Below are 576716 nucleotides of genomic sequence, written 5' to 3' on the forward strand. Positions count from 1 at the left end.
ACACTTTTGGTCCTCGTGAATATGGTTATTCTCCAGAGCTTCTGCTCGGTCAGAAAGAGATGTTTTCCTCTTGTCTGATTCGTAATACTACTGGATATAGACCTGGAGCTCTCAAATAGTCCATTGATCTGTAGATAAGCACAATGAATAATGATTTGAATAATTCCTTATTTTATCTGGTTCCATATCTGACATCTTTTGGTGAAAACAGTGATGGCCTCTCTTTCCCCCTTGTGCCAGTAAGTAATAAACGGAGTAAACATTGGGCTCCTTTTACTAAGGCGCGCTAGGGCTTTAACGTGTGGAATTGAGCTGGCGTTAATTCTAGCCGCATAGCGCGCGGTAATATCCTGCGTGCGCAAAAAATCCTAGCACACCTTAGCAAAAAGAGCCCATTATCTTACAGAGATGCATTGGGAAGAATTGTTCCTATTTTCTAGTAAACCAATTGTTTGGCTTTAGCTCATTAAAAATACAGCCGTGTACTTGCAGTTATACAGGAAGAGGGCAGATTTTTTCAGCATAATTATAGCGCTGCTGCTTTTGAAATAAAGGTTTATAAATGGATTTAAATATTTGTAAGTAGATTATATTTTTAAAGACACATCACTCATTTCACCTGTATTTCATGTAAGTCATTACTCAATGTAAATTATTATTATTATTTAATTATTTATTTAGTTTTCTATACCGTTCTCCCAAGGGAGCTCAGAATGGTTTACATGAATTTGTTCAGGTATTCAAACTTTTCCCTGTCTGTCCCAGTGGGCTCACAATCTATCTAATATACCTATCTAACCCTCCCCCCTCCCCCCCTTTCACAAAATGGTGAAAGTGGTTTTTGGCACCAGTTGGCCGGTGCTAAAAACAACTTTCATGTTTTTTTCAAATTGGGTAGGTTGGGGGGTGGGCAGTAAATGTTCATCAGAGATGTATTAGCCTTACAAATTAGAAAATAAGAAGTATTCATTCACCAGAGTCTTTCAAGGAAATCTTTCAGGCTCTCATTGTATAAGCTTAATTAGACACACCTGAGTTTCCTACCAGCATACAAATAGCATTAACCTCTAATCCATTCAGATTAGCCAACTTTCATACCTTGATTAAGCTCCCATAGGAAAGCCTGCAGTGAGTCAAAGTGCTTCAGAAAAATACTGTAAGGGTGGTATAGTATTGTTCAAAGAAACTTAATCGAAATACCTCAGCCCCACCACTCCACCGCTATAATAATTACTAAAGCGGGAGATTTACGTGGTGCTTCATCATTGGTAAATCGTTTCAAAGTGCCGTGGTTGTATTCTTTAAATTATTTTTTGTTTTAATTTTTAATCTTTATCAATAGATAGCAAGTTATAAAAGTGTATAAAAGTGTATACTTAACATCTACACACAGCTAAACCTGGGAGTCCGACCCGACATGTTTCGCACTATCTGTGCTGTCTCAAGGGTCTCCCGAGGTCGCCGCAGTCATCCGACTCGCACGTTTAGAATCTGTGAATGATGAAGCACCACGTAAATCTCCCGCTTTAGTAATTATTATAGCGGTGGAGTGGTGGGGCTGAGGTATTTCGATTAAGTTTCTTTGAACAATACTATACCACCCTTATTGTTGTTGGTTTATGATATATAGTTGAGGGGGGTGGTAATATAATCATATAAAATAATGGTTTTAGACTAAAACTATCAGAAAGATACTGGGCACACTGGAATCCTGAAATCACAGTCAGCTTGTGCAAGCTCTATTTTTACATGAGTCAACAGGGGAAGACACTGACTCCGATTGTAACCACAGGACGATGTGGAACAAGTGACTTCCACAAAGTTGACATCACTGCATTGCATAAGGATTTACAGTAAGTTCCTTTAAGATCTGATATTTGCGAAGTCGTCATTCCAAGGGGGCAAACAAAAAGTTGTTCAAAATCTTGCAGCAGCCCCTGCCGAGGTCATACTCTTCTCCTTTTTTGGCTTTCCTCCTCTGTAATCCTAACGACCACCAAAAATATTCGAAAGACGCTTACCCACATTTTCCTATTTTCTTAGTTGTCTTTTGGCTGCAGATCACCCCAAGATAATGGAAAAATATATTTACAGTAGCAAAAGTCTTGGACTTTATTACTGTTCAAGGAAATTAAGCTTCCAGTAATACTTTTTTTTCTTTTTTTGCTGTCTGTAAAATAACATTGGCAGATCCAAAATAAAGGGAGGCTATTAGTAATGCTTGTGGCAGGCATGTTTTTATAAGTTTCTGCAGACACTTAAGGCCCTCTCTTTGCATGTTGCATGAGTACATACTTTCCTTTCATGTTTTTTTTTTTCTCTCTGTCTCTGTGCATGTCTCTCTGTATTTGTGTTGGGGGGAGGGAAGGCAGTAGTTTCCTCCTGCTGCTGTGAGCATCCAGCTGTATCAGAATCAGCCTCTATTGGGCTATTATGCTGTCATGAGATTTCATTCTTTGTTTCCCTATGTTATAACCCATCAGTAGTAGTGCAGTACAAGTGCCATACTAGAGAATGACACGGGGACAAATTTGTCCCCATCCCCGCAGGAACTCAATTTCCCCATCCCTGCAATTTTTTTTTTTTGCTGTCCCTGCCCCTGCCCCATTCCTGTAAGCTATGTCTTAACCACACAAACCTCGAACACTTATCATTTTAAAGTGCTTGAGGCTTGTGCATCTGAGGTCAGAGCTTGCAGGAATGGGGCAGGAACAAGAAAAGAACTCACGGGGACGGGATGGAAAAATGAGTTCTCGTGGGGACGGTGAAAAGTTTGTCCCCGTGTCAATCTCTATACCATACAACAACCCTGAACCAAGCTTGCTTCAGGTCACCTGAGGCTGGGGATACTGTGGAGGGCAGGAGAGGGTAAGAGAAGTCTCAATCATCGAGACAACTGGTAAACTGAATCATGGTATATATGCGCTTGGGTTCTTCTCAGGAGAGCTGCAGTCTTGTGATTGTGACTAATGGTCATTGATGCCATGGCTGAATTAGTTTAGATAGAAGGTGATAACAAAGAAAACCCAGGGGGAACTCAGAATAAGGTATGGGGGGGAGGCAAGGGGCAAATGCCCATAGCAAGGAGAAAAGCAGGGGGGGGGGAGGAGGAGGAGGAGGGGTACTGCTCCCTTAGGAAGACTCAGCATGACTTCTTATAATTTTAACTCTTGATTGTTCAGATCCTAAAAGTTTGCCAAATTTGCCCGAAACATGTCCAGTGGAGAGCTGCTGAAAGGACTTAAAACAGCTGCCCAAGTAAATATTTACTCGACATTATCTTCGGAAAAAAAATGTTTAACAGACCTTCTATAAACACTGCTTTAGTAGAGCAAAAGAGCTGCATGTTCTCAGCTCTGAGGTCTAGGAATTAAAAAAAAAAAAAAAAAGGATTTTAAAACCTTCCGAACTATTTATCATATAAAATGAAGAGAGTATATGTCAACCTAACAGAAGAGAAGAAAAATTAAACAGTAAATCTGAGAACAGTAAAAGTCATACAAAATACAGACTCAAGTTATAATGGAGACAATCGTCTAACACATTGTAATAGAAGAGTAACTTGTGGCCATTAATCATACTGATTTAGGGAAAGGAACTAAGAAAGTATAAGGTTACAAAGATTGTCTCTCATAAGGTGAATCTTTTCAAGTGGCTACTGTAATTTGGATGTGTTGGCACATAGAGTAGGGTATCATCATCTTGAAATACAGTTATGGTTACAGTTACATGAAAGAGCTCTGAAATTTGAGATGCTTCACAATCCCCAAGTTGAAATTCATTTCTCCTTTTCAAATGCTCAGTTGGTATACTACTCTATGAAAAGAGAGGTTTTTCTGATGATTCTATATTACAACCCATGTTCCATGCCTTTGATTACTGATCAAGAGAGTGTGAGGTCTTAACAACATGGACTTGGAAAGGCCCATCTGTCCCTTTAATCCTTAACTCCTCCCCCACTTACCTACCACAACATCTAGCACTAAGACAAGAAACCAAAAAACCCCATAACACCGTTTGGAAAAAACGAAGTCGCAGCTCTGTTTATTAACACAACAATCGAGCTACCACAGTATAACTTCCCAGAAGCTTTTTGCCCCGTGACCCCGCCTTAGCCAGCAAGGTCTGGGGGTGGCAGGTGCCTTCCTGCCTCTTCAAATGGGTCCCCAGCCCACAAGGGGACCCCATTTGAACAGCTGCCCTCCAGCCACTCATCTCCCGATAAGCTCCCCAAGAATCAGTAGCTCGATACCCGCTGCTGCAAGCTCAGGGCTCCCGACTCCGGGAACCATCTCCTCAACCCCAGGGGAGGGAGGGCGGGAAAGCCACTGCTGAGAACCGGAAGAGACTGGCTCCTCGGCTGCTGCTGCTTAAATATTCACCCATCCCCACTCCTCCCCGTGACCTATCCTATCTAACTATCGTGGCGGGAACTTCCCTTCCACCAACTGCGCTTCCCTCTTAACCATCTAACTCCTCCCCCCCCCATTCGGGAACCAATCCCAAAGGGTAGACAAATAGGCCTTCCAGCCCCGTGTTACATGTACCCATCGAGACTAGCTCTTGGGATTTTTCCTCCAAATTTTTGCAGCAATTATTAATCATATACCTTGCTGTTTTTTTTTTTGGGGGGGGGGGTTTGTATGAAAATTTGTGGTACAATCATTTCTTTTTCAGCGTACCTTAACTTTTTTCTACTTAGGATGTAAATTGCTCAGGAGGAGGACCATTTAGTTTTTGCCTATATCACAAGTATACCACTGAATAGACTGCAGGTGCCTTCTAAATAATTCCGATACTCCTGAAGATGCTATATGTATTCATACAGTAATATGTAACTGTAAACCAGTCCATGCTCTGGTGAAAGATTAAAGCCCAGATCACTGAGCCATTGTGAGACCCCCCTCCTTTCTAGACTGGAGGAGTTGTGCAAATTTTCTGAGCTGCAAGGCCACCCATTTTCAGTATCAGCTTCAGATAAAGAATGTTGCACAGACAACATTTGTAGAAGTGTTCTTTGATATAGACATTAAACACAACCTTGCCATAGCTCCTAAGTTAACATTTGCAGAGCAAAATAGGAAAGAATATAAGAATAACCTTACTGGGTCAGACCAAAAGTCCATCAAGCCTAGTAGCCTGTCCTCACGTTGGTCAATCCAGGTAACTAGTACCTGGCAAAAACTCAAAGAGTAGCAACATTCCATGCGACCGGTCCAGGGCAAGCAGTGGCTTCTCCCATGTCACACCAGGGAATTGGAAAAGAAGACAGAGTTGAAAAGAATAGAAAAATCAGCTGGGGAGATAACAAGGTCTAGAGTATGACCACCAGCATGTGTTGGAAAGGAGACTCATTGTGATAATTGTAGATCAGACAGAAGAGACAGGAAGGTTTTTGAAAGAGAGTGGGATAAAACATCTACATGGGTGTTGAAATCACCCAGAATAATAATGTTGCGATAATGGATCATGGCATCTATGATAGATTGGTAACAGATGTCCCACTGTGGTTGACTAAGGTATGGTGGGCAATAAAATTGAAGTAGTTTTATAGATACAGAGGTACTTAATTGAATTGCAAGGGCTTCTGATATGTGAGGAAAGAAGAAATTTCACTAATCTGTAATCTTGTAGAGTGAATTATAGTGAGGCCTTCTCCATTCCTACCCCATCTAGATAAAGAAATAACATTGAAATCTTTTGGCAAAGAATCTATGTCTCAGTGAGGCAGAGGATTTTTCAAAACCCCGTGAACCCTATAAGATCCCAAAATCAACTCAGTTTTACTCCACAAAGATCTGCAATTCAACAGTCCTACTCAGATTGTTTCTATGTCATGTGACGGTTCGAGATAGGGCAGTAGTGGAGTGAGATAATGTACCTCTTGAGACCAGCATTGCCCCAATGTGAAAGTTGGATGGTTTCCAGTAATCATGGGAACAGCAAATTCCTGGAGTATATTTGATTGTTGTATGTATAAGACTTTTACGATTTCCGGCTACTAAATGCGATAAAAGAAGGATAGAGCAAAATAATAATTGAGAAAAAATCAGTGGTAGTATCAGATGTTCTTGCAAGATGAAAAAAAAAAGAGTGGAAGAAAATATGCTGGGAAAAAATATACCGGTGCACACTAAAATGGGCATAGTTAGATGGTCCAAAAACAATCTACATAGTTTCCCATTTTACAAAGGAAATACATGTATATTTTTTAAAATTTGCCTATCAGCAGAGACCTGCTCTGAGGCAAGCATAAGTGTCAGCTACCTGCTTCTTTGAACCTAGGATCTCCAGCAGTGATGACGAGGACAACTGTGCTTACTTCTGTGTATCTACCATCACATGTAGGTCTTTATCTGCCATCATTTACTGAGCTACTGTATGTGTTACCTCAAAAATTCAGTGAATTATTTCACCCAGCTCCTTAATCTCCCTTTATACGGATGTGCTTCTGAATTCTGGTACTTATAGATGTATGATACAAAATTGGCACTTACATGGTGATGTAGGCTTTTATTCAGTTAATAAGACACAATGTAATGGCGTACATCCATGAGCAATCCACATCAGTTTTTAAGAGAGTAGAGACCCAATACGGTTCATGTTTTGATTAAAATATCTTCCTCAGGGGTCCAGAGGAATCTATATTCAAAAATGAAAGCCAAAAGTGGACTTAAAATAAGGATGATGCCTGATTAAGTCAAAGTCAATTGATTGTCATGAAATGCTATCCAGTGTCCACTTGTCCATAGCTTTGCATTAGATGGCATTTCATGAGGATCAGTAGACTTCGACTTAATCAGATATCATCCTTATTTTGAGTACACTTTTGGATTTCATATTCAAATATAGATTCCTCTGGACCCCTGAGGAAGATATTTTAATCGAAACATGGATCATGTTGGGTCCCTACTCTCTTAAAACCTGATGTGGATTGCTCGTGGATGTGTCTGATTAACTGAATAAAAGCCTGCATCACGTACATCTTCTCCGCAGTTTTCCTTCTTTGTTGTACATTGAACTCCGCTTAAGTGCAAGCCTTTCGGACCAGTTGGCCACGAGGCATGTTGAAGCCAACAGCTACGTTTGAAAGTTGTGTGTAGGTCTCTATCGCTTTAATTGGGAGACCATATGTGAGCAACTGCAGAAGGACCTGGAGTACTCCACTCTCAGGGGACATGCCCTTCCAATTTATGCACAAGTATACTGTAATAACAACACCTAAGAGGCGTCTGACATCAGCATGGTGGACACGTTCAGCCAAAGTCAATGATTTTTGTTCACGCGATGCCACAGTGCAGTTCAGAAAGTTTGAACACATGGCCAGGCCTAGACTGCTGTACTGAAACGCATGGCTCATCTACGTGATTGCTTTTAACCGGAGTGAACTTTACGTTAAAGAATAGAGGTGGGACCTACGACACCACATATGCTTATCCGAATTGCAAATATCCAGAGTTTACGTCCATCGACTTTAATGTAAAAAAAAACGGGACCATGGTGGTCGGGTGCGGATAACAAAGCGCGTGCTTAACTGATGAGTACTTAGGTGGAGTCGACTGTATTTGGTTTCACCACTTATGACTGCGGACTTGCTGGGTTCCCTTTTGGTTGCTGACTTACATGGTGATGGCTCTTATTTTGAATGAGTTTCTATGAGAAATTGTTGCTTCCAACTGTACATGTTGCCAAAATACATGTGTATTTGCTAGTGCCCCTAAAGGCATTTTAGCATTCAGCAGTGTCTTTTGTAAAAACTTCAGGGAATTGAAAACGGACTAACTTGTACATTCTAATTCCTACCTAGACTTGCTATTCAGAGCTGAAATAAACTCCTAGGATTAAAAGCTTCAAATGTTTGCTGAGAGTTTGTGAACATCCATCTCGCAATCCAGGCTGGAGGCAGTGCTGAAATATTGACTACCGTATGTCATTTGCTGTAGGTCATATATTCTGTGTACAATATCAAAGAAGGAGATTTCTATTAAAGATAAGAACCCAAAGAATTCCTGCAGTTAATAAATCCTACAACTGAAAAGCTCATAAATTTCATTTTTCATTAAATGTGTTCACGTTTTTGATTATTTCAAAAGAAAGCATTTTAACTGTTTCATCTGGACAACGCCTGTTGCCGTAGGGAAATCTGAGATTTGTCCAATGCCAAGTGCTTACATATTATATGGAATAGGCTTTCTGCATAATATCCTGTCCACTTTCAAGATTTACTGAGATCTTTAGCAGATTTTCTTATAGCTTTACGTGGTAAATTTATATCTGCAAGAAGGCATAAACAATTTGTTCATACTTTATTCATGAATACCTTTAAATTTTCAAAACAAATTTATATGCACATTTCTAGATTCAAAATTGTGATTATATTCACACCTGCATATATGTATATGTGTTTTATAAAGTAAACACTAAGGGGCTCATAATCAAAAAACAAAAATGTCTACAAAGTGGCCTAAATGGCTACTTGGACGATCAAAAAGCCTGATCATCCAAGTACCCATAACCAAAGCTGGTTGTAGACTTAGCTAAAACCAGCTAAAATCAGCTTAGGTTTTTCCCCTGCCTCTAAATGCATAGAGCAAAAATAGGTATTTTTAGAGGAGGGGAAAGGGCGGGAGGTGGATTGACCTAGATATAATCGTACAGCAGGTATAACCAAAAGTTTAGACAGGTTGCCTAGTCGGCACTTATACATTTTGACTTAGACCAAGTCAAAACAGGTATAAGTGCCGAAAAAGGGGCTGCTGAGCTGATCGCGGCTTCTGCAATCAGCTCAGCGGCCCTGGCAACCTTCCTACCCCCCACCGCAATGATCATGGCAGGAGAGATGGCTCATCTCCCCTGCCACGATGCTCACCCTGAAGTGCCGTGGTTTTGGAGGGGGGGGGGAGGCGATCGCCATCGTGGCAGGGGAGATGAGCCATCTCTCCTACCATGATCATTGTTGGGGGGGGGGGGGGTGGATTCTGTAACCGATGTTGTTTTTGACAGATACCAGTTACAGAATCCAGCTTTTAGACAAACAACTGGCCCCTCCTTCGCTTAAAAGCTCTTGTTTTGGGCGTTTGGTACTTAGACTTTTTTTGGGTTGATTATGTATTGTAAGTGTAGACGTAGTGATGGTCTGGCCATTTAAACAGCTGAATGTAGAGGTAGGCTATTCTCAAAAAAACCCTCATTTTGGATGTTTGTTTTTTTTGTTTTTTTTTGAGAATGGATATTTTCCCTGCTTCTACTTTCAGTGTTTAGGGCCTAGGCCAAAAGGGGACTTAGATGGTTTTTTTAAAATTATGCCCCTCTAATTCTATTACCTCCCACCCATGGAAAAGCTCAATCTAGGTTAACTTCTACACTGGCCAACCTACTACAGGGCACTTCCAACAGATATTCCACTAGAAACCTGATGCAACTTAAATTCCCAGCATGCAAAAATGTTAAATTCATGGGGCAATTCACTTCATCTATCCAATACCAACTAAAAGACTGCTGGAACTTACATGTTAGGTGCCTTATTGCAGAATCACTGCTCTTAAGTGTGCTTAAGTGTGCTTAAGCGTTCATATAGGCGCTTAACTTTTAGTTGTGCCTAGAGCTGGCCTATTTATTGGGTGCCTACAAAATAGGTGCCCCTCAGTGTGATTCATTAAACAGCATCCAATTTTACTTGAATTGCGCTGAACAATGCCTAATTCGGTGCCTAATGTTTGGGTGCTTCTGTTCTTATAGAATTTGTCCTTAAATCTTTGCTTTCCAGAAAAGCCTGAGAGAAAAAAAGTTGATTTTCAATGTGACATAGAGGCACCTTCTGCTGTAGCCAAATAGGTTTCCCCTGTAGTGTTTACAATTATGACCTCCACTACTGGAGCTCTGGGACAGGGTGAGGAAATCACATGTTAAGCCAAGATAAATTTTAGGTCCAAATGTTTTGTTTCTTTGTTATAAAAACAATTGATCAGACTTTGAACATCACTCATCATATGCAGGGCTTTTTTCAGGGAGTACTGAATAAAGGCACCTTTTCCATTACCTGCTAGAACTGATCCAGAGTCCCCAAGAATTAATGAAAGAACCAAGGCTCTGTAGGTACAGCCCTCTAGGGATGGAAAAATGAACAAGTATTAGTTGTGCCTGGGAATTTGAATTGGTGAGACAGATAGATTGGAGATGAGCCTGTCATGGTTTTGAAGCAAAGGCAAGCAAACTTAAAGATGACCCTTGCTTCCACAGGCAGCCAGTGTAGTTTTATGTAATACGTGCTTACATGGTCTGATTTTTTGAAACCATGCAGCATTTTGGATGATTCTCAGTCGTTTGATGGCTTTCTTGAGAGATCCCAAGTATATAATATTGCAGTAGTCTAAGGTACTTATGATCAGGGATTGAACCAGCAGTCGAAAGGAAAAGAAATCGAAGTAATGTTTAATGGTACAAAATTTCCATAAAGTGAGAAAGCATTTTTTGACTTGAGTGTTAGTGTAATCTTCAAAAGTCAGGCTTCGGTCCAGGATGACACCAAGGATTTTGGTTGTAGGATTAATTGGGTAGTCTGACCCATTTAGTCTCAAGGACGTATTCACGATCTTGTTATTGGGACTTGCCAAGAAAATCTTGGGTTTTTTCGGGATTCAGTTTTAATTTAGAATGCATAGTCCAATGTTCTGCCTTGGTAAGGACAGATGAGATGAATATGCTCATAATTTATAGGATAGTACAAATTACACACATCACTTGATGCACATAGGCATGCCAACTCATGCCTATATTTGACACAGTGGAAGAGGGTATGCAGAGGGTCGTGGACACTTGGAATGCATTACCGGAGGAAGTGATCAGGCAGAGTACGGTCCAGGGATTCAAACAGGGATTGGACGGATTCCTGAGGGATAAAGGGATCATGGGATACTGAAGGAGGAGCTGGGATGTAACACAAGTATAGAAAGTTAACCAGGTAATGAGTAAAAACCAACCAGGTCGTGCATGTGAAAGACCGGAGGGCTAGGGCTTCGATAGGAAGGCAGGACTTAAATGGGAAGCCAAGGTGGCAATGGAGCCCCTTCTGATGATTCTGACAGGTCGTGACCTGTTTGGGCCGCCGCGGGAGCGGACTGCTGGGCAGGATGGACCTGTGGTCTGACCCGGCGGAGGCACTGCTTATGTTCTTATGTTCTTATGTTCATAACATAGGTGCGCCAATGGCAACATTATGATAGTATATAACAGAATCTGGGAACTGGGATGCCCAGACAGAAGCACCAATTTATAGAATTTCTCTGATTATCCAAATCCAAAGAAGTATGTTTCTATGACAGATCATTTATTCTTTTTAAGTCAGAGTTTGAGTTTACAAAACAAGCCTCTCTTTTTCATGCATAATATTTCTCCTTGAACATCGTTTGCTGGGCTGTGGCACCTTTTGAAAAACAGAAACATGATGGTAGATAAAGGCTGACTGACCCATCCAGTTTGCCCATCCACAACATCCTCTATTTCCTCCTCTCCCTAAGAGATCCCACATGCCAGTCCCATGCTTTCTTGAATTCAAATATAGTCTTCATTTCCATCACCTCCATCAGGAGACTATTCTGTGCATCTACTCTTGAGCTTATCACCTCTTAACTTTATCCTATGCCCTCTCCTTCTGGAGTTTTCCTTCATTTGAAAAAGACTCACCTCCTGTACATTAACGCTACGGAGATATTTAAACGTCTCTATCATATCCCCTCTCTTTCATCTGTCCTACAGAGTATACATATTAAGTTCTCTAAGTCTGTCCCAATATGATTTATGACAAAGACCATTAACCAATTTTGTAGCAGTCCTCTGGACCGACTCCATCCTATTTATATCTTTCTGAAGTGAGGGTCTCCAAAATTGCACAAAATATTTCAAATGGGGCCTCACCAGAGACTTATACAATGGCACTATCACCTCCCTTTTCCTACTGGCCATTCCTCTCCTTATGCACCCAAGATCTATCTATCTATCTATGCCCTTCCCCTCAGCCATTGCATCAACAGACCACGGCTTTCTTCTAGAACTCTGTATGATTATACCCTGGGTCTGACCATTAGGTGTGAGAAAGGCAATTCAACCTTTTGATAAACAGAGCAACATTCTGTGATTAAACTATGTATTTTATTCCAGAATAAATGGGGAAATTTACAAAATACATTTATCATCACATACTTACCTTTAACCTCATTTTCCTGGAGGCATTTCTGGGACATGGAACAATGTCATGTGATTTTGTATTTCAAAATGACACACCATTGTTTTGGCTCAGAAAAAGGAGGTGTATAGACCTCTGTTGTGCTACTTTTGATAGACTGGTTGTGATGATCACAAGTTTAAGCCAAATCTGTGAATAACAATGCATAAGACAGAACTATGCGGTGAACCATGAATGAATCAAAATCAAAAGAAACTGTGTGTCACTTTCACTGTAAACCTCTATGCCACATACTTATACACCAGAAATAGTTCTTGAACTATCCAGTGATTTTCATAATTAGCAGCTGGAGAGATCAAGATCTGAAAGCTTTAGATGAATGAAAAAGGTACTTTTGGTAGCAAGATGATGGTTCTGATGGGGTGCGTGAAAGGTCAGATTATAGAGTTGGCAAACTTGGAACGCCCTGTAACTCCAGGGTATACTGTGTCCTGACAAAAACACTGTATAGCTCTAAGACAAAAAAATAACTCTTTTTCAAGATTCTTTTTCCAAAATTGTTTTTAAGGATTGTCAAACAGATGCCCCTGGGTTTGATCTATAGCTCTGGTGTTTCACTCCCTGGGGAGGATGGTGTCCTAATCGTGCACAATGATGACATCTAGTGACCATATATAGGGCCCGTGATTGAACAGGCTTGGAAGGAGCCCTGGTGTGTGACCTCTATCCCAGGACCTGAACTTAACAAACGGACTAAGTTGGTCCTTGGAGTGTGGATTTGCGTCTGCTCATAGGAGACTATAGACATCCATGCTGTAGTCCTCTAAAACATGAGAGATACAGGCTACAGAGGCTGAGTTGCCCAGATAATAAAGAAAAGAAAACCCCTTTTTGTTTTAGATCAGTATTAGCTTTGTATTTTGCACAGTACAGGAGGGTATGTATTTCTGGTTCTGGATCCCTGTACTGCACTGTTTGTAGAGTCTGGTTTCTTGGAGTTTCCAATTCAGTTTTTGTCTGCACACGTCTATTTCTAATTTGCTCTTTATATGATGAGGTTCCATCCATGTTCTGCTTATGGTATTTTGTGAGCATGTTGTTTCTTTTCAGGGACTTGTAGCAGTCTGGCTTGTTCTCTTTACCCAATCAGAGTTGTGTTGTAACAACTTGTGTATAACATTGGGACTCGTACTTACGCCATTCTCATACATGCTTTTTCTACCCAATTCAAATAACGACACTACAACATCTGATAGGAAAAAACACTGGCCGTAGCTTTATTCAACATTATCTTAATATTACTTTCAAAAACATTCTTATAAATACAACAGATCTCAACGTGTTTCAATCTTTTGGTGGATCTATTTCTGGGAGCCATTTGGTGTCAAAATCAGCTCCATTATCCCCATAAAACTTTTTCTTATGACCTCAGGTGACTTAAGGTGCCATCAAGCTACCTAAACTTGTGGCGGTGCTGCCCACGAGCACATATTTCAAATTCACATATCATATGTCTTAAATTTCAGTTCTGCCTCTGATAATTGCTCTCCTCTTGGCCATCACATACCCAGCTACGACTGCCCCCCACCCTCAAAGCCTACCCAACTAAACAATTCTCACCCCACTCAATGCCAACAAACACTCCGCCTGAATCCAAATGGAGTGGGAGGGAGGGGAACGCCAGTCCCTTCCAACTTTCCCTCCTTTTCTACCTCTGCATAACAAATCTTTGCCACACTCCTCTCCTCCTTTCCACCAATCCCTGCTTTTTCCCCCAAAGCCACCAATCAGTATGCTCTTTTGCCTTGTTGCCAACCTAACTCTTCAACTTGCTCCCTATCCCTCATGCCCTCCCCCCTTTCCCCCTACCTCCATCTTTTTTTTCTCTCATCTTGGCTTTGACTTGCCAACTGTTATTAGCCACCCAGCTTAAAATGCGTCGCCCTTTATATTTCCAGTGTTGCTTTTCTTTAGACTATGTGGCCATTTGCAGGGGAAGGATGGGTATTGTGTGATGAATACGAGCACAGTGGAATGTTAAGTAGGACATCAGAGTTTAGTAAGACTTTTGGAAGAGCAATTTTGGGTTGACGGTCTTGTAAGTGTGGGAGGGTGGTGTAGAGGTGCTACTACTTATCATTTCTATAGCGCTGCTAGATGCATGCAGCGCTGTACATTAAACAAGTAAGAGATAATCCCTGCTCAACAGAGCTTACAATCTAATTAAAATGGACAAACTGGACAAATAAGGTTTAGGGAATTTCTCACAGAGGGAATGATAAAACAGACATGGGTACTTTGCAAGTGAGTGGGAGTTAGGGGTTAGAGAATGACACGGTGACGGTTTACCCGCGGCCACCGCATTTTAGCCACGGGTCACCCGCCGAAAACGGGGAAGAAAACTAGCAGTCGCTGCGGCGACGGGGACAAGGCCATTCACCGCCCGCGGGGCGGTGAATGGTCTTGTTCCCCGCAGTGAGGCATGAAGGATTGTGCGGTCCCCGCAGCTCACACCCGCCCGCCCAATCGATTCCAGTGTCCAGCCAGCTCTCTCCCCTCTCCTCACCCCAGTCCGCAGATCCTCCTCCTCGGCGACCCGCACGCTACCAGAGAGCCGCGCACACCCGCAGAAGATCGAACACTGAGCAGCCGCGCGTGTGCGGCTCCCTGGGAAAGCGCGCAGGTTGCCGAAAAAGAAAACCCACAAACCAAGGTGAGGAGAAGGGAGAGAGCCGGCCAAACACCAGGATCGACCGGGCAGGCAGGTAGTGGCCGCGGGGACCGTGCGATCGCTAGTGTTCCCGGCTCAAATTGGAAGGAGGGAGTGAAAGGAAAAAGGCTTATATGGATGCAGCGGGGACGGTGACGGGGCGGTGAATGGGATGGCAGTGGCGGTGACGGGGCGGTGAAAGGGATGGCGGTGACGGTGACGGGGCGGTGAAGGGATCGGCGGTGACGGGGCGGTGCAGAGGATGGTGGGCCGGTGACGGGGCGGTGACGGGGACAGATTTTTTCCCCGTGTCATTCTCTATTAGGGGTTACAAGTAGGTGATCATGACTGCTGAATTTAATTATCATAATCTCAGAAGGGGGTTTAGGAGTCTGAGAGGTAATTGAAGGGCACAAACCTGATTCACCTAGAGTGCCTAATATCCTTGCACCAACCTTGGGATCTAGAACATACCAAAAGGATCACCTCCAGCATCTTTCCACGCCTATCAGAGGGCTGTGCTATCTGACAGCAGCTATGTGATTGGTTAAGCAGTAATGGCAGAGATGAAGAGGTGCTTGTAAAGTGGGCGTTTCCACATAGCAAGACAGCCATCAAAGACTGAAGAAATATCTTTTTATTTATTCTTTTTGAAATAACATCAAGAACACACCTCGATTACAGAACAGCATAAATTATAAATTGACAAATCGCTCAAAATATTTCAAAGAAAAATAGCGCACTGTGGCGTCCTTTTACTAAACTGCGGTAAGCGCTAGTGCATGCTTACCGCATGTTAAAAAAGCTTACCGTGGGATGTATGCTGCCATGCCATAGTAAATGCTAAAGAAAATTTTCTCCAAGGGAATGTATTTAGGTGTGGAGAGTGGGCGTGCCAGCGCTAATCAGTTAGCACATGGGACATTGCCGTGCGTTAATTGACTAGCATGAGGTGAGCGTTTGGGCCTTTACTGCCTATAAAATAGATGGCAGTAGGGGATCATGCAGTAACTTTTTTTAATGGCCACACACCAATGGCATAATTAGCACGTGGCCATTACGTTGGAAAATGAGCAAGTCAGCCATTTTCCGGCCACAGCACAAATGGCCTTAGCGCATGAGAAAAACGCACGTTTGCGGAGAGTTAAGGCCACTGATGCTGCAGATTTAGTAACAGGACCCCTATGTTAGTCCATAATAAAGCAGTGGTTAAGGAAACAAACACCCTGGAGGTGTAGAATAAACGGACAAAAGGATAATAACCTAGATACACGCATGTCCTTTCATTTAAAGTTTATTTTCACCATTTAGAAATGTATTTGGCTATCTATCAGTGTTGTACAACCACAGGGAAGAGGGCAAGGCGTTTTAACTGTGCTGACTTTTCAGTTGGCCAAGTTGCAAAGCCTCTTCAGGCGAACGAGAGGGGGACGTTAGGAAGGACGCATAAAGCAAGCACACAGCAGACAGATTTTGTTATAGAAGTCATCTGGCATAATTTAAAATGCTTGGATCATTTGTAAGAAACAGATTTCCAAAGGATAATCAGAAACATATTGTCTTCTCTCTGTGCTTGAACCAACAAAAACTGTGAGCCTGTAGCTCAACACTACCCATAGCAACATAGCAGATGATGGCACAAAAAGACCAATCGATCCATTCAGTTGCCCTGTTATTCCAATTAATGCAATAGTGATATATTTAGGTCCCCTTTTACAAAGCCCGACAGCGTGGACTGGTGTGGCAAATGCTCTGACGCTCATACAAAATGAATGGTGTTATAGCATTTGCTGCGCAACGCTCATCTGCACAGTTTTGTAAAAAGTAGGCCTTATTTTCTTGCATTTTATTAATTTGTCTAACACCATTCCAAGCCATCTTAGACAAGAAACATCGTTACCAATATATAAGATGAATTTAAAGATCTTTCAGTTTAAGGATGCCTATACTATCTAAGAAGTTCTTATTCTTTCTAAGTACAGAATAGAGAGTTGCGCGGGATCAGAAATCCCACCCATCCCCGCCCGTCCCCACCCGTCCCCACCAGGATCCTTTCCGTCCCCACCCGGATCCTCTCTGTCCCCACCCATCTCCGCAAGGAATTACCTCCATCCCCGCCCGTCCCCATAAAAAGCAGCAATTACTTCTGACAGGATCATCAATTCCACAGTTTCTTTTGTGTTTGCGCTGCTGTTTTCCTTGTGGTATCTCTTTGGTTGAACCCTTTTTATGTTTTCTGTTCAGGTAATTAACTTATAAACCCCCTCTTTTATTAAGGCTGACGTGTCCATTATATTATATGGACGAACCCTGCTTCCAAAGCCTTCCGTCCCCGTGGGAGTCCCGTTAGCTAGAGGGGGGTCCCCGTGGGAGTCCCATGGGTTAGGGGGGATTCCCGCGGGACCCGCAGGATTCCCGTGATCCCCATTCCCGTGCAGACCTCTAGTACAGAACATTAGCTTTACCCCTCCTACCTGTATGATCTTTTCATTTTTTTTTTTTTCATTTTTTTAAATATTGTATTTTCCCCCTCCCCCTTCTGTCTCCAGTCACTGTTTCTTTTTGTCTGTGTATTGGAGTAATGATGTTTTCTGTTAATCCCCTGTTTTATCAGATATGTTTTTTAAAAAATTAATTGAAAACCGCCTAGATGTAATGTTAGGAGTTATATAAAATAAATAATAAATTTGACACTCAGGCTCAAAGCAATATAGAAAACAAATATACAAATGGCTTTATACAGGGCTCCTTTTACAAAGGTTCGCTAGTGTTTTTAGCGCACACACAAGATTAGTGTGCGCTATAGCGTGCTAGCCGGAAAATAACCGCCTGCTTAAAAGAAGGCGGTAGCGGCTAGCGCGTGCGGCATTTTGGATGGGAATTCCAGAGACTTGAGCCTACACAGGAACATATTCTATCTCTTTGATTTTTCATCTTGGAAATGTATTATATGTTGTTATTACATATTTTTAGTTTATCAGGTACTTTAGCTAGATTGTGAGCCTTCGGGACATATAGGGTAGTTTTTCTCACATACCTAATTTCATTTTAGTTTGATACATTGTAAACCGCTTAGGCCAGTAAAATGCAGGAGTGGTATATCAAATCTTAAATAAACATAAACATATTGTACAAGCTGGACCACTTGTTGTTTGTCACTCTTTATCCACATCCCTTTTAATTTTTTTTCATAAGTTCTCTTTCATCTGTTCTTAATTCAAACTCCCCCTCCCCCCACCCATGTTTTCTCACCAAGCTTTGCAACAATACTAAGAGTTACCAAAACCTAGGGAGCCATCCCTGTGATCTTGATGGATAGTACTTGGTCATCACCAGTCTCCAAGTTGACTGGGGTTAAAGTAGCTACCTCATGGCTTGCAGGTTATCTTTCCTTCTTTCTCCTTGTCTCTGCTCTTCATGGACTGAAAGATAGGTTGTTTGTAATACTGCTTTCAAACCCTATTCCTTTAATTGTAATAGAACATGACTGCGCTATAGATATGGGTTATTCCTTTCTGGTACAATGACAGAGTCCAAGTGATCTCTTTCACTTCTTGGCCTTTAGGAATCCTTTATTGAATTACAGGTAATTCCTTAGAAAATGCTATGATTCTGGCTAGCTGTGTAAGCCCCTTCTCTGAAGTTCTTGAATTCTTGCCATACTATGTTGGCTCTGTTTCCAATATTTGCTTTTGGTCTAATCTTTTTCTTTTTGGACCAGCCAGATTCCTTTTGCTCCTTTCAGCCTTCCAATTCAGTCAGAATCAGGATGGAATTCGGCACCAGAAGCATTTACTCACAACTAACCTCCTCCTAACTTGATCCAGTCATTGCAGCAACAATTCTCAGTTGGAGACCATGCTGTTCTTCATGAACCCTACAATCATGGGTCCTACATTCAGCATCCTACATTGTGCATTACTGTGGTGCAATAACTGAAACCCCTGCTACCACCTAGGATAGTGAAGGTTGATTCTGCACCATTCCTAGCTCTGGCCAACCTTCGTCCCTGGGAGCAGCCCTGCTACTGGGCTGATCCTGGCCTTAATTTCTCATCAGGAGTGGCAATGGGAGCGGCATTCTCCTTGTCATTGTCTAATTTTTCATGGCCCATTTTGAAGAGAATTACCGTATGTTTATTCTTATGAGGGGTTTGATTATGTTAAATGTTGGTGGAGGTTCATCAATGACATTTTCTTCATCTGGGATGCTTCTCTTGATTTATTGAGAACTTGTTGGATTACTTAAATATCTGTCATGCCACTATTAGGGACATTTTCAAAAAAGAAAGAAATCCAAAAGATGACAAAAAACCTAATTGCCAGGATGTCCAAATACCAATTTTCAAAACCAACTTTCTGGAAGTCTTGCTAGACCGTTTACCCACTAATTATCCAAAGTTCAAGGGGGGCATGTTGGAGGCATAGTATGACATGCTTTGGGCGTGCTTAATACTTAGAAACCATAGAAACATGATGGCAGATAAAAGCCAAATGGGCCATCCAGTCTGCCCATCCACAGCATCCACTATCTCCTCCTTTCCCTAAGAGATCCCACTTCCCTTTCCCATGCTTTCTTGAATTCAGACAGTCTTTGTCTCCACCACCTCTACTGGAAGATTATTTCATCCTTTCTGTGAAAAATATTTCCTTAGATTACTCCTGAGCCTATCACCTCTTAACCTCTTGCTATGCCCTCTCACTCTGGTGTCTCCTTTCAGTTGAAAGAGACTCACCTCATGTGTATTTTTGCCACACAGGCATTTAAACATCTTTATCATATCTCCCCTCTCCCACCTTTTCTACAAAGTATTATTGGATGCCTTTTCGTGATAAGCAAACCTTTTCTAAGACGTCCAGGATGGAACATAAACATCTGGAGCTAGACATGTTTTAAAAGCATCTAAGTGCCAAAAAGAAACCAAACTGACCAGATGACCCCCGATACATGAAGCTATGACTCCCCCCTACATACACACACACTCCACTAGTGATCACTGACTCCCTCCCAACCCCCAAAGATCTGGATGAAACAATACATACCTGTCTCTAGAACAAAGTACCTGGTATGGGAAAGTCTAATAGAGTAGCACATAGGTGTCTTAATTAGCCCAGGATGGAACATAAACATCTGGAGCTAGACATGTTTTAAAAGCATCTAAGTGCCAAAAAGAAACCAAACTGACCAGATGACCACTGGATACATGAAGCTATGACTCCCCCCCTACATACACACACACTCCACCAGTAATCACTGACTCCCTCCCACCCCCCAAAGATCTGGATGAAACAATACATACCTGTCTCTAGAACAGTAGCACCTGGTATGGGAAAGTCTAGTAGTGTAGCACACAGGTGTCTTAATTAGCCTAGTGGGTGGGCTAGTAAATCATAGAGAGGAGGACCCAGGCCCATAAGCCACTTTAATCATTATATTTATGGTGGAAAGTGGGAGACCACCAAAACCCTACTATACTGCCATATAGGTGCCATTTGCAGCCATAAGGGCTATTAGGATGGTAGACAGGTGGGTATAGCGGGTTTTGGGGGAGTTTTGGAGGGCTTATGGTGAAATGGGTACCTAAAATACAAGTTACAGAGTCGCAAAATCAAGAGTATAGGAAGACCTATAACGGGTATCAGACCACCCAACAAACAAAAATTGCTTGTCGGAAAAATTCCTCATTTACCCAACGGTGCCTCCACCTCCTGTTTTGTTCATTTTTTTAGGTTTTTGTTCATTTTTTTATGGTTTTTAGAAAATAATTTTATCATTACTAATTGTACTATAGATATTATTCAATATTGTACATATATGATGTGAAAGAGCTTGTACTTAGCTTTTTTGCATAACGTAGCAAAACAATCCCCAAACGCCAACGCGTTTCGATAATCTTTATTAAGACGACATGGGGAAGCTGAAATACCAAACACACACATAAACCATGTTAGGGACAGAACTAAAAAACAATTCCCTTATCAATACAAATTCACATTACTTACATTTATGCAGAACAAACATCACATACCAACCACCGGCAAGAAAATCGCCGACTCTGGAAATTAAATACCCCACCCAAAATACGTCACTTCCGGGGTATACTCAGCTGACCCACCAAGAATTCTAAAAGGGGCCATAACCTACAAACAAAACACCCGTGATCCGTGGCCAAAGCCACCTAAGAATCCGCTTGAGCTAACCAGTCAGAAGTTTGATTTAACCCATTAGGGGCCATAGAATCTAATAGGAACATCCACCGGAGTTCACACCGATTAAGCCTCCGGGCAGTATACTGCCTCCAGGCATAAAAAAAAGTATACTGCCCGGAGGCTTAATCGGTGTGAACTCCGGTGGATGTTCCTATTAGATTCTATGGTCCCTAATGGGTTAAATCAAACTTCTGACTGGTTAGCTTCTTAATGCTAAAATGATATCAAATTAGTCTAAACGGAGCAAGACAGGTGTGCCCAATTAAAGCAATGTGTTTAACAGTATCTCACTTGTTCAAAGAAGAATTTCCTTTCTGTCCCTTAAATAGTTTATTTCTCTTAGCCTGGCATTTTCTGAAAGTGTCATTAATTACTCAGTCCTCATCACATTCCATTCTATGAGGTACCGAATCGCTTTTGTTATTTCTGGGAGATTTCAGACCTGCTGATAGCCTATAGTACTAAGTAGCAGTTTCATAACTCTGTTCTATGTATTACTTCTTTCCTTGCCATGCCGATATTTTCTGCATTACATTGTAAATGCTTTCTGTCTTTATCTGTTTTTAAGTCCATTATTCTAATTTGTATTTTATATGTATCCCATGTATTAGCTCGCCTAGAACTTTTTCGGTATGGCGGTATATAAGAATAAAATTATTATTATTATTATTACACTACCTTTGCGGGGAACATTGGCCCAGCAAATCCATTTCTCCATACTGTAGTCACAGGATCGAGACACACATGTTTTTCAAAAACAATTGCAACCTGCATTTATCTTAAGCCTATCTTTGCAATTAGCCTTTCAACATAATACATCAACTCTTGCAATTATTGGCAGAGAATGTGGTGACAGCATTTAGCATAGCAGCCAGAAACATCAAGTAGGCTGTCCCACCACATATATCTATATGTCCTGATGAAATGCAGTTGGTAAAGTCCACAGAATATGGGAAGGATAAGACTCAGAATGTCCTTTTCAGTCACTGAGATGTTGGCAGCTACTTGTGAGCTGGCTTGGCCACTGTTGGAAATAGGATCTGGCCCTTGATGGACTGTTGGCCTGTCCAGTCTGCCCACTGTTGTGCCCCTCTGTCCCATGTGCTTACCAAGGATGCTGGCATGCCTGCAGCACCTGCTGCAGGAGCCCCAGTATCTGGTCAGAATCAGTCTGTGCTGCTGAAACTTCTGTAGCAAGTCTCTGTGCATGACTGAGACTTGCTAGATGAGTTGCATATGGGGCTCAGGAAGGGTGAGCACTGTAGGGTTCACTGCCACAACAGCAGATCCTTGGACCTGAATGGGTGTCCCATAAGGCTCCTCCATCTCCTTCTTCATCCTCCAGGGGTGGCATGTCTGCCTGGGGGTCCTCCTCTTCCTTTGTGATCTGGCATAGCACCTCTCGGCCCTCTGGTCCTCTACCACTTCTTGGTCCAACTGGTTCTGTCTGCTGTTCCTCCTGGCCCTTAGCATCCTGGACCTCCTGGCCCTTGGTATCCAGGCCCTTCTCCTCAGCCTGTTGACATTGGCCTGTATGAGGTAATGACATTGAGTTAGAGTGACAACATCATACATGTGAAGCATAGTAGTTCTGCAGAGACAGAGGATGGCACAGATATGTGTTTATTTTCAGGCACCAGGAAGACAAGTCTGAGGCATAGATAAGATGGGTGGCATGGCAGTGTGTGACAGAGGCTGAAGTGGTCCATTGATGATGCACGGATGGAACCATTGTGTGTGGACAGGGCTGTGGGTGCAGGTGTATTGGGAATCATATACATTCCAATGCTGCCTGAAGCCCACCAGGCAAGCTTGTGCTACTGCCTGAGTGTTTTCCCAACTGTGGAGGCTACCCCCTCGAAGATGTCACGGTTGTGGTTTGAGGATAGGGGATGTGATCTTTAGGTACCTGTCTGTCTGTGTGTGGGAATCATGGTAACTGCTGGCCAGTTGAGTGGTATTTGGGTTGGCAATGTAGCCCCTTACTGAGAAAGAATCTTTGGGGGTGCATGGGGAGGAGGGAAGAGCACATATGTATATAGGTGAGGTTCGGTAGGGGGAGGGAGAGAGTGGTTTTAGGGGAGGCCCTGGGCTACTGGTTTTGGACTTTCAGGTATGTCTTGCAAGGCAGCAATTCAACCTGTGGAGCTGACTGTGGTATATGAAATGAGTGTGGTTCGGGGTGTGTGAGGGGTTATCAGTTTGAGGGGCCAGTGATATAGTGAGTGCCCTCTGTCATTGTACTGTCCTTCATCCCTTTCCCTTCTGTCAGCTTATTATGTTGCATAGTGGTTTTGGTTGAGGTGTTGCAATGTTTGGGAGTTCAATACCCTCTGTTGGTGTTTGTGGTGATTATATGTTCCCCCCCAGCTGCAGCAATGAACTATATATAAGTCTGTGGAATATCTCTACTATATACCCCCCCCCCTCCCAATCCATGTCATGTCATTGTTTGAGGTCCTGGGAGTTGCAAGTGCAGAGAAGAGGTAGGCACATCACATCTAGGACGATGGGGGACCAGGGAGGTTGTAGGGTTACTGTGTGGGGGATACTTCTGAGGTGCTGTCTCAGATGTCGGATGAGGCCTGGGTTCTCCCTGAGCACCAGTCTATATCTTGCCAGAAAAGCAGTTTAATGAGCTAAATTTTTAAAAAGACATATTTATAGGATTGAAATCTGAATACACACTTATGTGGATATCTAAGAAAAAAGATAGCACCTAACTGAAGTACTCTTAGTCTTAACAAAAGAAACTGTTGTCTATGTTTCTGGGTGTCTTGAGAGACATAAGGGAAAACACAAATTTTTAGACCATTGAAAATTTCCTCTCTATGTCTGAAAAATAAATGTAATAACCATTGCTTGTCTAGTGCTAATGCAAATGTTGCTACAAGAGTGTCGCTAGTCACTGCTTCAGTATCAGATGTCTCCAAAATAGATGTCCAGACGACTTTACAACTCCTGTGAATCTTCTTGATTTGTTTCAGAGCTCTGTGATAAAGATAAATAGTATATATGGGTTAACTGTGGAATTTTCTCATGTGAAACATGCAATACTTTTTAAACATGTCTATAGGTGATACAAGCTTCAAACAGAGAAAATTTAAGAAATGCAGATTATTATTTCTAAAAGAATCTTTCAAAGCTTCATTTCTACTTCAAAGATAATTTATTTCTTTGCTAAAAGCAGCCTGAGCTGCCTTAAGATCTTTAACTTATTTTATATCTCTAGCATCTTTTTATACAAAGCTTGTTTCTCCAAATTGTCTTTATTTATTTGACGTTCTATTTTTACAACTCTTTGATGAAGAGAATTATTTTGAAATTTCATAGACTTCCCCAAATTCACAAGAGTCTGCCAGATCACCTCTAGGGTAATCTCAGCAGGAGTAACTGTAAGAAAAGTTGGTAAGTCAGTTTTCAATTCCAAGGAGTCTAATTCAAGAAACTACTCCCTGGAACAAGTCTTCAGATCATTGTATCAAGTGAGCTATAGCCTTTCAAAGCTGCTCACTCCCTGCCGTGTGTTGTTTCATCTCCCCTCACTCCAACACATCACTTCCAACTCTTAGATATGATGCCGGCAAAAGCATCTCCAGCAGGTATAAAGAATGTGGTTAAACAGGCAATCTAGTGTCCAGGCTGAGGCTAACTTTGGGTCCAAAAGGAGATGTTGATCCTCCACTCAGCATCAATTCCTTAAGCAGGCTTTCGGTGTTCTTTGGAGTTGTCTGCGAGCTGAGTTTCTGCACAAAATTTTCAATTGCTCCAACAGTGGGAGAAGCATCTGCTGAAAGGAGTGAGCATCATCCCTTCCCCCCCATTTAGGAATAATTATAAATAAAATTTCCAAACTAAGCATATCAGGTCAGTCCGCCATCTTAGATCCAGGGTGGAATTGACATATTATTGTTTTATGATCATTTGATTATGTGAAGTGGAGTTTTTTTTATGCCGATGAAAGAAAGTGAACAGGTCCAGAGCTCATCTATGATGGTGACTCTTTAAAATGAGGCTTTTTCTCCACTTTTTGAAAACATTTTGTTGAGTTGTATTGGACTCTCTGTACTGGATGTTGATATTTTTTGGTGCGTGTTATATATCCAGCATTTATTTTTATAGTGTAGTGTAGTGGCACAGTAGTTAAAGCTACAGCCTCAACACCATGAGGCTGTGTGTTCAAACCCACACTGCTCCTTGTGACCCTGGCCAAGTCACTTAATCCCCCCATTGCTCCAGGTACATTGTGAGCCTGCTGGGACAGACAGGGAAAACTGCTTGAATACCTGAATAAATTCATGTAAACCATTCTGTATGTTCATTCTGTCCTGGTGGATGGTAATACAGCCCCACTAGTATATTCTTTCCTTACACACATGGAATTTCTATTCATAAGGATTCCATGTCACTATCTGTTTCATGTGGAATGTTTTTGTTTAACTCAAATCCCTCTTTAACATATGGAACAATCCCCCTCCTCCATCTTGATCTGCTCTATCATTGCAATATAATTTCTACCCTGATAACACAGTGTCCTATGGAATAGGATGATTCATTGTGGCTATTTCATCTTGGGATGTTTCATCGCAGGTGCGCTGAAATGGTGGCACTGAATCATCCCATTGGCAGCCCAAACTCGCCTGAATTAAACTATAAGACAAACTGGCCCTGGGCAGAAAATTCCAGAACCCTCTCCCTTAGTGTGAGTACACTAAACCCTCTGCAGCACAGCCATTACATGGTGCCTACTGTCACTGACTCAGGACCCAGAGTAGAACTATTCCCCCTCCCCCAAGACCAGGTAAGTTGCTTCCTAGTGCAGAGGATCTCAACACATGGCTTTCGTACCCCTAGGGGTACACATACTGCTAGTGGGGGGTATGTGGCACTGCGTAGGTCTCCCTCCCTCCTTCCTCTTCAACCCCCTGCTGGAGCCGCTGTTGTCACCATCACCACTGCTTCTGGCCCTGCAATTACTTTTTCAGACTTGGTCCTGCAGTCCCTGCTTCTCCCACACTACTTTATTGCTTCAACAGGTTAGCGGCAGCAATTACTACAAGCTGCCTGCCACTAACCAGGAAGCTTCTCTTATGCCAGGTCCTACCCTCTGTCAGAACTTCCTGTTTCTGCCCAGGCAGAATGCGACAGAGGAGAGGCTTCTGGGTTCAGGCAGCATATAGAAATCATTGCCATTAACCTGTTCATGCAAATGGGAGCATGTTAGCAGTGTGGGGCTGGGATTGGGGGGAGGGAAAGAAGAAAGGAAGGAAAATGTTGTAAGAGGGGTGAGAATGATGAGAGAGGGATAAATGGACATGGAGTGGAGAGGAGGAAGAAATGATGCATGGGGAGAGAGCATGCTAGTTTTGAGTGGGATGGGGGAGGGAAGGAAGGAAAATTGTTCCAAAAGGGGTAAGAGTGATGAGAAAGAGAGAGAGAAATGGACATGAGGTGGAGGGGAGGGAGAAATGGTGCCTGGGGAGAGAGCATGTTAATTGTGAGTGGGGTTGTGGAAAGATGGATTGGAGAGTGGGAAGGAGGGATGTGACACTCAAGGGAAAGGGTGAGGATAGAGAGAGAGAAAGTGTGCAGGAAGCAGAAAGTATTGGATTCATGGAGATTGAGAGGGAGAGATGTTGGATGGATGGTGAGGGTAAAGAGGAGGGAAGGAGAAATGCCATATTCAAGGGAAGGGAGAGAGGGCAGAAATTGAAAGGTTGGACTTATGGAAGGAGGGAGAGAGATGTTGGTTGGGGAAGGGAATGAGGACTGGAGGAGAGGAAGTGTGCAGGAGGCAGAGAGAAAGAAATAGACTGGTGGAGGAAAAGGAGGGAGAAATATTGGACTGGGAGGGAGGCCAGAAAGGAGGAAGGGAGGAGATATGGCCTGCAGGGGGCAGAAAGGAGGAAGGGAGGGAGAAATGTTACATTGGAGGGGAGGAGAGATGACTCAAATAAGGGAGAGATGTCAGATCTGAAGGACGATGATGGAAGGAAGGAAAGAGAGATGTCAGATGACTTGAAGGGGATGGGGGAGGTAAGGAGAGAGAGCTGCCAGACCAAGGAATGTAAAGGAAGGACAGGAGAGGAAAGAGATATGCTAGAATGTGGGAAGGAGAGGAGAGAGATACCAAACTGTAGGAAGGAGAGGAGAGAGATACCAGATTGTGGAAAGGGGGAAAAGGAAGGAAATAGATTTGAATCCACAACTCCAGGGTGCTGAGGCTGTAGCTTTAACCACTGTGCCACACTCTCCCCCTTAAGAGCAAAGGCACCTAACAGGATGATATTGAAGGTCAGAGTATCACTAATATACAATAAAGAACAAATGGTTGACCAAACTTTATGCCAATAAATGTGTAACAGATCACAATGGAAAAGCATATGCAGTAACGTGCCTATTATAAGACCAGCAAAGATTCAATTCAACATTTCTGAACTTAGACATCTTGTATGGCGTCCACACAGCTTTATGATACACAAAGAAGAGCGATTGCTTTAAAGCAGCAGACTTTATTGATTTATGCACAGAAAGCCAAATAACTTCCCACTGCTGTTCAGAAAGATGAGTATGAAGATAAAATTGCCACGCTGATTCAGTTCCAACTGGGCGAAGATAAGTAGATTCTTCCAACAATTTATACTACTGAGAAGCAGCACCTTTTGTTGTTGATATCTTTGAAGAAAAAATAATCAAACTCGGGATAGCAGAAGATAACTGCACATTTTTCTGAAAAAAGACATTGCATATTTTATAGTCATCTACTTTGACCTCTTTGTGTAGTGTAATATTGTGGTTACCGTTATGTATTGTTAATAAGATTATATTGTGTGTATATAAAAAATGAATGAAAGAAATTGCATTACAATTAGTACTATTATTATAGAGGTGGGGTCTGAGGTGGAGCTTGGGTGGGGTACTTGGTTGATATTTGTTAGAGTTAGGGGGTACTTGGCTTGAAGAAGTTGAAACACTGTCCTAGTGCACTCGCAAAGCGCTCCTCACCTTCTACCAAAACAAGTGTCACGGTTCTGTCCTCCAGTAATACTAACTGCTGCAGTATGGCACACAGTGGGAAAGAATTTGGGGGAAGGGGTTGGGAGGGCATCACCCTCCCCAAACGCCCAACAGGTAAGAAGAGGAGAAAAGAAGAATTTAGGGGGGCAGTTGGAGGGGCATCAACATGCTGAATCCTTAATAGGAAAGCAACGATTCATTGCGGCCATTAAGTTCATTGTACGATTCAGCACTGAAATGGCTGTGTTGAATTGGCTGCAATGAAACGGCCATGATGAATCATCCTAGACCCATGACCGATTGCTCTCCTCCCACCACGTCTCTCAGATTCATATTATATCAACCTCTTCATTTAGCGCTATATACTTTAACTCACCCATATTGTTTTTCTGGCTTCTAACATTTGGACCAAATTCAGTAAATGGTGCTCAAAGCTGGGCATCGAAAAAAATTGGTGAAAAGTGTGACTCAAGAGTATGTTCAGTCTTTATAGAATAGTGCTTAGTATCGATTCCCACGTCTGATTTTAGGTCCCAGACTTACATCTGATGACATGCTGATACCCAAGTTAGGTGCTCTGAGGTCATATTCTATAACTTCATGTGCAACTTGTAGGTATGCCCTGACATGCCCATGTCACGACCCTTACACACTACTACTACTTCTACTTAAAGCGCTGAAAGACAAATACAACGATGTACATTTAATATTCAATACAGTCCCTGCCCAGAAGAGCTTACAATCTAATATGGACAGAGAGAAAGAGCATCTCAGGGTTGGGGAGATTCTGATAGAAGAGTTAGGTACCATGCCTTATAGATTAGTGTGTGGACAGATGCATGTGTAAATGTTAATGAGGGCCAATTAACTTCAATAATTGCAGGATTGGCTCAAGGAAAAAGAACATAAGAATAACCTTACTGGGTCAGACCAAGGGTCCATCAAGCCCAGTAGCCCATTCTCCTTTGGGAGCTGGGCAAAAGAAATTCCTTTGGGAGCTGGGCGACCCTCAAGAGGAGGAATGCTGGCCTCTGGCCCAACTCCCGGTAAGCCCTGAAGACTACTGCTGACCGGCCCTGACAGGGGGCCTGGTGCAGTGGAGTAGAGTGGCCAGGCTAAGTCCTGACCGGGGGGACTGTTGCAGCAGAAATCGGAAGGCCTGTGGTGGGAGGGTCAGTGGGGACCTATACACTGGCAGGAAAGAGGTAGTGGTCAGGCTGACCAGCCCTGACAGGGGGGACTGGAGCAGCAGCATAAAGTACTGTAGCCAATCCTGAGCCAACTTGCTTTGAGGGTGCCTCCCATCTGATCGCTTACAGCACCTCTCCCCCCGCCCCCCCCGGTGGGTTCGGCATTTCTCCATCCCCCTGGTTCACTCTCTTTCCTCCTCCTCTCTCATCTCTCCTACTCCCCCATGGTCCTGTTAAGTTTACATCAGTTGCCAGCAGCTGCAGTAGTATGAAGACTGCCTTTGGATAGCCCCTGGGTATTCCCTCTAATACATCCTATCTCCTTTAATGCAATTTCCTGTGGTTGGCTGAGAGCAGCTTGTCATGCTGCTGCTGCTGGCAACCAACTCAGCCTTTACAGGACCACAGGAGTGAGAAAGACGAGGGAGCAGTGCCAGATCTACTGGGTAGAGAAAAAAAAGGCTTAACCTGTATACCAGGTGAGATTAGAGGCTGAATATTTTGGTTCCCCATAATCTCCAGTGCCCTGGGTCAGAGTCTCATCTAGTCCAGTGGTGAAGCCAGCCCTGAATATGCACACAGTCATTGATAGTTGTTAGGTGCCATCGACTCGGGTTCGAGTCCTAACGACTTGTTGATCTTTCATCATCAAGTTTTCATGGCAGAACATAGAAGTAGATTGCTGGGCCTTTCTTCTGCACCGTAGTCACATGAAACGCAATCCTCTGCCTCCAACACTGTCCATCTGCTAGTGCCCAGATGGGTGGTACATCATTAGTCTACCATCTCCACTGAAACATGTCCGCCTTGGGAGACCCTGCTGGTAGTGAAACTACCGACGACATAGCTTTCAATTTCTTAGATGCACACAAGCCCCAGTGGCACAACAAGCCCATGTATCATGACTGGAGTATTGATAGTTAAGGGCTCATTATTCAATTAAATTATGTGCACAAATCTGGGTTCCATACAGTATATAGAATTGGGGGGACTTGTGTTTATCTCTGTTAGTTCACAGGAGTTGCTACTTTGACACTAATTAATCACAGAAGCTAAAGCCACTTTACCCATCCAGTCCACCCAATTCCCTCTGCTTACTGGGTTTCAGCAGATCTTACAGTATTTCTCACATACATAACTTTGAACATATGTTAGTTTATTAAACTTTATATATCACCGTTGCATTCCCCATCAAAGTGATTTAAAGTCCTAATTTTAAACAATACATATTTGATTAATTTAAAAACAATTCCTATATCTTACCTATCTCTAATCCTAAGCAGTTACAAAATGCATACATCTTGAGTGACATGCTCCATATATCTTAAGATTCTTCTCAAAGAACACCTCTAGAAAACTCCCAATTAAATAGCCACCTAAAGGAGCTATTTGCTATCTTTATATCAATTATTGAGCCTCAGCCCCACCACTCCAATAGACTTTCATAGCGGTGAGCTTTACGTGGTACTATCACCGGCTCAAAATAAATTTGAATCTTTCTACTAATTCATATATTTGAAACATTTAATCTATTCTAAAGTGCTTTGTGCGCCGTATTATTTCATAATAAATAAATATGTTATGAAAAATATATGCCCAATTTCATTTAAATCATGGACTTATCTTAATAGAGCTCTTCTTTTAACCTTATTTCGGCTTTATTGTAAGCGCATTTTAGGAGGAGTGGACCCTAGAGGTGTTCTTTGAGAAGAATGTGAAGTTATTGCCTCTGAGAAGAAAGAACAAATTAAATCACATCTTTTAGGATAGTGAAATTGAAGTTTTGAAACCCTATATCTTAAGGGCATAATACATGTTAAAGAAAATCAAAAGAGCGAAACAAATATAATATTATATTAAACAACCATAATTAAGTATAACAATCATAATTAGATAATAAGCAAAACATAAAATACAATAACCTGATTATTACAATAAAAGACAGCACTGACTCCTAATGCTCGAGACCTGGCCAGAACTGAGCAGAAAGTCTGTCCTGGTTCTCAAGATTTCTTCTTTGTCTCCCCAGAAAATTCTAAATACACTTCAGGTGTTAGGGTATGATGAAAAGAGAAGAAACAGGTAGACGGAACCCACAATAAAAAAGTATCACTTCTTTGCAGAATCTCCCAATCAGGATCTAAGAACAATGAGAAGGACTTGGCAGGGATAGGGCAATGCAGAATTCTGTGTTCAGCTTGCAGGACGAGAAACTATCCCCAGTGCTCCAGGAGCGCGACTTCTTAACTCAGTCACTTCCCTCTAACTTTGCTGGTTTCTCAGTTTAAGCTTGCCGCCTGACCACCCTCCTCAGCACCGTCCTGCCTATGGCTGGAAGAATTAACTTGGAAGAGAGATCAAGGCACTTTTTTTTTTTTTTTTTAAATCAGAACATGCCACACAGTCTCTTTCTTTTCCAGCCTCCCATTAGCTTTCAGAACTTTTCCCTCCTCCTCCTCCTCCTGCTTTTTCCTGATCTCCAGCAGAAGGGGGCCGAGCTCAAGAGCTCCCACCCACCCTCATTTGCTGTCTTTTCTCTCGATTTGACGCTCTTTGCATCTGCCTTAAAAGGTTTTCACTCCTTGATCCATCTGGAGAGGGGCATCACTGCAGAGGACAACCCCAGAAGGACCAGACGGAGAGGGAAGGAAAGGCAGGAGAGAGGGAAGAGAAAGCACATGAAGGATCTGGGGTTTCCTACCAAAAAAAAAGAAGCAATACAATTCCCCTCCCCTCCCTCCAAAAAAGTATATATACAGTATCTATACCCCAGCAACAGAAAACAAACACTTATGGCTTCATAAGAGTTGCAAGTTTGGGAGGGGGGCTTGCCTTGGTTTCTTTTCTCTTTCGGTTTTGCACGTCAAGATCTGCAGCTGTGACACCATTTTTAAGAAGCAAAGGGAACTGAGCCCCCTGCTCTTGTGGAGACTATGGGCATGGATACACACACAAGGTGGAAAAGGAGAAGCTGGATACGGCACTGCTCCCTCACTGTAATAATAACCCTCTATCTATTTTCATACAGCAATGCGGGTAAGAGCAGCTTTAAACTTTGTTTCATTTTGTTTGTGGACTTTTTGGGGGTTTGCTTTTGGTAGAGGTTCAGTGTCATCAGACGTCGCCGGCTGTCATTTGTGCTGAGATGACAACACGCAAAGGAAAAGTCCTTTTCCCCCCCAAGTTTGTGTCCATTTAAATCACGAGCCCACAGAAAATGTTTTAGCTGGCCAAGTAATTCTTGAATACCATTTGTACTGGGGCCCGTGAAAGGGAGTAACCTGGTATACACAATACTGTCTTTTCTCAAAGAGTTTCCCGAAGCCGGAAACGGTATGAAACGAAATGTAAGGGTCTCTTAGGATGTTAAGGCTTTCTTTCAAAGTTAGGAGCAGTTCTGCAGCTGCAGCTCTTCGTGCCTTGATGAGCTGCAAAGATTTTTTTTTTATAACTTTTTCCCCTTCTGGAAAAGTGTTCGTCTTCTGCTCTGCCACAGATGATGGAAGCGGCTCTGCACAGCACAGGAAAAGTGTGCAAACGCCCACTCCCCGCCTTCCTTCCCCTTCCCTACCCCCATTCCTATAGGAAAACTGGGAAATGGATGCCCCCTAAAGTGTGTGTGTAGTACTACTGCCAGAATACTTAACCTTACTCATAACAGTGTTACGAAATTTCTCTCTACCAAAGCAGTTTTGGCTGCTGCCATTCTATCAGTGGGAGCTTATTTTCATGGTTTGTTAGGGAAGATTGCTATGGAACAAAATATGCATGAAGCTTAATTTACCTATAGCTAACAGCTGTAGAACAATATTTTCTACATATTTTTTGAAATGGTATTGTTAAGGGTATTGTTTTGTTGTTAGTTGTAAGACATTGACCTTAAAGGAGGTATAAGGCAGCAAGCAGCCTTAGGGTTCCTTTTACGAAGGTGCGCTAGCGGCTTTACCACACGAACCGGATTAGCGCGTGCTAGCTGAAAATCTACCGCCTGCTCAAGAGGAGGCGGTAGCGGCTAGTGCGCGCGTGCGCTATTCCGCGCGTTAAGGCCCTAACTCGCCTTCGTAAAAAGAGCCCTTAGCCTTATGTAATTAAAAACTACAGAAAGTGTTTTTTGTTTTTTTTTGATAAGTAGAAAACTGTCCTTTACCATCTAGATATCCACGTTAAGTGAAGTCCTTCTTTTTGGTGGGATAAATTCTGGGGACCATCTTTGGTACTAGAGCCAAATTTGGCTTTATCTGTCCCAAAGTATGCTGCTTGCAAAGCTTAACCTTAGAAAAGGTGTACAAATAAGTTCCTTCTCGCTGCTAACCATCACCACTCCTTGGGGTGTCTAAAAGTATGTTACTAGGTCTTGTGGATGTCAGATAGGCAGGGACTCAGACAGTGACGGCAAGGAATCTGTTCCCAAATTGATCAAAATATGGACGGAAGATGTTTCTTTTCTTCATAGTTGAGGATAGGCTTGGTTTTTTTTTAAGCCATCGATTACCTCACACTGGGCCAGATGTAGAAATTAGTTTTTTCCAAAGACACTTTATGTGCTTCCATCTCTATTATTCACTTTATTAATCTGTTTCTCATCTGATAGTGTATCCCCTTACTTATGTCATCACTATCTGTAGCTAGAAAAATGGGGGTGATGTCATAGGCATTGGGCTGAATTTGGCCCACACAAATCCTTAACACAGAGTGAGTGGAAACACTATACAGTACATAGAATATACAAACAAAAAAGTGAAAAATAGGGCTTGAATCATTGTCAAATCTGTCAGTCTTCAAACCAGTCCACTGTGCTGTGTTGCATGACAACGATGCAAATTTTTTTTTTTTTAAAAGCCGAACCTCTTGAAAGAGTAGATGCATTAGTGGTCATACCAGGTTGTATACAGTGTTGTACAGAGACACACACACAAAAGAGACAGGCTCTACTCCCTAGACAGGGATCCTCAAAGTACCTCCTTGAGGGCCGAATCCAGTCGGGTTTTCAGGATTTCCCCAATGAATATGCATTGAAAGCAGTGCATGCACATAGATCTCGTGCATATTCATTGCGGAAATCCTGAAAACCCGACTGGATTCAGCCCTCAAGGAGGAACTTTGGGGACCCCTGCCCTAGAGCTTGTAATTCAATCAACAAAGAATAACAAGACAGACAGATGAAAAAGCAACTAAGAAGCTCTGAGCTAAAATAGCAAGGCCATGACTGAGAAGAATTAAAGCAAGGGGCTAGAGATGGCAATAAATTGAGTACATAAGGGTCTATATATATTTAAAGGAGAACTCCAAGGGCTCCTTTTACTAAGCCGCGTTAGGGCCTTAACGTGCAGAATAGCGCACACTAAATTGCCATGCGCGCTAGACCTTAACGCCAGCATTATTCTAGAAGTGTAGCGCGCAGTAATTTTGTGCGTGCGCTAAAAACGCTAGCGCACCTTAGTAAAAGGAGCCCTAAGTATTTTGTTAGTTGCAAAGTTTTTCTTATTTAATGTAAATAGACAAATACCCAACCCACATCTATGTAGGAAACAGAGAAATGGACTCCAGTCATTAGCAGCACCGGGCACCATGATCACGATGGTGCGCCTGTTCTCTCAGCTCTGCTTTCCTCTTTGCTACTCCTGAGTTTCTGGATCAAGACTATTGTTTAATAACTTTGTCCCAGGCTCTGGCTTTCCATTAGCTAATTTGGTACCAGAACCTCAGAGTGCAGAACCAACAGTCATTGATTCTTTATCTATGGACACAAAGGACACACTAGTTTCTTTCGAGCTTGTATTGCTTTTATAATTGCTACACGTTTCAGGCATGTCTTGTATGCGCTAGTTCAAAAAGCAAACAGGGAAATAAGTATTTCAAGTAAGGAAAGCCAAGAAGGGTGAATCCGTGGCAAAGTAACTTAGCAATTGTGGGTAGACATGGTCATTTTGCCCCACCCCCAGCCTGTTTAGTGACCCCTTTCCTTCTTATGTCTGGTCATTTCATCACTGCTCTCTGAATCTGTCACAGCTATGATGATAAGCAGTAATATATTTCTTTATCAATCAGTCCAAAACTCTTGTAACATGGAACCTTCCATATGTTCTCTCCCTCCCCTCCTTCCTTTTATACTATGTAATTCATGTGCCAGCTTGTTACACCTAACTATGACTATAGCAACCACTGTATGCATCCTACTACATAATAGACTGTAAGCCACCCTGAAGGTTTTCACCAAGGCGCAGGGTAGCAAAAACTTAATAAACTTGGAAGCTTGCAAATAAGATGAAACGCTCAGGTTCACCATCCAGTATCATAGCTGCTCTTGCAACATTTTGGGAAATCAGAAATGCCAGAGCTAAAGGCTACCTTGGAATGCCTTTCTATGTCTTCTGTCCACCCTTGTTGTCTTAAGAGGAAAAGACGTTTTCAAGGAATATTTCCTTGATGAAGAACGCTGGTTTCCTGATGAAATGACTGGGGGTGGGGGAGTGGGGAGGGAAGAAGAGCCATACTTGAAATAAAAACAGTGTAAATTAATTTACGCTGGCTGTTTCTAATTTTTTCCCAAATCGGTCACGCCCCCTTTGCTTGTATCCTCATGTCATTAAAAAGATTTGGACACATGACATAAATCTGAAAGCAATTGACAGAAAATAAGGAGGTATGTTCAGTGCTGACTTGCCCAGAAATTAATGTATGGCTGTTTTTCATTAACAGAGGGACATTTAAAATTATTTAATTGTTTGAAGGTGTTCAATTGTGAATTTTCCCATTTGGTCATTCTAAAAACCTTTTTACCAATAACGGACAGGGCCTGTCCTCAACAGAGATTTTTTTTTTCCATAGATGAAGAATGGGAAAAGGCCATTTGTGAATTGAACACATAATGTTATCAAAAGCTGGGGTTGGAGGACTCCTGAGGTCATCCAGTTCATTTCCTTTTTGCATCTAGGCAGGATTTGCTGTGCCTAAACATGTGTCTTCTCAAAAATCTTCAATGACAAATGTCCCCTCACTACCCAAGGTAACTTGCTCTAGTGCAGGGGTGGGCAACTCCGGTCCTCGAGGGATGGAATCCAGTCGGGTTTTCAGGATTTCCCCAATGAATATCCATTGAAAGCAGTGTATGCAAATAGAGCTCATGCATATTCATTGGGGAAAACCCGACTGGAGTTGCCCACCCCTGTTCTAACTTTCCTTATCATTGGAAGGTTCTTCTCAACTTTATTCAAAATTTCCCCTGCTGCAGGAGGACTTTTTGTCCTGTCCTCACTGGAGATGGAAAAAAAACCTCACCACAAACTACTAAGTAGTATTTATTCTGGTTTAACTTTCAAATGAAAGGCATTGTCTGTTTCCAGCAAGGTCCCCATGGAACCCTTTTGGCAAACACAAAGCAAAAGTTGGGATAGAGGTTGGTGACCAGAAAGAAGGCTGCTGCCTTTTCATTATGTAAGCAGTGTTGTTTGCATAAAATCAAAATGGGGTGGGGGGTGGAAAGGAACGGCAATGATTTTGTTAGTGTTAACAGGCAGCCGGATTGTTTCCTTCCCAGGGAAATATTGGCATTTAAATATTTTGTAAGCTTTCTTCTACGGAGAGCCCCCTCCCCCCCACACTATTACAAATGTAAGTAATTATGTCTGCTGCTGTACCAAGCTTATTGATACATTTGAATATGGACATAACATGAAGAAGATGATTGATAAAATAGGGGTGGTGAATGAAAGGTAGCCACATTAAAAGATGCATAATTGTTATTTCTAAAAGCGGACAAGCTTAAAAGAAAATACTGTATATAAGAACAGAAAGGAAAGGGAACACTGAGCTGAAGGCTAGAGAAGGAGGAATTTTTGACTGTGGAATGCAGTGGAAGAAGTGCTAATCCCTGCAGAGGTTAGTGGAAGGCAGGTCCAGGATACCAGAGAGAATTATGCTGCATGCATGGCTCCAGCAGAGGGGGAAGTTGTTCTCATCTTAACAGAAAGAAAAGATCCTGGAGCTACTGCTTCAGCAATAATTACTGAGATAGTTCAGCGCCACAGATGTTTTGAAGAGTCTACTTGATGAAGTTGACAGGAGAAGATTTTCAGGGGACTGTCCACAGTATATATAACCTCTTAAAGTGGTACACTTCAATCACCATATTTTCAGAGCCAAAATGCCCATTTGCTTCGGAATCTCTTTATGAAGGCTCCAAAATGCTCATATTCCTGTACAGAGCAGGAAGGCAGGCTGAATGTCATAGTGTCGGAGCAGCGTAGAGAATTCAGCGTGCTAGCCGGTGCTAGAAACCTCACGCACCGATGTGTACATAGCTTGAAGAGCTTTAAATCAATAACTCTTAGGGCTCCTCTTACAAAGCCGTGCTAGGGCCTTAACGTGTGGAATAGTGTGCGCTAACTACTGCCTTTTGAGCAGGCAGTAGATTTCCGGCTAGCGTGCGCTCTAGCGCTATAGCATGTGCGATAAAACCGCTAGCGCGGCTTTGTAAAAGGAGCCTTAAAGTTACATTTTTGTTGGTTTTGCAATTTTATACTTTAATTTATAATGTTCCATGAAAAACATTTGCTCTGTTTAGTGTGCCAGAACTTAAAAAAAAAAGTTTGAGAGACACTGCCCTAGGCTATCCCCATTTGGCCTAATTAGAAATCCAGCTTTGGGCATGAAATTTGTGTTGAAATTTCCTTGTCAATGTGTGATATTATTTAAGGCTAAATTTTATTCCTTCTTTGACCCAAGCCAGCTACTGCGATTTTGTTTACTACAGAGGAATTAAAAGTTACTGTATAACCATTAGGCCGGCTCTTAGGGGGATTGTGGAAAATGTGATAACTCTCTGTTGCTTATTTTTCCTGTGTAATAATTATTTCATTTCCATCTTGAATCATATTTCCTTATATTGTGGGCTAAAGGATGACTTTTTTATTTCTTTGTAGTGATTGATTTCTTATTGTTATATTTCATTTTTTATTTGATCACAGTTGCTCTGTAGTATGTAATTATTGAGCATAAATAAAAGACATCCAGCTTTGGGTAGGGACTGGTAGATTAAGGTCTTGAGGTGTAGGAAGGGGGAGCTATGAGCTAAGGCCTTAGGGTAGAGAAAGAGTTAACATTTTGGGTTCCTTTTACGAAGGTGCACTAAGCATTTTAGCGCACGCACCGGATTAGCGTGCACTATAGTGCGCGCTAGCCGAAAATCTACCGCCTTCGTAATAGGAGCCCTTTATAACTTAAGTACCAACTGCGCTGGCTTGGCAGAGTAGGTGGTCCAAATATCTCATATGCTACTCACCTTGTCTGTTAAAATGTTCAACACATTAGAGCAGTGGTTCCCAACCCTGTCCTGGAGGACAACCAGCCAGTTGGATTTTCGGGATAGCTCTAATGAATATGCATGGGCAGATTTGCATGCCTGTCACCAGTGTTCCCGCTAAGGTGCGCTGGTGTGCGCTTGCGCACAAAATATTACCTGGCAGCGCACAAGTTTCTCGTCACAGCGCACACATTGTAGAGCACAGTTCTTCAACCGCCGGTCCGCAAACAAAATCTTGCCGGTCCGCGAAGGATTCGGTCCCCGCCGCAACGAAAGGCCGGCGTCAGCTGACTTGCAACTTCCTGTTGCAGTCGCTGTGCCGGGACTCCTGCCTTCGCCGGGACTCCTGCCTTCCACCGCGTTTGCCTCCTGCCTTGTCTCCGCACCTCCAGACCAGCAGCGGCAGCTCTGTATGTTTTTAACTTCGGCACAGAGCTGCCCCTAATCAATAGTTTAGCGCGGTTTCATAAGGCAGCCTCGGTGCCTTTGCTAGGCCGGCCCACATCGCATCATCGAAGCGGGCCGGCTATCAAAGGCCCCGAGGCTGCCTCATGAAACCGCGCTAAACTATTGATTAGGGGCAGCTCTGTGCCGAAGTTAAAAGCATACAGAGCTGCCGCTGCTGGTCTGAACTCTTGGGCCGCTGAAGGAGGGCAAAAAGCAGCTATCCTGGAGGTTTCCCTTCCTCTCGCCTTACAGGTTCCTTTTTTCCACCTTTTTTTTTTTCCTTCAAACGGCAACGGGCCCCAGCATCGACATCAATCAAGTAAGTTCCACTGTCAATCAAGCGGTTCTGCTCGGCCAAAGCTTCCCCTGTGACATGAGCCACCCTCAGGGGAAAGAAAGTGACCCACAAAGGTGAGGGGAAGGGGGGCAGATGATGGAAGTTGGGGGGGGGGAGAGAGAGAAGGGGCAGATGATGGAATGGAGGAGATGAGAGAGAGAGAGAAGGGGACAGATGATGGAAGTGAGAAGAAGGGAGAGAGAGCAGAAGGCAGATGGATGTCAGTTGAGAGGGGAGAGCAGATGCTGAATGGAAGTGGGGAAAGAACACATACTGGATGGAAGGAGGAGATAAATAAAGGGGGAAGAAAATAGTAAGATAATGGAGGGGTGAGGGAAAGGGGTGACAAGCTGTGTGTAGACACAGTGAAAAGAGGGAAACGGGACTAAATAGTAAGAAAGAATTTAATTTAGATGGAGGCAGAAAATAGAGAAGGAAGACCAGAGAAGAAAAGGGAAGAGAGCAGAGAATGATCAGATCTGAGTGGAGGAAATGAGAAGAGAGATATGCTAAAAACCACAGGGGGGAGGGAAGGATAGAGATGCCAGACCATGAGGGGAACAGAAGGAAGATGATGGATGCTAGACCAAATTGGAGGGTGGGGGGGGGGGCAGGAGGAGAGATGGCAGGGAAAGACAGACAGTGAATGGAAGGGGCAGATGCTGGACTGAAGAGACAGAGAAGGTTATCATGCTGCTGTACCGGGCCATGGTACGCCCTCACCTGGAGTACTGCGTCCAGCACTGGTACTTTAAGAAGGACACGGTACTACTCGAAAGGATCCAGAGAAGAGCAACTAAAATGGTTAAGGGGCTGGAGGAGTTGCCGTACAGCGAAAGATTAGAGAAACTGGGCCTCTTCTCCCTTGAGCAGAGGAGATTGAGAGGGGACATGATAGAAACATTCAAGGTACTGAAGGGAATAGACTTAGTAGCTAAGGCAGGGAGAACGAGAGGGCACTCTCTAAAGTTGAAAGGGGATAGATTCCATACAAACGTAAGGAAGTTCTGTGGTAGAAAGCAACATATTTATTTGGCTCATAACTTGCTGGCGCCCGATATTTTTAGCTCACAGTGAAAAAAGTTTGCTCACAACACCCGCCCGCTTAGAGGGAACACTGCCTGTCACCTCCATTATATGCAAATCTCTCTCATGCATATTCAATAGGGCTGTCCCCAAAACCCAACTGGCTGGTGGTCCTCCAGGACAGGGTTGGGAAACACTGCATTAGAGGATCAAACATTAGAGTTTCAACTTTACCTATTGACCAATGGAGCCACTGCCCACAAGATTCAAAACTGTGTTCTTTCAGCCTTTTTGTACATGTGGTTACCATGGGTCCAGTACATATCTGGACATTGTGCTGAAAGCAGCTATTGTTGTCTCAGGACAAGTAGGACATGGACAAGTCTAATGGCTGAACACAAAAGATCCATTTCCTTAGGACCCCCCAGACCCCAGATGTCCAAATCCAGATGGACAACTCTAAATCCTTCTGTCTTCTCTCACAAGGACTCTAGCATAAAAGACAGAAACAGTTTACTCCTGAACCAAACTAAAGACACATTAATATGACACTGGAAAGAGTTACATCATTTAATACCAGTGATCCTCTTCAGGCTATAAACACATTTACTTCAGGAGCTTCTGGAAGAAATGGCTGGAAATATTGATGCTGTTCTTTGGTCTCTGTTGCTTTTACAGATGGATTATTTTTTTTTCAGCGGTCTAGAATGGATGAAAAATGATATTCTTTGGTTTTTGGCAAGTCCTGGCATTTTGTGTAGTGTTTTACCAACAGAGAATGGAAAAATCCCATGCTAGAAGAAACACGAACTGCATTGTTTAGGACTAATGTCACTTCTTGATATTAATGTACTAAGTACTTAAGGCTGAAAAATCTCTATCAAGCCTGCCATTCTTTACCACTGGTGTGCTAAAGAGAAAGTGCTTTCTCATGTTGCCATTCGTACTGGTTGTTAACTATGCATACAGAGGTTACTCAAGATCCTGGTATAAATCTATCACCGATTAAACAGATAGCTCTTAGCCCTTCTTCCTTTAACCTTCCATTTTCACTTTCAATCATGTAAAATATGCCTAAATATCTGTGTTCTGGTTCATAACAGTGGTGTCAGGTCAAAAGCGCTTCCGGGACAAAGGCGCGCGCATACAATTGAGCGCAGCGCGGAGGTGCGCGCCGCACAAAATTACTGTTTTTACGGCTCTGACGGGAGGGGGGGCGTGGGGCCCACTTTACTTAATAGAGATCGCGCCGCGTTGTGGGGGCGTTGTGTGGGGTGTGGGGGGTTGTAACCCCCCACATTTTACTGAAAACTTCACTTTTTCCCTGTTTTTAGGGAAAAAGTTAAGTTTACAGTAAAATGTGGAGGGTTACAACCCCCCAAACCCCCCACAACGCCGGCGCGATCTCTATTAAGTAAACTGGGGGGGCTCCCCAACAAAACCCCCATCGGAGCCCCTAAAAACTGTAATTTTCTTCGGCGCATGCCTCCGTCTTGCGCTCAGTTGTCGGCGCGCGCCTTTGTCTTTCGCCGACTTGTCTATGAACCCATAACAGTGTATCCATCTACCGTATTTTCGCGGATATAACGCGCACCTGTGTAAAACGCGCACAGGGGTATAGCGCGCAGAAATCACGATGATATGTACCAAAACTTTTCTATACCGCGCTCAGGCATATAACGCGCATGATGCCCGACGCTCCTTTCGCCCGCCCTGACTTTCCGTGCGCTGTCCCGACTCTCCATTCACCCCCCCTGACTTCCGTGCACTGCCCTGACTTTCCGTGCGCTGTCCCGACTCTCCGTTCACCCCCCCTGACTTTCCGTGCACTGTCCCCCCTTGAAGTCCTGTCCCCCCTTGAAGGTCTGTCCCCATCCTGAAAGCCTGATGCCCCCCCCCGACGTCCGATACATCCCCCCCCCCGGCAGGACCACTCGCACCCTCACCCCGAAGGACCGCCGACTCCCCAACAATATCGGGCCAGGAGGGAGCCCAAACCCTCCTGGCCACGGCGACCCCCTAACCCCACCCCGCACTACATTACGGGCAGGAGGGATCCCAGGCCCTCCTGCCCTCGACGCAAACCCCCTCCCCCCAACGACCGCCCCCCCCCAAGAACCTCCGCCCGTCCCCCAGCCGACCCGCGACCCCCCTGGCCGACCCCCACGACACCCCCACCCGCCTTCCCCGTACCTTTGTGTAGTTGGGCCAGAAGGGAGCCCAAACCCTCCTGGCCACGGCGACCCCCTAACCCCACCCCGCACTACATTACGGGCAGGAGGGATCCCAGGCCCTCCTGCCCTCGACGCAAACCCCCTCCCCCCAACGACCGCCCCCCCCAAGAACCTCCGCCCGTCCCCCAGCCGACCCGCGACCCCCCTGGCCGACCCCCACGACCCCCCCCACCCCCCTTCCCCGTACCTTTGGAAGTTGGCCGGACAGACGGGAGCCAAACCCGCCTGTCCGGCAGGCAGCCAACGAAGGAATGAGGCCGGATTGGCCCATCCGTCCTAAAGCTCCGCCTACTGGTGGGGCCTAAGGCGCGTGGGCCAATCAGAATAGGCCCTGGAGCCTTAGGTCCCACCTGGGGGCGCGGCCTGAGGCACATGGGCCAAACCCGACCATGTGTCTCAGGCCGCGCCCCCAGGTGGGACCTAAGGCTCCAGGGCCTATTCTGATTGGCCCACGCGCCTTAGGCCCCACCAGTAGGCGGAGCTTTAGGACGGATGGGCCAATCCGGCCTCATTTCTTCGTTGGCTGCCTGCCGGACAGGCGGGTTTGGCTCCCGTCTGTCCGGCCAACTTCCAAAGGTACGGGGAAGGGGGGTGGGGGTGTCGTGGGGGTCGGCCAGGGGGGTCGCGGGTCGGCTGGGGGGGCGGTCGGAGGTTCTTGGGGGGGGCGGTCGTTGGAGGGAGGGGGGTTTGCGTCGAGGGCAGGAGGGCCTGGGATCCCTCCTGCCCGTAATGTAGTGCGGGGTGGGGTTAGGGGGTCGCCGTGGCCAGGAGGGTTTGGGCTCCCTTCTGGCCCAACTACACAAAGGTACGGGGAAGGCGGGTGGGGGTGTCGTGGGGGTCGGCCAGGGGGGTCGCGGGTCGGCTGGGGGACGGGCGGAGGTTCTTGGGGGGGGCGGTCGTTGGAGGGAGGGGGGTTTGCGTCGAGGGCAGGAGGGCCTGGGATCCCTCCTGCCCGTAATGTAGTGCGGGGTGGGGGTAGGGGGTCGCCGTGGCCAGGAGGGTTTGGGCTCCCTCCTGGCCCGATATTGTCGGGAAGTCGGCGGTCCTTCGGGGTGGGGGTGCGAGTGGTCCTGCCGGGGGGGGATGTATCGGACGTCGGGGAGTCGGCCGGGCAAGAGGGCTTGGGCTCCCTCTTGCTCCGATCGTGGATGCGGGTGCGGGTGGGAGCGCGTGCGAGCGGTCGTTCGGGGTGGGGGTGCGAGCGGTCCTGCTGGGGGGGTGAATCGGGCGTCGGGCGGGGTGGGAACTATGTTTAAAAACTTTTCTATACCGCGCTCAGGCATATAACGCGCGAGGGGTATGCGCGGTACGTAAAATCACGTATAACGCGCGCGTTATATCCGCGAAAATACGGTAGTTGCAGAGGTGTTAACATCATAGGTGCTCTGATTTCTTGACCTTAATGGCTGAGGCCCATAAACTCTTCCTATTCTCTTGGCATATTTGTGGATTCATGTTGTTTTGAGATTTTTCATTACTGCATTATCTCACCCCCCCCCTCACACACACACCTTTACAAAACCTTAGCATGGTTTTTAGTGCCAGCCATGGCGGTAACAGCTCCGACGCTCATAGGAATTCTATGAGCATTGGAGCTGTTACTGCCACGGCCGGTGCTAAATAATGCATTACGGTTTTGTTAAAAAAAAAAAAAAAAGATGGGGTGGTTATAGTCAGTTCTATAATCCTAAGAGTCTATGAAAGTCCTTCTGAAGGGCTCCACAATATTTGCTCTGGATACCAGAGACTGTCATTCTTTCGTGTCTGTCTCAATCTCAGTCCTTCTATACCAGCATTCTTCAGTGCAAGGCTTGAGGGTAAGTGGCTGAGCCCACTCATGCTCGGATTCTTATTTGAGCCAAGTATAGGCTAATGAAGCCATTGTGACATCACTGATGTAATTGGCTCTTAAGCATTGGTGGAATGAGGCATTATGACATCACAATATCTGCTCTGAATACCAGAGACTGTCATTCTTTCGTGTCTGTCTCAATCTCAGTCCTTCTATACCAGCATTCTTCAGTGCAAGGCTTGAGGGTAAGTGGCTGAGCCCACTCATGCTTGGATTCTTATTTGAGCCAAGTATAGGCTAATGAAGCTATTGTGACATCACTGATGTGATTGGCTCTTAGGCATTGGTGGAATGAGGCATTATGACATCACAATATCTGCTCTGAATACCAGAGACTGTCATTCTTTCGTGTCTGTCTCAATCTCAGTCCTTCTATACCAGCATTCTTCAGTGCAAGGTTTGACGGTCAATGTCTGTGCCCGTTCATACTCTGATTCTTCCCTTTCTCTTTAAAGAATGACATGGGGATGGTTTCCCGCAGTTATCCACGGGGACAAGAACGGTGATGAATTTTGTCATTCTCCCTGTACTCAATGGATAAGGCACAGTTCCTCTAAAGAACTCTAGCCATGAACCAAAGAGGAGATAGGAGCTATGTAGTCCACCAACAAAAAAATAGAATAGCACCATCCAAAGGATTTTGATTGAAGTTTATTCAGTAAATCCACATCCTTGATTGGAAAATTCTGTGTTTTGCAGAATACAATCCTAGCCGTGGCTAACTGAACTTGACAAGCAGATTCTGTAACTAGAGTGACATGTTAGAAATAACTTGCTCTTCAAGAGATGAGAGTGCTTTCTCTGCAGTTCTTCCTGAGAAGTTGCCTGAGTTGAGAATCAGACATGAGCTCTCACTTGACACCTGTCCTATGAGTCATTGGGTCAAGCTCTCATTCTATAACAACTCTCTCAATGCAGTTTATTTAAGTCACACTTTGGTGCATATTTGTGATTTTAAGTGTTTGGTATTGTTATATATTATATATATTGTTATATATTATATATATATTGTTATATATTATATAGTAAACATATTAACCAGATTAAGCCAGCAGACCACATACCAGGAATGGCACATTTTATGTGGTAACTGGGTAAAAGGAATGTCTAAAAAGGTTAGGGCTCTTCAGCTTGGAAAAGAGAAGGTGAGGGGAGATATGATTGAAGTTTACAAAATCTTGAGTGGAGTAGAATGGGTACAAGTGGATCGATTTTTCAATCCGTTAAAAATTACAAAGACTAGGGGACATTCGATGAAACTGCAGGGAAATACTTTGAAAACCAATAGGAAGAAATATTTTTTCACTCAGAGAATAGTTAAGATCTGAAACGCATTGCCAGAGGTTGTGGTAAAAGCGGATAGCATAGCTGGTTTTAAGAAAGGTTTGGATAAATTCCTGGAGGAAAAGTCCTTAGTCTGTTATTAAGAGATGGGGGAAGCCTCTGCTTGCCCTGGATTGGTAGCATGGAAAATTGCTACTCCATAGGTTTTGGCTAGGTACTAGTGACCTGGATTGGCCACCATGAGAACGGGCTACTGAGCTTGATGGACCATTGGTTTGACCCAGTAAGGCTTTTCTTATGTTCTTATGTATGTCCTGGTACCGAATAACCTATCATATTTCACCGAATAACCTATCATATAACAATATTTTGCATAATCTTTAGAGACTCCCTCTTAAAAGCATTTGTTTGCAGGAAAGAAAACTTCCTGCCTGGCCCATTGCTGCTCCCTTCTTCTGCAAGGCAAAATACAGGGTATGGGAATGTTCATCCAGCACAGTAATCTTTGAGTTTTATTATGATGATTTAGTAACATAACGAACCCCTGAGTACTCTGGGTAATAATGATAATAAAATGTTCCTTCCCCTTTGCTTTAAAATTCTCTTGTGAAGGAAATGACAAGGAAGTGGTCTTATTACTGAGAAGAAAGAGATCCAAGCCTGCTATTAAAGAGACAGAGACTCTCCCTACTAGTCTTTCCCTCTCACTACACACATGATTGGGACTCTGTATGAGATTAGTGGTTTCCCACATTAATACTGACTGCAGTTTTAATGATACTGTTTTCCCTTATAAACATGCAGGAATTAAAGGACTCACCACACACCTATAATGTGTTTCACATGCTCTTATTTCTCATGCATATGTTACATTTATTTATTTAAAACATTTTTTAATCTGCCTTTATCCAAGGCGGCTCACGGTATTACTTATACATTTCAGGATTTGCACAACATAAAAATCCCATACATCAGCAAAAATCACAAGATTATGCCATCTCAGCCTATAAATTACATCTCAACTGCACATCTGCTACATTACTTCAATAAAGCAGCACAAATCTGATAAACTGCAAAAAAGATGATATTCAGAAAGTAAAGTATTAACTCAAGAAGCAGAATATTAGCATAAAAATGCTTGAACAAACAATTGGGCCTTAAGCAACTAGTGATTGTAAAACTGAGTTCAGGCCTCTCCTACCATCTGTTGTGTAACATTATTTCTGGAGAGGGCTTTTTCTTAATAAAAACAAAGCTTTCCATTGACGTTCTAATTTTGGGAGATGAATTATTAATATTGTTCTCAAGTGCTGTCCCTTGGTCTAGGACACAATCTTTCCTGAGATTTGCCTCATTATTCAATGAAGAAAAACTCCCTCCTTATTTTCACTGGCACTTTCATACTGCTCCTTTGGGCTTCCAACTGAATTTAAACCATCTCAGTTTTGCGGCTTCAATATGCAACAGTCCAGTGATCCCCACTGCTTCCCATCCAGGCTTCTGCCAAAACATGGTATCAATATTCTATGATGTCCATGAATGCCTCATCCCCAAAGGCCGTGCATGCTTTTTTCCAGCATTTCCAGCCCAGCTGGAGAGCAGGACACAAACCTAGGTCCTCTGATTGGATATTAAGCCAGCATGAATTAGGACATCAGAAACATTCGTAGAAAGTGATCTGCTCTTTATTCCTGCATGAAAAGAGAAGGCATTTTGGGGTTGATTCCATAAACGGCACCTAAATCGGCCGGCGCCTAGAAAAATGGTGCCAGACGTGTGTCAATCACACTTAGGCGCCATTTACAGAATTGTGGCGCCTAGGTAAAAACTTAGGCACCTGAAATGTTGGCCAGGGTTTTAAATGCCTACAGTTCAGGTGCCTAAACTTTTGGAGAATCGGGCTTAGCGGCGCCTAAATCATACTCTGCCCCTAGAAATTCCCACTTACGCATTAGGTGCCGCTAAGCACCATGCAATAAGCGCCTATCGCCCAATTAAATTTTTATTTTTTTTTACCAATTATTGAGGCAATTAAGTTTTTTTGCCAATTAACCCCCTAGTGGCTACTGCTGCAGTAACTGACCCAAAACCCATAAAGATTTAAAGGGCTTCAGGGCTTTTGTTGTGTGGCAATCGCTATCGCAGCTTTGTAAAAGACGGGGGGGGGGGGGGGGGGAGGGGAGTAAGTTAGGTGCCTAAGAAGCACCTAACTGTAGGCGCCCTTTATTGAATCAGCTTCTTTGTTTATTCAAATTGCATATATATTCAATATTGTGTGGTATAGAATGGGTACAAGTGAATCAATTTTTTTACTCTTTCAAAAATTATAAAGACTAGGGGACACTCGATGAAGTTATAGGGAAATACTTTTAAAACCAATAGGAGGAAATATTTTTTCACTCAGAGAACAGTTAAGTGCTGGAACGCGTTGTCAGAGGATATGGTGACGGCGGTTAGCGTAGATGTTCGCGATGCCGGATTTTTTTTTTTTTTTTTAATTTCTTTATTCATTTTAAATCACACAAGTGTACAGAAATACATCATTTATAGCTTCTATATAACACTTGAAATTCTTTCTAATATCATCAGAAAAACATATATCCCTTCCCTCCCACCCTTCCTTAAATATTTCAAACAAAACTTATCATAAACATATTATGAATACTTAATGATTGTATACTTCTAAACCACCCCATTCCCCCCAGTGTGTACATATAGTATCCAAGGAAAATGATGTCTACTCATTACAATATTTTTCCAATGGCCCCCAGATCTTTATAAAATTATTATAAATCCCTTTCTGCATAGCAATTACTCTTTCCATCTTATATATATGGCATAATGAGTTCCACCAAAATGTATAGTTAAGATTAGTATAATTTTTCCAATTATTGGTAATATGCTGAATGGCGACCCCCATCATGATCAATAAAAGTTTATTATTATGCGAAGAAATTTGACTTTTTTTCCTCATAGATATACCAAACAGAACAATATCATAAGGTAATGCAACATGGTTTTCAAATAGACAATTTACTTGAGTCCAAATTGAATTCCAAAATAGTATAATACAGGGACAATAAAAAAGTAAATGATCCAACGTCCCCACTTCCAGATTACAGTGCCAGCATCTATTAGATTTAGAGCAATCTACAGCTGTTGTGTGATATATTAAATCTGGCATCACGAACATCAATTCGGTATTTTCCCTTTTTGCTTCTTGAATAAAATGATCAGACTTGTCTGATAGCCATTATATTTGTACAGAGAATTGCTTGCGACCCCCCCCCCCTCCCCCTTTTCCCTTTACAATGCAGCATTGCAATCATTGGTTATAGAAAAAGTGATCACTGAGTAGAAATAAATCACAGGATTATAATGAATAACTGGGGGGGGCAATGATCTGAAAGAAAGATGCTTATAAAGTGCAATGCGTAATTGGCTCCGAGGTGGAAAAAAGGAACCAGACCTTGGCTATATAGGAACAGTTGGCTTAGTCTTGTGAAGAGTCAGCCCACTGTTGAGAGAGGACTGCAGACCATGCTCTGGCATTTACTTTCATTTACTTCCAATTTTCCCTTTCTGCATCCAATAGCCAACAGCCCTAACAGTGTGTCAGACTAGGATTACCATATGGATCCAGAAAAAGGAGGACAGATTGAGACATCTAGGTTTTACTTCCATTGAAAGCAATAGAAGTAAAACTTGGATGTCTCAGTCCATCCTCCTTTTTCTAGATCCAAGCCAGGGGAAGTACTAGAGCAGAACTTCTCCTCCGACCTCACGGCACTATCTGATTAGTTTGGGAGCAGAATCAGGGTGGAGCCAGGAAGCATAGATGAGTAGCCATCTAAGCTGGACCACATAAAAGGCAGACCTAACTATGCCCATTAGCTAGCTGGATACAGCACTGAATATCAGCCATACCTGGATAATTTACCGATGCCATCAAACACTCAGATATTCAATGCCAGCATCTAGATGCTAGCATTTAAAGAAATGTCAACTGGTGATGGCTGAGTATTACTCCACTAGTTTTTCTTCACTCAGGGGGAAATACAGTAAGAGGCACCTAAAGATAGGTGCCTAACTTAATTAGTAAACTGGCTTCAATTATGAGCTTTAACAAGCTCATAATTGGAAAAAAAAATTAATTGGGTGATAGACACCTATCTTCTTAAGCAAGATTCTACAAAAGATAGTTAAGCACCTATTGCATGGTGCCTAGCAGTGCCTAACTACAAAGTAGGCAAGTTTAGGGGTGTACAAGGACTTACATATTGCTAGGCACAATTTTCTAATAGACTTAGGTGCCTGTAACATAGGCCTTTAAAACCCTGTCCTAAGTTTTAAGTTAGGTGTGATTCTGTGATAGGTGCCTAAGTATGATTAACAAGAGATAGGCACCTATATTACAGGCGCCTATCTTTTTAGACACCATTTACAGAAATTCTCCCTCAATGTGTACTCAATGTATAATTAAACTCTGGAATTTGTTGCCAGATAATGTGGTGAAAGCAGTTAGCTTAGCAAGGTTTAAAAAAGGTTTGGATAATTTCCTAAAAGAGAAGTCCATAAGCCATTACTAAGATTGCTTGGGGGAATCCACTGCTTATTCCTAGGATAAGCAGTGTAAAATCTGTTTTTCTCTTTGCTATGTTGCCAAGTACTTGTGACCTGGATTGGCCATTGTTGGTCTTGACGGGCCTTCAGTCTTTCCCAGTACGGCAATTCTTATGTTCTGCGTAGTGATTAGAGCTACTGCCTCAGCACCCTGACGTTGTGGGTTCAAACCCCATGCTGCTCCCTGTAACTCTGGGCAAGTCACTTAGTCCTCCACTGCCTCAGGTACATTTGATAGATTGTGAGCCCACTGGGACAGAAAGGGAAAATTCTTGAAGTACCTGTATGTAAACTGCTTTGAGTATGGTTGTAAAACTACTAAAAGGTGGCATGCATGTCCCAATCCCCTCTTTTGATAATTATGGAAGAGTTTATAATTTTAAAGGTGTGTGATATAGTGGGGATTGCAAGCTGATTTCCATATAACTTATTTACATGTTTTTGCAATTTTTCCCCTGGTAATACTCTTCTTTCTGCCAGTTTTTAGCATTCTCTCTTAATATACTTGCTGAAAAAATACGACCACATTACCTCAGCTTTCCAAGACTCACACTGGCTCCCAGTACAAGCACGCATACAACACAAATTCTACTGCACCCTATTCAAAGCCCTAAATGGAAATGGACCAAGCTATCTGAACAACCGCCTAATCTGGAAAAACACATCCAGACCAAAGAGAACTCATGCACACTTTACCCACCCCCCAATCAAAGGCATGCAAAGCAAAAAAAATATATGACGGTCTACTAGCCGCTAGAGCAACAAAAATAGTCCACCACCTCTCAAATCTGCTGGCCACGACGCCCAACTACAAAACATTCAGGAAAGAACTGAAAACCATACTATTCGAGAAATTTGTCAAATGATCTAACCAAATCGTATCGACCATTCCCAGATCCCGACGCATACTATAGCTATCAACCTTAGAATCTCCCAGGGAATGCCCAGGCTAATTTCTTGTTGTAAAACGCCTAGAACTTAAAGGTATTAGTGGGATAGAAGACATCAGTGTAATGTAATTAATCCTCTCAATTTAAATGTAGGGACAGTATATTATCTCTTTTATATCTTCAGAGGTCCACCTAACTGTAGTTCATCCTTTGCATTTTTTTTATCTTTACCCAAAAGGTCTACACTATTGCTGTCACTATCATTAACCCAATGGGTGGGCAATATGTGGCCGGTCTGAATTTTCCTTTTTCATAAGAACATAAGAATAGCCATACTGGGTCAGACCAATGGTCCATCTAGCCCAGTATCCTGTTTCCACAGTGACCAATCCAGGTGACAAGCACCTGGCAAAATCCCAAATAGTAACAACATTCCATGCTACCAATCCAGAGCAAGCAGTGGTTTCCCCTATGTCAGACTCAGTAGCAGACTATGGACTTTTCCACCAGGAACTTGTCCAAATGTTTTAAAACCACCTATGTTAACTGCTCTTACCACATCCTCTGGAAATGTGTTTCAGAGCTTAACTGTTCTCTGAGTGAAAAAAAACATTTTCCTGCAATTGATTTTAAAAGGATTTCTCTGTAGCTTCGTCGAGTGTCCCCCAGTCTTTGCAATTTTAGATGAAGTAAAACGTCAGTTCACTTGTACCCGTTCTACACCACTCAGGATTTTGTAGACTTCAATCATATCTCCCCTCAGCCGTCTCTTTTCCATGCTGAAGCACCCTAACCTCTTTAGTCTTCCTTCATACAAGAGGAGTTCCACTCCTTTATCATCTTGGTTGCTCTTCTTTGAACATTTTCTAATTCTGCTAAATCTTTTTTGAGATTCGGTGACCAGAATTGAATGGCTGCCACCACTGCATATTCTGTGGAAGGTTTCGGTGTATTGACTACAATACCTAGATCTTTTTCTTGGGTGCTGACCCCTAAGGTTGACCCTAGCATCTGGTAACTATGATTTAAGTTGCTTTTCCCAATGTGTATCTCTTTGCATTTGCTCTTCCTGTCATATTTCAATAACAGTGATTGTCTGGCTGAAGTTTGATCTTTATCAGTAGTTTTCAACTATCTACATCAACGTATATATTTGTATACAAAAGAAGTGGTGCAAGTAGTTTCTTTCATGCATATTGACTGTGTAGATACTGAAAGCCTGACTGGCAGTGGGGTACTACAGGACAAGGTTAAAAAAACCCTGATCTAGATGCTGCACAATGTCTTCACTATTTGAAAACTTCTTTATTTGCTTGTAACATTTTGTAAAACAATCTATAAATACGTAATGATGGCTTAGTAGAAATCAATCAAAAGATAAAGTGCAAAGGTGCAAAAGTGCAATATATAGTGAGTCAGTCAGTCAATCAATCAATCTAAAGTGAGAAAACACTCCAACCATAGGATCCTCAGAATGTCAGCTGACTATACTCTTCATTAGTCCTATTTTTGGTTGAAGCGATTTTTTCTTATCTTTTTTACTTTTTTCTCTTTTAAATTCAAAAATGTACTTTCATAGTATAATCTTGTGAAATCAATTAATTTCTTTTATACATGATTCATGTCTCTCATTTCATTAATATATTAAGTACACTGTCATTTTATATCTGTGTACTTAGCTTGCTTGAATCATGTATAAAAGAAATTAATTGATTTCACAAGATTATACTATGAAAGTACATTTTTGAATTTAAAAGAGAAAAAGTAAAAAAAGATAAGAAAAAAATTGCTTCAACCAAAAATAGGACTAATGAAGAGTATAGTCAGCTGACATTCTGAAGATCCTATGGTTGGAGTGTTTTCTCACTTTAGATTGATTGATTGACTCACTATATTTTGCACTTTTGCACCTTTGCACTTTATCACTATATGAAGGCATGTAGCAAGACTAGGCAATAGTAATTTATTCATTCCTCCTCTGGAATACACAACATGTTATTAATCTTGATACTGAGTTTTAAGCTATGATCACTGCAGATCTATTTTTATGGGTCCTGAAGGTCCTTACAAACTATTCACATCCGTGTTTCTCCTAAAATAAGACAGTGTCATATTAATTTTGGGTTCAAAAAACGCATTAGGACTTATTTTGGCAGGATGTCTCATATTTTTTCATGTACAACAATCATCTCTCACTTCCTCTCCTCCTCTCCAGTTCTTCCTCTTTCATTTCTCCTCCCCCCCATGTGCAGCATCTTTCTTCTCCTCTCACCTATCCCCTTGTGCAGCATCTTTCTATCCCTCCCTCCCATCCCCCTGTGCAGCAGAACACCACTGACCTTCCCACCTTGAAACTGACATACTGTACCTCCGAGGTCTCCAAAAACAATCATCAGTGACCCAGCAGAGGGAAGGCCCCAGCGGGGAAGGCTGCGAAGCAGCCCATTCAGAGCGCTGCTGCTGCTGCTGCTTTAGGAGACCTGGGAATGGAGGTATGTCAGGTCTCACCTGGGGTAGGGATTGCTGAATCGATGAGTCCAATTTTTTCAGTGAATCTGGCAGGGATGGAGTCAGGAAGTATTGGGGACATTTGGGGGCGAGGGGAAGAGGTTCTTCGGGGGTCAATCTTAATTGGGGTTTACTTGGGGGATAGGGCTTATATTAGGAGCATCTTTAAAAATCATGCTAGGGCTTATTTTCGGGAAGGAATTAACTGGTAGGAGCCTCACCTATCTGGTTATCTTTCACTAAATATCAGCCCCATAAAATATGATTGAAGATCAAGACCATACCAAATACAGTAGATGCTCTGTTAACTGGAACTCAAGCAACCAGAAGAAAAAAAACAAAGAAATACTGTAATACTTTAAATAAAAATGAAAATACAATCAATTTCTGGCAGAAATTTAAGTGCAAACTTGGCATGCCACACCTGAGTATGCTCACGCTTTGCCTACCACATGTCCGGAAGTTTGTCTGGAACAGTTTATGGTATGGCATAGTATGGGGTATAGTATTATTAGGCCTATTTTTAATAGTAACTATCAAACAACCAGAAACTACATTTAGCTGGCATCTGTCAATCCCCATGGGTGCCAGTTAACTGAGAGTCTACTGTACTAAGCTCTGCTGTACAATCATCCTCTTGACTATAATCACTTTTTAATCCTCATCCTGCAACTCCTTGTTTCAGTTTCCTTTCAAATGAACATTTCAACTGAAAGAAGTCATCACACATCCTTTTAAAAAGGTTATGAATGCATGAAAAAATCAGAATGACCTTTTTATAGAAAGGGTGGTAGATGTGTGGAACAGTCTCCCAGAAAAGGTGGTGGAGTCAGAGTCTGAATTCAAGAAAGTCTGGGATTTCTTAGAGAGAGGAAAAGATAATGGCTACTCTGGATGGACAGACTGAATGGGCTGGCTATTTGGCCTTTATCTTCCATCCTGTTTCTATGACCAATATTCTATACATTTCTATATCGGTTTTCATTTTTCTTTTTCAGATTGTTTTAGAACAGGACACAATAGAATTCTATCGACTAGATAACAACAGTGTCCCACAAGGACCAATAGTGTAAATATAAGGAAGACAATTTTCAAAAGTGAATTGTTCAAGTAAATCCATGAATTAAATACTACTTTTCCTTAATGAGCTAAAAAGTATGTAAGAGGTCTCATAACATATGCACTTTTGGCGACCGATTTTCACATTTTGGTAGGTTTTCTTTCTAATAACTCTGTTTGCTCCTCCCAGATCTCCCACTCAACCACTTCATTCCAGTGTATTATTCATCAGAGTGACTTATCTTTCACTGTTGTTGCTGTCCTCATACCACCCTTCTCAAGGCCCTACATACAATTCAAGCTCCTGCTACTCACTAATTGCATTAATACTGAAGACACTCAGTATGTCTCCTCTCATCATACCTCTCTCTTGAGGGCTCTGCTTATCAGGCAAGTCACTCTCATCTCTGACCAGTCCTCTACCTTCACCTCCAATTCCTAAATCTGTGCTTTTCATCTTGCTAAAGTATGTCCAGAATAGACTTCCTCGGTCAGTGCATTATGTTTCCTTTCTAACTGTATTCAAATGCAGGATAAACTTCACTTTTGAGGATGTTTTTAATACTTTGCCTTGGTTTGCCTGCTCACAGCCTTGCATTTCAATTGTATTGTTTTGTGTTTTATTTAATAAATTAATTTCTAGTTTCTCACGTCCCTTATGTTTGTTCTGATGAGAGTAGAAACTACTGATTTGGGACATTCTTCAACTGTAAAGCGATGCTTAAGTCAATTAGGGCTATAGAAGAAATATTACCCCCCCCTTTTATTAAACTGCGGTAGAGTTTTCTACCACAGCCCAGAGCGCTAAATGCTCCTATTTCATAGGAATTCTAAGAGCTTCGGAGCAGTGTTGGACCATTTAGCACTCTGGGTCGCGGTAGAAACTTCTACCGCAGCTTAGTAAAACGGAACCATTGTAAATACTGTAGTAGTAGTAATATCACACCCAGGATGGTGTGAATAACAAAGACCTGGCGAAGCTTGAAGAATGGTCTGAAATTTGGCAGCTAAAATTTAATGCTAAGAAATGCAAGGTCATGCATTTGGGCTGCAAAATCCCAAGGGAACGGTACAGTTTAGGGTGTAAAGAACTTATGTGCATGACAGAAGAGCGGGACTTGGGTGTGATTGTATGTGATGATCTTAAGGTGGCCAAACAGGTTGAAAAGGTGATGGTGAAAGCTAGAAAGATGCCTGGGTACATAGGGAGAGGTATGGCCAGTAGGAAAAAGGAGGTATTGATGCCCCTGTATAAGACTCTGGTGAGACCTCATTTAGAATATTGTGTACAATTCTAGAGACCGGATCTTCAAAAAGATATAAAAAGGATGTAGTCGGTCCAGAGGAAGGCTACTAAAATGGTGTGTGGTCTTCGTAATATGGCGTATGGGGACAGATTTAAAGATCTCAATCAGTATACTTTGGAGGAAAGGCGGGAGAGGGGAGATATGATAGAGACGTTTAAACGCCTATGTGATGTAAATGCGCATGAGTTGAGTCTCTTTTATTTGAAAAGAAGCAGTGGAATGAGAGGGCATAGGATGAAGTTAAGAGGTGATAGGTTCAGGAGTAATCTAAGGAAATACTTTTTTTACAGAAAGGGTGGTAGATGTGTGGAACAGTCTCCCGGAAGAGTTGGTGGAGACAGAGACTGTGTCTGAATTCAAGAAAGCCTGGGATAGGCATGTGGGATCTTGCTTACTGCGGATGGGGAGACTGGATAGGCCATTTGACCTTTATCTGCCATCATGTTTCTATGTTTCTACAGGGCATCCATGGCAGGGTAAAAGAAGGGCATTGTACATTTTTGAAATATGAACTTAAGTCAATGAAGAAAGCACTTCTTTTTTATTCATAACATTAAATTTACCTCTATTAACAAAAGCTATAGTTCTGAATTTGTAAGTATTGCCTTGGGCACTGAACCCCTGCGGAGACTAAAGAAAGGTTATTTTAATATGCCTTAGTTTCTTGGAACCTTTTTCTAGCTCCAAGCGCTGCACATTACTCATGAGCTTCTCCCACATGTTACCCATCAGATTTGTTATTGCTGGCACATTAGGAGTGTTTGGCTTTAGGATCAATTTCAATTCACTCCTATAGGCCGAATAAAGATTTCCTGTAAGTGTAGTCAGATGGAGCTCTTTGGAAGACATTCAAAGCTTTTCAGGGATCTTTTGTAGGGTTCCAGGTATTATGAGACCAATGAGGGACCGGTGGAAAAGGCCTTCGGCTATAAAAGGCTGTTAAAATGAGTTGCAGGAGGGAACCTATAACTTGAAGCAACAGTACTGTGAATTGGTGTGAATTCTAAAGAATTCAAGGTTGTCTTGCTCTCCAAGAACTGTTTACATTACATATATATCAGTTCCTTGGCCAGTATTCTATTCCTTCATGTAGAAGTAACATCAGTCTAGATGTTGGGCCATGGCCTTCCTGTTTATCTGAGTGGCATTTCAACAGCAAATGGAAAACAGTTAAATAATTTCTTAAAAATAAAAATGGCTGGTGTGGTGGTGAGTTTAAAAATGGCTGGTGTGGTGGAAGAACTAGCGATATCAGTGGTTTAACTTGGGTAATCTAACTTGAATTTCTCTGAGTTCAGATGCCATGACACATGAAACGCCTAGAAATGCAAGACTTGCAGGCATTGTTCCCTCTAAGCTGAGCAGTAATCTTCCATCTACAGTGCTGCCAGGGGTGGGTGCTGTTTCTCTATCACATTTTCATTAGTGAGGGATAGACAAGATCTGGAGAACTCCAAGGAACCAGGCTGTTGAAAACACAGTATTGAAGCACCAACCCCTCACGGGCAGTAGGGCAATTGGAGGACTCCTGTTCAGCTTAGAAGGAACAGTGCTTGCAAGTCTCAGTGTTCGGGGCTCCACATTTTTCCAGGGATGATATCTTTTATGTAGGATTACCTGACGTCCGGATTTACCTGGACATGTCCTCTTTTCAGAGGACTGTCCGGGCATCTGGATGGCTTTTCAAAACTTGGCACATTGTCTGCATTTTGAAAAGCTGATACGATCAGGGCTGATTCTGGAGCATATCTACACATGCGCGGATGTGACGTGGTAATGTCACATGCATGCACGCATGCGTGCGACATCATTTCGTTGCATTTGCACATGCACAGATACACTCTAGACCCAGCCCGAAGAGATGAGGTTTGTGTGGGGCTGGGGTTGGGGTGATGGAATGGGGCAGAGCCAGGGGCAGAATGGGGAAGACCCAGGGGTGGAACAAGGTGGGCCTAAGGGCATAATGGGGCGGGGCCACATGTCCTCTTTTACCAGTTGCAAAATCTGGTAACCCTACTCTTTATGTACTAGTAGAACTTTGTGTCTGCTTGCCATGGAGAATATCACTACAGTGGCATTGATATCTTCATTCTGATTGTACAGAGGACTTTTGACATATGTACTGTCTCTGTAGGATATGCCTCGACTGTGATTGCTCAATAGGACATTGTGTTGAGTAGGCAGATGAAGGGAAGTCAAAAGAGCAAAAATAAACTGTGGATGGAAAATGTTGTACAAGACATTGCATAGATGGCTGATGTTGGCCGTATCACGCAGTCTTTTGCTGTTCTTATGTTGCTTCAGTGTAGTCTCTCAAATATAGAACGCAAAGAAATTGTGTCTGTTTTTATTAAATCATCTTGCAAGGTCCTTCTAGGAGCCTTACTAAAATTATTCAAAATACATACCGTAAATCAGGGATGCTATTGCTCTATCATTTTGCACTCTTGGTTTGAATGTCATTCGGTTTGTCATAAGGTTCAGAGGTGTGTGATGCCTGGGGTTTAGGGACAGTGAAAAACTGCAGAAGCATTTCTTAGAACAGGATAAGCATAAATCAATCTAATCATAGGCTAATTTTCTTTCTTTTTGCTGCACAGCACAGAACTTCCAGACTAAGTGAGTTTTCAGGGAAGGCTGGAGATGGGGATAGTAGAAGGGAGAAGAGGACCTAGTATGGGGAAGGACTCAGTCAGGGGTGGAAAAAGAAGGGAGAAGCTTCAGGATTCAGGAAAGAGGAGAAGGAAGGCCGGAGTGATGGTACTTGCTTCCCTATTTCTGTCTTGGTCTCTAGTATGTCTAAAACTGGTCCTATGTTGGTGCAACACTCTTCACAAATGCTGTTAATATCTCTTACAGGTTATGTATAGAAGACCAAATAAACCATCTCACAATCTCTGTCTCTCTCCTCTCCTCCTCCCTGTCTGACTCTGGCCTTTAAACTTGCTCAGAGATTAATGACTGTTCAGCCATAAAAGTACCATGCCAAGTGCAAAAAAGTCCAATAAAATGATTTATATTGAAATAAAAGGGAAGACTTCTGGACAGATCTGAAATGACATCATCTGAAAAACATTCAACTGCAGTACATAGAGGGTTTCAGGCACTTATCTAAAAATGACTTCCAGATCAACCCAGAGACATTGCTGGTATTTTCATAGTCCAGTCAGTGTTACCTTAACCCCCCCACCCCCCCTTTTTTTTTTTTTTTACAAAACTGCAATACCAGTTTTTAGTGCAGGATGGCACGCTGAATGCTCTGCACTGCTCCCGACACTCCTAGAGTTCCTATGAGCATCGGGAGCAGTGCAGAGCATTCTGCGTGCCAGCCTGCACTAAAAAATGCTATTGCGGTTTTGTGAAAAAAAAGGGGGGGGGGTTATTGATTTAACAAGTACTTTCACCAGCTGGTCAGATATCTGCAGCCATTTATTAATTGTATCCACCATGAGTTACATATATTAACTAGAGACTGAGTTGGGGCTAAGGAAAAACAGCAATTGGACAGATCAGGTGTGCCAAAAGGTCCTTATCTGCCAGCATCTGTCAAGTTATGTGCTGGCAGTTAAAACTCACATTCAGAAACAAGTTTCTCAATTAATGATGCTGTAGATCAGAAGATGCTAGCCCTCTTATTTTCATACTTCTGGTTAATATTTTAACTATTTTATTTATCTAGTGTTTGCAGCAAGATAGTATAAAGTACAGATGACATTCCAAGAGAGGTCAGTGTCTACTACATGAGTAAACTTATCAATGTTATCTCAAAGCGTGGTGCCTTCACACCCATTACAGCCATCTCCTTGAGTGCTTGAGCACCACCAATATTGAAAAAAGTTCTTAACTATGTCCAGGGAGAAGTCATTTCTATTGGGTTTAACATCCCCAATAATTCTGAAAAGTTGGCTCCCATGTTCAGACCCTTATACAGTATGGGGGCTCATGGTCAAAACATCCAGATGTCCAAAAACCCACCTAAGTTGGCATTTGGATGTCCTAATAGCTGAGACAACCAAGTACTGATTTTAAAAACCAACTTTCCGGATGTCCAGCAGGACTTCTAAGCTGCTGTGCATCCACAGATCAAAGGGGTGTATTGGGAGGTGTGTTATGGGCAGGCATTGGTCGGGCTTAGACCCGAATGTCCTGTAGTGATAATCAACGTTTTCTCATGACGTTTTAGACAGAACTTAGATGCATAGAGTTAGACCTGTTTTAGATGTACTTAAGTGCCCCTAAGGTGCCCAGATGACCACTTTATACATTAAGGTTTGAACCCCCACGCTTCCCTAATGCTCACAGACCCCCCTCCCACCCCCTAAAATATTCTATTTAAAGAGTACATACCTGTCTGTAGAACAGCAGCATCTGGTATGGGAAAGCCTAGTACAGCATCACATAGGTGTTCTTAAGTAGACTGATGGATGGGCTAGTGAACTATAGAGAGGAGGACCCAAGCCCATAAGCCACTCTAATCACTACATTTATGGTGGAAAGTGTGAGGCCACCAAAACCCACCAAATCCTATTCTACTTCCATATAGATTCTACTTGCAGCCAAATGGGCTATTGGGTTTGGAGACAGGTGGGTATAGTAGGTTTTGGGAGAGTTTTGGAGGGCTTACCCTAATTAATAAGAGGATTTTGGTGAGATGTACATCTTGCACCCTTTATGTGACGTTCACAGCAGTGCCCTCTAAAGTGCCCCACTTATCTGTTGGTATGTCTGTGTTGCCAGTCCTTTACAGTGCTGACAATGCTGACCCCTCCCATGTACAAATGGTCTCTAAAGTTAAAAGGGGATAGATTCCATACAAACGTAAGGAAGTTCTTCTTCACCCATAGAGTGGTAGAAAACTGGAACGCTCTTCCGGAGGCTGTTATAGGGGAAAACACCCTCCAGGGATTCAATACAAAGGTGATAAGTTCCTGCTGAACCAGAACATATGCAGGTAAGGCTAGTTTCAGTTAGGGCACTGGTCTTTGACTTAAGGGCCACCGCGTGAGTGGACTGCTGGGCACGATGGACTACTGGTCTGACCCAGCAGCGGCAATTATTATGTTCTTATGTGATTGAAAATGCTGCATACTACTACTATGCTTATGCAGCGCTGTACATTTAACATTCAATAGATGGTCCCTGCTCAGAAAATCTTAAATCTAATTTGGCAGACAGACAGGACATCTCAGGTTTGGGGAGTTTCTGGTAGAAGGAATGATACAATGGTAAAAGTATCTGACAGTAAGTGGGAGTTAAAAGTTGAAAGCAGCTTCAAAAAAGTGGGCTTTTAGCTTGGATTTGAATACTGCTAAAGATGGAGCATGATGTATTGACTCTTGCAGCATGTTCCAGGGACTGAGTCTGGAGTTGGCGGTGGAGGAGAAGGTTACAGATAAGAGGGACTTACCCAATGAATGGAGTTCACGGAGGGGAGATCATAGCGAGGAGATAAGTGAAGAGAGATATTGAGGGGGCTACAAAGTGAATGCACTTAAGTCACTAAGAGGAGTTTGAACTGTATTCAGAAACAGATGGGGAGCCGATGAAGGTACTTGAGGAGAGGGGTAAGTGAGTGTGGCGAATCTCACAGAAACTAGGTTGTGCAACAGCATTTTGAACGGAGTGAAGGGGGTGAGAGATGGATGGGCGGGAGACCTCAGAGAAGTATATTAAGCATGAGGTAGAAGTATATTAAGCATGAGGTGATGAGAGCATGGATAGGGGTTTTTGGTAGTGTGCTCGGAGAGGAGAGGTCAGATTTTGGTAATATTATAGAGGAGAAAGTGACAGGGTTTAGTGGTTTGTTGGATCTAAGTGGAGAAAGAGAGAGAAGAGTCAAAGATCACCCCGAGGCTGCGAGCTGATGAGACAGGAAGAAGGAGAGTGCTATCTACAGAAATAGAGAATGGCAGGATGGGGAGATGAGTTTAAGTGGAAAGATAAGGAGTTTGATTTTAGCCACATTCGTTTTGAAATGGCATTGAGACATCCAAACAGCAATGTCAGATAGGCAGACTGAGATTCAGGCCTGAATGCCTGTAGAAATATCTGGTATGGAGAAGTAGATCTGGGAGTCATTAGCATAGAACATGGTCCAGTATCCCATCTTCATGGAAGCCAATCCAAGTCACAAGTATCTGGCAAAAACCCAAATAGCAGTGGCATTCCATGCCACCGATCCAGGACAAGCAGCGACTTCCCCTATGTCTGTCACAACAACAGACTATGGACTTTTCCTCCAGGAACTTGTCCATACCTTTTTTAAAACCAGCTACATTAACCACTCTCACCAGATCCTCTGGCAATGCATTCTAGAGCTAAACTATTCTCTGAGTGAAAAAATATTTCCTCCTATTGGTTTTAAAAGTATTACACTTTAACTTCATCGAATGTCCCCTAATAAAAAAATCGATCCACTTGTACCCATTCTACACCACTCAGGATTTTATAGATTTCAATCATATCTCCCCTCAGCCATCTCTTTTCTAAGCTGAAGAGCTGTAACCTCTTTAGTCTTTCCTCATATGAGAGGAGTTCCATCCCCTTTATCATCTTGGTCGCTCTTCTTCGAACCTTTTATAGGGTCACTATATTTTTTTTGAGATAAGGAGACCAGAACTGAGTACAATATTCACGGTGAGGTAGAAACACTGAGTGATACAGAGGCATTATAACATTCATTGTCTTGTTTACCATCACTTTTCTAATAATTCCTAGCATCTTGTTTGCTTTCTTGGCCGCCACCACACATTGGGTGCAAGGTTTCAACGTATTTTCCACAATGACACCCAGATCTTTTTCTTGGGCACTGACCTCTAAGGTGGACCCTACCCATCAGGTAACTATGATTTGTCCACATTAAATTTCACCTGCCATTTGGACGTCCAGTCTTCCAATTTCCTAAGTTCTTCCTGCAATTTTTCACAGTCCGCATGCGTTTACTAACTTTAAACAGTTTAGTGTCATCTGCAAATGAAATCACCTTACTCGTAGTTCCAATTTACAGATCATTTATAAATGTTAAATAGCACCGGTCCCAGTACAGATCCCTGTGGCACACCACTATTTACCTTCCACCATTGAGAAAAATGGCCATTTAATCCTACCCTTTGTTTTCTGTTCTATAAACGAAGAGATCAGTGTACCGAGAGAAAGAGAGCCCATGAGAGGAGGAGAGGGCCCATGATAGAGCCTTGAGGTACACCGATAGACAGTGGGATGGCAGTGGAGGAGAATCCATTGTAACATCCACTGAAAGTATGATGGGAAAGACAGGAACCAGGAGAAAAGAGAACCCCAGCGAGGACAGTGTGCTGAGGAGTAGGTGGTGATCAACAGTATCAAAGGCAACAGAAGGACCGAGAAGGATGAGGATTGAGTAGAGGTCATTGGATTTAGCCAGGAACGGTCATATTTATATATGCAGTTTCATAAAAGTTCTACACAAAGCAGGTGAGGTAGGACAGGCGTAAGTGATTAAAATCTGAAGTCAGGATGTGGACCTGGAATAATATAGAGATTATAGGAAGTCCTATGATCTCATTACCCTCAGTTATGATATGCCTGTCCCTTACCTAAAGTGAATTGATTGTTTAGAATAAAAAAAAAATATATTTTTATACATTAACTCTTAAGAAAACAGATATAATTTAGGATAGAAATGCTTGAGTTAGCCTATGATAGGCATTTTAAGACTCTGTAGGCAAGTTTTGAAACATCCATGACATACCCTATTTGTTCTATACTATACTTTGGTTTGGGTAGGATGACTACAAAATAGAGAAGCCCTTTTTCTTTCTCTATATCTTTGTTGAGATAGGAGGTCTAGCAAGATCTTCTAGGGAAGACCATCTTTTGAGTGCAGAGCTTAGGATACCCCTACTGCAGTTGCTTTCTGTTGAACATACTCTCAACCCTTCTGCAGCAATGGTGACTGAAGGGGGAGGGGGGGTCACATCAGGACGATGTCTGAAGACCTGGGGAATTTTTACAGGTCTCAGCTCTGCCCAGTGGCTTAAGCAGTAGAGTGGCACTGCCAGAGGAGGAAGTTCAGCCTGAATCTCCCTCCCTTCTTTCCTCATGGAGAACAGAGGGATTTGGAAAGAACTTTGCTTCGACTACCATCTGCAGTGACAATAAAAGTATTACATGTTTTTGATTTACTGACTCATATTAGAGTCTATTTGGCAAGCTATAAATAATCTGGGTAACACTCTTTCTTGATTACGATGGGTTCTGCTTTAAAAGTATTGGAGAATAAAGTCATCAACAATGAAGTAAAGATTTCCCAGACTGATATGCAAGTCTATATCTGTTATGAAAAATCTGAAATCCAAAATTGCAAAAGAAAATATTATTCTTAAACATAAAAGGGAGACCTTACAAAATGTTGTCAGAGCCTGTAACTTAAGAATCTTGAATTTTCCTCTTTGATTACTGTTATCTGCTAAAGAACTTTTGTGTTTTTTATTTAAAGGAAATCATAAACCTACCTGTTGATAAGATCCTTCAATTGCTAAAATTTATTACATTCCAACTCAAAGGAGGGTGGATGGAGCTTCTCATTTAGAGCCAATACAAGCTCTTGATCCTTTAGAATTTTTTTTTTAATATCAGATTCTGAGACAACTCAACCCGTGACTCTATTAGCCACATTTGCTCTGATATCCAATAAGAAGTAGCTTTTGTGTTTGGACTTGAGACATTGTGATAAAACTTTTCTAAGTTGCAAAATCTGTATCTACTCAGATATTTTAAGGGAGGAAGAAGAAGAAAAGGCAACTTTTGTTGCCGTGTCTTGCTGCCCTTCAATTGGGGGCTTTATTCTTTCTAAAATTTCTCTGCAAATTTGCTGTTAAATTTAGATCACATAAGTATGCTTTCTTTGATTCTCCTCAGTTAACCACTTTTATTTCATCCAGAGGAATTATGGATGGAGGGGGATAGGAAGTCTTCCTCTATACCAGGGGTGTCCAACCTGCGGCCAGAGGGCCGCATGCGGCCCCGTGAAGTATTTTGTGTGGCCCCAATTGAGGGCGATGCAGTGTTTTCCTTTACTGCCCCTGGCCCGTCTTGCTGGCTCCCGCCTCTGTCTTGCTGCAACCTTTGCGCGGCCCCAGAAAAAAAAATTTTGGCCAATGCGGCCCAGGGAAGCCAAAAGATTGGACACCCCTGCTCTATACCAATAGAGGTAGATACCTAATTTGGATTATATATCTCTTGTTTAGGGCTTTGCGTTCATATAGTCTTTTAGTTTATTACTTATTTTCCTGCTATTTGGATCAGTTCAGTTAGGGACTCTTTTACTAAAGCCATGGCAAAAGTGGCCTTATCGCACCCTTACCACGAGTCTTTCTCACATGCCAAGGCCACTTTTCCTATTTCCGGAACTAATGGCCATACGCTGATTATGCAATTAGCACATGGCCACTAAAGATATTATCATGTGATCCTATACTGCCATCCATTTTGAAGGTGATATAGGTTCATGAGCTAACCTCATTCTAACCAGATAGCGCACGACAGTGCTCTATGTGCTAACTGATTTGCACTGTTATGCCTACTCTCCATCCCCAAACATGCCCTCCTCCTAAAAAATAAAATAACTTTTTACAGCACACAGTGAGTGCATGCAAAATTTACTGTAAAGCATCTCAGCACCCTCTCCTTTGCAAAGCTGCGCTAGCGTTTTTAGCGCCAGCTGTGGCGATAACAGCTCGGATGTTCATAGGAATTCTACGAGTGGCAGAGCGGTTACCATGGCAGTTGGTGCTAAAAACACTGGTGCGGCTTTGTAAAGGAGGGGTTTAATGAATACCGCAGCTTAGGAAAATGACCCAGGACTAATCTCCCATATGAAGAACGTTTGAGCAAGCTGCGCTTATATTCTCTCCAAGAGCGCAGGGAAAGGGGGGACATGATAAAAACATTCAAATACATCACGGGCCGTATTGATGTGGAGGAAGAAATATTTTGTCTTACGGGTCCCACGGCGACAAGAGGGCATCCGCTAAAACTCAGGGGGGAAGATTTCATGGGGACACCAGGAAGTATTTCTTCACCGAAAGGGTAATTGATCGATGGAATGATCTTCCACGTCAGGTAGTCGAGGTCAGAACCACGTTCGACTTCAAAGGACGATGGGACAGACAAGTGTGGTCACTCCAGAGGAATGCTTAAAAGATGGAGGGAGGAGGGAGGGTTCTTGAGTGGGCAGATTTGTTGGGCCATCGGCCCTTTTCTGCCATCATACTCTAAGTTTCTATGTTTCTATGATATAAGTATGGTAAATAATGCCTCTTTGAGACAATATAAACGTCTCTTCCTTTTTTTTATTAACTTCTTTTTTTCTTTAGAAGTGGATGCTTGATTGTAAAATTTTGAAATTTCCATAAAAATAATAATTAAAAAGATTTTAACATGTAGGCCAACAGTACAGCCATGGCAGCAATGATCTCTTCACTCTGAGCTTCTTAGTACACTCTTCAGGCACCATAATTTAAATTGCAAACTCAAAAGACAGATGAGACTGACTGTGCAAACATCACATGGAGCTTCCCTTTGAAGTCCTGAACTTATAAAAGAGCCCAAGAGCTAGTCTCGATGGGTGACTATAACAATGGGCTGGATGGCTCAAGTAGTCGCCCATGCTGAGATAGTTTGCAAGGGCATGGGGGAGGTAGTTGGGTAAGAGTGGGTCGGAGGTAGACAGGAGGGACTTGGTTTCCCACCGGGAGGCCGGAAATGGATTGGTTGTGGAATGTGAAGCAGGGCATGATGGGAAGGGGTTTATAGGTTGCATGACTCCAAGGAATAGTGCGCATCCCTGAGGATATAAGTGAGTACAGTGAGGGGGTTTTATAATTAGGGGATTGAGGATGGGTTAGATGGGGTGTGAGGGGATGACAGCTTGGCCATTCCAGATCCATATGTTATGGGATAAGAGAAGAGAAAAGGCAGCCATGAAACAAAAGTCAAGAATAGTGCTGGTAGAGACTGACAATGGAGATGGTCTGAATGGCTTGAACAGGAGATAAAACAAGAACAGCTCTCTGTGGGTAGAAGTGGGCGGAAGCAGAATTAGATGTGCGTGTCTAATGTTGGCAAACATTGTAGACTGTCGGCCTCTTTTACAAAGCTGCCTTAGCGGCTGCGCTGCCCATACAGATTTAAAGGGCTTCAGGGCTGTTGCTGCGTGGCAGCCACTAGTGCGGCTTTGTAAAAGAGGCCGTATGATTATTTTATTCTCATATACAAATGTTTGGTCATAATTTGAGATTTTATATTTCAGGTAGTCACTTGACTAGCCCTTTTCAGTTAACTTGTCTTCAGCATATTATGTAGTGGCTGTAATCTTGATTGCATGATGGGATTTATAGTTCAGATTGTGAGAAGCCTTCTGATTAGGGAGGTGCTTGCTGCTTCTTTTTATTTCAATTTCTTATCTCCCTTCTTTGGTATAATACCATTTTAATTTTTTGGTGATGCCTAGATTGTATTTATATCCATTTATATCCCTAGGACAAGCAGAACTTAGGGGTCCCTTCATTAAGACATGCTAACTGATTTAGCAGGTGCTAAATGCTAAGGCATCCATTATATTCTATGGGCACCTTAGCATTTTGCACGCGCTAAATTGGTTAACGCGCCTTTATAAAAGGACCCCTTAGTCTTTCTATGCAGTGGAACAAACTAGACCTGATTGATAGCATTGCCATTCAATTTATTTTCTGCTAGTCATGCTGATCCAGTCCTGGATTTACCCCATTCCAGACTTTCGGGTATATGTGTGTGAGGGGGGAGGGGGGGCTCTTATTTATTTTGCTTTTTTTAGTGATTTTCATTTCATATTAGCTAGCACTAGTGTGCAATAGCAGAGCAGAAAAGAAACATAATTGATCATGAGAAATACACATCTCTTGACTTGGTACACAGGCTTGCAGTTTTCTTTCTTGTAAAATATTCAGAGATACAAGCGTAGAGGATGACAGGGACAAATATGTCCCCATCCCCGCGGAATCTCTCTTCATCCCTTTCCCATCCCCATGAGTTCTGTCCCTGTCCCTGCCCTGTGGTTGCAAGCTCTATCCTCATCTGCACAAGCTTTGAGGCTTGTGCAGATGAGGACAGAGCTTGCAGGAATGGGGCAGGGCAAAATTATCAGATGTCTGGGAAAATTTGAACATGTCTTTTTTTTAGAGGACTGTCTGAGTGCCCAGATGGACTTTCTAAAACCTGGCGGTTTGTCCGGGTTTTGGAAAGCCCCAAGCTCCGCCTGCATCTACAGGGCTTCTGAGCGTGCATGGATGACATCATACACATCCATGCATGCTCAAAGGCCCTCCAGACACGTGCATGCTAATCTATGGATGCGTTAGCGGTTAGCATGCACTAATTTGATTAGGACATGCTAATCGGTTAGCGCCCCTTACTAAAAGAGGGGGGTCAGTGTAGAAGATGTAGGCTACCTTTTCTGTGCCTTTGTTTAAAATTGTACCTACTACTTCATAGTCCTCTATATCATTTGTTTTCCTCTGATCATATCCTGTTAGATAGGAATTCCCTTATTTACCCCATACTTTTTGAATTCTGTCACTGTTTTTGTCCCAACCTTACTAGCATTTGCTCAACTTCCCTGAGAAAATCTGTGAGAATATTGCTTTGTCTTCTGCAGATAATTTGTGATTTCTGAGCCATTTTCAGCCATTTGCCTCCGTGAAGCTAGTACTGTATATTCCTGGTCTAAGAAGGTTTATAAGGAGTCATAGCAGGGCTTGGATTCTGTTTCAGGGTGCAAACTCTGTGGCAACTGCCGTCTGCAGCTAAATCACAGGAAGGTAGACCTCGACGATACCATTTCATGCTTCGTGGCTTGGTTACCATGGCAAGTTTTCTATGATTTTATGAATTCTGCCCCCCCCAAAAAAAAAAAAAAAAGTCAATTGGTATCAATTCACATTGAGAAGAAATACCACACATATTACACAGCAGTCGAAAAATGCTGATTTGCAAATTGTGGTTTGCATTTGGGAACAGGATGACTCATTTTCCAGCAGAAGTCTGCTATGTAGACATAGCTCCCTTCACTATTACCTGCATAGAAATGAATCCAGTAAAGCAAAAATTTCAGGAATAAAAAAAAAAATGTTTTTTTCTGACCTTATTGGCAGGGCAGCCTTCCAGGACTTCTGAGAATTACATACTTCTTACCTTGGTCCACATGTGTGGGGTGGGAGAGGAAGGGGTAAAAGAGATGTAAATACTATGAAGTAAAGGAGAGGAAAAAAAAAATAAATTAAATAGCTGGGTACAATAGTAACAGTTTGGGCATTTTCCAGCATCGGACCGTATTTAAACATAAGAACTTGGCAAATTTAGGATCTCGAGGCCTAATCCATAAGAATACGATGGAGAATCTTGATTCCCTGCTAGTTTGTTTCTGTAAAAAGTACTTCCTCTTTGGACACACTACCAGAACTCTTATCCTTTCATTCATCACCTGTTGCTTGCCCTAGACCACTTTGGCTTGATCATCACAGGGTCTCTCCACTACACTGTGCAACTTATCTAGTGGCCTAGTGGTAGAGCTGCTGCCTCTGCACCCTGAAGTTGTGGGATCAAATCCTAGCATTGCTCTTTTTGACTCTAGGCAAATAATTTAATTTGCCATTGCCCAGGGTACAAAGCAAGTACCTGTATACAGTATATGTAAACCACTTTGAATGTGTAAGTACAAAATGGCAGCATCCAAGTCCCATCCCCATCCCGTCTACCTCCAATGAAACCGTGTAGCTCCACCGTGTAGTCACAACACTTTGACTCTTCGTTTGCTTTCGCATACAATTCAAGTTGCTCCTTCTCATGTACACATATCTTCACTATGCAATTCCTCATTATCGTTCTTATCTTATGTCCTCCTGTGCCTTTTTAGGTAACTCTATTTAGTCAATGAGTAAGCTTCTCCATTCTGCACCCTTCTACTGCATTGCTGGTTCCAGTTTTGTGTCTTTCATCTTGCTCTGTTGTATCCTTGGAACATCCTCCCTGAACTAGGTACTGATCCATGCTTCTTCCTCTGACCATATTCAAATCCTGCCTTAAAAAACACCCTTTTGAGCTTAATTTTAATGCTCTTATTTTTTGTAATAGATGTGTTTCCTGAAACCTCTTCTTTGTCTTGTTGTTCACCTTAATATAAGCTCTGTGGAACAAACACTGTGTCTTACATTGTTGCAGAATACTTTGTACATATAGTAGAACTATAGAAACAATAAATACTAGTAGGAATTAAAATATAATTTAAAGTGATAGTCAGTGTAACATATCCCATATCTCATTAATCTGTTTCACAGTAGAACTATAGTTCACTACATTTTCTATACCACCATTTCCAAACTGTGACAAGAGCCGAAACTGCCCAAAAAAGAACCCTGGAAAATAAACTGGTAACATACTCATTTGGTAGCAAACTACAGGCAAAATCATAATTTTAATGGTTTGGACTCTCCCCCACCAAGAAAGATGTAAGGGGTTCCAATGCTCACACATTTCTTTGACTTTCAGCAATAAAGATTTTCATTTATTGTCATCATGTCTTCCAATATTTTCTTTTCTTTTTTTTTTAATATCTTTATTCATTTTTAATACTTTCATTAAGTGAATACAAGAAAAATACATTTTACACTTTATACATCACTTAAAATCCTTAGAATATATAATAAGATCAACACATTTTCCCATCAAAAATAAGATTAACCCATTTTCTCATCAAAAATTATTATTATATTTTCTGAATCATGATACCTAAATATTTTATACCCTCTTCCTTCCAAAGGAAAGGGAATGAATCAAATAATCCTTTCACACAATGCACATTTAATGGAAGAACCTTCGATTTGCTCCAATTTATTTCATATCCAGAAAATTTTCCAAATCGATCTATCAATTCCAGTAAATGTAGATGGTAGATTCAGGATTCTTCACATGCAACAAGATATCATCTGCATAACCAGAGATCTTATATTCCCAACCTGCATAAGGAATATAAGTATCTCCTTTGTCTGCTGTATAGCCAACAACAAGGGTTCCAGCACAATATCAAAAAGCAAATGAGACAAGGGACATCCCAACCTAACTCCCCTTTCCAGGCAAAAACGCTCTGAGAAAGTATTGTTAATATATAATCTGGCAGAAGGATTGAATCATATGAATAAATTTGGAAGGATTGAATCATATGAATAAATTCAGATCCTATACCAAACCAATCCATTGCTTGATACATGAAAGTCCATTCCACACAATCAAAGGCCTTCTCTGCATCCAAAGAGACAGAGAAAGCCGGATCATTCATTGTTTTTGATAAACTTAATATATGAAATGCCAATCTAGTATTATTTGAAGAATGAATGAAGAATGCAGCAAATTTCTGCTACTCAATGGCCATGGATTTGGTCATAGAGGATGAGATGTACAACGTCAGCATCTATGAGACAGACTTGTTTTTTCTGTTGTATAGAATTTTCTGGACCCTTGTTCATTTGCAAAAGTTAGATAGTTCTAAGTCTAATAGATGTTGGCACTGTCATTTGGATATAGGGACACTGTTTTATTGTCCTTTGATACTTAAATTTGGAGATCATATGGAGTCAAATCAATATGATTTTAGGAGTTCCACTATCATTGTCATATGATGTAGTGTTGTTTGGAGCATTATTAATCCCCAAGAGTCCAATCAATGCAAATCAGAATAAATTGGTTCTCATCATGACAGGAGTTGCTATGCAGCTTATCACGAAAAGCTGGAAAACTTGGGATAAGTTAAATTATTAATTTTTGGTGGAAACCTTATGTCACGTTTATAAGTTTGAACGTATGAATTGATAAAATTGGGACACTATGATAAATTCAAAGAAATTTGGGTTCCATTAACAAAATTTTGTACGACTTGATCATTACTATTTCCCTTTGATTTCTGATTTAATGTTATATACATCCAGGAAGGGTGGGTGGGAGGGGGGGGGGGAGTTGGTTTGAACTTATTCTATTATTTGATTGTAATGAGTGCTGTTTATTGTATCAGTTGTTTGTTTACTTGTTGCACTTTGTATTGGCTTTTTAAAAATAATAAAGAATATATATTAAAAAAAAAAAAGAAAATCCAAAATACCATTGAAAAAAAAAGAAACTGCCTCAAATTTTTTTGGGGAAAACCAGCTACTTGAACATCTTGGCTGAGTAACTGGCACTATTCTAGAAACTTTACACTCCGAGCATCAAATTATGCACACAACTTTATAGGATTAGGAGGACTGTGTTGGCTTGGGTTTGGCTGGTTATTGTTCTTCATGCTACATCTCACCTGTGAGTAGGCTATAGCTGTAGATCAGTTTCCCTCTGCTTGGTATTTTCAGCCCCCCAAGGCATGTTGCTTGGCTTTTGAGGACCAGATGATATAGAAATGAACTGTGGTTCTGCCTTATACCTAGGAGATGAAATCAGGGCTGGCTTAAATTGTCCTGGATGTTCTGAACCCATCTTTTATATCATTTCATATCTGAGATTGCATCACAATGAAACACCCAAGCCCGAGTACATGTAAGTCTAAAGACATGTTCATCCATAAGCTTTTGTGCACAGAATAGTCAGGAGTGTGGGGTTAGGTCAGGGATAGGCATCTCAAGGAGGCAGTGCATGCAAATCCATCTCATACATATTCATTGTGGATATCCTGAAAACCTGACCTGGCTCCGGCTCTCGAGGACCAGAATTGCCTACCCCTGGGCTAGGTAAAGCTTGACTTTTTAAATCATTTCAAAAGATTAATGAATTATCCTTTCAATTGTAGCACATGAGAATATATTGTACAGTGAAGAAGTTTGCAGGCTGCTGTGCCTCTATCATTTTGCTGTCAGGTTCAATTTCTTAGCAGGAGAGCAGAGGGAAAACTGATGCATTTGCTAGATGACAACTTTCCCTATTGTCAGTTTAAATGAATGATGCTTCAGTGCTCTCCTGTATTGTGTGAGCATATTAATGTAATTTATTTATTTAATTTATTTATTCAATTTTCTATACCATTCTCCCAAGGGAGCTCAGAACGGTTTACATGAATTCATTCAGGTACTCAAGCATAAATAAAATATTGAGGGGGAAAGAATATCTACAGCCAGGTAGCATGGCCTCCTTTCACGCCAGTTCCTTACTGAGCTTGAGTTGACTCAGTTTTGTATGTACAAGTACATTTATATGCTCTTAGCCTTTGTGTGCATTTATACTGTGACCCATGTGATGTCAGCTAGATGACACTACACCAATTTAAAAGCTGTATTTTACATTCAGGAGTCTCACCAATATCTTCAGCTTAAATGAAAGTTCCTAGCCTAGGATCAGGCATTAGTAGGCAAGGCTATCAATTGCATGTGATCAGCTGCTGGTTAATGCTCAGCAGCTTTGAAGCACTAGCTTTCTTCATGGCCAACCTACTCCAGCTGAATAATTTGCAGACTAGATGGGCCCCTTTCTGCCATCAGTTTCTATGTTTGTATGTTTATTTTTCTGTAATTGCAACTCCTATTCATCTCCCTTCTAGTACAATCTTACAGTTTCCTTTGTCCGAAGAAAGAGCCTTAAACTCTGCACAGACAAACCCTGGCTACTTTTGGATCAATAAGTAGATGTCAATGCAAGAATAATGTATGCTATTCTTTTCCTCTTTCTCTTTATGTCAGCTGCCTTGAGGGGCAGAAGACCAAGGACAGAATCAAACTTCACCTCTTTTACACAGCAAATCCTTGCACTGCTGCTGAATCACTGGGTCAGCTCATGGAACATGAAGGTGTCCAGATTCTGTGATGCAGGAGAAACCTCAGAAAGCTTAACATAGCTAGTTTTAAGAAAAGTTTGGATAATTTCCTGGAGGAAAAGTCCATAGTCTGTTATTGAGGCAGACATGGGGGTGGGGAGGGGGTGGGGGGAGAGCCACTGCTTGCCCTGGATCGGTAGCATGGAATGTTGCTACTGTTTAGGTTTTTGCCAGGTTCTAATGACCTATATTGGCCACCGTGAAGATGGGCTACTGGGCTAGATGAACCATTGGTCTGACCCAGTAAAACTATTCTTGTGCTCTTAAGTTTGAAATGGTATCTCCCCATTGAGGGGTCGATTCATCCCCTACCTCAGACTTAGAAAATGTAATTATTGGAATGCCATGCAAACAATATTTCCTAATACAAAAATGGCTGAAAATGGGGAGAACACTGCTGTTTTGATCCCTTATCCTTGAAGAAAAAATAAAATACATCAAACTCTTTTTTTTTTTTTTTTTAATATCTTTATTCATTTTAAAACCAACAATAACTGCAACATATTGTCCAAACATTTTACACTTTAAACAGCACTTAATTCAATCAGACTATGGGCTCCTTTTACTAAGCTGCGATAGCGTTTGTAGTGCATGCTGAATTGCCACGTGCGCTAAACCCATGATACGCAGCTAGAACTAACGCCAGCTCAATGATGGCGTTAGCGTCTAGCGCACGCAGCAATTCAGCGCGTGCTAAAACCGCTATCACAGCTTAGTTAAAGGAGCCCTATATTACATAATAAATACATGTCCCTTCCCCCCCCTTTTATACCACTTAGAAACTAAGAAACTGTCAAGAAAGAATACAAATGATCTAGACACAAAAATTGCAATCAACCAATAAATTAAATTAAAAGTATATCCCCACCCTAGACGCGTATACTCAAAGGGCTAAAATCAATAGTCACTCTTTACAAATTTTATCAATTGGTCCCAAACATCCTTAAATTGGTCCCAAACATCCTTAAATCCTAAAATATAATGTCCCCATTGTAATGCATTCATACGTTCCAGTTTAAAAGTGTGGCATAAAGATTCCCACCAAAATCTATGGGCTCCTTTTACGAAGCTGTGTTAGGGCATTAATGCGCGGAATAGCGCATGCTACATTGCCCTGAGCGCTAGAATCTAACACCAGCATTGAGCTGGCGTTAGTTCTAGCTGCGTAGGATACGGTGTAGCACGCGGTAATATTCTGCATGCGCTAAAAATGCTAGCACACCTTAGTAAAAGGAGCCCTATAAGTAAACCTGTCCCAATTTTTCCAGTTCTTCAAAATAAGTTGTATGGCAACTCCCTTCATGATGAAAAGTAATTTGTTGTTATGGGAAGTTATTGGACTCTTGGCCCTCAATTCCAATGGGACGTCTAGTACTCTATTGATTTGACCCCAAATGGATCGCCAAAATCTAAGTATCAAGGGACAAAAGAAGAGCAGATGATCCAGTGTCCCTATATCGAGATGACAATGCTAGCATCTATTTGACTTAGAACTATCTAATTTTTATAATCTAACAGGGGTCCAAAAACTTATATGCAACAAAAAAAACCAACAAGTTTGTCTCATAGATGCTGACGCTGTACATCTCATCCTCCAAGTCCAAATTTGTGGCCATTGAGTCGCAGAAATCTGCTGCTTAGTCTCAATGCTCCAAATGTCTCTAAGACTAGTTTTTGGTTTTTTGTTTAAAAATTCAGATATCAATTTATACCACTTGGCTGCCTGATGCCCTAGCAAATCTGTCTGGAAGCACAGACCCGGCAAGCTATACTGAGTTTTTAAGTTTCGCCAATCGGGGAACCCCTTCTGAATGGCCTGCTTCAACTGCAACCACTTATATACTTGAAACTTTGCAATGCCAAATGTTTGTTGCAGTCGTGAAAAGTCAAGCAGCTTTCCATCTGATAACACATCGTCCAGTGTGTGTATGCCCGCCTGAAGCCAGTGCTTCCAGAGGATCTTAGACTCGCCAATTTGAATCTTGGAGTTCAGCCATAAGGACTGACACATGGATTGATGAATCAGAATAGGTATTAGGTTATTAATAAATTTTAATGTCTGCTTGGAGACAAATACATCAAACTCTTAATTGAACTTATATTAGGCAAGCTATATCATTTGCCAGTGGATCCAACGTAAAGAATTGCTTTGAAGAAAAACTCTGTACAGCTGTTACCCAGAGTTCATATCAGCTAGGGCTTTGGGGAAGTCATTTAGCTTTGAAGAATTCAGGAATTAGATCAAACCAGAGATAAATTCCTTTCATCCTTTTACAGAGAGACCTACCTTTTGCTATTAACATGGTATAACAGAAGCCCTGCCCGCAAAGCTATTTCTTCTGTATTTTCACTTTATCCAGTTATTGGGCTCCTGTTGTTACCCATCATAAAATCAGGGCTAACAGAACAACTTTAGCTGGTTCTTTCTCAGTGTCTGCTTCCTCTGTCTTCAGCTTGGCTTGATAGAGATCTCTCTACCTGCCCCTCCACTGTGTTTCTGGCTCAGACTGAAGAGGCTCAAAAGTTCCTCGGTCTATTCTGATGGTGTTATATGAGGCAACTCACATGGTCACAACACAGGATTCTCTATGTGACTTCAAGGTGGTAAATGATGGAATTAAATTCACCTCCTATGTTCATTCGATTACTCTAAGCACAATCATATTGGCCATTTCTGTAACAATTCGTCTTAATTTCTCCCAGTTCTTGTTATGACACCGACTTTATTCAGCAACTTAAAGCAAAAAAGAAATGAACCATCTAGAGATGCCAATGCTCTATGAATACTCCGGCAATTCATCCCTGGAGGGGAGATGGTTGAATTTCCCCAGCAGAGTTCAGTTTTATACTCCATCTGAGTAAAGTTATTAGGAGAATAAGCAATCTCCAGTATGCACAGATGAGGCGGAAACACACCCTGCACTTAGGTGCCACAGGTTAAGATATTTTATTTATTTATTTATTGGGATTTACTAACCACCTTTATGATGAGATTCATCCAAGGTGGTGTTCAGCAGTTACAGTTTAACTTAAAACTTGCAATTTTGTTAACAGCATAACAATAATAAAATGACCAAATATAAACATACCGGGGAATTCATCAATGGGTTACCCATATGTAACACTCACTAATGATTAGCATGAGCTAAACATTAAAGATGCCCATCAGGAAATGCTGAGTTCTCAGCCCAACCAACTTCCTAAATTGAGAGTTATTTTGCTATTTTAGCTGAAAGGAGTGTTTTTTTATTTTGCAAAGTACCAATTTGCAGAATCGTAATGCTATGTTTTGACGTTGTTTCAGATCATTGATTGAACCATGTCAACGAAAAGTGGAATTATCAAGTGTGGAACTCCGAGCTGTCATGAAGTTCCTATTCTTGCAGAAGAAAACTCTTAAGGAAATCCATGAATGTATGATGCAAACATTGAGTGACAAATGCCCATCATATTTCACAGTGAAGAAATGGTGTGCAAACTTTCAGCGTGGAGATTTTGAGACTGACGATGCAGCAAGGTCTGGGAGGCCTCAAACAGTGTCAACTCCTGAAATTGTTGACCGTATTCCTGTCCTGATTTTGGCAGATCAACAAATATTGGCTAAAGCATTTGCTGAGACACTACAGATATCTAGGGAATGTGTTGGGTATACAGTATAATCCACAAGCAGCAGAGTATGCAGAAACTGTCAGCCAAGTGAGTGTCCAAGTGCTTGAATGTTAATGAGATATGACATTGAGTAGACACTTTGAAGCTGATTTTGCAGCATTTTCAGAAAGTTGGTGCCAACTAGTTTTTGTTTATGAAGCATGGTTACCCTTCTATGATCCTGAGACAAAACAACAGTCCATGCAATGGTGGAACTTAGGTTTTCCAAGGCCAAGGAAATTCAAGACCCAAAAGTCGGTGGGTAAGGTCATGGCCACAGTGTTTTAGGGTCAGGAAAGTGTTGTAATGACTGGCTATTTTCCAAGGGGCCAAACATTTGATGTAACTACTGTAACTTGCTGTGCTGTTTAAAAGAGGCATTGAAAAAAAAAAAGGAGAGGGAAGCTGTGGAAAGGAGTTTTCCTTTTTCAAGAGAATGCACCTGCCCATAAGACTGGCAAAACAATGGATATTTTGATGCTGTTGGGGTTTCAGTTTATAGACCATCCAACCTACTCACCAGATCTTGCTCCATCTGACTATTTTCTGTTTCCAAACCTTAAAAAGAGTTTGAAAGGGTGACAATTTCTGAGTGATTCAGAGGTAATTTCAGCAGTGGAGCAGTATTTCAGTGACCAGATATCATAGTATTTTTTGGAAGGGTTACAGAAACGTCAGACATAATATGCCAAGTGTGTTGAACTTAGGGGTGAATCTGTAGAATAACGTGAAATTTTCATGGCTCCACGTCATTCCCTTCTTGATTGGGCTGAGAACTTTTTAGAACCCCCTCATAGGGCTAACATGAAACAGCCGCTGTGCAGCCGACCCCACTGACCCTCCCATTGCGAGTCGACCGACAGGCCTCCTGGCTCTGGCAGCGTCCACAGAGCTCTGGGCGTGTTGCTTCATGGCCTTCTGCTGCCAATTTCCTCTGCCGCATCTCTGATGATGTCATCAGGGATGCAGCTGAGGAAATCGGGGCGGTGGAGGGCCGTGAGGCAGCGTATTTGGAGTGCTGCTGATGTTGTTGGAGGCGGGAGGTTTGTGATCATCTCGAGGTGGGAGGGTCAACGGAGGTTTGGGAGCGGCAGGGGGGGGGCAACAACGACGAACTGGCTTAGAGGAAAACAGAACCCTAGACGCGTATGCGCACTCCTACCTGCCAGGGACCTACTGATCACGGAACACACAAGTGGGAGTGCGCATGCGCGCTTAGGGTTTTATTATTATAGATGGCAGCAGAGCAGGAATGATACCATAGTAGGCAGACATGTTTCCTTGAAATCACTTTTTTGTGTGTTATCAGTTCAGCAGTATTTAATGCGCTGCTCCATTAGATCCAAATGAAATCAAGGAAAGGTTTCTTTTCGACTTTTCCTATTGTAGTTCCCTCCCAAAATATCCCAAAATAGTGTCTGGAGAAAACTGACTTCAAGTACCTCCTGCTGGCATTAGAACTAGCCAGCCTTGCCAAGGATTTCTTTATAACAAAAAGATTTTTTTTTCATTTGCTACTGAAGCCAAATTGAATAGTAACACAGTGATTTATATATATAATTAATTGCCACTGTCTGCCAAGAGATGGGAAATTTTGAACCTCAAAGCTGTTGGTTCTTGCAAAATCACAGACTGGAATCTGAATATTGTCTGGGAATCAGGCCCTAGTGGTTAGAAAGCTTCTCAGGCACATTTTAAAGGGCCACCATAATGATTTGACTCGTTTTTTCCATTTTAGCTGAGAGTAAGAGATACAGACTAAACGTGGCCAGGTATTCGTTCGCGTCTGTTAAATATCATTCGACACACAATGTAAAAAAAAAAGACCAAAAGGAATGTTGTGTTATGAGGTAAAACCGTACCAACGGTAAAGCAAGAAAAAGCAAAAGAGATAAAGAAACTCTTAAAATAGGCCAGGAAATGATTGGTGCCATTAGAAAGAAACTTACTGATGGGCTGACTGAAAGGTGTTCAATCTTGACAGTACTGTTGACGTTACATACTCCTCTAAAAAAAAAAAAAAAGTATTTCCATGCCTAGCAGTATCCCCTTACAGAAGGGGTGTCAAAGTTCCTCCTTGAGCGACGCAATCCAGTCGGGTTTTCAGGATTTCCCCAATGAATGTGCATAAGATCTATTAGCATACAATGAAAGCAGTGCATGAAAATAGATCTCATGCATATTCATTGGGGGAAATCATGAAAACCCAACTGGATTGTGGCCCTCGAGGAGGGACTTTGACACCCCTGCCTTACAGATTCCGAAGCCACATTGCATAGAGTTTTCTTAATTACTGTGGAAGAGTCAAACCGTAGCTCTCAACTTTTGCCAGTTATTCTCACTTTCACCATAAAAGAGCCAGAGAAAGAATGGGAGAATGAAGACCCACTAATCGGAAAAGAAATTATAACAAATGATAGGATTAAGGACTCCTTTTACTAAGCTGCAATAACGTTTTTAGCACATGCTGAATTACTGCGTGTGCTAAACCCGTGCTACGTGGCTAGAACTAACACCAGCTCAATGCTGGCGTTAGCATCTAGCGCACGCGGCAATTCAGCGCGCGCTAAGCACGCACTAAAACCGCTTTCGCAGCTTAGTAAAAGGAGCCCTAAGAGTCAACAAGCAGGCTGTAGGTGAGATTATTTTAGAGGGTTAGCTCAATAATCACTTTCAAGCATTATCTTTTCTTTGCTGGGTTGTTCCGGATGATGGAAGGATAACTCTTGAAAGTTAGCTGCACATATACAGTGGTGCCTCACACAACGAACTTAATTGGTTCCAGGAGCAAGTTTGTTATGTGAAACGTTCGTTATGTGAAACGCGTTTTCCCATAGGAATACATGTAAAAAAAAATAATTCGTTCTGCAGCATAAAATATGCTAAGATGACATAAAAAAGATAAATTTTTTGTTATTATTTTTATTTAGATACATCTAAAAACATACATCTCCCTGTCCTTTTACTTCCACTATCTTCCTATCCCATCTCTATTCCCTTTTGTCCCTCTCCCCATGATCAATCATCTCACCACCTCTCTCTGCCCTCACCCTCAGGGTTCAAGATTGCTTCCACTCTTTTTCCTGTTGTTCTCTCTGCCTGTCACCCTATGATTTAGCATCCCTTCTGCCCTTGTCCAATATTTCCCCTTCTCTCCCTCCCTCTCATCCCCTGCTCCAACATGTGCTTTCTCCACTCCACCTTTCCTCCCTCCCTGCCTCCACCTTTGTGGCGCTTTTGCACCCGACCGACAACAGAACAGGTCCGGTCGGACAAATCTCCCTGTCCTGTAGCCGCGAATCTAAATTACCTTCTTACAGCAGCTGGATTATTGAAGCTGCTGTAAGAGGTAATTTAGATTCGCGGCTACAGGGCAGGGAGGTTTGTCGGCCGGGCCTGTTGTCGGTCGATCGGGGGACCTGACCATCTGTGCACATTCTTCGGGGCGGACCGCCCCCTCCCCCCTCTTTCGTTCGCCATTGCCTTCTTCCTACCTGCCCTGCCGCAGCCGCACACAGCCGACCGGAAGTCTTCCTGATGTCAGCGCTGACGTCGGAGGAAGGGAGGGCTTTGCTTAAGCCCTCCCTCCGACGTCAGCGCTGACATCGGGAAGATTTCCGTTCGGCTGTGTGCGGCTGCGACAGGGCAGGTAAGGAGAAGGAGACTACCCTCGCGGCTCGACCAACCCCGCTGCGATCCAACCCCGCAGGAACCCCGGAAGTATGCAGCTCGGGCGACTTCGTTGTGTGAAACGAAGTACGTTATACGGATCACGACATAAAGTTCGTTGTGCGCAGCGTTCGCTGTGCGAGGCGTTCGCTGTGCGAGGCACCACTGTATTGAATTAGTCCACTACAAAGATCTCACAATAGCTTGTTTATTGACCCTTTTTTCTGCATATGCAAGATGACTAGCAAGCCAACCAAAGTACTTGCTCAGACTATAGGGAAAAAAGCCCCCATCCCTCTTAATTTCATGCTCTAATTGACTAACACCATATCAACACTCATTTCACTAGATCCTTCCCATGTTAAGGTGGGCATGAAATCAAGAACTTAAAAAAAAAAAAAAAAAGAGAGAGAGAGAGAGAGAGAAAAAAGACCCCTTGTCCTCATTCTCTTTCTTTGGTGTATTTTATTTTCTCTTCCACTTCCAGATCTGTTACAACTGGTGACCGTGAGCAAATCACTCAACTTTCCTGTGTTGAACTACAGTACTGGACCAAAGGGAGCTTGGATATAAAATGGGAGAGAATCTTTGCTAAAATAGTTCTGTAGGTTGTAAGCTCTGTAAGATGGGGATAGAAAATGACACGGTGACAAAATTCATCACCATTCCCGTCCCCGCGGAGAACCGCGGGAAATAATCCCATGTCATTTTTTAGTGTCTATTTCAGCCTCAGTCCTTCTACACCAGCATTCTTCAAAGCAAAGCTTGAGGGTCAGTGGTTGTGGCCATTCATACTCTGATTCTTCCCTCTCTCCTTAAAGAATGATATGAAGATTGTTTACTGCGGTTATCCACGGGGACGGGAACGGTGATGAATTTTGTCACCGTGTCATTCTCTAGATGGGGATAAAGATATTGAAACCCTGTGATTTATCATGTATGGTGTGGTGAACACTGAAAGAGCTGTATGAATGATAGTATCTCTGTTTTACAGTTAGGTAGTAGGACAGCAGGTGAGTTTGGTGATCGCTCTGAGTCATGTTCCCTCTTGCAACAATGTAACCTTCCTCTACAATGTGTTGTAGCTTCCCCCCCCCTCTTGTAACAGTGTAACCTTTCACTACAATGTGATGTAACTACTTCTCCATAATGCTACATGTAAATCGCCTAGAACCTGCACTGGATAAGTGTGATTAAGAAATCATGATTAGATTAGATGTTATATGGCAAGGCATTCTAGAGGCAAAGAAAAATAGTCTTGAAATTAGAGCTACAACACTAGACCCAGGGTCTGCAGCCCTGACAGGCCCATGAAGGTGATGTCATCATTGACATGTATGTACAGTAGGTCCCTTGAGGAATCACTGTGACGAGGAACCAATTTGGAGCCAGAGTGTGCCAGAGTAAAGTCATTCAGACAGAATTAATGAACACCTCCAGAACAGCCACACTAGATTTTGTTAGCAATTTTGAATGTAAAAAATATGAACTTTAATAAATTGGACTATGAACTGAGAGAGAAGCTGTGCATCTATTAGTTCAAAGCCATCTCTATGGAAAGCAAATCCCTTTGCAACTAAAATATAACTTTTGGAGGGAAACTTCAAGCAACTGGAAGCAATTTGTGGAGAAGAAATAAGGTGGTCAAAGGTGGGATTGTCATATCACATTTTAAGATTAAAGATTTGCAGTTTCACAGCTCCCTTTGAAAGATCAACTGAGCTTTCTCATACTGCAAATTAAATGGGCTCTTGGGTCCTTATCCACCACAGTATTATGTTTCTGTGCTTCTGATGGGACACTGTCAAGGAGAACTGAAAGGCATTCAGTAAATGATGGAAAGTAAACAGGGTTTAGTCCTTATTTTCCACACAAGATTTAACCCAAAGAGAACTGGAAGGCACACAAGCCTGCAATAACCATTAAGGATTTCCAATTAAGAAAAAAAGCTTGAGGGAAAGGGTCAGGGGAGGGTGTGTAAGACTCCATGGGTAGCTCTTAATTTTTAGTGAGGAACTTTCCTCCATTCCATCTGCTTGGCCAGAAGAGGCTCCTGGCTGTTTATATCAGTTGTCCAGGACTAATATATTTAACAGCACTTAACTTATCCAGTTAAGTGCCAATATTTAGCACTTAACTGGATAAGTTAATCAGATAAACAGGCCACATACTTTCAGCCACTCTCTGTCCCATCTGATCCAGTACTATGCTTTCAATCAGACTTAAAAGGACTCTTCATTCCTCTTAAAATAGCTATTTGGTTTTTTTTGTGCTTTTTTTTTTTTAAGATATCTTATCCACACAATCTAAAATTACAGGCGGGTTCCAATTTCAACATGCATATTCAATTTTCAAAACAAACAATAACAATATTGCATAAAAATGATCGGATCAATTAAATCCAGCAGAAATTTCAGCTTCATTATAAAATAGTAATATTAACCTCCTGTTTTGCTAGCATTTTTACCATGTGCTGCACCCCTCTCCCCGCACTATGCATGAAAACTAACGCCAGCTCAATGGTGGCGTTAGCAGTTAGCGTGCGCTAAAACCGCTAGCACAGCTTAGTACAAGGAGCCCTAAACATCTTAATCTGATGACCCTCCAAACGCTTCTTGAAACAACATTGATTTTAGATGCTTTTTTTCAATTTCTCCATATTTTGTATTATTCTTTTTTTTATTATTTATTTATGAATTTCAACTTTGACAATCTTTACAGATCAAAAGAAAGAAAAATACAATATAAAGTGCAAATATAATAACCAGTTATTTAAAAGGTATCAAATTATTACAGAGTATAGTTAGTGCACAATATCTCTCGGGGAGGGAGCTTTAGATAAAATGAATTAAATCTAGGCAATTTAATCAAAGGAACTAAAAATGGTGACCTGATTGCACTTGAACTATCTTAAACTTGGAAACAAGGCAACTCATATAGAAGGTACTAACTGCTCTCTATCAGAAATAAACTTAGACAGCTGACATATCTATCCATCGGGCCCGTTGAGGAAACAGATTCATCCGGGAAAACCCGAACTTTAGATTTTCTCTTCACCATCCGGCAAATAAGAAATTAAGTGGGAAAAGTTCCTTTCAACAGCGCGGTAGCGTCTCTGCTGAATCCTCAGGCCACCATCTTAGGTAAGCTCCTCCCCCTCTATTTACCATTATTCTTAATTTCAAAGGCAGTGAATTCCAAAGTTTAGGTCTCACAGTGTTAACCTTACCACATTAAGGACCCCTTTTATGAAGCCATTAAGTTAAAAAAAAAAACAAAAAAACAACACACTGGCCACTGCGATAAAAGCTCTGACACTCATAGGAATTCTATGAGCATCAGAGTTTTTACCTCAGTGGCCAGTGATTAAAAAAAAACAAACCCTCTGACACACCTTCATTAAGGGGCCTAAAGAAGGTACTTCAAACAAAACTCTCTCAGACAATCGTAAAACTTTGAGTGGTTGACTGAGATGCAGGCTTGCAAAGATAATTACAGAAACAGCATTAGTTAATAGTATACTTTAAACATCAAGAGCAGTAATGCCGAGGTAATATGAGTAAAATGTGAACAGCCTGTTAATAGTTGTTTTTTTTTGTATATCTTTATTGAAGTTTCAAACTACAATTGTGCAACAAGTAATTCATATACATAAAATATTACATGACAAGCACAATAAACTTTCAGACATTGATGTACAATTATATTTCCCCCCACCCTCCCACCTAATCTATATATATAAAATCGGAGGTATGTATGTGTGTATGTGGATGTGTATGTGCCGCGATCACGCAAAAACGGCTTCACCGATTTGAACGAAACTTGGTATGCAGATCCCTCACTACCTGGGATGATATGTTCTGGGGGTCTCGCGGCCCACCTGCACACGTGGGCGGAGCTACAAACATAAAATCAGATTTCACCCATTCATGTCAATGGAAAAAATGTAAAAAGCTGCCATTCTCACAGTAATTCAAACACGGCTTGACCGATTTGAACGAAACTTGGTATGCAGATCCCTCACTACCTGGGGTGATATGTTCTGGGGGTCTCGCGGCCCACCTGCACACGTGGGCGGAGCTACAAACAGAAAATCTGATTTCACCCATTCATGTCAATGGAAAAATGTAAAAAGCTGCCATTCTCACAGTAATTCAAAAACGGCTTGACCGATTTGAACGAAACTTGGTATGCACATCCCTCACTACCTGGGGTGATATGTTCTGGGGGTCTCGCGGCCCACCTGCACACGTGGGCGGAGCTACAAACAGAAAATCTGATTTCACCCATTCATGTCAATGGAAAAAATGTAAAAAGCTGCCATTCTCACAGTAATTCAAAAACGGCTTGACCGATTTGAACGAAACTTGGTATGCACATCCCTCACTACCTGGGGTGATATGTTCTGGGGGTATCGCGGCTCACCTGCACACGTGGGCGGAGCTACAAACATAAAATCAGATTTCACCCATTCATGTCAATGGAAAAAATGTAAAAAGCTGCCATTCTCACTGTTATTCAAAAACGGCTTGACCGATTTGAATGAAACTTGGTATGCACATCCCTCACTACCTGGGGTGATATGTTCTGTGGGTCTCGCGGCCCACAACTCTATGTTGCTTGCTCAAGGCTGGGTTCACCCAAGAATTTATATGTTCTTGCTCCAGGAGGTGAAACTAAAAATGTTGTTTATAATCACGTTTTGCGTTAGTTGTATTGTATTCATTTTGTCAAATATTTCACATTATAATTTGAATATTGTACTTTTTATTAAGCTGTAAAAAAATAATTTCATTCACCACTATAAAGTATCTTTATTTGAATCCATTTACAGTGTTATTGCTATAATTAAATACCCGTGCAACGCTGGGGCATCAGCTAGTATTCAAATAAAATAAAACCTTCAAGAAACTATCCATACATTCCCTGAATCAAATTCCAATGCAACTCCCTTCCCCCTCCCCCACCCACCCTAGATGTGTATGTTTTACAGGTCAATGAAATAAAATCAGTTATCATTCCTTACAAAATTTAGCCCATGACTAATAGTTTTGCTTTGGCGTTTTGTGCTACTTTTAGTGCTTTCGTACAACATTTTTCCAGTCCTATCACTAAACTGTTACAAAGTCAAACAGGGGGTAAGAGTACTATGTACCACTAGTCTAGCTATTTAAAAAATCTTTAGGCCATCTGGCAAGTTTTTATCTAGAGAAAACTAGGCTTATTGTTTTCTGTACTTAAAATGTAATGGAAAGGTCCGAGTCAAGGATCACTTGTAAATTTTGGATTTTATTCACATCATCAATTACAAAGGTTGATGGAATGTCTATAGACGGATACCATGAAAATAATCAAAATCCATATTTTGGACAGGTTAACTTCAGGTGATTTACTATAATTCATTGGTTTACTAAATGCAAACAGAGATGTAACATTTTGAAAGATTCTTCTACTGACTGATCAGTACAAACATTGGATATCATGGGGCTCATAATCAAAAAACTAAAACATCCCCAAACCATCATAATTCAGCACTAGGATGTCCTAATCCAAGTGCCGATAATCAAAACCATTTTCTTGGAAGCCTAGTAAGATGTTTTGTCCGTTGTGCATCCAGAGTTCAAAGGGGCAATTTTAAGAGGTGTGTTATGGGTGTGCTTTTGGCAGGCTGTGGGCATGCTAGACTTGTACATTTTACAGGGATAATTGAACCTTTCCCAAAACGTCCTGGATGGAACTTAGACATTTTGGGCTAGACCTCTTTTGGAAGCATCTAAGTGCCAAAAAGGTACCCAAACGGATCAGATGACCACTGGAGGGATTAAGTCATGAGTCCTCACACTCCTCCAGTGTCGCTGACCCTCTCCCACCCTCAAAAACTCTGAATAAAACAGTACATACCTGTCTCTGGAACAGTAGCATCTGATTGGAAAACCCTAGTAGAGCATCACACAGGTCTTAAGTAGCCAGGAGGGTGATCTAGTGAACCACAGAAAGGAGGAGCCAAACCCCTAAGGAACTCTAACTACATCTGTGGTGTTAGGTATGAGGCCATCAAAACCCACCAAAATCCTACTATACTGCCATATAGGTGCCACCTACAGCCATAAGGGCTATTGGAGTGGTAGACATGTGGGTATAGTAGGTTTTGGAAGAGCTTTGGAGACCTCACCATAAATTATAATTTATTTATTTATTCAATTTTTTAGCCCATCCTCCCAAAGGAGCCCAGAATGGGTTACAAAGTACATCCATAATAATCGAGACAGGACAGAGATGACATAATTTACATAAATTACAATATAGACATTACAATAAAACTTATGAATTAACTAGCATCTGGTAAGATTAGGTGTACGTGCGTTGACTGAGTGCATGACTTTAAGGCGTTGGGTTTGTAAAGAGGAAAGTTTTCATGGCCTTCCTGAAGCTCCATAGTCCATCTAGTGATCTAACTGATGGGGGGATGGTGTGTCAAAGTCTGGGTATGAAATGTGAGTAGGAGTGTTTGCAGGCTGTTTCAGTTTTGAGGGAGCGGCCAGGAGGTATGGTCGTTTTTCTCCTTGGGACCTCAGTGGTCGCTTTGGGAAGCAGATTTGCAGTTTAGTTTTCATGTAGTACGGAATCGTTTCTTGGAAGGTTTTGAAAGTGAGGATCAGAGCCTTGAAGGCACAGCATTTCTGAATGGGCAGCCAGTGCATGGAAGCTAATGCAGGGGTAACATGTTTGTGGATGCCTAGGTTTTTCAGAAGGCGGATTGCAGCATTTTGCACCCTTTGGAGGAGGAAGAGAGTTTTGGTAGGCAGGCCCACTGGTAGAGTGTTACAATAGTCTACGCAGGATAGTACAAAAGCATAGAGTAGTTGGGCAAATTTGGGTTCTGAGAAGTATGCACGTATGGTTTTTAGCTGGCGGAGGTAGTAGAAGAAGGATGATACTAGTTTGGATACGTGATCTGTCATTGATAAGTTAGAGTCAAGAGTTACTCCTAGGCTGCGGACGTTGTGAGACGTCTATCTCACACTCTTATGTGAAGTTCATAGCAGTCTGAGTATCAGCTGGTGCCTGGTAACTTCTGGGTAACCTCACAGGCCTTATTATAGGCCAGGATGCTCAGTGTTGGATTCCAAACATAGCCTGGCATTGAATATGTGGGCACAGTTCAGTCCATGGTGGGAAACAGCTTAATAACAGCTGACCACTAGGTATTTTCCTGCCCCCGGAGGGTTTACAAACTAATTTTGAACCTGATGCCTTGAATGGTCAAGTGTAGGGTTATCAGTCGTCTGGATTTACCCAGACATGTCCTCTTTTTAGAGGATGTGTCCTGGCATCCAGGCGGCTTTTCAAAACCCGGCACTTTGTCCAGGTTTTGAAAAGCTTCCATTTTGGGACCACATCAGGAGGGCATCTGCGCATGCGTGGATGCAACACTGACATCATGCACATGCATGTGCGCATGCGTGTGACATCATTACATCATACCTGTGCTTGCACAGATGCCCAACCAATGTGGCTCCGAGCACAAGAACAGGTTGGGGGGGGGGGGGGGGACAAGGCTGGGGCGGAACGGGGCATGATTTGGGTGGAAGAGGGTGGGGCTGGGTGGAACTGGATGGGCCTGGGGACAGGGCTATATTTCTGGATTTTTCAGTAGTAAAATATGGTAACCCTAGTCAAGTAACTTGCTCAAGATCACAAGGAGCAGCAGCTATATAGTTTTTTTTAAAAAAGGCCTTTTCCACATGTAAAACCTGCTCTATATGTGGAAAATTCTTTTAAAGTTACTCTCGAAACATGCATGTGGGTTTGGTTTAGTTTAGTTTATTGACTTATATTCTGCCTTTATCCAAGGCGGATAATAATGTAACATCATTAAAAAGACAAACAAAAACACAATGTACAAGCCAGCAAAATATAAAGAAGCCCAAATGCTGAATCCTCAACTCTAGGCAAGAGCGAACAAGAAAAGGACCTGGGTGTACTGATAGATAAGACCCTGAAGCCGTCGGCACAATGCGCGGCAGCGGCAAAGAAAGCAAATAGAATGTTAGGCATGATAAAGAAAGGAATCACGAGTAGGACGGAGAAAGTTATAATGCCGCTTTATAGGGCAATGGTCAGACCACACTTGGAATACTGTGTCCAACACTGGTCTCCCAACCTAAAGAAGGATATAAAACTGCTGGAGAGGGCGCAGAGACGAGCAACAAAGCTAGTAAAAGGTATGGAGAACTTGGAATATGAGGAACAACTTAAGAGACTGGGATTGTTCTCCCTTGAAAAAAGAAGACTGCGAGGGGATATGATCGAGACTTTCAAAATGCTGAAAGGAATCGACAAAATAGAGCAGGAAAAAAAATTATTTGCAATGTGCAATGTGACACGGACAAGAGGACATGGACTGAAGCTAAGGGGGGACAAGTCCAGGACAAATATCAGGAAGTTCTGCTTCACGCAACGAGTGGTGGACATCTGGAATGCTCTCCCAGAGGAGGTTATTGTGGAATCCACCGTTCTAGGATTTAAAAGCAAACTAGATGCACATCTCCTTACGAGAGGCATAGAGAGATATGGGTGACTAAAATTATGCCAAGTGTACACCTGGCTGGGCCTCTGTGTGAGCGAATCGCCAGACTTGATGGACCGAAGGTCTGATCCGGAGATGGCAGTACTTATGTTCTTATGTTCTCAAAAGGCTGCTGTCATCAAACAAAATAAATGCCGTTTTATTCATTTCTTAAATACGTGCAAATTCTTCTGAGGTCGAACAGTCACATTTATACGGTATAATTTACTTACGTTTGTAACAAATATTATTTTAAAAAATTTCAATAAAAAGTTTTAAAATTGGAAAAGGAAACCTTCCTTACAGACTGTAAGTGCAATTGTTGACAAGATGGTACAAGTCCATATGAGGTAGCAGAGCGCAATGTCTATGAAGGTACATAAACTTCCAAACAAGTCCGCAAGTACTCAGAAAGTCTGGATACTGGGAGGTGTGCTAACATCCATCAGTAGATAGACTCTTGGGTGCCAATATTCAGCCAGCGCTGGACACTGCATTGAATGCCCGACGCCGGCACTCAACCCGAATATTCATAGCCAGAGTAATACAAGTCCATTGGGTCTTGTATTACTCCATACCTTTGTATTTTAAGCAATTTTTGGATGTATATTACCCAGGTAGATCATTAAGATCTGCTATGTTGCGATCCCTGGATATGGTGGCGAGAGTTCACTATGCTGATACTAGGGCTCCCACTTTTTCTGTTTGTGGGAGTGAAATTGTGGAATGCTCTTTCTGGCCACCTGTGGTTTTGTGCTAATAGGTTAGGCTTCAAAAAATGATTGAAGACTCGACTCCTTGTGATTGCATTTTTGTGAGTTGCCTAGGAGGGAGTTGGTATACTGTATACTTTTTATGGCATTAAAGAGATACTTATTCTGTGGGTTTTTTTATGTCTAGTCTTGTAATCTGTTATTGTTTATGGTTGCTTGGAAACCACCCAGGTTTAGGCAGTGTATGAATTTTTTAAATAAAGTATTGAATATCCATTTATATTTTTAGCTGCGGCAACTTACCCTGTTCTGCTGATGTTCAGCGCTAAGCAATTAAGTGCTTAGGCTCGGATTCTATAAACAGCGCCATTGTCGGTGGCCACCTAAAAAAAACAGCAACCGATCGCATGCCGATCACACTACAGCGCCAGTTATAGAATTGCAGCTTCGGAAAAGGTAGGTGCTGGAAATGTAGGCTGGGGTTTTCAAGGCCCACATTTCCGGTGCCTACCTTTTATAGAGGCGCTTTATGTGCCTACAGAGGCGCTTTATGACACCTAATGCCACTTCCAGCATTAGCCATGCTTACAGTGGCATTAGGCATCACAAAACATCTCCATAGGCATGATGCCTTTTACAGAGGCGCTTTATGTGCCTACAGAGGCGCTTTATCACACCTAATGCTACTTCCAGCATTAGCCATGCTTACAGTGGCGTTAGGCATCACAAAACATCTCCATAGGCATGATGCCTTTTACAGAGGCGCTTTATGTGCCTACAGAGGCGTTTTATGACACCTAATGCCACTTCCAGCATTAGCCATGCTTACAGTGGCGTTAGGCATCACAAAACATCTCCATAGGCATGATGCCTTTTACAGAGGCGCTTTATGTGCCTACAGAGGCGCTTTATCACACCTAATGCTACTTCCAGCATTAGCCATGCTTACAGTGGCGTTAGGCATCACAAAACATCTCCATAGGCATGATGCCTTTTACAGAGGCGCTTTATGTGCCTACAGAGGCGTTTTATGACACCTAATGCCACTTCCAGCATTAGCCATGCTTACAGTGGCGTTAGGCATCACAAAACATCTCCATAGGCATGATGCCTTTTACAGAGGCACTTTATGTGCCTACAGAGGCGTTTTATGACACCTAATGCCACTTCCAGCATTAGCCATGCTTACAGTGGCGTTAGGCATCACAAAACATCTCCATAGGCATGATGCCTTTTACAGAGGCGCTTTATGTGCCTACAGAGGCGTTTTATGACACCTAATGCCGCTTCAAGCATTAGCCATGTTTAAAGTGGCGTTAGGCATCACAAAACATCTCCATAGGCATGATGCCGGTGCCGTTTTTTAAGGTGACAGTAGGCACCTATATTTTTCATTTTAAAATGCTTTTTTAAAAAAACGTGGTGTTTTCAACTTAAGTTGGGCACCGATAGGGTGCCTAAAATATGAATATGGACCTTAGTGGCTAAAAATGGGACTGCTATTTATGAATATCTGCACTTAGCCAGCTATGTCACGTGATATAGCTGATAAATGGCTAGCCACTGGCCACAAATATTCAGTGGGAGATCTCCCATTGAATATCTGCGGTTAAGTGCCAATACGCTATTTAACCAGCAGGAGCCATTCCTGGCCTTTTGGTGATTGAATGCTACATCAAAGCCCACCCAAATCCTACTGGACCCATATATAGGTGACACCTTCAGGCATAAGGGCTGTTGTGGTGTACAGTTGGGTCCAGTAGGTTTTGGGTAGGTTTTGGAGGGCTCACCATACACCATAAGGGGGTTATGGTGAGATATGAACCTGGGACTCTTTATGTGAAGTTCACTGCAGTGCCCTCTAAGGTGCCCCACTGCTCTGCTAGAAACTCTGTTTGGCCAGCCTACTACAAATGCTGGCCCCTCCTACGTGCCAATGGATTGTTTTGTGTGTTTTTCATTTGGACATTTTATATTTCAAAAATGGTCAAAAAAGATAGATGCACTAAGGGTGAACACGTCTAGAAAGGTCATTTGTGGGTTTGGGGGAGGGCATTTCGCTGTTTCAAAAATGGCCATTTTCTTTATTCGATTTATGGCCACACCTCACAAAATGTCCAAACTTGGACTTAGATGTCATATTGAAAATGCCTCTCCACATGATATTACTGCTCAGGACAAAGAAAAGGAGCGTGGGTGAAAGGGGTTATAGGGACAGTGGAGAGAATGCTGCTTTGCAAGTAAAAGACCCTATATCTGATAATGGATGAGACACCAAATGGCTTTAGCATGTAGTTCTGTGTTTGTTTCAAAGTGTTTAATCATCTTAATTTCAAATGGTTTGCATTCTTGTGTACTCTTAAATTTCCCTTGAAGTACCTTGATTGTGAGGTTGTTAAACAGTACAACCTTCCTTTGAAAAATGATCCCCTACTATCATTCTTTTCATTCCTATACTTAATTTCTGGCTTCTTATGTAGCATCCTTTTTCACAATGTTTTTGCTTTGGATTATGTACCCTATGTTCATAGAGATGCATGAATCTGTGTCCTTTATTTTGAATGGGTAGCTGTAGGTGTTACACCTTCCACAGTGATGTCTTCACAGTTTTTGCCATTTTCCTCTGTTTGAGATTTTGTTCGAAGTTTACTCCTTGTTTCATGTTAGGTGGTTTTTGGAAGGCAAGAACTAGGGAAGAAGGGAACACTTCTACTAGGGGGAGTTTGTGGCACAGTGGTTAGAGCTATAGCCTCAGCCCCCTAAGGTTGTGGGTTCAAATCCCATGCTGTTCCTTGTGACCCTGGGTAAGTCACCTATTGCCATGCCACAATCCAGGGCAAGCAAAGACTTTTCCCATGTCTGTCTCAACAGCAGTTTATAGACTTTTCCTCCAGTAACTTGTCCAAACCTTTTTTAAACCAGCTACATTAACCTTATATTAACCATAATCTTACCTGTGGAGTCCCTGAAGGATCCCTGCTTTCTCCTATTTTGTTCAATATTTTCATCAGTCCTCTAGCAACCCTTATTCAATCATTCAATATAAAATTCTTCATTTACATGTACAACATTTTGCTTGTTTTCCCTTGCTCGTCATACTCCCCCGATCTCACCGCTTTTCAGTCTTGTCTCTCTTCGCTCTCAACCTGGTTATCCTCCCATAGACTTATGCTTAATCCTGATAAAACTGTCGCGTGTTGGATTACTGATTCCTTATTGCAGTGCAACCAAACCGCTAACCTTTTAAATAGGCCTATTCAGACAGGGTCATTTTCTATAAACGACCACTAGCAGTGGCTACATTGTAGATGCTGCTTGGTGCAGTTGTCAAATCAACTGAAGTAGAACGAGGCTTAGGGGTGATCGTCAGTGAGAACATGAAGACTGCCAATCAAGTGGAGCAAGCTTCATCCAAGGCAAGGCAAATCATAGGTTGTATTCGCAGGAGTTTCATCAGCCGTAAGCCTGATGTCATTATGCCATTGTATAGATCCATGGTGAGACCCCACCTGGAGTACTGTGTGCAGTTCTGGAGGCCGCATTACCGCAAGGATGTGCAGAGACTTGAGTCGGTTCAAAGAATGGCCACCAGGATGGTCTCGGGATTCAAAGATCTCCTGTACGAGGAACGGTTGGATAAATTAAAGCTATACTCACTCGAGGAACGCAGAGAGAGGGGTGACATGATCGAGACATTCAAGTATCTCACGGGCCGCATCAAGGTGGAAGAAGATATCTTCTTTTTCAGGGGTCCAGCGGCAACAAGGGGGCATCCGTGGAAAATCAGGGGCGGAAAACTGCAAGGGGACACCAGGAAATTCTTTTTTACTGAAAGGGTGGTTGATCACTGGAATAGTCTACCACTTCAGGTTATTGAGGCCAGCAGTGTGCCTGATTTTAAGGCCAAATGGGATAGACATGTGGGATCTATTCAAAGAGATAGGTAGGGGAGGGTCATTGGGGTGGGCAGACTAGATGGGCCGTGGCCCTTATCTGCCGTCTATTTCTATGTTTCTAACTACTAGGTGCCATTTATAGAATCCCACCTTGCGGCGCCTAAATGTGCTTAGGTGTTACTAGGCATCCTGGAGATAGATGTCAGTATATTAGGCCAGGTTTTACAGGGCCTAATTTACCTGGGTTTAACTCAGATGCCTAGTGACACCTAAATCAAGCATGCCTATTCTCTGCCCCTAATCACACCTACTTTTCAAGTAGGAGTCAGAAGGTGCTTTGACTTAGGCTTTGCAAGGTGCCGTGTGGAATTCTGTGCCTAACTTTAATTTTTTTAAATTAATTAATTATCACACCATTTTAGCTAATTGATTTAATTTAGGTTAGGCACAGGTTTTAGTTAGGCATCGCTAGGTGGCCTTAATTATGGCACCTAGTGCGCCTAACTAGGCCCACAACACCTAGGGGGTCATACTGGATTTTGAATTGTCATTCTAGAAACAGATTTCACACACCATTTTTCTCTTAAATCATAGAATGAACCGCCTCCACATTTCTTCTCAAAATCCTAAACCTTGCTGAAAACATTTTTATTTGGAATGGCCTTTAATCTCACACCTTCTTAAGCACTATCTGTGGAGAGTGGGGCCTGTGAAGAATTGGACAAACATATTTGTCTATCTGTTGGGTTGTTGTATTTTTTTTTTTTTTGGGGGGGGGGGGGTTCAGTTTAATTTTAAAGTTAACCTTTGTGTGGTTGTGTTGTTTCCTATACATCTTATGGAGTTCCTTTCCTTTTTAAATTAGTGATTGTAAACTGCTGTGATTCATGTGTAGGAAAAAACGGTTTGTCAAGAACAAATAAGCAATACCCAATAATAGTTCAGTTGTACATACCTTAGGCCTGCCATGCTGTGGGTTAAAAATTCTTCAAAAAGGGGTCTAGGTGATCTCTCCAAGAAAACGGGGAATTAGTAAAGATCCTCTCTAGTTCCCTGCTAACATAAGGATTGATACCAAAATTAAGCCATGTAAATTCAGTAAAGTTAATTCTTTTGGACAGGGTAGCCACCGACCCCAGGTTAATTAAAGCAGTGGTCCCCCAACCACCCTATCCTGGAGGACCACTTGCCAGTCAGGTTTTCGGGATAGCCCTAATGAATATGCATGGGGGCAGATCTGCATTCCTATCTTCTTCACTATATGCAAATCTCTTTCAAACATATTTATTAGGGCTATCCCAAAAACCTGACTGGCTGGTGGTTCTCCAGGACAGGGTTGGGGACCACTGAATTAAACAGTCTAATCCAGTCCTGGTTTTCGCCCCATTACATGCAGGAGCTTGTAGTTCTGGTCTTTGGTGTCAGGTCAAAAGCGCGCCGGGACAAAGGCAGACAACTGAGCGCAACATGGAGGTGCACGCCAAAGAAAATGACTGTTTTAAAGGGCTCCAACAGGGGGTGTGAGGGGGAACCTCCCCACTTTACTTTGTACAGATTGCACCGCGCCGAAGAAAATGACAGTTTTAAAGGGCTACGACGGGGTGTGTGTGAGGGGGAACCCCCCCACATTTTACTGTATACAGATCGCGCCGCGTTGTGGGGACGTTGTGAGAGGTTTGGGGGGTTGTAACCCCCCCATTTTACTGAAAACTTTACTTTTTCCCTAAAAAACAGGGAAACAATTAAGGTTCCAGTATAATGAGGGCGGTTACAACCCTCCAAACCCCCCACCACGCCGCCGCGATCTGTATTAAGTAAAGTGTGGGGGGGTTCCCCAACAAAACCCCCCATCGGAGCCCCTAAAAACACTTTTTCTTCAGCGCGCGCTTCCATCTTGCACTCAGTTGTCGGCGCGCGCCTTTGTCTTCGGCAGTTTTGTTTATGAACCCTGGTCTTTCTCTTGATTTCCCTAAGGAAACTAGAACTACAAAGCAATGTGACTAGTTGATCTGGAGTGAGGTGGCAACTTGGTTGTGGCATATGCACAGATTCCATCAAGAAGTGAAGTAAACCCCACAGTTAACGTCCTATACAGAAAGAAGGCATACAAATTACAACTTATGATGCAAACTTACTGTATATTTTGCATGCTTTTGTGGTTGTCATCTTTAATTATATCCAATGTGGAAATGGTGGAAATAATTCAGAACCTCTCATTTAGCCCATAAGACACACTGTTCATAAGTGCAGGCTTTCCCTTTCTAATTTGATCCTTAAGATGGTCACAGGCGCCAGCTCTGTGGGTGCTGTGGGTGCTAGAGCACCACCAATATTTTTTTGCAGCATAGCCCAGATATCAGAACTGAAATCTTCCCAATGTAGAGCTGCAGGGAAAGCAGGATGTAAGGCTGTGTCTCTGAGTCCTCGGCTCCTGCTCCTGCTTCCCCTTGCAGCCTACTGGTCAGACATTTCTTAGCCAGCCAATAAACTGTAAAGGAAGCAGGACCAGTGACTTAGGCTGTGGAAGGACTTAGGACAGAGGTTTTCAACACACGGTATGCATACCCTTAGGGGGTACATGAGCTGCTTGTTGGGGGTACGCACTGCATGAGTCTCCCACCCAGCTTCCTGCTTAATGGCTGCTGATATCCCATGCTCTCTGTCATGCTTGCTGGCCTTTGCCAAAGCCTCCACTGCCGCCACTGGGGATCCCATGCCCTCCTTCCTGCCCACGTCCCTCCGCTGAAGCTGATCTGGAAGGCTTCTCTACGATATAATAGCTAGCGTCAGAGGGAAGCCTTCTGGGTCAGCGGGGGATCCCAGTTACCTCCTTCCAGGAGGGAATAGAAAGGGAGAATTGTTGGGCATGAGTGAGAGTGAAAGAGATGGTGCACATGTGGAAAGGAAGAAAGGAAAATTGGGTAGAGAGAGAGATGGGAGTGAAGGATGAGAGGGATAAATGTTGGATATTGTGGTGGAGAGGGATCAGAGGGACAAATTGAAGGGAATTCAAGGGGGAGGAATGTTGGACATAGTGATGAAGGGAGAGATGTGAATGGTGCTAGAGAGGGGTGATAGAAGGAGAAATAGGCTGATGGGCAGTGGTGAAAAATGCTGCACATGATCCGGTGAATGAGAAGAGAGAAATGTTGCCAATAGGGGTGGAGGAGAAGAAGAAAAGTTGGACTCCTGGAGGAGCAGAGAGAGATGTTGGTTGGGAAAGGGAATGAGGTCCGGAGGAGAGAAATTTGTTGTGAGTTATGAGTTGAGCACCCCAATCATATTCAAAAGTTAGTTTCCATGGAGATGGTTGAAACCACTATTTGGGCAAGCGTTAGGAAAGCCCCCTAAATTTAATTGTTCTTGTGCTAATGGCATATGAGAATATTTTTAACTTTAAGACATTATTGTTTGATGTCTGCTGATAACAATAATGCACTAAGGCATAGTCTGTTTTATATTTCTAAATATGCACAAATGTGTATCACCATGTATACACTACCATACAATAACTCTTTCTATGCAGCTGTATGTGGGAAATTCCTTCTCATTTCCTCCCATGCATGGCATATTCTGCTAACTCCCATTTAGCTCTCAGTTAAAGGTCATCCTGTGGCTTATAATATTTTCGCTGTTGCTTCTGACTGCAACTTCCCTCTCATGTTAGGCACAAACTAAACATGACAACAGTTTCCTGTGGCTAAGACAGCTGAAGGCAGCCCTGGACAGAGTTCATCCTAAGGCTGTCACTATCTCACCCTGACTCATTCTCCACTTGAGGGTGGGGAGCATTACTTAAGCAGCATGCCTGACCTCAGATAACCCAATGATGAGAATGAAACCAGATATTCTTGCCTGGCAATGTTGAATAGCTCTGATCAATGAACCATGATGCCAGTCTAAAGAGCCTGGTGGAGGAGTGGCCTAATGGATGGAGTAGCAGACTGAGAACCAAGGAAGCCCAGCTCACATTTCACTATGACTCCATATGATCTTGAGGAAGTCACTTAAACCTCAGGTACAAATTTAGACTGTAAGCTCTCTAAAGATAGGAAAATACCTACTGTACCTAAATGTAGCTTACGGTACCTTGAGCTACAACTGAAAAAGCTATGACTAAATTCAAAAATCCTTCTCTATGTTTAAATTCTGGGGAAACCAATAACAGAAATAGAAAGATCTGGTATTTTTCAAGATCCAAGGAGACAAAAAAGGAGAAAACAAATGTCCCACACAGCAAACAATAAGAAACCAAAAAAGTGGATCACAAAAAAGTCCAGGATTTTAATCAAGTTTTTGATGCGATACACAGGTTTTGTGTTTTTATGAGCAAGTGATTTGTTATTGTGGATTAAAATTTTAAAATCCTGGACTTTTTTGTGTCCCGCTTTTTTGGTTTCTTATTTTTTAAGATCCAAAATAGGCATACTGCATGATACTTTTTTAAATCAGGGCTTCATAACTGTAAGCCTACTCTAAGATGATTTATAGGTGGGTCCAAAGATGGAGATCTAGAGGCACTCATAAGTAGCAAAATCTATTATATAAAGCAGGACATGCTGCAGCTTACTGGTAGCTTTCAAAGTGGAAAACAAATGGTCAGACACAATTCCAGGGGCTGACAGATCCAAAACAATAAAATCCATCATTCCATTTCGTAGTCAGTCCTATGACTTTATAATAAGCTTTTGCAAGGGATCTGATGAAAACACTTTGGGGACTGACCATAATTCTAGAAAATCCATTCCATGGTAGAAGTTGACTCTGGGGTGCTTGTGAAACTCTTTCACACAGTTCAGAGCAGCCCATTCCACCTTCTTTTCTTTATGCTAAGAGGGCTTGGTTAATGCCATAGGGCTTATGCGGGCCTAGGACTGAAATGGAAATGGAAGAAGCAGGAACATGTAGGTAAAAGGTAGGGAGAAGAGGAGATAATGGATGGTGTGGAAGGGTAGACTAGACGGGCCATTTGGCCTTTATCTGCCGTCACGTTTCTATTAGCAATGCATTGAGGCAATGATTACTTTACAAGCATAGTTGTAAGAATGGCTTGTAGGGGCATGTTACATGAATATACGCTGGAGCGCATTGCTTATCCAATGCCCTGCCCATTTTAGTGGAGAGAGAACAAACCCAAACATGTATGTGTTTGTCATTAAATCCCTGAATTGTTACCTAAAAATGAACTTAGCAATGTACTGCACTGCAAAGCCAAAGAACAGAAATGATTTTGTGTCTGGGGATGAATATATTGAGAAAGGACAGAAGGATGGCTTCACTTTTGCCTTACTTTGCCTAGAGTTTCTCTATACAATGCTTCCTTTTGTTGATGGTGGGAATATTATTGTCTTAGTTCCTAAGGGGATGCCATGATTCATTATTAAAATATCCCTTCTGAGTTTCTGAGGGGGAAGGCCAGATGGTTTAATGATTTCAATATTTGATTTTGAAGGCTGGGATTCTTTTCTATGGAAACTACCCCTCTCCCTTCCTCCAAAGCACTGAATCATTAAATTTTCTGATCATTCCATGTTAATGCTGAGCGCACATGGGAGAAAGACGAGAGCAAAGAGCACTGCTTAGGATTGGACAGTTCATTTCTATGTAAATATCTCAGTAGCTTTGCTAGTAATAAGATGTGCATTTATAAGAATCTTGATTATTAAAGAAGAAAGGAGCACGAGCTTTCCAGGGGCAACAACGTTAGACTCTGCAATTGACCACAGTCTGAATGAGGTCAACGCATTTTTGCATTTTCCATGGATCAAACAGTTTACAAACTCTGAACTAGAGAATGGCACGGGGACAAATTTGGCACCGTCCCCGCAGGAACTCAATTTCCCCGTCCCGTCCCAGTGACTTTTGTCGCTGTCTCTGTCTCTGCCCCATTCCTGTAAGCTCCACCTTAACCGCACAAGCCTCAAACACTTATGATTTTAAAGTGTTTGAGGCTTCTGCAGATGAAGATGGAGCTTGCAGGAATGGGGCAGGGACAGGAAAAGAACTCGGGGGGATGGGAAAATGAGTTCCCGTGGGGATGGGAAAAATTTATCCTCATGTCATTTTCTACTTTGAACATCTCAGTACCAAAACAGAAATTCATAGGGGTGGATAGCCATTGTCAATACTCTTATCAAAGTCACAGGGCACACAAACATCAGTGACTTTCCTACAGAGGAGATAGAGGTGCAGGGCTAGAAGCACAGTTTTCCCAGACATAAAGAAGGTAGATGAGAAGATGGAGGTTGATAGGTATGGAGAGATGAAAGAAGGGGGGGGGGGGGGGGGCAGAGAAGAGGGTTGGGTGTGCAGACAATGGTGAACTAAAAAAGAGCGAAAGGGGTGAGGTGAGGCCCAGGTAGAGGGGAAGAGATGGAGGGCAGTAGGACAGGAGGAGGAATAGATGGAGCAAAAAGGTCAACAGATGGGTGCAGCAATGTACAAGTAGGGCAGGATGGAGAGTACAAGAGACAAAAGAGGGGTTGATGGAAGGCAAAAAGAACACTGAGTTTGCACTATGAGAGCTATACATGTACCTGCTCTGCCTGTAACAGGCCACTTAAAATCAGGCACTAATTGCACAGATAACTTACAGAATACTAACACTTACATACAGGGCTTTTACAGTTACGTGTGTAAGTGCTAGTTGGTCGCTAAACGGTATTCTATCCACCCAATATTTTAAACCATTTAACTAACCAGGAATAGTCCTGGCTGGTTAAATGGCACTTAACTGGCTATCTGTGCAATATTCAGGGGGATGTCTTCCTGCTGAATATTGCTGGTTAGCACATAGCGGGCAGCCAGTTATATTGCAGGATATAACTGGCTACCACTGATATTCAATGCATCACTGGCTAGGTTTGGCAGTCAGATTAGGCCACTGAAATAGGTAGAATATCTTTGGCCATTTTAAATCTAACTGGCCAGCCCTGAATATTGGCTTAGCCAGTTAAATTTAAACCGGCAAAAAAACCCCCACCTGGATATTTATTGATGGTCTCCAAACTCTGCCTGAGATTGAATATCTGGATTGACTGTCGACGATAGAAGTCACCCCGGCTGGCTCCCCTGGTCTGAATATCGGCCTCTTTAACTTTAGTGTGCAAATTGCTTAGTGCATAGATATAAGGGAATGTGCACAGGGGGATGCACATGAGCAAGTCCCACATTTGCACACGTAACTTACTGAATACTGTAAGTTATACAACAAAGTGCCTCATTTAGGTGTGAACATTTATGTCTGCTATTGACATGGTATGAATGGGCAGGCTTAAATGTTGGTGTGTAAATGCTGACTTACACTAGTCTATAATGGAATCTGGGTGATCGGGTGCCATTATGGAATTAGCATTTATCATGTTGTATTTTAGTGCCTAACCATTGGTGTAGAGCAGGGGTAGGGAACTCCGGTCCTCGAGAGCCGTATTCCAGTCGGGTTTTCAGGATTTCCCCAATGAATATGCAGGAGATCTATTTGCATGCACTGCTTTCAGTGCATATTCATTGGGGAAAACCCGACTGGAATACGGCTCTCGAGGACTGGAGTTCCCTACCCCTGGTATAGAGAATGACATGGGGACAGAATTTGTCCCCGTGGTTAACAGTGGGAAACCATCCCCATGTCATTCTTTAAGGAGAGAGGGAAGAATCAGAGTATGAATGGGCACAGCCACTGACCCTCAAGCTTTGCATTGAAGAATGCTGGTGAAGAAGCACTGAGATTGAGATAGACGCTAAAGAATGACACGGGATGGTTTCCCATGGTTATCCGCAGGGACGGGGAACAGAGACAAATTCTGCACTAAAGTGCCTCATTTAGGTGTAAATTATGTCCCCAAGTCATTCTCTACATTGGTGACCTTTATAGAATTGTCCCATTAATGCTTGGAGACTGGTGTCTGGGAATGGTCTGACTTCTCCTTATTGTTATTATAATTAATTTTTTCTAGTGCAATAGGTGTGTCATTCTGGACAGACAGGTAATAAACCAGTGCTTGTGAGCCATGCAGAAGGAATCCATTTCAGCTTTTGGTTCTCCTTCACCAGAGGGCTTTGCTGCTCCCATCAGTTTTTCCTTTTGTATGTGAGCCGGAAGAAACTTTCTGATCTGCTGTTTATTTCTTTAATATTTTCGGTCTTTTTTTTTTTTTTTGCAGTATTTTGACTGCTTTTCATGCTAAGAGCTCCCCAAGTCAAGGATCCAGCTCTGCCTGTGTGGAGGAGAAGCAGACTGAGTCTGCAGCAGGCATTGCTTGTCTACTGCATCGCAGGGACTTGAGCGCAGCTGTCAGAACATAAGAACATAAGCAATGCCTCCACTGGGTCAGACCCGAGGTCCATCGTGCCCAGCAGTCCGCTCACGCGGCGGCCCAACAGGTCCAGGACCTGTGCAGTAATCCTCTATCTATACCCCTCTATCCCCTTTTCTTTATATTATCTTTATCTTTATATTAATGTTATTTGCAGTCAAAACATCAGGGACCCCTAATTATGAAGGAGGCAGTGAGGGGAATTTAATACGTAACTCTGTTAAGGAAGTTTCTATTAATGACTGCACTGTGGTGAATTGTTAGCAGGCCTCACATATGATCTATATTGCATGCCACATCGACCAATGATGCCCTAGAAAGAGACTCGTGGATGCTCATTACACCGCATATGGCAGCAGTGTGTCAAAGCACCAAAGAAACTGGTAAGTTGTGGGCAGAAACCTCAAGTCTGGTGACTGAGCTTGCGTGCCAAACAAACCAATCTCTGGCCCTACTTCCAAGCTCTCGAGTTGCAAAGTATTGGTGGGGCCAAAACCCCAGTGGCCTATGAACTGAGTGGCTTGGATGCCTTGACTCACTGAATATTCAATGACTACTGTATATGTATAGCACCCACACTGCCCTCTACTAGACTTTTCTTCCTTGTCTACTTCTCTGTCCTATTTTATTTCCTTTCTTGACTCACTAATTTATCTTAATTTTGGAAACCACCTTGCTGCACTTGATGAAAGGTGATATATCAAACCTAGGAAACCATAAACCATATATACATGTTTAGCATTTTCAACTACTACTGTTTACATTTGTCCCACATCTGTTTAAATTTCCCTTCACCACAGTGCTGTTTTTCAGTCCACTACCTCCACAGACAGGATATGGATCTTGGTGAGTGTTGGACTGAGTGCCTGGCTTCCACTAACATCTTCCAACATCCAGCTTTCATTTCTGGCCCTGCCCCAGCCCCAGTTCTAACCCTACCTCCGCTTCTACTGGTTAGGGAATGGACAGTTAGCAGGCACTATCCGATTAAATGGTTCTGAATATTGGCAGCAGCCCAGCTCAGTGGGGTTTAACTGGGAAAGAGCTTCTTTTGCCTAGTTAAACCCCTTTGAATATTAACTCATTTGTTTATAAAGTTCTGCACACTTCTTCGTTAGGTGCCATGGATTCGTGCTCGAGTCTTAGCAACTTGATGAGTTACAGTTCTAAAAAGAGATCAGTTTTGTGCTAGTCTGGTAAGGCCCTGCAGCGTCATACCCACGGCTGTTTTCAACAGGTCCAGCCACCCTCTTCGCCGGCTTCCTTCGATCTTCCCAAACATGATGTCCTTCTCCAATGATCTTTCTCTTCTGACGGAATGACCAAAATAAGACAGTCATAACTTCATCATAGCCGGTTTGATCTCTTTCCGAATCGATTTGTTAGTTCTGGTGGTCCACGGCACACATAAAATCCTTCTCCAGCACCAAAGCTCAGCCCTAGACAATTTTCAAACACATTTATTAATGAGCATAAGGGGAAAATTCATCAAGCAGTGTTGGGGCTTATCGTGTCTTTAACGTGCCTTAAGAGAATTAGCGTGCGATAAATGTTAAAGCCTATTTTATACCTGTGGGCTTTTAGTATGCATTAATTCCCTTAATGTGCATTGGTGCATTAGATCCTAATACTGTTTGATGAATTCCCCCCTAAATCCTTCAGGCCCTACACTTTAGTTCTCCTTCTTACCTTTCTGATACTAGCATCTTTTTTGCTAGAACAAAAAAATCACTTCTCAAAAGTGAAAAGGAGGGCTGGCCCCCCAAAGGCCCCACACTTAACTGAGCCAGCTTTGCAACTGGCAGCTGATCAAAGTTAAAGCTTCTTCTCCCTTTCCTTCTCACTCGCTCATTCTCCCTCTTGGTAATCGTGCTAGCCAGCCCTTACATTTCTTGCCTCTTACTCTCCCTTGCCCTTTGGTTTAGTGCAGGGTGGGGGTAGGAGAGGGACAGTAGACTGATCTGCACAACTGCTAAGGCCAACCCTGGTGAGAAGTACAACTAAATCCATAGACACAATTTTGCATTATGAAAGTAAAGAAATACTTTGCATATACTAACCTTTCAGAACTTTTTTTTTTTAATATATATTATTTCCAGAGCCCTAGCATAGAAATACTGCACTGATGCACCAAATTCAGTTTAAAATAGCAATGCCATCACAGGAAAGTTTGTATAAATAATATAAATGTGCAGAGTACCTAGTACCAAAGTTTCGTGCCAGGATGTAAAGTTTGCTGGAGGCTGTGCTACATCAGGAAATAACATCACATCTGTTCTTATCTTCAGCCTGGAAATATTATTATGTCATGGGTTATTTTCAGAACTCTTTTCAGGGCTGTTTCTACAATACTTATTTTATCACGCCTTCAAAACTCCACAGTGGAATACAGTGTGTATGTTTTGCTTAAAGATATATTGCAAACAACTTTGATTTGGTTGTAAGAAGAGCATAAAAATTGGAACAAATATCGATCTTGCATTATTTCATTGCTACATTTTTGCTTGAGGACAGTCTTTCATACAAAATAGCAAACTGTATAAAGTGACCCAATAATAGTAAAGTTAAATTATCATAATTAGTATATGCTGAACATGACTCATTTATGCATGTCGTGTGAAGGGCACGCTGTTTTCCAATATCTCCTGTGCAGTGTGTACAGATTTCTGAATCTCCGATTAGATTTTCAAGCCTTGCTCTGTGTCTGCCCTGCTTCTGAGTATGTGGGCGGCTTTTCTCAGAAACACAGGGCTGCAGAGCTGTAGCTATCTATTGCAGCCACGGAGGGTGGCAGGCGTGGTGAGGGTGCTAAAATTGTGCCCTGTCCACTGGCTTCCATTGGTGGGATGGGAGTGCTTGGGGACATGCCGCACAAGATGTATTTCCTACTCAGTAAGCCTCTGCAAGGCATTTTAATCTGAGACTATGGAACCCCATTTTACATAGAGTTGGAACCGAGATGTTTAGAAAGGATGTGTTCAGTTCTGGTGAGAGTGGGGTAGCTAAGAGAGGGCCTGGGTAGGCACAGGCCCAGCCATTCTTTGTTCAGGCCCTCCCAAGACAAATCAGCAATGGCTGCCTTTCTCCCCTCTTCTACATTTGGATCCCAACAACTTTTGTGCACAAAAGAGGAACAGTTCTTATATGTGATAGTATGTAATGATCTTAAGGTTGCCATACAGGTTGAAAAGGTGATGGTGAAAGCTAGAAGGATACTTTGGTGCATAGGGAGAGGAATGGCTAGTAGGAAAAAGGAGGTATTGATGCCCCTGTATAAGACTATGGTGAAACTTCATAAAGAAAATTGTGTACAATTCTGGAGACCACACCTTCAAAAAGATATAAACAGGATGGAGTTGGTCCAGAGGAAGGCAACTAAAATGGTTGATTGTCTACTCTACATCATAAGGCATATGGGGAACAGACTTAAAGATGTGGAGGGGCATAATTGAAAGGGACGTCTAAGTCCGTTTACGTCCATCTCGCAAGTCGTCCAAAGTTAAAAAGAGCCTAAGAAAACATTTTCGAAAGATACGTCCAACATTTTTTTACTTTCGAAAATCGTCTAATTATACGTTCTGCCGATCTGATCATCCAAGCCGCTAAATCGTCCATCTTTATACCACATTTCCGCCAACTTTCCGTCCAAGTCCAAAACACCTAGAACAATCCCTGTTGGATGTGGGAGGGGTCTGCAAAGTGATGGACTGCACACCCAGACATGCCACCTAAATAGTGGGGTACCTTACAGGGCACTGCTGTGAACTTCACAAAAAGGGTTCCATGGCTTCTCTTCCCTACAGCTTCCTTATAGATCATGGTGAGCCCCCCCAAACCACCTACAGAATCCCCTAGACCCACTTATCTACCACCCCAATAGCCCCTATGGCTGCAGGAGCCACTTATATGCCAGTACAAAAGGATTTTGGGGTGTATAGGACAGTGCACATGTTTAAGTATCAATGCAGTGATTACAGGGGCTTATGGGCATGGGTCCTCCTCTCTATGGGTCTCTAACCCACCCGCAAGATGACTTAAACTGCCTCTGTGTTGGACGACTAGGCTTTCCTATGCCAGGTGGCCAGGTGATGATGGGCTGGAGGCTGAATTTTCAAGTTGTGATTAAAATTTTTATGGGGTGGGGGGGTCGTTGATCACTGGGGTAGTGTGTGGAGGTCTGTTTTATGTGTTTGCAGTGCTTATCTGGTGACTTTAGGTGGGTTTTTGTGACTTAGACCATGTTTTACATGGTCTAAGTCACAACGTCCAAGTTCCGTCTAGGCTCTGTTGTAAAACTTTCGGTTATACATGCTATATGACTAAGTCTAAGCTGGCCCACGTCCCGCCCAACTCCCACCCTCGATACTCCTTCCGAAACGCTCCATTTAGCTTTGGACATTGAGCGGCACTATGAAGGTCTAGGTCGTTTAGAAATACGTCCAAAACCTGGTTTTATTATCGGTGCTTGGACGTTTTTTAGAAATGTTCGTCCAAGTGCCAACTTAGGCCGGTTTTTGGACGTTTTTCTCTTTCAATTATGAGCCCCATAGTATATGAGAAAGGAGGATATAGGGTCTCAGAAACCCCCTTTTTATTGTTATTCACCACCATAAATATATGTGATGTTCAAATTAAAAGGGTTTACAACATACTCACTGACCCTTATCACCACCTCCTCTTTAATGTGTTGTCAAAATCTTACTGTTACTAAATCCTTCAATAGGTAAATAGTAAATCAGGCAATATCACAGTAAGTTTTTTGAACTTATCTTTAATGTGCAAAATTACTAGCCAGCCCGACAGGACCCGTTTTGCCATACAAAGGCTTTGTCAAGAGTTCTAGAGGAGTTATTTTAAAGCATCCTTCCTTACTTAGGGTATCACCCTTGACAAAGCCTTTGTATGGCGAAATGGGTCCCGTCGGGCTGGCTAGTAATTCTGCATATTAAAGATAAGTTCAAAAAACGTACTGTGATATTGCCTGATTTACTATTTACCTATTGAAGGATTTAGTAACAGTAAGATTTTGACAACACATTAAAGAGGAGGTGGTGATAAGGGTCAGTGAGTATGTTGTAAACCCTTTTAATTTGAACATCACATATATTTATGGTGGTGAATAACAATAAAAAGGGGGTTTCTGAGACCCTATATCCTCCTTTCTCATATACTACACCCTGATGTGGGGTAACTTGTACTTGTGGAAGGCTGTTTAATCTCACTTCATCATATTCTTTACTCTGACAGACTTAAAGATCTCAATATGTATACTTTGGAGAAAAGGCGGGAGAGGGAAGATATGATAGAGACGTTTAAATACCTATGGGGCATAAACACATATGGGGTGAGTCTCTTTCAATTAAAAGGAAACTTCAGAGTGAGAGGGCATAGAATAAGATTAAGAGGCTCAGTAGTAATCTAAAGAAATACTTTTTTAAAAGAAAGGGTGGTAGATGCGTGCAGTAGTCTCCCAATAGAGGTGGTGGAGACCAAGACTATGTCAGAATTCAAGAAAGTGTGGGAGAGGCAAGTGTGATCTCCTGGGAAGAGGAGGAGATAGTGGATGCTGTAGATGGGCAGACTGGATGGGCCATTTGACCCTTATCTGCCATCATGTTTCTGTATTTCTGTCTCCCCCCTCTGTAAACCTCCCCCTTCCCAGTGTACCTTATCATCTTTGCAGGCGGAGGCAGCAACACACATCTGCTGCCTTCAATAGCCCCAGGAAATGATCTCAGAAAGGGCAGGGTGTGGCAAAGGGAAGCCTGCAGGGCTGGTGCAGGCAGTAGATGCATGTTGCTGCCACCCAGGAGCTGAGGTACACTGTAGGGGGAGGGAAGAGAGCTGCCAGGCATTGGGATGGTAGCAGCGGCAGCAGCAGCAGGAAATACCAGATCAAGGTGCAGAAGGAGAGAAGGCAAGATGCAGGATAAAGTGTGTGGTGGTGGTGGTGGTAATTTGGGAAGGCCCATCGAACATAATTATGGGTCCACCCAACATAATAGGTCTGGCAACGCTAAGGTCTGGTGGTATTTCAGAACACAGAGACTTTTCTAAAATACATGCAGGAATTCATGTGTATTCATTGGTATGTGTCTAATGGGAACAGCCATTTTAGAAAGATTGAATGCCATGGACCATAGGGAGGTGTTGACTCTTACCGGTATACACTGAAGTAGTGATTTCACAATTTCCACACATCACATTATTACATTATATTGCATGTTATCTATCTATCTAGCTATCTAAGCATCTCACAAATACTTATCAAGTTCAGTGTGACTCACAATTTAAGAAATCTGGGATCCCCATGAATAAAATACAACGCAAGTGAAGTACATTCCCAAGAAATAAAATCTAATCGATGCAATAAACTAGTATATATATTATACAAGACAATGTTCCCCAAAGGAAGAACAGATGTAAAATTACAGTTAGCTAGTCAGAAATTTCTTAAATATAAAGGTCTTTAATAATTTCTGAAATTTTTGATAGCCCGATTTCTTACAAGATTGAGGTGCCTCTTGGTAACTCATTCCAATGTTTAACAGTTTGATATGCAAATGTGCGGCTAAAAATTTTCTTTAACCTTTCTAGGCTTAGGATAGTGAAGCATTAGATATCCCATTGAGTCAGGGTCAGTATTTCTAGCTAACAAACATGACATGTGTGATATCTCTTAGCTATTCTGTTTTATAAACCTGCTCGTGTAAGTGCTGTCAGTGAGGCTCCAATTTTAATTTGGATTCATTTTGGCGGTGGCTCTTGTATAAAGCTCTGGCTGAAATAAGCCCTTTTAAAAAAACCTATGTGTACCTTTGAGTTGCTGTTAAACTCAGTGTGGAACAATTTCCCCTTAAATGTTTATGCCTTTGTAGATTTTAGTCCTGCCCTAGCCACACCCCCTTTGAAATCTCTGTATGGTGTGGATTCTCATATGTAAATAACAGCATTCTGAAATCGGTATTTACAGATGCATGAACAGAGCATGCAAAAGTCACTATTTACTTGTAGATACAGTGGTGCCTCACACAACGAACTTAATTCGTTCCAGGAGCAAGTTTGTTATGCGAAAAGTTCGTTATGTGAAACGCGTTTTCCCATAACAATACATGTTAAAAAAAATAATTCGTTCTGCAGCATAAAATATGCTAAGATGACATAAAAAAAGATAAATTTGTCAAAATGGTGAAAATGGTGGTCTTGCTGAGGCCAAACTCTTTGACGAGGTCACACTGTTTTACCCCACATTCACTCCTAATTATTTCCCGTTTCATTTCAACAGAAATCACCTTCCTGCTTTTTTTAGAAGCCATGATATATAAAAAATATTGAGTTTATCTTAAAAGGACGACTGTATACAGTGAGAGAGGGCAGTTAAGCGCAGTGACTAACGACTGCCTGCAGTGACTGCGCGGAAGGATGCAATACATCGGCAGCTCGGGCGACTTCGTTGTGTGAAACGAAGTTCGTTGTGTGAAACGAAGTTCGTTGTGTGAAACGCGTTGTGTGAAACAAAGTTCGTTGTGTGAAACGAAGTTCGTTGTATGAATCAAGACATGAAGTTCGTTGTGTGCAGCGTTCGCTGTGCGAGGCGTTCGTTATGCGAGGCACCACTGTATGTGTCTAAAGTAATGGCCTAGTGGGTTGCAAAGATGCAAGATGTGTTTTAATAACAAACTGAGACATTTTTATCTGGAGTTGGGGTGAGGTTGGCTGGGCTTGCTGGTGGGCTTTAGTGTGTTGCTTATCGCAGTGGGCTCCACTAATTTTTAAGCTGGGGGCCACCCTGAATTCAAATGAGATGAAGGAAAGCCACCAAATATCTTCCCATACAAAGCTGTGACATGACATCCATCCCTACCAGCCTACCTCCAAACTTTCCAGCAGGGGTATCCTCACGAAAGCGAGCATTTCCAAATGTATTCTCTTTGTCTACTGAGAACTACCGAATCCTTCAAGCATACCGTTCTTCTCCCTTGTGAACTTGGGTAGACAATAGAAAAATAAAAACACAAAGAGAGGATGAGGGTCGCCACAACTAGAGTTGAAGAACACTGGCTTATTGATTTGTGAGTATCCTAGTATAAAACTGCAACTTTGTATTTTTTATGGTTGTTAAATAACAAGATGAGCCATTTTGATTTTAGTTTGACAAACTATAAAAGATTTTAAATAAATACTTTCAAGGCTTTCCTAAAGCCTAATAAAGACCCCCACACTTTTAATCTCTAAAAGAACATAAGAATAGCCTTACTGGGTCAGACCAATGGTCCATCAAGCCCAGTAGCCCGTTCTCACGGTGGCCAATCCAGGTCACTAGTACCTGGCCAAAACCCAAGGTGTAGCAATATTCCATGCTACCGATACAAGGCAAGCAGTGACTTCCCCCATGTCTTTCAGACTATGGACTTTTCCTCCAGGAACTTGTCCAAACCTTTCTTAAAGCCAACTACGCTATCTGCTCATACCACACCCTCTGGCAACGTGTTCCAGAGCTTAACTATTCTGAGTGAAAAAATTTCCTCCTATTGGTTTTTAAAAGTATTTCCCTGTAACTTCATAGAGTGTCCCCCTAGTCTTTGTAATTTTTGATGGAGTGAAAAATCGATCCACTTGTACCCGTTCTACTCCACTCAGGATTTTGTAGACTTCAATCATATCTCCCCTCAGCTGTCTCTTTTCCAACCTGCAGAGCCATAACCTTTTTAGTCTTTACTCATACGAGAGGAGTTCCATCCCCTTTACCATCTTGGTCGCTCTTCTTTGAATCTTTTCCAGCACCACTATATCTTTCTTGAGATAAGGAGACCAGAATTGAATGCAATACTCCAGGTGAGGTTGCACCATAGAGCGTTACAGGTGCATTATAACATTCTTAGTCTTGTTAACCATCCCTTTTTTAAATAATTCCTAGCATCCTATTGCTACATTGGAATGGACCAGTGAAGTTAAATGGGCCTATTCATTTGCTTTTTCTTTTTGGCTCTCCATCTCCCCAGTGAAGTCTGGACTCCTTACACATACATTGGACAAGACAGAATTTCAATAGCATCACAAGAGAAAAACGTTTTGCAGATTGAGTTTAGCAGTTCTTATTTTAGCATAAGCAAAACCATACTCTTTCATTTATCTGCAAGTGCCGGCATCCAGGGCCAGATTTATGTGCATATTGAAAAGGCCCCGCTCAATTAAGTAGGAAGTACATTTTAGATTTAATAGTTTTCCATGCTAGTGGAGCGTGAGGCCCTAAGCGGCAGCTGATAGGTAAATCCAGCAGCGCAGGCACCGGTAGCACAAACGTCCCTCTCAGAGGCACACACGAGCCACCACTGTACGAATACAGGCCAGGGAGCATCAGGGCAGGCTTCACACAGACATGTCCTGTATGATTCCAATTAGGAGCAGCACCAATTTCCTGCTGGACTCAATTTCTACTGCTGTTTTTCTTATTTGGGAATTACTCATTTCTGACAGAAACTGAACATATCCAGGAAAAAAAGCTATATGAGGACGAAGGGTAAACACATTTGAGGGGTAAGCTGAATGGAAACAGGCAAGACAGCAGCAGACCACAGAATGTGTTATTCCAGCAGCTGAAAGGCCATCTGGTAGCACAAAACACTGCTAAGTGTACCTGCTAAATTGTAAAACTGTCATTCAACCCTGCAAACCCTTCTCTGTGTAGTCTAATTACTGATACAAGCAGAGACCACTCAGTGCCATAGAATCTTGTCGATGTGTGGTTTCAGGTCCTTCTTTCTAAGGATCCTTCACACTTATCTCAGACTTTCTTACCTTCTGCTCCAGATAGGATCACGATAGAGCCACACGTGGATGTTTCAGCGTATGGTTTCTACCACAAGGCTAATACTGTGTAAACCACAAAGCAAATTTCATGCAGATTAAATGCAAGGAAAATGTGTGGCTAATGGGAAGAGGAGTATGCTTGTCACATGCACATAAAGGTGTTGTGATGAGCACAGCTCTTGTGATCATGGTCATGCAAAAACTGAAGTGTCAGCGAATATTGGTGCTTGTTCTTCTATGCCAGGGGTGTCCAATGTCGGTCCTCGAGGGCCGCAATCCAGTCGGGTTTTCAGGATTTCCCCAATAAATATGCATGAGATCTATATACATGCACTGCTTTCAATGCATATTCATTGGGGAAATCCTAAAAACCCGACTGGATTGCGGCCCTCAAGGACCGACATTGGACACCCCTGTTCTATGCCTATATTATGAGCCTCACCAAAAATTTCTTGTGTATGGAATTTTTGTGAGGCTCATAATAGGAGTAGAACAGTGGTCTCAAACTTTGCAGGGCCACGTTTTTTTTTTGTAGGTACTTGGAGGGCCTCAGAAAAAATAGTTAATGTCTTATTAAAGAGATGACAATTTTGCATAAGGCAAAACTCTTTATAGTTTATAAATCTTTCCTTTTGGCTAAGTCTTAATAATAATATTGTAATTTATAGCTAAAGAGACATATGATCAAGAAACGGTTTTATTTTACTTTTGTGATTATGATAAACATACCGAGGGCCTCAAAATAGTACCTGGCGGGCCGCGAGTTTGAGACCACTGGAGTAGAAAACAGGCACCGACGTCTGCTATTACTTTCTGTTTTGTTCAGACAAGCGCACATGTCATTTCCTGTCTGTCTTTAAAACTTGAAGAAGCTCCCTTCGAAAATCAGTAGTAGAGAATGACACGAGGCCAAATTTTTCCCCCCACCCTCGCAGGAACTCAATTTTCCCACCCTGTCCCGGCAAGTCTTGTCGCTGTCCCTGTCCTTACCCCATTCCTGTAAGCTAAGCCTTAACCACACAAATCTCGAACACATGATTTTAAAGTGTTTGAGGCTTGCGCATACGAGGACGGAACTTGCAAGAATGGGGCAGGGACAGGAAAAGAACTCGCCGGGACAGGACAGGAAAATGAGTTCCCGTGGGGATGGGGAAAAATTGTTCCCCATGTCATTCTCTAACCAGTAGTTAAATGTGAATAATTGACAAGAAATCCTCTCCTGATAGAAAAATTCTCTCATTGAACACACATCAAAAGGTCTGAGCATTGAGCAGAATACTCTCCGCCTTTCATGGAAAGTTCATTACCATGCATTATAATACATTTTAATAGAGGAGGTGTCTATGTCTTCCATGCAAGTTATATGTACATTTATTAAATTTGTTATATCGCTTAGCTTTTTTTTTACCAGTGGTTACAATAATTTGTAAAACAGAAGACACCAGAAAGGAATTCCAATGTAGATAGAAAAGTCCACTCACTCAAGACCAGACACAATTAAACAAACAAATAAAAATCATAAAAATGATTACAGTACTATAAAAGAAAGCCAGTTACTTAAAGTAAAAACCAAAATGGCAGTTAACTCATGTGCTCGAGCCCTCTTTGTATTCAGCACCTAATAACGTGGGCAGATCTAGTGTTAACTGCATGCTTATGCTTGAAGTAGCTTTGAGCATACAGCCCCTGAGCCTGCCTTGAATACCTGATTATTCATCTACCATGCTCTGTGGAAAAAATATTTTCTAAGGTTTTTCCCATGTCTACCTTCTTTTGAACTTCAGATGCTGGCTTCTTGTAATAGATTGTAGTATATAGAAACCATTTTTCTGGACTTTTTTTGAGGTGTCCTAGCTGCTGTACATCCAAAATTAAAAAGGGTGTGTTATGGGAAACATAGAAGCATAGAAACATGATGGCAGATAAAGGCCAAATGGCCCAGCTAGTCTGCCCATCCACAGTAACCAGGCAGGCTTAGACTTGGATGTCATCTATCTTAAATAATAAAATGCTAGCCCGCACATGTGCAGTAGCAAAATATGTTCCCTGATTCCTTTTCTATCGGGATGTGGCCCCACGACTGCGCATGCGCTAGATGGCGCGTTGAGGAGTCATAATGCAGACTCGGAAGAGCGAAGGAAGCCTCACACTGAGCAACTGTATTTACACTGTACAACGAGCCTCTGCAACGGTCCCGGGTTACTCTCAGCCCACCCTTCTCGCGGTCTGGCCGGCTACCTTAGTCCTTTGCCGTCGCCACCACCCCCTTCCCTTCCCGCGGTCGACAAACCTCTTGCCTCCAGCAGCTGCCGCAGCACTGTAAACACACTGCTTCGCGGCCTCTACTGCATAGTAACATAGTAACATAGTAGTTGACGGCAGATAAAGACCCGAATGGTCCATCCAGTCTGCCCAACCTGATTCAATTTAAAAAATTTTTATTTTTTTATTTTTTTTCTTCTTTGCTATTTCTGGGTGAGAATCCAAAGCTTTACCCGGTACTATGCTTGGGTTCCAACTGCCGAAATCTCTGTTAAGACTTACTCCAGCCCATCTAAACCCTCCCAGCCATTGAAGCCCTCCCCTGCCCATCCTCCACCAAACGGCCATACACAGACACAGACCGTACAAGTCTGCCCAGTAACTGGCCTAGTTCAATATTTAATATTATTTTCTGATTCTAAATCTTCTGTGTTCATCCCACGCTTCTTTGAACTCAGTCACAGTTTTACTCTCCACCACCTCTCTCGGGAGCGCATTCCAGGCATTCACCACCCTCTCCGTAAAGTAGAATTTCCTAACATTGCCCCTGAATCTACCACCCCTCAACCTCAAATTATGTCCTCTGGTTTTACCATTTTCCTTTCTCTGGAAAAGATTTTGTTCTACGTTAATACCCTTTAAGTATTTGAACGTCTGAATCATATCTCCCCTGTCTCTCCTTTCCTCTAGGGTATACATATTCAGGGCTTCCAGTCTCTCCTCATACGTCTTCTGGCGCAAGCCTCCTATCATTTTCGTCACCCTCCTCTGGACCGCCTCAAGTCTTCTTACGTCTTTCGCCAGATACGGTCTCCAAAACTGAACACAATACTCCAAGTGGGGCCTCACCAATGACCTGTACAGGGGCATCAACACCTTCTTCCTTCTACTGACTACGCCTCTCTTTATACAGCCCAGAATCCTTCTGGCAGCAGCCACTGCCTTGTCACACTGTTTTTTTGCCTTTAGATCTTCGGACACTATCACCCCAAGGTCCCTCTCCCCGTCCGTGCATATCAGCTTCTCTCCTCCCAGCATATACGGTTCCTTCCTATTATTAATCCCCAAATGCATTACTTTGCATTTCTTTGCATTGAATTTTAGTTGCCAGGCATTAGATCATTCCTCTAACTTTTGCAGATCCTTTTTCATATTTTCCACTCCCTCTTCGGTGTCTACTCTGTTACAAATCTTGGTATCATCTGCAAAAAGGCACACTTTTCCTTCTAACCCTTCAGCAATGTCACTTACATACATATTGAACAGGATTGGCCCCAGCACCGAACCCTGAGGGACTCCACTAGTCACCTTTCCTTCCTTCGAGCAACTTCCATTAACCACCACCCTCTGGCATCTGTCCGACAGCCAGTTTCTGACCCAGTTCACCACTTTGGGTCCTAACTTCAGCCCTTCAAGTTTGTTCAACAGCCTCCTATGAGGAACTGTATCAAAGGTTTTGCTGAAATCCAAGTAAATTACATCTAGCATATGTCCTCGATCCAGCTCTCTGGTCACCCAATCAAAAAATTCAATCAGGTTCGTTTGGCACGATTTACCTCTTGTAAAGCCATGTTGCCTCGGATCCTGTAACCCATTAGATTCAAGGAAATACTGCCTTCATTTGCTCTTCCGTTTCTCTGATGACATCATCAGGGACACGGAAGAGCAAATTGGGGCAGTAGAGGCCGCGAAGCAGCGTGTTTACAGTGCTGCGGTGGCTGCTGGAGGCAAGAGGTTTGTCGACCGTGGGAAGGGAAGGGGGTGGCGGCGGCGGCAAGGGACTAGGGGAGCTGGCCAGACCGCGAGAAGAGAAAATTGCTTGAGCCACGAAGAGACAGGGAGGAACTGGGAAGAAGGAAGAGGAAGAGGGAAAGGGGCCTGCTTTGGGGTAAGGGTGTGCTTGGAGGCACACAGCTTTGCTTGGGGGGGAGACAGAAGGGGGGCCACGGAGAGACAGGGAGGAACTGGAGCTGGAGAGGGAAAGGGGCCTGCTTTGGGGAAGGGCTGTGCTTGGAGGCAGACAGCTTTGCTTGGGGGGGAGACAGAAGGGGGAACACAGAGAGACAGGGAGGAACTGGAGCGGGAGAGGGAAAGGGGCCTGCTTTGGGGGAGGGGTGTGCTTGGAGGCAGACAGCTTTGCTTGGGGGGGTGGTAGACAGAAGGGGGGGCCATGGAGACACAGTCAGGGAAGAACTGGAGGGCCAGAGGGAAAGGGGTCTGCTTTGGGGGAGGGGTGTGCTGGGAGGTAGATAGCTTTGCTTGGGAGGGGAGACAGAAGGGGGACCACGGAGACACTGTCAGGGAGGAATTGGAGGGGTAGAGGGAAAGGGGGCTGCTTCGGGGGAGGGGTGTGCTGGGAGGCAGATCATTTTGCTTAGGGGGGAAGACAGAAGGGGGGCTACGGAGAGACAGTTAGGGAGGAACTGGAGGGGGAGAGGGAAAGGGGGCTGCTTTCTAGCACCCATTAATGTAACAGGCTTAAAGACTAGTATATATATAAAACCCCTAGCCGCGCATGTGCACTCAACTGCGTGCTTCCGTGATCTCTGATCTGTGAGATGTAGGTCCATGGCCGCAGGAGTGCGCATGCGTGAATCACCAGCCTTACTGCTTCCCAGCCGCCAGCGTTGGACTCCCTGCTCTCCAGATCGCGGTGTCGGCTCCTCTCATGAGCCGCACCAGCGTCGGAGAAGGCTTCCGATGCTGGCGGGGATCGAGAGGAGCCTTGCGACACTCGACCAGAGCAGGCCACACCGCGGACCGGGCAGGGAAGCGCCGAAAGAGACTCCAGCCACGCGAGGGAGGGAAACAGAAAAAAAAACGGTATGTGCAGGGAGAAGCTGGGCCTGCCTGCGGGAAACACGATAAGGGAAGGGGGGCCCCCTTGGAGCAGGCTACACCACGGGAGGGAAGGGGGAGGGGCCAAAATGAGCAGGCCATATCGTGCTAAGAGTAGGGAAGGGGGTGGGGAAAAATGCTGATACTGCTGCACAGGGACTTGGAGGGGAAGGGAAATACCTGGAGGAAAGACACAGGGAGAGGGACAGAAAGACAGAGAAAGGGGGCCAGGGAGAGAGAGAGACAGAAAGACAGACATACATATATTCTAGCACCCATTTATGTAACGGGCTTAATGACTAGTGTAGTAATAATTGAACCTTTCCCATGACATCTTGGACAGAACTTAGACGTTCTGACCTAGACCTGTTTTAAAAGCGCCTAAGTGCCAAAAAAGTATCCAATTGACAAGATGACCATTGGAGGGATTAAGTTATGATCCTCTCCCAGTTCCCCAGTGGACACTACCCCCCCCTACCCCCTTCCCATAAATCTGAATGAAACAGTACATACCTGTCTCTACAACAGTATCATCTGGTATGGGAAATCCTAGTAGAGCATCACACAGGTGTCTTAAGTAGCCTAGTAAGTGGGCTAATGAGCCATAGAGAGGTGGCCTCAGACCCATAAGCCACTGCATTTATGGTGGAAAGTATAAGGCCACCAAAACCCACTAAAATCCTACTATACTGCTATATAGGTGCCACTTGCAGCCATAAGAACTATTTGGGGTGGTAGATAGGTGCGTATAGTAGGCTTTGGTGGAGTTTTGGAGGGCTCACCATAAATTATAAGGGGGTTATGGTGAGATGTACATCTGATACCCTTTATGTGAAGTTCACAGCAGTGCCCTCTAAGGTGCCCCACTGCTCTTTTGGCATGTCTATATGACCAGTCCATTACCATGCTGGTCCCTCCCATATCCAAATGGTCTGAATTTGGATGTTTTTAACTTGGATGTTTTAGTGGTCAAAAATGGTAAATAAAGCTGGATGTAGGAAGGTTGGATGTCCTGGCAGCCATGACTTCTAAGTAGGTGATTTAAAAAAAAATGACATGTCTTGTGGTGATGCCGATTTTGAAAATGGCCTTTTCTCCACCTCCAACTTTAGATGTCCTATGGAAAATTCCCCTCCACGTGTTTTTATGCTGTTGGTTTTTGTAACCATCTTGAATCTTGGAGAATGGACAGTCCATATTTTAATTATTTTTTTAAAAAATACAGTAAATACAACTTCTTGTTCATTAATTGTGGTTTGCTTTTTGTGCATTTTATTGTGTCATATCCAGAACAGTATGAACCTTTTGGCAAACAAGCATAATAGATTTGCCAACCTAGAGGAGGGAGTGTGTGGTGAAGTGGTTAGAGCTATAGTCTCAGCACTCGGAGAGTGTGGGTTCAAATATCATGCTGTTACTCGTGACCCTGCACAAGTCACTTAATTCCTCATTGCCTCAGGTACATTAGATAGAGTGTGAGCCCATCATGACAGATAAGGACAAATGCTTGAGGACCTGAATGTAACCCACATAGGTTATAAGTGGTGTATAAATAGATTTTTAAAACTCCCACAAATAGATCCTGTGTGGTTCTAACTGCAGAGGAAACCCAGACAAGAAGGAAGCAATGAGTAAGAAGTGCTGCTTGCCAACTCCTGCTTACTTAGGGAAGACAATGTACAAGGAGTATGGGATAATTAATGGACATCCGTAGGCCGTAGCAGCTTAGGAGGAGTGTGTGGCGCAGTGGTCGGAGCTACAGCCTCAGCACCCTGGGGTTGTGGGTTCAAACTAGAAAATGACACAGGGAAAAAATTTGGCCCCATCACTGCCCCGACTCCACGACCACTGTCCCTGCTCCGTCCCCGCGACTACTGTCCCTGCAGCATCCATACAAGCCTAAGTTCCCAAGCTTAAAAGCACTATATGAGCTGCCTCAATGGTTTTCCCAGCCCCAGCCAATCCATGAAGCAGAGTCCTGATATCAGGTACCAAATCCAAATCCTCAACACAGCACTTACCACCAAATCACCAAGTCAGCCGACCAAAATATGCATGTGTGTGCATCATACCTTTAAAACCCTACTCGTCCACCATGACTGTGTAGTCCTCTGAAATTTCTGTCAAGCTGAAGAATTTGCATCTGCTTCGATGGCGCAGAAAGAGGAGCTTGATGAGCGGGTGGGCGTCTAGCCAGAGGCCGCTCTTCTCGACGCTCGTCACCTGGTGATCCAGGCTATAGCACCATGGCAAGCCCTGGGCCAGCTCCCCGGTCCGCCAAATCGTGCTCACTGCTCTGCTTCTGCTCCAGAGCGGCAAAACTAGTTGCCCATCAAGCCCAGCATAGAAGCCAAACCCCGAACCTCTCGGTTCTTTCTCTATCCCTGCCAGAGCCTTGAAGTCGCATGCGGCTCCCGGAAAGTCCTCCTCTGGTGCAACCTGAAACAGGAAGTTGCGTCAGAGGAGGACTTTCCAGCAGCCACACACGAATTCAAGGCTCCGGCGGCTTGTTAAGATTTAAATTAAAGAAAGGGGAAGGGAAGGAGGGAGGGTGATGCCTGGACCGCGATTCGGAGGAAGAGGGCTGCTAGACCATGCGATCCTCCGTTAACTGCGAGGACAAGGCTGTTCACCACTCCATGGGGCGGTGAATGGTCTTCTCCCCGTCCCTGCGGTAACCAATTTTTTTTTGTCCCCATTTTGGTGGGTTACCCACGGCTACCCACGGGCAACACTCGCCGTGTCATTCTCTAGTTCAAACCCCATGCTGCTCTTTGTGACTTGGGCAAGTCACTCAGTCCTCCAAAGCCCCAAGTATATTAAATAGATTGTGAGCCCACTGGGACAGATAGGGAAAATGCTTGAGTGCCTGATTGTAAACTGCTTAGATAACTTTGATAGACAGTATATATTTTTTAAAAAAACAACAACTAATAATAATAGCTCTTCTTTCCACAAGGACAAAAATCTTTCTTGGTAGCCATTGAACCACACATCTGAGAGAGCACCTCCTAAACACTTGCCTAAGCCTTGTTTCTACCCTGCTCATTATATTCTCCTTTTTCTTCTCTAGTTTCAACCATTTAATAAAACTACTATTAAAATTATTTAATTGAATCAATACGTTTTCTTATTTGTCAGGGAAGTCTGAGTTCCTTACACTGGAGAAGGTAAAACTCCAATATGAATCTAGCACCTTACATGTACAGTACAGTGTTTAGACTTTTAAATCATCTCCTAGGGCGTTTGGCACAAGCTCTGGCCAGAAAAGGGCTACCAAAACGATGCAGCATTTAATCTAGGTACAGAACCATATCTAGGCTGGTGCAATCACATTAGGCCCTCCAACAGCCAGACTCACATAAGCCAAAAACAAAATACAGTACCTACTGCTCTGATCTGGCTAAAGCTATGCGTTCCCGGAGCCCGTGTTAGGCCTATGAGAAAATTCCTTACTGAAAAAAGGATCCTAAATTATCTATTGCAGAAACAAGCAGACAACATATATTGCTCTGAGACTATCGGAATGAATATGTAGGATCAGTTGTGCAGTTCACCACTGTACTTATGTTAGAAAATAGCCTGCCCTCTCACTTTGTGTAAGTCACTTTACAATTGGTTTATTTATTTTGAAGTTTTTATACACTGTTTATAGTCTAAGTGGTTTTCACTCAGGTACATTCTCCTTATCTGTCCCAGTAGACTCACAATCTGGCTAATGTGCCTGGGGTTATGAAGTGTTATGTGACCTGCCCAGGGTTACAATGGGCAGCACTGAGGCTGCAGCCCTAACCACTAGGCCACTCCTTCACTCCAACAGAGGCTCAGGGATGTAGACGGTGTCTTATTCCGTCAGCTGTTTGGAGCGTTTTAGGTAGTTCTGTCATTAAAAGTGTGCTGCCAGTCCTTCTTTCCAAGAGATGGCTACATCTTTCTGAAGATATTAATCTATAAACGGTCCTGTATCTAGTGTGGGTGCTAGGTCAGTCTGGCAGGCTATAAGTAATTTTTTTAAAAAAAGTGAAATCCTAGGAGAAATGCTATCACTTATATCGCTGGGTCGGTCTAGCAGTCTTTATGCACATTAATAAAAAGAAGTCCTAGAGATATTCTAGCAGTATCTGTAGCTGAAGACATGGAACTGTGGAAACCTAATTCCACAGCTCAGATTTCATGGTGCAGATTAGCAAAGGAGAAGAAAAGCCCACGTCTAAAAAGAAGAGCGTTCTCATTTAGATCTGTTTCCGTGACATCCAAGTTTTAAAGCGGTGCTCTGATTGAGCGATTGAGCAGCTATCCACTGGAGAGATAAAGGCTTGATACCTCCTTAAACCCTCAGGTCCTGATTCTATTAAAAAAAAAACACCTAAAGTTAATCTCCTGGATCAGTGTGCCTAGCCAACCTAGGTGCCTAACTTAATTGCAGGCAGTCCCCGAGTTAAAGTCACTCAAATTAAGTACAGCTCATACTTAAGAATGTGGTTGCGGCTTCATTTGATTTCACGGAGCAGTATTTCCAGTGGCATAGACTCCTACACTTCTGTAGCAGATTCAGGAATGATGCATGGCCACATTAAGAACAGTGTATGGTTGTGCATGCTGTACCTTAGAGGGAACACTGGGGATAATTTGCCCTTTTGTCAGCTGGGAGCAGAGGTACGCAGCAAGAATCTTAAAATCTACAAGTTCCGAGTTATATACAAATCCGACTTAAGAACAACTTTAAAAACGTAACTCATTCTTAACCTGGGGACTGCCTGTATTGAAAAAGCTTAACCAGCACCACAATTAGCACTGTATAATTAGCTTAAATTAAAATGAATTGGGTGCATAAGAACATAAGCCGTGCCTCTGCTGGGTCAGACCAGAGGTCCATCGTGCCCAGCAGTCCGCTCACACACCTACCGCTTTTGGGTATAGAAACATAGAAACATAGAAGATGACGGCAGAAAAGGGCTATAGCCCATCAAGTCTGCCCACCGTACTGTCCCTTCCTCTTAAGTCTATACCCAGTGACTATTTATTCAGATTGACTCTCTTAGGGATCCCCTCTTTCCTCCTCTGACCCTCGTAGGGATCCCCTCTTTCCTCCTCTGACCCTCGTAGGGATCCCACATATGTATCCCATTTATTCTTGAAGTCCAACACGCTATTGGCCTCGATCACCTGCGCTGGAAGCTCATTCCAACGGTCAACCACTCTTTCTGTGAAGAAGTACTTCCTTATGTCGCCACGAAATTTCCCGCCCCTGAGTTTGAGCGGATGCCCTCTGGTGGCAGAGGGTCCCCTGAGAATGAAGATATCATCTTCCACCTCGATACGTCCTGTGATGTATTTAAATGTCTCAATCATGTCTCCCCTCTCCCTACGTTCTTCTAGAGTGTAAAGCTGTAGTTTGTTTAGTCTCTCCTCATATGAGAGACCTTTGAGACCCAAGATCCTCCTGGTGGCCATCCGTTGAACCGACTCGATTCTGAGCACATCTTTACGGTAATGAGGTCTCCAGAATTGTACACAGTATTCCAGATGAGGTCTCACCATGGTTCTGTACAATGGCATTATGACTTCAGGCTTCTTGCTGACAAAGCTTCTACTGATACATCCCAACATTTGCCTTGCTTTAGATGAAGCCTTCTCCACTTGATTGGCAGTTTTCATGTCTGCACTGATGATTACTCCTAGGTCTCGTTCCGCCGAAGTACTAGTTAAAGTTTCCCCATTCAAGGTGTAGTTTCTGCATGGATTACTGTTACCGAGGTGCATAACCTTACATTTCCCAGCGTTGAAGCTCAGTTGCCAGGTCGAGGACCATCTTTCCAATGTAAGCAGGTCCTGTGTCATACTATCCTGTAAATTACATTCACTTACTGTAGGTGCCTACCAGAAAGTAGGCATGGTTAGGGGCATATCATAGGTGGATCTTGGGTGTGTTTTGCATGTAGGCGCCTAAAATGGACTTGGAACATAGGCCCTGGCATTTAAGCCAAGAAAACCCTGGCATAAATAGGGGCAGCGAAGAGTTCAAGCACCTACCAGTGCCTAAGTCTATTTTAGGTGCCATTAGGTGTGATTCTATAAATGGTGTCTAAGTGAAGATTCCTCGGTGCCTATGTCTTAGGTGCGTGATGTGCTTATGTCCTCGGTGCCTATATGTTAGGTGCCACATTCCTCAGTGCCTATGTCTTAGAATCGGGGCCTCAGTGGTTTCTGTAGCCCTCCCTCTCCCCTGAAATTTACTTATTTATTAAAAAATTTATATACTGCATAAAAACTATGCGGTTTACAAAATTACATGCATACATATTAAAAATACTAAAGGCTCCTTTTATCAAGCCGCGCTAGCGGTTTAACACACGTAATAGCGCACGTTAAACCGCCAGCCGTGCTAGCCACTACCGCCTCCTCTTGAGCAGGCGGTAGTTTTTAGCCAGCGCGGGGGTTAGCGCGTGATGAAAAGTACGGCTTGATAAAAGGAGCCCTAAAACATGTTTCGACAGAACAACACAATACAACATTAACTAACATTAACTATCATTATTAAAACCTTTTTTAAAATTCATCCAACAAGATGGCAAGACAAAATCCCATAAAAACATTTACAGGATGGTAAGGCTTCAGCAACAAATAGTATTAGCACATGAAGGCATTAACAAATAATTGTGTTTTTCAACATTTTCCTAAAGTTCAATCTCCCATCACAAAATAGTAGAATACCAGGCAGCGATTCCAAAGCTTGGCACCTGCTACAGTCAGCATTTTTGCCCCAATCTTAACATGAGAGACTAACATCTTACCCTCCAAATTCAACTTCATACTATTTTCAGATCTCAAACATTTTCTGGGTTGATAGATTAAAAAAAAAAAACCTACTTTAGTGCCCTTGGGGAAACCAGAAATGGATACCAGGCTGTATGACAGCTTCAGGTATTACACTTCTCCCTCAATATTCACGGGGGTTAGGGGCAGAGCTGGCCCGTGAATATTTAAAAAACGCAAATAATATTCGGGCCGGTTCTGACCCACCCCCGCTTTCCCCCAAAATTCCGGACCTTACCTTAAGCCCTCTGAGACTCCCCGGAACCGTACCTGGTGGTCTAGTGGGCTTTCGGGGCAGGAGCGATCTTCCTACACTCCTGCCCCGCGCAGATCACTCATAAGAAATGGCTGCCTTGAGCTCCCGTGGGCATTTCGATTTATAAAATGGATGTTCAGGATGGTTGTTTCCAGTAGATGGACATCCATCTCATGTTTTTGAACAGGCTGTATCCTGTTTGAAAATAATATGAGATGGACATCAGTTTGGGGGGATGTTCTATTCTGACTTGAATGTCTTTTCAAAAATGTCCCTCTACATGTTAAATTAACAAGTTTTTGGAGAAGGTTAGCAATACATATGCTGTTCTGGGATATTTTAAGTGGGTTGATCTTCATCAGAAACATAATTTTTTTGTTTATTAAAATCATATGGTACTTTGAAACTCTCAGCAGGAAAGCATAGTCCTGCTGCTTTTGTTTTTTTAACGGTCTGTCTTATTGGTAATCAAGTGAGGATTTGTTTTGTGGGTATTGCACAAGAAGAATCCTAATGTCTCTTTAAAGACACTTGATTAATAACCATCTGAATATAATAGGAAATTCTTTCCATGTTGAAGTTTGATGCCTGCAGTGCTGGACAGTGAATGAAAGGAATTAGGGACTGTTTTGTCTTTCAAAGAAGAACATTGTGCCATGCAAACCTGGTGGGGGTGTGAGGCTGAGCAATAAAACCAAAGAGAGGATTTTAAAGTTTCCCTAGCTTCCGAGGCAGTTTCACTTTGAAAGACACATGGTGGATGCCTGGAATGCCCTCCCGGTGGGGGCAAAAACTGTGACAGAATTTAAAAATGTCTGGGCTAAACACAGAGGATTCCTATATAGAAAGAAGTTGGGGGAAAAGCAAAATTAAATGACATTCACACTAGAGAATGACATGGGGACAAATGTTTCGCCGTCCCCGCGGGAAGTCATTTTCCCGCCCCATCCCCACAAGTTCTTTTCCTGTCCCTGCCCCATTCCTGCAAGCTCTGCCCTCATCTGCACAAGCCTCAAACACTTTAAAACCATAAGTTTTTGAGGCTTGTGCGGTTAAGGCAGATCTTACCGCAATGGGGCAGGGACAGAGACAATGGCAAACTTGCGGGGATAGGATAGGAAAATTGAGTTCCTGCAGGGACAGGGACAAATTTGTCCCCATATCATTCTCTAATTCAGTGATTCCCAACCTATCCTGGAGGAACACCAGGCCAATCGGGTTTTCAGGCTAGCCCTAATGAATATGCATGAGAGAGATTTGCATATGATGGAAGTGATAGGCATGCAAATTTGCTTCATGCATATTCATTAGGGCTAGCCTGAAAACCCAATTGGCCTGGTGTTCCTCCAGGACAGGGTTGGGAACCACTGCTCTAATTCACACTTCAAACAGGACATAGAGGGTACAGGTACAACTCTGGCTGTCTTGATAGGCAGGACAGATGGACCATACAGGGCTTTTTTTATCTGATGTCATTTACTATGTTACGAATGTGTATGAGAATTATTCCATGCAGGGCTGGATTTAGATGAAAAGAGACCCTAGGCTATTCCACTTATGAGGCCCTTTCACCTCCCATTTTTAAGTTTGTAAATTACATGAGAGATAATAAAATACATACTGTGATATATATCAATATGTTAAATGAAACATGTTGTTATTGGTACTAACCTTTATAAAAAATGTGACACGGATAATAAATATAAAAAAGTCGAGAACACTTATTTGGACATTTATTCTCAGCACCATATATAGTACTTGTAACAATAACTAATCAAACATAACACACAACATTGCCCCTTCCTATGTCCATAGTGCCCCCAGTGCGTCCTTCCTCACCTCACCCCCCTCCGATGCCCGCCTGCCTCCCATCCCCCTTCCATTGAACACCCCCCCATGCCATCATGCCTGCCTGCCTTCCATTAAACCCCCCATCCCCCCTCCGATGCCAGCCTGCCTGCCTCCCATCCCCCTTCCACTGAAACCCCCCACCCCACCCCACCCCAATGCCAGTCTGGGCCGCCCTGTCCTGACAGATCCACATTTTGCCTCTCTCCCCGTGCCCAGCTGTTTCAGGACTGACGTCTTTCCCTCCCCGATCCTCCTCCCAGGGCGAGAAAAAGAAAGGGAGAAGCCGCGTTGGCGCCCCGTTGCATCCGGAGCCGGTTCCGATCCCGAAGTGTAGAATTTCTCCTTATTTTCGGTTCAGTGTTTTAGTGTTCACTGTTTTTAGAATAGTGTAATTTTAATTTTGCTAACAATTTGAATGTAGGCCCCTCTTGATCTTGAGGCCCTAGGCTGAAGCCTAGTTGGCCTATAGAAAAATCCGGCCCTGATTCCATGCCATGGAATCACTCCAGACTAGAAACTAGTTTTAAGGTTTGGTCAAAAGAGGAGCCGAAAGCCTGCTGTTGTTACCTTTGCCTAAAAAGCTTTAAAATTTATTCCTTGGAAAAGCCAAACCTTATGCAAAATGTACTGTGGGATTTTTGCCCCAACTTGAGTTATTTCTCTTCCACCCTCCCCCTCCCCCCCCCCCCCCCAAGAATCAAATCTCTGTCTACAAGATGTGGCATTTCAAAACAATGCAGGCAGACTTTTTAAAACACTTTTTATTTACTTTCTTCAGCCTCATTCATAAACTACCCCGATGTGTAAAGTAGTTTTCAAAAAGCAGACAGGACTATCTGTGCTCTTCATATTGTGCACTGGCTCCAAACCTTACCCTAATGGGGTCATAATTGGCCCTGTTTGTAAAACTGTTACAAACCCACACGAGTAACAGTGTAAGAGTGGCTGGAACAGACAAAAAATTCAAAGCTGTTGTATTTATTTTCATACCACTTATTACCTAAGTGGTTTACATTCAGGTAGTCAAGCATTTTTCCTTATCTGTCCTGGTGGGTGCACACTATCTAATGTACCTGGGACAATGGGGATTAAGTGACTTGCCCAAGATCACAAGGAGCAGCGTGAGATTTGAACCCACAACTCAGGGTGGTGAGGCTGTAGCTCTAACCACTGTGCCACCCACTGCAGAGAATGACTACAGTTAACTACATAAATGGCTTCTTAGAGCATGCTGACCATAAATATTTAATGGCACTGTTCGGACAGTACTGCTGAACACCGTATATATCTGAATATATACCGATCCAATTATAAACTGAGGTAAACTTTCCTCCCCCCCCCAAAAAAAAGGAGGAAAAAGGTTCACTCAAATATAAACCAAGGGGGGTTATATTCAATTGCCTTGCCTTGCACCCAGTCCTCCTTCCCTATCTCCTTCCTTCCCTCCTTCCCTTCCTGCTTAGCTCTGCATCCAGCTTCCAATGCCCACTGCAGGCCTCTCTTAAGCCCTGGTGGTCCAGCGGTGAGCCAGGACAGGAGCGATCATTCCCACATCTTGTCCCAGGCAACTGTTAACCACCCCACTTCTCTCCTACCTCCCAGACCCCTCTCTAACATACCTTTTGTACCCTGGTAGTCTAGCAGTGAAGCGGAGCAGAAACCATTTTTCTTTGCTCCTGTCCCGTGCAGATTCGTGATCAGAAATGGCTGTGCAAGTCTGTGCATGGCTGGGGCAGTCTCGTGAGTTCTCATGGTCTCACAAGACTGCCTTGGGAACTCAGGTAAAGATAGCCCTGAAAAATTACTTTCCTGATTGGGGCCCTTTAACACATGCTAAATGCTGCATTTTATACCTATGGACCAGGGGGTACTTAGCACATGCTAATGTCTATAAACTTTAGTATAAGGTCCCCTTTATCCATACTGCAATACAGATACTGATACCAGGGAGTCGGTGGAATATAAGCATCATTACCATTACTGGCAGCACTCACCTTATTACATGGATATCTGCCCTGCACAGTATCTGGATAGTCGTATTGAATATCCATTGTACTTGGGTGCCAAGGCAGGCATTTGAAAACTGTATTCAGTCTCTATAGTGCAGTGGGCATTCCTTGGGAAATCTAGCTCTCTTTCCGTGTTATTGATGTAATATGCACCCCCTAAGTATATCTGGTGCCTTTTCAGTGTTACTGGTACAGTGTGTGCTCCTTTAAGTAATAAATGTTCCTAGATGTGGAGAGGCATAATCAAAAGAAATGTCTAAGTCTGTTTTGGGCCTAAGTCGCTAATTGCCCAAAGTTGGCTAAGTAAAATGTCCATTCCCGAAAAACATGTCCAAAATATTTTTTTTCCTATGCCACAACGTACAACTTCTGTCCAGAAAACCTCGTTATACTTGCAGTACGACTAAGTTTAGATCAGCCCACATCCTGCCCAAATCCCACCCTCACCCACTCCTCCTAAAATGCCCCTTTTAGCTCTGGTCATACAGCAGCACTGACAAGGCCTAAGTCATTTTTAGGTACTTCTAAAACCCGTTTCGATTATCGGTACTTGGACAACTTATCTTTTAGATCGTCCAAGTACCGATTTAGGCGGGTTTTTAGACGTATTTATTTTTTTTGATTATGAGCCCCATAACCTCTACTTGTGCTTGTCCACTCCAATAGTAATTATTTAAAAGGGGGTAGGCGATGGGGGGTGGTGTGGAGAAAATCCAGATCTATTTATGATGCTTGTTGGATTTCTGCCTTTCAGCTACATATAGCACTCAGGGCTCCTTTTACCAAGCCGCAGTAGTGATTCCAAGCAGGGCAAATGCGAGAGAGCCCACAGGAACTGAACGGGCTTTGTTGCATTTGCCACGTGGGAACTGCCACTGTGGCTTTGTAGAAGGAGCCCTAAGTATTATAGCTGGCTCAGAAGCAAAAATGTCTAACTATGTTATACAGTATGTGCTCAAATGCTACATGGCAAATAGAGCTTATTATAATCATCAGCGCTAGATATCCACATCTTCATTTCATGTTTATGTTTATTAATATTTGATAAGCTGCTAGGATTTATCAGATAACAACAGTTTACAATACTAAAAACGAGCAAAATAAGAATGAATCGAAAATATGAAAGGAACTCCATAAAATATGACAGGAAAGACCTAAAAACATTCACAAAAGAAAACAGCACACACATCTATATGCCTAACCAAATATACCTACAGCATATGCTCTTCACTAATGCTAGTGCACAGCGATGTAGTGGGGGAGGGGGTGGACCGCGCCAGGTGCCGTCTTGGGGGGTGCCAGCATCTCTCCTCCTTTCCACCCATCCACCTCTTCAAAATCTTCGGCGGCAGTGAGCAGCATCGCCTAGCTGCTGCTTGTACTGGCCTCGGAGGGAGAGCGCATGACAGAGAAGAGGTATGGAGTGGTCAAGCACCTCCTTCCCTTACTATTCCCCCTTCCTCCTCCCTTTATTTATTTATTATTTATTTATATACCACTTATATCATAAGTGGTTTTACATTCAGGTACTTTTATCATATTTCCCTATCTGTTCCAGAGGGCTCAAACTCTATCTAGTGGACCTGGGGCAATGAGGGGATTAAGTAACTCGCCCAGGGTCACAAGGAGCAATGAGGGATTTGAACCCACAGCCTTAGGGTGCTGAGGCTATAGCTCAGACCCCCCCTCTGCCACACACTCCCCACAAAGGCCTGCTTAAAAAATAAGGTTTTAGTAGAATCCTAAACTTTTTAGCGTTTGGTTCGGCACAAATCATTTCTGGAAGACAGTTCCATGTTCTTGGGGCCAGCTCCCAAAAAATGCTTTCTCCCAAGTTGTTTCCCAGAGGGGATCTAGAAATTGGGGTGCTTCCCTTTTGAGATCTTGTAATGCTCTAACTCCCAAATTCTGTAAATGGTACCTGAAGTTGGGCACATACATACATCAGTGCGCATAGTTGATGTACGCACACAGCTTAATTGATTAATTGACCTAATCAGTGCTGCTAGTTGGCAGTTAGCTCCCCATAATTAGTTTGATGCTAATTGTGACTAATTAAAAGTCACACACAGAACTTGGAAAGCGCAATTCTGTAAAAAGTATGCACCAGTTGCAGTGTGTGAATTTCAAAAGGGTGCAAGGCCAGGGGGTGTTCGTCAAAGTTATGCGCATTGTTACATAACACGCCTGATGTACGCACAACGTAAGCGCAGACAGTGAGGCCTGCTTTTAGCTGGCCTAAATGCCTGCACCTAAGTTATGTGTTGCACACAGGTGCTAAGCAAGTTTCCATCAAAGGAATGAGGACCTTGTGGAATCAAGCTAAGTGCTGGTCTAATTAGCATCATTTTTTAAATGTGACATATATAGAATATATCCCTAAGAGGCTTGGTAGGGACAAATGGAATAGTAATTGAATTTAGGTAAGCCAGCTGTTATTCATAGTATGCTTTGTGTGCTATATCCATTTTTCTATAGGACAGATAGTTTAGATGCCACATGATTTCTGGTTTTGTTCTTTGCATGACGCATCAGACGTCTTATAATATTTGTGTAATAACATTAACAGAAGATGCTAGAATGTTGAGGACAAGAATGATTACCTTGTTTCTTTAGCAGTATTTCTTCCTCTTTTCCTCAATAAATAAGGTTTTGATGGGAAGCCCTAATATCTCAAGATGGGAGCAAAAGTAAATACTAACCTAGTAAACTAAGAAGAACAGTCTACACTAACCAAGAAAGCAGCAGAAAGACCCTTCCCATTATGTGGTGGGTAGGTAATGTAAACCATAGGGTTAACTGGCAATTCCAAGTACATTGATGCAATTCTAGAGTCTAGACCTGCTTCTCTTGTACTTTCCATCTTTGGCAGAAAGATGGTCTCAGTTTCTCCATGCTTTCCCACACGTCCCTCACAGAATTTGGTTGGTTTTTTTTGCCATGTAATCTTATTCCTATGAGCTCATTTGCCCTTGAGTTGTGCTAGTAGGTTTTCATTTATTTTCAGCACAGGTTGATTTTTCTTGATTAGTTCTCTGCTTACAGAGAATTAATGATTCGTCTGCCATGACTCTGGTTTGATGCTCTTGAAGATCATGGCTTACATTTAAGTCTTGGCTGATACATCTACGCATGAACTTATGTACATGACAGGCCCTTTGTTTTTATATTTCACTGCCATGAGGAAGGGAATTAGAACTGTTGAAAGTTGGTCACAATTACAAATAAATTAGATTAGTTCAATGAAAAGGTAACACCTACAGCTTCTTTGCTGGACTTTACAGTTATACAATCAAATGATCTGCTATAGAAAGTGCATTATTCATTCATTTTCTAGAGCTGAATTTTGGTGTTTTAGAAAGCTTCTGTTGGGTTTCTCAAAATTGTACTCTAGTGGGAAACATTTTGCCTTCAGCCATTATAAAAATGTGCTGAATGAATAAAGGTGTGTGTGGGGGGAGGGGGGTCATCAATGAAAGCCCTGAGTCAGCTGCTGGGAGAGTCTGCTCTGCTGCCCAGAAAAGTGATAGGTACTGGTGATCCCTACTGAGGGTCATTCCGTGGCAGGGGCCGCAAGGAGGGAGACTGTAAACATATCCTCCCCAGCAGGAGGAAGGTGGCAACTGGGGGAGCTGCTAAAAAAGGAGTGCCCTTTAGTTTATGAAAAATGACAGAAGTAAGGGACCCCTTATAGACTCACCAATTTATCGAGGCATGCACTTTCATGGACCAGAATCTGTTCCATCAGAGACTTGATTAACAGCAGACTAATATAGTTACCCCTTTGAAAGTCTTTCATTTACAGGCAAAGACGAGGTCAATTGAGAAGCAGCACATTTAATAAAAGTGTCAGTAATCAGCTATTGTAGGCTTGGGCTGTAATTAAAATACCAGAAGTTAGCTCTGAGGAACTCCTGCTGTAATGAGGTGGTCAGTGCTTAGCTTCATTCAAGCAATACATTTGAAAAGAGAGCAATTTGATAACTATGAGGTTACATTTAAGCATCTATTCTCTAGAGGAGAAATAGGAGCCTTTTTTCTTTCATAAAATACTAGCATATAATCTGTGATTTAAGTGTGAGCACCTACACCAGCCATATGCATGCAAACGCTACAGAACCACTCATAAATCTTTTCACCAACTCCTGAATACTCAAAACACTTCAACTGATCCTTCCCTCACCCAAAGGCGTATAATACAAGTGCATGTTTAATTCGCTCATCACCTATCTCGGTACAAAAACCTGGATCAACCTCCCAACAATCATTAAAACAGAGGCAAACTAGCCCAGATTTCAAAAGAAACTGAAGACCTTCCTTTTTGACGATATTTACACCATAGATAATTAACACTTCATGCTCATCCCTAGCAACCATCATTGTGCTTCAGATACCACAAGAACTATCTTCCCAACACAAAAAGCACAATCACACTCTATTTACAAGAAACTAACTCAACAGTAATGCAACCTTAACTGTATTTCTAATAACAAGCCAATGACTCTCTGCTGTCAATTGTATTACTGTACCTGCTGCAATTATCTCACAGTTTGCCTCTTACTTTGTAATTCTGAGCTGTAACTCCTCAAAATAATAAGACTCTCTAAACTTGTAAATCACCTTCAACCTATTGAACCTTAAGAACATAAGAATAGCCTTATTGGGTCAGACCAAAGGTCCATCAAGCCCGTTCTCACGGTGGCCAATCCAGGTCACTAGTACCTGGCCAAAACCAAAAGAGTAGCAACATTCCATTAACGCAGAGTAAACAAGATTCCGGAACCCCAAAAAGTAGCAACATTCCATGCAGAATCCCCAAAGAGTAGCAAGATTCTGGAACCCCCAAATACTAACAACATTCCATACTACCGATCCAGGGCAAGCAGTTACTTCCCCCATGTGTTTCTCAATAATAGACTATGGACTTTTCCTCCAGGAAATTGTCTAAACCCTACTTAAAACCAGCTACGCTATCTGCTCTTACCACAACCTCTGACAATGCATTCCAGAGCTTAACTATTCTCTGAGTGAAAAAATATTTCCTCCTATTGGTTTTAAAAATATTTCCCTGTAACTTCATCGAGTGCCCCCTAGTTTTTGTAATTTTTCACAGAGTGAAAATCGATCCACTTGTACCCATTCTACTCCACTCAGGATTTTGTAGACTTCAATCATATCTGCCCTCAGCCGTCTCTTTTCCAAGCTGAAGAGACCTAACCTTTTTAGTCTTTCCTCATATGAGAGGAGTTCCATGCACTATATCATCTTGGTCACTCTTCTTTGAACCTATTCTGGTGCCGCTATATCTTTCTTGAGATAAGTAGCCAGAATTGAATGCAATACTCCAGGTGAGGTTGCATCATGGAACTATACAGGGGCATTATAACATTCTTAGTCTTGTTAACCATCCCTTTTTAAATAATTCCTAGTATCCTGTTTGCTTTATTGGCCGCTGCCGCACATTGAGCAGAAGTTTTCATTGTATTGTCTATGATGACACTCAGATCCTTTTCTTGGGTACTAATCCCCAAGGTGGACCTAGCATCCAGTAACTGTGATTTGGGTTATTCTTCCCAATGTGAATCACTTTGCATTTGTCCACATTAAATTTCATCTGCCACTTGAACGCCCAGTCTTCCAATTTCCTAAGGTCCGCCTGCAATTTTTCACAATCCACATGCATTTTAACAACTTTGAACAGTTTAGTGTCTTTTGCAAATTTAATCACCTCACTCGTTGTTCCAATTTCCAGATCATTTATAAACAAGTTAATAGCATCGGTCCCAGAACAGATCCCTGTGGCATTTCACTGTTTACTCTCCTCCATTGAGAAAAATGACCATTTAACCCTACCCTCTGTTTTCTATCCAATAACCAATTCCTAATCCACAACTGAATTTGCCACCTATCCCATGACTTTAATTTTCTCAGGAGTCTACTTTCCTATCATACATTGCATTTCATCCCCCCACCATTTTCCTTTCTTTTCTCCTATTTCCAATACCCCTTATATTATACTCAATATGAGGTAAACCACTTTGATATTATATGTAATTGCTGTATATAAAAATAAATGGAACCTGAGCCAGAACTTATTTAGGGATAGAGCGATCCAGAAATTGAAGATTATATTAGATATAGCTGATATAATGGTTATGACTAAATGCTGGAGATAAGCGTTCAACTTAATCTATAATTACATGCATAAGGGGAGGTTCTACTCAGACTCCACCCATGTATATTCCTATCTGTCAAAGATACGCTATGCAAGATATGCATATATTTTCAGAATAGCACTTTAGCAGAGTCTCTGCCTTTATGTTTATTACATATCTTAAACAAAAAAAGCCACTTGCCAGTTTACATTAATGTTCAGACCTTTAGGTTGCATACTGTCCAGGCAAAAGATCCATTGCTGTTCTAATTGTAGTAGTTTTATTAAACTGTTTATTAAAACAATTTAATATACTGCCCTGTCTGGGTGCAGGTCACAGTGGTTTACATTTTAAAAAAATAGAACACCATTTAAATTTAAATTTAAATTGAATCAGGTTGGGCAGACTGGATGGACCATTCGGGTCTTTATCTGCCGTCATCTACTATGTTACTATGTTACCATTTGGAAAAGAAAGAGTACATGCCATTATGCTAATCATTTGAATGTATTCTGTAATTGCTGCTTAAGGCTAGTGCCTTATTTACAGAATTACCTTCATACCCCTGGATTCTATATATGGGCCAAATGTGGACATGCTTCCAAGGCGCACGTGCTATTTAATTGTTTAACTATCAATAATAATGGATGCTAACAACCAATTAGGATTTGTACGGACATTTTAGTTATTACATTTTCTATACTGTTCTTCCAGGTAAGCTTAGAGCGGTTTATATGAATTTATTCAGCTACTCAAGCATTGTTCCCTGTCTGTCCCAGTAGGCTCACAATCTATTTAACATACCTGGAGCAAGTATGACAAAGATGTCAAAACAAAGTTTACAAAGTGTGCTAAAACTCCGGCTGCATAGTATTCTGTAACACTCAGCACCTAAATCCCAAAAGGGGCGGAGCCATGGGAGGGGTAAGGGTGGGATGGGGTGTTCCAGACAGTTGCATAGAGCAGTGTTTTTGAACCGCTGTTCCGCGGCACACTAGTGTGCCGCGAGATGTTGCCTGGTGTGCCGCAGGGCCGCCGGGCCCGGAGCTGACAGGGGGCCCGAGGCAGGGGCGCCAGTAGCTCGCCAAGGCAAAGTGAGTCGATCACCCAGGACTCACTTTGTCTTGGCGATCTAATCTATCGAGCCGATAAGTCTTCTTCTCCCCGACGTCAATTCTACAGTCGGAGAGGAAGTTCGGGCCAGCCAATCGCTGCCTGGCTGGGCGGAACTTCCTCTCCGATTGCAGAATTGACGTCAGGGAGAGCATGCGTCGGCGTCGGCTTTGGGGCCTGTTATCCATTGGTGGGTCCTATTCCCCGATGGCAGCGGCAGTGGCAGTGGCTTGGGGAACGGCAGGGAGAAAGAAAGAAAGGGGGCAGGCAGGGAAACAGAAGGAAAGAAGAGAAACAGAAAAAAAGAAAGAAAGGTCAGGGAGAGAGGAAGAAAAAGTTGGGGGAGGGAATGAGGTGTGGAGGAGAGAAAGCATACAGGCTGATAGAAGGGAAGAAAGATTGGATGCACAGTCAGAAGAAGAAAGTGCAACCAGAAATCACCAGACAAGGTAGGAAAAATGATTTTATTTTAAATTTAGCAAAGTGGAGGCAGTATTACCACAGTTTTCAAAGGAATTTGCCCAAATAACTTAATAGTTAACTGGGTAAATTCCCAGAGATGAAAACTTCCCTTCACTTACTATGCACAGTTCTGAATTTATATCTGCTGTCTATATTTTACAATATGGTCACCTTTTACTAAACCGCAATAGTGGTTTTTAGCGCAGGGAGCCTATGAGCGTCAAGAGCAGCGCTGGACATTCAGCGCAGCTCCCTGCGCTAAAAACTGCTATTGTGGTTTAATAAAAAGGATGGAGGGTATATTTGTCTATTTTTGTATGCTATAAAAACCAAATACAGAGAGAGACTGAGAGCTGTTGACGAAGAGCTACGTGTGTGTCTTTCTTCGATTCCAGCCAGAATATCAGCTTTGTGTTTAGCCAAACAGGCCCAGGTTTCGCACTGAATAAAGTATTTTATAATTTTTATAATTTTTATTTCGTAATAAAGTAATTATAAAATACTTTCTTTGTGTTTATTTGATTCCTATTCAAGAGAATTACTTTATATATAGTCAATATAGGCAGAGAGTTAAATTTTTTAACATTTTCTAATGGTGGTGTGCCTCGTGATTTTTTTCATGAAACAAGTGTGCCTTTGCCCAAAAAAGGTTGAAAAACACTGGCATAGAGTATTAGAGAATAATAGGTCTCCATGTCCAACTTGGATGCCAGGATTTATACCAGGTCTGAGCATGCATAAACCTGGTGACAAGAGTTGGGTGCAGGAATTGGTGCTAAGCATCACTCGATAAAGGGCCCATTTTTGAGCCAAAAATTGAGATAAAAGACTGTGGGCTCCTTTTACAAAGGTGTGCTAGCGGTTTTAGCGTGCAATTTGCACGCGCGCAAGCCGCTACCGCCTCTTTTTAAGCAGGCAGTAGTTTTTTGGCTAGCAAACGTTCTAGTGCGCACTAATCTTATGCGTGCGCTAAAAACCTTTGTAAAAGGAGCCCTGTGTATGATTTCAAGAAAGCCTGGGATAGTCGTGGGATCTCTTAAGCAGGGGTGGGGAACTCCGGTCCTCGAGAGCCGTATTCCAGTCGGGTTTTCAGGAGTTCCCAATGAATATGCATTGAAAGCAGTGCATGCAAATAGATCTCATGCATATTCATTGGGGAAATCCTGAAAACCCGACTGGAATACGGCTCTCGAGGACTGGAGTTCCCTACCCCTGTCTTAGAGAGAGGAAGAGATAATGGTTACTGCAGATAGGCTAACTCAGGGGTGTCCAATGTCGGTCCTCGAGGGCCGCAATCCAGTCGGGTTTTCAGGATTTCCCCAATGAATATGCATGAGATCTATTAGCATACAATGAAAGCAGTGCATGCAAATAGACCTCATGTATATTCATTGGGGAAATCCTGAAAATCCGACTGGACTGCGGCCCTCGAGGACCGACATTGGACACCGCTGGGCTAACTGGATGGGCCATTTGGCCTTTATCTGCCATCATGTATCTATGTTAATTTTATGTTTATTATGTATGTTTTGTGTAAACCAATTAGGTTTAAGCGGGTTAGAAATCAAATAAATAAATATGTTTCTATAATATTTGAAATTTGGTCAAATAAAAACAAGTAAACATTGGAAGTTTATGTGCTGCCTGTTTGCAGCCTGTTAACTGTTTGGATTTTTTTATGATTTTTATATTGTTCTATATATAAAACAGCCAAGAATCCGTTAGGACCCCTGAGAAAGACTAGTTTTGCTGAAATACGGCCTGTGTCGGGTCTCTTGAAATTTTATACACCATTTGGCTTGTTTTTTGTTTGGGGGTCACTTGCAACTGAATATATTCTTTGTGGATTGCTTTTATGTTATTTGGATGCTTATTAAACTACAAACTTTTGTTGGTTCTCTGCTTCATTTATCTTGTGGAACCCTTTGGTGCCATTTGCATTTTGTTGTTTTGGGTTTTTTTTTTCAGAAATAAGGGAAACAAATTTAAAACACATTTCTTGATTAGCTTTTGGGAGCTAACAGTCCCTTCCTCAGGTCACAACAGAATTAGCTGAGGAAGGGGATATCAGCATCTAAAATCTAATCAAGAAATGGGTTGTCAATCCAATAAGACATTAGCACCTTTTATATATTACATATATAACACAGCAACCAAACCATTTTCTTCTTTAATAACAAAATTTATATACCTTTTTAGAAATTGTAGCTGAGGGCTTTCTTATCCCCAGAAGCTAATTCTAGCATTGCACTGAGCTCTAACCGCTGGGACTACAGGAGAGTTATTCTCTTCATTGAATTTCTACTGTGCAAATATAGTTTTGTCAACTTCCACAAATTTCTGGACGAAACATGGGTTAAAAGAGGCAAGCATAATCCAGTTTAAAAACAAAGTTGACATTGCATATGATCTTTGAACTTTGTAAGTTGTGATAACCTAGTGCAGGGGTAGGCAATTCCGGTCCTCAAGAGCTAGAGCCAGGTATGAGATGGATTTGCATGCACTGCCTCCTTGAGATGCAAATATTTCTCAAGCATATTTATTGTTGATATCCTGAAAACCTGACCTGGCTCCGGCTCTCGAGGACTGGAATTGCCTACCCCTGAGTCCTAGTGGAACAATCAAAGAAACAGTTTTAGTATTTAAGTCAGGGGTGTCCAATGTCGGTCCTCGAGGGCCGCAGTCCAGTCGGGTTTTCAAGATTTCCCCAATGAATATTCATGAGATCTATTTGCATGCACTGCTTTCATTGTATGCTAATAGATCTCATGCATATTCATTGGGGAAATCCTGAAAACCCGACTGGATTGCGGCCCTCGAGGACCGACATTGGACACCCCTGATTTAAGTGCTCAGACCACACAAATTTGATGTTTAAGAGAGTCAGCTGTGGAGGTGCTTGTTCACAGGGTCAACCTCTTGCATAGTCCTGAGTATCTGTACACTGTAATTCGCTGTCTGTGCAGCTAATCTTTACTGTGAACCGCCTAGAAGTCGCAAGATTATGGCGGTATAGAAAAAATAAAGTTATTATTATTATTATTAGCACACAATTGTTCTGACTTCATGAAGGATCTTTGTTGGTAGACTCTGGTTGTTATATTGTTCTTTCCTGTTCTTACTCATTATTCTCTCTCTCTCTTCGCAGCTGAACCCGCAGATCTCTTGAAGGTATTAGATTTTCACAATTTACCTGATGGTATAACAAAAACAACGGGACTTTGTGCAAACAGAAAATCTTCGAAAGGACCCGATGTTGCATATAGGGTATCAAAAAATGCTCAGCTTAGTGCCCCAACGAAGCAGCTGTACCCTGGTAAGAAAATCTACCTTTTTATGACCCACATTAGCCATGATTATACACAAACATTTGTATCATCATCACTTCAGCTACGTCACATGGTTTCAGTACTAAAGGAGTGTTTCAACCTGGCTGACTCATACAAGTTGCAATATTCCCCATTGGTGTGTAGCACTGAGATATAGTGCTATTCCTTCCCAAAAAATGAGAATTTTCCCTTTAATTTTAAGTTTAGTGCATGCCAAGAGGACAGCTGTTTCGATCCCTGGCATTGGTTCAGGTCCTAGTGGGGTTACAGGACAGCTGGATATACATCCTACTGCCAAAAGAGAGCTCCAGTGTTTTAGGAAAATAATAACTTTATACTTCGGTTTTTTCTGTGAGTGGATACAGTGCTGGCTGTAAGTTCTCTGCATGGCAGGAAGAATTTTCCAGTGGTGGGTTAAGGAGAGAATGCCAATCCAGTCCAATCCAAAATACATATCCCAGTAGTACGGTCTGCACAGCTGAGAGGAGTCCATTTATTGCGAGCATGGCCTCTTCCATTTGGACAAAATGCACCATTTTTTTTCCTTAGTTTCTCCAGAAAAGATGTCAGTTTCACATAATAGCTTTCAGATGTTGGCAGTCTCCAAGTGAGAAAATAATTGGAAAGGTAGTATTTCTTTTCTGCTAAATAAGCTATTTCATTTGGTGTAGATTTCCCCTAGTGTAAAGTCTCAGACTGCTGGTGGTAGTGGGGGTGAGGGGTGGAGTGACAGAGCAGAGCAAAACATGGCCATTTGCTGTAAGTGAATAAAATGTGCTTTTGATGATCCTGACTAATCTTGGATGCATCTTGTGTCTCATGGCTTTCCCTGGGGTACATATGTCTGTGTGTTGCTGTGTGCAAAGTACAGAACAAAACTTTCCTAATTCACTGGAGGCATCCATCTCATAGCCAGTGTGTGCTCAGCTGCACATCATGAAACCTGAGCCATACACATAGCAATGCCTCCGTTAAAAAGCAGTTTCTACTGTGTAATGGGATCATTTCAGAATGGGATCCTTTAATCTCCAGAAGAAGGATGGAGACATTTCTTTCAACAGGTATGAGACTAGTGGTGCATGTAGAAAGTGACTTGCATCTTTAGAAAGGCTCCATCCTTCCTATTTAGATGCAATTAAAACAGACTCTGAAAGCCAAAAATTGTTTAAAAAAATTCTAATTTAGGAATGCTTAGTATAGTTAAATAGGTTTTAGCTGGTGGAACATTCCTTTCTACCTTCTACCTTCCAAAAAAGTTAGTAAAAGTTGGACATGAAGACTGAAAACAGTTTGAGGCCCATCTCTGAACAAAACAATAAAAAACAACAATAAAAACTGAATAGAACAATAAAAAAAACATGCCTGTCTCTCAAATTCTGAACTGCCTTATGGGATATCTCAGGAGCATTCTAGGCTCTACCTTTTTCATTGGACAATTGTATTAAATTAATTCATTGGCATGACATGCCCACACTTTATTTTCTACCAGTCAACTGTTAAATGAAATCTCCAGCATATCACAATCGGTGCTAGCAATCTGATGCAAGCTGAAAGATCATAGCCTGCAGTCTTGTATGACTCTTTTCAATTCCCTGACAAGTTAATGTTTTATGCCTGTTGGTCACAGTTAGAGTATCTTTCCATCTTGAATGATTTTATTTAAAGTCTGCTCCTTTAAGGTATTTTCCTTTGTGAACAGACTAGAAATCTGGTATTTTTGCTCCCCTTTATCTGTGAATATGTGATTTTCTGTATGGATTCAACTAATTCTGACTCAGCCTAACCACACTAGTACATTTGGGGTCTTACCTCTTTCTGTGTCAGGATAAGCTCTCAGTTCCCTACTAGGTTCTCATCTTTGCCAATCCATTATTATTATTATTAATATATATATATTTTTTTTTTGGTGGTGGGGGGGGGGTGTAACATAAGAACATAAGAATAGCTATACTGGGTCAGACCAATGGTCCATCTAACCCAGTATCCTGTTTTCACAGTGGCCAATCCAAGTCACAAGTACCTGGCAAAAACCCAAATTGTAGCAACATTTTAGCTACCAATCTCAGGACAAGGAATGGCCTCCCCCATGTCTGTCTCAATAGCAAACTAAGCAGTGGTGTAACAAGGGTGAGAGGCACCCGGGATGATGGAGCCCTTCCCCACCCTCTTCTTCACTCCCCACCCATCCTCTCTTTCCCCACCCCCTCCTACTACACCCTTGTGTCCCTTCCCTTCCCCGTACCTTTTGAACATTCGCAGTGCAAGCAGCAGCCCCAACCTGCTGCTCGGCCCAGCATTGGCTCTTCCTCTGACGTCACTTCCTAGGAGCAGTTCCAGGAAGTGATGTTAGAAGAAGAGCTGACGCTGGTGTGAGCAGCAGGTTGGGGGTGGAAGGCTCATGCCACAAACTTTACAAAGGTTCGGGAGAAGGGAAGCGGCATGCATGCACAGTAGTGGAGAGCGGGGAAGGAGGAGGACAGAGAGGAGGATGGGTGCTGATACCCCCACTAAGAGGGTGAATGGGGTGGACCACGCCCCCTTACTCCGCCACTGAGACCAAAGTAACTGACTGCTGTCATTTTTCTCTTCAGCCTCCACCCGCTTCAGTTCCCACATAACATAAGTTTCACTGCCATAAGCCTGCAACGTTCTGATTTACTCAGGTAGCGAGTACTGCAGGAATGCGTGTTTCCCATTTACAGCAGACACCAGTTTTTGCATGATGCGTGTCATGTTTCCAAAGCCAAAATGCCAAGCAAGTGGTTTGAGGTGGCTAGTTTTTCCCCCCTTATTCATCTTTTTTCACCCATGATGCTTCCTGTCCTGTATAACCAAAGCTTTTTATCCCAAGTATGAAAGTCCTTGGGTGAATCCCTTGCAGCTGGTTTCATATTTAAAAGATCAAACATCTGGAGGAGGCAGGGAGAAAGCTGTTCTTCAAAGAATCTATCCACATAACCAAAATTTGGTTTTTATTATGTTATTTGGTTTTATATTCTGTCCTCCCAGGAGAGCTCAGAACGGGTTACAAGTTTACACACATAACAAAGCATGGTAAAATATAACATGGCAAACGCGGCATGGTGTGACACAGCATGGCGAGCATTGCACATCAAAACATGGGATGGCAGCTTAGCTTGCATACTATAGAAATGATTAGTAGTAAATAGTTAACTAGAGAATTGCACAAGTCTACTGAAACAAGCATGGGGAGTTAATTCTATTGAGACTGACCACTGGAGTTAATGGACAGCAATGAAGGAACCTCAGAGGTCTGCAGGGCTCAAAGCACAACAGCTCTGAACTGAGTTGCTCTTGGAGTCAGATATGAAAGGATAAACAGAGCCAGCATGATCTGCCTCACCAGAAACTGGAGTAGTTTATCTTCAGGCCCCAACATGTAGAATTTTTTTTCCAGCCATTCTCATGAATGTTTTTGTATTCTGAGAAAAAGGAGATGAAAAAGAAAAGAATTATGTGGATAATTCTGCATCTGAATGTTGGTGGATTTTCAGTCACAGACTCCTTATATCATTTATGGTTGAAAATCCTATGTTTTGTGGATAATCTGGCTGTATGCCCCGCTATCTCTGTGTCTAACGGGAGGGAAAGCTTAGAGAATCAAGCTATAAGGGCTGTCTGAGTGGCTTTGAGTACTGCATATGCACTATTATGTCCAATTTTATCGAATCCTGGGGGGGTAAGATTGGTCTGTGTTATTTTTTGTATGTTACTTTTGTAATGCCACCTAGGAATAGGCGGTTAATAAATTTTTAAAATAAATAAATAAATACATACCAGCATATGTGCCAGCAGGGTGCCTAAGTACTATTCTGTGATGTCACACATGAGTGAAGTAGCTTGTAAATGCAACAGAATGTATACATGGGTGGAACATGGGCAGGACTCACAGGCTATGATCTTTCATCTTGCATCAGATTGCTAGCACAGATGCGGTATGCTGGAGATTTCATTTAACGGTTGACAGGTAGAAAATAAAGTGTTGGCATGTAAACTTATGGAAACGTTGATCAAAAACAGACTGGACATGATTCTGGATGACGAAGGACTAAAGGATCCCCACCAGCATGGCTTTATGAAGGGAAGATCTTGTCAATCCAATCTGATAAACTTCTTTGACTGGGTAACAAAGAAACTGGATAGGGGAGAGTCCCTGGACATCGTGTATTTAGACTTCAGTAAGGCTTTTGATAGTGGCCCACACCAGAGGTTATTGAACAAGATGAATGTGATGGGCCTAGGAGAAACACTGACTGCATGGGTAGAAGACTGGCTTAGTGGTAGACTTCAAAGGGTAATGGTAAACGGTATTCCCTCAAAAACGTCGGAAATGACTAGTGAAGTACCAAAGGGCTCGGTCTTGGGCCAGATACTATTCAATATCTTTGTAAGGGACCTGCCTCAGGGACTTTGAGGTAAAATTACATTATTCGCCGATGACGCTAAACTATGCAACATTGTGGGCAGCGCAGCAGAACCTGATAGCACAACCATGCCCAGCACTATGGAGCAGGACCTACTTTTACTAGAACAATGGTCCAGTACTTGGCAACTAAATTTTAATGCCAAAAAATGTAAGGTAATGCACCTTGGTAGCAGAAATCCATGCAGAACATACACCCTGAATGGTGAAAACCTAACTAGAACTGTAGCAGAACGGGACTTGGGAGTAATCATCTGGGAAGATATGAAAGCTGCTAATCAGGTGGAGAAAGCTTCAGCAAAAGCTAGACAAATACTGGGCTGCATCAGAAGGAGCTTTATCAGCCGAAAGCCTGAAGTTATACTGCTGTTGTACAAATCCATGGTGAGACTTCACCTGGAGTACTGTGTTCAGTTTTGGAGGCTACATTATCAGAAGGATGTGAAGAGAATGGAGTCTCAGGACTAAAAAATCTCCCATATGAAGAACGTTTGAGCAGGCTGTGCTTATATTCTCTCGAAGAGCGCAGAGAAAGGGGGGATATGATAGAAACATTCAAATACATCACGGGCCACATTGATGTGGAGGAAGAAATCTTTTGTCTTACGGGTCCTACGGCGACAAGAGGGCATCCGCTAAAACTCGGGGGTGGGGGGGGAGGGGAAGAGAGTTCATGGTGACACCAGGAAATATTTCTTCACCGAAAGGGTAATTGATCGATGGAATGGTCTTCCACGTCAGGTAGTCGAGGCCAGTACCACGCTCGACTTCAAGGGACGATGGGACAGACAGGTGGGGTTGCTCCAGAGGAATGCTTAAAAGATGGATTCTCGAAGGAGGGAGAGTTCTTGAGTGGGCAGACTTGTTGGGCCATTGACCCTTTTCTGCCGACATACTCTAGGTTTCTATGTCATGCCAATGAATTAATTTAATGCAATTGTCCAATGAAAAAGGTAGAGCCTAGGATGCTCCTGAGATATCCCATAAGGCAGTGCAGAATTTGAGAGGCAGGCAAAATTTGAATATCACAAATGGAACAGTTTTTATTGTTCTGTTCAGAGGTGGGCCTCAAAGTGTTTTCAGCCCTCATGTCCAGCTTTTACTATCTTTTTGGAAGGTAGAAGGTGGAAAGGAATGTTCCACCAACTAAAACCTATTTAACTATACTAGCATTCCTAAATTAGAATTTTTATATATAACTTATATAATACTGTGAGTTATTTATTTAAAAACTTTCTTACCCACCTATTCCTAGACGGTTTACAAAATACAATCATAAAATGCAGGCACATACAAGAATTTTGTACAAGTACACAATAGAGACATCAGTTTTTTCAGAATCAGTTATCTGACATTGCCACCCACATATCAGTGGAAATATTCTGCATGAACCTGAAATAAGCAATCATTTAAAGGTGTTTTTTAAATACCTTCTTAATTTTTTGAAAATCCAAGAGGGCTCTTAATGGTCCAGTTAAATTGTCCTATAAGGTCACTCCTGCTAGAGAGAAAGCAGATGTTCATATGCTTTCGAAAAATCCATCAATGACAATCATATCGTCCCCATCAGATCATCAAGGTTCTGAGCTGTCGATAAAGTGTCATCGCCTGTGCATGCAGTAGTGTAGTAAGGGGAGGGGGCGAGGGGGGCATCTGCCCCAGGCGCCATGTTGGCGCCTCTCCTCTCCTCCCCCGCCTCATCCCATTCCTTCCCTCCACACGCGCGCACCCCTTCCCTTCCCCCATACCTCTAGCTGAAGTTGTTCGTGGCGATCAACAGCGTGCTCTTCATGACCCCGTTGGCTCTCCCGCTGATGTCACCGACCGGGTCACGAGGAGCATGTTGACCACTGAGAGCAACAACTTCAACTAGAGGTATAGTGAAAGGGATGGGAGGGGCTTGCGCACGGCAGGCGTGGTCGGGGAAGGAGCAGGGGGAGCGCGTGTAGCAGGCGGGGAAGGAGTGGGGGGGGGGCAGAGATGAGGGCTTGGGAGCGGTGCCACCACCCCGGGCGCCTCTCATCTTCGCTACATCACTGTATGCATGTCCCTACTGCACAGGACAATGGCTGATACCAGATACCAGAGTTGCCCAAAGACCCTTTTTGCAATGACATTAAGCTAGTCCTAGTATTTGAAATGACTCTGCAACGCATCAAGGGGTTAGCGGGTCTCCAGCTCTCATTTTAATTCAGCATTAAAGTAAGACTGCCAACTGGATTCAGATTCACAGGATAGGGTTGATCCGGTCCTGAGTTTACCTCATTGCATTCTCTAAGAAAAACAAAACTACAAGTCGCAGCATGCACTCGGGTAAATGCAGGACTTGATGAACCCTATCCTGAAAATCTTGTTTCAGTTGGCAACCTTACACTAAAGCTACCAAAATGCTGATTGGGGATGAGGAGGGAAGAAGAGGTTTCAAAATGAATAGAAAAGGCCAAACATCTTATAAAAACTGAGGCACTCTTTGGGTGTTTTTGATGATCTGGGAGGCCATGGAAAACTTTTTTTTAACACAAGGTATGGGCTGAATTGAAACCTATGGAAATCCCAGATCTTTATAAATGGAAGTGACTCAAACTGATTCAGGCTGCTTCTTATCTTATATTTAGACAGAAAGTGTAATGAAAATCTCTATAATATAGTTTTGACAGTCTTAATTAACTAGTAAATGGCTTCTGCCGTACATATTTTTAGAATTGGGTTGTTGCTGATTTTGCATTGTTGCCCCCTATTGGTAGCACCAAGAACTTCTTTCAAACATGGTATTTGCACAATGAAGAAGAAAAAATTATCTGTGATCTCTGCTGCATTTGCTGTTAAGCATTTAACAATTTAGGTTGAAAATTATTAAGCTATTGGAAAGCAGCAGGGCGAGGAATAGCCAGAAATCCCCATGGCAATCCCATCATCCTGAAACACACAAAATACCTTCATGCAACAATTAAAAAAAGAAAAGAAATAAAAGCGTTTTTTGCAGAAATATGTTGCCTAGAGATGTATTGCCCAAACAGCAACTTTTGAGAAGGATTGTGTTTTGAGCTTCACCTGATTCCTTTTGGTCCCCTTCTCCGATCATCAGTTGCCCACGCAGTGTCCTGTTCCACTGCACAATGTTTAATAAATCCCTGGGCCAAATGATGCTTGCTCTGCTGATGTTGCGCCTATACAGAGCCTGGTTCTCCATTGTGGCATTCCTTTCTTCTCAGTAGAATCCTTGTCATGCTAAAGGTATTAAGTGAAAAGCAAAAGCTTGACTTTCAAGGACTGTCTGGTCTAAGGCATAATGTGATGGATGTCTAGCCACAGCAGCAGTAATTTAAAAGCATGACACGCTCATTAGGGGGTAACCAGACAGATCGATGTTTTATGTAGCTAATGTGCTGTACATTGCTGATTTTGTTTTAGAGGACTAAATACTACTAGCACTGGGAAATGATTTCCAAAAACTTAACCATTCTGTCCCCCTTTTAAGGGCAGTTCTCATGCTTAATCCACACTTGTAACCATTAGCCCTCTTTTTGTCAGGTCCTTCTGTCCTCTTTGTCTCATCCACTAAGCTCTCAGGGGCAGGGAACCCTCCTGCTTTAACTGTACACTAGCCCAAGCCCCCCATTCCATAAATTGAAATCAAAATTGCACTTGCAAAACTGGGTGCACGCCCAATTTGTGTGTGCCAATGTAATTGAATAATGAGCCAATTAGTTCCAATAATTGGGTGCTAACAATATTGTCAGCAATTGACAACAACTTGAATTTATGTGCACATCTTACTAGGTAGTGTTCTACATATAAAGATGCACATACAGATTTTATAGCGGGCATTGGAAGAAGGGGCGTGGCCATTAGAGGAACATGGGCAGGTCACTTCAGATGCACACAATACTACATTGTAGATTAGGGAGATCCATGCCATTTATAGAACAGAGCTTAGCGCTCATTTTTTTCAGTGCCCAAATTCAGGCCATTTCTAGAATTTCATCCTATCTATCGTACCTATGTGCAGCTCTTATTCTTCTGCATAGCCCTGCATTCTGCATGTACTATAATTAGCATGTGAAAGCAATTAGATAGCTGTGATAATTTTGGACTGCTTTATCTTAACAATGCTGTTGTGAGCACAATGTTACCATTCTTCAGAAATCCTGCAGCCGAAAACAGTCTTTATGCCATGTATTTGGTTTTAAAGGCAGAAACTTGCCATACTCAATTATACATTTAATAACAGTTGCTAACCATCATAAATACAGTAAACATGACAGATTAAGATTTCGGAGCATTTTAACCTGGCAGCGCCCGCAGACTCATCCATGCTTCTTATTTTTAATAAGCGTTTTGCTATTTCCTGTTTCTTTAAGTTGCTTTTTCCCTGTCTGGAATTCATTACTGTCTTCTGCTTAGAGCATATATTTAAAAAGGCACCAGCTGCTACTGTTTTTCTTTCTTTCTTTTTTTTTTTTTTTGCCATTCTCCCTGAAGCCATAATTCCAAATCCCACGGCGAGGTTCTATCCCACCTCCACTAGCTCCAGATTCCATAACGGACTCCCTATCAAAACATAAGCACACATCTGGGTCAGATTGCTTTTGGCTGCATGCAAGTCTGCACTCCCACTTGTGGGATCTGTTCCCCCTTCTGCCCTGAGCAATCTGTTGTTCAGGATATCCACAATGAATATTCTTAAGGTCCATTTGTATGCACATATACATCATGCATATTCAGTATGGATGTACTGAAAACCAGATGGGTTGGGGCAGCTGGGTGGAGGGTCACAACTTGAGCGTTCTCAAACATTTAAATCCTTGAAGGTCCAAAGTCTTCCTTGCAGCCCTCTTCATGCTATCGACATGTTGAATCGTGCCATGGTGCTGCTAATTTTTGCAGTCATTATTAGCAGAAGTGGTTTATTCTTTTGCTGTGCCCCAATTCCCAGAAGGAAGCAAAGCATCATCGTGCAGTGAATGGAAATGTATGCTCCCCTTTAAAAAAAGGTAAATAGCATGTAAAAATTAACACAATGCATTTTAAAATATCCCTAGTTGTCTTCCCATTTAATTGAGAGCAGCTTGGAGAACAGGGAACACTTTGGATTGGGTGCAATTGCAGTTTTGTCTCTCCTGACTGAGATCTCATGGTAGGGTAATAGTTGATTGAGGTCGTTAACCCCATTTCCTTCTGCAACTGAGCTCTAGGTACAAGGATAAATTGTTCTGAAGGTTTATCTTTCATTGTCACCTTATAGAGTGTTGGGGGAGGGGGGGTGAACAAGCTGTATGCATTTGGCTAACTTTATTGGAAGTCTTATGCATTACTTATTTCTCTTTAGATCTTTTTTTCAATTCATTATTCATTTTAAAACTGTCAAGTGTAACAAATTACAATCAAATACACTTTAATATCACTTATTAATCTAGCAAAGATTATACATGACACATTTCCTCCCTCCCCCATTATAATAATATCTTAATTCAAGATGTCATTAAAATAAACCCTCCCTTCCCCCTTATACTTTAATAAACAAAAGATGAAAAATAAATTATTAATTATAATCAATCCATACAATATTTTGTTAATATTTTCTCTTTAGATCTGATGTCAGCTTTCTAAAGTAACTAGTGTTATCAGCATAAGATCAGCATGAAGGATCGTAGGGGGGGCAGCCCATCCCAGTCACCATCTTCCTTGGGGCGCTGGCAACCTTCTTCCTCTCTGTTCCCCCTTCCCACTCCTTCCCCTGCCACGCGCGCACCCGTTCCCTTCGCCCGTACCTTTTTTAACTCCAGCATGAGCAGCCACCGACTTACGGCCGGCGTGAGCTTCACACTGTCTCTGACATCACTTCTGGGACCCGCGCTTAGGAAGTCACATCAGAGAGAGCGCTGATGCTGACGCAGGCAGTAAGTTGGTGGCTGCTGGTGCCAGAGTTAAAAAGGTATGGGGGAAGGGCCGTGTGCACGCAGAAGGGAGGTGGGGAAGAGGGCAAGGAGGGGTGGCATCACCTCAGGTGCTGCTCACCCTCGCTTTGCCACTGTGTAATAATAATAATAATAATTTATTTCTTGTATACCGCTATACCAGAAGTTCGAAGTGGTTCACAACAAAAAATACATACAATCAATATCTAAAATGCAGAATAGATAGTCAATATCTAAATACAATAAAAACAGTCAATAAAATATTACCTCTGGTAAAATTGATGAAAGTTGAGACAATAAAGAAGTTAAGATGTGGAAAAATTAATAAGAATTTGTGATAGATTAGGCAATGGTGAAACTAAGAGGAAAACATGTCATACAAGTGTGTTTTTAGTGATTTTCTAAAATCAAAATAAGAAGTAGCCTCTATTATTAATTTTCCAAGCCATATATTCAGTTTGGCGGCCTAGAATGATAGAATTCTATCAAAAAACTTCTTGTATTGGCATGACTTAAAAGAAGGGTAATGGAATAGGTTTATTCTGCGAGTACTTTTATTAGAACTATTGAAAGAAAACTGAGAGGCAAGGTAATCAGGTAGCATCCCAAAAACTGCTTTGTAACTGATGCAAGAAAATTTGAATAGAACTCTAGACTCCACTAGCAACCAATGAAGTTTTTGATAGTAAGGGGTAACGTGCTCCCATTTTTTTAAACCATAGATGAGGTGAACTGTGGTGTTCTGGATAAGTCTTAGTTTTTTGAGTGTTTTTTTTATAAGCCCCTAAATATATAATATTACAATAATCCAAAATGCTCAAAATGGATGTTTGTACCAGTAGACGAAAAGAAGGTTCATCAAAAAATTTCTTAATGGTACGAAGTTTTCATAAGACAGAAATACATTTCTTGAGCAGTAAATCTGTATGTTTTTTTCAGGGCCAATTTTAGGGCCTCCCCCCATTCTTCTGAAGGCTTCCTCCAAAAGCAGCCAGAACTCTCTTTTACCAAGCTTGGCAGACAGCAGAAACGTCGTTGAGCCACCAAAACCAACACCCTACATATGCTTAGTTGTCAGTGGCTCAAGGATGATGCCACAGACTGCAGAGCCTGGTAGAACAGATTTCTGATTACCTTTGGAGGAGGTTCAAAGCTGGTGATACTTGGGGATCCTCACCAGCTACAGCAAGGGTCAGGGTCGGCAGTAGACATACTAGGACCAAGGTTAGAAAATAAAGGAGGTGCCCCCTGGATCACTTCTCCTCCCTGCCTCATCTCTGATCTCTCAACTTGCCATTACATTCACTGCAGCATACCCTCACCAAATATAGAACAAAGGGATCACAAATTAGAAATAAAAATAGGTAGACAAAAATTGAACTGGGAATCCCAAGAAGTTAAACAGCATGTATTGCAACAGTGGAGAAATAAAAAGAGACATTCACTTCCTTTTCTAGTGAACACAGTACAAAGACATTTGCTTGTACATTTAACAAAGCTAACATATTTCAGGTAATAAATTAAAAATAAAATGTTGTCTAGAGATTTTGTTTTTCCATCATGTTGGTTCCAATTTCTCTTTTCTGCTTTCCTATCTCTCTTCTGCTAATTCTCCCTTAAGTAAGTGGCTGCTGTCCATTTGTCTTTTCTCCTCTCTCCTGTCTTGTTCCATTCCCTCACTACAACTGTCTCTGACATATTGGTCTTTCCTCTCATTTTTTTTCTATACTATCTCTCTGTTCACTCAAATTTTACTCTTTCTCATCCTTCTTCTTTATACTTTTCAGCTACCTAACAAATTCTATCACCTATTCATATCTATTAGTTCTCCCATTCCTTTTTATTTTTAACCTACTTCTACCCCTTGTAATCACTATTCTCCTCTCATTCCTTGCTCCTCTCTGTTCCTTTCACTCCCCCCCCCAGCATCTTCCTGTCCCTTCCCTCTTTCCTCTTGCCCCCTTCCCCCATGGTCCAGGATTTCTTCCTCTCTCTTCCCTCCCTCCCATTGTCCAGCATTTCTTTCAATCTCTTCTGCCCATGGATTTCCAAAATTTCCATCTTTTTCCCCTTTCCTTCCTGAGCATCTCCTATTGTCCACCATCTCTCTCTCTCTCTCTGTCCTGTCCACTGCCTTATCCAAAACCTCTCCCTCTCTCTTCCCTTCTCCCTTGCACTCTAGGTCCAACATCTTTCCTTCTCCTCCCCCATGAAGCATCTCTTCATCGTCCCTTTCACTGCCATGCCTACCATTTCTACCTGTGTTTCCACTTTCCCCACCCCTCCTGCAGCATCGCTCCCTCTCTTATCCCTCCTTATTTCCAATAATTTCTTCCTACCACCTATTGTGCAGTTTTCACTTAGCACCCCTGGTCTAGATCCACGCCACCCCACAGCTCACCAGCTTCTCCAAAGGCTCAGGCCCACCTACCAATGGTGCCTACCTGACAGCTGGCACGGGGTTGGGGTGGGTGGGGGAGGAAGAAGTCCACAATCTTGCATCTCCCTCTCCCTTCCCGCCCTCTCCCATAGCAAGCTTTTTCCTTGGCAGCCCTCCCCAATTCCATGGCAAGAGAAGGCAGCCATAGCTGCATATTGGGCAGCTTCCTCCACTTTGCCATCCTGACTCAGTTTTAAAATCTAGAATTGTTCATGAACTCTCTACCAGGCTCATTTGTGTCAGGACCCAAAACAAAACAAAAAAAGTTAGTGGGCAGAAGTCACAGGTGCAAATTTTAGGATAGGCCCCATTTTTTGTGCAAATTCATTTGAAACTAATATTAGACTGCATGCTTTTTCCCCTCAGCATCTCCGTTCCCTGAAGAATTCTCCATTTTAACCACTGTAAAACCAAAAAAAGGAAGTCAGTCCTTTCTGGTCTCCATTTATAATGAGCAAGGGATCCAACAGATTGGTGTGGAGATGGGGAGGTCCCCTGTATTCCTGTATGAAGACCACACGGGCAAACCTGGACCTGAGGACTACCCTCTCTTTAGGGGAATTAACCTGTCTGACGGCAAGTAAGTACAACTGTTTAAAAGGATACTCCACTTTTGAAAATGAACTTACAGAGAACCTTGGATTCAGAGGGACAGAGTGAAGACTAAAAACTGAAGTCCTACTTATCTAATGATTCTGCATATAAAGGGCAATGTTACAACTGAATGCCCACAATTTAAATGCCAGTTGTGTGTCTAAATGTCCAGAATGCTAGCGAGTAAGTGGCAAGCAGCGCCACAAAGCACTGCTCTGTAAAAGTGTGTGCATGTGGCAGAGGGTGCAAATGCTAAGGAGCATTCACATGGGTGGAGCTGCCACTCGTGCCTGCAACGTACAGAATACCGCAAGTTACTTGTGTCTTTGCCACATTCACAGGATTGCACTTACGCCAGGTCTATTGCTCATGTAACTGCGGGCTTGTAAATGTGTGGTGGGCTGATACCAGGCCATATTAACATAGAAACATAGAAACATAGAAGATGACGGCAGAAAAGGGCTACAGCCCATCAAGTCTGCCCACTCTGCTTACTCACCCCCTGTCTATGCCCTAATGACCCAATTTCCTTATCTTGACCCTCGTAGGGTCGTATTTGCATTCTGTAATGGAATCTAGACACCCAAATGCCATTAGAGATGAAAAATCATGCAACATCGAGGCATCTACAAGGGGTTCCCCAGTTATCGAAATGCCGTCTTACTGCACATGTACAAGTTGAAAAAATAATTAGCTGACTTTCTAAAAATAAGCACATGTGCTTCAAAGCTCCAGCCAGCAAAGCAGTGCATGTTGCAGTATTATGCAACCATGCTTCTGTAACTGTCAGGACACCATTGGGAACCTACTCTGTGGTAATTTGTGAATGATGCAAGAGTCAGCTTTATCAACAAGCAACAGTAGGGTGGACAGCAACTCAATAGGCATTAAAGTTGTTTCCAAAAACATTATTATAACATAGGTTTTTCAGTATTGGGAACCTACTATGTGATAAGAGTTAGCCGTTTCACATCTGTTGTCCTTCTCGCTTTCAGATGGCATAGAATAGCAATCAGCGTTCAGAAGAAAAGTGTGACTTTAATTCTGGATTGTACTAAGAAGATAATTAGGCCTTTGGAGAGAAGTGAGCACCCTATCATTGACACCAATGGCATCATTGTATTTGGGACCAGAATATTGGATGAGGAAGTATTTGAGGTATGTGCACGTGTCACCTAAAATTTCATGGTTGAAAGCTCAGCATTTGCTTTTTATTTATTTATTTTGTAGACTTCAAGAATACGTACTCTGTTGAGTTCTTTGAGTAGTGACTTGTAGATTTGGACATGTGTATGGAGATCTAACCAGATCTACTATGAATTTGTCTTTGCTATTAGACATTTAGGGACCTAAGGTGTTTGTACTGCGGAGATACAGCAGAGGTCACTGTGTTCTATTGTCTCTCTCTATTTGTCAAACTGCCTGCGTACAGACTATTTGAGCAGTCATTGGTTGGTTATTGAAGAGAAGGAGGATTCCGTAGAAGACTAAAGGAATTACTTTGCAATTTCTCACATGCTTTGAACATTGCCTTGTTAGAGAGCTTTTAATGGTTAGTACCTATCTTCCTTCTTTTTCTCTCTCAGCACCGTGCCCTGAATTCCATAAAAAGTGCTAAAAATTGCACATGAAAACTTGAGCTTGTGCCCAGTTTGTGAATGCAATTTAATTGAATAACAAGCCAATTAGCACCAATAATTGCAATCTTAATAAACAATTATTGGTGCTAATTAAATTTAGGCGTGGGATCTGTGCCTAAATTTTACGCATTAGTCAGAAAAGGGGGTGCAGAAATGGTAGGGTCTTGAGTAAATTGAGACGCTTCTTGGATTTACGTGCATAATTATAGAATAAGGGGACTCCATGTCTAATTTAGGCATGAGGAGTTTCACCACATTTCAGTTGGTATAAATAGCTGCTCCTAAAGTTTGCGCTATTCTATAAACCACCCCTAAGTTTAAACACCATTCATAGAATAACGCTGGTTTTTTTCATTGCCAGGTTTTTTTGAGGTATCATATATAGAATTTAGTCCCATATGGCATTCTCAGAGCATGAGGCCTTGGGAATATGGAATCAGGAAAGGAAGGTAAAGTTTCTGATATTCAAAGCAAGTTAATGAGTTGGTTTAACTTCTGTCAAACTTCTGTCAATTAAATAGTGACAGTGGTGTAGCTACGGGTATGGAGAATGGAGGTCCACCCAACAGCAGCACACTATGATCAGTGATAGAAACTGTATCCTTGCACAGCTTTTGTATTTCTGGGTTTGCAAGATGGCTGGATTTCTAAAGTCTGTCCACGTAGGGTTGTCTTCATACCAACTAGATATGATACCTGTAAGGCAATATAGAAAATCCATTTCATATCAGCTGCAGTAAGTGTTGTGCTATTTGTATTCAGAGGAAGATTCTCAGAACTCAACAGTAAAATCTGGTGAGTCAATGTAGTGGCCGTAGTGGGAGTGATTCTCAACATAATAGCAAGCAACTTATAGGCATGTTATTTGTGGGGAGAATCGCAGGAAGGAACTGTGCCTAGCATTTGCTCAGAAGAGTAATCGTTAAGTATAACTCCATCCCTCCTGTTGGCCTTCTTCTTCAAGATACGGGGAGGTGCAGGGGACCCCAACATTATGAGGGAGTGAGCATCGCTCCAATCATCTTTCAGTTTAAAGTGTGGGGTGTGTTGATGGGGCAGGGGACCTCCGATGGCAGGAGGAACTGGACATCCTTCCTGCCATCCTTCAATTTAAAGTGCAAGGGGGTATTGGGGGACCCTGGCAGTGGGAGGGAGTAGGCATCTCTCTTGCAGTTGGAGAGGTAGTAGATCCCCGGTGCTGCGGCTGCCGTGGTAGTGGTGGGAAGGACTGGACATCCTTCCTGCCATCCTTCAATTTAAAGTGCAGGGGGTTGATGTGGAACCCCAGTGGCAGAAGGAAGTAGGTATCCCTCTTTCTGTCCTTCAATTTAAAAGTGTCGAGCGGGATCAGGTGTCTTTATGGGTTTTTTTTATTTGTGGGGGAGGGGGGTCTTAGTTGTCAAGCCTTACTTTCCTGTCTGACCAGAAAGTACTGGCACTGACCAGAAAGTAAGGCTATGACAGCTCAGACCCTGCCAGAAAATTTTGTCTGTAAATATAGCTCAACGAGGTTACAGAATTAACCGTCAATGATAGAGAATTGCCCAGAATGCTCGCTAAAATATTAACCAGTCCATTTTACTACCATTTTAATATTTTGCATGGCAGAGTCGGAGACTGCTAGGAAGCTCAGAAAAGACCAAGGTGAGCCGTTCTGATAATCGGCTTGTATAATATTGGCACACTAAACCATCTGGAGCCATTTAGCGATCATGGTTAAGGGTACAGTAAGTTTTGAGAATCCATCCCTCAATTCCTTCCAGACGAGTGTAGACTTCAGGGCCTTCCCAGTAGGATGCCATGGAAAATGAATAAACAGGTTTGTAGATATGTTATGTGTCTGATTCGTTTTCCAGTGTTTTCTGCAGAACTGAACTTCTGGCTAGTTCAGTGATTTAAATGCTTGTCAGTGGATGAGGCAACCTTAGCCTTCCAAACTTTCCTTATATTGCCTGCCAAGAAAAATCATTCTAAGTTGGACATTGTCAAAATAGAAGGCTGAATGAGATTGTTATCTGCATAACATCTGAATGAGTCTTCAGAACTTCAGAAGGAAAACAAAAACACAAAACCCTTTATCTTAAGTCTTGTGGAAACACGTTGCATTTATTGAACTCCATGAGGACCTTCTCTGGACATGAGGCATCAGTATTCTCAATTTCCATATAGGACTGAATTCTATATATTACACCTAAAAAAATTGGTACCGAAAAGTGATAGTCTATCAACCATACTTAAAGTAAGGTGTTTATGTTTCTTTATTATACCCTTGATATCCTGCTGAATGTTAAAAGTCACAGCGGATTACAAATTAAACACCATACATAAAATAAGAAAGGAATGCCATAGATTAAAAAGGAACAAATCAGTCACACCAAATTCTATTCAACTCTTTAAAAACATAAAATAAAATCATAAATAAGTATTCTTGAAGTTTCTCAACCTCCCAAAAAAAAATAAAAGAACCCCAACAACCGAATTGCTAATCTTTTAATCAGAAGAAATACTAAATGCTTTTTGAAAGTAAAAAAAAAACAACTTTCATGAGAGATTTAAATCTTGGAAATCAAAGTTTGGCATGTATACGAGACGGAAAGCTGTTCAATAGAAAAAGAGCAAGAAAAAATTTAACAGCCTTTCAAATAGACTCATAATGAGCCAATATAGGTGATGGAAGTACCAATCAATTCACATCTAAAGAGCGCAAGGGCCGTGATAGTATATAGACAGTATAATAATTGAGGCTAGATATGGAGGCTGTCCAACATGTAAAGCTTTAAAAGTAATCATAAAAATACACTGTTGCATTGCAACAAAAATAACAGAAATGGAGCCTAGGATTACATCTAAACTTTCACTAAACCAATACCAAAATCAATATAAATATGACTCATAAATCATGCTATTGGCAAACATATAATCATGTCTAGTGCTTTGCATGGCTCACACATTTCATACAACATCAGGAGGAAAAAGCCTCAGAGCCCTGCCATTACCCTCCAGAGATCGGATAGTGTCCATCCAGGGTCAGTATTACATCATTGGCATTAAAAAAAACCTCTTGTTTTCTTGTGTATAAATGTATATTCTTAAGCCTTGTGCAATGCAGAAAATGATTGAAATATATGGTTTCACAAATTAGCACTACAGAGACTAGTAAATGAAATACTCATCTTATTGCTGGGAGTCATAAAGCATTGACCTTGATCAGCGTTTCGCTAAAAAAGCTTTATCAGGGTGCAGTCGTCCCTTCATAATAAAAATAAAAATAATAATTTATTTTTATATACCACCTAACCAGCAATTAGGTACTCAGCACACAAAATAATAATAACATCATACATAATAAAATCAGAGTAACTAATACAAGCATTAAAACTAATGAATAAGGATAACATAATATCAACTAAAATAAGTGCAGATAAAAAGATAAACAGTACATTATAACGTCATGATAATATGAAAATCAACAATGTATATTATATTGTTTAAATAAATGGGTTTTAAGATCTTTTAGAAATTGATAGTAAGTAAGAAATGGAGAAATAAGAAGATTCAAACATGAATACATTAATCCTGCTTGGAATGCTAAGGTCCTATCCAAAAATTTTTTTGAAACGAAATGCATTTGCTGAAGGAAAATAAAACCAACCAGATCTATGAATATTTTTCTTAGAAATAAAAAAAACTAAAATGAGAAACAAGGTAAGCCAGTGCTAAGCCAAATAAAACTTTAAAACAAATGCGTCCAAATTTAAATAACATATCAGTGCCTCTATATAAGAATACCATAATGCCAACAAAATACTCTAAATAAGCAAAAATGCGTACCTTTTAGGGAATCATTATGGCTCCAAAACTGCTAGCTTCATCCTAGATGGCTGTGGCATCTTTAGCCCCTGAAGAACTCATTCATTGGAGCCAGTAAAACTGAATATCCAATGACAAATCCTGGTGCGAAAAACGAAAACAGGCTGTCTCTGGCACAAATAAGACCTCTAAAAGGCTTCAAACGGAAAAAGACTCAAAGAGTTTCAGGAGGAAACTTCCTCTAAAAAGGCTTTTTCCTCCTGATCGTGTGTAAAATGTGCAAGCCATGCAAAGCATTGGAAATGATTATATGTTTGCCAATAGCATGATTTATGAGTTATATTTATATTGATTTTGGTATTGATTTAGTGAAAGTTTAGGTGTAATCCTAGGCTCCATTTCTGTTATTTTGGTTGCAGTGTAAAAGTGTTGTTTTTTTTGTGATGATTTGATTTGATGTTTACTAGGCTTTAAAAGTAAGACACAATGTCTTAAAGAAACATCTGTACTGTACTGGAAGCCAGTGTAAATAAATTAACAATGGAGAAATGTGATCATATAATTTAGCCTTACAGAGAAATCTAGCAATGTTTGGAAATGATGTAAACAGATGGAAGAAATGCCACAATACACTGAATTACAGTAATCAATTCTAGAAATAACAAATGCACGAAGAAGAGTGTGCAATGCTTGAAAGTCCAAGTAAGAACTTACCAATTGAATATGTCTCAGCCAATAAAATCCTTTTTAAGGACTTGTGAAATCTGTTTATCAAAAGCTAGAGAAGAATCAAATATACACCAAGATAATGAAATGAAGAAATTGGAATAAGATCAATTCCAAACAATTTAATTATTTTTGCGAAGGAGACAATAATACCCCGGAAATCCAGCAAACCGTAGTCTTTGTTGGATTAAGTACTAAACCATTAGTCAAAAGCCATTTTGCAATTGATTTGGTGCAATTTTGCAGAGCTGTCAAATTAATATTGAATGGGGATACTGGCAATATGAGCAAAATGTCATCTGCGTAAATAAAGGCCTTAATATCATGGTCTTGAATTAAAGTGGCTAATGGGCTAAGAAATATATGAAACAGAAGAGGTGACAAAATTGTGGAACTCCACAATCCAGAGAAAGCAATAAGGATAATGAAGTAGCAGAAGTAGAAACTTGAAATTGCCTATTAGTTAGAAATGAAGTAAACTATGCCAGTACTGATCCCCTTATACATATGGACTCCAAACGCAAAAGAAATAAGGAATGATCAACTATATAACACTACAGAAACAATAGTATAGGGGCTCATAATCGAAACTGAAAAATGTCTAAAAACTGGCCTAAATCGGCATTTGGATAATCTAAAAGACAAATCGCCCAAGTGCCAATGATCAAACCGGGTTTTAGACGTTTTTAAAAATGACCTAAGCCTTCACAGTGCTGCTGAACGACCAGAACTAAAAGAGGCGTGTCAGGAGGAGTGTCGGGAAGGGATTTGGGCAAGACATGGGCCGTCCTAGACTTAGGGCTCCTTTTACAAAGGTGCACTAGCGTTTTTAGCGCACGCACCGGATTAGCGCACGCTAGCCAAAAAACTACCGCCTGCTCAAGAGGAGGCGGTAGGGGCTAGCGCGTGTGGCATTTGTAAAAGGAGCCGTTAGTCGTACTGCATGTATAACCAAAAGTTTTACCACACTGCCTAGACGGAACCTGGACGTTGTGACTTAGGCCATCTAAAACCAGGTCTAAGTCACAAGAAGGTATCCAAAGTGAGCAGATAAGCACTGCAGACATGAAGTACAGCCCCCCACACACTGCCCCAGTGATCACTGACCCCCCCCCAAACACACTAAAAATCGTAATAACAACTTTACATATCTGCCTCCAGAACATCAGCACCCGGCAGCCTGGCATAGGAAAGCCTAGTAGAGCTGCACAGAGGTGGCTTAAGTGGTCTTGGGGGTGGGTTAGTGAACCATAGAGAGGAGGACCTAGGCCCATAAGCCACTCTAATCACGGCATTCATGGTGAAAAATGTGCACCCCCAAAAAACCCCCCTAACCTTTTTGTACTGCCATATAAGTGGCTCCTGCAGCCATAAGGGCTATTGTGGTGGTAGATAGGTGGGTCTAGTAGATTCTAGGGGTGGTTTTGGGGGCTCACCATGACCTATAAGGGAGCTGTAGTGAGATGTGTATGTGGGACCCTTTGTGAAGTTTACAGCAGTGCCCTGTAAGGTACCCCACTACTCTGGTGCCATGTCTGGATGTCCAGTCCCTTACTTTTCTGGCCCCTCCCAAGCCCAAAAGGTCTTTTTCTAAGCATTTTTGAGTTGGATGAATTTTTGGTCGAAAATGGGGAATAAAGATGGACGACTTAGTAGTCTGGATGATCAGACAGCTGGACGTACAGTTTGACGATTTTCAAAAAAGAAATATGCTGGATGTATTTTTTGAAAATGAACCTTTTCCCATGTCCGACTTTGGGCGACTTGCGACTTAAGCCCAAACGGACTTAGACGTTTCTTTTGATTATGCCCCTCTATGTATATAGATGGTATAAATAGGTAAGATTCACATATATTTAGCTCATGTATTGTAACACTATTACTGAAGCTCACATATTGTAACATCATTACTGGAGCTCATGTATTTTAATACCTTTACTTAAGATCATGCAAACCACTCAGAATTGACTCCCCAGTCATTAGTAGTGATATAAAAGCTTCCAATAAACAATAAATCAATTGCAGATGAAAGATCTAGGGAAACTAAAATAACTTTTTTACCTGCATCTAAAGAATGAAGATTGCTGTTTAAGGCTGCTATTGTCTCTGTACTATGATGTGATCGAAAACCAGTTTGTAAATTTAGGCACGGGATCTGTTTATTAACATAATCAGACAACTGGTCAAAATAGTGCTTATGTCCAGCAACCACACCTAGCTTTAGACACAACCATTTTCACCAACAAAAATGTGGCACAAATGCCTGCACCTAAATTTAGATGTGGATGCCCTTATTCTGTAACTGTATGTGTAACTTAAAGGAACACTCCCGATCTGCCCATGACTCACCCATTTCCATATCTTCCTTTTTGAATAATGTGCAAAATTTAGGCGCAGATCCCATGCTTAAATTTACGTGCGTAATCTGTAATTGATTCTAATTTAGCACCAATGATTGTTACAGTGACATTTATTGGTACTAATTAGCTTGCTATTCCATCATATTGCACAGAAAAATCAGGTACGCTAAAATTTACATTTACAGTTTTCAGTGCTTTGTATAGAATTAGGGTGGATAGTGTAGATACCTGATTACTTGATATACATTGAGCTGATAATATGCATTGATCTGGTGTCAATGCTCATGCCTATATTTGCAAACGATCATTCATAGGTTATAAAATGTTGTACTCTATGTATATAATTATGGGCTCAATTCAAACTCTGCCCATTTGAATGCCCCACAAAGCATTCACCATCACATCTAGGCACATGCGTGTAGAATACCACTTAGGTGGAAACTGCTCATTGATGAGAACATGTGACTCCTTGTAGAATTACTTCCAAAAAGTCTACAGTACTCCCCTGAAATTCATGCAGCTCCTGATTGGTGTAGCCCAACTTTGCTACAGGAAGAGGTGATCAGAGCAGACCACGAATGACTGGGTCCGTGATTTGCGAACAGCGAATTCACAGGGGAATAGTGTATACTATGTTTCACAGGTGCAGGAATCTATCAGGAAGAATTAATCTCCATATAGTCACATTTTCCTCTGTGTTTTATTTCTTATTTTATTTCCAAGTTTATTCTGTGTTTGATATACCGACCATCATTAGATATCTGGTCAGTTTACAACACTAAAATAGTAGTACATTAAAAAGAAAAGTCAATTTTAAAAGAAAAGGGGTCATTTATTAAAACATCAGAACATAAGAAACGCCTTCACCGGATCAGACCTTAGGTCCATCTAGTCCAGCGACTCGCACATGCGGAGGCCAAGCTAGGTGCTCCCTGATGGAGACCTTGATTACCCGTATCCCTCAATGTGATTTGCAAGAAGGTGTGCATCCAACTTGCTCTTGAATCCCAGAATAGTAATCTCCGTCACAACAAGTTTCAAGTTTCAAGTTTATTAGGTGTCTTGATTAATCGCTTAATCAAACTTCTAAGCGATGTACACATTAAAATTTACATTTGTTAGGTGACAATACAATACATACGAATACTTAAAAAGGACTAAATTACACTCAATTTAACATATTCTTAACATTAGGTGAGGAGGGATGAGCTCCGGGAGAGCATTCCAAGAGTTCACCGCTCGATGTGCGAAACAGAACTTCCTGACATTTGTCCTGAACCTGCCGCCCCTCAGTTTCAGTCCATGACCTCTTGTTCGTGTCACATTTGACAATGTGAATAACGATGTTTCTTGCTCTATTTTGTCAAATCCTTTTAGTATTTTAAAAGTCTCTATCATATCCCCTCGCAGTCTCCTCTTTTTGAGGGTGAACAGTCCCAGCTTTCCGAGGCGCTCTTTGTAGCTCAAATTTTCCATTCCTTTTACAAGTTTCGTGGCTCGCCTCTGCATCCTCTCCAGCAGGGTTATATCATTCTTTAGGTAGGGAGACCAGTGTTGGATACAGTATTCCAAGTGTGGTCTGACCATTGCTCTGTAAAGCGGCATTAGGACGCCCACTGATCTACTCGTAATCCCCTTCTTTATCATGTCCAACATCCTGTTTGCTTTCTTTGCCGCCGCCGGGCATTGAGCTGACGGTTTCAGGGTCCTGTCTATCAGTACCCCCAGGTCCCTTTCTTGTTCGCTTTTGCCCAATGTTACACCTAACATTTTATATTCATATTCCATGTTTTTCCTACCCAGGTGCATCACTTTGCATTTTTCTATGTTAAACTTCATCTGCCACTTTTCCGCTCATTTCTCCAGATGGTTCAGATCCTTCTGGAGATCCTCGCTGTCCTTTTGTGACCCAACTGCCCGACACAGTTTTGTGTCATCTGCAAACTTGATTATATTACTTGTTGTTTCCTCTTCCAGGTCATTTATGAAGATATTGAATAAGATGGGCCCAAGAACCGAGCCCTGGGGCACGCCGCTTGTCACTTTCTCCAAGTCCGAGAAATTCCCATTTATGCTTACCCTCTGCAATCTGTTCTTTAGCCATTTGCCTATCCATCTGAGTACGTCCCCTTCTATTCCGTGGCTTAGAAGTTTCCTCATAAGCCTTGCGTGCGGGACCTTGTCGAACGCTTTCTGGAAGTCCAAGTAAATTATATCCACCGGATCTCCGCTATCGATTTGTTTGTTCACCTCAAAAAATTGAAGTAAATTTGTCAAACATGACTTCCCCTTCCTGAAGCCGTGTTGACTTGCTCTCATAAGGTCGTGATTTTCCAGGTGTTGCACTATGCTATCCTTGATTAGTGCTTCAACCATCTTTCCAGGAACTGATGTAAGACTCACAGGTACAAGAGGAACTGGAGTTGGGCTATGTAAAATACATTGAAGTAAAAAAATACAAATTAAAACGTAAAGCAAAAAGGGGAAGGAAAGAAAGATGGAGGCAGATCATTGTGATGTACAAAGTTCCATCTCAAAACCCCCAAAACATAAAATCAGAATAACGGGATAAAAACAGAACAATAAAACATTTCATCAGTTAACAAAAGTTGGCAAGGAAATCGCTGGAGATAGCCAGATATTTTTTCCGTTCTTCCTTGAGGGCAATTGTTTTTGCCACAGTAACTTGCTATTACTTCTCAGATTGTCTCCATGTCACTTTTAATAGCTTGTATTTCTGTTTAGAGGTTAACCACATTTGCATATCTTGCTATGTAATTCACACCACTGGAGACCGCTGAAAAGAACTGATTTATAGTTCTGGCTTTGAAAGTTACTCTGCCTTTGCCAATTTACCATAAATCATTTAAACGTGAGTTTGGGAGGGTAACCATAAATTCATAAGATAACATGAAAGTATGGACCCTCCTAGCCCCTTTAAATCCACCAAGCCAACATCCCATGCATATTAAAAAAAATGACTCAAAGGAGCAGGCCAAGGGCCAGGACAGAATTAAGACAGATAAAATCCTGGAATGTGCCTAGCACTCAAATATTTAGAGGGGGGGGGAGACTCTTTCAGATGTGGATTTTTGCCCAGTTCTGTCAGTTGATGACAGAGGGAAGATTTCAAGGGGGGGAAATAGGAGTAACCACTACCTGCAGAGGATTGCTTATTTTTCTTTTCCACCTCCACCCCAGCGAGCAGTGCATTTTAGCTGCTGCTTCCTCCTCTGCTGGTTTTCCTTTGCAGTCAGAATCACAGATATAAGGTGTTTATATTATGAAGGGAATAGACTTAGTAGAGAAAGACAGACTGTTCACCCTCTCCAAGGTAGGGAGAACGAGAGGGAACTCTCTAAAGTTGAAAGGGGATAGATTCCGTACAAACGTAAGGAAATTCTTCTTCACCCAGAGAGTGGTGGAAAGCTGGAACGCTCTTCTGGAGTCTGTTATAGGGGAAAACACCCTCCATTCAAGACAAAGTTGGACGAGTTCCTGCTAAACCGTAAATTACATAGGTGAGGCTGGACTCATTTAGAGCACTGGTCTTTGACCTGAGGGCCGCCGCGTGAGTGGACTGCTGGGCAGAATGGACCACTGATCTGACCCAGCAGCGGCATTTCTTATGTTCTTATGTTCTTAAGGGAGAGGGGGAGGCCTAACATAAACCTTTGCATAAGATCCACTGAAGGGTTAATCCTGCCTTGGCGGGGACTACAGTACAATCTCGGATATATCTCTATAATGTGCTTTAATTGGAGGGTTTGAAGTAAGCAGAGATATTAGGCCAACTTTACAAGTCATGTGCTAATTTTGCTCTTTAAGAAAAGAGCCAAAATGGTTTTGATTGTGCCTGCAGGACTCTATCTGTTGCACTGTAGGTCTTTCCTTCTGCACGGAATATCCTAAAATCATAAGCCATTACATCAAGTTTAAATGCGGAACTGATTTATTACATGTACATTAGATAGGTTGTGACAGACAGAGAAAAATGCTTGAGTACCTGAATAAATTCATGTAAACATTTCTGAGCTCCCCCGGGAGAACGGTATAGATCACAGTTCTTCAACCGCCGGTCCGCGGACCGTTGTCAGTCCGCAAAAAAATGTTGCCGGTCCGTGAAGGATTTGGGTCCCCAGCCACAGCAAAAAGTGCCGGCATCAGCTGATGTGCAACTTCCTGTTGCCGTCGCTATGCCGACACTCCCTGCCTTCCACTTCGCACTCCTGCCGCGTATGTCTCCGCACCCCCAGACAAGCAGGGGCAGCACTGTGAGCTTTTAACTTCGGCACACAGCTGCCCCTAGGCAGTATTTTAGCGCGGTTTCATGAGGCAGCCTCGGGGCCTTTGATAGGCCGGCCCATATCGCATCATCAAAGCGGGCCGGCCTACCAAAGGCCCCGAGGCTGCCTCATGAAACCGCAGCTAAAATACTGCTTAGGGGCAGCTGTGTGCCGAAGTTAAAAGCACACAGAGCTGCTGCTAGCCTACATAGAGGAAACATTTGCTGGAGAGGGAAGGAGGGAAGGGAGTAGGGGTGCTCCTGGACAAGGGAGGGGAAAGGGCTAATGCTGACAGGGGAGAAGGGAAAGGGAAGGGACGAGAGTTACTGTTGGATAAGAGGAGGAGGAAAGGGAGAAGGGGTAATCCTGGACAAGGGAGGGGAAGGGTCTACTGCTGACAGGGGAGAAGGGGAAGGGATGAGAATTACTGTTGGATAAGAGGAGGAGGAAAGGGAGAAGGGGTACTCCTGGACAAGGGAGGGGAAGGGTCTACTGCTGACAGGGGAGAAGGGAAGGGATGAGAATTACTGTTGGATAAGAGGAGGAGGAAAGGGAGAAGGGGTACTCCTGGACAAGGGAGGGGAAAGGGCTACTGCTGACAGGGGAGAAGGGAAAGGGAAGGGATGAGAGTTACTATTGGATAAGAGGAGGAGGAAAGGGAGAAGGGGTGCTACTGGACAAGGGAGGGGAAGGGTCTACTGCTGACAGGGGAGAAGGAGAAGGGGAAGGGATGAGAATTACTGTTGGATAAGAGGAGGAGGAAAGGGAGAAGGGGTACTCCTGGACAAGGGAGGGGAAGGGGCTACTGCTGACAGGGGAGAAGGGGAAGGGATGAGAATTACTGTTGGATAAGGGGAGGAAGAAACGGAGAAGGTACTGCTGGACAGGGGAGGAGGAACATTGGAAGGAAACAGCTGGCAGGGAGATTAGAGGAGGGGAAGGAGTCGGGATGGAATGGAGAGATCAGATGAGGGAAAGGGGAGAGACAGAGGAATGACAAAGTAGAAAGAGATTGATGCTGGGAAGGGGGATCAGATGAAAAATAAGGAAAGAGGTACAAAAATGCTAAATCTGGTGTAGGAGAGAGGGGCATAGAAAGAACGCAGATACCATATGGAAGGGGGAGGGGTAGAGGGCAGACAGTGGATGGAAGAGGCAGATGCTGGATTGAAGAGACAGAGGGCAGACGCTGGATGGAAGAGAGTGAAAAGAAGATGAAAGCAGAGACGACAAAAGGTAGAAAAAAATAATTTTGTTTCTATCTTGTGATTAGAATATATCAGATTTAAAATATGTATCCTGCTAGAGCTGATGTTAGACATAACTGGGGAGTGCAAAGCCCAGGCAGTGCGTCTTTAGCTTCCAGCTGGCTTAGGGCTCTCTCTGACCAGGAGGCAGATGCCCTAGTTCCACTCCCCTAACACCATTCCTGCCATGTGTGACTGTGGTATTCTGTTAGCATGATATTTGTGTAGCATTCTGTAATAATTTGGCTTATTCAGTTTTCTTGATAGTAGAGGGGATATATGTGAAGGGGAGGCGAGACGGGGGTTTTGTTGATCCTTGCCCTGTATTATTTATATTTATAAAATGACAATTGTACAGAATATTGTTTCTTTTTATACTTTAATAAAATATGTTCAATATAAAATCATAACTATTTGAGGCTTGTGCGGATGGGATCAGATGGTTAATGGGACTGAGCTCGCGGGGATGGGGCGGCAATGGGGTTTTTAAAAATTTCAGTCTTATTAGTTAGCCGGTCCACAAAATAATTATTTTATTTCCGCCGGTCCATAGGTGTAAAAAGATTGAAGAACACTGGTATAGATAATTAAATAAATAAAATATTTGGGAAGAGATAAAGGGCTCCTTTTATGAAGGCACGTTAGCGGGTTTAACGCGCGCGACTTTTTATCACGCGCTAACCCCGCGCTAGCTGGAAAACTGCCGCCTGCTCAAGAGGAGGCGGTAGCGGCTAGCACAGCCTGCGGTTTAGCGCGCGCTATTACACACGTTAAACCGCTAACGCATCTTCATAAAAGGAGCCCAAAATACAACATAGAAATCTTACAACTGTGACCAGTGAGGATTTAACCCATCATTCTCCCCGCAGAAAAAAAACCTGTTTGTTATGAGGCGGTGGAGTGGTGTTTCTGAGGTCTTCAGTTAAAGATAATATGAAAAGTTACATAAAAAAAAGAGTTGAATTAAAGGGATATTGACTTAGAGTGATATGAATTAATGTGTAAATTGAAAGCTCTAACTAGAATTAGTGAGTTAGCAAACATCATTTCAGATCGAACAGCAATTTAAAATGAGATGGCATTTCCACGAATGGTGCTGGAATCGTTACTAGGGAGATGCCTACCAGCACCTAAGGCGTTGCTAGGTGCCTTTGTAGTCACAATTCTTGTCACAGGTAAGCACCGTAAATGTAGGCCTTGAAAACCCTGGCCTACATTTCTGGTGCCTATCTGTGACATAGCCGCGATTCTGTAAATGGCTCCATCATGTGACTGACTCGCAATTGATGTCACTTTTGTGGGCATCTGCTGATCGCGGCACCGTTTATAGAATCCGGGCCTTTGTTCATATGGAAGCAATGTTGTTTGAGTGTGCCCTATTTGCAAAGAGAGTGTACTTTTTCCTCATAGCGCATATCCATGCACATTTACACTATTGAGAGAGTGCACTGTGATGCAGTGTACCATATTTACAGAGTCCACACTATTACCGGCAAACAAATAGACATAAAAAGGATAATTCCCTATAGATCATCTAAAGCAGTGTTCTTCAACCACCGGTCCATAGACCAGTGCCGGTCCACAGAAATTTCCTTCTGGTCCACAGAGCCAGCACGTGCATCAGGCCCAAAACAGTGTTCTTCAACCGCCGGTTCACGGTGTGATCGATGCGGCGTTATCTTTGAGTCAGCTCCCTCTTCCTAACTGATTCAGTGCACAAAGCCACGGGCAGTGGCTCCTATGGGCATCCTGCACCTGAACCGGAAGCCTTCTCTCTGACGTTGCAACTTCAGAGGGAAGGCTTCCAGGTGAGGCACGGGACGTTCAAGGTGCAATTAGTATTATTATGGGGGCGGGGTTTGGGGTGGAGATTGGGTAGAGATGGGCGGGGTCTGGCCCACGACTTAGCCCCGTGTTCTTCAAATGCTGGTCCACGGACCGATGCCAGTCCACAGAATAATTATTTTATTTCTGCCGGTCCATAGGTGTAAAAAGGTTGAAAAACACTGATCTAAAGCACCATGTCGCTCACAGATTTTACATGGTTGCTCACAAAAACACTTGCAAATCTGGAAAATTGTTGGTTTTCAGAGCTTGTTGCTCACACAGAAAAAATTTTAGAACTTCTCACGCACATGAGGAAAAATTTGCACATATCTGGCTAATCCTTAGTTAGATGTTTTGGCCGCCAGGATGTCCAACCTTAGGATAATAATAATAGCTTTATTTATATCTCACCATGCCTTACAGTTCAGAGGTTACCATTTGTGACCACAAAACCATCCAGGTTCAAAACGTCCAAATCCATTTGTACCTGGGAGGGGCCAGCATTGTAATGGACTGGCCATATAGGCATGCTAATAGTGCAGTGGAGCACCTTAGATGTCACTGCTGTGAACTTCACATATGGGGTGCCAGAAGTACATCTCACCATAACCCCCTATAATTTATGCTGAGCCCTCCAAAACTCCCCTAAAACCTACTAAACCTACCTGTCTACCATCCCAGTAGCCCTTATGGATGCAGGTGGCGCCTATATGGCAGTGTAGTAGGATATTGGTGGGCTCAGACTTTCCGCCTTAAATGTAGTGGTTAGAGTGGCTTATGGGTCAGGGTCCTCCTCTCTATAGCTCACTAGCCCATTCACCAGCCTACTTAAAACAGCTGTGTGATGCTCTACTAGGATTTCTCATACTAAGTGCTTCTGTTCTAGAGGCAAGTAAGTACTGTTTCATTCAGATTTAGTGACCACTAGGAGAGTGTTGTGGGGTCATAACTTAGGGCTCCTTTTACTAAGCTGCGATAGCGTTTTTAGCGCATGCTGCATTTTAGCGTACGCCAAACCCGCGCTACACATCTAGAACTAATGCCAGCTCAATGCTGGCGTTAGCGTCTAGTGCGTGCGGCAATTCTGCACGCTAAACGCATGCTAGAACTGCTATCACAGCTTAGTAGAAGGAGCCCTTAATCTCTCCAGTGGTCATCTGGTCAGTTTGGATTCCTTTTTTGGCACTTAGACACTTTGCAAACAGGTGTAGCTCAGAACATCAAAGTTCTATCCAGGATGTTTTGGGAAAGGTTTGGTTATTACGTTAGATAGGTATGTTAGATAGATTGTGAGACCACCGGGACAGGTGGGAAAATGCTTGAGTCCCTGATTGAGTGGTATATAAATACCTTAAATTAATAAATTACCGCAAGATGTCCAAGTCTAAGCCTGCCCAGAACACACCTCCAATACAACACCTTTTACTTTTGGATGCATAGCGGCTAGGACGTTCAGAAAAACAATTTTAAAAAGTTGGCACTTGGCTATTTTGGCAAGAAACATGACCAAGTGCTGATTTATACCATTTTTTTGGACATCTTAGCGTTTTGAAAATGCCCCTAATAGTCTAATCTATATATATAAAATCGGAGGTATGTACGTATGTATGTGTGTGTGTATGTGCCGCGATCACGCAAAAACGGCTTGACCGATTTGAACGAAACTTGGTATGCAGATCCCTCACTACCTGGGGTGATATGTTCTGGGGGTCTCGCGGCCCACCTGCACACGTGGGCGGAGCTACAAACATAAAATCAGATTTCACCCATTCATGTCAATGGAAAAAATGGCTTGACCGATTTGAACGAAACTTGGTATGCAGATCCCTCACTACCTGGGGTGATATGTTCTGGGGGTCTCTCGGCCCAGCTGCACACGTGGGCGGAGCTACAAACTGAAAATCAGATTTCACCCATTCATGTCAATGGCAAAAATGTAAAAATCTGCCAACACAAAAACGGCTTGCCCGATTTGAACTAAACTTGGTATGCAGATCCCTCACTACCTGGGGTGATATGTTCTGGGGGTCTCGCGGCCCACCTGCACATGTGGGCGGAGCTACAAACAGAAAATCTGATTTCACCCATTCATGTCAATGGAAAAATTGTAAAAAGCTGCCAACGCAAAAACAGCTTGCCCGATTTGAACGAAACTTGCAACACATCTTCCTTTTCAGTTTAAGAGCTTGCAAATTCCAGTGAGACTTGCATTCTCTATCACAATCAACAAATCACAGGGACAGACTATTACATACTGTGGAGTGGATTTAAGATCCCCCTGTTTTTCCCATGGTCAACTCTATGTTGCTTGCTCAAGGGTGGGTTTACCCAAGAATTTATATGTTCTTGCTACTGGAGTTGAAACTAAAAATGTTGTTTATAATCAAGTTTTGTGTTAGTTGTATTGTATTCATTTTGTCAAATATTTCACATTATAATTTGAATATTGTACTTTTTATAACGCTGTAAAAAAATGATTTCATTCACCACTATAAAGTATCTTTATTTGAATCCATTTACAGTGTTATTGCTTTAATTAAATACCCGTGCAACGCCGGGGCATCAGCTAGTAGTGTGTATAACATCCTGCAGCAGTACACAGTTGCTTTCAAATCCAGAGGAGTCTCAACTTTACTGTTTATAAATATTTGCTCCTCAAAATGTACATGCCATTCCGTACAGTGCAGTGCAGCGTACTTTCTTGGCTTGCAACAATATCTGGTTTCCTCATGTTTTTATAAGGGGGGGGGGGGCCTCTGCTGTAACATCTTGAAATTTCCAACATATGGCATGAATCATTCATCCAGCACCAGAATATCCTTTTGATTCAAAGTCTACTTGGATGTTTTGTACGAGTAAGACGTGGAAACTGGAGGAGGGGGAGTTCTACCAGAAGTAATCTGTAATTCTGATCCACGATACACAGCAGACTGTGGTTTCCATTTGTGGCTGGCAGTACAGGGTCCAGTTACGCTCTTTTAAGAGGAAAATACTGTATTGTATTCAGCATAAGATTCTCACCAGCCAAAAGTAGACTGCATACTGTCACGGATTATGTTCACATGTTTATTATGTTCTTTTGACTGCTAGGTGGGAACAGAATGGGACATGAGTCTCTCCTGGCTTGCTTTTTCCTTCTATAGGCTGGGTAAGAGGAACACTGAGTCTCTCCTGGGTTGCCTTTGGCTTCTATAGGCTGGATAACAGGGACACTGAATAAGTATAGTACAATGATCTTATCATAGAGAAGGTGGAGAGTTCTTATCATAGAGAAGGTGGAGAGGGACAGATTCTTTAGACTAGCGGGGACAACAAAAACAAGAGGTCATTCAGAAAAACTGAGAGGAGACAGATTCAAAACGAATGCAAGGAGCGGGTGGTGGACACCTGGAACGCGCTTCCAGGAGAGGTGATGGGACAGAATACAATACTGGGGTTCAAAAAGGGACTGGATGACTTCCTGGAAGCGAAGGGGATTGCAGGGTACAGATAGAAGAGTTACTTACAGGACATTAGGCGAATAGGGTATGAACGGTTTAGGTTAAAAGCACTTACAGGCCATGGGCCTGGGGGGCCGCCGCGGGAGCGGACTGCCGGGCACGATGGACCCCTGGTCTGACCTGGCAGGAGTAATGCTTATGTTCTTATGTTCTTATGATCAGTTTGCCAGGGATCGTACATCAGATGCCAACTTCCATATCAACTTGGCAGATCTAGTATAGCAGTTCTCTTTCTGATCTTTGTTTCACCTTTGTTTCCAGATCTTGATTGTTTTAGTACCAACAGTGGTCTCAGACTGTCTCTGTTAGAGAATGACACATCCCCATCCCTGCGGTTAACCATGGGAAGCCATCCCTGCGCCTTTCTTTAAGGAGAGAGGGCAGAATCAGAGTACGAATAGGCACAGCCACTGCCTCTCAAGCCTTGCATTGAAGAATGCTGGTGTAGAAGGTCTGAGGTTGAGATAGATACTAGAGAATGACAGACTCCGGTATCCAGAGCAGATATTGTGATGTCATAATGTCTCATTTCACCAATGCCTAAGAGCCAATCACATCAGTGATGTCACAATGGCTTCATTATCCTATACTTGGCTCACATAAGAACCAGAGTATGAATGGGCACAGCCACTCATCTCAAACCTTGCATTGAAGAATGCTGGTGTAGAAGGACTGAGGTTGAGTCAGACACTAAAGAATCAGCTGGGATGGTTTCCTGCATGACGGGGACAAATTCTGTCCCTGTGTTATTCTATTCTGATCGCTACTACTAATTTCCCCCCTCCCCCTTTTTACAAAAGCATGGAAGAGGTTTAGTGCTGACCAGTGCGCTGAATGCACTGCGCTGCTCTGATGCTCAATAGGAGCTCTATGACCATTGGAGCAGCACAGAGATTTCAGCGCACTGTTCGGCGCTAAAAACCTCTTCTGCACTTTTGTAAAAGGGGGAGGATTAGTAGTAGAGATCAGAATAGAATGACACGGGGACAAAATTTGTTCCCGTCCCCGTGGATAACCACAGGAAACCATCCCAACCATTACCCACAAAAATATGAAAGTACAGAAACCTTTTGAAAATCCCTTGTAGAACTGATGCTTAGGGCTCCTTTTATGAAGCCGCGTTAGCGGTTTAACACGTGTAATAGCACACGCTAAACTGCCGGCCGCGCTAGACGCTAACACCAGCATTGAGCTGACATTAGTTCTAGCCACGTAGCGCGGGTTTAGCGCGCGCCAAAAAAGCTGCGTGCACTAAAACCGCTAACGCAGCTTCGTAAAAGGAGCCCTTAGTGCTTAAATGCTTGGTGCTTAACTTTTGGTGATCTTTCTTAATCTACTCCAATATGGAGACTTCAACAGTAATGAAGTTTCCCAAAGGAATAGGATCTTTGTTGCCAGCAACCACTAGACAAAGGGCTGATTCTCTAAGGCTATTGTCCTTTTGTGCTTCTTTGTGGAAATTTGTTTAATGAAATGCATTTAAAAACATCTTATTAGCAACACCCTGCTCCCACTGATGTCCTCCCTAGGCAAGAAGGCAGGACACGCTGCTGGATTGTCTCAGATGGAAGACATTAAGTTTGTCTTTCCTGTTAATTTTTGGATCAACTTCACTCTAATTTAGTAGCTTCAGGGCGATATGAAAAGAAGATGAGACGTTTCTATGGAAATTTTGAGGTGTAGGACTCTGCTTTGAAGGCTAGATGGTGCCGCAGTATTGGAACTTGGTCGCATCATGCTAAGATCAGCAATGTAAATTTCTGCCAAGTGATGCTTTTTTCAATGAGGTGCAACCAAGCATGGCCTGGAACCAGGAACTAGAGGAGGGATTCTCAACCCAGTCCTTGAGCACACCAAGCCAGCCTGGTTTTCAAGATATTCATAATGCATATGCAAGAGATAAATTTGCGTGCACAGCCTCCATTGTATGCAAATCTATCTCATACATATTTATTTTGGGTATCCTGAAAACAAGACTGGCTAGGTGTGTCCAGAGGACAGGGTTAAGAACGACTGAACTAGAGAAGGAGTTTCGTAGGGGAAGGGATAGAGAGCTTGACTGCTTTCTGATTTCAGGAACAGTTTGCTAGGACATGCTACTGTACAGGGTTCCAGTAGTAGCTGTAACTTTTTTTTTGCCCTGTGGTTATTTGATTACAGCCAGGGTTAGAAGCAGAAATTTTGGCTTAAACTATCAGGCAGGGTTAATGTTGCTGCCAAGGAGAGTTATTAAGGCAGCAGAGATATCTTGGGGGAAGATTCTTTAAAGTTCTCAGTAAAATCCGACAGGCCGCTATTGCGGCTGTTATTGTAACGATTTGAAAAAGACGAGTCGTTGTCAAAAAAACTGTGTGTGCAAATGAGGTTCACGGAGTTTCGCAAAGGGTCCCGAAATTTACGTGTGATGAATCGCTGGTGATAGTGATTGGCATATGCGTAGAATACACCATGAAAAGAAGCTTAAATGTGCGATGTGCTAGGAAAAGAAACGATCATCATTACCTTCGGGTATCATCGCATATCTTCTCATCAGGATAACATGGAAAGTGTGAGGTAGGAACCATCATCCATAATGCCATCTGCTCTTGTAGCACAAAACACGTGCAGCTCACAAATGCCTATAATTCACAGGCTTTGGAATTTTGTAATTTTTTTAATGTCAGATTTGATCATGAGCCACAGCCAGAAACACATGAGACATGCCTATAATAGAGAAAGAAGAAAAGAAGAGACCAAGCCTCAGACTTCTATGAAAAAAGATCAACATAAAAAAGAGGCAACGGAGATGTCACAGACAACTGAGGGTTACGAGTCTTTTATTTGAAGTAAAACAGCTGAAATGTATAAAACCAAACAAAGTCCCATAATACACACACACACTCAAGAGCGTGCGTTAGTCCATCCCCCCCCCAAAAAAAAAAACACCTTACTATAATTCATGTGAATCTTGTAATTTTTTTTAATGTCAAATTTTATCATGAACCACAGTCATAAACACATGCCTGAAATGCGATTTTCACAGTACCGGCAACTCCAGAGCAGTCAGTGATTTTTGGTCACAAAAATTTGACACCACACTTGGGGAATCACACGCGATGATAGAGAATCACTCACCTTTGAATATTGATGAGCCCATTTTAATATCAAAGACCTCATTGTGCTACATTTGCATGGCAGAGTCGGAGACTGCTAGTAAGCTCGTAAAAGACTGCGGTGAGCCGTTTTAATACATGCGCGCTAAACCGGCTGGAATAGGTTCAGCAAACATCATTAAGGGCACGGTAAGTTTTTTAAAAAAATTTTATTTTATTATTTTATAAACTTCATTAGTGTACTACATTTGTTATAGAACAATTATTACAATATAATTTTCATAAAATACACCACTTCATTCAATTAATATAAAAAACATTACTTTACCCACCCACCCTTCTCTCAAATAATGATAGTACCAATTAACTTATTACAAATAAAATGAAAAATTTTATATATATATATTTTTTCCAATTACCTCCCACCCTCCCGGATGCGTAATGATAAAATCTTAGAACAACAAAAACTCTTAATGCGAATCAACAAATAAAGCCAATGGACCCCATATTTTGTTTAAAAAAACACTGTATCCCAAACAGTCAGCATTCATTTTCTCATATTTGTATGTATTACATACATTTGTCCACCAAAATGTGTAATTTACTCTATCATAATTTTTCCAATTTTTTGGTATCATTTGAACAGCTATTCCAGTAAAGATCAGGAAGAGACGACTTTTATATTTGTCGAGGGGAGGTTTAACGTGTAAAATAGTACCACATATAATGGCTTCACATGTTAGTGAAATATCAGATTCTAATATAGTATTTATTGGTCCCCAAATTAAGGGCACGGTAAGTTTTGAGAATCTTCTTCTTAGGCCCTCTTTTACAAAGGTGAGCTAAGCATTTTAGCATGTGATTAGCACGCGCTAAATCAACGCGCATGCTAAACGCTGACGTTTCCATAGGGTAACATGCGCACGTTAGCGTTTAGCGTGCGCTATTTAGCACGCGCTAAAAAGCATAGCGCACCATTGTAAAATAGGGGGTTAGTTTCTGTTTGAAATATGAAACAGATCAAATCCTGTAGCAGCCTACTTGTCTTCAGTTACATCATGCTCTGAGGAAAGGCAGCACAGCAGGAAAGATGTGCATTGTAGAGGTTTAAGGGTAAACCATAGTGGTGCTTAGTGTTGCCTTACTTTGGGGGAGAGGGGAGGGAAAGGGGGTTTAGGGATATGTAGTTGGAATGTATACACTTTACTGTTATGCATATAAATTTGTTACTATACCCCCTCCTTTATAAAGCTGTGCTCTGACACTCATAGAATTCCTTTGAGCATCTGAGCTGTCACTGCCGCGGTCGGCGCTAAAAACGCTAAGGAGGGGGATAGTGACTTCTTCCCCACAATGCTGCTACCTACCACCAGGGACACAAGTCACTGTTTTTCTCCTCCTTATTCCATCACTGCTTCCACATCCAACTCTTATCTTCACAGCTTTTTTTTTTTTTTACATTTTTCAGTTTCTTCACCCACCTCTTCACTACCATTCCATTCCTTTTCTTTGTCTCCCACCTTCTCCATTTCATCCTCATTAAGCCCCCTTTCCCATTCTTCTGTACTTTTTACCTCTTCAGCCCTCCATTTTGTTCTCCCTCTTTTCTATCCCCCCCATTCCCCCCCTGTGTCCTCTCTCCTTCATCTTTTTCTTCATCTCTAGTATCTCTTCCCCAGCTCCTTTCTTCCTCCACACCCATGCTTTCTTGTTTTTCTCCCTTTCCTCCTCATCTGACACCTTCCTCATTCACCTCACCTAACCAAATGATGGGAATCTGTCTTGTCCCTGCTGGCCATATTCCCCTGTCTGCACCAGCGCTATGAGCATTTTCAAACCTTGCTGATCGGTGCTTTCTGGCTGCTCATCTCATTTGAACTGAAAGGTATGACGGGATATAAATAAAGCTATTATTATTTGCCTATTAAATCAAAAAAGATTCTTAGCTAGTTGCATTTTGTAAGATCCTGTTCAGTCCATTTTGGCTTGGGATCTTTGTTCTGATGGGAAGAATATGTATCAATATGAAAGCTTTTATCTATTTTATTGTTACTCGTCTCTGGTGAAGCATGTTATCAAATCAAATCAAAATAAATTAAACAAAAATAAACATGCATTTTCTTATGAGTCTGGGCTCAGTGCCTGAGCCAAAAGAAAAACTGGAGACTACTGCAGACATGACCCCGAGTTATGCAAGTGGCTTGATGCAGATTTAGGAAATACTGATTCTAACTTTTCATATGAAATCCATTGCCCTAGGGAATACACTGGCAAAGTCTACTTCTAATGACCTCTGCAGATCACTGCAAGCTGGACTTATGTTTTTCTGAGTCAGTTCCTCCAAGACACTGAAAAAAAAAAGCTTTTATTACATGAGTTTCTTGTGTTTCGGCTGCACTGAAGAGACCTTTCCAACCTCTTCTGCTGTGAAATGTATGGGGGGGGGGGGGCGGGGGGTGTAAATTATAAAGCACAGACAGAGTTAAATGTCTCTTATTTGGGCAGTATAAGGAAAAAGATGAGCTTCCTCTTGCTTGAGAATTTTCTTCAAGGGATCATGGACTTAATGCTAGCTCAGAGCTGACAGATTCTGGTGATAGAAATACCATGGGACAGAAGGTTTTGTGGATATCACCAACAGAATATTGTGGTTGCTTTGTTATCCACTTGGGTATGTAGAAATAAGGGTCAACATGCAACTAGTGTGTAAGATCTTGTAATTGGACATAATATATTTGTGACATGCTTTCAAGAGTTATCAGATCCTTGAAGAAGCAACACGCTTATAATGGGTTTAAATAGTACAGGGTAATCTATAGGCTGCCTGCATGTACCATTACAGCCCAGTGGCAGGGAGTGGGAGATAGACAGAGTTAATGAGACAGTAATACTTTACAAGTGAAAGGCCCTATATCTGATAATGGGTGAGAAAGTGCAGTTACTTACCTGTAATGTAGGTTCTCTGTGGACAGCAGGATAAGTCAGCCACATATGGGAGATGTCACCTACAGCTCCCATTTGCCGGATAAGCTCTTCAGTAGTTCAAAGAGGTTTATGTTTTTTTCTCTGATCTTGCATGGTGCTGGGACCCCTCAGGACATGTCCAAGCACTTCCCCTTCCTTCCTCAGTCTGTAGTTTCTGTCCGTTCCCAATGGTCGGTTTTCACACAGCTCTCCACTAAACCATCTACCCACCTCGAGAAAATACCATAATCATCATAGAAGTGCCTTGGCTATAAGAAGAGGATGAGCATGGTAGATCCTCACTATTTATGCATCTGCTGCTTAAATATGATGCATGAGGACCAGCCTTGCTTCCACTGTGCCTGCATGTCTCCATGCACACGCATGCTCCATAGATGGGCACTGAAGGACTTTCTAAAGAGGAGGGGAGCCCGGGAGGCATCCAGCATGTGCCAGACCGAACCGGAGCCTACATTGGCAGACCCACTCGGACAACCTCAGTAAGAAATCCCAGGAAACCCATCTGACCCTGCAAGGGCAAGATAACCCCATCACAACTCTTTTCTGCTAGCTCAAAGTGTTTGATCATTCTAATTCCAGAAACACTTAATTCCATTACATTCTGATTTGGGATGTTCCACTAGTCAAGCCTCTTTACTAGCAGCAAATCAATGTTAGAAGGGGAGAGTGTAGTGCAGTGGTTAAAGCTACAGCCTCAGCACCCTGAGGTTGTCGGTTAAAACCCACTCTGCTCTTTGTGACCATTGGCAAGTCACTTAATCCCCCCAGGTACATTAGATAGATTGTAAGCTCATCAGCACAGACAGGGAAAATGCTTGAGTACCTGAATAAATTCATATAAACCATTCTGAGCTCCCTTGGGAGAATGGTATATAAAATTGAATCAATGAATGATAGGGAATTGATTTACTGAAGACTACATTTCCAAAAATGCAGTATAATATAAGGTTGATGTAGGACAACTTAGTTTGAAATGGAGACTTTTAGACACATTTCTTTCAGTTGAGAGTTACCTTAGATTTGTGCATTAGTTACAATATCTAAGAGACTTTGCTTTCCTGCCTATCCTAGTCTCTACTTAATCTTTTCTCCACCCTGTTTGTTTTCTCTTTTTTCACTTTCTGGCATCTCCCTTATTGAGAAACTCCCCTAATACTCTGTCACAGTGCCAGCTGGGCTTGAGTCCAGCTCCTGATGTGAAATATGAGTCTTTAACCCAGTGGTGAGATTTCTCCCAAATGAACAGTGTCATAATCTGTGTTAGATGCATGCGCAAAGATCCTCTGCCTTGTACTGTACATAAGAACCTATATTTCACATACAAGGTCTCCATTAAGAGCTTGTGGGCTAATGCCAACGTGGAGGCTGAATTTGGAGAGAGGGAGGGTAAAGGGGCAGGTGAGGGCATTTGAGTTCAGATTAGGGTTACCCTATAGCTTCATCTGCAGAGGACAAGGTAAACCAGTCCTGGCTTTTTCTCACTGCATGGAGGCAGATGTTCTAATTTTCTTAGGAAACAAAGTCCTTAGCTGGGGTCCCATCATAACAGGCCTAAATATGAACCTAGATGTCATTGCTGCAGGATGGCTCTCATGCCCTCTCATGGGCTGTAAACACTACTTCTACAACCTGTTCAGCCTTTGGCCCATCTGGATGGCCCTTATTCCCTACATTCTGAGCAGGAAATTCAAGTATATATTTAAAGAGACTATAAAGTTTCTCTTTACACAGTTTACTGGAGATTTGGGAGTAAAAAAATATGTCAGTAAACAAGAAACAAGTGACATCTTTTTAATGGACTAATGTAATATATTTCTAGGCTAGCTTTAAGGTGCTATACCCCCTTCATCAAGAAAATGTTAAGAAAAGTTGTAGGTTTAGAAAACTCTTTGTCTACTCCCTTCACCAAATATATTCTGGTATTTACAGCCCACTTTCTTGTTTGTACCTCAGAATTACAGGTATAAGAATGCATTTGAGAATTAAAGGGTCAAGGCTGTTAATCTTCCACACTGAGCAGAGTATTTTGAGAGCACTTGAGCTAATGAATTAGAGGAGTAATGTGGTGTCTGAAGACATCAGAGGACAGTATGACCTATGCTATGTTTCAGGAAATAAAGGCTCCACTGCTGACATTCTGAGTCATATTAGTTTATACTGCGTTGAGATGGAGATTTTCACTCTGATTCCCTGAAGATGCAGAAACTCCTATAAATCCTTGTCCCACGGCTGGAGACCTCTCTGAACTTGAAGTCATCTACTTTACTGGAGGAAATGGCCACTTAGCGGTACCAGTGGTGTGCAGCTGTTCCTCTCTTCCGCTGCTGGAAAACCAGCACACCATCTGTTTTCTATGCTACCTTCAAAATAAAGATGATGAATGGAAAAAAAAATATTTCAAGGTAAATTCATTCCCAAAAGCTTGGGCAATCCAAAAATCATTAATAAGTTTTATTTTTATTTGGGGAGGGGGAGGGGGGATTGTTGTCATTGGAAAAGAGCTCTTTTTGAAGACTGACTCGCTTTAAATATGGACCTTTTTTTTCTTAGCTCTGTTGCTTTGCGGTCACAGATTTTGTTGACTAGGAAGAGCTGACTGTGAGGGAATAGCTTCTGCTAATGAATTTTGCAGGCAGGGGCTCTGGTTTATCTGTGCGTGCACTACAGTGGTAAAACAAAACAACTTTAACTGGAACTAAATTGCCCATTAAGGGCTCCTTATACAAGGCCGCAATAGCGGTTTAACGCGCGTAATAGCGTGCGCTAAACAGCCGGCCGCGCTAGCCGCTACCGCCTCTTATTGAGCAGGAGGTAGTTTTTTAGCCAGCTTGGGGGTTAGCACATGATGAAAAGTCGCACGTGTTAAACCCGCTAGCTAGGAGCCCTAAATGTGCGATTCCTCCAGATACTGAAAAAAAAAAAAGGGTCATAACTATTTTCCATTTTGTCCCCTTGTATTACATGATGTAATCTGGGGAGAGGGTTTCAAGTCTATATTTTTGGTAATTTTGTTCCTACTTTAATGCTATGACAAGATTCAAAATAGAGAGTGGAATCTGATAAAGAGTTAACTTATCAAATGTACTGATAGGTCATCTATGGAAAGGAGGCAGGACCTCAGACAATATTGCTGTATCTCATATCGGCCAAAAGCCGTTTGACCAAATGCAAATTGTGTTTTTTAATCATCGGACCGCTTCCATCCCTTCCAATATATGTGTAACATTTAATAATAAAAAGATTTTTTGTGCAAAAAACAGCAAATTTTGTAATGTGCAAAAAATAGCAAACTTTAAGTTGATAAATTCATAAATTAGTAAAGAAGTTCCAACGAAACAGATCCATCAGAGTCAGTTTCTACGACCACTAAGATAAGTGGGTTTTTTAATATATTTACTAATTTATGAATTTATCAACTTAAAATTTGCTAGGCATATAAAGGCATAGACCACTCTAAGACTCAGTAGGCCCCAGGTGGGAGGACTGAGATGGCTCCTCCAGTGTGAGTGCACATGCTTGCTCATGCACATGAACCCTCCCACCCCCCCCCCCCCCCGGTCCAGCACCTCCCCCACTGCTCACCTACTTACCTGCCCACAGGGTCCTCCATAGCTACAGCTTAAGAAATAGCACTAAAGGCTGCCTCTCTGTCTGGCAGGACCTTTCCTCTGCCATGTCCCACCCACAGGAAGTTGCATCAGCATAGTGAGATATGGCTGAAGAAAAGTCCGGCCAGCCAGAGAGGTAGCCTTTAGCCTTATTTCTGATGCTATAGCTGTGGAGGACCCGGCGAGAGGGTAAGTAGCTGAACACAGTTGGGGGAGGTGCCAGACCTTGGCACACAGAAGGGAGGATTCAGCGGCAGGCAGCCCCTACCATTGGGCGCCTCTGGGCATTTTGCTGGGCTTGTTCATTGGTAGCTATTCCCCTGGCATAGATGCTTAAACCAACCAAAAATCTGGAGTGCCAGTGCTTAAGTGATGTGTATAAATTTGAAACTCACTCAAGGTCTACCCATGTGTACACGCCCATTGTAAATATGCATTAAGTGGTATTTACAGAACAGTGCTTAGGTAGAATTTTGGCAGTTACGCCAGCATATGCACACATATATAAATGTTAGTGCTTATGTCACAGAACTTCCCTTCACATGCTTGGATTAGAAACCTCCTTCAAAAGGGGAGGGGAAATTTATCATTTCTATGACTAACATTAGCATCTGCTGACTGGGACACTGATATACAGAGAAATGACAGGGTCTTGACTATTTGGACTCTTGAATCCTAAAGGTTAGATCAGCGGTCTCAAACTTGCGGCCCCCCAGGTACTATTCTGCGGCCCGCGTTCTGGATGCAAAGATTGAGAGTCGGCTCCCTTGCTGCGGTCTTTTTTACATTCAAAGCCACTGATGGCAGCTCCTCACGTTATCTGCGCCTGCGTCGGAAGCCTCTCTGATGTCACAGTGTCAGAGAGAAGGCTTCTGACACAGGCGCGCATCGTGTGAGGAGCCACCACCTGCGGCTCTGAATAGAAAAAAGACCGCAGCAAGGGAGCTGGCTCAATCATCATGTCCAGGGAAGGAGGGAGGAGAAACGCTGCTGCTGCACGGTGGGGGGGGGGGAGGGGAAGAGAAAGAGAAATGTGTTAAAGGAAAGATTTATAAACTATAAAGAGTTTTACCTCATGCAAAATCGTCATTTCTTTAATAAGACATTAACTATTTTTTCTGCGGCCCTCCAAGTTTCTACAAATCCAAAATGTGGCCCTGCAAAGGGTTTGAGTTTGAGACCACTGGGTTAGATGATTAAGTGGTTAAGAAGCAGTGACTCAAGGAATAAACTCCGTCTTCTACGAATGCGTTGCGTGGGTTTTAGCTCTGGCAGTGGCAGTAACTGCTCTGATGATCATAGAATTCCTATGCTACGCGTTCGTAAAAGAGGGGGGAAAATGATTAATGGAAATGTTATCTGTATATTATTTTGTTTTATTCTGTTTTATACTGGTTTTACTTTTTTGGTGTTTTTATTTTATGATTATGTCTGGGGGGGGGGGTTTCCCTATAATCTGCTTAGGTATAAGCGGAATATAAGTTTTTTAAATAAAGAAATAATGAATTGATTTTAATTTCGTATATACTATCTAATAGCCTAACAGCTATTAAAGCAGTGTGCATTTGGGCATAGTAGATATTTTTCTGTCCCTAGGGGCTTACAGTCAGAGTCTGTACCTGAGGCAACGGAGGGTTAAGTGACTTGCTCAAGATCACAAGGAGTTGCAGTAGCATTTGAACCAGACTCCCCTAGTCTGCGGTTCGTAGATGAAAGCGCGCGGACAAATGAGCTGAGACAAATGCGCGCAGGACGTCAGCACACCAGATTAAAAGTTAAATTTAAAGTGCTCCGTTGAGTGGTTTGGGGGAACCCCCCCATTATAGAGGAAAGTGTAATTTTTCCCTGTTTTAGGGAAAAATTAGTTTCCTCTGTAAGTGTGTGTGTGTGTGTGGGGGGGGGGTTCCCTCCACCCCAACCGCAGTGCCAACACTTCTAAGTAAAGTGTGTGTGGGGATCCCTCCCACAACCCCACCTTTGAGCACTTTAAATTTAACTTTTAATCCAGCGCGCTGACGTCCTGCACGCCTTTGTCTCAGTTCATTTGTCCGCGCGCATTAGTCCCGTCACCCTAGTTCACAGTCCACTGGTCTATTAGGCTACTCCTCTACTTATGTCCCTTATTCTCATTTCATAATCAAACAGTTATATGCCAGCAAGAAGCAGGCACTGAACTCACCTTAGCAGAGACCGCGGTTAAAGCATTACGCTTTTTAAAATTTTCTTCGCGATGCGGCCCATTCAACTGTAATCGCCAGTGAATGCTTAGGATCATGTTGGCCAAAAAGTCGTACAGCACTAGTTATGCAATGCGAAGCACTGAGCATGACCTACATGTGAAAGCATCTTCCACTGGCGTTCTGTTATCTCTGTCAAAGCTTTGATTTGTAGCTGTGGCTTGGATGTCGGTTTGCTTCTCATTAAGAATTCTTCATGGAGATCTGGCTGGCTGTGCTGTGTTTTAGTAGACAGATAGCAATGTCTGCTGGGCCAGGTTCATATAAGGTTCTGTTAGGAGCTGTGTGGCCTCTCCAGGTGGATTAAGGGGGGTGGGGCTGCTGACCGATTTAGCGCATGCTAAATGCTAAGACGCCCATAGGAATCCCATTTAGCACACACTAAATCAGTTAGCACCCTTTGTTGAATTCCTCCCCTAAATGTCTCTTTTCCTTCCTTACATTTTAACTTGGCATGAAAATAATACCTGTTTTTTTAAGGCTATGGGTAAGCTACAAAGCCCTTAGTTTGGAACTGACTTTGAAGCGTAATTATTGTTTCATCATAAATCCAGATGGTTTAGCATGTCTGTGTGTGTGTTGTACTCAGGAAAGCTTGACATGTGTGCATGCACTAGTGGATTTCCTTTGGTGAAATTTGTATGTTTGTCCAGTTTTAAGGCTAACTGGGGTCTAGCAATTATCTAACTGTCACAGAATGAGACCACGGCTCAGCAAAGCTCTGCTTTACTTTAACTAGGCTTTCGGTAATATTTCAGTATTTGTATAACCCCTTACACCAGAGCCACTTTAAAATAGATTACTTGCATTGAGTCCAAGCGGTTAACGAGCGCTATAGGAAATGAAATGATTTCCCAAAGGTCACAGTGAGTGTTGATGGCTCCCAGGCTATTTCTCTCTCCTCCATGCTATCCATATGTGCTTATTTTCCAAGCAGATGGATGTCTTAAATGCCTTTAAAAAGTTCTGTGCCCTTATACTGGTTGAAGATGGTCTGGTTCCTCTATTATTAGGTATGATTAATCAGAGTTTAGAATTAGGGGCTCCTTTTACTAAAGGTGCGCTAGCGGTTTTAGCGCGCACGCTAAACGCTAACGCCTCCATAGAGCTGGCGTTAGTTTTTTTCAATTAGCGCATGGTTAGATTACATTACATTAGTGATTTCTATTCCGCCTGTGCCTTGCGGTTCTAAGCGGATTACAAATTAGAAGCTATCTGGACATTTCCGAGAGAATTACATAACAAAGATTCAAGTAATCACAGAATACAGTGGAGAATAACAATACATTTGGGTAACGGAAGATAATTGCATAACATTGAAGGAAGAAGTTTACTGGATACAGATGGTGGTTGCTTATTTAGGTATCTGAATATATATTGGAGGTATGGTTTGAGGAGTTGACTAACGTGGTATTCACGAGGGAGTATGCATGTGCGACTAGGGTGGAGGTTAGTATGTAGGGAAGTGTTTTTTTTGAATAGAAATGTTTTGATTTCTTTCCGAAACACTTTAATGTCTGTTGTTTTGATCACTAATCGTCAGCATGCGCTAAAAACGCTAGCACACCTTAGTGAAAGGAGCCCTAGGTGTTGTTCCAGTACAGTGGAAGCATGCAATCATTTTGTTCAATCTGTAAATCCCCCCAAGGGTGATGTAGGTAATTACAGGCCCATATATCCAACCTATTCTTTCCCGCAAAAGTGACTGAGCAGATGTTTCTATATCCATTGGTAGAATTTCTTGATATGAAGTGTTTCATCCACACCAAGCAGGATTTTGCTGATTTAATATTACAGCGACCGTTCTGGCTTCTTCTTTTTTTTAATGCGTATGATGTTTTGGAAACTGGTGATGTTGCTTTAGCAGTCTTATTAGATATCTCATCAGCTTTTGGATCTTGAGGATCATGGTTTTGTTCTTCAGAGATTGAGAGGGATTGGGCTGGGGAAAAAGTTATTGGAATGGACTGTATCATTTCTGGAAGGGAGAACATTTCAAGTGGTGCATGATTCAGACAAATCAAAGGCTTTTCTGGCTTGCCGCAAGGATTTCTTTGTCTCCAGTGTTATTAAATATATATTTGAGTCCACTGTGTAAAATTATATAGGAGTTTGGTTTGTACTTTGGGTTCCTTTCTTGATTTTAGTATCTTGCAGAATTGTATGGAAGTAATAATGTGCTGCCTGAATCAGGTTAATTTGGTTTTGAATGTCAATAACACATATGGAAGGTTTGTTGGCTGAAAGGGAAAGCCTCTCCCCAACAGTTTCATTCTCTATATTATGTAATCTCATGGCTCCTGTTACCAGTTTCAAGTACTTGGGAATCTTTATTGATAAGAATAGCCTTACTGGGTCAGACCAATGGTCCATCTAGCCCATTATCCCATCTTCATAGAGACCAATCTAAGTCACAAATACCTAGCAAAAACCCAAATAGTAGCAGCATTCCATGCTACCATCCAATGTGTGTCTCAACAGCAAACTATGGACTTTTCCTTCATGAACTTATCCAAACCTCTCTTAAAACCAACTACATTAACTGCTCTTACCATATCCTCTGGCAACATGTTCCAGAGCTTAACTGTTCTCTGAGTGAAAAAATATTTCCTCCTATTGGTTTTAAAATTATTATTCTGTAACTTCATTGACTGTCCCCTAGTCTTTGTAAATCTTGATGCAGTAAAAAAATAGATCCCCTTGTACCCATTCTACACCACTCAGAATTTTGTAGACTTCAGTCATATCTCTCCTCAGCCCATAGGTAGCGGAATGATTTTTTTTGGGGGGGCCCACAAGCTCTCTCCCCAAACCCACCCAAGCTCTGGCCCCAAACCCCGACCCCATAATAGTACTAATTGTAATACCATTTTTTCTATTTATTTTTCATATATACACACAATATAATCTTATTAACAATACATAATGGTTAACCACAAAATTATACTACACAAAGCACACTGTATGTTTCTCAACATTCATTACTACCAGAACACCTGGCCTTGGTCACACATGCAGAACATAGATAACCCCTATGCAAATACAGGACCACAAACTAAAAGTACTAATATATACAAACAAAACCCTAATATGCAAGACTCTGCATGCAGTACAACCCCCAGAGAAATAGAAACAAATGCATTTCTTCCTGAACAGTGCAAAATATAGACAGCAGATGTAATTTCTTAAAACTGACACAATTCAATCACTAAATTGAAAATAAAATCATTTCCCCTACCTTTGTTGCCTGGTGATTTTGGTTTCAAACCATCTTTCCAAATCTCTGTCGGTACGTCCTTCTGTCTGTATATTCAGGGCCACCTTATCCCTGGTGTTTGATCAGAGTCTAAATATGAAAAATCAAATAGATACTGTGGTCCAGAAAAGTTATTATACTCTATGGAAACTCCGTACTATCAGAGCTTATTTTGATGCTACTGCCTTTACACTTTTAGTTCAAACGCTATTACTTAGCATTCTGGACTACTGCAATATTATATATCTGACAAGTACAATGAAAAACTTGGCTAGGCTGACCTTGATCCAAAATGCAGCAGTTATAATAATGTACGGACTGAGGAAGTATGATCATGTAATCCCCTATTACCGTGAGCTACACTGGCTCCCAGTTGAGGCCCGGGTGATCTTTAAGTTGGGATGTTTATACTATAAAGTCACTTTTGGTGCCGCTCTGCTATTTGTTACTATGATTCACAGGAACAGTAGAGAATCCCATGTTCCCTTCTGTTAAGGGCTGTAAAAATAAGAAATATCATGGGCATTGTCTTTCCTATCAAGCAGCTCAATTCGATAAAGAATTCCGCCCATTACTGACCAGAGCAATATCTTATAAACACTACAGAAAACTTTTGAAAACTTTTCTTTTTTCTAAATTTGTAGCTAGCTAATTCTTGTGTATTGCATTATCTCTGTTTTCACTCATAGCATAATCTTTTGTAAACAGCATTGAACTAAGGGCTATGCAGTATAGAAATCTGTTATTATGTTATGTTAGGTTGCTGTTTTTCTCTCCTTCACTTTCTGCCATACATCCATCTTTCAAAATGGAACAAAACACAAAAGACCCTCCCCCCCTCATCAATAGTGGGTAAGTCTCTCATCTTTAGCATTAACTTTTAACACTCAACTTTCTTCCATTTTTCTGCTTTTTCTCAAAATCTACTTTTCCACGCCTTCCCTCCCATCTATCCATATGTACCATCTCCTCCCTCTTTCTTCTCCCCTACTCCCATCTATCCATAAGAAGCATTTCTTCTGATCTCTTCCCTGTCGTAACCATTGCTGTGCACCATCTCCTCCCTCTATCTCCCCTTCCCCTCCAACCCCATGCACCATCTCATCCCTCTCCCATGGTCAGACATCTCTGTCTTCCCCTTTCCCCCTTCATATTTTCTAGCATCTTTCTCCTCTCCTTCCTATAGCCTGGAATCTCTATCCTCTCCCATGGTCTGGCATCTCTCTCCTTCCCTCCCTCTTCCGGAGGTCTAACATCTCTATTCTCTACTGTCTGGCATCTCTCTCTCCCCTCCTTCCCTTCCATTCTGTGGTCTGGCATCTCTCTCTGTCTTCTTCCCATTCTTGTGCACTGACATCTCTCCTCCCTCCCAGTGTAACATTTCTCCCTCCCTCTTCTCCAACGCTATCATGTCCAACAATTCTCCCTCTTTCTTCATTTTCCCATATACATCATCTCTTTTCCTCTCTCACACCACACACCTATGTCCAACAATTCTCTGTTCATTTTACCTCCCCCACCAGCAGCATTTCTTTCTCTCCTTTCCCACTACTCCACCTGTGTAGCATCTCTCTTTTCCTCCTTTCCTAACACCCCCCACCCATGCATTTGTCCTTCCCAACCCTCTCCCAGTATGTACAGTATCTGTTTTTCCCAAACCCCTGAGCATCTGTCCTCCCTGCCTTCCCAACTCTCTACCCTCTGCAGCCAGCCTCTCCCTGCCAGGCTCTGCATCCAGCACCAAGCACCCTTCCTCCTCCGTCAGACTCTGCACCCAGCCACCCCCTGTCAGACTCTGCTCCCAGCCACCCCTTCTCTGTTTGACTCTGCTTCCAGCCCTCTTCCCTCGCGTGCTCGCTCTGCACTCTGCTCCATCATCATACCTCCTCTGGCCTGGTGGTGCAGAGGTGCAGTGGGCAGGAGCCCACTGCTAACCCAGCCGGTTGCGGCTGGTTTCTTCAGCTGCTGAGCAGCAATGAGTGGGACCGCGCTTTGACACTCTTGCTCAGTGCTCAGCGGCTTCTTTGACTGGCTTCCATGAATTCTTGTGAATCGCAAGAATTCATGGGAGCCAGTCAAAGAAGCCACTGAATGCCGAGCAGGAGTGCCAAAATGCGCTTCCGCTCATTGCTACTCAGCAGCTAAAGAAAACAACTGAGACCGACCGGGTTAGCAGTGGGCTCTTGCCCGCTGCACCTCTGGACTACCAGGGATAAAAATAAGTGAGTAAGTGGCAATTTTTGGGGAGGCCAGGGCCTCTGTGGTCCCCCCCGTTCCAACGCCTATGCCTCAGCCATCTCTTTTCCAAGTTGAAGAGCCCTTACCTCTCTAGTCTTTCCTCATACGAGAGGAGTTCCATTCCCTTTATCATCTTGATCACTCTTCTTAGAACTTTTTCTGGTGCCGCTATATCTTTTTTGAGATAAAGCGACCAGAAATGAACGCAATATTCAAGGTGAGATCGCACCATTGAGCAATACAGAGGCATAATAACATTCTTAGTCTTGTTGACCATCCCTTTTCTAATAATTCCTAGCATCCTGTTTGCCTTCATGGCCGCTGCCACACATTGGGAGGAAGGCACCCAGATCTTTTTCTTGAGCGTTGATGCCCAAAGTGGTCCCTAGCATCCAATAACTATAATTTGGATTATTCTTCCCAATGTGCATCACTGTGCATTTGTCCACATTAAATTTCATCTGCCATTTGTATGCCCAGTGTTTCAATTTCCTAAGGTTTTCCTGCAGTTTGACTTTTGAAGAGCAAGTTTCTGATGTCATCTGGAGGAGTTTTTTATGCTTTTTGCTGACTGCGAGGACTTCAGCACTGTTTTAGTGAATTAGCCCGCTATGTATTTATCTATACTTTTGTTATTTCTAAACTTGATTATGGGAACCTTATTTATGTAGGTTTGACACAGATGAATCTTAAGCGGTTACAGGCACTGCAGAATATTGCTGTTAGACTGTTGGGCAATGTCAAGAGGCAGGAGCATGTTATGCCATTATTTAAGTGGTATCATTGATTGCCAGTCTTCCAGAGGATTAAATTTAAGATTTTTAAGTTAACACATAGTACTTATTATAATCGCTAACCTTTTTATTTAAATCGTCTATTACTGCCCTATCTGCCTAGTCTTCATTTAAGAGCTTATGAGAACCCACCTCAGTTACCACCACCCCACCACCCCCCCTTTTATAAAACCACAGAAGCGTTTTTTAGTGCAGGCCGGCATGCTGAATTCACTGCTTCTGACACTCATAGAGCTGTATTGTATGTATTGCATTAGTATTGTCCACTTGTTGTTTTGTATATATACTGTATATATAATATGTATTTATTTAAAATCTAATAAAATATTTATGAAAAAAAAAACCTTCTTCCACAGTTTTGTAAAAAGGGGGGATATTTAGGCAATAATGGAGGTGAAAGAGAGCGTTTGGTTGACTGGAACAACTTGTCAGGTTTTATTCACAGGGATCCGAGTTTGAAGAAACTTATAAATGTGTTGAAAACTTCTTTATTTAAGCAGGCATTTTTAGAATATGTGTAGCTTAAAAAGTGGTGGAATTTGGTGCCTCTGTTTTTCATAGTTCTAATTTATTGAAACTTATATAATGGATGTTTGATCTTATGTGAATGGGTTCAGAAATTTCCTATTTTGTATTGGAGTTCTGATTCTTTTTTTATTGATTTATGTATGTAAATTGTTTGGATTATGTTATATTGGAATGGTATATCAAGTTGTTTTAAACATAGGCAGCGGAATGCTTTTTTGTTTAGGTGGCCCAAAGGCTCCGCCCTAGCCCCAGCAGGCTCCTGTGGCACGACCACGCTCTCCAGCTCTTGACTCCCCCACCTGCCGTGCCCGGTTGCTGTAATTTTAAATCCGGCAGCTGTTGCACAGCGTCAATGAGCATTCTGCAGTGACGCAGCGTGGCGACTGCCAGAAGATTTAAAATTACAGTGGCTGGGAGGAGGTGGGTAGGGGAGTAGAGCCATAACTGAGTCTGACCGCCAATTTTGGGAAGGTCATGGCCCCTATGACCTCCCCTGTTCTGACGCCTATGGTTTTAAACATTAAAAATGTCCAGATTCTAATTTTGGAAAGCTAGAATTTGGATGAGTCACACTGTTTGTCCAAATAGTAAGGGGGGTGTTGTGAGCATGTTTTGGGTAGGACTAAGGAGGACCCAGCTGATCACTGGAAGTATTAAGGCATAACCCCTCATAAACCCCCAGTGGTTGCTGTCCCCTTCCCTCCGAAAGTGAAGCAGGAAATGAAAACCAGACACTAAAGGATTTACTGCTATTCTGACCAAAGCAGCGAGCAAGTTAGAGGAAGAGTCTAGTGGTTAGTGCAGTGGATTGTGAACCATAGCACCCAGATTCAAATCCTACCTCAATTATTATTATTTTTTTTAAAATAATAATTCTAAGCCTTTCAGAAGCAGAAAATCACCTACTGTACCTAAATATATAAGACACATGAGAACATAAGAACCTAAGAATAGCCTTACTGGGTCAAAACAATGGTCCATCAAACCCAGTAGCCCATTCTCACGGTGGCCAATCCAGGCCACTAGTACCTGGCCAAAACCCAAGGTGTAGCAATATTCCATGCTACTAATACAGGGCAAACAGTGGCTTCCCCCGTGTCTTGCTCAATAACAGACTATGGACTTTTCCTCCAGGAACTTGACCATGCAAGTATGAAGGTTCCTTGTTATTTGCATTGTACAGATTGTACTTATATTGTAATGACTACATTTGTAACCCAACCACCTATGCAGTGACATAGTAAGGGGGGTAGGCTGCCCCGGGCGCAGTCTTCCTAAAGGTGCTGCATCCCTCCTCCTCTACACCCCCCCCCCCCGCTTCTCTCCTTGCCACGCACATGTGACCCTTGCCTTCCCCGTACCTATTTGCGAGGTTGCTGCTCGTGTCAGCATCGGTGCTGTCTCTGATGTCACTTCCGGGACCTCCCCCTAGGAATTAACATCATAGGGCGAGCGGCCTGACACCGACGTGGGCATGCTGCTCACGCCAGAGGTTAAAAAGGTACGGGGAAAGGGGGCGTGCGCGTAGCAGGGTGGCAGAGAAGAGGGTGGGGGAGGGATGCTACCTCCGCGGGCACCACTCACCCATACTAAGCCACTGTGCCTATGTACAGTCTGTAGATAATTTTCGTCAACTGCATCACGGTATACAAATAAAATTTTATGCTATGTTTTATATATTATATTATGATAAATATATAAGATACCTGCAAGCCTGAAGGCTATTGAAGTGTGGTGTACATTCTGATATAGTAAACATTTCTCATTCCTGGAGGTAGTGGCGTAGTGAGGGAAGGAGGCACCTGGGGCAGTGGCAACCCCTGCCCTATTCTCCAACCCATCCTTCCCCACCACGCGCGTGCTTTCTCTTCCCTCCTGTACCTCTCCAACTCTTTGCCAGTGCTGCCTTCTACCTGCGCTGGCTTTAGCTCGTCCTCTGATGGGGGGAGGGGGGCCAGGAAGTGACTTCAGAGTATTGGCGTACCAAGGGGGGGGGAGGTCCGCCCCGGGTGCACACTTCAAGGGGGTGCACAGCCGGCCAGGTCCGGAAGCTCCCATGCTGCTGAAAACGGCACCTTAGCACGGCTGCCGTACATATTTCAGAGCAGAATCGGCAGCCGCGCTGAAGTGCAGAAAGGTGCTGCGATGAATACTTCTGCTGCTTCTGCTCCGGAAGAGGTAAGTGATGTTGGGGGGGGGGAGGGGGATGGAAGCTGCAGTTATCGCGGGACCTTGCCGCAAATCCCTGCGTTTGCTGGCCCAGCCCCCCTCTGATGTCACTTACCTCTTCCAGAGCAGAGGCAGCAGAAGTAGTCATCGCTGGACCTTGCTGATTTCGATGGAAAGGAAGGAGAAAAAAGGGGTCAGGGTGGTATGGAAGGGTATGGAGGGTGAGAAATGGGGTCAGGGTGGTATGGAAGCATGGTGAAGGGTGAGAAATGGGATCAGGGTGGTATGCAGCATGCTGAAGGGTGAGAAATGGGGTCAGGGTGGTAAAGAACGGTATGGAGGGTGAAAAAGGGGGTCAGAGTGGTATGCAGCATGGTGAAGGGTGAGAAAGGTGGTCAGGGTGCTATGGAAGCTTGGTGGAGGAAGAGAAAGGGGCAGATGCTGATAGAATTGCAGGGAAAGGGGATAGAGACATAAGGGAGAAGGATACTGGATGGAATTGGGTTGGATGGAAAGAAAGGGGGCTGATGCTGATGGAAGTGGGGGGAAGGGAGAGGAGAGAGTGAAATGCCAGACCACGGGGGTGTGGGAGAGGAGAGAGATGCCAGACTATTGGAGGAGGGAAGGGAAGGGAAGAAAATGGATGCCATACCAATGGGGGTGAAGGGAAAGATGGAAGGGGGAGGCATAAAGTTTCTGGAAGGGGAGTAGAAGGAGAGAAGATGCCATATAGAAGGGGCAGAGAGAGGGTAGACAGTGGATGAAAGGAAGAGAGTGACAAGAAGATGAGGAAAGCAGAAACCAGAGAAGACAAGGTAGAAACAAATTCTATTTATTTATTTTTTGCTTTACGGGAGATGTATCGCTATTTCTGTGGTATTGCATTGTATGCAGAGTCCAGCTTCTTGGTGCTTCAGTTTAACCTTTGTCTACGTATTTTTATTCTATCTCCCCATTTACTAAACTGTAGAGCGTTTTTTAGCGTTGGCATTTGAGCTGTTACCACCATGGCTAAAACCACACTACAGTTTTGTAAAAGAGAGAGGGGTTAGTTTGTGATTACATACTAGGCAAAGGTGTTTTTCTGTGTTCTGTGTGTTCGAAAAGACATGGTTTTCTGTTAGTATTGATTCTGTAGGATTAATCTGTCTGGCTTGTTTAGTCTGGCTTGTTTAGTTTTACAATGGGTGTATTGATGTTGTACTGCTCACTGCAGTATGTAAGATGCTGCCTTTTCCTGGGTACTCATGTGTGACGTGTGGATTGCTACTAAAAATCATGTTTTTCATACAGATGGGGGGGGTGTCAAAAAATGATGGGCCCTGGGTATCACATATGCTAGGTACGCCACTGCTTCAGAGGGAGAACCGAGGCCAGCATGAACAGCAGGTTGGAGATGCTGCTTGTACCAGTGAAGAGTCAAAAAGGAACAGGATGGCACGGGGCAGTCCACCCACTCACTCCTTACTACACCCCTGGCTGGAGGATCACATTTACCCTACCCCCCCAAAAAAAAGTTATAGTGGGGCTTGAACCTGTGGCCATTGCTTTACAGCAGCCCTGCACAACATACGGCCCACGCCCACCTGCCCGCCCGCCCTGGTGTTTAAATTTTTAAAACTTTAAATCTTCAGGCAGCTGCCGCATCAATGAGCAAGCCTGCCCTGGAGCACTTCATTCTACTTCTGGGGCAGGCCTGTGCTGCGCAGTAGCTGCCTGAAGACTCCTGCTACTATTGCGTGCCGGGACTCCTGCCTTGCTACCATCGCGTGCCAGGACTCCTGCCTTGCTGCCATCGCGTGCCGGGACTCCTGCCTTCCTCCTCTTCTCTCCGCACCCCCGGACCAGCAGCGGCAGCTCTGTGTTCTTTTAACTTTGCCACAGAGCTGCTGCTAGCAATAGTTTAGACACGGTTTCGTGAGGTAGCCTCAGGGCCTTTGCTATGCCTGCCCGCTTCAATGAATATGCATGAAATAGATTTGCATCTCAAGGAGGCAGTTCATGCAAATCCATGTCATATATATTCATTGTGGATAACCTGAAAACCTGACCTGCCTGTGGCTCTCGAGGACTGGAATTGCCTACCCCTGATCTAGTCCAAGCCATCACTGGCTAGCAGTGAGTTACTACATTGCAGAGACCGAAACTGTCAGTAATATATCCATTTCCATATTGCACAGTGCTGTGCATACGAGGGATATTCAAGCAGCAGTCACCTTTCAGCATAGCTGGGGATTATGTAGATTGGCTGAAAGATGGAATGCTCATTATGGTTCTCTGTCACTAGGAGAGCAAGGTTTGTCAATATCTCTGGCTAGCTTTAATGTCCCATAATATTATTCCCATTTCATTAGATGTCCTTTAGTTTTCATTGTTTAAATGGTTCTAATTTAGTATCTGCTATTATTGACTCAGTAAAGCATTATTGCTAGTACAAACACACCGATTAGAAATGTCAAACAGTGTGAGATTGTGGAAATGGTCTGCTGAAGCTTGAGAGCAGTCTCATCCATTGGTTCTACTAGTATAGCAAGCAAAGATGATTTGAATTAATTTTAGATAGAAATGTAGTCCTGCTGGGCACAAGAAATAAAATATGGCAATCTTGCAAGAAGTGACACCAGCAGTGGAAATCTTTAGCATCAACCATTTGTATTGAGGGGCTACTTACATTTCCTTCCAGATATATGGTGTCCAAATTTAAGTGCACAAAATTGTGCGCTGTTCTGAGATGTGCTTAATGCTAATTGGCTAACAAGTCAATTAGCATTAATATTTGGATCAAAGCAGCTCCTGATAGCCCAACTTTACTACAGGACGAGGCGGTCGGAGCAGACCGCGAGTGATTTTCTTCATCCACCGGCTCTGCAGCTACCCTCTCCTGCCTCCCCTGCCTTTTGAACAGAACCCCCGCGAATCTCAGGGGAGTACTGTAATGACAGCTATAACACCTAGAGGGGAATTCTATAAGCTGCTGTCTAGAAGTATTGACACTTAGGTGCTTCAAAGGCACTACTGATTGACGCATGGGTACCTATGTGCATTAAGTGCTACTATATGCTATAGCATCTATATGCTAGAGCACCTAACTGCAAAGGGGACACGCACATGAATGAGCCCCAGTTATGTGTGTAATTTATAGAGTACTATAAATTATGCACATCACTTGGCACATTTAGGTGTGCCAGCTTATAACTGCCATTGACATAGCAAAAGAGGTTATACCTAAACATGGGTATGCAGATGTTTGTATTTTATAATAGAAACTTGGTGCCAAGATGCCATTATGGCGTTGGCACACTATGTCAACCTATTTCATTGCAGTCTTAACAAACTATATCATTGTAATTTAGCAGGATCTTCAGAACGCTGTTAGAAGCTACAAAGTTTGCATCTTACAGCCAAAGTCTGGTTTTGTCCACCTTGAGAACGGGCTATTGGGCTTGATGGACCATTGTTCTAACCCAGTAGGGCTATCCTTATGTTCTTATGTTCTTAAAGTCTTCATTGATCCAGATTGCATTTCTTCATTTCAACATTTATATTATTTAAATATTCAGTTGTTAATAGAATGTTCTTCAAAAATCTTTTATTTAAATAACTTATCTGAATTGCCTTGGAGAAATTAGTTGCACCCCTCCTGACATGAGTCCATCTTTTAGTACTTCATCAGGGTTGAGGTAAAATACTAATTCAATATAACTGCAACAACAGAAGAATCCAGTCAATATATGAATCTTATTAAAAAGTCAAAAAGTCAAAACATCAATATACTCTTCAATCCAAAACGCATGTCTTCATTTCTCTAACCACTCTTGTTCACAATTGTAGTTCAAAAATGGCCACAGCATCTCTGCTAAAGCCTCTTTAAACAATCAACTGATGGTGACATCAGATCGCCCCGGTGGGGGGGAAAAAAAGGAAACTTCTAACAGCGTTCTGAAGATCCTGCTAAATTACAATGATATAGTTTGTTAAGATTGCAATGAAATAGGTTTGCGTAGTGTTTTGTTACATATATTAATAGCCTACTGCTTGGAAGTATTTGAAAGTATTATGGCATTGGGGTACCTAAATTGAGATGCCAGTTTATTGATATGTCCCATAAGCCAAATACCCAATTCTCTTGGACTGAGTGATGAGAAATGAATCTGAGCTCAAATTGGAGAGGAAGAAACAAACTGTTCTACTGGTAGTTAAAGTGATAAGAGACCTTTTTCCAAAGCCTTGGGCATTATAATCTATGGGTTATGGATTGTGTCTTTGGTGAAACTTATACTCAGCAGGAGAATTCAGCTTTAGAAAGTCAAAAGGAAGAGCTCCCAAACCATGGACATCACCTGGCATAACATCCAAACCAAAAGCTGATTCCTCCAGCATAATACAGATTTAAGCATTGTCTATAAGACAGTTCCTTCCTCCATTCCTTTTACTGGACATGGATGGGGAGACTCATACCCGCTGCTCTGTGTTGTAAAGGCATTAATAGGATGCAGTTTGGGAAATTTGGAGAGAATGATCTACTTCTTTCATGATTCATGTTTTTCTGTTTGAGATTGGATCAGGAATTTAAAGGTAAACTTTTGTTCATCATTCCATGTATCTTTGACCTTCACAAAATTAGCATTTAAATCTTGTGTATGATTCTTGGTCATTGTATCATTATTGCATGTCATTACGGGAGAGAAAGATGGTATTCCAGACTCAAAGCAACATACTTTTATGAGCTTAATGGCCAGTTCGGCCCAGCAATGTAAAGTAAACAAAATCCTAAAACAACTCTTATGAGGATACGTTAACTACATAATACCGTACCGTGTCCAATAATTATAACATCTGGGTACTTTTGGGTCTCCAACTTTACAAACACAGAGAAAGAAAAGCTGTACATGTGACTCGCGTCATGTGCCCCTCCTCCATCCTCAGAGCCATGCTGAATATTTTGGAGAATTTGGGCACACAGGACTAAGAGCAGAAGTTCCAAATGAAGGACCCCCATGCAGAATATTGAAAAGAGCCCTCGGCGTAGGAGGGATCCAACTCACAATATATAGGAGTGGCTACAAGGGGTAGAACTGATACCACTGCCAATAAAATACAGAGTTCAGTTTCCGTATAAATGTTTAATTGTGTATAAATCAAATAGGTATCTTTTCTTTGATCCCAAACAATTAAAGGCTTTTCTTGAAAATAAGTGCAAGATATAGGTCCAGGTTAGGGACCCAAGGGAAGAAATAGGAGATTAGCTAAAAGAGGAAGGATATTTAAATTAATTTAGTCCTATTTGAGATGTCAATTGTTTAGGATTATTTCTTAATTTTGTTGTGCCTCTTTTTCCTGACAATTTTCTCCCCCTTTATATGGTGGGTTTATAGGGGATTTAGCTATATGACCATTTTTGATACATGATTTTCATGATTATATGTTTGTATTAAAAACATTTTGTATGCTATAGCTATTTTCTGTTTCCTGAGGCATGTAATATTTTATAATTCAATTAAAATTGAATAAACAAATATAAAAAAAAAAAAATACAAAGTTCAGGGACTAAATTGCCAGATTTTGTTCTGCTATTCTGTTTGATAGCTCCAGTAAACTTGTTAGACATAAAAGATGGAATTTGTAAAGAAGGTACCACGCTATCGTGGAAGCGGACGTGTTGGCTTCTGCCAGTCTCTTCCAATTCCTAACATTAAGCCAGGAAAATCTAATCATGTTCTTCTGGCTGCCCATCACTATCGGTATTTCTTGTTCGTTCGAGATACTAAACCCTTCCAGTTCTTTGGCATTTATTTCTCATTTACATATATATTACTAATGGAAACCTTGCCATATGTCTTATATGATGATATAATCAGCAGCCAAGGATGAGTAGTGTGGGTAGTTTGATTTTGTTGTGTAAGTGAGAATACACAGGTACATGGTCAGCTTTCATAAAGGTGCACTGCAAAGAAAAGCTTCACTTCCCCTGCTCAGAAGATGCATTAAAAGGTTGAGAAGTGGGCAACAATACTCAGCTTGTGCTGATTAAAAATGTCCTGCTTACAGCAGTGCTTCAAGCAAATAAATGCAGACTCAAAATGTGAGTCCTAGTGAAATGCATCCCTAGTGCTGTCATATGGTTGCAGTGTACCTTTTGGACAATAAAACGTTTCAATAAAAAGTAATTTCCTAGCTGATCCTGGAGCTGGACCTTGCCAGGAAAACCCTGCTAGAGAATGACATGGGGACAATTTTTTTCCGTCCCCACGGGATTTCAATATCCCTGTCCTGTCCCCGTGAGTTCTGTTCCTGTCCCATTCCTGCAACTCTGCCTTAACCCTTTCAGGACCAAGGGACATATTTGTCCCATAACTTTAAAATCCTATAAATTTTGATTGGGATAGTCTACAGTTCTAAATTTGATATGTACGGATTCCATATGATACTGCCTTTATGTAAACAAACTGGTTCCGACATTCATTTATTAGCGTCGTTGCCAGATTGACGAGAAGATTCACTTGCCACACTGTCCATAAGCCAGAAGTGTGATTTTTTAAATAAAAATAATGATATTTCACAAAAAAAATCAATTTTTTGGCATCTGCAAGCCCTTTTTACCATAAAAATGTCGTCAAAACCACAAAAATTGGCCTACGATCCTTATGGTCCTGAAAGGGTTAACTGCACAAGCCTCAAATACTTATGATTTTAAAGTGTTCGAGGCTTGTGCAGATAAGGACAGAGCTTGCAGGAATGGGACAGGGACAAAGCTCGCAGGGCCTGGATGTGGCTAGAGAGATCCCTTGGGGACAGGGAAAATTTGTCTCCTCAGCTCAACATGCTCCCCCTCTCCACTATGGCTATGAGACCCCCCCACACGGCGATATACCAGTATCTTTCTTCCATTCTGTGTTTCAGAAAAAAAAAATCTCTCTAATAAACTGGGCTGAGTCTGAGAGAAAGCATGAGAGGTGTTAGCAAAACTCTCTAAGCTAGTGGAAAACACTATGGGCTCCTTTTACTAAGCTGCGTTAGCGTTTTTAGCGCACACAGCATTTTAGTGTGCGTTAAACCCACGCCACGCGGCTAGAACTAATGCCAGCTCAATTCTGGCGTTAAGGTCTAGCGCATGGGGCTATTTAGTGCGCGCTATTCCACGCGTTAAAGCCCTAATGCGGCTTAGTCAAAGGAGCCCTATAAATGACAAAAGGCCTAATTTCCCTCAAGAGCTAGCACTTTTGAAATTATGTGTGCAAATGTATTTTGTGTGCAATTTTCCATCTCAATAGAGTACATGGCACGTCTTCTCACATTTTGCTAATGGACTTTTGCATTCCTACCAAGATCTATTCACCAAGAAGATCCATGAAATTAATGCCTATTTTTAAAAAAACCAAAACAGAGGCTAACTGAATTCATCGGATGTTGTAAAAAAGGGCTGCCCAAGTCCGGTCCTCGAGATCTACTGGCAGGCCAAGTTTTTAGGATATCCACAATGAACATGCATGAGAGAGATTTGCCTGCACTGCCTTCTTGGTATGCAAATCTCTCTCATGCATATTCATTGTGGATATCCTGAAAACCTGGTCTCGAGGACCGGACTTGGGCAGCCCTGTTGTAAAATTTGTATATTGTTCCTTAGATAGCTTCCCAAGATTCACTGAAATAGATGGTTGCCATAACTCTAACTGATTGACTGTCTTTTCCAGCTATGAATGGTATAAAATACAACCCCCCCCCAAAACAAAACCTCATTGTAAATGTTTCACCTATCAGCAAAAATCAGAATTCACTTCCCACAGAGTTATGACCAAATATGCCATGTTCTTCAAATACCTAAAATCATGACTATTGCAAAAATCCATAGGAAAAAAACCAATGCAACCGCAGTTACACAGACTCAAGCCTACTCGAAAACAGGCTTAAGCCCACTCAAGACAAAGGCAAAATACCATTGAGACCTAAAATGTAGGACAACCACCTTCAAGAAATATTATTACGAATGCAATCAAATTTCACCTCTGTAAGTCCACATGTATTAAGTTTATGTATCACCCACCTAGAACTCCATTAAGTGAGTGAAATCCCTTTGTTCATAAGCAGAAACTAGTGGACTTTTCTGAGCAGCATGTCTCTAGATACTGACCTAAAATTTTAGCGCAGATTTGGCGCCCGGGGTGGTTAGCACCCCCTGCACCCCCCTTCCTTACTATGCCACTGATCGGCAGGACATCTTTCTGTGGCAGTAAGAGTGCTTTAACGACTCTCACGGTCACGGAAAGCTTTAGTGCATTGGGGCCTATATTACTTGAACACTGTGAGAGCTGTTTAATTGACCAAGGACTAAGAATTGCCGAACTGGATGTGAGATTCTGTTAACTGCCTAAGGAGTAAAGGCTGTTAAACTAGATTGAGAGATAGAGTTAAGAGTGCATTTTTTTTTCCTTCCCTGAGCATGTGAAGGAACAGTCTCAGGTCTATGAATGAATAAAGACTTTTCAATAAACTTTACCAGAGTGTCCAAGGGGTGTGTATGCCCAGGTTTTACCCCAGGAACCTGTCCAGTTCCCTACACTCCCTAATACAGACTGACCCATCCACTGCTCTCAGTAGAGAGTGAATCACAAAGCATAAAGTGTAATGAAAATAAACATACTCCCTCCCAATCACGCCGACACAAGAGATGATCAAAGGTAGTCAGCTACTTGCCAGCACTCACAGACTTAACCCCAGGATACATGAATACGACCGTGTCAGCTTCTTTAACAAACTTACATAATTACCTGCCACAGTTGCTCTTGCATTGCTATGGCCAATCCTACTTAAACAGTTGAATCAGCATTCAAATCTAGATTTGGAAGTGGAATAAGTGAAACTGAATCTGTTACCATATGGGCATGGGTTTTGTCTTTTGAGTGCCAGAGCTCAAATATAGGTTGTTCTAATTTCAGGCAGATGTTGGTTGATGGACTGGTGACTTCTATTTAATGTACTGTATTTGTAGGAATTACAAAACCTGTGTAGCAGTAACATTAGTTCGGCTTGCTGCCTATGAAATTTGTACTCCTTTTCCTGTCTTCTTCCTACTCATTTTTAAGTGTTGTAGGTCAGCCAATCACAGCCCTACGAGGGTGCTTCTGATGATTTTCTGCAGTGCCTGGTTTTCCCTGGTGGTCCTTGGTTAGTTTTTTTTAAATCTAACAAGTTCAGTCTCTCCTAGATGAATGTTAAATTCTTATATACTGTATAATGAACATAGCTCCAATGATGTCTGTATGATAAAGATGGATGTAGTGCAGAAAAGTGAAGAAGAGAAAAACAGCAAATGGATAAGAAGGCCCTGAATACAAAGTTAAGAGCACAGGCAGAAGGAAGTACTTTTAGTTTGTACTTCCTGTATTTGCATAGGGGTTATCTGTGTTCTGCATGTGTGACCAAGGCCAGGTGTTCTGGTAGGAATGAATGTTGAGGTACTTTGTGTAGTTTAATTTTGTTAACCAAAATTAGTTGTTAATAGGATTATATTGTGTGTATATATGAAAAAAATGGTATTTCAATTAGTACAATTATTATTATGGAGATGGGGCAGGGGTGAAGCTCGGGCATGGTCTGGGGGCTTTTATGCCCCCCCCCCCTCAAACAAAAAATGTATTCCACATTTTATGCCTCAGTTTATTGGCTATCTTTCTGCTTCTGTCTCATATGCAGTAGTATCTAGTTAAAGGCCTCACAGCAAACAATGGTTCCTATTCAATTTGTCCCATAAATATTTCAAGTCCTATTTTTTATGAAGAGTTTAAGCCAGCTAAAGGTTAGTCAGAGAATGTAGCTCTTTTATGTCTGGTGAACATGCAGCCTATCAGTTAAGCTATTTTGTTCCATATGAGCCTGAATGCAAGTTTTGTACACATACTACTTCATGTTGTTGTTGCCATGGCAATACAGGGAAAGGGGGGGGGGGGAGAGAAAGAGAAATTGTGGCTCTCTCAGCCAGTCTGCAGAGTGTCAAATTCATGCTGGAAAGGCAATTAGCAGCAGGGCTGAAGTATGGAAAGTTGAAATCATCTTTGCTGTCTGAGTGAGCCCTTCTGTGGCCAAGCGCCAAGGCTATACTGATTAGCATCGTCTAGTGAAGTCATCCAGGGAATTGCTTCATAGACTTCAAGACCGCAGCTGTTGCACGAATCAAGGGATTTCCTTTTCAGATGGCAAAGGTGGTTGACCTTTCCAGGCAACAAAGAGACTTTTGTGAAAGCGTGTAGTTAGATCACCAGAGAACAGGTAAAACCTCATTATGTTCCATTCTACTGTATGCAATACTCAGCAGCCGAGACTCCTAAAATATGCTACATTTGGGTAGGGGAGGGTAGCAAGCAGTTGGAGCACATGACTGACAGGGGCTGCTTAAACTGGTATAGTTAAATGTGTGTTAGAAATAACCTTCTGCATACAGTGATAGGGGAGAAGAGCATGGTGAAGTGGTTAGAGCTACATCCTCAACACCCTGAGGTTGTGGGTTCAAACTCCTCACTGCTCCCTAAGAGCCTGGGCAAGTCACTTAATCCTCCACTGCTCCTGGTACATTAGATAGATTGTGAGCCCACTGTGACAGATAGGGAAAGTATTTGAAGTACCTTTAAGTAAACTGGTTTGAGTGTGGTTGTATAACAACAAAAAGGCAGTACACAAGTCTCAATCCCCCTTTCCCTAGTTGTGGCGGAGAGCAGGAACAAATCAAGGGCAAGCCCAAAACAGAAAACTATTACTGTTGGGGGATTCCATCATCAGAGTCATTAACCTTGGAACACAAGGCGAGGAGACCAAAATAGTGAAATGTCTTTCAGGTTCCTCAGCTACCAGGAGTTCCAGGCAAATACAGACTATAATTAAGGAAGAAACTAAGGATTTTAACACTGATGTTGTTATCCATCTGGGAACAAATGACCTGGCCAACAACTCCACACTTAAAGCACAGAAAGCTTTTCGGGATCTTAGTGAGGGCTTGAAACCTTTTGTAAAGACTTTAGTTTTTTCTGAAATACTGCCTGCATATGGAAAGGGAGAGCAAAGAGTGAAAAACACAGAGGACTTTAATAGATAGCTCAAAGCATGGTGTCATCAAGAAGGCTTCAGGTACATAGGAGGATGGGGGAATACAGGGAAGGACAAGAAGCTATATTGCACTGATGGGCTACATATTACTACAGCAGGAAAAAGAAACCTTGCAGAGAAATTTAGACAATATTTTTCAAGGCATTTAAACTAGAAGGCGGGGGTGGTGTATGTACGAAGGACAATTATAGAGCCCACCCCCGGCAAAAGAAAAGATGTGATAGTAGTAAAGACTGCAACATAAACAATATCAGCAACTCATTTCTTAGTGTTGCAACGGAAAGTGAAACGAAACAAAAATCCATACGAAAAAGGAGATTACCACTGAAAAATAGCTGGAAAGCGATGACCACAAATGCTCGCAGTCTAAGCAACAAAGTTCATGATCTGCAAGTCTTGATGTTAGAGGCAGTGAATCACATGGATGGGATGCAAACATACCGGGATATAATCTTTTTAGGAAGGACAGAGATGGTCAAAAAGGTGGAGGAGTAGCTCTCTGTGTAAAGATCAATATCCAAGCGACCGAAATGCAAGGGACCTGGGGAGAGGAAGAAGCGATATGGATCGCTCTGAAAAGAGAAGATGGAACTTCTATCTACGTGGGTGTAGTCTACAGACCTCTGACTCAATCGCAGCAAATTGATAAGGATCTGATTGTGGATATCCAAAAGTTTGGAAGGAAAGAGGAGGTTCTGCTGTTGGGAGATTTCAACCTGCCAGATACGGACTGGAATGTTCCATCTGCGGAATCGGAAAGAAGTAGGGAGATTGTGGATGCCTTTCAAGAGGCTCTGCTCAGACAAATGGTGATGGAACCCACAAGGGAAAAAGCGATATTGGATCTGATCCTCACAAATGGAGAGAGTATCTCTAATGTTCGAGTGGGTTCTCACCTGGGAAGTAGCGATCATCAAATGGTTTGGTTTGATATAATGGCTAAAGTGGAGAGCGGCCGCACGATACTTAAAGTCCTAGATTTCAAACGTACGTACTTTAATGCAATGGGAGAATACCTGAAGAAAGAGCTGTTAGGATGGGAGGACATAAGAGAAGTGGAAAGACAGTGGTCTAAGCTGAAAGGAACAATAAAAATGGCTACGGACCTTTATGTGAAGAAAATCAATAAAAACAAGAGAAAAAGGAAGCCGATATGGTTCTCCAAACTAGTGGCGGAGAAAATAAAGGTGAAAGAGTTGGCGTTCGTGAAATATAAAAAAAACCCAAGAAGAGGAGTGCAGAAAGGACTACAGGGTGAAACTGAAAGAAGCCAAGAGAGAGATATGTCTGGCGAAAGCATAGGCGGAAGAACAAATGGCTAAGAATGTAAAAAAGGGAGACAAAATTTTTTCAGATAAATTAGTAAAAGAGGAAGATGTGAAAAATGGAATTGCTAAACTAAAAGATGCTGGGAACCAATATGTGGAGAGTGATGAAGAAAAAGCAAATGTGCTAAACAAATACTTCTGTTCTGTGTTCACAGAAGAAATTCCTGAAGAAGGACCGATATTGGCTGACAAAGTTACACGAGAAAATGGAGTAGATTCTGCGCCGTTCATGGAGGAGAGTGTTTATGAGCAACTTGAAAAACTGAAGGTGGACAAAGTGATGGGACCAGACGGGATCCATCCCAGGATATTAAGGGAGCTCAGAGAGGTTCTGGCGAGTCCTATTAAAGAGACGGGAGTGATTCCTGGGGATTGGAGGAGAGCGGATGTGTTCCCTATTCATAAAAGTGGTCACAAGGATGAAGTAGGAAACTACAGGCCGGTGAGCATCATTTCAGTTGTTGGAAAAATAATGGAAGTGTTGCTGAAAGAAAGGATAGTGTACTTCCTTGAATCTAATGGGTTTCAGGATCCGAGGCAACATGGCTTTACAAAAGGTAAATCGTGCCAAACAAACCTGATTGAATTTTTTGATTGGGTGACCAGAGAGCTGGATCGAGGACATATGCTAGATGTAATTTACTTAGATTTCAGCAAAGCCTTTGATTCAGTTCCTCATAGGAGGCTGTTGAACAAACTTGAAGGGCTGAAGTTAGGCCCCAAAGTGGTGAACTAGGTTAGAAAATGGCTGTCGGACAGACGCCAGAGGGTGGTGGTTAATAGAAGTTGCTCAGAGGAAGGAAAGGTGAATAGTGGAGTCCCTCAGTGTTCGGTGCTGGGGCCAATCCTGTTCAATATGTTTGTGAGTGACATTGCTGAAGGGTTAGAAGGAAAAGTGTGCCTTTTTGCAGATGATACCAAGATTTGTAACACAGCAGACACCGAAGAGGGAGTGGAAAATATGAAAAAGAATCTGCAAAAGTTAGAGGAATGGTCTAATGCCTGGCAACTAATAATAATAATAATAATAATAATTTTATTCTTATATACCGTCATACCCGGAGAGTTCTAGGCAGTTTACATCAATTACAGTAGTATCTGCGTTGACACGCAGATTTACAACAATTTATCAGATATAAACAATTTATCTGATTTATCAAATATAAACAATTTATCTGATTTATCAGATAAAAACAAATGTTAAAGCAGATTTACAGCAGTTTATCAGATATAGACAATTTATCAGATATAAGTAGTTTATTGGATATAAACAAGTGTTAACCAAACTTGATAGGGGATGGCGGGCGGTGGGAAGATAGGGAGAGGGAAGCAATTCAGGGGAGGAGAAGAGCGGGGGGAGGGCGTGGGGGTGAGTAGTAATGTAAGCGGGGGGTGGGGGTGACTAAAATTCAATGCAGAGTAATGCATTTGGGGATTAATAATCGGAAGGAACCGTATATGCTGGGAGGAGAGAAGCTGATATGCACGGCCGGAGAGAGGGACCTTGGGGTGATAGTTTCCGAAGATCTTAAAGCGAAAAAACAGTGTGACAAGGCAGTGGCTGCTGCCAGAAGGATTCTGGGCTGTATAAAGAGAGGCGTAGCCAGTAGAAGGAAGAAGGTGTTGATGCCCCTGTACAGGTCATTGGTAAGGCCCCACTTGGAGTATTGTGTTCAGTTTTGGAGACTGTATCCGGCAATGGACATAAGAAGACTTGAAGCGGTCCAGAGGAGGGCGACGAAAATGATAGGTTTGCGCCAGAAGACGTATGAGGAGAGACTGGAAGACCTGAATATTTATACCCTAGAGGAAAGGAGAGACAGGGGAGATATGATTCAGACGTTCAAATACTTGAAGGGTATTAACGTAGAACAAAATCTTTTTCAGAAAAGGAAAATGGTAAAACCAGAGGACATAATTTGAGGTTGAGGGGTGGTAGATTCAAAGGCAATGTTAGGAAATTCTACTTTGCGGAGAGGGTGGTGGATGCCTGGAATGCGCTCTCGAGAGAGGTGGTGGAGAGTAAAACTGTGACTGAGTTCAAGAAGCGTGGGATGAACACAGAGGATCTAGAATCAGAAAATAATATTAAATATTGAACTAAGGCCAGTACTGGGCAGACTTGCACGGTCTGTATATGGCCATTTGGGGGAGGATGGGCTGGGAGGGTGTAGATGGGCTGGAGTAGGTCTTGATGGAGATTTCGGCAGTTGGAACCCAAGCACAGTAACGGGTAGAGCTTTGGATTCTTGCCCAGAAATAGCTAAGAAGAAAAAAATTTAAATTGAATCAGGTTGGGCAGACTGGATGGACCATTCGGATCTTTATCTGCCGTCACCTACCATGTTACTATGTTACTGTAACAGGCACCTGGCTTAAGAGGGCAATAAGAAAAATGCTTATTTAGGTGCTATTTTTTTAAAATGGCTCATATGTGCCTATGGGTCTTTATAAAATATTAGCATAAACAGCAGAGATTCTGTCTACTTTGCAGGTGCTCTGACACTCAAGCAGGTGAACATGTTGGTGCCTAGATTACTCATATATGCATGTAGATAGTGTATTCTATAATCTATAGGGTGAGGGAAAAAAATGAATCCCCCTAGACGTCGGGCAGTGATATAGAAATGATAGGCAGTAGTTTTTGCCATTTTCTCAGCAACTAATTTGAAATTCAACAAGAAATTCTATGTACATATTTAGCCATCATACTTACTATTAAACAACATTTAATTATCTTAAGCTATGTTGATGTTACTGACTAGAGCAGGGATGGGGAATGAAGGCTGCAATCCAGTCGGATTTTCAAGATTTCATCAACAAATATGCATGAGATCTGTTTGTATGCACTGCCTCCATTTTATGCAAATAGATCGCGTGCATATTCATTGGGGAAATCCTGACTGGACTAGAGAATGACATGGGAACGGTTTCCATATTTGATCATGCAAAAATCACTGGTTGGTCACCCTAAAATGTCTGTAATTTCAATGTGTTTAAAGATAATGTCATGTACCAGGCAGTGACAGGCTCCTATCTCACCACAGCACACCTGGAATCCCGCCGTGGCACACAGTTTGCGATTCGCTGCTCCATAGGTATGCAAACATTCTTATCCATGTTTCATACAAAAGACGTTCTTATTTTGCCTTGATGAGTTTAAATTCTGCCTCTGAAGGGTAAAATTTGATCTTAAAGATATTACCCTGGCTGCTAGTATCAAATAACATCCCAGAAGAAGCAGACGTAAACTACCAGGTTCCATTGGCTCACAGTTTGTAGCAAGCCAATAGGGGAAAAAAATGGAAGGCAGAAATTTTTGTAATGACTATTTTGGGTACTCAGCCCTGTAATTTTGTCCTGTGGAACACAACATCTAGCAATAAAGAATTATCAGACATGGGCGGGATTTGGACGGCACTGAAACATGTGGCTGATGAGTGTCTACGTGGCCAAATGCAAGCAGACTCTTCTTGGAAAACTGCAGTAGCACAAAAGTCTGGCACCCTTACTGGTCCTGAAGCAAGTAGATTAGGTTCAGACTGCAATAGGTTTTATTGAACTAGCTTAAGAATGATCCAAAAGGGCTGCATTTATGTCAGCTTTTGTTTCCTGCACTGGTCCCTTATATAGTGCAAGAGATTAAAAAATTTGTTTTGCCCATATGCTCCCTAATTCTAGAATGTTGCATGCCCAAATTTCTGACTAGCACTCAACTTATAGAATAAGGTCAGTTGTGCTTTGCACCTAACTTGTTAGTGCTTGTGTCTTTTATTTTCTTCATTCGGATCCTTTTTGCATTCTTTAAAGGATGTTTTTTTGGTTCTAATAGTCATTTTCACTTCACCTTGTAACCACACCAGCTCTCGTTTCCTCATCTTTCCGCCTTTGCTGATACATGGAATACATCTGATCTGGGCTTCCATGATTGTTCTTTGTGTTTTTGCATCTGCTGTCTCATGCAGTAGGTTTCACCTATGGTCCCCTGATGAAGGTGATATAATCACCGAAACATGGATCCTAGTCAGGACTTCAATTTTATTTATTGTTAGAATAAATGTGAGAAGTGGTTGGTACAGACATCTCTCTTGCCTCTTTTTTTTTTACTCTTTGGTTTTACCCCGAGGCTAGTCTACTTCTTCTATTGTTTGTGTGCTTTTACAAAGCTGCGGTAGAGGTTTCTACTGCGGATCGCTCAGGTAAATGCTCCGACGCTCATAGAATTCTTATGAGCGTCAGAAGGCATTGTAAAAGGAGCCCTAAGTAAATGTAATTAGTTACTATGAGGGGTGCTGAAATGTTCTCAGCCCAGCCAACCATGAATATGGTTCAATCAATGATAAATAAGATAACACTTTTTTTCAGCTACAGTGGCTGGTTGATTGGGCTGAGAATTTTTCAGCACCCCCCTTGTATTTTTAAGTAAAGGTTTTTCTTTTACTTTAAAAGAAGTACAGAATAACATTTGTTACTTTTACTGAAGTAATAGTTTCATAAGTTTGTACTACTTTTACCAAGTTGCATTTGATGCTTGCATTCAAAAGTAAAAAATAAAAGCATAAAGGAGTTGTAAATAACAATTCCTCAGTAAACCAAATGAAACATCAAAACTAGGAAAAGGATTTTGCTATTGAAAACAGTAGATAATCTCATCTTAAACTTTGTTGTTCAGTGAATATAGGCTATAAAAACAGTGGAGCTGCTAGTGTTTGAATCAGTTACTGATCTCCAGCCAAATGGAACAGTAATGAGCTTGGTCACTTTAAGGCAGAGATAAAGCTGAGGCTGGAGCTGGTAGAAATTCTTGGTGAACAGACATAGTTATGGTACTTTTTTACTTTTATCTGAAAAAGTGAATTCAATAATATAATACTTAATTAAATAAAATAGAATTTGAATTTGAGTGCTCAGTGTATTATCTTATTCAAAACCAGCGGGTTTGTAGAATAAAGATATAATGATTCTACATCATTGCACTCACCTGCCTACCAACCTATTTATTACTTGTTGAATATAAATATGGACTATAGTAGCCAACTTATAAAAGCAAAAAAGTGAATTGCAGATGGTACTTAGCTGAATTTAGATGATATCAACGTTCAAACAAAGGATGTAGAGTCCAGGATCCAAAACTGTATCTTCACTAGAAGAAGGAATATATATATTCAAATGGTGATGTAGGTGCTGAAGATCTAGCAATGAAAAAACTGTATTCCAAGTTTATACCGCTGGTTCCAATCCAACAATAAAGTAAAAGTGAGTCCCCAAAAAGAAAACTGCTGAAACTCAACAATGAAAAACCATGTGACAAAAAAATCCTCAATGTGAAACGAACAAATATCCAGGATTTCCTCAACACCGATCGTGTTTCACCACAAATTGCTTCATCAGGAGGAAAAAATATAAGCCTCGGACCTCCTAACAGAGGGAACACGGAGCCAGAGAATCTCCACATAAAGAACTGTATTATATTAGGCAAGAACTTTTTTACTTTCACTTAAGTAAATTTTTTATGCTGGGCTTTACTAAACCACAGAAGAGCTTCTTACCGTGGACTGGCAAAGTAAATGCTCCGATGCTCATAGGAATTGAATGTGCGTCGGAGCATTTACCTCACCGATTTGCAGTAAGAAGCTCTTCCGCAGTTTGGTATAAGGAGCCCTTGATGTATTTTCATTGAACTTTTACTTAAGTTTTAAAATATACATTTATTTTTACTTTTACTTAAGTACTTTAACCAACACTGATAACTGGTGTTTATTGGTACTAGTTGGTGTAAGTGTTAGGGCCTCAAGTTAGGTGTGCAAATGTGCAACAGCCTTTATGGAATCTGTGCTTAGAGGTAATGTTCCAACAGGTTGCCTAAGTCCATACACATTGGATAGAACTGTTTGATAAGGGATATCCATACTTTAAAGACCTGCACAAACTTGGGAGCCCAAAATCAACATGCTCCTTGCAGGATGCAGATTGTGCATACTTTATAAATGGAAAGAAAGTATGTATATGTTTAGCACTACCACCATACTGCCTCCTGTGTGTGTAAAGACTATCAGGCTCATATTCAGACCATGGGATCTGTGGCAGTACCGTAAATTCAATGCCAGCATCATATCTGGCCACCGGCATTGAATTTCCAGTCTATTTTGGGCAGGCTGAAACATAGCTGGCTATGACAATATTTAGTTGCTAGCCAGTTAAGTCTCAGTGGACAAAGATATGCCACCCTTTTTGTTGGTTGTATTTGGTTGTCCTTAGCCAGCGAGCCACTGAATGTTTGGTGGTGACTGGTGATTTCATGCAGCATAGCCAGACACTGGCCAATCTGCTAAACTGGATATTCAGTGTGCGATAGCCGGGTATCCCTTGCTGACTATCAGCAGATAGAAACGTAGAAATATGATGGCAGATAAAGGTCAAATGGCCCATCCATTCTGCCCATCTGCAGTACCCATTATCTCTTCCTCTTTCTAAGAGATCCCATGTGCCTATCCCTAGCTCTCTTGAATTCAAACATAGTTTCCGTCTCTACCACTTCATCCAGGAGACTGTTTCATGCATCTTCCACCCTTTCTGTATAAAAGTATTTCCTTAGATTACTCCTGAGCCTATCACTTCTTAACTTCATTCTATGCCCTCTCAATCCAGAGCTTCCTTTCAAATGAAAGACTCAATTCATGCACATTTACGCTATATAGGTATTTAAATTTCTCTGTCATATCTCCCCGTTCCCACCTTTCCTCCATAGTATACATATTGAGATCTTTAAATCTATCCTTATGCGCCTTATTATGAAGACCATGCACCATTTTAGTAGCCTTCCTCTGGATCGTCTCCATCCTTTTTATATCTTTTTGAAGGTGCGGTCTCCAGAATTGTACACTAGAGAATGTCACGGTGACACCGTCCCCGTCCCCGCAGATAACCGCAGTAAACCATCTTCATGTCATTCTTTAAGGAGAGAGGGAAGAATCAGAGTATGAATGGCCACAACCACTGACCCTCAAGCTTTGCTTTGAAGAATGCTGGTGTAGAAGGACTGAGGCTGAAATAGACAGTAAAAAATGACATGGGATTATTTCCCGTGGTTATCCGCGGGGACGGGAACGGTGATGAATTTTGTTACCGTGTCATTCTCTATTGTACACAATATTCTAAATGAAGTCTCACCGGAGTCTTATATAGGAGCATCAATACCTTCTTTTTCCTGCTGGCCATACCTCTCCCTATGCACCCTAGCATCCTTTTAGCTTTTGCCATTCCCAGTCATCTAAATAGCTTTGAATATCAGTCTCTGTGTTCACAGTGGCTTCTGCAGAGACTTATATCTGAAAAGTTCTTAGTCCATTCAAGAACAAAATGATGTGGAGCAATGAAACTTACACGTTATTTCACATTTTTCTTGATGCTTTTCATTTCACTGAAACGAAAAGCATCAAGAAATGTGTTGAATAACTTGTAAGTTTCATGGCTCCACATCATTCTTTTTTTGGTTAGGCTGAGAACTTTTCAGCAGCCCCTTGTATATGCACAAAACCTAGACTATTCTGTAAGAGGTGATTTATGCATTTACACAGAAATTGCTTATAAATCTGCTCCCATAAAGCCCTCTGTATTCATCATTTTCTAGCAGATAGAAAATGGGAACATATCTTTAGTATAATAGTTCATAACAGGGTGCATAAAAAAGGTAAAAAAAAAAAAGGCTTGTTTTATGCTTATTTTGTAAAACCTTATCACATTGACTATTTTGAAACTTTCAACTATAGTGTTCATTCATATACCACTGTATGTGAATCACCCTTTATACACAAAATATTCTTATGGTTGTAAAGGACCTCAGCAGTGATGCTCCAAGAATATAAACTTTCATCCTGGGAGTCTTATGCTCCACCCTCGTTACTGGTCCAAATTTAACTTTAACTTTACCTGACCCGGAAGAAGTAGTGGAGACAGAGACTGTGTCTGAATTAAAGAAGGCATGGGATAGACAGAGAGAGAAAGAGATGATGGTTACTGCAGATGGGCAGACTAGATGGTCCATTTGGCCAATATCTGCCATCATGTTTCTAAATTCATCTTTTATGGAGTGATACATCTTCCAAGATGTATTTAAACTACTGTACTCATCTTTCATAGTAGTGATTCAAATAAGGGACTTCTTTCCTGACATGGCACATGTTTCACTGTCACTGTTTCAAGAGCTGTTCCTTAGGCCTTCAATCGCCACTCTATGCACATGTCATGTTGCAGAGCAGAAAGTAGGAAGTAGACACGGGCAATGCCAGGTCCTGGAAGCTCTGCCTCAGTGTAATCACTTAGGGCTCCTTTTATCAAGCTGCGGTAGGCGGTTAACGCGCGGAATACCGCGCGTTCAACCACCTGCCGCGCTAGTTGCTAACGCCTCCATTGACGAGGCGCTAGTTTTTTGGTGTGCCGTGATGAAAAGTCCGACGCACTTGATAAAAGGAGCCCTTTGCTTTGTAAAGGGGTTCAGGCCCTTGCTTTGCTTGCCTCCCCCACCTGGAGAAACTCTGAAATGACACAAGTTATATATGCAGCTAACGGGTACCTGTTAGCATGACTTGTCTGTATTAGGTGAAAGATTGGAGGCTACATTCTGAAAAGCATGTTAGAACTGGTAATTGGTAAAAATACTTCCTTCAGGGTTCACTTTATTTTTGACATGAAATGTAAATAGCAGAGCTCACTTGAGGGCTGAGCTTAACACACATGCATAAATACTCATGATATTGTATGTGTAAATATCTTTGTTGCTGTTGTATATGGTTCCATTATTGAATGCAATTAGAAACAGGCCTAGTAACCTCAGACACTTAGGATGCCACAAGCATCAGGTAGCAGGAGGTAATCTGGTGGATATTTTACGCTATTTAACTGGCCAGTAATGGTACTGACTGGTTAAACAGCACATATCCAGCTAAATTAGAATATTCAGTTTGAGATAGCTGGTTATCTCTGCTGGATAACTAGTCAGTGAAGTTAACCGGCTAAAAAAAACTGAATATTGAATGCCAGTCACTGGGGAACAGCCCAGCATTGAATATGTGCAGTTAGCGCTGACCGCATGAGTTATCTGTGTTGCCTTCTGGTGGCCGAATATCAGGTCCAAATGTCTTTTTTTTTTTTTGGTTTAAAACGTGTTTATTATGAAGGAGCATACCAACAAACAATCAAGCAATGGAAATACAACCGAACAATAATCAGGTACCAGGTGCCAGGTACAAAGTATAAAATACAATGGGAGAAAACGGTACACAATGCAAAAGGCCTAAAGGCCAGGAAGAAAGGAAGGATATAGGAGAGAGGGACTGAATCATCCAGGCACACAAAATGAACAGCAAGCCCCCCCCCCTCTAAACTCCCCGATATCAGCCAGGACCCGCAAGACCCAACACCCACCAAACAACCCGTAAGAAGAACCAGGCTGGCCGCATACCTCCTTCGTTTTCCCAGAGAAGAATCCCCCCCCGCCCCCCCCAAATCAGCCCAAAACCACCCTGCTACCCCCCCCCCCCCAGCGACTGGAGAATGGAGAAAGAAAGGAGAAAAGGTAGTAAGAAAAGGCAGAAAGAAGAAAAAGGAAAGAAAAGAGAAGAAAGGAAAGAAAGGAAAGGAGGAACAGCCTCAAACGGGAGCAGCAAGCGCAGGAAGCTCAGCAAGAGCCCGCTCCCAGATAGACTGATACAACAGGGTCTGCCCCCCCGGCTGTCCCCGTATACCCCTCAGCTCCCAATGTGCCACCTCCCTCAAGGCCCGATGCCACCCCACTAATACCGGTGGTTCCACATCGATCCATTTGCTAAGGACCCCCCGCTTGGCAACCAGGAGAGCGACATAGACAAATCGCCACTGAGCAGCAGTGAAACCCTGATCCAAGAACTCCACCCCATGGCCCAAAACCAAAATCCGATAAGACCATTGGACTGGCACTCCCAAGATCTGAACCAGAAAGTCCAAGACCCCATTCCAGAAAACACCCAGAGACGGACATTCAATGATCATGTGCAACAGTGTCCCCGACGCACGCTCACATTTCGTGCAATCCGCTGAATCCCACAAACCCGCCTGCAGACCCCGAAGCCGGGTAAAAAAGGTACGATGGAGCAGTTTGAACTGAAGTTCCTGGAGCTGTACACTGCGGGCCCCCGAAGTGACCTCGGAGAAGCAAGCTTGAAGCTCCCCCGACGTGACCTCCTCCCCCAAGTCTCCAGACCATCGAGCAGCCAGGTCAGGCAGCAAAGTATTTGCCCTCTCCGCCCTTGCCGTCCGATACCAAAAGGATAAGGAATTATGAGCCGGAGGTACGGACAAGAAAATCAGGTCCACCCGTAAAAAAGAGCCACCCCCAGGAGTGCGCCGAAGGCTGGCCATGTAAAAATGCCGCAACTGGAGGTAAGCGAAAAAGGGCATGCGCGGCAAGTCCCACTTAATACGTAGGGTGTCAAAGGAGGGAAAAACAAAAGGATCAGAGCCCAGCGCAGACACGTGACCCAGACAGAAACAGGGGCCGAATCGCGTCTCCACTCCCGCTGTGGGTCCCACCCCCGGGGGAAAATCAGGATTGTGGCTGATCAGTTGAAGAGCCCAGTTGCCCTGTCCCTGACCAATCCTATGCCTCCACCACCGCAGTGCCCTACAAAGGGGAAGGAACCAGACCGAAGCAAGACCCAAGCGAGGGAGCCTCCACCGAGGGCAAGTCAAACAAGCAAAAGCTCTATGAGGTGTCGTCCAGGAATCGAACAGCCCCCCTGGGGCAAAACGAGGAACCTCCGTAAAAAGCTCATGGACCCATCTCATCAGAGCGGCGACATTGTACAAGCGTAGATCTGGTAAAGCCAGCCCCCCCCCCTCCCTACTCAGAGTAAGCTTCCGCCAACTAATTCTTGCCCTCCGATTATGCCAAATAAAGGAGCCAATAGTAGATCGATAGAGACGTTCATCCACCGCCTTAATCCAGATAGGGATCATCTGCAAAGGATAAAGAAGTTTGGGGAGCAGCACCATCTTCACCAAAGCAATTCTGCCGCACAAAGAGAGAGGCAGCTCACCCCATCGCACACATGAGTCTTGCAATGTTTTCAATCGATCAGATATGTTCCGGCGATACACCGTGGACCAGTCTGCTCCGAGGAAAATACCCAGGTATTTGAGTTCCCCTGCAGCCCAACGGAATGGAAATCCAGGATCAGAACGCGAGGCACACGGGGAGGAGACTGGAAGGGCCTCTGACTTACTAAAATTAATGCAAAGTCCCGAGAATGCCCCAAACTGCCCAATAAGGGCAGTCAGACAGGGAATCGATTCCCGCGCCCTACTCACAAATATCAACATATCGTCCGCAAAAAGAGAGACCTTACACTCCTCAGCGCCCACCCGGATGCCCGAAATATCTGAACAGGTCCTAATCTTTTGGGCCAGAGGCTCCAAAGATAGGATAAACAAAAGCGGAGACAGTGGGCAGCCCTGCCGCGTACCCCTATACAACGAGAAGGACTGCGTACGACACTTATTGATAAGCAACTGGGCCGTAGGAGACGCATAGAGATAAGTAATCCACTGATGGAAGGCCCCAGAAATACCGAATTGCTGCACAACCCAGAAAAGATAAGGCCAAGTCACCTTATCGAAGGCCTTTTCCGCATCCAAGCTAGCCAATAGATCATCCCCTGTGCGAGTCCTGCCCTCCCCAAGGGCTACCATCGCCCGCAAGATATTGGCAGAGGCAAATCGACCCGGGACAAAGCCCACCTGGTCAGCATGAACTAAGTGAGGAATCACTTGAGCCAATCGGCGCGCCAGAATTGCCGTAAGGAGTTTCATGTCCTGGTTCAAAAGGGAGATCGGCCGGTACGAGCCCACCAATTCCGGATCCTTTCCAGGCTTTGGTAGGACCACCACATGGGCATGGTTCTGAGCAGGGAGAACCCGTCCCGTATTCTGCATGTCAGCGTACATGGCCGCCAATGCCGGTCCCACTTTAAATTTCAGAATCTTATAGAATTCTGGCCCCATACCATCCGGTCCAGGAGCCTTCGCAAGTTTCAACGCCCCCACCGCAGTTGTAATCTCATCACACGAAATAGGGGCATTCAGCAGACTTAACTGCTGGTCCGATACTCGAGGTAACACAAGGTCCCGAAAAAAAGTGTCACGCGCCTCCAGATCATAAGGGCCTGGGCCGTAGAGATCCTGATAAAAACGAACAAATTGGTCTTGAATCTCAGCCTCCCCTGTGTAAACCATGTTAGCGCTCGCCCTTATGCGAGAGATACGAGTAGCCTTACGAAAAGGGCGCACCAGATTGGCCAACAATTTGCCCGCCTTATTTCCCCATTGATACAACCGAAACTTGTAGACGTCAATATGGGACATAGCTCTTTCAGTAAAAATGACGTCAATTTGTTTACGCAGGCTCAAATATTCCGCCCTACCGGCCTCCGAAGGTGCAGCATGCAAGGCACTCCTACACAAACGTAATTGACGAGTGAGAGACACTAAAACTGCGTCGCGTTTCCGACGTTGTGCCACCGTATAGGCGATAATTCGACCCCGAAGAAAGGCCTTAGCAGCTTCCCAGAAGATGGTATCAGAGACCTCTCCTCCACCATTGGTTTGACAGTAAAAATCCCATTCCGTTTCAAGATAGGCATGAAATGTTTTATCTAAATAAAGTGAAGGGTTCAAGCGCCATATACGGTCATGGACAGGACCCTGCCAGTGCAAGGTAAGGGAGACCGCCGCGTGATCGCTGAAGGGAACATCGAGGATGTGAGTACGTACCACCCTACCAATGGCCTGTGACGGCATCAAGATGTAATCCAACCTGGAGTGGGTATGATGCACTGCGGAGTAAAACGTAAAATCCACTTCCCCAGGATGGAGAGTTCTCCATACATCTACCAGTCCCAGCTCGCTCATCAAAAAATTTACGCCAATGCGCTCGTTGTCTCCCCGCACCGCCCTCGGAGGTCTGCAGTCTAGGGTGGGGTCGCTAGTGATGTTGAAATCCCCCGCCAGGATGAGCTCGTAATTAGGCAAGGCCAAAATATGAGCAAGCACAGCGGAAAAGAAAGAGTGATCATACACATTAGGGCCATAAACGTTGCACAAGAGCACCGAACGATCCTGTAGGGTGCCAGCCCAAAGAACAAAACGGCCCTGGGGATCCACAATGGTCTTATGCGTAACTGCCACCACCGCTTTATTGATAAGGATCGCGACCCCACGCTGTCTGGAGTTATAAGAAGAGTATACCGCCTCTCCCACCCAATCCCTGACCAACTTGGAGTGTTCACTAGATGTAAGGTGGGTCTCCTGGAGGAAAGCCACTGACACCCTTTCCCTCCTCAGGAAAGACAGCACCTTCTTACGTTTGATGGGAGAGTGGAGACCATCCACATTAAGAGTTATATAAGTCAGATCAGCCATATCCATGGGAGCTACCTAGAAACAAGAAAGTAATACATAGGGTCTCATATTCCCAAAGAGCCTCCCAGCAGAGCCCTCCGGGAAAAAGGAAAGAAGAGAAAGACTCCCCGTCGCCAGGGGATACCCACCCCCTAACCCAACCCACCCCCCTCCAAGGCCAGACCAACCCCCAGCCCCCCCAGAATGCAACCCCCACCCAGCCACTCCTACCCACCCCCCACCTCCCCACCATGGAAAAGCCCGGGGAGTGCAGCAGGGAAGCCCTCCAGAGCCCCCATCGGACCACCACAACCCTCCCCTGCCAAGTCTGGAGGATCCCATGGAGAAAAGAGTACTCACAACCCCGCCTCCCCCTCCCCCCTCCCTGCCAACCACACCCCACAAACAGTCCCCACAACCAACACACAAACAACCCCCACTCAAACCCCCCCAGCCGCACAGCCCGCACCCTGTTTCCCTCCCCCTTCACTACGACAATGCAACCATCCCATCCCCTACCCCCCGACAGGCTCGCCCTCCCTCCCATCACCCACAACCCCCAAAACCAAAAGGTAAAAAACATCCCCATATAGCCCTCCCCCGCCCCCCTCCAGCCCATCCACAAAGAACAGAGAAACAATGAACAGTGCAAAAAACATAAGAAATGCAGTGTAAATCCCAAAACCTTCAGAGAACAACCATAATAACAGCCCCGTTCAGATCAGGACTCCAGCACTCCCAGGAAGGTGAGCAGCCCTCAAATGAGGTGCCTCCACTCCAAAGTCAGGCATACAAATAGAGTCATTAATATCCCCAACCTGAGCAGGCAAATAAACAGACAAACAAATACACAAACAGAGCTCCCCCCCCCCCGGAAAACAGTAGAAACCAGCATTACGGGCGACACAAAGTCCGCCATCCAGTTCAGGGGGAGAACATGGTCCAGACACCAGAGAACGACAGGCCCAAAATGTACCGGGACATGGCAGTCAGTCAGAGGCCAAGGGAGCCCCCCTAGGGGCCACCCCTCGGCACCAAGAGTCACAAATGGCCCCACCCCACTCCCCCAGGCCACAGAAGGAACCCATATGAGCCCTGGGGAGTCAGGGGCAGCAAGGACCTGGTATGACAGGACCAGACAACTTAAGACGCAGCCTCTCCTCGACGCTCCGCCAAAAAGGCCTGCAGTTCCTCCTTGTTCTTGCACAGACGAGTCCCATCAGATGTATGAATCCGGACCCTGGCTGGAAAGAGGACAGCAAATTTCATACCACGGTTCCGGAGCTCCGTGCAGTAGGGAGCCAAGGCCTTCCGTCTTCCCGCCACATCAGCCGAGTAGTCATTGAAGAGCAGGAGCTTCGCCCCTTCGTAGGCCAAAGTCCCAGATCTGCGGAACATCGCCAAAATACGGTCCTTAACAGCTGCATTCAGGTATCGGGCAATCACCGGTCTAGGGCGCGCCTCATCCCCTCTCGACGTCCCAATGCGATGCACCCGCTCAATCACACAGCCTCCTGCTTCAGGGTGCCAGCCCACCTGTTCAGGCAGCCATTTTTCCATGAGGTCTCTCAGCTCCGTGTCCTTGACCCGCTCAGGGAGGCCAATGAGCCGCAGGTTATTTCGCCGCCCCCTGTTCTCCTGGTCTTCCAGACGGGAGTGGAGCAACTTACAGGTGGCCTCCAGATCTCGAACCCGCGTCTCAGTCAGCCCCGCCTCATCTTCCCGGGCCGAAACCCGTTGCTCTAGTTGGGTGATCTGGGACCCCTGGCGCTCGACACAGTCCTTCATCTCGTCCACCGCCGCTTGGAAACGAGTGAATTTATCATCAATTAGGGCCGACAAATGCCGAGTCAGCTCCCTGATTGTCTCCTCCTGCAGCGCGACGGTGGTTTTTGGAGACGCGCTGGCGGCCGCCATATTTGAGGGGAGCGTGGTCTGTCGCAGTTTAACGGGCCGCGGAGTCTTCGAGGGCATGACCCAGGACCCGACGCTATCCCCGAGGCAAGTTCGCGCTACCACCGTGCGCTGCGAGATCTCAGCTTGTCCCGGAGACCAAAATAGAAACCCGGCCACGAGGTAAGCACTTTTAAAAAGGCTGGAAGGGCTGGAAGGGAACGGAGCTCGGGCTGGAAGCCTCCGCTCAGCTAAGCCTCATCACGTGACCCCCCAGGTCCAAATGTCTTTATGAGTTAGGTTATCATTTGGGCAGAGTTATGATAGTACATGGAGGAGGCCTCTGCAGGAATTAAATTTTAAGAAGAGAATACCCTTGTGTACTAGCAAACTGAACAGATACAGCATAATTGAATGAAAATAATCTATGTGTTCTTTGGAGGGTGAAGGAGGGCTGGGCCTAGCATCCTTCTGCTTATCAGAGTTTACTATGTGGTGTGAACATAGCCACGCTAGCTGATAATAGCATAGTAGATGATGGCAGCAAAAGACCAATTGATCCTTCCAGTTTGCCTCAGTTCTTCCTGTTCACACTACTAAGGATACGTCCCAGCGTCCAGTGACACTTATAAGAAAATAACACTATCTATGCAGGATAGGTTTTATCATCCTTCCTCTCTGTAATTGTACGTAAAGCTTCTCTTTATTGTATTTACATTTTCTTTTATTGTATTCACAATCTCTTTTACTGTAAACCGCCTAGAAGTCGCAAGATAGCTGGCGGTATATAAAAATAAAGTTATTATTATTATTATTATTATTCTTCATTATCTTGGGAAGATGAATATACAAGATCCCTGTTTTAAACTTGTCCCATTAGGGCTGCAGAGCCAAGAACTTCCATTTATCTGTTTGCTGCCCCCCATCCCCCCAGCTCATTCCTGATATGGACCATTCTTATGTGGACAGTCTGCTTTTAGCCAGGCAGCAGGTGGTGTGATTAGCAGAATGACTTGAACATCTTTCCCACAATTATGAACGTTGCATTTTTCTCATTTGATTAAGCAAAAACTCTGTGGAGATGGTGATGCTCAAGATGCAGGCTTTATTTAAGAATATACAATTTGATAATCCACATAAAATATATCTAGGACCTAAACCATTGGTAGCTGTGAACCCAACACGGTCTGTGTTTTGACAATTCTGTCTTCCTCAGGGGTCCCTAAAAGTCCTGATATGAGAACACATGGATTAAAAACTAAAAACAATACTGAGTCGTAACTCTGCGCGGATGAGGATTCCACAACTCCCAGTGGTTTAGGTCCTAGATATATTTTAGGTGGATTATCAAATTGTATATTCTTAAATAAAGCCTGCATCTTGAACATCACCATCTCCACAGTTTCTGTTTTCACTGGATTTGCATTTTCTGTGGGATTAAGGGTCAATTTTTTGTTTGTATTTCTCATTTGATGGAGCTTGGAACCTCAACCCAGAGCCCAGCCTTCAACACAGGCATATAAATAAGGCGATGACCGGCTCTAGGAGTTACAGTCTGGGGTACGTTTGCTCTCATTTGCAGGATTTTCTTCTGCAAACATTCCACACAGCCTGAAAGACCCAGGAATGAAACAAGATATATAGCCTCAGGGTTGCTACTCCTGCTACCCTTTCAAACACTGTATTATACTGTCCTCTGGGGAATGGCTGTTATTCATGCAAATTCATTTCATATTTGGCCATTACTGTTGAATTCATATTATTTGTAAGTAAAAAAAAATGTCATTCCTTTTAGGTCAGCATAAAATAAATCTTCCAGCTCTGGAAGAGCTCAATAGGCTTGTTAAAAAACAAATGAAATGTACAACTCAGAATCCTGTGGTTAAGACTTTGATATGCCCCCCTCCCCCCCAATCTGTTTCTTAACTCTGCAAGACATGGAACTTATGTCCACAATTCTCCATCCCTTGCCACCCAGAGTATGACAGTGTTGCCTTATTGGGTTCAGAGTTATTACAGTCTGTCCTTTGCATTCTGTGAAGTACTCAGGGCTGGTGATGGGGGGAGGGGGGGAGGGGGAGGGGGAAGGACAACTGCTCTGAGAACTACAGCTTCAGGGAAGCCCCGAAGGCTGGGATATCCTTCTCTTCTCCACATCCCATGCCCTTCACTTTTTATAGTACAATTCTCTAGTGTTGCTCCAGTTTTCTTGGTGCTGTTCCCCTGCCGCGGTCTGCCTCTTCTGATGCAACTTCCTGTTTCTGCTTGGACAGACTGTGTCAGGAGAACAGCACCAAGGCAGCTGCATGCAGCGCTAGGGAACTGCTGCCACACTGGCGACCCCTTTGCATTTTAAAAGGTGAGGGAGGCTTCAGAACAGGGTGGAGAGAAAGGAAGGACATCCTGGTCCATGGGGGGCCCCCTAGAGCAGCTGTTTTATTAAAATGGAAGGATGCTGGATGGGAGGGCATGTGGTGAACCCTGAGGTAGTAGGGAGGAGGAAGGGAAAGAGGTAGGAAGGAAGAGATGCTGGATTTGAGTGCATATTTTGGGTGGGAAAATTAGAGGAGGAAGCAGGGAAGAGAGGAATTGGGGGCTCCTCCTTAATTTCTGCCCTGGTCGCCAGCATACCTAACACCAGCCTGGAATTACTGTAGCATGTTTATATTTAGCACAGGTTTACCCTATGGATTGTCTCTTGATATGTATATATTTGTACTTCAGAATATACTCAACAGGCTGTTTGCCAGACTTTCTCAAAGAAGAGTTTTGTGTCAGAATTAATTTAGCAATGAGAGACAATAGGCTTTTGCAGCTTAATAATGTAGTAAATAGAGGCGGATAAAAGCCTAATGGTCCACCCAGGCTGCCCAGTTATTTGGCTGGCCAAGTTTATCTTCATGAAGGAGAAATATTTCATCGTAAAGTTTAGCTTCAAGTTTATTTAAAAGTTTGATTTGATTGCAATATCACAATCCAATGCGATTTACAAATAAAATCAGGGTAAAAGTAAAAAAACAACTAAGAATAAAAACTACACAAGTAATAAAGGTAAGACACTACAGGGCACAAGAGGAGGATAGGTTTAAATACAATTCTTAAACAAATAAAATGAACATAGGTATTAAGACAAGAGGATGGGAACGGGTTACCCATTTAATTTTCATTAAAAAAAAATTAAACAAGTTTTCAGTACGCTATAGGATGTTTGAGTTATATAGAATTTGAACATCTCAGTTGAAAGCATCCTTAAAAAGCCAGCTTTTCAGGAGACCTTTGAACTTACTAAGTGATTTTTCTTCTCTTATATAAATTGGAAGCAAGTTCCAGGTTTGAGGTACCATAACTTTAATGCATTTTAAGGTTTTACGATGACATACTTTTGTAGAATTTATATGAACTCATATGGCCAAGTGACATATAGAAACTTAACTGTCCACTTATTTTCTTCTCTATATTTCATTGTGCTTTTGCTTCTGTAGTAGAGTTCAGTTTCTAATTTTGCTTGCTAAAAGCAGTCAAGAAGAGGCAGGGAGGAGCCAGACCTGTTCATTTTCACTAAGTCAGGCAGTAAGTATTGGTTCAGGCTGTACCGCAGCAGCAGCAGCTAAGTCATGCGCAGCCCCTGGCCTTCGGCATTGGCATGCAAAAGTGCGTTCATCCTCCTTTGTTTGTAAATCATGTAAGAGAAGCCCACAAAATAACACACAATTTAAATGCCATGCATCATTCTTGGCCATGCCATCCTGGCACTCAGCTGGGATCAGGAACAGACAAAAGAAAGACTGGGAGCCATCCATCAAAACATTAGAGGATAAATATGGAGAATGGCACTGTCTTCATTTGTTAAAGTGATGGTTAGACACTGGTAATGAAAGGCTGAAATAAAGTGACAGGGCACATGGGTTTGCATGAGTCCAGGAGATACCTTAAATAGTCTACAGAATTTCAAATGAAAATTCGTAGATGCAGCAGATCAGGGTTGCAAGACCCTGGTCCTTGAGGGCTGCAAATAGCTTTGCTTTTCAGGCGGTACAAATTAAACTGGCTCTTAGAGCAAACCTTTGCAGATACATTTGATGAATATTCACACCCTGACCTGAAGGACTGGGTACTGTACACCTGTTGTATGTGATTGTGATCTTGCAGCTTGTCAGTGTGAATGGAGCAACTGTAGGGATGTCTCTAAGATAAGAGAGTAGAGGCACCTTTAGGGCTCAGGGTGCCCTCGCCTCAGCTCCAGCCTTCTTCCTGGAGGAGTAGCCTAATGGTTAGAGCTGTGGATTGAGAACCAGGGAAACCAAGTTCAAATCCCACTGCAGGTTCTTGTGATCTTGGACAAGTCACTTAACCCCCCCATTGTCTCAGGTACCAACTTAAATTGTAAATCCATTCATCCCTTATGGTGTCCCCTTTCCTTTTCCTACAGTAATGAGCAAGGATATGGAGACATGTGCTGCCCTTAAAGAGTGGCTACAAGAGACTGCTATTGGAACGATAGCTCCAGGATGAGAGCCTGTAGAAGTGGTTAAAGAGAGGAAAAGACAGAGTACTGTCCAAACTCTTCTTACTTCAGGATCAGAGTAGGCTTTATGTGCATGGTGCTAGACATACTTTGATAACTTACAATTGACTGTGTTGGGTGAAAGATTGCATCTGGCTTTATTGATTGCTTTTAGGTCACATTAAAAATAGCAACCAAGTCATATACCACTATGACAGAGTCTATAAAAGTTGGTGACTTCTGATCAGTTCTTTTTCTGAGAGTTTCAGTTTTAGTGTGTGGTGCAGTGGTTAAAGCTACAGCCTCAGTACCCTGGGGTTGTGGGTTTAGACCCACACTGCTCCTTGTGATCCTGGGCAAGTCACCCAATGCCCCAGGTACATTAGATAGATTGTGAGCCTGCAGGGACAGACAGGGAAAAATGCTTGAGTATCTGAATAAATTCATGTAAACTGTTCTGGGTTCCCTTGGGAGAATGGTATAGAAAAATTAATAAATATGTAAGTCATATTATAGAGAGATAACATTCAGTCATATTTCCTAGCAGCTTTCTGGCTGAAATGCCTCAACTATATTCTCTTTCCTCCAGGGATACTGCTATAATTTTGAATGGCCAAAAGTGATCCATGCAAATGTTGGATCTCTGAATATAGCAAAATAATTTTTGAAAAACATGGTTCGGAGTAGGAATTTAACAGACTGCTATGTGTCTATTTATTCCCTAGAAAAAAATTCTAAATTGTGGCTACTAGATTAATTTTTTTGAAAAAGAAATATAGAGCTGTAATGGATCAATTTGTGAGAGTAATATAAATTATTGCTATTGTTGTATCACTGGTTAAAAGCTACCAAGAGGAAGGAAGGTCCAGAGGGTAATAAATCCAAGTTTAAGCAGCTAGAGGTAAAAACCTGGAGAGGAATCTTTCCCACCTTAGTGGGCAGGTACAGCTTAATTTTAATGGATCTGGGAGAAATGAACAGATCCAATGAATTTTTGATAATCTATGCATTCATGTCTGAGTCAGTGCCGCTGCTTAAAGCTTGATGAATTAGGAAGATGACATTCCAATAATACTGTCAGACTTCTATCATGTGTTGGGTGTTCTCTGTTCACTGTGCCTACAACTTTACTCAGATTCTTTTATGCTTGATGAAATAATGGATCTGATTTGCTAATCCCTTAGCCAGCTGTACATAGCTTTTATCAATGAGGGAACGTTGGCTCCAGGTTGCATCAAGGGAAACATGAGAAGACTGGGAAATCCCAAATAATCTCCAGTAATTCCATGAGGAGGCACCTCTGTTTCTGAGACAGCTCTCCAAACACACCATCGAGCTGACCTTGCCCTATGTACCATAGACATTGTCTATTCAAGGCCCTTAAACACTAAAATATCTTGTAAAAGAACAAAATTTGTAAAAGAGACATTGTTTCGAATGTATTTCTGTACCATGCTGCCTTCAAACTCAGGTTTCCCTATGGAGGGAATAAAACACTATTCTCAAACCTACAATTGATTACCTTTATACATAAAACACAGCACTATGATCCTAAATGATTTTTTGAAAGATTTTGTGCTATATTTTAAAGAAAATGTTATGTCAGTTTCTGCACTTTTGCATCAGACACTGGAAATCACAATAAACTTGGGATTAACAAAGTCTTTTTGTGCTGGTAATTATGATAACATTTAACCTGTCTTTAAAAGTAGGAGCTGAGGAGCAGTCTAGAGTGTGAAAGGGAGGGGAGACAGGGGTTTTGTTGATCCTTGCTATGTATATTTACATTTATAAAATGACAATTGTACAGAATATTGTTTCTTTGTATACTTTACTAAAATATGTTCAATATAAAATCATAACTGACACTTGTGCGGATGGGATCAGATGGTTTGCGGGGACTGAGCTTGCAGAGACGGGGCGGAAATATGTTTTTTAAATTTCAGTCTTAGTAGTTTGCCAGTCCACAAAATAATTATTTTATTTCTACAGCAGAGTCGGCAGCTGCGCTGAGGTGCAGGAAGTTCCCCCGATGACTCGTCTGCCGGCTTTGCTCCGGAAGAAGTAAGTTATGTCAGAGGGGGTGGACCCGGCAGACGCATTCATTGCAGGTCCTTGCCGCAACTCCCTGCGTCTGCCGAGTCAACCCCCTTCTGACGTAACTTACTTCTTCCGGAGCAAAGCCTGGAGTCATCGCGGGATCTTCCAGCACGTGGCTGTCGACTCTGCTCCAGAGCTAGTACGTTGGAGTGGAGTGGACTGGCAGCCGGCAGCTACAGTCATCGCGAGAAAGGAGCAGGACTGCTGGAATGAAAGAGAGGTGCAGGGAGAGAAAGGGGGCAGGGTGGTATGGAAGGGTGGTGCTGATGGAATTGATGTACAGGGAAAGGGGAGAGAGACATAAGGGGGAAGGATACTGGATGGAATTGGATCGGAGGGAAAAAAAGGTGGCAGATGCTGATTGAAGAGGGGTGGATGGAGAGAGAAAGGGCAGACATTGGATGGTAGTGTGGCGGGTAGAGGGGGAGCCTATGCTGGATGGAAGTGCAGATGGGAGAGATAAGGGAGCAAATGCAGGAAGGAAATGGGAGGAGAGAAATAGGGGAGCAGACGATGGAAGTGGACAGAGAGAGGAGAAGGTACTAGATGGAAGGCGTAGAGAAAGAGGGCAGATGATGGAAGGAGGGGATAAATAAAAGGAGGGCACATGATGGGGGAAAAGGACTGAGTTAGAGAAATACTGGAGGGGTGAGGGAAAGAGGTGGCGAGCTGTAGATAGACAGTAAAAAAGGAAATTGATGAGAGGATAGTAAGAACATAATCTAGATGGATGCAGAAAATAAATTGAAAAGGAAAATGAGGGAAGAAAGGGATTGCAGAAGAGAGGTGTGGGAGAGGGAAGGAGAGGAGAGAGATGCCAGACCAATGGGGGTGAAAGGAGAGATGGAAGGGGGAGGCATACAGTTTCTGGAAGGGGCATAGAAGGAGAGAAGATGCCATATAGGGGCAGAGAGATGGCAGACGGATGGAAGGAAAAGTAACAAGAAGATGAGGAAAGCAGAAACCAGAGAAGACAAAGATAGAACAAAAATTTTCTATTTATTGCTTTAGGAGACATGTGTCACTGTTTCTGTGGTGTTGCATTGTATGCAGAGTCCAGCTTCTTGCTGGTTCAATTTAACCTTTGTCTATGTATTTCTATTTTATTCCCTCCTTTTTACAAAACTGTGGAATGTTTTTTAGCGCCAGCTCTGACGCTCAGAATTTCATGAGCGTCAGAGCTGTTACCACCATGGCTAAAATCCACACTACAGTTTTGTAAAAGGGGGAGGGGTTAGTTTGTTATGACATTCCATACTAGGCGAAGGTGTTTTCTGTGTTCTGTGTGTTCAAAAGACATGGTTTTATGTTAGGATTGACAGTGTAGGATTGATCTGTACTAGTCTGGCTTGTTTAGTTTTACAATGTATTGTTGTTGTACTGCTCACTGCAGTATGTAAGATGCTGCGTTTTCCTAGGTACTCATTTGTAACGTGTGGATTGTTACTAAAAATCATGTTTTTCATACAGATTGGGGGGTGCTAAAAAATGATGGGCCCCGGGTGTCACATATGCTAGGTACGCCACTGCTAACAGCTCATATAGTCTGTCACTAGGAAGAAAAGGGCTTATTTTAATGATATCATTATGTAAAAATGATTTTTGTTCCTGGACAGTAAATGTAATTTCCTAATTTCTCATGCCTAAAAAGAACAGAAAATGTCTGTTATTTCCATTAAACTTTGCTTTTATGGCCAGGATAGTCAAATTTTGCAATTTACCTTTTTAAAATGTGAAAACACTGAATTTTCAACTTTTCGTTCTTATAAAGTCATAAAAGGCAACATATGAATCACAATTAACATGTATTTATATTGAAGTTATTCACAAGTGTTCCAGCAATTATTAAATGTGAATATTTTGTGGCCATATTTGACTGTAATTCCGTTATCGCTGCTGAGGTGCCATGTTTACAGCTCACTACGCTCTGCTCTCTGAGCACTTGATTTTGGTCAACTGGTTTTATTGTTTTGCCACTTCCCTCTGCCTGGTTCCGCCCTTGATAACTCCCTGAACGGAATCTCTCCCACCTTCAGCAGCTCCAGCTGTGCTTCTCATATCCTCTGTGTATGGCAGGTTGTTTTTGTTAACGATGAACTCGGCCGATACCAAGTGCAGTCCAGGACACAGTAGGAAAGCAAAAAAGGGGCTTTCGGGTCTCATAGGCCAGGCTAGTTCAGCGTCTCCAAGAAAATGACAAAACATTACGGGTTCAATTCCTTTTCAAATAATTAAAGAGGACAATAGGAATTTTTGTTTCCTGCAGCCTATGGTCTGTATTTTCAGCAATGTTTTTCTGCTTTGCTGTCATCCCTTCACTCTCTGGGTTTATGGGGCTCTGTGACATTCTCGTCACTATTAGAGTTGTCACAGCTGCTGCAGCTGTCCTTTAAGGTTACCAAATCGAGAGTCCATGTGTGCTGCACCTGTGAATTCCTAAAGGACACAGCACATGAAAACACTATTATGGGGACAATAAGGTCCCATGAAGTGGCCTTAAACTATAAATCAACCCCTGTCAAAATGGTTTTTCCTCTCAGTGAGTAGAAATTACACACTATAGTCCAGTTACTGCTGAGGGCCAATTTACTTCTTTTTTAATTTCCTGTTTGGTTAATACTAGCATCTAATGCTGTAAATAGATTCAAATAATGTTTATTACTGAAAGTCTGAGGGGGGAGGGGTAATTTTCAAAGGGTTTTGATGGATAAATTAGACTTGGTGCCTAAATTGATCCCTCTGAAAATTGATTAAAACTGACTGGCTGATTTTGTAAAAGATGCCTAAAGTTAGGCACCTAAATCAGCGCATTTACTTATGCTGGGTTTTACTAAAAAGTGCTAAAGGCTTTCAGTGCGGACCAGCGAGGAATTCTATGAGCATCAGAGCATTTATCTCATCGGCCTGCGCTAAAAACCTGTAGCGCCGTTTAGTAAAAGAAGCTTTTAATTATTAAAAAAAACTTAATTGGCACTAATAAGTAATTAGCACTGCATAATTGGCTTAAATTAAAATTAATTGGGTAGTAGGTGCTTATATGGGTAGGTGTCTACCACTTTCAGGTAAGCACCTAGTCCAAGGCACCTACCAGAAAGCAGGAGTGGTTAGGTGTGGATCGTGGGCGTCTCTGGCATGCAGGCGGCTGTTATTTATGTTTATTTCAGTGCTGGGCACCTAAATCTGTAAAATGAAAAATCTTCACCTGAAAACTGAGGTACCTATATCAGTGTATGCTTATGGCAGGATTTTCTTGGCTTAAATAGGGGGTGCCTTAGGTTCAGACGCAACTAGGCATGATTCTATAAATGGCGCCTAACTTAAGATTGACATGCGCCATGAACCGCACTCCTCGGTGCTTGTGTTTTAGAAGCTGTGTATAGAATCTTGGCCTAAGTTCCTACATTTAAGAGCCTATTTTCATTATGAGCCTAAAAGGTTGGGGGACGGCAAGAGTTAAGCGGCAGGGAAAAAGTCAAGCTCCTAGCGTTGAATTTTAGTGCTGGGCACCTAAGACTGTAAAATGAAAAATCTTCACCTGAAAACTGAGGTACCACTAATAATAATAATAAATTTAGTTATATACCATGATACCTCACAGTTCAGTGCAGTTTACAATAAGAGGTAAGAACTGTAAAAGCACAGCAAATTTACGCCACAAAACATAGTACATTATATATAAAATATAACATTAAGAAATGATTAACTTATTTAGATTATACGTATTTATCAAACAGATATGTTATTAACGATCTTCTATTTTTTTTATAATCTTTATTAAATTTTCCAACTACAATTGTGCATACAAATAAATCATGTACATATAATATTACAAGAAAAGCACAATAAACTTGCATATAATAATAAGCAATTATTTCCCCCCACCCTCTCACCTATTAATCAAGAAAATAAATACCCACAAGAAACTATCTGGTAAGAAGAAGAATTTAAGATCAAACCAATAAAACATTTCTTCCAAAGTCCTGTCTGAAAGGACAGGGTTCTGTTAAGATGTTAGGGGATAGTTAAAAAAAAAATAAATTTGAAAATTGACACCTAGGTGGCTTCAGTCAAGTATTGAAAATTCTGAGGAGGGTCATGGTAAGAAGGGCTTCTATTCCCCTTAAGAAATGCACAAATGTAAAGACATTTAAAGAAGGGTAAGACCAGTTCGCAGCAGGTTACTGGAAAGGAGCTGTAGCAAAGAGGTACCAGCATTAACAGTATCTGCTGAGAGCCGCCATGTTAATATACTGCTATGCCGGGTCACTAGCCCAGCCTTCAATGTTATTCTCACTGTCAGCTGTTGTATTCATTATGACATCTTCTTCCAGGGGGATATTCAACAGCTTTTGATTGTACCGGATGCCAAAGCAGCCTATGATTATTGCGAACACTACAGCCCTGACTGTGACACCTCTGTTCCCGATGTACCCCAGTCTCAGGACCCTAAACCGGATGAATATGTAAGTACAAAAAACCAAACTCTCCCTATCCTGCTAGTGTTTCAAAGCCTTTCTGAACTCTGTTGGAGAACATTCCCTTGAGATCTCTTCTGATTTATCAGGAAACTAAACTCAAGATGGATTTTCTGGTGCAGAAAATGCCAGTGACCCTAGCAAACCCCAAAATTTAAAATGTGAGAGTAATATTGACAGAGAACCTCGCAAAATGCTTAATACAGGGGACCAAAAGGGGCCCGAGACTAGGACCATTCTGAGCCTGAAATGTGTCCTGTGCAACACACATACTTAGGGTTACCAGATTTTCGGGAACAAAAATCTGGACCCATGGCCCCGACCACAGGTCCGCCCGAGCCATGCTCCATTCCACCCCCAGCCCTGCCCCCTCAACTGGTCACTTGTCGGGAGGGCATCTCCGCATGTGCTGGTGTGATGTGATGATGTCGCACGAATGCGTGTGACATCACTGTGTTCTATTGGTGCATGCGCAATGCCGCTGCTAGCTGGAAGCTTTTCAAAACCCAGACAAAGTGCCGGGTTTTGGAAAAGCTGTCCAGACCCCTGGATGTGTCCTCGAAAAGAAGGACATGTCCTGGGAAATCCGGCCGTCTGGAAACCCTACACATAGTAGCGCTTTTACACCACCCACTACGTCATGACCAAGCGGGTTCCCTTATGGCCGCACCACCCATGCATAGCTTCCTGTGGCCCTACCAGAGATTGCAGTAGAATAGTGGAGACTTGCCCCATCTCAGGTAGAAAAACCAACTAAACAGACTTGTGTGTAAAATGTCTATATGTAAAGAGCACTCAGATACCTACACCGTCAAATCATATTAGATTGTTCAAACGGCTCGTGTAGGTTACAGATATCATTCATTGAGCTCTAAAACATTAGTGCAAATGCTCTGTGCTATAAACTCAATAAAGTGCAGAGTGCAACGCAAAATCAACCAAAAGGCACTTATCTTATATGGTCTTGCGCTCAGTTCAAAATTCAGTTTACTCAATGCCCAACGGGACCCGTTTCGCCACGGTAACGGCTTCTTCAGGGGTCTAGGTCATTGAACGGCTCCTTAAGCTTCACTGACAAAATGGCAATGATACCACCCACTACATCATGACCAAGCGGGTTCCCTTGTGTCCCGTGTGGCCGCACCACCCATGCATAGCTTGCTGTGGCCCTACCAGAGACTGCAGTAGAATAGTGGAGACTTGCCCCATCTCAGGTAGAACAGCTCCATTTACAGATACCAGATCTGTGTGAAATTTTCAGATCTGGGCTTTTTCTGTTTTGCAATGAACCACTGCAAAGTGATGTTAGAAGCAGGCTCATAGCCTGCCTTTCTCTACTATTTTTGTGCACTATTAGAAATAAGGATTTTTGACAATGGTCAGTGGGACTATCTGATTCAAGACTAGGGTTACCAGATGTCCTGTTTAGATTGAAAGCTCTTTCAAGCAGGGACTGTTTTCTTCTTCTTTATGACTCTGTGCAGCGCTGCGTGCATCTGGTAGCGCTATAGAAATAATTACGTGCATGATCGGAGGCCCTGCAGACATGGCCTGGACTCGGGGAAGAAGAAATAATTTTTTTTTTTTGGGGGGGAGGCATGGCTGGGGGTGGAATGGGCTGAGGCAGAACAGGGCGGGGCCATATGCCCTATTTTTTTTTCTACAACAAATCCGGTAACTCTAATTCAGGACACAAAAGGTTTCACTAATTGTTTTCTTTGCTCCTCTCCCAGAGCATGCAGGGTATACAGATTAATCAAAGACATACCCCAGTATGTTTTGGGAGAGGAGCAAAGAGTTCACAGTTACGTGTTGAAATGAGACAAGAAATAGTAATAGGAATGGCTTAGAAAGTTGATTTACCATGTTCTTTAGCCAGGAGTATAGCCTGAATTTGATTTGTAGGACGGCCTATGGGTAGACTGGGGGGAGGGGGGAGGACAAGCATTTCTTCTTAGTGTGAATGTTCATACCCAGTCCCAGATGCCATTGAAGGGATATACCTCTAGGTTTTTGAGCTGACACGATAAAAATTTGGTGAGCCAGTCATGTTTACTGCAGTCCTGCATAGCCTCAGAAGAAGCCAATCTATGTTTGGCGAAACTGGCACCGTCGGGATTGGACTGTTGAAAATAATGTAAGATAAGTTTGAAGGCTCTTATATTTCAACTCAGCCATTACTATATACATATTATTCAATGTGCATCTGATTATATTCCAGACAAAATAGTAAATAAGAAAAATAAATACTAAATTTTTTTTTTTTTAAATATACAAATTGGGGTATTTGAGAATATGAGAGGTTATTTTTACAGTATCAGTGATCGAAATATGGAACTGATAAGTCTCAAATTTAAATATTTTAGTATTTCATTGGTTTCTTTATATATATATTATTTTTTTTTTTAATTCATTTTCATTCTAAAAACAGTACATACAAAAATTGCATAACAAGTTGCCTGAAAAAACAGCACATATTCATCAGTGAAATACATAAGAATAATTTTCACCCCTTCCCCCCTGATTTCAATATATTCAAGATACCCATAAAATAGTACTAACAACTCATAAATAAACCAGTCCCTATACATTATCCCTCTCCCTTCCACCCACCCTCCTTCCCTGGATGTAAAAAGTATAACCAAAAGTAAAGGGAAAAACCATTCAATTAGAATCAATAAAATTGGTCAATGGACCCCACGTCAGATTAAACCACATAATATTACCTCTTTGTTCAGACATCATTTTCTCGTAACGATAATACAAGCATATTGAATTCGACCAAAAAGTGAAATTTAAGCGGTCACAATTCTTCCAGTTTGTCATAATCATTTGGATGGCTACCCAGTCATTATACCCAATAACCTGTTTTTATGCCTATCTACTGGAGATGTAGGAGATAACAGCGTCCCACATAATACTGCTTCATATGACAGCGGAACGACAGTCTCCAGAATCAGAGTAATATGTCCCCATATAGATCTCCAAAAACAGTATCAAAGGATAATAGAACAATAGATGATCCTGTGTCCCTATATCGAGATGACAGAGCCAGCATCTATTTGACTTAGAACTATCTAATTTTTGCAAATGAACAGGGGTCCAAAAACTTCTATGCAACAAAAAAAAACAAAACAGGTTTGTCTCATAGATTGGTTTTTGAGCAGGTTTCTGAGATCCTTTTTTCTCTCATATATAACTTAACACCTTTTATTTGTTATTGGAAGCCAGAGTTTTATTGGAGCTTGAACTATTTATTTGGCTTTCCATCCCATCCCATTTGTTGGGTAATGTTCAAACCTGGCCAGCTGAAGACATTCTCATCCACATCCCGGGGTCATGCTGCCTCAGCTTCAGACAGCAGCACTTCTGCACATGCTCAGTTCAGTTGCATGAACTGAACATGCACAGAAGTTCTGGCATTGGCAGCTGGAGCACCCCACCTACTTTCTTCTATTCAGACAGCATGGGAGGGGGCTCAGGAGGTTAATCTCTTTGGCTGGTGAGGCTGGAGCATCCCTGCCAGCCAAGCTGCAATTTTGAAGGAGGCCTTAATCCAAGTGGGGTGGGGGATCCACTGCTTTAGCCAACAGTGAATCTGGGGCAGATGTCTTGGTTTTCCTTAAACTTATCCCACTGAAAGGCAATGATCCTAATTTACTAAGCATTTCCCTCCTAGACACAAAGGGCCAGATTCAATAAATGGTGTCCACATTTAAGTGCCATTAAGATTTGCGCTAAGTGACAAATCTATAAAAGTCACTTAGCACTAAGCAGCCTTTATAGAAAAGTAATTAGAGCAGATTTATTTGATCATGATAACTTATCGCCATCTGAAACCTGGTTTAAATCCTCACGCTCAACTGATGGTGGTGTGTGCTTAAATTCAAGTATTCTATGACATGGTGCCTAATTTTTGGAATGCCCCTTACTAGGGTTACCAGACGTCCGGGAAGACCCAGACTTGTCCTCTTTTTAGAGGACTGTCCGGGTTGCCGGAAGGACTTTCCAACATCCAGCAGTTTGTCTGGGTTTTGGAAAGCACCGAGCTCCGGCTGCATCTGGAGGGCCTTCAACCAGCATGCACAGATGATGTCACACACACATCTGCGCATGCTAGAGGCCCTCCAGACACAGCCTGGAGGATGGGAAAAAAGAGACAAGGCTTTTTTGGGGGGGGGGGTATGGGGCTGGGCTGAAGGTGCAATGAGGTGGGGTTGGAGGCAGAATGGGACAAGTCGGAAGCAGAACAAGGTGGGGCTAGGGACGGAATTGGGTGACGTCATGCGTCCGGGTTTGTCTGACATTAAATATGGTAACCCTACCCCTGACCAGTCCATACCCATTTCATGGCTATGCCCTCTGATGAGTTGCACATTCCAAAATTTAGGCACATATGTTAAATAATAATGATTAGGACAGATTGATGTGCAAATCTAAATCAGTGTCAATGTAGTTCTAATTAACTCCAATTAACCACAATAATTGATGGTTAGCATCTAATTGACTAGTTTGCGTGCACATTTGGAATCCGCACCCAAATTTGGGCTCCCAGCTTTGGGTGACCCATATAGAATCTGAGAGAAAATCTTTAGTCCCACAATTTGCATTCTGATTATGTACCATTGTCTAGGAATTTACCAATCAGTTTTGTCCAGTGGCGTAGCAAGGATGGTGGCGCCCCCGTGCCCTCCTCTCTACCCCCAACCTCCCCGGTTCCTTCCATGTCCCCATGCCATACTCATGCCCTCTTCTCACCCCTGTACCTCTTTAAATCTTTACCAGCACGAACAGCTTCTCCAGGCTGCTGCTTGCGTTGGCATTTGCTTTCCCACCGACATCACTTCCTGGCCCTGTGACCCGGAAGTGATTTAAGAGGGAGCCAGGCCGGTGCAAGCAGAAGGCTAGAGTAGTTGCTCGTGCTAGCAAATATTTTAAAGATGTATAGGGGTGGGGAAGGGAGGGTGCAAGTGTGGCATGGGTCAGAGAGTTGCCAGCACCCCCACCAAGATGGCACCCAGGACAATCTGCTCCCCCCCTTACTATGCCACTCATTTTGTCTCCAAGTTTTTATAGTCAAGATGAACATCTTTGTTCCTGTATGCACTGGAACAAGAGAATTAGCTGATGCCTGTTGTAGACCCTCTAACCATGTAAAATGTGTAATTTTACCTCTTCAGAACAAATGATTTTGTTTTCTTTATGCAAGTACTTTTCCAAGGCCTCCTGTACCACTTCTTCTTTCCACTTCATCCTGTCTTTTAACATCTAATTGACTTTGATTCATTAGGAACCAGAACCAGACCAAGATTCCGTGGATGGAGGAACAGCGGAAAATTATTACTATGAGTACCCTTACTATGAGGATGTGGATGAAACAGAGAAAGCAGAATCAACTACAGTTAAGCCAGATGAAGTCATGAGACCCATCACTGAGGTTGAACAGGTACCATTTAGGATTTTTCAGATTTATCTAATCTAATTTAATTCTTAGTCTTATATAGTGAACCATCTCCTAAAAATAGGAGCTCGATTCAGTTTACGTAATTAGATCACAAAGGAGCTATAGCCTATATTTCATGCCATAAGAATCAAATCTATGCATATGTGTTGAATCCTGTGAAGCTCAATCCTAGACCTGTTTAGTGCACAGCAACAAAGTTTTTTTTTACCATGGGGAGGCTGATCAACACTAGAGAGAAGGTCATTTGGATCTAACCCTGATCCAAAGAAAGAGAACAGATGTGGGGATGAATATATTGGTAAGCACCTGGAGGATCTCAGTACCTAGAAAAAAATGGTAAACACAGGAAATCTGTTGCAATGTGGATAAACTGTACCGGCTTTCTATGTCAGCTAGAAATTTCTAATTTTTAAATTTAAAATGTGTGCTATAAGTCATGCAAATAGGAAAAAATATTGGTCTTGTACAGTAGAACAAAACTCATTGTAGAGATGATCTATGGAGAGAATTAATTTTAAAGAATCAATCCAGAGTGCTTCGGTAAGGTTTTTTTTCAATGTTTTGTTATAGGAAACCCTCCCTCCAACTACAGAAGCACCGACCCCTGTCACCACTAAAGTGGAAACTAGAGTGCAAAACAAGCCTGAAGTGGATCCTAATGTGGATGATTATAACTACGAAATCCTGACAGAGGAAGAGTACTATACCCCCTTACCTTATTCACCCTATGAAGATATCAACTACGGAGAGATAGAAGAGACCCATGAGACTGAAACAGTAAATGGAGGGGCGGAAGCAGGAGAAGTCCCAACTGACACCGTGGTCACCGTCAACACTTCCAGAGTAATTCCTGGCTAATACTTCCTTGGCACTCTAATTAGAGAAGAATTCCATGTACATGTAGGAGTCCATGGCCTCCAGAGTTCTATTTTCCATTAAAACAAAGCATCCTTTCAAAGTCAATATGCTTCTTACAAAATTACTTTTTCCCATAAGATGATTAATATAAACAGAAGATTTTCATGTAGGTGAAATGAAGGATCATAAGAAGTGAAAAGAAAGAAAGTAGGCATTAGTTCATCATGACTTGTGCTCCTCTGGCCTGGTATATGGTGATTAGGTGTTGAGTTCTGTTCCATGTTCTCCAGATTGTATTCACTAAAAGATTGCCTGAACAGATCTTTTATTCATCTAGGCCATATTGAGGAGATGGCAATAGTATTGTCTATATTCAGGCTGACTTGGTAAAGATTGTTGCTTAATATTTCAGCCCGAGGATGGAGGAACGGGGAGTAACAATAGGGAAGGTGATGGAGATTTCGTTGAGGAGACAATCCAGGAATATGACACGGACAAGGATATTTATTATGATAACTACTATGATACTGGGACTTCCACAAGAACAGAGATTGGGCCAGGCATGCCTGCCAACCAAGAAACAGAGTTTGAAGGGGTGAGTGTTAGAGTTACAATGGAGAAGGGCTCATTTACCAAAAACTTCCCATCCACAGCAGACACTAAGAGGAAATAAGAAGCCTGTAATATACATGACAGAAACTGCTCTTTGGAAAATTGGACATATGGATAAACCACAAGCCACTTTTTATCCCACACAAACAGGGCCAGCCCAAGGGTAACTGATGTATTAGGTGAATCTTCAGCTGTGGCACCCCCCCATACTTCCTGCATCTCCCTTCTCCCCCCTACCACCCTTGCAGATGGCCAGCATCTCACCGCTTTCTCCCTACCATCCTTCTATCACATATCCTGGTAACCAGTATCTCGCCTCTCAACCCCTCCGGGTTACCAGCATCTCCTCTTCTCCTCCCTACTACCTCCCAGGTGGTCAGCATCTTCCATTCTCCTTCCTATCACCCTCCCAGGTAGCTATCTTCTTTCCTTCTCCCTACCACTCCCAGGTGGCCAATGTTGTACCTTCACCTCCCTACCACCCTCCTACCATTCCCCCGGGTGGCCAGAATCTTCCCTTCTCCTCCTAAACATTCCCCAAGTGGCCTGCTCCTCACTACTGCCCCACCCAGATGGCAGCATTCTCTCTTCTCCTCCATACTACCCCAGGTAGCCACCTTCCCCTCACTACTATCCTCCTACCATACCACCAAGTGACCAGGATCTCTTCTGCTCCTCCCTACTGCCCCCCAGGTTACCGGCATCCTCCTTCTTCCTACTCTCAAGGTGATCTTAATTTCCCTTTTTCCTCCCTATCTGTAAGATGGCCAGCATCTCCTCTTCTTCTTATCCTCTTCCATCCCCCACAGGTGGCTAGCATCTCATCTTCCATTCCCTGCCCCCACCCTAAGTGCAGCATGTTCCCCTTCTTCCTTTCCCCTTTTTGGGCCTCCTGCCACTACTCAGTCTCCTCTCTGAGTTGGCCCTAAAGCTAACAGGGCACCGTGAGGGCCGTTAAGTGCAGGCCTATGCTCAAGCAGTGCTATGTGCTGCCTCCTCTCAGGATGTCTGTGTCAGAGGAGGAAGCCATATGGTAGCACTTGAGTGGGGACCTCCACCTGAAGGGTTTGCATGGTGCTCAGTGTTTTCATAGCTCTGGGCCTGATTCAGGAGTAGTTGCGGCAGTGGCTGGCTGGCCCAGCAATGGAAAGAGAAGGGGAGCTGCCTCGTTCACCTAGTGGCATAAGGGTACCCTCTGATGAAAATATATGTACATACCTTATGTTGTCTGTATGCAGGTGGGTTGTGAAACTTTAGTTTGCTCGAATAGTATATTCCTGATAAAGTTACCCCAGGAACATCTCTTTTTACTGTGGTTAAATGTACACACAAACTTTTTAAATGGCTGAAAATATAATCATGTGAATTGAATGGTTTTTACTTCCTGACTAAGGCATTTGAAAATTTACCCTATAGTGATATGTCCTCTGGTGTTTTGTTTTCAGAGCTCATTAAGAACACAGTAAGCAACCTTAAATTTGAACTGGAAAGTGCTGCTAGCTCACAGAGTTTATGATTGGCATCTTCTTATTACTCCTAGATACTCTAAGTAATTAGTCCTTATACTGTCAGTCCTTGTAGCCTGGTTCCTTGATGTAGCAGTATCAGATGGGAACAGCTGGAGCATAACTGAATATTTGGCATTTGAAAGCTGTGCTGTTCTTAGCTCACTCGGTCTTTGCCGAAATCCTGATTTTTGTTTGTCTTTTCTTTAGGTTAATGGCCTGCGAGGAGAGAAGGGGCAGAAGGGAGAGCCTGCTATCATTGAACCGGTAAGCACTCCCTAGCCACGCCTTACTCCGATGGGACGATCTGTCAGTGCAATGCTTTCCTAATATTGCAGTGCATAGAAACGCTTTCTCTGTCTTTCACCTTCTGTACAGGGGTGAGAGAGCTTCTCTTGTCAAGGCTCACTGTTAGTTTGTACCTCTGCTAAATGCCTCAAGGAAAACTGGTCCGTTTTCCTCCAGATACTGGGTTTTTACACACTTCCTTTACACTGTGATTTGCACTCCTGTTTTTACCATTGAGATGAGGCTACAGAGAGCAGAATATTTCATGATAGGGGTGAAATAAACAGCACTGGAGAGGTTCCAGTGCAGAGTAAGAAGTGCATATCTGATTTCCACTAATCATCAACATTTACTTGGAGTGCATCCATGTAAAAGTTGTGCATGCGTGCAAAAGTTTCTGCTTTGCAGTATCTTCACTTTTCCTCCTTAATCTTGTACTGTAATGTCTCCTGTGACCGCATTGTTTTGATGTGGAGAGAATGTTGCCATTGGCACACTCAAAGATCTTAGCAAGCCCGAGCCACGATTCCCTAGGCCTGCAGGCAAGCTATGCAGCCTTCATAGCACAGACACACCAGAACTGGCAAAACTTTTTCCTCTTTGCAGGCTGCAAAGCCCCCAGGGTAATGTTAGCAAGCTATAGATAGTTAACATTCCTTGCTCTTTGCTGACATTCTGTGGACAGTAAGTGGCAAAGCATGTTCTGGATGTACTCCAAAAGGAGCTCTTTTTACTTAATTTCTGTGGGAATAAAACTCATAATCCCTGGATAAATGTGTCTATTACTTGCTTCTATCCTTCCAACTCTGATGACACCACAAATGCAGTACACCACCACAGACAGCGAGAACACGTTTTGATAGATGTTTTGATGCTATCACACCCTAATAGGAATTTTAAAGACTCATAAACCATTTGCAACATAACAACATATAGCTTCAACAGACATAGTATAAACTATTTAGTACTTGTTTTCAAACAGGAAACAAATACATGTTTGGTATAGAAAGATAATATAATTTTTATAGAATATCCTATACAACGATTATCCTCTAGAAATGTTTTTAGGACCAATAAAAGAGGTCTTCCTTTATACAGACAGGAAGACCTCCTTTATTGGTTAAGAATGATATTTGTTGCAGTAACAGATATGAAGACAGGAATTTGAAGATTTCTTTCCTTTTTTAAGTTCACACTTGAACTTCAGTGTATATCTGGGACATGTACTGTAAAGAAACACACTCATGATGCAAGAGACAGGGCCATTCGCTTTTAAAAACAGAGAATTATCTGATTTTTATTTTTTTTTTACTATTCATGTAATGGTCTCCACTGAAATGTCAGTGAGGCCTGAGCAAGTGTGACATTATTAAAGCTGTCCTGTTGGAGCCTCCTACTGTGTCCAGTGAATACAGTCACCACAAATCACTTTCACATCTATTTCTCATCCTGGCAGTTTCCATTCTTTGCACACTGGATTATGTGGAGACTTGGGGGTGGGGAATATCCTCAGTTTTTATCTCTCCTCTTTTGTTCTGTCTAAACAAGCTCAGCAACAATCTTTGGTCTGGGGTCATAAATTATTGCTCTGAAACTTGGTATATGTGCAGCCAGTAGGTGTCACAGTTGTAGAATGGTAGGGACACTTTCCTTTTCTTCCTCCTTTTCTGGAGGAGACAGTCTCCAATATTTTGTAAAGTGCTGGAGGTTTCCATGTTAATCTCTAGAAACATAGAAACATAGAATATGACGGCAGAAAAGGGCTGTAGGCCATCAAGTCTGCCCACGCTAATGACCCACCCCCAGACTTCACCCGGCTAGAGATCCCACATACATATCCCATTTCTTTTTGAAATCGAGCACGCTGCTGGCGTTAATCACCTGCAATGGAAGTACATTCCAATGATCGACTACCCTTTCGGTGAAGAAATACTTCCTGGCGTCGCCATGAAATTGCCCACCTTTGATTTTCAGCAGATGACCTCTTGTGGTTGAAGGTCCTTTAAGAAAGAAGATATCGTCTTCCACCTCGATGCGGCCCGTGATATATTTAAAAGTCTCAATCATGTCCCCCCTCTCTCTACGTTCCTCGAGCGAGTATAGTTGCAGTTTATTCAGTCTTTCCTCATAGGATATGTAGAAATAAGAATTACAAAAAAAAAAAGTTGTAGATCTTTTGTAAAAACATATATAGAGCTGCCAGGAGAGTGTGGCATGGTGGTTAGAATTACAGCCTCAGCACCATGAGGATGTGGGTTCAAAACCCCCACTGCTCCCTGGGCAAGTCACTTGATCCTCCACTGCCCCAGGTACATTAGATAGACTGTAAGCCTACTGAGACAGATAGAGCAAATGCTTGAAGTACCTATATGTAAACCACTTTGAGTGTGGTTATAAAACTACAAAAAGGCAGTCTACAAATCCCAATCCCTTTCCCCTTTATAGAAGACAAAACTTTTATAGATTTCTCATAGACTGTTTTTGAAGGGGAGCCAGAATCTGGCAGATTTGCAAAGGAGGAAGAAAAAAATACAGAAATGGAAAAGTGTAGTTTTTATTAAAAAACAGATATATCAGCAAAGAAGGTGGTGAATTTATTTATTTACCCCCATTTTATAAAGCTGCGTTAGGCTTTTTTATTGCTGTCTGTAGTGGTAAAACCTCTGATGCTCATAGAAATCCTTTGAGCGTTAGTGCTAATACCGCCACGGCCGGTGATAGAAAACTTACTCTCCCTGATAGCGGTTTTTAGCACAGGCTGGCGCGCTGCTCCCGACATTCATGAGTATCAGGAGCAGCGCAGAGCATTCATCGCATTAGCCTGCGCTAAAAAACGCTATTGCAGTTTTGTAAAAGGAAGAGGGGGTTAATGTAGCTTCATAAAGTGGGGGGCCTTAATTTGATATATTGCTTTTTATATTAATCTCCAATGGTTTATAATAACTATAGCCTATGAAACTATTATAATAATACAACAATAAAAATGATAACAGTTTTTTCCAAATTACCACTTTGCATCTTGCTCTACCTGTACTTAAAATCACCCTGAACTCTTTAAGCTCCACATCGCTGAATTTAGCTGGGGAAAATTTGCAAGAAAAGCCAAGTCTTCTAACTTATCTGGATTGTAAGAGACCCAATCTCCTTCCATAGCAATAAAATGCAGAATTTTGTGTAACTAACACTGAAGGAAGAGCCAAAACAATGTGAACTTGATAGGGCATACATCAGGAACAAATATAAAAAGATTTTTTTAAAAATAAGAAAAAAAAGAAAAGATCAGGCAAATATGAAGGTGCAACTTAATGGTCGCATTTAAAAGCCATAGTGAGCTCTTTAAATTTAACCCACTAAGGCCCCCTTTTACTAAGCTGCAGTAGAGGTTTCTGTGGTACAGCATCGGAGCAGGGTTGGAGCATTTAGTGCTCTGGACCGCAGTAGAAACCTTTACCGTGGCTTAGTAAAAGGGGGAAGCGGATAAGAAATTGGTGACCAGTATACATCTTTCAAAGTAGACATCCACATCCTCTCCAAAGTAATCAAGTGATGTGAAAACCACCAACAAGTCTTCTCCTTAATAGCCTCCACACCAGAGACACAGGGACAAATTTTTCCCTGTCCCCACGGGAATTCATTTTCCCGGTGAATTTTTTTCATGCCCCTGCCCCTGCCCCTGCCCCATTGCTACAAACTCCATCCTCATCAGCACAAGCCTCAAATACTTTAAAATCATAAGTGTTTGAGGCTTGTGCAGGTAAGGCAGAGCTTACAGGAATGGGGAGGGACAGTGACCAAACTCACGGGGACGGGATGGGTAAATTGAGTTCCTGCGTGGACAGGGAAAGATTTGTCCCTGTGTCATTCTCTACTCCACACTCTACTCTCCCAGAAAGACTATCTCTACTTCAGGAAGCAGGTGAAATATGCATAAGATCTATTTGCATGCACTGCTTTCATTGTATGCTAATAGATCACATGCATATTCATTGGGGAAATCGTGAAAACCCGTCTGGATTGCGGCCCTCAAGGAGGGACTTTGACACTCCTGCTTAAATGGAAGAAGCAACACCAACTGCACAAGCTCTAGCAGGACTAACTTATCCACTTCTACTCTAACTGAAATCATTTTTCTGCACGTTTTTGGACTCCACGTGCAATATTTCCTTCAGTTAGTCACCCTTACTTCTATCTAACTCCTGTTACTCTATCTATATGTTTATTAAGATATTTTCTGTGATGTTGTGCAAATTGTTTATTGCCTATGTAAGAATTATACACTGCCTTGGGTAATTTATATATATATATAATGAGTCAAAAAGTTGTGTGATCGCGGCACCGAGATACCCCCCTCTTCAAACCCGGCATGCACCCAAAAAGAGGGAGAAAAAGCATCAGACTAATGTAGCAGTATAGAACCAAAAAGTACAAATCAAAACTGCTTTAAATACTTTCACTGGCAAAAAACCTCCCTCACAGAACAGCTCAGGTTTAGAAAAGGACAAAGTCACCCGGAGGCATGTTCAAGGACTTAGCTGACAAAAGACGACTTGAGCTCCAATGCTGTCATGTCTTCTCCAATCTTCCCAACAAGCGACCTTGTTTCACCAATGTTTGGTTCATCAGGGGAACAAACCTTGAAAACCTTGAAAAGGCTGCATTGTTTGTTCCCCTTGGTTCCCTTTGGTTTTCAGTGTCTAAAAATGCTCTTTATGTCTACAAATTCTTTCCAACCAATGTGTTCCACTGGGAAATTAAAATACTTTTTCTCTCCTCACCCTCTAAAGTGACTCTCAGTCAGGCGAACTAAAAGTTATTGTGTATGGAGGTTAACTGTGAATGATTCCTTGTATACATGGAAGGTTTGTAACCTCTGTGTAACCAAAGGCCCCATCTGCATTCAGCCTGAATAACGTCGCTCCTCACCCATCTTCCACCTCTAAAGGAAGGCTCCCTCCCCCCCTCCTAGTCTATTAGTATGTGGCTGATCCTCTGGTCATTCCCATTGTGTTGTAGGTCATGTAAACATTTAGAGCGAGCCTTTGCTATGGAGATTTCCCAGATGTTCCCCAAATCTAAACATATAATAAATAGGCAAATAAATACTGCAGGATGCCACACATGCTTGTACTGTGAATAATGTTTCCCCTGCCAGTACCCTCCCCCCTTTTCTGAGCCTCTAACCCCCTTAGGCTTTCAGCAGCTTTTCTGCTATGTTACACTCCCAGTGTCTAGTTTTAAAAAAAGAAGAAAAAAAAAAAAATCCAGAATCCCCTAGGCATGGCAATGTGCCTCATTTCCGACAGATTCAGCACCTCCTCTGCTCTCTAGGGTTCCATAAAGAGGACTGATGGCCTTTCAAGTTCCTCCTAAACAGAGGGAAGGGTAGTCTTGCTCTATGGAAATCTTACAGTGCTTGGGGACATAGGAGCCAACTTTTCAAAATTGTTGGGGTGCTAAACCCAATGGAAACTACCTCTGCCTAGACACAGCCAAGGAGTTTGTTCAATATTGTTTGTTTCTGCCTGATTGCTCCCACAGGCTGTGAAGACATCATATCTGCTGATGGTACATCTCTTGGGCACACTTATAAAATGTGTGTGGTAGTACAAAAGATTGCACTAGCACTATTGTTGGGCTCAAACAGCATGGTTGTTACCTCCCCCATCTACAATCCTCAGATTTCCACATGGGTATGGTTTATCAGCTCAGAGTGATAAGATTCCCAAGAATAGGATATACATAGGTGCATTTTCAAAGCACAAAAACATCCCCCTAAACCCCCCCCCCAAAAAAAAATCCCATCTAAAACTTCACTTGGATGTTTTTCTTGCAAAACATCAAAGTGTTGATTTCTGAAACAAATATTTTAGACATCTTGAAGGACGTTCTCCCTCCAGGTTGTGTAACTCATAAAGGGGCATGTTTTGGATGGGATTTGGACTGGCTTAGACTTGGGTGTCTTGCGGCGATAATCAAAATCTTTCACAAGACGTCCTGGACGGAACTTAGACATTGTGAGTTAGACCTGTTTTAGAAGCGTCTAAGTGCCAAAAATATACCCCAACTGATCAGATGACTACTGGATGCATGATGATATGACACCCCCTCCCCCCCCCCAGTCACTGTCCCCCTCCCAACAGCACATGGAATGAGAAAGCCTAGTAGAACTCAACACAGTTGTCTTAAGTAGCTAGGTGGGTGGGCTAGTGAACCATGCAGCGTAGGAGCCAGGCCTATAAGCTACTCTAACCACAACATTTAGGGTGGAAAATAAGAGCCCACCAGAACACTACTCTAATATCACATAGGTGTCACCTGCAGCCATAATGGCTATTGTGGTAGAAGACAGGTGGGTATACTATGTTTTGGGCAAGATTTTGAGGGTTCAGTATAAATTATAAGGGGGCTATGGTGTAATGTACATCTGGCACCCTTTTGCCCTCTAAGGTGCTCCACTGCTTTTTTGGCATGTCTATGTGGCCAGTCCTTGACAATGCTGGTCCCTTCCACGTCTAAATTTGGACTTTTCTAACATGCACGTTTTTAAGGTTGAAAATGGCAAATAACCCCTCCCTCTTTTACAAAAGCGTGGAAAGGGTTTTAGTGTCGGCTGGTGTGCTGAATGCTCTGTGCTGCTCCGTTGGTCCTAGAGTTCTTATGAGTGTCAGAGCAGTGCAGAATATTCAGTGCACCCCTTCCACGGTCTAGATGTTCTGGCAGCCAAGACATCCAAATAGGTAATTAAAAAAAAAAAAAAAAATTAAAATTAAATGGCCATTTCTCTGCCTCCAACTTTGGAAATTTGTAGGAAATGTCCAAAGTTGGACTTACAAAGTTAGACCTATATATTCAGTTCTTGACGAGACATAATTTCTTCTAAATTGGTTGCCTTATACTTTTGATTTTAAATCACCGCTACTTTTCAAAGAGGAAGGAGAAAAGACCTCAGACGGGTTTTATATTTCATACAAATCAGCAGAAAAAGCTGTTCAGCTGAATAAAACCATGCTATAATCATTGATCTTCCTACCTCCTCCTATATTTTTCTAATGTGCAAAATACAGCAATCCCTATAATTATTTAAATTACTTTATTAAATATATTTGATATATGTAAGCCACTTATCTTATAAATTTAACTGATCAGGATATATGGATAAGTTCAAGAAGATTTGGGGACCATTAACAGATTTTTGCAATGACTGATTTTAATTTTTTCCCATAATAAGATAATGGTTAAAGAAGGGAGGAAGGGAAGGGGGTAAGGAATTTATTCTCTTTATTATACATTATAAAAAATATATCATAATGAATGAATGATAGTCTTATGAGAAATTAATGTGATAAAGGGAGGGAAAAGGGTTCATAATTAAATAATAATTGATAAAATCATTACAATATATATGTTATATAAACTCATAAGAAAAATAATATAAAATATGGTTTATATAAAATACATTATAGAGATATCAAGTGTATTGTTAAGATAAATGTATGGAAAATTTATAACACTTGTTGATATGTGAAAAAATCAATAAAAAACTTAAAACAGAAAAAAAAATAAAAAAAGATAAGTGGCTTACATATATCAAATATATTTAATAAAGTAATTTTTGGGGTTGCTATATTTTGCACATATATCGAATATATTTAATAAAGGATGATGTGTGTGTTTGTGTGTGTGTGTGTGTTTGGGGGTGGGTGGGCTCATGGCTCCCCAGAAGAAGTGTGGAAGATGACTTGTAAAGAATTAATAGGTCTGCAATGGGTTGTGATCCAGGGAAGCCAGGGTTCAAATCCTACATTTTTAATTGATGCTCCCTCTGGCCTTGGGTAATTGATTTCACTGTGAAATCCATTACCCAAGGCCAGAAGAAGCATCAGTGAAAAATGTTCACCCTCTGATTTCTCAGGTACAAACTGGGCCCTAATTTACTAACCTGTGTTAACATTTTAACCCTTGTTAATTAGGGAAAACAAGCCTCATTGAGAATAATGGAGCTTCCATTAGGGTTACCAAATGGCTCCAGAAAAAGGAGTCTCCAATACTTCACCCAACTTCCACAATATACAACATCCCTCTCCACAAAATTACAAGTTGTTCCACATGCTCCCATATATTTCAAATCTGGCAAAATGTGGCCTCAGGTACACCTCCTCCACCCTTAGTAATGTTCAATAGAGGTAGGGATATCAGTGTTTTTATTCCTCATTGGCCCACATTCTTTATTGCAGTTATTTAGGTAAGCTTTTTTTTAAACTTTTTAACTTTTTTATCCACCATAATCTTTTTAGAAGTTTCCTTGAGATTATTCTATTTAAACATATTCAAATAAATTGTATACTTAGCTTAGTATGCTACTGGGTTACATGATCTGACATGTTTCGCAACAATTTTTGCAAAAAACTCTGAGTAAGATGGTGGACATAATGGCTCTGGGGGTTCCTTGATAAAGCAAATTGTTGCGAAACATGTCGGATCATGTAACCCAGTAGTATACTAAGCTAAGTATACAATTTATTTGAATATGTTTAAATAGAATAATCTCAAGAAAACTTCTAAAAAGATTATGGTGGATAAAAAAGTTAAAAAGTTTTTTAAAAAGTTTACCTAAATAACTGCAGTAGAAGTAAAACCCGGATGTCTCAATCCATCTTCCTTTTTCTGGAGCCATATGGTAACCCTAGCTTCCATTATTCAACATGTGCTAATGTGCATTAATATAGGTAAGTAAATGAGGGCCTTAGATTGTAAACCCTTCATGGGCAGGGAAGAGTACCTGAATTATAACTCATCTTGAGCCTGGATTTGGAAAAAACGAGTAAATAAAAAAAGAAACTCAAATTTTTCATTTTACTTTCCCTCAGGAGCATCTTCATTACTTTTCCCATGGCTGAGATTTGATTAACAAGCTTTGTAGTTTCCATTCTTCCCTCTATTATCACTTTTGTGCCCCCTTCTCCATGCCTGTTTCCAAAAACCTGTTGAGCAGCAACTTCAGCTGAGCCATCACTATTTTCCAGGACTCCCTTAATGCCCTGGGATGGACTCACTCTGGCTGAGTAGCTTTAACTATTTTCAGTAGAATAATAAATTATTTCCTGAACCCTCATTTGCTCTTTTTTTTCTGTTTTTTTTCCAGGGCATGCTTGTCGAAGGACCTCAAGGACCAGAAGGCCCAGCTGTAAGTCTCCATCCTTTTTTACACAATGAAGGTTCTTATTGGGTTTCTTTAATCCTGCATTATATCTACACCCTCTACTTAAATATCAAAGCAATTTTGGCAGATTTTATTGGTTTTATCAATTGCTTCTTTAGGCATATTTTCTAAATAAAAAAATATATAACAAATCAGAGTGCCTTCTGATGAGGATGTGCTTGTATCTGCCTGTCCATTCATATGTTTGTTCATGCATGTGCAAACATAAGCGGAAGAGGAGGGAATGCAGTTGTGGGTTGCAGAGAATCCAAGCCTTGGACCTGATGCAAAGGAGGACTGGCCCCAGTGATACAGGACAGCCCAGGTTCTACCACTGGAACAATGGGGGCACCAGCTGAAGTAGAGCAGGTGATAGGGGGAGAATAGGGGAGTAAAAGGAGGGAAGCGTGTTGGAAAAGAGAAAGGAAGTGGAGCGCACGGGTGGAAAAGAATGGAGAGAGGGACAGAGAAAGAGAAGGGGAGAGAACAAGGAGCTGGAGTAAGAAGGTAGTAAAGGTGTGTCACTTACAACTTCATCTTCCTCACCTTGCCATATACCTCATGCCACATTCCATCCCAACACATTCCACTCTGCCCACATACATGCCTACACTCTCCCCGTAGACATATTCATTCTCCTCCCCCCACACACATATACACCCCTGCCCCCTCAAGACACTTTACCACACCTTGCAACAATGAGTACCCCACACAGTCAAACCTAAATTCTGCAATAATGGAAGGAGAAACAGAACATTGTGTCATAGTGCAAGCAATAGAGGAGAAGTACACCATTGTCTCACACTGGAAATACTGGAGTGGAAGTCCACTGTGTCATATTGTAAGCACTGGACAGGAATCGCACTGCTGTCTCACACTGTAGGTCTTGGAGAAGAAGCACATTGTTGGGTCACTTTCCGGCTAGTTTTTTTTTATTTTCTTAGATTTGTAACTCACTTAACTATAGGAGCCAGTGGCATAGCGAGGGAAGATGGCACCCAGAATTGCCGCGCTGTGCACTTCTCCATTCTTACCTGTCCCTCACCCCTCTTTGTATCACTTGACATGTTCACTGGCACGGGTAGCATCTTCCACCTGCTGCTCGCACCAGTCTTGGCTCCCTTCTGATGTCACATCCTGGTCCTGTGAACAGGAAGTGAAGTCAGAAGGGAGCCAAAGCTGGTGCGAACAGCAATTGGAAGATGCTGCTTGTGCCAGTGAACATTTAAAGAGGTATGCATAGGGGTGGAGAAGAGGAGAGGTGCCTGTGCCCCCCCCCCCCATGAAGATGGTGCCTGGGGAGATCTGTCCCCCCTTACTATGCCACTGATAAGAGCACCCTAAATAAGGGAGAAACATAATACAACACTTGAGAAATGAACAATACACAAACTACAGATACTTGGGTATCAAAACACAAGTTGTAAAATAAACCTCATGCTCCAGCAACCTAAGGCACCCTTTTATTAAGCTCTGGTAAGCACTAATGCGTGCTTACCACTGGTTAAAATGTACTATTGCAGGGTGCGCTCAGGCATCCCATGGTAGTTTTTGCATATGTGTGCACTAACCGTGTGCTAGGGGCATGTTTGGGGGCAGAGAGTGTGCAAGACTATGCTAGTTAGTTAGCACATGGGCATTGCTGCATGCTGACTAATGCAGGATTGGCACATAAGTCCTTACCACCAAGAAAATAGGTGTCGGTATGTGCTCATATGCTAATCAGAAAATTAGCCTTTGGCTATTATTGGGAAAATTGTCCATTTAAGGCCGGATTCTGTAACCAGCGCTGATCACATGTCAATCACACATCCGCGCCGGTTTTAGAATCGTGCCTACGGGAAAGATAGGTGCCAGAAATATAGGCCAGGGTTTTCCAGATCTACATGTCTGTCGCCTCTCTTTGCATGAATTGCATCTATGCAGACGTTGTAGGCTGCCTAATGTCACTTCTGGCATTGGCCATGCCTACATTGGCATTCGGCGGCCTAAAGCTCCTACATAGGTATGATTCCAGCACCTTTTATGTAGGTGCCAGTAGACTCTTCAACCTCGCTCTTATTTGGTGTTTCTAACGGAGCTCTTCAATTAACTTAGGGGCCGGTAGGGTGCCTTCTGCGCCGGTTTTAGAATTTCCCTCCTTACTGGCAGTGCTAAAATTGGCCATAGCAAGGAGAAAAACCCACGTGGGCTAGTGCAGGCCACATTTTAGTGCTGCTTATTTTTTTAAAAAAGCCCCTAAATTATAAAATAAATCTTTTAAATGGTTGATTCTCGTCTATTCAGAAATTTTGCATGTCAAGAGAAAGTTTGGCAAATCATTTATTGTTCTTTCTCTGCTGCAGGGGTACACAGGTCCTCCTGGTCCAACAGGATCTTCTGGTCCAGCAGGCGACCCCGGTGAAAGGGTAAGTACAGGTCTCCTTTTTCCAAGTTTTGAGAGTGATTTTTCATTGATTTTGTTGCTCAGGGTCACATTTGTAATGGTTCTGGGTTGTACATTATAATGGTGGCCATGCAGGTGTAGAGGTCATTTCTTCTTATTGTACTAGATCAGAAACAAATATCAGTTACAGCAAAAGAGAATGGATTATGAAAAGCCCAACCTATGGACTTTTTATGCCAAGGCCACCAAGCAGGAAATAGACTGCCAGCTATTGGTCAATATCCAAAGCAGACAGGTTGAACTTCAGAAGCTCTTTTCACTCAGCAGAAAGCAGAAATGAGAACTTGCTCGAACTTAACATTTCATTGCCCCAGGTACAAAATAAGTACCTGTCTAAAATATGTAAACTGCTTTGATAGTAACCACAAAGAAAGAGCAGTATAGCAAGTCACATTCCCTCTATCCTTTAGTTGGGGTTCTACAAATGTGCATGCAAAAATCATAGCACACAACTGCAAGAGGGCAGGTCAGGGGTGTGCCTAACATTTACAAGCAGAAGTTATAGAATAGAGAATGACACGGTGACAAAATTCATCACTGTTCCCGTCCCCGCGGATAACCACGGGAAACCATCTTCATGTCATTCTTTAAGGAGAGAGGGAAGAATCAGAGTATGAATGGCCACAACCACTGACCCGCAAGCTTTCCTTTGAAGAATGCTGGTGTAAAAGGACCGAGGTTGAAATAGACACTAGAAAATGACATGGGATTATTTCTCGCGGTTATCCGCGGGGACGGGAACGGTGATGAATTTTGTCACCATGTCATTCTCTAGAATACTATCAGTTATGCATGCGTTTACACCAGCCTTTGAGTTAGCATAGGTGCTTGTGCTTCAACTTAATTCCATAATTTAGAACTTACGCTGATGCCTTTCCAACTATTATACTAACAGAAAGTTGCAACAACCCAGATATAAGAATCTCCATAATGAGGGTGATGTCATGAAAGGATACAGAGGCAAATACTACAAAGGGAACAGCGTGGCTACCTTTAGTAGAAATGTGTCTTCTCTATGCACTGCTGAATTTCAAAATATATGACATAATGGGGGCAGATTTCAAGCAGCTTCCCTAGTGCAAAGTGTCCAGATCCTTTGCATGCACGGATAGTTCTCAAGGACAATCTGTGTGCATACGTTCCCTTTGAAAATTGCCCACAGGTTCAAAACACCTGTATATAAGAACATAAGAATTGCCATACTGGTCCATCAATCCCAGTATCCTGTTTCCAACAGTGGCCAACCCAGGTCCCAAGTACCTAGCTAGATCCCAAGTAGTAAAATAGATTTTATGCTGATTATCTTAGGAATAAGGAGTGAATTTCCCCAAGTCATCTCAATAATAGCATATGAACTTCTCTTTTAGGAAATTATCCAAACTTTTTTCAAACCCCGCTAAGCTAACTGATTTCACCACATTTTCTGGAACCAAATTCCAGAGTTTAATTACACATTGTATGAAGAAATATTTTCTCTTTTTTGTTTTACATTTACTACTTAGTAACTTCATTGCATGGCCCCTAGACCTAGTATTTTTGGAAAGAGTAAACAAGCGATTCACATCTACCCTTTCCACTCCACTCAGTATTTTATAGACCTCAATCATATTTCCCCCGAGTTGTTTCTTCTCCAAGCTGAAGAGCATAACAGCTATAGCCTTTCTTCATAGGGAAGTTGCCCCATCCCTTTTATCATTTTTGTCGCCCTCCTCTGTATCTTTTCTAATTTCACTATATCTTTTTTGAGATAAGGCGATCAGAATTGCACACAGTATTCAAGGTATGGCCGTACCATAAAGCGATACAAGGGCATTATAACATTTTCATCTTGCACTTGCTTACATTAAACGTCATCTGCCATTTTGATGTCCAGTCTCCCAATCTTGCAAGGACCTTTTGCTATCTTTCACAATCCTCTTGTGATTTAACAAATTTGAACATCTTTGCATCATCGGCAAATTTAATTATCTCACTAGTTATTCCCATCTCTAGATCATTGATAAATATGTTAAAAAGCAGCGGTTCCAGCACAGGACCCTGGGGAACCCCACTATTTACACTTCTCAATTGAGAATATTGACCATTTAAACATACTCTTGTTTTCTGTCTTTCAACAAGCTTTTAATGCATAATAAGACATTACGGGATTTAGGGGTGATCATCAGTGAAGACATGAAAACGGCCAATCAAGTGGAGAAGGCCTCATCCAGGGCTAGGCAAATGTTGGGTTGTATCCGGAGAAGCTTTGTTAGTCGGAAGCCCGACGTCCTAATGCCCTTGTACAGAACCATGGCGAGGCCTCATCTGGAGTACTGCGTACAATTCTGGAGGCCACATTACCGTAAAGATGTACTGAGAGTCGAGTCGGTACAGCGGATGGCCACCAGGATTGTCTCGGGGCTTAAAGATCTATCATACGAAGAAAGACTGAACAAATTGCAGCTATACTCTCTCGAAGAACGCAGGGAGAGAGGAGACATGATTGAGACGTTTAAGTATGTCACTGGTCATATCGAGGGAGAAGATGATATAGGACCCTCCGCCACAAGAGGACACCCGCTGAAAATAAAGGGCGGGAAGTTTCATGGCGACACCAGGAAATACTTCTTCACCGAAAGAGTGGTTGACAGCTGGAACAAGCTCCTAGTGCAGGTGATCGAGGCCAGCAGCGTGCCGGATTTTAAGAACAGATGGGATGCTCATGTCGGATCTCTAGGAGGGAAAGGTCATCAGAGAGCGATTAAATAGGGGGGGTGGGTCAGCGGTGTGGGCAGACTCGATGGGCCTCGGCCTTTTTCTGCCGTCACTTTCTATGTTTCTATGTTTCTATGTTACCTCCTTCTATTACTACTACTATTATTTATTTCTATAGCGTTACCAGACGCACGCAGCACTGCACAAAGTCACAAAGAGCTTACAATCTAAACAATCTATCCCATGATTCTCTAATTTCCTCAGAAGTTTTTCTGAGGTACTTTGTCAAATGCCTTTTGAAAATCCAAATATACAATATCAACTGGCTCACCTTTATCCACATGTCCATTCACCTCTTCAAAGAAATGCATTAGACTAGTGAGACAAAATTTCCCTTAACTAAACCCATGTTGGCTTTCTCTCATTAATTCATGCTTATGTATATTTTCTGTCATTTTGTTCTTTATAATAGTTTCTACCATTTTGCCCAGCACCAACATCAGACTTACTCATCTATAATTTCCTGAATCACCTCTGGAACCCTTTTTTAAAAATTGGCATCACGATGGCCACCCTCCGGTCTTCCAGTACTATGCTGGATTTTAGAGACAAATTACAAATTATTAACAGTAGCTCTGCAAGTTCATTTTTCAAATCTATCAGCACTCTGGGATGTATACCATCTAGTTCAGGTGATTTGCTACTGTTCAGTTTGTCAAATTGACTCATTACATCTTCCAGTGTTACAGAGATTTGTTTGAGTTTCTCTAATTCATCAGGATTGAATACCATTTCTGGCAACAGTAATTCTACCACATCCTCCTCGGTGAAAACCAAGGAAAATAATTAATTTAATCTTTCCGCTATGGCCTTATCTTCCCCGAGAGCTCCTTTTATCAATCAGTCATCTAGCGCAGTGTTTCTCAACTTGGTCCTGGAGTACCCCCTTGTCAGTCAGGTTTTCAGGATATCCACATTGAATTTGCATAAATTTGATTTGCATACACTGCCTCCATTATATGCAAATATCTTTCATGCATATTCATTGTTGATATCTTGAAAACCTGACTGGCAAGGGGGTACTCCAGGACCAAATTGAGAAATACTGGTTTAGTATTCCAATCGATTCTCTTCCTGGCTTCTTGCTTTTAATATACCTAAAAAAGTTTTTACTATGTGTTTTTGCTTCCAGCGAAGTCTTTTCAAGGTCTCTCTTTGCCTTCATTAGCACCTTGCATGCAACTTGACATTTCTTGTGGTGTTTATAATTATTTTCGGTCATTTTCTGAAAGATCCTCTTTTGGCTCTAATAGCTTCCTTCAACTCACTTGTTAACCACACCAGCTGCTGTTTAGTATTCCTTCCACCTTTTTTAATACATGGAATATATCTAGTCTGGGCTTCCAGAATGATATTTTTGAATAACATCCACGCTTGATGTAAATTTTTGATCCTTGCAGCTCCTCAAAGTTTATTTTTTTTAATCATTTTCCTCATGTTATCATAGTCTCCTTTTTTAAAGTTAAATACTGTTGTATTGGATTTCCTATGTGAACTTATTCCAGGGATTATATAAAATCTAATCATGTTATGATTATTGCTATCATGCGGCCCAAGAACTATTACCTCCCACACCAATTCATTGCTTCACTAAGAACTAGGTCTAGAATTGCTTTGCCTCTATGTTCCTGAACCAGCTGTTTCATAAAGCAGTCCTTTAGAGTCATATAAACTTATATTTTCATTGAGAAATTAGGCATAAAGTTACATTGTCAAGTTCTGTGAGTATGCTTAAAACAACATACTTTGTATTCCAAATATTTGGTTCTGGGTGGCTGTTTTGAATTTACATTTGCCAGAAAGAAGTTTAAAATCATTTTGCAGATCACTTGAAAGGACTGTCAGCCCCTGCATTACCTACTAGCTACCACTAGATGCCACTATTTAATAGTAGAGTATTGCTGGAAACAGAAACTGCAAAATATTCTTTTTAAAGCTCCTCAAAATAGGACTACCATATGATTTTAGAAAAAGAGGATGGATTGAGACATCCGGGTTTTATTTCCATTGCCTATATCCTTCTTCCTGTTCCCGGGTCAGGGGAAACTTTTTGTTTCTGCTCTTTGCAGTCTTCCCCATTTTGGTTTTTTGTACTGCCCTGGATCAGTTGCATGGAATGGTGCTACTGGTTGGGTTTCTACCAGGTACTGTGACCTGGGTTGGCCACTGTTTGAAACAGGAAACTGGGCTAGATGGACCATTGGCCTGCCCCACTCTGACTGCTCTAATGTTCTTATGCAAAGGCAGATGGTCCTGGGGGTATAGTTGGGTTAGAAGAGGTTAGAATTTAGCCATAGTGCACAATCTATATTACATGACCACTCCTATGTGCAATGATAGCTAACTTGAAATTAGTTGCTTGTCTTATAACAGATTAGATTAAACTAGCTGGGTTGTGGCTGACAGCTTAACCTAAGCCAGCACCAGTCAGGTGGTCTCAGCAATACAGTGCAAATTGGTCATTAGAAAAGCCCAATACTATGGCATAGTTTGATTATTCTTTCTGGTGGTCCAATAAGGGGAAGCTCTCAGAATATAACAGGGATCCATTTTCTATGATTTGTGTATAGGGACTTATAGAAAATATTGAATATTTTAACTTTCTATTTTTTCTATACCTTCTCCCAAAAGGGCCCACCAGGACGGTCAGGTCTTCCTGGAGCTGATGGTTTGCCAGGACCTCCTGGATCAATGATGATGCTACCGGTAAGTCCTGAGTCAACAGGAAAGTAACTATTGCAACCACGGTTCTCAAGCCAGTCAAGTTTTTGGAACATCTTGCCTGAGATAAATTTGCATACGGTGCCTCAAATCTATCTCATGCGTATTCATTGTGGATATCTTGAAAGCCAGTCCTAGTTCAGTACGTGGGCTGAGAACTCCCTGAGTGTCAATGCACCCATGTCAAGAGTCTTGGGAGTGGGGGTGGAGGTGGTGGTGGGAATGTTCCTTTTCAATTGGGCTGAAGGAGACCTGTTGTCAACACAGACTGTGACCGTGTGTACTGAAGAAGTCCATTGGTTCACTAACAATATCCTTCATGGAACACCTTATAGTATACTTCACCTGAAGTTTTAAGCAGGGGTGTATCCAGACACCCAATTTTATGGGGGCCTAAGGCCAAAGTAGGTGGGCATGACAACCTCGCCCCCTGCCCGGCACCTCTCTCTCCCCTTTCCCACAGGCAATTGGGTCTTGTAACTCCACTCCCCCCATCCCTCCCCAGTACCGTTTAAAGCCTTTATTCACTGGCAGTCAGCAGCAATTCACATTCACATAGACAGGACCAGGAAATTGTGTCAGAAGGAAAGCTTGGGACTAACATGAGCAGTGGTTATGAGTCACTGCTCACTGCTGGCAAAGAACTGAAGGCTTTCCAAGGGCGGGAGGGGGTTGGAGGTGTGGAGCTGAGAGACCCGATCGCCCACAGAGGAAGAGAGAGGAGAGATGCTAGAAATCTTAAGCTAGCAGGGCTTGGGAATCCCCACTAGTCACATCACCTAAAGTGGGTGGCCCAACCATAGCTATGCCACGGGTTATAATGGTCCATCCCACCGCTCTTACCTTGGTGCCTCCCAGAGGACGCCACACGGTATTCACAAAAATGTGTAGTTTATAACAGCCAGCACAGTCTCACACAACTGCTTATTGAATCTTAGAGATTTAATGATGCTGTGTAACATGGTGCATAAACAAGTGAGGACAAGAGTGGAGGACTCAGGTTGGTTACGCACAGCTATAAATAACAATGAAATAATGGACGGGCAAGTGGCCATCTAGTTTTCTTCTTGCCAAGCAAGTGTGCCCTGACCCTAGCTTTCTGGGTCCCATGAAAATCAGCAGAATGATGGATGGCAGTTTGGCTCCGATCATATTACAAACAAGCTCTTTATCTGGAGAAGAAGCTGCAGGGGAGTGAATGGAAAACTTAAGTGGGAGCCATGATGCTCTTGTGCTGTTTCTAAATGGTAAGGTAATGCTTTCACAGGGCTTTGGCTGTCAGCCTAATGCTGTTAATGGTGGCCCCATAGCTTTGTGGGAGTAATTAGCAAACCTTGGAAGATGGATTATTACTAAGTTGTCACATTTAATAACTATCTCCTGTCTTTCTCCATTTCTTCTCCCATATTCACCGCTTTCAAAATCTCAGAACTTCATTTATTTGTGCTTTTTCCCAAAGAATCTGTGACAGGTCATGAGGCCTAACTCAATACATATGTTTTCCATAGTTAAAGAATGAGAGAACTCTCTTTGAGAATAAGACCTGTAACATTTTATTGGGTTTCCCAAGAGAATAACTTAATAACTCAACGTAGAAATTGTTTTCATAGAACTGTAAAAGTTGAGTCTTTTGATAGAAAAATCATACAGTTTCTCTCTCCAAGATCCATGATGGTTAAGGTTTATGGCCAGCTGCTTTCTAGTACTGGGAAAACTTGGATGCTCACCCATCGAGCTTCCTACGAGTATTCAGGTGTCCTTATCTATCTCAATTTTTACTGTCCTGACATCACTTTAGGATCTTAACAAGCTGGTTTTCTGGTTATTCTTTTTCCATCTAAGCTTCGCCTTGAGTCCACTCAAAATCCTGTCTTCATTTTCTTGGGTATCTCTCTCTCTGGAACTCTTTGCCTTTGGGCATTTGCATAGAGTTCACTTATTTAAAAAAAAAAAAGTATATATCTCATTAAAACCTGGCTTTTCCAGTTCTCCTTTTCTATTACTAATCTTTCTTTTTGTTTTCCTCCTTACAGCATGCTGAACATCTTGTCTTCTTCTTTTGGGTTCCAGTATCAGAATTCATTTTTGTAAAAGGCACATGTTGTTGTTGTTAGGTGTGTTCGAGTCCTAGTGACATGGTGAATTGTGGATCTAAAATGAAATCGGTTTTGTGCTAGTCCCGAAAGGTCCTCCAGCGTCATCCCCATGATTTTTGCAACCTGTCCAGCCATCTGATTGCAGGTTGCCCTCTTCGCCTGGTTCCTTCGATCTTCCCAAACATGATGTCCTTCTCCAGTGATCTCTCTCTTCTGATGGTGTGACCAAAATAAGACAGTCATAACTTTATCATTTGGGCTTCGAGTGACATAGCCGGTTTGATCTCTTCCAGAATTGATTTGTTAGTTCTTCTGGCAGTTCACGTCATGCCTAAAATCTTTCTCCAGCACCAAAGCTCAAATGAGTCAATCTTCTGTCTGTCTTGTTTCCATAGTGGGCAGCTTTCACATCCATAACTGACCACTGAGAAAATGAGTGCGTGGACAAGTCTGATCTTCATTTGAAATTTGAATAAAAGGCACATACTACTCCAAAAATATGGCTTGTCTTCTGCTGGTCCCTGTCCAGCACATGAGACGTGGCACCGAGCTCAAAGCTTTTCAAAACACGGACAAAGTGCCAGGGTTTGAAAAGCTGTCCAAATGCCTGGACAGTCCTCTTAAAAGAGGACGTGTCCAGGTAAATCCGGACACCCGGTAACCCTGCCCATTACCCCTTTAATACATATTAGATGCAAGGCTTTCTTGCAGGTTAATACGAGGGAGTGTTTAAAAGTTCTCAGCCCAGCCAATCAACTTCCTAAATTCGGAGTGTTATTTTATTTCATTAAGTGCCAATTTGCAGAAACAAAATTCTATGTTCTGATGTTGTTTCAGATCATTGATTGAACCGTATCCACATCATTCTTTTCTCGCTTGGGCTGAGAACTTTTCAGCACCCCCTCATAAATAGGCTCCTTAATATATTATCAAATTAACTTCCAGGGGTTTTTTTCTCTCCTTATTTCTAAGCATTCCTACCACATAGGGATACAACTTTCAGTCTGACCACAGTTCTTCCAGCATAAATCAGAACCACCGCTCCTAATTCTTACTCATCTTTTCGGTGTCTTAAACCATCTTATATCTATTCCTGTTATTTTCGGTCCTCAGGCCGTGTAGCGCAGATGCAGCAGGCTTTTTGGTTCTGCTCCATGGATTCTACCAGGCTTCGCTTCACAATACTCTGCTATAATCTTTCTCCTATTTTGGGCAGTGTTGAAGATCTCTCTCTGAGGGAATTTGAGAAAGTCTAAAAATTGATCCCTGGACTTTCCAATTTTGCTAGTCAGTTGTCAAATATTTCTTCCATGTCACGTCCTCTTCAAAAAAATGTCTCTGAAGTTCTTCTGGATCAACCTAGCAGATTTGTCTTTTTCATCTAATCCATATTCTCTCTTCAGTTGCTCAGACTTTTCTTCAGCCCATGTGCAATGTGTTTAATTCCTTTAATGTTACCTATGGTGTTCCTGCTGGGAATAGATAATGGCTATGCTTTTCTTTAAGGCCCAGCCTCGTGAAACAACATCCCAAACATTTAACATTAATTTTTAAATATGTTTTATTGGCTTTTAAACCTCACATTTCAAATCATTATAGCTGGAGCACTCAAAAAGCCTGGCTTCTATAACTGTTCATTCATTTAATAGCTGTTTTGCAAGAATATAAAGCAATGGTATTCTTTTCCCATGAAAATATGGTACTAGATTATTTTAAAATATAGGATCTATGCAGGCTCTCTGCCTCATTTAGATGTAAACAATATATTTTTTCATTGAGAATCTAATTTACTAAGATATTGTAAGGTTTTGACATGGAAAATGCACATTGTCAGTGAGTAAACCCCATTGGACACAATGAGATATGCAGTAAATAATGTTTTCTGTATTGAATCTTACTGTACCTTGGTTACTTACTTTCTTACCCCCTGCTATTAAGCCAGTGGCAGTCAGTGTTTTTGTTAACGCTCACTGTCACCGGCTGAATTAGCTCCCAGTATTCAGTGCCGGCACTGAACATCAGAGGCTAAGTGAAAGCAGGCAGGCCACTGGAACTTATGTGGGCCTGGCCGATATTCAGCCGAGTATGCAACCCTAGCAGAATATCAGGCTGAGACTCCATAACTTTCTTTTTGTAACCAAAACCCCCTCCTTGGCCCTCTGGATCCCCCCTCGTCCCCATAAAGTGCCACGTCCCCTTTCCATTAGCCTCCACTTCCTTTACCTCTTGCCCTCTTCCCACCCCCCTGATGTCCAGGTAGGCCCCTCCTGGGCCTACCTCTGTGCCTGGTGGTCCAGCTGGGGTCTTTGGTGGCAGGAGTGCAGCCCTCTCACTTATGCCCTCCCCCCTAAATCTGTCTGCTTCGTTATGTGGATGCCTGCACTCGCATAACCTGGGGCTCCTCCTCAGTTCCACCCCCCTGCGCTGCCACTGACCTGCCCACTTTTTACTTGGGCGATCTGAGGGGACATTCAGTGGCGTATCATTTAATTATCTGAAGTCTTGACAGGATGATTCATGCTTAGTAACCTCCAATGTGGGCTTCGGAACCATTACAGCACAGAAATCTTATTGGTTTCATTGTTATATGGAGTTGACAGCATATGAGATGGGGGAGTGTTTGTTTCTTGTCTTCTTGGATATAACAGCTGCTTTTGACAGTGCAGTATAATTTGTAGACAAGGTGGCTATTGGATCGCTGAACTGTAGGCAGAATTTGGAAGTGGTTTTCTTTTTCCTGGTGGGTCATGTTATATCTAAGCTGGAACAGTGGCAAGGTGGGCTCCCAGAAGGGTCAGTTCTTTCCTCCGTTTTATTTAATCTTTTTGTCTGTTTTTTTCTGTGAGATCTTCTATTCTTTTGGCTCAATGATATACACATCATAATGCCAATTGAAGAAAGTATGGTAGCAGGGAATGCAGATATTGAATCAAGTACTGGAGAGGCCAGCTCTGCGGTTTCAACAGAATATATTTGGATGTTCTTTGGATTGGTAAATCATAGCCAGACAAGAATTTTGTGAGTCTTTGTGAATTATGACAGAGGTGTAAAAATTAGGTATCCAATTAGGATTGTACATTGACTTTTGATGTTCATAATACTAAAGTTCAACAGTTTTAATCACTTGAGGTTGATTAAGCAACTGAGGCCATATACAGTATGTAAGTGATAATCTGAGGATAATTGTGCAGGCACCTAGTCCTGACTAGTTTACTATGTGAAGGCAGTGCTATTGCAAAATGCTGCTACTTGATTGATTCAGGGTCTGAATTTCAGGGATCAAATCCCTCCAGTGTTTCAGAAGCTTCATTGGTGACGGAGTTCAAAAAAGCGTGGGATCTAGAATCAGAAAATAATAGTAAATATTGAAGAACTAAAGCCAGTACTGGACAGACTTGCACGGTCTGTGTCTGTATATGGCCGTTTGGGGGAGGATGGGCTGGGGAGGGCTTCATTGGCTTGGAGGGGGGTAGATGGCCTGGAGTGAGCTTTGACGGAGACTTCAGTAGTTGGAACCTAAGCACAGTACATGGCAGAGCTTTGGATTCTTGCCCAGAAATAGCTAAGAAGAAAAAAAAATTAAATTGAATCAGGTTGGGCAGACTGGATGGACCATTAGGGTCTTTATTTGCCGTCATCTACTATGTTACTATTAGTTCCCAGTTAAGCAGTGGTCATTGTTTAAAATCTTGATGTTACTGTTTAAGGTGAGAAATGAAAAGGTGCCATGGTATCTTCCAGATCTGGTAATACTCTATACACCAGGATGCAATATTGCTCCTTGGCTAATGCTTTTCTAACAATACCAACTGTTCGCTCAAAATTTGCAAGGACTACGGCTTTTTCTATGATTGTGCAATTGTGGGAAACAATCTTCGCGAAGTGCCGTACCACTGATATTGCCAAGAATCTCACTTAGCCCTGTATGAACTACCGAGATTGGACAACCCTGCTTTGTTGAAAATAACCATCATCTAATGGGTTGACTGTGTAGTGCTGGAGTCCAGATCCACCACCAGATTTTGAAGCCATCAGAATTTTGCAACTGTTGCCTTTGGACTAGTAGGTAAGTGTGGAAATACAGAATTGCCAGTAGATGCTACAGCAGAAATGTTGGTTATAGTTCTGGATGCAAATGCAGACTGTTAGATTTTGGTCTAGGCTCTTTGAAGTAAACATAAACATAAAATTCACTTCTATACCGCAAATACCAAGTTCTATGCGGTTCACAAAAGATAAAAAATACAAAAATGAATACGGTAACGAGATATATCTAATTTCCAAAAGATTCAATAAAGAGATGCTTAAAATGAATCTGGAACTGATAAATGTAAGGGCAAAGGGCACAGTTGAGATTCCTCTATTCCGTTTCCTTAGCTGAAGAGTTTATGCTGTGGAACAAACTAACTGGACCGCTACACTATTTTTAGAAACTTTTCAATGAAAGATGTGTTGTTTAATTCTGGTTTTAGGATGATTTGTACTATGAGGATCTTTTAAATTATGGCTTCCTAAGTTGTAATTATTCATTTGTAATTTAAGATGTCTGTGCCATTTTGTGCATGTTACTTTTGTAATGCCGCCTAGGAACAGGTGGTTGATAATTTTTTATAATAAATAAATAAACGTACTTTCACTTGGTGTCTAGCCAACACAATTTAGGGTTTGCTGTGCAGGTCATACAAACCTAGTCAAGGCACATTTTTTTCACTGAATTTTGCAAATAAGCTGACGGCTATTCAAAACACTGGTACCAATCCTGTCAAATTAGATTCCTAGACTTCTCTTGAATCCCTGGATGTTGTGTCCTACCATGAGGCAGATTCAAGCCTGCAGTTAGGCACTGGGTGGTTCCCAACCCTGTCCTGGAGGACCACAAGGCCAATCGGGTTTTCAGGCTAGCCCTAATGAATATGCATGAGAGAGATTTGCATAGAATGGAAGTGACAGGCATGCAAATCTGCTCCATGCATATTCATTAGGGCTAGCCTGAAAACCCGATTGGCCTAGTGGTCCTCCAGGACAGGGTTGGGAACCACTGATCTAATATAGAGCTTAACATAGATGCCTACCAGCGCCTAGCTCAATCCTTGCCTAAACTCTGCTCCAACCATACCTACTTTCCATGTAGGTACTGGTTTGAGCCTCAGTGTAGACGCCTACTACGAGGTGGTAGACGCCTACCGAGTTGGGCACCTACCAGCTAATTAATTTTTTGTTTTGTTTTTTACTGACTTTTTCAATTATCAGTGGCAACTAAACCAATTTAAAAAAACTTAAGTTAGGTGCCTAATTCAATGGTCGCCCAGATCTAGGTGGGCCAGACTTTCAGCCAGCATGATGACTATATTCATTTAAGCACAGTGCATATATTAATACAGTCCATTCTCGTTATTCGTGGTAGTATAGTTCCTGAAAATGTTCGTAAACCATGAAATTGCGAATAATGAAATGCTGAGTATATGGGGAAAATAGAGTTTAGGTCCCAGCAGTACACATTGTGCCTCAGAACCGCGAAGTGAACAATGGATCCTATTGGGAAAATGGGGTTACATTCCTGCATGGGACAATACTTGGAGTACCTGTAATTCACACTCCAGACGCTTGGGAGCCATATCTGGAAGCAAACACCTGACTACGAGGTGAAAGTGAAAGCAAAGAAAGCTGGTTTTTTAAAGAGCCGGTCCACAAATGTGCGAACACAGCAGCGCGAATAGGGAAAATTGGTAGCAATTGATTCAACTGCAGATACACAAAATCACACATCAAAATTGCGTGAATAATGAGAACGAACTGTGCCTATATTCAGCACAGGTATCCATACAGGTAGTGACACTGAATAAATGGATAATGTGGTCACTCTTTTGGCCCTATCCATGTAGACTAGGCCTGTACTCAATTTAGAAGTTATTCAGAAAGTGGCTGAGTATCACTGCTATCCAGATACATTTTTTATCTGTTCTTACCTTACTCCAAACCTGACCCTTATTATATGGATCAAAATGAGTCATATTTCTTACTGATACTATCTGTGCAACTTCCCAAAAATATTTGTTTATTTAAAATATTTATAATCTGCTCTATCCTCTAATTCATGGCTAGTGAAGCTAGATTCTCATCAGCTTACAAGTAAATGTATAACTCTGATTGTATGTGAAATCTTTAAAATCTGATATTGTACAACTGCATTTTTTTGTTGACTGTATACTGCGTTATCACTTTTCCCATCAGCTAAACTCAGCATATTATTTGTGGAGTTGCAAGTACAAAGCATAAAGCAGGGCATGTTGGGAAGAAGATCTTCCTGAGTAACTGTGTTTTCTTTGTTTTCATTTCCAGTTCCGTTTCTCAGGTGGTGGAGATAGTGGAGCTAAAGGACCTCAGGTGTCGGCACAGGAGTCTCAGGCTCAAGCCATACTGCAGCAGGCCCGAGTAAGGGCTTTCATTTATTTGCATTTCTTTCCAGGCATAGTGGATTTTACACAAACTGAATGCACAGCCCCCCTCCCCCACACACTGTTATTGATCTTGTGAACTCTATGGTAAACCCATCAACATCTGATGATTGCTGTATAATCAACCAGCTTGGAATATTCATATCTACAAAGCCCAGAACTGGGCTTTAAACTTGGAGGGAGGGGGGCAGTTAAGGCTAGGTTTAGGGTCACCAGACATCTGAGAAAACCAAGACATGACCCCTTTTTAGAGGACTGTCCACCTGCCTGGAGGGAGGAGCTGGAGGCAGAACGGGGCAGGACCAGGTATCCTCTTTTTTTAATAGAGGAAACCTGGCGACCCTACCCTGAGTGATACACATGTAGGGAAACTTCCTTCTATCGCTGCTGCTGCTGATTCAGCACCTTCACCCCTAGTGGCAGCTTCTTATTATTACTGGATTGTTGGTGGTAGGAGGGACAGGAAAGAGGGTCTCTGTTGAATGAATTCTGCTGGGGTAGAGGCGGGATGAGATAGTTGCTATGGAGGAGGAAGGGAGAGAGGGGAATATGGATACAGATGGGTATGGGAAAGAGAAAAAGAGATAGAGGGTACTGCTGCAGTGGAAGCCTACGATTCACAATCTGCTTAGGGCACCTAAAACCCTTGCACCTACCCTGGGGACTGGGACTGCTCTACAGTAGTAAAGCAGGAGCACTGAAATGATAATACACTGAAAAGAAGGCTGAGAGTTCTTGACAGCAAATGTCCAACTTTCCTCAAATTAAATAGATCATTTACCATCGGCCCCTTGAGGAAGGCTTGTCAGCCGAAACACGGCCTGTGTCGGGTCCGTGAGCCTTTTTAGGATCTATGTGGACAAGTTTTTATACTATTTGAAAATGTTTAGAAGAAATAAAAGGAAAGTCAAGAACATTGTGTTTTCCACAGATTGTTTTTATTGAGTGTTCTTGACAGCATAGGTACAGGTATCATAAAAGAGGGGTTATATATACAATTATAAACAGAGTACGTACGAGAGACTAACTGACGTTACAACAAACAAGAGGGTAGAGGGAGAACTCCATTAAATCAATAGGACAGTAAGAAGGTTAAGGGTAGGACAATAGGAAATGGGAATCCTGATTGAAGTAGTCTAATAGAGAAGAGTTTTAAATTTCCAAGGCATCTTTAAATAGAAAGGGTTTCAGTTTTGACTTGAAACGATCGAGTAGGCGTTCTTCTCTAATGTAGATTGAGTTCCAGAGTACAGGGGCAGTTACAGAGAATATAGAGGATCGGGTAGATTCATAATTTATTTGGCGTAATGATGGAATCACAAAACGTTTTTGAGATTGTGGCCGAAGTGATCTTAAGGGATCAGAAGTATGTTGATGAATTCTGGGGCATTGGTACTTCCCTTTTAATTTTTGTAAACCGTGTCACAGAATTACATATAAAATAGCATTACTCACACATAAAACACTAATGAATAAACTCTTGCATTCCTAGAAAGGTTTCTAATCCCTTATACTCCCATAAAATCTTTAAGATCTGAAGAAAAATCTTTCCTTTTAGTCCCTTCATTAAAATTCATTTATTCAAGAAGGGATACGATCTTTTCTGTTACGGCAACTCAAATTTGGAACTCATTCCTGATTAATATAAGAGAAGAAAAATTACTTAGTAAGTTTAAAGTCTTCTGAAAAGCTGGCTTTTTAAGTAGGCCTTTAACTGAGTCATTCAAATTCTATTAAATTAGGAAACTTTACAGTGGACGAACAACATCTAGATAAATTCAAGATTAGCTTGAAGACTTTCTTATTCCGTGACGCTTTCGCCTGTGCTTAGAGCTACCTTCTCTTTTTTTTTTTTCTTTCTCTCATTCCTTTTTTTTTTCTTTTTTCTTTTTCCCTCTCTTTCTCTTCTCTCTCCTTCACTCTTCTGCTCCTCTTTTATTTAACCAACCGCTTTAAAAAAGCGACCCCACCCAATATGTTTTACCCCACTCCCACTTTCTCCTTCTCTTCTCAAAACATGTAACTTTTCCCCTCCTTTCCCTTTACCCTCACTTTCATGTCTGTCCAATTATGTTTTTGATGTCCACTCATCATCTTTAAATATTTATGACTTTTTTCTCTTTCTTATAATTTTATTATTAACCGGCCAGATACCTGTTGATGGTCGGTATATTAAAAAGATAATAAACTTGAAACTTGACTAATACTGCTGGTAAGCAAAAATTAATTAGGTAACCTTTCCTAACCTCTTGTTTCACTACCTATCCCTTTTCTATTTGTTTATGAATTGTATTTAATCCTTTCATTTTTTTTGTTGTTGTTCACCTTTTTTTTCTCATGTATTGTTTGTTAAAATTGTACCAATTGTCTGGCTCAATTAACGTGACTTTTTCTTTTACCCTGATTTTATAGCTATGTGTAAATCGCATTGGATTTGGATTTTGTGATCAAATCAAATTTTAAATAAACTTGAAACTCGAGCTCTATATTTATAGAGAAGTTGCGGTATATAAGCTTAAGGTTTAGTTTAGTTTAGTAATAATCCAGTTTCGCAATGATCAGGGAGTGTATTAGAGGCTTCCTAGGGGTAGGATTAGAACTGCCATATGTTCAATATTCCTAGCTTTGCATCTCAGAATTTCTCTAGGTTATGATTTATGAGTCCTCCTTATGCCATGTACAAGCCCGTTAAGTTCAGATACAACAGGAAACAGAACAAGCAGAACCCCGTCATATCTCAGTGCTTAAGCAGGACACATTTTGGTCGTATTTCTCTCGTTGGGAGTGCAGGACATGATTAGATTTTAATTACTCTTCCCCGCTGCAGGCCGGAGATAATTGCAGGTCTCTTAAAGTATTGGATTGCAGCTGTGGAACAAATTGTCCAAACAGTGTTGTAAAGGATAGCTCTGCTTATTACTGAGAGGAGGCATTGTTCACGCTGAAGCAGAATTGTGGCTACTTGATATCCAGATTATTTCGTGTGGTTTATATAGAGAGAATTGGTTTCTAGATTATGAGAGATCTTAAGTATTAAAAACTCCCTTGCGCCTTACTTTTTCAGTGTGGTCTGGGTTTTTATAGTTCCTAGGCAGCTACCCAAATATTTTCTTTCTGCTTCATTATTGCCTCTTCATGGTTCTCTTTTTGTACTGTTTGATGATGCAATTTTCTAATATACAGTTTGCTCCTAGAGGAAATTGGGTCCTTCTTAGGATTCCCTTCTCAATATGAGACTCAACAGAGATAATCACAAAACCAAAAGTGCTACTGTTGTATGAGAGCCGAATAAGTGTAGGAAATATCTTCTGTTGAATCCGTCTGAATATTTTCCAGATGTGCTGCTGCATGTGGACTGTCAGGATGTCAAGAAGGGTCTTGTGTGGTTTACAAAGCCCATTTGCAGCATCATCTTTGTGAAGTGTTTAAGTGGGTCCAGTGGAGAATATCAGAACTAGTGAAGAGCTTGGTGCCTTATTGCCTTTAACATTTTTCTTTTTTCTTTTTTTTATAAATCTTTATTGATATTGATTTTACAATCTTCAGTAGTACAATACATAAATAGATCATATATAATAAGTCAATATAAGCACATTTAACTTTCAAGTATATATAACCAACCAATTTTTCCCCTACCCCTACCCACCCACCTAATGATAATTGAATAAAACATAGAAACATAGATTTCCCCAATAACCTTACCCTATTAGCCATATCTTTCCATCCTCCCACCCATCCCATGTGTAAATATTTAAAAATCAAATTATGACAGAAATAACCCCCCCCTTCCCTGGATGTGTACCAAAATAAACAAAAACTGACTCACAATCAAAAACCCATTATAGTGAGGTAACATAAGATGTCAATGGGCCCCATACCTTTAACATTTTTCATGTAATATCAGTTGTTCCCAGCACTACCACCACTCAGGTTCCCCTGTGTATTGCTTGCTAATTAGTTGGAGAAGGGCACTGGATAGCACAGTATTTGAGAAGAACTGCCAGAGCTGTGGTTCTTTTGGGCAAGATGAACAAGGAAGTTAATATCTGCTTGGGAGGGGGCATTATAAATAGGGCTACCAGATTTTACTGTTGTAAAATCTGGACCCCTAGACTAGAGAGTTGCGCGGGGACAGAAATCCCACCCGTCCCCACCCGTCCCCGCCAAAGTCCCACCCGTCCCCACCCGTCCCCGTGAGGAATCCCTCCGTCCCCACCCGTCCCCGCAAGGAATCCCCTCCGTCCCCACCTGTCCCCGTGAGGAATCCCCTCCATCCCCACCCATCCCCGTGAGGAATCCCCTCCGTCCCCACCCGTCCCTATAAACTTCAGAAATAGTTATTTGTTTAAGCCCTCCCTCCCCTCCGACGTCAGCGCTGACGTCGGGAAGACTTCCGTTCGGCTCTGTGCTGCAAGCAGAGCAGGTAGGGAGAAGAAGAGCCGCGCGACTGAGTACATCCAGCTCCGCAGGAACCCCGCAACCCTCGGAGGCATCCCCATGGGATCCCTGCGACCCTAGGGGGCGTCCCCATGGGATTCCCGCGACCCTAGGTGGCATCCCTACAGGATCCCCGTGACCCGAAGGGGGAACCCGCAAGATGCTCGCGAGTCTCGCGGGATTCCCTTCGTCCCCATTCCCGTGCAGCTCTCTACCCTAGACCCACTCCCATGCCCGCTCGGTTCCGCCCATCCCCGCCCCATTATGCCCCAGTCCCACCCCAATCCCGCTCTAGCCCCCCCCCCCCCGCTGTCTGCTCTCGGCAGGCAGGAGGGCATCCGCGCTTGCGCAGATGCCCTCCTGCCTGACATGATTTTGAAGAAGCTTTTCAAAACCCGGACAAAGTGCCGGGTTTTGAAAAGGAGGACGTGTCCGGGGAAATCCAGACATCTAGTAACCCTAATTATAAATAAAATGATGTGACAGGATACATAAAGTAGAAATGATGTGCTATCACTTTACCAAATAAATCTGATTCTAAAAGAGGTATGCATGTCCTGCAGTGCACTATCTTAGCCTTTCTTTTAATTAGTTTCAATTGCCTGATGGAAGGTTAGGTTCATGCAGTTACTTCAGACCAGGAGGGAAATCGGGGTAGGGTTACCAGATTTTCCCCGAAGGAAAATCCGGACCCAAGGCCACGCCCCCATGCCCACCAAGTTCCACCTATGTCACGCCCCTTCCGTCCCAGCCCCACCCCCAGACATCATCCACGCAAGCGCGGACGTGACATCACTACGTTGCATCTATGCATGCGTGGATGCCCCTTCCCAACGCAATTTTCACAGGAACTTTTCAAAACCTGGACAAAGTGCCGGGTTTTGAAAAGCCGTCCAGACCACCGAACATGTCCTTGAAAAGGAGGAAATCCGGACATCTGATAACCCTAGATAAGGGTGCCATTTTGCTAGCTCACTGGGGGAGGGTAATCATTCAAATGGCAGAAGTGACCTCCGAAGCTAGCTAGTTGCTGTAAAGGGTTAAGTCAAACCTGATATTTGGGGAAGGGGGGAATGCGGTCTTTTCACTTGCTTATGCTACCAGGCCCACTGCAGACAAAAATGGTGCCTGTCTGAATTCAGTCCTCCGTCATGGGAAACAAATACTCACTGGCTTCTTTCTATCTCTTGTCTTGCAGTTGGCACTGAGGGGACCTGCTGGCCCAATGGGTCTCACTGGACGGCCAGGGCCACTAGTAAGTAAAGAAAAGAGCACTATAAAAACATATTATCAAATGAAATTAAAGAACTCCGGAAACAAGCAGAATTATAAGGTTTTCACACAGTTCATTTCTGAGTGCTTTTCTCCATTTCCATCTTCCACAAATCAAAAGAGATGATGTGGCTTCACACTCCACACTCAGTGGCGGCACATACTTGCTAACAAAAATTCACTCTTGTCATTGTAGGGTCCACCAGGCATTACAGGCTTAAAGGGGGAAACTGGAGATCTAGGTCCTCAGGTATGTATGGAAAATAGCTTATTTTGGGATGCAGCATAATTTCCCTCCCTTGTGAATCCACCCCTCTGCAGACATCCATTGTTACAGGCTTTCTGTGGGGGGATGCAAAGGGATCTGGGACTATGGGCAAAGATTCTTTGATAAGCTTTAGTTGCATAAGTCAGTAGGTGCTGAAAACTGGGGCTGAAAAGCCATGAACCTGAATGAAAAACACAGTCGTTCAATTGTAGGGTCAGCTTTTCCCATCATGCACTGTGCACTAGAGGCGTACCTCCATTTAGCCATTATTTCTTCATGTGGTTCTCTATCCAATCACCCTCTGATTTGTTGCAGGGTCCACGTGGTCCTCAAGGTACTTCAGGGCCAACAGGGAAACCCGGCCGCAGGGTACGTATGTTCTTTTTCTGCCTGAACAGCTGGAGCAAAGCTAAGATAGTTATTAAGAATGATAGCTGTGAGACAGGGAGGCACATACACCACTGGCTTTCACTCACACTTTTAGTTGTGCAGTTCTAATCATTATCCTGAATGTAATTGCTTTTGGTGGCCTGTTAGTTGGCATGTCAGAATGACTGATTACTCAGATTAGATGCCAGGGGGTAATATTTCAATTGGAAAGCTATGGCAGATATGCAGGCACATCCCATTATATGATGGAAAGCTTTTCTGCGCAGTCTGTCTCCTCTCTTCCAACGTTCACCTTGTACACAGGTTTAAAAAACAAAAAACCCCAAATCCTCACTAAAGTCTCATCTTGTTTTATAATTTACAGTATATTTCTTCATAGCACAGCCCACTTATCAATAACTCTTCACATATTTGCAGTTTTGAGTTTCCCTTATCAACTGTTTGATGGGGGTCAGACATTCTTCAAGGGATGGGGAAGAGCTTCCATTCTCATAGGCCATAGCTTATTTTGGCTTTCAAATACAGAATAGCTACCAGGGTACGGAATCGAAATCAAGGAAGCCATTTGCCGATGTTGGGGGTTGGAAAGCACCAAAATCAGTGTGGTGGCAAAAGCGTCATAGAAAAGACAATATAACATTTTATTTTCTCTTTCAGGGTCGGTCAGGCAGCGATGGAGCCAGGGGAATGCCAGGACAGACAGGACCAAAGGTATGACATATCCAGTGTCTCTACAGTTTCAGTGTCAATTGGACTCAAAGAGATCATCACCTTTCTATTGCCTTGGTTCAAGTGACTTGATGGTGGCTCCAGGAGCCAATGAGGATGTTAAACGAAAGGACCTTGATGCTAATTCAGAAGTTTATAGTCTTGGCACGCTGCGTTACCTGATCATCAGCACTGTTTCTTCTATAAGTCAGTGAAGGAACACTCTCATCTGCATAGCCAGATAGTCCTTTTCAATTGCAAGGGCTAAAATTCTATATTTGTATTTATTTAAAAAAAAAAATTCTTACTCGCACATCTTGCAATTCTGAGCGAGTTACAGAAAACATACATAATTCAAACATAGACAAGTACAATCAGTAACATCTCAGAAGACATACAAGCATTGTGACATAACAAATAAACCTAAAATCAATTTCATACATAAAACCAGCATTCTTACCTCAAGATCATCATTCCCATTTGCACGAGTAGTATCGCTCAAACAATACTGTGTTAATCAGTTTCTTAAAATGGAATAAAGATGAAGCCGCACGTTAAGTTAGGTGCCATTTATAAAATAGCGCTTACGCCGGGGAAACTTGGCTAAATTTAGGTGCATCAAATGCAATGCAAATGCCTGCGCCTACATTTAGGCGTAGAGGCACTAATTCTGTAATTACATGCATAATTTAAAGGAACGCCTCTGATCGTTCCCCGCCCACTTTTTTGACTCATGTATAAGCCTTAATTGATTCTACTTAACGACAATAATTGCTTGTTAAAATACAAATTATTGGTGCTAGTTAGCTTGCTATGCGATTAAATTGCATGCACAATTAGGGAATACAACCAAAACTGTGTGTGCAATTTTTGGTGCATGCTATACAATTAGGGGGTAATCCTCACTGCATAACATCCATTTCCTCCCACCTCCCAGTACTGGATAGCTCTGTAAAGTGTAGTTACTTACCTGTAACGTAGGTTCTCTTTGGACAGCAGGATAGTCAGCCACATGTGGGTGTTGTCCCAACAGCTCCCAATTTGCAGATAAGCTCTCCAATAGCTCAGAGAGATTTTTTTTTTTTTTTTTCTTTGAGCACGTGCAGTGCCCGGGCCCCACTGGGCATGGCCGAGCCCTACCCATTTCCCCCTGCTTCCCCCTAAACCCAAGGATGTTCCTAGCTGTGGCCGGGTCGGCCATATGGGGAGGCGGGTAGGTTGTGTGGCTGACTATCCTGCTGTCCATGGAGAACCTACGTCACAGGTAAGTAACTACACTTTCTCCTAGGACAAGCAGGATGAGTCAGCCACATGTGGGTGACTCCCTAGCTGAGGGATGTACCGAATGGACCTGCGCCATAGCGCTATGTGCATCCCTCGCCTGGCTGTGGAGGCCGAGCTGGGAAGGGTAATCAGGCAAAGCAGGCTCAGTTGTGCAAACAAGGTTTGTTTTTTTGGTTTTTTTTAAAAAATAAAGTGCTGTGTTAACTGGGCACTAATACTTGCAGAACAGTGCAACTGGTCAATAACAGTCAAAGAACAGTGAGAAAACCAACTGGTCAACAGTAACAATTTGTAATTGCCTGTGACAATTTGTACTTGCATATACAACCTGCAGTCTAGACATGTAGTTCTGGAAGACCTACTTAATCAGTATCTATGACACCCTCCTCCCACCTCCAAGTACTGGATAGCTCTGTAAAGCAGAGTCGTCACAGAGTGTGGGGAAAGAGTGTCCAAGTCTTGGAGACTCTTTCCCCCACACTCTGTGATGACTCTGCTTTACAGAGCTATCCAGTAATGGGAGGTGAGAGGAAATGGATCTTAAACAGTGAGGATTACCTGAAGCAGGATTACCTGATCTTAGCTGCTTGGATTCCCTGCTAATATGTTTCACTTCCTTTCTCTTTCCAGGGTGACCGAGGTTTTGACGGGCTGGCAGGATTGCCTGGGGAGAAAGGCAACCGAGTAAGTTTCTTTGTTATTCCTCAAGAACAAGTGCTTACAGATCTGTTTTCCAAAGGGCCTCCCTCATTATGTCTTAGTACAATGAGGTTTGGGATCTGGAGCATAAGAACATATACAGTGGAACCTTGGTTTACGAGCATAATTTGTTCCAGAAGCATGCTCGTAAACCAAATTGCTCGTATATCAAAGCAAGTTTCCCCATAGGAAGTAAGGGAAATTGCTTTGATTGGTTCCACCTCCTCCCCCCCGCCCCCCCCCCCCGAGGCTACCGGCGCTGCTCCATTCTCCCTCCCTTGAGGAATCCGACGCTATTCCAAACCCCTCCCCACGATCCGTCTTCCCCCCCCCTGCGAACCGGCATCCTCCCCCACTCGCATTGCCCTCCCTCCACCGCGATCCTACTTCCCCCCCCCCCCGAGCAGTCAATGACACTTCCTTTACCCGACTTGGCACCAGTGCCGGTGCCCGAAGATCCTCCCTCTTCTGGCGCGGCCTGGGCTGGGCGGTGCATTGGAGATCCTCCTTCTTCTGGTCTGGGCTGGGCTGGACTGGCTTTGAGCATTTGCGCATGCTCAAAGCCTTCTGGTCTCGCTCTCAATCTCGGAGAGAGCGAGACCAGAAGGCTTTGAGCATGCGCAAATGCTCAAAGCCAGTCCAGCCCAGCCCAGACCAGAAGAAGGAGGATCTCCGATGCACCGCCCAGCCCAGGCCGCGCCAGAAGAGGGAGGATCTTCGGGCACCGGCACTGGTGCCAAATCGGGTAAAGGAAGTGTCATTGATTGCTCGGCGGGGGAAAGTAGGATCGCGGTGGAGGGGGGGGGGCAACGCGAGCGGGGGAGGGGATGCCGGATCGCTGGGGGGATGCCAGATTACGCGGGGGGGGGGCGCTCGTACAGCGAGGCAAGCTCGGTTTACGAGGCACCAAGTTTGCGAATGTATTGCTCGTCTTGCAAAACACTCGCAAACTGGTGCACTCGTAAACCGAGGTACCACTGTAATTTGGAATGTTATACCTTATGGGCCAGATTCTGTAAATAGAACCTAAATTGACAGCCGTCTACAAAAATGGTGCTAGCCGCATGTCAGTCACACTTGACGTCGTTAGCCGAGATTCTTTAAACGTGACTGTCAGAAAACTTAGGTGCCTGCAGTACAGGCCAGAGTTCTTTTGCGAATCACGCCAAATGGCACCTAAGGTCAACACCCCTAACCACGCCTACTTTGAACTTACGTGACATTAGGCGGCTTGCTATAGATGTATTTATGTTGCTACCTTGGTAGTTGCCACCCGGTATCTACATTTTTGGGAAATGACTTTTTAATTGTTTTTTTTTTTAACATTGCGGTCAACTACCACGCCAATTAAAGTCATAGAAAGCTGAACGCCACCTAAATTACGGCACTGTATACAAAATCTGGCCCTGTGTACTAATTTATTTCACAAAACATGCCTCACCGCTTCTGAGTGTTTGATACATATCCTTGTGATTTTCATAAGTTCAATTTAATGAGCTTCCATTAGTACATCTTTTTTTTTTAAATAATTCTTTATTCATTTTTAAAATCTTACAACAAGTGAATTACACATAATAAAACAATTTCCATATATCACTTGTATTTACATTCAAATATACCTATATGATATAATAAATACCCCTTTATTTCCCAATAATACCTATTTCATATGATAAATATTCCCACCCTTACCCCACCCCAACCCCATCCCACATAAATATTACCCATGTGCTAAGATATCTGATCATTAGAGTAACTAGTCAATGGCCCCCATATTTTCTTAAAATTATGAATATTCCCTTGTTGTAATGCTATCATCTTTTCCATCTTATATATGTGGCAAACTGAATTCCACCAAAATGTATAATTTAATTTAGTATAATCTTTCCAATTTTGAGTAATTTGTTGCATGGCGACCCCTGTCAATATTAATAATAACTTGTTATTATTTGCAGAAATCGGACTCTGAGTTCTCATTGCTGTACCAAATAAAATAATGTCATATGAGAGTCCTACATGATTTTCTAATAATTTATTAATTTGGGGCCAAATTAGTTTCCAAAAAGCATTTATACAGGGACAAAAAAAAATCAAATGATCTAACGTCCCCACTTCTAATCTACAATGCCAGCATCTATTGGATCTAGTGCTATCTAAGTAAGGCATTTTGTAAGGAGAAATTAGTAGCCCATTAATATACAAACACCTACCATTAAATTCTGATAAAACAATTATGTGCCTGGATCATAGCTGTGAGACACTGATCTTCCAAGGTTATGAAACCTTACCGAGTTGCTTGTAGAGTGCTGCTGCACATTCGCGGACTTAATTGTCAGACCTCGTCTGTGCTCCATCAAGCAGAGCCTGGCCTATACTGTATACTGCTTCGTCACGCGCCTTAAGCTGTATGTAGAAAGGAGAGAAACATGTGCTCAGAAATGAACAGCCACTGCAGGTGTCTATTCATGCTGCAAGGTACTGAGAGTGGAGCTCATGTGCTGCTCTTGATCTGAACATTAGGTGATGGTGAATTTTCCGTGGCACGCCAGATTAGATTTGAAGGAAGACCAGTGTGCCGTAGCACATCAACTGGGAAACAATGCCCTAAAAGAATAATGTACCTTGTATGGTTGGCATGCTCTTTTGAAACCCTTTCCGCTCTTAGGAGTGCCCCTCCTTTTCCCCCCCTTTAGTTATCCTTCTGTTTCTATCCTTCCAGCCAACTGCCTGCTTGGTTTCTAATGTAATGTGCATAATGTGTGAAGCAAAAGACCCTAAGGGAGAAAATTATTTCTGGCATGAGTGCTAGAAGGTTACAGGTAAAGGCATCACATTTTGATTACACAGTAGAACAGCGCTGAGCTCCGATTGGACTGCCTGGCTGAAGGCAAGAAGAGAGACATCTATGTGTTTATTACACCTAGAAGAAAAAGAGCAATAAGTCATCTATGCCAGTATAACACCTGGGCTCAGCTTCATTTCTGTCATGAGGAGAAGAGGCCCTTAGGGACTGGAGCTCTTTCTAAAGAGGATTTAATTGCAAGGACTGGGGACATGAGCTCTGCTTGCCTTTGGAGGAGCTTGCTTAAATGAAACTGTGTTGTGCACAGGTACCTCTAGTCTGCAAACAAGGACAGAGACCATGTTCCTCAGGATTTTCAAGTCTAGGTCGTTGCAGTAAAATGAATCAGGCAGCTCCCCTAGTTCATCTCACTAGGGGGGGTCCTTTTACTAAACTGAGGTAAGCACTAACATGTGCATACCACAAGCTGGAGATGCCTACTGCGGGATGCGCTGAGGTGTCCTGGAGTAATTTTGCTAATTTGCGCACGCACACCACAAGTACTTTGTATTTTTGTGGAAGGGTGTGTGTTTGGGGGTAGAGCGTACAGGTGACAGCACTACTCAGCGTGTGGGACATTACTACACACTAACTGATTAGCTTGAGGTTAGCACAAGGGCTCTTACTGCCTACAAAGTGGGTGGCGATAAGGGCTCATTTGATATTTTTAATGGCTGTGTACTAATTGCACAATTAGCGCATGACCATTAATTTCGGAAATAGGAAAATTACCAGTTTACGGGTGTGGCACAACATGGGAAAGACCCATGTAAGGGGCATGCTAGAGCCATTTATGTCGAGGTTTTAGAAAAATGACTCCCAGATTTCCCTCCAGCATAAGCTTTGGAACGGGGGAGACCACAGGGGCCATAGCATCCCCCAAGATTCTCATTCACTTTTATTTTTGGGGGGGTCCCCTTCCTCCTCCCACCCACCCTTCTCCCATTGGTGTTGCTTAAATCTTCAGGCAGCCACCATTCTACCACTGTACAGCGTCAGATAGCAGGCTTGCTCCGGAACCCTTCATTCTACTTCCGGGGGCACGGTGGCTGCTGAAGATTTAACTAACGTGCCGGGAGGAGGTGGGTGGGGGACTCAGGAGCTGTTTAGAAGTCGTGTGCCAGGGCAGAGCTCCTGGGCCCCCTCCCCCCCAAACAAAGCAGCGTTCTGCTGCCTGTGCCCTCCAGTGATGTGCAGGAAGTGAATTCTTCCAGAAATCCCTCATTAAGTGGGTCATCCTTTAACAGTGTCTTAATTTCCATAGAGCCCATTTATGTTAAAGTTAGCATGAGCTGTTAGAAAATAACCCTATAAATTATTTATGTAAAATCTTCTTTATTAAAACAAATGAAACGAAAGAGCAGAGCCATAGGTACTACACAATCAAATGAACAAACACGTATCCCTGTATAAAAATTCTCCACAACCCCCTAAAGCAAAACAACCCCATCATAGGTCAAACCCCTATAAATTATTTAATGAAAACCTAAATTTTTCTTCCCTCTGGAGAACCCCTTGATAAGAAATTGCTATACCATACACTTAGATTTACCAAAACCTATTCTAAGGTCTGAACCATCAGGCCTTATGCCTTTCTTGCCTTTGCAGAATAGGATAGGGTGAATTAGAAATGCCTTTTCTAACTTTAAAACCAGCTCCCTTCCACAAAAGGCATAGTTTAGAGAATACAGACTACACTTTTTTCATTGTGAAGCTGTTGCTGTTATTGTTTTGTTGTTTTTTTTTTTAATTTAAAAAACACCATGGGGCTCATAATTGAAACAAAAATAAATCTAAAAACTCACCCAAGTCAGCACTCAGATGATTTAATATACAGGTCGTCTAAGTGCTGATAATAAAAATGGGTTTTTAGACCTATCCAGAGACTTTTTGGCTACTGAATCCCACTGTGTGCCCAGAGTTGAAAGGGGTGTTTTAGAGAAGTGGCTAGGGTAGGATTTGGGCGGGATGTGAGCTGAACTAGACTTAGTTGTCCTGCAGGGATAATCAAAAGTTTGACAAGATGGAACTTATACTTTGTGACTTAGGTGATCTAAAATCATGTATACTGTAAGTGTCCAAAAGGCAGCGAAAGTGACCAGATAACCACTGTAGGAGCAAAGTATAGATGACCCTCCCCCCCCCCCCGACCCCCGTGTTCAATGACTCCCCCTCACCCACCCCCACAAGTTCAGAATAAAAACGTACATACCTGCCTCTGGAACATCAGCAACTGGTAGAGGAAAGCCTAGTAGATCTGACTGAGATGGCTTAAGTAGTTTGGGGCTACTGAACCATAGAGAGAAGGATCCAGGCCCATAAGCCACTCTAACCACTGCATTAATGGTGCAAAATGTGAGGTCACCAAAAAAACCTAAATCTCACTCCACTGCCATATAGGTGCCACCTGCAGCCATAAGGGCTATTGGGGTTGTAGACAGGTAGGTATGGTGGGTTTGGGGGGCTCACCATGACCTACAAGGGAATTCTAGTGAGATGTTTATATGACACCCTTTTTGTGAAGTTCACAGCAGGGCCCCGTAAGGTGCCCCATTGCTGTATTGCCACGTCTGGGTGACCAGTCCATCACTTTGCTGGCCCCTTCCGCATCCAAATAGTCTTGTCCTAGGCGTTTGGGACTTAGACGATTTTTCAGACGAGAATGTGGTATAAAAATAGACGTACTAGCGGTCTGGACAATGAAACAGTTGGATGTAGGAGTAGACGATTTTGGGAAAAAATATTTTGGACGTACTTTTCGAGAATGGACATTTTGCCGCTGCTGACTTTGGGTGACGAGTGCCCTACGTCCAAATCAGACTTAGACATTTCTTTTGATTATGCCCCTTCATGTGTCCAGCAAAAAATTAAATCAATAAATAAAGACAGAGAAATGTTGATGTCAATCGGAATAGACACTAAAGACAGTAAAAATGTTTTGGCATGGGTACAGGAAAATAATCAGACATGAGACGCTTTCAAGCCATTATGTTGGAAATTATATAAGTGGGCTCTTCTCTTTGAGCAATCCAGTGCCACATGGTGAGAGCCCAGATTCTGTTACAGAATGCAAGCATAACCTGGCATCGGTAAAGCCTTACATTTAAGTGCCTGCAGTTACTCCAGCCATTGTCCTTATGTGGGCACTCAACTGTAACAAGGGTACACGCAGTGGCAAAGTGAGGGTTGGAGGCACCCAGGGTGGTGGAGCCGCCCACGCCCTGCTCCTTCTGCACCACCCCTTGTGCCCTCCCCTCCATCTCCCGCTCCTTCCACACCCCCATGCCACACTAGCGCCATCCCTTCCCACCCCAATCCCTCTAAATCTTCACCAGTGCAAGCAGCTTTTCCAGCTGCTACTCATGCTGGCTTTCCCTCTGATGTTATTTCTTGCACCTCCCTCCCCGTGATCCGAAAATGATTTCAGAGTGAGTCAGGCCTGCGCGAGTAACAGGTTAGAGTAGTTGCTCGTGTTGGCAAAGATTTTAAAGAGGTACAGGGGCCAAGGAAGGGGGGGGGGCACGAGCATGGCATGAGGGGAACAGAGGTGCCAGCGCAACCACCAAGACGGTGCCTGGGGCACTCCGCCCTCCCTTACCACTCCACTGGGTACACATAACTTACCATGTTCTGTAAGTTCTGCTTTTAACTGGGATCCAAGCCCAAGTTCGGCCAATGCTCTACCCACATAAACATCCATAGATGGCTCATAGACGAAACCACGTAAGACAATCACGCACGGACAAACCCGCCCAGACAATTGTGTACAGGACGTTAGCGCGCTGGATTTCAACACTATTTTAAAGCGCTGTGAAGGGGTGTGTGGGGGGAACCCCGTCACTTTAGTTAGAAATGTTGATGCTCCTGTTGGGGGATGTGTGTGGGGGGAAACACCCCCCCCCATTACAGAGAAAATAGCCTTTTCCCTGTTTTTTAGGGAAAAATTACTGTTTACTTTGGGGGGATTCCCCCGGGGGTTCCCCCCACCCCCCAACAGGAGTGGCAACATTTCTAAGTAAAGTGGGGGGGTTTCCCCCTCACCTCCCTCAGAGCGCTTTAAAATAGTGTTGATATCCAGCGCGCTGAGGTCCTGAACGCGATTGTCTGGGCGGGTTTGTCCGCAGGCAATTATCTTGCGCGCTTTTGACTGGACACCGTACACTATAGCTATCACCTTTGACCACACAGAAGATGGCTTAGGACTCATTGGCTATATTCTTTGGTTACTGTCTGCAAACAAATCTATAGGTAATATATAATGTTGTATCCTCTAATCACAAATTTGAAGGTATATATTAAACTTTCTAGCTGTATCTTCGGAATGTGCCTTCTGTGTGGATTATTACTATAACAACGTGAATCTTGGCACTGCATTCTCCATCAACTCTTATTGGAATTGATGTGCTGCGCTTGTCATTGATCATCTTTATTAGTTTAGTATAGAGCTTCATACAGAACTTCATAGGCGTTTGATTATTTCAGTCTTTTTATCAGTTTGCTGATTCTTCGGACATGTTTTGCCTATCTCAGCTGCCTTAGGACTCAAGTGTGCATACATGCTCATTTCCTCTGCACCTCCATACACAAAGGGGTATGCCCCATGTGCGCTTAAGAACATAAGAATAGCCACTAGTACATCTACCTTGGGTCAGACCAATGGTCCATCAAGCCCAGTAGCCCATTCTCACGGTGGCCAATCCAGGTCACTAGTATCTGGCTAAAACCCAAGGTGTAGCAATATTCCATGCTACCAAGACAGGGCAAGCAGTGGCTTCCCCCATATCTTTTTCAATAATAGACTATGGACTTTTCCTCCAGGAACTTGTCCAAACCTTTCTTAAAACCAACTACGCTATCTGCTCTTACCACATCCTCTGTCAATGCGTTCCAGAGCATAATTATTCTCTTAGTGAAAAAAAAAAATTCCTCCTATTGGTTTTAAAACTATTTCCCTGTAATTTCATCAAGTGTCCCCTAGTCTTTGTAATTTTTGACGGAGCAAAAAATTGATCCAATTGTACCTGTTCTACTCCACTCTGAGGACTTTCTTAAGAGATCAGATTCCACAGGTGACCCTTGAGTTATAGAATGACCTTTCAAAGAGTACAAAGTATTGTGGGCGTAAACAGTGGCATAATGAGGGTAGAAGGTGCCTGGGGCGGTGGCACACCCCCTCCTCCTGCCCTCCTCTCTACTTCCTGCCACCTGTTCCTTTTGTGCCCCCTACTCTTTCCCTGTCCTCCCCCATGCCACACTCACGTCCTCCCTTCCCCCATACCTCTTTAAATCTTTCCAAGCACAAGCAGCTTCTCCGGCCTGCTGCTTGCACCTGCATTGGCTTTCCCTCTATTGCCACTTTCTACTTCCGTGACCAGGAAGTGATTATAGAGGGGAGCCAGGCCGGGATGAGTAGCAGGTTGGAGGAGTTGATCACATTGGCAAAGAGTTTAAAGAGGTACGGGGGAAAGGAGGGCACAAGCATGGTGGTGGTGGGGGGCTGGAGAGGTGCTTGCACCCCCACCAAGACAGTGCTCGGGGTGGTTCGTGCCCCCCCCCCGCTTCCCCCTTACTACGCCACTGGGTGTAAAGAAACCTGGGTACTGCCCCTGCTATTTCTGTGGTTAGCAGAACAGGTAAAATCATGCACATAGATCTGAAAAATCAATTGTTTTATGTAGTTTCCTCTCCCAAATTAATCACACCCCTGGAAACATCTCATTTAAATTCAGCTGAAAGCATAAGCATGCTTTCACCCACTATGCAGGCTACAATTTCTGAGTAACTCTTTAGTTACCTGGTTAGATCCTTTGAAATCACCCCCCCCCCCCAATTCTTTATTCTGATTCTTAATGGCATCTTTAAATCCCATTCCTTTTGATGTGTGGTTAAACAAGAAAAGTCCTTCTGGTCGAAATGGGCTCTTTCCATCCTGTATGCAGTTAAGCATATTTATCTGTTCCTAAAACAAAAAGAAGTTGTAGACCAGAAACACTGTAATTTCCAGCTATCCTATACAGTATTGCTGTAGGACTGGTGGGATGCATCACCTGCTAACCTGACTCTTTCTTTTCTAGGGTGATCCAGGTCCTTCAGGACTTCCAGGACCTCCTGGAGAGGATGGTGAAAGGGTAAGTACAATAATATTTCCAGTCTTAATAGCTGACTAAATCTGGTTTTCAATTTCTACTTGTATGAGTCTGAGATAGAATATATGATTTATTTCATGTGAAATGATTGTGGATTTTGTATTACCTTTTCTTCCATAGACAAGAGATTTTGAGCAAATTTTATATTCCATAGTAGTGAATGACACGGGGAATGGTTTCCATGGTAAACTGTGGCAAACCATGACAATCCGTACTAAATCCACAGGAATGGAAAAAATTGTAGCCGGTTTACCATGGGAGCAAGGCCCTTTAACACCCTGTGGAAGCAGTAAAAAGCCTTGCTTCCGCAATAAATAATAAAATTGCTCCCGGATCGGACTCAGTATCTCCTCCCCCCTCTCCATTCCCCTCATGCATATTTTACCTTCTAGGAGCCAGCCATTCCACGATGAAGAATCTACAGAGGCCTGCTCAGGGGCCGTCCTTCTGCTGAATCCCTCCTTCATGTACCTTCTGGTTTCGCATAATTGCCATTGTAAACTTCAAAATTAGGCCCAGATTTTATAAATGACACCTGAAGCTAGGCACCTAGATTGTCACACCTAGCCAATCTAGGCCTAAATTAATTATTCAATTAAGCCTAATTGGTGCTGATAATTGAATAGCACCATTAAAAAGTAATTTTAAAAACAATTAAAAAAATTAATTATCTGGTAGGCACCTAACTCGGCAAGCACCAATCACTTTGACATAGGCTTCTACTCTGAGGTGTGGTTAGGGTTGGGTTTTGACTTAGGCACCAGTAGACGTCTAATCCTGGCATAAATGGTAGTGTGCCTAAGACCACTTGGGTGCCTTTAGGCGTGATTATTTATTAGCAGATGAGTGACAATTCTGCTCCTCAGCGCCTAGAAGTTAGATGCCGTTTATAGAATCAAGGCCTTAGTGCACACCCTTTGGCTCTTAACTTTAGGTAACCTTTTGAGAATTAGCCCATAAGGCCCAGATTCTCGTCGGGACGTTGAAAGTTAGCCGGCGGTGGGCATCTTATCGCCGCCTAACTTAATTGTTTTAATTGATGTTAAACTACATGGTAATTGACCGCGTCCTCTAAAACCAATTAAAAAGTAATTACCAAAAAAGGTGCCGCTACGTGGCCTCTGGAACTGACGCCAAGGTCCCTGGCTGGTAGCGGCGCATAGTGACGCCAAAGACCAGAAGTGGGCATGGTTAGGGGCGGTGCCGGATTTTGGTATCACTATGCACCACTATGTCCACAATTGTGACGGAACCCTGGGCATTGGAAATATAGGCCTACATAACCCTGGCTTAGATTTAGGGCGCCTAGGATCCAATGAAGCCGCAATTCTGGAAGCGGTGCCTGTCAGTGACCGACACCCCTCAAGCACTCGTTTTATAGGCACCTGCCATGGCAGGTTCCGCTTACAGAATCATCCCCCTAGATGTCTACAACCAGAAGAAAACAGGAACAAGTTTCAGTCTGCTTGAATAGAGTCATTTAAAATCTCTCACCTACATGGTTAGTGCAGTGGACTGAGATCCTGGGGAACTGTGTTCAATCCCCACTGCTGCTCCTTGTGACTCTGGGTCAGTCGCTTAACCCTTCATTGCCCCAGGTGCAAAAACTTAGACTGTGAGCCCTCTAGGGACAGAGAAAGTACCAGCATATAATATGTACAGTGCTGCGTTTATCTAACAGCGCTATAGAAATGATTAGTAGTATTGAAATAACATGTCTTCCAGCTAAAAAGATCATGAGAGAAAACTCCAGGATGAGGGCTTGTTTCTGATTCTGGGAAAGCAGTGAAAGGTACATGAATTTTCATCTTCTCCACAAAGGAGTTGGATGAAAGCATTAATATAATAGCTGCATTGGGGGTTTTTTTCTGAGGAAATCTGTGGTTGTGACGGGTGACTGATCTTGCTGTGTTCTCATACTCTTCCAGTATGTTTGGTCTGCCCTTGTGCTCAGGCTCAAGAGGTCCTTGTTCCATGCTCTGTGGCAATCAATTTTTATGTCCTATTGCGGTGTGTGAGAAGAACTGCATTAATTAGCCAGACTTTTCTCTCCTTCCACTCCTAGGGTGATGATGGAGATGTTGGACCAAGAGGATTGCCTGGTGAACCTGTAAGTTCTTTTTATATCATTTCAAACTGTTTTGTGGAAAAGCAACATCAGATCATAGCAATAAAATATCCACAGCCACGTGACTGTTATCCTGAGAGGCATGTCGTTAGTCAAGCAAACCAAATGTGATCTCACTGGCCAGCTTCGGTACTTCTGAAATCTCTTCTACGAAACCATGCTAGCAATTTCTAGTGCAGGGAGCTGCGCTGAATGGCCCGCACTGCTCCCGACGCTCATTGAGTTCCCATGAGCGTCGTGAGCAGCGCGGGTCATTCAGCGCGGCTCTCTGCTAAAAAACGCTAGTGCAGTTTCATAGAAGAGGGGGTATGTTCACACATTCCCAAGTTTAGGGCTATCAGATTTTTGCATCTGGAAAAAGAGGATGCATGGTCCCGCTCTATTCTGCCCCAGCTGTGCCCCCCAGCCCCATGCAAACCTCATCTCTTCGGGCCGAGTCTGGAGTGATTCACAGATGCACTCCAGACTCGGCCCCAATCTCAACAGCTTTTCAAAACCCGGACAAAGTGCCGGGTTTGGGAAAGCCGTCTGGACGTCCGGATAGTCCTCTAAAAAGAGAACACGTCCGGGTAAATATGGATACATTTCTGTAGTGCTTTACTTTACTGGCTAGGCAGGCAGCATGCAAATCTGTATCCTGATCTCTTGATGATGGTGTCAGGGGGTATCATCACCCCCGTTGGATGGATGTGTGTGTGTGGATTATTCACCCTAATCAGGGTGAAATACTGTCTTGTGTAGTTATACATCACTTTCAGCTCCTGTTTGCTTGTTATGCAAGTTGCAACACATGCATGAATGCTGGTAATTTCATGTAATACTGCACAATAAAGAAAACTGTACCAGATGCAAACAATGTTTATTTCAATAAACAATTTGTTGCGCACAACTAGACCACCTTTTTTGTTTTTTTCCAATTCTTTATTCATTTTTCCATCTTCTACCAAGTATACAATATTATATACATTGAATCATACACATCACTTGAAATTCTTTCTAATATCATCTAAATACATAAATTTACCCTCTCCCCCACCCTCCCTTTTCACAGATATTATAATCTAAATTCAATATACATATGCTATATTCACAAATATTGATTAAACCTATATTATAACTATATACCCCCCTCCCATAATTATAATTATACTTTCAATGTAAAAAGGTGTGTAATCATTACAATAAGTTGTCAATGGCCCCCAAATCTTCTTAAAATTATTATAATTCCCTTTTTGTATAGCAATTATTCTTTCCATCTTATATATATATGGCATAATGAATTCCACCAGAAGGTGTAATTAAGTCTTGTGTAATTTTTCCAATTTCTGGTGATATGTTGAATGGCAACTCCTGTCATTATTAATAAAAGTTTATTATTATTTGATGAAATTTGACTCTTTTTTTCTCATTGACATTCCAAATAGGATTGTATCATATGATAAAGCTACATGGTTTTCTAATAAAGAATTAATTTCTGACCAAATTGATTTCCAGAAGGCCATGATACAGGGACAAAAGAATAATAAATGATCTAAAGTCCCTGCTTCCAGATTACAGTGCCAGCATCTTTTAGACTTAGAGCTATCCAACTTTTGTAATCTAACTGGGGTCCAAAATGCTCTATGTAACAAAAAGAACCAAGTTTGTCTCATAGATGCAGACACTGCACATCTCATTCTCCAAGACCAAATTCGTGGCCATTGAGATGCAGAAATCTGATGCTTAATCTCAATGCTCCAAGTGTCTCTAAGACCGTCTTTGGGTTTTTTTATTCATAAATCCAGATATCAATTTATACCACTGTGCGGCCTGGTGTCCCAAGAAATCCGTTTGAAAGCATAAAAATTCCAGACTATATTGACTATTAAGATTTTTCCATTCAGGGAACCCCTCCTTTTAACAAGTAAAGGGACCCGGCACGGTCTGTGTTTCGATCAACACGTCTTTATCAGGGGTCCCTAAAATGGTGGTTAAAAAGTATGCAACAATTTTGCCTGATCTATGGGCTTTGGTGTCTGGTGAGGCGTGTCACTGCCGACCGTATCAGGTCCCTTTTACTTGTTAAAAGATGGTCTATTTGTGCGCAACAAACTGTTTATTGAAATAAACATTGCATCTTATACAGTGGCCTGCAGTTTTCTTTTTTCTCTTGGATATATATGCATAAGCATATGTTTAGGTGTGAGTGCGTACACCGGCCTAGAATTTGCAGATAGCGCGGTATGATAACGTGAGCGAGGGTTGAGGGTGGGCCTTCAGATTATACAGCCGGATAAGCTTGCAAAGGTAAAACAAAACTCTTTATTAACTTAAGGCTGAGGCCTGTTACGTCACAGGTACAGAAAGTAAGGTGTAAGTCTCTTGAGGTTCAGCGAAAATTGTTGTCCTCCTGGTAGGGTTACCAGACGTCCGGATTTCCCTGGACATGTCCGGGGGTCCGGATGACTTTTTCAAAACCCGGCACTCTGTCCAGATTTTGAAAAGCTTCCTCAAATCGCGTCGGGCAGGGAGGAAGTCCGCGTGTGCATGGTGTCATTGTGTGACAGCCGTGCATGAGCAGACATCCTCCCTGCCTGACACAGCTTTTCAAAATCCGTACAAAGTTCCGGGTTTTGAAAAGCCATCTGGACGCCCTGGACATGTCCTCAAAAGGAGGACATGTCCGGGGAAATCTGAATGCCTGGTAACCCTAATTCCACCCCTCCCATGCCACATCCTCTTTGGCTAGTACTATGGGACTTAAGGTGGTCCTGACTCTATGAGGGCGTATTCTTAAGGGAAAGGGGAAGTGTCCTAGAGACTCCCTCACATGCGGTTTATAAATATTTTTAAATAACTAGAGCTAGTGTAAATTCTCATGGCCAAATTTAGGAGGTACAGGCTTAAGTTTTAACATTGTATACATTAGGCATGTAAATATGCACCTCAGCCGAGACTTCACGTATGTGCATGCCCACATACTTTTAGAATAGCTTGTAACTGAATTATTATTTACATGTCTATGGGGTCGTTTTATCAAGCTGCGGTAGGGCTTTTAACATGTGTAATACCGTGCGTTAAACCGCCTGCCGCGCTAGTCGCTAACGCCTGCATTGAGCAGGCATTAGTTTTTTTAGCTGGCCGCGGGGGTTAGCACGTGATGAAATGTCTGATGTGCTAACCCCATTAGCGCGGCTTGATAAAAGAACCTCTATATGTTTAAGAGAAAATTAAAAAATTAAAATTGAATCAGGTTGGGCAGACTGGATGGACCATTCGGGTCTTTATCTGCCGTCATCTACTATGTCACTTATGTGCATAAGGGACTAGGATACCAGTGTTTATATGTGCGCTTGCCACCTAGCTTTAGAATTATTTTCATCGGGGACAAGAGCTTTGAGATCCATTAAATCATGCTTCGCCATCAGTGTTGTGTGTTGCATTATCACTGTGCAGAGAAAAGTTCCTTATTCCAGATGAAGTTGTCTTGTATTCTTAAAAAATGGGAAGTGTGCTTTGAACAACTGGTTCCCTGTGCTAGAAAATCACATTAAGGAAGATGTCTGCCTACAGCACTTTAATTGTACAATGTCTTGTCACAGGAATGCTTTAAGAAGTAAAGATTTTAAACCTGCTTCTTCTCTGCAGGGACCTCGTGGCTTGCTTGGACCCAAAGGACCTCCCGGCCCTTCTGGACCACCTGTAAGTTTTGTAGTGTTATTGCATGTGATACCTGTCAATTATCAGGATGAAAATGCACAGTCTGCTGATTGTGCCCTCTTAGGCACTGCTTCCCTCACAAAATCTTAAAGATATTCAGAAAAGTTTCATCAAAAACAAACAAATCATTGATGGTACAAAATTGTTAAAAAAATAATATCAATAATATAACCTTCATTTATCTTTCTGACCAATTCAGTTTGGGATTCATTTTAAAACCAATTTGAAATTGCAAAGTGGATTGTTTTCATCCACCATAAAAGGCCTTAAAACTGCTCTGAAATGTTTTTCACATGTACAAGTTAAATGACAGAACTGTAGCCTTTTCAATAATTTTTAATTGAACCTTTTTCACTAGCTTTAAACAAAAAAAAAAAATCTTTATTCATTTTTAAGCCAGAAATAAGTGCAACATATTATACAATCATATTACACTATAAAAGCACTTATAATCAATCAAAATTGTAATCTATGACAAATAGATATATCGCCCCCCTCCATACTCATATTCAAAAATTGCACTCAAATTAAAGAATTAAAAATATTTTCCAACCACTAGCTTTTTTAAAAAATAAAAATAATAATAATAGCAGATCAGGTTGGAACATGGCACATTTACCAAGCATTGTGCTACATATGGTTCCACATGCCTCAGACCTAATCCCAGCTTTTTCCTTCAGACATGTGACTTTATCTCTGTAGGCCTTAGGTGCTATCATCATTGTACCCCATAGTACTTACGGACTGTTGGAACCAGTGGTGGGCACTGTCCTTGCCCAAGATCCTTTTTGGTCCTAAGTCATCTGTACTGCATTTTGGATGTCCAGTTCAGTCCAACCTATCATCCAACCATCTTCTTTTTAGTCTTCCACTTTTCCTTATTCTTTCAACTCTTCTTACCATCTTCTATATCAACTTGTAATTCTCTGTATTACTGATATGTCCAAAAATAGCCAGCTTCCATGCTTTGATCTTGTCCACAACTGCTAAATTCTGTTAAATTCTCTCAAATCCCTCACCATATCGCTCCAGCTTCTTTGACTTATTTTCCTGTAACATGTCATTTCAAACACATTCAGCTTCGCATTCACCTTTTTAGCTGTTCATATAAGGAAGGAACAAGTTTAAATATAAAAACAATAACACAAAAAAGCAAAACCCATAAAACATTCCGGAACAATGACATCATTTGGCAATCCAATATGGTAGCATCTTTGCCACTGATTGTGTGTGCATATTACCTCTTCCTCGTCTAATCCTGACTGTCACTAGCTCTTTGTGTGTGTGGCTTGATCAAATCACTTTCTTTTTTTTGCATTTAAATTCTAACTCTACAACGTGCCATTTTTCCTACCCCTACTATTACTACCATTTATCATTTCTATTGTGATGAAAGGCGTACACAGTGCTGTACATTTAACATTCAATAGATGGTCCCCTGCTCCGAAAAGCTTATAATACAATTTGGACAGACAGACAGGACATCTCAGGGTTGGGGAGTTTCTAGCAGAAGGAATGATAACGCTGGGTGTAGGTATCTGACGGCGAGTGGGAGTTAAGAGTTGAAAGAAGCTTCAAAAAAGTGGGCTTTTAGCTTGGATTTGAATACTGCTAGAGACAGAGCATGACATAGGGACTCTGGCAGCCTGTTCCAGACATACGGTGCAGCAAGAAAGAAGGGACAGAGTCTGGAGTTGGCAGTGGAGGAGAAGGGTACAGATAAGAATGACTTACTGTTGGTTAGACCTATCCTCTAGACTTAATTAGGTGACTGAATTCTTTGGAATATTGGCCCTTAAGAATCTAAGTAAATGAGGGCATTGCTATACTGGTCTTTAACTTGCTCCTATGGAGGCACCAGATGAGTGCAATAACACATACAGCTGGAGGAGGACCTAAGGCAACGATATTTTTAAAATCAGAAATAAAACCATGTACAGTACTCTCACGAAATTCACGGGGGTTATGTTCTTGGAGTGACCATGAAAAGTGAAAAACCAAGAAAAATGGATGGGGTACAAAAATACCCTCCCCACTCCATTATTGGCAGCTGCCATTGGTCGCCGTTGGCTGGAAGGTTCCATCGCACATGTACGCTCTACCACTGCAACTGCCATCGATCTCCTATCGCTCCCTCCACAATCTCCCTCGCAGCGGCCACGCAGGCACCTGAAGTAGTAGGTGCCGTTGCAGTAGCTGACAGGCCAGATTCCACGGTGCGAGGGGTGGTGGTGGGGGAGGCAGATGAGCACCAGCACTGGGCGCTGGGAACCGTGTCCTCCATGTTCACCTGAGCACCAGCCCTTCTCGAAAGCAGCAGGATGAAGAAGAAATAAAATCCGCGAATGACTGGGGGAGCGAATTCTGAACCGCAAATTTGCGGGGGAGTACTGTATATCAGAATAACAAGTCTCTGTAGATCCATTGCTGAGTATGAATACTGACCACAAATAAAATGTATTAGACTAGGCAGGGAGGCTAAGAATATGATCCAGACAGGAAAAACTAGAATTAAATGCACTTAAGTTGCTGTTTTGAAGAAATTTGTTAGTCATGCTATTTTACTCAGTAGACATTTTGGGTCGGATTCTGTAAACAGCACCTAAATCGGCAGCTGCCTATAAAAAGGGCACAGACATGTTCCAATCACACTTAGGCCCTCTTTTACAAAGGCGCTCTAAGCGTTTTAGTGCGGATTTAGCGCACGCTAAATCAACGCATGCACTAACCATTAACGTGTCCATAGGATAACATGCACGTGTTAGCATTTAGAGCGTTTAGCGTACGCTAAAAAGCTTAGCGCACCTTTGTAAAGAAAGGGTTATGTTCTGTTTAAATCGCGGTTAATGGTACCTATCACAAAACTTATGTGCTGGTAATGTAGGCCGGGTTTTACTGGCCTACATTGCAGATGCCTAAGTTCTTATGAGGATCATTTCTAAGGGCACCTAAGGTCAAACCCATCCCTAACCATGCCTACTCTGATTTTAGGCACTGCTGGGTGCCTTGCTCTAGACACAATTTTGACACCTACTTTTTAGAAATAAGTTTTAATTGTTTTTTTTTTAATAGTGCGGTCAATTACCACACCAATTAAAGCAATTAAGTTACGGCACAGTTTACAGAATCAGGTCCTTTCTGTACAATGTGCAGGGCTGTCATTTGGAATACAGAAAGCACAGCTGTTTAAATCTTCTCTCTCATTCTTTCGGCCATCAGTTAGGTAGAGGAAATGATATAGCTATGGTTGGGAGTGAAGGTTTTAACCAAACAAATCCTCTAAGTTACTGCTTCCATTTTATTTCCTGGTTGTAGCAGCCCAATACCCAAAGTATCTGTGTTTGATGAGTTTTGCTATATTCATTCAATTTTTCTCCCAGCTAATCCCTGAAATGTATTAAGATCTGGTTTAATAGTCTGAATCATCTGCTTCTTCTCCAGGGTGTGTCTGGTATGGATGGTCCAGTTGGTCCCAAGGGTAATGTGGTAAGTATTTACAAGAAAATTCTACACTGCTATCTCCTCCAGCTCCTTGGTGTATATCTCCTTCTGAATTGAATTTGCCTAGTCATGGTAGCAACAATCTTCAGCTGGAAGTCTTGCAGAAGAGCTAATTCTAGAACCCTGCAACCATGGTCCCTATATCTGGCCTCTTTATATTCGAGGGGGGTGTTAAAAAGTTCTCAGCCCAACTGTAGGGTCATGAAATGGTTAACTGTTGTTTGAAATACTGCTCTGGCCTACACAATCTGCTGACATCATCTGCTTGAAATGTATGTCCCTGCCTTACCACATTGTAAGCTAAATAGATAAGAGTTTGAGCCATGATGTACCCTGCCCTCCTAAACATGTAACAGTTAGAACTGCAAGTCTTAGATAAGCAGGTAAATGAACTAGCTTCCTATCGCAAGTGCTGGCTTAGGACCAATAATAATTGTAGAAAAGTTATAGAAGTAACAAATGAGAAGTTGTAGATTTTGCATATATTAGTTTGTGAAAAGGGCATAAAAGTCCGTGCATTTCCTGTTTCTGGCACTCTTGTAAGCAAGCTGCTCACTGCACAAGAGTCCGGCATGCTGTAAATAAACCTCTTGTACTTTCTTCACGCCTCTGACTTTGTGTGTCCAAGTGACCTTTCACAACCAAGAAGAGAATGATGTGGAGCCATGAAACTTTCAAGTTATTCCACACTTTTCTTGATACTTTTCATTTCAGTGAGGCAAATGCATGAAGTAAATGGGCACAAGTATAGGGAAACCAAGTCATTGTGACATCACCAATGAGGTTGGCTCTTAGGCATTGGTGGAATGAGGCATTATGATGCCACAAAACAAAGGGACGTTGAAATGTTCTCAGCCCGTAAGAAGAGAATGATATGGAGCCATGAAACTTATAAGTTATGCCGCGCTTTTCTTGATACTTTTTGTTTCATTGATATGAAATGAAATGGTGTGTTAAGAAAAGCGTGGAATAACTTGTAAGTTTCATGGCTCCATATCATTCTCTTCTTGGTTGGACTGAGAACTTTTCAGCGGCCCCTCATATTTGGATTTAGCTCCTGCCATTTTAGTAATAGTTCAAAGCAAGTTACATTTAGGGGCTCTTTATTAAGGTACGATAGGTACTAATGCAGCGGTCTCAAACACGCAGCCCGCGGGCCACATGTGGCTCTCCAAGTTTTATTTGCGGCCCGCGGTCTGGACTGGATCATTCCCTTCCTTTTGGAGCAGCAGCGGGTCTGGCCGGTTCGTTCCGTTCAAAGCCGCGGGTTGGCGGCTCCTTGCGCTATTCACTCCTGCATCGGAAGCCTCTCTGACATCACAATATCAGAGAGGCTTCAGATGCAGGCGCGGATCTCACAAGGAGCTGCCACCCGCGGCTTTGAATGGAATGAGCCGGCCAGACACGCTGCTGCTCCAGTGGCGTACCAAGGGGGGGGGGGGGGCGGTCCGCACAGCTGGTCACCCTCCACTGTTCTTCCTAGAGTGTGGCTCGCGGCTCGTCTAGAGCAGGGGTGCCCAACTGCTTCCCTTCCCTTCTCACCGCTGCCATCGGGGAACAGGCCAGCACCATGCTCTTTGATCTCCCTGCTTCTCTTGCTGCCCGACCTCAATTCTGACGTCGAGAGGACGTTCTGGCTAGCCAATCACTGCCTGGCTGCCCGGAACGTCCTTTCCGACGTTAGAATTGACGTCAGGCAGCAAGAGTTGGTCGGCCCCGTGGAGATCTCGGCCTGTTCCCGATGGCGGCAACAGCAGCCTATTCCTTGGTGGCGGTGGCATGGGGCAGGGCAGGAAGGAAGAAAGAAAGAAGGGGGGGCAGGGAGCCAGAAGGAAAAAAGAAAGAAGGGGGGGGATAAGGAGCCAGAAACAAAGCAAAAAATGGGACAAGGAATCAGAGAAAGACAGACATAGAAAAAGAAAGAAAAAGTTGGGGGAGGGAATGAGGTCTGGAGGAGAGGAAGCATACAGGAGGCTGAAAGAAGAGAAGAAATATTGGATGCACAGTCAGAAGAATAAAGTGCAACCAGAGACTGATGAAATTACCAAACAAAGGTAGGAAAATGATTTTATTTTCAATTTAGTAATAGAAATGTGCCAGTTTTGAGAAAGAAAATATATTAAACTTTAAATGTGAGTGCTGCAGAAAAAATAGAGTACTTGGAGGGCCGCAGAAAAAATAGTTAATGTCTTATTAAAGAAATGACAATTATGCATAAGGTAAAACTGTTAAAGGAAAGTTTTATAAACTATAAAGAGTTTAACCTCATGCAAAATTGTCATTTCTTTAATAAGACATTAACTATTTTTTCTGCGGCCCTCCAAGTACCTACAAATCCAAAATGTGGCCCCACAAAGGGTTTGAGTTTGAGACCACTGCTCTAGATTGAGCTCCATCCCTCTTTAGAAACAATGCACCTCCAATGGGGAGCTGAAGTAGTCCTGCTTTTGAAAGGACAATATACTGAAAATGGAAAATTTTACATCCAGATGCATGTCAGTAGAAACTAAAAGCCATGTCTGTCCTAAAGCTCTCTACAGAGGCCCAATCAAAAATGTCATCTAATAGAATAACCTTTGGAAATGATGTATCAGCCATCATGTTAAAGATAAAATAAAAATGTTTTATAAAAATATGTGCTGTTAATGATTACAAAGTTTCTTCCTACTGTAATTATAACACTTTGCTTTCAAACAGGGTCCTCAGGGTGAGCCAGGCCCACCAGGACAGCAGGGAAATCCAGGAGCCCAGGTAAAACAGTAGTTAGTGCCTTGAATTAGACTGTATTTAAATATAATTTTAGAGGTCGTCGATGATTGAATGACAAGATACTTTTTTCTGCCTTTTATGGCCTATGGGTTTTCCCATTCTTGCATTGGACTTCAGCCAGCGACCGGTTCAGACAAGACATTAAATGTTTCAATTACAAAGATTAATTTCTTCTCGGTGCCTTTCACCTGATTCAGCTAGGCATGTTCTGTGAAATGTGAGCTTGATTAAAAATGGGCATTAGTGGATTATGAAAGCCCCGTGAATGTAAAGGGCAGGTGCTGGTTGAAATACCTTCTGTGTGAGAAAGGGCTGGGAAAATTGATCTATTTTTATTTAGGGAATGCAAATTAGCAGAGTCAAACTGCGTTCACAGTTATTAATGCACCTCTTAGTTTATAGAGTGGACACTCCTTTATAACGTGCAAAATAGTTGATGTCTCTGCTGTCGGGCCTCAGTGGTGAATGCTGGCGGTACAGTGGATTTGGCAGAGACCATTCTCATTCTCATTATGCTAATTAAAAGGCAACAAGCTGATGAGTGGGTTTGATACAAGGAAGTTGTTTATGGGTTCCCATAATTCCCTTTCCATGATTCAAAGGGAATAAGTGCAGACTGTTCCCGGTCAGGGAGATGATTCTAGAAGAGCCATCATGAGGGAAGCAGACCTTAGGTGGATTAAATCATTTCTGTTCAACTTGAACTTCAGCTTGTGTGCTCTTCCAATAATACACAGATCTTTTTTGACCCAACTGTCCTGGTTGTGTCAAATCCAGTGATCTGCAGATATTGGTTGCTGGGTTTTCTTGTGCACACAAACCCCCGAATTCTATAAAATGGCACCAGGCACCCAAAATTACTCAAAAGACTGAGATCTGCACTCAAATACATTATTTAAGGCCCCTTTGACAAAGTCCATTCAATTCCTATGTACTGTGTTGCATTTGTCGGGCCAGAAATTGCTACCATGGCTTTGTAAAAGGGGCACTTATTGAGCTGTTAATATAAGAACATAATAATTGCCATACTGGGACAGATTGAAGATCAATCAAGCCCAGTATCCTATTTCCAAACGTGGCCAATCCAGGTCCCAAGTACCTAGCTAGATACCAAGTAGTAAAACAAATTTTATGCTGCTTATCCTATAAAAATTTCCGCTGCTGGGTCAGACCAGTGGTTCATCGTGCCCAGCAGTCCGCTCACGCGGTGGCCCCTAGGTCAAAGACTAGTGCTTTAAATGAGCCAAGCCTCACCTGCGTACTTTCCAGTTGAGCAGGAACTTGTCCAACTTTGTCTTCAATCCCTGGAGGGTGTTTTCCCCAACGACAGACTCCGGAAGAGTGTTCCAGTTTTCTACCACTCTCTGGGTGAAGAACTTCCTTACGTTCGTATGGAATCTATCCCCTTTCAACTTTATGGCAAATGGACTTCTAATTTAGGAAATTATCCAAGCTTTTTTAAACCCTGCTAAACTAACTGATTTCAGCACATTCTCTGGCAATGAAGTCCAGAGTTTAATTACATATTGCGTGAAGAAATATTTTCTCCGATTTGTTTTAAATCTATTACTTACTGAAGTAGCTTCATTGAATGCTCTTCAGTATTTTTGGAATGAGTATACAAGCGATTCACTTCTTCTACCCTTTACACTCCACTCATTATTTTATAGACCTGTATCATATCACCCCAGAGCCATCTTTTTTCCAAGCTAAAGAGAACCTAGCCACTTTAGCCCCTCCTCATAGGAGAGACGTCCCAAACCTTTTCTTTACCTTTTCCAATTCCGATATTTCTTTTTTGCGATATGAAGACCAGAACTGCACACAGTATTCAAGTTATGGCCGTATCATAGAGTGATACAAGGGCATTATAACATTTTCATCTTTGTTTTCCATTCCTTTCCTGTTAATTCCTAACAATCTATTTGCTTTCTTAGCCGCCACTGCACATTGGCTCTAACTTGGATGTCCCTGAGGATTTGGTTGTGTGTGATTCTATAAAGATCCATGCCCAAGTCGTCTCGAGTACAGTCCAAAGGGGGCATAGGTATATTAGGGGCCTTTCAAAGAATTGTACACAATGTTATAGATTTTTGGGGCTGAATGCCCAAGTTGTGTGCTAAAATTTACACCAGTTGGTATCAGTTCTCTCACCCAAAGTTGGACGCTGGAATATGCGGTAAGGGCCTGATTCTATAAATGGCGTCTAGTGGTGCCTAGCCACCAGGCACAATTGTCAATCAACTGCTAGGCGCCCTTTCTAGAATTGCACCTATCAATGCCTAATTCGACTTAGACGCTGGTAGGCATAATGTATATTAGGCCAGGGTTTTCTTGGCCTAATTTGCCAGTGCCCAACATCAACACCTACTGGCATCTAAGGCAATCCATGCCCAAACTCAACCCTTAACTACACATACTTTTTGGATAGACACCTCAATGTGCTTACCAAGTTAGGTGCCCACCTGAAAATATTTTTTTTTAAATTGGTTTTTAGTGGTGCTTTCAATTGCAGTGCCAATTAAACTAATCAAAAAAATTAAATTAGGCACCTAATTTGGTAGGTATGCAGATCTAAGCACCTACCAGAAGGCGCCATTTATAGAATCAGGGCCTAAGTGCTATTCTATAAAGAGCGCTCAACCTAGAGCAGTGTTTATCAACTCTGTCCTGGAGTACCCCCTTGCCAGTCAGGCTTTCAGGCTATCTACGATGAATATGCATGAAATAAATTTGCATATAATGGAATAGAGGCAGTGTATGCAAATGAAGTTTATGAATATTCATTGTGGATATCCTGAAATCCTGACTGGCAAGGGGATACTCCAGGACCGAGTTGAGAAACACTAGCCTAGAGCAGGGGTAGGCAAATCTGGTCCTCTAGAGCAGTGGTTCCCAACCCTGTCCTGGAGGACCACCAGGCCAGTCGGGTTTTCAGGCTAGCCCTAATGAATATGCATGAAGCAGATTTGCATGCCTGTCACTTCTATTATATGCAAATCTCTCTCATGCATATTCATTAGGGCTAGCCTGAAAACCCGATTGGCCTGGTGGTCCTCCAGGATAGGGTTAGGAACCACTGTCCTAGAGCCACAGGCAGGTCAGGTTTTCAGGATATCCATAATGAATATATATGAGATGAATTTGCATGCACTGCCTCTTTGAGATGCAAATCTACCTCATGCATATTTATTGTGGATATCCTGAAAACCTGACCTGCCTGTGGCTCTCGAGGACCGGAATTGCCTACTCCTGGCCTAGAGCATCCTTTACAGAATAACACCGAGCATGAATTTTTCCCAGCACCTACTTTTTGGCGCCAATTACTGAATCTGGCCCAAAGTACTTTGTCTTAATGTAGTGGAATTGATTGACCTATAGAGCTTCATGTTTATTTGAAATTTCAAGAATTGATATTCCACACTGTACATCTCAGCTGGCTGCTGTCACCATACAATATAAGCAAGTTCTTTGTTCTCCGTAGAAACCAAAAACATAAAAATATCACAAGAATGTCAAGGCCTATGGGCGTGTTGTTGCTTATTATACTGTGTCTCAGAGGTAGCTTCTTTACAGTAGATCTCTGCCTTCTTACTTATAGCTTGCATGGGCTTGGAGGAAGCAGATCCTTGTTAGACTGCCTCTAGGCAAGTTCAAGGTTGGGGAACAACTTCAAAGGAGACCTTATTTTCCCTCTTGTCTCTCAGCTCTCTTTAAACACTGTGTTCCAGAGCTGCTTGCAGTTCAGCAGCTCTTGGAAACTCTCTTTATTTCAAAACAGAATAACAACCACCAGCATGCGCATCAGATGAAATAATAATGCTAGTGACTGCAAATTCCACAAGGTGTCACTGTACATTAACTGTGTGTACAGAACACAACCCTTAATAACATTTTTTTTACTAACATGCAGTCCATTATTTAGGGGAAATTAGTAACAACATAGTTTCAAGTTTCAAGTTTAATAAGGATTTGATTGATCGCTTAATCAGAATTCAAAGCGATGTACATATCAATAAAATTACAAAATTTAGGGACAACAAAATAAATGACAAAAACTAAGTCTTGCAAAACATATTATAAACTAACATTGCAAACATATTAAAACACAAGGAAAGATAGGGAAAGGAAATACAAGTTATTTGATAGTAAATAAGACATTCAAAGGAAAAATAAAAGGAAGGGAAAGATCAATGTGCTTCCGAGAAGCTATAAAATACAGTTGAAATAATGCCATTAGATGAGCTTACTAATTATCGAATGCTTCCTTGAAAAGAAAGCTTTTTAATTTGCTCTTAAATCTATCCAAGTTGCGTTCTTCCCTTAAGTAAATAGGGAGTGAGTTCCATGTTTGAGGGGCTATGACAGAAAAAATGAATTGCCGCGGAGTATTAATAATTTTAAGTGAGGGAATCATCAGTAAATGGTCATTCGATCTCAATAATCTATTTGAGGTGTAGGGAATCAGTAGTTTATAAATAAAAGCAGGAGTTTTATAAAGTAATGATTTGAGTGTAAGCAGACTTAGCTTATATATTATCCGGTGAGCTACCGGGAGCCAATGTGCTTTCTTAAGGAGAGGTGTCACATGATCGAACTACCTAGCTTTTGACATAAGTTTAATAGAAGCATTTTGAATAATCTGTAAACGTCTGATGAAATCCAAATTTTCTCCCAATTTTTACTAAGATTTTGCATTTGGATTTATATTTGGCTAACAGAGAATCCTTGCATTTGGTTTGTAGGGTATCTCAGGAGTCTATTCTTTAATGCTTGCATGACAAATTTATTCACTGAATTAGCTGGGTTAAGCATTATGTATTATTCATATACAGACAATAGTTCATTATTAATTCCTTTTCATGTAGCTGTGTTGGAATGGTTGTTTTCTCTTAGTGGAGATATGGATGTAGTTGTAGAAGTTGAAATGTAATTTCAGTAAGATCAAGCTGTTCTGGCTTGAAAAGGTTGGATAAGTCCCCTCCTACCATGGGACTGAGCTCCAAAGGTCCAATATTCAGCTGGTAGTGATCAGCGTTTTGCTGACTGCCACTGGTATTATCCCCGGAAATTCAGTGCCTGGCCATGTCTGTCTCTGCCTTTGAATTTTTGGTACATAGGAGTGGCAAAAATATACTGTTAGCTGATTTGGTGAGATATTTAGTCCTTAACAAGTTCAGAATGGTTTACATGAATTTAGTCAAGTACTCAAGCATTTTTTCCTGTCTGTCCCAGCGGGCTGACAATTTGTCTAATGAACCTGAAGCACTGGGGGGGGGGGGGGGGGGGATTAAGTGAATTGCCTAGGATCACAAAGAGCACCTTTGGTTTGAACCCACAACATCAGGGTGTAGAGGCTGTAGTTTTAACCACTGCATTACTCAAGAGGGTTCAGAGGAGAGCGACACGTTTGATAAAGGGGATGGAAAACCTTTCATACGCTGAGAGATTGGAGAAACTGGATCTCTTTTCCCTGGAGAAGAGGAGACTTAGAGGGGATATGATAAGAGACTTAGAGGGGATATGATAAGAGACTTAGAGGGGATATGATAAGAGACTTAGAGGGGATATGATAGAGTCTTACAAGATCATGAAGGGCATAGAGAGAGTAGAGAGGGACAGATTCTTCAAACTTTCGGAAAATAAAAGAACAAGAGGGCACTCGGAAAAGTTGAAAGGGGACAGATTCAAAACAAATGCTAGGAAGTTTTTCTTCACTCAACGTGTGGTGGACACCTGGAATGCGCTTCCAGAGGGCGTAATAGGGCAGAGTACGGTACTGGGGTTCAAGAAAGGATTGGACAATTTCCTGTTGGAAAAGGGGTTAGAGGGGTATAGATAGAGGATTACTGCACAGGTCCTGAACCAGTTGGGCCGCCGCGTGAGCGGACTGCTGGGCATGATGGACCTCAGGTCTGACCCAGCGGAGGCATTGCTTATGTTCTTATTACACTCTCCCTTGGCTGGTTAAGTGTTGAATTTCAGCACTTAAGCAGTCAAATGCTGGCTCTGTCCCAGAACATTTCTAAAATAGCCAGTTTTGGTTTGGGTGCTACTGAACTTTTTCAGCGGTATTATCTAGTTAAGTACCTTTGCATATGCCCTGTTAGCCCCGTTTAAATTGTTTTAAATATTGGGTCCCAAATTTCCTTTTCATTTACATTTAAAGTTCTAGGTCAGGGGTTTCCAAACCTACCCTAGGGGAACCCTGGCCAGTCAAGTTTTCAGAGTACCCACAATGAGTAAGAATGAGATAGATTTGCATTCCAAGGAGGTATTATATACAAATCAATCTCTTGAATATTTATTATAGATGTACTGAAAACTTGACAAGTTTTGGAATCACTGTTCTTGGCCCAGTAAGAAGATACCTGCCACCTGATATTCAGATCACAGGAGATAGCTGACTGTCTCCCATGATCTGTGGTGAAATCAGAAATTCAATACCGGTGCCATATCCGGTGACTGCCATTGAATTTCTGGCTGGCCGAAACATAGTCAGCTAAGCCAATATTCATTGACTGACCAGCTAAGTCCTAATGGTCAAGGAGAGACCTGCTTTTCAGGCAGATCTGTCTGGTCACTGAGTTTAGCCAGCGAGCCGCTGAATATTGGTAGTGACCAGCTATATCATACGGTCGAATAGACTATTTAGCAGGAGATAGCTGGCAATCTCATATCGATGGATAGCAGGCTATGTGCTACTTAGCCAGATGGGAACAGCTCATGGCCGGCTAAATAATGCTGAAAATTGGGCCCTGGTGCTTTTTGCATCCAGCTTCTATAGGATATCAAGATTTTTAATGTACGTTGGAGAGCCAGGGAAAATCTTGAGAGAAGAGTAAGTTCTTTTAGTCCATCATCACACTCTTTATCCTTTCAAGACAGCATATCCAGCAGAAATGGAAACACACCAGCAATATTGAATAGAAACCAGAATATTTTTTTTCAATTTTCTCTCTTCATCTCCCAGATATTCTGAAGAGATCTGCTTTCCCCATCCCAAACTTTAACCTCTTTTCTCTTTTTGTCTAGGGTCTTCCAGGTCCACAAGGTGCAATTGGTCCACCAGGAGAAAAAGTAGGTTAATACTCCACAAATGTTCTGAACTACCAGCTATGACTCTAAATTTGCATAGGGCTTTGTATTTATTCCTTTAGCTTAAGTTACATATTCTGCCTTCATCTTTGTGTGGCACAATGCAACACATCTCTATTATCTATTGGCATCAGGATTATAGAACAAGAGCATTGTTGTACTTTGGTTTCAAACATGGTGCTTTGCACACAATTTAATGAACTATGTAGTGTAATGATGTCATTAGTTCCATCACATGAAACTATTCTTCTGCTAAGCTAGATACAAATTTTTATAGTAGTAGCCAGTTAAAATTAATATGAAACAAAATCTAGAAGCAGTGAAAATATTTCCTGGTGCATTGATGGCATATGAAGCTATTTTTGGTGATGTGTTTGTAAGTGGCTGATTGCTCTCAATATTTTAGGGACCGTTCGGTAAACTGGGTCTTCCTGGCATGCCTGGTGCAGATGGCCCTCCGGTAAGTCATTTGGTCCTTCCATACCTTCTCATCCTAAAACAGATCAAATGATAAAGGAAACACAATCAAGGGTTCAGACTATACAGCTAAGAACAGAACTAACCCCCTCTTTTAGGCCGGCAACGGCGGTAACTGCTCCGATGCTCATAGGAATTCAATAAGCGTCAGAGCAGATACTGCTGGTGCTAAAACCTGCGCTACGTGTTAGTAAAAGAGGAGGTAAGTGTTTCTGTGGTGAATATTTATTGCATGAGAATAAACAGGTGACTGAGAGAAGCTTGTGAGAGTAATACCTTGGGTTATAAGGAAGATGTTGATACCAGAGTGCACGTATTTATTCTAAAAATGGGTAGAAATAGCCACCCCAATACAAATACAAAGAAGTTTTTTATTTTGTTAAATATACTATGCCTTGGTAACTGCACAAGTCACAAAATTATTAAGTTCTAAGCACTTTATTGAATATCAGAATATACAGACTAATGAAGAGAAGTGGTGATTACTAACTCCTTTTTGACATTGTCCTGCAAGTGTCACCTTTGATGGTCCTAGAAGTAAAACAAAGTACAGTGGAACCTTGGTTGGCGAGCATAATTCGTTCCAGAAGCATGCTCATAAACCAAAGTGCTCGTATATCAAAATGAGTTTCCCCATAGGAAGTAAGGGAAACTCGCTTGATTGGTTCTGCATCCCCCCACACGAGGCCCCCAGCGATGCTCGCTTCCACCCCACCCCACCCCATCCCAAAAAGACCCCCCACCCCCGAGGCCACTGGCGCACTTCCACTCCACCCCCAAGAACCAAAATGGCCCCCCATCCGTGAGCCCCCCCTCGAAACAGCATCGCCCGCCCAAACCCAAACCCTTACCGCAATCTGGCACCGGCACGCAGCATCAACCCACAGGACTTGCCGGTGCTGGAAGAGCCTGCCTTTTGCCACTGATCTCTGCTGGGCTGGGCCTTGAGCATCTGCGCATGCTCAAGGCCTTTTGGCTCCCGCTATCTCTGAGAATCTCATTAGAATCTCGGAGAGAGCCAGAGCCAGATTGCAGTAAGGGTTTGGGCGGGCAGGTGATGCTGGTTGTCAGGGGTGGGGGCTCGCGGGCAGGGTGGGTGTGATGCCGGTTGTTGGGTGTGGGGGCTCGCAAATCGAGTTAATGCTCGGTTTGTGAGGCGTGATTTGCAAGTGTTTTGCTCATCTTGCAAAACACTCGCAAACCGCGTTACTCGTAAACCGAGGTTTGACTGTGTCTTTAAATATAACAAATTGATTCTTGAAGCTATTTATGAATAAGCTCTACTCTGAATGGTTGATACCAGAGTACATTCACTATAAGGCTAATTTTATAACACAGCACCTGGTTTAAGAGGGCAAGTATATGCCTACTTAGATGCTGTTTTGTAAAGATACCTGGAGGGGCATTTTCGAAAGGATGTCCAAGTCAAAATAGTACAAACACAAGCAGCGATGCCAAAAGACTGGACTTGAGACACCTCACCTAGCCGACAATTGCTCCATAAAAATAAACAATACAGTAATTCAATCAAAATAGATAGTGATATGTGACCTCAGTGTGAGGAAATAAGCTAAAGAGCAAGCAGAAACTGCAGCTCAAGCGCTTAATCTTAGGCAGAAAAAGGGAGCAGAAAAGCTCATTTAACTACCACACACCATCATCGGGCACATGTGTGTGCTACCATAAAGTGACTAATCAGTGTAAAAAACATTTAGAATAGTGAAAAAAAGAAATCAAAAATGATTATTATGGAGCAAGAGGACACAGAGATTTAACCCAATATTTCAGGCGGTGGGAAAATCAAGAATGGTCATAGCCTCCTCCACAGATGAAAACAATTCAAAAGTAGAATGATGAATTAGCGTTCAAATGTCAGAAGTTACTTGTTTTGCGGTAGACTTTATGGCAAGTTCAACCAAGCCATGATAATAATTTTTGGGTGGGCTTTCCCCTTCCCGGTGACACCAGGGATGGGCCTAAGGCCCTGATTGGCCCAGGCACCTAAGGCCCCTCTCATGGGAGTAGCTTTAGGTATTTGGCCAATCGGAGTTTTAGGACACTCCCAGTGCACCCTATACAGAATCAGGCCCTTTGGGTTCAAACCTGTGTTCTTATAGTTTTTATTGAATAATTGGATGACCCTTGATTAAGACATGCTGAAACTTGGCCATCGTGTCCTGCTTTAATAAAATATTACATTTGCACTGTTGGTTGTTCCTTCTCCTTGGACCAATGTTGCTATTTTTACATTCTTGTTGATTCTGCAGAAATTACATTCCTCTTTTTGTTGCTGGGCTTTATCATGGATCAATGAGAACCTGCCATCTTTACTGTCATCTTATATTTATTTATTTTTTGTTGTTGACAGGGTCATCCTGGCAAAGAAGGTCCTTCTGGAGAGAAAGGCACTCTGGTATGTGCCCACATCTTATGCATTTTGTCAGTTTGGTTATTTTGCAGGTTAATTGTGTGGAAGAGAATTCAGCCTCCATGATCAGAGGTCTGCTAGTAACTGATGCTCACAGTATGCCAGAGGTGGGAAACATCTTTGAGGTTAGGTATCAAAACTATAATTCTAATGGGAATCACCTCCCTCTTTGCTCTGTTATTACTTTTGACTTCTGTTGCCTAGTAACTGGTAGTACACAACATGCCTTTTAGTACCTTCAGTACATGAGACATACCCAGCCAAGCCTGTTTCTCCAACATCCACCCCATAGAGTTCTTGGAGGAGCAGCCATCTTGTTTTGTTAGAAGTGAAAGCTTTGACTCAGGAGCTCTCTGTTGGAATGGAGTTAGACATTCTGCCCCATACATCCCAATGGCCATCATTGCTGACTTGCACGTAAGAGGAACTCTTGTTTGCTTCTTTCAAGATAATATAATGTGAGAATTCTCTTTCAACTCTCTTTTCTGGTACCTTTGACTGAGCAAATGGGAGAAGGAAAAGTCTAAATCTCTCTTCCAGATGTTTGGCCAGAGGATGGCTTTAGTATTCTGAGAGGAGGTAGAGGACAAGCAGTGTTCTGCTAAGGAAATGCAGAACTCTGTTTAAAAAACATCATCTGTCAGCAGACAGTTGGCCATCTGGATCAATCTCCTCTCATTGTTCACTCTGCTCTTCAAACAATTCTTCCCAGTGCATTCTTAATTGTCTCTTGTTCACCTTGAGACAAAAAATTATTCTTAGCTCTTGATTCAATACCAGATTGTGTCAAATAACTCTTTAATGACATCTCAAAATGCAGGAAACCCCATCTGTAAAGAGCACTATAGCCAGCTGGCCTCGTAATAACAGCTGCTTAGATGTACTCTGTAAATGACATACATGCAATATTTTATTGTGTATTTCATTTTTTTATTTTAAAGATTTTTTTTATCCTGAACTATCTATAAAACTGAGCAGGGTACAATTTACATACATTAACATGGATATGCAACCTATTAATATCATAACATGTTTCTTGAGGGATTACTACACCACCTTTCTTAACAAAATGTCAAAGCACAAAACACAAAGGAAAGGAATTCCATCAAAACATACAGTACACTATGAGTATATAGATAAAGTACCTGAGAGGATTCAGGTGTCATAGCCAAAAGCCTAGCCCACGCAGATACAACCTATTGAGAGCAAGTGATGTGATCTTCCAGGGAGCTATCCCACAGGGTCTACTAGAGCAGTATATTTATTAGACAGACATAATTCTCATGCTAACATTTACAATATATAGATATATGTTGGTGAATAGGGAGACCACACAAATATAGTGGATGGCTACTAAACCTTAGAGCACCAAAACTTGTTCAAGAAAATGAGTCCGCTGAAAAGTTCTCAGCTCAACCAACAAAGTTGGGGCAGTCTCCATCGGGAGCTTTACACTTGGAGGGAGATAATCAAAAACAACGTCTAAGTTCCCTTTTGGCCTAAGGCCCTAGGCACACAAAGTAGGCATCAGGGAAATGTCCATCCTTGAAAAATACATCCAAAATGTGTTTTTTTTCCGAGAATGGTCTTTCTGTACATTCAGCAGTTTAATCGTCCAGACTGCCAATTCCCAAACACCCAAAACAAGACCTTTTAAGCGAAGGAGGGGCCAGTCCTTCACCTAAAAGCACAAATCTCTAAACGGTGTCTGTCATAAGCAACACCGGTTAGAAAATCGTGGAACTGTCCTCCCCCACCTCCCCCCATAACAATCGCGGCAGGAGAGATGCCCACTCTCTCCTGCCATGACCCTCTATGACACATTGTAGCAGGAAAGATGCCCAGTCCCTTCTGCCGGACAAGCCCCAAACCACCGTGCTCTTCACCATGATGTGTCATGGGAGGGGGGTTTGCGGCACGTGGTGGCAAGAGAGATTGGGCATCTCTCCTGCTGCAATCATTATGGGTGCAGGGGGACAGGTTGCCCGGGCCACTGAGCTGATCGCAAGAACCGTGATCAGCTCAGCGGCCCGATCCGAAACTTATGCCTGTTTTGACTTCATCTAAGTCAAAATGTATAAGTTCCATCCTTCAACCTCTCAAACCTTTTGGGTTATGGCTGTCGGATGACTAAGTCTAGGTCAGCTTACATCCCGCCCACTTCCCACCCTATCCATTTCTCCAAAAATGCCCCTTTTCACTCTGGGCACACAGAGGCAGTGAAAAGGCCTAAGCTTGTTTTAGATACGTCTAAAACCAGTTTTGATTATTGGTACTTGGATGACCTGTCTTTTTGATCATCCAAGTACCAACTTAGGCCAATTGACTTTTTTTTTATTATGAGCTCCTTAGTCCAACCATTTTTCACTTTTATTCATTCTGTATTTCTCTGATGAAACTAAAAAGTGGAAAAATCACTGGACTAAGTGTTTAGCCCTCGATGGAGACTGCCCCAATTTTGTTGGTTGGGCTGAGAACTGTTTAGTGGCCTCTCATACACAAATGTTCAGGATAAAATTATCTTCTTAGCATACCCCCTGCGAAAGCAGTTTTTAGCGCTGGCTGGCACATTGAATGCTCTGCTCTGCTCCTGACACTCGTAGAATTCCTATGAGCATTGGGAGCAGCGCACCAGCCAACGCTAAAAAATGCTTTTGTGGTTTTGCTAAAGAAGGGATAATTATCACCTCCATGAATCTAACATCCTGCTATTACTATACAGTAATTTAGATTGGTAGAATAAACTGCCATTGAATAGAGAGAGATGGGCAGGGTTACTATAGTATCAATTACATATAATATTATATGGTTAATGTTTGTCTAATTATCCCATAGAGAGAGGAGAGGAGATATGAGAGCCTTTACTCCAACAGGATGCATAGCATCCACAGAAATCCTGGCTGAGGAGTGTTATTATCATCTTGGCTGCCCAGTAGTCAATTTTAAAGAAGATTTACCTTAAGGGCTGCTTTTACAAAGCAGTGGTAGTGATTTTCCTGCGGCAAATGCACCAAAGTCCATAGAAATTGAATGGATTTTGGTGCATTTACTGCAGGGACTCATTACTGTGGCTTTGTAAAAGGGGCCCTAATTTTGAAAGAGAGCTGGGTAAATCTCTGACTTTCAGCACAAAGGCCCTGATTATATAAATAGCTCTGACTCCTAGGCACCATTCGGTGTGGTTGTCAATCAACCACTAGGTGCCATTTATAGAACTGTGCCTAGTAGCGCCTAAGTGTTCTCAGGTGCCGGTAGACGTTGAAGCCTTAGGTGCACTACTATTTAATCCAGGATTTTCTTGGCCTAAATGAGTGTGCCTAAAGTAGGCCCCTACCGTGCCTAAGTTAATCCATATCCAAACTCCACCCTGAATCTGCCCCTATTAAGCCTACTTGCCGGTAGGCACCTCAGTGTAGATCCCTGCTCAAAGTGTTAGGTGCCTACCGGCAAATTAATTTTTTAAAATCATTTTTCATTGTTCTTTTTTAATGACGCTTTCAATTATCAGCGCTAATTAAGCCAATTAAAAAAAATTAAGCTACGCACCTAGATCGGCTAGACGTACCTGTCTAGGCACCTAACTGTAGGCATCTTTTATAGAATCAGGGCCAAATTTAGCCAGACACTTCTTTTAAGAACATAAGAATTGCCGTTGCTGTGTCAGACCAGTGGTCCATCGTGCCCAGCAGTCCGATCCCGCGGTGGCCCCTAGGTCAAAGACCAGTGCCCTATTTGAGTCTAGCCTTACCTGCGTATGTTCTGTTCAGGAACTTGTCTAACTTTGTCTTGAATCCCTGGAGGGTGTTTTCCCCTATAATAGCCTCCAGAAGAGCGTTCCAGATTTCTACCACTCTCTGGGTGAAGAAGAACTTCCTTACGTTTGTATGGAATCTATTCCCTTATAACTTTAGCGAGTGCCCTCTCATTCTCTCCACCTTGGAGAGGATGAAAAGTCTCTCTTTCTCTACTAAGTCAATTCCCTTCAATATCTTGAATGTTTTGATCATGTCACCTCTCAGTCTCCTCTTTTCAAGGAAGAAGAGGCCCAGTTTCTCTAGCCTCTCATTGTATGGCAACTCCTTAAATGGAACTAGACAAATTTTGTAAGCCTAGATTTAAGCACATTTTGAGCTGCAAACTTAGAGCTCCTTTTACAAAGCCGCTGTAGAGGTTTCTAATATGGGATGGTGAGGTAAGTGCTCCAATGCGCACAGGAATTTACCTCACCAGTCCACAGGAGAAACCTTTACTGAGGTTTTGTAAAAGCTAGCTAAAGATCATTTCCATTAATCTGCAGAGATCTCCAATGATCAATTCTATTTCCTTTATTGTTCAATTGGTTCTTTTAGTTCAATCCTTGGGTCTCAGTGTACACTATTTCACAGATGATATTCAATTGATATTTTATTCAGATCCACTTAACCCAGAATTGTGTTACTTAAACTCATATTTAGATTCTATTGCTTCTTGGCTTAAGACTCATAAACCTAAGCTCAATACATTAAAAAGCCACAGCAATAAAGATCTCTGGTTGATCCTTTATTCCTAGCACAGCACCTCTTCTTTCAGGACATATCTTATCTCTTGAGTCATATCTTACGGTTTAGGATGTAATATTTGATCCACAGCTTATGGTTCAATTTCAGATTGCTTCTGTAGTAAAATCATGCCTGTTATTTTTGTGTTTAATTAGATCTATGCATACATATCTAACAAAACTCTGCTTTATTCCAGCGGATGGTTGCGTTAGTTATTAGCAGACTTTAGCATAATTATCTTTGTCTGGGCTATCACTGGTCTTACTTCACAGTTTTCAATTAATGCATAATACATTTATTAAATTGAAACAGAGAAATATAGGGCTCCTTTTACTAAGCCGCGTTAGGGCTTTAACGCGTGGAATAGCGCGTGCTTCATTGCCGCGCACGCTAGACCTTAACGCCAGCATTGAGCTGGTAGAAGCATAGCACGCGGTAATTTCCTGTGCGTGCTATAAACGCTAGCGCACCTTAGTAAAAGGAGCCCAAAGGGCCCATCCAGTCTGCCCATCTGCAGCATCCACTATCTCCTCCTCTCCCTAAGAGATCCCATGTGCCTGTTCCACTCTTTCTTGAATTCAGACACAGTCTTTGTCTCCACCACCTCTACCGGGAACCTATTCCACGCATCTACCACCCTTTCTGGTTTCATAATGTGGATTATATGACTTTTCTTATGAAAAGTTCTATTTCCTGCCTGTTTCTTGAATTGAATTTGAAATCCTTATGGCTCAAAAAACTTTAAATATCAAAGAGAAAAAGATCTCCAAATGTATTTAAATTAAGGGCTCCTTTTACTAAGCTGCGATAGCGTTTTTAGCCCGCGCAGGATTTTAGCGTGTGCTAAACCCACGCTACGCGGCTAGAACTAATGCCAGCTCAATGCAAGGTCTAGCACGCGAGGCAATTCAGCGCACGCTAAGCACGCAATAAAACCGCTCTTGCAGCTTAGTAAAAAAAGCCCTAAATGTTACAAGCACTTAATTTTCTAGTGAAATTCACATACACTCAGAATTCTGTAATTCAGCCAAGAGCCTAAGCTCCTATATCCAAACCCACCACCCAATCACTGTGTATAGAATAGTACAGTGGAACCTTGGTTTACGAGCATAATTCGTTCCAGAAGCATGCTCGTAAACTAAATTGTTCGTATATCAAAGCAAGTTTCCCCATAGGAAGTAAGGGAAACTTGCTTTGATTGGTTCCACCTCTTTCCCCTCCCCCCCCGAGGCTACTGGCGCTGCTCCATCCCCCCCCCCCCTTTGAGGCCACCGGCGCTGCTCCACACCCCTCCCCGCGATCCGGCAATCCCCCCCTGCGAACCGGTATCCTCCCCCCGTTCGCGTTGCCCCCCCTCCACCGCGATCCTACATCCCCCCCCCCCGAGCATGGCAATGACATCCCTTACCCCGACTGGGCACCAGTGCCGGTGCCCGAAGAGCCTCCCTCTTCTGGCGTGGCCTGGGCTGGGTGGTGTGTCGGAGATCCTCCCTCTTCTGGTCTGGGCTGGGCTGGACTGGCTTTGAGCATTTGCGCATGCTCAAAGCCTTCTGGTCTTGCTCTCTCTGAGATTCTGAATCTGAGAATCTCGGAGAGAGCGAGTCAAGAAGGCTTTGAGCATGTGCAATTGGATAGCGCAATTTGCGTGTTCATATATAATTGCTCAAAATATTCAAAAATGAGAAAAGGAAACTTTCACTTAGCTTTTGGGATGTTAACAGGTCCTGACATGGGCCATGTTTCGAAAGTCTTTGTCAAGGAACCCAAAAGTAAGAGTTGGTGACTTAAATTGCCAAACCAGTCAGGTAATGTGGAATCAAAGGCGGACTATTCTGTCATATGTAGCTTCTATAAGCTGAATTCTGCTTGACTGCATTGCTGCTGCCTTCCCAAGAACTAAGTGAAAGTTTCCTTTTGCCAGTTTTGAATATTTTGAGCAATTATATATGAACAAGCAAATTGCGCTATGCAACATTAATTACTATTCCATACACAGTGATTGGGTGGTGGGTTTGGCTATAGGAACTTAGGATCTTGGCCAAATTGCACAATTCTGAGTGTATGTGAATTTCACTAGAAAGTTAAGTGCTTATAACATTTGGGATTCCTTTTACGAAGTTGCGCTAGCGTTTTTAATGCACGCACCAGATTAGTGCGTGCTATAGCTCGTGCTAGCCGAAAAACTAGAAACATAGAAACATAGAAAATGAAGGCAGAAAAGGGCCACGGCCCATCTAGTCTGCCCACACTAATGGCCCACCCCCTAACTACCTCCATGAAGAGATCCCACATGCCAATCCCATCTTTTCTTAAAATCTGGCACGCTGCTGGCCTCAATTACCTGTTGTGGAAGATTATTCCAGCGGTCAACCACCCTTTCGGTGAAGAAATATTTTCTGGTGTCGCCATGAAATTTCCCACCCCTGATTTTCAACGGATGCCCTCTTGTTGTCATGGGTCCTTTAAGGAAAAAGAGATCCTCTTCCACCTCGATACGGCCCGTGACATATTTGAACGTCTCGATCATGTCTCCTCTCTCTCTGCGTTCCTCGAGTGAGTACAGCTGCAACTTACCCAGTCGTTCCTCATACGGGAGATCCTTGAGTCCTGAGACCATCCTGGTGGCCATTCGCTGAACCGACTCAACTCTCCACACATCTTTTTGATAATGCGGCCTCCAGAATTGTACACAGTATTCCAGATGGGGTCTCGCCATGGATCTGTACAACGGCATTATGACCTCGGGCTTACGGCTGACGAAACTTCTACGGACACAGCCCATGATTTGTCTAGCCCTGGATGAAGCTTTCTCCACTTGATTGGCAGTCTTCATGTCTTCACTAATAATCACCCCCAAGTCACGTTCTGCTACAGTCCTTGCTAGGATCTCACCATTTAGGGTGTAAGTCCTGCATGGATTTTTGCCACCAAGGTGCATGACCTTGCATTTTTTGGCATTGAAACTTAGTTGCCAAGTCTTTGACCAATGCTCCAGCAGGAGTAGGTCCTGCGTCAAATGTCGGGCATTGAGCTTTTGTCGGGCACTGTGCTTTCATCTGTTGTGCAGTTGCCTACTATGTTGCATAGTTTGGCATCATCGGCGAATAATGTAATTTTACCTCGAAGCCCCTCAGCCAAGTCTCTTACGAAGATGTTAAATAGGATCGGGCCCAAGACCGAGCCCTATGGCACTCCGCTGATCACCTCCGTCGTATTGGAGAGGGTACCGTTTACCACTACCCTCTGAAGTCTACCTCTAAGCCAGTCCCTAACCCATGCGGTTAATGTTTCACCTAGTCCCATCGAACCCATCTTGCTCAATAACCTGCGGTGTGGGACGCTATCAAACGCTTTGCTGAAGTCCAAGTACATGACGTACAGGGACTCCCCCTATATCCAGCTTTCTTGTTACCCAGTCAAAGAAGCTGATCAGATTTGATTGGCAGGACCTTTTATGTATACCGCCTGCTCAAGAAGAGACGGTAGCAGCTAGCGCGCAGGGCATTTTAGTGCGCGATATTCAACGTGTTAAGGCCCTAATGCACCTTTGTAAAAGGAGCCCTTAATTTAAATACATTTGGAGATATTTTTCTTGTTTATATTCAACTCAATTTGATCTCCTGTCTCCTGGTGCTAATTTTAGTACACAGCTTCCCTACTTGTTCTTTGACTAAGTCAAAAAACTTTAAATACTGTTTTATCCCACAGTAATTCCTTATGTCTCTTCTCTGTGTCTTCATTCTCAAAATCAAATGTATAAAGCTGCTTCCCCTACATGGGTTGCTAGATTAGATTCTACTAGATACAAGGCCTTTTATTTTTGACACTATCTCTTTGGAACTTGCTTCTGATTTATTTAAGGGCAAAAATTCATTTGAACAAATTTAAAAAAGACAGAACCTTCATGTTCCAAGCAAACAGACAGCAATCCTGGCTGAGAAACCACATAAATAAAGCCAGACAGACCTATGACAAATTCCGAAAATCAATTAAAACCTCTCTATTCGACAAATTCCTTGCCTAATTAGATGACCTCTCTCAGATATTCTTTCCCCTTATAACCCCAATGTATTATGTAACTTCTTTCTCTCATGTATCCCTTCCCTATGCTTCCCTAATTATTATGTAACTTCCTTCTTCTTACACTGGGTAATTCGCTGATTGTCCAGCCTTCTTTCTATGTGAACCGCCTAGAAGTCAATTTGACTATGGCGGTATAGAAAAATAAAGTTATTATTATTATTATTACAAGCTTACTACTTTTCTCAAAAGCTTTTTCCAAAAAGCAACTGGGGCTTGTGTTTGATATATTTATTCTAAACTAAACTAAACTAAACCTTAAATTTATATACCGCATCATCTCCACAGATGTGGAGCTCGGCATGGCTTACAAGAACTTAAAATATAGGAAGAGAAGGAAAAAAAAAAAAGGTTTACATGAACTTAGAGGAGGATATTTGTTTATCTTTTTTTGTAATGTTTTGTTTATAGTTTTTGCTCATTATTTTTATGTATCCCGCTTAGATTTGTTTATAAACAAGCGGTGTAGTATATCAAAGATTAAAATAAACAGTAAATAAACATTCCATTGCTCAATTAATTTTTTGCCACTCAACAGCTTACTGAAAATTGACCCTGTGGGAATTACTGTAGAGTTATTACATTATAAAAAGGCAAAAAAAACCCCCACAAATTCAGTGGAAGTATGCAAAACACAACTGCTCAGAAAACAATGGTGTAAGATATGACTGGGCTGGGATGACTCCTTTAAGAGTGAGATTCTTTTCACTGTGCAGCTGTCTTTTCATCTGGGAGACTTGATATCTGTATTCTTTCAGTGTTCTCTTTGGTTGAAAAGCCTTTGCATTTGTCAATAGCGCTTCATTAGTGCAATGTCAGCTTTGATTGGAGTTCACCCATAGCATTGACACAGTACCGTGTAGTACAGGGAAGTAATAGCTGGAGCCCTGATTACAGGCAGTCTTCCATCCACCGTTCAGATTCCATGTCTGTAGAATATTAAAGGCAAGGGGCAGCCATACCCCATACCGGCATTTGTGATCCAGCTTATGGAAGCTGTTTGGCATTCTGAGAGCTAGCCTGATTCAAAGCACAGGTTTTCTACTGAGGTTCTTGTAAGAGGGGCTTTGGGGGATCTCAGAGGCCTGGTTTCCAAGCATGTGACTTATTCTATTTTGTGTTACAAATGCTGAGCTCCGAGGTGCAAAACTGGGCTACAAACCTTTCAGCTAAGCACTGTAAGACTTCAAAGGTTAATCAAATTTAAATTATGAGAGAAACATATATATTTATTACATGCTATATGAGTATAGCATAGCTTAAAAGGCCTTTGAGGCCTGGATATAAATAAGCTGCTTAAATTGGGTGTATGATTAGAAACAATTACAAAACAGTGCCATGGATAGAAACTAACAGTGATGGGACATTGTATTTACCCTGTATTTATTTATTTATTTGTTCAATTATATAGCCCGTCCTCCCCAGAAGCTCAGAATGGGTTACAGTAAAATAAAAATTAGGTACTTAGAATTTCCCTTAACTGTCCCGAAGGCTCACAATCTAGCTAAAGTACCTGAGAAAACAGTAAATAGGAAAGATATAACAATTCAAATAATAAAAAATAAAAAGAATAGCATTAAAGTAAATCAAAACCTCAAAGACACAAAGCAGCCCAAGTAACAGCAGGATACAATGGCCTTGATGAAAGTCTATCACTGGCCGAAGATGATCTCTAGACCCCAACCGTGGTAGAAAGGAGGAGGCAGGTCACAGCCGATATTGAAGTCCACAGTCAAAACAATATAATTAACAATTGCAGGGGAACAGTGTCCGATGACCAATGGCTCAGCCGAAACCGGAGCTCTGCTGCTACAGCCCTTTTTCAGTTCACTCGCCATTGGTTTCTTACCCCTGGGAGGGCTCCTCTTCTCACCCTCCTGCCGCCTCCCGTTCATTGTGAAAGAGCTCAAAGTTCTGCTGTCCCTAGTGTGCAGCAGGCTGCCTCCATCCACCACTACCACACTGGTTTCATTAGGGTACACTGATGCTTTCCTGACAGAGTCTTATCTAGTAGAAGATGGTGTATCTCAGGGAATGGCTTCCTCTCTGAAATGATCTTTTGTCAAGTTCAGCCCATATGGGAAAGAACCTACTACTTCCTTAATACTTTTTATTCACTTTTTGTTAACAGGGTCCAACTGGCCCACAAGGTCAAATTGGATATCCAGGGCCTCGAGGGGTGAAGGTAAGATGTGCTCTTCTGTGGTAACTCTGTTCATTCTTTTGGCATTCGTTTGATTCTGTCGGGTCTGGCTTCTCCTGTCTATGGTTCACCAGCCAACTCACCTGACTACTTAAGACACTTGTGTGATACTGTGCTAGTCTTTCCCAAGTGCTACTGTTCCAGGTATTCTTTTATAAAAAAGAATTTTGGGTGGGAGGGGGGTCAATGACCTTTGGGAGAGTGTATGTGGGTCATTTCATAATCCCTCCAGTGGTCATTTGGTCAGTTTGAGTACCCTTTTGGCACTTAGACACTTCTCAAACAGGTCTAGGTTTCATCCAAGATAGCCAGCAAAAGGTTTGATTATAGCTGCAGGACATTGAAGTCTAAGCCTGCACAAATCCCGCTCATTCCCCGCCTCCCAATACAACCATTTCTACTCTGGATGCACAGTGGGTTAGAAAGTCATATTTGAGCATGCCCAATTCGACGTTTTGTCTAGTAAGACGTCCAAGTGCTGGTTTATGCTGTCTTTTGGACGTCTATCATTGTGTCAGACCCCTACTCCTTTAGTAAAGGGGCTTCTTTAGTAAAGGGGAATCTTAGGGATCCTTTTACTAAAGTGCACAATCTGATTTAGCAAATACTAATTATTTGCACATACTAAGTAGGCTGTGAAACCTTTTATTTGGCCAGCTATGAAAAGATGCACAAATTCTACACAGCACAGTACTGAAACTTCAAAGAAATACAGCACCTTATTAAAATAAGGAGCTAATTAAAAAGGCGGTACCATCTTTGCATTCAAAATGATAAAATGCTCACTTCCCAAAATTATATTTTTGCAATAATTTAAATGCTTGGATCTAAAATAATAATTGCAGAGTTCAAATTAATTGAACCCCAGAGAGAATCAATGATCCAGCCATATTGTCACAGAAGCAACATCTAGCTAAAACAATAAGGCTGAGCAACTGCGTTTCATTGGATCACAGTTGTCAGAAAAGGTAGAAGAGCTGTAGATATGATACACTCAGTGTTTTGTATAAGTGCTACAATAGAGATAAATTTGGAAAAAAAATTCCCATTTTCTGTGACACAAGGACAATTTTCCAGCAGTTCATTTAGGGGTAAAGTTTGTGAGCACTTTTACATGTGGATGTAGCCCTGACTTTTAAAGGGAAAGCACATGTAAACTTCTACTAACTGCTTACAGGTATCTGCATCTGCTTTTAATGGAGCATCCCTGATTCCAGCCATTCTAAGGAGTAGAAGACTCAAGATATGGATTCAGTCAGAGACCTTCTGTATGGCACTGCAAAGAACTGCCACTGAGCCTTGAGGCCAGCACTAGAGAATGACACGTTGTCTGTTACCCACAGCTAGCCGTGGGTAGTCACGGGTAACCCGCCAAAACGGGAACAAAAAAAATCCTGGTCATCAAGAGTACAGGGACAAAGCCATTCACCGCCCCATTCATGGCCCCATGGCCTTGTCCCCGCAGTTAATTGAGGGAATGCGTGCAAAATACTTAAAATCTGATTGCGCGGTCTGAGCAGCTCCCTCCCTCCCTTGCCTTTACTTTCGCTGGTGATTTTTCTCTTAACAAGCAGTTGGAGCATTTCCTGAAGTCGCGTGTGGCTGGCTGGCTGCCTGAAATTGTCCTCTAACGCAACCGGAAACAGGAAGTTGCATCAGAGCAGAGGAGAAGTTATAGGCAGCCAGCCAGCTGCATGCGACTTCAGGAAATGCTCCGGATGCTTGTTAAGAGAAAAATTGCCAGTGAAGGTATGGTAAGGGAGGGAGGGAGATGCATGGACCACGGCAGGCAAGAGGGAGGGAGGGAGCTGCTGCTGGGGACAGAGGACCCATCTGAAATGAACCTTTTAAAATATATATATATATTAGTTCTCATAGAGCTTGGGGGGGGGGGGGGGGCAGGGGAGGGGGAAGGACACCAAAGCAAAACTGGCCGAGGAGTAGGAAAGAGAAAGGGGAGAAGGACAGGCAGGTGAGTCAGATGCTGGAAGCAGGGGGAGAAAGAGAGAAAGAAGCTAGATGGGGTTGGAGAGGAGACAGACACATTGGTGTGAAAGAGAAAGAGAGGGGAAATCTGGACACAGGAAGGTAACAGAAACAGAGGGGAAATTATGTGCATGGGGGCATAGGGACAGAGACATAAAGGGGAGATACAGGGGGGAATTATGTGCATGGGGCATAGGGACAGACACATAAAGGGAGATACATGGGGGGAATTATATGCATGGAGCATAGGGACACAGACATAAAGGGAGATACATGGGAGGGGGAAATTATGTGCATGGGGGCATAGGGACAGAGACATAAAGGGGAGATACATCAGGATGATATATAGACACGGGGGGGGGGGGGGCAATGCCGGACACAGGAGGGAGTAAACAGATACAGAGGGGAGATATTAGAAATGGGGAAAATAGGAACACAGAGGGGAGATGGTTTGTGCGGATGGGATCAGATGGTTTGCAGGGACGGGACGGGGACTGAGCTCGTGGGGACGGGACGGGGATGGGGACCGAGCTCGTGGGGACGGGAACCGAGCTCATGGGGATGGGACAGGGGTGGGAACCGAGCTCGCAGGGATGGGTACAAGTTCACGGGGACAGGGCAGAGACGGGACAAATTTTTTCCCCGTGTCATTCTCTAGCTAGCACCATGTACACTTCTTTGACTAGATCTATTCTTCAGTATAATTTCTATAGTGCCACTGTACATCAAAACACAGAAGATACTGTACCTGCTCAAAACAGCTTACAATCTAGTCAAGACAGACAAGCTGTGTATGTGAATTGTGAGCCGCTTTGGTAAAAAAGTAGATTATAAATGTTTTAAATAAATAAGGGGTCCTTTTTATTAAGGTGCGCTAACTGATTTAGCGCTCGCTAAATGCTAAGGCATCTATTATATTCTATAGGTGTCTTAGCATTTAGCACATGCTAATCTTTAGCGCACGCTAAATCGTATAGCGCACGTTAAAAAAAGGGCCCTAAATAAATATAATAAATACATAAAATAAACTATATAAGAAGGTGCATCAATCCACTGCTTTGATGTTGTGTTTCTTTTGAGATTATATTGGACTGACATACAAGATCAAATGCTGCTGCAATAGATGACAAGAGCCATCCTTATCTGTAATGTCTATACAGTGCACATATGTTTACTTGAAATATTGCAAACAGAGCCACAGCGGTGCAGTTAGCACATTAGCTTTAAGCTGCCTGCCTGCACAGAGCTCATCTACATTAACAGAACCTTAGAATAAGATATGCACTTTGAAAGATCTGCTTATAAAACTGCCATTAAGCAAATTGAAGTATACTGCGTAGCAGAGAGGAGTGGGGACTGCAGGGGAAGTGCTCTCGGTACGGTCATTATTTATTTATTTGCTTTCCAGTGAAGTCAGATCTATTAAAGTCTGTGAAATAGCTTTGTGATCAACTGGGTTAGATGATTTGGTAAATTCAGGGGCTTTGTACGATGCACAATAAAATGTTTTTGTTAGGATGGTGGGTGAGGAGAAGGAAACTAATAGGAGCAGCCTGTGTAGTCTGAAACTGGCCCTCCCGTGTTAATTCGGCATTAGCAATCGATTCAAAGTAAGGCTTGACTTTGTGATTTTCCCATCTGGCTTGTTTTTTTTCGTGGCTGAGGGATCCGGGCTTGTTCCTTCTCTCTGAAAGGGTTTTTGAATGCTTGAGGACACGTGGAGGATAATTTGAAAACAGGTCCCCCCTAGGTTAGGAGCAGGGTGCCCCTCTAAGCTGCGTGATTGTGCATGCACATAGGGGTCAAGAAAGGGAGCGCACACTCCTAGCGACTGTAAACTCAAAACTTTTGCTGGCTTTCTTTATTTTGAACATAGGCTATACCACACACATCACGTTGAGGCTGAAAACTTGCAAACAAACTGCCTGATATCCAGCAGATTTTAGCCCGCCAGGAATAGCTCCTAGCTGGTTAAATAGCACTAAGCCAGTTAAGTGGTAATATTCAGCACCAGTTGGCAGCTAAATATTAGCACTTACGGTGCCATTTAGTGCAGCTGTCAATTAACCACTAGGCGCCACTTATAGAATCCTGCCTAGCGATGCCTAGGCATACTTAGGCGCCAATAGCTGTCCTGGAGGTAGGCGCCGGTATATTAGGCCAGGTTTTACTTTGCCCCTATCCACACCTACTTTTCAGGTAGGCACTGTTAAGCGTCAGAGGGCGCCTCCACTTAGGCATTATTTTAATTATTTTTGATTGGCTGAAAACTGGCGCGGTCAACTGCCATGTCAATTAAAATGAAGTTGTGAGTGGATTCCAAACTTAGGCTTCTCAATTAGGGTGCCTAGCAGCACCTAATGTATCTGCCCTATACAGAATCCGGCCCTTAGTGGCTAGCCTGGTGACCGGCTGTGTCGTGTGTCTTAGCCAATTAGCGCCAATGTTCATTAGCTAGAATCAGAAAATAATATGAAATATTGAACTAAGGCCAGTACTGGGCAGACTTGCACGGTCTGTGTCTGTGTATGGCCGTTTGGTGGGGGATGGGCTGGGGAGGGCTTCAGTGGCTGGGAGGGTGTAGATGGGCTGGAGTAGGTTTTAACAGAGATTTCAGCAGTTGGAACCCAAGCACAGTACCGGGTAGAGCTTTGGATTCTTGCCAGAAATAGCTAAGAAAAAAATTAAAAAATTTAAAGTGGATCAGGTTGGGCAGACTGGATGGACCATTCGGGTCTTTATCTGCTGTCATCTACTATGTTACTAGCTGACCAACTAACAGGCCTATCTTTGCTCGCTACAACGTAGCCAGTCAGCTGATGAATATTGGCTTAACCGGTTATATCAAAAGCTGTCAAAAAAAAAAAAAAAAAACATCGGAAATTTAATGCCAGTTGCTAGATACAGCCTGGCATTGAATTTCCAGGTTCACCACTGACTGCAGGAGTTAGCTAGCCTCCTCTCACGATCCCAGTATTGGCCCCAAAATACTTTTCATGTGCACATGGCCAACAAAAATTAGAACATTTACTGGGAAGACAAGTAGAAACCTATTTTTAAAATTTTATTTAATTTTCTATACCATTCGCCCAGGGGAGCTCAGAATGGTTTACATGAGTTTATCCAGGTACTCAGGCATTTTTCCCTGGCTCACAATCTATCTAATGTACCTGGGGCAATGGGGGGATTAACTGACTTACCCAGAGCCACAAGGAGCAGCGTGGGTTTGAACCCACAACCCCAGGGTGCTGAGGCTGTAGCTTTAACCACTGCGCCACACTCTCCACGATGTGTCTTAAAATAATTATGCAGAATGGCAGTTATGAACGCATGCTCAGGTGTACAGCTTGAAATGTTTGCATGTATTTCACAAAGTGCAAGTGTAAATTTATATTTATTTATACATTTGTTATACAATCAAATCATCAGTGACAACAAAGTACATTCTGGGTAGTTCACAGCAGTAAAAAATCATATTTGTACCCATGATTTCCCTAAACTTCATTTCTGAACAGCTGTACACCTCAGTCACTGAAAGTATGTGCGTTCTTATATGTTTACATACACGGGTGAAAAAGGCTTTATAAAACTTCTTCTATAAAGGGACTAGAGGGGTCTTTTACTAAGGCACACTAGCCAATTTAGCACACACTAACTGATTTAATGCGCGCTAAATTGATTAGCATATGCTAAATCAGCTGGCGCACCTTAGTAAAATACCCCATGAATTAGCATAGGTTTGGAACTTGTGCGCTGTGCATCAAAAAGGCTTCTGCCCATGATGAAGCACATCAGGGAACTGCTTTAAAACAAAGAATGTACTAGTGAGGGGTGGTGCTTCAGATACTCACCAGGTGGAGAGTATCTGAAGCAAGAAGGACAGTTTATAGAAATACAGAAACAGAAAAACCATATGGCCTGTCTAGTCTGCCCATCCATATCATCTGTTATCCCTTCCTTCATCTTCTGAGCTTGTCCCATGCTTTCTTGAACTCAGATAGTCTTTGGGAAGAAGTTATCAGTGTGAGCTACTGTTATCTTACTGTTAGGTTTGCTAAAATAGCACAAGTGGTGGTAAAGTAACCCATCTCAGTAGCCCACATTGATAACTTCTCCCGTTGTCTCCAGAACCTCCAGCAGGAGGCCATTCCACATATCCCCCCACCTTTTCCATAAAAGAAGTTTGAAAGCCCATACCCATCGTACAAAGATTGACATATCTCTAATTTTCAGTGTACTGAAAACATTGGATCTGGAATTAATGATAAATATATTGTTTTATGAGGCCCATCTCTTCTCTGGCTCACTACTAAGCTTGACGTTTCTGCTGGTTTCCTTCTTTTCTAGGGGGCTGATGGTCTTCGTGGTTTAAAGGGCACTAAAGGAGAAAAGGTGAGTTATTTAGAAGCAGATTTCTTAGAGATTGATCAGCTACTGTATATACTTGAATATAAAAGATTTGTGAGCCAAAAAATGGCACAAAATTGGGGTTCTTAGTTTATATTTGAGTCCTTCCCCTTTCAGATCCATCATAAGCCTTTTCCTGGGCCTACCTTAAGCCCTGCTAGTCCAATGGTGAGCCAGGGAAAGAGCAATCCTCCTATGCTCCTGCCATGTGCAGTCTTACTACTCAAAATGGCTAATGCGAGTTCCCACAGTAACCTCGCGAAACTGCCACAAATTCAGTTTATTTTCAAATCAACCATTTCCCCCTATTTGGGTTTATATTTGAGTATATACAGTAATCCACCTTACTGCTGTGTATATATGTAAATGTAGATTTACATAGACAGGAGAACTCATTGCTAACAAGGATGAGCTCTTATCAAGAGAGGTTCCACCAATCTGTGTCTGTAGAAAGTGGTGCTGGAGAGTGAGGGTTGATCTATTTACTGATACTACTGCTCCACCTTATTCAAAGCGATTTAAGTGGACAGGAGATGCTTCTGCCTACCTAACTCGAGCTCTGTGGGCTGGCCACCAATATTCAGTGGCACTTAACATGGCAGTGCTGCTAAATATCAACACTAACTGACCACAATGAAGGTGCAGTTGGAGAAGAGCTGGCAGCTATGCTGGTGCTAGCAGTATTCAGTGCCAGTGCCTGCATAATTAAGTGACCGAATAGGACCACATAAAAAGCAGCCTTAACTTTGGTTGCTTAGCTATGCAAATTCTAGCACTGAATGTCAACCGCCATCCTGATAGCTTTTGGGTAGCGGCCAAAATTGTTGGATGTGCTCCCCTCCCTCCCACCCCTACTGTGACCAGAACCCCCCTCCTGAACCCTCCCACCAATTCTGACCTCCTCAGAGTCCTTGCTTGGGATTAGCTCCTCCTGAGATGGCCCATTCCAAGACCATAGTCCTTCTAAGGCCTACATTCATCCCTGGTGATCCAGTGGAGTATCGCGGCAGGAGTGATCCCTACTAGCTCCTACCCCTAGCAGCTACATGTTCTAAAACAGTTGTTGCAAGCTCTACTGCTAGAATCATATATGGGAAACTGACTTCTAGTGGTAGTAAACAATCACTAGAACTCATGGCAGCCAATTATAACACACAGAGCTGCTAGGGATAGGAGCGAATGGTGTTATCTCTTTCCCAGAATACCCCCACTGACCACCAGAGATGTAGGTAGGCCTGGGGGAGGGGGGGGTAAAGGGATGGTGGAGTAGAGGAGTCAATTTCAGAGGAACTGATCTTGGGGGAGGGGGGATTAGGAGGGAGGGAGTCAGAATTGGCAAAGGAGGGTATTCAGGAGGTATATTCTGATCAAAGGGGTGGAGTAGGGATGTGTGCATCCAACAACATTGGCTGCTACCTAGAAGCTATGCGGGTGCTGGCTAATTTTTAATGCTGGCAGCTACGTATCTAAGTGACCAAAAGTTAGGAATGCTTTTTTTATGTGGTCCTATTTGGTCTCTTAGTTATTCACGAACTGGAGGGGACAGAGTTGGAACTGGCAGGAGGGGGGGGATGTCTGAATTGGTGGGCAGGGGAAGAACAAAACTGACAGAGGCTAGAGGCACCTATCTGGATTCCAACTGATATCTTATGTGGGTCCTGGCTGAATATTGACTAGGACCCACAGAAGTGCAATAGGCCATCAGCAGTCTGGTCAGACTCAGATATTCAGAGCTGGGTGTCCAGTCAGGGTCTGGCATTGACTATCTGGATTTAATTTTGCTGGCAGTAGTCAGCATCTATGTTTTCTGTAAACAGAACACGTGAGCAATCGCTTATATATTTTACATGGTTGTTACACGGTCACTCACAAAAATACTGACCTGATCGTCAATCAAAATTAAACTATAAAAATTAATTAAACTAAATTAAATCAATTACCATAAGTGTGATGGTTTCTGTGCTGTATACAGAAATGCATTGCTAATATTGGGGTCAATAACTGTTGGATTTTAGAACTTGCTGCTCACACACAGAAAAAAATTTGCACACACCTGGCCACTCCTTAGAGCAGGGGTCTCAAAGTCCCTCCTTGAGGGCTGCAATCCAGTCGGGTTTTCATGATTTCCCCAATGAATATGCATGAGATCTATGTGCATGCACTGCTTTCAATGCATATGCATTGGGGAAATCCTGAAAACCCGACTGGATTGCGGCCCTCAAGGAGGGACTTTGAGATCCCTGCCTTAGAGGGAGCATTGGTCAGCATTTAAAAACACACTGGCTGCTGCCAGCTGAATATTGACTGGATAGTTTTTCACAGATAGCTTTGATAGATGAATGCATGAATACTATTGTACCACGGCCAAACCCAGGATAGCTGCCATAATATCTAGACAAGACAGATGAATAGACAGAATGACAGACAGAAACCATCAATGAAAGAGAAGCGATACACATTCCAGATGACAACCAACGGAGAGAAATATAAACCAGTTCCCCGTGGCTTGTCCAAACACTTTCACTCTTACTGCATTAGATTTCTATTCCTGATCAGCTCCATATTACAATGTCCAAGATGACATGCTATTAATACTTCCACTCAAGTGTGGAGGTAGCTTGGGTTTCCATGGCAACAGACTCTCATTCTTTGATTAGACACTGAGGCATCTTGATGTGTTAAAGCTCTGCCGGTGTTTGCTGGCAGAATGCATGCTGCCATCATTGGGGCCTGGTTGCCCCCAGCCTAATGAGACCATGCTGTTTGATGAGATTGAATTTTGATTGGTTTATTGACTCCGTCCTATGTTTCTGTTCCTGTTCTTAGGGTGAAGATGGCTTCCCAGGATTTAAAGGTGATATGGGCCTTAAAGGAGACAGGGTAAGATTTTCATTATTTCTCCTTGTATCCTCCAGGACTATTTAATCATGTCCCTCACAGTCTGACCAAATTCTAGTATGCTTAGAATCAATGAGAACATGTGGAGCTTTAGTTTACATAGTACTGGCCAACCACAAGAATTCCTTTCACTAGATCTGATTAAGGCATGCTGTCTTTATTTTAGATGTACTTTGTTGTAGGAAAGCCTTATGTTCCTGCCAATTCCCACCCATCCCGGCTGCTTTCAAGTCATGGGTATAATTTCTTAGACAATGGAGAAAATATGTGCTCCTATCTATTAAATCTAGTGGAGCAAGATATAAGAGTTGCAAAATTTTAAAATTTGCCCTTTCGATCTTTAGTTTGGGTTGCAGGTCAGGGGCAGGTCCGACATACAAGGCAGGCAGCTGACTCCTCTCGACAGTGTCTGCAGTGGTCATTCATGCTGTTTGCCGGGTGCCAGGAGGAGGAGGGAACGAAGAGTCAGCGGTGCATCCGGATTGTGAGCAGAACTGCCTTTGGTTCTATTCTGGCCCTGCTAAACCAACTGGCAATAACAAAACTAGTCACCGTAGGGGCCTTCCCTCTTGCCAAATCAGAGCTAAAGGCTCTGCCAATCTCGATCCCGCCCCCCTCTGATATTACTTCCTGATTTTGAGGGGAAGGATTGAGACCAGCAGAGCCTATAGTGATTTGACAAGAGGGAAGGCCCCCATGGCATCTGGCTTCATTATTTTCAGCTGGTTTAGTGGGATTGGCATGGGACTGAAGGTAGGGCTGCTCACAATCCGGATGTGCCGCTGACTCTTCACTCCACCTCCTCCCAGCAACGGGCAAACAGCAGGGAAGACCGCTGCAGATGCTGCCGAGAGGAGTCAGCTGCCTGCCTCACATGTCTGGCCTGCCACTGACCCACAACTCCTTTGGAAGAAGCAAAGGTAAAAGGAGATGGGGAAAGATCTTGGATGTAGGTGGAGGGAGAGAGAGAAAGAGAGGAGGAAAAAGGGGAGAGGATAAGCTGGATGGAGGAGGAAAGAAAGGATAAACTAGTTAGAAAAGTAAAAATAAAGGGGAAAGAGAGAGAAAGAGAATATGCTGGAAGGTGGGAGAGAGGGAAGAGTTAGCCAAAAAAACCAAACAACTGGAGAAATAGAAGCTGATAGAGATGCATAAAAATAAAAGGAGGAAAACTGAAAGGAAAGGGTTAAAGTCAGAGAAGGATGCAGGACAGGAATGAGAGAAGAGGCAGATAGACTGCAGACCTGTGAAAGAAAATTAAGAAAGACAGAAAAAAGCAGAAACTGGGATAAACATGAATAGAATGGACAGACAAAAAAGGTAGAAAAAAAATAATTTTATTTATAATTTCATGAACAGTAAATGCAGTTTTACTGTAAATTTGCACTGCTTTCTTTGTATATTCCAAAGTGTATAGTGCTGTTTCTCTTTCTCTGGTGTTGAACTGCATATGTCTTCTTGAGGTTTAAGTGATTTTTGTCTCCATTTATTTAAGTTTGTGTTTGCTTGTGTTTTCCTATGTAGGGGCCTTGATATTTGTACTATGCTTAGTGACTTATGAGATAGCTGATGGGAAGGGAAAGTGAACAGTCTTTATAGATTGGCTCACCATGATAACCCAAATTTCTAACATCGGTTTATATTCGAGTCAACCTTTTTCCCATTTTTTGGAAGGGAAAAAGATCCTTTGGTTTATATTCGGATCGGTTTATATTTGAGTATATACTATAATTTTAAGATTTTCAAAAAAGATCTAAAGACCTATCTATTTCAATAATTTGTTATTAATAATTCCTAAATATTGTAATACTATTTAATAATTTGTATCTTCATAATTATTTATGTGAACTGCTGTGAACTTCATGGAAGTATTGGCGGTATATAAATAAAGATTGTATTATATTGTATTGTATTTGTGGGAATGGTAGCTGGAAGCACACTGCCAACTTTCTCACTTCAGATGCAGCATGAGGTGGAGGGATTAACTCTGGCAGTGAATTTCTTCAGCTGATAGGGCTTTAACATTTTTGGAGGAGCCTGGGTTCACAGGGGGCAGCTTGGGCAGCAGATCTCTTTGGCTAGTAGGGATTTGGTCTCCCTGCCAGCCATTGACCTGCTGCTGCAGTTTTGGAAAGGCCTGAGCCCAAATAAAGCAGTGGATCTCTTTGGCTGAAGGGGTTTTGGCATTCCCACCATCAAAGGTAGGATATTTAATACAGTGGGGGGAGGAGGATGAACGGGTGAAAAAGAAGAGGAATTGCTTGACTTCCATCCAGTTCACTTCTGGGCGGCTGAAAATAGACTGCTAGTTTTGCTCCTGTAGAAGTGACATTAGTTGTGACATTACTGTGACTCCATGATTGTGGGGTTCAAGAAGGAGCCTTGGAGCATGCTTCTCCATCCTTGGAATAGCACTTTAAAAACCAGATGAGGGGAGAAAAGGGAGAAAATATATCAAGCTAGTTGTGAATAAAGGCTCCTAAAACCAGATCCCAGCTCTGGTTCTACTTGTGTTAAAATGATAAAGAGCACCCCCCCCCACACACACACACACAAACACCTTTTATCAATATCTATAAAATATACAGATGTGTCTAGAAGCTTCTGTTAAATAAATTCACATTATGTTGCAAAATGTACAGTAGGACATGTCTGACCTTTTTCATAATCCTCAGGGTGAGGTTGGCCCTGCTGGTCCCAGAGGTGAAGATGGTCCAGAAGGTCCAAAAGGCCGTGGTGGACCTTCTGGTGATTCTGGCCCACTTGGTCCTATTGGAGAAAAGGTATGATACTCCACATAAATAAGGGGGGGGGGAAACTTTGACACACTGAACTTGGGTTGGAAGTGATGTAGAAAGGCCCTATTGTATATGTAATTTTGTGTCCAACAAAAGCATCCCCTTCCACAATATACTCTAGCACTTCAGAGGTGTGCAACCATCTCCAGGGTGGCATGGTTCATTGTTAAAGTATGTCAAGAAAAATAGGGCCAGATAAATGATCTTTTAAAAAAAAAAAGGGGGGGGAGGGGGAGAAAGAGACCTGAAGAGGTCTAAACAACAATTTTATTAAACACTAGATTAAAATAACTCTCAGGGCTAGATTCTGTAAACAGTGTCCCGAGGCAGGCCGCCTACATTGCAGCACCTCTGGGAGCCTAGGGAGGCCCCGCAAAGCCCGCCTAAGCTCACCTTAGACTAGACGTGGGCTTGGTTTGCCCGGGAAATAGCCTTTGGCGGACCTAGGCGGCTATATTCATCTCCCTAAGCCAGTGGGAAATGCGTACAATGTAGGCCGGCAAAATGTAGACGCGGCTGCTGAGCTTATCACAGCATGGGATCTCCCTGCTGCAATAAGTATAGCCGTCCCGCCCAGCTAAACTTATCACAGCAGGAAGATCCCTTGCTGCGATAAATTTAGCGGTCGCATCTACTTACAACCCGATTCTCTAACCGGCGTCTGTAACATGGACATCGGTTAGAGAATTGGGTTCACTTTAGGTAGGCTTAGGCCCAATTCTGTATAGGACTCCCATCAGGTTCTGAGACCAAGCATCTTATACAGAATCCGGGCCTAAGTGTCCACAAAAAAAACCCCTACAACTCAACACAGGGCCATGTTTTAGCACTTAGAAGTCTGCAACAGGAGTCATAATCTTATGGTAATTACACAGTCACATAAATATTGAATGAGCGCACACAACCTTAAAACTCAAACAGGCAAAAAGATTTATAGCTGTAATATCAAATACTGTTATTACAACCCAATTGCATTCTGTGCACTGACAGGAAAGTAAAGAACAAAAATCCACAAAATAAAATATCTAGTAAAATCTTATCTAGACAAGACCTGATTCTCCTACCCCAGGCAACCCTCCCCCCTCCTCCCCCAGGCAAACCCTAGCAGACCCCCATCCTAACCCCCAAACTGATTCCCCCTCCCCCCTGAGCCCAAGCAAATATCAGTGGTGGTCTAGTGACCAGACCAGACCAGACTGGGTGCCCCCAGCCCAAACAAGTATGCAGCTAGATGACCTTACTCCCCCACCCCATCCCCTGATCCTTCAATGTACCTTTTGTATATCAGTAGTAATAGCAGGAGGGATACCTACTCCCTTCTGTCTTAGGACCTGCCTATTCAAAATGGCTGTTCCCTGACCCTGCCCTGCGCATCCTGGGATGCACTGGGCATGGCCTAAACACCATAAAAGGAGTTTTTCTTACCATAGGCAGGGGCAAGGCACCATCATTTGGAAGAGGTGAGCCCTGAGGCAGGAAGGAATAGGCAGACTGGTGTTTTTCTAGCGCTGTTCCTCTACAGTGCCAAAGTTTTGTGTATCTGCCCCTAGAATTGAAATCACTGATTTATGAAAGGAAAGTGAGCCAAATATAGGGCAATCAAGCCATTGTGACATCACTGATGAGTTTGGCTTTTAACTACTGGTGGAATGAGGCATTATGACATCACAATATCAGCTTTGGTTACTGGAGACTGAAACTCTTCACACTAAGGGAAGGAAGTTATCAATGTGGGCTACCATTAAGATGGGTTATTTTCCCACAGGTCATGCTATTTTAGCACAGGGTGATAACTTTATAACTTTCCCCCTAACTCTGGATATTCATTGCTTGAAATGTCTTTTACCAAGTAATTAATGTTCCGAGTGTTTCAGAATAGATGCCATACCTCTCAGTGCGTAACATAAAGGGGTGATAAAATGTGGTTTCTTGAGAAAAAATTACAGTAGACAGAGTTCCAGTATTCCAGATGAGACTAAAACATAGCACCGTTATTTTTTTTAATAAACAGATGTTCACTTAGTGTTCACTGGTAAGCTTTCCTTGAGTAGCATGTTGACAAATATTTTAGGGCGTGATAATGCTAAACCAGGAAATGCAGCAAGATAGATTGCCCATAACCAGAGAACATCACCAGTACAAAGCTAAGAGTGATGGAATAATTCTTGGATGTCCTCTAAGCAGAGTTATAGTAGGAAAATTGTCTGCCAGAACATCTGTCCCAGGAGCTCAGGATAGCAATGTTAGCTCTGTATTAAATATCAGATCCTCTGTGTTTCTGCAAACATACTTCATCATTCTCTTGTGCATCAGGTGCTGGTGACAATCCAAAATTGATCTGTTTGGCTAGTATACTGTTTTACTGTTTGCATAACCAAAGGAAAGGGATTGTAAGCATGGTTTGTCTTTTACTCTAGGGAAAACTTGGAGTTCCTGGGTTACCTGGTTATCCTGGAAGACAAGGCCCAAAGGTAATTTTAATACTATTCTTTTTGGATTATTTTTTTTTTTACACTGCTGTTTTCCTATCATTTCTGACAGTGATCTCTTACAGTCCTGCCAGAGTCACTAACCAGCCAGAGGGCTGCATGGCCCAGTGTCCAACAAGGCTGACTTTACCAGTATTGATTTCAACCAGCCGGGATTTATCAATGTAACTGGGTTACTCCTCACTGCAAATGTTTTAATGCACCATCTCCACAGTGCCTTTCTCCCCAAACCTTAGGATCATTCGGTGGGTTACAACACAGCAGAAAATCAATGGAGGACAGCATGTCACTTCTCTTCAGTCACAAGTGCTGACACCAAAAGCTGCTGAAATACCTTCATATTATTTACTGTTTTCAGAAGTTATGTTCTTAATCATGGCTCTAGAATCTTTTATTTACGTACACACCATGGGCATAATTCTCAAAAAGGTATCTCCCGATTGTAGGTGGCGGTAGGCATCCTACCACCATCTAATGGACCAATCGGAATGCACGTTTAAAAAAAAAAATTGCCTACTGCAAACGACGCCTATAATGTAGGCATTATTTGCATGTGTATAGAGGCATCTAGGCACACCTACAGATGCCTAAGACTGATGTAGGTGTGGCTTGTGCCGGAAGCAGTCTTAGTTGTCTATAGGCATGCCTAGGCGCTTCTGTAGATGTGAGTCAGACGCCTTAAATGTAGGCCTGTAAAACACTGGCCTACATTTAAGGCATCTGTACAAAATATAGACGTGATTCTGGACGCAGCACCTATAAATGATTGACACATGGTAGGCACCCGTTTTGCGAGCGCCTAATGCGGCCGGCGCCATTTCCAGAATCAAGCCCTAATTGCCTTATATTCAGCCTTTGATGGTAGGTGGTATCTGTGCTGCAGGCTGAACCGTCTCTGGATATTCAATGCCAGGGAATGTGTGGCTCCTAGCATTGAATATCCGGGTCTCAGTGGTCACCCAGAAGATAACCGGGTGCCAATCGATATTCAGTCTGGTACCCAGTAACTTTACTGCATAAACTTAGGACACTCTTTTTGCTGTTCTAACTCTATGCGGTTACATAGCTAAGCTTGGAGTTAGGACAGCTTACCTTTGCTGTCCTAACTCTATGTGCTCTACTCATTCCTTGCCCCTAGCCTAGCTGGGTAGGGATGGCCAGTCAGTGGGGATATTCAGCAGCACTAACCAATTAAATGCCACGGAAAATCTCCAGATAGCCCCGGGCAAGCCATTTAAATGACTTTAAATACTGGGAAGTAAGTCTATTATAAAGTTCTGCTTAAGTGCTTCAATGTGTTATCAGTAAACAGAAATATGTACAATTCATTAAGGATACTGAAACCTTGCATTTAGATCTCACCCCAGGGACTTGTCATAGTTTTTGTGGGCGAACATATGTATGAAATAAATTCATTCAGTTCTTATGAGATAACTGTTGAAACCACAAATAAGATGTGGGACTTATCCCCTAGGCATAGTGATAAATATTCTAGTTTCTTGCATCATATTAAATATTTAAAATATATCAGAATGAGCTGTATCCCATTATTTTTTTCTTTTTCATATGCAAACTCTGTTTGTACAGAGTTGAATTGGACTTATTAAATACATCAAGCTGTAAGGAGAAAAAAGCAAAATCTAGAGCTACTATGGCCATTTTTACTAGGACATTCCTACATTAAGGATTACTAATGACTACTGGGAAAGGGCTATATGCAGACTTAGTAGCCTCTCTTAGGCCTATAATGGTAGCAGAAAAAAGTTTTTGCAAGGGATTCTGGTGTAAATACAGTGAAACCCTCTTCCCTTTATGAACTACAAATCTATTATACTATATAATATGATTGTTGTTTCTGGGCATTAAGTGCAATTTCCTAATCGCTTATGCCTAAAAAGAGTTCCTATGAGCATCGAGAGCAGCGCACAGCATTCAGCACCAACCTGCGCTAAAAACTGCATCTGCATCGGGTTAATTAGCAGATGTATTAAAGTTGGAAGCTTGTTACACATTGAAATATTTCCAATTATTGATTTAAATCTTTGGTAAACCATAAAATACAGAGAGCCAAAAACACAGGCAATATCTAATATCCAAATAAAATTTTTCCAAAGAAATACAGTAAGCTTTCAGTTATCCAGCACTCATGGGGATTGGTAGATGCCAAATAACTGTAGTTTTTAGTTGCTTGAGAGTTACAATAAAACAGTTTTGTCTCCCTTCCCATCTTATCCCCCCATCCCTACTTGTAGGTTCAGCATCTGTTCCTCCCTTCCCACCCTCCTTTCTGATCTGGGTTACTTTCTCTCCCCCCTCCCTTCTCTCTTCCCCCACTTATGGGTCCAGTATCCATCTATCTCCCTTACCCTGCTGGACCCTTCCCCCTCACACACTTCTAGTGCACCTCTTCCCCCCCCCTCAGGTTTACCCTCCCTCCTTCTGTGTGGGTCTGGCCTCCTGGACCCTCCTCAATTACCCACAGCAGTCCTGACCCACCAGCCCCCCTCCCTCCCTTCCTTCCTTATCCGAAGCTGCAGCAGCAGCTGGTCAGCAGAGGCAGTGCTGTAAAGAGGCTGCTCGCGACTAGCCCCGGCAGGGCCTTTCCTCTGCCTCATCAAAAGTGACACGACAGAGGAAAAGCTCTGTTGGGGCTGGCCGCAAATAGCCTGTTTACAGTGCTGCCTCTGCTAACCAGCTGCCACTACTGCTTTGGGAAGGTGAGGGGGGGGGGGGTGTTGGCAGGTCAAGACCACTGCTGGTTCAGATAAGTGAGGGAGGGGGGTTAGCGGGTCAGGATCACTAGTGCTTCGAGGCTGGAAGGAAGGAGGGGTTTGGTGGGTCAGGACTACTGCTTCTGCTGCTTCTGGGCTGAAGGGAGGGAAGGAGAGGGGATGTGGGGTTAAGACCACTGCCGCAGCCGCTGCTGCTTAGTGTAAGGGAGGGAGGGGGGGGGTTGGCAGGTAAGGACCACTATCACTGCTACTTCAGGGGTTGTAGGGAGAGACAGATATTGGGGTTGTCTATTCAGGACCACTGCTGCTGCAGGTTCAGGGGCTGGAAGGAAGATGATTTTTTTGCCAGCGATTTTTTTTTTTTTTTTTTGCTGGTTCCTTGAGTCCTGGGCAATTGAGATTCTACTGTAAGTCTGCAATTTCTTATAAAACAGAAATAATTTCTTTCTAATCTAACATTTAAAGCAAATAAATTTCACATTAACACAACTGAATACATATGAATCTTCCAATATTTTGACTATTACATTACATTTTGCAGTTCTGTAATACCAACAAATTAGACTGTCTTCAGATCCTTGAAGTAATTTGAATCCCAGATTATTCATCAAAGAGGAAATCAATCAAATCTAAACTTAAAAAATAAAACATGGAATCCGTTTTATACAAGACTGAAGTTGATTGTGGTTATTAGCATATGAGCCATCTCTATGGGTGTCAGTGGATGCCGAGCACCCCCAAAATCAAGCAAGCTCTTTCATTGTGTCCAGGGAGAGGCTATTTCTATTGTGTTTGACACACCCAATAATTTTGAAATTTTGGCACCTATGGTTATTAGAATACATTGAATCAGATATTTACAAATCAAGGTCTGGGTTTGTACAGCTCTGGTTGCTATCTACCAGTAATGGTATCCTTGTCTTCATGCCAGTCAGGTTTTGTTCATATATGCAGAGCATTTTCCCATGAACATGACATTTAGATAAACTCCTCATCTCGTTTGCTCATAAATATTAATATCTTCCTTAATTCTGCTTTTTTCCCCCCTAGGGTTCCAATGGATTTCCTGGATTTCCTGGAGCTAATGGAGAAAAAGGAGCAAGGGTACCATTTTGCATTTTGAATTCTTTTTCTTCTTTGCCTCTGAAATAGCTGGGTTTGTGTGTTTATTAATATGCTTGCTTGCTTGGTAAGATAAAGGTGGGGATAGTTCCATGGTAGTGTTTATAGGTCAGAAAACTTGGAAAACTCATTATAGAGGACAGTGATAACAACAGCGAAGAATTTCAGCACTCAAAAGGTTTGCCTAGTTAACACTGGAAGTTAGCTGGACCAGTCTTCATGATTAAAAGTTATCATTCTTCCACCCTACTGATTACATTTTTGTGTAAACAAGTCTTAGCACCGCCTAGTTGTAGATGCAGTGTTCTCCCTGCCTAACTAGGGCCTTTCAGCCGGGCGGTCCGCCTGGGTAATTTAGATGACCGCCCAGCTAAATTCTGCTGCTGCCGCTGCTGCTCAACATTAAAAAACAAACAAAAAAAAAAGCCGGCTTGGAGATTTCACCTTAGCCCGTAGTGAACTTATGCTCCGGGGCACTAACTTGTGTGTGCCGGCTTCCCTTCTCTTCCCTCCGAAACCGGAAGTTATGTATGGGGAGGAGGGGAAGAGAAGGGAAGCCGGCACGCACTTGTTAGAGCCCCGAAGCATGCGTTCGCTACGGGCTAAGGCGGAGATGGTATATAAATTTTTTAAATAAATAAAATACTGGGATAGAAAGTGATCACACATGGAGCATGTTCCTAGGATGATATTTCATTTATTTTGTGCGGCACTGACTGGATAAAATTAAGTACATGACTTTGAGCAGATAAGTAGTACCTGTTGTAAAGTTACCAGGACAACTTTATCCAAATATAGCCAGACCATACAGATAGGGGAAGAATATTCAGAGAAGGTTTTCCAATTAATTTTCCCACTGAGCAGCTTTTTGAATATTGATTTAGAAATTACCCCATACAGATGTATAAGTATAATAGCTGTGTAAACAAATGAAATGCTATAAATTAATTAATGTTTTGTTAACCTGTTTGACTATACCTACTTTTCCTTGTATTTGTCGTGTTGCTTTCAGCTTGTCTCAAGCAATCTGCTCCTTCCTGTTTTGCTTACTTCCTTTCTCCATATGTTCATATGCTGTGCTAGATGTTATAGTATTTGTACACTGTCTTGGAGTACCTGGTACGACTTGGAAGGCAATTTATAAATTCTTTGAATAAATAAAACAGATCATGATTGACATGGCAGTATTATGACAGCCCGACAGAACATGCAGCTCTGTTAGTATTGAGTTGTCTTTGCTGAGCTGCTGAGGCTGCAGCTTCGTTGAGATGATTAAAATTCTCTGGAAATAGCGAGGCCTTGACCACCTTAGAACCTAAGAACCTAAGACTTGCCCTACTGGATCAGTCCAAAGGTCCATCAATCCCAGTTTCCTGTTTCCAACAGTAGCCATTAACCCAAGTCATAGGTAACTGCAGGATCCCAACAATGAGATGCATTTTATGCTGCTTATCTCCAGGAATTTTCCCAAGTCTACCTGAATAGTGGTCAGTGGTATAGTAAGGGAGGGCATGAGGGGGGCGGTCCGCCCCGACGCCATGTTGGTAGGGGCACCGGCACTGGCACCCCTCCTCCTCTCCACCCCCTCCGCCTCTTCCTACTCCTCCCCTCGCCATGCATGCGCCCCCTTTCCCTTCCTGCTCGGCGAGCAACAACTTCGACGATTTCCTCGCGACCGCGTCAGCTCTCCCGCTGACATCACTTCCGGGTGTCACACATAGCAAGTAATGTCAGAGGGAGAGCCGCCAGGGTCACAAGGAGCACGTTGAAGATGTTACTCGTGGCGGCGAACGGTACAAGAGAAGGGAAGGAGGGCGCGGCATGGCAAGGGATATCAGGGAAGGAGCGGGGGTGCGGAGACGAGGGGCGAAGGGCACCTCCATCCCCGGGTGCCTCTTACGCTTGCTACACCACTGATAGTGGTTTATGGATTTTGTTTCCAAGAACTTCTCCAAAGCTAGCAATGCTATTTTACCACATCCTCCAGCAATTAATTGCAGATCTTAATTGTGCGTTGAGCGAAAAAAAAAATATTTTCTCTGATTTGTTTACAATGTACTACTTAGAAACTTCATGACACTAAATCTGGTCTTTGTACTTTCCGACAGAGTAAACAGCAAGTGCAATTCATGTTGGCTTATCTCCACTCCCAATTTTATAGACCTCTAAGCATTAGCATACTAGTTGCACAAAACTTTAGGTTACAAGAATGACAATATCAATTCATGAATGACAGTCATATGGAGTCAATTTTCAAACTGTTTAGGTACCTAATTTACTGCCTGATGGGAAAAAAATCTTTATACATGAGACCTTTAGGGGCATACTTACTAAAGTGCAACAGCTGTGCAGGAAAGGCAGGGGTGTGTGCTGCATTTACCACTAAGAGCAGTCACTTAGGGGAAAATTCTGTAAATGGCATCTATAATATAAATGCCTATCTCTTGTCAATCACACTTAGGCGCCTATTACGGAATTGTGCCTAACTTAAAACATAGACGCCTGTAATGTAAGCCAGGGCTTTAAAGGCCTACATTACTGTATAGGCACCTAAGTCCTTTAGAGAATCATGGCTCGTGTTGCCTAAGTGCTTCTCCACCCCTAAACATGCCTACATTGAAGTTAGGCCTTCTAGGTGCCATGCAATAGGTGCTTAACTTTTATAGAATTGTGCCTAGGAAGATAGGGGTCTATCATCCAATTACTTTTTTTTTTTCAATTAATGGCCAATTTTTTTTCAATTAATGGACAATTTTCTAATTAAGTTAGACACATAACTTTAGGCACCTATCTTTAGGCATTTCTTATAGAATTTCCCCCTTACTACACAGGCACTGTTTGCCATGCTGGATAACATGGGTGCTCCCATGACAGTCAAGATCTCCTCCTGATAATCAAAACACCCCTCCTGATCCCTTCCCCTGACTATCAAGATCCCCACAGCTAGGCAGAACCCCCATCAAGTACCCCCAACCAATATAATCTCAAAATTCAAGACCTCCCACCACTTTATCTCTACCTAGCCATCTCATACCCAGCGGGCTGTCCTGAGAACCCCCATAATTTACCCGGTGGCCATCTATAGTAGACTTGCAGGCTCGACCATCAGTGGTCCCCTTCTACTTCTGACTAGTCTGGATCAGGAATCAAAATAGCAGTTGCTGACTCCTAGCTGTAGTTTTAATGGTAATACTGCTAGGAGTCAGCAGTTACCATTTTGAACCCTGGCCGGACCAGGCAGGAGCAGAGGGGAAGCATTCTCTGCTCGTGTCCACTAACCCTCCATGGATAGTTCTCAGGTGAGTCCTGGGGTTATCAAGTGGTTCCAAGGGGTGGGGGTCAGTTAGGGACTGGGTGGGGAGTCTTGATTTTTGGGGTGGGATAGGGCATAGGCATCAGAACAGGGGAGGCCAAAGGGGCCATGGTCTCCCCCAAAATTGGCAGTCTTGGTTTGTGCCTGCCCTCCCACCTGCTCCTCAGTGTTGTATTTTAAAATCTTCGGGCAGCCACCGCACAGCATCAACAAGCAGGCCTGCCCCGGAACCCTTCATTCTACTTCCAGGAGCAGGTTTGTTCGTTGATGCTGCATAGCAGCTGCCTGAAGATTTAAAAGAACAGCACTGGGAGGAGGTGGGTGGGGGAATCGGGAGCTGGTGATGGGCTGTTCCTTGCTGCAGAACTCTACTGGGGTCAGGGCAGAACTCCTGGGTACCCCCAAACTAAACGGCGTACCGCAGCCTATGGAATTGAGTGTTGGCCTGCCTGGAGGATCTTGACTCTCATGGAGGATGAGGAGTGGTGTTGATTGTTAGGAGTATTGGGGGCATATCATAAGGAGGGAAATGGGAGGGGACAGAAAGGAGGAATGGCCTCAGGTAGCTAAATGACTAGACTGCCAATAGCTCTGCTGCACCTACAGAGGGATTTTGGGAAATTGACACCATAGTTTATAGAAGCTTTGGCCCTTAGTACGTATGGGATTTTTTTTTTTTTTTGGGGGGTGGGGGTTTCGAATACAAAAATGTCCAAATGAAAAATGAACAAAAACAAACCATTAGGACGTCCAAGCAGCCAGCATTCTTAACAAATTGGCCACACAGACAGCTGAGCAGAACAGAGGGCACTCTAGGGGTTACTATAGTGAATGTCACAATTAAAAGTCCCAGGTACACTGTCACTATAACCAGCTTAAATATTGTATAGCGAGCCCTCCAAAACTTACTGTACCCACAATAGCCCTTATGCCTGCAGGTGCCATCTATATGTAGGTACAATAGGTTTTGGGTGGGTTTTCGAAGATTCACCATACAATATAAGCAAGTTATAGTGACATATGCCCCTTATGCACCTCTTATAGTGATAGTATCCCTTAGAGTGCCCCTCTGATCTGCTGAGCTGTGTCTTTGTGGCATCTGAAGCTATAACACAAGCCATTAGACCGTGTAACCATTAGACAATGACCCCTCTTGCCTTTACCCAAAGAAGGCAAAAATCCATTAACTATTGCCAAATTTTCTCATGGATAAATTTGCCAATAGACTACTCCAGTTATGTGATATCATCAGTAATGGAGATGGAACCTTAGCTGTGTCATAGCCACATTCCATCTCCTGGTCTGTTTCCATCTATGATTTGATTAGTCTCTTACATTAGTACCAGCTTCCAGTTCGATGAGTGATTTGTGAAGAGCAGTATTTGAAGCCACATGAGGCCTGTATAAACAAACCCTGGTGCCAGATATCAGTGGTGGAAGAAAAAAAAAAAAAAAGAATGTTTGGACTGAAGCCTGATCGTACACACAGAGAAAAGCCAAGAAACACAAATGTATGGCTGAGTCATCAACACTACTAGAAGGAAGCAAATTAGAGTACATGGAAATATTATTGACTTGACATTCAGTTAAGGCCTTCCTGCTTATTACAGAGCCTAGCCATACAGAGCAGTGATAAACCCACTTAATGCTCTCCTTAGACTTTACTGGAGTGAGGAAGATTTCACTAAGCAGAAAAGAGGTGGGGGGGGGGGATGTTAGAACTGCCATCATTCCTGATGGGGCTATTTTAAGCAGGATCAAAGAATCGGAGTATTAAATTTTCAGGTCCATTTTCAGTTATGGAATGCACTTCCTTGTTGCTTTATTGCTATCACAGAGGTGGGTGTCACCTTAAAGACAAAAAGATACAGGCGTATTTTAATAGCACTTAGACTTACAATGTTCCATAGTAACCTATGGAATGTTATAAGTCTAAGGAGTCATTTTACAAAGGCGCAGTAGTGGTTTATCGTGCGGAATACCGTGCGTTAAACTGCCAGCCGCGCTAGTATCTAACGCCTCCATTGACGAGCCGTTAGGATTTTAGGCTGCCACGGGGCTTAGCGCGTGATGAAATATCCGACGTGCTAACCCCCATAGCGCACCTTGATAAAAGGAGAAAGGGCGGGACCGCCGGAAGAGGAAGCAGCGCAGACGCAGGGCTCACAGAAGGGCCGGTACCGCCAAGAGGAAGCAGCAGGACAACGGTAGGAGCTTCTACATGATGGGGTGGGTCGGGAGGCTGTGGGGGTGCGGGCGGTCCTTCGGGGTGGGGGTGCGGGTGCGGGTGGGAGTGCGTGCGAGCGGTCCTTCGGGGTGGGGGTGCGGGTGTGGGTTCGAGTGCGTGCGAGCGGTCCTTCGGGGTGGGGGTGCGAACGGTCCTGCGGGGGGTGAATCGGACGTCGGGGGGGAACTATGTAAAAAAAAGTTGTAAAACGCGCTCACGCGTATAACGCGCAAGGTTATGTACGGTTTATAAAAATTGTGTATAACGCGCACGTTATATGCGTGAAAATACGGTATGTCACTTAAGCAAATATTAAAAAGAGCATTGACAGTACATTTGAGAGATTGTGATCATATCCTGGACACCTTAGTTTCAGAGTGAGGTTCCGTCTCATCATGTTCTGTGCAAAAGAAATCCAACAGATCTTGAGATATTAAAATCTGAACCAGTGCTCTGAAAACACAAAAGCATAGGGTTGGAAATGAAACAATGAAATCATGCAACATTTTATTACCATGTAATTAAGAACCAATAGAGGCCAGAAACCTAATCCTAGCTTCATAATTCAATGTCACGCTGCATTTGGGTGTTTATAGTTCTGATGATCAAAGTCCTACTGTGAAAATTAGGTCCTTGATTTGATCACGGGAGCTTGTTTTCAAATGAATGTCATATTCACTTGCAATAGCGTAATAGTTAAAACAACTCATTTAAACTCAGTTACTGCCCCAGAAAACGATCTGATAATTCTCTGTTATCATTAGACAAGCCAATGACATCACAAGAAATGGAATGGCTTGATATTCACAGATTACATAGTCAAATTTAAACATTAGGGGGCATTAGCTGCCTGAGATCCTTTCATAACTAGGGCTAAGTATCTAAATTTATGGGCCTAAAAAGGAGCAACTGTGGTGGTAGAGCTTGGCTAAGGGAAGGCTCCCAACAGGGGTGTAAACATGGCCTGGAGGGGCCCAGGCTGCTTTACTTTTGGCTCCAATCCCTCCAATGCATCTAAAGCAGCGACAACTGGGAGCTGCTTGAAGTTGGAGCATTGCCTGCTGGCTTGGTGCATGTAATTCTTGCAAGGGGGTGCTGAAAAGTTCTCAGCCCAACCAAGAAGAGAACGATGTGAATAAGGTTCAATCAATGATCTGAAACAATGTCAAAAACAGAGAATTTTGTTTCTGCAAATTGGCACTTAACAAAATAAGATAACACTCTTTTCAGCTACAGAGTCAAAATAACGCTCAGAATTCAGGAAGTTGGTTGGTCTGAGAATTTTGCAGCACCCCCATTGTATTTTTGGGAAGATGGAAGTGCGATCAAAGTAAACCCTTCCCTCCTGAGACCTTTCTCCTTTTGTTACTGATGTTTAGCTTTAAGCACATACATCGAGGCAAATAATTTGCAGGCCTAAAATAAGAAATATTCAGCCAAAATCTGTGCACCGATAATCAACTGAATGATATCCAGTTAAAGATAACCAGGTAAAATTGTCCAAATATCTTAATAAGATATAGGTTTACCAGATTTCATGAACAAAAAACAGAGGACATAGGGCCCTGCCCTGTTCCGCCTCAGCCCCGCCTGTTGTTCTCCCAACCCTTCCCCATTCCGCCCCCAGCCTCACCCCCACACAAACCTTGTCTCTTATTCCCTGAGATCAGGGTTGTGTATGGAGGGCTTACGAGCATGCCTATGAACATGTGTGGATGCGATGTGATAATGACGTGAGCGCGGGGGTCTTCCAAAACCCAAACAAACTGCTGGGTTTTGGAACTCCCCTTCCCCCCGGGCACCTGGATGGTTCTCTAAAAAGAGGACATGTCTGGGTTTTCACAGACATCTGGCAACGCTAATAAGATATCAACTATCCAGATAAATCAATGCCCTTGAATACAGCCAAAGATATACGGATATTTCTTTAATCGATGACTGAAAATCACTACTATCCAGCTAAAATTTAAATCTGCCCCTGCTGCTTCCCATTTAAATGAATAACTTTTGGTCAGATATGGGAATAGTGCAGTGACTCTACTGGCACCAATGTTTAACATATTGTTTATTATGTATTTATATTCTGTCTTCAAATGATTTGCAATACAACAGTCATAACATTATTTATTTTTAGTATTTATATACCATTTATAGCCTAAGTGGTTTACATTCAAGTACTCAAGCATTTTTCCCTGTCTGTCCTGGTGGGCTCACAATCTATCTCCCTGTACCTGGGGCAGTGGAGGATTAAGGGACTTGCCCAGGGTCACAAGGACCAGCATGGGTTTGAACCTACAGCCTCAGGGTGCTTAGGTGGTAGCTTTAACCACTGTGCCACACACTCCCCACACACAACAAAAACAATAACAATATAAATATGAATATAAACAAAATATAATAAATCCAGTCCTACAACATAATCCCCATTGTATGTACTGTTTATTCAGTGCTGCTTCACACATAGATAGCTCATGCATATTCATTAGAGACATCTTGAAAACTTGATTGGTTTGTGGCCCTTAAGGGACTGAAATTTGAAACCCTTGTTCTGGAGTTATAGGGTCAGTAGAATTAAAGCATTGTACTCAGACTGATGTACTGTATCTACCCTAGATCATGCAGTATTTCCATGCCTTGACATAAATTTCAAGTTCGTGAGGACCTCAAACTGTGCAGCAATAAGCTCTGTTAGCTGTTGTCTCACAGGAAAAGTAGCTCATTTGATGGAAATTTATGAGCTGCCCTTACCCCCTCCCTCCCCAGATTCTGACTCCCCCCCTCCTCTCCTTCAAAGACAAGAAAACCCTGATCAGGCCCCTATCCCCACACCCTATAGAGTCCCCCCAGGCCTAGCTTGGCCATGGTAGTCTAAGGGAGGGTCCGAAGGAATGATGCCCATTTGCTCCTGTCCGTCTGGTCTCAAAATGGCCTCCGTGACCTCTAGCAGCAGCCTCACAGAGCTTGAATTGTGTAAATTATAGGATTCTGTAATTTAGGTGCCTGAGTGCTCTACCCAGACTCTTGCCTATGTGTACGCCCACCTTCAATGTATGTATCATTACATTTAGGCACCATCTTATACAAGGTAGAATAACACGTAGCTGGACGTATATGCTAGTATTTTGGTTATTTTCTCACATTCTTGGTGCCTAAATCCTGGTGCCCTCCTTTTTTGATTGTAGCATGCTAACCCCATACTACGCGCCAAGCTGGCACACGGCAAAACCGCTAACGCACCTTAGTAAAAGGAGCCCATAGTAACATATTAGATGAAGGCAGATAAAGACCCGAATGGTCCATCTAGTCTTTCCAACCTGATTCAATCTAAAAATTTGTTTGTTTGTTTTTTTTCTTCTCCTTAGCTATTTCTGGGCAAGAATCTAAAACTCTGCCCAGTACTGTTTTTAGGTTCTAACTACTGAAGTCTCCATCAAAGCTCACTCCAGTCCATCTACACCCTCCCAGCCACTGAAGCCCTCCCCAGCCCATCCTCCCCCAAACATCCATATACAGACACAGACCGTGCAAGTCTGTCTTGTACTGGCCTTAGTTCTTCAATATTTACTATTATTTTCTGATTCTAGATCCTCTGTGTTCAACCCACGCTTTGAACACAGAGGATCTAGAATCAGAAAATGTGTTGACCTTCTCCCCAAAGGGCTAATGTGTGGTATCTGATTCTGAGTTAGACTGTTTAGTTACATGCATGTGTACAGAAGATGGATGTTCTGGAAACTTGCTTGCTGTTTCATTAGATATACTGTAGAGAAGGGATCTCAAAGTCTCTCCTTGAGGGCCGCAATCCAGTCTGGTTTCCAGGATTTCCCCAATGACTATGCATGAGATCTATGTGCATGCACTGCTTTCAATGCATAGTCATTGGGGAAATCCTGAAAACCCGACTGGATTGCGGCCCTCAAGGAGAGACTTTGAGATCCCTGCGAGTAAACAGCTAAAATACTGGGCTTTCTAAAGTGGTAGTCCCATGGGAGAAAAAAAAACCTGTGGGCCCCAAACTAATTTGACAGTAGTAAAATATTAGAACCATAAAGATCTAATTGCAAATAATTAAAAAATGTAATTTACATTATCCTCCATTTTATCCAACAGTGCTCTTTATAGTTATCTTTCATCAGGAAAGTCACTCCTTTTTTTTTAAAATAAATCTTTATTAATTTTCAAATGTTAACAGTGCCATACAATGAATTTAAACATAAACACTACACAGAACGCACTTTAAATACACAAATAATTTAAAAAACAATCATTTTCTCCCCCTCCTCCCCATAATTAATAGAAGAAGTACATATTTAATTTCAATAATATAGATAATTAAGTATAGCAAACAATAATATATTTCCCTCCCCCACCCACCCATCCTGGATGTGTAAGAAAGTCAAATAAAAGGAAAGGTACATGACAGTTATTGTGACTCAATAAATGCAGTCAATGGGCTCCAAACCATTTTGAATACGTTACTATATCCCAAACATTCCACGTTCATTCTTTCATACTTATAACTGGAACATAGGTTTGCCCACCAGAAAGTGTAATTCAGTTGATCATAACTCTTCCAGTTACGTGTAACCATCTGGATGGCTATTCCCATCATTATCAAGAGCAGTCACTCCTAATACAGAGCACTCGGATTGTAATTGCAAGAGCAGCCATGGATGTGCTCACATTTTTCTTTTCCCTTGCCTTCCTACCTTGAAGTTTCTGCTGCTGGTGCCTGATTATGCCCATGAGGTTAGGGCACCATTAAGCTATTTTGCATTGAACTTATTAGGATTGTGCTTTAAGCTTCAAAAGAGGCCAGTGATTACACCGAGTCATGTGATCTGCAGACTAGTGTTCTGCTATGTAGATTCATAGATGTGTAAGGCAGTGGTTCTCAACCCTGTCCTGGAGAACCACCAGGCCAATTGGGTTTTCAGGCTAGCCCTAATGAATATGCATGAGAGAGATTTGCATATAATAGAACTGACAGGTATGCAAATCTGCTCCATGCATATTCCTTAGGGCTATTCTGAAAACCCAATTGGCCTGGTGGTCCTCCAGGACAGGGTTGGAAACACTGGTGTAAGGGACTGGGCTGAGCTGGAACTATCAGACTCAGTACAATTCCCTCCTTCCTTTCTGTTTCCATGGTCACCTAAGCTGACACAAACTTTTCTTAGCTGTACACTACCTCTGAAGCTTTTCTGCCCCTTCCGTCCACTCCATCCTCAAGTTACCCTTAAAGACACATTTCATCAGGGAGTCATTTCTGTTTTCTCCTTGAACCTCACTCCATCCACTGGGTTTTGCCATTTTTTAATCAAATCTCCTTCCCATGTAATAGGCCATTCTGACATTATTGCTCTGCTGGTACAGAATTAATAGCCCAGTATTAACAGAGAAATCCCTTCAAGGCAAATGATCCACTCTAGTCTAAATTATGCCAACAAAGCAAGCAAGGAGAATGTCTGCCTATTTTCAATCTGTAATTTTGACAATGAATGTCCCACGGATCTATATAGGAACCAGTACATATTTATAAATGATTACAAAATGGGAATGATGGGTAAGGTGATTAAATTAGCAGACTAAACAAATCTATTCATAGTTATTCAATCACATGTACATTGTGAGACATTGCAGAAGGACCTTAGGAAAATGGAGACTGGGCATCCAAAAGGTGGATGAAATCAAATCTTGACAAGTACCAAGTGATGCACATTAGAGGGAACACTCCAGATCTTAGTTACTTGATGCTGGGTTCCGCTTTAAAAGTTATGACCCCCCCCCCCCAACCAAATATCTAGGTGTCATCGTGGACAATAGTACATTGGATTCCTCTACTCAATGTGTAGCAGAGGCCATAAAAGCAAACAGAATGTTAGGAATTATTAGGAAAGGAGTAGAAAAGTTTCAAAGAAGGGAAACGAAAATGATTAAAAGGGAATTCCTCTCATATAAGGAAAGGCTTATGAGATTAAGGCTCTTCAGCATGGAGAAGAGAAGGCTGAGAAGGAATATGATAGAGGTCTACAAAATTCTGAGTGAAGTAGAATGTGTAAATGTGAATTGATTGTTTACTCTTCAGAAAGTACAAAGATGAAGGGACACTCCATGAAGTTGCATGGTAATACTTTTAAACAAACATAACAAAATATTTTTTTCACTCAATGAATAGTTCAGCTCTAGAACTCATAGCCAGAGGATGTGATAGGGTTGAAAAGGTTTAGACAAGTTCCTGGAGGAAAAATCCATAATCTTCTATTAAAATAGACATAGGGGAAGTCACTACTTATACCTGGGCTTGGTAGCATGGAATCCTGACATACTTTGAGAATCTGACAGGTACCTGTGACCTGAATTGATCACTGTGGGAAGCAGGATACTGGGCTAGATGAACCTTCGGTCTGACCCAATATGGCAGCTTTTATGTTCTTATAATCTTAAGGTATCTTCCTTCTTAGTTCAACAAAACTCAACTCTAGCTTTTTCTTGGTGTCTTCTCCTTGATTCAGCCTGGGAAATCAGTTCCAGAAAATTTTTTCCTTCTAGATTGATAGTTGACATTTTAACAGTAGAACAGTACTGTTTTTCTCTTTCATTCTAGGGCACACCTGGTAAAGTAGGATCAAGGGGGCAACGAGGTCCAACGGTAAGAGCTTACTCTTACTTAAGCTTGAATATAATGCAGCATTTAATTCTATTTCATCATTTAGTTTAGTCTTGATCTATCATGGTACATTATTGTGAAAATGGTCACCATAGCACACTGTTATACCATTATGTAGCTTTAATGACTAACTATAAAGAAAATGGTGATCATGATATAGTAGTATCATAACAATGATAGGTATATAGAAATATAAGAACTGTCTTCATTCTACTTGTACATTAAGCTTGATGCTTGGTAACAGGTGGCTTATGAATTGTCATTGTTGTTTCTTTAAGGGTCCACGTGGGGAAAGAGGTCCTCGGGGTACCACTGGCAAGCCTGGCCCCAAGGTAAGTTAGAGTGAACTTTTCTCTTTGCTGTTTTCAGAACTGGAAGCCTCTAAAAACAGCACTGTATGCTTTCCATTTTCCATGTCAATTGGCCCTTAGGTCTATGGATTTTCTTGACAAATTGATTTGTAATAAACAACTTGCTATGGTAAAAGTTTTGATACAAATGGTCAAACCTGCTTTTAAAAGCCAAATGTAAAAATGATCATACAAAAAAAAGAAAAACACAAAGTTGACCCAATATATTGTATGAACAGTACTTCAGACTAGAGCCATGTAAGAATCTGCTTCTGGCAATGTTTTCATATTCAGTAAATATGGTTTTGTTACTTTATTGACAGAAGCATACATTGTTATTCAAAGCCTCGATTGCTAATGCTAGAGTCCATTTTAAATCTTTTTTTCATGGTTTGAATTACCCTTGAATTAATTTAGTTATCAAATTTTTCTTCTCCATAGGGTAACTCTGGTGGTGATGGCCCATCTGGTCCTATAGGTGAAAGGGTAAGAGGTTTAAAATGTGATGGAATGCTTGGGATGGCTTAGACTTGAATCAGTTTGCACTGGAGAGACAAGGAAAATAACTTGTTCATAGTATGAGGCCATCGAAAGCCAGTGTCCAAAGGAACGCCAGGGTGCTTCAGACAAACTTCTGAGGTCCTTGCTAAGCTGACAAAAAACTCTAGAATTTCAAATTATCTTAAAAAGAAAGCAAAACATGGAGCATGGCTTCTATTAGACAACTTTGGCTCAGACACTGAAATTTATCCATATCATGCGAAGGCTTACCTATGCTGCATCACTGGACTTCATTCTACTACAACAGACGAACATACGTACAGTATCATTTTTGTTAAGTTTAGAATTCAAAGCAGAGGGTATATTTTCTTTGAAATAACATTGTTAGACTGTTAAAATTTTATCAAAGGTAAGAAATTTAAGTTAGCTCTGTGGCAGTGCTATGTACTACTCTACACAAGACCCAAGTATGATAGCTAGCTGCTCCTCCTCAAGTAGACAGGGTGGCAGAGAATCCCAGCTTTGTACAATAGTGACATTTAGGCCTTCAGTTAGGCAACAGTAGGTGCCTTACTGGTGCTTAACTTAATTGGTAAAGCCATTTAAAAATGACTTAAAAATCATTTAAAAAAATATATGCACCTACTGGTGCCTAGAAAAATGATTCTTTCATCACATGTATGGAGGCACTGTAGAACGCCTAAGGTCAAAGTAGGCGTGGTTAACACAGGAAATTATCTTAGATGTTCTAAGGTTCCTCTGTAGATACAATTCTCATCAAAGGTAGGCGCCAGAAATGTAGACCTTTAAAACGCTGGCCTACATTTCTGGCGCCTACCTTTGATGAAAGCCATGACTCTGTAAACGGCACTGTTGTAGGACTGACATGTTTTTTAGGCAGCTGCTGATAACAGCACTGTTTACATAATCCGGCTCTTACAGACTGGATTCCCTGAGGGAGCTGAGTCTGGGTTCAAAAGAAAAGAAAAATTCTACGTAGTTGTGATTAGAGGCTTCTAGTGTCCTGGTCCCAGTAGCTTCCTATTCCGGAGGAAGCAAGAGGAAACTGCAGGACAGAGACAAAGAATCAAAATTGTAACAGAGGGAGTCAATTTGAAGGGATTAAGGAGGAATAAATCACCACCACTGTTCCGATTCAGATCCTGATGAAACTCAGGAGTATTTTATTTAAGATATTTTCATGCAAACTTTTCTTTTAGAGGGTAAGAAGAGCCTATTTGTTGGCAACATTTACTGAGTTTCATATCAGATTATTGAGGGCTCCATATTCAAGAGCCCTTACGCTGCCAACAACAGCTAGTAATAGTATAGAGGAGTTAAAAAAAAAATGCCAGGATGGATCACAGCTATATTTTGGCTATAAGTCATAAGGCCATATTGTAAGAGTTTAAAAAGTGATATGATTTGGGGATAAGTAAGGGGTAGAGGTTAAAGTTTTCCATAGAGCTGCAACATTCAGTTGCTATACAGATAACTTATCCATTCAACAGGGGTAAAGTTATACAGATAACCGATCTGTATACTTTTAGCTATATATTTTTCAGTGATCCATCTTAATATGCAAAAGGAAGGTAATTTTAGATTGGGATACTTTTCCATGACAGCACATAGGTGCATATGTTGAGTTTATGAAAATAAAACAGCCCTCACAAAGTAGCAACATGAAATTACACTTGCCCTGAGGCAGGTGAAACCTTTTCCATGTAACTGCCAACAAGAATCCAAATTTATACATGTATATTGTAAGATAAGCACACAAGTGCAAATCTACCTCTGCTTCATCCATTCTCCATCTCCGGGGAATATTTATAAAGGCGCTTTTCATACATAAAAGGCCTTTCATAAAATTGCACAGATATTTACACATCATCATCAGGCATTCCCAGGATCACAGTTTCGGTAGAGCAGAGGCGTAGTTGTGATATACACTTGAATTTTATAAAGTATATGTGTACACGTGTGGAGTGAATGCACACATGCACACCAACTTTAGGGCTGGAGTAAATACGTGAAATGGCATTTACTTGCTATTAGGGCTCATTCTTGGAGTCCATTTTATGAAGAAACATAGCTGCCTGTTGGCTTAAAAAATAGGCATCTTTTTGGAGTTCTCACACAGGTATCCTGTCATAAAATCAGATCTGTGTGACATAAAAGTAGGTACTGTGTTTTCCTTGCGCCTACATTTTGGGCACATATAAGCCCTGGGCAATTTTATAAAAGCCTACTTGAATGTGCAAAACACAATTCTACATACTCAAGTCACTTACAAGTCACTTACAAATAACTCATAAAGTTCTCCATTTAATGCTGTGTTCTGTGCTTTGCTGAGAACTGCCCTTTAGATTCTGGCTTAATGTTTTTGTCCATTCTCAAATCAGCTCATTTCCCAAATGAAGATATTTTAAATGCTGATAAAAGGCTGTAGCTCTTACTGCTGACTAGTTTGGGCAGTTTAAATCCAGTCCTCTCCTACCCACCATATTCTCAGTTAAATTATAATTGTGTTGTACATGACATTCTATTAGTCAAGTTTACAAGTTTATTTAAAATTTGATAAATCGCCTATACATGGTTTCTAGGCGGTTTGCAGCATAAAATTAGGGGTAACTTTTACAATAACCAATACATTTAAGGACAATAGACAAGGCAATAAACTTACTTGAACAATAGGATAAGAGGGGAGAACTACAATGTTGAAAAGAAAAGAAACAATTAGGGTAAGGACGTTTAGATATTATAAGCATCTTTGAATAAAAACAATGTTGGATCCTTTCTGAAGAACTGAAATAGTACCTGCAGAATCCTTCAGATCAGTTTGATGAGTTGCTCTGTGCAGAATGTGTCCATTGCTTTAAAAACAGCGCCTGGTTCCAAGGCAATCTTGCATTCCCAAAACAATGTTTCCTCCCAAACCTTGGCTCAGATACTTTAGAAACCTGTCTGGAGGGCATTTCAAAAGGGCAAGAAACCATCCAGGACCTGAGCATACATGCTGGCAGTCTCAGAAGGTAGAATTCAGGTCATGTTTTGCATGATGTCAGCCAGCAGATTGGTACTGTTTAACGAGCATTATGTTGCAGGCACTGTCCAAATCAATTCACATCAATGGGTAACGCTTTTAGTGGCCTTTTGCATGTCAGCATGATTGCTGTGGGTCAGATTATGGTGGGAAGTCTCAGGTCCTCTAAAAAATAAAAAAGGATGCTTCATCCCCAAGGCCTACATGCAAGAGCATGTTCTTCTGCATTACCTGTTTAGATCAATGACCTGGCCAAGTTTCCACACTACTTCAGGACCGATAGGCTCTATAATGTGCATTTTAGTTCTGCTTCATGCAGCTTTGTAAAAAGACATTTTGTATGCATGTCATCGTATTAAGATCCAGTGCTGGGTGGGTACAGTTTGATCCTATTTATTGTTGCAACATTTTAGAAGACAAGAGTCCTACTTATATGTATCTAAACATGTATTTCTGTGTTCTAGGGACCACCAGGACCTCAAGGACCCACTGGATTTCCTGGACCGAAGGGTCCCCCTGTAAGTAGACATTTTCAGCATTGGTATCTTATAATATTAATGCTATCCTAGTGGAGATGTGGCTTATCCTTCTTTACTTGAATAATTGAGAAGTAATGATATAGGGCAGTGATTTTGCAGCCCATTTCTGAACTGTTGTTTCTTAGTATTAAGAATAAAAACTGTGTATAGATGTTTGAAGGCATAATTGGGTTCTGTAGAAGTAAGGAACTTCTGGTGATTCTTTCTCCCTTATGCTTCAAATATTATTTAACTTTAATTATTGTACCTTTTTGTTACATATCACCTGATTATCGACATTATAACATTTGGTGTTTGTTTATTTTCCCCTGATATTTGCACTCCAAATGATTTGGAGTGAATCAAGCACTATGATTCTAAGACAGTCTGGATAGATTTCCCATAATGCTTAGCGGTGCAACATTTGCAAGTTGCAGTCATATTTGATTTCCAGTGAAATGACACAGTTCCAAAACTGTATCTGTTGGACCATGTCATTGCTACAACATAAACAAAGTGAAGAAACCCCATTCTGTCTCATAACTTTTCCTTTGTCCTGTAGGGTCCACCAGGGAAAGATGGATTGCCCGGTCATCCTGGACAGCGAGGTGAAACTGTGAGTATTGGATGACATTTAGTTTAGTCATTAGTCGTGAATCATGTCTGGCTGGCTGGTTCCTCTAGACCCTTCCCTGCAGGTGAGGAGATGCTGCCTTATTCTTTGTCTGTTCCCAGGTATGTGCTTCTTCAGCTACATGGAAAGATCTATAGAAATCAGCCCACTTGTAGCCAAACGAGATTGGGCTAATGACACGTAGCTGGAGTGTGGTGCAACTCATTGTGACTGAAACACACTCTAGCATGCTACACTGAGTAGCATGGTGCAGCGAAGACTAATGGTAGGTTATAGAAACCAACAAAATCCAACATGTTAGAGGCCAGGCTGAGAAATAAACACTAGAAGTAGTTTGAGTCTTTTAGGACACAGAAAAGTAGTTAGGCCATATTGGTCAAAAAGTAGGACTGAAAATAAATAAAAACACGTAGCCAAAATAAAAAGATTTAAAGGTTCTAGGTACTTTAGTCTTGAATGTTAGCACTGAATATATCTTGTTAGAAAAATTACACTTAGAAACCTGGAGGCATCAAGTACTTTTTCTTCCATGGACAGAAAATGGAAGAAACCTATTGGTACACTAGACCCTCTGTTCAGAATAGAGAATGACACAGGGACAAATTTGTCCCCATCGCAGCAGGAACTCAATATCCCCATCCCATCCACTTGAGTTTTGTCACCGTCCCTGCCCCATTCTTGTAAGCTCTGCCTTAACCGCACAAGCCTCGAACACTTTGAGACTTGTGCAGATGAGGACGGAGCTTGCAGGAATGGGGCAGGGAGAGGAAAAAAAACCTCACGGGGACAGGATGGGAAAATGAGTTCCCGTGGGACGGGTAAAAATGTGTCCCCGTGTCATTCTCTAGTTCAGAATTCAACTATTAAGTGGTAGGTATTGCTGGATCACTGCTGTATAGCTCAGTGACTGTGCAATGGGTTGTAAGGCTGGATCAATACTCTCTCTTGCTGTCTTGGATTTAGAAAAATGCAGTCTGAGCCACCAGTTCCCAGACACACAGCAAACACATGCAATATCTTTGGAAAGGGGATGGATTTATTAACCACTTTCACTTAGAAGTAACTGAGACTATCACAGAGTAATTTTTCACTAATTGGCTGAGTGGAGATGACTTGGGGATAGGAAAAATTTTTTTACAGGAATCACAAAACAGCATCCCATAAATTTTATATTTTACAAAGAGATTCCTACAGATGTTAGTGTAGCTATGAGATATTTGGAAGAACAGATAGATCATTCTTATACAGTTAACCTGCGTTTAGCTTGATTGCTAATTAGTAACTGTCAGGTCACACAGCTGGAGCATGATATGCTGTCTAAAATGTTTTCCAAGGCTATTTGGTGACAATCACCATCAACTGCAGACACACATTTCCCATGCCAGGGAGAACTGTTCTAATATTCTCCTTAATGGTGCTGCCTTTTGTCCACTTCTACGGGGCTGTATCATATTTTGCAAAACCTTTTTCTGACTTTCATCAAGATGGCTGTGAGTGGACAAGGACGCTGCCTGGTGACTTTTCTCACGTTCATGCTTTCTGTTTATGCATACAATTCTTGTAAATGGCAAAGGATGCTGACTGCGCATTTTTTTAAAAAACTATTTGTTTTCCACCAAGGAGTATGATGAGGCATGCAGAAGGTATGGACATAATCTGGCTTTCTCAGTCTGCTGCTTTAATTTCACTTTGTCTTTTGGTAGACACTTTTTTTTTTCTAGTTGAATTCATTTCTTTTCTCAGTTAAGGTGTGCTGTGAGAGATACCCGATATTGTGCAAGATTCTTGCAGGGTGTGTTTTTTTTGTTTTTTTGGACCAGCATATGAATTTCATCCAGAGAGGATGGTGTACCTTAGTACAGTGGTTCCCAACCCTGTCCTGGAGGACCACCAGCCAGTCAGGTTTTGGAGATAGCTCTAATGAATATGCATGGGGCAGATTTGAATGTCTATCACCTCCAAATGTCTTTCATGCATATTCATTAGGGTTATCCCAAAAACCCAACTGGCTGGTGATCCTTCAGGACATGGTTGGTAACTGCCTTAGTATATTGCACATCTGGAATAGCTATTAAAAATCAACCAATCTTTGAACTAGCCACATCTGAGGAAGGAGCCTAAGAGCTCATGTGCATTGTCATTTTTGGATGAGTCTTACTTTGGTTGCAATAAATGTTTTAATTGGCTGCACAGGGATTTCATTTTCTCCAGGATCAGTATGACTGCCAGAACTCTGAAATTGTGTAGAGATGTCATCCTCTGCTGTTTGGGCAAGAATAAGCACAATGTCAGAGCAATGAAAGTGTTTTAACACGCAATAGAAGGCCTCTCTTGCAGCACTTGACAACTTACCCTAAATCACATGAAGTGCAATGAAATTTGACTTCTTGTATTTTTCAATGATTTCTGCTCCTCCGTCCATAAATAACATGGAAGATAGAAGTGTGCGGATAGAAACACAACTCTAGTCCCGTGCAATGGAATGTAGCAGAATCCTGTTCTGTGATTGGCTGCTTTCTTCCATGTGATTTATTGTATAGTTTATTCTGTATGTGGCTGTGTTCTCATTGCTGTATGTTTACATTGTGATTGGCTGTATTAAAAAATCTGGGGCTCTCTATGCTCAAAAGAATATCGCTGTAAAATGGAATGGAAAAAAATTGTATGAAAATAGAATCCCCTCTTGACTTTAACCATTAGTGCATGGGGCATGTTAGCATATATCTTGTGTTAACAGTGATCTTAGACTTAGTTGCTGAAAAATACATACATTTGTTTTATCTAAAGCTTTTCAAATACAGCTTTAGAAATATTATGCATTTTTTTCTGATGTATTCTAGATAGAATTATTTCTAAATGACTAGATTTGCCTGGCGTTCAATTGCTAAGCCCTGCTGTGGATATGCTTTTTTAATGAATGCATTATTTCTAACCAAGCATGCCTTGCAGGACAGATTTTTAAGTCACTGGTAAAGATACTGTTGTTAACTCAAACATAAAGCATTCTTAGGGTCCTGTTTACAAAAGGTGTACAGTTAAAGTGCAGTTCTATAAAAGGTGTTAAAAGTTAGGGGTCAAAAATCTGAGCGCTAAGCTATTCTATAATGGCCAATTTCTTCACCAGATTTGTTAGAGAATGTTAGGGTAAACTGGCAGTTATGCACCAACATGTAGGCAAACTCTATTGTTCTCTCTGAGCTGCCAGTGGGGGGCAGTGCTACAATATTTTGTTTTCAGTCGATAGGGACAGGTAGGTTTCCTGGATTTCTGCAGAGCTTCCCTGCCTAGAGTTGCCAGACGTCTAGAAAAACCCAGACAAGTCCTCTTTTTAGAGGACCGTCTAGGTGCCCGGACGGACTTTCCAAAACCCGGTAGTTTGTCCAGGTTTTGGAAAGCTCCGATCTCCCAGCCACGTCTGGAGGGCCTTTGAACTTGTGCGGATGACATCACATGCATCCCCCCCCAATACGCATCATGGAGGTCGAAAAAGAAAGTTGAGGCTTTGTGGAGGTGGAGCTAGAGGTGGAATTGGGTGGGTTGGAAGTGGAATGGGATGGAGCTGGGGCTGAATAAGACAGGGCAGGGGCAGAACAGAGCAGGTCCATGTGTCTGGGTTTCTCCATGGAAAATTCTGGTAACCCTATCCCTGTTCCTCACTACTGAAAATGTGATAATGAAACAGCGCCCTCAACTGGCAGGAATATAAGTGGAGGACTCCTGCTCAGCTTAGAGCAGGGGTGTCAAACTCCCTCCTCGAGGGCAATCCAGTCGGGTTTTCAGGATTTCCCCAAATGAATATGCATGAGATCTATTAGCATACAATGAAAGCAGTGCATGCAAATAGATCTCATGCATATTCATTGTGGAAATCCTGAAAACCCAACTAGATTGCGGCCCTCGAGGAGGGACTTTGACACCCCTGGCTTAGAGGGAACAGTGGTATCCACTTGCACCATGTCAATAGCAGGTATAAATATGTGTCTAAATGTAGCATCCTGTACATGCAACTGACAATGTTCTCTAAGTTCTGCATGTTGCATGACACCCCAATGACCCACTCATGCTCCTCCCATGTGAACACCTCTTATGTTTATGTATTAGAACACTTAAGTGTCAATTCACAGAATAGTACCAAACTACACTTACACATGTACCTGCCATTTCACCCCTGTTTTGGCATGTAATTGCCATTGTTGCACGGAAGTTACAACCAAATTGGTCCCTAACTTTGCCACACTATATAGCATGAGTGGTTTGATATGAACTAACAATAAAAGTTAATCTATGATGTTTCCATTGTAATATAGGACAGTGGTCCTACTACATGTGAACAGCATACTGCTATTGCATAATGCAGTTAACTACCCCTAATTGGGCAATTAAACAGTTCCACGTTATCTGCTGCATCAGCAGTTAACATACACCTGTGTTAACTGCAAGATGCAGACCCTACCTCCTCTTATGAATTCCTTGTTAAGCAGTTAACATGGCAGCTAACACATGCTGGTCATACAGAGCTCAAAAACCAGTTGATGCACTGTGTTGTTGACACAGTGGAACCTGCATTAAACATCTGGCGCAGTTTAGTAAGTAGAGTTCTTAATTTCTAATTTGGCTACGTTTGAACAAGTACCAGAGCTGTATCTCAAAGAAAACCAAACACAATGAACATTTTTATTTGGATTTTGCTACTGTCTCTGTTATATACTGGGGATGCTACATAATCCTGGCAAGGCCTAAATCCAAAACTCAAAGTAAACCAGACCATCTGTGAAGCTCCAATGAAACTAGACTAAAATGTTTACCAATGAGAAAAAAAGGTAGCTTTTCCAGCAGCTACTTCTGAAAGAAGAGAGGAGAAAGCCAATCTGGGTCTCTTCAGCAGTGAAAACTGTGTTTATGCCACATGTCTGAGGAGCACATAAGATGGTCATAATGAAAATAAAATCAAACTGAAGAAAAGAAATCCAAAGCACAGGAAACTAACCCAATGAAAAAAATAGCACAAAGGGCCTCCAAGGGCGGGTTGACATCTACAGTAGAGAATGACATGGTGACAAAATTCATCACCGTTCCCGTCCGCGCGGATAACCACAGGAAATAATCCCATGTCATTTTCTAGTGTCTATTTCAGCCTCAGTCCTTCTACACCAGCATTCTTCAAAGCAAAGCTTGTGGGTCAGTGGTTGTGGCCATTCATATTCTGATTCTTCCCTCTCTCCTTAAAGAATGACATGAAGATGGTTTCCCGCGGTTATCCGCGGGGACGGGAACGGTGATGAATTTTGTCACCATGTCAGTCTCTAATCTACAGTTTATTGTAGGACCCAACATGGGCTGTATTTCAGTGAAGTACCTGTGAAAAAAACGTACTCAGTAAGACAGATAGACAGTTCACAGTTGGATAGTCTTGGCAGCATTTTTTAGCTGTATGACTTGGCTTTGCGCCCAAATTTGGTCATTGACAAAAATAAGCATTCAGCATTGTGGTATAGTGAGGGTAGATGGCAACCCCTACGCCCTCCTTTCTGCCCCCTGCTCCTTCCCCTTCCCCCATACCTCGTTAAACCTTCACCAGTGTGAGCAGATTCTCTGGCCTGCTGCTCGTGCCAGCGTTGGCTTTCCCTATGACATCACTTCCTGATCCCACACCCTAGAAATGATTTCAGAAAGGAGACAGGCCAGTGCAAGCTGCAGGCCTGAGAAGTTGCTCATACTGTTAGGTATTGTACTCAGTTTATTATTTTGTTTTGGCATGTATACTGGTTCTTTACTGTTGTATTGAGTTTGCATTGAAATTGACTTCAATTATAGGGAAGATGGTGGAAGCTATGATCAAAGACGGCATTTGCGAGCACATCGAGAGAAATGGCCTACTGAGAACAAGCCAGCACGGATTCTGTAAGGGAAGGTCATGCTTAACGAACCTTCTGTACTTCTTTGAGGGAATAAGCAGTCGGGTGGACAATGGGGAACCCATAGACATCATTTACCTCGATTTTCAAAAGGCTTTCGACAAGGTGCCACATGAAAGGCTGCTTAGGAAGCTGTGGAACCACGGGGTGGGAGGGGATGTGCACAGATGGATCAAGCACTGGTTGTCGGGTAGACTGCAGAGGGTCGGAGTGAAGGGCCAATATTCTGACTGGCGGGGAGTCACGAGCGGTGTGCCACAGGGATCGGTGCTGGGGCCGTTACTCTTCAACATATTTATCAATGACCTGGAAAAGGAGGCAAAGTGCGAGGTTATAAAATTTGCAGACGATACCAAACTGTGCGGTAGAGTTAGGTCCAGGGAGGAGTGTGAGGACCTGCAAAGGGACCTGGACAAGCTGGAAGACTGGGCAAACAAATGGCAAATGCGCTTTAACGTGGAAAAATGCAAGGTCATGCATATAGGGAAAAAGAACCCGTTGTTCAACTACAAATTGGGGGGGGGGGCATTGTTGGGAGACAGCAGACTTGAGAGAGACTTGGGTGTGCTGGTGGATGCATCACTGAAGCCATCTGCACAGTGCGCAGCAGCCTCGAAAAAAGCCAACAGGATGCTGGGCATCATAAAGAGGGGCATAACAACCAGGACGCGGGAAGTCATCATGCCATTGTATCGAGCGATGGTGCGTCCACATCTGGAATACTGCATTCAGTATTGGTCGCCACACCTCAAGAAGGACATGGCGGTACTTGAGAGAGTCCAAAGGAGAGCAACGAAACTGGTAAAAGGGCTGGAACACTGCCCATACGCCGAGAGGTTGGATAGGCTGGGGCTCTTCTCTCTGGAAAAGAGGAGGCTCAGGGGAGATATGATAGAGACCTTCAAGATCATGAGGGGCATAGAGAGAGTGGATAAGGACAGATTCTTCAGACTGAAGGGGACAACAGGTACGAGGGGGCATTTGGAGAAACTGAAGGGAGATAGGTTCAAAACAAATGCAAGGAAGTTTTTTTTCACCCAAAGGGTCGTGGACACTTGGAATGCGCTACCGGAGGAAGTGATCAGGCAGAGTACAGTACAGGGATTCAAACAGGGATTGGACGGATTCCTGAGGGATAAAGGGATCGTGGGATACTGAGAGAGGTGCTGGGATGTAATACAAGTATAGAAAACTAACCAGGTAATAAGTATGGAAACCCAACCAAGTCGTGAATGTGCAAGACCGGAGGATTAGGACTTCGATGGGAAGATAGGACTTCAATGGAAAACCAAGGTGGCAAGGGGGCCCCTTCTGGTTATTCAGACAGGTCGTGACCTGTTTGGGCCGCCGCGAGAGCGGACTGCTGGGCAGGATGGACCTATGGTCTGACCCGGCGGAGGCACTGCTTATGTTCTTATGTTCTTATGACTGATGAGTGTATATCCCTTCTACTATCAATAAAAACATATTTTTTTAAAAGAGAGGTATGGGATGGGGAAGGGGGTATGGGGGGGCAGAGAGGTGCCAGCTGTCTGCCTTACTATGCCACTGATTTAGCACTATTCTATAAACAGCACTTCAAGTTGGATGCTATTTGTAAAACTACGCTTAGTGCCAGGATTCATGCCCAATATTGGGTGTGAGGATTTATACTAACTGAAAGCTGGTGTAAATCCTTGTACCTAAATTAGGTACAGGTCTGCAATATTCTATAAAACTCTGCAATTTTTGGCAATTTCCTGTTTCACTGCTGCAGAGGGGAGGCTTCTGAGTTAGCAACAGACAGCGTGTGAGAATCACTGCCCACTGCCACTGACCCTTTGAAGAGCAAGAGGAGAACTGTAGGAATCGGACAATGAGGGAGGAAAGGAGAGTTGCTGGACATGGGGTGAAGAAGGGGGCTGGGAAGAAAGGGAGATATAGCAATGGAGTGGAGGGAGAGATGCTGCTTGGAGAGGGAGAAAATGTTGGACATTGGGAGGGGAGGGAGAGATATTAGATAAGATGATGGAGGGGAGGAAGAGAGAGTGCATTGGGGAGAGAGGGAGAAATATTGGATAAGCTGGTAGAGGGGAGGAAGGGAGAGATGGTGCATGGGGAAGAGAGGGAGCAATATTGGTTAAGCTGGTAGAGGGGAGGAAGGGAGAGATGGTGCATGAGAGAGAGGGGGAGAAATATTGGATTTGATTGTGGAGGAGAGGAAGGGAGAGATGGTGCATGGGGGAGCGAGGAAGAAATCTTAGATAAATGGTGGAGGGAAGGAAAGGACAGATGATACATGGGGGAGTCGAAAGAGAGACATTGGACTCAGGGCACAAGGGAAGGAGAGAGAGAGAGATGTTGGACATGGGGATGGAGGAGAGGAAGGGAGAGATACATAGGAGATGGCAAGGGAAGTAAAAGGAAGATGTTGGATCCAGAAGCAGAAGGGAGTGATGCCAGACAATGGGAGTGAGGGAAGAAAGGAAGAATGCTAGAGCATGGGGGAGAGCACAGGAGGGAAGAGAGAAGGGACAGGGAGATGAGAGACTACAAGGACGGGGAGGAGAGAAAGAGGGAACAGATGCTGGGCTAGAAGAGACTCAGAGCCAGTACTTGGAGACATGCCTGCTCATCCCTGTGGCTGATGACAGCGTTTGTACTGGTCCCCAGACTGAGTCCAACCCCAGGCAGACGTACTGTCACACACAGAAGCTGCACTGTTCACACACTCTGCCTCTTCTGAAATCACACTACAAGAGGAGGAGAGAGTGAACAGATGCTTATTGGGCGGCCTACAGTCAATTGCTAATGAACTGCAGGATTATCTACAGCCTCCTGTGGTTCTCAAGAGCAGTTAGTTCTCTAGGCAGGCACAGGGAGAGGAAGCAGCCCAATATGCAGCCATCCACTCTTTTTCTCCTCTGGTGGGGAGAGGGAGGGTGAACAGCACAGTTGTTGGTTGTGTGGGAGGCAAGACAAGGTGACTGTGCACTGTGTGTTGGGGGCATGATGGGAGTAGGTGTGAGTGGGGAGGGCAAGTCAGAGGCACTGCGGGGTGAGATCATGTGTCCTTACAAATATGTAACCCTACCCCACCAGGTTTGCCTATCATCATGTATATTCTGGCATTTGCAGCCAGTTCATTTGCTCAGCTGACAGGAAACCCTTCACATTTCCCCCCATTCTTCAGTCCTAATTCTTTTTGACAACTCCCATCCACTTACTAGTTCCAATAGGGTTGCCAGATTGTCCTCTATGAAAAAAAAAGAGGACACCTAGTCCCACCTCATTCTGCCCCCCTACCCCGCCCTGTTCCACCTCCAGCTCTTCCTTCCTCCACCCCCACCCCACTCCCACACGAGTTCGGGACCACATCTGTGCATGCGTGGACGTTGATGCGATGACATGTGCATGTGTGCATGTGTATGATGTCATCATGTTGACATCTGCTTCTGCGCAGAAGTCTTCCAGATGCAGCCCTGAGGTCAGGGACTTCCAAAACCTGGACAAACTGACAGGTTTTGGGAAGCCCTCTGGGCACTGCTGGACAGTCCTCTAAAAAGATGTCATGTCTGGGTTTTCTCAGGTGTCTGGTTACCCTAAGTTCCATTGATTCTTTCCAAAGACCCTGTGCAGAGATTGGCTTCTCTCACAGCCCTTGAAGCTCAGCCCCTTCTTCCTGTGACTAGAGCAGCCTTCCCATTGGCTGGAAACAACAACTGTCTTTGCAGTAGAAGTGGGGAGCAGTGGGCTAAACTCTGAAAAATATCCACATACTTAGCCATCCTTCTGGCGTTGAGAAAGGTAATTTACAACTTGTTAGAATCCTGAAAAAATCCAGACAGTTGGTAATCCTAGCCTTCTGAATTCTGAGCACATCTAACAGGGCCACCCTAAACATTTGGGCCCAAGGTACGTGCCTAGATTGTTTAGGCCTTAATCTGGCTCTCTAGATACCAACCCATCCTTGGAGGCTCTTTATGCTTTTTTTATTTGGCATAATGAAGATAAATACAGTTTAGCTCACACTGAATTTACACTGCAGTAACCTATGATTCACAACACATGGAAGTGCTAATGTGGCAATGGATTAACACTTGCTCTGAGACATCCTACACATAGGCCTAGGGGGATGAGGGCGATCGGAATCACACCCCCAACCGACCACCAGGATTGCTCTGTAGATGGTCTGCGCAGCAAGCCCGTGGTTTTAACCCGCTTTAAACCTGTGGGTTGAAACCACGGGCTCGCACTGTGGGGAAGGCCAGGACAGCGCTTGGGATGGAGAGTTGGGGCCTGGAATAGGAGACTCGGGGCAGAGCAGGGCGGCAGGAGAAAAAGGCAGAGAGTCGGGGCAGAGAGAGCAGGAGAGTCAGGGGCAGAGAGCTGGAAAGTCAGGGTAGACAGCAGGCAGAGAGCAGGAGATGGCAGTCGGAAAGCAGTGAATGACTGGTCCCCAGCAGTTGCAGGTTTTTTGTTAGCGAATCACTGCCTGCCATCTTTTAAATGCCGTTCCCCCTCATTTGCATGCGTGGATCGGAGGATGATCAGGACAGAGGTTAGTGAATTGGGTCAGAGGGGAATCGGGTCGCAAACTGATCAGTACATGATCGGTTTGCTTAGTGAATCTAGCCCATAGTCTAATCCCAAGGTCATTTCATGCATCTGAGCTACTGTGTTCCTATTACATAGGGAAAACCCTATGAAGATTCTCTAATGGTTGAACTTGTATTTTCCTCTCAGCAGGGGCTTATGGAATTTGCTCCTGGCTTATACACAAAGTGTGTTAATATAAGTTGTTAATTAGCTTGCATTAATGACCCGTGTTAATGCACTAATTTTAACAAAAGGAAATGAACGTCAAATGTGTGTCATTAACTATGAGGTTAATAACATGCCTTGTTTAACTATGCATTCATAGGTAATGAGCTTATCTGCATACTTTTTCAGCTCATTTCCCATTTTGCCTGGATTTGTGTTCATGTTCATGTTATTTGATTATATGGATTTTGGCACATAGCTACATGGTATGAATATCCAGTCAATATACATAATATATTAATAATAAAACAATACTTACAATAATAATAATATAGTTTTATATTATAATATTAGTAACCAGATAGCATACATAATATATTAATAACTAGTATTTTAGCCCGTTACATTAACGGGTGCTAGAATAGATGCGTAGACTTAGGCGTCCAGAAACACCTGTTCCCTGCTCTCCCTATCCAGCAGTAGCCCTTCTCTCTTACTTTTACCTCCCCCTGTCTCTCTCAGACAAGATGTCCGATTGCAGCTGTCCTCCCTTTCACCTTCTGCTCCTTCAGAATGCCAAAGAGCTGCGGTCACCCCTCCCCTCAAAACAAAGCAAGATTGCTCAATGCCCCCCTTTCCCAGCACAGCCCCCTTTACCTAAACCAATAAATGATTATTCACAGCTCCCCCAGCACACTTATTTTCCCCAAAGCAAAGCAAAATAGCTTCCTTCGCTAAGCAGGCTTATCTGAGAAGTGTCCCTTGTTTTTGGAGGCAGCTTTGGCAGGGGCAGCCGCAGGTTCTTTTTTTTAAGCTGGGGAAACCACCGCACGAAAACCTCAACCGCCGCAGGTTCCCAGTATTGGCAGGGCCCGCCGCAGGCTCCTGTTTTCAGCTGGGGAAACTGCTGCATGAAAATCTCAACCGCCGCAGGCTCCATTTTCAGCAGGGGAAACCGCTGCACGCAAAACAGAACCGCCGCTGGGGAAACCGCCATGCGCAAACTGCCATATGCTCATTGTACTGTGCATGCGGATGCACGGCGCCATAGATCATGGACCTACGGATTTTGAAGTGCGCATGTTCACTAAGGGTTTTATTATAGCGGATACTTACAATAATAGTGTAGCATTATATTATAGTATATCAGTAACTAGACAACCTACATGACAAATGGACACTTTGGGCTCCTTTTACAAAGGTGCGCTAAGCGTTTTAGCGCATGCTAAATAATAGCGCACGCTAACCACGCGGTAAATGCTAACACATGCATGTTAGTCTATGGATGTGTTAGAGGTTAGCGCACCTTAGTAAAACAGGGGGTTAGATCCGGATTCTATAAATAATGCCAGTGTAAACAGCCACTTTAAAATGGCTGCCGATTGCGTGTCAATCATGCAATGGTGCCATTTATAGAATCATGGCTTCAGAAAGGTAGGCGCCAGAAATGTAGGCCAGGATTTTAAAGGCCTACATTTCTGGCACCTACCTTTTACATGAATCGCACCTAAAAAAGCGTTTTATGATGCCTAACGCCACTTCTAGTGTTAGCCATGCCTATAGTGGTGTTAGGCATCGTAAAGCACCTCCATATTTTCTCTTATAATTGCTTTTTTTCTTTTTTTAAATGGCATTTTCAGCTTAAGTTAGTTGCCTTAGAAACTGGCTTAAAGCTGTGATAAAGTTTTATTATATCTCCCTGTCAATAAGGACAGAGAAGTTGATATTCAAAAAATTAACCAGGCCAAAACTGAGGTTTTTGCTGGATAAATTGTAGGTGATCAAAATTTTCCTGTTATCTGGTTAGATTTGGATATTTAAAATTGCTACTTGATCAAATCTATCAAACAACCCCTCCCCCTTTTTATCAAGCCGCACTGCCGAGCAGCACGAGCTAAATGCCCAGCTGTTCATTCTAATCCTTTGGGCGGCTCAGCATTTAGCTCGTACTGCTCGGCAGTGCGTCTTGATAAAAGAGGGGAAAGTGACCAATTTGGAGAGTGTTCCTGGAGAGAGCTAGGCTAAATATTCACGACCCAGCTAAATATTCATGAACAGCTCCGTTCAGACAAATAACTTTGCTAAGTCTACTCATGACTTTTCTTCAGGTAGATTTAACTGAATAGTCAGTGGCACTTTTAGCTAGATAAGTGCTACTGAATATCCATATAATAATAATTGAGTACATTTGCCTTGTTATTTCTCTTTCCATATGCATGCTAATTCCTCCATCAGGTGCTCCTTCTTTCAGAAACAATATCATATCTATTAGCTACTTTAAGAAGAGGATGAAGTACAAGAGCACACAATTTTCGTGCATAAAAATGGATTATTTTTTTTAAAGCAGATACTATGGTAGATATAACTTTTTGAAGGCCACAGATGTAATATAAGGTTCAGATCTCCATTTTTCTGTCCCTGAAATTTTCCAACTATGTTTGTTAGGAAATATGCAAATATTATCACTTTTAATATGGAACTTACACTTAACACAACCATCCACATGAACAGACAGATGAAGAAATGTTTTCAGAGATTTGGACTGGGCAATAGTATAAAGGCAGAATATAAATAATAAACTATAAACCCCAACATTGACTAGATAAATGTTACATCAGGGAATGCTACGGAGGTAAAATTCCTAGAAGTCATAAATGACAGCTTCTTGGAGCAACCAACAAGAGGGGGAGCTATGTTAAATTTGGCCCATAGTGGAATGGAGGGCATAGTATGGGAGGTAATTGTGTTGGGTCTGCTGGGAAACAGTGATCATAACGTGATCAAATTTGAGCTGATATCTGGAGTGACATTGCTAAAGAAATCTACTGCAGCGGCACTTAATTTTCAAAAAATGAGGAAAATGGTTAAAAAGAAGCTAAAAGGATCAGTGGCAAAGGTTAGGACTGTAAATCAGGTGTGGATATTGTTTAAAAATACCACTGTGGAATATGAAGAGAAACTTGTTAGTAATAATTTATTTTAGGTATATCAAAAGCAAAAAACCTGTAAGGGAACCTGTGGGGCCATTGGTTAATCAAGGAACAAATTGAGTGGAAGAAGATGTAAGAGATTGAACTGGACATTATTTTTAAGGGTGATGATACGAAATAAGTGAAAGAAATCTTGGTGAACCTGGAAGACGTACCAAGCCAAGCCAAGCCAAATTGACAAGTTAAAGTATTTGGATTAAAGTATCCAAATATAAGTATAAATCACCTGGACCAGATGGTATACATCCCAGTGTACTGAAAGAGCTCAAGCATGAAATTGCTGATCTTCTGTTAGTGATCTGTAACCTGTCATTAAAATCATCTGCAGTACCTGAAGATTGGAGGGTGGCCAATATTAAGCTAAACTAAACTAAACTAAACTAAGCCTTAAGTTTATATACCGCATCATCTCCACGGAAGCGGAGCTCGACACGGTTTACAAAGCTTAAAAATACAAGAAGAGAGGGGAGAGAGAATTTACAAGAGCATATGAAAAGAGGGGAAGTAAGCAGGAGATGTTATATATTAGAGAAAAGCCAGGTTTTCAGTTGTTTTCGGAACAGTTGGAGGGAGCCCAGGTTCCGCAGCGGGATAGTGAGATCGTTCCAAAGGCCCGTGATTTTGGAGAGGAGGGATCTTCCCAGTTTGCCTGCGTGGGGGATGCCATGTAGAGAGGGGAAGGATAGTTTATGTCTGTGGGCGGATCTGGTGGTAGCAGGCGTTAGGGCGAGGAAGGATAGAGGGATTAGTGGCGGAAGGATGCCATGAATTATCTTGAAAGCCAGACAGGAGCATTTGAAGTGAATTCTGGAAAGTACAGGGAGCCAGTGAAGATTGGTAAGTAAGGGGGAGACGTGATCAAATTTGCGTTTAGCAAAAATCAGTTTGGCCGCAGTATTCTGGATGAGCTGGAATCTGTGAAAACTTTTTTTTTTTTTTTTGTTAGGCATAGGTAAATGGCATTACAATAATTGAGTTTGAATAAGATGATGGATTGTACCAGGACGGTAAAGTGTTTTTGGTGGAAATAGGATCTAACTTTCCTCAGCATGTGAAGGCTGAAAAAACATGATTTTGCCAAGGAATTCAGGTGATCGTTGAGGGAGAGGGAGGAATCGATAATGATGTCGAGGACCTTGCTTGAGAACTCAAGGTGAAGAGCAGGACCTGTGGGTAGAGTGAAGAGGGTGGGCAGGTGTGCTAACTTTGGGCCGAGCCAGAGTAGTTTTGTCTTTGATTCATTTAATTTCATCTGAACAGAGAGGGACCAGGCATGAAGCCTCATTATGCATGAGGTGATGTTCTCTTGGAGGTTTGTAAGGTTCTGGTCTGTTTCGAGGAGGATAAGGATATCGTCTGCATATGTGTATATTGTTTCAAGGGGGGATAGTTTGAGAAGCTTCAGGGAGGTCATATACATGTTGAAGAGGATAGGGGATAGGGGAGAACCCTGTGGGATCCCGCAGGATGGTGTCCACGAAGCGGATTTGGAGCCATTTGCGTTGACAATGTAGGAACGTGCACGAAGGAAGTTTGAGAACCACTTTAGGACAAAGGAGTCTATTCCTATCTCAGAAAGTTGGTAGATTAGTATGTCGTGGTGCACGACGTCGAAAGCTGCGGAGAGATCGAACTGTAGGAGAACAGCAAATTTGTTTCGGGCGTGAAGTTGTTGCACCTTTGAGATTAAGGAAACTAGGAGGGACTCGGTGCTGAAGTTGGGCCTAAATCCGAATTGGTAGAGTTGGAGGATGGAGAATCTTTCTAGGTAAGAGGAGAACTGGGTAGCGACTATGGTCTCCAGAAGTTTTGTTAAAAGAGGGATGTTAGCTATGGGGGCGGTAGTTCGATGGTAAGGAAGGGTCAAGATCGGCTTTTTTCAGGAGAGGGGATAAGGCAATGTGACCCATTTCTAAGGAGAACAGGCCCGATAGTAAAGCTTTGTTTATAAGGTTTGTAAGGGAAGAGATGGCCTGCGCTGGGATGTTTTCGTAGAGGTAAGATGGGAAAGGATCTAGGATGCACTTGCAGGATTTAAGTTTGAGGCAGAGTTTAGAGATCTGGGGCTCGGATACAGGTTTGAAAGTAGTCCATGATCTGTCAGCAGGGATAGGGTCGGAGTCTTTCAGAGGAAGAGAGTTGTAAAAGATAGCTGGGGGGAATGAACTCTTTATGGTAGTGATCTTCTCGTTGAAAAAATTGGCTAAGTCATTTGGAGATGGGAGGGTGGGGGAGGGGGAGGAGTCATTTTTAGAAGTTAGGTTTCGCCAGATGTGGAAGAGTGTACTGTTTTGGTTTTTTGATCTGGAGATTTTATCTCCATAGAAGATCTTCCTAGCTTTTTTTAGTACGGAGTTGTAGGATTTGATGTTTTCTCTCCAGGATTGCCTATCTGAAGGAGATTTCGATTTTTTCCATCTTCGCTCTAGGGCTCGGCATTTCTGTTTTAATTCCCTGTGGTATGGGAGATACCAGGGGGCCTTGTGAGAGTAGGAGATGGATTTAGTGGCTAGAGGGGCAAGAGCACAGTACGTGGTTTCGGAAAGAGTCACCCAGTTGTGCCAGAATGCGTCTGGGTCTGTGTGAGTGGGAAGAGGAGGGAATTTGTTGAGGAACTGGGACCAGAATAGTTCACTAGTGATTTTTTTTCGGTAGGTGATGGAGTTTGAGGCTCGGGTAGGGGTACCAAGGACTGACATGAAGACAGGGAGGCAAAAAGAGCCTAGGAGGTGATCAGACCAGGGGACAGGTTCCCAACGGGTCTCATCAGTGGAGGTTTTGTGCTCAGTCAGGTCAAGAAAGCTGATGATGTCGATGGAGTGCCCCTTTTCGTGGGTAGGGGTGGGCGGTGGGGCGGTGAAGCCTAGAGAAATGAGGAAGTCTTTGAAATCAGTTGTGTCCTTGTTGGTGTTGTCCTCTAGGTGAAGGTTTATGTCGCCAATGATCAGTAGTCTTTGGAATTTTAGATAGGCCCTTGTTATGGTCTCAAGAACAATTTCAGAGGATTTGTTCCAGGGGGTGGGAGGGCGGTAAAGTAACAGGATGCCTAATGGGTGGGGATGAAGTTCGTCATTTATTGAAGCTAACATGAATTCTAAGGAAGGATGGCTGCCCTTTTCAAGAAGCTCAACATTAAAGAATGTTTTGTAGTGAAGGGCAAGACCTCCTCCTTTCCGGTTTATTCTAGGGGAGAAAAGACCATGGTAGCCTGGGGGACAGAGTTCATTTTGAGTGAGTAAGTCATCTTTTTCGATCCATGATTCAGAGATGCACAGAAAACCCAGATCACGATCCTCGAGTAAATCTCTTATTATTTGGGTCTTATTTCTGACGGATCTGGCGTTACAATAGAGGGTAGGGACTGGGGTGAGAGAGTCTGAGGTAAGGTTGGGTAGGTTTGCTGGGGGAACAGGTTTCAAGGAGGCGAGGTTAACTCCTCGGTGTTTTTTGAAGTGATGGGGTCTGGTGGGTACTAGCGTGGGGATTCTGAGGCCAGGACAGGTGTTGTTGATGAATGTGGCATCGGGAGAGTTTGGGGGGAGAGGTTTTTGGGAGTGGGAAGTGTTTGTGAGGGAGAGGAGAAGGAGGAAAAGGGGCCAGAGTGAAGGCTTCATGGTTGGAGTCAGGTGGGCCAATGAAAAAAAGCTGATTTTTTTTTTTTTTTTAAAGGGGTTCCAAGGGAAAGCCAGGGAATTGCAGGCTGGTAAGCCTGACTTCAGTGCCAGGCAAAATAGTGGCAAAGGAATACAAATCAAAAAAATATACGATGGACTATTAGCCACCAGAGCAGCAAAACTAGATCGCCACCTCTCCAATCTGCTGATTATAACGCCCAACTACAAAACATTCAGGAAAGAACTTAAAACCTTTCTATTCAAGAAATGTATCAAATGATCTAACTAAACCTGATCAACCCTTCACAGATCCCAACGCATACTACATCTATTAACCATGTATTCTCCCTGGAAATGCCCAGGCCAACTCTTGTTGTAAACCGCCTAGAACTGAAAAGTATTGGCGGGATAGAAGACACCAATATAATGTAATATAAAATTGTGGAACACATAGACAAACATGATTTAATGGGACAGAGTCAGCATGGGTTCAGCCAAGGAAGGTCTTGCCTTACCAGTTTGCTTGACTTCTTTGAAGGTGTGAATAAACGTGTAGATAAAGGTGAGCCGGTTGATATAGTATATCTAGATTTTCAGAAAACTTTATACAAAGTTCCTCATGTGAGGCTCCTGAGAAAATTACAGAGTCATGGGATAGGAAGCGATGTTCAGTTGTGGATTAGGAATTGGTAATCTTACAGAAAACAGAGAGTAAGATTAAATGGCCATTTTTTTTCAATACAGAAGGGTGAATAGTGAAGTGCCACAGGGATTTGTTCTGGTTACCAGTGCTATTTAACATATTTATAAATTATTTGGAAATTGGAATGACGAGTGAGGTGATTAAATTTGCAGATGATGCTAAACTGTTCAAAATTGTTAAAGTGCTTGCAGACTTTGAAAAATTGCAGGTAGACCTTATGAAATTGGAAGACTGGGTGTCCAAATGGCAGGTGAAATTTAATGTGGACAAATGCAAAGTGATGCACATTGGGAAGAATAACCAAAATCATATTTGCCAGATGCTAGGATCCACCTTGGAGGTCAGTTCCCAAGAAAAAGATATGGGTGTCATTGTAGACAATACGCTGAAACCTTCCAACTAATGTATGGCGGTGATCAAAAAAACAAACAAGATGCTAGGCATTATTAGAAAAGAGATGGTAAACAAGACTAAAAATGTTATAGTGCATCAGTATTGCCCCATGGTGCAACCTCACCTTGAGTATTACTTTCAATTTTGGTCGTCTTATCTCAAAAAAGATATAACGGAATTAGAAAAGGTTCAAAAAACAGTGACATAGATGATAAAGGGAATTCCTCTCATATGAGGAAAGACTAACGAGGTTAGGATTCTTTAGCTTAGGAAAGAGATGGCTGAGTGGAGATATGGTTGAAGTTTACAAAATCCTAAGTGGTGTAGAATGGATACAAGTGGATAAGTTTTTTACTTCATCAAAAATTACAAAGATTAGGGATCATTCCATGAAGTTACAGGGAAATATTTTTAAAAACAATAGGAGGAGATATTTTTTCTCTCAGAGAATAGCTAAGCTCTGGAATGCAATGCCAGAGGATGTGATAAAAGCAGTTAATGTTGGGGTTTTGTTTTTTTTTTTTAAAGGTGTAGACAAGTTCTTGGAGGAAAGGTCTATAGTCTGTTATTGAGACAGACATGGAGGAAGCCACTGCTTGCCCTGGATTGGTAGCATGGAATTTTGTTACAATTTGGGTTTTTGCCAGGTACTTGTGACTTGGATTGACCACCATGAAAACAGGATACTGGGCTAGATGAATCACTGGTCTGACCCAGAGGCTATTCTTATGATCTTACATGACAAGATATTTACTGCCAGATCCCGGGCAATCCTGATGAAGCCACTGAAAAACAGTACCATAGATCTATTGTGAGACCAGTAATGCTGGACTCTCTTTAATAAATATAGAATCTCCCAAATTAACCTTTGTCACATTGACTTAAGTACTATGAATTCCTTGTGATATTAAGTGATTAAAGAATACTATAGATAGTATATGAGACCATGGTGGGTCTATATTGCAGAGTAGATACATCTGTTATCATCTAGCTTTCCCAGTGGTTGATCTATGATTTTATTTTTCACATACAGGGTTTCCAAGGCAAGACAGGTCCTCCTGGTCCTCCTGGTGTAGTTGGTCCACAGGTAAGATACTCACCTCTCCCAAGCTCTGGAAGAAGTTGAATTTATCCCATTAAACTATCATTGTGGCTCTTTAGAAAATGGTAACTTCTGTGAGTAGAGCCGTGCACTAATTTTATTAGTAGGGTTTCATATGTTTGTTAATTTTTGTATCCTAGATATATCCTCCAAACTGCACCATGTATTCCATTCATGTGTTTGATTTTATCTTAGGGTCCTACCGGAGAAACTGGTCCATTGGGCGAACGAGGGCATCCTGGCCCCCCTGGTCCTCCCGGTGAACAAGGGCTCCCTGGCCTTTCAGGGAAAGAAGGATCAAAGGTGAATTGTTGATTTCTTTCCTAAACCAAACTGGTAGATCTCTGCTGATTGTCAAGGGATACCATCATGGTTTTGGATTTAGCTGGATTGTATTTATAGTTTCTTTATCCATTTTTACTGTCATTCTTATAGGTACTAATAATTTGTCTCTTGTTACAACTGTTTAAAACTCCTTTCATATGATAATAAAAATATCTAAAAGTGTTAATACAATTACAGGGTGACCCAGGTCCTGCTGGTTTACCTGGAAAAGATGGTTCTCCTGGATTGAGAGGATTTCCTGGGGACAGAGGTCTTCCTGGTCCAATTGTAAGTTTTAAAAAAGAAAAAAAAACCCTCTTCTATTGCTTTTAATCATACTATTTGCTCCAATAAAGATATTATTATTATTTTTTTTTAAATTCTAACAATTAATTCATGTTTCTCATCTCCTCTCCGTTTCATCATAGGGTTCTCCTGGATTAAAAGGCAATGAAGGTCCTCTAGGTCCCTCAGGTCCAGCAGTAAGTTACAAGTTTAACACATTTATATCATCAAGACACATAAATAAATATACAATCCTGTTGTGTGTTCCTTCATATATTAGAGAAAACTTCTTGCTCCTGATAAAATAGGTTTTTTTCATACAGTGTATCCATAAATGTGTTCTTTAGCATATATTAAAAAAGAGCTGCAATGTATTTTATCAATTCAATCTATATATTTTGTTTTGACTTAGGCAAAAGGTCAAGAAAATCTGTAGCTTCTTAAAAATTAATGTCTTAAGTGTGCAATTATTTTTTCCTGTCTAGGGTTCTCCTGGTGAACGAGGTGCATCAGGTCCAGCCGGGCCAATTGGTTTGCCAGGAAGACCAGGACCTCAGGGACCACCAGGACCTGCTGGTGAAAAGGGTGCTCCGGTAAGTACTGATGTGAAAAGATGCATGCAGATATGTACATGTAGAACAATAATTAGTATATATTTCCGTTGTAACTATCCGTATGGTTACCACCACTTGTAAGAACATTAAAGAGTGAATTGGGTTGCCTTTTGTAAAATTGCAATGTTAAATTTTCAAAAGTTGTTTTCTGGAGCCATTTGGTACATCTGTCTGGTTGAAACCAAGTCTATGTGATAAATCCTCATTGATGTATTGAGCTAAATTATTTGCAATTTAGAGTAAACACAATGGAAATATTGTATACTCAAGATCTAGGACAGTTGGTTACTATACAAAATTTAGAGTGAAGTGGCCCAGAAAAGATTCCCTTTCTTGTCCCTGTTTCTTTTCCCTGCCTTGTTTCTTGTTCAGTTTTCACCAAGCTGAACTGTGATTAGGTTTGACAATCACATAGAGTCCTATTCCATACATGATAAAGAAAATCAGAAAACAGCAATCTTGCTGTACACTGCATTGAGTGAATTCTTTCAAAAAAGCAGTAAATAAATACATATGAAGTTATAAAAACACTTCTCTTCTTTGTGATTATGTCACAGAGACTGCTCTACAGAGACTAGGAGAGGCTGCATTTAAGTAATAATTACTTTCACAGTATAATTTGCTTTATCTCAACTCTTCAAATAACTAAGAATCATCAACGACCACTTTACTAATGCTAGCACTACAGGCTCTGAACAATACAGATCAAATTATCCAAAGAAAGGTAGCAATTTGAGGATAACACATTCACTCTCAGACTCATACAACCTTGGAGAAGTAACTCTATCTCTTAGGAAACTATTGATAACTTGTAAAATAAAAGTACTGGGGAATTTCAGGCAACCATGCGTACAAAAACACACATTTTGATCTATTTAGACTGTATATTGCTCACTCTTCAAATGTTAGAATACAACTTTTAAAACACAAGAAGCAAAAATGGAATCAAAACAAATCATGTTTAGTTAGTGAATCCAGTAGTTGAGAAGTAAGATTAGCACCAGGCTGATTTCTTTGGTTTGTGTTTCGATTATGGCTAGACCAGGGGTAGGCAATTCTGGTCCTCGAGAGCCGGAGCCAGGTCAGGTTTTCAGGATATCCACAATAAATATGCATGAGATAGATTTGCATCTCAAGGAGGCAGTGTATGTAAATCCATCTCATACATATTCATTGTGGATTTCCTGAATACCTGACCTGACTCTGGCTTTCAAGGACCGGAATTGCCTACCCCTGGGCTAGACTGACCTAGCTGGGCTGGAGTGGGCTACAATGGCAACTCTAGTAATTGAAAATGACCAGTAAGGCAGTGTTGAGCAGACTCCTATGGCCCGTGCCCTGAAAATTGCATGGCAGATCAAGATCAAGTATGCATATGTAATCATATTATATATACTATGGGCAGTGGCATAGTGAGGGGTGGATTGCCCCAAGTGCTGCCTTGGTGGTGGTGCCGGCAGCTCTCTGACCCCACCCCCTACCCCCCTCACACCACACTTACACCCTTCCTTCCCTGCCTCCCTATATCTCTTTAAATCTTTGCCAGCGTGAGCAGCTACTCTGGCTTGCTGCTTGCGCTGGCCTGGTTCCCTCTGAAATCACTTCTGGGTAGCGGAATCAGGAACTGATGTCTTAGAGAATGTCGGCGTGAGCAGCTGCTGAAGATTTAAAGAGGTAGGGGGGTGGGAAGGGAGGGCGTGAGTGAGTGAGTGTGGCATGGGGGTGTGGAAAGAGCAGGGCGGGAACTATGGGGCTGATTTTTAGACCGCGAGAAGCAGCCCGACTACCTCCTGACCTCCTGTTGTCTGCGGTGAACCTGGAAATTAAGTGTCAGGGCCAGTGGAGTAGCGAAAATCAGAGGTGCCCGGGGTGGAGGCGCCCCTCCCCTGCCCTCTTCTCAACCCCCAACTCCCATCCACTCCTTCCTTGACCCCCTACTGCCACATGCCTATGCACACCTTCCCCGTACCTTTTTAACGTTCGAGGCACAAGCAGTAACCCCAATATGCTGCTCGTGCCCGCATTGGCTCTTCCTGTGTCATCACTTCCTAGGTGTGGGTCCAGGAAGTGACGTCAGAAGAAGAGCCGCCACTGGCACGAGCAGCATGTTGGGGTTGCTGCTCGTGCTGTGAACATTAAAAAGGAACAAGGGAGGGGAAGCAGCGTGCACACACAGTAGTGGGGGTGGGGCATGGAAGGAGGGGTGATGGAGAGGAGGATGGGGGCTGGCGCTCCCATCAAGAAGGTGCCTGTGGCAGACAGCCCCCCCTTTATTACGCCACTGGCCAGGGCCATTTCTGACCACCGGCATTGAATTTCTGGTCTAAGTTTAGGCAGGCTTTCTTAATTTAAGAGAACAGACATTTTGGATGCTAGTGGCAGACAGGGTGGAAAGATGCTGTTTTTAAGTATTGTCTAATTTATAATATATGTAAAAATTTTATAGTACACCACTTAGTGCTAGGCAGTTTATATATGTATTAAATAAATAAATAAGTTTAGCCGCCCTAGATGTAGCTAGTCAAGCTGATATTCATAGTGGCCAAAGATAGATCTGCTATTTAGGTGGGTCTATCTGGCCGCTAGACCTAGCTGATCAGATGGTGAATATTGGCGTGGACCAGCAATGTCTTTGACTGGGATATTCAGCAAGAGATATCTTCGGCTAAATATTGGCAGTTAGTACCTTAGCACTATTTAGATGGTCAGGAACCATTTCTGGCTGACAAAATTGTGCTGATATCGGGGTGATTCTTTAAACAGCACCTAAATACAAGGCATTGGCTGTGTGTCAATCATTTGCAGAATCGCGGTTAGCAGCGCCTATATAAAACTTAGGCACCTGAAATGTAGGTGAGGGTTTTAAAGGCCTATATTTCAGGCACCTAAGTTTTTGGAGAATCACACTTAGAAGTGCCTAAGTAACACTCTGCCCATAGAAATTCCCACTTTGGTGTTAGGCACAGCTAAGCATCATGCGAAAGGTGCCTATCTTTTAAAGTATCAGATAGGCACCCATTGCCCAGTTATTATTATTTTATCAATTATTGAACCTATTAAGTATATTTTTCCAATTAGGTTAGGTGCACTTTATAGAATCAGCTGCTATGAATTTAACTTGTTGGGCAGATTGGATGGATCATGTAGGCCTTTATTTGCTGTCATCAACTATGTTAAGAATAATCTTCACCATGCCAGTCCGTTGTAATTTCAGGGAGATAAAGGTCCTCAAGGTCCATCAGGACGGGATGGTATTCAAGGCCCTGTGGGTCTTCCAGGTCCAGCAGGTCCAGTTGGCCCTCCTGGTGAAGATGGAGACAAGGTAGTATAATTCCCTTTCTGTTTTATCTTAACTTTTTAATATTTTAATATAAGGTAAAACTTTCAAAATAAATTTAATTATGCCTGATGTAACTATTCTTTGCATCAGTCTTCAAAGCTGACAGTCTTCTTGTACAGAAGACAAACTATGTATCTTCAGGTCTATTTATTCTAAAAATAGAAAATAGCAAAACTTCCTAATCTAAGTTTCCAAGTTTATTAGGTTTTTTCTACCCCACGCCTTGGTGAGAACCTTCAGGGCGGCTTACAATCTATAATGTAGGAGGATATATACATAGGTTGCTATAGTCACAGTTAGGTATAACAAACTGGTATATGGGGAGGTCAGGGATGAATTACATAGCATAAAAGGAAAGGAGAGGAGGGGAGGGAGAGAGCATATGGTATTTAGAAAAAGAAAGACCTAAAATGTTTAAAAATTGTGTCATAATCCAAGAAAAGAGACCAAGTCTTAGAAATTGAGTTATTCAGCTCGCTAAGTAATCAAGAAGATGCGGATTCAAATAGAACAAATCACATCTTTCTATCATTTCATTTGCCAAAGATATATCACTTCTATAGCACTGAAAGGCATACACAGTACACATTTTGACATTTAGGGCTCCTTTTACAAAGGTGCGTTAGGGCCTCAACGCACGGAATAGCACGTGCTAAATTGACGCACGTGCTAGCCGCTACCGCCTCCTCTTGAGCAGGCGGTAGTTTTTCGAGGAGCGCACGCTAATCTGGTGCGTGTGCTAAAAACGCTAGCGCACCTTTGTAAAAGGAGCCCTTAATAAATGGTCCCTGCTCAGAAGAGCTTATGATCAAACTTGGACAGACAGAATGACATATAAGGTTGGGGATGCAGAGCCCAAGGTGAGAGGAGTTAGGAGTTGAAAACACTCTTGAAGAGATACCGTTTTAATTAACAAATTGTTGTGCCTGATAAATAGAACCCAACTGATATTGTTGCTTCATTTCTCAAGTAAGCTTGCACTAAGGGCTCCTTTTACAAAGGTGTGTTAGGGCCTTAATGCGCAGAATAGCGCGCACTAAAATGCCACACGCGCTAGCCGCTACCACCTCCTCTTGAGCAGGCGGTAGTTTTTCAAGTAGCACGCGCTAATCTGGTGCGCGCGTTAAAAACATTAGCGCACCTTAGTAAAAGGATCCCTAAGACTTGGTACCTTTTCTTAGATTGCGACAATTGTTTATAGATGTTTAACTATGTCTAATGAATGCAACCGTGATACAAATTTGATTACAATTAATCTTGCCTAATTATTCAATAGGGTGAAATTGGAGAATCAGGCCAAAAGGGAGGAAAAGGTGACAAAGGGGAACAGGTAAAATAATTCTTTATCAGGTATTTTTTTTGTTCTGTTTAATTATAATGTATTTGTAGTGTGTAATTTTTGGTATAAACCAGTGGTCTCAAACTCAAACCCTTTGCAGGGCCACATTTTGGATTTTTAGGTACTTGGAGTGCCGCAGAAAAAATAGTTAATGTCTTATTAAAGAAACAACAATTTTGCATGAGGTAAAACTCTTTATCGTTTATAAAACTTTCCGTTAACAGTTAAAAGGAAGGATATATAAACGATAAAGAGTTTTACCTCATGCAAAATTGTCATTTCTTTAATAAGACATTAACTATTTTTTCTGCGGCCCTCCAAGTACTCTATTTTTTTCTGCAGCACTCACATTTAAAGTTCAATATCTTTTCTTTCTCAAAACTGGCACATTTCAATCACTAAATTGAAAATAAAATAATTTTCCTACCTTTGGTAATTTCATCAGTCTCTGGTTGCACTTTATTCTTCTGACTGTGTATCCAATACTTCTTCCCTTCTTTCAGCCTCCTGTATGCTTCCTCTTCTCCAGACCTCATTCCCTCCCCCAACTTTTTCTTTCTTTCTCTATGTCTGTCTTTCTCTGATTCCGTGCCCCATTTTTTGGTTTGTTTCTGGTTCCCTGTCCCCCTCCTTCTTTCTTTCTTCCTTCCTTCCTCCGTGCCCCATTTTTTGCTTTTTTTTCTGGCTCCCTGTCCCCACCCCACCTTCCTTCTTTCTTTCTTTCTTCCTTCCTTCCTGCCCTCCCCCATGCCATCACCGCCGCGGAATAGGCTGCTGCCGCTGCCGCTATTGGGAACAGGCCGAGATCTCCCTGCTTCTCTTCTGCACGGGGCCGACCAACTCTTGCTGCCCGACGTCAATTCTAACGTCGGAAAGGACGTTCCGGGCAGCCAGGCAGCGATTGGCTAGCCAGAACGTCCTCTTGACGTCAGAATTGATGTCGGGCTGCGAGAGTTGGTCGGCCCCGCAGGGAAGAGAAGCAGGGAGATCAAAGAACACGGTGCCGGCCTGATCCCCGATGGCAGCAGTGAGAAGGGAAGGGAAGCAGGTTGGGCACCACTGCTCTAGACGAGCCACGAGCCGCACTCTAGGGAGAACAGTGGACCGCCCCCCCCCTTAGTACGCCACTGGAGCAGCAGCGCGTCTGGACGGCTCGTTCATTCAAAGCCGCGGGTGGTGGCTCCTTGCGCTATCCATGCCTGCATCTAAAGCCTCTCTGATGTTGTGACATCAGAGAGGCTTCCGATGCAGGAGTGGATAGCGCAAGGAGCCACCAACCCGTGGCTTTGAATGAACGAGCCGGCTGCTGCTTCAAAAGGAAGAGAATGATCGCCTCTAGACCGCGGGCCGCAAATAAAACCTGGAGAGCCACATACAGCCCGCGTGCCGCGTGTTTGAGACTGCTGGTATAAACACATTTAAGATTATTGGAAAAGTCTCATAGTTTGAGACCTCTTTCCATGTCTGCATAAGTATGAAAGAAGCTAAATGTATATTTCTCTTCACAGGGTCCACCAGGCCCCACTGGCACTCAAGGTCCAATTGGTCAACCAGGTCCATCTGTAAGTACCATTTTCATTTTGCATTTTAACCAAGCATGAATTAACCACTATTTCAGGATACTGTACAATAGAATGTAAACACATCTAATTTCTGTCAATATTGTTTTCTTACAGGGAGCTGATGGTGAACCAGGTCCAAGGGGACAACAAGGGCTCTTTGGCCAGAAGGGTGATGAAGGTCCACGAGGTTTTGCTGGCCCTCCAGGGCCAGTTGGCATACAGGTAACTTGTAGCCAGAAGGTTAAATTGGAGTGTGATTGTCTCTGAGTCTTGAGTAAAATATATGCTGAGAGATGTTTTGAGACTGATTGTTCAGTAGGCTGGCAAGCACATTCTTATCTGAACAGAAAATCCTGCCCTATGTCTCCTTATCAATGTGTAGTAAAACTATGTTATAACCCTCACTTTATGTATATTCCACTGCACATGTACAATGTGGATATTTATCAGTTATTGGGGGACCTTATCAAATAATCAAGAAAAATAATATAGGATTATTTCCTACAAATCATGCACCCAGCACAGGTGCAAGGTACTCTAGGTGTACCCCTCACATTATATTTATCCACAAAATGTGTGCTCATGAATATACCTACATCAAAGTGAACCAGGAGACTTAAGCATAAATAATCACTGAAATCGCTAAGGTGTCATATGTCCAAAAATATTTTCAATGAACTGTAGAATGTAACAATTAAATATGAATATAAAATTTGTGCTTATCTTCAAAGCTGATTGCACACGTTTTGAAGATAAGCACAATTTTATGTTCATATTTAATTGTTACATTCAACAGTTCATTGAAAACATTTTTGGACATATGACACCTTAGCGATTTCAGTGATTATTTTTGCTTAAGTCTCCACTTTTGATTCACTTTGATTTAGGTATTTTCACGAGCACACATTTTTCTGCTCAGATTTTGATTACAACATCCTCTATTGTTTTTCAATTTGGAGTAGGCTTTTTGTTTAGTTTTAAGCACATTCTTATGACAGACTAGCTATCTATAGATAGATATACAGTAGATATATACACCCATATCATGTTGGTATTGTACATCTATAATAATTATAGGGTCTGATATTCAAAGGATTTATGCTTCTAAATTTGGGGGTCTTTTACTAAAGGTTAGTCCATGCTATCTGCACTATCTGTGGGACCTGATGCAAATGACATGCACTAATCTTTAGTAAAAGACCCTTTTTTGAGAGTTATGCTCCTAAGTTAGCCTCCTTGAAAATTTACTTGGGCTGAGTACATAAAGCTTTACTCAAAATTTCACTAAACTCTTAAATTTAGGAGCATAAGAAGGGGGTGGCAACAGGAGCAGATTTAGGATGGGGAAAGATGGTGAGGGCTTAGCACTGATTTCCAGCACTAGGGCCCTGATTTTATAAAAGATGACTAAATTTAGGCGCCTAGATGGGCATGCCTAGCCAAACTAGGTGCCTAACTTAATTATTTAAAAAGCTTAATTGGTGCCAATAATTGGCAATTAGCACTTCATAAGTGGCTTAAATTGTATTAATTGGGTGGTAGGCGCCTAACTTGATAGGTGCCTATGACTTTCAGGGAGGCGCCCAGTCCAAGGCGCCTACCAGAAAGTGGTTAGGGCCAGATCTTGGACATGTTTTACATGTAAGTGCCTGAACTGGACTTAGGCACTGGAAGGCACCTAACTTAGACATCAGTATTTAGGCCAAGAATGCCCTGGCATAAATGAGTGCCTGTCCAGTTTAGGCACCACTAGGCATGAATCTATAAATGACATCTAATTTAAGACTGACATGGGATAAGCACCATGTTTCTTGGCACCTATGTTTGAGTCACCATTTATGGAATCGGCTCATATGGAATCGGCTCATTTATGGAATTTAGGCTCATAAATCTAGGCAAATGAATAGTAGGCCTAAATTTAGAAGCTCCAAAATTGAGATGAAGTTTTCAGCTCCTATGTTTGGCCGAAAATGAAGCACACATTTAAAAGCCTAACATATGAGCATAAATTTGGGAGCTCAGTTTTCTTTTTTTTTAATATTAGGCCCAGCAGGGCATACGATTGTAATCAATATGGGATATATTATTAGTACCGCATCATACATATGCAGACCCATTTTAGCAAGGATGTAGGAGTCAGAAATGAGCCACCCAGATCAGAACATCTCGTTTCACTAGTACAGAATTTGCTGACATGGAGGCTGTTCTAAGATATAAGAGAAATGGATATTGATGCACTGACAGTTTGCAGAGTAAATAACCATTTTAGAAAAAAAAAAAAAAAGTCAAACATTTAAATCAACGCATAAATAAATGTGTTTGTGCTGGCACACACACACATTTATCTTTGCCATTTTAGAATTATAGATCTAATCTAATCTAATCTTCATTTTATATACCGAATCTACTCCCTAAGGAGCATGACTCGGTTTACAGTTTGTTAAAAAATGAGACATAAGTAAAAACTGTGGGATAAAAACAGAAATTGGTTAAAGTAGATTGATGGAAAAAGTTAGAAAAAAGTATGTTGAATTGCTTAAAATTACTATACGACAGCTAAAATCAAATTAACTATGGTGAAAACAACCAGGTTTATAAACTTTTTCGAAATTGAAATAATTGATGTCTATTTTCCCAGCTCTATCACAGAGACTGGTATCCCTTGCCAGGTTAGGTTTCCTAGGGTGACAAAATCCACCGGAGCATTAAGGAGGCAACCTCCTATAATCTTTCCAGTGGCTTGCTGCTCAGTAAGAGCAGTTTGCAGAATCTAAACATGCTTGATAGCAAGTGTAAATCTTGAGATCAATCTGTTAGGACATCAACATGTATTTCCATTCTAAAAAGGGAATAAATGTGTATTTTCTTGGCATGTCCTAGTCTCACCCAAATCATATTCCCTTGCTATTTACATACATTTGGGGTTTTTGATGTGCATATCCTGGTTTTGTAAAGTAGGAACTTAGATATGTATGCATGATAAATGTTGAAGTGCCAGTAGAGGCAAATCTGAAATATGAATAGCCCTTCTATAATGTCCAGCATAGTCTTTAATACAATAAATATTTGGTTTGTAAAGAGCATCTTTGCAGCAGTAAGAAACAATTTTCTGTCATCAGTTCCCCCCCCCCCCCGTCTTATGCATTTGATCCTTTATATGATTCTTTGATTAAGTGCTTACTGATCAATCAAACTATGTTTTACCAGGGATTGCCTGGCCCACCTGGTGAAAAAGGAGAGACTGGTGATGTTGGACAAATGGCAAGTATTTCTAACAATGTCAACATACAATGCAGTATAATTGGTATTACTTCAGAAAACTTAATATTTCATTATACTAATGCATGTCTACCATTTTAGGGTCCCCCTGGTCCCCCAGGGCCCAGAGGCCCAGCTGGAGCTCCTGGATCTGATGGTCCACAGGGCCCCCCAGGGGGCATTGGTAATCCCGGACCAGTAGGAGAAAAGGTATAGTATAGTTTCATATTTCTAAAACCAGAGGAGAGGTTGAGTCATATATACTGTCAAACTGGCTTTCTTTTAAGGTGTGGGTGATATTTTAGAACTGGTGAAAATCAAAGTTAAAAAAAATACTCACATGAGAGGCATATTTTCAGGATGAAAATAAAGTGTCTTTGGTAAGCAGTACAAAATGCATTTTCCAGTAGCATGATAAAGATACAGATGAGGATTACTTAGATGCTTGACAATATGGGCTATGGTGCATCTTTGGAAAGAGGAAGTTTCAGAGTAAGTGGAAGGAAAAACTTCTTCACTGAAGAATTAGTGGTTCACTTGGAATTACTTAGCAGCAGATATCCATACTGGAGATAGAATTCAAGCATGCATGGGCCAGATAAAGAGTGAGGGACAGAGGCACAAAATTGTGACGCTGTAAAGGAACAGCCACCAGAGAAACACCAGACTGTATTTAGTAACCAATTCACATGCATGTTGTTAGTGTTGAGCATTGTTCGGAAAAGGGGTCCAAGCCTAACTGGCATTTGCTACAACCAGTCTAACTGAGATGAGCAGGCTTTGTGCATCTGCCTCTGAATATGATTGACAAGGAAGGGACAAGAGAAGAGCTCATCCAGGATCTGGGATTGACACTGTTTATGGAAATGCCTTTATCTGCTGATCACTGTTGTATACTGTGATGTCATTGTATATACTTATAGCATGCTGCTTAGTTTTAATTGGGGTCAGAGAATCAGGAAGGGTTCTAGACAGGAATAATTGATATAGTATTGTGAAAAGCTCAGACTTTGATATCTGCATTGTTCTCAATGATCATCATTTATCATATAGTTGGAGCAAGGAGGCTGTCTCATATTAGATGCCCTAAGCAAACATTTAGCATTGTGCTTCTATTAGCTTTCAGGGTCCTAGATACCCTTCCCTGAGATTCTGAAAATTAAGTTCAATAATCATGATCACCCCCTCTCTAGCATTCCTGTAAAAATTCATAGTTGAAAAGCATATTTTAAAATACTCAACTTTGTTTAAGATATACCAATGTGAATAGGTTATTTGAAAATTGTCCACCTCCCTGTGGGAAAAAAAGTATGTACTGGTACCAATGCAGAAAACTTCTCATACATTTACCTTGGGGTTAATACACTTCCACTGTAGGTTTGCAATGCTGAAAAAATTTCAACAGGGGTGTTAGTTTGTGTAGAAATCTTGACTGCACACTGGATTAAAATGAAATCAGATTTGGTGATTAGCCAACCTGCAGCATGAAAATAATTTTTGAAACACAAACAAACAAAAAAGGTTTTCATGCATGGCTAATGCAGGAAATTTTTGCCAGGTCCAGGGCAGCCTTGAAGGGCTGGTTGAGAGGAGTGGGTGACTTCTGGCACCCCCTCTCTTCCTCCAAGTCTTTGCTCCAGATGCCTGGCTTTCGTCCTCCATCCCTCCACTCCCCGATGGCATAACCTCCCTTACCCACAGTTCAAAGAATTTCCCTGGTAGTCTAGTGGCACTCCCCCCTGACCTGACTCCCTCACATATACTTCAAACATTTCCATTGTCAGTTTAGTGCCCCCCATCCCCCCACGACCAACACCTCCCACTTTACCTCAGTACAGAAATTAAATCCCTGATGTAGACAGTTTTCAAGCCCTGACTCCTCCCCCAGACTTGGCTGAGCTCACATGCCATACCTTAACATGGTAGGCAAAAGAGAGGTGCCCTTGTTCCTGCCGCTGACGCCACCAATTGTTTTACTTTGCTTGCAATTGCTATTTTCTACCTGCCTCTTCCTCCCCCCACCCATAAAAAAAAAACCTTTCACTATAGACTCACTTAGGGGTCCTTTTACTAAATTGCAGTAAGCATTTGCTGCACATTAAAAAGGTTTACCATGGGATGTGTGCTGCTGTCCTACAGTAAATTTGCCTGTCTGTTCGCATACACCATGCAGTAAAAATAATTTCCACAATTTTCTCCAAGGGGGTGTGTTTGGGGGATATGCTGTGGGCATGACAGCGCTAAGCAGTGCATGAGATGTTCTCTTTTGCTAATCGATTAGCGTGGAATTAGCACGTGGATCCTTACTTCCTATAAAATAGGTGTCGGTAGAGCTCACGTGGTAATTTTTTTAATGGTGAAATTAGCATGTGGCCATTAATTGGGAAAAAGAAAAAGTCAGCCATTTTTTGATCATAGCACAAGTGAGAAAGTGAGCTAGCGTGTGAGAAAGCAGTGAGCTAAGGCCACATTTGTCACGGCTTTAGTAAAATTACTCCTTAGGGCTCCTTTTATCAAGCCGCGCTAGAGGTTTAACGTGCGTAATAGCGCGTGCTAAACTGCTGGACGCGCTAGCCGCTACCGCCTCCTCTTGAGCAGGTGGTTGTTTTGGGCCAGCGCAGGGGTTAGCACATGATGAAAAGTCATGCGCGTTAACCCCGCTAGCACGGCTTGATAAAAGGAGCGCTTAGTTTGATTAAGCTGACACTGGGGATGAGCAAGCAGTTTCAAGTTTCAAGTTTTATTTTGATTTGATAAATCGCTTATTCACATTTACTAAGCGAGTTACAATAGAATAAAAATAAACATACATTTAGACATACTATTTAAAATTTAAAAATAATGGGTTGGACCGACAAACTTACAAACTAGTTGATACACAAGGAATGGAGGAATAAAGTTACAAATCAGTGCTTTAAAGTAGAAAAAAAGAACCATAAATGGAAAAAAAACATTAATTTTAAATCTGATTATATGAACCTGCAAAATTTGTGCTTGAAAAAAAGCATACAATGTGATGCCCAGATCCAAAAGTGCCTTATGTATCTCTCATGGATTTTGGGCTTATATATCCAAATATTTTATATGTAAACAGAATTATTTTTCTGCATGTCTTATTTTATGTCATGTGTGCTTTTCCAGAAAAACAAACAAAAAAATCATCAGAAATTGGAATTCAACTTTGCAAACTCAGAAGAACATTTTCAGTAGGACATCTAAGTTTCAGTTTGGCCGTCTTGGGAAAGATGTCCAGAAAATCCAGTAGAGAAAATGCCAATTCTCAAAAAAAGCAGGACGTCTATCTTTTTCTTTTGAAAATGACCTATCTAGATGTTTTCGCCCCTAATATGTCTATCTTTTTTGCCCATTCTCTAATATAAAGATGTCCACATGAAAAACACACAAAAGCCATCTTTTCAGACCTGGTACCCAACTATCTTGTCCTAAAGGCTTCCCATCATCTGATTGCAGCAGGGGAATCCTGATCAGCTGAGCTGGTTTCATGGAGTCCTGCTGGCTCAGCAGTTTGGAGATTCCCTTGCCAAGATCAGCAAAACTGGCAGGGTGAACCGCAGTTCTTCTCTTCTGCCCTCCCTCGCACCCACCGATCCACAGAGAGCTGCTGTCCTCAGAGCCCTACACCCCTCCCCCCAACATCATCCAACATCACTGACACCCTCCAACATAATCCAACACCCCCCCCCAACATCTCCCCGACATTACTGACACCCTCCAACATCCCCCAATATCACTGCCATCCACTCAACATCACTGACACCCTCAACATCACCTGACACTCTCCATACTTTCTGATGAAAAATCAGCAGGTGGGAAGCCCACTCCCTCCTATCAATAGGGCTCCATCTTCAGAATGATGGGCCTTCCCTCTTCCAATGCATCTTGGGATGCAGTGGAAGGGGCCTAAGGCCTTCATTGGCTCAAACTTCATAGTATAACAGTGTGCCTCTATGCTCTTTCCCTGACCAACTTGGGTCACACAATATAGAATCTGGGCCAAACTGAGCAAAACATGAGAAAAGAGGACTGAATGAATGCCTGCCTTAAGCTAGAAGGATGCTTGGATGCATAGGAAGAAGAATGGCCAGTAGGAAAAAGGAGGTATTGATGCCTCTGTATAAGACTCTGGCGAGACCTCATTTAGAATATTGTGTACAATTCTGGAGACCACACCTTCAAAAAGATATAAACAGGATGGAGTGGGTCCAAAGGAAGGCTACTAAAATGGTTGGTGGTCTTTGTCTTAAGGCATATGGGGACAGACTTAAATATCTTAATATGTATACTTTGGAGGAAAGGTGGAAGAGGGAAGATATGAGGTGAGTCTCTTTCATTTGAAAGGAAGTTGTGGAATACGAGGACATGAGATGAAGTTAAGAGGTGATGGGCTCAGGAGTACGGTAATCTAAGGAAATACTTTTTTACAGAAAGGGTGGGAGATGCGTAGAATAGTCTCCTGATAAAAGTGGTGGAGATAAAGACTGTGTCTGAATTCAAGAAAGCATGTGATGAATGTTCTAGATGTGCAGACTGGATGATCCATTTGGCCTTTATCTGCTGTCATGTTTCTCTGTTTCAGTCAAAACAGTATCGATTTGCAAGTTAAAATCACCCACAATAAGAAGCATGGGCATTTCACATGAATATTAAGATTTAACTGTGCATCCAATGAATAATCATGTCCTGCAGACGCACGTAAATTAGCAAAATAAACAGCTGGTCTGCACTGATACATGTTTGGTACTAATAAATAGATATTTTTACAAAGAAAAGAAATTTCACAGTTGCAGGAAGATATTTGCAGTGCCAAGATTGTGCCTTGTCCATTACGTTCTCTATCCACAACAATCTTCATATTAATTACAAGTCTCATAAATATTTGAACATTTTTCTTTTTTGGAAGTATTTGAGATAATATAATCCTCCTTCCCTTTTTTTTTTTCAAAACTGTTGCGTGGTTTTTAACGCTGGCCGTGGCGGTAACAGCTCTGAAGCTCATAGGAATTCCTATGAGTGTCGGAGCTGTTACCACCGAAGCTGGAGCTAAAAACCGTGCTACTTTTTTGTTAAAGAGGGGGGTTAGTTTGTTAGATAGTAAAATTGTTTTATAACAATGTCTTTTTTGCTGTAAGTCACTTAGGACCGATTTAATTTTGGACAGAGTGAGAGATAAATGCTTGTGCTTGTGATTATGATTATGATCTGTGTTTTTATCTGTAGGGTGAACCTGGAGAATCTGGTGAGCCTGGGCACTCTGGTGAAGCTGGCCCGCCTGTAAGTGAAATAGGAGAACATTACCGCTCTATAGAAAACTTGAGAGAGAAGATTGCTGCTTGGTAGTGCTTGACTCCCATATTTTCACTCCTGAAAGTCAGTTAAAACACCAACACAATCATTAATAGTAAATGAGAGCCACGTAGCAAAAATGGATGGTTTTCCAAAGGTTTCAGTTACCTCATTGAAGAATGATGTTTCCCCAGGCAGCCCTTAGTAAGTAGGATCCAAGATGATCAAGGAACACAATACACTTCTCCCTCCGTATTCACGGTTTCAGCCATCGCGGTTTCGATTATTCACAATTTGTAGCTTGCTGGCTCCTCCCTCCAAATTACGTCAGCTTGCATAGAGAAATCGCTGATTCCAAGCGTTTACAGAGAAAACCGCTGATTCCCGGCACTTTTTTCATCGTGTTTTGCGGTTTCACCATATTCACGATGGTTTTTAATAGAAAACAGCGAATAACATATGAAAAAGTTATTCGTGGTTTTTCTGTATTTGTGGGTCTGTTAATCCCCTATCACAGCGAATACGGAGGGAGAAGTGTACATTTTCAGATGCATTACTAGACCCGTCAATATTACAGAGATCTGATCACTCCTCAGAAATGGATTTCCTGTCCTATTAACCCTCTTTCTTCCTCCCCTCTTAAAGTCAATCAATTTGTACCTTTGCTTAATCTTTGTAAACCGCATAGAACTTCGCGGTATATAAGCTGCTATTATTATTATTATACAGTGAAACCTTGGGCAGAGAAAAAGTTTCAGAAATTCTGATTCCTTTTATCCTCTTTTCACACACACACACACAAAAAAAAAAACTTTTTATCTTGCTCAATGAATAGAAGAGAAATATAATTGTAGGCCAACGTTCACATCTGTTCCCAAAGCCTAATTTCATGTGCAAATAGCACCAGTTCAGAGCTATATTGTGAGGAGGGAAGAGATGGTAATTGAAATGCCATTCCATGTCCTTAAATGCAGCTTGCATCTGTTCTAGTTTTCAAATACTGTATATCAGACATCAGCCCTACCAGTACTGGCTTCCTGTTGATACAATTTATTGAAGCAATTCTGTGATTGGGCAATTTGGCCTGAATGTAAGAGTGCCAAGTTTGACAAACAGGAGAGTGTGATACAGTGGTTAAAGCTACAGCCTCAGCACCCTAAGGTTGTGGGTTCAAACCCATGCTGCTCCTTGTGATCCCGGGCAAGTCACTTAAGGGCAAATTCTATAAGAAGCGCCCACAAGTTAGGCGCCTAATTAGGCACTGTTCAGCGTGATTCAAGTAAAATTGGGTGCTGTTTAATGAATCACGCTGAGCGAAACCTATTTTGGAGGCGCCCAAGAAATAGGCCAGCTCTAGGCCTTGTTACAGAATCGCGCTTTCTTGATAGGCGCCTATGTTTCAATCAGTGCTGATTAAAAAGCTTAATTGAGCTTGTTATTCAATTTAGATAGGCGCCTCTCTAGTTGGTGCCTAACTTTAGGTGCTGGTTACAGAATTTGAGCCTTAATCCCCCCATTGCCCAAAGTACATTAGATAGATTATGAGCCCCCAGGACAGACAGAGAAAAATTAATTCATGTAGACTGTTCTAAGCTTCCCTGGGAGAACAGTATAGAAAATGAAATAAAATGGAGTACTCTGAACAATGATACAGTATAACTAGCACCTTGGTTAAGCCTGATATAACGGTAATCCATGTTGATAACTCCCTTCCCCTCCTCAATGCTGGTGCTCATTTAGCTAACCAAGCATGTAGGACCGCTTAAATAACAGTCCTGTCTTTTGCCTGTTTAGCTGTCACTGAATATCAGCTGTATCTGCAGAACTTCTGGATACTGTGGGAGTGTGTGGTGCAGTGGATAGAGCTACAGCCTTGGCACCCTGAGGTTGTGGGTTCAAATCCTGCACTGTTCCTTGTGACCCTGGGCAAGTCACATAATCTCCATTGCCCCAGGTACATTAGATAGAGTGGGAGTCCACCGGGACAGTTAGGGAATAATGCTTGAGTGCCTGAATAATTTGGAATCTGCTTAGAATTGTAGGATATGCGGAATATAAATTATTATTTAAAACAAAAAAACCAACTACTGCCACTGACCCAGATATGGCTCAGCAGTGAGTATTAAGGTCTAAATTATCCAGCAGTGGCCGGCATTTATAAAAGCACCACTGTCAGCTCAATAATGACTTGTTAGACTTATATTATTATGTTAAAGAGGCCGTTCCCTTGGGAAACCTATTTTCTTTAACCTGGCTACTCATCTTTTCCCTCTTTTATCACTTTGCACCATCATAATGGGGCTTCCATCAAACAGAGAAGGTGAAGATAATCACAATGCCTCTAATTCTATAAACTTGGGTGCACAATTTTGTGACCACCCTGAAAAATTGACCCATACAAGTCATAGAATAATGTCCAACTTAATTGTTTAAGTGGCTGCCTATTAGCTTTGACTGACAATAATGATCTTTGAAGGAAGTTAATTGACACCAATTTGAAGTTATTCGCAAATCTATAAACTTAGGGGCTCATTTTCAAAGCACTTAGATACATGTAGAAACCTATGGTGCTTGGTGTGTCTAAATGCTCTGAAAATGAGCCCCTTAGCATCTAAGTTCTATAGTACATAACTGCAAAAAGGGTATTAACATGGGAGACACATGGCTGGATTATGGGCCTGTCAGGCACTTGCGCACTAATTTTATAGAACATTGTCAGTTATGCATACAATTAACAGTATTTAGATGAACAAACTGGGTGCATCTAGGGGTTAGTAAAAGGGTTAGTGATCATATAAACATCCTATCCATTTCAAATGAAATCCCACTGTAAAAAGTACTCATAGTACTACATAGACTATACCCAAAATATATACAGTATATTAATATTATTTCCACAGCTGACAATTCTATAACAATCTGTTAAATAACAGGTGTAGGAAGAAGGAAAAGCCTCAGAAATAAACAGGGTTCAACTTTCATATTTTACCCCTGCTTTCATTCATAAGTATAAAAACCTCCTTCCTCCCAACTTCAGTTTCCAAAATTAATTTCTGTTTACTTTTTCTAAAAAACTTTCTTTCATACAGCCTCCTCGTGTGGAACATCCTGTTCACATAGAATTAAATTATCTTCAAAGCATTTCTAGACTCTTCTAGTTCTTAACATTTCCAGACTCTTTCATTTATAATTCTTCATTCATCTTCAAAATAATTCTAGCTTCTCAGTGTAAACATTAAAGTGCATACTGTCAGCTGTTATAATTAACAAAACGTATCTGTTGACAAATCTACTTTCTCCCAGCTCAGATAGGCTCCGGTCAATTTTGTCTCCCAATTCGGGTAAAGCTAATCCAGTATTTGAGCACTGTATCCACAGGGAGTACTTTCTATTCCAGTGGTTCCCAACCCTGTCCTGGAGGACCATCAGGCCAGTCTGGTTTTCAGGATAGCCCTAATGAATATGCATGGAGCAGATTTGCATGCCTGGCACCTCCATTACATGCAGTTCTCTCTCATGCATATTCATTAGGGCTATCCTGAAAACCCGACTGGCCCGGTGGTCCTCTAGGACAGGGTTGGGACTACTGTTCTATACTATCGTGCTTTCTTCCTCCCAACTCAGGCAGGCTTCAGTTGATTTCTGTCTCCCAATTTGGGTAAAACTGCATCCGCAGGGAACACTTTTACTTCTATACTATCCGCGGCTAACACTCTGAGCCGCTGCCTCAGGATTACTGCTTAATACTGCTCCTCTGCATTCCCCAGCTTTACAGCTCCTTGGGTTAACTTTTATCACATAGCAGAATTTTGGAACCTGAAGGAGTTTTTCATGCCTATGACTGAAAATAGGAGTAAAATATAAGAGTTGAACCCTGTTTACTTCTGAGGCTTTTCCTCCTTCCTACATCTGTTATTTAACAGATTGTTATAGAGTTGTCATCTGTGGGGATAGATTTATATATATATATATATATATATATATATATATATATATATATATATATACATATATATATATATATATTTTGAGTGTAGTCTATGTAGTAAAATTTTTTATACTGGGATTTCTTTTGAAATGGATAGAGTATTTAGATGCAAGCATCTACACCAGCATTTCATATATCATAAATACTTGTACCTAAAGATAGGTACTCAAATATTGACATGCTAGTATTCTAAAATGGCTTAAGCGTCCAATTTTCCAGTATAGAATATTTGCTTAGTGTTCAATTTTGTGCAAGTCACTTTTGGCATCCTTCCTTGAATCTACCCCAGTATCTGATTTGCAGCCGGTCTGAGAAACATACACGGGCTCCTTAGCTACAAGGGCATGAAGGTAAAGCCTGAGATCAGGCAGACTCTGCAATATTTCATCATAAATAGATTTGCTGCTAGATAATAATGAGAATTAGCTACCGGTAAGGTACTGAAAGTGACTACTTGAATTTAAATAATGCTTACGTTATCTGGAGCATCATTTGTAAATATCTCCTAAAAATCCAAAGAGGCTCAAACTATGTTATAGCTGGCTAAATCTTATCCATTAAACTTTTCCTCCACCTCCCAAGCTGATAACACAAATTTCGCTGGGTAAGAAAGCAAGCAGGTGTTTGTTTGGGGTTTTTGTTGTTGTTATTTTTTTAGCTGGACAGAACAATATTCAGTGCTAACCAGTTATATTTAGCTGGTTTTATGCAGCTAAATATCGGGCTAAATTTATCTGCTTATCTACTCCATACTTACCCAGATGAAAATTAAATCCTGATGTGAATATGTAGACTTACTGTGTAGAAAATAGAAGTATTATTCCAGTAAAAAAGAAGCAGACTTTCAAGTCCTGATTTCCTTCTTTGGTACTCTAGGGCAGGGGTAGGCAATTCCAGTCCTCAAGAGCTGAAGCCAGGTCAGGTTTTCAGGATATCCACAATAAATATGCAGGAGATAGATTTGCATCTCAAGGAGGCAGTGCATGCAAATTCAATTAGCGCGTGCTAATCAGTTAGCGCACCTTAGTAAAAAAAAAGGGGGTATGGAGTTACTCAATATGATACTTGTGTTATATTATAAATATTAAAAAATACTCCACAAGTTGATAAATACTCAATAATATATATGTAAAACAACTATAATATAAAGTGCAACAAGTGCTAATAAAGTGCTCAGTTCACCAACTGAAAAGTGCTATAAAGTATTAATACAAGTACTACAACTGGTTAAACTAAACTAAACTAAATCTTAGGTTTGTATACCGCACCATCTCCATGGTCATAGAGCTCGGCACGGTTTAGAGGGAATTGTGAAGAGAAAGGAACTACAAGGAAAGGGGTTAGATCAAGATCGGAGGAAAGAGGAATGTTAAAGAGCTAGGATGTCAGATGAGGGGGGAGTGATTAGGTTTTTGAGAAAAGCCAGGTTTTAAGATGTTTGCGGAAGGGTTGGAGAGCACTCAGGTTCCGAAGAGGGGAGGTAAGGTTATTCCAGAGCTCGGTGAATCTGAAGAGGAGGGAAAGTCCCCAGTTTTCCTGGGTGGGAAATGCCTTTTAATGAGGGGAAGGATAGTTTTGATTTTTGAGTAGGTCTGGTGGTACTAAGATTCGAGGAATTCCAGGACAGTGGGATTAGTGGAGGAAGGATGCCATGGAGGATCTTGAAAGTTAGGCAGATGCATTTGAAGTGGACTCTGGAAATTATCGGAAGCCAGTAAAGCTTGGAGAGGAGTGGTGAGACGTGATCGAATTTACTTTTTGCAAAGATAAGCTTGGCCACGGCATTTTGAATCCTCTGGAGTCTGTGGAGGTTTTTCTTCGTTAGGCAGATGAAGATGGAATTGCAATAGTCCAGTCTGGAGAGGATGATGGATTGGACGAGAACGGCGAAATGTTTTTGATGGAAACAGGATCTTACTGTCCTCAGCATATGAAGGCTGAAGTAGCATTTTTTTACCAGGGAGTTGAGGTGGTCGTTAAAGGACAGTGTAGAGTCAATGATGACGCCCAGGACCTTGCTGGAGAATTCGAGCTGCAGGGTTGAGCTGGAGGACAGTGGGATTGAGGTGGGTAGCTGAGCTAATTTTGGGCCAAGCCAAAGAAGTTTTGTCTTGGATTCATTCAATTTCATTTGGACGGTGTGGGCCCAAGATTGCAGGTTCGAGATACAGGAGGATATGTTCTCTGAGAGATCATTGAGGTTCGAGTCTGTCTCCAGAAGGACAAGGATGTCGTCAGCATAGGTGTAAATTGTTTCAAGGGAGGATAGCTGGAGGAGTTTTAGGGAGGACATATAAATGTTAAAGAGGATAGGAGATAGAGGTGAACCTTGAGGGACTCCACAGATTGGTATCCAGGGGGAGGATGAGGTGCCATTCTTGTTGACAGTGTAGGAACGGGAACGAAGGAATTTTGAGAACCAATCAAGGACTGTAGAGGTGATGCCAATCTCGGAGAGTTGGTAAAGTAGAATGTCGTGGTGAACAACGTCGAAAGCGGCAGAAAGGTCAAATTGTAGGAGGACGGCGAACTTGTTGCGGGAGTGAAGTTGTTGGACCTTGGAGATTAGGGAGGTCAGAAGGGATTCGGTGCTGAAATTGGGGCGAAAGCCATATTGGTAGGGTAGGAGAATGGAGAATTTCTCTAGGTAGGATGAGAGTTGGGTCGATATGATGGACTCAAGCATCTTGGTTAGGAGGGGGATATTTGCTATTGGGCGATAGCTGGATGGAGCGGAAGGGTCGAGGTCGGGTTTTTTCAGTAGCGGGGTTAAGGCGATATGGCCCATTTCTGGGGAGAAAAGGCCCGAATGTAGAGCAGAGTTTAGGAGTTTGGTAATGGAAGAAATGGCTTGAGTGGGTATTTTCTCATAGAGGTAGGAGGGGAAAGGGTCTAAAGAACAATTGCAGGATCTCATTTTGAGACAGAGTTTGAGGGTGATGGAATCGGATACTGGTTGTAAAAAGGGACCATCATGGCACTTTAAAGTCCCTTACCCCGCCTTCAACAACGCTTTAAAATACTTTAAGTGCTATGTTCATGTTAGTATGTTAAATGGAACACTTATCTTGAGTTGTTTTTAATGAAAAGGCGGTGTTTCTGTATCTCATGCATTTGTACAGATCTTCAGTATAAGCCCTTAAATGCCCCCGTGGAAGTGAAAACACTAGGCCTCCCTTCGACTTGAGTTTCGCGTTAGCATCTTCAGGAAGGGGACACTGCAAAGAAATAAAAGTGAATGCTCAATTACTCTGATAAAAATGACTCTAAATCACTTTGGTTCGATAAATATTACTTACTATTAAACTCGATCTCAATAAATTTAAATATTAATTTTAAAATCTGATTTCCAAAATCTAATAAAATCTTACTTGGCTAAAGGAACAGGGGTAGCCCCACCAAAACAGGAAAAATCACAGACTGAGCAGCCATTAATGCAAACTTATCAACCCTGGGAGTGCTGACGTCAACTATACAACTAACGATCTGATAGGCGCAAATCACCCTCCCCTGAGTACTGAACCCTCCCCTAAGGAAATGTGTGAACCAATCATAGTTGGAACCATTTGATTGATTTCCTCGATTAAACCCCCAGGACTCAATGTTTACCACTCAAATATAAATCTAAACTCTTCCATTAAAAGTCTATTGGAATTATCCCCTTTCCTGGGCATTATTATCTGTTTTAAGATGGTATATTGAAATTCATTAATAGAGTGCCCAGCTTCTACTCAGTGAGATACTATTGGAGCCTGCAGTTGTTGACGTCTAATGTTAGATAAATGTTCAACTAGCCGCACTTTCACCTTCCGTTTTGTGTGCCCAATGTAGAACTTTTCGCAAGGGCAAATAACATAATAAATGACTCCCATAGAGCCACAATTTGTATTTGTTCTTAAAAAGAATTTTCTATTTGTGAAGGGAATTATTAAACAGTTTTTTGACCAAACTAAAGGACAATAGACACAGTGGGCCATAGGCTTCGTGAGGAGACTTCATTGTAACATCCATGTCCAGTGTAACCATGATTAACAGTAAACTGTAATGGTAGCCTCAGTAAATATCTTCCCCCTCTTTGGTTTTGTCACATTTAAACACATTGGTACCTGTAGTCACACGCCAATTACACATGCCATTGCTGACAAAAAATGGCAGTTAGAAAGTGTGGTTACACATTTAAACCATTGTAGAATACTAGCATGTCAGTATTCAAGTGCCTATCTTTAGGTGCAAGTATTTACATAACTACACTTAATGCCATTCTATGCAGGTGCCTATAAATGACTTGACATGTTAGAGCCAATGGGTGGAATATAGGCAGGGGCATCAATTGGCACACATATCTTATGGAACCCTGTAGGTTATATATACCCTTGCCACACTAACATGCTAACAATTAAGTCATAGCTATGGCAGGCATAATTGTTTATATTGTATCTATTTTAATATGTGTTATATTTTTTCAGGCCAATGTTGGCTTGCCAACTCTACCTTTTTGTTAGCCATGACCACTAACCTTTGCAGATCTTACTGTTAACCGCTTTGCCGAGCTACGCAGTAGCTCTATGACATCAATCAGCTCTACCTCTTGGAAATCTTTACTACCAACCTCCTTTGTAATTCCACTGTAATCCTCTTTTTGCCAAATTATGGGCTCCTTTTTACTAAGGTGCGCTAGCGGTTTTAGCGCACGCACAAAATCACCGCGTGCTAGCAAAATTATTACCGCCTGCTTAAAAGGAGGCGGTAACGGCTAGCGCGCGTGGCAATTTAGCACGTGCTATTCCGTGCATTAAAGCCCTAGTGCACCTTTGTAAAAGGAGCCCTATGTTGTAGCTAATTGACTTAAGTCAGTTGTACCTATTTTGTAACCCACATAGAACCGAAAGGCTTATGCGATATATAAATAAAAATTTATGTTATATTATTCTATAACAAAATCTCAGTACCAAGGGGCTGTAATAGCATTGGCGCTCAACATGCACCAACAGGACACTAAAATTAGTGCATACCTTAATATAATTACCTCCATAGAGGCATAGGTGTATAATTGTATTCAGAATGCATATGGATACTACCGTTTCTTAAAGGAACATGTCACTTTTTCTCCAGGGTCCTAAAGGTGAAAGAGGTGAAAAGGGAGAAGCCGGTCCATCCGGTGCTGCTGGTCCACCTGGCCCTAAAGGTCCTCCAGGAGATGATGGGCCCAAGGGTAGTCCTGTAAGTGGTCTATGATTTTAACACTGTTCTCTGTTAGAACGAGCTGTATATTTGCAGATTGAGGGGGTAGTTAGGAACATGGATACATTAAGATGGGTTTTTTTTATCACAGAGTTTCATTTTAAGCAATGAGATCTTGTGATAAAATAATCCATCTTAACAGTAGTCCATGTTGATAACTTCTTTCCTGAGTGCCTTGTTCACTAATAATTTTTTATGGGTAAAGAAAGGGGAAAATTACTTTGGCCCTCTTTTACTAAGCTGCGGTAGAGATTTATTTCTGTGGCTCAGAGTGCTAGATGCTCCAATGCTCTTAAAAAATTCCTATGAGCATCAGAGCATTTAGCGCTCCGAGTTGGGGGTAAAAACCTCTACCATAGCTTAGTAAAAGGAGGGGATTATGAATAAGGTTATGAGCTCTGAAAGAAGAAATGGAATAGGACACATGTTAGGAATATTAAATACACTTTGAGAAACAGAAGAAATTATATTGGCATCTTTGAAGTCTTAGATTTTAGACAGTCTGCCCTGGATTCTATATAATGCACTCAAAATTGTGTGTGCAGATTTGGGCACGTGTCCAATGTGTGCAGACAATTTAATAGGGTAACGAGCTAATTAGTGTCAATAATTGGTCACCTAGCAATCGATTTTTGTTGTTAATAAGCAACAGTTTATGCACGCATCTTACTAAGCACTATTCTATATAGATGTGCACGTAAATCTTTTACAACTGGAAAGGGAATGTGGACACGGGAGGAGCATTGACAGGTCAGGGTCATCTACATCTGCTTTATGTGTGAGGATTTATACAAGGTTTGAGTTGGTGAAAATCTTCTGCTTCATACAATTATTTAAACGGCGCCCAATTTGGAGCACTGTTTATAGAATAGCACTCATTTGGGGGGGGCACCCAAGTTTGGGTGCCATTTACAGAATCTAGTTTATGCATTTTAAAATTTTATTGAACCAGAGGAGCTAGATCTGATTTATCTAAAGCCTGCAGTGAATTTTTGAGATGCTTTTGGTTTGAATTCTGTTTATTCAGAAATACAAGCTATTCATTTTTTTTTTTTTTAGCTTGCTCTTTAATCTCCTTTATAGTACAGTCCCAGTTTAATGTCCCCCATGATGATCAAAAACTTTTCCTTTTGTCATTTAAACACGGTTTGAAGCCAGTTTTGATATTCACTGAGTAAGATAAGACTTTGCTGTATATCATAGCTGGCTTTGACACTTACATTCTCCCACTGGTTTTGTGAGGTCTGACTGAAGAAATTTATCATGTAATGTTAATGGCTTTTCAGAAAAAGGTAAGGTAGAAACTCTAAATGAAAACTGAGTGTGATGCCATCAGGTCCATACTGCCCTAATGACTCTGGTGCTTTTGATCTTTCTTTGTGTAGGGTCCAGTTGGGTTCCCTGGTGATCCTGGTCCCCCTGGAGAGACTGGCCCTTCGGTATGTATTAATATCCTTGACCAAGATCTTTTGCCTTCATATCGTTAATGCTCTATTTACCACAAATGATGGCAGCCATTAGTTAAGAGAAAAACTCCCACCAAAACTTCATTAATGTTTCATTTATGGTCATGAAGTTATTCCCACTTTTCTTACACATCTACTTTGAATTTTGTTTGTGCTTGATAAAAATTAATATGGCTTACTAGGAAGTGGTACATCATGATTATATGAGCATAACTTCATACTGTGAAAAGAGAGTGGATTTAAATGTTTTATAACCGAGACTGGATTTGCTTTTTCTCTTGTAGGGTCAAGATGGTCCACATGGTGATAAGGGAGATGATGGTGAAGCTGGTCAGCCGGTGAGTAGCTTTTGTCATAATTTTGTACGCTATTAAAAATTATTTTCTTAATAGCGTACATGTTAAACAGGAAAGACATTTTTTAAAAAATAAATAAATATTGTAGGCTTGGAGTTAACCTATTAAGAAAATAGTTGGAGAATTAGTAGAACCATAAACTGAGAGTACAGGGTAATATTGCAGAGTGCCTTTATGCTATAATGAGGAATAGAGTTTATATTGTATCTATTTTAATATCTAGGGGTCTCCAGGTCCAACGGGTGAACCAGGCCCATCAGGTCCTCCAGGCAAACGAGTAAGTTGTTATTTTCTTATTAATTTCTCTCTTAACTTGACTCTTTCAATAACATTGACCCAGTACACTGTGACATACAAATCAAAGGCGAGACCTTTTGTGAAAGACTTTCCTAGCCTAAAATTATTTCTATGCGAATTTGTTTTTTTGTTCTGGAAGTTCTCTCCTGCTACATTTTCTTCCAGTTCACAAAAATTACACAGAAATACACAGTAATTCCTTGGTTTGCGAGCATAATTCGTTCTAGAAGCATGCTTGTAATCCAAAGCACTCATATATCAAAGTGAATTTCCACATAGGAAATAATGGAAACTCAAACGATTCGTTCTACAAGCCCAAAATTTTAATACAAAATACTATACGTACTTGTATTGCAAGACCTCGCTCATTTAGAACAGTCACTACACTCTTGCAGCGTCATAGAAAGAAGAACCATTGGCTCAGTTGTGATATATGTATACTGTATGTACTTGTATTGCAAGACATTGCTTGTATATCAAGTTAAAATTTAATAAAATGTTTTGCTTGTTTTGCAAAACACTTGCAAACCAAGTTACTTGCAATCCAAGGTTTTACTGTATATGATAATACAGAAACTATAATTATAGTATATGTACATAGATGGTATAAATAGATAATATATGCATATATTTAGCTCATGTACTGTAACACCATTACGGAAGCTCATGCAAACCACTCTGAATTGACTCCCCAGTCATTAGTAGTGATATAGAAGCTCCTAATAAACAAAAATAAACAAACTAGGCTGGGATCTGGTGCCATGAGCTTTCTTGATTTGCACTACTCGGGGATTTTCATCCAATTTTATAATCTCCACCTCATGCATAATGTAGTTGGGTCATTGCAGCAACCATCCTGGGCTAGAGGGTATGTAACCTGGCTCCCTTCAGAGCCTGACAACCATGAGTCCCAAATTCAGTTGTTTAGGCATCACTCAACATAAGGGGCCTGATATTCAGACTGTAGAAGTTAGCTGGGCTAATTCCCGTGGTCAGTGTAAATCCCAGATATTCAATGCTGGGCTATTTCTGGTGACTGCCTTTGAATATCTGATCTATTTTTAGCTGCTGTAAACTTAGCCAGCTAAATCGACATTAAGTACTGGCTGGCTAAATTAATAGCGGCCAGAGATAGACCAACTATTTAAGTGACCCAATTTGGCCACTAAAAGTCACGCAACTTGGCCGGCTATCCACCAAATATTCAGCGGCCATCTCACACTGAATATTAGCACTTAGGCAGCTAAGTGCTATTTAACTAGTCAGGAGCTGTTTTTGGCTGGTTAAATAGTGCTGAATATCTTGTGGAAGGGCTTTAACTTTTTCCCTCCCAGCCCCCAGGAATCTGTAAACTGCTTTTGCAGCATTCCCATTCCAGGCTGACTTGAGAATCAAAAGCAAAAGAGAAAACCATCCACTCCCACAGATCTCTAATAGAAACAAAATCAGTGGGAATGACCAGTGTAGATGGATTGAAATTGGTAATGGCAAATCCTTTATTGATACAACACAAAAGGCCTGTACAACTGGGACCAGATTTTCTTTATTCAAATGACCCGACATGGCCCCTGTTTGGCAAGAAGCCTGCATCAGGGGTCTTTAAAATAAAGTGTTCCTCTGGTTTTTCAGACTAATTAAAGGTAGCAAAGTCTCATAAAATATCCCAAATCCAAGAAAATATTTGCATTTAAAAACGCATTACATGCCAAGTTCCTCACTATGGCAATATTCAAGATTCTCTCCTCGAGGATACATCTGAAAAACTTGAGGGACACTTTATTTTAAAGATCCCTGATGCAGGCTTCTTGCCGAAACACGGGCAGTGTCGGCTCATTTGAATTAAGAAAATCTGGTCCCAGTTCTACATACCTTTTGTGCTTTTTTTGTTGTATGTGTGCTGTTTTTGCAGCACATTTTGTTATCCCTTTCTTTTTGTGATATGTCAAACCCTTTATTGAGTTACTTCATAGAAGATGAATCCAGAGGCATACATAAACAAAACTTGGTTGAAATGGACCTAACACAGGCCATGTTTCGGCTAGTGAGCCTTCATTAGGGATCCTTTTATATGCTGAATAAAAGCATCTCGGTTAGTGACCATACATAACATTAGCATCCACATTCCCGTCACCTGCAACTGAAAGCTAATCACCATCAATTACATTACATTACATTAGTGACTTCTATTCCGCCTGTACCTTGCAGTTCTAAGCGGATTAGACATTTCCAGGAAGTTACAATTTAGGGTCGGTTACATAGTAGAGGCATTGGTGAGAGAAGGAAGGATGGAGAATTGAGGTATACTTGTAGGGAAGATGCAGTTATCAATCAATAATTATCAATCAATAATCACACAATTCAGTTTTATTGGAATAAATATTTGGTCGCAGCTTTATTATCTATCTGAATATTATCTCCACTTACAATACAATCTGTGTCAAAAATCAACAAACCTCCAATGCATATTTCACACACCCCCAGGGAGCTATTCAGGGTCGAAACTAGCTCCCATTAAGTCTTTAAATTTATAACATTCCCCCAAACATGACCCATGGTGACGCAAGGCCATGCTTCCCCTCCCCTCCCCCCAAACATGACCCACGGTGACGCAAGGCCATGCTTCCCCTCCCCCCAAACATGATCCACGGTGACACAAGGCCATGCTTCCCCTCGTAGCGGTATCGCATACGAGTGTTACATTTATTTATTTATTAACTGCTCATCTCCCAGATCCAACTGGGCCAAACCCCATTTTCTGCCCCACCCAAAGCAGCGACCACCTCTCCCAACCCCATAAGCTCCACCAAACGCACCCAAGTTGACATATAACATGTACACCCCCACCCCACCCCACAACACTGACACAAAACATAACACCAGCACAAATGGGAGGGAGGGAGGTATAATCTTTTCCTGAAGAGACTACTCTACTGTTCCCCTTTCCTCACAGAATTCACTCCAGCCTGCCACAACATCCAACCAATCACGTGACTGCTCCACCCCATCACCTTAGAAACCTCCCTAATCATTTCTCTTTCTTACAAGCTGTCTATTAACCCTTTCTTACCTCCTCTTATAAACTTGTCAATCCTTATTCTACGGACCCTTGACAACACCTCATATATTCCCCTCACCCTCTGCCCCCCCCTCCCATTTTACCCACACCATCATTCAATAAATATTACCAGTTGGTGTCATCAGCTCAGCTAATGTTATATCACACCAGATGAATCTGGTGTTCTTCTTTATACAAAAGGGATCCTAATTACAGACACCTAACTATATTTCGCATGCAATCTAAATTGAATTAACAAGCTTAATTGGCATGGTAATTAATAACACTATTGATCTTTAATTTAAAAAAATTAAAAAATCTAATCAGTTAAAAGTTGTGCATTGAATTCTGCTTTGCGCCTAGTGACGCCTAATGATACCTACCTGAAAAGTAGGCATGATTAGAGGTAGAGAATAGGCGTGGTTGACCTAGGTAGGTGCTAATAAATTAGGCCAAGTAAAACCTGGCCTTATAGTCCATCACCTACCTCTAGGATGTCTAAGCATGGCTAGGTGCTGTTAGGCATGATTCTATAAAGGATGTCTAGCGGTTGATTGACAGTTGCACAGAGTGGCAACTATAATGTACTTGTAGGTGTGTGTAGAATCAGGCCCTAAGTGCTGCACATTGAAGCCTCTCTGAAATCAGTAATGGACACCACACATCTAGAGAGGGATTTCCTTCAAAAATATGCACAGCATTCACTTTTCTAAACCACTGGGCAAGCCTACTGTTATAATGTTTTAATGACTTTTTCATCTTGTTTCCTGACTTCTTATAAAAGAAAGTATTATGGATGTTCAATTGTTAGTGCACATTTGGTTTGTTAGCACATCTTTAACCCTTTATTTGGCATTGTTGCTCAGAAGCAACTTGTGTTTCTATGGCTCTTATGGGAGATCTGCATCTCCAAATGCCTGTTACTTGGCACTGTTGCTCTCGTTCAACATCAGGTTACATAAAGCAACCGTTTCACCATTTGCCAATTAAAGGGTTAAAAGTTCAATGCATTCTAAATCAATTTAATGCATGTCAACCCATGAATTAACGTGTTATAATGCATGTAAGCAATTAGTATCACCCGTAACACAAATTTGTGAAACAAATATTTTTAAAAAGTCCCAAAATCATGAAAATTACAAAATGAACTGAATTTTTTTCCATGCACATCTCTATAAAACATCAAGGCCCTCTTTTACTAAGGTGCGCTAACCAATTAGTGCACGCTAAACGCTAACGTGTGCATGTTAGACTATGGATGCGTTAGCGTTTAGCATGCACTAATTTGGTTAGCGCTCCTTAGCAGCACACCTTAGTAAAAGAGGGGGTTAGGTGACTGTGAATAGTAAAACTGAAACTCACTTTTTATCATCTTTCTTTACATACCTCCCTTTTACGAAGCTGCTTAGGTTTTTTTTTTATTGCCAGCCACGGCAATATTAGCTCCGACGCTCATAGAATTCCTTTGAGTGTCGGAGCTAATACTGTTGTGGCTGGTGATAAAAAAGCCTAATGCGGCTTTGTAAAAGGGTGAGCGGAGGGGATAATTTGGCCAACATTACTGATTTAAGAAAGGAAGGACAGGGGAGATATGATTCAGGCGTTCAAATACTTGAAAGGTATTAACATAGAACAAAATCTTTTCCAGAGAAAGGAAAATGGTAAAACCAGAGGACATAATTTGAAGTTGAGGTGTGATAGATTCAAGAGCAATGTTAGGAAATTCTACTTTACGGAGAGGGTGGTGGATGCCTGGAATGCGCTCCCAAGAGAGATGGTAGAGATGATGGTGATGGAGTTCAAAAAAGCATGGGATGAACACAGAGGATCTAGAATCAGAAAATAATAGTAAATATTGAAGAACTAAGGCCAATACTGGGCAGACTTGCACAATATGTGTCTATATATGGCCTTTTGGTTGAGGATGGGTTGGGGAGGGCTTCAATGGCTGGGAGGGTGTGGATGGGCTGGAGTGAGATTTGACGGAGACTTCAGCAGTTGGAGCCCAAGCACAGTACCGGGTAGAGCTTTTGATTCTTGCCCTGAAATAGCTAAGAAGAAAATTTTTTTATTATTTTTTATTTAATTAAATTGAATCAAGTTGGGCAGACTAGATGGACCATTCGGGTCTTTATCTGCCGTCATCTACTATGTTACTATGTTAAGGGGGAGGTTACCAATGTGGGCTACAATTAGATGTATTATTTTACTACTAAATCATTCTTTACACAGCATTTTATGCAATGAGAATTATCCAAACGAAATCTCCAAGCGTATATATACACTGAAGACATCACAATCATCATCCCCTTCTCTACACTATCGACCAAAACCAGACACTTCATTTCATCTGTCATCAATCATGTAGAATAATGGACAAAAAAACTTCAAACTAAAACTAAACCCTCAAAAAACTAAAATATTCATGGCCACCCCAACAAACAAATACAAAGAACCATCAATCAGCTTATAAGGGAGAAGCTTTCCTATTAACCCCACTATAAAAATACTTGAATTGACCTTAGATCAGCAATTGACATTTGATGCCCACACGGACATCTTAGTAAAAAAAATGCTTCTGCCTACTAGGGAAATTACATACAATAAAAACGACTTTGCATCATTCAGACTATTAGTACAATCACTAATCCTAAGTTCGCTGGACTACTGTAATATCATTTACCTAGGATCCTACAAAAAAACTACCAAAAGATTGAGAAGAATTCAAAACACAGCCATACGACTGAGTTTTGACCTGAAAAAATCTGACCACATCATTCCATATTTCAAAAAATCTGCACTAGCTTACCATTCAAGGCCAGAATAATTTTCAAATTCGGTTGCCTATGCTTCAAAACACTATTCGGCACTGCACCCTCCTACCTTCTGAAACACTTTGTTCTCCAAGACAAACTCCGCTTTTTAAGCAGAACATTACTATTCGCCTGTCTGACTCCCAAAGGATGCCAATTCAAAAGATTCCTCGACAAGACACTTTCCTACCAAGCAGGAATCTAGAACAATACTCTAAGTGACTTACTCCTTAACTCATTGTCATACCTATCATACAGAAGATCACTGACAACCCATTTATTTGACAAATTTGTTTAACTTCCTTAAACGGTTTCCCCTACATCTTCCGGCATGCTCCTACCTCCTGTTATATATAACTACGTTACACACCTTGTTTGTTTCCTCCTACTTAATGCTCATGATGTAACTTCGCTGCATTCATGCAGCCTCTCTTGTTCTTGAACTGAAAGGTATGATGGGATATAAATAAAGTTGTTATTATTATTATTTACAAATAACCCTTGTTGATAACTTCCCCCTTGAGTCTCATCACATTAAAATGAGATTTGTGGTAAAATAACACTTTGTAATAGTAGCCCACGTAGATAAATACACCTTATTATTTAAAAGCATCAAGGTTCCAGGGATTCATATTCCAACTCAGCCACCACATTAAGGAACTCTGTCACAGCCCGAGTTGTGGCTTGTTCAGATTCAAAAGACAGTGAGGTTTACTGAAGCAAAACTGTGAGAGAAAGGAAGAAATAAGTTTGCAATATATACTGAGTGATAATAGAGTTATTTCCAGGTTTGGAAACTTGTTGGGGTTTTTTTTCATTATTAAATCATGCCAATCTTACTGTTTTTCTTCATTAGGGTCCTTTAGGCCCAGAAGGTCCTGAAGGAAGACTAGGAGAGAAAGGAGCAAAGGTAGAGAATTTACCCTCCTCTGAAAAGTGGAGGGTTTTTCATGCAAAATCAGTAGAATCATTGGGGTTAATATTCATACAGAGGCGTCAGTGATCATTTGGCCACTGCTAACAGTTTCCCCAGATATTCAGTGCTGGGCTATGTCCAGGCACTGCCCTTGAACATCTGTTTATACTTGACCAAATAACACCTATCCGGTTAAGTGCGCTATTTGGAAATTAACCAAATAAGTTAAATCAGATAAAGATAGGACTGTATTTTATGGGGTCCTATTTATCTGGTTAACTTATCTGGTAAAGTTTTGAATATTGTACTTAACCAGATAAGTACCAACTCTACCTCTGGACTGTCCACAAAATTGGTGTTTTCAGCTTAAGCATTAACCAGTTAAATGCAGCAGTACTATCTTGTTAAGAGCCACTGGATATGCCTAGCTAGTCCCTGATAAGCAATTTAAATGACAGACACAAAAGAGAGTGGGAAAGGGACACAACAACAATTTATTAAAAGCATATAAATGGGTAAAACATATTAAAAAAAATAATAATAATAATGCAAGCTTATCAGAGAGTTTTTTATCCTTTTTGTACTGGACCCCAACACGGTCTGTGTTTCAGCTATGAAAGCCTTCCTGGGGGGAAGGGTGGGGCGTTTATGCAATCCAGTAGATGGCGCCAATATACTCATAAAGATAAAAAAGGAATGCACTCAATTTGTATATAAAAGCTTGCAAATCAATGTCACAAAACACTGCTTGCAATCGCAATTTAAATTTGTGTTGAATGTCAACCCCATTAATTCTAAGATGCAAGATCAGCTACATTGCATTTTTACTATAGTGTCCTATACTCGTATGACTGATAAAGTTGGTTGTGTATATGTGTGTGTGTGCATTTGAGATATGATACAGTGAGTTTAAAATCAAATGTCACCAAACTGGAAAGTTTGGCCAAGGTTTCTTTGTGTGCTTTGGTATTGAAAAATGTTATTCTTGTTGTAGGGAGAACCTGGTTTAGAAGGGCCATCTGGAAAGACAGGACCCATTGGGCCCCAGGGATCTCCAGGTAAACCAGGCTCTGAAGGTCTTCGAGGAATTCCTGGTCCTGTGGTGAGTACTTTTGAACTGTGGGAAGAATTGTGGCGTTATTAAACAAAGGTTAAATATTCATATTAATCAATAGTGAAGAAAATAAAGATTTAACCAATATCATTATTTGCTGAATTTGTCTTTCATATACTCCTGTGCCATCCGGGGAAAGCGTTCACACATTTAAAATAGCAAAATACTTTCATCAAGCATAAACATCGTAATTTTAAGTTACTGTTGCTTGTGTGTTGTGCAAGTTTTCATTCCACTTAGTCTTCTGAAGGACATGAGAAATGCATGAATACCGAATTGAGAGCAATTAACATTATATTTTGTGCTTTTCAAGGGCAACCGTGCTGTTTAATGTGGTGCAGGTGGGGTGCTGTGGACCACAGTTTTACTACAAGTTACTTAAATACAGCATTGAAATACATGCATAGATTTTTCTTTGTTCCCAAGGGAAACATATATTCAAAATGTTGTACAGGTGCAAGAGGAACCATATGTTCTTATTATAAGATGATTATATTTTTTTCCTAGGGTGAACAAGGTCTTCCAGGATCCCCTGGCCCTCATGGTCCACCTGGTCCAATGGTATGTTCTCCCTTTTAAATCAAGAAAGCAAATGATAGATTGTTTTAGGCTTGATCTGACTTGAGATGTCTGATCTGCTGTCATATTCAGTGTTGATTTGCTGTTTTTCACAGGGTCCTCCTGGGTTACCTGGTCTTAAGGGAGATTCCGGCCCCAAAGGTGAAAAGGTACGGGTAATATAGTAAAATAAGGGTTATTAAAAGAAAGAGAATGTGCTGAAGCACGTAATATATAATTAAGGAAGAATGCATGGCAGTCGAGGATTTACATGAAAAAGCTGATTGCTTTCTACAACATAATATTTCATTATTGATTCACTTCTGGAGCATAAAGTCAAAAGCAGCATAGTGGGATATTATTTTTGGACAGAAATGATTTTTTTCTTATTTCACCAGGAAACTTTTATGGTCAATATTCAGCTGGTGATGATTAGCAGTTTTTACACGCTGACTGTTGTCAGTCTCACATAGTGTAGGCCCCAGCATTGAATATCCGGGTCTCATGAACATGTGCTGGCTGCGAGAACTTATGCACATTCTGGCTGATATTCAACTGGGACCTGGGTAAGAGGAATCCACATTTCCCTCCTTCGATCTTTTGGTGTAAACAGGATACCGGGCTTAGTGGTCTTTTGGTGTAACCCAGTGTGGCAATGTTTATGTTCATATGTTCTTATGATTTCTACTTCATCTTTCAGGGTCATCCAGGTTTGATTGGTCTCATTGGGCCACCAGGTGAGCAAGGTGAAAAGGGTGACCGAGGTCTGCCAGGTTCTCAGGGTTCATCAGGTGCTAAAGGAGAACAGGTATGAGCTTTTTCATCATTACCTTATACAAAAATATTACTTTTTCATGATATATTGTTCCAGCCTTACAAGTTTCTGTTTTTCATCTTATACATACACCACAAAAAAAGTTGACATCCTTGAGCCTTCATTATTCATGGAGTCTGTTTAATTTTAGACAGATTGATGATGAAACAGTTACCATTCTAATAGGTAGCTGAAATTTTTGCCCATAGGTAATTTGGGAGGGCATTGGTTAAGAGGTTTGAAAACTGCTGATAAATAAAATTTATCTTCTTTTTTATGAACTGTGCGTTTTAATGCTGTCAGTCATATTGGAGCTAATGTTTAGACTATGGGAGGTAGCTTGGCTACCTCCCACTGTTGGTGGCAAACCTGGAAATTCAATGCCAGCGCCATATTTGGCCAGCGGCATTGAATTTCTGGTCTAAGATCAGTTGCAGTAGATGTAGCTGGCCAAGCTGATATTCACTGGTTGGTCATAGCAGCCAGATGGACCTGCTGTTTAGGTGACTGGGCTAGCTGGTGACCAGGATATTCAGCAGAGATAGCTGGCTATCTCCTGCTGAATATTGGCGGTTAGCCAGTGTAGCATTATTTAGCCATCCAGGAGCCATTCTTGGCCAGCTAAATAGCACAGAATATTGAGCAGATTAGGTTTTCTGTGCTAGTTTGTATTTAAATTGCTCCAAAATTTACCAGAGAGGGTTGATTCATAAATATGGCTCTAAGGGGCCCTTTTACTAAGCTATGGGAAAAAAAGTGGCCCTTGGGTGTGTTTTCCCCCATGCGAGGGCCATTTTTGCCATGGTCACAAAATGGCCGATTTTCCATTTGTTGTATTCATGGCCATATATGAATGTTGCCATTAGCGCACAGCCATTAATAACAATTTCCATGTGAGCACTTACCACCGCCCATTTTGTAGGCAATAAGGGCTCACACAGTAATCCTGCGCTAACCCGTTGGTGCACAGGAATCTCCCCAACACACCCCCTCCCACCAAAAAATTTTAAAATAGTTAAGCATATAGATTGGTGTGTGCTACAATAGCACTTACCGTAGGGTGCCTGAGTGCTTCCCACAGTATGCCATTTTAAACTGCCTTAGGCATGTGTTAGTGCCTAACACAGCTTAGTACACGTGCTCTAAATGGACATAAAGGCCACCAAGTAAATCATTGAAGAGGTGATTTATATATACATATATATATATATATATATATATTTCCCTGTATGAAGCCTGAAGTCTGAGAAGGTATAAATTTCTGCATGGGCATTTACAAGATATTGGGTTGGTTCTGGGTATAGGTACTTAAGCTGCCTTTTTAAAATAGTCTTAAACAGGGACATAGCTATATACCCACTTTTGGGAAGGCTTGCGTCCCAAGTGAGTGGACATGGGAAGCCCGCCCCCTGCCCAGCATCCTCCCCCCTTCACTGGGCAATCTGGCATATCTTAACTTCACTCCCCCAACCATACAGTACCTTTTAAATCATTCAGTCCTGGGCTGGCAGCAAGCAGCAATTTATATCAGCTGCTTATGCCAGCCCTAAGCCTTCCCCCTGATGCAAATTCTTGTGGAAGGGAAGGCTCAGGGCCAGCATAAAAAGCCGTGGGGGGGGGGGGGGGATATGGGGAGGAAATTGAGAGAAGCTGGATCACTGGAAGTCTTCAGCTGGTGAAGCATGGGGATTTCTACCAGCCACAAACCAGCTGTGCTGCTGCTGGTGGGCCTGAGCTTAAAGTGGGTGGGCTTGTGCCCACTAGTGGCGACACCACCGGTCTTTAAATAAGTGTCATTTTACACTTTTTACATAGACAACTTGTCTTAAAATTATCCCCTAAAAGTTGTTGCTAGAGTTGAAACTTGGGATCCCCTATGCAGTTCAATAGAGGCTCTCTTCAATTGTAGCTGCCATTCTTTATTTCTCTCCAGTGGGGGGAAGATATTTTTAACACATTTACATGTGTAAAATTGTTTACCTACCTTAAATGGCTAGATGAAAATTGTCATCCGTCAATGGGAATAAAAGCTTACATCTTGTGGAACACCACACAGAGTGTTAGATGCATGGAAAGGAGGCATTCCCAGTGCACATTTAGGGTGGCAGAGGACAAGTACATGTGTGATTACATTTTCTCACTGTACAAGTGCATACTTTTCCAGTAACCTCTACCTGTTGAAATTCAAGGGCTAGTGACCACGTGGACCTTGTACCCGGAGCAAGTTTCAAAGCAAAACTACTCCTGATTTCACTTTTTGAACTGATGCAAAGCCTGGGAGTACAAAGTGCACATAGTTTGAAAATTGTCCCTTCAAGGAACTTCATACTGGAAAAAAACTAGTGCTGGGGAGAAGCCCGGCTTCACCTTCTGCTTTGTAGACTCTAATCTGTACTGTGTTTATACACGTGTTTTCTGCAGACTTTAGGCTCCTTTTACTAAGCACGCAGCAGATTAGCGCATGCTAACCCCGCAACACCGCTAGAACTAACCCCAGCTCAATGCTGGTGTTAGCGTCTAGCGTGTGCGGCATTGTAGCATGCGCTATTCCCTAACGCAGCTTAGTAAAAGGAGCCCTATGTGTAGCTGGATTATATCCACGTTTCTTCTCCATATTGATATGACATTGTTTGTGTCAACAATATCCAGGGCCCTGGGTGGCCTCCATATCCCTAAATCGATATTTCATCTCTTGTGCAATAACTGCAACCCATGCATCGAACCATAATTTGTCCAGCTCTCTGTGTTACTGTCACTTGTACCAATATATGTTGCTTGTCTACAAAATGAAGTCGCGGGAGTTGTACAGAATGTGCTTGCCTCTGTGTTAAGTTTGTTATTTACCATAAACTATAAAAATCACAAACATATTGCTAAAACATATGGCTAAAACAGTTTATAAAGCTGATGACATACTGTTTTGCTTCTTTAATTGTAATTTTCACATCTCTTCTAGGGTATTAATGGCCCATCTGGCCCACTCGGTCCTCCCGGTCCCCGTGGTGTACCGGTATGCACTTTTAAACCAATCTTCAAGTGATTTTTTAATAACATTTGAGGAAACAAAATAATGAAAATTCCTTATAATTCAGACTATTCTGAGTCCATTATTCAGTTTAAGTGCATAACTGTGGGTTGAGTCAGATGCTATATAGCTGGGTGAGTCATTCATTTGTATAATATGCCAGTGATTCCCAACCCTGTCCTGGAGGAACACCAGGCCAATCGGGTTTTCAGGCTAGCCCTAATGAATATGCATGAGAGAGATTTGCATATGATGGAAGTGATAGGCATGCAAATTTGCTTCATGCATATTCATTAGGGCTAGCCTGAAAACCCAATTGGCCTGGTGTTCCTCCAGGACAGGGTTGGGAACCACTGTAATATGCAGTAGTATATTAGGAAAGAAATCTGAGAGAATCTCTTTTTTTACAATCTCATATTTTTAGGATTTGCGTGCTGCACAAACGTGTGCAGCGCTGTACAGAGATACCTAATGGACAGTTCTTACTCCCTAGAGCAGTGATTTCAAATCTGTCCTGGAAGAGCCCCAGCCACTCAGGTTTTCAGTATTTCTACAGTGAATATTCATGAGATCGGTTTGCACACACTGCCTCATTGGTACACAAATCTACCTCATGCAAACTGATTGTGGATATCCTGAGAAACCTGTCTAGCTGGGGTTCTCCCAGGACTGGTTTAGGAAACCTTAGAGCTTACAGTCTATCCAAGACTGAGCGATAAGATGCAAGATAAAACCAAATAGGATATAAGTTAGTGCAGCAAAGGTGTAATAGAGTTAAAGGAGGTTGTTAGAGGTGGGATAAACTGAAGAAAAGGTAAGTTGAACTGAGTTCAAGTTCAAGTTCAGGTTTATTTTGATTAATCGCCTATATAAAGCTTTCTAGGCGATGTACAATAAAATACAAGTTAAAAGAAAACAAAACATAATATCACATTAGTATTACAAAACATCCGATACATAATCACAAATAATTATTAATTAATTAAATAAAATAGAGAAAATTTCTCTTTAACCTAACAATTAACAAAAACATAAGACATAACAGGGAGGAAGGGGGGGAAAAGGGTTACAATATTTCTCTTAATAAAGGGAAAGAACAAATGGAAGGGAAAGACAATATATAAAAAAAAAAAAGGGAGAAAGGAAAGGAAATTAATCGTTAAAAGCATCGTTAAATAAAAAAGTTTTCAATAATTTTTTAAAAGAAATAAAGTTGCAAGGAATAAGTCTTCTTAAGAATCTGTGCAAGTTTCAAGTTTTATTAAAATTTGATATTCTGCTTATTAGTTTCCTAAGCGGTATACATTTCAATTCTAAAATCGGGAAGGCAGAAACAGTCAGGCCCTGATTCTATCAACGGCGCTTAACTGCTAGGCACCATTGAGCGCAATTGTCAATTATCCACTAGGCAACATGTATAGATTCACGCTTTGCAGCACTTAAGCAGTCTTAGGCACTGGTAGGTGTTGACACTCCCATTTAGGTCAGGGTTTTCTTGGTCTAAATGAGTGTGCCTAAGTGAAACCACACCCATAATCCATCCAGAATACGCCCCTACGTACGCCTACTTGCTGGTAGACTCCTTGGCGTAGACACCTACCCCAAAGTGGTAGGTGCCTACCAAATTAGGCACTTTCCAGTTAATTCATTTTTAAATCATTTTATAAATTGTTTACTAACAGCGCCAATTAAAAATAAAATAAGTTAGACATGCTGATCTAGGCGCCTTACTTCAGGTGCTGTTTGTAGAATCTGGGTCTCAGTTGCCATCTGACATTCAGCCTTTGGTGGTATGTGGCATCTGATTCACTCACAGCTATGGACTGAACTGATCCCAGATATTTAATGCCGAGGCATATATGGCTCCCGGTATTGAATATCCAGGTTTTCAGTGGTCACCTGGAAATTAACTGGGCACCAGCCAATATTCAGACCGGTGCCTGGTTAACTTTATGCAGTCACTTAGCCGGTTAGCGTAATGAAAATAATTACTATCCAGCTATGTTGGCACTCCATCCATGTTCTACCCCCAGCCTACCCCTAACTAACCAGTTAGGAGATGGCTGGTTATTGGTAATATTCAGCAGCACTAGCCCTGATAGATATCAGGTTCCGAGTCACTCAGTGGGGTTTAACTAGGCATAGGGTTACCAGACATCCAGATGTACCCGGACATGTCCTCTTTTAGAGTGCATGTCCAAGTAAATCAGGCACTTTGGGGTTTGAAAAGCATTGCTATTGTAGCTGTGTCTGGAGGGCATCTTCACATGCGTGGATACAACATGGTGACATCACATGCATGCGTGTGATATCATCATGTTGCATCCCACATGCACAGATGCCCTCTAGACATGGCCCCGAAGGAACGAGGTTTGTGTGGGGACAGGATAGGGGGTGGAATGAGACAGGGCTGTGGGTGGAAAGGGGCGGGGCCTGGGCCAAACAGGGCAGGGCCACACATCCTCTTTTTTTCCTGCAAAAATCTGCTAACCCTAACTAGGCGGAACCCTCTCCTGTCCAATTAAATCCAGTTTAGCGATGGAGCAGGGTCCATTTCGCTCTGTACTTTAACATTACTTTTCATTTTCTCTGCATGCTAAATAATAAGTCCTTTTGTAGATTTGAAAATCCAATCTGCACCCAGTCTTGTGCTCAGTAGGGTAGGGCAGCAGTAGCCACAGTCTGTCCTAATACTAAAGCTCTGTATTGTTTTCTCTCTTTTTTAAAGGGTGCTCCAGGTCCAAAGGGTTTTAAAGGATCCACAGTAAGTGCTGGCTGAAAAATTCTCTACAAATTTTAAAATGAACTTTTTTAACTATCCCTACACCCAGGATGTAGCAAAGCATGCCCTCCAGAATAGCATCTTGCTTTAAAAAGAACATGTTACACTGGAGTAAATGGCTATCACACCATACAATATATTTCCTTGGCTCATTCCAAGACTGAAGTGGCACATGGCAGTGTGCAACATAAACCTTGTACTATGTAGGGAGGGAAATGTTAGAAATGAAACAATAACCTAATAATTTGTGTGTGTCTCTATTCCTGAACGATCTCCAGGCATTTTTTTAAAATATATATTACAGAGATTTTCTTCAGGCTATGAAACTCTTACCTCAAAATATAATAGGTACCTTGGAATCAAAGAATTCCATATTCATAAGAACTAGCAACCTTTGACATCAGCTGCAGTACCCCACATAAAAGAATGTGACATATACTCACTGAAACAATGAGGTGGGGCATCTTTGACAGATTATGAGATTCAGAACCCCTTGTAGCTTGGTTGAAAGAAAGGTCAGACTGCAGGTTAAAACGCTTTTTTGAATCACTCAAGTTTCTGTAGTATTTTGGTTGTGAGGCAAGAAAATGACCTTTGGGAACTACCCTTCAGCCTATTACATTGCACTGCCTCCAATAAATTTTTATCATGACCAGCAGAAAGCAATGAGTGTTTGCCCCATGTCAGGACTGAGGACACGTGACTGTCAAGTAACTGTGGATTAAAAAAAAAAAGAGAATAAAGCCAGATTATCTTTATAAAACTCAGTTTATTTTTGTCTGGTTGAGGTTAGATGTTAAGTACAATAGGATCCTCTCCCTCATAAAAAAATAACTAAGCTATAATAATCTGATTTAAATACATAATTCCAAATGAAAATGGTTTGTCTTTTGAGATTGCCTGAGTCTCTATCTCATTTTATTTTCACTTTATTTTCACAGGGTCCAACTGGTCCAAAGGGTGAATCTGGTGTTCAGGGCCCACCTGGGCCTCCAGTAAGTATTCAATATATCTCCTCATCTCAGTGATACCTGCTGCTTACCTTCTGCTTATTATTGAATATACATATAGCAGGACAAGCTTCATGCTTGGAAACAGCTCTGACTATAGTGCAGGAAGGAAGGAGAGGAGAAGGAAAAAGGTAAAGACTTTTGGATGAGATGTTTTATTAGACCTTAAGGGAGGGACAAGGAGGCTGCAAATGGGTGCCTTCATCTGATCACAGAGTGCTACTCCTCCCAACAATCTGTAGCTAGAGAAGTATTAAGTATTGATTATAGTCATGAAGTTAAATAAGAAGATAAGAAAGGAATGTATATCCCTGAAGATGTTGGTATGCCTGGTGGATTATAATTTCTTCTACTGAGACATCTTAATTTCATCAAGTAGTAGCAATTCAGTATGTCACTCATTGAAACTCAGCGTGTAGGTGGGTATTTAAGAAAAAAAAACCTTTAGCCCCCCTTTTATCAAGCTGCGTTAGGGTATTTTTTTATCACAGGTTGCTGTGGTAAAAAGTCTATTGCTCATAGAATTCCTGAGTGTCATAGCTTTAACCGCAGCGATTTGCAATAAAAAAACCCTAACGTAAAATAAATCTAAATTGGATAATTTACCCCAGGTTAATTCAGAGGTTTGAAGAGCGATGTAAAAGAAGTTGAACAAATTTCTTGCCTGCATGTGTCTATATATGTAGATATATATATATATATGTATATGTATGTATGTATATATACTTTATATATTTTCCTTTTATATGAACTATTCTATAGGTGCTCCTCCACTGGGTTGACAACAGTAGTCTTAATAATGTAGACTAGAAATTTAAGTTTGTGTATGATTCTATTGTTTCCTGGAACAGATTTGTAATTGCTTACAGTTTTTATTTGTTGTAATAAATGAATAATCTTATAAATAAATAAAAAATACTTCTTAATAGTCCTTAATTTCCACAATAGTGCATAACTTTTTTTGATTAAAAGATCTGTATGTTTCCTAAAAGTCAGACTAACATTGGATCGTAGTCTGACTTTTAGGAAACATACAGATCTTTTAATCAAAAAAAGTTATGCACTATTGTGGAAATTAAGGACTATTAAGAAGTATTTTGACATGGAATCCTTTCGATTATTTGTCCACTTTAGATTATTGCAATATTGTTTATCTAGGACTACCGAAAAAACTTGTATTAAGACTTCGAGTGGTTCAAAATTCTGCTGTTCATTTAATTTTTGGTCTTAAAAAATATGATCATGTAAGTCCTTTTTATGCCAAACTACACTGGCTGCCGTTTGGGGCCAGAGTATTTTTTAAATTCAGGTGTGTTTGTTATAAAGCCCTTTTTGGACTACTACCCTCTTATTTGGTATTATATCTGAAATTGTTTAATTCAAAAAAGCATATCAGGAATTTGGGCGTGATTATTTTCCCCACCCTTAGGGGTTGTTGCTATAAAACATACTTTGATAGGACTTTAGAATATCAGGCGGGGAAAGCAGATTCCTGGATAAGCCCACTGATTGCTCAAGTGTATTATCCTATATTTAGGAAATTATTAAAAGCTCATCTGTTTGATAACCAAGAATGTTGATCTTCAAGCTTCTTAATGATTTTATTATGCTGTGTTTGTAATTTTTTTTTTTTACAATTAGGTTGTATTTTTAATTGAGATATTAATACTAGCATGCTTAAGTTGTTTTTTTTAACCATGATGTATAATTCTGCCCATAGAAATGTGTATACGATTGTATTTATCTACTGTTGTGAACTGCTTAGAACTAATGGCAGGGCGGTATACAAGAAATAAAATTATTATTACTATTATTAACTTAGCTTGATAAAAAAGGGCCTTTATGTTCTATATTTTTCAGAGTGTTATATATAGATTTAGGACTTCTGATTCTTGATTATTACAGGGAAATCCTAATAATCATCTCTCCCCCCCCCTTTCCAATTGGAAAATTGGGATTTCCAGATACAACTGAACCCCCCTTCCCCTCCCCCCAAAGTTTGTCCTTTTTCAAAGGCAGATAACATCCTCAGAATGGAATCAACCTTGCTCCCCCAAATCTTCCAGCCCAAGAAGAAGCTATGTTTGGCAACTGGAGCATGTTTTCTCCCTCCCCACCTCCCCCCATCTCTCAATTTTGTAATCTAAAGCTAGCAACTTAGGCTGCATCCTTTTCCACTGCAGCCAGTGCCTGAGTATCCTGCTTTTAGCCCAGACTGCATGCAAAACAAGAATAAGACAGAAGTTCTGAAGTTGTCAGCTTTAAATTACAAATTGAGATGTGTAGGCAGTGAGAAGAGGAGGAGAGGATCCCACTAATTTGGCTCCTTTCCGTATTAGATTCCAGCTGACCCGATGGACAGTGTGGGCAGAAAGCATGAAGGGAAATGGCAGTAGGATCAATAGGGGTCAGAATAGGTGAGGAGAGAAAAAATCATGATGGGATTTGGGAGACAGAATGGTGGGATTGGAGAGTAGAGAAAAGGGGGATATTATATGTGCAAAGGATGGAAAGAAAAAAAGTGGTATTGAAAGGAGAGGATAGGTGAGACTGGAAAGAGGAGGGAAGGGGATACAGTATGGTGAGAGGATGGAGAGAAAGAAAGTGGAGGGAATGGAGAGGAGATGGGGGGATAGACAGTGGTGATTAGGGAAAGTGTGGGAGGGAGAGAGAGAGAAAATTGATGGTGGTGATAGAGGGACTGATAATAGAGATAAGCTGGGGACAGGGAGAAATAAGAGGTTGGTGGTAGGATTAGCCCAAGGATAAGTGCCATCTTAGGCAAACCATCAGCAAATTGCTACACATTGTCTGACCATCCCACCACAATCCACCCATGGTCCAGCATTTCCTCTTCTCTATCATCCCTTCTGGTGCCAAGGATCTCTTTCCTCTCCCCCCCCCAACTTGAGGTTTCCATTATCTTTCCCCTTTTCACCCCCACCAGGTGTTCAGCATTTCTTTTTCCTATCCAAAGCATCTACTACCTTCTCCCTTTTCTCCTTCTGTCACCGCTGTTGTTGCCCCTATCAGGACCAGGACCAGGACCATAGCTGCAGCGGACCTTCTGGCATTTATAACATTTAAGGCCTCCCTTCTCCTTTGACATCTGCTAGAAGGGGCAGAACATGTCCAGTCATAAGTGCATCTGCACATATGCTGAAAGTCCATTATTGATAGCAGCTTTAAAGGGATTCCATTGCCCTCCACAACTTATGTTTTTGACATTCCTTAAATGCACTGTCTGGTAATAATTGCCTATCCCTTTGCCATGCACACAGTTATATGAGGTCAAGTTTCAAGTTTATTAGGATATTATATACCGCCTATCAAGGTTATCTAAGCGGTTTTACAATCAGGTACTCAAGCAACTAGCAACACTAGCAATTTCTTTCTACTGGAATGTATATATATATATATATATATATATATATATATATATATATATATATACTAGCTGATGCCCCGGCGTTGCACGGGTATTTAATTATAGCAATAACACTGTAAATGGATTCAAATAAAGATACTTTATAGTGGTGAATGAAATTATTTTTTTACAGCTTAATAAAAAGTACAATATTCAAATTATAATGTGAAATATTTGACAAAATGAATACAATACAACTAACGCAAAACGTGATTATAAACAACATTTTTAGTTTCACCTCCAGGAGCAAGAACATATAAATTGTTGGGTGAACCCACCCTTGAGCAAGCAACATAGAGTTGTGGGCCGAGAGACCCCCAGAACATATCACCCCAGGTAGTGAGGGATCTGCATACCAAGTTTCGTTCAAATCGGTCAAGCCGTTTTTGAATTACTGTGAGAATGGCAGCTTTTTACTTTTTTTCCATTGACATGAATGGGTGAAATCTGATGTTCTGTTTGTAGCTCCGCCCACGTGTGCAGGTGGGCCGCGAGACCCCCAGAACATATCACCCCAGGTAGTTGGAATTACTGTGAGAATGGCAGCTTTTTACATTTTTTCCATTGACATGAATGGGTGAAATCTGATGTTCTGTTTGTAGCTCCGCCCATGTGTGCAGGTGGGCCGCAAGACCCCCAGAACATATCACCCCAGGTAGTGAGGGATCTGCATATCAAGTTTCGTTCACATCGGTCAAGCCGTTTGTGAATTACTGTGAGATTGGCAGCTTTTTACATTTTTTCCATTGACATGAATGGGTGAAATCTGATTTTCTGTTTGTAGCTCCGCCCACGTGTGCAGGTGGGCCGCGAGACCCCCAGAACATATCATCCCAGGTAGTGAGGGATCTGCATACCAAGTTTCGTTCAAATCGGTCAAGCCGTTTTTGCGTGATCGCGGCACATACACACACACACACATACATACACACATACATACCTCCGATTTTATATATATAGATATATATATACACACACACACACACACACACAGTATATGCTTAATAGTGGTCCTGAACTGCCATTGTATTCATGCATGACCCAGCTGTATCTGGAATCCTAACTCATACTGAACCTGCCAACTATGGAATGGGACTTTCAAGGACTTTGTAAGTGTTCTTGGTATCAATATAAAAGCTTATTCTGATCATCTGACATATATTCTTCCAAGGGTCCTCCTGGAGAAGTCATTCAACCATTGCCTATCCATGCTTCAAAGAGGGCAAAACGTAACATAGATGCAAGCCAGCTGGTCGACGAGGGCAACCCAGACAATTATATGGATTATGCCGATGGCATGGAAGAAATCTTTGGCTCATTGAACTCCCTGAAACAGGAAATTGAGCAAATGAAGCATCCACTGGGCACTCAAAGTAACCCAGCTCGCACCTGTAAGGATCTGCAGCTCTGCCATAAAGACTTTCCAGATGGTAGGTCTTCAAAAGATAAGCAGTAGAAGACAAAGTCGTTGACATATGTACAGCTAGTCCCATTAAATCCAATGAATGGATGATGAACAGTTGTACACAGCACCATTTCTGTGCCTAAAAGAGCACTTGGGAAATGGGCTTTTTATAAAACTGCCCTCATTTTGTGGGTAATTTTATCTGTTGTATGTTTGCAGGAAGAGGGGGAATGTTTCTTTGCTTATTTTGAATACAGTTATCTGCATAAATTAGAAGATATAAATATGTAATTTTCAAATAATCACCCCCATAACGGACAGTCCCTCTTCCTTGGCATTTACAATTTAACCAAGACAGATAGATAAAATGTCCAGATACAAAAACAAAAGGTTTTAAGCTAAGGTAGCAGGCCCTCACTGAGGAGGTTTAACAAAGGTGGGATTAAAATGAGAAAGAGGCAGCTCTCATTTTACCAGATGTGACACATGGGCCTGGAAATGTGTCGCAGAAAGCTCTAGTTAAGGAAGTTGTCAGAAGATTAACTCCAGTTCTATCTGAGGTAAACAGAGAAATGCTCTTTTCAGTATGCAGCAGAAAGAATTGAAATTCAGGTGATAAAAGCAAACTAAAGAGCTGAGCTTATATGAATTTGAATATGAGGAGAGAGAGTGTGTGTGTGGTGCACATAGTAACATAGTAAATGACGGCAGATAAAGGCTTGAATGGTCCATCGTGTCTGCCCATTAGTTATACCCATTAAAAATACATGATTAATTTAACTTGTCTCTTCTTTAATATTTCTGGGTCATAGACTGTAAAGTCTACCTGGTATTGTCCTAGGTTCCAAATGCTGAAGTTACCATCCAAGCTCACTCCAGCCTATCCAACCATCTTGTTTGCAGGATATCTACCATAAAGTCTGGCCAGTAACATCCTCATGTTCCAAGTTAGTGGAGTTCCCATCGATGCCCTCCCTAGCCCATCCTACACCAAATCATCACATATGGGACACAGACTGTGGAAGCCTGTCCAATACTGGCCTTAGCTCTTTAATTTACATTCTTCATTTTCTAATTAGAGATCCTCTTTGTTTAACCCATGCTTTTTTGAATTCCATCACTGTTTTCCTTTCCACCACTTCCCTTGGGAGGGCATTCCAGGCATCTACAACCCTCCCCGTGAAAAAGAATTTCTCCTAACATTGCTCCTGAGTCTTCCTCCCTACAACCTCAAATTATGCTCTCTAGTGCACACATTTGAGAAGGTCTTTCCAATCAGTTGGACACAGATAGTTCATTCTTACGTGTAGTTATGTGTGCTTATGAACATTAGATAGTGTTTGTATAATCACTAATAATAAAATCCTATACACGCATGCACACTCCTACCTGCGTGATCAGTGTTCTGTAGCTCCATGGCTTCGCATGCGCAGTAGAAGGAATCAGCGGTGGTTTCTTCTGCACATGCAGAGGCACCTTAAGAAGGACTCATGGAGTCGACTCCCCCTCCCATCCTCACTCCGTCTAACACAGCGCAGCCCGTGGTCTGGCCGGCTCCCTTACAGTCCCTTGCCAAAATTATTTTTAAGTTCAAAGCCGCCGCGGTGGCTCCTCTCATGAGCCGCACCTGCGTCGGAAGCCAGAAACAAACAGAAATGCTGCTGCACAGGGAAGTGGGGGGAGGGAAATGCTGCTGCTGCACAGGGAAATGGAGGGGGAGGGAATGCTGCTGCTGCTGCACAGGGAAGTGGGGGGGTAGGGAAATGCTGCTGGTGAAAAAAGGAAGCTGGGGCTGGAAGCTGAAAGGGAAAAGATCGGAGAAGAGGGCTGGGGGGGGGAAATGGGTTTGGAGCTGGGGCTGAAAATAGGGGACATGTGAGGGAAGGAGGCTTTACTAGCACCCATTAATGTAACAGGCTTAAACACTAGCATTAAATATATTATAGGATAAAAGGAGATATCAAGTCTATTCAGCACAGGTTGAAATTGCCACTGTTTTAGAAGACAGTGAGATAAAAATAATTTATCTGCTATTTTCTCTTCTTTCTCGAATCCAGGTGAATACTGGATTGATCCTAACCAAGGCTGTTCAAGGGACTCTTTCAAAGTTTACTGTAATTTCACAGCTGGTGGAGAAACCTGTATCTTCCCTGATAAGAAATCCGAAGGGGTAGGTTCAAAGCTGTAGATTTTACATTTTAAATAGTAGTTGATGGCTGATTTTTGCAGATGCCACAATAACGTTAGTGAATGCATTGCTTTTAATCTTATTTATTTTTGATGGGGACCTTGACTACAGCAGCTTAACTCTGTTGTGAAGGTGAACATCCAGCCTCCATCTAGATCTTTCCTTGGGGCACTAAAGTTGTGATCTTTCTCCATTATCTGTGATATGTATATATGTATGTGTATGTGTGGAGAGATTTGCAGCTTTGGCCTCTATCTAATATCTGAGCATTTTCCTGGGACACAGAAGGTCTTGAGTCATGTAACTTCCAAATTTTCAAATAGAAGCTACCTAGAACATATGTGTTTTTGAATATTTAGTACAGGTATGTTGGTAGGAAAGCATATTGCTCCTGCCATTTCTCCATGTGGGATTATAAGGGAAAGAGGGCAAATTTTGTTTTATTTAATGAATCTACCTGGGTTTGTTACTAGAAACCCCTTTTTATTTTTTTACTGCTTTGATAACCATGGGGGAAAGTTGTATGTCAAAGTTTAAATGGAAATGGAGCCTGTATAATCCCTATTTTGAAAGTGGCTAAAACATGGCCAGTTAGTGGAACTAGGCAGTAATATTTGGCCATTGTGCATTCTTAGACAGCTAAATCCTTTTAAAACAATTATCATCTGAGTCATCTAGATTATAAAATTCATACAGAATAGCAGTCCCATTGACAGGTGTATTGATCTTTCATGCTGCTTGAAGAACCAAACTAAAGTACTCTTAAATTGTTAAGTTGATCAGTTTGGTATCAGATAGGCTCTAATTTTTAGGTCTCTTGTGTGAAACAATACACAGCTCATTGTGAGAAGGGAGATATCACATTCTAGGCTTGATTCATCAAAGACTTTTCCATAGACACAGAATAAGGTAATAGCCTTAAGTGAATCCCTTTTCTCCCTGCCTCAGCAGTGACCACGATGTTTGTTAGAAAGATTCCATACAGAGACTAATCAAGCTATGAGGGACGTTCAATAATTTTATCTTAGGAAAGAAAAGAGTTTTCAAAAATTTTTTGCTTTATTTTTCAATATAGTCCCCTGATAGCTCCATACACTTCATCCACTTTTCCTGCAATGACATTAACCCCTTTGAAAAGAATTCTTCTGTTTGACCTTCAAACCGGGAAGTCTCAAATTCCTGGACATCTTCATCACTTGAAAACTGCTGTCCACATTCTCGGATGGCAACCTGTGATTGTCATGACATGTGCACCGGTTCATTGTCATGAAGAAGCAGCACACCGGCTGTGAGTTTTCCTCATGTTTTCTCCTTGATTGACTCCAGCAAAGTGATCATTGTATTGGTGTAACTCTCCCCGGTTATGGTTGTCTTGTGTGGTTTGAACTCCAGAAGCAAAAGTCTTTCATCATCCCAGAAGACAGTTGCCATGAATTTGCCTACAGATTTTTCTGTCTTGAACTTTTTGGGGCTGGGGGATGACTTGTGCTTCCACTGCATTGGCTCCATTTTGGACTCAGGATCTCTGTGATAGACCCCAAAATCATCTCCAATCACCAAACAATGAAAAAAAAATTAACTTGGTCTTCATGGAGCATCTCCAAGTTCTCCTGACAGCACTGGAGCCTTGTGGCCTTCTCATATGGCATCAACATTCTTGAAACCCATCTTGCACTAACCTTGGACATGCCCAAATTTTCATGAATTATTTTAAAAACTGTACCTGCTCCAAATCTAGCAGTTTCTTACTTGAGTCACATGAGGACTCTCCTGACATCCTGTCTCTTGGAATGTTAGACTCACACTGAGCTACAGCTGTGCATGAGTAACCTTGAGACATGTCACAACATGCACAGACTTGTTTCAACATGCTTGCTACTTTTTTTCATACTCAGGTAGATAAATTTATTTATTTATTTAATTAAAGGACCTCTAACCCACTTAAACCTAATTGGCTTACAAAATACAAAAATAATTTTCATAAAACACACAAATAAAACAAACTCATCTAAAGTGGGCATAATTAGTATCCCAGCCTACTCAATCAAAAGCCTCCATAAACAAGGTTGTGTTCAAACCCTTCTTAAATTTCTGGATATCAGAAAGTAACCTCAATGGTTATTGTACGCACTCAAATTCCTGTGCAGAGGCAGTACGATGTTTTAACTTTCTCATCCAATGAGTTCAGAAGCAGTGTTTAACCAGCAGGAATGACTCTTGGATTGTTAAATAGAACTAGGCGACCTAACCACTAATATTCAATGTGAGATGGCTGCTTAGCAGCTAGCCAGCTATGTTGTGTAACTTAGCTGGCTTTCTGTGAAATTTATAGCGCTAGCTGGCTACATTTAGCAGCCACATAAGTAGGTGGTCTATCTTTGGCCATTGTAAACTTAGCTGGCCAGTTCTTAAAATCAACTTAGCTGGCTAAATTTGAGCTGGCCAGAAATAGACCAGATATTCAGTGCCGGTCACTGGAAACAGCCCGCTATTGATTATCCAAGCTCAGCACTGACCTGGTTAACTCCCACAATCTGAGTATCGGTCCCAATGTCTATAAAACTGGTGAGGAACCTACATATATGTATGTATGTTTGTTTTCTTCTGCATTGATGTGTTAAGTGATATCAGATATCAGAAATATTTGAGGGCCATTTCAGTTTCTTTTGCAGCCAAACAAAAATAGCTGCAAAGCTTTGGACCACTTTTGTTCTAGAAGCCTATTATGTTTGCAGTTGTGTAGAAATGGTTTCCAAGGCAACACGGTTATCTGCTCAGGCGCTGGCTCCAGCTGTGTTCATAGAAGAGAGTTCCAAACAGAGCGAAGGAGTTCATTAAACAGTGGGTGAAAGATCAACCCAGGAAACATGACATGTTATGAATGAACAGCAAGCAACTTGAGCAGTCTAGGTTTTTGACCTTTAAGGATTTTCATAGAAAAGGGGTCAAGGATTGTTTTAAGTCAACAGCACAGTTTTTATCTGATTGACATAGAAACATAGAAATAGATGGCAGATAAGGGCCACGGCCCATCCAGTCTGCCCACCCCAAGGACCCTCCCTATCTATCTCTGCGAATAGATCCCACATGTCTATCCAATTTGGCCTTAAAATCTGGCACGCTGTTTGCCAGTGATTCCTTTAGCAACACCATGGGCTCCTTTTACAAAGGCGCGCTAGCGTTTTTAACGCACGCACCGCTAGCCGAAAATCTATCGCTTGCTCAAAAGGAGGTGGTAGCGACTAGCGCACGTGTCAATTTAGCGTGCGCTATTTCGCGTGTTAAGGCCCTAGCGCGCCTTTGTAAAAGGAGCCCTATGTCTTCAAGTAGTAGGTCCTTTCTTCCAATCACCATCTTTGGAAAAACTAGATCCAGTGTTTGATATACTGTATATACTCTAATATAAGTCGATCTGAATATAAGCCGAGACCCCCATTTTCCCTCAAAAAGGAGGAAAAAAAAAGAAAAAAAAAAAGGTTGACTCGAATATAAGTCGGGCTGCTTACTATTCAAGTATCCTGCCCTGCCAGGTTCTGCACTCAGCCCCCCTCCCTGCCAAGTTCTGTACCCAGTCCTCTTCTCTCCCTGCCCTGCACTCAGTCCCATTCCCTACCAGGCTGTGAACCAAGCCCCCTCCCTGCCAGGCTCTGAACACTGTCTCACCTTCCTTCCATGTACCCTTTTCCCCCTAAAAAGAGCCAACTTCATCAATGTTGTCACAATGGCTTGATTATCCCATATTTCCCTCTGCCCTCTAACCCAGCCAGCAGATTAACCATTCCCCTTAACTTAAACCACGTAGTGGTAGGCTGGGACAGGAGGGATCCCTCCCAATTCCTGCCCCGGCCGACACTAATAGTTACCACCCTCCATTCTTCCCTTCCTCACATACCTGTTCCCTGGTGGTGCAGCGTGTATCCCGCACTGAAATCCTGAAGATTGTAAAGCTAGCCAGCAGCGCACCCGGGCCAGCACACAGGAGCGAGCTTTTCATGCTCCTGGGTGGCCCTGCACCACTCCTTGATAGGCTGCCATGAGAACCGCCTATCAAGGAGCGGTATAGGGCCGGCCTGGAGCATGAAAAGTTCGCTCCTGTGTGCCGGCCTGGGTGCGCTGCTGGCTACCTTTACAATCTTCAAGATTTCAGCATGGGATACACCCTGGACCCACAAGGAAACAGGTACGCGTGGGAGGGAAGGAGGGAGGGTGGTAATTATTAGGGGCAGGGGCAGGAGATGGGAGGGATCTCTCCTGTCCCGGCCTAAGGCAGGCCTGCAGGAAGTCCGGGAGGGTTTTGGGTGGGCACTGGGGGATGACCCAAATATAAACCGGGACCCCCATTTTTGGGCAAAATTTTTGACCCCAAAATCCCGGTTTATATTCGAGTATATACGGTAACCTTTTCACTAGTGTGTAGACCATTTAAGGGATACTGTGCCTGTAGATTCTTAACATTTAGAAGGCAATTTTAGAAGACTTAGGCATCATGTAAACATGTAGAAAATTGATTTACAGTATATGTATAATTTATCATATATGCAAAACATAGTAATTTTGGAACTGGTGCTACTTATGCACAGATGTTGTGGCATGAACAAATAAGGGTATGTGGTTTGGCCTGATATTCAAGTGATTTACGTGGACAGGAGAGGCTTCTGCCCACTCAAATTGTGCTTAGTCACTCTGCCTCCAATATTTAGCAAGTCAACAGAATTTAACTCAGCAGTGCCACTGAATATTGACACTAGTTGGCTATGTATGAAAGTGAGCAGGAGAAGAACATTATAGGGGACAGAGTTAGGAAGATGCCAGCAATATTTATCCAGTGCCCACATTGCTAACCAGGCAATGTTAGGACTGGTATTTATTCAGTCCTTCATGCCCAATTAGCTATGTGGGTCCCAGCACTGAATATTGGCTGGCACCCACATAACTTCTGGGTACTGGCCAGAAGCTACTTATGCTATCCCCTTCCTCTCTTCTGAAGAACAGGGCCCCCCTCCCCCTCAGGCCTACTGGTAGTCATGGTCTTCAGGGCATGATCAGTGCCCAGTCACTGCTTCCCAGACTGGCTCCAGAATCAAAATGGCTGTTGTGACCTCTAGCAGTAGTCTCACTGTATTATCACACTACTGTGAGGCTGCTGCTAGAGGTCACAGCAGCCATTTTGATGCTGGAGCTGGTCTAGGCAGGACCAGGGTGGGAACAGTAGGTCCAGAGCAGCCTACTAGTGGTATGGGTATGAGAGGAGGGAGGGAAGAAGGGGGTCGCTGTTCTTCAGGGAAGGGGTAGGAAAGGGTATAGTAAATTCCCTAATGCAGATCTTGGCTGATATTCAGCCAAGATCTGCACAAAAGGCTTAAGTGGGCTCCAAATGAATACTGGCTGAGACTCGCATGGGTCCCAGAAACAAGAAGCAGTCTGATTGGTTCTGAATATTCAATGCTAGTGACTAGATATGATACTGCACTATCAGAGCCTAATTCTGCCCGTGGTAGTCAGTGTGTAAGGAAATGCTCACTTCCATTGGCTGAATATTGATCGGTATATGTATTTCATATTTTGCAACAGCAGTACATATATACTTCAAAAATCCCCCTTTTACACATGCTCCAAGTCAAGCAAAACTACTGGTTAACTGCTTGTTTGAACATGGAATTTGGATGAGTGATTGAAGGGGGGATTATGTTTGCATCTTTAGTGTTCGGAACCACCTCAAAATGCCCAAAATGTGAGTTTTAGAACTCTTCACCTTAATTGTCTTTCTTCGGTTGTGTAATTTTGCAAATTCTACTGCTTACATAGTTAAGCAGTGGCATAGACATGTGTAAGCAGTGAAACTCTCATATATACATGATCGAGCCATGTTATTACGATCACCTGCTAATATCCAGAATAACCACCTCTAACAGCATGGACAGCAGCCAGATGCCATGGGAGTGACTCAATAAGATGCTAGATGGTTGCTAGAAATATCTGGAGCCATGCAGACTGCAGTGCATTTGACAGTTGCTGACGGGTATGTGATGTTGGATCCAGTCATCGAACATATCGATCGAGGTGGTCCAAAATGTGCTTGATTGGATTAAAGTCTGGGGAATTCGGAGGCCAGGGAAGTAGCTGGAAGTCTTGGTCATGCTCTAAGAACCACTTGCAAACAATTCTGGTGGTATGACATGTTGCATTGTACTGTTGAAAGATCCCATCGGCCAAAGGGAAGACTGTCAATGTGTATGGGTGTATTTGATTGGCAAGGATGGAGAGATACCCATATCAGTTGAGAGTGCCTTTCAAAGGTATCAAAGGACCCAGACCTTACTAAGAAAACCCAGACCATAACACTGCCGCCACCAGCTTGTATATGTCCAACAATGGTTGTTTGGAGTTTATTCTCAGCAGTTTAACACCTGACATGCCAATGTCCATCTATTCGATGGAGCTTAAGATTGGAGAGATTGGAGAAACTGGGTCTCTTTTCCCTGGAGAAGAGGAGACTTAGAGGGGATATGATAGAGACTTACAAGATCATGAAGGGCATAGAGAGAGTAGAGAGGGACAGATTCTTCAAACTTTCAAAGAATAAAAGAACAGGAGGGCATTCGGAAAAGTTGAAAGGGGACAGATTCAAAACAAATGCCAGGAAGTTCTTCTTTACCCAATGTGTGGTGGACACCTGGAATGCACTTCCAGAGGACGTAATAGGGCAGAGAACGGTACTGAGGTTCAAGAAAGGATTGGACAATTTCCTGCTGGAAAAAGGGATAGAGGGGTATAGATAGAGGATTACTGCACAGGTCCTGGACCTGTTGGGCCGCCGCATGAGCGGACTGCTGGGCACGATGGACCTCAGGTCTGACCCAGTGGAGGCATTGCTTATGTTCTTATTAGAAGGCCAGTCAGTTTAAATCCAATGCTGGTATTCCTATGCAAATATCAGTTGTTTTTTGCAATAAACCCTCATGAGCATAGGTGCAGTCACCAGCCATCTGCTCAGGAGCCCTGTTCACAACAAGGTTCACTGCATACATCTGGAAACCCCCTGGTTTATTTGAATGGTGAGTTGCTCCATGGTAGCGAGCCAATCGGCCTGCACCAACCTGTGTAGCCAGTGTTCACCTCTCGCATCGATGGCTCGTGCTGCCCCACGGTTACCATGTCGGGTTCTCAAAAAGGTTCCATTCATCCACTCACGGTACTCTTTAACCACAGCAGCCTATGAACAGTTCACAAACTCTACCGTTTCCAAAATGCTACCGCCCTTGACCAGGTAACCGATGATTATGCCTTTTTCAATGTCTGATAAATCATCTTTTTTCGCCATGACAGCCACAGTTCCTATATTGGCAACCTGCTGGTATCCCACCTTATATACCCAAACAGCCAATGAACGTGTGTTCGTTCATTGGCTGTGTGTCCCTTATGTCAGAGGTAGGCGTGTTCTTAATAATATGACTTGACCATGTACAGTATACATGCCACTACTTACATGTGCAAAGTTCCCAAGAGAGGCCACTCAGTTTTTTAATATGTACTTTTGTAAAATGTTGTCTTGGAATATACAGTATATGCTGCTAAATATAAATTTATTTTCTGTAGTACTCTGTGGATATGATGAAAATGTCTATATTCAATGGGTCCTTTACAAAATACCATCACAGTTTTGCACACATGAACCTAAACAGCTATTTTCTAATCCAAACACTATAGAAATTTAGGCTGTTAGTATCCTATATCTTTTGTTTATTCTCTGGCTACACATGCAAAATGAAGCCTGTCCAGTTTCACTGCCGAGAAGCTGAATTTTTGCTTGGTGAGAATAAGGACAGTTACCCCCATCCAGTCACTTAGTCCTTTAGATTTATGTGTAAAGACAAGGCTGGGTGTATGTTTATACAGCCAACATTCATGTGATGATCCCAGTGTAGAAGGTGGCTGATTTTTCATTTGTGCTAAGTTCTTGTTTAAAACTGGTGGGTGATTGGATATAATCTGTCTTATGTTCTTATAGTCTGTTATTGAGAAAGACATGGGGCAAGATCTGCTTGCCCTGGATTGGTAGCAAGGAATGTTGCTACTCTTTGAGGATTATACAGGCAGTCACTGAGTTACAAATGTCCGACTTACATCAGACTTATACTTATGAATGTGGTTACCCTCTCTCATTCCCCTCTCCCTCTCACCAGGCAAGGCTGACATCTCTGGTACTCCCCTCCCCACGGCCTTCCCAAAGTGGCAGCGACTGGTCGGCAAGCATAGTGTTTAGATGCTCAAGGTTGGCCCCACTGGTGGCCTTTCCTCTGCTGTGTTTGCTTCCTATGATGTCACTTCCTTTATGCAGACGTGGCAGAGAAATGGCCCCAGTGGAAAAATTCTTTTTAGGATCTTTGAAATGTAAAAAGAGAGGCAAATTGAGGAGGAACACAAAGAGAAGAAACACCTTTAGAGGCAAGGAAGAAACCCCAAAGAGCAACTTTCCTTGAATATTTCTATGACTGAAAAGATGAGACGAGGATTATTCAGTAATAAATTCTAACAATCTGAACATGTTCCAAACCAGTTGGAGAGGGGGAGGGAATGGGACATGTTCTGAGTTACATATAAATCTGACTTAAGAATAACTTTAAAAACGTAACTCATTCTTAACTTGGGGACTGCCTGCACTTGAGTCTTTTCTTGGGGGCAGGGTTTGTATATCTGAAGGAGGAGCTTTGAGTGATGTGTCCCTTTGTAGCTCCTTCATCCAAGTAGGATAATACTGTATAATGATGATGGCAGATCTGAAAGTGGCTAAGTCAGCAACTGGGTAGGTGACGCTTTGGGTTGCCAGCCCACCCTATGGAATACAGTTCCTAAGATAATGCAGTCAGAAGAGAAATATGTTCTTCTTCAGGAACAGTTGAAATCATATTTGTTTGTTGAGAAGTTCAGGCATGTATTGTGAAGAAAGATAGTGCTGGTTGCTGCTGTGGATTTTATTGTTTTGCAGTTAGGTTTGTTAATGTTGTTATTATGAATGTGAAATTGTAATCTGCTTTGAAAAGTGTAATTACTGTGTGGAAAATAGAAATAAAATATCACCAAATTTGCTTCTGCTGAATCAAAATAGGTAAAACTTTCTTTAAAATGTACAGTTCACCCATCTTTAACGTTCTGAGGCTTTCTCACTTTAACAAAACATTGGGGTAAATATTCAGCCGAGAGGGTGTGGGGGGGTCAGCTTCTTTTGGCTGCAGCCAGTTTTATCCCCATATATCCAATGCCTGGCCATGCCTGGGCACTAGTATTAATTAACCCGGGCATACGCAGTCAGTTAAAACTTGCGTGGTTAAGTGAAATATTCAATCCATTTTTTCTCTACAGTATTTTGTATGTTTGTGGGGGGGTGAGGGGGGTTCTCCCTGTCAGGTGATTTTGGCTGAGCGCGAGGTTAAATGATGGCTAATTGGCTTTGAATCATCAGCCTGTATAGCTGAATCTTTCCTGAGGAAGCTCGTATCTGAGTGAAACGGGGATGCTCCATTGAGCAAAATAAAGTACAGCAAGTAAACCAGCTGAGAGCTGTTCACATCAGAATACAGCTGGTCCATATTATCATTTATTTCATTGACTGCCTTTAGAGGCAAGAGTATTATTCAAATTTTCCCGTATCTGCTTTAAGCTGATATCGGGATTGTCTCCAGCTTACCTTTTTCCTCATTTTGTGTTGCATAGACCATCAAGAGAAACTAGAAACTTCTACTTATTTGCTTATCCAAAAATTAATGGGTTTAGATATAAGACCTTCTTAGATAGGACCTTAACATTTCAAGCTGGTAGGCAACAATCTTGGTTAGGTAAATGTATTCAGCAAGCTATGTTATCCTATGGCAGTTTTCAGAAATTAATTAAGACCACTTTGTTCGATAAGTTTATTACTTAGTGAGTTTTATTATTGAAATTCTATTTTATAAATATTTATATTTTTTACTATATTATTGTACTTCGCTGATTGTCCAGATCTTTTTAGTGTAAACCGTCTAGAACTTTTGGTTATGGCGGTATAAAAGAATAAAGTTATTATTATTATTAAAGCCATTTTCTATAGCTCAGAGCTGCTAGTACTACTACTACAAAAAAGCTAAGTACTTCAGTTTTCAAGAAGCTGAAAAGTTTTATATAAAAAAATAAATACTGAAAAACTAAACCATTAATTAAAAAGACTTTATTGTGAGAAGTGTCAAAACATAAAAAGATATACGAGACCAGTGACAGTTCACAAAGTGGCCGTTTTGACAGGACATTTTCCAAAGGCTGTGAACACTTGACGTCTTTTCACCTTTCAAAAAAATATATATACATGAATGGTACTTTAAATATTACTAAAGTCTATAGTCTTTTGGAAAGGATTCCTTCCTATTCCTAGAATTTCTTCCTATTTTCATCTTATCTGAAGGTTATTTTGGTCTTGGACTTATTATTAAATGCAATATTCAGCATTTAACCACATAAAGTTAGGACTGTGTTTCATGTGGCCCTATTTATGTGGTTAAATTATGCGGTTAAGTGCTGAATATTAGCAATTAACTATATAAGTTCTGACTTCACCCTCGAACTGCCATTGATTGTGCTCAGGTAGCCCTGGATATGTCATATAAGTGGCCAGGAGCCATTTCTGGACATTTAAATCAATCACTGTGAGCATTGACCCTATCATTTTTAAGCTCTCTAACGAAGTACACATTAATATAGATGCTACTGTAACTTAATGTGCAGCTCCTGATTTGTATCTCTTAATAACAGTGAATTTAAATGCTGTATTCCGTGATGTTAAAAGTCAGCTCCCTTTACATTTCAGAGCATAAATTTCAGGCACATGATTGGGGAAGGGAAGTTCATTATTTTTCGTATTGCTTAGCTTTTGGAATATATGGATAATACATGCAAAAGACTTCTGTGCCAGTCAAATGGTAGAACTTCATTTTGCTAGTAATCGGTTTAAATTTTATGAAAAGGGGATCTTAATGCTTTGTGCCGAACACTTTTAAGTGTGTATTTCTGAGAGCATGCTGTTGAGTGTAACCTTGTTGTCTTTGTCTATTTCCTCTTCACCCTCACCCTTCACAATTTAGGCTAGAATCACTTCCTGGCCAAAGGAGAACCCAGGCTCTTGGTTCAGTGAATTCAAGCGTGGTAAACTGGTAAGATCTAAACCCAGTTTCTGGTTTCTTTAACTCGTCTCATATTTTACAGAGTAAACTGGCCCGCTGGCCCAAAGAGGTGCCTGGCACATGGTATAGTCATTACAAGCGAGGTTCCCTGGTAAGTGCCTAACCCAGTCTCCAGTCTCAATCAGAGCACATCGGTACCTTCTGCTTTGGTCATGGCCAAACTCGTATCACCCTGCATGTTTGACTAATCCTTGCCTTTGAAGTCACTGTCTCTGCACCAAAGAGAAAGTCACAAATGTTTAAGGTGGAATGATGCGTAAAGCTAAACCCCAATAAATATAAGAAGCCACTTGTTTTCAGAGGTAGAAGAAAGATATAAAGGAGGAAATATTCTCTCGTAGTATCTTTGGGCATCAGGAAGTACTGGGGGGGAGGGGTTAACCCAAATCCCAGCTCTCCCATTAACTTAAATAATTTTGTGTAGTTAGTTATGTTTCCATAGGTCCCCAAATACTATGGGGGCAAATTATTCTAGGAAGAAGCAGTGGCTTTGGTTGTTTTAATAGAAAAAAAGCAGGCCTACTATTGAATGTTTTCAAAAATCACTGCTGTAAGTTTTTTAAATAAATAAATAATTTCTTGCCTAACACCACATGGCATACAATAAAACATACTTTAAAAACAATCCCAAACCAAAGATATCAACTGAGCCATTCTAAGGTTATATAAGCTTGTCTACAGCATAACTGAGTAATATATTGTGATATTTCCTAGATCATGAAGTACTCCAAAATTTTCTTTGGTAGATATACAAGTTATTTAGTGGAGCATGTACTTATATGCTATGACATGCCTTAGAGAAAATCACAATAACAATCATTGATCATGGATCTAATTATGTACTGTATTTATTTACTCAAATATAAACTGACCCAAATATACGTAAACCGAGGTATACTTTTTTCCCCGAAAAGGAGGAAAAAAATGTTAACTCAAATATAAACTGGGGTTAGGTGGGGGATGTTTACATTCAAATGTCCTGCCTTGCACCCATTCCTCCTTTCTTCCCTATTTCCTTCCTTCTTTCCCAGCCTCCAATGCCCACTACAAACTTGCTTTATGCCCAGTTGGTCCAGCGGTAAGCTGGGACAAGAGCGATCCTTCCCTTATCTTGTCCCAGCCATCTCACACAAGACCACCCCATCTCCCTCCAACCTCTGTGACCCCTGTAGACCTTACCTTTAAAACCCTGGTGATCTAGCAGTGAAGCAGGGCAGGAGCGATCTTCCTATGCTTCTGCCCCATGAGAGTCGCAATCAATAACGCCTGCTGCAGATTCCTGTTGCAGTCTCTTAGTTTTGAAACTCCAGTACTACTGATGAGATCATTGCTCCTTTCTATAGACCAATGGCTTCATCTTCTCCGGGGCCTTACTGCACTGTCCTTACACAACTCCATCGTAGAGTCTAGAATCCTTATGAAATTAATTGTACATCTAGTCTTAAAACTTCCACCTTAAAAGATGTCTGCTATTTTAAGTTGCGCTGGATGACTCAAGGCACCATGCTTTGTCTCGTGTTTTCTATCCACAAAACTGTAGCTTCAGTGGCTTGGTGCATTCTCAACACTGAGCTTTCAGCAAATGATGTATCAACTTAGGATCTGGACAGCCAATGTTCTATTTCAGAAAGCAGCAGTATAATCAAACTTTTTTTTTTAAATGGCGGGGATTGGCATTTTTATTACTATGTACCCACATACTTTTCTCTGTGTTCACTTTCTCAAAACGTAATTATTTGCATACTTCTTTTTGGGAAAATTACCCCTGGGACCTTACGCAGTTACATTTTCATCTGCTCCTGACCATGCACATGTGCATAAGTTTAAAAAGTATGTACAAAAATGTAAACCTTCTGCTCAGCCTGGGTAAATTTACACATACGTTGTGTATTGGGCACATGGAAATGCTTTTGAAAATTACCATGTCAGTCAGTAGATACCCTTTTTAAACATTTTTATTTCATTCCTAAAGTAACTTATTTGAAATAAAAAACAAAACAAAATCCTTTATTTAGCCATTTTCAGGGTACCTGGTCCTCAAATGCTTATCATCATCCCAAATCTAAATAAAGCATCAACTGAACAACAGCCTATGGGAAGAAATTATTTATTTTTGGAACACTGGGAATTATGAGGGTTCCATTTCATTATAGAAAAAAATACTTCATTTTTTTATTGCTTAATATATAAAAAGAAAATCCATAAGCACAAGACAACCAGGGGGCATGAAATAACCAGATATTTCTGAGGAAAGTAAGTTGCACTGCTGCTTTAATTTTAGAACTGCTCTCTGTCCAGTTATTCTCTTACTTCTTAATTACTTTATCAGCTGCAGTCGATCAAAAAGTCAGAGGTTTGTGCTTCCTATTTCTAAGCTAGCTGAAGCCCTGGGAACGGTGGGATGCCATTCTTTAGAGGGGCAAAAGAGGTTAGCTCTGGATTTGTACTTCATTTTAAAACTAGGCTATGAACAGCTGGGAGAAATTGAAAAGACTGAAATCAAATGTTGGTTACAACACCAAATCTGTTTTAGTTAAGACCAGTGGTTCCCACCAGGCCAATCGGGTTTTCAGGCTAGCCCTAATGAATAGGCATGGAGCAGATTTGCATGCCTGTCACTTCCAATATATGCAAATCTCTCTCATGCATATTTATTAGGGCTAGCCTGAAGACCCGATTGGCCTGGGGGGTCCTTCAGGACAGGGTTGGGAACCACTAAGTAAGACTGCTTTTGCAGGAGAACAAGTAACAGTTGTGTTGTTAGTACACTGACTGATTCCCTTTTTTAGTTCAGTACAATATGTGCTGAGTACTTAGAGGAACCATCTTGTAAAATGGGGTGCTTTCCAAATAGGATATTTGATTTATCTGTCAATTTTATATGTAATAGCCCATAATCTGAAAAAGAGAGGTTTGATAGGAATAGCTCCGATTTTTGTCAAACTATACACGATATGGGATGAATTTGGTTAATCTATGCCCAGATCATTTTTGCTCTGGTTATCGATTATGAGTTGAGGCACCACCGGGAATAGTGCTGCAGAAGCAACTTTCCAGCCGGAATGTGTGGCTGAAATGTCTGACACCAGCTGAAATATCTAGCGCTGGCCAGTCAGTCTGGCTTTTGAATGCCGTTCCTTCGTAGCTGTGGCTGCCTCTCTCTCTTGCTTTGCATGCCTGCTGCCCAACATTCAGACATGTTTAACTCTCAGGAGGAAGGCGCGCCGGGATCCTGGCAAATGGACGGTATGTTCCTTTTTGACAGTCTCACAGAAATCATTCTTTTCAGGATGTTGCAGCTTGTTCTTGGATGGCCAAGCCACAGTTTATGGGCGTGAACTAAGCCTCCTTTTTAATCCAGTGACTTTAAGAGACACGAGGAAATCTGTGTGGCGAATATTGTCACTGCTCAGTTGCCATCAGGTCAATTAGCTTTTCTACAAAAATAGGTATTATAGGCAAGGTTGCATCAAACAACAGAAACATGACCAGAACACAGACAGACAAAAACTACATTGTCAAAAAAAGTATATAAAATAGTTTTTGAATGGAAGGTGGGGCTGTAGCTATTTTTCTGCACTGTGCTATGAAGATCAAGATGTTCCAATGTGAGACAATGCCAATGGCACAGAAAAGTTCTAAGATATAAAAGGACTGAGAAATAATACAAGAAGTTCATGTAGGGATTTATGAGTTTGGGTAGCGTAAATCAATGATTTGGAGGTTGAAGGTATATGTGATTCGGTCCAAGGACAAATGAACATCAGAACTGTTCTGTCAAATAGATGGAGTTAAATTGCAGTGCTATGATGGTAGAGGAGGAACAGCATACAGTGCATTGGGTTCAGCTAAGCCAGACAAAATGGCCTGATGAAGGTTTCACTATACAAACCTTATTTCTTCCTTTGTTTTGGAGAAATAATGGGAGGAAAAAGACTAGAGAAGAGACTGTGCCGTGCATAAGAATATTTTCTTTTCATAGGCTCAGCAAGTTCCTTCTCATGTATGGACTGTAAATCTAGTTATAAGATACTCTGTATTTAGAATACCTTTGCAAATATTGCTTCCTGTATGAATAATTGCTGTTACAAAAACATTGCTCTTATAAGACAACCTGTTCAAAATCACAACAGGCGGATTCCTATGTAACAACTGTTCAACGTGAAAAATGGCATGACGTCTGTGGCACTGGGCACACCAGAGGCATGTTCAGTGCATTTCATGAATGGCATTGGACTTCTGATAGGGTTGTCAATAGAGACTAGAGGTTTGTTGCATATTAGGACATCCAAGTTTAATTCCTCTGTAAGCACTCAAGCCCAAATTCTATAAGCAGCGACTAAAAGTTAGGCGCCGTTCAGCGCAATTCAAGCCCAATTGGGTGCTGTTTAGTGAATCACGCTGAGCGGCACCTATTGTAGAAGCGCCCAGTAAATAGGCGCCCAGTAAATAGGCCAGCTCTAGGCACACTTAAAAGTTAGGCGCCTAGCTAAGTGCTTAAGCACGCTTAAGAGCAGCGATTCTGCAACAAGGCGCCTAACATGCAGCCATGCCCACGCCTAACATGCATAGCGCCTATTTTTTTATTTTATTTATTTATCAATTTTCAATTACAATCAAGTTAACACTTGTACAGAAAGATAATGTTAAGCCGCAAATAAAGTACAATTATATCCTACTAACCCACTATTCCAAGATAGCTTAATATAGCTTAACTTTAACTCAAGTCCTCAATATTAGAACCAAGATGTAGAAATCAGCGAGATAATAACAAAGAAAAGTAAAGATAAAATAAAGGTTATTGGCTGAGGCAGGAAATCAAAATCTATAAGTACTTCATATATCCTCTCCTTTTTTCAGGCGAGCAGCTGACAAGAAGGTTATCAGTTGACTAGGATCAAAGAAAACATATTTTTGCGATTGATACGCTATCACACATTTACATGGATGATGAAGAAAATAAGTCGCCCCCAAGAGCAATAACTCCCGGCTTTAACAACAAGAATTCACATTGACGTTTTTGTGTATCTTGTGACAAATTTGGATACATTTGTATTTTATACCCTAGAAAGTCTTTCTGTTTATTCTTAAAGAAAAGTCTCAATAGCCAGTTCTTATCTAGTGTTAGGGCAATTGTTAAGAGGAGTGTTGCCGGTTTTGCAAGTTCGCTATCTGAAAGTTCCAAAATTGTAGAAATATTAAGTACTCATTGATCATCTTCTTCCTTTAACTTTTCTTCCCTTTTCATTGATAAATTATACCCTTGGGTAATTGGCGGCAGCATATCCTCAGAAATTTCCAGTGTCTCTTTCATATAGCATAGTAGATGACGGCAGATAAAGACCCGAATGGTCCATCCAGTCTGCCCAACCTGATTCAATTAAAATTTTTTTTTTTTTTTTCTTCTTAGCTATTTCTGGGCGAGAATCCAAAGCTTTACCCGGTGCTGTGCTTGGGTTCCAACTGCCGAAATCTCTGTTAAGACTTACTCCAGCCCATCTACACCCTCCCAGCCATTGAAGCCCTCCCCTGCCCATCCTCCTCCAAATGGCCATACATAGACGCAGACCGTACAAGTCTGCCCAGTAACTGGCCTAGTTCAATCTTTAATATTATTTTCTGATTCTAAATCTTCTGTGTTCATCCCACGCTTCTTTCAACATATCTCTAGGAGTTACTGCCGCAACTCTAGGAAAATTAATTAATCTAAGATTATTATTACGAGAAAAATTTTCTAAATACTCCAATTTTCTCCTTAAATTAATATTATCTCTCACAAGTGTTTCGGTAATTTGTTTAGAAGCCTTTGCTTCTTGGGAAGAATTCAAAGTTGAATTTTTCAAATCTTGTAAGTCAACTTTAATATTCTCAATTTCTTTTTCTTGACTATTAACTTTATGCTCTAACTGAGAGAGCTGAGGATTAATAATTTTAGTCAAATTTGGCACTAAGTCCCAAATAGTCTCAAGAGTTATTTCTTGGTTTTTTTTCCAATGTATAAAGAGCTTTTTTAGAAGTAAGAATTTCCTCACCAGCTGAAATTCATTTGTGGCTGCTGGTCTCCTGCTCACAAGTCAAAAGTGGTGCTGGTAAATCCCCAGGTTCCAATGCAAATGCAGAGAATCCCCCTTCAAGATCCCCGATTCGTTGCCATCAGCCTCAGGGAAGAGTCTCACATCAACTCTGGATGGTTCCTCAACCCGTGGGGAACTTGCGCTCTAGGGAGGAGGGGAAGGCACTCCAGCGTCGGGGCTCAAGGTGGCTTCCACCTCGTCCCGGTGCGTCTCCAACAGGGAATCCGACGCTCCAGCGATGTCCTGCATTTGGCGCAAAAGCCGATCAATGCTGCCGAAAGCAGCTGGGTCAGAGCGCCGCAAGGCTCCAGTGGCACTACGTCCTCTACTCTTCAGCATCGATACAGGTAAATTTAAATATAGTAGCAAGAAATTTTTAGAAAGCTTCTGAGCCGAAACGCTTTGCCAAGCCTTCAATCCGCCATCTTGGATCAAACTATTATTCCATAGCGCCTATTTTTTTGAAGGGCGCCTAAATTTTTATAGGCACCTTGTTACAGAATCGCGCTTTCTTGATAGGCGCCTATGTTTCAATCAATGCTGATTAAAAAGCTTAATTGAGCTTGTTATTCAATTTAGATAGGCGCCTCTCTAGTTTAGTGCCTCCAAAGTCGGCGTCAAACTTTAGCCACTGCTTATAGAATTTGGGTTTCAAAGTATGACTTTGAGAACGACTTTACATCGTTGTGCCAAGAATATCACTCTGTGGCAGAGTCATGGACTCCGTGCCCATTCACACAAACAGCCTGGAAACTCTTCCAGGTATAATAGCTTTTTAAAAATTAAATACAGAACTGAGCCTGTTACCGCACAGATTTTGATAAGACAAAACCATTTTCTCAGCTCCAGGATAAACAATTTTTCTTAAGCAAGGTTCAAGGGTTGGTCCCAGCCAGACCCACACATAGTCCACAATCCTGAGTATTGTTTATAAGAATAAGTTTAGCTTACCTTAGCCAGACATGTACCAAAAGTCTCGCACTGTCAATTCTTCTAACAGTCCTTGCCAGATTTCTTGACTTCCCAGGTCTTTTTCTCAGCCCTCGGCTAGGGAAGAGTTCTCTCTCTCACACAGTCTCATAAGAATGTCTCTGCTTCCCAGGGTTCTTCTCAACCCCCAGCTAGTGAAGGGTTTTCTAGTAGAAGTTTCTTCCTTTGGGACCTCTACTCAGGGACCTCTCTTGAATAACTCTGAGCTAGGCATATTTCTTTCTCCCTGCCTGAGTCCTGCACCTCTGATTCAGCAGGGCTGTATTATTTCCTTAATGGGTTTCAACACCGAGCTGCAAAGCTCAGTGCATTCTGGGACAGGTAGCTCCTCCAGGTCTGTGTAACACACTCCTACTGCCCAGGAATATAACTGCAGCCTCAGTGAGGGAAAACCCCTAAATCTCTCACACACCCATTTGGGCCCAGACCTTCCCAGTACTAGGATTTAATTGATATGGCACTGTACACCTTCACATGGCTATAGACGTGACTTTGGAAAAGTACTTCTGAACTGCATTCCTTATTGTAGGTACAATTCTTGGTGCAACACTAACGGAAATCAATGGACAGTGTGTCATGCATTTGGCTAAACTAAAGCTCATGATCTTGCAAAAACAAAAACAAACAAAAAAAACCAACATTCAAAATACATTCTGTGGCTATTTAAGTTTTCAAATAGAATTAAAGGAAAGATGTGGACAAATTAGCCATCTGCAATTCTCATGTTAATTTGTTTTCTATTTAGACTGTAAATACAGTATAGCTTTAAATTCAAAAAAGTGATAATGTATCTGATTCCACCTGTTAGCAAGCTTTCAAAGGTCAATTCTGAAGCGCTCAGAATGGAAATGGCAGCCCTATTATTACAGAAGGTAGCCTTCAACTCATAACCCTCCTCTTCACTACCCTCTGCTCACCACTCTAGCCTGCAGTTTAACCATCCCCTCTAATTACCCTGGCATCTTGTTTGTTTGTCTTGATTGTTTAGATTGGGAGTAGAGAATGACAAGGTGACAAAATTCATCACCGTTCCCATCCCCGCGGATAACCGTGGGAAACCATCTTCATGTCATTCTTTAAGGAGAGAGGGAAGAATCAGAGTATGAATGGGCACAACCTCTGACCCTCAAGCCTTGCACTGAAGAATGCTGGTGTAGAAGGATTGAAGTTGAGATAGACACTACAGAATGGCAGTCTCTGGTATCCAGAGCAGAAATTGTGATGTCATAATGCCTCATTCCACCAGTGCCTAAGAGCCAATCACATCAGTGATGTCACAATGGATTCATTATCCTTGGCTCACATAAGAATCAGAGTATGAATGGCCACAACCACTGACCCTCAAGCTTTGCTTTGAAGAATGCTGGTGTAGAAGGATTGAGGTTGAAATAGACACTAGAAAATGGCATGGGATTATTTCCCGCGGTTATCCGTGGGGACGGGAACAGTGATGAATTTTGTCACCGTGTCATTCTCTAATTGGGAGCTCATTCGAGCAGGCACTATCTCCTTCGTGTCTCTGTACAGTTCTGTGCCCATCTGGTAGTGCTCTTGAAATAAGTAGTAGTATTTATTTTTTATTTTAAAAATATTTTAACCCGCCAATGCACAAATCTAAGCGGGGAACAAAAATCACATACACAGTAACAGTAAATAATACATAAAACAACAACAGCATAAAAAAAAGAAAACAACCTCCATCACTCAAACTGTCACAGAACTCACACCAAAAAAGTGCTCAAACAACATAGTTATCACCCCCTTTCCTAAATTGCCAGAATATGGAAGATTGGTGCAAAAACAGAGGTAGGGCATTCCACAGCACAGGTCCCTGCACAGAGAACGTGGACTTACAGTTCCCAGAAAGCTTCACAACCTTTAGGGACGGCGCTTCCAAACTTAAGCTATCTGAAGACCTTAGTTCATGCAGAGGGCAATGCCGCTGTAGCAAAGCGCGGACACTCGACGGACAATTATGGTGAAGCACTTATATTTAGCACTTCACCTTCAAGAGTTTTGCTTGTGAGAGCCTATACTTAAATCACTCCAATGGTGGAACAATATTTAATTGGTCCCTCTGTGGCTCCTCTATTTCTACCACTAACATGGTCCTCAGATACACCACCTCGGGCTCCTATTAATTCATAGCCCCAGGCTTTATGTGTGGCCTCCCCAGGCTTTATGTGTGGCTTTATGTGTCAGCCAAGCTATCCAAGTTTTGAAGACCACGTCTAAGATAAGTTATATTATCAACTTTATTAAAACTATTTACAGCTATTTAAAATAAGTTATTTAAAACAATCATATCACTCGCGGGTCTGATTAGGAAGTCACACATAAAGCCTGGGGGGAGAATTAATAGGAGCCCGAGGTGGTGTATCTGAGGACCATGTTAGTGGTAGAAATATTTACAGAGAGGAGCCACGGAGGGACCAATTAAATATTGTTCCACCATTGGAGTGATTGAAGCACTTTGAACATCACACACAAGACCTTAAATTCGACGCGCGTGCCTATCGGCAGTAGTAGTAATAGCACATGTGCCGTCAGAAAGAGCAAAAAAGTGCTCACATTACCCACCCACCCAATTACTTTTATATAAGGAACTGCAAATCTTTCACCAGAGACCCCTGAAAGCACCCTTGCAAAATTACTAGCAAAAATAGAATTGCATTTTGTAATATTAATTCCACTCTGCCACTGATACGAGAAATTAGGAAGCTTACTGAATTCATCTCGCAGATACCAATCTGAACTCATCTACTGTTCACAGTCACTGACTGTTGATTCATTACTGAACCTAATAGTTTTTTTTAATTGCATTTAACTCCCTCTAGAACATGCACCACAGTAATTTCCCCTAGTTTAATTAAAGCAATACTGATTCATTTCGGGAGGCCTCACTGGTCACATTTGCAGAAGATTCCTACTAATGCAGTTTTAAAGCAGTCAGTGTACGGTAATTGGGCATAAGTGGAGGGCCTCCAGGAATCAGGCCTTTATTTTATTTGTTTGTCTGTATCTTTTTCGCTGTTATCTTTTTTATGATACTTGTCTGTTTATATTTTATATGATTATATGTTATTTGTTCAATGCTATGATTCACTGAGAGAAAGATTTATTGGGATCTGTGTGAAGGAAATCGAGTCTGCTACTGCTGCTACTACTATTAATTATTTCTATAGTGCTATCAGATGCACTCAGCACTACTCAGAGTCACAAAGAAGAAGAAAACAGTCCCTGCTCTAAAGAGCTTACAATCTAAACAGCCAAGACAGACAAACAGGATGTCATGGATACAGTTAAGGAGAACAGTTTATCAGCGGGCTGGGTTAAAGGGCAGAGGAGTAGGGTTAAGGCAGGGAACTCCACCGTACTATCCAGTCAACAGGTGTGAATCTACTGTGTCCTGTAAGGCCGTCTGAAATCAGCTGCACCAGGGCAGCTACATCGTTCGCCCTCTCCAAGGTAGGGAGAACGAGAGGGCACGCTCTAAAGTTGAAAGGAGATAGATTCCATACAAACGAAAGGAAGTTCTTCACCCAGAGAGTGGTAGAAAATTGGAACGCTCTTCTGGAGTCTGTTATAGGGGAAAACACCCTCCAAAGATTCAAGACAAAGTTGGACAAGTTCCTGCTCAACTGGAACGTACGTAGGTGAGGCTGGACTCATTTAGAGCACTGGTCTTTGACCTGGGGGCTGCCACGTGAGCGGACTGCTGGGCACGATGGACCACTGGTCTGACCCAGCAGTGGCAATTCTTATGTTCTTATATTGTAAAGATGAATATCTGGGACCTCCAGTTTTCCCCCCAGTTGGTGACTTTCTAGTACTACTTCAAGGCCAAGTTATATTCAGTATAGTAGGTATTTTTCTGACCCTTGATGACTTACAATCCCCTTTTGTAGCTGAAACAATGGAGGATTCTACGACTTTCTCATGGGACATCCCTGAAATTTTACCCCTGGGTTCCATCATTTCCAATCCACTTTCTCTAACCATTAGGCTACTCCTTCAGGAAATATATACATGTTTATATCAAAACTTTGAACACTAGTTTATTAAACCACATGAAGGTTGAAGATGTTTTTCAACTTTCTTGCACATCCCAATGCGGATTTCTGGGAATTGTGAAAGTGCATTGATTTTCAAGCAGGTTTTTTCCTGAACTGAGAAATCCATAGCATGCTAATTCAATACCAAGTCCTGTGAAAATGAGCACCGAATCTCATCAGATTTTCTGTAGCAAACCTGAGGAAATATTTGAAAATCTATTCAACTTGAATCAAACAGAAATTTGACCTATTCAGGCTTGACCTTGGATTTTCTACAAAACTCAATCATCAAAAGTAATTTGCAAAGATTCCCTAAAGAAGTATGGCTTTCAAGATCATCAAAACCAGTCAAATGAACCACCTTCTTATTTAAATTAGCATTGTATGCAAACACACCTCCATTTCCATTCAACGCATAGAGGCCCCCTTTTATCAAGTAACGGTAACACTTCTGTCATGGGAAATATTCCAATGCTCATTCAATGCAAACTTATGCTAAAATAGCACATCTTGTGTTAAAATAACCCATCTTAACAGTAGAACACATTGATGAATTCTCCCCTTACTCATCTATGGAAGTAGAGGGTTAGATCCTTAGTGCAAATAGTGCTTTAAGCACAAGTACATATTTTGCTTAGGGGGATTCTTTTCATTGAGGCTAAGTGTTTTGCTATGAGGTCAGAGAGTCAGTTTCTTTGTTTATTTATTTATTACGGTTTGCTTCAGGACAAATATTTAGGCAGAAACTGTTTTTTTGCCCTGGAGCAAAAGTTTTTTTAAAACACAAAACAAAACAGAGTAAATGACAACTGAAAAAGACCGTCACGGTCCATCCAGTCTACCCAACGAAGTGACCAGAGCCTCGCCCATCACTCTTAGTCCCATCCATTCTAACAAATCAAACTGAATATAATTGAATAAAATAACACACGTGGAGTTATATGTAATAAAAATCTGGAAAAAAAACTCTTTAGTTCATCTGGCCCACAGCAAGATTTTGTGGAACATAATACATACAGTTAAAAATAAAATAAAAAAATATATATAAATATAAAATTGCAGTAGAGACGTTACTGTCTCCTAAAAGTATTCTTTTGTATCTGCAAAGCATGATTAATATGTTTTCTACAAAGAAATTTTACAGATACAATCTGCTACAAAGTTACACTTTCTTTTCAGATGTTTATGTAAAACAATTCATAATGAAATAACTCCAGGGTATAACATTTTTTTATGTAATCTCAAATATTATGAATACTATACCTAGTAGTCTCGGCAAATGGCTCAGAGAAATACACAACTTGGAAGTCATTTTGCTTACTTATCTTGGTACTGGTTGGGCCAATATATTAGACCCGGCACATGACTTTCTGCAGGCCTATTTCATGTGGTTTCGGCATATGTAGAGTTATTTGTATTTCACTGCCAAGTTTTCTCCTTTGTTTATGGTCTCCTTTAGCTCTCATATGTGGATTCAGAGGGCAATCCAATTGGAGTGGTACAGATGACCTTCCTGCGGCTTCTGAGTGCCTCTGCCCACCAGAATATTACCTACAATTGCTACCAGTCTGTAGCATGGCATGATGCCACTACAAACAACTATGATAAAGCCATCCGCTTCCTGGGTTCCAATGATGAGGAGATGTCCTATGATAACAACCCGTTCATAAGGGCTGTTGTCGATGGCTGTGCAGTAAGTACCATATTATGCGATGTAATAAAAGAAGAACTTCTAACCCCCTGTTTTACTAAGGTGCGCTAACCGATTAGCGCGCGCTAATCAAATTAGCACATGCTAAACACTGATGCATAGACTAACATGCACGCGTTAGCGTTTAGAGCGCACTAAATTTAGTGTGCATTTATTGGTTAGCGCACCTTAGTAAAACAGGGCCTTAGTGTACCTTGATATGCTGCCTATACTTATTTCTTCCTAAGAATTTCATAAGGAAGTTCTTTTTAGCACAATACAAGTATTACGGCAAGCAACAACAGTAAATTTAAGAGGTTATCATATGCCGCATTATCTGGCTTAGGATTTTACTTTTTGGAGTCCTTTATGCAGTGTTTTAAGCTTGTATCCCCAAATTCTATACAGTAGAATCTCAGTTAACCGGTATTTGATTATCTAACACTCTCACCCAACCAGGAAAAAAATTTGGAAAAAAGAAGTCCCCTGAGCATCAATGGTAGCGGTCTTGAGCCGAAAACTATCCTCCCTCCCTCAAGCCCCGAAGCACTAGAAACAGTGGCAATCCTGAGCCACAAACGTCACCTCCCTCCCTCCCCAAAGCACCAGCACGACAGTGGTCTAGAGCCGCAAATCCCCCCTCCCTCCATCCCTCAAGCACCCAAGCCCCGAAGCACTTAAGATGCAAACTCCCCTCCCTCCCATCCTGAAGCACAGGGTAGCAGCAGTCCTGAGCCACAAAGCCCCCTCCCTCCCTCAACCCCTGATGCAGCAGAAGCAGGTGGCAGTCCTGAACCGTGAACCCCCTCATTCCCTTGCTTCCTCTCTTCCTTACCCGAAGTGGCAGCCGGTCAGTAGGAGGCAGTGCTCAAAACAGGCTGTTCATGGCCAGCCTCGGTAGGGCTTTTCCTCTGATGTGTCGGAAGTGATGCATCAGAAGAAAGGCCCTGCTAGGGCTGGCCACGAGCAGCCTGTTTTCGACACTACCACCTGCTGACTGGCTACCACTTTGGGTAAGGAAGGGAGAGAGAGTGAGCGAGGGGGTTCGCGGCTCTGGACCACTGCCTGCTTCTGCTGCTTTGGGGCTTGAGGGAAGGAGGGGGGCTTCATGACTCAGGACTGCTGCAATGCTGGTGCTTTGAGGCGGGGGGGGGGGAGGGGCGGGAAGGTAAATTAAGATCTGTGTTAGGAAAGGTTTCTAACACAGTCAATCAACTAGAAAAACAGTTATCCAGCATCCACCAACCCCCTTTGGTGTCGGATAACTGAGATTCTACTGTATATGCTTTTGAGTTGTATGTGCAAATTTGAGCAATTATTAGTGTTAATTGGTTTTAATTTTTAAATTTATGTGTATGAATTTAGGTGTGGGATCCACACCTAAAATTTATGCATGGTGCCAAAAAGGGGGTGTGGAAATGGGAGGATCCAGGGCAGAACAAAGTTACACTCATAATTATAGAATAAGGAATATCCATGCCTAATTTAGGCTTGAGGATTTGCACCACATTTCAGTTGGTAGAAATGGAAACGCCTAAAGTTAGCTGCGTGTCCCTGGCATAAGTACTATTCTATAAACCTAGCCTAACTTTAAGTATAGGTTATAGAATACCGTTCAGTGGGGGTTTTTTTCAGTGCCAATTTTTTAAGGTACCATATATAAATTAGAATATAGTCCATAGTGTGCTCAGGGAGCTCAATGTGAGCTACCTTAAGAAACTCATGTAGTTATTACATAAGGCGTGATCACAGTCCTAGATGAGCTGTTGATTTTGCTCCTGATGCAGGCACTGAGGTACTCAAACATGTCAGGCATACGATTTATTGTCTGAACTGTTTGGACATTCAGAACTCTAATAAGCTAGTAAATCTGTTTGTAGTTACCTGCTTTTAGCAGGCTATTTCTTTGTTTTGGATTTGCAAAATTAACCCATTTGGAAACACTGTTCCTGAGAGTTCTGAGGTCAATAATAGCTAGCGAGGATGTCATCTACAAATATATTAGGAAAATATATGTAGAAAGAGCAATTTCTATAAATGCTCATATTAAAATGTTCTTTTTAGAGCGATCCTGCCATCACACACCATGGCAATGATCATTGTATCAAAAATTAACTTCCATTCCCAGTATTTATTCTGATTACAAAAAAAGCAAGATTTTCTTTAATACAGAAATAATAGAACTAGCTTCCAGAATATGTATTCAGAGCTAAACATTTCTCTAGAGTGAAACTGAAAGTGACTTAACTGCACATTCTGGTGGGCAAGTGTGTGTAATACATATAAATATGAAAGAATGAATGCGGAATGCTTGGGTCTTAGCAATGCATTTAATAAAGTATGGAGCCCATTGACTGCATTTGTTAACATACAATTATAGAGATATATCTTTTATTTCTTAGATCTCCTTACACATCCAGGGTGGGGGAGGGGAGGGGAAAGTATTTGGAAGAGTTTAAAAATATTTAAATATAATATTGTAATAAATAATATGATTTAATATATTAATAATTGGGAGGAAGGGGGAAAAATTGGACGTTTTCTTTAATAATGTGTGTAATATGGTGTATTTTATGCAATCTGTTAAAGTTCTATGAATTGTAATACACTGTCAAAGCTTGAAAATTAATAAAGAATTAAAAAAAAAAAAAGAAAGTGAAGTTGGAGCTTGTAAAAACACTCCTTCTTTCACATCTTCCTTCATATTTCCCGCACTGCAATTTGAAGTGTAGCTGTCATTTTTAGGGCTCCTTTTACTAAGCTGCACTAGCGGTTTTAGCGCGTGGTGCATTGCCACGCGCACTAGACGCTAACGCCACCATTGAGCTGGCATTTGTTTTCACGTGTAGCGCAGGGTGCAGCGCACGCTAATCTGCGGCGTTGCTAAAAACACTAGCGCACCTTAGTAAAAGGAGCCCTTAGTTGCTGCATATTGTAATTTGGAAGCATTATAAGTGGGTTCAGAATCAAGCTTCTGTAGCCACGTTTGATTCACATGTTTTCTGTTTGCGTCCACCCAAGCACTTATATGAAGACATAACAGCCGTTATAGACTCTTGACAAAGGCAGGTTTGCCAAAACACTGCCAGTGTTGAGTCCACTTGTTTAATGCAGTGCTGTTCTCCAGTAAAGTACACTTTGGAATAACCCTTCGCTGAGTGTTCGACATCCTTTGCCTCACGACTTCCCCTTTTCTGGATTTGCTTTCACCGTTGTTGAGATCCATACCTGGCTCTCTTTTTGAGCGCCATTATAAGTGGGTTACTGCAGTGTTCCCTCTAAGCGGGCGGGTGTTGTGAGCAAACTTTTTTCACTGTGAGCTAAAAATATCGGGCGCCAGCAAGTTATGAGCCAAATAAATATGTTGCTTTCTACCACAGAACTTCCTTACGTTTGTATGGAATCTATCCCCTTTCAACTTTAGAGAGTGCCCTCTCGTTCTCCCTGCCTTAGCTACTAAGTCTATTCCCTTCAGTACCTTGAATGTTTCTATCATGTCCCCTCTCAATCTCCTCTGCTCAAGGGAGAAGAGGCCCAGTTTCTCTAATCTTTCGCTGTACGGCAACTCCTCCAGCCCCTTAACCATTTTAGTTGCTCTTCTCTGGATCCTTTCGAGTAGTACCGTGTCCTTCTTAAAGTACCAGTGCTGGACGCAGTACTCCAGGTGAGGGCGTACCATGGCCCGGTACAGCAGCATGATAACCTTCTCTGTCTCTTCAGTCCAGCATCTGCCCCTTCCATTCACTGTCTGTCTTTCCCTGCCATCTCTCCTCCTGCCCCCCCCACCCCCCAATTTGGTCTAGCATCCATCATCTTCCTTCTGTTCCCCTCATGGTCTGGCATCTCTATCCTTCCCTCCCCCCTGTGGTTTTTAGCATATCTCTCTTCTCATTTCCTCCACTCAGATCTGATCATTCTCTGCTCTCTCTTCCCTTTTCTTCTCTGGTCTTCCTTCTCTATTTTCTGCCTCCATCTAAATTAAATTCTTTCTTACTATTTAGTCCCGTTTCCCTCTTTTCACTGTGTCTACACACAGCTTGTCACCCCTTTCCCTCACCCCTCCATTATCTTACTATTTTCTTCCCCCTTTATTTATCTCCTCCTTCCATCCAGTATGTGTTCTTTCCCCACTTCCATTCAGCATCTGCTCTCCCTTCTCAACTGACATCCATCTGCCTTCTGCTCTCTCTCCCTTCTTCTCACTTCCATCATCTGTCCCCTTCTCTCTCTCTCTCATCTCCTCCATTCCATCATCTGCCCCTTCTCTCTCTCTCTCTCTCCCCCCCCCAACTTCCATCATCTGCCCCCCTTCCCCTCACCTTTGTGGGTCACTTTCTTTCCCCTGAGGGTGGCTCATGTCACAGGGGAAGCTTTGGCCGAGCAGAACCGCTTGATTGACAGTGGAACTTACTTGATTGATGTCGATGCTGGGGCCCGTTGCCGTTTGAAGGAAAAAAAAAAAGGTGGAAAAAAGGAACCTGTAAAGGCGAGAGGAAGGGAAACCTCCAGGACAGCTGCTTTTTGCCCTCCTTCAGCGGCCCAAGAGTTCAGACCAGCAGCGGCAGCTCTGTATGCTTTTAACTTCGGCACAGAGCTGCCCCTAATCAATAGTTTAGCGCGGTTTCATGAGGCAGCCCGGGGCCTTTGATAGCCGGCCCGCTTCGATGATGCGATGTGGGCCGGCCTAGCAAAGGCCCCGAGGCTGCCTTATGAAACCGCGCTAAACTATTGATTAGGGGCAGCTCTGTGCCGAAGTTAAAAGCATACACAGCTGCCGCTGCTGGTCTGGAGGTGCGGAGACAAGGCAGGAGGCAAACGCGGTGGAAGGCAGGAGTCCCGGCGAAGGCAGGAGTCCCGGCACAGCGACTGCAACAGGAAGTTGCAAGTCAGCTGACGCCGGCCTTTCGTTGCGGCGGGGACCGAATACTTCGCGGACCGGCAAGATTTTGTTTGCGGACCGGCGGTTGAAGAACTGTGCTCTACACTGTGTGCGCTGTGACGAGAAACTTGTGCGCTGCGAGGTAATATTTTGTGCGTCAGCGCACCCGATTTGCTATTTGCAGGATAGCACTTCCAGTGCTTTAATAGTTTTCTTTTATTTTGGAACATAAGAACATAAGCATTGCCTCTACTGAGTCAGACCACAGGCTCCCGCGGCGGCCCCCCAGGTCAATGACCTGTAAGTTATCTATTACTCTAAAGCATTATATATTGCATAGTACCCCTCTATTTGTACCCCTCAATCCCCTTTTCCTTCAGGAACTTGTCCAGTCCCATTTTGAAACCCACAATCGCACTTTGTTCTACCACTTCCTCTGGAAGCGCATTCCAGGTGTCTACCACCCTCTGAATGAAGAAGAACTTCCTGGCATTTGTTCTGAATCTGTCTCCCTTCAACTTTTCCGAGTGCCCTCTAGTTTTCGTTTCCCCAGCCAGTCTGAAGAATCTGTCCCTCTCTATTTTCTCTATACCCTTCATGATCTTGTAAGTTTCTATCATATCCCCTCTAAGTCTCCACTTTTCTAGGGAGAAGAGCCCCAGCTTCTCTAATCTCTCAGCATACGAAAGGTTCTCCATGCCCTTTATCATTTTTGTTGCTCTTCTCTGGACCCTCTCAAGTACCGCCATATCTTTCTTAAGATACGGCGACCAGTATTGAATGCAGTACTCCAGATGCGGTCTCACCATCGCCCTATACAGCGGGAGGATAACTTCCTTGCTTCTGGTAGTGATACCCTTTTTGATAATGCCCAACATTCTGTTCACCTTTTTTGAGGCCGCGGCACATTGTGCCGCTGGTTTCATTGTTCTATCTACAAGATTAATTGGCACCGGATTCTTTTTTTTTATATCTTTATTAATTTTCAAGTATGAACAGTGCAATACATATATATATATATATATATATATATATATATATATATATATATACATAACAAAAACAGAAAGAAGCACCTTTAACTTACAGAATTTAAGGTCACCATTTCCCCCCAACCGTTTTACTAATCAATGATGTAAACAAAATTATTCATAGTACAATAAAATACCACCCTCCTCCCCACCCCTCCTGGATATTCATGTGTATGGAAAACAAACCTATATTAAAGAGACATATCAATTATATAGATGCAGTAAAATCTGCCAATGGGCCCCAAACTAATTTAAACACCTTATTATTCCCTAACAATTCTGCACTGGATTCTAATAATTAAAGGAGAAGCAGGAGGCCCATCTTCTTCCCATGCTTACTAATGCTTCAGACCAGGAATTACCACAGGAATTCTTATAGATAGGGATTAGATTTCTTAAAGGGTACTGCTAATCTTTTCATCGCAGCTTAGCTAAAATGCACGTTACATGATGCACAGATCGCAGAAAAAGAAGACATGATAAAAAGCATAAATAAAGACTGTTGTGTGGCTCAGTCCTCTTCTCGCATAGTTTAGTAAATTTATTATGAGCGTTTGAATGTGGCAGTTTTTTATGCCCTAAAGAGGACTGCTGTCACTGTGGTTAATTGAATGTCTAAAACAAACACTTTGGAAAGGCATTACTGCTTATCACTAGGCACTCAAGTTTTCCTGCTTTGTTTTGATTTTTCTCAGTGATTTTTATTGCCGATTCCAAAACCTCTCTTCCCTTTTTTTTCCCCTCTGTTTTGTAGAGGGCAGAATAAATATATTATTTCCTCATATGCCATCTAACAGGTTAGGCATGTTTTGCAGTAAGATGTTGGGACCAGGAGTTGCTTAAAATGCTGTTTTGGGGCCACCAATCATTAGTGCTGGAAAGAAGCCACTTGCTTCTTTCTATGAGGGGTGATCCAGTCACCAAACATTATTGCACAATGAAAACACATCTAGGGTCCTGAGTTTCACTATATTTGAGGCCATCAATTGTGTTGTTCTACTTAACTGGAGAAGAATGGTTTATTCATGCAAAAAAAAAGCTTAATTTAAACATTCATATCTTTTGAATCTGCTTTTGGGTTGCTTTGATGGCAGTGCCATTCCGTCCCTTTGCATCTGTCAGTGAGATGGCCATGCTTTAAGCAGAGAAGTACAGAGCAACTTACAGTTCATAAATCTCAGAGAAAAGAAGCTACTCCACCCCCTAAACATAGTAAATGACAGCAGATAAAGACCTGAATGATCCATCCAGTTTGTCCTTTAATTACACGCATTACAGTTTAATTTTTCTTTGTTATTTCTGGGTCATAGACTGGAGAGGTTTGCTCAGTACTGTCCTTAGGGTCCAACTACTGGAAAGCTCACTCCAGCCTATCCAAACCACCTCATCGTTTGCAGGATTCAGCCTGTGAAAGTCTGCCCAGCACTGTCCTCATGTTCCAAATTACCGAGGCTCCCATCGAAGCCCTCCCAAGCCCATCCTAAACCAAATTGCCATATAGAGGACACAGATCATTCAAGCCTGCCTGGTACCAGCCTTAGTTCTTCAATTGATATCATTCATATTCTAGTTAGAGGTCCTCTGTGTTTACCCCATGCTTTTTTAAATTCTGTCACCGTATTCCTCTCTACCACCTCCCTCGGTAGGTCATTCCAGGCATCCACCACTCTCTCTGTGAAAAAGAATTTCCTAATGTTACTCCTAAGTCTACCACCCTATAACCTCAATTTATGCCTTCTAGTTTTACCAATTTCCCTTTTCTGAAAACAATTTGATTCTTTCAAATACTTTTTTTTTTAAATATAATTTTAACATTTTAAATAATCTTTTACTTTTTATTATTGTAAACCGACCAGATACAAATTATATTATTATATTATTTCAAATTATAAATAAACTGGAAAAAACTGGAAAAATCATTTCATCCTCTGTTCCTTCTCTCCTCTAGAGTACAAATGTTCAGGTCTTCCAGGCTCCCCTTATACATCTTTTGCTGCAGGCCCCCTACCATTTTTGTCACCTTCCTCTGGATCGCTTCAAGACTTCTTGAATCTTTTTATAAGACTTCTTATATCTTCATATAAGATTTCTTAGCCTGATACAGCCTCCAAAACTGAAACAATACTCCAAGTAGGTCCTTATCAATGATCTGTATAGGGGCATCAACACCTCCTTTCTTCTACTGGTTGTGCCTCTCTCTATACAGCCTAGCATCCTTCTGGCTATAGCCATTGCCTTTTCATCCTGTTTTGTTGCTTTCAGATGCTCAGACACTATCTCTCCAAAGTCCCTCTCCTCCGCGCTTATTAGCCTCATGCCTCACAGCACATACATCTCCCTCGGGTTACTACATCCCAAATACATCACTCTGCACTTTGTATCAAATTTTAGTTGCCAGATATTAGACCATTCTTTCAAGTTTTGCAGATTCTTTTTCATGTTTTCCACTCCCTCTGGGGCGTCCACTCTGTTACCAGTCTTGGTATCATCTGAAAATAGCATACCTTTTCTTCTAACCCTTCAACAATATCACTCACAAACATATTGAATAGAATCGACCCCAGCACTGATCCTTGAGGTTCTCCGTTACTCACCTTTCCTCTGAGTGAATTCCATTAACTACCAACCTCTGATGCCTGTCCGTCAATCAGTTTCTAATCCAATTCACCACTTTCGGTCCTAACTTCAGTTTGTCAAGTTTGTTCAAGATCCTCCTAAGAGGAACCGTGTCAAAGTCTTCACTGGTTCTAGTTCCACCTCAGTTCTTTTTTCTTGAGCTTTGCAAAGCAATAATGGAGCAAAAGAATTCTGTAGGGGCAACAATTGTGGTGGTGGATGTTTCTGTGTCACAAGTCACAGTCTACCTGAGCCTTATGAGATCCATTTATTCCTGGGTTGTTTTATTCTTTGAGGCAGTGATGGTAAATTGGTATGATTCTGTGGAGTGATGGAAGATGCTTTAATAACATCCAATTCCTGCTTACGTTTATAGAGCTCCTCCTTAATACTAGAAAACTGAAGACAGATGGGGCAAGCCTTAAGCCTCTAGAGGTGTGCCTTGTAACTAAACCACCACAATGATTACACTGAATAAAAATCATCCTGATTGGTTGCTATGGGAATTGACTGAGAAATGGTTTTCAACCCTGTCCTTGGGGATCACCTGGCCAGCTGTGTTTTCAGGATATCCACAGTGAGCATGCAAAAGAGAGATTTGCAAATCTATGTCATGCGTATTCATCAAGGATTTCCAGATCACCCATCTGGCCAAGTGGTCCCTGAGGACTGGGTTGAAAACCATTGCTCTAGAACATTTGATTGTGCGTCACAAGCCAGTCTCTCCAATCTTAAAACTATAGCTATGCTCTTGGAGGGTTTCCAGCAGGGCTGTCCTGAGGGCTGTGAGGCTAGTGTGGCTACACAGGATGCCAGGGAAATGAGGGCACAAAAACTGCCCCATCCATTGTCTCCTCTGTTGTGGCTGCGATGCAGTGGATGTGCTGGGACCACAAGGGGGCATGTTGCATAGGGCTTCCATTTGTAGTTATAAAACTTCTCAGATTCTGTTTGCCACTCATTTTTTACTGTTTGGCACTATAACCTATGACTGGTTTATAGAAAGTTACAGAGAAGAGTTTACAATATATGTGAGGCTTTCTCATAGTAACATAGTAACATAGTAGATGACGGCAGATAAAGACCCGAATGGTCCATCCAGTCTGCCCAACCTGATTCAATTTAAATTTTTTTTTTTTTTTTTTAATTTTATTTTTCTTCTTAGCTATTTCTGGGCAAGAATCCAAAGCTTTACCCGGTACTGTGCTTGGGTTCCAACTGCCAAAATCTCTGTTAAGACTTACTCCAGCCCATTTACACCCTCCCAGCCATTGAAGCCCTCCCCTGCCCATCCTCCACCTACGGCCATACACAGACACAGACAGTGCAAGTCTGCCCAGTAACTGGCCTAGTTCAATATTTAATATTATTTTCTGATTCTAAATCTTCTGTGTTCATCCCACGCTTCTTTGAACTCAGTCACAGTTTTACTCTCCACCACCTCTCTCGGGAGCGCATTCCAGGCATCCACTACCCTCTCCGTAAAGTAGAATTTCCTAACATTGCTCCTGAATCTACCACCCCTCAACCTCAAATTATGTCCTCTTGTTTTACCATTTTCCTTTCTCTGGAAAAGATTTTGTTCTACGTTAATACCCTTCAAGTATTTGAACGTCTGAATCATATCTCCCCTGTCTCTCCTTTCCTCTAGGGTATACATATTCAGGGCTTCCAGTCTCTCCTCATACGTCTTCTGGCGCAAGCCTCCTATCATTTTCGGCGCCCTCCTCTGGACCGCCTCAAGTCTTCTTACGTCTTTCGCTAGATACGGTCTCCAAAACTGAACACAATACTCCAAGTGGAGCCTTACCAATGACCTGTACAGGGGCATCAATATCTTCTTCCTTCTACTGATTACGCCTCTCTTTATATAGCCCAGCATCCTTCTGGCAGCAGCCACTGCCTTGTCACACTGTTTTTTCACTTTTAGATCTTCGGACACTATCACCCCAAGGTCCCTCTCCCCGTCCGTGCATATCAGCTTCTCTCCTCCCAGCATATACGGTTCCTTCCTATTATTAATCCCCAAATGCATTACTCTGCATTGAATTTTAGTTGCCAGGCATTAGACCATTCCTCTAACTTTTGCAGATCCTTTTTCATATTTTCCACTCCCTCTTCGGTGTCTACTCTGTTACAAATCTTGGTATCATCTGCAAAAAGGCACACTTTTCCTTCTAACCCTTCAGCAATGTCACTCATACATATTGAACAGGATTGGCCCCAGCACCGAACCCTGAGAGACTCCACTAGTCACCTTTCCTTCCTTCGAGCGACTTCCATTAACCACCACCCTCTGGCGTCTGTCCGACAGCCAGTTTCTGACCCAGTTCACCACTTTGGGTCCTAACTTCAGCCCTTCAAGTTTGTTCAACAGCCTCCTATGAGGAACTGTATCAAAGGCTTTGCTGAAATCCAAGTAAATTACATCCAAGTAAATTACATCTAACATTTGTGATGGTATAACAGTACTTTTGTTATTTGGCTGCATTTGATGATATAGGGCTAGATTCAGTAAATGGCGATCAAAACTCAGTACTGAAACAATCGGCAGTAAATGCCATTCTATAACGGGCAACCAAAGATAAGCCTCCGATATAGCACTGAGTGATGATTTTGGTGCCCAAATTTGGGCACTAGGACTTACATGTGCTGAAATCAGGTGTAAATTCCTGGCACCCAATTTGCGTACACATTGCCAGTATTCTGTAACATTGTGCACAAATTTTAGGAATGTCTTTGGCCTCTCCGTGCACCTCCCTTGGCCACACCCCCTCTTGGGTGACATGCTATGGGATTTTGGGGCAAATTGTTATAGAATTGTGTGTAGCAAGAGGTGCACGCAAATTCATATTGGTGTCAATTAGTGTTAATTAATACCCACTCATTAGCCAATTTAGTTGGGCAAACATTTTGAATCGGTGCCCAAATATCAGCACCCAATTTTGGGTGTCGTATATAGAATCTAGGACATACCCGCTCTTCTACGAAACTGCGCTAGCAGTTTCTAGCGTGGAGAGCCACGCTGAATGGCTTGCGCTGCTCCCAACACTCATAGGAACTCTATGAGCGCCGGGAGCAGCGCGGACCATTCAACGTGGCTCCCCGTGCTAGAAACTGCTAGCGCAGTTTAATAGAAGAGTCCCACAATGTTTGCTAAAATGAAATACCATGCATTGCAAGAAAAAACAACAAACTAACAAAAGCAAAAGAAATGAGATAACTCTGTCTGTCTCTCCTTATTACCAGACAAAGAAAGGCTATCAAAAGACCATCCTGGAAATCAACACTCCTAAGGTGGAACAGGCACCAGTAGTGGATATTATGTTCAATGACTTTGGAGATCCAGCACAGAAATTTGGCTTTGAGGTGGGACCAGTCTGCTTCCTGGGATAGAAGAAAAAGCCTCCAAAATAATAATAAATAATAATAATGATGATGATAATATAATAAAATTAACCAATCAGAACACGAGTCTCCAAATGAGCAACCTCGTAACCTCATTGTGCCACTCTGTCACATGCACGTCCTGGAACTGGACAGCGCTGGGTTTCACCCCCAAGTTCAAATGGGCGACTGAAAGGATAAAAAGAGAAAAGAAATGGGGTAAGGGGGAAGAACCCAGCCCAGAATCACATGACCTAGAAATGCACCACATGTGACAATCGGCCACCTAGAGATCAAGTGCCTCACCTATTGCTCTATTTCACAACAGCCGACAGATCTATGGTATTTCACATCTATGCAAATGCCAAAGAAAAAAACAAGGATATCATAATAAATCAGCGTGCCCAAGACTGTCTACCATGAAACCACATCAATACTTTTTTTAATGGAAATCTTAAGAAATTGAAACAAAATTGTTCTACTTTGAACTTAATTCAGAAGATAACAGGATATTTCTAAACATTTCCGTGCCTTCAGTTTCTTAAAGTCAAAACAAATTAGATATCAGTGCATATCTTGGCCTGTTGTATTAAAGGTGCTTATATTTTTATATGTTTGTAAGTAAATATTTGTATTATATATTATTTTAAAATGTTATGTTTTCCTGGCTTCAAAACATGCATGTGACTTGCTCTGTAAACAGAACAAAAGGAAAAACAATTGAGGTGCCTTATCGAATATCCAACTCTTTTGGGTTTGTAAGTGCATTTCTCATAGCACAAACCTGAAATCCAATTACTTTTTAAAAAAGCACTTGTTTCTTTTTTATGCCACTCTTTATGCTAATTGCTTTCCATTTTTTCTGTAAACCAGCCTGAAAAAAAGTAGCACTAAATAAATGGAAACCATGTTTTCTGCTAAATCTTTTATACATCTATCTGCTTACCTTAACATAGAGAATTAAATTAACAATCTTAACTCTTTCCTCTATTTTTGTATACCTATATTATTGCTTTCTGGTGGGAGATTGTCTCTGGTATGGAAGTCACACAAAAATAGGTGCTATTTTTTTTTCTATCTGTGGTGCTATATATGTCTTGTAATAACTCTATTATTACACTGGTGATTCCCTGCTATGGACATATCTCCCACTTGTCATATTTTCCATTCAGTCTTTGACTTGGTGATATTCAGCACCAACTCCAATTTATTTCTGAGGTCTATCTTGTAGGACATGTTCTCATGTCTATCTGTCTAAAAAATTTCCATGTTTCAGCTTGGTTGGCCCATGCAGAAAACTATAAAGTGTGATGTTTGGGGGAGGGAGGGGGGAGAAATTGTCAATTTATAACACATTGTAATGACATAATATACTCCTGTAGGATGTCTGTGGTGCTAATTTAAAGGAATACTTGACCCTCCTAAAAAGTCACATATATTCCATGGCAGATAGTTCCATTTAGATTTTGGTCTGAATGAAAGGAGCTGTACATTTCATTTTTGTCACGATGACTAGGCATCTCTCTCGAAGACTCCATTTTAGAAAACTCGGTTCATCCCAGCTGTGCTAAGTCATCTGTGACTCTTCAGGGCCCAGATGCGAGATTACTGGATGTTCTTTCAGTCCTGCTAAGACCATTACAAAGAGCTCTGCAATACATTGCAGGTTTTAATGCAAATGGAGAAGGCATCATAAAATTATTGTACAATAAACAGGGTTTATTTATTCTCCTAAATAATTGTATTTATTGTATAAGTATTAATATAGGGCTTTCTCCACTTGTCTCAAAACTGAGGTTTCTGGAATGGGAGGAACCCCTTTTGTTTGTTTGGCACTGCAGTCAGAAATTAAGAACTCTGACAAATTTCAGACTGATCTTGAAAATGGCAGATGTTCAGGGCGATCAACACAGCTGAATTGAAATCACCAAAATGGAACATGATGCTATTCAGTTTAAATTTTTCTTGAAGACACAGCATGTCCATTAGTCAGATCTGCCTTGAAATATATTAAAAGGACACTTCCAAAACAGTCCTAACATTTTAGTTTTGAGAAAAAAAAATCCCTGGATGGCTTTTATGTGTTAATAGTTTTACCCACAATTTTTAGGATAAGCAGAGGCAACTTCTTCCTCTCACAGTAGCCATGAATACTACCCTCAGCATGTCTTATTCCATTACTCTTTCAGGAATAAATGCAAATTAAACTATGCATACATTTCCAGAATTATCTCTTTTTGGGGTATTTCTAGGATGCATATACGTACTGCCGTGCATCTAAACAGGGATGCTTCACTTGAAGGGTATGACATCACATCTACTGTGAAAATAAAGCCTGTATATGATGTCATTTCCTAATCTAAGGTACATAAACCTTCCTTCAGAAGAAGACAAAATTGGGATGCACCACTGAGCCTTTTATTTCCTCTTCTATACTGTGCTAGAGCACTGTAGCACTATATGGGACTGCAGGGTTTGCCCAAGCTGTAAATCACATTGATAATCTTTTCATGGATGGAACTGCACAATTCATTCTGGCTTACATTTTCAGAAGAAATATTTTAGCCATAATAGTCCTAAGCAGCTGCACCATAATCTCAAAAGATTTGGCAGAGTAAGTCAGAGGTGTGTGTTGACCTAAATACCATAACCAAAGAGATGGAAGAAAAGCACAACACTGTCTCGTTCAGTAGCTGCATTGAAAAGTTCAGCTTCAGTATGAACTGGCAGTGCATTCACATGGTGAGCTGGTGTAAGCTCTGGCTATGTGGTAGCTGCCATCCTAGTGGGTAAAGCTATGCTATAACTAGGCCACACACATGGGGGAGGGGAGTCTTATATCATGGATCAATAGCAATCAGTGGTCATACACTTTTTACCTTGGGGGCTCAGTTTCAAAGCACAGACCCACAAAGTACCATAGGTTTCTTTGGTACTTTGTGTGCCTAAGTGCATTGAAATTGAGCCACATGGCCTGCACCACTGCAGCAAGGTAAAGTTTTAGCAAATGTCAATGGGAAGACCAAGGTATTTGCACATACAGCCATATGGAAAGCAAAATGCCAAATGTAAATAGTTCTTATGCTGATATGTGATTGTGTCTAGGTCATGTGATTCTGTTACGATAGACTTTCATTAAGGGATCATCTTGTTGTTGATTTTTTTTTTTTTAACTGTTGTCTTTTAAAAAAAAAAAAAAATTCATTCGTACAAACGTGTTGTAATTATGCTAAAATCCCAACCTGTCTTCCCCCTATACTTTTTCAGACCACTAAGCTGTACTGCAATAAAAGTACTTCTTCTTGCAGAGAATTCCTTTTTTTGTGGGACTTTTATTTGCTTTTGTTTCTTTTAATATATATGACTTGAAAAGAAAACATTTTAAGAAAGAAAGAAATCTTAAACTAGAATCCATGGAAAAGATTTTGATACATCTGACCCCTTTTATGGCCCCTTACAGTATTAGTTAACAAATAACATCTTGTATACATCTTTAAATAAAAAAGACAAATTCATTACAAATGCCTTGAAATTTAAATATGGTGCCCATAAGAGGTGTTTTTAAAGAAAAAATATTTTAAGCCTGTGTAATAGAGGAATACATGTAAGAATTTTTTTTCTTCAATAAATCAAGATTACTGTTTACACTTTAATCTATGTGATGTGAATGTCGTAATCTTTTTTTTAAATTTTTTTCCTATTTTGACCTAGCAGTTTCTCCTTTTTTTGGGGGGGGGGGAGGGGGCTAGCACCTTCATTTGCAACTACCAGGGAAGTTGGGGCAGGCCTCTCTTACTTTAGGCCACTCATTGCAGCAAATGACCCTATGCTGAGTGGTCAAGTATCAAGCCCCCTTTTGCAATGTGAACATAAGAACATAAGAATTGCCACTGCTGGGTCAGACCAGTGGTACATCGTGCCCAGCAGTCCGCTCCCACGGCAGCCCCTAGGTCAAAGACCAGTGCCCTTAGACCAGCCTTATCTGGTTACCTTCCGTTTCAGCAGGAACTTGTCTAACTTTGTCTTGAATCCCTGTAGGGTGCTTTCCCCTATAACAGCATCTGGAAGAGTGTTCCAGTTTTCCACTACTCTCTGGGTGAAGAACTTCCTTACGTTTGTACGGAATCTATCCCCTTTTAACTTTAGAGAGTGCCTTCTCATTCTCCCTACCTTGGAGAGGGTGAACAACCTGTCTTTATCTACTAAGTCTATTCCCTTCAGTATCTTGAATGTTTCGATCATGTCCCCTCTCAGTCTTCTCTTTTCAAGGGAGAAGAGGCCCAGTTTCTCTAATCTCTCGCTGTACGGCAACTCCTCCAGCCCCTTAACCATTTTAGTCGCTCTTCTCTGAACCCTTTCGAGTAGTCATGTGTACTGAATCAGACCACAAACCTATCAATCACAATGACTATAATGCTGTTTCTGCAGCCTCCCCAGCCCAGGGGGTGTAAAACCAAAGCTGGGAATGAACCCACATGCCTTTGAATGGTAGTGCACAGCACTGACACCAGGCTACATCTGTGCAGGAAGTGCTTTTAATCAGAGCTTGTAGAAGGAAGCACAGGATGATGGGAACATTGTGTGAGCTGAGCGTATCCGGCCTTCAAGTGGACTCCAAACAGCAGAACATTTCCTTTGTGCTGCTCAAACTAAACTGGGAACCCCCCCCCCCACCCCAGGTCCCTTATGAATTGATGAACTCTTAGGCCTCGATTCTATAAAGTCTGACTACAGTTAGGCACTGATATCGGTACCCATTCTAAAACAGACTCCCTCCCATTCGTACCATATTTATGCCAGGGTTTTCTTCACCTAAAGTCAGGCATTGATATTGGAGCCTTGCGACACCTAATTAACAAAGAGACACCTAACCATGATCTACCCCCCCCAACCACGCCCACTTTTAGTAGGCACTTTGGACTAGACACCTACTTTTTTATAGAATCATTTTTCTTCGATTTAGGTACCTAACTTTTAATTAAGCCCAATTAAAGCAGATTGTGAGGTGTTGTGTGTCAATATCAGCACCAATTAAGCCTACTGACTGATTAAGTTATTGGTGCCTAACTTTAGATGGACTTTTATAAAATCAGGGCCTTACTGTTTAAATAGTTTTCTTTCTTCTGTACTAGTGACAATCACTCTTAAAAAAATTAAGACAAATTAACTTTATTCCCTCACATTAAAGGCTAGATTCTATATATGGTGCTGAAAAATCAGCACTAATAAAATGTCATGCTAAGCGTTATTATTTTTTAAAAAGTTTTTATTTTTATTTATTTAGGTATTTATATATGCCTATCAAGGTTATCTAGGCGGCTACAATCAGGTACTCAAGCATTTTCCCTATCTGCCATGGTGGGCTCATAATCTATCTAAAATACCTGGGGCCAGGGCTGAATTTAGATGAAAAGAGGCCCTAGGCTATTCCACTTATGAGGCCCTTTCACCTCCCATTTTCACCCCCGGCTGAATTTTGATGAGTCGCTGGCGCAGGCGCTGTGAGGAGTGACACAGAAGCACACCTCACGCCACCAGGACTCACGATATTTCAACAGCGCATGCGCACTCTAGGATTATATTATTTATGACATAATCATGAAAATATAAAATAAAGCACGTAATATACATTTTAAAATATGCACATTAAAACATATGTTAAGAACTTACTTAGAATTCCGCAAAATGAAGATATTGGCACAAAAAAATTTTTCAATAGTCTATAAACACTTCACTAAAGTATTGAACCTACTCAACTCAAAAGGCGAGAATCAAAGGATCGTGTACGCAATCCTAAAATAAGAATCTTTTCTAATAACATTAACACGTGTTTCATATTATCGAAATAACACGAATATAACTGAACGTCGGGATATCAATAGGTCTGTTCGTTTGTCTGTTCCAATCTACACCAATCTGCACTTTATTTATGCAAGAACAAACCAGAGCTTAGTAGCATAAGACACGTCAATATTTGCCATAGCAATCAGTGAACGTATGAACTATACTTTGGTGCAATCTAGTATATACAAACGAACAGATCCATTGAGCCGAACGCGTTGATCTTAACCAATATATTTTTATGTTTGTTTATTAGTCATATGCGTAGAATTTCTCCTTATTTTCGGTTCAGTGTTTTAGTGTTCACTGTTTTTAGAATAGTGTAATTTTAATTTTGCTAACAATTTGAATGTAGGCCCCTCTTGATCTTGAGGCCTTAGGCTGAAGCCTAGTTAGCCTATAGGAAAATCTGGCCCTGCCTGGGGCAATGGAGGATTGAGTGACTTGCCCAGGGTCACAAGAATAATGTATTGAACATTGTCTGGCACCATAATCTGTGCCCAATTTTAGGTGTGAGAATTTATATCAAGTAAAATCTGGTGCAAATTCTCACTCCTAAATTATTCACGGATCTCCTTTATTCTAGAAAACTGCTTGTACATTTCAGAAGTTCCCCTGATCTGCCCATGCCCCTCCCTTGGCCATGCCCCCTTTTTGGATCCACACCTAAAAATATGCACATAAATTTTAATTGATGCCAATTATCACTGATAACTCTTAGGGCTAGATTCACAAAGCAAACCGATCATGTTCCCCTTTGCAACCCCGACCCGATACACTAAACTCTCCTCCGATCCGATTCTGATCCGTGCATGCAAATGAGGGGAAATGGTATGCAAAGTAGGGAGGGACGCGTTTCATAAAACTTATCAGGGAACACCGACTGGGCTGGCCGATCCAAAAAGAAGCGACTGCTGAGGACCAATTGCTGAGGTCCTTTCCGACTGCCCTATCTTCTGCCGCCCTGCTTCTCTGCCCCAATCTGCTCTCTGCCCCATCTCCTGCCTGCCCCGATCTGCTCTCTGTCCCATCTCAGCCCTTCTCCTGCCTGCCCCGATCTGCTCTCTGCCCCGTCTCAGCCCTGATCTCCTGCCCTTAGTGCCCATTTATCAGTAGTAATTGGCTTGTTATTAAATTAAATTGCATGCTGAAATTGAGCTGTAAAAGAAAATTTCAGCCCAGCAATGAGGGAGCTCACCCTTATTTTATAGTTTTTATCATTGTTTCTGTTTCTGCATTAGCTCTCCTTTCTGGTGCTCTAATGTGCAGTAACAGTGATAACAGTAGGCAATATATATTGATTTCTCTGTGAAATAAGAACCGCAATGCAGCTTCATTTAGTTATCAACATGGGCTACTGTTAAGTCAGGATATTTTACCTCAGGTTGAGTTATATGCAACGACACCCTGTCCTAAAGTAACACAATGTGGTAAAAGTACTTGACTTAACAGTAGTCTACTAATAACTTCCCTCTTTAATCATATAAATTTAGTGTGAACTGTTTGTATTATCCCCTTATTTCTGTGAAATTTACTACATTTTCCTGAAACTATCCATCTAATGCTAGATTCTGGGGCTATTTCCCTTATAAGCAGTAATGCCACAGTGAAGAAATGTTTCAGCATGGAGATTTTGAGACCAAAGATATTGGAAGGTCTGGGAGGTCTCAAACGGTGTCAACTCCTGAAATTGTTGTCCATGTCCATGACCTGATTTTGGCAGATCGGCAAATATTGGCTAAAACAATTGCTGAAACACTACAGATATTCAGTGAACATGCTGGGTGTATAATCTATGAGAATCTGGGTATGCAGAAGCTATCAGCCAAGTGGGGGCCCAAATGTTTGAATGCAGACAAGAAATAACGTCAAGTGAGAAAGACATGGGGGAAGCCACTGCTTGCCCTGGATCAGTAGCATGGAATATTGCTACTCCTTGGGTTTTGGCCAGGTACTAGTGACCTGGATTGGTCACCGTGAGAATGGGCTACTGAGCTTGATGGACCATTGGTCTGACCCAGTAAGTCTATTCTTATGTTCCTATTGACCATTTTGCCCCATGTCTCTTAGAGATCATTTTCCTGTATAAGCACCTGCAAGATGACCTGGAAGGCTATTTTCAATATGGAATCCAAATCTGAGTTTGGACGTTTTGTTGATGATTTACAAAAGTCCAGTACCAAATATGCCTATTTACAAAAGTGCAAAACATCTATGCTGTTTTAAATTTTTTTTTTTTTTTTTTTTAATGGCCATTTTTCAGGTATGTGTCTATCTTTTTGAACCATTTTCCAAAAAAAAAAAAAAAAAAAAAAAAAAAAAAAACCAACTACATTTAAAAGAAAAACACAGAAAACAAGCTATTGGGATGTAGAAGTCGGCATTTTTGGAAGACTGGCCACACAGACATTCCAGCAGAGCAGTGGGGCACTATAAGGAACTTCACATAAAGAGTCCTAGGTACACATCTCACCACAATCCCCTTATAATGTATGGTGAGCTCTCCAAACCTCACCCAAAATCTACTGGACCCAACTGTACACCACACCAATAGCCCTTATGCCTGTAGGTGGCACCTATTTGTAGGTACGGTGGGTTTTGGAAGGCACTTATTCATTATTAAAACAGATCTAGCTCTAATGTCCAAAGACGTTTAAAGAGGACCGGTGAGGAGTTAACACATTAAGATAACCACTATGATAGTTATCTGAGTGGCGATTGGTCTGAGGTCCATGGAAGGACTAAAAGAAAATAAGAATACTAAACCATTACTTACTTGGGATTGGAGTGAAGATATGTTGAACAAATTATATTCTGGACATATTTCTAAATGTTTTATTATAGCAGAAAACATCCACGTCATAAGCTTGCCATAATCCCACCCGCACCATGACACTAACATGCTCCCTTTAGATGAACTACTGATCAATAGCATAGATATCCTGCTTATCTGAGGGATGACTAGGTCAAGGGGAAGGGGAGGGTGAGGGGGTTTAAAGTATAAAAAGCAGGGATACTTTTCAGATTTCAGTTGTTTATTTACAATATTGTTGCTGTAGGCTCTGTCATGTTCCTTTCTGCTTGGTTGCTGGTTTTCAGCCTTGTATATTTATTTATATACCACTTATATCCTAAGTGGTTTACATTCAGGTACTTTATCATATTTCCCTATCTGTTCCGGTGGGCTCAAATTCTATCTAGTGTACCTGAGGCAATGAGGAGACTAAGTGACTTGCCCAGGGTCACAAGGAGCAGTGAGGGATCTGAACCAACCTCAGGGTGCTAAGGCTGTAGCTCTAACCACTGCACCACCACTCACTCCCAATATATTCTTGCTTCCGTTTCAGTAAAAATATTCAAACAAAAAACCCAGCATAGATATCTGTCTAGAAAACTGGTTTTGAAAATAGCAAATTGGAAGGGTTTTACAAGATGACACATCCATCTACCCCACATTTTGGATGTTTTTCGTTTTTGAAAATGAGTCCCAAGGTGTTCTAGCTTTTTAGTGTACAGATTGCTATTTTCCCAGATCTCTGCTATTCACATTGGAAATCTGATACCACCCATGCAGCCAGTAGTTAGTATGAAATTGCTAATTGTGCAAGTTCATTCTTTCCCTTTTGATCTTCAGAACATAAGAATAGCCCAGTAGCCCATTCTCACAGTTGCCAATCCAGGTCACCAGTACCTGGCAAAAACCCAAGGAGTAGCAACATTCCATGCTATCGATCCAGGGCAAGCAGTGGCTTCCCCCATGTCTCTCTCAATAACAGACTAAGGACTTTTCCTCTAGGAACTTGTCCAAACCTTTCTTAAAATCAGCTATGCCAAGTTTCCTGGAACAACAGCACAATACTTGTATCTCTGAAACATTGACACATCTGGATTGATAGTTGGGTTGTGTTCTGACAAATGTGTATATCTCCGAAACTATTTTATGTTTTTTCTTGTTTCAATCTGCCTTTTCCAAGTTTACCTTATTGATTGTGCAGCATTAAAAATTTTATGGTCATTCTTTGGCTATTTTAGTAATGTTATGCTATTGACAAAACTATAAGTTTTATGCTAACTTGTGCTTGCTCTATACTGTCTTGGATGAATCCCTTTATTAGGAAGGTTAATAAATCACAATAAATAAAGCGGGGGTGAGCGGTGCCCGGGGCAGTGATGACCCTCTCCCGCCCTCTTCCCCGCCCCCACATGCATGTCCCTTCCCCGCACCTTTTTATCTTCGACGTGAGCAGTCACGAACTCGCCGCTCGCATTGGTTTTGGTGCTCTCTGTGATGTCACTTGCTATACCCGTCTCCCAGAAGTGACGTCAGAGAGAGCACCAAAACCGATGTGAACAGCACATTTGTAGCTGCTTGCGCTGAAGTAGAAAAGTTATGGGGGGAAGGGAAGGGGTGTGCGTATGCAGCGGAGGGAAGAGTGGGAAGGGAGCAGAGAGCAGGAGGGGTACCAGTGCCCCAAGGAAGACTGCGCCCCTTACTACACCACTGAATAAAGCTAAATATGCGCATAAAAGTACGAGGGTTCTTCAAAAATGTTCCGCAGGAAATGGTTGGGGTGGGAAAAGTGGTAAGAGGGCATGTCGTACAATGTCATGTCACTAGTCAGTCAAGCAGGTTGGCTTACCTTGGAGGAGATGATGTGATTTGCTTTTGAGATGTTTAATAAATAGTGTTTTAAAAAAATAAAATGTGTGAAAACTTCTTGAAGATCCCTTATAGATTTTGCACACCCAGATTCTCTGTCCTCTGGCTCTGTAAATTTCCAAAACCCAGGAAGGGAAAAGAACTAGCACAAATGAAAGCCTGAAAGCTTCTCTAGCTCTTTCCAACATGCCTGAAAAGTGCTAACGACGTGCTTTATTCTGACCATCTGTCCATCCACAAGCACAATACAATTCATTAAAGCTTCAGACTTCTTGATGAAGGCAACATGTCCCGGAATTTACTCTATGGAATTAGTGCCAGGAATGCTCTTCCACAAGCACTCCAAGATATCGAGTCATTATCAAGTTTTAAATGTCTTCTTAAACTTAATTTTTTTCTCCCAGGGTTTCCAGGTTACTCTCCCAGAGATGTCAGCTTAGGTTATTTGTTCTTTATGGTTATTTTTAGTAATGTTTTTATTGATTTGTTAGGAATGGAATGATTGCTGGAAAAGGGAATAGAAGGGTATAAATAGGGGATTACTGCTCAGGTCCTGGACCTGTTGGGCCGCCGCGTGAGCGGACTGCTGGGCAAGATGGACCTCAGGTCTGACCCAGCAGAGGCATTGCTTATGTTCTTATGTTCTTATATGTATGTAAGCCCTGATTCTATAAAACTAGCGATGTCTAACGCCTATGCACTGTTTGGCGTGGTTGTCAATCAACCACTAGGTGTTGTCTATAGAATCATGCCTAGCAGTGCCTAACTCAACTTAGGTGCTGGTAGGTGTCATAATGTTAGGTGCCGATATATTTGACCAGTTTCATGGAGGTCTTACCTTCTTCACCTGTACGCACCTGTACAGGTCTTTCTCCTCCCCCTCCTTCCTCACTTTGGCCTGCCCATGCACCTGTAAAGGACAGAGACCAGTGTAACACATTAATCCAAGGGGCAGGAGGTGTTATCCAGCCTAATGTACTGCCTATAGGCGTTGGATTTCCATCGGCCTATGTTCATGATCTGCTGCTCGGGTAGACCATGAGCTGCTGCGGCAGTAGCCGCCTCAATCCTGAACGAATGGGATTTGAACCTGAGATCCCCCATCCCCAACCTCTCCATGTCTAATTGTATGACTCTAACAAACTGGAACCATGTCAAAGCGGCACCCGTTTCATGTATTAAGAGGAAACCAGGGCCCGCTGGCCTGCGTGCTAGGTAAGCCTGCAGGTTGGATAAGGGGCACGTGGACACCCCTTTTAGTGAGCGTAGGGTGACAACTGCCCCTTTTGCCAACTGGTCCATCTTGGATTGTGGTACTACTATTGTAGCCGAGTCTGACCCACACCAGATGTTAGTGAGGGGCAGGCCTCCCCTCTCCTCCAAGCGCCCGAGAATTTGGGACTAGCTCCTCCACCCAAAAGGCACCATGGAAAGCCAACGCAAAGGCACATTGGAATAGCTGGACTTCAAACTCAGTATGGCACACACTATGCAGGACAGTTAATAGTCGGGCTAAGTGCTCCTCCATAATGGGAAACCTGTCTTCAGGCTTCGAGCCTTGTAACCGCTCCCACCCCCTCATCAACCGATGCACTACGAATGTCCTGGTGGGGTTCAGCATGCCCATTGCCTCAGCGAAGAAGCTGATGCTGGCTAGGGTGACTGCCACCCTACTCCTCTTCACTCCGTCTCGCTTACAGTCCTTGATGAAACGAACCATGGACGTTACCTGGAAGCAACCATGATGACCCCTTTGAGTGGCTGACTGTTTGTAGTCCCTAAACAGCAGCAGGTATTTCCATCTGGTTGCCTCTGACAGTGACTGCATCATCAGTTCCCAAACCTCGGGGGGCCAAAACACCATACTGCCTCTGGGATGGGAGTGGGGTTGAGTCTGCCTTCAGTGCCAGGGTCCGGAACATGGGCATCTTAAAACGAGAGAGGAAATCTGCGATGCTGTTCAGTGCCCTGGGGTATGTTTTGCTCTGACAGAAATGTTATGGAGCAGACAAAGCAACATAATCTCCCTCAAGGGGTTAATGGTAGGTAGGAAATTGGCTGACAACCCATTAAGTGCCGTCACTACCGCAGTGTTATCAGACCTAAATAAAATGGCCTTGTTCGCTAACTCCCTCCCCCAAATGCATAGGGCTACCATAATTGGGAACAATTTCAAAAATGTGATGTCCCTCAAAATCTGCATCCCCCACGCACACCATGCCCCCTGGAAATTGATCCCCATGCCCTCGCTTGCCGCAGCGTCCTTGTAGAGCTGCAGTGTGTCCGCCAACTCACATGGACTCTGCCAGAAAGCAAGGCCATTGAACGATTGCAGAAAGGACTCCCAAACCCGCAGGTCCTCCCGAATCGCCTTTGTCACCCTGATGTGGTAGTGTTGTCTTAGCACCCCTGCAGTCACCCGCGCCATTCTACGGGAAAATACCCTGCCCATTGGGATAACCCTGGAATTGCCTAAGGGTTGCTTTTTCTTTCTTGCACATAACTCCCACTGCCTCTTTGAGTTTGTCAACTTTCTCCTGTGGAAGCCTAGACATCTGCCTATCCACATCAATCTCTATGCCCAGAAAGGTTAACAACCATGTAGGTCCCACCGTTTTATTGGAGGTAAGAGGAATCCCAAAGTGCCCGGCTATGTCCATAAACTTAGCTAGCAGGTTCCCGCATTCATTGTGATCCCCCCTATAAACAGAAAATCGTCTAAATTATGTAATGCCTCGCCGGACTTACTAACCCGGCTAACCACCCAATTGATGAAAGTACTAAATTGCTCGAAATAAGTGCACTATAACCTTCCCAACCCTGAAATGTCCTTCTAAATTAGATTGTAAGTTCTTGATGGTGCCCCCCTTGCCCTCTTCCCTGCCCCCCCCCCTGTTCCTTCCCGGTAGCCCCCTCCCCCGCCTCACACCCGCATGCCTTCCCTTCCCCTCTACCTGTTTAGCTTCCCCGGCACGAGCAGCATCTCCAACTTGCTGCCTGCGCTGACGTTGGCTCTCTCTCTGACATCACTTCCTAGTTGTGGGACCCGGAAGTAAGGACAGAGGGGACAGCTGAGACCACTGTGAGCAGCAGGTTGGAGCTGTTGCTCGTGCCTGCGAAAAACCGGTGGGAGGGAAGTGAGGGCGCAAGCGGTGAGGGAGGTATGGGAAGTAGCGGGGGGGGGGGGAAGGCAGAGAGGAGGAGAGGTGCCAACACTCCCACCAAGACGGCACCCGGGGCGGTTCACCCCCCCTTACTATGCTACTGAAAATAAACAATGGATGGCTCTTGCTTTGTGCATTTTTCTCTCTAAGCTAAGAAGTGGAAAAGCCTGGGATTGTTTTATCTGAATATGGTGGTGGCCTAACATTTTATTGTTTTGATTTTAGTTCTCTTTTAAATTCCTTTCTTCTTTTCTTTGTTTTAAATAAATGAAAAAAACATTTAACAAAAGGATGAAAATGTCTACTGAACGGGAAATTTACTACCAGTAGGAATAGCATTAGGCAAGATGTGGAGCGAGACCTTTCTCCAGTTTTCTTTTCAGCACCTTTTTGATTGATCTGATGATATGTGAAAGAGCAGCCAAGCAGCCTGAAAAAGACAGAAAGCAGGTAAAATAAATAATTCTGTATAATGTTCAGGCCCCAGTTAAGTCTCTGCTTTATAGCACTTTTACAAGTGCGACTCTGCTTAGTGGCCACGGCGAGATAAGCTGGTGCATTAATGAGTGACTGCACATCTGAAGCCCTGTACAATTGAGATGGCATCTCATAAAATTCATGCGGTCAGGTCCGCAACGAAATGCCAAGGGCACCAACACAGCTCAGCAAGATGTAAAATTAGATGGATTTTCCCCCCCATTTGGAATCAAATTATCAAACCACCCAATTATTATAATGCAATCGAAAAATGATACTGCATCACTTAAAGGCTGTAATGATGCTTCATATTAACATAAGAACATTGGAAAAGTCTTACTGGGTCAGACCAATGGTCCATCTAGCCCAGTATCCCATCTTCATGGAGGCTAATCCAAGTCACAAATACCTGGCAAAACCCCAAATAATAGCAGCACCGATCCAGGGTAAGCAGATAGAAATTCCAGCTTTTGCTGGGTTCCTACATTCTGTCCCTTACCAATTACGCCCCCCCCCCCCCTGGGATATGAAGTTTGCCAAGACCGTAGGCTGGCAGAAATGACAAGTCCATTGTCCTTCTACACATCTCTCAGGCAAAACAAGACTGAGTGTTGTAGGTGGCCCTCAGCTTAGACTTAATAATGTCATGAGAGAAATATAGCACAGTCAGTAGAAGATTCTACAAAACAATTACATAAAACAATCAACAGTTCAAATATTTAAGATTCCCTTTTTTTCAATTTCATACATATTTAATTCCTGGGGCAGTATCAATGAGTGCTAAGTTCAAACTCTCCTTTTTGTCCTATGTTATTCCGCCTCATCAGCTCCCCTCTAATTCCCTACACAAGCTCTATGTTCTGACTCCTCCTTTTGTCCTGTGTGTCTGTCATAATTAGATTGTAAGCTCTTTTGAGCAGGGACCATCTCTTGCTTGTCCAATGTACAACGCTGCACTATAGAAATAATAAATTGTTGTTATAAAAATTTGCTGAACACTGCTGGAGCCATGCAGAAGCTAAGTCTCCCTTTCTGTTTTTTTGACATTCAGTGCTGTGTAGTTGTGATTAGCAGCACATGTTGATTCTGAATGATCTTCTGGGATTGTACCTTGAGTGTGTAACATCTGGGACTGTGCCTTTAGAGTAAAATTTGCAAAAAATTGAAGAACTTAAAGTACAGAAATAAAATATGGTGACCCGAGTGGTAGCACCTACTTTGGAATTTTTTGAGACCCATGAAGCCCTTTAACGGAGGTCTTTTTTTCTCCAAATATTGGGTTTTTTGAATGGTGCTCCTCTGGTTGAATGAACATTGCTCTAGCATGGCTCCAGTCTGGATTTATTTTGCCTCATGATCCTATAGACTAGATAGACCATGGATCTCAAAATCCCTCCTTAAGGGCCGCAATCCAGTCGGGTTTTCAGGATTTCCCTAATGAATATGCATTGAAAGCAGTGCATGCACATAGCTCTCATGCATATTCATTGGGGAAATCCTGAAAACCCGACTGGATTGGGGCCCTCAAGGAGGGACTTTGAGACCCCTGAGATAGACCGAGATAAGTGTCTAGCATATGTTTTTGATATATATGATATAAAAATTCCCCAACTTGGCTGCTAGCTCTTCGATAAGCCTAAGAACATTGGTTTTCTTTTGCACCAGTGTTTATCAGAGTTCAAGAAATGCAAAGCATCAACAGTTTTGTAAATGCATAAAAATAAGCTTAATAAACTGATTTGGTTGTATTACAAAGATCGTATATCATATCAAGAATCTAATAACTATAAACATAAATGAAATACACCATTTACTTCTTATTTGTTGAAATAGAAATGTCTTTAGCCCAGTTTTGAATTTCATAAATGATGGTTCTAACCTTAAATAACCTGGTAGGAAATTTCAAAGGGGTGGCGCTATTATAAGGTATCAAACTAAGGGGTCCCTTTATCAAGCCGCGCTAGCGGGCTTAGCGCATCAGACATTTCATCACGCGCTAACCCCCACGGCCAGCTAAAAAATGCCTGCTCAATGCAAGTGTTAGCGGCTAGCGTGGCAGGTGGTTTAACGCGCGGTATTATGTGTGTTAAACCCCTACCGCAGCTTGATAAAAGGACCCCCATATGATTCAAAAAGAGGGACGAACATAGGGTTATTGTAGGGATCAGTAGACATGAAAGAAATAAGGAATATCTCAAATACAAGAACTTAAATATTAGCAATATTATCTTATGTTATGTTAATCAGATTTTCTATTCTGCCTTTACCTATTCAGTTCAACGATGGATTACATTAAAAGAGGTTGGGTCAGTTACCCAGGAAGTTACAACAGACAGTTTGACAAGTACATTCAATAGAGTTGCTAGTATAGGTAGATCGGTGACAGGTCAAAAGCGCGCGCCGACAACCCAGTGCAGACAACTGAGCGCTAGGCGGAAGCGCACCGAAGAAAAACAGTATTTTAAGGGGCTCCGACGGGGGGTGTTGGTGGGGAACCCCTCCACTTTACTTAACAGAGATCACGCCGGCATTGTGGGGGTTTTGGGGGGTTGTAACCCCCCCACATTATACTGAAAACTTCACTTTTTCCCTAAAAAATAGGGAAAAAGTTAAGTTTCCAGTAAATGGGGGGGTTACAACCCCCCAAACCCCCCCACAACGCCGGCGCGATCTCTGTTAAGTAAAGTGGAGGGGTTCCCCACCAACACCCCCCGTCGGAGCCCCTTAAAATACTGTTTTTCTTCGGCGCGCTTCCACCTTGCGCTCAGTTGTCTGCGCGCCTTTGTCTATGAACCGGTAGATCAGTACAGTTACTAATGCAGGTCCCCTTTTACGAATCTCTGTTAGGCTTTTTTTTTATCACCAGCCATGGCTGTTTTAACTCTGACACTCATAGAATTCCTGGAGACCAGGCATCAAAACTCCCTACAGAACCTTGTAACCATAAGCCCTAAAACTGTTCACCAGATGTCACTGCTGTGCAATGATTGTGAAGCCCCCCCCCCCCTTCTCCTACAGGTCTGTGGACTTCTGCAACATCCCCCGCCCTGGCCTATGAATTGAACCCAGGACCGTTGCATGATAGCATAAAGCAATGGCAGTGAGCCAAATGGGCCACTTACATGTCTGAATTTTAATGAACAAGTTGATCTTATTAAGCTATGATTTATTAAAGCACGCCTTTGCAGTCTGCTTCTTTTTGCAAGAGAGGTGGAAAAATGAATATGCTAATTGTGACATTTATAAAAAAAAAATATCTTATATAAACATCCCTGGCACAGTTTCACTGTAATCCTTAGAATAGAATAACTCTGCAATATTGCCTTATATAGGTAAAACAAAGCTGCGGTTCAGAATGTCACAGGAACCTGATAAAAGTTTATTGTGAGAGGATTTGGAAGAATAAAGAAAACCATTCATTTACATTCCATTAACTCATTTAACTATGCTGTGACTTCAAAGACTTCTGCAAGTGACAAATAAACTACAAATACTGAAAATGCAGACTTAAGCGCATTTGACTACAAAGTTCAGTTATTATCGGTCAAGTATGAAAGACTAATAATGTTTTGCAGCCATTACATTAAGCGTTTTTGTGAAGTACCGGTACTTAAATTTCTATTTCAATCTGATGGCCAACAAGACCAAATAACATGCAGTGCAGTGGATAAACTGGTTCCACACTGATGCTTCAAATGTAAAAAAGCATTGTGGCAAAATATTGTCACTTTCTTCTCCCTGTGCCCATCTCATGATCCCTTTCTGTGATCATTTACAAAGGGACCATTTTACAACATGTTAAAATGTTTCTGTTTATTTATTTAATTTTCTATACCATTCTCCCAGTGGAGTTCAGAATGGTTTTACGTGCATGAATTTATTCAGGTACTCAAGCAGTTTTCCCTATCTATCTAATGTACCTGTGGCAATGGGGGGGGGGGATTAAGTGACTTGCCCAGGGTCATGAGGAGCAGTATGGGTTTGAATCCACAACCTCAGGGTGCTGAGACTGTAGCTTTAACCATTGTGCCACTCTAGAAATCAAAGTGTAGTAAAAGTGAGCCAAGTATAGGCCAATCAAGCTATTGTGACATCACTGATGAGGTTGGCTCTTATTGGTAGAATGAGGTATTGTGACATCACAATATCAGCTCTGGTTAAGAGACAGAAACTTTTCACACTATTTATTTATTCAGTTTTCTATACTGATCTCCCAGGGTAGTTCAGAATGGTTTACATGAATTTATTCAGGTACTCAAGCCGTTTTCCCTATCTGTTCTGGTGGTCTCACAATCTAATGTATCTGGGTCAATGGGGGGATTAAGTGACTTGCCCAGGGTCACAGGGAGCAGTGTGGGTTTGAACCCACAACCTCAGGGTGCTGAGTCTGTAGCTTTGACTACTGAGCCACACTCTCCCCTCCCCACCCACTGTGCATTAGTCGCAAAAATTAATATGAGATAATTGCAGAACATCTACATTAATTGCTGTGGGCGTGCCCAGCAGCTTTTCATTGAGTTATTTCAGAGCCTATAATTAACCATGTATTAAGGCCCTGATTCTATAAATAGTGTTGTAACTCCTGGGCTCCACTCAGTGTAGTTGTCAATCAACCACTGGGTGTTATTTATTTATTCAATTTTCTATACAATTCTCCCCAAGGAGCTCAGAATGGTTTACATGAATTTATTTGTTTATAGAATCACGTCTAGTGGCTCCTAAGTGTTCTTAGGTGCCAGAAGGCATTGAATCCTTAGGTGCACTGCAATTTAGGCCAGGGATTTCTTGGCCTAAATGAGTGCACCTATGCCCAAAGTCCAACAAGAATCCACCCCTAATCATGCCTACTTGCTGGTAGGCACCTCAATGTAGACACCTACCTCGAAGTGGTAGGCACCTACCAGCATATTAATATTTAAATTGGTTTAAAATTGGTTTTTAATGGCACTTTCAATTATCAAAACTGATTAAGCCAATTAAAAACATTAAGATAAGCATCTGGATCAGCTCTTTTATCTATTTGTTTGATTTTATATCCCATCCTCCCAGGAGAGCTCAGAACGGGTTATAAGTTTACATATGTAATAAAGTGCATTTATACAAAGTGATGACAAACATGGCATGGAAGGACATTGTCTGGCAAAGACGGCAAAAACATAGTTAACAATGCATGGTAAAACAATATAACAAAACATGGAATGAAGAGACATAGCATGACGAGCATAGTATGGCAAAACATAGCATGGCAAACATCCCACAACAAAAAGAAGACACAACCCCACATAAATCAATACAAAACAACAAAAGTGGGGAAGGGACACCGCACATCAACCTCAAAGACAATCAATTTATTTAGAACATATAAATCATAAAAACATAAGGCAAGCTTTATGGAGAGTCTTTAATCCTTTTTGTACTGGACCCCAATATGGTCCGTGTTTCGGCTTAAGAACACTTCCTCAGGGATGCCCTGATAAAATCCAGTAGATGGCGCCAATATACTTGCAAAAAACAAAAGGAATATTCTCAGTCCATAAATAAGAGCTTACAAAATAACATGTGGCTCAGGCCAAAAGAATGCTGCAGGCTTGTATTACAAGCATGGCTAACCTAGTATGACACAATAGTATGACACATAGTATGATAGAACCTAGCACGGTAGACATGGGATGGCAAACATTGTGAAGTAGACATAGCATGAGAATTTGTAACATGGTAGACATGGTATGGTTGATTTGGCCCATCCCTGAGAAGAGGAGATATCAGAAGATTATTATGGCAAAAGGAGCAGCAGTGGATTAATCATTTACAAACTATAGACCCTTTGGGGTTGAACACTACCTATGAATGGCAACCATTTTATTAAATATACTTTAGATCCTTTTTGGATGCTGATAGGTGTGTTCCTTCTCTGCTGGAGTTTGGATAATAATATTTTCTTTCCATCTCGGTGTACTGTCTTTTAGAAAGTTTAAAGAGAAGTTTTTTTACTTCCCGTATAGGCTGTTGCTTAGCGAATCACGCATCATGTTTGTGATGACGTCATGACACCCGGCTCTTTCCTCTTTTTTGAATGAGCTAAGCACGTCTCTCAGTCCTGCAGTCATTTTGAGAGGAGTCAGCTCCACTTACTTGCTACGTGAGAGCTTTGAGATGATTTGGTATTAAAATTTTTTTCCCCTGGAGTAGCTGTTGCGCAATAAATGATTCACATTTTTGTACATTATATAATACGTGCAACAAATTTACAAATATTACTGCACAAAGAAATTCCCCCCAACTAATAAATAAATATATCAAAACCTTCATTAAATTATTCATAAAATCCCCGGATCAATTCCAATTCCACTCCCTTCCCTCCCCCTTCCCCCCCCCCCCCCCCCCGGATGTGTATGTTTATTTGTCAATAAAATTAAATTAAATTAAATTAATTATTTTTCTTTACAGTATTTAGCCAATGGCTCCCAAACATCCATAAAATTCTTAAATCGTCCCTGTTGTACGGCCATGCAACGCTCCATTTTATATGTATAACACAGGGATCCCCACCAAAATGTGTAGTTTAACCTATCCCAGTTTTTCCAATTTTTTAAAATAAGCTACATGGCAACCCCTGTCATGTGATATGAATGAAGCCCTTTTACTTAACTGACTATACAGTACGTTCTAGATATATATGTATATATATATATATAATTTTTTTTTTTGGACATATACGACTTTACCCTTATAAGAATTTGATCTAGACACCTAACTGTAAGCATCTAGGCATCTTTTATAGAATCACAACTGCATTGCAGATAGCACAGGTGCAGCATTTACTGAGGTGGTATTAACTGTTCTGCTTTATCTGCTAGTTAGGACTAGATTCAGTAAAAGGCATTCAAATTTGGGGGCCCCAAACTATATGTGCTGAGTGCTGTTCTATAAATGTTGCCCGAGTTGGCTACTTTTCATAAACTAGCACATAGTGCCAGGACCCAGCCTTTGGTGCAAGGTCTTATACCAACTGAAACCTGCTCTAAATCCTCATGCATAAATGAGGCGTAGATCCCCCAAATTCGGTAATACTGTCTGTGTGCATCTTTAGTGAATGCCCCTTCCATGGCCACACCCCCGTTTCAGTTGCACGCTAAAGGTTTACATGTGCAACGTTATAGAATAGCGCTTAGGAGGATGCATATGTAAATCCAAATTTGTTGCCAATAAACACCAATAATCAATCGTTAATGCCCAATTATCGACACTAATTGGTTCATCACTCCATTAAATTGTACCCAGATTTGTGCATGCAGTTTGGAGCTCATTCAGAGTGCCACCATTTTTGTTGGGACACTGAAATTTGCTCTAAAGTTTCGTGCTCCGGTCTGCAGTGCAACAAATGCTGACCACTATCTAAGTATTCCATTTTGCTGTCCACTTAGACGTTTGAGGAACTGGGCTGACTCCTGATGCAGGCATTGTGCGCCAAAATACAGCTCATGTTGGGTCAATAAAGACTTAGCCCTGTTCGTTGAAGCTCTTTGTGCTGTTTTTGCTTGACTTGCAATTTTGAGCGCCATATCTGGAATCTGGAGGTTAACATGAAGGTTATGAGAAGTGCAAGGCACGTCCCACACTCATTACCCACTCTGTTCCGCCATTCCTGCTAATATAGGAATTAGCACATTCTGAATATCTAGCTGCTACATGATTACAAGAGTGGGATAATTCCCACATTAAGAGGGGGCATTCAATAACTGGCACAGAAAAATTGCTGTCAAAAAATATAGACATGGAGTACTCTTCTATAAACCAGTGTATCCTAAATTGTGTGCTACGTGAGATTTCAGGTATGCTACGAGACACCAGGGAGGCACATCCTGTAGACAGACAGCTGCTGCCAGCGCCTCTCCTCCTCCCTGGTACCTTTCCTCCTCTCTGTGACTCTTCCTTTTCAGTACCTCCCACTAGCGGCTCAGGCGCATGTGTGGATGTTAACATGATGACATCATGCATGCATGTGATATCATCACAGCAATGTCCATGCACTTCTGGGTGCCCTCGAGCCACAGCTGCCAGTTTAGTGTGCCGCGGCTTGTAAAGTTTGCGAGACACTGCTATAAACAGCACTTTGGTTCAGCACCTTTCGCAAAATAGCACATGGAGCTGATTCCGGTGCCAAATTTGGCGCTGGTATTTATAATGATTCAAAATGTTGGGTGATCATGGCACCGTGGTACTCCCCCTCTTCAAACCCAGCATGCACCCAAAAAGAGGAAGGAAAAGCCTCAGACTAATGTAACAGTATAAAACCAAAAGGTACAAATCAAAACTGCTTTTGATACTTTCACTGGCCAAAAAAAAACTCCCTCACAGAACAGCTCAGGTTTAGAAAAGGGCAAAGTCACCTGGAGGCACGTTCAAGGACTTAGCTGACAAAAGACGACTTGAGCTCCAACGTTGTCACGTCTTCTCCAATCTTCCCAACAAGCGACCTTGTTTCACCAATGTTTGGCTCATCAGGAGAACAAACAATACAGCCTAGAAAAGTGCAGCCACGCTGAGACCAGCTGTATTGGAATCAAACGAGAGCCTAAAGACCCCAGGAGTCTCAAACCTATTGAGCAGTTTGAAGCAGTTATATTCAAGTCTTGGTTAAGCCTGTCACAATACTAAAAAAATTATATTTTCCTGATTTGGGGAAATAATATGCCCCAGAATGCCAAATTCATTTCCCCTTCCCCCAAGAGGACACCACCCAAGATATTATTTAAATCAGTGGGAAGACAGCACAAGTGGAATTCTGTGGCGACACAAAAAAAGTGGGGTTGAACAAAGGAATTCCAACTAGGAAGTAAAGGATTCCGCAGAGGTAAGTTTATTGGTAAAATCAAACAGGTCAACTGCATTTCGCTGCCTTAAGGGTCAATACACTGTAGGGAAAGGATGAAAAGTAGAGGCATAAGCTGTATAAGTGGCTATGGTGACGGGACTAAATTGCACGAGACAACGGTGCACCGACAACTGAGCACAGACAATTGAGCGCAAGATTGACGGCGCGCCGAAGAAAAGCACTATTTTAAAGGGCTCCGACGGGGGGTTTGGGGGGGAACCCCCCCACTTTACTTAACAGACATTGTGCTGGCGTTGTGGGGGGTTTGGGGGGTTGTAACCCCCCACATTATACTTAAAACTGAACTTTTTCCCTAAAAAACAGGCAAAAAGTTTGGTTTCAAGTATAATGAGGGGGGTTACAACCCCCCAAAACCCTCACAACGCCAGCGCGATGTCTGTTAAGTAAAATAGGGGGGGGGGGGTGTTCCCCACCAACACCCTTTAAAATAGTGCTTTTCTTCGGCGCGCCGTCAACCTTGCCTTTGTACTTTGCATTAGGACTTGCATAGGTCCCAGATTTAAACTTGTAGCATCATTCCTGCTTTAATTAAGGCACAAAGCTGATGTCTCTGGTTTTCAGCCTTTCTCTATAGTGTATTGACACTCCCCACCCCCACCCCACCAGGCAGACACATTTCAATGCCGAAATGCGTGAGTTGTGTTGGGTCTTTTGGATTTTACCAATAAACTTGTGGAATCCTTTATTTCCTGCTTGGAAATCCTTTGCTCGACCCCACCTTTTATTTGTGTGATTTTTGTTTCATGGGACTTTACTTCAGACTGTGCTTCAGGGTGAAATTCTGTGGTGTAAATGAACATTGGGATAATTCTTTGTCTCAGCTAAGGCTGTGCACAGATGCTCGACATAGTGGTAATTACCAACAGCTGACATCAATGAAATACCCATAGCTTGAAGGATTTCATGTCTATAAAGATGATCTGACAAAACAAATTATTATTCTAAAGCTGGCATGGTTTTCTCTTTTATGCATTTCCTGCTCATTGCCAAGTTCCCTCTTAGCTTGATGCATTTATAAGCAAATTATTTTTCAATCTATGGCATTTAAATTATTTTCTGAAGTGTCTGTAAAGGCCAGAGAAGTGTAACATGTGAGATTGTCCTTGAGTTCCTCTTCCCTTTGAATATGAAGACACCAAACATATATTAATAACATAACATAGTAGAATCAAAAGATAAAAAGAAATTGGACCATGCAATATGCACAGTGGAAAGAGAAGCAGATACATTTCTCAAAGGCAGACCAACACTACTCCTCCATCTTTTTGCTCAAATGATCCCTTTACCCACCACTGTCCTCCATATTTGGGACAAACAGAGAAACATGATAGCAGATAAAGTCCAAATGGCCCATCCAGTCTGCCCATCTGAGGTAACCATTACTTCTTCCTCTCTCTAAGAGATCCCACGTGCTTATCCCATGCTTTCTTGAATTCAAGCAGTCTGTCTCCACCAGAAGACTGTTCCATGCATCTACTACCATTTCTGGGTAGGTTTTTCATTTTTAGGGCATGGGGTGATGGTGGCTCAGTGGCACTATTCTGCAGTGCTATATGAAAAGTCCACTGTTGTTCTGCTCCTTGGACCAGCTGGGCCAGGTATACTGCAGGGGAAATGTCTATAGCCCTTGAAGAAGGGCATCTTGATCAGTGTTTAAGGGGGCACCTAAGGGTCAGTTCTATAAAGGGTGCTAAAAGCTTCCTTCTACCATCTGCAGAGCCAATGGCAGTTTGCCTTTAACTAGAATTGGCGTCAAATAGTCTGGCAATGAAGGCAGAGGTCTCCCTGAAGAAAATCATTTTGATTGAAACGCTTAAATGAGGATGAGCGTTGGGAGTGGTCAAAGTGCTGGAATTGATGTCAACCTTTGAAGATAAGTGTTGTCATTTTTGAATAGTTTTGATATTTTTAACATTTTTTATTTTTGAATGCACTGAACAGTTTTAGAAGTATTGCTACTGTGAGACAACAAGGGGCCTTAGGTGCCTGAGCCAATCAAGCTTTAGGCCCCTCCCCAGTGCATCCCTCAATGCACCAGAAAGAGGCAGACCCACCTCATTTCGATGGAGGCAGGCCTGCCGGCCAGAGGTGGGAAGCCCCGTCTGTTTAGCCAGATTCTCAGGTTAGTGAGTGGGGGGTGTTAACCAGGGTTTTTTTTAGCTGGGGGGGGTTAGCCAGGGGGACTTCGGACAGGAGGGGTTGGGCTCTCTCCTTCCATGATCTTAATAGGGGGGTGGGGGGGTCTTTGGGCAGGTGGAGTTGGGCTCCCTCCTGCTGTGATCTTCGGGGGAGGTCTTCGGGTAGGTGGGGTTGGGCTCCCTCCTTCCGTGATCATTTGTGGGGGACTGCAAGATCCTTGCCGCAATAAGTATAATGGCCTCAAATACTTACAATGTAGGCCAGCATTTTTCAGGCTTACATTGTATGTGTCTCCCGCTGGCCTAGGGAGTTGCAAAAAGCTGCCTAGGTTCGCCTAAGGTTATGCCTAGCCTTAGGCGAGCTTGGACAGGCTTGTGGGCCCCCGTAGACGCCTGGAGGTGCCTTCAATATAGGCAGCCTGCCTGGGGAGCATTTTTGTTTTAAACGTGCATCCCGATTGGCTGGTTAGACAGCTATAGGATGCCAATAGCTGCCTCCTATCGGAACGCAGTTTGCAGAATTGGGGCCCAAATGTCTGAACCTGTGGTACCTCTCATACTGAGCAAGTAACCCAACACATACACTAATATATGTTTGCTGAAATCTAGGACTGTTAAAGCAGCAATCAGATATGTCAAACTCCGGATAGAAGAAAATTTGGCTAAGAATATTAAAAAAGGGGATAAATCCTTCTTCAGGTATGTTAGCGACAGAAAAAAAGAACACAGATGGAATAGTGCGCCTAAGGAAACCCGATGGTAACTATGTAGAATCGAACTCCGATAAAGCCGAACTACTCAATGAATACTTTTGCTCGGTCTTTACCTGTGAGGCATTAGGTTGCGGTCCACAGCTGCAGACAAGGGAAAGCTCAGAAGACCCGTTCCGGAACTTTGAATTTACCGCCAGCAGCATCTACCAAGAACTATCAAGGCTCAAGGTGAACAAAGCCATGAGACTGGATAAACTACACCCCAGAGTGCTTAGGGAATTGAAAGATGTCCTGGCGAAGCCGTTAGCTGCACTCTTCAATCTTTCCCTAAGCACGGGAAAAGTCCCATTGGACTGGAAAACAGCTGACGTCATTCCGCTCCACAAAAAGGATTGCAGGTTAGAGACTGCAAACTACAGACCGGTCAGTCTCACATCAATAGTGTGTAAACTTATAGAAACATTGATTAAACACAAATTAGATACGATTCTAAACGACGGGGGGCTGAGGGATCCCCACCAGCACGGTTTTACAAAAGGAAGGTCCTGCCAATCCAATTTAATTAGCTTCTTTGACTTGGTAACGAAAAAGCTAGATAAGGGAGAGTCCCTGGATGTCATGTATTTGGACTTCAGTAAGGCTTTTGATAGTGTCTCACACCGTAGGTTATTGAACAAGATGAGTTCATTGGGATTAGGAGAAACATTGACTGCATGGGTTAAAGACTGGCTCAGTGGCAGACTTCAAAGGGTTGTGGTAAATGGTACTCTCTCCGAATCGTCGTAGCTCGGTCTTGGGTCCAATCCTATTTAATATCTTTGTACAGGACCTGCCTCAGGGTCTTTGAGGCAAAATTGCGTTATTTGCTGATGATGCTAAACTGTGCAACATAGTGGGCAGAGTAACCGTGCCCGACACAGGACCTACTTTTACTGGAAAAATGGTCTAATATTTGGCAACTGAGTTTTAATGCCAAAAAGTGCAAGGTTATGCACCTTGGTAGTGGAAACCCATGCAGAACTTACACCCTAAATGATAAGATCTTAGCAAGAACTGTTGCAGAACGGGACCTGGGAGTAATTATTAGTGAAGATATGAAGACTGCCAATCAAGTGGAGAAAGCTTCATCCAAGGCTAGACAAATGCTGGGTTGCATCCAAAGAAGTTTTGTCAACCGAAAGCCTGAAATTATAATGCCGTTGTACAGGTCCATGGTGAGACCCCCATCTGGAATATTGTGTTCAATTTTGGAGGCCACACTATCGAAAGGATGTGCTGAGAATGGAATCGGTTCAGCGAATGGCCACTAGGATGGTCTCAGGGCTCCTAGTGGCCTAGGTAAGTTGAACGCCTAGGTAAGTTGAATGCCTAGGTAAGTTGCAGCTATACACTCTCGAGGAACGCAGAGAGAGGGGTGACATGATAGAGGCGTTCAAATATGTTACAGGCCGTATTGAGGTAGAAGAAGACATCTTTTCCTCACAGGACCTACGACTATAAGAGGGCATCCGTTAAAAATCAAGGGTGGGAGATTTCATGGTGACATCAAGAAGTATTTCTTCACCGAAAGGGTGGTTGATCGTTGGAATGATCTACCACTTCAGGTAATCGAGGCCAACAACGTGCTCGATTTTAAGAAAAAATGGGACAAACATGTGGGACTTTATTCGAGGGAGTGTTTAGGGGGGAGGGTTATTCGAGTGGGCCAACTTGTTGGGCCGATGACCCTTTTCTGCCGTCATACTCTATGTTTCTATGTTTACTATGGTTACCAGATTTTCCATTTGGAAAATGCGGTCCCTTAGAACCACCCCAGGCCCGCTCAGTTCCACCCATTACCGCCCCATTATGCCCAACCTTAGCTCCGCCCCGCTGCCTGCTCTCATTGGGCAGGAGGGCATCTGCGCATGCACATATGCGACACGATGGTGTCACATGCATGCACATGTGCGATCATTGGGTGGCATCCACGCATGCGCGGATGCCCTCCTGCCCGAAAGTGATTTCTTCCAAGCTTTTCAAAACCCGGACAAAATCCTCACAAGAAGGACATGTCTGGGGAAATCCAGATGTCTGGTAACCCTACTCAATACCTCCCGACACCCCCATATCTTTGGTGGAAATTCAATGCTGAAGCTGTATTTGAATGTCTGGAAGTATAAAGGAGCTGGAGAAAATGGTGACGGGATAATCATGCGCCAGACAATCCATCGCTAACAATTCGGCGGAAGACAGAAGCGCGCGGGGAAAAAATACTTTTTAAAGAGCTCTGGCTGGGGGTTTGGGGTGGCAACCCCCCCCACTTTATTGGTTAGTGTTCGCGCTGCCATTGCGGAGGGGGTGTGTGGGGGCTGAAACCCCCCACATTATAGAGAAAACGGAACTTTTCCCGAAAAAAATCTGAAAAAGTTCAGTTTTCGCTATAATGGAGGTGACCAACCCCCCGAACTCCTCTCCAACAGCAGCGTGAACACTAACCAATAAAGTGGGGGGGGGGGGTTGCCACCCCAACCCCCACCCCTGTCGGAGCTCTTTAAAAATTACTTTTTCCCCCGCGCACTTCTGTCTTGCGCTGAATTGTCGGCGCTGGATTGTCAGCGCTCCACTGTCTATGAACCGGAGAAAACACAGCTGGTCAAAAAAAAAAAAAATACAGATGAAAAGGAAAACAAATTAGAGTAACCTATATCCCCATTACAGCTGTTTTGATAGTAAAGCACAAATATGTGTCAGTTCTTCTATGTTAAGATGGCCTTCTCTGTGACCTCTTTCTTTCTTTCTGCAGCTAAGTCTGTTTCTAACTGATGGCCTTGATGCTGCAAATGGAGTTTACTAGAGCAGGTAAAACCATGTAAAAATAAACACACTTCACCCTACAGCGTTATGATACTTCCGTGTAACCACTGAGAAATTTCATATCCTAGAGCTACCTGGATCATCTCTAATTTTAAAAGCCAAAGAACTCCTTTTACAAAAGGCGCGCTAGGGCCTTAGTGCGCAGAATAGCGCGCGCTAAAATGCCACATGCGCTAGCCGCTACCACCTCCTTTTGAGCAGGCAGTAGATTTTTGGCTAGCGCGCACTATTACGTGCGCTAATCCGGTGCGTGCAGTAAAACCCGTAGCGCACCTTCGTAAAAGGAGCCCAAAGTCTTTGCCCATTCTATGAAAAAAAATAAATACAATTTTGAACAACCGCCATGAGTCATAGAAATTAAAGATTACCTCCTAGCTATGTTCCCTTTAAGATGAGCACATGAGCGATCGCTCATACTTTTTGGGAGCATCGCTCAAAGATTTTACATCGTTGCTCACTTCTGGCCTCATAGTAAGCAGTTCAACAAATTTTTGACAAAATGACGTTGAGATGGAGTCAAAGTTTCACTCACCATTTTATTTATTATTTTATTTCCACTGCTGACATGGGTACTACCCACGCCCCTCTTCCACATTTCTGCATATATACCTTTTGGGGGCGCAAGTTGAAGACGCTGCATTTTCACAGTTGCTTACAATTTAAGTAAGTTTCTTTAGTTTAGTTTAGCATTTGTTTCACAAGTTTATAGAATACAATAGTTCACATTTTAGTAGTTTGGACACTATGTAGTGTTTTCATTGTACACCGAAACCCCGATGCTCAAAAGCTTTCCGTGGCAGTAAGACTCATAAAAGCAGTCTTACTGGCATGGAAATCTCCCATGCCAATGCACAAAAGAGTTCTCTGTGGCTGCTAATGGTCTTCATAGTAGCCTCTGGGACTCCTACGCTAATGCATTACAAGGAGCTCATTAGTATTCTAATTAGCTTTCCTTATGAAGCATTAGCGGGAACGTCCACAGCACCAATTAATTGGTGCTGGAATTTTCTGGCAACTCTGGAGCTGCCGGTATCTGTTGTGCATCTGTTGTATGAGTGTACAACAGCTGTGCCAATTTTAAAAAATAAAGTCCGTGGTTCACCGATATCAGCTGATCGCGGCAGGGGAATCCCCGATCAGCTAGCCAGCAGGACTCCCTGAAACTGCCAATCAGCGGCTTCAGGGAGTCCTGCCACAATCAGCTAAACCAACAGGAAGAGCAGGGAGTCCCACCCCCGATTCCTCCCTCCCTCCCACCAATCTCCCCCCAAGACCCAAGCACAAAAATAGTACCCTCTCTTACTGAGTCCAACACCCCCCCCCCCCCCCCACCACCACCGACACACACCCGACATTCCTGCCACCTCCATTACCTTTAATGGAAAGATTGGCAAGAGGGTGTCCACTCCCTCCTGCCTCAAGGTCTACCTTTTCAAAATAGGTTGCACTGTAATGGTTCTAAATACAGTAAACTCTCAGTTATCCAGCACCCATGGGCATTGGTAGTAGCCGGATAACTGTAGTTTTTTATTGAATGAGATTTACTATAAAATAGTTTTGTCTCCATTCCCATCTCATCCCTACTCCCACCCCACTTGTAGGTCCAGCATCTGTTCTTCCCTACTCACCCTCCTTTCTAGTCTGGTTCACTTTCTCTCCCCATATCTCTCCCTCCCACTTATGGGTCTAGTACCTATTCATCCATCTCCCCTCCCCTTCACCCTACTGGACCCTCACCCCCTCACTTCTGGTGCACCCCCTGGTCTGCCCTCCGTCCCTCTGCACTGGTTTGATCTCCTGGACCACCTCACTTATCCAATGCAGTCCTGACCCACCAACCTCCTTCCTCGCTTACTTACCCAAAGCAGTAGCAGTAGCTGGTCAGCACTGTAAAGAGGCTGCTCACACCCAGCCCTGGAAGAGGAAAGTTCTGCCTCTACTAACCGGCTGCTGCTTTGGGAAGGTGAGGGAAGGAGGGGGGGGGTTTGGTGGGTCGGGACTGCTGCCACTGCTTCAGGGCTGGAGGGAGGGAGGTTGGTGGGTCAGGACCACTGCCGCTGCTTAGCATAAATGAGGGAGGGAGAGGGGGATGGCGGGTCAAGACCACCATCACTGCTTAGCATAAGTGAGGGAGGGAGGGAGAGGAGGGTTGGCAGTCCAAGACCACCATCACTGCTTAGCATAAGTGAGGGAGGGAGGGATAGGGGGGTTGGCAGTCCAAGACCGCTGCCGCTGCTGCTTCGGAAACTAGATGGAGGATGATATTTTTATTTTTGCCAGTGCTGGTTGCTTGAGTCCCACATCATTGGGATTCTACTTACCATATAACATATAACCTTATATGAACAATAATGAACAATGTAAAAACATAAATCTAGAAATTGCTTAGATGCTGAGCATTTGGAAAACTTGATATGAATTAAACTCAAATTCTGAACAGACTGTTAATGTTGATAAAGTTTATTACTTATGGAAGACAGAAAAGGTCAGAAGAGAAAAATGTTTGAATATCCAGAGAAACTGTGAGTAGAAATAAAATTTTAATTAAAAAAAATCTTTGTTACATCAGTACATTTAATTTTTTGATACTTATGAAATATGTAATATGATTATCACATTTGTTATGGAAATTTTGTTGCTCATGTCAAGTAGGTCCTCTGCTCACAAAGAAAAATATTTGTTCACTTTTGGTTAAAGGGAACATAGCCATCTGGTGTCAGTGGAAGAGCTTTAATCATGCATGCTTTCTGGGATCATGCCTGGCTCCTGAAAGATGTCTTGAGTTTTTGGAGATTTGATGATGGTATTTCTCTGTTTTCAGAGCCACATTGCAACTTCCATCTCCAGCTTTAAGTTATTCAGAACTCATAAGCAGGACTCTTAATGAGGGCTAACTCAGAGCAATCCATCATTTTCTTAATTACCCTAGGGCAGGTTAGATTCTAAATAGACTTCATAAGTTTTGCATGGAATCCTGCTGGGCTTTAGAAGACATTTTCTGCCGTGCTTGAAAATCAGATTTCTTAAAATTATCATTCTGTTGGCAGAAAAGTAACACATCATAATTAGCTGAGTCATTAATGAATTAAAGTTTTTAAAAAACTTTTTCTAGCTACAATATTGGGATAGTTGAAATTTTCTGGTTAATTTTTGTTGACCCAGCAGGTTCCTGCTGCTCTTCTGTATTTCAAAATCACTCAGAGCCAGGGCTGGAAATCTGGCATCAAAAGCCTTCATTTATAATTTATGGAAATTTTTCCTTCATTTTATATTCTTCCACCCTCAGCACCTCAGACCATGCACCGGGGACTCCTTCTAGAATTCTGCCAATGTGATCCCTGAATCCTGCCACTAGATGTCTCCCTTACACAAGGCCTCAGCTCCCTCTCCTCCCACTTCCTGGAGAGATGTGAAAGTTACTGTTGCAGTATCTCCAATCAAATCATTTAATTTTAACTAGATTACCTTGGGATCCTTTTGCTAAACTGTGTTAAGTACTAATGTAAACTTACCATAGCTTAAAATTTAGAATTTTATGAACCATATATCCTGTACTATCTACTAGAACTAAGCATGTTACAAAGGATAACATACATAAATCATAAAAAGACACAATGTAAAAATCATATATATATTACAAACAAACTGAACTAAATAAAACAAGATCACTCAAATTATCTCCCACTCATATATCTGCATTAAATCATATGAGAATGCTCATTTATCTGCCAAATGTATTAATTAGTTGAAAAAGCTTCCCCAAACAGATGTGTTTTTAACTGTTTATTAAATTTGGACAAAAAGGACAATTGGCATAACTCCAGAAGAAGATTGTCGTCAGGCATTGGTGCTCACTTCCTACTTGCTAAAAAAATAAAATCTGGGGGCGGTTAAGGGCGAAGAATAGGCATGTCCTAGGCCAGTGTTTCGCAAACTTTGCGAAGCTGCAGCACACTAAATGTGTTGGCCGCGGGTCGAGGGCATCTGGAAGTGCATAGTAGTGCTGTCGATTCACGATTCGAATCAGTTCACCGATTCACTTCGGGTGAATCGATTCGAATCGATTTTAAACAAAAAAAAACGGCTTCCCGATTCGGATGACCCTCCCCCCTCACCCCCTAAAGCAGGAGCGGCAGTGCTGCTCTTGCTGGCCAGCCGCTGCCGCACCTGCTTTAGAGGGCGAGGGGGAGGGTCAGTCGCGAAGTGCTGCTGTCCGGTTCTCCCCCCTGGCGTCTGGCTTCCTCCCCTGGCCTCCCCGCACCATTTACCTTATAGGAGCAGCCTGCAGAGAAGATCGCGGTACTAGCGATCTTTTCAAACTGCTTCGCAGCTGTTTCCTCCGCCGCGATCCTGCCTCTGACATCAGAGGAGGGGTAGGACCGCTGCAGAGGAAATAGCTCGAAGCAGTTTGCCAAGATCGCTAGTACTGCGATCTTCTCTGCAGGCTGCTCCTATAAAGTAAACGGTGTGTGGAGGACAGGAGGGAAGCCGGACACCAGTGGAAGGCCAGGGAGAACACGCAGGCCTTTGGGGGGAGGGGGGTGAGCAGTCCTTCAGGGTGGGGGGTGGGACAGGCCTTCAGGGGGGTCAGGGCTTCAAGGGGGGGGGGGACAGGCAGGCCTTCAGGGGGTACAGGCCTTTATTGGGGAGGACAGGCCTTTAAGGGGGGGGACAGGCCTTCAGGGATGGTGGCACAGGCCTTCAAGGGACAGGCAGGCCTTCAGAGGTGGGGTGCAGGCCTTCAGGGGGGGACAGACCTTCAGGGGAGGGGGGCCCTGGTGTATAAATGCATGGAGGGAGGGAGGGAAGGGGGGTTAAAAGAGACGTGCATATCCTGGACTTTGGGGGGAAGAAATAATGGGTCTAAAAATAGGGGAGAGGGAGAGAGATGATGGACAATGGGATTTAGGGAGGGAAGGAACAGAAAGGGAGAAAAGTTGGACACAAGGGATGGTGTGGAGGGAGGATAGAGATATTGGATAGGAGGTAGTTGGGAAAAGAAAGGGAGAAATGGTGGACCCTGGGGTGGTGCGGAAGAAGGGAGAGATGCTGGATGAAAGGGTAGTTAAGAAAAGGTGGATCTGTGGATGGAGACGATAAAAGGAAAGATTCCAGACCTCCGGGGGAGGAAAGGGAAATGGAAGGGGAGGACAGAGATAGAAAATGGATGGTTAGCACAGAGAAAGAAGAAAAGAAGGAGACCCTGGCAAGCAAGTTATCAGAAGACAACCAGAACCTGGGACCAATAAGATTTGAATATTGACCAGACAACAAAAGATAGAAAAAATAAATTTATTTTCTGTTTTGTGATTACAGTATGTCAGATTTGAAACTTGTATCCTGCCAGAGCTGGTGTTAGACCGCAAACGTGAGCTAGGATTTAACAGAGAGATGAAAAGTCCTTTTTGATTGTTTATTTTGTTTACACCACAGTGCCAATGTGGGTAGGAGACGGCAAAGGGGGTGAAGAAAGTATAAAATAAACCCACTAGGATGTTTGAAAAAAAAACACCCAATTGGGCAGGAAAATCGAATTGAAAAACCAATTCAATAGGCTGAATTGAATCGAATCAAAAATTTTTTTCCTTAATCAGGCAGCACTAGTGCATAGACATCAACATGATGACATCATGCACATGCGTGACATCATCAATTCGACATCCACGCATGCGCATAGGCCCTCCATACAGGGCCCTGAGCCACCAGTCAGTGGGGGCTGCTGGAAGGGAAAAGGTGCAGAAAGAAGGAGAGACACTGGTGCTGGCATGTCCTGTAGGCAGTCAGCCGGCGCACACTTTTTGCAATACACTGTTCTAAGCTAATTAGTTAGTTCAGGTACATTGCCATATACTAGCTGATTAGTGCATGCTGATGAAAGGGGATTATGCACCAATGGCCATGGACTAATGGGAAAACTAGTGCATAGCCATTCATTTAAAAAATAGAAAAATTGACCATTTTATCCATTCAGAAAAAATATCCTTACTACTCAGGAATGACCCACATCAGCACCAGTTGAGGCCACTTTTTACCGCAGTTTGGTTAAAGCAGGCCTGCACAACTCCGGTCCTCGAGGGCCGAATCCAGTCAGGTTTTCCCCAGTGAATTTGCATGAGATCTATTTGCCTGCACTGCTTCCATTGTATGCATATTGATCTCATGCATATTCATTTGGGAAATCCTGAAAAACTGGCCTGGTGAGGGCCCAAGTTGTGCAGGCCTAGGATAAAGGATCCTTTGGCTATTCAACTGATCCAACAAACTAGAAAAATTGCTACTACTCTGGTTAAATCTACCCATCAAAAACTTGTACAATTAGAGCTAAGGCAACTATTTGTGAAGTTGCGCTTTGGAGGACAAGTTAAACCAATTAAGTCTGGATTCTCTAACCAGTGCCATTGTTCGCGGCCAACTTAAAAGCAGCTGCCAATCACGTGTCAGGGTTTTCCAGGTTGCTTTATGGTGCCTAACACCACTTCTGGCGTTAGCCACGTCTATGGCATGATTCGGCACAGTTTTTTTAGGCGCTTTTAGGCACCTTGAAAATCAGTTTAAAAGGTCATTTAAAGTGCTTTTCACTGAATTTGGGGCAACTGCGCTGCTCCCGATGCTCATAGGAACTCAATGAGCATCGGGAGCAGTGCAGGCCAATCAGCGTGGCTCCCCACGCTAAAAGCAGCTATTGCAGTTTGATAGAAGAGGGTCTTAGTGTTTTATTTATTTATTTAAAAAATTTATAACCCTCTACATCCAATAGTTCCATGTAGGGTACAAATTATTTATTTATTTAACACATTTGTATACGGCCTAAAATCTAGGCGGTTTCCAAATATCAAAAACATTCATAAAATTCCATAAAATCAACAAACGTATTCAACATTCATTATCTGCATATCTACAAAGTCCATAAACATGAATAACATTCACTATTTGTGCATATAAAACATACAATCACATAGCAAAAACAGAAACATTCAGTAAATACACATTTTTATAGCTTTCACCAGCTACATCTGAAAGGGCCACGGGCACAAGGGAGACAGGGTGCAAAAATCGCTCCCCATCCATTTTCTCATCTGCAGTGCAGTGGCGCAGTGAGTGGATGGGCGTGCTAAGGGGCATTTCAGACAAGGTGCAATTTTGACTAAGGATGTTCTTCTCCAGATATCGCCTGACTCACCTATTTTGTGCACTGTGCACAAATATCTCCAGATATCGCCTGACTCACCTATTTTGTGCACTGTGAAAATACTCATCTGTGGGCTGAAATCTAATTTTGCTGGCACCCAATTTAATTTTCCTCTGCTATAGAAAATGGAAAAAAAATAAATAAATCTGCATGCTTTTGGAAAAGAAAACCATTTTTTTCCTGAGGAATAAACAGCAAGAGAAAGAGAGAAGGTAATTGTGAGTTCATAAATAAACCCATTATGAACAATATCAGCTTCTGCAGTGTTTGCTGGAGCACAAATTATATGGCTTCTGAATGAAAGTGCATGAAATCTGAAGTCAGGGCACATCACACGAATTTTAACTTCTACCAGGCATAGGTTAACGGAACTACGGGATGAATCCATGCTAGATCGTTTCAAAGGAAAACTAAAAACGTTTCTTCTGGAGGCTCTTATAGGGGAAATCACCCTCCAGGGATTCAAGATAAAGTTAGACAAGTTCCTGCTGAATCAGAACGTATGCAGGTAAAGCTTGTCTCGGTTAGGGCGTTGATCTTTGACCTAAGGGCCACCGTGTGAGCAGACTGCTGGGCACGATGGACCACTGGACCACTGGTCTGACCTAGCAGTGGCAATTCAAGATAAAGTTAGACAAGTTCCCGCTGAACCAGAACGTACGCAGGTAAAGCTAGTCTCAGTTAGGGCACTGGTCTTTGACCTAAGGGCCGCCGCGTGAGTGGACTGCTGGGCACGATGGACCACTGGTCTGACCCAGCAGCGGCTATTCTTATGTTAGATGCATTCAACCTCTAATGCACTTACCTTATGAAACATTATCTTCATTCCTGCTTTGGTTATCAGCTGGAATCTCCCTTTCTTTTGTATTTCCCCTATATGGCTCTCTTTCCTATTTTATAATGTAATTCTTTACCTTAATCCTATCGTTCCAGTAGGTCCTGTATGTTTTAATGCATGTTACCCTATTTTACTATTTTTACTATGTACAAACTGCTTAGAAGACCGATAAGCGGTATATCAAATTTTTATTAAACTTCAAACTAAATACCTAACTGAGCAGCAGAATCGTAAAATAAATCCAAGATATTCGTTCTTACAGCAACGTTATACTGAATTAAAGAGCTCCGTCTACAGATGAACAGCTTGCTCTAAGCTGTGCCAGTACTGGGTAGTAAAACCAAATACATCTTAGCAAATGACTTGGAGCCAGAGCACCATTGGAACCATCCAGCTGGCTAACAGTCGTCCCATGGGTTTGCTTTTCAAACTGGATTTCTCTAAGGGCGCTCCAGGACCAAACAAAATTCTTACGCACAAGATGAAGGGAGTTATTTCTATACAGAAACAGCGTTGTAAACCATGTTGTATAATGAAAATGATTTCAATGCAGAATAGGCAAATATATGGAGATTTTCAAGAAATACTTCATACACTGGTTTGAAGAATGCATTTGTACTGTAACTGGAATTTCTTGCATATGATTGAACATGTGAGAACTTCAAAATGACATCCTTATTAAAAATAGAAAGGGCTTCTAACTGGATATCGGATGCAGACAATACAATGACCTTTATTACTTATTATCCATCTTTTTTGAAAAAATAGCACCCAAGACAGTGTACAGAATATGAAATGGCACGTTGAAAATTGTGTAAATATAGTCAGAAACAATGTTGCATTTCCCCTGCCTCCATTTGCAAACTCAGGATCTCAGGGCTGCATTCTCAAAATTCACCAGTAAATCTGGTGAGTCGATGTAGTGCCCCTAGTGGGAGTGACTTTTATTTTAGGGGCGATTCTCAGCATAATAGCATGCAAATTATATGCATGCTATTTGTGCAGAGAATCGTCGGTAAACAACAGGAGGAACTATGCCTGGAGCTTGCTCAGAAGAGCAAACACTAAGCATAGCTCCTCCCTCCTGTCAAAGCTGTTCTCCCTGCCCCAATTATCTGAGCTGCAGGTCTCCCCAAGTCCTAAGGCTCAGCTGATTAACCATCAGGGAAAGCAGAAGTGCCATGACACCCCCCAACAGCTCCAATGACACTCCTGGCAGGAGGGATGCCCACTCCCTCCCGCTGTCGGTGATTCCTGCCCCACAACACACCTGGCAGGAGGGATGCCCATTCCTTTCTGCCACCGGGGTCTCTCACCCCCAACACTCCTGGCAGGAGGGATGCTCACTCCCTCCCGCTGTCGGTGATTCCTGCCCCACAACATACCTGGAAGGAGGGATGCCCATTCCTTCCTGCTACCGGGGTCTCTCACCCCCAAAACTCCTGGCAGGAGGGATACCCACTCCCTCCCACCACAGTGGTCCCCCACCCCCCCCTCTCCAGCTGGAAACAGTTTAACCACCATCATGAAGGTCATGATAAGCTTTTAGAATCTAGCCACCAGTGTTTTGATGTGGTATGGCAGTGTGCACTGTAAATTGTTCAGGATGTTAATTGGGGTAGAGTTTAATAAATCAAATAAATACAATAACAAAATAAAGAGATGAGTTATCAGACTCATAGCCTTACATGGAACCAGTAACTTGGAAATTTGGGGGGGGGGGGTGATGGTGGAGGTTGGTTGGCTTGAACTTCCCCTCCTCCTTCCTCAAAGTTTCAAGTTTATTGGAGGCTTGATACACCGCACATCAGAGAAAATCTGAGTGGTTTACAAACCGTACATTAAAACAAAATTAAGTAGGACTCATTAGTCACAAAAAACAGAGAGAAGAATGAGCAGACTAGGGGGTTCAGAAGGCATTTGCAACCATGCGCAACTTAAGACAAATCCAAAAATACATCAACAACGAACAATTCAAACTCTTAGTAAAAGCACTAATCTTAGGACTCCTGGACTATTGTAACATACTATACCTGTCATGCCCCACCAACATGCTAAAACAACTCCAAACAGTCCAAAATACAGCTCTTAGACTGATATACTCGCTGAAAAAATATGACCACATTACCTCCGCTTTCCAAGACTCACATTGGTTCCCAGTACAAGCACACATACAATACAAATTCTACTGCAACCTATTCAAAGCCCTAAACAGAAATGGCCAAGCTATCTGAACTACCACCTAATCAGGAAAAACACATCCAGACCAAGGAGAACTCAAGCACACTTTACCCCAATCAAAGGCATGCAAAGCAAAAAAATGTATGATGGACTACTAGCCACCAGAGCAGCGAGACTAGACTGCCACTTCTTGAATCTGCTGACCACGACGCCCAACTACAAAACATTCAGGAAAGAACTGAAAACTATACTATTCAAGAAATTTGTCAAATGATCTAACCAAACCGTATCAACTCTTCCCAGATCCCGATGCATACTATATCTATCAATCTTGTAATCTCTCTGGGAATGCCCAGGCCAATTCTAGTTGTAAACCGCCTAGAACTGTAAGGTATTGGTGGGATAGAAGACACCAATGTAATGTAATGTAATTGGAACTAAATTAATGGCACAGTGGGAAAAGGGGGGGGGGGGGAATAAGGAAATGTTTTTTTGCAGGCTAGCTTTTGGAATGACTGTTCGACAGGGATATGAAGAGACTGTCAGTGTCATAGAGAGTTGTTAGAAACATGACGGCAGATAAAGGCCAAATGGCCCATCTAGTCTGCCCATCCGCAGTAACCATTATTTCTTTCTCTTTCTGAGAGATCCCACATGCCTATCCCAGGCCCTCTTGAATTCAGATTGGTTAATTAATAGCTTCCTGGAATAAACCAAAATGCTGTTCTGCTGCCCGTAGCCCATGTGGAAAGAGTAAGTGTATGTTTTTTGGGCATATATGAGTGTTATGACTATAGATGTTTAGGTGTTCTCTCCCCCTTCCTATCCACTCTTCTCTGCTCTCATTTCCTAAATCTCTCATTCTCCACTGAGCTCTCCCTTTCTTCCCACACCTCTTATGCTTTCCCCCCTCCTCTCTCAGCCCTGCCCACTTTATTTTATTCAGAATGGTTTACATGAATTTATTGAGGTACTCAAGCATTTTTCCCTGTCTATCCCAGTGGTCTCACAGTCTATCTAATGTACCTAGTGCAATGGGGAGATTAAGTGACTTGCCCAGGGACACATGGAGCAGTGTGGGTTTGAACCCATAACCTCAAGGTGCTGAGACTGTAGCTATAACCACTGCAACACACTCCCCTCTCCCCCCCCCCCTTCCGCATTCAGCTGCTGGGTTGTTTCCTCTCCCCTCCTTTTAAGGAGAGGGGATGGGTCCCATCTGGCAGCATATTTCTTCGGCTTGGCTAAGGCTTGTTTCCTCCTCTGCTGGTAAGAGTTGAGTCTCTGCTGACACACTAAACGTCACACCTGATGCCAGTGCAAGATTAATACTTTAAGGGGCCCTAGGCAAACAAGTGCTTTATCCACCTCAAAACATAAATATGTACAAAAGAGTCCCATGTGATTCTGACTGTGTAAGGCTAGAAGGGACACTGAGCGACCAAAGCGACCACTGAGGTCCCAAGGAGAAAAACGACTGACCATACCTTCTGGCCGCTCCCTCAAAACTGAAACCGCCCGCAAACGCTCCTACTCACATTTCATACCCAAACTTTAGCACACAATCCCTCCATCTGTCAGATCACTAGATGGACTCTGGAACTTCAGGAAGGCTGTGAAAACCCTCCTCTTTACTAACCCAGCACCTTAAAGTCATTCACCCTGAAATGCCACCCAGTCAACGCACCTACGCCACCTAATCTCACCAGATACTACTTAGTGCATATGTTTTATTGTCATGTCTATATTGTAATTTATGTAAACTATGTCATCTCTGCTCTGTCTGGATTATTATGGATGTACTTTGTAACCCGTTCTGGGCTGTTTTGGGAGGACGGGCTAAAAAAATTGAATAAATAAATTGAATAAATAGAATGAATCAATCCTGCTTTGGCCTCAGGGCTCCTTTTACTAAGCTGCGATAGCCTTAAGTAAATTTCCACCCACCTACCCACCTTTGCTCAAAATTATCAATAATGAACCACCAGCATTTTTCCAGCAGGATAAGGTGGGTATCATGACAAATGTGAGAGGTGTCAGTGGTGTTGTAAGACCATAGAGGGAGAACAATGGATGGTCACTAGAAAAAAATATCCTTTTAAAGTCTAAAGGAGTTACTACAGATTGCAATAGTAATCATGTGATTTATGTGATCATATACCCTTGTGATCTTGTCTATGTGGGTCGTATAAGTGGAGCATAAATGAACATAAATTGCGCCTATTAAATGAGAACCTTCAAGCCCCAATGGTTCAACATTGGGTTTCTAACCAACATAAGACTGAAGAATTGCAGTGGCGTATTATTGATAATTTTGAGCAAGGGTGGGTGGGTAGAAATTTAGAGAAAGTGCTTAATTTGAAAGAACAGCGATTAATTTACAAATGTGTTACTATAGAGCTTAGGGGACTGAAGGCTAACCCGCTAACCTGGATATTCAGCTGGAGGAAGCCGGCTATTTAAGATATTTATAAATAATGTGGAAATTTGAATGACAAGTGAGATACTGAAATGTGCAAATGAGACTAAACTGCTCAAAGTTGTTAAAATACATGCAGACTGAAGACCTTAGAAAATTGGAAGACTGGGCATCCAAATGGCAGATGAAATTTAAGTTGGACAAATGCAAAGTGATGCACTTTGGGAGGAATAATCCAAATCATAGTTATCATATGCAAGGTTTCATTTTAGGGCTCAAAACCTAAGAAAAAGATCTAGGTGTTATTGTAAACAGTACACTGAAACCTTTTATCCAATGTGCAGTGGCAACCAAAAAGCAAACTGGGTGCTAGGAATTAGTAGAAAAGGGATAGTAAATAAGACTATGACTATTATGATGCCTCTGTATTGCTCCTCTGTATTGCTCCGTGTATTGTGTTCAATTCTGTCGCCATATCTCAAAAAAGATATACACTTCTCCCTCCGGATTCGTGGGGGATAGGGACAGAGCCGGACCGCGAATGGTGAAATATCGCGAATATCTTCTGGTCCAGCTGTGACCCACCCCCACCTCCCTCCTGCCTTCCTTCCGGCGTCCCGGCCTTACCTGGTGGTCTAGCGGGCTTTCGGGGCAGGAGCGATCTTCCTACACTCCTGCCCCGTGCAGATCGCCAATAGGAAATAGCTACCGTGAGTTTCCGTAGTCTCTTGAGACTACGACGGGAACTCCCCACAGCCATTTTCTATTGGCGATCTACACGGGGCAGGAGTGTAGGAAGATCGCTCCTGCCCCGAAAGCCCGCTAGACCACCAGGTAAGGCCAGGACGCCGGAGGGGAAGGCTAAACTGTGGGGGGGTTTCTTTTTTCCCCCTCCCCCACAAATCGCGAATATGTGAAATCGCGATTGCTGAAACCGCAAATGGGGAGGGGGAAGTGTAGAGGAACTAGAAAAGTTTCAAAGAAGAGTGACCAAGATGATAAAGGGATGGAACTCCTCTCATATGAGGAAAGACTAAAGAAGTAGAGATGGCTGACAGGAGATATGAGTGAAGTCTACAAAATCCTGAGTAGTATAGAATGGGTACAAGTGAATCAATTTTTTTACTCCGTCAAAAATTACAAAGACTAGGGGACACTCAATGAAGTTACAGGGAAATTCTTTTAAAACCAATAGGAATAAATATTTTTTCACTCAGAGAATAGTTAACTTGTTGCTAGAGGATGTGGTAACGGTGGTGAACATAGATTGGTTTAAAAAAGGTTTGGATGAGCTCCTGGAGGAAATATCCGTAGTCTGCTATTGGGGGAGGCTACTGCATGCCTTGGGATTGGTAGCATGGAATGTTGCTACTATTTAGGTTTCTGTCAGGTACTTGTAACCTGGATTGGCCTCTGTGGAGACAGGATCCTGGGCTAGATGGATCATTAGTCTGACCCAGTACGGCTGTTCTTATGTTCTTAAGCTCTTATGTTTCACAATATCAGGAGTTAGCTGGCTTAAGGCTATTTAGCTAACCAGGAACCATTCCCATCTGGTTAAATAGTGCTAAATATTAGGCTGAGTGTGTTTCTAGCAAAAATCACTCATGTCTCCAAGCTTTAGTTCAGTGTTCTCCATGCGACCCCCAAAGTCCTCCATTGCAACTCTCAAACAGTTGAAATGCTCTTCAGATTCAGTAAATGTGTTAATTTCAATCTTGCCCACTTGATATAGTAACTGCAAACAATCTCTTAAGTGTGTTACTCAAGTGTCTCATTTATGGAATGTGCTTCTGTCGACAATCCAGAATAAAGTGAGTTTTTTAAAAATATATTCTTGAAGTGTTATAGGATCAATATTAGCATTAATTTTTAATGTTTAACACCCAGGTCAAGGCGGTTTACAAAATGAGTAGCATGTGTAAGCTCGAAATCTTTTGGGGGCCCTCAGAGCTTTCTTGTGGTCACTCTGCGGCCCTTTACGTGAAAAAGAGCACTGCTTTTGTTTATTATAGAAGAAAGACTGACTGTACACTTGTCCCATTCAGCTCACAGTCTACCTATAATAGCCACATTTTCCTTTTTTTTTTTTTTTTTAGTTTCCAAGTTTATTTAAAAATTTGATAAAATCACTTTTTCAGAATTTCAAAGCGATGTGCAATAAAACGGGGGAGACGTACAATTTATTGGGGAAACACTGACTTACTTCAGATGAGAGGAAAATAGTGGGAAGAGCTACAATCGATATAGAAAAGAGAATGGAGTAAAACATAGGGGAATTACATTGATAAGGCCTTGCCTGCACTGAATGTCAAAGTCAAACTAAACACGGAAGGGTAATTATTCAAAGGCATCCCTGAATAGGTGGCTTTTTAATTTCTTTTTTTAGTTCAATAATTTTTATTAAGTATTTTGAAAAATACAAGGAGCAGTTCAAGTACATAAAAACAAAATAAAGCTTTCTGTATAAAGAATCTGCAAATCTATAGTTAACTGTAGAGGACCAAAACAGTAAGAAAGGCTCCAAGTATTGGAATTGCGTGTGAAGAATATATAAGAAAAAGATGAGAGAGAACAGGAAAAGAAAAGAGAAAAGAGAAGCCACATTTTCCTGATTGGTGAGGTGATGTAGTCCCTGCTGCACTCAGGCCCCTCATGTCTTTTACGTTATTGCTTTTCGGTTACTGTGTGGAAATTGACAAAAATTAACGCATGGTAACTGCAATACCTTCCTTTTGCATTAAGGGCTCCTTTTACGAAGGTGCGTTAGCGTTTTTTAGCGCACGCACAAGATTAGCACACGCTATAGCGCGCACTAGCTGAAAAATTACCGCCTGCTTTAATTGGAGACGGTAGTGGCTAGCGCGCGTGGCATTTTAGTGCACGCTAAAACTGCTAGCGTACCTTTGTAAAAGGAGCAAAAGAACATAAGAACATAAGCAATGCCTCTGCTGGTTAAGCCCTGAGGTCCATCGTGCCCAGCATCCCGTTCACGCGGCAGCCCAACAGGTTCAGGACCTGTGCAGTGATCCTCTATTTATACCCTTCTATCCCCCTTTCCAGCAGGAAATTGTCCAATCCTTTCTTAAACCCCAATACTGTACTCTGCCCTATTACGTCCTCTGGAAGCGCATTCCAGGTGTCCACCACACGCTGGGTAAAGAAGAACTTCCTAGCATTTGTTTTGAATCTGTCCCCTTTCAACTTTTCCGAATGCCCTCTTGTTCTTTTATTTTTTTGAAAGTTTGAAGAATCTGTCCCTCTCTACTCTCTCTATGCCCCTCATAATCATATAAGTTTCTGTCATATCCCCTCTAAGTCTCCTCTTCTCCAGGGAAAAGAGACCCAGTTTCTCCAATCTCTCAGCGTATGAAAGGTTTTCCATCCCTTTTATCAGATGTGTCGCTCTCCTCTGAACCCCCTTCTTAAGGTACGGCGACCAATATTGGATGCAGTATTCCAGATGCGGCCGCACCATCGCCCGATACAGCGGCAGGATAACTTCTTTCGTCCTGGTTGTAATACCCTTCTTGATTATACCTAAACGTTGGGGAGTATTTCCAGGATATTTGGGAGGGCTAAAGTCTGCTTATCATAGAGAAAGGTTTACTACTATGTGCTAACTCCACAGCACATAATGAATGATGCATGTAGGTGTATACCGCTTGAAGAAGCATTATCGTCTCTCCACGATCTGCTGTGGAATTCAAAAGCTATTTCACATAGACTTGATATGCTACTGTGGGAGCCATTTTCACTTAAGCATATGAACAGTATAAAATAAATTGAGTGTGCGATACAGCAAAGGAAAAAGTTTTTTTATGCTATTCAAACATATGCGATGACTGGGTGGTGAGGCGATATTCTTGGGGTTTGCCCCTTGCTTTTGCCTTCAAGTCTCTGAGCATACAGTATATATTTTTTGAAACATAGGTTATAAGAAATATCAAGTCTATGTGAAATAGCTTTTGAATTCCTTATAGAGGAGTGACTTTCTTTATCGATACAACATTGGTTTGGTTCACCCTCACTCATATATTTCACCATTAATTGGCTTTCTCCACTAACGGATTGACTTAGTGAGAACAATTAATGCACATGCCCATTGCACAACCCAAAATGGGGTTTCCGGCACTCGCTGTTTAATGCAACTTAGGAAGTGGGCTTTCAGTGCAGATGTGACACTGTCAGTGCTGCTTCCAATAAATTTGCTACCGTAGCCAGCTCAGTGAACGGTGCATTAGCATCCCTGTGATTCTGAAAATGGCATCATCCAAGGAAAAGTTATATTACAAACGAGCATCTGCTTTGCCCTAGATTTAAAAAATGGGTGCTTTCGTCCACCACCACCATGTTCCCAGTCCACCCTATGAATTCCTGCAATACAGTCTCACAATGCAGTTCTTTCTCTCTTCCTCATCCACTGCCTGGTTACTTGACAAATTCCCCCCTATACAGTGGCCTTAATAAAATAAAACAAGCAAGAAATATTTAGTGCAGGATCCTAGCAGGGCTGGGAAGCAAATGGAGGAATTATGGATTGGCTCTCTAGGGGTGCAGAATGTATTGCTTCTCCCACTCTATTTATGCAATAAATTGCAAAGTTTATCAATAGCGAGATGAAAGCTGTAATTGAAAATGAGGTTTCAGAGGCTCCTCCATCACAGCCAAGACAATCCACAGCAGTTTTCCAAATGACTTTGCTGAAAAGTAACTCTGCCGAATACAGAGCCGCCACTGGATGCTACTGATTGTAATAAACGACAAAGCACCGTAGCGAGGGGAAAACAATTAAATGGAAACACGAAAGGCACCTGAGGCAGCAATGTCATCTTGTATGCTGCAAAGAGTGGAAGCATTTATTGAAGTGCAGAGTGGGAAATTCAAGTGAGAATACTTTGTTGCCAACACTAATTCTGTTTTCCAAAGAGGTTTGGAAAAAGCTCTTCGAACAGAATGACTGGAAGGTATTTGTTGACCACTGAGATGCTGACGGCCATCAGGCTTTCTTAGTCAGTAAATGCTTGAAAAATTAGATTGTTTTGGGTGCACAACACAAGTACAGATCTTAGAGAGAGAGAGCAATTTACATAGATGTTCTTTTACTAAGCTACAGATCTTAGAGAGAGAGAGAGAGCAATTTACATAGGTGTTCTTTTACTAAGCTGTGGGAAAAAGTGGCCTTAACGTGCCTTTACACATGTTTTTCCCACCAGGACAGGCAGGGGAAAATGCTTGAGTACCTGAATAAATTTATATAAACCGTTCTGAGCTCCCTGGAAGAACGGTATAGAAAAATAAATAATAAATAAAATAAATATTTTTACCTTAGTGGTACAATGGCTGATTTTCTTTTTTGTATTTTCTTTTTTTTTTTTTTAGCATTAATAGTAACATACGAGTGTCGGCTGAAAAGTTCTCAGCTCAACCAAGAAGAGAGTGATGTGGAGCCATGAAACATACAAGTTATTTTATACTTTACTTGCCACTTTTCGTTTCAATATGAAATGAAATGAAAAGTGCCGAGAAAAGTGTGGAATACTTGCAAGTTTCATAGCTCCACATCCCTCTCTTCATGGCTGAGCTGAGAACTTTACAGCGGCCCCTAGTGGTAACATACTGTAGTAAATGACGGCAGACTGCATGGTCCATCCAATCTGCCTGAGAGTCACATTCATTATCGAAGAAATTTTGAATGAACAATTCAGTACATTATTACATTTTACTTGCTAAGTTCCACTCCCTTGCTGTCTTCTCCTCCCCAAGATATGCAAGACCTATACTCAGTCAATATGACTGTGGTATAAAATACAGGCAATCACTGGGTTAAGAATGAGTTATGTTTTTAAAGCTGTTCTTAAATCAGATTTGTATGTAACTCAGAACTTGTAGATTTTAAGATTCTGCTGCTTACCTCTGCTCCCAGCTGACAAAAGGTTCAACTGTCCCTACCAGTGTTTCCTCTAAGGTACCCTCTTCAGATACTTAATAATTATAGTAAATCCAAAGGAATCAATTCAATTTCTCAGTGGTATAGCAGTATCATAAAGTTACTATCTATGGGATGTCAGATTGACTACACGAGCTTACTAGATCATCGGGCCTTTCTATTCTTCATTCATCCCTATTTAATAAAATCGTCATCTTTTTTTTCATCTTATTTCATATAATAAATAATTTATAAATACTTTAACTAGTTTAAATAATTTAAATAACTTAGCTTTTAGCAGTATACTGTGTATTATTTCATTATTCGGTTATATTTTTCCAGCACTTCAATAAGTCTCCCCTTTACCAACACGTTTCGCATCCCTTTATCAAGGCTGGGGATACGCATAGGTCGGGATCGCCGTTCAGCAATCCGTGCAGTCGGTTGGGGGCTTGATTCCAAGCATCCTCATTTGCATGGATCGGATCAAATCGCTCATGGATCAATCCAATCCTTGGGCTTAGTGAATCTAGCTCTTAGGCACGAAGATTACAGAATGCTAGGAATTGCACGCCTAACTGCATCTATACTAGCCTATGACATGGCATATATCCTTGCGCCTAAAGTTAGGCGTGAAACTGTGGACTTACATTAGTACTTTATAATGCCAGTTCCACAAAGAACCGCCAATACCACATTTCAAAGGTATCAATACTTTTTCTGTCCTATTTTTTAGTGGTCCAGCTCTTGTATCTGCAGAGTAAAATAGAAAAAAAAACCTCTACAGTATATGCATGTTTCTTTTTCTTATACTGTAATATTCTTATACTGTAATATTTTAAATAAAAATGAAAATAAAGTCAATTTCTGGCAGAAATTTAAGTGTAAACTTGACATGCCACACCCGAGTATGCCCACGTTTTGCCTACCACATGTCCAGTAGTTTGTTTGGAACAGTTTATGGTATGGCATTGTATAGGATATAGTATGTTAGGCCTATTTTTAATAGTAACTCTCAAGTAGCCAGAAACTACATTTATTCAGAATCTATCAATCCCCATGGGTGCTGGTTAACTGAGAGTCTACTGTACCCCAGAATATATTTTCCCTGCAAATAATTGTACCTGCTCTGACCTTCTTATGCTTGCTGGCTGTGAACTGAATATAAGTGCTATCAAGCTGCACTAGCCCTGAGCCATCCAGGCACCTGGAGTTGATTTATTTTATTTAAGATGGCATCTAATATCTCCTATTTGCAATTATCTGCAAATCAATAATTTCAATTTCAAGTAATCTGGCAAACCAAAATACATTTTCCATTTTCTTCACCTATTGAAGAAATATGCTATTTCTCTCCAATTTTCTTATTGGGATGTCTTGTCATAATGATAAATCTGGCACTCCAGTGCAACTCACACCCCCATTTCTTTGGTCACAGACTTCCCACTCTGGTTCACTTTCAGCAACTGGATGGATTTTGATATGTATTGTTTTATAAGGCATTCACTGATATGCAGGACTGGATGTGTCATTGCTCACGCACGGCTAGTCAGCAGCCTAATTTTCTTAAAGAAGAAATGCTACGAAGGGCTGCTATAAAGTTCTCAGCCCAACCATCAAAGTTGTGGCAGCCTCCATCGAGAGTTATACACTTAGAGGGGTATTTTAGATAGGTCGTCTAAGTCTGAGGTTGGACGTTTTGGGTAAGATGTCCACATAACCAGTAGAAAAAATGTCCATTTTCAAAGCCACTAGCCGTCTATCTTTTATTTTCGAAAATGATCTATGCATAAATTTTGGTCCTTAGGACGTCTATCTTTTTTGGCCATTTTCAAAAATAAAAACATCCACATGAAAAAATGCACAAAAACAAGTTTTGTAGATGTACCCAACTACCTTGACTGATCACAGCAGGGGAATCCCCATCAACTGAGCCAGTGTCGGGGATTCCTGCCAGCTCAACTGATGGGGATTCCCCCTGCCGGGATCAGCTGAACTGGCAGGGAGATTCCTCTCTTCCTCCCTCCCTCACAGGCACCGATCCCCCAACACCCTCCACAGAGAGCCCCCACACTATACCCCTCCTCCCAACATCCCTTGACACTCCTGACAGCACTGGCGAACCCCCCACCACCACCACACACACACACGTCACCCGGTTAAGTCGAAACATGAACTGTGTTGGGTTGTGCAACACCTATTGCCCATGTGGAGTCCTTTGTTTGGAACTGCTGACTGCATCATTTTGTTGACTGAATAAATATCTGAATCACAAACATCTACTCCGACAGTACTTATCTGGTAATGGTCTTTCATAAAATTGCTATCTTTATGGCTTCAATGGATTTATCAGGTGATCTCTAAAAGTTACCCTGTAAAAACGGTAAGCAAATGAAAGGGTTTAGATGCGATATTCCTAAATAGCTGCTACCAAGAGGAAAGCTGATGGCTTTTAAACATGTCCTTTGCTTTTACTGTAATCTGTAATGTAATGGCAAATTTATCACTCTCATTATATAACGCTTATGACAGAATCCAGTTAAGACGAAAGATGAATATTATGCTGTTACTCTGCATTCAGCTTAAACAACTAATATGGTAACTGAAATTTCAGCTTATATTTTGCAATGGAAAGTGCAATTAATATTAATCCATTTCTCTGGGATGTTTGTCCCCGAGTCATTAATTAGGCAGCATGTATCTATTACTGTAGTACAGCCATTACTGGACTGCATAGCACAGTACTCCACTGGCACTTTCTGAACTGTGATCAGTACGGTTGATTCAGCACAAACTCTGGTGTAGCCCATCTGTTGTTGAAAGGTTTTGAGTCTCCTGAAGTGATGGGTGGAAAAGCAGCTTGAAGAGGGAATCATTGAACTAGGAAGTCCACAGAACTTCTGGCTCCAAAGAAAGACAGGCACACTCTAGAGTGGAGAGGAGGAGTGGCCTAATGGTCAACGCCATGAGGTTGCAGGTTCAAGCCCGGTGCTGCTCCTTCTGACCTTGTACAACACTCCATTGCCTTAGGTACATTAGTCAGATTGTGAGCCCACAGGGACCGATAGGAGAAATACTTGAGTACCTGAATGTAAACCACTTAGGCTATAAGTGGCCTTGTAATACTAAAATAAATACATAAAATATAAGACAAAGGCCTTCTTTTACAAAGGCGCACTAAGCGTTTTAGCACGGATTTAGCGTGTGCTAAATCAACACGGGCACTAACCGCTAATGCGTCCATACACGTGTTAGCATTTAGTGCGTGTTAAGCGTGCGCTAAAAAGCTTAGCGCACCTTTGTAAAAGAGGGGGATAGTCTATAAAACCTGGTTTATGCTCTTGTACTGCTGCTATAAACGTAACATGGATCCTTACTCAATGTCTCCCACTCTGGGCAGTAAACTTGCTTCCTGCAATGGCTCCATCATCTTTGAGGAAGCCAGTACATCTACCCTCCAGCTGCTTTGTAAGGGGCTAATTCTCTATAGATCATCCCAGCCTACAGTTAGACTGGGATGATAGAGGGTAAGAGCAAATTCAATCATTCCAGTTGCTGTTATAGAGAAATAGCATAAGTCCACATTTACGTGCTGATCTTTAGGTATGTCCACTTCCAGCACTATTTTTATCGTAATATCATCTTCATAGAGGAAGTGGTCTATGTTGCTGGCGATCAGAATCAGAGGAACTTCACCTTGAGAAAGCTTACCAGCAAAACATGTTGGTGAATACTTGTCCCCAATCTAGACCACAAGAATGAAGCTAAGTACAAACGAACTTAGTTATAACTATTAAATGAGATATTTGTTTAAAATATTTAAAAGGCTAAAAATTTAAAATATTAAAATATAAATTTATCTATATATTACTATTGAGCCGATGAAGATTTAACAGATAAAGCTTGGAGTAATGAAACTATTTGAACTCTTGAGTGGTGTTGCTGAGTATCATAAAAATTGAGAACAATCGATGAAGGGTATTACTCATAGGGTTTATCAAGTGTATTTTCCCTATGGTTAGCTATGAACTTTAGGTATGAGCATTCACGCTACCTCCATGACTGGTATAAATGCTTGTGCTGAACTGTAGGCAATTAGGCTTGGAAATGCTAACATTCCACAAACTGGATTTTTGGGGCATGTGGTTGTATTTTGGCAATTTTGAGACATCCATCTGGGTCAAAAATGAGTGCCATATGTGCTAAGCACATAAGTGCAATGGGGCATCAAAATGGTGTGTATCTGAGATATGTACATAACCTACAGAATTCTATATTATGTGTGCACTTTAGGGCAAAATTAGGCGCCAACAGTTGCAACAGCCACTGACTTGGTATAAGTGTTGGCGACCAGTGGCGTAGTAAGGGGGAGAGCAGGGGGGTGGTTCACCCCGTGCACCAAGTTTGGTAGGGGCGCTGGCACTGCTCCTCCTCACTGCCCCCACCTCTTCCCACTCCTCCCCTCGCCACATGTGCTCCCCCTTCCCCTGTTCCTCTAGTTGTTCACCACCACAAGCAGAATCTTTAATGTGCTCCTCGCGACTGCAGCATCTCTAGGTGCTGTGCATAGGAAGTGACTTCAGTGGGAGAGACAACGGGGTCGCGAGGAGCACGTTGAAGTTCTTGTTGCTCATGGCAGTGAACAGATAGTGGTAAAGGGAAAGGGAAGGGTTGTGCATGTGGCAGGGGGGAGCAGGGAAGGATTAGGGAGTGGAGATGAAGGCAGGGGAGGAGCACCTCTCACCCTCGTTATGCCACTGTTGGCGACTAACTTTTGGCACCAAGATTCCATTTTAGAATGTTAGCATAAGTTGGCATTGATACACCTAGATGCCATTATCTTATTGGTGCCAAGTGCATGGCACTGGGACACCTAAATCTTGGCACAAATGTATAGAATTGCTACCTTAGAAATGCCTACTGTAGTTGAATGTAACTTGCCTTACACTAGAAAGTCTTGAACTAAATATGAAATCAAATAGGTGACAGTATGAATCCCTGTGGTACCCAAGCTGAATCATGAAGACTCCTTTATACAACATATCTTTAAATGGTCCCAGTGGTGTGGTGAGAGGTGCCTGGGGTGGAGGTGCCCCTTCTCCGCACTTATCTCCGCCCCCTGCTTCTTCCCCGATCCCGCCTGCCGTGCGTGCTCCCTCCATTCCCTCTCTATGTCCCGTACCTTTAGTTGAAGTTGTTGTTTGTGGCAGTCGACAACGTGCTCCTCACGACCCCATCGGCTCCCCCTCTGACATCATTTCCTATGTGCGGCACCTGGAAGTGACATCAGCAGGAGAGCCGGTGTGACTGCATAGAGCACGTTGTTGACCGCCACGAACAACAACTTCAACTAGAGGTATGGGGGAAGGGAAGGAGGCAAGCACATGAAGAAGAGGAATTGGAAGAATCAGGGGGATGGAGAGAAGGAGGAGTGTCAGTGCCCCCACCAACATGGTGCCCAGGGCAGCCCCCCCCCTTTACTATACCACTGAATGGTCCTCTCACATATTAAAAGTGCATTAGTTAAAAGTGTATTATACTGATACCAGAGCTCCTATGTTTGCAATAGCAGGGGTGAAACTTTGGAATGCCTTAGGCCAATTATGCTTATGTGCAGATCCTGTTAGTTTTAAAAAGCTATTGAAAACACAGTTACTTATTAGTGCATTTATGCAATTATGCCATTAATGGACAGAAGTGAGGGTGTCAAGACAGCTGATGTTGCCTGTTTTTATGTAGGATGTATTGTGGGCATCCTGAAAACTCAACTGACTGTGGTGTGGAGTCTCTAAGATAGTTTTCAGAAGTCCTGCAGAAAGATGTGTGTTAAAAACAGGCCAAGAAATATCATAAAGCATCTTAGCTAGCTAACCAGTCAGATGACAGGGCCGTATGAATTATTCAAGACCGCCAACATTAATGGTTTTATGAGCCTAAAATGGTTCTCCATAGCTACCAGGGTGGGTATATTTTAGTTATCAATTAAGATAAAAAGGGCCAGCCTGTGAAAATTTATAATACACTCATCCCCTCTCCTCTGGTTCCTTATAATTGAACTATAAAACTTGTCATTCACCATTTAAGCCTGGAGTCGCTTCTTTCTGCTTCCTTGTCCCTCGGAACAGAAACAGTTATAATTCAGTTTTAGGAAACCTCAGGAGTCATATAAACATACATTATAAGCAGGTTTTATGGCGCCATGCTGCATGTCTGCTTTCTTTTCCCGTGTCGCAGGCTATACTGGTGTATTATTAAAATTCTTTTGTAAATATTAACCTATCACAGACATAATGAATAATGTGCCACCTGTGTCCAGGAGAAGATCTTTCTCCTCACTTCAACAGGAACACTTTGATTATATTTACTACAAAGCTTATAGCTCATATTTTCCTTGAATTAGTGTTCTTTTCCCTAAAATGCCTGCGGGGTTCTAGTGCAGAAAACAGCTGAAAGTGGCATGCTTCCTCCTTCTCTTACCCTAGTTTCCAAGTTTATTAGTTTTTAATATCCCGACCATCAAACAAATGTCTGGCCGGTTAACAATAAAATTTAAAGAGGCAGATTTAAAAATTTAATAAAAAAGAAAAAAGAAATAGTAGTAGGTGCGTAAAAATATATGAAGTGAACATAGATGACAAAGACTAGACAAACTAGAAGGTGAGGGTAAAAAGGGGGGAAGGGGAAAAGTTACATAATTTAGATGAAAAGGAGAAAGTGGGGTAGGAATAGAACGAGAGGGGTAGGGGCGCGTTGTTGAAGCAAATACTTGCTCGAAGTAAAAAAAAAAAAAAGATGAGGATCTAAGTACAGTCGAAAGCGTCCTGAAATAAGAAAGTCTTAAGGCTAGTCTTGAATTTGACTAAATGTTGTTCGTCGCGGAGGTATTGTGGTAGAGAGTTCCATAATGTAGGTGCAGTTACTGCAAAGTTGGTTTTCCGGGTATAATAGAATTCTTTTAGGGATGGAATAAAGAGAAGTTTTTGGTCGGTTGATCTTAAAGTGCGAGGGGAACATTGTGGTATAAGGAGTTTATCGAGAAATGAAGGTTGGTGAGAGAGTCATTAGCAAAGGTTTCAATATACAGTACTCCTATCTGCCTCTCAGATGTAGGTTAAGGGGTGCCAAGGCAGTAGGATGCAGCTGACTTCAGAGCTATGATATATCTAGTTCTGTTCTCTGATGGAGTACTAGGTATCGCTATAAGAACATTGTTTGGCTCAGTTTTCCCCTGCCTCCAGGAGAAATGAGGGTTTGTTTGTTTTTTGTTTTTTTTTGTCATCTGTTTGCTGGACATTTTCACCTTCTGCAACAAAATACCCATTACATTTTTATTATTAATTCTGTTGATACTTTGTGAACACAGGAGATGCAGTGAAAGGTAGTTACAACTTCTTTGAGTAATCTGTGGTATTGATCTTAATCCCAGTAACAATAATAGTAATATAAATAGCAGTTAACCATTAACACTGTATTTGTTTCAGGTGACTTGTATTTCAGCCTGAGTCTCTTTGGACCCCTGCTAGGATTTCTTAAAAACCAGAACCAAAGAAAAAAAACCTGAAGAGTAGAATGTACAGGTACAGGAATCTATATTAAAAATCTACACAAAATTGTAATCTTTAAAAATGGCTCTCATGTTCTTGGAGTATGGACCCAACATGGTCCATGTTTTGGAGAAACACTCCTTCCTCAGGGGGTCCTCAACGTATCACATATAGAGAGTCATTCGGAGAACAACGGTGTGTACAATCATTAAAATTGTGAGCAGAAAATTCTTCTTGCAGGCAAACACACAGAGCGAGTACTGCGACCGAAAGTGAAAGGAGCCATTTTTGTGGATTACGATTTTGATTAGAATTTTTTTTTTTTTTAATTCTTTATTTATAATTTCAATATTACATATCAAGTTCAAACTTGTACTGAAAGTAAAAGTTAAGCCATCAAGAATTATACATATTGTGGCCAGGCCCCAGGTAAGTGGAAAACCCGGCTCGGACCACAGGTAAGATTTTCAGTGCGCCTTTTATATGGCTGGTGTAAGGAAAACGCAGACACTGGATTTCTTACAAACGAAACTTCACCGGGTTTATTAAGACAAAAGAAAAAAAGTCCCCAAAACAGACAGTTGTTTCTCACAGGCACCAGTTATGCAATTCCTTCCACTTAAGTGCAGTGCACTCTATCTGTGCTCAAATCCAGGGACTGGACAGTCCTTGTCAGAAAAAAGGATAAACCAAAATCAAATAAGCTTTTCAGTCTCTCAAATGCCCCAATCCTCCCTCCTTAGGGAAGCTGGCTTCTATTAGCTCCAGTTCTGGTCAGCACTGGCTGAGCACTGCAGATGCCAGCCCTTCTTTCCAAACACTTTTCAGAAAGAGAAGAAAAAAAAACAAAATACGTTTTATCTGCCACTGCTTTTCCTCTCTAACACTTTGTCCCCTCTAAGGACTTTCACAGCCCTGCTTTGCAGGCTGTGTGGAGCAAGCCTCCCTTCTTCACCAAGGTCTTCATGCCCTCCCAAAAATGCCCCCCAAAAGTCCTTCAGCTTGGTTCTTTGGAGACTGCTAGGTGAGGTTTTAAACCCACTTGGAAACTCAGGCAATCCTGCATTGTTATTACCTTTAGCTTCAATTAGGCTTAGATTTCTTTGGCAAAGACTTTTCTTTTACTCTGCGAGACCGGCAGCAGCTTCTCATGGGTCATTCACATGTCCATGCCTTCCTCTAGCCCACATTTCCCTAGGTCAGTCTCGCTGTATTTTCCCCACCCTGTATCACTGGGGCTATAGTCCATTAGGTTTCCTGTTTCACTTTCCACTTCCCATCCCCCTTCCTGGGTGTTTGGGACAGCTTCAAAGTTGGATTCTTCCTGGCTGGAACTATCCTCTAGCCCTACCTCCCACAGCTAATATGGGGTATTACCATACCTCTCTGAAGGGAATATTCCTGCCCTTCCTTCCTGACCTGGAACAAAACTCCTGGTTTGTGGATCAGGGAAGTTTTCTGCTCTCCTCCTGTGCCTGCCTTTCTCGTTAGAGTCAGCTGAGGGTAATTTATTCACCTGACTCCCTCTTGCTTGAGGCTTACCTGACTGCCTAGCCTCCTAGCAAACTCCACCCCTTTCTGTGTTGACTCTCTGTTTCTCCTTAGCTCTGGAAAGGAGTAATAGGGGATAGACTGTGTTTTCTGTGCCCTCCCTGCCTGAATTTCTGGCTGTGACATCACCTGCCTTTTCTCCCTTCCTTCATGCTATACTAAACTAGTGCCTTTAGCAGGGTTTACAGGCTTCATCTTAGAGATTGCAGGTTTAAGGGCTGTACTTTGGACTGGGCTAGCAGTCTTTTTAACTGTGACAGGAGCTTCCCTGTCACAATATAAAGAAAATATAATTCCTAAAGCAATCAAATATATGCTTAAATTCCACTCCAGTCCTCCAAATTAAGATCCAAAATGTTACCAAAAGCGAGACTAAAGGTAATTTTAACCAGAAAACAAATAAGGTTTAATTAACTGAAGACAGGACTACGGTATCTCTTTTCCTTTGTATTACATGACATTAGCTCTTTTTTTTTTTCCAGTTGTAACAATGATAAGAATGTGGACAGTTGTAAAGGTTCAAAGAAAACAAATTTTTATAAAGAATACTGCAAAATACATTTACACAGATGATGCAAAAAGAAAGTTGCCCCTAGAGCTAACACCCCTGGTTTTAGAAGTAAAAATTCTAGACGATGTCTCTGGGTATTACGAGCTAAATCTGGATGCATTTGTATTTTTAGACCCAAGAAATTGTTCTGTTTATTTTTAAAGAAAAGTTTCAGTAACCAATTTTTATCTGGCAATAAAGCAACCATCAGAATTATAGTTGATGGTATCACTTGTTCTTTATCAGAAAGTTCTAACATCAGGGAAACATTTACGGCCTCTTTAACAAAGCCACGTTAGCGGCTGCGCTGTGCTAACGGCTTCGAAGCCCAAAGAGATTTAAAGGGCTTCAGGGCTGTTGCTGCGCAACAGCCGCTAGCGCGGCTTTGTAAAAGAGGCTGTTAATGGTTCTTGAACCGATACTTTTTGCTGCTTTGTGGGTCATTAGGAAGATAATAGACCTGTGTTAATGGAACCTCCTTTGGAACTTCCAAAATCTCTTGTAGATATCTTTTAAACATTTCCCTAGGCATTACCATAGTAATCCTAGGGAAATTAACCAATCTTAGATTGTTAGCGCGCGAAAAGTTCTCCAATGCCTCAAATTTCCTTCTGAGGTTGGTGTTATCCTTGATTAACATTTCTTGAACTTGTTTAGAGACTTTTGAATCTTGCATAATATTTTCATCAGAAGCTTTAGAATTAGTCATTTCAGATTTTAAATCCTTTATATCATTTGACTGAATTTTTATTTTTTCTTCCATTTATTGAAATTGAGCATTTTTAGTATTTGGTAGATTAGCTACTAGATCCCAGATGGAATCTAATGTAACTTCTAGGGGTTTCTGTATATGAGGTAATTGCAATTTAATATCACTTAGCTCACCAACCAGCATTTTCTCTCGATAATCACTCTCCTGGATTTCTCTAACCCCAAAAGTTGTCAAATCCTTCGTTTTTTATTACTAAACTCTCTTGAAGTTGTGGAGAGTCTAGCACCATGCTCCCCTCAGCATTTTTCTTGGCCTGCAGGGTTGAGTACGCTTCAATATCCGAAAGCTCCTCCATCTGCGGGGAGCTGGTAACCTGAGGATGTGGGGGCGGTGCCCTTGCGTCGGGGCTCAGCGTGGTATCAAGCCCCATAGAGACCACTTCCTTCTTGCCTGCCCAGTGCGTACCAAGCAGGGAAATCCCCAATAACATTGCGATATCCTGCATTCACTGCATCAGCTCCTCTATATTTCCATAGACCTCCATTCTGGAACACTGTGAGGCCCCAGAAGTGCTCTTTCCTCTCTGCTTAGGCATATCAGGTAATGTGAATCATATCATGAAAAATTTTCAATGTAGAGCAAGCTTCTATGGTGTGTTCCTCAGCTAAGTAAGCCAGCAGCCATCTTGGATCCAATTTTGCATAGATTTTTAATAAAGATTCCTGTACCTTGTACATTCTACACTGCAATTTTTTTTCTTTGGTTTTGGTGTTCACCTTTTCACTGCAGATCCATTGGATTTTGCTTTGCTTTGCCTTGAGGATTTCTTAAAAAGCCAAGTTTTTAAATTTTTTGCGAAACAGTGTGTACACTGTGGTTGTGTGAATTTTGATAGGAAGTGAGTCTTGTATTTTATATCTTTTAGAGTTGGGGATGATAGAATCAGGTTCTTAAAGTCATGTTGGTCTGCGCGTCTATCTAATAGTTCAATAAATCTAGGGAAGCTATTAGAGATATCACCGTATAGTGTTTTAAATGCTACACAGCATAGTTTGAATTCTATTCTATTTTCTGTCAGTAATCAGGGTAGTTCTATAAGCAGTGGTGTGACATGGTCAAATCTTGATTTGTAGTATATGAATTTTGCTGCAGTGTTTTGTATCAGTTGGAGTTTTTTCATTGACTTCACAGAGATACTTGAGAGTAGAGCATTGCGATGACAACATTGTTGACTGCACTAGTATCCTTTAGTGCTGTTGGAAGAATTAGGGTCTTACCCTTAGTTTTTGTAGTGTAAGAAAGGATTTATGTGTCTCCTATGGCTGTTAACATAGAAACATGATGACAGATAAAGGCTAAATGGCCCATCAAGTCTACCCATTCGCAGTAACCATTATCTCTTCTTCTCTCTAAGAGATCCCACATGCTTATCCCACGCTTTCTTGAATTCAGACTTAGTCTGTTTCCAACACCTCTTCCAGGAGATTGATCCACACATCTACCACACTTTTGGCAAATTATTTCCTTAGATTACTCTTGAGTCTATCACCTCTTAACTTCATGCTATGCCCTCTCATTCCAAAGCTTCCTTTCAAATGAAAGAGACTCGACTCATGCACATTTAATATCACGTAGGTATTTAAACATCTCTATCATATCTCCCCTCTATCTTCCTCTGGACCGACTCCATCCTTTTTAGATCTTTTTGAAGGTGCGGTCTCCAGAATTGTACACAATATTCTAAATGAGGTCTCACCAGAGTCTTATACAGGGGCATCAATGCCTCCTTTTTCCTACTAGCCATTCCTTGCCCTATGCACCCTCTAAAAAGAGGACATGTCTGGGTAAATCCGGATGTCTGGTAACGCTACCTGAGCCAACCTTTTCATTGGTAACCCCTCCCCCACTTATGAACTGGAATCTGTGCCTCCACGCTGCCCCTCTCTTCCTCCCTCGTCTGCCTGTGATCCCATATCTCCCCCCTCTCTCTGAAGTCTCTCCTCCTGCTCGACCAGATAAGGCACTGGTTCAGGGAGCTGGTGATAAAGAGTACCAAAATCCCAGTACTTCTACTACTGCTACTATTAATTATTTCTAGGGCGCTACCAGATGTACGCAGCACTGTACAGAGTCACAAAGGAGACAATCCCTGGTCGAAAGGGCTTACAATCTAAACAGACATAAGAACATAAGAACATAAGCAATGCCTCTGCTGGGTCAGACCTGAGGTCCATCTTGCCCAGCAGTCCGCTCACGCGGCGGCCCAACAGGTCCAGGACCTGAGCAGTAATCCTCTATTTATACCCTTCTATTCCCTTTTCCAGCAGGAAAATGTCCAATCCTCTCTTAAATCCCAGTACTGTATTCTGCCCTATAACGTCCTCTGGAAGCGCATTCCAAGTGTCCACCACACGTTGGGTAAAGAAGAACTTCCTGGCATTTGTATTGAATCTGTCCCCTTTCAACTTTTCCGAATGGCCTCTTGTTCTTTTGTTTTTTGAAAGTTTGAAGAATCTGTCCCTCTCTCTATGCCCCTCATGGTCTTATAAGTCTCTATCATATCCCCTCTAAGTCTCCTCTTCTCCAGAGAAAAGAGACCCAGTTTCTCCAATCTCTCAGCGTATGAAAGGTTTTCCATCCCTTTTATCAGACATGTCGCTCTTCTCTGAACTCTCTCGAGTAACGCCATATCCTTCTTAAGGTATGGCGACCAAAACTGGACACAGTATTCCAGGTGTGGGCGCACCATCGCCCGATACAGCGGCAGGATAACTTCTTTCGTCCTGGCTGTAATACCCTTCTTGATTATACCTAGCATTCTATTCGCTCTCTTAGCGGCCACTGTGCAGTCGGCTTCATTGACCTGTCCACCATTACCCCCAAGTCCCTCTCTTGGGTACTCTCATTCAATGACATCCCTCCCATCGTATAGTTGTACCTCTGGTTTCTGCTTCCCACATGCAATACTTTACATTTCTCAACGTTGAACTTCATTTGCCAGACAGACAGACAAACAGGATACCATGGTGGGGATGCAGTTAGGAGAGATGGTTAATCTGCTGGCTTGGGTGGTGAGCAGTGGGCAGAGGGGACGAGGGTTATGGACTGAAGGCTAAATCAAAAAAGTGGGTTTTCAGTCTGCTTTTAAACAAGGGAAGGGACATCATGGATGAGCTCAGGTAGTTTATTCCAGGCATACAGGGCAGCTAGATGAAAGGAACAAAGTCTGGAATTGGCAGTGGAGTGGAGGACTGCATCTATCCTTCTAGAAGTTTGAAGGTAAAATTTTGGCAGCCCTTATTACTGGCACCCTGGGCCAATGCCTCACCTGGTCCTTGGTTAAGCCGGCCCTACAGACTGATTGGCTGAAAATTCTATGGGCTACCTAAGCAGCAGAATGGGTTTCCTGAAGATAAAATATTGGTGACAGCCCTTGTGTTGTGTATTTGGATCCATGTCAGAACTGATCATTCGTGTATAAGACCTGTGCTGTTTGTGTTTGCCCCAGTCCTTGGGGGGATTTATCAAATTACTCCATGCCAACAAGGACAGGTTCTTCCAGCCCTGGTTTTATCTCACAATTCACATGAATCCACTTTCTGTGAGGCATTTCAGAATTACAAGTCCCTAGTCAAACAAGCACGCTGCGAGATAAATTCAGCAAGGAATCAGCCTGCCACTGTTAGCCCGGAGCAGTCTGTCCAGGAACAGAAACCGATGCTGCTCTTTGCAACACCCTTAGTCAGACCAATTGCATGGATAAATGGAACTGCTTCCCACACGGTTTCTGTAACAGATGGCTCGTCGGCGGGTTCTGGGAAACGTTCTCCAACTGGTCTCCTTTTAGGCTCCTGACAAGTTAATGTTTAGGCCACACAGTGAATAAGATAAAGTGGAGACCTCTTACTCAGAAGGCCCAGGTGAACTGTAAATTTCCAGCACTGAACAGCTTTACTGTATCCCCGTATAAGATCTGCAATAAATGCAGCACATAAATTACCGTACAGCACACTCATTCCTTTAATAAGCTGGTTGCTTTAGAAGTTCTAATTGAGCAATAGGGAATTCCTTTAAAGGGAGAGGGGAGAGCCTTGTTATATGGAATGTGCTTTCCCTGGGCGGCTATTGGCAGAATAGCTTCTCTCTCTCTCTCTCTCACACACACACACACACACACACACACACGCACATACACATACACATACACATACACATATACATATACATACACACACACACACACACACACACACATACATACATACACACACACACACACACATACATACACACACACATACATACACACATACATACATACATACATACACACACACACACATACATACACACATACATACATACATACATACACACACACACACATACACATACACACATACACACTCTCTCTCTTCAATGTGTGCAAGGAAGGGTAATTTGGGTTGAAGTTAGTACCTCTAGCATACCAAGGGTGAGGGAGGGGGACAATCCTCCCTGGGTGCAAGGAGTTGTGGGTGCCGGAATGGTACTACACATGCACGACCTCCTCTGCCGTCAACTTCCTGTTCCAGGGCAGGGGACCGGCAGAGCTGATGGCCATGTACACGTGGACCACGGCCCCATCACTGCCCCATGCACTCTCCTACTGCTTAGAGGAGGACATTGCTCCGAATGGAGAAGGGAGTGCTCCGTCCTGGATAATCAAGAAGCTGGATATGCCACTGGTTAGCACCCCAATCCTTATGAAAAACTGGCTTCTATGTTAAGCTGCACTTACAAGGCTGGATTCTACATAAGGCACTAAGTGATATTCTATAAAGAGTGTGTGCCTTTTATAGCATAAAGGGTATGGGTCTTGATATAGTGATTTTCTGTGTGGTTTCAATCAAAGTGATTTAAATATTTTTAGAAAGGTACTGTTTTGTACCTGGGGCAATGAAGGGTTGAGTGACTTAAGGTGCTGAGGCAGCTGCTCTAACTACTAGGTCACTCATCCACTCAATAGCACTTAAGGGTGGATCTTGCACCTAACTTTGGGCACCAGACTTATACCTGCTGAAACCAGGTGGAAATGATGGCTTCTAAGTTAGGCACACTGACTCAGTATTCTATAACTGCACACACAAATTTTCATAATGTCCCTGACATGCCCACAGAAACATAGACAGTATATCTTGCAGTCAGTAGTAAGATACTGTAAGATGATCCCTCATACACAACATTCAGTATCCCAGTGAAGTCGCAACCTCCTTTGTTCTTTTCTTTTAGGGCTTCAGATATGCCAATGGTTAGCCAAATATTTCCTATGGCTACCAGTTTACTTGTGGCCATGGCTTCCTCACTAGCCCCATGTTTTTTCTTTTGTTTTTCTTAAACTTTAAAGTGCTATGTGCTCTATCTCTATCATTTTTCATTTATAAAAGATAATAAACTTAAACTTTTAACATTAAAAACTTATCTTTGTTTCTTAATGTTATTCTCTTGTTCACATCGGGAAGGGACCTGTCATTTCGACATGTTTCGCCCGTAGACTGCTTCAAGAAAAGTCCCCCCTTTTATACTTTGTATGCACCATCACGATCTGTGTAATGTTTTTAGTATCAAAGCATTACACAGATCGGGATGGTGCAGACAAAGTATAAAAGGGGGGACTTTTCTTGAAGCAGCCAATGACAGGTCCCTTCCCGATGTGAACAAGAGAATAACATTAAGAAACAAAGATAAGTTTTTAATGTTAAAAGTTTAAGTTTATTATCTTTTATAAATGAAAAATGATAAATTAGAGATAGAGCACATAGCACTTTAAAGTTTAAGAAAAACAAAAGAAAAAACATGGGGCTAATGAGGAAGCCATGGCCACAAGTATCCTGGTAGCCATAGGAAATATTTGGCTAACCATTGGCATATCTGAAGCCCTAAAAGAAAAGAACAAAGGAGGTTGCGACTTCACTGGGATACTGAATGTTGTGTATGAGGGAACACAGAAACATAGAAACATGAAGGCAGATAAAGGCCAAATGTCCCATCCAGTATCCGCAGCATCACTATCTCCTCCTCTCCCTAAAAGATCCCACGCTTTCTTGAATTCAGACAGATCTCAATTCAGACCAGGAAACTATTCAAGGCTCCTTTCAGTTGAGAGATTAACCTCATGCCTGTTTATGCCATGTGGGTACTTAAATGTCTCTATCATAACTCTCCTCTCCTGCCTTTCCTCCAAAGTATGCATATTGAGATCTTTAAGCCTGTCCTCATACACCTTATGATATAGACCACTGACCATTTTAGTAGCCTTCCTCTAGACTGGCTCCATCTTGCTTATATTTTTTTGAAGGTCCATGCTCCTCCAACTGTCATGCCCTCTTTTGAAATCTACGCTATGGGAATCAAGTGCACTGCTTTCTAGCCAGATATACATGTAAATATTAATGAGTGCCAAATAGCATCAATAATTGGTTGTTAGCACCCAATTATTGTTATAGAAATATTAAACTTGTTAAGCAAGTAATTTATGCACGCATCTCAGGCACATTCACAAATATGGGCATGCAAATCTGGGCACCATACAGTCATGTGAAAAAATAGGACACCCCATGAAATATTCTGTTCTTTATTAAGAAATGTTTTCATATCGATGTCAAATCTTTTTTTTTATTTATCTCTGGAAAAGAAAGTGATGTAATTGCAGGTAAACAACAAAAATTTTCCTTGATTTATTCATGAAACAAAAGATATCCACAAAAATATGTATTCTAACTGAGGAATAAATTAGGTCACCCCACATATCCTCCCACTTAAAGTGGCTCAAATCACACACAGGTGTATCACATCGGGTGCTCATTGTCCATTCCCACTGGATTCTCATCCTGTTGGACTTTTGGTGGCCGTTTGGATTAGTAGAAGCCATTTTAGAGTATGAAGAGGGAGAGCTTCATAAAGCGAGTTATAGTAGTCTATTTTTGAGATAAAAATAAAGAGAAGGAGTGAGAGGACAAGTGAAGAGTTGCGATATGACCAAAGGGGAAAGATAAGACGAAAGGCAAAAAAAAAGCAGAAGACAACAGAGTCAACTTGAAGCTTGAAAGACAGTACTGAATCAAATATCACCCCAAGAATTTTCAAGGGTAGCGTAGTGTGAGGGCAGGGGAAGATAATGACCTCATATTTAGAGGTGTTAAGAATGAGGTAGTTCTTTTTCAGCCATAATGACACTGAGGAGAGACACTTGTTGAGAGTGGATTGTGCTGCCACAGGATCAGAAACAAGGCAAAATATCTGTATGTCATCGGTATAGTCAAATGGGATACATCCATGTTCCTGGATCAGAGTGAAAAGTGGATGATAGAATGAAGCCTTGGGGGGAGATGAGTTGAGTTGTATCCTGCTGCATTCACAGTTCTGCACGGGTTCCACTAAAATACACATAATCAAATTGTGACAAAACAAACAACATATAACATAAAACTGTTATAAAATTTGCATTCTACTACTTATGCTGAGGCATATTTCAGTTGATAATCGCCTTTTAGAATGTTTTTGACAGCAATGTATGATTTAAAGCTTGCCTGTATTTCTGAATTGATTGAATTTGCACTCTATCCCTGTTTATAACAGGGACGATTAATGATGCTGTTTAGACATGTCTATGTTATATGTGATAATCGTAGGGAGACAAGTATGTGATATGGAAACCGCATAGTTGTATGCGGTATATAAATTTTTAAATTAATAAATTATCACTACTCATTTTGCAAAAACAAAATAAACTGAAAATCTGCCTGCAATGAATGAAAGAGCTTATTTATATTCTCTCTCAAATAGCAAAGTTATCACACTTCTAAATTGCATCACAGTGGAAGAGTGCTTAATTTCAATTGGCAACAAATTCCACAAAACTGCACCCTGTACTGACACCATAGACTGTCAAATTCTGACCGGCCTCACCAAATTCAGTGGTGGAATTTCATGGCTCATCTGGTTCTCAGACTACAATGCTCTTTGGTTGATTATGGGAAAACAGCAAACTTTAAAACTACAGAACAATTGTCTTTCAAAACTTTAAAAATCAAACTCAAAATCTTAAACTCAACATGCTGGGCAACAGGTAGCCATTACAAACTACACAAGATTGGTGTTATATGCTCATATTTAGAGGCTTGAATTATAATTTGGGCCACCACATTTTGTGCAATTTGTAAATCATGTATATATATTGTATTTAGGTAAACCAAGATACAGTAAATTGCAATAATCAGATACTGGAGTCAGTAATATAGTAATCACTGTTTCAAAATTTTCCATCATAAAATAATCTCTTAGTCTCTGTAACAACCAAAGCTTTAAAAAAAACAAGATATAACAGACTTAATGTGAGGCTTAAACGATAGCATTGAATCTAACAGGACACCCAAATATTTACATTGTTGCAACACAGGAACCTCCTTCCCATCGAGTATTATATTAGATGGGAAACTCTCCAACTGTTCTTTACGGCCTATGCAAAATACCTCAGTCTTACTAAAGTTTAGCAGTAACTGATTCTGATGAAACCATGTTTTAACAACCTGAAAGCAATTTTGAAGACATCCAAATGCATCAGGTTCAGAAGTAACTACTGGTATCAAAAACTGTATATCGTCAGCACATATTCAAAAATTCACATCCACTTTTCTTAATTCCTGACAAAGGGACATCAAGTATATGTTGAATAATACTGCTGACAACGCTGAACCTTGTGGCACACCTTTGCCTAAAGTGGCCCAGTCTGAATAATCCTGAATAAATTCTACCCAAAACATCCTCTCTGATAAGAATGATTGAAACCAATCCAACACCGTGCCTTCAATGCCTAAAGCATTCCATCTTGTGAGTAAAACTTGATGGCAGGTTAGGAGAAGGGAGTGGTCTACAATATGAAAGACGATTGAGAGAAACATTGATAGCAGAGCAGCATGCATCTAAAGAGGAACCGATGGAGTTTTTCAGTGTCACTAAAAGTATCTCAGTGCTATAATTGCCATGAAAGCCTGATTGGTTAGGTGAAGAACATTGGATTGTTCCAGGAAAGCTTCTAGTTGAAAGAAGACTATATGTTCTAGAATTTGTGTAAAGGGAGATTCGAGATTAACTGGAAACTGAAACCAACCGAGGAATCAACATGTGACTTCTTTAAGAGGGACCATACAAGAACATGCTTCCAAAGTTGGGGAACATGGCCACCAAAGAGACAAAGCAGAACAACTACCACTCAAAGAAGGTCTTGACCAGGACAAATAATTGACTGAATGTGCCGTGCTATATCTGCTTTGATTGCCTGGCAGATTCCAAGGACTTCACTGCATCAAAAGCAACCCCCATCAGATTTTATACTATTTCATCATTTTAGCTTATGCTATTGTGGAATAACCTCTGTGATGCTGAAATTTTTATAGTAGATTCCATCAAGCCTTTTAAGACTATTTCTCAAGAAAATGAACTTGGTCAATCAGTGACTCAGAGTTCTCCCTTCTGTGACTGATGGTGATGGGTTTTACCTAAAGTGCAGCACAGAAAATATAGATTTCTCTTTTCAGTGTAAGAGGGAGATAAAGTTGCCCTTCTCCTGAATGAAAGCCTGTAAAAGCTTTCCAACAGTTTTATGTTCTTTCTCTTTCACACTTGATTGATTCAGTAGCACCTCTACACCCCCTGCAACCCTTATTCTCTGACTCTTGTCTGTATTGTGTTTGCTGTTGGAAGATAGAATTGCTGGCCTCTGAGTAAATATTGGTCCCTTGAGTATACAGAGTTGCCATATGAGCTAATGCTTTCTAACCTTTGTGTTCATCATAATGATCTTCTGCCTTGATATTTGCACCATCAGCAAATACAAGCATTTTACATGCTGCCATGTGACAAATAATTGTACTTACTGTAGTAGGAAGGGTGTACAGCTGTAAATCCACACCAATCACAGGAGCATTCTGCATTTCTAGAGAAGAATGTGACAGTATGTTCCAGAAGGCTTCTGGAGTGCACCGGTGTTTCAGAGAGGCTTTTTTCATAAGAACAATAGATGAATCTTATCAAGGAGAGCCAGAATAAGACTGGCACCATGTTTCAGCATCCTAGAGGTTCAGAGATAAAGTGAAGCGCTCAATATCATGTGAAATGTCAGTCACTGAAGAAAGCTAACTGCTGACCCAGGACTTCTCTTTTATCACGGTCTCTTGATCCATCCAAGTAGGCACCATGCCTCCTCCCTTAGTCAATGAATGAAAGCAACTGAGGACAGACTAGTGACATGTCTCCCAGGGGCGAGGACAAAGGACATCTCCGACAGAATCGAGAGAATCCTTGAGGGAGCTGAGACAGAGGAGACAGCAGTGATAATCCACGTTGAAACCAACGACGTCAGCAGAAGGAACTACAACAGGACCACACTGACCGAGCAGTTTAAGATCCTGGGGAGGAAACTGAAGCTGAGGACAAGGAAGATAGCCTTCTCAGAGATCCTGCCAGTTCCGAGGGCGGATGCAAGGAGGCAGACCGAGCTGCAAGCAATAAACAGTTGGCTGAGGAGATGGTGCGATGAGGAGGGTTTCCACTTTGTACGAAACTGGCCAACCTTTCTGGGGAAAAGTAAGCTCTACAGGAGAGATGGACTGCACCTGAGCACGGCTGGAACGAGGATGCTGGCACGCAACATCCAGAACGGCATAGACATGACTTTAAACTGAGGACAAGGGGAAAGCCGAGAGTTGATCCGACATCGACACATCGGACTAGAGTATCAAACAAGGATACTGAACTGGGAAAAGGCGATAGAGGGACTGAGTGGACATTTTTTGGAAAAAAAACCCAAGGACAATAGAGGGACTGAGTGGACATTTTTTGACAAAAAAACCAAGGACGCAAAGCAGGGGGCCAAGGAACAAATGAAACTAAAGAGCGGAAAAAGGAGGAAACAGCCAGAGCCAGAGGGACATACAAAAATGGAGAAGCAGGCTGAGGACGAGTTAGACGCACCACAGGAGCAGGGCGAGGACGAAACAGACACACCACAGAAGGAGGATGAACGAAATGAGGCTCCGGGGCTGACCAACCATGAAGGGGTAGGCAGGAGCACCAATCCACGAGGAAAACAAGCAGAAAAGGTAAACAACAGGGACTTAACTTGCCTATACACAAATGCTAGGAGCCTAAAAACCAAAATGGGGGAGCTAGAAGTTATAGCCAGCAAGGAGGACCTAGACTTAATTGGAGTCACAGAGACATGGTGGTCCGAGGACAATAAATGGGATGTGGTCCTACCAGGGTACAAACTCTATAGGAGGGACAGGACACATAAGAAGGGTGGAGGAATAGCGCTATATATAAAGGACTCCATTCCTTCAACCAGGATGGAAACAACAGTAAGGGCGGACGGCTTGGAATCATTATGGGTTAAGCTGACAGGAGGAAAGGGAGCAGACATAAAATTGGGGCTCTACTACCGCCCACCAGGACAACTGGAAGCAAACGACCAGGACCTGGAAGCTGAATTGAGGCAGGTATGCAAAAGCGGAAGTGTGGTGGTGATGGGTGACTTCAACTACCCTGGGATAGACTGGAAAACTGGACACTCAAATTACACGAGAGAAACAAAATTCCTGGAGGTGGTGAGGGACTGTTTCATGGAGCAGCTGGTCAAGGAACCAACACGGGGAGATGCCACTCTTGACCTAATACTCAACGGGCTAGGGGGACCCGCAAAGGACGTGGTAGTACTAGAACCATTAGGAAACAGTGATCACAGCATGATCCAGTGCAAGATAGAAATGGGAGCATCAAAGGTGAAAAGAACTACAACAACAGCATTTAACTTTAGAAAAGGAAATTAAGAGGCCATGAGGAAAATGGTGGGAAAGAAACTCAGCAACAGCTCAAGGAAGATGGAGACCGTAGAGGGTACCTGGGCCCTACTTAAGGGCATGGTGCACGAAGCACAAAACCTGTATGTCCCCAGGTTCAGGAAAGGGTGCAAAAAAAATCGAACCAAAAACTCGGCGTGGATAACAAATGCGGTGAAAAGGGCGATAAGAGACAAGAAAACATCATTTAGAAAATGGAAAAAGGACCAAACAAAGGACAACCAGAAGGAACACAAAAGGCACCAAAAGGACTGTCACCGAGAGGTTAGGAAAGCAAAAAGAGAATATGAGGAGAGGCTGGCGGGGGAAGCAAGAAACTTCAAACCATTCTTCAGGTATGTGAAGGGGAAACAACCAGCCAGGGAGGAAGTGGGACCGTTAGACGATGGAGACAGGAAGGGAGTAGTAAAGGAAGAAAAAGAGATAGCTGACAGGTTAAACAAGTTCTTCTCGTCAGTCTTCACGAGAGAGGACACATCCAATATCCCAGAACCTGAGGAGCACATAAACGGAAACCCTGATGAGAAGCTAGTCCAACTAGAGGTAAACAAAGAGGATGTTCTCAGAAAGATAGACAGACTAAAGAGCGACAAATCACCAGGTCCGGACGGCATCCACCCAAGGGTATTAAAAGAACTGAGAAACGAAAAAGGGAAAGTGTCCAAGATGGCGACAGGCTGGACGCGCTGAGAAGCCGCTCTGAGGATTTTTCTTCTAATAATTTTCAAGCGGTTAATTACTTACCCGATGCCTAAACGGAGGGGCCGTAGTGCCGCTGGTGCCTCGCGGCCCACGGCCACCCCCGCGGCTGGTGACATCGGGGAACTCATCAGACGGATGCAGGGTATTTTTTCGGCGTCGGAGGGAGGCCCGCAGAGGAGTAGCGGCGTCAGTGAGGCCGTGGAGATTCCTCCGGGATTGGAGACATCTTTGAGCCCCGACGTTAGGGCGCCGCCCCCGCAACCTCAGCTAAGCAGCTCTCCAAGGGGTAAGGTAACCCCGGAGGTCGGGGTCTTGTCTTCCCCTGAGGCAAGTAGTCCATCACAGAGCCTGCTGACAGGAGCTCCTATGGATATGAGCTCCTTTGAAGAAGCTGAGGGGGAATCATCTGAGAGGCGAGTTAACCTTCAGGGACAGCGGCAAGTCATTCAACTGGACGGTGAGCACTATGACATTTCTTTACCTATAATTTCTCTGGAAAAACCCTCAGAAGTAACTCTGGACTCACTATGGGATTTTATGGCCGGACTAGTGAAGACCATAAGTCCCAAACTTCAGTTAATTGAGGGGAAATTATCTCAACATTCTACTGAACTTAAAGAATTGAAAAAGGATATGACTGCCTCTAATTCCTCTGTTCAAAAGCTTGAACAGGACATTAAATCATCCAAACAATTACAGGAAACTTTAATGAAAGACAATATCAATCTTAGAAGAAAGATGGAGAACTTAGAAAATAACTCCAGATACAATAACTTAAGAATCATTAATTTTCCTAAGCTTCCACTGACACCTCCTAGAGAAATGTTTAAAAGATATTTTCTTGAAGTTTTGGGGGCCTCAGAAGATTCATTACCTCCTTTATCACGAGTCTATTATTTACCTAATAAGATTAAATTACCAAAAAAGCCGTCGGACCAAGGACTATTGGATGTATCAGAGTTATTGGAAAAATCAGATAAAGAGGTTGTAGAATCGAGTACTTTGATTATAACAGTAGCTCTCTCTATTGATAAAGTATGGTTGTTAAAACTGTTCTTTAAAAATAGACAGAAAGAATTTATGGGTTGTAAAGTGCAGGTATTTCCTGATTTATCACGAGAGACGCAAAAGCGTCGCCGTGAATTTCTTTTGTTGAAGCCAGGTGTTATATCTTTGGGTGCTACTTTTTATTTGCGACACCCTTGTAAATGTATAGTGCATCACCGATCAGTTAAATATGTTTTCTTTGAGCCTAATCAGTTGACTTCTTTTTTAGCGCTCTCCCGATTGGAGGTAGAAAAATCATAAGCTCTATGACTTTTGGTTAATCCCAGCAATCAGCCTTCCAGCTAACTTTATGAAAGAGTGTACTTTAAGTTCAATTCTTCTATCTTTGTTTTATTTTATAAGAAATCTTGGATCTAAATTTGAGGACTTGAGCATTTTAGTTAATACATGATTTAGTGTTATTGGAATGTTTCTTGCTTTATGTAGAATTGCTAATTTGCTTTCTGTACAAGGTATTCTTGATTATATGATTTGAAAATCAATAAATATATTTAAACATAAGAACTGAGAAACGAAATAGCAGATACACTAAGCCAAATATGTAACCTATCCTTAAAAACTGGGGAGATCCCAGAAGACTGGAAAATAGCCAATGTCACGCCCATCTTTAAGAAGGGATCAAGGGGTGACCCGGGAAACTACAGGCCGGTGAGCTTGACCTCGGTTCCGGGAAAGATGATGGAAGCACTAATCAAGGACGCAATCTGAGAATACATAGAAGGCAATGGACAACTGAAGGCGAGCCAGCACGGCTTCTGCAAGGGAAGATCGTGCCTCACGAACTTACTGTATTTCTTTGAGGGAATAAACAACCAGGTGGATAAAGGGGAATCCATAGACATCATTTACCTTGACTTCCAAAAAGCCTTCGATAAGGTACCTCACGAAAGACTACTTAAGAAGCTGTGGAGCCACGGGGTGCAGGGGGATATCCACCGATGGATCAAACACTGGCTGGCAGGCAGGAAGCAGAGGGTTGGAGTAAAGGGCCATTACTCAGACTGGCAATGGGTCACGAGTGGAGTTCCACAGGGGTCGGTGCTGGGACCAATCCTGTTCAATATATTCATCAACGACCTGGAGATGGGGACGACATGTGAGGTTATCAAATTTGCTGATGACACCAAGCTTTGCAGCAGGGTTAGAAAAGCGGAAGACTGTGAGGTCCTGCAAAGAGACCTAACAAGACTGGAAGAGTGGGCAAAAAAATGGCAAATGAGTTTTAATATAGAGAAATGTAAGGTCATGCATGTAGGAAAGAAGAACCCGATGTTCAGCTACAAAATGGGGGGATCACTGCTAGGGGTAAGCAACCTTGAAAGAGACCTGGGGGTGATGGTGGACACAACAATGAAAGCATCAACTCAGTGCGCAACGGCCTCAAAGAAAGCGAACAGAATGTTGGGCATCATTAAAAAGGGTATCTCAACCAGGACGAAGGAAGTCATCATGCCGCTGTATCGTGCAATGGTGCGCCCACATCTGGAATACTGTGTCCAATACTGGTCGCCGTACCTCAAGAAGGACATGGCAGTACTTGAGGGGGTCCAGAGGAGAGCAACTAAATTGATAAAAGGTATGGAATACTATTCGTATGCTGACAGGTTGAAGATGCTGGGGCTCTTCTCCCTGGAAAAGCGGAGACTTAGAGGAGACATGATAGAAACCTTCAAAATCCTGAGGGGCATAGAGAAAGTGGACAGGGACAGATTTTTCAGACTGTGGGGAACCACTAACACAAGGGGTCACTCGGAAAAATTGAGAGGGGACAGGTTTAGAACAAATGCTAGGAGGTTCTTTTTTACCCAGAGGGTGGTGGACACATGGAACGCGCTTCCGGAGGTTGTGATAGCCCAGAGCACATTGCAGGGTTTCAAGGAAGGTTTAGACAAGTTCCTAAAAGAAAAGGGGATTGAGGGTTACAGATAAAAAAGAAGAGGTAGGTTACAGAAACGGACAGGAACCACATTACAGGTCATGGACCTGACGGGCCGCCGCGAGAGCGGACCGCTGGGTGCGATGGACCAATGGTCTGACCCAGTGGTGGCAACTTCTTATGTTCTTATGATATTAAGTTGATAGTGATGGGGAATCTTGCTGGTCTGCTTATAAACAGAAGCTAGCCTTAGCCACTCTGTAGTACAGAGCTTTTCAGCCCTCACCTAGGCCATCCCTTTTTAAGAATTGAAACAATGAAGCATAGAAACATGATGGCAGATAAACGACAAATGACCCTTTCAGTCTGCTCATCCACAACCTCGTAATTTCCCTAAGAAATCCCACATGCATGTCCCATGCTTTCTTGAATTCAGACGTGGAGGGGCATAATCAAAAAAACGTCTAAGTCCCCTTTTGGCCTAAGGCTTTAAACGTTGAAAGTAGAAGCAGGGAAAATGTCCATTATCAAAAAAAAGTCCAAAAGGAGGTGTTTTTTTTTTTTTGTAATGGCCTGCCTCTATGTTCAGCTGTTTAAACACCCAGACCACCACTATGTCTACACTAACAACATATAATCAACCAAAAACAGCCTAAGTCCCAAGCGCCCAACACAAGAGCTTTTAGGCGAAAGAGGAGCCAGTCCTTCGCCTAAAAGCTGGATTCTGTAACTAGTGTCTGTCAAAAACAGCACCGGATACAGAATCCCCCCCCCCCCTCCACAATGATCAGGCCAGGAGAGAGCCCAAGCTCTCCTGGCCCCGCCGACTATGATCGTGGCAAGAAGGACCCCAAGCCCTCTTGCCCCATGAGCCCCTGAACCCCCGACTATGATTGGGGCAAGAGGGAGCCCAAGCCCTCTTGCTCCGAGAGCCCCCATGTGCCTAACGCCCTGCCCACAGGAGGGGCCTAAGGCTACCGGGCCTATTCCGGTTGGCCCAGGCACCTCAGGCCCCACCTGTGGGTGGGGTTTGAGCCGCCTGGGCCAATCAGGCCCTAAGGCCATCCATTCAGGGGATGGCTAGCCGGACGGACGGACGGGCTTAGCACCCATCCATCCATCCGGCCAATGATTGTAGGTAAGGGGGGATTGGGGTGGGGGAATCGAGGGGTCAGAAAGGGGGGTCTCACGGGTCAGCAGGGGGGTGATCGAGGGTTCGGGGGCGAGCGGGGGTGAATCGAGAGCAGGAGGGCCTGGGATCCCTCCTGTCCATATTTTAGTGGGGGTGGGGGGAAGGTGGTTTGGCTGGGCAGGAGGGGTTGGGCTTCCTCCTGCTTGATCTTGTAGGGGGGGTCGCAGGGCCAGGAGGGTTTGGGCTCCCTCCTGGCCCGATCATTATCGGCGGGGGGAGGGTTCTAGGATCACCGGGGCAAGAGGGCTTGGGCTCCTTCTTGCCCCGATCATAGTCGGGGGTTCGGGGGCTCGTGGGGGCAAGAGGGCTTGAGCTCCCTCTTGCTCCAATCGTAGTCGGGGAAGGTCGGGGTGCCGTGGGGCAAGAGGGCTTGGGCTCCCTCTTGCCCCAATCATAGTCGGCGGGGCCAGGAGGGCTTTGGCTCTCTCCTGGCCCAATTGGATCGGGGGGAAGGGTGGATCACTGCAGGAGAAATGGGTCATCTCTACTGCCACTTTAGCGATCCCAAGTGCCGCATTTGGAGGCACTTGGTGGTATCGCTATTGCGGCAGGGGAGATGAGGCATCTCTCCTGCCCCGATGGTTGCAGTGGGGGGTGGCTAGGTTGCTGGGCTGCTGAGTTGATCGCACCAGCCGCCATCAGCTAAGTGATCCTTTTTTCGGCACTTATACCTGTTTTGACTTGGTCTAAGTCAAAACGTATAAGTGCCGACTAGGCAACCTGCCTAAACTTTTGATTATACTTGCTGTATGCCTAGGTGTAAGTCGGCCCACCTCCCGCCCTTTCCCTTCCTCTAAAAACACCTCTTTTCGCTTTATGTGTTTAGAAGCAGGGGAAAGGCCTATGCTGGTTTTAGATACATCTAAAACCAGCTTTGATTATGGGTACTTGGGTGATCAGGCTTTTTGATCATCCAAGTACCCATTTAGGCCACTTTTTAGACTTTTTTATATTATTATGAGCCCTGCTGGCAGAGAGTGAGAAGGACCTCAAGAAGTTGATCCTGAAGCTAAAAGAAGAAAGTGAGATGGGACTTCACGTAATCATCAAGAAGACCAAAATCATGACTACTGCCAACAAGAAAGTCCACATAAAGATCAAAAATGAAGAAATAGAAGTGGTTGACAACTTTGTTTTACTTGGGTCTCTTATTGATTGCATTGGCAGTTTGATAGCAGCGATTGAGCATTGATTAACACTGGGGCATGCAGCCATGGTGAGCATGGACCAAATATGGAAGTGCAAGGATGTCTCAATCACCATCAAACAAAGACTGATCACTGCCATTGTGTTCCTATTCACAAGATATGGCTGCGAGACATGATTACTCATGAAAGCAGGTAGGAGAAAAATTGATGTCTTCGAGCTGTGGTGCTGGAGACTTCTACGAATCACAAGGAAAGCTAGGTTCACCAACATACCCCCCTGCAGGGTGCAATAAACATTCCTTTGTAAGTACATCAATGTTTGGCCTGAGTTAATGGCAAAGCCTGCAAAAATTTGGAGTATACTGTTCTTTTTCAAAATCCATCCAGCTACTGCTAATGAAAATTGCAACAAAGAAACAATTATATGTGCTAACGCTAATCACTATAACCACAAATTCCCACTATTTTACAAACAGTGCACATGAAGTAAGAGCATGCATGAAGAAGAGATATGCATAGAAATTACTACTGCTACTACTAATCATTTCTATAGTGTTACTAGATGTACGCAGAACTGTACACATTATATGCAGGTATTTTCTCAGTCCCTCATGGGCTCACAATTTGTTTTTGTACCTGGGCTAATGGAGTGTTAAGTAACTTGCCCATGATCACAAGCAGCTGCAGTGAGAATTCAGCTCAGTTTCCTAGGATCAAAGTCCGCTGCACTAATTAGAGAAAATCAAAGTGTGGATGCAGTAACCTACATAGGATGTCTTGGATGGGTTATCGGGCTGCTTAGGACTGGAAGCATCATCTGCCTGATATTCAGTGGTATTTAGCAAGTCAAGAATGGCTCTCAACCAGCTAAATACTACTAAACCAGCTAACTACAGATATTCAATGGGAGATAGTTGGCTTTTTCCCGCTGAATAAACCAGTCAGTGAATTGGCCAATGACCAGCTATGTCACCCCCAATGTTCACTGGCTGACCAGCTAAGTCTATCAGCCAAATAGGCCCGCCTAAAAAGTATTTCTATCTTTGGCTGCTATGCCTTAGCTAGCCAGCTGATTATCAGCTTGGCCATCTAAGTCTTTGGCAGATACAGCCCTGGCATTGAAAATCCAAATTTGCCGACAACTGTGGGAGGTAGCCAGGTTGCCTCCTGCGGACTGAAAATCAGCCCCTTTAAGGCAGTACTATTTGGTTCTGACTTGATAAAGGGGATAGTCACAAATGTATTAAATTAGTCCAGTGATTCTCAGCTCAGTCCTTGGAGCACACCTAGCCAGTCCGATATTCAGGATACCCATAAATGAATATGCATGAGATAGATTTGCATAAAATCTGCATGCAAATTTATCTCATGCATAATTGGTGTGGATATTTTGAAACCTGACTGGTTGGTTGTGTCTTGAGGACTGGATTAAGAACCCCTGAGTTAGTCTAATGAAAAGGACTAACTTGTCTGTGGATCTTTATTTTTGTGTCTCCAACAATCTAACCAGGAAACCTCATAACCTGATTGATTAAATTGGATGAAAATGCTCCCATAAAGGCAGGTCTTGTGTGGGTATGAATGATTCAAAGGAAATGTATCTTTTTCTCTGAGACAGGATGGTCTATGAAAAAATTATCTGAATGTCTTGTGGATGTTCAATTTAAAAGATCTGAGAATTTAATTACTTACCTTTGCAAATCCAAGTGCAAGGTAAGTTACAAAGGTGAATCAAATATTAAAGAATTGTTAAATTACGCAATAACCAGAATAGAGCTAGTTAAATGCAATATACCATATTTTTCACTCCATAAGACATACTTTTTCCCCCCAAAAGTGGGTGGAAATAAGGGTGCATCTTATGAAGCGAATGCAAACCTCTCCCCTCCCCCCCTATTTTCTACTTTGCTTTCTGCCGGGCGATTTCTGTCATCAATCCTCCAATGCTTACCTCCACTCCTGCATTGTGAGGGTTGTGCTTCAATGGAGGAGACAAGCAGGTAGTGATGGGAGGAAGGTAAGGACGTGGTGCTTGCAGACATCAAGCTTGAGCTCCATCCTCTCCACTCCGGGTGCCTTGTTCAGTGGGGGCCTGTCTCTCACCTCTAGTCCGGGAAGGAGGAGAAGGATGAGCGCTAGGCGCCCAGGCAAAACACCTGACAGCTAAGGCTGGTGGTTTTAGATAGGGGGAAATGAGATCATTGCCAAGCCTCTGGTTTGTCTCCTTATTCCCGGGTCCTAGTGTGTGTGTGGGCGTTAGGAGGGGAGGATGGAGTCGACTTTCCTTCCTAAATGGCTCCAGCACTGGCTGAAAGCTACTAGGTGGACAACACCGTCTTTCCCATTCCAGCTGTCAATCCTATCAGCACGGAATGTCTGGAATGCAGACAGAATATTCTGTGCGCTCCATCCCACCCCTTTTCATGTAGCAAGAAGTGGTGAAAGGGGAAGTAGCATCGGCAGCAGGGATGGCCATGTGCATGGGGGCAGAGCTGTATAGTGTGAGGAGAGTCCTATCAGCTCTGCTCTCCTGCTGTGTGGTGGCTTGCTTCGGCTCTTTGGCCTCTGCCCGATGGTGGCGTTGTTTCCTCACTGCTGGACTCACAACGCAAAAGAACTGAAACCAATGCAAAGTGAAACCAGAGCCCCCAGCGAGTCAGCTCCATTGGGAGTGGTTGGATGTTTCACCTTGGAGCTGTTCCTTTGCCAGCAATGGCAGTCTTGACTCTACTCCTTCTCATCAGGAGCCTGGATTCTATTGTGCCCAATCTTGGGAGATCTTCTGTGGCTGGCCTGCCCTCCTGTCTTTTAAAATCAAATGACTGTCACTCTCTATTATACCTCCCTCTCAGGTATTTTACTTTTCTACCTGTTATTTTTTATCTTTCATTCTTTTAACATATAAAGTTTTATGTTATGTTAAAAGTGATGATTGATGGAGTGGGGTGGGGGGCTGGACTGAATTTAAAGATGCTGGGATGGAATTTAAAGGTGCCAGGGAGAAGGGGACGGAATTTAAAGGAGCCGGGTATATATTAGTATACAATTTGGTTCAGAATGTTTTTTTTCTTGTTTTCCTCCTCTAAATCTAAGGCGCGCCTTATGGTCAGGTGCGTCTTATGGAGTGAAAAATGTGGTATGTACTCGCACATTGCCTGTCGGATAGTTCATCCATGCACAGTGCAGCACTCAGCCTTTAGTCATGAGGCAGCTACGAGGTCAGACACATGGATGCTCCATTGCAAGATTGCACCATTGAAGAACAACGTGCAATAGTGCTCTTTCTTTGGACAGAGTAACTGAAACCTCTGGAAATTCACCATCATATATTGACTTAGTATGGACATAGCACCATGAATCAATGAAAGGCTTATGTGTGGGTAAAAAAGGTTTAAAGTGGGAAGAACAGGTGTCATCGACAAAGGTCATTGCCATTAACATTGCGCACACAAGAGAGCATTGACAAGGCGGGTGCCTTGATTAGAGAAGACTGACAGAAAACAATGTCTCAATTGGCTGCAAATTTGGATTTCAGCTATGGATCTGCATTTGCCATAATGCATGATGACTTGGGATACAGGAAAGTCTGCGCACAATGGGTTCCCAAACAGCTTGCAGATCTACACAAGCAGGTTGTGACCCAGTTCCTGAGACGGTATGAAGAAGATCCGAGTATTCTGGAGAGAACAGTCACTGATGATGAAACATGGGTGCATCACTGCGACTGGAGAGCAAAAGACAAAGCATGATGAAGTAAAGGAAGCGGCATTCACCTGACCTCGGGATCAATCAGAAGCTAGTTGAACAACACAAGAAATGCGTCATCTTGCCTGGGAACTATGGGGAAAAGTGATATGTTCAATTGCCCTCAGTTACTTCTATTAAAGCTGTGAAATGTATTTTGCCTTTACTTTTTTATTTACCCTCGTATAAGTTCAGGTGCACAGGTTATTTCCCTATCCAAGTGGACTTGCAATCTAAGTTGCACCTAAGGCATTGGGTGAAATGACTTGTTTGAGGTCATGGGGAACATCGCTGAGAAAAGCAGAACTAAACTACTCCTCCATTTTTGGAGATATCACATTTTCTTGTATCCCCCCTTCCCTATTCAGTTGTTAATATTGCACAAGGAATTCACAGATCAATGCATTTCTCTCAGGAGCTGTCATGATGAGATAGGTCTTCCTTCCTATTATCAGAGAACAGCGGCTGCTGGAAGATTCACCCCAGCTGTGCACTCATATAACACTAGAACACAACCTTAAAGCGAATAGGATCATGGTGCCAATGACCCAGAGACTATACAAGTGTTAACTACTGAAATCGAGCATAGATTTAAGACAAAGAGAACTCTGAAAAGCAGCCTAAAATGTTTTAGAAGTAGCTTTCCAGGGAGAAATAGCAATGATAATTAAAGCAGTTGCATCAAAAGGAATACTTTTTTTATTCTTCCTAAGCTCTGGAAAGTTGGCCAGGCACAGTAATTAGGGAACCATGCTACTAGAAGGATTAGTATTCCACACAGTAAATCCCACAGTTTTAATTAGTCCTGGAGAGCTTCTGCACAGCCCTGCTAAACAGACAAGGGCGGGCTAACCTTTTCAGTGTGTTTATTACTCTTATGCTAATTACCCTGATTTGTTATAGTGGTATAATTGCAGCAGCTAATAGACTTGATGGAATGCCTTGAGCAGAAGAGGTGAAGCACATCGTATGGGGAAACTGGGGCACCTCATATAGTGGAATGAACTGATCACTTTCCTTTGAACTTCTTGACTGGAAGGGTGTTTTAGATGAGGAAACAGTCAATAGAAATACAAATTTTTTTTTTTCTTATTTGCTTATGGGTGAAGTAACATGTGAAGATCTATACATTATATATGTGTGTATTATATATGTGTGAGTGTGTATATATATATATATATATATATATATGCAGGCCTGCCTGTTAGATGCACCTATAAGCGATCAGGTCAATATTCAAAGTGATTTTAGTTCCTATAGACTTAAATCACTGAATATTGGCACTAACCGGCCATTTTGGAACCTGGACACAGAGGGGGAATTAAGGGACAGAGTCAGGAAAAAGTCAGCAATTATGCGGGTACAGGTAATGCTCAGTGCCAGGGTCCTAACAGCTAAACAGGCATATAGGCCCATACAAAATTAGTCCTAACTGTGCCCAAAACCTTGTGAGCCTATTAGAGTCAGAGAAAGAACCTGCATATAATACATGCAAACCACTATAGCTGTACCCACAGAAAGGTGGTATATCAAATCCTTGACTCTTTATTTAGCTACTGTATGTGAATGCCTGCATTGAATATCAGCCAATACCTGCATAACAACCACGTAGCCAGGGCCAGCATTAGGGGGGAGCAAGGGTGGAACAAAGAGGGCAGCTGCCCCGGGCCCATGGCTTCAAGGGGCCCCCTTGCCTTCTGTTATGGGCCGCAGTGGTCGTCTGCTTTCTCCCTGCTTCATCAACGTGGCAGGCCCATAAGCCTTCCCCTCCCACCCGATGTCTGATGTCAGAGAGAAAGTTCCAGGCCAGTCAGGCAGCAATTGGCTGGCCCATAACTTCCTCTCCGACGTCAGAATTGACATTGTGGGAAGACATGTGGGCCTGCCGCGTCAGGAAAGCAGGGAGAAATCGATGGTGGTGACTTGGAGAAATCATTGGTGGGGGGGAGGAGAGAGAAAAAGAAAGAAAGGGAGGGGTGCAAGGAGAAAGAAAGAGAGAAAGAAATGGTGCAGGGAGAGAGAAATAAAGACAAAGAAAAAGAAAGGAAGAGAGGAAGAAAAAGTTGGGCTCATGGAGGGACAGAGAGAGATGTTGGTTGGGGAATAAAATGAGGTCTGGAGGAGATGAAGCATGCAGGAGAAAGAAAGAAACAAACAAACAAACAAAGAAATGCAACCAGAGACTCATGAAATCATCAGAAAACAAAGGTAGGAAAAATGATTTCATTCTCAATTTAGTGATCAAAATGTGTCAATTTTGAGAATTTATATCTGCTGTTTATATATTGCACTATATTTGTCTATTTTTCTATAGTTGTTACTGAGGTGACATTGCATATTTTAAAGTCATCTGTCTTGAACTCTTTTAAAACCCCTTGAATATAAATGATAATTAACATTTTCTGTGCGTACTGTGTGCTTTGTGTTTTTTAAAATTTTTATTGTTGGTAGATCATTTTGACTTGGTCATTTTAAAAGTAGCTCACAAGCCAAAAAAGTGTGGGCACCCCTGCTCTAGGTTACTTTGCTGCTTACGGCAGCAATAGCAGTTTGGACTCTGACAGTAGGGACGAGGAACCAGTGAGGCAGGGGCTGGATGCGGCGATGGAGAACAAGGCTCAGGAATGGGCCAAGGCTATTAAAAGGCTACTGAAACTGGACAAGCTCTTCCAGACCCTCCTTTCTCAGCAACCCGCTGAACAGTGCCGGCATCCTAGACTGGCCGGGATGGTTTTAATTTTAAAAGAAAAAGTTTTATGCTGGTATGTTTCTGTTGGGAGGTGCTGATACCATGGTGAGAGAGGGGGTTAAGAAAGGTAAGGCTAAGCTGATGCTGTGATACAGAGAGCAGTGGGGAAGTAGGGTAGGGCAAGGCTGATTCTGGGCAGATGGGGGGTAGCAAGGGAAGGCTAGGACTGATTCCAGGCTACAGGACAATTTATTTATTTATCTATTTTACCCCCCTCCCCCCAACCCACTTTTACTAACGCTGAATGCTCTGCCCAATAATTGATGATTTTGCCTCTGCAAAAGCAAGGAAGGTCCACTTTACCGCTAAGTGAATTTGTTCACATTTTTGATGTTTTATACTGTACTGTTGAAGAAATTTGTTCCAATTTGTCAGTTTACAGAATGTAGGGTATTTGAAGTTATATTACCTGTGGTATTAATGGTGATTGGAGATTAGAAGGGCATGGAGGTGAAGGAATAGGAGGGGCCCCCCTTCTTAATTTCTGCCCTGGGCCCCAAAATGACTAAAAACGGCCCTGCAGGTAGCTAATCCAATGGCTCCCCCATTTTGGCATTTCTCCCTCCATCCCTCCATGCCTTCACACTGATCATCAACACAACCATTCTAACACTCCCTGTGGGCCCTCTCCCTGAACTAGATTGTCCCCCCCCCCCCCATCAAGTTACCCCACTCATGGAAACACTAATTAAAAGCAAATTGGACACGATCTTGAATGAAGGGAATCTTTGGGATCCCAGTTAGCATGGATTCACCAAGGGTAGGTCCTGCCAATCCAATCTCATCAGCTTCTTTGACTGGGTAACAAGAAAGTTGGACTTGGGAGAGTCTTTGGACGTCGTGTACCTGGACTTCAGTAAAGCTTTTGACAGTGCCCCCACACCACAGGCTGCTAAGCAAGATGGAATCGATGGGGTTAGGAGAGACACTAAGTGCATGGGTCAATGATTGGCTGAGTGGCAGACTTCAGAGGGTGGTGGTTAATGGTACCCTCTCTAAAACATCGGAGGTGACCAGTGGAGTGCCGCAGGGCTCGGTCCTGGGTCCACTCCTTTTCAACATATTCATAGGGGATCTGACTCAAGGGCTTCAAGGTAAAATAACACTATTCGCCGATGACGCCAAACTATGTAATATAATAAGTGAATGCAGTTTACAGAATTATATGGCGGAGGACCTGCTTACATTGGAAAGTTGGACCTCAACCTGGCAGCTAGGCTTCAATGCTAAGAAATGTAAGGTCATGCACCTCGGAAGCGGAAATCCATGCAGGACGTACTTCTTGAACGGAGAAACTTTAACTAGGACATCAGCAGAACGAGATTTAGAAGTAATCATCAGTGCAGACATGAAAACTGCCAATCAAGTGGAGAAGGCTTCATCTAAGGCAAGGCAGATATTGGGTTGTATCAATAGAAGTTTCGTCAGCCGAAAGCCTGAAGTCATAATGCCGTTGTACAGGGCCATGGTGAGACCTCATCTGGAGTACTGTGTGCAATTCTGGAGGCCACATTACAGTAAAGATGTGCACAGAATTGAATCAGTTCAGTGGTCGGCCACCAGGATGATCTCGGGGCTCAAGGGTCTCTCGTACGAAGAGAGACTGAACAAATTGCAGCTCTACACTCTCGAGGAATGTAGGGAGAGGGGAGACATGATCGAAACATTTAAGTACCTCACGGGACGTGTCGAAGTGGAAGATGATATTTTCTTTCTCAAGGGACCCTCGGCCACAAGAGGGCACCTGCTCAAACTCAGGGGCGGAAAATTTCATGTCGACACCAGAAAGTATTTCTTCACAGAGAGAGTGGTTGATCATTGGAACAAGCTTCCAGTGCAGGTGATCGAGGCAGACAGCGTGCCAGACTTTAAGCATAAATGGGATACCCATGTGGGATCCCTACGAGGGTCAAGATAAGAAAATTGGGTCATTAGGGCATAGACAGGAGGTGGGTAAGCAGAGTGGGCAGACTTGATGGGTTGTAGCCCTTTTCTGCCGTCATCTTCTATGTTTCTATGTTTCACCCCACAAATATTCCAGTCTCCCTAATCCCTATCCTAGTCTCCCCCAATCACAGAAATCCCCATGGATTTGAACTCTCCATCCTTTATCCAATTGTAAGGCCTGATTACAATCCAAAACTCGCCCCAACTTCCCTATCACCCCCTTCAATCTGAGAACTTATCTTGGGGAGATTGCTGGTGGAATGGGTCTGGAGCAGTCACTTTCCATCCCAATGGCTTATTTTGTATTTTTTTTCTTTTAGAGATATGGGGTTGTTGTGTTGTTTTTTTCCCAAAAATGGTTCAAAAAAATAGATACACATCTGAAAAATGGTTATTTTTGCAGTTTTGAAAATGGCCATTGGATTTTCGTGTATCTTACACAAAACGTCTAAAATCAGATTTAGACATCATATTGATAATGCCCCTCCACATATACCACCTTTCTTTTAATAATAATAACGCAGTACACAACAAAATCATGATAAGCAAGATAAGAACTCCAGTAATTTGGGAGAGACAGAGAACAGACAGAAAGAATGGCAGACAAAGGATGCAGACCTTATTTCAGGGATGAGCAACTGCTCTCTCCAGTCTGCCCAGCTAATAATTTTTTTCATGGATTTTTTCCTCCAGGAAGTTGTCCAAACTTCTGTTGAATCCCACTATGTTAGTCACCTTGACCAAATCCACCAGCAACAGATTCCACAGCTTAAGCATGTGCTACCTATGATAATCAGAAAGCTGCAATTCCACCAATACCTTCCTCTGTAGGCTGCTGTTTGTGAAAGTCTGTCAACTGCTCCCTTTCAGATGGATGAGCCATTGTTTGTGATACTCTGGGCTGGCAAGCAGTATTAATTGGTTATAATTTAAGATAACAGAGATTTGCTTTTTGAACTTATTTCTGTTGATGTATTGCATACAGATTGCAGACTGAGCTTGATTTAAATAGATAAGATATACCCATGTGAAGAGGGTGAGAGTTCTCTTAAAACCAAGGGAACGTTCCCATTAAACAGTGTAAGTTATATGCATCTTGCCTGATCACTTTGCTTCTATTCATTTCTGGGTATCCCATGCTATATGCAATAGAAGTGAAAGAGATTATTGTTTTCTTCTAGTAAACCATTTTTAGTGTAAGAGGGTTCAGCCACTAGCTTCTGAGTCTAAATACCTTTTCAAGTGTTTCCAAAACCAGGTTAGCCAACTGGATGGCTCAGTGGCTTAGCAACGGCTACAGAGGCTTCCATCTTTAGGTGCCCAATTCAACTCTTGGTTTGTTTGGCTGAGGCAGTAAATCATTTAAAATGCTTTTGGCAGCCTCTCTGAAATAAGTTGATGGCCTCTCAGTTAATATTGATTTAAAAAATGCACTCAGAATTGGCACAAACTAAACCCTCACCCCTGACTGGATTTACATATAAGCTAGACAAGTTATAGCTTAGGGGCTCATTACAAGGGACCTCACACTTCACTAACATGGAAAACTATTAAGCCTAAAATGTACTTCCTACTTAATTGAGCGGGGCCCCTTAAATGTTACAGCTTAGGGATCATAATACGCATAAATCCAGCCCTATCCTCTGTTTAAGATCCTCTGTGTAATTTCTAGTGATCCAGATTAGCCATTGTTGGAAACAGAATGCTAGGATTGAAGAACCAGTGCTCTGGACCAGCCTGGCATCTTTTCGGATCAATATGGCCCGGATTCTATAAATGGTATTGTCGTCATCGGCCACCTAAAAATGGCCACCAATTGTGTGTAAATCATGCAACAGTGCCGTTTATAGAATCACGGCTTCGTGAAAGGAAAGCCCCGTAAATGTAGGCTAGTGTTTTCAAGGCCTACAATTCTGGTGCCTTTCACATGTATCACGACTACGGATGCTCTTTACAATGCCTAATGCCACTTCTGGCATTAGGCCACATCTACAGTGGCATTAGGTGTCATAAAGCACCTCCATATCTGTGATGCAGGCAGCTTATTTTAGGCATTTACATTCAAAAAACAAACGCTATTACTCATTTTTAAATGGTATTTTCCACTTAAGTTAGATGCCAGTAGGGTGCCTACTGGTGCCTACCTTAAGGTGCCATTTATAGAATACTAGCTGATCACCCAGTGTTGACCAGATATTTATATATCCCAATCTTCCGGTATAAGGTCAATTTTTACACGTCACCCCCTTCCTACCCCCCAAAGTATTTTTTCCCAGATAGTAAGTAATATGTATACCAAGTTTGGTTGAAATCTCTCCATGTGTTTATGGATTAGACAGTAATATCTGTCATTTTTGATCATTTTCACGTCACCCCCTTCCCACCCCACAGTATTTTTCCCCAGATAGTAAGTCATATGTATACTAAGGGCTCCTTTTACTAAGGTGCGCTAAAGAAATTAGCGCACGGATGAAATTACCACGCACTAAATCCGCACTACGCTTCTAGAACTAATGCCAGCTCAATGCTGGCATTATGGTCTAGCGCGCGGGGCAATTCAGCGTGCACTATTCCGCGCATTAAAGCCCTAACGCACCTTTGTAAAAGGAGCCCTAAGTTTGGTTGAAATCTGTCCATGCGTCTCAGAGTTATACATCCGAAGCGCCATTTTTGTTTGGAGATTCAGCGTCATTAAACTCTCCCCAGAGTTTTTCCTGTCACCATTCAGTGCCTGCTCCTGACGAAGGGGATTCTATACTCCGAAATGGACCTCTGTAGAGCATTTAACATTGCACCAAAGAGGATTAGTTACAGCGTTCAACTATGCACACATCCACTGAGATAAGTAGTAACTTCAGTAATCTCTGAAGTAATTCTCTGAAGTTTTGCAAAGTCTTTGGGCTCCTTTTACAAAGCCGTGCTAGTGGGGATAACGCGCGCGACTTTTCATCACGCGCTAACCCCCGCGCTGGCCAAAAACTACTGCCTGCTCAAGAGGAGGCGTAGCAGCTAGCGCGTCCGGCGGTTTAGCGCATGCTATTTCGCGCGTTAAACCGCTAACGCGCCTTTGTAAAAGGAGCCCTTTATTCTGAGTGCAGTGGATGTCCGGGGGAGTTTCAACAGGGAGATATTCTCTCGTATTGAACTTTGAATCTTTATTTGCTATTATGCATTATTGCACACTGGGAGTGTTTCGTGGAATACTATAATAAATATAACTAAAAAAGAATCAAAAGACAATTATTATTATTTTTTCACACATATTGGGCACTTTATATTTGTGCACATAGGTCTAAGGATGTTTCACGCTTGATTACCCTGTTTGGTGACTACAGCTCACAACTCCTGCTACAGGCTTTTCCTGATTTGAGAGTAGTGAATAATGAGGTCTTTCACACAATCGTTCACAAATTTATTGTCTTAAGAGTTTTGAATTTTGAATATAAGCCTCCCCAGTGGCAAAATATTTTTCAGAAAGTATTTTTCTATTTGCCACCTATTGTGATATTCTTTCTTTTGGGTTTTACATTGCTTGGAATATACATATGCACACAGATATGATTTTATATATATAGATGGGCCTATATGCATACAAATGCTTTTCCCATGATCTTTGTACTGTTGTAATTTATAAACCGTAACACAAAAATGTCAGCCTTAAATAAATTCCTATTTGATCACTGGTTTACCTATCAAGAATCAGACATTAGAAAACATGCTCCCTAAACTACAAGAATTCTAGCTACACTTTAGCAAAAAAGTATAGATTTTTGTACTATTTTTACATGAAAAGGCTTGTATAATGGGATTGCTAGCTGATGCCTTCAGCACTGGAATATTTTTTATCTAGTTCTGGTGTTTGAACTTCAGTTCTAAGGCATGGAAAATTTGTAGTCCATGTTTCCTTATCTCAAAGGAGATTCTCTGGTATGTTGCAGTGTACATCCTGCTGTTTCCTCAGTTATGAGGGGCCGCTGAAAAGTAATCAGCCCAACAAAGAGGAAAATGACGTGAGCCATGAAACTTACAAGTTATTCCACACTTTTCTTGACACTTTTCATTTCGTTTCATATCATTGAAATGAAAAGTGTCAAGAAAAGTGTGGAAAAACGTACAATAACTTGTAAGTTTCATGGCTCTATATCATTCTCTTTTTGGTTGGGCTGAGAACTTTTTAGCAGCCCCTTGTATAGAAGAAAAACTCAATCTAATCAAGAGGTTCTCTGCCTTGAACTTTGACTGAAGAACTATATCAGTTGTATGGACAGAGGTGTGCATATACAGTATAGAACAGTGGTCTCAAACTTGCGGCCCGCCAGGTACTATTTGGAGGCCCTCGGTATGTTTATCATAATCACAAAAGTAAAATAAAACAGTTTCTTGATCAAATGTCTCTTTATCTATAAATGACAATATTATTATTAAGACTTAGCCAAAAGGAAAGATTTATAAACTATAAAAAGTTTTGCCTCATGCAAAATTGTCATTTCTTTAATAAGACATTAACTATTTTTTCTGAGGCCCTCCAAGTACCTACAAATCCCAAATGTGGCCCTGCAAAGGGTTTGAGTTTGAGACCACTGGTATAGAAGCACCAGTATAAAGCACCTATTACAGGAAACCTCAACCTGGTTGGGTTTTCTGATTATCCAGATGAAGATACAAGAAATGTGTATTCAGATATGATGGAGACAGTGAATGCATCTCCTGGTCATCATTGGGGACATACTAAGCACCAGACTTGTCAGAGGGTTGCCAAGAACCTTTAGCCTATTACATTATTATTTCAACAAAATCAATTGAAGTAGCATATTCTGTTCATTCCTCACTCCCCCCTCCTCCCATGCACACTTTGTTTAGTGGAGCAATCTAATTGCCTGTTAATTGAAAAACCACTTTTCTTACCTATCCTGATTTCTAAATTATTAGACCCCCAAATAAGATGGGAGGCATTTCAATGTCTGTGGCTGATCTTCAAAGCTCTTAAAGTAAATGGACCAGGGTACTTCTATGCACTCGCAAGGTCACTAAGGCCTGGATTCTGTAAATAGTGCCTAAACTGGCTGGCACCTAGAAAAGTAGTACCAGCTGCATGTCAATTACGCTTAGGCGCCATTTACAGAATCACGCCTAGCGGCGCATATGTAAAAACTTAGGTGCCAGAAATGTAGGCCAGGGGTTTAAAGGCCATCATTTCAGGTGCCTAAGTTTTTGAAGAATTGCGCTTAATGACATCTGAGTCACGCTCTGCCCATAGAAATGCCCACTTAGGCATTAGGCACATCTAAGTTCCATGTGAAAGCACCTACTTTTTATAGAATCATGTAGGTGCCTATCGTCCAATTAATTTTTTTTTTTTTTTTTTTAATTATTGAAACTATTAAGAGGTTTTTGCCAATCAAGTTAGGCACCTAACTTTAGGCGCCTTTTAGAGAATCTGGCTCTAAAGTCCTCCCAAGGAGTATTACTTACTATACCTTCTACAAAGGAAATCATATGATGTGACATCCACAAACAAGCTTCCTCATGGCGAGAGGCACATCCCATAGGCACTCAGCCACTGCCAGCGCCTCTCCTCCTCCCTGGCATCTCTCCTCCTCTACACACCTCTTCTTTTTCAGCATGCCCCACTGGCGGCTCAGGGCCCCATCTGGAGGGCCTCCACGCATGCACGCACTTCGATGTGGTGTCATTGTGGCAACATCCACGCACTTCTGGGTGACCTCAAGCCATGGCCGCCATTTAGGAGAAGAGGAGATAGTGGATGCTGTGGATGGGCAGACTGAATGGGCCATTTGGCCTTATCTGTCATCATGTTTTTATGATGGTTTTTGATCAGAATATTCTCAAACAGAGTCATCTAGGTTACATTTGTTTCCTTCCGCGACATGGCAAATGAGGTTTAACGTGGAAAAGTGTAAGGTGATGCATGTCGGTAACAAAAATCTTATACACAAATACAGGATGTCCGGTACAGTACTCAGAGAAACCCCCCAGGAAAGAGACTTGGGAGTACTGGTCGGCAAGTCAATGAAGCCGTCTGCGCAATGTGCGGTGGCAGCGAAAATTGCAAACAGAATGCTAGGAATGATTAAGAAGGGTTCTCAAACAGATCAGATAAGGTTATCATGCCGCTGTACCAGGCCATGGTACGCCCCCACCTGGAACACTGCGTCCAGCACTGATCGCCGTACATGAAGAAGGACACAGTACTACTCGAAAGGGTCCTGAGAAGAGCGACTAAAATGGTTAAGGGGCTGGAGGAGTTGCCGTACAGTGAGAGATAAGAGAAACTGGGCCTCTTCTCCCTTGAAAAGAGGAGACTGAGAGGGGACATGATCAAAACATTCAAGATAATGAAGGGAATAGACTTAGTAGAAAAAGACAAGTTGTTCACCCTCTTCAAGGTAGAGAGAATGAGAGGGCACTCTCTAAAGTTAAAAAGGGATAGATTCGGTACAAAATTAAGGAAGTTCTTCACCCAGAGAGTGGTAGAAAACAGAAACGCTCTTCCAGAGACTGTTATAGGGGAAAACATCTTCCAGGGATTCAAGACAAAGTTAGACAAGTTCCTGCTGAACCAGAACATACGCAAGTAAGGCTAGACTCAATTAGGGCACTGGTCTTTGACTTAAGGACCGCCTCGTGAGCGGATTGCTGTGCACAATGGACCACTGGTCTGACCCAGCAGCGGAAATTCTTATGTTCTTATGTTCTTACTAGGCTACTCCTCAGACCTTCAAGTTTCAAGTTTATTAATATTTTGATATACCGCCTTATCGTAATTCAAAGCGGTTTTACAGAATTTAAAATTATAAAGTACAGGACAATGGCCATTAAACGAAGACAGACAAATAGACTTGACTTACTGGAAGGAGAGGAGATGGGGCGGAACTACAATATTTGGATAGTAAAAAACGGATAACGGGAAAAACGAAAGGAGGGGAAAATAAATAGAAAGGACAAGTGGGCAAACTAGCATAAACTAATAGCATCCTTAAAAGGACAATCAAATTCAAAAGCATCTTTTTAAACTGGATTTAAATTTATCTAGGCATGTAGTTTCTCTTAAGTAGCTAGGAGCCACATTTCAACGCGAGGGAGCCATAACAAAGAAGATATTGGTTCTCAGGGTATTAATGTGCCTTAGTGAGAGAACTGAAAGCAGGTTTTTGCTGCAGTGTTCAGAATGCCCATAATACCTGTTGTTGTCAGGGAGCCTAGTTTCCCTTTCTGGTGTCACTTTCAGGAGTGAAGGATGGGGACAGTAACCACTGGGGGATTAAGAAGGGATCATGCTTTAATCCCTTCAGTGATCAGCTAATGAATTAGGGTATAAAATACCCTGGACGTGACTGATACAGATCTTACTTAGAATGCCCTTATGTTTTGGACATTTCTTCCCATTTGTTTACCCTATTGGATGTCCTAAATTTGGGCACTGTGTAGTCCCACCCTTAAGTCGCTTGCAACATGCCCTCTTGCTATTTGGATGACGTACAGTATAGGATATTCAAATTTTGTCTTTCGAAAATCAGTATTTGGATGTTTTTTGATAGAGAGATCTTTCTTTTGGCCATTTTGAAAATTCCATCTGTTTTGAAAATGAGCGTCATAGATTTTCATATAGTTTATCTGAGAATGTAACTATTTCCCAACACCCCTCCCAAAACTCCCTGAGTATGGGAGACAATTACACATCCTTTCTTACTCCTTTTTCAGGATTGGTCTCTAGTCTGATTAGGATGCTATATGATATAGCTGATAATTCAGAAACAGCTAATTAAAACAATAAGTCTTCTTACTGTTGAGCTCATTAAATACTTTTCAAGGAACAATCCTTGATTGAGCTCTAAAACTAAATTTCCCAACTCAAGCCCTCAGGGGCCTGTTCCAATAAATAAAAGCCTTTCTGTCTGACTTACTTATTCTGTGTTCCTCCAAATTGTTTCTGACAGGCCTTATCAATTATTTGCATCTTTATTACTGAGGGAATGAACAGCGCTAGCAAAGGATACCAACAAATCAAGGCTGCATAACGATTTACCTCTGCTGCTAATTTTCTTATCTCAAGTAGTATACGCAGAAGAGTAGACTTCCATCAAGAGCTGCCAGCCTTGGATCCACATCACAGGAAAGCTGTGATCTAGTCTGTCTTCTAACTCCTTTCCATGCAATATTGCCAGAGCTTACACCTTTTTGTGGTTAGGCAGATCCGGTCCTGGCTTTACCCTATTTACATGAACAGACTTAGGTAAAATTAGACCTAGTCTAGATGTGAAATGTGGAAAAATCAAGAATGGACTATTCTGGGTTGAAACCATATTCTAATTCTGGTTATTGAACCTCAGCAATGTTGTCAGTTTATTGTGACTCCATGCCATGCTTAGGTTATTATATAAACTGCTTTGGTTATAGCACAGAAAGGCAGTATATCATGGGTTCCTGAGCTAGGTTATGTATCTAGTGCAACGAAAAACTAAGTTACTTGCCCAGGGTCACAAGGAGTCTCAGGGGGAATCAAATTCGATTTTCCCACTTCTCAACCCACTGTGCTAAACATTTGGCTACTCCTCCACTCTGGTGCTTACCCAGGTTTTTGACTCTAAGCCCATTCCATTTGGAGTCTCATCATCTTAACTTAGGTGGTTCATTGAGTTAAAACATTTAGGAAGCACACCCAGAGGCATCTTCAGAAAAACAAATTTGGAAGAAGAGAGTGTCGGTTTCAAAGTTGGTGGCTGAAATATAAACAACCTATGCTATGTAGATGATACAATGCTCATCACCATCAGAAAATAAGACATGCTGTATCTACTGAGAAAAATCAAAACCGAAAGTCATAACATGGGATTAGAACTGAACATATAAACAAGAACACAGAAAATGATGAAGATTTTGAGCTTCAAGGCGATGGAAGTTGTAAAGGACTTAATCTCCTGGGCTCTTTGAAGCAACTAGCAGGAAGGAAATACTCTGCAAACTATCACTTGGCCACTCTTCAATGAAGGCTCTCAACAAAGGCAAGGAGATAACAATCCAAACGAAGATCAGACTTGTCCACGCAGTCATTTTCTCAGTGGTCAGTTATGGATGTGAAAGCTGGACACTATGGAACCAAGACAGAAAAAAGATTGGCTTATTTGAGCTTTGGTGCTGGAGAAGGATTTTAGGCATGCCATGGACTGCCAGAAGAACTAACAAATTGATTCTAGAAGAGATCAAACCATCTATGTCACTCAAAGCCCAAATGATGAAGTTACGACTGTCTTATTATGGTCACACCATCAGAAGAGAGAGATCACTGAAGAAGGACATCATGTTTGGGAAGATTGAAGGAACCAGGCAAAGATGGCAACCTGCAATCAGATGGCTGGACACGCTGAAAACAACCATGGGGATAGCACAAAACTGATCTGCAATTCATCAAGTTGCTAGGACTTGAGCACCTCACAACATCCCAGAGGCATGAGTCACCCAACTCAACTGTACTAAAACAGAGATTTTTTTTTTTTTCTATTTAGTTCAATGTACTGGAAGACATTTTAATTAACACAATGCAACAGCAGTCAAGAAGTCTATTGCTAATGCCGTTTAATGGATTTTGCTTTGTTATCACTACAGCATGCAATAAACACACAGTAGACTGGTGAGAAGGTTTGTTTGTTTTTGCCAATATAGCAGGAACAGAAGCTTGCAAACCATGTTTCTTTGTTAAGACCAATCATTCCCAGTTCTTTAAGAAAATGTGTGATTTTGTACACAAAAAAAAATCTGTTTCCTGTGACCAATTAAAACATAATCATATACCATGGAAGTCATTCGGTTTAATGGATTTTTAATGTGCACAGGAGTTAACAGAATTGTATAATAGTTTATTTTAATTTACAGTAAGTATTTCAGAATTACTTGATATAGTATTTATGGTAGTGTGCTGAAAAAATGCTATATGAGAGCCTTAGATTATATTGTATGCTTTATTTAGTGTTTGATTCTTAGCAAATAATGAAATGTAAAAAGAATATATAATAAACAGTTCCCCTGTTGTCCTAATTAGAATAATTGACTATAAATTAAGACTATAAGAAATGAGCTAGAGATGGGTGGAAGTTGGGAGGGTGGACAGGAATGAAGACTAAGCCAGACCCTGCAATGCCTGCCAGAGACTATTTCTAGCAGAAAATTCAAATTTTAAAACTGTAAAACTATAAAAGGCTTTTATACTAGAGAAACTAGCTGAGTAAAGTTTGTTCTTTTAAGATCTAAACTGTCTATATAAAGGAACCTGTAATTTAGCTTTTATCTCTAAAATTATACTTACCCAGAAAATTGTCCTTTCCTTTCAAAAAAAGAAATATCCTCTCCTCTCCTCTCAGAAAGAGAAACATCCTTTCCTCTTCTCTCCTCTTAATTAAAAGCACCATCTTTAACAATAACTCTTTAAAAATACAACAAAGTTCTGTATGTCCTGCTGCTCTTTTCTACCTCTGTCCATTGCCTATAAAGACAGAAAAGATAAAATGAGAAACTTCCCAAGCATTTTAAGCTGACTGTATATAAATGGTTTATAATTTAATGTCAACGATTCACACTGAGCGCTTGAGCTGTGAGCCACTTAATAGCACAACATTTCAGGGGTCACAACCCCTTTCCAGTGCCAGCTTTGAAGTGAACATGTTATTAAGATGAATTGGAAAAGCTCAAGCCTCAGGCAGAGTGCTGGATTGCTATAGAAGTCAGTAGGGGCCATGGGCAGATGGACTATAAGGTCTCCTCTGCCTTTCAATGCAGCACATTGAGAGAATGTTTGTTAGCTTGTAAAAATTATCTCCAGTAACATACTCAGTCTTACTTTAAAGAAATGGCAATTTTAGTAGGCTTATATGGTATTCCCCTTCAACTGCTCAGAGGATCTTAAGTAGATTATGGTTACTTTATATGTATCTTACTTGCATCCTCGACTTTAAGGACTGGAAAAATGGGCAGACTGGAATGGTCAATCAGTCTTTATGTGTCACCATTTACAATGTTACTTTGTTATTGCTCATAACCTTTCAGGAGTTCTTGAACCTCCCTCCCCCCCCAGTACATTCATGAGATGGGTAATTTTCAAAATAGGGTTTTATAATACTGATATGCCCATAAAATAGGTGCATAGTCATTACACTGACAATGTTACCTAGACTCAGCACAGACATTCCCAGGGTCAGAGCTGGAGAGGATTGTGCATTGTGGCACCAATTTCATAAGAGTTATGTACCATACATATACAAAATGATCATATCTATTGATCTTTTACGGTGACTTTCAAGGGTTGTCCTACAAATACAGCAAGGTACATATTTTATTGTTTTGTGTTTTTTTTACTTAGGTCTGCCCTATCTTTTAATGGTGTTCTTTTAATTTAATTATTTATTTTAGTATATTTTTTTATTGTTAACCACTAAGATCTACTGTATGCTACAGCAGTATATCAAATTGGAGCAGAGATTGGGCAAGCACTGGGTGGGACTAGCATGCAGGATGTATTCTACAAACATTGGGCACATAGGTGGATAGTCAGAGCCAGAGCACCCTATGATTTGTCTACATGTTGGGCATTTAAATGCTCTGGACATGTGACATCCTTGTCCCAAAAGATGTGTAGAAATTGGTGCAAGAGGTTATGAAATAGGAGCTATGTAAATGCACACTTTAGGCATTTGACCTATCCAGTACATAGATGAAAGCGCGCGAGGACAAAGGAGCTCAGACAAATGCACACAGGACGTCAGCGTGTCAGATTTAAAGTTAAATTTAAAGCACTCCGAGAGGGTTGGGGGGACCACCCCCAGTTTACTTAGAAATGATGGTGCTGCTGTTGGGAGGTTCGGGGGGTTAGGGAAAAATTACTGTTTCCTCTCTAAGTGTGTGTTGGGGGGGGTTCCCCCAACGGCAGTGCCAACACTTCTAAGTAAAGTGGGGGGTTCCCCACACACACAACCTTGGAGTGCTTTAAATTTAACTTTTAGTCCTGCACACTGATGTCCTGTGCACATTTGTCTGAGCTCCTTTGGCCACACGCGATTGTATGGCACGCACTTTAGTCCCGTCACCTTCCTATATATATATATACTAGCTGATGACCCGGCGTTGCACGGGTATTTAATTATAGCAATAACACTGTAAATGGATTCAAATACAGATACTTTATAGTGGTGAATGAAATTATTGTTTTACAGCTTAATAAAAAGTACAATATTCAAATAATAATGTGAAATATTTGACAAAATGAATACAATACAACTAACGCAAAACGTGATTATAAACAACATTTTTAGTTTCACCTCTAGGAGCAAGAACATATAAATTGTTGGGTGAACCCACCCTTGAGCAAGCAACATAGAGTTGTGGGCCGAGAGACCCCCAGAACATATTACCCCAGGTAGTGAGGGATCTGCATACCAAGTTTCGTTCAAATCGGTCAAGCCGTTTTTGAATTACTGTGAGAATGGCAGCTGTTTACATTTTTTCCATTGACATGAATGGGTGATATCTGATTTTCTGTTTGTAGCTCCGCCCACGTGTGCAGGTGGGCCGCGAGACCCCCAGAACATATCAGCCCAGGTAGTGAGGGACCTGCATACAAAGTTTCGTTCAAATCGGTCAAGCCGTTTTTGAATGACAGTGAGAATGGCAGCTTTTTACATTTTTTCCATTGACATGAATGGGTGAAAGCTGATTTTCTGTTTGTAGCTCCGCCCACGTGTGCAGGTGGGCCGCGAGACCCCCAGAACATATCACCCCAGGTAGTGAGGGATCTGCATACCGGCGTTGCACGGGTATTTAATTATAGCAATAACACTGTAAATGGATTCAAATAAAGATACTTTATAGTGGTGAATGAAATTATTTTTTTACAGCTTAATAAAAAGTACAATATTCAAATTATAATGTGAAATATTTGACAAAATGAATACAATACAACTAACGCAAAACGTGATTATAAACAACATTTTTAGTTTCACCTCCTGGAGCAAGAACATATAAATTGCTGGGTGAACCCAGCCTTGAGCAAGCAACATAGAGTTATGGGCCGCGAGACCCCCAGAACATATCACCCCAGGTAGTGAGGGATCTGCATACCAAGTTTCGTTCAAATCGGTCAAGCCGTTTTTGAATTACTGTGAGAATGGCAGCTTTTTACATTTTTTCCATTGACATGAATGGGTGAAATCTGATTTTATGTTTGTAGCTCCGCCCATGTGTGCAGGTGGGCCGCGAGACCCCCAGAACATATCACCCCAGGTAGTGAGGGATCTGCATACCAAGTTTCGTTCAAATCGGTCAAGCCGTTTTTGAATTACAGTGAGAAGGGCAGCTTTTTACATTTTTTCCATTGACATGAATGGGTGAAATCTGATTTTCTGTTTGTAGCTCCGCCCACATGTGCAGGTGGGCTGCAAGACCCCCAGAACATATCAAGCCGTTTTTGAATTACTGTGAGAATGACAGCTTTTTACATTTTTTCAATTGACATGAATGGGTGAAATCTGATTTTCTGTTTGTAGCTCCGCCCACGTGTGCAGGTGGGCCGCGAGACCCCCAGAACATATCACCCCAGGTAGTGAGGGATCTGCATACCAAGTTTTGTTCAAATCGGTCAAGCCGTTTTTGAATTACAGTGAGAATGGCAGCTTTTTACATTTTTTCCATTGACATGAATGGGTGAAATCTGATTTTCTGTTTGTAGCTCCGCCCACGTGTGCAGGTGGGCCGCGAGACCCCCAGAACATATCACCCCAGGTAGTGAGGGATCTGCATACCAAGTTTCGTTCAAATCGGTCAACCCGTTTTTGCATGATCGCGGCACATACACACATACATACACACATACATACACACATACATACATACATACATACATCCGATTTTATATATATAGATGGCAGTGTCTCTCAGAGCTGTGTGCCATGGCACAATGGTGTGCCCCATGGCACAATGGTGTGCCCCAAAGAGATTCCAGTTGTGCCATGAGAGATTCCAGAATCTTACTTTATTTTAAAAAATTTCTTTTATAAGTACTGTATACACTAGAATAGATGACATGTACATCGCATACATATAAATCTGTCAATGTTATGAGTATCTGTGTGCGTATGGATACAACCGCCAAGACAAGGATCGTTCTTTGACGTGATTGGCAAGTTTCCAAGTTTATTTATAATTTGGTAAACCAAACATTGCCATGTATCTGGCCGGTTTACAATACTAAAATTAATAAAATATAAAGTAAAAATAATATGGCAGATTGTAGCCTGGACAAGGACAAAGATTGGACAAGTTGGATATGAGAGGGACTAGGGGTAGAGGGAGATTTTTAAATTACATCAAAAATAAAAAGGGAGGAAAGAGAGGAAAGAAAATAAAAGAGGTGGTGTTGCTTCTTAAAAGCGGTTCTCATGATTTCTTAGAAAGGAATGGCGGAGGGATCTTAACTGCAATTGTGGTATGCGTCTTGGAACAGAAAAGGTTTAAGTTTAGTTTTAAAATTGATAAGAGAGTTTTCATGACGGAGGTGTGGTGGCATTGCATTCCAAAGGGCAGGGGCTATGGCAGAGAAGATGGTGTTTCTGGTCCTTGAAAACTAAATGCAAGTACCGTAATTTTAGTTTTAGTTTTATTGTTTATGCAGTAGTTATCCTAACGAGCAAAAAGGCATAAAAGCAGTCAAGGCTTTGTTACTGTTTGGATCTTCTTATCTTTGCAAACTTGAATTTTCAGCTCTGACAGAAATTTTTTTAAAAAAAGAGAACGACTGCACATGGTAGATGATGAAATGTAGGTTTGCTTGTCAACTATCAAGCTGTGTTTTGAGTTAATTTGCATCAAAAACAAGTACATCCATCGCATTGATTAACAATTCTAATCTATCTACTTTAGTTTCACTACTATTATAATAACCCATGCATAGCTTAAAGAACTTTAAATAAATAACACTCAAATTTAATTTTTTGTTGGTTTTGCAATTTTATAATTTCAAATATAAGGTGCTGTAAAAACATTTGTTCCATTTTAGAGTGTCATGAAAAACATTTGCTCCGTTTAGTGTGCTAGAACTAAAAATGTTTGAGAAACACTGATATATGGTGATGATATCCTATTACACAGACAGTATTTAAGACTATTGAGCCAATATGATTTCTTTACCTTATATAGTTAGGAAGGGTTATAGAGGGCTAACAAGTCTATTTACCAATGTATCGAAAATATATGTATGAAATGGTTTTTATAGAGGCTGGTGTTTTGTGGCAAGGAGTATGTCCCACAAGCAAAAGATTCATAAGGTGTTATGACTCTGACTTTGGAAGAACATTTGAGGGCAGAAACTGTAGGGATGTGCAAGTCAGGACCAAAGGCTAGAGAAGTGTTTTTCAACATGCGGTACACGTACCCTTAGGGGTACACGTACCCTTAGGGGTATGCAGCACTGCGCGGGTCTCCCATCCCCTTCCTCTTTAATCACTTCTCATGCCGATGCCAGGGATCCCATGCCCTCCTTCCTGCATTTCCGCCGGAGCCTTCCGGATCAGTTATCCATTACCTCCTTTAGCTATACATGGATGCATCACAGGCAGCTGCTTTTGCACATTGCACGTGGCTGACCTGGAAGACTTCTCTCCAGTGGCAGAGTTGACATCAGAGGGAAGGCTTGTGAGTCAGCCACGTACAATGTTATTCTTGATGGTATCCAGCCAATGGGCCTCTTGTCTCCCCTGCTCCCTATTACCACTGACCATTCCGAGTAGCATCTTCTTTTCTAATGAATTTGGTCTCATCACATGTTCAAAATAGGTCAGTTTCTTTCTGGTAATTTTGCCTTCCAGGGTCAACTCTTTATTGGCGATCATAGCTGTCCGCGGGATTTGTAGAAGTCTTCTCCAGCATCACAGCTCAAAGGCGTCGATTTTTATTCTTTCTGCTTTCGTGAATGTCCATGTCTCGCAGCCATATGCCACGTTTACTGTACACACATAAACATAACACATATACACACACATATTTACAGTGGTTGAAAATAATCCCATGAGGCATGCTATACATATATTCCCCACCATCACCCTCACCTTGCTGGGCTTACTCTTAGTGATTCAGATATGTTTTTAATTTTCTTGTTGTAAATTCTGTTGTGAAACCTAGGGCTCCTTTTACTAAGTTGCGTTAGGGTATTAACGCACAGAATAGCATGTACTACATTGCTGCGCACGCTAGTCCTTAATGGCAGCATTGAACTGGCGTAGTTCTAACCGCATAGCACATGGTGTAGCATGCGGTAATAACTTGCGTGCGCTAAAAACACTAGCGCACCTTAGTAAAAGGAGCCCTTAGTGACTGAACCCTACACCTTTCCTCATAGGTGCTATATACAGTGGCACCTACTGAATAAACTCTATACAGGGGTGTCCAAACTTTTGGCTTCCCTGGGCCTCATTGGCTGAAAAAAAAGTTTCGGGGGCCGCACTAAAGCGCAAACGCTGCAGCAAGACAGAGGAGGGAGCCGGCAAGACAGTAAACACCCGGGAGCAGCAGAGGAAAACACTACATCGCTCTCGAACGGGGCCGTACAAAATACTTCACGGGGCCGCAGGTTGGACACCCCTGCTCTATAGCTTTTTCAGTGATTGTTATATGTACTTCCACTTAGTGAAGGGGAACAAAGTCATACCTTTTCCATTGGGATAGGGCTCCCTATTAAACTTCAAAATCCATCCTTTGAAATCTGGTGATAGTGATATCTAAATTTCCAAGTTTTATTAAAATTTTCTATCCTACACCAAGGGTCATAGCCTTCTGGGCAGCTTACAGTCTAAAAACCAACTAAGTAATTTACATAGTCTAAAAAAAGAAAAAATACAATAATCAAAATAAAATTAACTACAAAGTTTCAAAAGACTATCTAATTTTTATTTATTTAGTCTGTTGTCTCCAGGGTTCTCTCCATATCAAACTACCCCTAATTGTACATATGTGCATCAGAAAAGAGAAATGTTTTTAAATCTGTTTTAATTTTATCCAAATTCTCTAGCAATCTAGTTGTTAACGGTAGACCATTCCAGAGTTGGGGCCTCTTCATGGAAAAGGTTGCAGCTCTAATGTGTTCGTGGACTATTTCATGGTATGATGTTACCGTGAGGTATCTAATGGTTAAATATATAATCGCAGGTCTTGGTTTTATTATTCTTTATGAAGCAATAAAATATTTCTTCACCACTCTATTCAAACTACCTATCCCCATTACTTTTCAATGTTTACATGTCAACATTAGGTGCACAACTGTCACAACTAGGAATAAAATTATTCAGTTATGCAGACGACTTTACGATCATTATCCCATTCACCACCTCTCTCTCAGAAGTTACTCCCATGGCAACAGAAGCACTAAACTCGATGGAACAATGGATGACTGAATTTAGACTGAAGCTCAATTCAGAAAAAACAAAATTCTTCATAGCTTCGCCACACCCAATAGATACTACAACTCCACTATGCATCAACAATCTTAGTTACCCCATTCAACCCATTCTGAAGGTTCTGGGCGTAACGCTGGACCAGGGCCTAATGATGAAAGACCAGGTAGACTGGTCAAAAATATCATCTATCTGGCAATTTCCCAGAAGAATATGCGGCGATTGCAACTGGTGCAGAATGCAGCAGTCAGGCCGATCTTCGGGTTGAAGAAGTTCGATCACATAACTCCCTCCTACCGACTCCTGCATTGGCTGCCGATGGAGGCACATGCGAGGTTTAAGTTCGGCTGCTTTTGCTTCAAGGTTCTATTCGGTCTAGCTCCCAAATACATAACTGATCTATTCTCCTTTTCAACCAATAGACATAAAAGAAGCTCAAACTTGAATTTTGTTTCCCCCCCGGTTAGAGGATGTAAATTCAAAATTCATCACCAACATCTTCTCTCTTATCAAGCAGCATTATGGGGCAACGATCTGAAACAACTTGCCAATACATATAGGGAATTTAGGAGACAACTGAAAACATATCTGTGCCTAAAGTACATAGGAAACTGATTCACACAATCTCTCTCTGAATACCAGATCTCTAGAACTGCTAAAGAATAGATATTAACTTTGTCAATTCTACTCAATTTGTAAAATTTTTTATAATCATTGTAAACCGCATAGAACTTCATGGTCCTGCGGTATATAAACTGTTATTATTATTATTATTATATATAAACACATGTGTACATACATGTGGAGAAGTTGGAAAGGATTCTATGAGCCATGCTACACATACTCCTCCTTTCCCCAAAACAAATATTTCCCCTGTCTTCTGAGAGTTAACATGGGTGCAGTGGTTCTATGTTTCATGGAACTGTGGCTAGACACCAAATTGAAAGGTTACATTTACTAACTTATGGGTAATGCATAGGGTTACCATAAGGCTCCAGAAAAAGGAGAACGGATTGAGACATCTGAGTTTTGCTTCCATTGAAAGCAATGGAATTATGGAGAACATATTGAAACATCTTGGTTTTACTGTCATTGAAATCAATGGCAATAAAACCCGGATGTCTCAATCCGTCCTCCTTTTTCTGGAGCCATATGGTAACACTAGTAATGCATATTAAGGTGCTTTACTTTGAGTTAAGCAAATAATAATTAAATAGGCCCCAATATCCATAAAGTGTTCTTTAATATATATTAAATTACATTAATATACCCTTTCATAAAGGGGGCTGTAAATTTTTACCTGAAGCAATGGAAGATAAAGAGTATAAGTGGGATTGGGACCCTTAGCTTCCCTGGTTCAAAGTCTAAAACTCTAACCACTAGGCTACTTCTCCAGCTATAGTGGGTATAGAATTCTGTTAGCCATGCAGGTCTTGGAAAAAATAGACCATCTCAACTATGACGTACTTAATGACATCTGAAAAGATGTAATTTCATACTCTGCCATTAGGAGTAGTGGTGGTGTTATAGTAAACTGCGTGATAACCTATGGGACTAACTTAGCAAGTTGTTGTAATACAGGAGCTTGAAGGCTTTTTGGATCCCCTCGTCAGATGTGCTCTTAAAAGCCATGTCTTCCATTAAAAAATGATCATGACCTATATGGATTTCTAGATTGTGAAGCGCATGACAACATGTTGCCTCTTCTTGATTTCAGAAATGTGACCTTTCTTGCATGCAGATTGCACAGTAATCTTATCTGCTCTACGAATTCTTCTTGATTCTTGCTCCTAGAAAGGTGATGCTATAGGCTGGGCACATATTCATTCAGAAAAAGGAGCTGCAGCCATGACTCCAAGCAAGCATCAGACATTAAAACTAGACAGTGGGAGAGAAATAAATTGAGCTCAAATCCATACTAATGAAACCTTAGGATGCAGATTTCACTGCCTCTGTGCCCTTTTCAAATATTTATTTTTGCTACGCTGTCATCCTTCATGTTGAATAGGGACTCAGTCACTCAAGTGTGGTGGGGAAGGGGGGTTGATTTAACACTAATAACAGCAAAGAACTGAAACCGCAACTCTGGGACAACTTTAATTAGGATGACAAAGAACTAGTACTGTAAGGGTGAATAACTGTAGGGAAATGTTATATTTCCCCACAGCTGATTTAATTAAAAAAGGGATGCACAGGCCTGAAATGAATGTTTTCCCTGTTGAAGCAGTAGTTTGAAGGACTCCATGTAAGTTTGTAAATTGACTCCCACTGGGCACCAAGATCTGAACCCTTTATCGACTTACTGAAAACTAGAACTGTTTTCAATGGCATCTTTAAAATAAATGTGCCTTTTTCACAATTTGCGAGTACAATGCCTGGGAATTACAATACATCCCAAAGTGAACCGCTGATATAGCTGTATTCAGCCTCTTAGTGGCTATGCTGACCATGGAAGAAATGTGAAAACCTGGGAAAGGTGTTATTTGTTGTTGTGTGTTTTTATTTAATTGAAAGGTAAGAAAAGCATCCAAAAGTGAAGAGAGGACACATGGGTGTAGTGGTTCTATGTTTCATGGAACTGTGGCTAGACATTGAAAGGTTACAAGAAAATTATGGTTACACTGGTGGGAAGAGGAAAATAAAGAGGTCTGGATAATGATTCAAATACTGTTTACTGATTGCATTGTACTGTAGCAGAATGGGAAGGGTAGGTGAAGAACAAATGGGATCTTGGTCTAACACAGGCTTTCTGCTACTATCCCTAGGTATACTAGGTTGAGAAGAAAACTAGTGTTACCACTGTAATATTGGGCAAGTCGCTGCCTCCGATACAAACTTAGATTATAAGATCTCTGAGGACAGGAAGGGGTAGATACTCCAAATAATAATAATAATAATTTTATTCTTATATACCACCAAAGCCATAGCAGTTCGAGGCGGTTTACAATGAAGAAGAGCTGGACAATCAGCGAATGTAGGTACAATGTAAAGTCATAAAAATACAGGTAAGCAGGATACAGAGGTAGAAACATAGAAACATAGAAACATAGAAAAAAGCGGCAGAAAAGGGCTATAGCCCACCAAGTCTGCCCATTCCAAGTATCCTCCCCCCCTGAGTTTACTCCATTAAAGATCCCACGTGAGTATCCCATTTTCTCTTAAAATCCGTCATGCTGCTGGCCTTTATCACCTGGAGTGGGAGTCTGTTCCAATGATCCACAACTCTCTCGGTGAAGAAATACTTCCTGAAGTCGCCATGAAACTTCCCTCCCTTGATTTTTAGCGGATGCCCTCTGGTGGTCGAGGGTCCCATGAGCCGGAAGATATCATCTTCTGACTCGATGTGCCCCGTGATATACTTATACGTTTCAATCATATCTCCCCGTTCCCTTCTTTCCTCAAGTGAGTACATCCGCAATTTCTCTAGTCTTTCTTCATACGTGAGATCCTTGAGCCCCAAGACCATCCTGGTGGCTGTTCGCTGTACCGACTCGATTCTCAGCACGTCCTTTCGGTAGTGAGGTCTCCAAAACTGAACGCAGTACTCTAAGTGAGGCCTCACCATGGCTCTGTACAACGGCATCATAACTTCAGGTCTCCTGCTGACGAAACCTCTGCGGATACACCCCATCATTTGTCTTGCTCTGGAGGAAGCCTTCTCCACTTGATTGGCAACCTTCATGTCCTCGCTAATGATCACTCCTAGATCGCGTTCCGCTGTGGTCCTAACCAAGGTTTCACCATTTAGTACATAAGTTCTACGCGGGTTTCTCTTTCCCAGGTGCATTACCTTGCATTTTTTAGCATTGAAGCCAAGCTGCCAAGTAGTTGACCATTGTTCCAGCAGCAGTAGATCGTGTGTCATATTATCAGGTAATAAGCTTCTGCCTACTATGTTGCAAAGTTTGGCGTCTTCGGCGAACAGCGATACCTTTCCCCTAAGTCCTTGCGTCATATCTCTTATGAATAAGTTGAATAGAATCGGACCCAGGACCGAGCCCTGCGGCACTCCACTTATCACGTCCGATGCTTCAGATGGGGTACCGTTCACCACTACCCTTTGATGTCTGCCGCTCAGCCAATCCCCAACCCATGTAGTTAGAGTGTCTCCTAATCCTATCGATTTTAGCTTGTTCAGTAATCTTCGATGAGGGACGCTATCAAATGCTTTACTGAAGTCCAAATACACTACGTCCAGTGACTCTCCAGCATCCAGTTGTCTAGTAACCCAGTCAAAAAAGCTAATCAGATTAGATTGGCAGGATCTACCCCGGGTAAGGCATAGGAGATCTTGGGAAACAATTCAGTTAGAGTTGAAGAGATGAGGCTTAAGAGGTCTTAGGTTGCAAATCGGTTAAACAAGTTTGTTTTAACTAATTTTCTGAAACTTAGGTAGGATGAGGAGTGTGTGATAATATTGCCCAGCCATTCGTTCAGTTGATCTGCTTGGAAAGCAAGTGTTCTGTTCAGGTATCTTTTGTAACGGCAGGGCTTTAATGTTGGATGGTTAAACAGATGTACTCTGCGTGTGGGTCTGGAAGAGCAATCTAAGTTGAAATGGGGAACCAAGTACATGGGGGCCGAACCAAGAATGGATTTGAAACAGAGACAGGCAAATTTGAACAGCACTCTTGCTTCAAAGGGCAGCCAGTGGAGTTTTTGGTAATAGGGCGTTATGTGTTCCCATTTTTTTAACCCGAAAATCAATCGGATTGCCGAAGTTTGGATGATTCGGAGTCTTTGAAGGTTTTTTTTGAAAGACCCCCTGTCAATAAAGATGATTGAACTAAAAAAAAAAAAATGATGTTACAGTAGTCGAGTATGCTTAGAATGGAGGATTGCACCAGTAAGCGGAATGAGATTGTATCGAAGTACTTTCTGATGGTTCTTAGTTTCCATAATATTGAGAAGCCTTTTCTGACCAGTGAGTCAGTGTGCGCTTCAAGGGTAAGGTAGCGGTCCAGAATCACTCCCAGAATTTTTATGGAATTTGTAATAGAAAAGACTTCACTATTCAAGGAAATTGATGAATCTTTGATTTTGTCGTTCGGATTAGCCAGGAAGAATTTGTTTTTTTTCTGAATTGAGTTTCAATTTGAATTCAGTCATCCATAGTTCAATTTGCTTTAAGATAGATGCAGATGATTCTTCATCTCGGGAGTTAGATTTGTTAGGGGAAAGACTATGGTCATGTCGTCAGCATAGATGTAAAATTTGATTTTTAAACTTTGCAATAGATTCCCCAGTGTGGCCAGGTAAATGTTGAAGAATGAGGGGATAGGGGGGGAGCCCTTCGGGACTCCACACGAGTTTAACCAGCTGAAGGAATGAGTATTGTCACTGTAAACTTGGTATAATTGTTTACTCAAAAAACCCTGGAACCATTTTAACACAATAGCATGATCAAATAAGTCAAAGGCATTACTTAAATCAAATTGCAGGACTAATGCACTTGAGCCTTGACTAAATAAGCTGTGGAGGGAATCTAGCAGAGAGGCAATAATAGTTTAAGTGCTATGCCCGGGATGAAAGCCTGACTGGCTGTCATTTAGTATGCTGAATTTATCCAGATAGGTTACTAAATCCTGGTTGACCAGACCTTCCATCAGCTTAACAAAGAAGGGAATGCTCGCAATGGGTCTGTAGTTTGAAGTCAGCTTGACAGATTCTTTGGGATTTTTTACAATCGGTGTGATCAGGATCTGGCCTAGGACTTCAGGAAATGTACCCAGCAGAAGTAGGGAAGAGAGCCAAGTGTGTAACTTGGCTTTGAAGGAGACCGGGGCAACTTTCAAAACATTTGGTGTGCAACAGTCTAATTTGCAGTAGGAATCAGCATATTTTGAGTAAAACTTGCAGAATTGTTGCCAAATGGGGTGGTAAAATTGTTCCAGATCATATCTGCCCTGGGTTCGTCTTTGAGTTGAGCAACTGGGTAGTTCAAATGGTTGGTTGTGACGAACGATAGGGTGGATCTCAGGTTGGAGATTTTGTTGTTGAAGAACTCAGCCAGGGCATTGGCTGAGGGTGGGGAGTCTAAGGTGGAGTGGGTTAAGGTCTGAATGTCGTAAAGATTGTTGACTATTCTGAAAAGATTTTTGATGTCGGTGTTTGGAGAACCGATTTTTTGTGTGTAAAAGTTATAAGATTTTTATACTCTTTTAATTTTGTTCTCCACTTCACTCTCTCTTTACTATCTCCAGATTTCAGCCATTGTCTTTCAAGTTTTTGTAACTCCCGTTTCACCGTTCCTAGTTCAGCATCAAACCAGCCATCCAAATTTTTGTTTCTCATTTTCCTTGATTTTATGGGGGCCATTTTGTTTAGGATCTGCGTGCTCGTGTTGGTCCAGGAGTCTACCGTAAATGAGTCGGGGTCTGGGTTGGAAGAGATGTCATAGTGTGACCAGAATTCCATGGGATTTACCAAGCCTCTAGTGGATACCACTTTCTTTTTCCTTTTTGCCACCTTGGGATTGGTGGGGGACGTCTTGTTTGCTAGCTAAGTTGGAAATTACATAGTCGGTGGTCTGACCATAAGGAATCAGTCCAAGTGGCTTGAACCCAGAGAATCTTGGGATAGACTAGTTCTTTGGAGAAGGTTATTAGGTCTAGTTGATGACCTTTTTGATGGGTCATTTCTGGGTTTGGCACGAAGAAGTCTAGAGAAGTGATGAAGGATAGTAAATCTTTAGGGTAACTCTGTTGTACCTGTTCTAGGTGAATGTTCAGATCGCCAGTCAGTAGGTTGTAGGGACCTGTAATTGAGTTTGTGAGGAGGAATTCAGAGAAGATGTCTTTAACGGTGGTCCATTTCTTAGGAGGGATGTAAAATAGCGTGATAATTAAGCCATCTTCTAACTGGTCTGACTGGAGTTTGCAGGAAAAAATTTTGAGATCCGTTGAAGATTTTGAGGCTAAGATGGTGGACTCGAATGAATCTCTTGCTATGATGGCTAGTCCTTCCCCTCGTCCCCTAGTTCTGGGTTGAGATATAATTTTAAACCCAGGTGGAAGACACTCACGAATTATGATGTCATTATTGTAGATCAACCATGTTTCAGTTAAGAGAACAAAGTCAGGGTTGGTCTCCTCTAGCCAATCTTTAACCAGCTGAGATTTGTTCCTCATAGTTTGGATGTTTAAGTAGAAACCTTGAACCTTTTGGTGGAGGGGGGCGTCAGCAGGTACTGAGTAGGAAACTTTCCTCAATGATCGGTGTTTTTTTACTGTAGGGTTTCTTTGGTTTACGTGAGGGGGGAACAACCGGGATTTGGAAAGGGCCCCATTTGGAGCAGTCATGAATGAAATGATGGGCGGACCTGTGGGGTTCTGGAATGGTAGAACGGGACCTTATGAGGAGTGGAATCGGGATAGAGTGTAGTGCCTCAGTTAACCAGCTTTTGTAACAAGACCAATAAAACATAAGAAATAATGTTAGATAGTTGAGTATAGAAGCCATCATATATTGAGTGATGCAACAGTTTAAGATAGCTTATCTGGAATAGATAATAGATTAATCATGCAAAATACTTATCAATATGTCCGTTGGATTGTGTCCATTGGGTTTAGAGTAGTCCCAGAGTTGAAGAGGTGTTGGGTGGAGTAGGCACCAAAGTCCGAAGATGGGACACTCAGGGCGGTGCTTGGCTGCTGGGAGGAGGTGTGGTAGTGCAGTGAAGTTTCTGCCGGTCCGCTAGCCGCTTCGCAAAGGCGCGCGCTAAGGCATGTGCCTTTGCCGTGCGCCTTAGCCGGGGCACCGAACGGCTGAGCGCCGTTCCCTCAATAGGATTTAAATGCTCCCGGCAGGTTGGGAGGGGGCGGAGCAGGCTCGCACGCCCGGCGGGACAGGGCAGGAACGAGGCTCCCTGCAGGAGCCGGCCTGATGGCTGCAGAACGTCATGGAGTCGGCAAAGAAGAGGTTCCCTCAACAGGAAACCTCGATTCAAAATTCAAATGCTCCCGGCAGGTTAGGAGGGGGCGGAGCAGGCTCGCATGCCCAGCAGGACAGGGTAGGAACAAGGCTCCCTGCAAGAGCTGGCCCGATGGCTGCAGAATGCCACAGAGTTGGCGAAGAAGAGGTTCCCTCAGCATAGGTTTAACTGGGTAGGAACCTTCAATGCCTGCTATCACAGCTAAGGGGAAAGAGGATGAGATTTGATTCATTGTCTTTCTGTGATTATAATCAAAGCAGTTTTCATATTATATGCAAGTACTTATTGTGTACCTGGGGCAATTTGGGGTTAGGTGACTTACCCAGAGTCACCAGTAGCTGCAGTGGGAATCAAATGCAACTGTTTGTGGTGAACTGGCCATTCCTTAGCCAGCTAAGGTAGGGACGGTCTCGGGATGGAGTTTGGTCAGAAGTGGAACTTAGCCAATTAGTGGCAATATTTATCCAAGCCCCTATCTTAAAGTCACTTCATTGGCTTCCCATCCGTTTCAAGTTTAATAAGGTTTTTGATTAATCGCTTAATAATATTTCTACGCGATGAACATAATAAAATTACAATATTTAGGGAACAATACAATACTTAACAATAATTAAGTCCTACAGGACTATTAACAGACTTAACAAACCCATAAACACAAGGAAGGAAAGGGAAGTGAACTACAAAATATTTAAAAGAAAACAGAGCAACCAAGGAAAATACATAAGGCAGGGGAAACAGAAAAATTTCCATAATATTATACAACAGAAATAGAATTAGCCAGAAAACTGGCTAATTAGTCATCAAAAGCATCTTTAAAAAGAAAAGTTTTTAAATTACTCTTAAATTTCTCCAGATTGCACTCTTCCCTCAAATAAATAGAAAGAGAATTCCAAATTTGAGGGGCTGTAACAGAAAAAAATAAATTGCCATCTTGTATTAATAACCTTAAGAGAAGGAATCGTCAATAAATGCTGTTCATTAGATCTCAACGTTCTATTGGAAGTATAAGGGATTAATAATTTATAAATAAATGCTGGGGTTTTATAAAGTAGGGATTTGAAAGTAAGCAGGCATAACTTATATGTTATCCGGTGAGATATGAGAAGCCAATGCGCCTTCCTATGAAGGGGAGTTACATGATCAAATTTCCTCAGCTCACTCAGCTGCCTTCACTATCTCTCTTCACTTATCTCTATGATCCCCCCCCCACCCTCCATGAGCTCCACCCTTCTCTTCAACTGCCAACTCCATCCCTTCTGCCTTGCTGCATCATATGCTTGGAACAAGCTGCCTGAATCCTTATGGTGGACTCTGTCTCTAGTAGTGTTCAAGGCCCAGTTAAAAGCCCACCTCTTTGAGAGTGCTTTCGACTCCTAATACCTCTCACCTTCTGCATCTCCAACCCTGTATGTCATGTCTGTCTGTCCAAATTAGATTGTAAGCTCTTCCGAGCAGGGACCATCTATAAATGTCAAAATGTACAATGCTGTATACACCTTTCAGCGCTATATATGTGATAAGTAGTAGTAGTAATATTTAGCTAACTGGCTAAATTAGTGCATAACACTAGGTCAGCAAAAATGCTGTTTAACTTTATACACTGAGTTAACCAGGCACCAGTCTGAATATTGGCCAGTGCCGTTACTTCTGGGTCAATGCGTATACCTGAATATTCAATGCCAGGAGCTGAGCATGCCCTGACATTGAATATCTGGGGTTAGTTCAATCCTCCGTTGTGAGCAGTTTACAAGCCGCTTCCCACCGTGGGCTGAAAATTAGCCCTACAAATGTTTACTTTAATGTAACTCATCTTGAACTATAACTGGAAAAGGCATGAGCCATATCCAAAATCTCTCCCCCTTTCATTAAATATGCTATAGCAAAGCTGGAAAATTACATCCTGTAATCAATGGGCGGGGACAGCATGGGCAGAGGCAGGGCAAGCTTCTCCCAACCTCCTCCACTGCCTCACTATGGCAGGTCTGGTGCTAGACATGATGGGGCCCAGGGAAATGCTTGGTAGGGAACCCCCAAAGCATTTTTGAAGGATAACACTCTTTCAACTTCAGGTAGGTTTGGGGCTTCCTGTTTGCTCAAATATAAATGGGATTTTGGGTCCAAAAAATTGGCTCATAAATGGGGGTCCTGGTTTATATTCAGGCCAGTGCCCCCCTCCCAGCCTTATTGCAGGCAGCCGCAAGCTCTGGTTTCTTCAGCTGCTGAGCGGCACTGAGCAGAAGCCAGTCAGGAAGCTGCTCAGCGCCAAGCAGCAGCGCCAAAGCGTGCTCCTGCTCAGTGCTGCTCAGTGGCTGAAGAAACCAGAGCTTGTGGTGGCTACAGCAGCAACCGACCAACTGGATTAGCAGTGGGGCAGGAGCATGGAAAGCTCGCTCCTGCCCACTGCACCTCTGGACCACCAGGGATCGGCAGAGGAGGTACGATGGACGGGTCAGGGAGGGAGGAAAGGGTGCAGAGAGAGGGAGAGAGGGATTGAAGGGGGCTGTGTGCAGAGCCTGACAGGGGAGGGAGGGGAAGGGTTGGAGGGAAGAGGGCTGGATGCAGAATCTTACAGGGAAGGGCGGGAAGGTGGGAAGGGGTGCTGGGTGCAGAGCCTGAAAGGGGAGGGAGGAAAGGGGGCTGGGCGCAGAGTCTGACAGGGGAGGGAGGGGAGGGAGGAAATAGAGCTGGGTGCAGAGCCTGACATGAGAGAGAGGGGGCGCTGAGTGCAGATCCTGGCAGGGCAGGGCACTTGAATATTAAGCCGTCCGACTTATATTCGAGTCAACCATTTTTCCTCCTTTTGTGGGGGGGGGGGGGGAAATGGAGGTCTTGACTTATATTCGGATCAACTTATATTCATGTATATACAGTGCAACCAAGAACAATGCAAGCTTCCTTACCCTCACATATCATCCTGCACTACAAGGCAGGTATTGCAATTGCATACACTCTTCCGACTAGAAAAGTCATCAGAAAGCAGAGCTTATACAAGGCAGTATTTATTTGGCATGTATCTGTAAAGCATTCTGAGCTCTTTGGGGAGGATGGGATAGAAAATGGAATAAATAAATAAATTTCTCTGACAGGTATGCTTTGCACTAGATGGGAAGAGCAATATGCTATTCTAGGAAGAAATCACAGAAAGAAAGCAAATGCTTGGGAATGCGTTAGCTCGACATACATCCCCCAAAAAACCTTCAGTGTTTCACCTTTTTCTCACCTTACCCCCTGTCGCTACATAGGTATAGACCTAATGTGATTTAAAACCTCCCTGTAAGGGATCTATATCTGAATTTAATATGACTGTCACAGCTGAATCCACAGATAAACTCCACCATGAATGACAAAACTGAATGAATTCCTAATTCTCACTTTGCCTTTTGAAAAGGCCATTAGATGGAATATGTGGATTATTTATTTACTGACTAGTGTACAGTCACAAAATAAGATTTCTACCCTTTTATCTGGCGCAGTAGGCTGAGACTCTGCAGTAGCTAGGGCAGTGAATTAATGGCATGCTGCAAAAGCAGAACAGCTGATTGAATTTGTAAGAGCAATCTGGCTTTTTCATGTTTTTTTTTTCCCCAGCAAATAATGTTTTAATCCAGTTTTGCTTTAATAAAGCAGCCTTTTGTGGGTAGGCTGACAAAGCTCAGCATTGCTTTAGAAATCCTTAAAGGTACACTACCACAGAGGGAGTTTCCTGCTGTATTACAATTTAAAAAATCACCACCTCTATTCTCTGGTCCCTGATAGACCGATGAATGAGTTTCTTTTGCAATACTGTGATGTTCCACCTGTTCTTATCACTGTTGTACACTGTGATGGCAAATAGAAATTATAAGTCTCCATCTGGGCTAGCCAGTATCTATTCCAGTGTTAAAGACTAGAGAATGACACGGGGACAAATTTTTCCCCATCCTCGCGTGAACTTATTTTCCTGTCCCATCCCCACAAGTTATTTTCCTGTCCCTACCCCATTCCTGCAAGCTCCGTCCTCATCTGCACAAGCCTCAAACACTTTAAAATCCTAAGTGTTCAAGGCTTGTGCTGTTAAAGCAGAGCTTACAGGAAAGGGACAGGGACAGCAACAAAACTCGCGAGGACGAGACGGGGAAATTGAGTTTCTGCGGGGATGGGAAAAAATTTGTCCTTGTGTCATTCTCTACACTGCACCACTCTACAAATCAAAATGTAGTAAAAGTGAGCCAAGTAAAGGACAATCAAGCCATTGTGACATCACTGATGAGGTTGGCACTTAGGCATTGGTGGAATGCGGCATTATGATGTCACAATACCAACTCTGGTCTGGTCTCCATAAAAGGAGGCGGGCCAACGTAGTGCGGCTGCACGAGGCAGAAAAAGGAGCAGGGAGCCAAGAGGAAGGAGCGGAGAAGCAGGGGAGAGTCAGGCCAGCGGAGAGAAGGAGTAGGAGCAGGAATATCGGGGCAGCGGCGAGAGTAACTCCGCCCACCCCCACCGCGTCAGCAGCCAGCGTCCGTGCTCCTCCATAAAAGGAGGCGGGCCAACGGAGCGCAGCTGCACGAGACAGAAAAAGGAGCAGGGAGCCAAGAGGAAGGAGCGGAGAAGCAGGGAAGAGTCGGGCCAACGGAGTCGGGCCAGCGGTGAGAAGGAGTAGGAGCAGGAACATCGGGGCAGCGGTGAGAGTAACTCCGCCCACCCCCACCGCATCAGCAGCCAGTGTCCGGGCTCCTCCATAAAAGGAGGCGGGCCAATGGAGCGCGGCTGCATGAGGCAGAAAAAGGAGCAGGGAGCCAAGAGGAAGGAGCGGAAAAGCAGGGGAGAGTCGGGCCAACGGAGTCGGGCCAGCGGAGAGAAGGATTAGGAGCAGGAACATCGGGACAGCGGCGAGAGTAACTCCGCCCACCCCCACCGCGTCAGCAGCCAGCGTCCGGGCTCCTCCATAAAAGGAGGCGGGCCAACAGTGCGCAGCCATTCGGCGCACAGCAAAGGTGAGCGGCAAAGGCGCTCATCTAACCGAGATCGCCTTTGCGAAGGAGCCTTAAGAAGGAGACCAGGCCGCTCAACAGATAAACCTAGAACGTAAGCCACAGGTACTTATTTCTTCTCTCATTCTTTCTTTTCTTTCTCTACTCTTTCAGCTAGCTGCACAGCAGGGACCACTTTCGCACACCAGCGCACCAAGAGACTATAAAGAAAAGAAGAAATGGAAGCAGCAGGAACCCAGAGGAGCTTCCCAGTGTACTGCACGGAGTGCTATATGTACGACTACCTCCCCTTGGGAAGGCAGGCGTACATATGCGGTCGGTGTCAGGAACTGGAAAGCCTGAAGAAGGAGGTCGGTAGACTACAGGACAGGGTCCAGGAGCTGGAAGGACTCCACATTTCAGAAGAACCGTACTGGGCAACTGATTGCTCCACAAGAGAGAGCCACATTGAGGAGCAAGTAAGGGAGCTCGAGAGATTCATCGAGGAGGCCTACAGGAGGGCGGAGGAACAGGATCATCAGCAACACAGACAGGAACCAACAGATGGAAGACAGGAACCGCCAGACACCAGGGGAGAAGGACCTTATGAAAAAATCGAGCAAACAGAGGAGGCCAAGACTCACCAGGACCTTGAGGGAGAAGTATCCAACCACACCGAGGATACAGACTTGAGACCAAAGAGGAAGCTGAAGAAGGGGAAATCTGCAATCATAGTGGGAGACTCAATCCTGAGAGAAGTCGACAGTCACTTAGCAGGGGGGAGAGAAGACCGGCTAGTGACATGTCTCCCAGGGGCAAGAACGAAGGATATCTGACAGAATCGAGAGGATCCTGGAGGGAGCTGAGATGGAAGAGACAGCAGTGATAATCCACATTGGAACAAATGATGTCAACAGCAGAAATTACAGCAGGACTACACTAACTGAGCAGTTCAAGATCCTGGGAAAGAAACTGAAGCTGAGGACATAGAAGATAGCATTCTCAGAGATCCTGCCAGTGCCGAGGGCAGATGTGAAGAGGCAGACCGAGCTGCAAGCAATAAACGCATGGCTGAGGAGATGGTGTGAAGAGGAAGGTTTCCACTTTGTGAAGAACTGGACAACTTTTTTGGGGAAGAACAAGCTCTACAGAAGGGACGGACTACATCTGAGCACGGCAGGAACAAGACTGCTGGCGAACAACGTCAAGAGAGAAATAGAGAAGGCTTTAAACTGAGAAGGGGAAAGCCGACAGTCGACCTGATGTCGACGTTTCGGACAAGAGTATCCAGTGAAGATACTGAGCGGGAACAATGCTGGGATGAAACAAAAGACAAACTACAGGGGTCCAAGGATCAAGTGGAACTAGAGAACAAAAAGAAGAGCAAACTGCAGGAGCTAGAGAAACAGGTGGAAAGGAGGAAACAGGCTAAGGACGAAGAAGACACACCACAGGAAGAGGAAGAACAAAACGGAATTCAGGGGCTGGCAGCCCACGAGGGAGACGGCAAGAGGAGTAAATCACAAGGAAAAACTGCAGGGAAAAGAATAAACCGGGACCTAAACTGCTTATACGCAAATGCAAGGAGCCTAAGGACCAAAATGGGAGAACTGGAAGTCACGGCCAAGAGAGAGGAACTAGACATTATTGGAATCACAGAACCTTGGTGGACTGAGGACAACAAATGGGACGTGGTACTGCCAGGGTACAAACTCTATAGGAGAGACAGGACTTACAAGAAGGGTGGAAGAATAACACTATACATAAAGGACACCATTCACTCGACCAGAATGGATACGGCAGCAAGGGCGGAAGGATTGGAATCATTATGGGTTAAATTACCAAAAAGAAATGGAGCTGACATAAAATTGGGACTGTACTATCGCCCACCTGGACAAGCAGAAGCAAACGACAAAGAACTGGAAGCAGAATTGAGGAGGGAATGCAAAAGCGGAAGTGTGATGGTGATGGGGGATTTTAACTACCCCGGGATAGACTGGAGTATTGGAAACTCCAACTGTGCGAGGGAAGCAGAATTCCTTGAGACTGTAAGAGACTGCTTTATGGAACAGCTTGTCAAGGAATCAAAGAGAGGGGATGCCACTCTCGACCTAATACTCAATGGACTAAGGGGACCTGCAAAGGAAGTGAAAGTAGTAGGACCACTAGGAAACAACGATCACAACATGATCCGGTACAAATTAGAAGTGGGAACATCCAAGGTAAAGAGAACCACAGCAATAACGCTCAACTTCAAGAAAGGGAACTACGCTGCTATGAGAGCAATGGTGAGAAAGAAACTCAAAAACAGCTCAAAAAGGATGGAGACAATAGAGAAAGCCTGGTCCCTATTCAAGGACACGGTGCAAGAAGCACAAAACCTGTACATCCCCAGGTTTAGGAAAGGGTGCAAAAAAAATTGAACAAAAGACCTGGTATGGATAACAAATGAAGTGAAGAAGGCGATAGGTGACAAGAAAAAATCATTCCGAAAATGGAAAAAGGACCAAAACGAGGAAAACCGGAAGGAACACAAAAAACACCAAAAAGAGTGTCACCGAGTGGTCAGGAAAGCAAAATGAGAGTACGAAGGGAGGCTGGCTGGGGAAGCAAGAAACTTCAAAACGTTTTTCAGATACGTTAAAAGGAAGCAACAGGCGAGGGAGGAAGTAGGACCGTTGGGTGATGGAGACAGGAAGGGAGTGGTAATAGAGGAAAAAGAGGTAGCTGACAGGTTAAACAAGTTATTCTCATCGGTCTCCACGAGCGAGGACACTTCCAATGTACCAGAGCCCAAAGAAATTATAAGTGGAGATCAAGAAGAAAAACTGGCGCAAATAGAGGTAAGCCATGAAGATGTCCTCCAACAGATAGATAGATTGAAAAGCGACAAATCACCGCGCCCGGAGGGAATCCACCCAAGGGTACTGAAGGAGCTAAGAAACGAAATAGTGGAAATACTCCGACAAATTTGTAACCTATCCTTGAAAACTGGGGAGATCCTGGAGGACTGGAAAATAGCAAATGTCACACCTATCTTTAAAAAGGGATCGAGGGGTGACCCGGGGAACTACAGGCTGGTAAGCTTGACTTCAGTTCCGGGCAAGATGATGGAAGCACTGATAAAGGACAGCATCTGTGAGCACATAGAAAAAAATGAACAACTGAAAGCGAGACAGCATGGCTTCTGCAAGGGAAGATCATGCCAAACAAACTTAC

At 42.3% G+C, this 576716-nt stretch overlaps 1 protein-coding gene across 3 annotated transcripts; it reads left to right on the forward strand.

The window, feature by feature from the left end:
* The first annotated feature begins 31842 nt into the window (after positions 1–31842).
* Positions 31843–462502, forward strand: COL5A1 (collagen type V alpha 1 chain). Of its 3 annotated transcripts, none has more exons than XM_033962082.1 (66): positions 31843–32343; positions 139563–139730; positions 152912–153125; positions 154135–154297; positions 232124–232255; positions 237558–237713; positions 238302–238574; positions 239002–239184; positions 240917–240973; positions 250137–250178; positions 252539–252601; positions 258025–258099; positions 266550–266642; positions 272301–272357; positions 272571–272624; positions 272958–273011; positions 273690–273743; positions 275655–275708; positions 284640–284693; positions 286777–286821; positions 290467–290520; positions 293980–294024; positions 296737–296790; positions 303844–303888; positions 304313–304366; positions 306752–306796; positions 317561–317614; positions 323966–324010; positions 326852–326905; positions 329599–329706; positions 332139–332192; positions 335993–336046; positions 348212–348256; positions 348553–348606; positions 349066–349110; positions 352633–352686; positions 353249–353302; positions 372712–372765; positions 372976–373083; positions 373303–373392; positions 373533–373586; positions 373875–373982; positions 377218–377325; positions 378620–378673; positions 380191–380244; positions 380359–380466; positions 383452–383505; positions 383605–383712; positions 388741–388794; positions 397907–398014; positions 399421–399474; positions 399786–399839; positions 400081–400134; positions 406879–406932; positions 407933–408040; positions 408560–408613; positions 408727–408780; positions 409311–409418; positions 412381–412434; positions 415178–415213; positions 416173–416226; positions 420840–421098; positions 423131–423243; positions 434491–434559; positions 447047–447280; positions 459053–459199. In XM_033962082.1, exons 1-66 carry the CDS (start codon positions 32241–32243, stop codon positions 459197–459199), a joined length of 5580 nt encoding a protein of 1859 aa, XP_033817973.1. In that variant the 5' UTR covers positions 31843–32240. The 3 variants fall into 3 exon arrangements, with proteins under 3 accessions (XP_033817973.1, XP_033817972.1, XP_033817974.1); XM_033962081.1 differs by lacking the exon at positions 434491–434559 and adding an exon at positions 434370–434438 and having other exon boundaries at positions 31846–32343; positions 459053–462502; XM_033962083.1 differs by lacking the exons at positions 348553–348606; positions 349066–349110; positions 352633–352686; positions 434491–434559 and adding an exon at positions 434370–434438 and having other exon boundaries at positions 31846–32343; positions 348212–348221; positions 353250–353302; positions 459053–462502.
* The last annotated feature ends 114214 nt before the right edge of the window (positions 462503–576716 follow it).

This window comes from Geotrypetes seraphini, chromosome 10 (assembly GCF_902459505.1).
Source record: "Geotrypetes seraphini chromosome 10, aGeoSer1.1, whole genome shotgun sequence".
NCBI lineage: Eukaryota > Metazoa > Chordata > Amphibia > Gymnophiona > Dermophiidae > Geotrypetes > Geotrypetes seraphini.

What these genes read in the sequence shown, in the direction of transcription:
- COL5A1 (XM_033962082.1), top strand. Translation starts at nt 32,241, where the DNA reads ATGGGCATGGATACACACACAAGGTGGAAAAGGAGAAGCTGGATACGG. An exon ending in CAGGGCCTCGAGGGGTGAAG is followed by an intron (nt 317,615 to 323,965) that starts GTAAGATGTGCT and finishes CTTCTTTTCTAG; the next exon opens with GGGGCTGATGGTCTTCGTGG. An exon ending in TAGGAGAGAAAGGAGCAAAG is followed by an intron (nt 406,933 to 407,932) that starts GTAGAGAATTTA and finishes TTCTTGTTGTAG; the next exon opens with GGAGAACCTGGTTTAGAAGG.